Below are 576,716 nucleotides of genomic sequence, written 5' to 3' on the forward strand. Positions count from 1 at the left end.
ATAGGGTTAAGATAGATGAAAAATATTTGCATGTAGATAATGCACAAGGAGAACTTTCTTCTAATGTTTTCTATTGCTTATTGCGTGAGTATGTTAAGAAGATAGATGCGAGAGATTGTTATGTCTGCACGCAGATTCCTTCATCAGTGGAAGAAGGAGTTACTTGTCATAGTTTGCCCCTTACTTCTAGGAAAAGTTGTAGTCTGCTACTAACAAGATTCTATAATCAGGAGTATATCCAGTATTTCTATTCCAATTATGATGTTGTGTTTCCATTTGTCCCTATAATTACGTATCTGAGTAGAGTAGCCAAGTAAAATACCATAGAATTAGTGAGAGGATTCTTTGAACCTACATTAACATTTGGCACAGCTTACACGCATATAAATAACCTTACATGCTTACTCACACCCACAAAAAAGAGCTTCTTAGATCAGATGACAGAAAAAAGGCACTAAAGGAGAAATTAGAAAAGGGCTTTGAGAAGGGGACATTTAGAAATTATCATGCATTTAGTGAGATAAAGACACAAGGGAGGTGTAGCCAGGCGGCGGACGCCGCGGCTACATTTCATGCCGATCCGGGAATGGCATGGCAACCGACAGCGACCACAGAACACAATACACCTGAAAATGTGAATCCGGTGATCCGGATTCCCGTAGCCTTACCTATGGAGAAACGGACATCACACGGCCGGGAGGAAAAGGGAGTGGCCGACAAAGCCGGGAACCCGGAAATCCGGGTTCCCAAGAAAGTAAAAAGTGAAGGACTATGCGCGCGGGACAAGGGAGGAGAAGAACGCCGAGGAGAGAGACGCCAAGGAGAAAAAGACGGAGACTGCGAACCGAGAGGTCGTCGAAGGACCCGAAGGACCCAGAGATCCACACTTTGGGGAAACAGAAGCAGAGAACAACCAAGGGACCCCCACGGAGGGACACGACAGTCCCCAGAGACTCGAAATCCGCCACGTCCCTGGAGGGACGTGGCTAAAGCAGGTACGGTCCTGCTTAAGGACTAAATTACTGTCTTTGATGGAGACTGTTTACACAGAGGTGTAGGGACGGGGTCCTACATCCCTCACCCTTAAATCCTACTTCCGTTTCTTTTTGCTTTTCTTCTCTTGGGAGAAGATATTGCTACCACACTCTCTCTCTCTTTTTCTCTCTACACACCCTCCTTGCACATTACTAAATACAAACTCACTTACAGAGACACTACTTACCTGCCTTTCGTTCCTCTTTTACCGGTCCTCCTGATAATTCTGCCGCCACCCCCGAATAGAGACCGTTATCAAGATACTGTTGGAATACAATAAAAATCACGTATATTCACCTTGTCTCCTGAGTGTCATTTTACTCCCTATCGCTATACCCACGGCCACAGGAGGTTAGCTTTAGATGCACAACACGTAGGAAAGCTTTGTGTATATAGGCCTAAATCTAGAACTGATACATTGTTTGTGGGAATGAGTGAATGTAGAGATATGTTTTTGTTTCAGAGTAAATGGACTTTCATTTTGAACGGACAAGACCTAGCAATTCCAGGAGTTTATTACATCTGTGGACCAAATGCGTATTACCCATCTTCCAAGAGGATGGTATGGCACATGTTACTTGGGGATAGTTTTCCTAAAGATATTTCAACTTGAGGATTTGAGTAAGATACCTAAAATGACTGAATTACATCATGTTAGACAAAGGCGAGAATCATATTCTGGCATAGTTGGAGACATATTTGGAGCAGTAATTCCTTCAGTGGGAATTATTCTGAATTCTTTGAAAAATCGAAAGTTGCCTACTATTGTGGATAACATGCTGACAAATTTTTCAGGAGCCATGATCCTAATAGACACAGAAATGGCAGTGGTAAGATTTTGGACTTTTCATAACCGCCTTGCGTTGGACATCCTTCTGGAAAAGGAGGGCAGAGTTTGTAAAATGCTGAATCCGCAACATTGTTGCTCATATATACCTAACAATATTAATGAGATTAGGAGCCTTATTCACAATTTGACTAATGATAGTGCTGATTTGAAAGAGGTGAAAGAACCAGGAATTTGGGAATATGTTGTCAAAGGTTTTGCTTCCATGGGGAATTGGCTTGGCAACCTAGGGAAAGAGATAGTATTGAAAATAATATAAGTAATATTGATTATTGTAATTTGCATAATAGGAGCATGGGGAATATGCAAACTGTATCATGTGATTAAAATAAAGAAATTGAAAAATGTTGGAGGGAAGAAATTAAAATGGAGAAATTGTTCAAGGAAAATTCAAAAAGGGAAAGAAGAATTAAAAGTTATAAAGAGGACAAATTTTAGGGAAGCAAAAATTTGCATGGGAAGATGTAAAGTATGATGTCATTTATTCCTCAGAGGAGGGATTGTGAACGCTGAATTTGTATTAATAAATATTCATGTACTTTGAATTAAGAATCTGCATAGAATTTGACTAAATGTAGAAAATAATGTGCAACTTGGAAAATGTGCCCACTTGAGCCGCCACTATTCATGAAGTGTCTTCATTAAAGGCTTATTGATCTTTGTTGGAGTATCTACATTAAGAAAATGTAGCAGAGTGATATATTGATAATTTGTAGTATGTGTTTGCTCTATTAATTGTAAGCCTTAAATTAGCAAGGTTTTCGGCCTATTTTACACAGCTTCATATTAAGCTGCACTGTTCTAACAACTTTGTGGGAAATGTATGACTAGAGATATAAATTCATGTATTGTTTTCACTGAGATGACCAAACGTTAGCAGATGTCTTTAACTTTCTCATGAGCACTGCTTGCTAGAATGTCATGTACTAGTTATTGAAACGTATAGGTAATGCGTGAGACACAGATGTTCCCAGGAACTAACAATGGATCCACTGACTGGAGTATGGATGGATACAAAACTGTTACCGGACAAGCCTGACGGTAGGAACAGGAGAAGAGGAGCCAATCATGGACATGTGAAAGACAATTTAGCTATATCTTCCATTTGAACTTTTATTTCTATTGGACTAATTGCAAACGTAAGGTTCTTTGACCAATGGCAACGTGGGAAGTTCTTTAGACGATTTTAACTTAGTCCAACTGCACAGAGAGAAGAGAGCTCATTCTTACTTTGATTTCCTCCATAGAGGCGCTCATTCTATTCCATCTGAGGAGCAGAACGGTTCCTGATGACTTTATTTTCTATCTTTAACTTTATTGCTTAAACTTTGGATGCTGAATTCTGACAATTTGGATATTGCTCTCTAATGGTTCGGAGCTCTTAGAGTCCCCGAGTTCTGAAACATTGCCTTTCATTGCCCGTTGCAGATTCTGACCGAACACATGTCCAACTGACTAAAATAATCGCAGCTTGCTGATCCATATGAGAAGTATAACAAAATGCCATTGTTTTATTGCAATTGTGTCTTTCTCTGTACCAACCGCTATTCTGATTCAGCCATAGCTAGATGTTTTTCCAAATTCATATGGACTAAATTGTTTTGCATGAAGCCCAAACATGCTATTCTAATCGGATGTTTAGTAAGGGAAGTCCTGAAAAGTTAACAGGTTACAATTAACTAATAATTGATATTGCTCAGTTGCTGAACCTAGATGTATGCTATTTCTATTGTGCAGTTGTTATTGCTATTGATTTGTTCAGTTATCCTAGAATGTTTAGTAATCAATGCACTAATTAAATTGAGATTCTTTAGAAGGTTTGGTCAACCAGTGCTGTTCTTATATGTGTATCAGTTTGTGTAGAGATTCATTTACGTGATATTAGCATTGTTAATCTAGGGAAATAAACTCTTTAACTTTTACTAAAGATGTGGTTATTCATGGCCAAATGGGTCATGGTGCGTGAAGGTTACTGGTTTCCAAGGTTATTATATTGTTTATTGATATTACTGTTGATTTTGTGATTACGTTTGGGATTTAGGGTGGGATTTACTCCAAGCGCAGTCAAAAGGTCCATCGAACCTCTAACGCGTCCTCTTACAAAAGCAAAGAAAATAAGACAAATAAGGTCAGACGCGCTAACAATCCCTTAGGGTGGGTGAGATTACCACTCCACTTCTTGTTCTCTCTCCTAGTTGAGGTGGAATTCAACTCAAAAGTAATAATTGTAAGGCTGACAAGGGTAATGAGATTTACCTGTAACTAACAGGGCAATAGTTACAGGCTTTAGCTCCACCCATATTCCAGGCAATATGTCAAAAATAATTTTGGTAGCCAATCCAGTCTGTTGGCAGGGCGAGGTCTAGACAAAGATTAAATGTAACCGCATTAATACCGGATTAAATTATTCAATATCTGTACCACCGAAAATATCCCCAACAGTTTTTATCCGCACATCAAATTTTTTTACGGTCATCGGTTGAGGAAATTGACGATGTCCTTGCGTAGGATGCTCGTTTCTGATGCTCTACGCCGTGCAGGGCCGTGATATTTTCTCTTAGGCAGAGCTGCCCAGAGTATGTAAAATGCCACAGCAAAAAAAAAAGAGCTCCGTTTGATGCTATCCCTACCATGCCCAGCAGGTGGCGGGGGAAAGGAGACTACATCAGCGCCTTTAGCAGGACATCTCTTTGCTCTGATACAATTGGGATGATTCACCCACTACTGGTTCTTGGACTCTACCGCCTCTTCAAAATTAAACTTGATACGACCTGCCCGGGTCCTCTATAAATAACACGAACTAACTCTAAACTTTTCAGTTTGATGCCTCGGAAGGGTATACAGCGGAGGACAGGCGGAAATGCCTGGAGATGTCACACCTGTGGACTCGTTTATTTACCCAACAAAATCCCCGGCTCGGAATGTTGAATCCAGCTGTCCTCCCGTAATCGGATTGTGGCTATTTTGAAACGCGATATTTTTTCCTCGTGTCGGGTTCTACGAAAACTCCATTCTGCATTAGCTTCACTTAAAATATGTTCTTTATGTTTACTTAAAAGGGGCAGACGAGTTTTGATGCTGTTGTTCATTAATAAATTACACATCTCATCAAATCTACGCACGCGATCATATGAAGATTGTGTAACGACGCCTCATTCTTTACAAATTTTTCTGGCTGCACTTCATTGAGCTTATTTAGGCTATATCCATTCCGCAATGGCCGCCCTGTTAGCAAACCGCGGAGGGGGCGTGTCGTTCCGTTTCTGGTGTGCATGTCTCTGACTTGCAGAAGCCGCCGTTGCTGTATTTTTCATTCAAGGTAGGATAGTTTGTATACGAAGAGGGCTGGGTGATGGCCATGCTCCGCAGATTAGAGCAGACCCCACGGTACTTGTTGGTCTGCGACAGGTCCAGCTTCAAGGGAGAAAAATCCAAGCATGCAGAGCGTGTGCGGGAGCATCCATTCAACTACAGGGTGAGTGTGAGCATGGCAGACAACTTTGCAGCACGTGGGTTCTGAGCACTCGTTCTTGCTAGTATGCCTGTGTGGGAATGCGGAGGGCAAGACAAAAAACAAACAAACGTGCATTGTCATAGCCAATGGGTGTCGCTTTTGCGAGAGGCTTTTTTTTTGCCTTATAGTAAACAAAGAGACATTTTACTTGCAAAGCAATGCGTTTGGGAAGCGTGGGGACCGGGTAGGGGGCAAGACACAACCTGTTACTTTACCTGTCTTAAGTAGAGGGGCTATTGACCAAAACTTGGGCCCTCGCATGGGGTCGAACAGTAAAAGTAACCTGCAGGATAGTGACTGTTCTTAGATGGGGGTAGAGTGTACGGAATCTGAGAGCTGTAGTCAGACATGGTCATGGGAATTGTAGTTATGCTTCCTTGGTTGACTAGCTCTGTATAATGACAGCCTATCTTGAGGTAATGTACCATATTCCACTTTCCAACAAACATGAATTAATTATTTGGTTTAGGGGCTTTCTCCTCCTCCAAGGTTTGTATTATGAGGACCTTTGTCTACCAATAGCGTATGTTTGAGTTTTACCGCTCATCTTAAGGAGTTCAGGAAACTTTCTGTCAGTTTTGGTCTTGCGACTTGTTGCTGCTGCTCGCAGCGGCCCTAAGGAGTGTTGTATTCCTGACTCCTTCTGTCTGCCGAGCTGTGTCAGTGCTTAGCAGGTAGATGGGCTGATTTCCTGCTCAGATACCACAGGGACCCAAAACTATTCTGGTTTTGAGAACACAGGCTTTTCTCGTATATTTTATAACATATAATTGCTGGATATTTTGTACATGGTGGCGGCTCTCAGGGAAAAACAAAAGGGAGGAAGGGGTTAAGGGTGGATGCATGGTGTGAGGGTAACACAGCGAGGGAAACTGAGAGAACCCCCCCCTCCCCCCCAAAAAAAAATGCTGATTGTTTTAGTGAAATGATGTGGCTCAACATCAGGAGCTGGCAAGTTTGGAACCGGAGAACTCAGTTCAAGTGTCGGCGTTTGCTCTCTGTGTGTGAATAAAAATGCAGAGACATGCCGATTTAAAAATAAATAAATAAAACAATGTCAAAAGCCAACAAAATGCTATCTACATACCGAATGAAATGAAAATAACAAACGCCATTCCGTGAGTTTATTAGCACTCTGGCAATCGGGAAGAGTGAATGGCTACAGGAAGAAAAGCCAAAATTTAAAACAGAAGGGCAGAAACAAAATAAAAAATAAATAGTGCACTTCAGCAAAACTACATGCACAAAGGGGGAAGCCTGCAAGTAACAGGGACATGCTGCATGTAACGTCGACACACAAAAGGAACGGCCATATAACCAACATAAGCAAGTCTTTGCGAAGGACATGCAAAGCAAATAATTAAAAGTGATGAGTGGGCTGTAAGTCCACATAGTATATACAGCATGTATCAAAGAGACAGCCTGTGTGCTGCGTAGGCGAGACCTAAAAATGTCAGGGCGAGCCAATAGAAGTCCCAGGCTTGGCTCTAAGACCTAATTCACGATACAAGCCATGAAAATGCTTTGGCATGTAACCCGTGCAACAAAAATATGGAAAAATAAGATAAAATCTGTTAAGAATTCAAAAAAGTGTATTTCTTTTTAACATGCAGAAGCGATTCATCTCTGCATGTCAGGTTATATTGCTGCATTGGGTGGCATTTACAAGTGATAGATAAACTGAATTTGTGACCCCGACCACTCCCTCAGCCGCCTGACAACCTCATTACTACCAACAGGCAGGTCAGTTTTCCTGTGCACCATATTTGTGAGGATTTGGGTGTACTAAATGATGTGGCTGTGGGGCCCTATAATGCAGTACACTCACAAATATCATCTTGGGTCCAGTCAGGCCCATTTACTTAACCTCAAGCTCAACCCTGAGTAGCTGTGGCTAGAAGCAGTAAGGCTTAGAAAGTGAACTATGTGTAAAGTATTTAACAGCACCAAACAAAGGAATAGGAAAGTCACACAACAACAAAGAGACATGTTAGACCTGGCAGCTCTTGGCTTGGCTTCCCTGCACTTGTTTGCTTCTGACCTGTGTTTGGACCCTGTGCTGTAATTCGTTTTTGCTGGTTTTGATACTCTGGGCACTTGACCAGTGCTAAACTACAAGTGCTCTCAGTCTAAAAAACATTGGTAATTGATTTTCCATAATTGGCACATTTGATGTACTGGTACGTCCCTAGCAGAGTGCACTGTGGGTACCCAGGGCCTGTAACTCAAATGCTACTAGTGGGCCTGCAGAACTGATTGTTCTACCCACACGAGTAGCCCTATAAACAGGTCTCAGTCCTGCCACTGCCGTGTCTGTGTGTGTAGTACTGCACTGCCGATTTGACTTGGCAAGTGTACTAGCTTGATAGGCCAAACCTTCCTTTTTACTACATGTGAGTCACACCCAAGGTAGGCCTTACGTAGCCCCATAGGCAGGGTGCAGTATATTTAAAAGGTAGGACATGTACTGGTGTGTTTATATGTCCTGATAGTGAAATACTGCTACATGTGTTTTGCACTATTGCAAGGCCTATCCCTCCTAAAATTTAACATAGGGACTGCATTTAAATATCTTAAGTGCAATTTCCCCTTGGGAGCAGAAAGAGGCATGGAGTTTGGGGTCTCTGAACTCACAATTTAAAAATACATCTTTTGATAGTTGGTTTTTAGATTGTCTGTTTGAAAATATCACTTTTAGAAAGTGGGCATTTTCTTGCTTAACCATTCTGTGCCTCTGCTTGGCTGTGGAATCCACGTCTGGGTCAGACTGACAGTTGGGCTGTTTGTGAATTCCCTCTAGACAGTGAGACAAAGGGAGCTGGTGAGTGTCCTGCATATCCTGAAGACTCGCCTGGGCTTGAGTGGGGAGGGAGGAGCTGACACCTGAAAGGGCAGTGCCTGCCCTCACACAATACAGACTCCAACCCCCTGGAGTGTGTCTGGGGTCAGGCCTGGGCAAGGCAGAATCTTGTGAACAACAAGGCTTTCCTTTGAAGTTTGTCCATTTCAAAGGCAGAAAAGGGTATAAGTAGTGGACCCGAACCCCCAGACCTTTATAATAGTTCTGGATCAAGTGTTGCTTTGCTGTGCTGGCCTACTGCTTCTGCCTGAAGAGGGAAAGGACTAGGCTTTGCTTTCTGAAATCTTGCTTGTGAAGTTTCTCCAAGGGCTTAGACTGTGCTTGCCTCCTGTTAAGAAGTTTCAGGGACATCGAAGACTCCACCTTTCAGCACCTGGGTACTCCTGCTGAGGACCCTGACTTGCCAAGTAGTGCCAATCCAGTTCCTGGGCCCTTGGAAGTGAGTTCTGGTGAGAAAACAATAAGATCCAGTCACTCGGACTCTGGACGACTCCAAAACTGTTGCCGCCACACGACCCCCACGCCTCTGCCTGCAACCCAAAGCCATGGTCCGCACTGGAGTGCGACGACCCCGACCGACACTACAGACCTGACGTCACCACAGCCTCTCTGAAGTTCCGTGACTCCCGAAGTGCCATGTCACCAACGTCCGTGACAACCGACTGTGCCCTGGCGCCAGCAACCCGTGACGTGACTACGACCCCGTGAGGTTGCCCATCAAGTCTTGACCTGCCGGATTCATTGACCCTGCCAGATTGTCAGGAACCGACGCATCGCATCACCTCCCTTGCTCTGCAGTAAGAAACCACCCTTTTAAATGCAGGCCTGCCCTGCAGCCTGTCTTTAAAAGGTAAATTCATACCATTTGCATAGCAGCCCCTATAAGTCCCTAGTAAATAATATGGCAAGAGGGTGCTAACTACCTAGAAGACCCTAGTACATATTAAGGCATGAAAATAGAGGCTCAGCAGAATTGCTGCCCCTTTCATGATGTTTTCTTTCATTTATAAGTGCAGCCTGAGGTTTTCTTTCATTTATAAATGCAGCCTGACTCTGCAGACTGCATTTAAATGGAAATAGTGTCCCAATTGACTTTGATGCTATGGGCACTTTACATGTGATGACCTCCCTTATTTGTACATATTAGGTACCCCCAGATGTCCCATGGGTGGGCGGGGTCGTGGTTGGGAGGGTGGTCACGGAACTATAAGCAGGGGCCTTATAAAAGATGTTTTATAAATCCTGGTGAGGGAAAAACTGAACATTTCCTTTTTCCACCATTATAGATACTTGCCTTCATAGGCTATCATTGCGATATTGTGTTTCATTGTAATTATAGTAAGGAAAAGCGCAGAGAAGTCATTCCAGGACTTAAAAGATTTGTTTAGATAAATCTAGCAATTTGACATTGGTGAATTTATCACAACTTGTACAGAAAATGCGTTATAAGGCTGTTCTTTCTATATGCCAAAATCCAGCCTTCTGAAGGTCCCCTCTGATTGGTCAGTGCTAACAGGATAAGCAGAGTTGCTTGATTAATTGATAAGTGGCTGTCCAGGGGAAAGCCTATCTGGTACAGGGCAGCTCTCGGGCTTCACAGGAATGCCAGAGCATGGGGAGGGGTAATAAAACATACAGCCTCAAAGGAGAGTAGGACAGGAGGGAATGCCAGATCACCTAACCCCCACCTTCTGGACCCCTCGGCCAGATACCAGGCTTGAGGAAGGAATTTGCAGATGTTAGGAGGAGGAGAGCTATGGAAATGAGCCCCACTGGGGGATGGTTTAGTCAGCTCTTAACTGCTGTGCTGACATTTCAGACATCATGTATTTTGGAAGAATAGTGCTTTCTGGGACAGGAATATGCCGCACTTTGGAGGAAGTGGTCATGCATCTAGGCGTCTCTCTGCATTTTATTGGTCGGGATGCCCCCCCTTCCTGATGCCCAGGAGCTGGGAATAAATATGGGAGAGGTGCGTAGCCTCTCACATCTGCTGTTTCAAACTACAAGAGGAAGGAGGACTGCCCTCCTGGAATCTGGATCTGCACCCCTGGCCTGCACTTGTGAGTGAACTGCGCACGCTGCACAATCTGGTGCTACAGCCATGGGGATGGTGCCTTGCTTCATGAAGGACTCAGGAATAGACTCCCTGCAGCTACAGGTTAACAGAGCTTCACATGCATCATCCCCAGCCTGGAATGTATCCAGTGGACTTTTAAGGGTTTGGCCAGGTACATTGTGGGAATTGTGTTCCAACTTTTCAAGGACCAACCAGGAGATTCCAGACCCTTGGATTTGTGTTTTGGACCTGGTAGGAGAACTTCAGGAAACACCTCCTGAAGTATGGAGAATTTTGGTAAACTTGGCACTTTGTTTTTCTAAGCACTAGAAATTGTTTATTTTAAAAAAAAAATCCCTACATTGGATTTTTGTCGTTTTGGTGTCTATTTATCCATAAAGATGTAACCTATTTTTATAAATTGGTGTGAGCTTTTTATTGTGTGTTGTCTTACTTATTTATTGTATTGTTTTTTTTAAATGCTTTACACTCTTGTCACCTAAGTTAGGCCTGAGTTCTCGGTTGTACTTACCAAGGATTGAGCAAGGGGCTAATTTACTGAGACCTTTACTGAACCTTTATTTGTTTTGTAGCCATGTTGCCAGTGGTAGGTTCATACATACATCTAACAGTAACCCACTTTCCAACCCATTGCCTCTGAGATAAGCCTGACTGTTTGTGCCTAGCTACCAAGGGGGTGAGCAGGCATTATCTGAGCTGGGTATCTCCATTTCCTTGACTAGAATGAGGGTCCCTACTTGGACAGGGTATAAACTGATCCCCATTTCTAACAAAACACAACAACAATTTATAAAAATAGAACATATTTGTATGACTTTGTAGAGTCCATGATCATCAAAATACATTTGAGGGTTCCAGAGAAGTGAATTTTTAAAGCATTAAATAACTTTTCTGTCCACCCCAAACAAGTATTGGCCATCAAAAAGTTTGTAAACTTTTGAAAAATTTGAAAGAGTCCAGCAGCTCTGGCCTGAGTTGAGTGGCGTATTCTGGCAGGACAGAGATCTAGGAGGCCAGTAAGTATACTTTGAACTGAGCACCAAGTGTGTCTTTGAAGGAAAATCCAGTCTTTACAGGACAGCTACCATAGATGACAAAGGAGGGATCCTGATGCTGAGCGATGAAGGCAAAGGATGCGAACGGATGCTCCTGATGCTGTAAAGTCAATGGGGATATGTTCCGGGTGAGTCCTTGGCCCATAGTTGAGGTGGTGTGGCTTTGCCCATGAATCTTGAGGTCCCACATAGTCAATTTGCAGTGCTAGAAAGGCTGATGCAGCAAGTCTTCAGTTTTTGCGACACAGCAGTCCGGCTGCAAATCTTTGGTGAGGACTAGTGTACCTCTTGGGCGATGAATCCAAGAACAGACAACACCAACGTGTCCAACAGACATGGGTGCAACTATTGGCTATCTCAGATAAGAGTCTCGAAGTGCCCAGTATCCGGTAGCAGCAAAACTTCTGTGGTAGCTAACAACTTGGTGATTTGAACTCTTCAATTTTTACTCTTCCTGGTGCTGTTCCGGGGGCCAGCCAACTGACCTTAAGAGTCACTGCTTCGAACTGGGGCTGGGAATTGACTTTCCCCCAGCAAGAAGCCATAGACACGACTCAAACTTTACTAGCCCAAAGTGTAGCTGGTGCAGTGCTTCTGACCATGCAGTCTCTCTCTTTGTGCACTTTCAACACCAACAGGATGGTCCTCCTTCGGTCCTTTCTCCAAATCCACTGTGTACTTAAGTCTAGGGTGGAGGGATGCAATATTTATCCTTGGTTGTCATAATTAACCACCTACAACCCAGCTTCCTCTGCTATTACTCTTTGCCTTTATAATTGTCTTTTATCACATACAGTGTTCTGCTGCCTTTTGGCTAGGTTTGTGCTAATAAAATACCCTATAGAAACATATACACATTAAACAAACACATTAAATGTTTTTGTACAGTGCACATCCTGAACTTGTGTATTTCACGTAGTTCAAGGAGATTTCATATGTGGTGAGGAATTTAAAAAAGGAAGTCCAGGAAAATAAAAATTGCCTAGGATTGCATGATTTGTTCAGATGAAGGAGCCGGGGTTGATCCTAGATTTTCTAGTTTAACCTTGCCATTTCAGTCACTAGATGGGTATCCATTTCTCTTTCCTGTTTTACAGCAAATATTAATGCTTTGTGTTCCATTCCTGATGTATTAGGCTAGAGTGTGGTTGACAGGCAAAAGCCATATAAAGGCACGGCTCAGCTTTGAGCTTGAGGGTCCAAGAGGACCTTGAACTGAGCAAAAGCCATGAATCTGCCTTGAGCCTTCAGTGGTTCGCCGAGCTCTAGTATAACATTTCAATGAATACATTGAGATTGGTACTTTATCATAAGTGTTTCAAAATGGGGGTATGCCTGAACATTGACATTAGTTTTAGAAATTACTTTGTTTGTGAGGAGTAAAGTCTTATTGTGTATTCCCATCAGAGTTGTGCTTTTACAATGTTTTTCAATGCTGAACCTATGCACAAATGTGAAGCTGAAAAGGAGTGAGAGTTGAAGGCTCAAACATTAATTGCTAGGTTGTGGGTTGACAAAGTGTATCACTGCATTGTAACCTCTGTGAGAAGCTATTTAATATGCTGCTTGTTTGGTAGAGGATAATCTACCGCTCCAAACTGGCATGTTTGGCATTTTTATTTGCTTTTCCGGCTTTACTTTTGTTTTGACTCAATGCTGACCGAGCTGAAATACACACACACTGAAAAGAATCTCTGGAATGCACCTCTTAGTCTATTTAATACTTTTATTAAATCACTAGGCAAGGCTCATAGAGGAAATCCGCATCAGTTACTCCTCCCAAGACCTGAATACCTTTGAGGGCCAACCAAGATCAAGGAGCAATCAATCCGGAATTCTCTGGGAGAATCTGTATTCCAAAACCTGTCTCACACAGTGCCATGTCTTGTGGTTTCAGTCTCTAAGCTTGTAAAGCATGTAAATCAAGACCTCCAGATTCAGGTGTGGCTCTGTAAGGAGCCAAAGCTCCAGGTTTAATTTCCCACTACATGATGCTGTAGGTGGCCACAAGTGGTTGTATCTGCAAAGCTGGGGTTAGCATTCAAGTGCAACCGAAAGTGTAAGTTTAAAATGTGCGCAACAATCAAATGAAAACATGTACAAGGAATCTTCAATCTGTAAAGAGCAAATATATATGCAAAGACATATATATATAACATACACAATGCAAAGAAAATATAAATAAAAAGTTCATCACCATGGGGCACAGTTTCTTCATCTTTCTCCTGTCAGCACTAAGTCGTTGACCCCAGATCAACTGTGAAGAGAAAGAGAGACCTACCCTCACAGGAAGGGTGACAGGCACAGTGTCCTGACCCTGCCAGAGGCTTCTGTATCACCTCCCTGTCAATCTTTGGTCTCTAGTATACCTTAAACAAGCCACAGAGGAGATTTCTAGAAAACCCCTCCTGCTCCGCAGGTTGTCCAAAAGATGCTAGCTACTTCAGGTCAGTTTTGAAAGGAACACGTTGGAACTGGCCAGGTTCCCAAGGTGCTCTTCCCAAAACCAAACCGTTCCCTGCCATACCATAAACATCATCCTAGTACATTCTTATCAGCCTAACTACCCCATGTTATGCCTTGACTGTTGATGAGAAAGAACATGCAGATACGTAGAGTAAACACATGTTGCATAACATATTTGTGCACTGAAAAATACTTGCAGCTTTTACCCTGGCGGTGAAGCTAAGGCTAAGCTGAATACAAAACGGAGTCTGTAGCTGGTGACCACTAATGTGACGGTGGGCAGCTATGCTAATTACAACGTGGAGTCAGTGGTCAAAACACAAATATCATTACACTCCACCCTTTGACCAATGACTTGCATACCCTCTGTGCCTAAAATCCACTTTTTTTCGTTTCAAACATTGCAAGCAAATTAGGTATGCATTGTACACAGCAACGTAATGAAATAAGAGCGATCACCACAAAAAAGCCACCCAAAACCTTGCGCAGTTACCCAAAATCAGGTAACCACTGAAACAACCAGTCCCACCACCCTCAATCCACATCCTGTTTTACTCCTCTCACTAGTGTATGTAGTGTGGCAGTGTAGGCCTGGATGGATTTAGAGTGGTCTAAAAGGTTAAAATTACATATGCCTTCAAACTCTGCACACCCGTGATCATGTTTTAACAATAGTCTATGGCTGCCCTGTTTTGTAATGCAGTTTTTCTAGTACCAGGTACATCCAGTAAAAATTCATGTAAAGCAATAGAAGTATGATTTAATATTTTTAACCATTAAACATGCTAACTTGTTGATCATTCTGGTATTATATACAGCTAAACCAGGAACACCTACCGTAGAAAGATTCAAGCTTATATATTCGGATTTGGATAATAATTGAATATCTGAATCACGTTCTTCACTTAATTGCATCGTGTCTCTAGGATAACGAGCATGTATAGAGTTAGATGGAAACATCATGAGTCCTAATCATGTAAAAGTACACGGTCTGCCAATTATGTTAGCTGGAATGTAGGTAAAAGTGAGGTTCCCACACGAGAACAGCCAATTAACTGGCAACTTGATATGTTTAATGTGAGTGGCTGCAGTCACTAAATGATGACAAGCCATTTGATTGGACATGTTTTTGCAGTGTTGATCAGTTCGGTAAAAGCGCAAAACTTTGTGTTCCCACAACATGTTGCAAGAAGTTGATGTTTTCTTTTCTAAGCACAGTTGAATGCATTTTCCAATATCACAAGGATTGCAGGACATGTAGTAATACAGGTCACTGGTAGTAATGTTGTATGTAATTATCTGAGTGAGATCGTCCCACTTGACCGAAATGGGTTTCCACGTCCTGTTCTTGCACATCTTTATCCTGGTTAGTGGCATTGAAAATTTCTAACAAGATGCTTGTTGGTGTCAGTATGGCAATTAAACAGGTTGAGAAAACATCCACAGTACTGCACATGGCGCCCATGCAGAAATCTAATCTGTTGAGCACGGTCTGCACTAAATGGATCCATTTGTCATTCAGATACAGAAGGGGTGTTTGCGTGATGTGATTGATCAATCAGGTTGAAGTTGGGGGTGTTGGTTCCCTCCCGACCCCCCCCCCCACGCACATGCCCGAAAGGAGACCACCCAGCACACCCATGGCAGGCACAAGCTGTAGTATGATCTGTAAAAGAAAAAAAGTATGACCATTCTCGCAAATAACATTTGTCAGCTGGGGCGTGCTCCCATTTTTCCTTTCCTGGTTTCATGATCAGCAGAACATTATTGGGGCCGTTGGCTATAATTTCTGCAGTTTCTGGAGGGCCATCTGGGGATTCCACCCACACTTTAGCACCAGGGATTTAGTCAGTTGTACCAAAACCTCCCTCCCCACGTACGGTAAGAAGGGCTGGGGAAGTCCCCTTCCTCACCAATCCTCCATACACTGGAATTATAACAAGTTGGGCAATTCTGTCTCCGATCTGTACGAATAAATCAACTTCTCTGCTATTCAACAAAATAGCTTTGATTTCTCCTTGGTAATCCGCATCAGTTACTCCTCCCAAGACCTGAATACCTTTGAGGGCCAACCAAGATCAAGGAGCAATCAATCCGAAATTCTCTGGGAGAATCTGTATTCCAAAACCTGTCTCACACAGTGCCATGTCTTGTGGTTTCAGTCTCTAAGCTTGTAAAGCATGTAAATCAAGACCTCCAGATTCAGGTGTGGCTCTGTAAGGAGCCAAAGCTCCAGGTTTAATTTCCCACTACATGATGCTGTAGGTGGCCACAAGTGGTTGTATCTGCAAAGCTGGGGTTAGCATTCACTTCAGGGTTGCTTCAGCATTGGTTAAGGGTCTGTTATTCAGAATCTGGAGGGCTTCATTTAAATGCTCTCTCCAGTTTTTCAAAGTCCCATCAGATAATTTTTGCAATTGAGCTTTCAGTAAGCCATTCATTCTCTCTCAGTCCTGAGGCTTGTGGATAGTAAGGGATGTGATATATTCACTCGATATTGTGCTGAGAAGAGTAGTCCTGCATCAGATTCCCTTTAAAGTGTGACCTATTGTCACTCTTGACCTGGAGTGGCACTCCATAGTATAACAGTAACAAGTCCAAAATTCTAATGGTGTTGTGCTGAGTGGCACGTTTACAAGGGACAGCAATCCGGTAACCAGGGTAAGTGTCCACTACAGTGCAGGCGTATTGACACCCGCGACTAATCAGTAGTGTCCCAATGTAATCAATCTGCCATAACTGTCCTGGTAACTTTTCTCTCCCCAATTGACCTTTAACAGTTTGCGGGACAGATTTCTGTTGTGTGTGCTGACAAATAGGACATTGTAAAATCATCACAGTTTTTATCAAATCTAGGGAAATGTGCATCCCTCTAATCTCTGCCCACCTGTAAGTGGCTTTTTCTCCCAGGTGTCCAAATTTTTTGGTGTGCCCATTTAGCCACCCCCACCAAGTCAGAATCCTATGTTGCCACTTCTGCCTCTGAGATTTTGGCTTTGTCATCTGTAAGGGAATTGAACCAGCGTTCTAGTGAGTCAATGAGCATCTACATGATGCACAGTAACTGTACTTTGCTCTAGCCTTTCCCAAATTTGTTGCCACAGCTCTTTGCTCCACACCTCTTTTGAGTGAATGAACCAGTTATGTGCATGCCATGTGGGAAGCCAGGTGGCTAATCCAACGGCAGTGGACCAAGAATCAGAGTAAATATGACAAGTTCCAGGCAGCTCTTGCTTTAGAGCCTGATACACAGCATACAACTCTGCATATTGGCTACTTTTCCCTTCTCCTGTAGTGGTCAACAATGTTTTGGTGACTGGATTATATGACAACGCTTTCCAATGTGTTTTGGTGCCTATGTATTTGGATGAACCATCGGTAAACCATACATGCTTCCTATTCTCAGGGGACAAGGATTCAAATGGCATACCCCATCTCACTGGTGACTCTTTTACCTCCTGCACCCTCTCCTCAGCCTGTACAGTTGCTTGTGACACCTGTTCATGTAGGGCTGCTGTGCCTGTTGGTCCTACGCGAGCTCTGTCTTGTATGTACCATTTCCAGCGTATGATACTAGCTTCTTATGCATGTCCTATATGGTGAGATTTAGGTGAACTCAACACTCACTGCATTATTGGTAGCTTAGGTCTCAGAATTACACTATGACCTAGTGTTATTTGCTCAGTATCAACTAGAGCCCAATAGCAGGCCAAAAGCTGTTTTTCAAAGGGAGTATAGGGCTCCCCAGAGTCAGGTAGTGTCCTAGTCCGGAAGCCCAGGGGACACCTACGTCCTTCCTTGTTTTTGCTACATACTCCAATTTTCATATTGTCCCTGAACAGTTACATAAAACTCAATGTCTCCCTCCTGTACTGGCGGCCACAACTCTAAAGCCTGTCAAATTGCCTCTTTTGCCCCATCAAAAGCACACTGCTGCTTGTCACTCCATTTAAACTCATGTTTCTTCCTTGGCACTTTGTACAGAGGGGCCAAGATCTGACTCAAATGAAGGATATGCTGTCTCCAAAAACCAAACAATCCAATAAATTTCGGTCTTTCTTGCTTAGTGCGGGAGTGGCAAACTCAAGAATCTTTTGTTTTGTTTGTGGCAACACCTCTCTGTGTTCCTGATTCCACTGAATCCCTGGAAACTTCACATTCGGAGAAGGTCCTTGTGTCTTATCTGTGTTAATCATCCACCCTTTACTCTGCAAAAGTCCTACCACCCCCTCCAACTGAGTCTGCACCTGTTCTTCTGTATCCCTGAATCATCATGTCATCAATGTAATGGGTCAGTTGCATGCCTGGAATGACAGATACTTTATCCAGGTGCTTTGCCACCAGCTGGTACCCCATGTATGTACCCCATTGGCAAATATAGCATCTGGAGTTGTCTGTCAGCATGGGAGAAAGAGAATTGTTCTTGACATTTTGGCACCAAGGTTATAGAGAAGAACGCATTGGCGATATCAGTGGTGGCATACCATGTCCCTTTATATTTCTGTATTTGTTCAATCAAAGTGATGGTGTCTGGAACCGCGGCTGTCAAAGGGGGTGTATGTTTATTCAGCTCTCGGTAATAAATTGTCATTCTGTACCGCCGGTCAGGTTTACACACAGGACATAGGGGATTGTTACCAGCCTCAATCATATATTTTATGGTTTCCCTTATTTAATCATGCCCTCCAGGAATGCGGTACTGTTTCAAACGAATTACCTTGGTTGCCGTGGGCACCTTCACTTGTGGTATCTTCAAATGACCTACTCCCATGGCTGCTACTGAAATGTATTGCTTTGTTCCAAATTGGTAACAATCATCATCCAGATACAAAGCCATTCCTTTCAAAATGTCAATTCCTAGTATCCGCTCTAAAAAAGGCACAATCAAAACAGTATATTCTCTTTTTGGTGTTCACCGTATTTTCATTTGCACTGTAGTTTGCACAGTCTGCCTTCCGCCCAGCCCTATGATGGTGCAATGCAGTCCATTAAACTTCTTAGGGTTTTCATAAATGAAAGAGGCCTCCGCCCTGGTGTCTACTAAAGCTCGGAGTTTTTGCACATTTTTATGTTTCCATATATTTCTAATCAGCATGGGGTCTGTTATCTCTACGAGCCCAACTTTGTACCGGAGCTTGCCCAGATTCCTAATCGTATATAAACCTGTCAACTTTTGCCCATGTGAGGCCTGGATATATGCTTTCATATTTGAGAGCAGGTTCTCCTCTGTCCCTGCTCTCAAAAGTTAAGCAGTCATTGTCTGAATCTTCCTCTTTCTCACATGAGGAAATATTTTTCTTCCATTCTTTTCCTTCCTCTTGTAACGGTGACTGGCTCTGAACTCCAGGTTTATTATCTTGCTTGTTTACCTTGCTGCTACCCTTCTTACGATCCAAACCCCTTTTACCGCACATCTCCCACAAGCTTTTGGTATCTATCCCATCAATCTGCTCTTTGCGGACACCATCTTTTAGTAATGCCATCAACATATCTCCCCTGGACACTCTGTTATCTGTGCACCTTTCAGATCTTGAAGGTCTCTCTGGTTTTTCCCATTGTCCTAAATCACCTAACTCTCTGGCAGCCTCTAGCACACCTTTCAAAGCCTGCCCTGTCTGTATAATTAGGAGAGTTTAATTACTTTTTTATAGGCTGGTGGGACAAGGCGAATAATCTATTGCGCACTGAAACAGCGAGTGGTGCATCTAACGGATGGTGTGCATTTTTGAGGAAAATGGCAGTTTTCATACTTTCCTCTTTAAGTTTCTGCATTGCATCTCTTAAGGTGTACAAGGGATTATCATTATGTGGCCAGTCTGATTCTGTAGGGTACTTATGTTTACACCCCTCAGAAGCTAACTGCACCAGGGTGATTTAGTATGGACCCTGAACACTTCTAAACTGTTCTTGTATGAGGGGGTCTGAGCTAAGAGTGCAGAATTTAGAAGAGTCTGCTATATCAAGCATTACTAGAAGCTCTGCAATCGAACAGCCACACCATCCAGGTAAGTACTGAATCTCCCACCAGCTGCTTAAACCTGTCTGAGATCATTGACTTCTTGCTGTGTGTAATCTTCTAAGGAATTCATTTCAATCTCTGCTGGATTTTGTGGTGTGCACTGCAATTTTCATCTAAATTTTGGCTGTGCACGCACTACATTCTGCTTCTCTAGGTCACCTTGGCCCCCACCTCTTTCACTCTCCTCATCACTAGAGTTTGAAAAGTCTCTACCAGTCCAAATGTCAGTATCCCAGGACGAATCTGGGTTCCAGTCCAAGCCAGCGCTAGCAATGACTAAATGAACCTTTATCTGATTTATCCTTCCTCTACGTTTATGATATTTGTTTTGAGCCACTTTGATTGCGGCACGTTCTGCTATGGTTTGGTACGTGTCTGCCTTATCTTGCAATAATTTATTCTGACAAAGCAACATGGTTGCAGTACTTTAAGTACCTTTTCTAATTGCAGATTCTCCTTCTCTGTTTACATTTTTCATGCATTTTTCTGCAGGCAGACAAAAGTATCCACCCCCGTCTGCCTAAATCTGAAAGATCATTCCCTTCAACAGATACTTTTTTTTTAAACAAGACAAAACATCAGATGGTTCTGCTTCATTTAAACATTCATCCCAACTTTCCGATAAACTAGCCAAATGTGAAAATTCATTAGCTAATACATTATAAGGTTCCCTGACTATCCAGGAATTTGCTAAACAACCTTTTCACACACGTTATTAGAAACAGATGCTTTAGACTTTTTGCCAAACATATTTTTACTTTTAAACATATACTTTCAATGTATAATCCCTTCCTCCCTGCAGACTACATCAAAGTGTTTTGCCTTAGTGCTGACGGAGCTGAAATACACACACACTGAAAAGAATCTCTGGAATGCACCTCTTAGTCTAGAGAATACATCTATTAAATCACTCTGCAGGACTCGTAAAGGAAGGTCAGTACAACCGAAAGTGTACGTTTAAAATGTGTGCAACAATGAAATGAAAACATGTACAAGGAATCTTAAATCTATAAACAGCAAATACATATGCAAAGACAAATATATATATATATATATATATATATTGTAGGAAAGTACCATCTTGCCTGGCATGTTACCCCCATTTTTCACTGTATATATGTTGTTTTAGTTGTATGTGTCACTAGGACCCTGTTCACCAGGGCCCCAGTGCTCATAAGTGTGCCTGAATGTGTTACCTGTGTAGTGACTAACTGTCTCACTGAGGCTCTGCTAATCAGAACCTCAGTGGTTATGCTCTCTCATTTCTTTCAAATTGTCACTAACAGGCTAGTGACCAATTTTACCAATTTACATTGGCTTACTGGAACACCCTTATAATTCCCTAGTATATGGTACTGAAGTACCCAGGGTATTGGGGTTCCTGGAGATCCCTATGGGCTGCAGCATTTCTTTTGCCACCCATAGGGAGCTCTGACAATTCTTACACAGGCCTGCCACTGCAGCCTGAGTGAAATAACGTCCACGTTATTTCACAGCCATTTTACACTGCACTTAAGTAACTTATAAGTCACCTATATTACCTGGTAAAGGTTAGGTGCAAAGTTACTTAGTGTGAGGGCACCCTGGCACTAGCCAAGGTGCCCCCACATTGTTCAGGTCCAATTCCCCGGACTTTGTGAGTGCGGGGACACCATTACACGCGTGCACTACATATAGGTCACTACCTATATGTAGCTTCACAATGGTAACTCCGAATATGGCCATGTAACATGTCCATGATCATGGAATTGCCCGCCCTATGCCATCCTGGCATAGTTGGCACAATCCCATGATCCCAGTGGTCTGTAGCACAGACCCTGGTACTGCCAAACTGCCCTTCCTGGGGTTTCACTGCAGCTGCTGCTGCTGCTGCCAACCCCTCAGACAGGCATCTGCCCTCCTGGGGTCCAGCCAGGCCTGGCCCAGGATGGCAGAACAAAGGACTTCCTCTGAGAGAGGGTGTTACACCCTCTCCCTTTGGAAAATGGTGTGAAGGCAGGGGAGGAGTAGCCTCCCCCAGCCTCTGGAAATGCTTTCTTGGGCACAGATGTGCCCAATTCTGCATAAGCCAGTCTACACCGGTTCAGGGGACCCCTTAGCCCTGCTCTGGCGCGAAACTGGACAAAGGAAAGGGGAGTGACCACTCCCCTGACCTGTACCTCCCCTGGGAGGTGCCCAGAGCTCCTCCAGTGTGCTCCAGAACTCTGCCATCTTGGAAACAGAGGTGCTGCTGGCACACTGGACTGCTCTGAGTGGCCAGTGCCACCAGGTGACGTCAGAGACTCCTTCTGATAGGCTCCTTCAGGTGTTGCTAGCCTATCCTCTCTCCTAGGTAGCCAAACCCTCTTTTCTGGCTATTTAGGGTCTCTGTCTCTGGGGAAACTTTAGATAACGAATGCAAGAGCTCATCCGAGTTCCTCTGCATCTCTCTCTTCACCTTCTGCCAAGGAATTGACTGCTGTCCGCGCTGGAAGCCTGCAAAACTGCAACATAGTAGCAAAGACGACTACTGCAACTCTGTAATGCTGATCCTGACGCCTTCTCGACTGTTTTCCTGGTGGTGCATGCTGTGGGGGTAGTCTGCCTCCTCTCTGCACTAGAAGCTCCGAAGAAATCTCCCATGGGTCGACAGAATCTTCCCCCTGCAACCACAGGCACCAAAAAGCTGCATTACCGGTCCCTTGGGTCTCCTCTCAGCACGACGAGCGAGGTCCCTCGAATCCAGCAACTCTGTCCAAGTGACCCCCACAGCCCAGTGACTCTTCAGTCCAAGTTTGGTGGAGGTAAGTCCTTGCCTCACCTCGCTAGACTGCATTGCTGGGAACCGCGACTTTTGCAGCTACTCCGGCCCCTGTGCACTTCCGGCGGAAATCCTTTGTGCACAGCCAAGCCTGGGTCCACGGCACTCTAACCTGCATTGCACGACTTTCTAAGTTGGTCTCCGGCGACGTGGAACTCCTTTGTGTAACTTCGGGTGAGCACCGTTTCACGCATCCTCGTAGTGCCTGTTTCTGGCACTTCTCCAGGTGCTACCTGCTGCTAAGAGGGCTCCTTGTCTTGCTCGACGTCCCCTCTACCTCCTGGTCCAATTTGCGACCTCCTGGTCCCTCCTGGGCCACAGCAGCATCCAAAAACGCTAACCGCACGATTTGCAGCTAGCAAGGCTTGTTGGCGTTCTTTCGGCGGGAAAACACTTCTGCACGACTCTCCACGGCGAGAGGGTTCCGTCCACCGAAGGGGAAGTCTCTAGCCCTTTTCGTTCCTGCAGAAACCTCAGCTTCTTCTGTCCAGTAGAAGCTTCTTTGCACCCACAGCTGGCATTTCCTGGGCATGTGCCCATCTCCGACTTGCCTGTGACTTTTGGACTTGGTCCCCTTGTTCCACAGGTACCCTAGATTGGAAATCCATCGTTGTTGCATTGTTGGTTTGTGTCTTTCTTGCATTATTCCTCTAACACGACTTCTTTGTCCTTAGGGGAACTTTAGTGCACTTTGCACTCACTTTTCAGGGTCTTGGGGAGGGTTATTTTTCTAACTCTCACTATTTTCTAATAGTCCCAGCGACCCTCTACAAGGTCACATAGGTGTGGGGTCCATTCGTGGTTCGCATTCCACTTTTGGAGTATATGGTTTGTGTTGCCCCTATCCCTATGTGTCCCCATTGCATCCTATTGTAACTATACATTGTTTGCACTGTTTTCTAAGACTATACTGCATATTTTGGCTATTGTGTATATATATCTTGTGTATATTTCCTATCCTCTCACTGAGGGTATACTCTGAGATACTTTGGCATATTGTCATAAAAATAAAGTACCTTTATTTTTAGTATAACTGTGTATTGTGTTTTCTTATGATATTGTGCATATGACACTAAGTGGTACTGTAGTAGCTTCACACGTCTCCTAGTTCAGCCTAAGCTGCTCTGCTAAGCTACCATTATCTATCAGCCTAAGCTGCTAGACACCCTATACACTAATAAGGGATAACTGGGCCTGGTGCAAGGTGCAAGTGTACTTACTACAAGCCAGTCCAGCCTTATATATATATATATATTAGCTCCAACAGATCCAAAGAGGCGTGCTCTTCTCATGTCGGTGCCCGCATGGGAAGGACCTATTCCCATCAATAATCTTCACACCAGTTTGACAATTAAGTCAAAAATGCGGCACTCACAGGATTACAGCAGATTGCTTTTATTACATAACAGGACCCCAAACAAACTAACACCAACGCGTTTCGACCTTCCCGGTCTGGGTCACGGTAATTACCCAATCCATTACAAGCACTATTTATACTAATCCTCTAAGCCATGCCCTTAAGTGGCATTCTGGGATATGTAGTCAAAACAATATGTACTATTCCTAAAGCCAAATACAAAGCCTTTTACACCCTAATGTGTGTTCCACATACAGATAAAACTATAATATAATTGAAATAACCAACTTAGTGCATATATACAATATGGTTAAAACAATGTACAGCGACCATAACAGCTACTTTCTTCATCATTTCAATTGTTAATGTGTGCCGTTTTTCTCTTTGCTTGCATTCCCACGTCAACAATGTCCAACAGTTTTCTCATTCTAAACAATTCTTTTCTTTCCCCATTACTATATGGGGATCCAATTCCCAATTACCTTTTCACTTATTTCAATTGATGTACTCCATTAAATTTTTTACATTGACAGTGGGAATAGATCCATATTATACAATCAAGCTTATAGATGACAATACAGTTCCTCATCGTAGTTAATCCCAAATGACATCTTAGTCTTTAACCTAATAATGTATCTGGATTCCAACTGTCTTAATCTTTGAACCCTATCACCACCCCGTTCATGCTTTTGTATTGTTGCAACACCATAGTACTTCATGGACAGCCAATCGAGTTCCAAGTGAGTTTTTAAATGTTTAGTCATTGCATACGTAGTATCCTCATTACGCACCACCCTTATATGTTCTAAAATACGCGTTTTTAAAGGGCATACAGTGCTCCCTACATACCTCAGACCACATCGACATTCCAACACATATACCACAAAAGATGTTTCACAGGTAATTCTTTCTCTAATTTCAATTTCTCTGCCTCTATAATCTAGTACAGCTTTTTTATTACATCCAATTCTACATGCTTTACATTTTCTGCAGCAAAAGAAACCCTTACTGCCCTCTGATAGCCAGTTGGGAGATTTTGGTATCTCTAGATGACTTCTAACTAACATATCTTTCAAAGATGGCGCTTTCCGATATGTAATTGAGGGGCAAATGCCCACTCTTTGTCCCATGTCACTGTCTTTTTTAATCAAATGCCAGTATTTCTTCAATATTTTCACAATTTGTGGGTTTTCTTTACTATAATCAAGAATTAATCTAATCTCATTATTTTCCAACCTAGACTCATCTAATGCATTTCTATTCTTCATAAATACCTGTTCTCGGGTTTTATTTCTTGCCTTTATCTCTCCCTGTTTAATCCATTTCAATATGTATCCCCAATCCAGGAATCTTTGTCTGATCTCATCAAATTTCTCATTCATATCTTGTTCATTTGAACAATTTCTTTTAATACGAATAAACTCCCCATAAGGAATACTTTTTATCAGTGAACTGGGGTGAAAACTCGTTCCATGCAAGATACTGTTGGTTGCTGTGGATTTCCTATGTAATGTGGTCTGTAATTCTCCATCTACAATATGCACTAATACATCTAGGAATTCAATTGAGCTTTCACTTATCTTATATGTAAATTGTAATCCAACATAATTTTTACTCAAAATATCAAAGAATTCCTCAAATTCTTCCACAGTTCCCTGCCAAATCAGGAATAAGTCATCTATATATCGTAATCACATGACCACTCTATCCATATATTTATCATTCTCCTGACTCCAAGCTATGCATTTCTCCCACCACCCCATCGTGAGATTAGCATAGCTAGGAGAAAAGGACACTCCCATTGCTGTCCCACAGACTTGTTTATAGATCTGATGGTTAAACAAAAAAAATATTGTTATTGAGGCATAATTCTATCATTTCTAATAGCATCTCAGAGTGTTTTAGGAAATGAATACTTTTTTTGCCACAGAAAAAATTTCACTGCATTAATCCCCACTTCATGTGAGATTGAAGTATATAATGAAACCACATCTATCGTTACTAGTAGATAGTCGGACTGCCATACTATACCATTCAATGATCTTAGAAAATCTCCTGCATCTTGTATATATGAGTTCAAATCTCTTACCATTGGGGCCAGATAATAATCGACATAATTTGAAACACCTTCATATAGTGAGCCACAGCTTGATATTATCGGCCTGCCTAGGGGTTTATCAAGAGTTTTTTTATGAATTTTGGGCAGAAAGTATATCGTTTGCATAATTGGATTGTCATTCATCATAAATAATTTCTCATCACAACTGATGAAACCTTCTAGGTACCACTTCTCTAATCTTTCATTCAGGTCCCAAATCAAATCATTAATAGGATTCTTCGTCAATTTGCAGTAATTCACATTCATATTTAATTGTCTGTATGCTTCTAAATAATCATCCTTATTCCAAATTACAATATTCCCTCCTTTATCCGCAGGTTTGATCACTATTGATTTATTGTCCATGAGGCCCTTCAATGCTATTCGTTGATCTTTCGTCAAATTCTCTTTATGTTGTTTCCAAGAGGACTGTACTTTTTCTAGATCACTCACAACAATATCATTAAATGTATCAATTTTATTTCCTGGGGACAGGGATGGGCAGAATTTAGATTTTGGTTTAAATTTCGTTCTCGCCTTTTGATCTATTTCAATACCCAATGTGGTAACGCGTTGGTGTTAGCTTGTTTGGGGTCCTTTTATGTAATAAAACCAATCTGCTGTAATCCTGTGAGTGCCGCATTTTTGACTTAATTGTCAAACTGGTGTGAAGATATATATATGTATATATATACACACACAATGCAACGCAAATAATAGGCATTAAAAATTCATCACCAAGGGGCACAGTTTCTTCATCTTTCTACGGTCAGCACTATGTCGTATGACCCCAGATCGACTGTGAAGAGAAAGAGAGATCTACCCTCATGGGAAAATGACAGACATCGGTGTCCCACCCTGCCAGAGGTCTCTGAATCACCTCACCATCAATCTTTGGTCTCTTATATACCTTAAACAAGCCAGGGGGGAGTTTTTTAGACAACCCCTCCCGCTCCGCAAGTTGGGTAGAAACTTGGGGTAGAAACCTCTAGGCGCCAGGGCAAATGTTATTTAATTTTAATTTTATTTTTTTAGAGATGGGGAGCGACCCATTAGGCAAGGGTCGCTCCCCTGGGGGGCAAATTGTATTTAGACCATTTCTTCCCCCTTGGGGGGCAGATCGGCTGATTCTTAGGTCAATCTGCCCCCAAGGGGGCAGAAACCACTAGGCACCGGGGATTTCTTTTTTGCGCCAATGTCACGCAAGGGGAGCGACCCCGTAGGCAGGAGGGGTGGGGGGCAAATTTATTTTAGGCCATTTCTGCCCCCCTGGGGCCGGCTGAACTAGAGGCCAAAATCCACAGGTAGGCACTTTGCAAAAAACACCTCTGTTTTCTGTGAAAAAATGTGATGTGTCCACGTTGTGTTTTAGGCCATTTCCTTTCGTGGGCGCTAGGCCTACCCACACAAGTGAGGTACCATTTTTATCGGGAGACTTGGGGGAACGCTGGGTGAAAGGAAATTTGTGGCTCCTCTCAGATTCCACAACTTTCTGTCACCGAAATGAGTGGAAAACGTGTTTTTTTTAGCCAAATTTTGAGGTTTGCAAAGGATTCTGGGTAACAGAACCTGGTCAGAGCCCCACAAGTCACCCCATCTTGGATTCCCCTAGGTCTCTAATTTTAAAAAATGCACAGGTTTGGTAGGTTATCCTAGTGCCGGCTGAGCTAGAGGCCAAAATCTACAGGTAGGCACTTTGCAAAAAACAACTCTGTTTTCTGTCAAAAATTGTGATGTGTCCACGTTGCGTTTTGGGGCATTTCCTTTCGCGGGCGCTAGGCCTACTGACACAAGTGAGGTATAATTTTTATCGGGAGACTTGGGGGAACGCTGGGTGGAAGGACATTTGTGGCTCCTCTCAGATTCCAGAACTTTCTGTCACCGAAATGTGAGGAAAAAGTGTTTTTTTTGGTCAAATTCTGAGGTTTGCAAAGGATTCTGGGTAACAGAACCTGGTCAGAGCCCCACAAGTCACCCCATCTTGGATTCCCCTAGGTCTCTAGGTTTAAAAAATGCACAGGTTTGGTAGGTTTCCCTAGGTGCCGGCTGAGCTAGAGGCCAAAATCTACAGGTAGGCACTTTGCAAAAAACACCTCTGTTTTCTGTCAAAAATTGTGATGTGTCCACGTTGTGTTTAGGGGCATTTGCTGTTGCAGGCGCTAGGCCTACCCACACAATTGAGGTATCATTTTTATCTGGAGACTTGGGGGAACATAGAATAGCAAAACAAGTGTTATTGCCACTTGTCTTTCCCTACATTGTTCCCTTCCAAATATAAGAGAGTGTGTAAAAAAGACATCTATTTGAGAAATGCCCTGTAATTCACATGCTAGTATGGTCACCCCAGGATTCAGAGTTGTGCAAATAACCACTGCTCCTCAACACCTTATCTTGTGCCCATTTTGGAGATACCAAGGTTTTCTTGATAGCTATTTTTCACTCTTTATATTTCAGGAAATTAATTGCTGTAAACCCAATATGGAATGAAAACGCACTGCAGGGTGTAGCTCATTTATTGGCTCTGGGTACCTAGGGTTCTTGATGAACCTACAAGCCCTATATATCCCCGCAACCAGAAGAGTCCAGCAGACGTAGCGGTATATTGCTTTAAAAAATCTGACATTGCAGGAAAAAGTTAGAGTAAAACGTAGAGAAAAATTGCAGTTTTTTTCACCTCAATTTCAATAATTTTCTTTTTCAGTTGTTATTTTCTGTAGGAAACCCTTGTAGGATCTACACAAATGACCCCTTGCTGAATTCAGAATTTTGTATACTTTTCAGAAATGTTTAGGTGTCTGGGATCCAGCATTGGTTTCACGCCCATTTCTGTCACTGACTGGAAGGAGGCTTAAAGCACAAAAAATCGTACAAAATGGGGTATGTCCCTGTAAAATGCCAGATTTGAGTTGAAAAATTGGGTTTTCTGATTCAAGTCTGCCTGTTCCTGAAAGCTGGGAAGCTGATGATTTTAGCACCACAAACCCCTTGTTGATGCCATTTTCAGGGAAAAAACCACAAGCCTTCTTCTGCAGCCACGTTTTCCCCATTTAAAAAAATAAAATAAAAAATGTTCACTGTATTTTGGCTAATTTCTTGGCCTCCTTCAGGGGAACCCACAAAGTCTTGGTACCTCTAGAATCTCTAGGATGTTGGGGAAAAAAAGACGCAAATTTGGCTTGGCTAGGTTATGTGGACAAAAAGTTATGAGGGCCTAAGCGCGAACTGCCCCAAATAGCCAAAAAAAGGCCTGGCACAGGAGGGCGAAAAGGCCTGGCAGCGAAGGGGTTAATAAGGTAAATTGGGCAAAGTTGTGGGAGAGGCTAAACCAGTTAGGCATGGACCCTCATATTGTGGAGTTGCTTTGGAATCTGCACTTGGGGACTAATGCTAATGTGAGGGTGGGGACAAATGGGGACTGTTTGGATGTTTTTGAGCTAAATACGGGTGTGCGCCAGGGATGTGTTCTGGCTCCTACCTTTTTCCTTTTGTATACTAGATTGTTTGACTTTCTAGTGGAACACAGTCGGGATGCCCTTAAAATTAATGGTACCAGTGTCCCTGTATTGATCTATGCTGATGATGCAGTGCTTATGGCCCGCACTAAGAATGGTCTCCGAGAAGCAGTCAGAGCCTATGACTCTTTTATGACAGCCCTTGATTTAGAGATTAATTGCAATAAATCTCATTTTATGGTCTTTGGGAAGCCTCTTAGCTGGGTGGGGGAGCTGAAGATTAAAGAGCAAGTAATTGTTAAGGTTCAGGATTTTACCTATTTACGGGTTATTTTTGATGATAAAGGCACTTGGAAAACCTGTATCTCTAGAAGAGGGGTGCTTTTTAATGCTACTATTGGTGCCACATTTGACTTTGCTGCAAGGATGGGAAATAAACCTATTAAGTCCCTGCTTGAAGTTTATAGGCGTAAATGTCTCCCAGCAGTCTTGCTGTACGGTGCTGCACTCTGGGGGTTTACGGACAACAGGACCCCTGCAGCAGAGGAAAATCGTTTTTGCAGAAGGTTACTAGGAGTTGGCCAAAACACCTCTGGTTTTTGCCTTCATATGGAATTAGATCTTGAGTTTGCACAGGACACAATCCAGCTTGCTCCATTCTTGTTTTGGATCTCTATCTGGACTAATGAATGTGCCTCTCTCAACAAAGAGATCCTGCGGGACTGCTTGGCCTGTGATCATGTGAAGGATATTCCCTGGCTGGTGTATATAAGAAAGGTAGCCTATGAATTGGGGCGGCCGGACATGTTTGAGGCTCCAGAGGGTCTGACCAGCTGTGATAAATATTGGGCTAAGATACATTTTCTGAAAATCCTGGGGGCCGAAAGAGAGGAGGAGGATCTAAGGAAAAAATAGGTAAGTGATTTTATGATGCTAAAGATGGGAGTGGGCCCGGAGCCCTATCTTTTAGAGATGAAAAATGTGAGGGAAAGGACTCTCATTACGCAGTTTCGCCTAGGGGTTATTAGAAGTAACTTATGCTTTCCGCTAGGTCAGTATGATGAAAAATCCATCAGACCTTGCCCCCGCGAAGGTGTGTCTTTGCAGACTTTGACTCACTTTACCTTGTTCTGTGATTTTTATGGGCCCTTTATGCGTTGTTTCTTTCATCCCTTGTTGAGGCCTAAGGGCTTTGTGCAATATCGCCCAGCTTTTCTGTGGCTGCATATGGCTTCTGATACATTGGTGTGGCGGGGGTTGGGGTCTTTTTTGAAGGGAGCTATTACCTGGCGCAATAATCTAGCGCATTTAAAAAAATATATTTTACATTTATTAACTTGATCGATGTATCATCTTTTAATGAATTTTGAATTGATATTCTTTTATTTGTTTACATTTTTGGCTTAGTAGGATATGATGGGATGTATATATTGGCTTAATGTAAGCTGTCTTTATGTATTGTATTGCTTATTAATTTTTTTTATGGTTGATTATTTTCATACCCAATAAAGTATTTTGTTTGACTGGACAATCATTTATTGCTGCTGCGCGTATTTCGAGGTGTGAGTCTCTGTTACCCCCCTCTGTTTAACTTCCCCTCGAGAAACCTTCAGCTACTCGACCCATGCTACAGTTGCTCAGGATCCATAGTATGTCTAGGCCCTGGATCTCAGGAGTAAAAGGCCCCAATCCCCACATTTGGGCCTAGTAATTCCTGCTTGCCCTGTGGCTCTCTGAACGTGGTTCTGTTAGAAAGAAAGTGGATTATTATCTGCAGTGTAAAACTGCCCTCTTCAAAGAATAATAACACTTCTTATTTGAGTGAACTCTCAAAGTCACTAAATTAACCTGAGCTCAAACACCTGGTAGCTATGGCACAGAGTAGACAGGATTAACATAAGGCAATGTGTAAAGTATTTATACAGTACCAAAATAGAAATTGTTATATCTGACAGCCTTTGGTTGATCTCCCCCCTTCCCAACCACCCCAACTTTTTGCCTGCCTGCCTCCATCCATTTTCTGACCTCAAGTTTGCTGGCTTTAGGCCTCTGTGCACTTTACTACTGTTAACTAGTGCTAAAATGCTTGTGCTGTCTCCCCTAAATCTTGTTAAAACTGGCTTAACCCCAATTGGTATATTTAATTTACTTATAAGTTCCTAGTAAAGTGTAGTACAGGTGTCAAGGGCTTAATTCTACTTGTGGACATGCAGCATTAGTTGTGCCACCCACTTAAAAGCCCTCTAACCATGTCTCAGGCCTGCCATTGCAGAGCCTGTGTGTGCAGTTTTACACTGCTGTGTCGACCTGGCAAAATAACCCTTGTGCCAGGCCCAAACCCTCCCTTTGAATACACATGTCATCCCTAAGGTATGCCTTGGACTACCCAGAGGGCAGGGTGCAATGTATTTAAGGGTCAAGACATGAACCTTTAAGTTTTACATGTCCTGTTGGTGAAAATCCCCTAGTGCGTTTTTCACTACAGCAAGGCCTATCTGTGGCATAGGATTACCTTATTATATCTTAGGTATGTAATTCACTAGCTGGAAAAGATAAGTGTGCGAGGTTTGGTGTCTCTGGAAAGTTGGAGTTTTCTTACTTTAGCCATCTGGTGCTTACTGCCTGTCTCCTATACATGCCTGGGGTGAGATGACAGCTGGGATTGTGCATTCGCTTAAGACAGCCACACACAAAGGGAGCTTAGGTGTGACCGATGGGCCAGTCTCAGCATGAAGGGTCATCCTAGGCAGGATGGAAGGGAGGGGCTGATACACCTGAATGGGCAGTGTCCTGTCCCAAACAAAGGGCTGCATACCCCCCGTAGTGAATCTAGAGCCAGAGCAGGAAGGGAGGGCCTCTACGCACTTCAAAGAACTTTCTTTGAAGTCTCCCCTACGTCAAAGGCACAACTGGGTGTAAGTACCGGACCTCCGATACCACCAACCCAGTACACTTCTGGACTTGTGGACACACTGCAAGGAAGAAGGACTGCTGTGCTGCTGAAAGGACTGCCACTCTTCTAAAAGGACTGCCACTCTGCTGATCTCATAATACTCCAGGGAGAGGTTGATGATACACTACATTCTGTCAGGGGAGGAGCTTGCAGGCCGCCAAGTCGGGTTGCCATGCCACGCCGGACCATAGGACTGCTGAGCTGGGTTTACACCACTGACACTGGTGAGGCATGTGTTGCAGGAGAAACCCCGCCACCCCAGAGCACATCAGGATGATCCAGGTGAGGCCCCCGCGCACGTTAGGTCACTGCTGAGTACTCTAAGCTTCAAGCGCCAGGACGTCGGGACGTCAGAAGACATTAAGGGACTTCATCCTTGACAGGAAGCACATGCATGTCCACCTTGTTTGCCCTGTTTGCTTCGTTTTGCCCCACTCTATTTCATTCTGCCCCTCGCAGGATTGCACATCCGCCCATACGCCTTTATGCCTATATATTGTTGAATTGGAGGTAGATGGCAATTGGCGGTGCAGCAGTGAGGGGAGTTGGACGACAGGGATACGGGGCTTGAAGCAATCCGAAGTAGCTTGAGCACGTTCTCTGTGATCCAGTCCTATATTAAATGGTCCCCTGGGAAAGGTGATAACTGAGACAAGGGGGCAAAGAGCAGCCAGGAAGCGCCAAGTCTGTGCCACTATTTGGGAGGAGGCGGGGAAGAGGTGGTGGGGTCAGAGGTAGTGGCAACTGTGGCAGCCCTACACAATCGCTTCTACCCCTCGGACACTATCTTCAGTGCCCTCTGCCACCCCTTCCTGTCATGTTATCACCGCAAGGGGACCTTAAAGGGGTAGCTTGAGTGTGGGGTTCGTAGTCAGCCTCCACAGAGCGTGTGCCCAGACTCTCTGCCAGCTAGGATTGGGTGCAGCTTGTGGGGTCAGCTGTTGTGCCCTGCTCAGTGTCTACCTCCCTGTTGCTGTTGTGCTGCTGTACCCTCTGGAGAAGGCGCTTTGTGGGCATTCTGAAACTTAGGAAGGGCCTGGCCATCAAGGCCAAATAACAGCAGTTACTGGAACAGTGGCACTGAGTGGTCTAACTCGAGTAACCTAAGGAGCATCGCTCACGCAAGGTTGGGGCTGAGGCACAGGTACAGGTACATAAATGTCAGAGAAAGCATACTGCAAGAATTGTCTCTGACTTTTTACACCAGCTGCAAGGCTTCACGCAGGGTCTTTGTAGCTCGAACGCAGGCCGCCAAGCTATGAAGAACACAAACAATTCAAAGAACTCAATCGACCCTCAAGTTAGTGCAAGGATCAAGCTGAGTGAGTACACCAGCAACAAAAACAATGGTCAAGCCTAAGGTGAGGAAGAACAGCAACAAAGAATAGAGATAATGATGGGTGATGAGAAGCAGTATTAGCAATATGACTCACCGCAAAACATGGGTATGGGCACGTTCAAAGCGGTTTTAAAGGCTATGACATCTACTGTAGACACAGAAGGCAACCTGCTCGCAAAAAACTCTTTACACAAGTCCTTTACATGGAGGAAAGTGGAGGTTGGTAATGTAGCTGACGCAGAGATATTGCACCCTGAGGCGGTGGGAACAATATCTCATGAGGAGCGCCCAGAGTATCATGTTGACTTGGAAGCATCAACTTCGAAGAGTCCGTAATTGATGAGATGATGGAGCTGACAGACTTACTGATGACCCTACAGAACACAAATATGCACACTGTTAAGACATAGGGGCCTGGAATCCTTGAGATCTCTTCAACATTGGACAAGGGATACGTAAGCCCTAAAACTAAATGCAAATGTAATAGGCTCGCAAAGGAGTCCAAAACTACTGACCCAAGATGGTGAGATTAGCAGACAGGGCTTGGTCCATAGCCCAATCCTGGTAGCATTTAGGCTTGAATTAGGACATAAGATCATAATGAAGGCAATAGTACATCAACATGAGCATGTCCCTACAAAGGAGGGGAGGTGAGCGGATGAGCTTGACCCCACTGGACAGTTTGAAAAGAACAAAAGGGGCTCTGAGTTGCACACTGACTCAACCTCTAACCAACCCCGGGGAACAGGAATTAGGTATAGTGGCTGAACAGCGGAGGCTCCAGGCCTCGAAACCGATAGACAGCTATTCTCCAGACTCTAAAGCACTTATTGAGGGCACTACTGACCACATCATCACCACTATCAACTCTTCTTTACTGGCAGCCCTTAAGGTCCTCTCGTTGCAGTCACATAAGTTAGAAGTCCAAGTGGACTTAATACACATGCTGGTTCTGAGTGTCTAGTCTTTGGATAAGAAGATGGACAATCTGAGTACAGAGATTGACCATTGGCTTTCTCTCAGAGGCAATGACCTGACAGCTGATAGCGCCATCATTGTCAAACTAACGACATTGACTAGTAATATTGTCGTCATTAATAAATCCCTGTAAAACTACGCACTTGGATGTTATGTTAAGTTGCTTATGTAGCGCATGGCTACCCAAAGGCCTCCCAGCACTAAACACAACCCTCTGCAACAATGTCTGAGAAACAGGCTCTAAAACAGCCAGGTTTGAAGTGCTTTCCGGAAGTTAAGTTCATGGCCGTCTAGCTGAAGGCTAAGGGGAAGAGAATTTCACGGATATGCCATTGTAGTACCTCCCCAACTTGTTTTTTTTACTCTAGGTATAATGGCCAACGCCACTGATGAAGACCTGAGATTTCTGCAAGGTTTATAAAAAGATGCAAGGGTCCTTAAAAGAGGGGGACCTCTGTTATATAAGGACCTATGAATCCGGCACAATGTTTAAACTCTATTCGCTGTTCCACTGGGAGCCAATGAAGGGAGGAGCGGGCGGATTTAACAGAAGCATGCCTAGGAATCTCCAAAAGAAGGCGAGCTGCGGTGTTCTGAACCACCTGCAACTTCCTTTTCACGTACTTAGGGGAACCTAGATATAATCCATTGCCATAGTCCAGTCGAGAGATAAGAGCCTGGATAATAAGTCTTTTTGCCAAGAACGGAAGAATTTTTAATACCTTCCTTAAAAGCCTCATTAAAATCAAAGCAAGTCGAAGAAAGTTCCTTAGCTTGATGTTCCATAGTAGGTTGGGGATCGAAGCAAACTCCTAAATGTTTAATATAATCCTTAGGAGGAGGCAATCAGGGAACCAAGCAACGAGGGATTCATAGCCGGATGGGCGCATTGTCCCAGTATCATTACCTCGGTTTTGTCTCCATTTAGTTGGAGCATACTTTCAGCCATACATCTTGCCACCATCTGTAGACAGAGAGACAATGAAAGTCTATCGATACCAGTCAGTAGAAAACTAAACCACTAGCTGGGTGTCATCTGTATAAGACACTAGTGAAAGTCTGAATGGCTCCACTAACTTAACCAAGGAGGCCATATATATATATATATATATATATATTAAACAGAGTAGGACTAAGGGACGAGCCCTGTGGCACACCACAGCTACTTCTAATACAATTGGAGAGGTAAGATCAGTCAAGCACCTGAAATTTTCTACCCTCCAACCCCCCAAAAAAACAAGGAGAGCCGACTTAGTGCCCCTACCCTGACTCCAATCTCCCTCATCCTCTGAATTAGTAAATGTTGGTCAACTGCATCAAAGGCACACTAAGATCAAGGAGAACAATCGCCGTCAAACACCCCTGATCCATACGATTCCTGGCCTCTCCATGACAGCAGTCATAGCGGATTCAGTGCTATGGAGAGGTCTAAAGCCCTTCTGGGTAGGATGAAGGATGTTATTATCCTCAAGAAAGATCGAAAGCTGATTGTTAATGTGTTTTTCTATTATTTTGAAAAAAGATGGCAACGTGGTGGGTCTATAATTTTTTAGCACTGTTGCGTCAAGGTTAGGTTTTTTCGGAGGGGTTTAACTATGGCTTGTTTCCACTGATCAGGAATTATGCTCCCAGATAGTGAGGAATTCAACAGTTCAGTCAGGGGCGTGGCCTGCAGCCGATGAAGCTGCATGCTTAGCGCGACGCTCCGGGGCAGCTCCGGGGCCTGCCTGTGTAAAAACTGTAAACAGAGCCCAGCGATAACGGCGATCGACGACACCGACATCGGAAAACTGCAGGACTAAAAAGGAGCCGACGCCGATAAAATTCTGCCCAGAGATCCGGGAGAAATCAGCGTGCTTTCCCTGCAGCCGCCGAGAAGTAAAATGGCGGCCGCGTTCGAGTGCCCTCTCGGCTGAAGCGAAGCCCCGGGGAAGGCCGGTGAGTGATGGCGCGAACGAACGCTTAGTAACTTAGCGATACGGGCGGGAGAGGGCAGAAATACCCACCCGATTGCAGCCGGGGGTTCCCCGCCGCTTTCCCGGCCTGTGACACGGAGGTCCCTGGAGAGCTGCAAACAACTTAGGGGGTACCCCGCAGCAAGGCGGGTGCTGGGGGGGGCACAAGTGGACCACTTTTGAGCTCCTGGTCGGGGATCGCTGCGTCCAGCCGCGCTCCTCAGAGGAGAAGCACCCAGAAGATTGTTTGCCCCCACGATGAAGAAGGAGGAATGTACTCTCCACACGCCACTTGCCCAGCGCGGGACAATGAAATAAGAGCACTCTAGACCCTGACCCCTTCCCCGCCACTTTGGGCCACGGGGCTCCTGCCAACGGCCCCCCAAAAAAAAGAAAGGGGGGGGGAGAGGGAAATTTAAAAAAAAAAAAAAATAATAAAATAAAAACACAGTAGGTGGGAGGACACCTGGTTCCCCTTCAAAGCACCTAAACCCTGGTGATAAGTGGTGAACCCTGAGGACAACAAGAAGACTTTCCAGACGGAAATCTCAGGACTGAGAACCTCCCAACTCATCGGGCAAATTATTTCCCCATCCAAACAAACAACTGGTCTAATAATGGGTAAACCCAAAAAACAAGAGGAGCAGAATCAAGACGAGGCCACAATCACCAAATTGCCTAGTCAACCCACAAATTCAAACTCCCAGGATAGTTTGTTACAACAAGAGACAACGCTGGAGACAGTCCTCCAGGCTATCAGGGAATCCTGCATAGCACTCAAACAAAAAATTGACAACCTAACAACGGACCTCTCATTACTGCGGGACGACCACCTTAAACTAACGGAAAGAGTGGGAACGAACTAAAAGACTCTCGCCATAGTGACCTTAACGCAGAAATCTGCATCTACAGAACTTGTGGAAATCACAACCCGAATCAAAACCCTGGAAACCAGAACGGAGGATGTTGAAAACCGTGCCCGCAGGAGTAACCTCAGACTGGTTGGGGTACCAAAAGGGGCGGAATCCTAAGCAGACAATATGGAATCCTTCCTGGAAAACTGGCTCAGAGAAACAGTAGCTCCAGAGGGCCTTTTGGCTTTTTTCGCGATAGAGAGAGACCACAGGGTACCCAGCAGACTTCCTCCCCCTGGAACCAGACCACGACCAATAGTAGCAAAATTGTTGCACTATAAAGACAGAGATTATATACTATCGCGATCACGTCAACAAGGTGAAATTATGTGCAACAACCAGCGGGTCATGATTTTTCCATATTTCACCAAAGGAACACAAGCGCAAAGGGCCTCTTTCAACGAACCTAAGTGCATCCTACGCGAGAATGGTATAAAGTATGCAATGCTCTTCCATGCCAAGCTCAGAGTGGAATACAACGGCAAAAAGCACTTCTTTTTATCACCACAACTAGTGGGAGAATGGCTGGAATCCCTGAACATAACCAAATTACCCCCCACCCCCCAGAGCCCCCTGCAAACCTGGCAGGAAACGTAGCAGATCAACCAAACGAGTCATAGAAGCGGCTCCCCCAAGGCACCAATCTCTTCAGGAGATGCAAGATGCTGTGGACGCGGCAGCAGCACTGAGCGGAGGGGTTTGACCCCTGTCCCAGACCTCTGGCAATATCTCAGGTCCCGACTCAAGCTTCGGAGGCTCCTCGATATCTTCACGAGACACCGGGGAAAATTATCTGACCCCTCTCTGAGGGAGCCGATTAGACTGTGAGTACTAATACAAACAGAACTAACTCATAATGTTTATCAGATGAAGAACTCTCAGAAACAGCCGACACTGTCGCATCCTAAGTAGATCTTCATGGGACAAGGATACAATTTTGCTGGGCCCCGGGAGCGACTCGGAGCGTAGGCTCTCGGTCCCTGGAACGCCACCCACCTATAGGACTCTAAATTAGGAAAGTTAATGGTTTGGATGGGGGGTGTTCTGGTTACCGGTCCTGGGGAGTGGGAGTTGGGAGTTGTGTTAGTTAATATAGAAAAAGGGGTAACCTGGGCACTTGTCCTTAATGAAGTAGACAATTCTTGACCTAGATCCTCATCAGTTAAACACAATGTCAGACTCTGCAACTGGCATACTCATACTAGGAGTCAACAACTAAAAAACCCCAGATCATGTCCTCAAAATATAAAATAATAACCTGGAACATCAGAGGTCTAAATAATATGTCCAAGCGGTATAAAGTATATAACTATCTCAAACGCAGGGGGAGACACATAGCCCTGCTGCAGGAAACCCACCTACTAGAGCAGGAGGTTGCAGCTCTTAAGAAGAGATGGAGAGGCCAAATATTTGCCACTAACTATTCAGCGTTTTCAAGGGGAGTGCTACTGTGGATCCGTCCTGGAGTGCCCTTCCAGGCACTGCACTAGATTATAGACAGGAAGGGAGGTATATAGTAGTCACTGGGAGATTAGAAGGAAGGGAAGTTACCATTAGCGGCTTATATGCACCAAACCAAAACCAAGGGAAATTTTTCAACAAGTTATCCCGCGAGATAGGCCCAATCCTCACAGGCCCAAAAATAATTGGTGGTGACTTTAATTGTATAGCTAACGTCAACATGGATAGGTCACACCCACCCCTATTACAATCTCAAATCCTAAAAACCTCCAAATCATTCACAGAATGGCAACAACATTGGCAACTAAAAGACTGCTGGAGGCAACTTAACTCACACTGCAGGGACTACTCCTACTACTCGATAGTGCATGACTTGCACATCAGACTTGACACCTTTCTAATATCCCCTGAAATACAAAACGATGTAGTAACAGCCAAATACCTTAGCCGCACCATATCAGACCATAACCCTCTGCTAATTTTGCTGGCCTGGAGTAGGGAGAGACCATCGATTCCAACTTGGTGCCTTAGGGCGGAAGCACTTGAAGACGAAGCATTCAAACACCTCTTACATAAAAACATTGATGAATATTTTACACAAAATACAAGAACAGCATCCTCTAGATCCCTCAAATGGGAAACTTTCAAAATAGTAACCAGGGGCAATTGTATTAGTGAGAATATTGGAGTTCGAAAATCAATTAAAACCGAACTTAGAAGTCTTGAGGACTCCCTTAGAGACATCGAGCGTAGGCACCCTACACATCCTGAGTTGACCCCCCTGCTGAACAAAACCAGAGCCAAGATAACCGAGGCGAATACTAGATTGTCTTGCTTCTATATCAGCAGTACTTAAGCAAACAACATGCGGAAGGGGACAAGGCAGGCACCCTGTTGGCTTGGCTTGCTTGGCCCCCTAAACAACAGACTATTATAGTCGAAATTGAGAAAAACACCAGGTAATAGCATATATAGACAAGGGGAGATAAATGCCAGCTTTTTAAATACTATTCAACTTTATATGCACCCCCCCACCGAAACAATCAGTAACGCCCAGATCCAAGAGTTGGAGGTTCTCGCCCTCCCCAAATATTGGGAGCCGAGGAATGCATGGCCTTGGCTACACCTATATCAATCGCTGAAATCAAAATAGCAATCCAAAGCATGGCAATGGGTAAAGTCCCGGGTGCGGACGGACTCCCAATGGAGTTCTATCTCCTATACCAGGACCTACTAGCTCCAAAGCTCAGCACAATCTATGCAGAAGCATGGAACAATAATAGTTTACCTCGGTCAACCAACAAAGCCATAATGATACCCCTACTGAGGCCAGATAGACCATCCACTGATGTCTGCTCCATGCTTAAACTAGACTACAAAATATTAAGCTGGGTTTTGGCCAGCAGACTCTTACCCCATATGGCCTCACTGATTCACCAAGACCAGTCGGGCTTCATCCCACAGCACGGCGCAAAATATTAGACGCCTGGTGTCAGTGCTCCACTCCATACCCCTAGCAATGCCTCAAGCAGCGATTTATTTCAGTGGACATAGAGAAAGCCTTTGATAGCCTGAGGTGGGACTACCTAGAGCAGGTCATGCTAAAGTTAGGACTGGGAGAGGGATTCACACGTTGAACAAAACTACTATACACCAATCCCACAGCGAGAGTGCACACAGGGAGCACTATTTCCGACCCTTTCCCAGTAGGCAGAGGAACCAGACAGGGCTGCCATTTGTCACCCCTTCTTTTTACTGTAGCGGTGGAGCCTCTTGCTCAAATGGCCAGATCCGGGAGGTTCTTTGAGGGTATCCCAATCAATAGTTGGACACATTATATTGCCTATATTGCCCTTTATGCAGATGACATGCTACTCTTCCTCAAGAACCTGGAAGTAGACTTACCGGGGCAATGGACATGTTGGAGAATTACGGAATAGCCTCCGGACTCTGAATCAACAGGAGAATCCTCCATTTTTCCACTGATCAAAGGCATCTTGGAGCCTATAGACACTAGAAGCCTGCCCTGGACCCCGAACACATTTAAATATTTAGGGGTTAACATATACCACAAGGTGGAACACTTTCTGGAGGGGAACATACACAGAGCAATCAGGGGAATCAGGGCTAGTATGCACTTCTGGGACACCCTACCCTTAACGGTCTCTGGGAGAGTTGCCTTGCTCAAAATGATAGTGTTGCCTACACTACTGTATTACTTCTCCACTATCCCACTCGTAATCCTGAAAGCAGTGTTCAGAAACATAGAATCCATGACCGCGAGTTTTATATGGGGATCGAGCAGGCACAGAATCACACTTAACACACTCCAGAGGCCCACCACAGCGGGAGGCTTGGCTGCCCCAGATCTAGAGATCTACTATTGGGCAGGGCAACTTCAATGGCTGGCAAAATTCATTAACAAACCCCCAGTTGCAAAGGAATTGCAGATCCCCCTGAACTGCCCACTTGAAAAAATCTGGAGTATTTTGCTGAACCCCAAAAAGCCGAAACAACAACTACCTTTAGAGTGGGAAGCGACGAGATACTGTTGGGAACAATTCCTAAAATGCACCCGTACAAAGACCCCAAATGCACCCGAGGCCACCCTAACCCGCTTGAAACACATCTCAGGAGGCCACATGTCTTTGAGCACTAACAAATTAGTGACGTATAACATCACAAAACTGGGAGATTTATTTAGCAACAGGAAACTCCGCACCTATGTAGAATTACAAGATCAGTTTGCCCTCACCTATAACGCAATAACCAGAACCATTCAAAAACTATGGGGCACGGGAGCATTTGAGCCACCTACCCATGGGGGCTGTAGTCTTCTCTGCTCAATTGGAGACCAGAAGGGGGTGATCTCGGGAATATATAAATACCTACAGAACAGCACATGTTTACCACTGAATAAACTCAAAACCAAATGGCAGACAGATTTAGACACCACTATAGATGAATCACAGTGGGGTAGGATTACCTCCCATATTTACCCAGTATCTAGAAACGCAAGGTTCAAACTAATAAACTTATATATCTACCACAGAGCCTACTTAACCCCGCAAATGATACCTAAAATATATAGCACAAACAACTCTAGCTGCCCCCGATGCGCTGAACTAGCAGCAGGTCTTGCACATATGCTGTGAAGCTGCCCTCAACCCAGTTCGTACTGGACTGACATTTTCAGGAAAATATCCTCCAGCACTGAAAGGTCACTATCCCCATCCCCTAAAGTGGCAATCTTGGGAGACTTCCCCCGCACTTCTGCTCACAAAATAACCAACAGGTTCACTGACCCAGCGCTGATTCTAGCAAGGAGAGAAATAACCTTGCACTGGAAGGACTCGAGGAGCCCTCAAGTAAATAGATGGCAAAACTCAATGGAGAAATGGGCAGAAACCGAGGGAACGGTGCTACTGAAAGAGGCACTACAGGTACTAAGGCCTAGAGACAATGCCACACAGTGGGACTCGATGCTGGAGAACCTAAGGACCATGGACGCTCCCTCAGAGGATGACATTACTACCTCAGACTCCGAATCCGAGCAGACAACCACGCCTACCACACAGAATGCAATGGAGTTGTGAGTCACCGCTTAGCTACAGAGAATTGTCGAAGTAAGAACTTTCATTGACGAACTATGTGCACAATGGGGGGGGTTGAGAATTTCGTTGGGGACTACCATAGTAATGACTATTTGCAACATGTTGTCACCGTTCAATAAACGCAATAAAAGATATATAAAAAAAAAAAGTGGGGATCCCGACTTGAGAGGAAAGAGGCAACCTGATCCTGGGAGAGATGGGAAAATTGCTAAATAATAGCAGCACAGTTATAGCGGTGATCCACCGCAACCTGGGATTAGTGCATACTGTTCGAAAGGTTTGAATAGATATCGACATTTTTTTGCTGAAAAAATTGCCAAATTATTACTATGCTCTTGAGAGACTTTGACTAATTCACCATCAGGGTGTGATTGTAAAATTTCTTTGAGTAACAGGAAAATCTCTTTGGGAGAGTTGCAAAACTGTTCAATTCTATTTGTGTAGTAAGTACTTTGTGCTGTTTTGATTTCAGCCTTATAAAATCTAATAGCCTCCCTGTATTCTGCCTTTAGTGCAATATCATAGGATTTTCTCCATCTTCTTTCCAGACATCTACATTTCCTTTGAAGATTTTGTAGGTGAGAAGTAAATCACTGGGCGCCAGATTTCTGGCGACTCCCAGTTTTAGTACTGTAGGGGAGTTGGATGTCTAAGCACTCAATGATCCATTCATTGAATGATTCTAACCCGAAGCCCTTCCTATACAGGAAGAAGGGTTTACGACTTTTGAAGGTACTAATCCAATTGCTAGCATTGCGTTTATGCCGGCGCCTGAAAGGTTGGACTATTCACTGACACAATCTGCATGTGGTAGGGATGGCTAGAGTTAAAGAAATTAAAAAGGGGTCTTACCAGGCCAGACGGAGAGGAGGCATGGAGGCTAGACCTGCTAAATTACTAAAGATTAAGTCAATAGTGTGTCCTTTGTCATGGGTGGGGCCTCTGACCAATTGAACCAGTTCCAATGCAGCCATGTCAGTAAGAAGGATTTTAGCAGCCATGTTATCTACATGAACATTGAAATCACCTAAAATAGTTAAAAAAAATTACATATTAACCCAGTGAGCTAATCCGAAAAAGATTGAAGAAAGTTATCCGAAAGGCTAGGAGAGCGGTAAACTAAGGCTCCAGAGAATTTAAATTGGGGATTTAGTGACCTAGAAAAGAACATGCTTTCACAGTCGATTAACTGAAGGGGCCAAGAGGTAAGCTTCACTGATTGCTTTTAGATAATAGCAATTCTGCCCCCTTTTAAGGTAGCGCAGTCTACCCTCTTTATTAAGTATCCTTGGGGTAACGCCAAGAATATATCAGGCGATGACCCCTCATGCAGCCATGTCTCAGTGAGAAACAAGGCAGTTGGAGTAATATCACTTAAGAGAAGATTAATGTCAAGTTTATGAGCTGACAGAGAATGGCAATTTACCAGCAGAAAAACACTGTCGACCACCCTTGGACAATGGGCCCACAGTCAATCCAGGCTGGGGGGACCAGTGGCAGAAAGAGCAAGGCTACTTAGCATTAATAGGGTCTAAACCGGAATGACATTCTTCAGAGGAGGCCAGCGGGTAAAGAGCATCGGGAGAGTAAGAGAGCCCCTTTCGCCTGACGTGGCTAAGGGGTCCGGCGCTGACAGGCACAGACGGGCTTGCCCTCGGTGTGCCCGCAGCGCGTCTGCTGTGCGACCGTAGCATCGCGCTCCTTATGTGGAGCTGAATGTAGAAAGGGCGGCAACTAGACCGCTAACCTTTTAAGATGGCGGCTACCAAATGTGCACCCAGTAATGGTGGAAAAACGGCGACCGCAGATTACATAGAAAAACAGCAGACAAAAGCCACCATTGAGGTCAAGGAGCAGGCACAGAAAGAGGTGAGGAAAGGGGTGAAAAGCAAATCAGGAATAAAAACATACGAGAACTTGTTCTGCTGACCGAGGCCACTGAACACGGGCCTGAAAGTCAGAAAACGAGGCTCCCACAAAACGCCGTAGGCCAAATTGCATAAACCCTTCAAAAATAGTTTCAAACATTTAACTATTTCTAAAACCCATAAAAACACGTAAAAATAGTAGAGCCAGAGTTGGGAAGCACAACTGTAGAACTTCAATCACAAACCTAATTGCAGAGAAGTCCCTCTCTCTGGATGCCCTTAATAACGATAAACCGGCCACTTAAATTCTGCAGGGAAGGACCAGTGAATGGAAAAGGTCAAGACAACTTAGCGAGTAAATCTGTGGTCAAGGATAAAGCTGTTTTAGCAGACAGGTGGTGTGCTCATGTAACAATTATATACACTGATGCAGAGGCAAAGAAAACAGCCGCTAAGAGGTTTCTCACTGAAGTGCTGGACGATCTGGAAGGAAATCCAGCAAGCATCAAAGCAAAAAAGATATCAGGCATCCTCAAGAGCATTATAGTAGACGGTGCGCCGGGTCCTAATGGTCTGCCAGGGAGCATTTTTACGTGTGATCGGACCCTTTGGGCACCACACATGTATAGCTTGATCAATGAATGCATTTTGTCATCAACTATTCTAGAATCACAGAAAGGTTACATCTTGTTTCCTATTCATAAAAAGAGTGATTGCGCCTCGCCCAAAAATAATAGGTTAATTTCCCTGCTTTATGTCAATGGAAAGGCGTTTGCAAAGGTGCCATTGCATGTAACTGAGGCATGGATCAAAGAGAGTGATATTGTCTTGTATTATTAGACCAGATTCAGGCGAAACGCATCAACCATTGATAATGTGATCACCCTCAGTTACCTCGGAAAAAAGGTTGCCAAAATGAGTATGCCCCTCTCTATACTCGTTTAATTGATTTTAGTGCCACATTCAATTATATTGATTGGAATATCCTCTGGGCCAAATTTGCTAGGTGTGGCATTCCAAAGCAACCGCTGGCTGCAATTATAGCTCTGTACACGGATACATGGGTGCAAATTAGGATCTCACATAGCCATGCCACTGGAAAAATATGTACCTACAAGGGGCTTAAGCAGGGCTGTGTTATCAACCTATTTACAGCTGATCTGGGAGCGGAGATGCTAAAGGGCCATATATTTCCACCCAAACTAGGACATGGTAACCTCCCTATAATGCAATATGCTGATGATCTGGTATTGCTGGACCATTTTCAAATTGACTTGACGAGTGCTGGAATACCTCATGTATATAACATCAAGAATGTCTTACAGGCAAATGCTAAAAAAGTTCTGGTGTTTGGGCAAAGGTGTGAAAAAGGCAGTCAGAATGGCAGCTTGGCCCACTTAGGATAAGAACGATTGGTAAATACAACTACCTCAGGATCTGCCTGTTGGACTCTGGAAAGCCCATCTGGCATGCTGAAGCACAGACACGAGAAGCTGCGTAGACAACCTACCTACGCACTGTGCAAGTTGCATCATAGCTTACAAGGCCCCTCTTGGCATGCGTCACTTAAGAGTGACGCATACCAAGATTTTACCCCTTATAATTTACAGCCATTTTGCTTTCCCGGGCATGCTCATCGAGTTTCTGGAACGCTGTCATATGTTGACATCTTGAAGATTTTAGGCATCCCCAAAGGGACGTGGCGCACATTGATTCTCCTAAAGTTTGGGTTTGAAAACATGGACATCTTTTGCAAATAAGACATAATTAAGTATTGCTATCAGGGACTCGGGGCTTCTCCAGATTCTCTGAGAACCACTTTATGTATCTTTCAAGACAAAAAGTCCACCTGGGGGAAATACTTAGGGGGTCATTTCAACCCTGGTGGTACAGGACCGCCAGGGCTGAAATGACAGAAGCACCGCCAACAGGCTGGCGGTGCTTCCAGGGTCATTACGACCGCGGCGGAAGCGCTGCGGTCGCACAGCTGGGGCCGGCGGTTTCCCGCCACAATGGCCAGGGGATTAAGAGTCCCCCTACCGCCAGGAAAAGGCTGGTGGTACGGGGAGTCGCGGGGCCCCCCGACAGGGCCCCATGCGGCTTTTCACTGTCCGCCGGCTATATTTGGAGCCGGCTCCCATGTTGTGGCCCACATCCCCGCTGGCCCGGTGGGCGGAAACCCAGTGGGGATGTCATAATGGGCACCACGGGAGTGCGGCCGCACGGCGGTTACAACTTGGCGGGCGGCGGTTGCCGCCCGCCAATGTTGTAATGAGGGCCTTAGTAACTGCTGCAGCCACATTGAATATGAATCTTGAGGCTATAAACAGCACTTTTATGACAATGGAATCCCTAAAGAGGATGTTAAAAGCACAAAGCAAATGATTATCTAGGGAAGAGGACAATAGCAAAATCAAAGTTATCCTTGGATTAGAGGGTTTAGTTCAGTCATATGAAGATGCCCACTTGGAGCCATATTTGAAAGCTGCCTTGGGGAGACGAGCTTTAAGAAACAAAAGAGGATTTGTTTACAGTAGTAATGCTGAGCTCATATTTGAATGTGCACTCATATGTGAGAATGAAGAAAAAGGCGACTGTAAAATACAATATTTGCCCAGGATCACACAATTTGAGGCCTGTTTCTGGCTCAAGTACGTTACAGTTAGGTCGAGTAGATTATTCCAGCTACTCGACTTGCAGGTCTAGTAACATTTTTATGATGGCCTGGTTTTAAGTAACTATACAATAAGCAACAAAACTCTCTGCTGAGCTGCTACTCTGCTGGACTCCTGCTTTGTTAAGCTGACCTGCTGCTCTCTTACCTGGGAATGAGAAGGACTAGACCTCCATCTCTACATCTCAGAACCAAAGTAAATCCAAAGGCTTGCTGGCTTGCCTCCTGTTTCTGATATCTCAGGCACTCAAGACTTCCAACTCACCTGCTTACAGCTCCTAGACTCATGTTCAACCTGCTTCTGACAAGAAGAGGCACATCTCTAGTCCTGGGCCCTTGACAGTTGTTTTTGGCTCCTGAAATCAAGCTTTTGGGATCTTTGTGACCACAAAGAAACCCACTCGCACCAGAGCCACACTGCTTGCCCAAAGAATTAGCATGAGCCGCTGCTAGCTTATCTCTACGCATAGCAAGTGTCTCTTCTCACGACCGTGAGGCTCCAGCCTGCCTTTCCATAATGCCCGGCCGACTCTTGTGCCCGTAAACAGCCACAAGTGATGCTTTCCTTGCTCCCGGTGAACTTCTTCCCTGTGAACAAATTCTTAGCCCAGTTCTTGAAAAGGTAAAACTTGAGCTGGACTTCTCTGGGACTGTATCCGACCCATGCTTCATTGCGGGTGGCCTGAACTTTTGGATTTAACTTGGTCTAGCGCAACCAGATATCTTTGGTTATTGCTTTATGCTTTTAAGCACCATATTGCATTTTAATATTGAAAAAATTCATATCTCTACTTTTATTTATTGTTTTTTGTCGTTTTGGTCTTATTTTGTTTATTAAATTAAGCTCTATTTTTCTAACCTGGGGTAGATTATTTTTGTGTGGTGTTTTCACTGTTTTATTGTTTTAAGTGTTGCACAAATACTTGACACATTGCCTCTTAAGTTAAGCCTGACTGCTTTGTGCCAGGCTACCAAAGGATGAGCACAGGTTTATGTACTGTGTATATCTGACTTACCCTGCGGAGGATTTTGGTTCCTGCTTGGATAGGGTGCATACCTCTGCCAACCAGAAACCCAATTTCTTAACGTAATAACGTGAAAACACCAAACAATAAAAATACCACCATTCATTGGAAAAATAAAGTAAATGATACAAAACCAACAAACATCCAATAAGGGGAGCCAAAGAAGCAAGTTTTTAAAGTTTAAGGTGAAAATAGCGCCAAAAAGTGTAAAATGGTAATCACTGGTCCTGGTAGATTGGGACATAGACATGTTATAAGGTCCACTGGGGTGCAGTGCGTATCGGATACAGTAAGTGGATTGTTCAAGTGAAAGTCTAGAATTTCCAAAGTTCAAAGAAGTTTCTGTGCCCCACCTCAGAATGTGCCTTTTATCACTTTTTGGTAACAAATGTTCTCTCTGCGCGAGACGTCGCTAAAATTGTAGCTTCTGCTAAGAAACGGAATGCCGGTTTCCTGAATCAAAAGCTTTTTGATTTCTCGCTGAAAAGTTTCTAAGTCCCAAGAATGGGACTTACTTGCTTTTTCAGAGATGCAGAGATCTTCCCTCCAGACAGAGCTGAAATTCAGTCAGATGCTGTGTAACTGCAGGATGGATGCTTTTCCCGGCAGTTCCCCTGAAGCTCTAAAGGAATAGTTTTCATAAGTTTCTAAACTTTCTTCCAACCCCCAAATAACCACTGTAGTATACATCTAAGGCCGAAAGCACTTGGAGTCTCATAAGGTGCGAGGCAGAGGCTAACTGCAAAGCCTAGTACATCTCCAGTTGCTATTGGTCAGCTAGATATTTCAGGGAAAATACTTTGCAGCATCTTGTGTCCATATGGCCACACAGGAGGTTAGCCAACTGACCTTTGGAGTCCACTTCATTGTCCTAGGTGCAAGAAGGAGCAGTTTCAGTCCTTCAGGGTTCTTCTGAGTTAACAGCAGGTCCAGAAAACTAGTTAGTAGGTGATGATGATTTTTGAGCACTCCCTAACCATTGTTTGAGAAGTACCCAGGCACAAGCCTACCTACTTTTTCAGTAGTTCCTTTTTGCCTTACTACAAACCGGCCTAAAATGCAATGTGTCAGGCAATACTAGGATGGCCAAAGTCTTCAGTTGTACTCTGGTTTTCTGGATAGAACAGCGAGGCCTGCCACAGCAAGAATAGGTTTTGGGCCCATATCATTGTAAGGACACAATGACATTAATTTTCCGCATGTCCCAATTTTTAAATACCATGCACCCTACCTTGTAGGCTACATGGCCTACATAGGGTTGACCTATCAATATGTAAAAAGGAGACCATTGTATTTCAGAAATTACTTGGACAGGTGGCACTGCAGGCTTTACACTGCAGTAGTTGGGCTACACTGGTTGGCCTAACACCATGCTTCGTAGGCCCACTCTGCATGCCACAATAGGTGGTGCAGTCCACAGGTAGAGGTTAACTTTCAGGCCCTGGGTGTATTTTCTACACCATATCCTAGGAACTTCTAGGTACGATAAATGTGTCAATTAGTAATAAGCCAATTTAACAATGTTTGGAGGGGGAGCAGAGGCCCTTTCCTCCTGTTCAGGAGTGCACTAAGCACTCCAGAAAAAGATGAACAATCTGGGGTGACCTTGCAAAAAAGGGGAGTTTACTACAGGTAATTTCATATTTTTAATATGTTACTACAGGTATGTGTTTTCTGTATACATTTATGTTATATTTTTTTAAGTGTGACTGTTTTAAACTCTAACTAATTTAAGTGGGACAATGTAACATTTTCTAGCACACTTGAATAGGAATTTGTACTTCTGTTCAGGACAGTGAAGAAAGGAGTATGCATTCAGTTTCTTGCTTTATCAATTGGTACTATAACAAAGCTCGAAAAACATTACTGTGTGACTACAGTGTGAAAAATAATCAAGGCACACAACACATTTTGAAAGTGCTACAAATAGCAAGTGGCTTTACAGTCATTAGCCAATTAAAATTATATATCTGTATTAAAAACACTTGTGTCCTCTGGGACAGTCTGTCTTGATAAGAAGACTCCCTCTGTTCGTCCTGTGTGGCTTCCAATTTTCATTCATATTTTTGATCTGAAACTAAAAGAAAATAACTCACTAGCTCTTCCAAAAGGTTATGTAATGCAATAGCTGATAAGGAGGGAATAACACCAGGCAAGGTATGTTTATGTCATTACTGGTGCATCATGTTATACACCATACCTTTGCAAGAGTACAGAACAGTTCAGTAAAGGGGAGTATAATCCTCATCTTGGTATCCTTAATAGAACTGAAAATTCCTGTTCACAATAGCTAGAACATTTTACATTCTATGTCAGAGCCAGAGGCAATGTTTACACAAGTTTAAAGCATTTCTGCGACAATTGAAGAGCCATTACTTACTGGTTATAGTAGAGTTGTTTGAACATTGAGCCCACCAGTTTGCCACCCAAATAATGTATTCTGGTCTATCTCCCAATTCTAACAACTTGGGTGCCACAGCATCTCTGTCTCAAAGAGCCCTCAGACAATGAGGCCTCATTCCTTGCCTCTGAAATAATCCATTATCTCCACCATGCTAGGTTAGTAGAGGATATATAGTAAATGTTGACCATGGGGCAGAACTCTTAGTTCTTTGGTAACCACCTTGTAGGCATGAAGCCAGGTAATTATACAAAAAGCCTCCCAGGGAGTTGACCTGTTTTGAGGCAGTTTTAGGTGTGAAGAACCTAACTGTAGGATCCAGTGACATCTGAGATGCTGTAGCACAATGCCAATGATAGGAGCATGATTAGCTTGGGTGACAGTTGTTTTTGGGAAATTTTATTGTCTGGTCATGACTGTAAAGGCCTATGAACCAAGGAACCATCTCGGAGGGAAAATTCCTCTCTATTATGGAGGGTTGTCAAAATTAAGGTATTTGAGTAATCTGGTTACCAGATGATGCGGTTTGATTGGGTCATCTGTGACCAGCAAATGCCCAACCCAAGTGGCCGGGTCATAATATTTTACTATTAGCTGTACCATCTGCAACCAAATCACTAGAAAATTAACTAAATAAGTGATATCTGCCCCCACGGGATCAAGACTCCATTCCACACACCAGCAAGACTACATGTTCCAAACTGATCTGCAGCTATTAGATGTGGAATCTGACCGTGGTTGGTCCATTAAGAAGAGTGCTAGTTGCAAAAGTCCTGGGACCTGCACACTACTCTGGAAAGTCTCTACATCACCAGATGAAGTTACATTGAAAGTGCTTAGTCCACTCAGTCCAGGATAATCTTGGAACATCTTGGGAGTACTCTTGGTGTGTCACAAGACAACTTTAGGAGCTAAGGGAACCATGCTTGTATGTTCCAGTAAGGTGTTTCTAAGATCAACTCCTCTGACTGTTTGCTGAAAGGTGATCTTGGTAGCCAAGGAGTACAGGAGAAATGCTTAGTTCAATCCCATATATAGTTTTAGAAATGCATTCATCATCAGCTCAAATATATCCAGTTTCCAACTGAAATACAAAGGAGCTGATATCTTAAGGTGAGATATGAAAGGTTTTACTTTGCAAGGACCCCAAATCTTAATCTGTTCCTAAAACACCAAGGGCCCAGCTTCTATTTGCTGGAATCCTTGAGATTGTGTGAGTTTCAATCCACCATCTTGCTCTTTTTGTTCCATAGGTGGGCCGACATCACTGTAATGTTGTGAGTAAGGCCATAGTGCTAGAAGTTGTTGGCTATTTGAACTGACATTTGAGATCCTGTCCTTTTTAGGCGATGTATGTATTGAACCACTGAGATATTGCTCATCCTCAGGAGAATGCAAAAATGGCATAATTAAGGAGCCAGAGCGGGGATCACAAATGAATCATCTAGAAGCTTGAGGCAATTATGTTGAAGGTGAAGTTTCTCTTAAAACCAACTGCCTCCTGTGGCCACTTCCTGAATCTTGCTTCTCAACTGTACTGGCTGGCATCCCATTTGATAATCCTGCCTACAACTAGCCCTAAAACGGCTGTCATTCCATGCATTCATGTGTGCTGGCCACCATTGAATCTCTTGATGGACCTCCTGGTTTGTAGGTGTTGCCTCTACATAGGAAAAACCTTAGAATAGAGGAGATATTTTCAATTGTGGCAGGGCCTGCAGTGGAAATGACCTGAAAGCTTGCATTAATAGAGGCCCCTAAATCCTGATAAGAATGGCAATCCATTAAAGGCAGAACTGTGCAAATCTCTGTCTTGATGGTCTTTATCTTCAGATTTGGGAGGATTAGATGGTTGTTTTGGAGTCTATTAAGAAACCCATGAACTCTGTTTGTTTGGAGGAAATGATATTCAATTTCTCCTGGATGTTGACAAATCTGAGATTTTCCAGTGTTGTAACTGTCCATTTCATGTGATGCAGCATGATCGACTCATCGAGCGCCCTGAATAGCATGTCGTCTAAATAACGTGGTAGATGCACACTCCATGGAAACCCCATTATTTTTTGTCCACCTGGCATACATTGCTCAGTAAATTCCTGCAGCTTGGACATCAAATCTGAGTTGCTCTTTTCTGAGATTAAATCTCTTGATCTGTGAATGACATCTTGAGAATTTAATTTGTTTTGGTAGGTTAACCTGAATCAGCATAGCATAGAACTCCAGAGAGAATCCTTGGACCGTCTTCAGTAAGTAGCAAGTTAGGCAGGTCTAATTGTGACTGACTAATTTGATTCTGCTTCCCAGCAAGACATTGGATTCTCACCTGCTTAGAAGGGATTGGTGAAATCTCCACTGGATCCTTTGTGATGATGGTGGCCTCTGAATCCTCTGGAGTGTGAGGAAGAAAAGTATTGCCTCTGTTTGAGACAGACTATCCTCCTCTCTTTTGTGGTTGACCTCAGAATGAGGCTTGTAAATAAGATCACCCAGCAGATTGCCCATATCAAAGTGCCCTCATCCCCCAAACTCCCACCACCCCAATGAAAGGGCCTGCTTTGTTAGTGGATAGTCACTGCACAGAGATGGTGCAGTTTACATTTCCTAAGAGGCAAATTACTCTCTGGGTCTAACCTTTGCGAAATGTCTGTGACTAGAATCTTTGACAAAGGGCCTGAAAGATCTAGAAGCAGCTTCTTGTAAGCCTTCCTTTTGATGCCATTTCTGGGGACTTTGAATGCATGGAGTAATTCTCTGCATTTGGCGCCGTGCTCACGACCACACAGATGCCACCGGGGCAGAACTCAATACTTTACTGATATTGCTTGTGGAACAGAAGAATACTATGATGACTACTATTGATACACACATTTTGATACATCAAGCCTGATAAAGTGTGTTGCTGGATGAAACGCATTGGCTGGGCTGGTTGAGATCTTTAAAGAATACCAATAAAGTTGTATTTTGATACTTCAACGTGGCTCCTCATTGAATGATTGTATCCGTGTCTTTAATAAAATTAAGACTTTCCATCCTAAAATTACTTGGAAAATCTACATTTTATGACAAGACCGGAGGCTCTTATTATGCTTGTTTAAAGCATGTTAATTATTACAGAAGTTGCTGTATTAACGGGTTTACAATAAAATGTGCGAAAAATAAAATCATTTGACCAATCTGGCGATCTTAGAATATCTTCCAAACGTGATCCGGCCCAAAAGGCTTTTGACGCCATAGCCCCTCTAGCAGAATGGGCTCCAAATTTTTATGTATTGATGCCAGCTAGTGACACTACCCATTTAACCCAACGAGCCAAGGTAGGAGAAGATACCGGTTTATAAGGTTTCCTGAAGGAAATTAAAAGTTGGGAGGCAGAAGATGTTCTAAGATCGGCAGTCTTTTGTTCATAAATATTTAAACAGTTTCCCACACATAGTTTCGGATAATTAGGAAAGAACGGATAGAAAACAGAAGTAATATTGGTTTTAGTACGACGAGACACATTGAACAGTACACCTGTAGGAGTAAAGTGACGAGCCAAAATATCTAAGGTTTTGACATCGGACAGACGTTTGATAGATACTAAACAAAGTAACATTGTTAGTTTAGCGGAAAGCATCTTCAAAGATAATAAGTTATTATCCTGCCAGGTTAGAAACATTGGTAAAACGAGATTTACATCCAATAGAGCGGTATATTTGGGAAGGGGAGGGTTGGAGAATTTATCTCCTTTCAAAAGGCGACAGATGATAGGATGTTCCCCTACGGGTTTCCCATTTATAAAAGGATGATGGAGGGAAATGGCTGACCTATATATGTTAATAGTCCTGTAAGATTTGCCTGCACTAGCCTGAGAGGCAAGGAAATTTGCTATCAGACTGAGATCTGCTGAAAAGGGATCACACGCTTTCCCCAGACACCAGCTAGACCAGATGGACCAAGCTGATTTGTAAACCTTGGAAGTGCCTGGAGCCCAGGAATTGTTGATGTATGTTGAAGCCTCGAGTGAAATTCCTGGATAAGATGAGGAAGACCTGAAACTTTCCAGGCAGATAGAAGAAGGGATTTGTTGAGTATGAGATCGTGAGGGAGACCTTGTGGATTGAGAAGGAGAGAAGGAGAGAAGGGAAGGAGGGCAGAAGTACCGGGAAGTCGATTGATAATTCAAGAAGGGGGGGGGTTACCACACTTGAGACTGCCAAAACGGAACAACTAGAACAACTGTGGCTTTTTGACGTCAAAGATGAGCAAGTACTCTGTTTATCATGATGAAAGGAGGAAAGGCATAGTTTACTGAATGGGGCTACTGTTGAAGAAATGCACTGGTCGCTAAAGCTTGAGGATCTGGTCTCCAGCTGAAGAAACGAGGAAGTTGAGTATTTAGATGGGATGCGAAGAGGTCTATATGAAAAGGACCCCATTTGCAATGAAGGGAGATGAAGACCGAAGAGTGAAGTTTCCAGTTGCTGGAGTCGGAAAGATGATGCAAATACCAATCTGCAACTGAATTGAGCGAACCTGGCAAGTATTCTGCTCGAACTGAAATTTTTCGGTGGAGGCAGAATTCCCAGAAATGTTTGTCTAGTTCGGCTAGAGGTTTGGATTTGGTACCGGCAAATGATTGATGTATTTGACTGCCGTGAGGTTGTCCATAAGCAGCAGTACGGAACAGTGGACTCTGTTTTTGGTGAAGCTTCTGATTGCAAAGGAGCCTGCAAGCATCTCTAAACAGTTGATGTGCAATGAGAACTCCTGAAGAGACCATGTGTCTCCAGTCGATATTTGACCACACCTTGCGCCCCAACCTGTTAGGCTTGCATCGGATTCTTAGACCAGATCTGGGGCTGCGGCAAAGATGGTCCTGCCATTCCAGGCTTCTAGATGGTCTAGCCACCATTGAAGTTCTGTATGGGATTCGAGATCGAGGGGGGATGAAATCTGAATAAGCAAGACCTTTGCGCAGATGACGAATCTTTAATCTCTGAAGAGCCCGATAGTGGAGAGGACCTTAAAAGATTGCTTGAATCGAGGAAGAAAGAAGACCTACAATCCTTGCAAGAGACCTTAGGGAGAGAAAAGTCTGCTGTAAAGATAGGGTTATCTCTGCTTTGATAACTTTTATTTTTGAATCCGGGAGTTGTGGAAGGCCTTGAGAGGAGTTGACTAGAAAACCTAGGAACTCCATGGTCTGTGACGGAGCAAATATCGATTTCTCGTAGTTGATTATGAAGCCTAGATCTGAAAGAAAGGATATAGTGTAGGATAGTTGAGACCGAAGAATAGCAATGTCTTGATGCATGAGTAGGATATCGTCTAGATAGATTATCATTCTGAAACCCTGAGACCGGAGAAGAGCTACAATAGGTTTCATTAACTTGGTGAAACACCAAGGGGCTGATGAAAGCCCGAAGGGCAGGCAAGTGAATTGAAAGGTTTGATGTTGCCATTGAAACTGTAGAAACTTTCTGTGAGAGTAATGAATGGGTACTGTTAAGTAGGCATCCTGAAGGTCCAGACGGACCATTCCGTCGTTCAGAAGAAGCGAGTCCCTTATATGAAGAATTGTTTCCATCTTGAAATGTCGATAAACAACGAATTGATTGAATTGTCTGAGGTCGATTACTGGTCTGATTTATGTTTTTTTTGTTTTTCCTGATTACTTAAAACAGGGGGCTTATAAAGCTGGATGGAAGAGGACGAGTTGGTTGAATAGCTAGTTTTTGAAGGAGATCTTGGATCTCAGCAGAGATGAGATTTGACATTTCCTCTGCAAAGATGAGAGGGGGAAGGGGAGCTGTTTGGTAGGGAGTTTTGTAAAACTCTATTAAGTAGCCTGTGACGGTGTTGAGAACCCAAGGATCTGAGGTAATCTCTTTCCATTTGTGAAGAAAAAACTTTAGACGACCCCCTACAGAAAGATGGCCAGAAAATTGGCTTACCGGAGTTGTTATAGGACTTGCGTTGGTATCTGCCTCTGGAATGCTGCGGGTAGAATTGCGGCCGAAATTCTTATTGTTGGTAGTTGTGAGAGCCTCTGAAGCCTTGATTTCTGAAGGACCGGCCGGTAGAGCGGCCTCTTCCTCTACCGGCCCTGGCAAAAACCTGAGCGTTGAAAACCTTTTTAAGAGACTGCTGTGCTTTGTCCAGTGAGGCAAAGGTGGTAACATATTTACTCAACTCTTTGATAAGAGTCCCCAAAGAGCAAGCCGTCAGCTTTTGATCCTGTATCCAGAGCTGCCAGATTCGCTAGCTTAGGATCTAACTGAAGTAAAAGTCCTTTGCGACGTTCATGCGTCATAGCCGAGTTTGCGTTGCCAAGCAAACAGAAAGCTCTCTGAATCCAGAGGGACAATTCCTCAGGATCTATAGGATCGTCATTGATTCTTGCGGATTCTGCTAAATCAAAAATGCGGGCTAAGGGACCGACCATATCAAGAACCTTATCCTGGCAGAGGGCCCAGGCTCTGTCTACCCCTTTGCGGGGATCTTTCCCGAATTTAGAGAAAAAGATTATTAATGACGGATCTATAGAGGGAGTGGCAGTAATGAGTAGGGGAAGGGACGGCCTGGGGCACTCAGAACGAAGTTTGGCCCGTACTTGCTTATCTAGGGGAAGACGTAATTTGTCTAAAATATAATTAGAAACGTGCTCAGAAGGTAGCCATTCGGTAGAATTGGGGTGATGAATTAAACCAAGATCAAACATGGGATTGCCCTCGGAATCCAGCAGAGGGGGTGTGCTTGATCAGCTGATGTTGATTTTTGTCTTTTTGGGAGGAGGCCCAATCCAAAAATCAGAGGTGTTAGTATCCTCATTATCTGTATTAGAATCAATGTCATCCCCATCGTCATCGTCGTCTCTAATATCCTCAATCACAATCTTATGGGTCTAAAATATGTTTTTTTGTTTTAGCTTTACTTTACGTACCCATAGACTTATTCCCCTCCGTAAAAGGAGGCCTGTGAGGAGCTTCGCCCTCTATCCTGAGTGAGTTTGACTCACAGTCCATCAGCGCAGAAGAGGCATTTGCTTGATTAGATATAGAAGCCTCCGCGACTTTGTGCTTTCTGCTTTCCCCCGCAGAATGGGCCAAATGTGATTGGGAGAGACAGGAAGAAACTGTATTCTAAATTTGTTTGGAAATTTTAACCATAGAAGCAGAAACTGCTTTTTTAACTGAAGACTGAATAAAATTATTTAAATTGGTAGAAAAAACCTCTTCCGAGTCTCCATTTGTTGAGAAAAAATCTGAGAAATCCATTTTACTGTGAGGAAGAGAGCAAAACTGGTAAATAAGGGGTTAAAATCTGAGGGAAAGGGCTTGAGAAAAAAGAAACTGTGACTCACCAAGTAGCTGCCAACCGAGAGGCAGAAACGCTAAAGCCACGCCTCACAAGGAAGTGGCAGAGTCAGCAGATGAGGCAGAGTGAAAGACGGAGACCGAAAAGCGGCTTTCAAATACCGTCGGATGTGTAAGGAAGAAGGAATTTGAATCAGCTGAAGAGCGCTTGAATGTAGCTGCGCTCTGAAGCGGAGCGAGAGCAAGACTTCAGGAAATACCCAACTCGCTTCAGCCGTCGTTCACAATAGAACGTTAACGCGGCTACGCGAGCAAGGTAAAAGCTTGGGAGAACTCTTCGCGCCGCGCGAATAAGAAATGTTAAGAAGTCATTAAATTTAGAAAAGGAAAGCGCAAACGCTCCCTCTACGATACACACAGTAAAATATTAAAAGTTCTAGGTAAACACAGTAAATTATAAACCAATACAATGAATTAAACAGAGCACCAAAAGGTATACTTATCTTGACTGCGAGCAGCAAGAAAAGAGGGCTGCCTGCAGTCAGGATTGGTATGTCTTATCGTGTATAGTGTCGTGATTGGTTACTTTATTATTCTTGTTCTCCCATTGGTTGCCTGTTACGCAAACCTTTGGGATTGGTGTTTTTCTTGGCTGCTGTTAAAATAAAGCAGGAAAAGAAAGCATAATAGGAGCCTCCGGTCTTGTCATAAAATTAGGCTCAACTTGGAAGAAAACTTGGTGACGACCCCCTCAAGAACAGTGTAAGGTAAGCCTTCAAGGTTGTAGTTAGAAGGATGTGCTTATCCTTTACATATGGCACACCTCTAAATTACATCAGACATTGATTACACAGGAGACCTGACTATCACAATTAAAGGTGGTAGTGCAGTCAGGGGAAAAACACAGAAGAACTAATAGAGACCATAAATGACTCTTGGGACACGTCAGATCGGGCCACACATGCTATATACTGGCAGAAATTATAGGTGGAAGGAAAAAAAAACCAGAAAGATTGCTGACATAATTATTTAAAAAGGAGCACCCAGAAACAAAAATAATGGGGTTAAGGCGAAATAACAGGCATGACATATACACATACAGGTGGGGATTAATGAAGCCCTCAAAGTACATCTCCTATGAGTATATAAGCGGTCATAAGAGGATATTGAGGAGATCAAAACACATTTTGGTGGACTGACAATGACGAGGCTGTCATATAAGCAGCTTGCAGAATAGCATGCTCTGTTAACTGAGAAAGAACTCGTGGATGCCATAGCTGATCTCACTGATAAACACCAGAAAGTGATGGACTATCAGTTCACCTGTATAAGATGCCCCCAAAACATGATATCTGAAAAACTGTTAAAGTTAATGTTAGAAGCACTTGCGATGCATACACTAACACAGTACTGTGTGAGAGGCACTAATTACTGTAATTTCCAAACTCAAGTAATATCCACTCTACTGTGCTTTTTAGAGACTGATTTCTGTAATTAACACCAACACCAGGATACTGAGCAAGGCAGATGTTTGATTCCTATAGTGGGATCGCTTGTGCATCGGGACAAATCGGATTTGTCCCAGGACGAAGCACCGATCATAGCAAACCACGTGATGCATGCTGTGCGAGCCCCTGAGCATATTCTAAACAAGCAATTATTTATAAGACTTTCAATATCATAGGATGGGATTACATTTATCATGTAATAGGTTGGATAGTGTATAGTGTTCGGACCCATGTTTCTAGTTTGACTGCTGTTCAGGAGTTGAGGCAGTACACCTGATAACAGATAGCTGGGAAACCGAGTGGGGGACACAGCATGGCTCCTTACTCTTGCTGATATTTGGTTTTGGTGAGGAAAACCTCAGGATACAGTTACAGACCATACTAAGAAAATAGTGAATAAAAGTAGGGGACCCTAATATACTAACTGTGTATGCAGACAATGCTTTGATTTACCTGGGTTATCCATTATTATCTGTGCCCTTGCTGCTGGTAGATTTCAGTAGGTTTGGAAGAATATCTGGATTGCACATCGGTCTAAGAAATGTAAGCTTTTTCCTCTGGATGGATTGGTGGGGGTACCAAGTTGGGACTACTCAGAATTGGGTCTTCAAAAGGAAACAGCCCGATTTCTCTATCTGGTTATACCGGTCACAATTTCACATGTAGAATACTACACTGGGAAGGGTCATAGAAGGAATAAAAAAAACTCATCACGTTCTTTAAAACTGTATTACTGTAGGTTATCAGACAGGTGGCATTTACAAGATGGTGTTTCTCACAAGATGCCTGTACATGATGCTTTTGGGTTTGCTGGTCTGAGAAGAGAAAAGAAGTGAGCTGGTAACATTGGGTGGGGTTGGCTTGGGACTACCAGAAAAAGAGTCATACCACCATAACAGCACAATTGCAACATGCAGCTAGATGGCTTGAAGAGGAGGCTGACTGGGTAAAGAGCTGATGCAGGGCAGATATGATAAGGGGGAGATGCTCATGATTGGAAGGGACATTCCTGTGCCCTCACTTGATACAACAGTGTTGCAGTAAGTGGTGAGGAATCTCCTGAAAAGGCCACTGTTTTCCCCCAGACCTGGATCAATGGATCTTTCAACCACTTAAAAATATTAGTTGAGATGTCCATAGCTCTGTAGAAATTGTTGCTGTGAACTAGTAGGAGAAATCTTCACCCTCTGAACTTTTCTCAAGATGCAGGAAGCACATGAAACCTTTGGAGTAGGACAGAGTCAATTCCTACTATATTAATTTTTTTTAGCAAGAACAGCTAGGGAAATATGGCAGTTTTCCAGTTGCTTCTAAAACATTGGAAATTATGGTAGCATGTTAAACTTTGACAAGGGATGAAATTTAATTCCAGTCTGTACCGGGTGTTAAAGGCAAATGAGATAGCAGCACCACTAAAGGTTAGAATGCAATGGAAGAGGATAGCAATGCTTCCAATTGTAGATATCGTCCCAAAGCGAGCATGCCTGCATATAAAAAACAGACATCCAGCAATGAAAGATTTAAATTGGTGCACTTCAGTGCTTCATTAAATCTACTTGACCACTAAAAAAAAAAAACTGGAAAGGATAGCTGCAGGCCCAGTGGCAACATACCCTAGATGCGGGGAAGCAGAGGCCGGCTTTATACATTTGATGTGGCAGCGCAGAAAAAAAAATCAATAAATATAATTTGTCTGTTATGATTAAATGATGTATGATAGCAGGTGGATTTTAGTTCAGTTTGTTGAATCTTGAAATATTTCAGAGCTGCTTGGCCTGCAGGGCTTTCTGTAGCGCGCTTTGGTTCTAGTCAAGACTCAGTCTGACTCAGAAGAGGCAGTTGCATCGCCAGCACTGCCACTGCAGCAAGACTCTGCCCACCGTATTACGAGCCGTAATATGGCTTGGTGGAGTTTTGTTGGCGATTTAAGACTGCCAGGACCCATCCCCTCCCAGACGACCACCTCAGTGGAGAAGGTAAGTGATCGTCCAAGGGGAGTGCCGGGGGGGAGTGTTGGTGTATGTATGTGTGTGGTGTGTATGTATGCGAATGATGGTGTATGAATGTGTCCATATGTGCGAATGGGGCTGTATGAATGCGTGTATGTGAGCGAGTGAATGGGTGGTGTCTGCATGTATGCAAGTGAGTGGGGGTATCTGCGTGAATGTATGCGAGTGAATGGGGGGGTGCCTGCATGTATGCGAGTGAGCAGGGGTGTCTGTGTGAATATATGCCGAGGGGTGTGTATGTGTTTTTACGTGTGCATGAAGAGTTGGGGGGGTGTTTGTAAGTGTGTGGGGGGTATGTTCATGTGTGTTGATGTGTGGGGGTGTTTGTGCTGGCGACTGGAATGGGGATTCCTGTCACTCTGTGCGTTTCCGCCAGGGTTTTCGTGACGGGATGACTGCCACGGAAAACCTGGTGGTCTGCAGCTGTGTAATCCGGACGCTCACTGCTGGCCGCTCATAACTGGTTATATTCTTTTAAGCATGATATATTTTTACTTTCACTTCACAGTAATGAAAATCTGTTAAAAATACACTGTTTAATGTGCAGATTTTACATAGTATGCCCTAATTGAATACCTTTGTCCCACTGTCGACCAATGCAACAGCCAAACTAAGACCTCGAGATTTATGAATTGCTACTGCTTAGGAATGTCACAAAGGAAGTTGTGTTTTTCTTCAAAAGTAACATTCTTTAAGGGGTAAATATGTAACCAAAGAAGATGTTATTTTCTAGAGGTATCAAATTTAATTGGATAATAAACTGTCTCCTGTTTACTATTCTTTGTTAAAATCTGTGCTGCCGACAGAAGTCCCTACAAAGCAAACTGTTTTTTTGTTGTGTGCAATAAGTTTCCATCACAGTTCCTAGTAAATTAGAAATTAACCTACCAGGCGTAATCTTTCAATTCATTCATTATTTTCCATTTGTTTGTACTGTTGTATATTATCTGTTCGATGTAACGATACTGTTTGTAGATAGTATTTTCTAATACTTCCAATTGTATTTTAAGGCTTAATACAGGCTATTCGTTTACCACTGTAATTGGAGAACTTACTAAACACAAGATGTGCTTCTTTTAAGTGCAGTATTTAGTTCCGTCTGTAAAATATCTTGTATACTTTCATGTCTAAGTAGTAACATTAAATTTGAGCCTCTGCTGACTTTGTCAGTTATGGAAAAAAAATGTAATTGCTCAGAAACTTCTACCATCACGCTGACTTCTAATCCATTTAGTTTTTGATGCTGAAATGTATTATTGTGTTTCAGAGGTAGCGTTAAAAACAATGTCTGATTACTTCATTACTGTTATGTGCAGCCAATTCACTACACAGGAAAGTGTACTCTACAGTAAACGTGTGCATAGAAGCTGTGATTAATGAGAAAACCTTTGCCAGTTCCTTCTTTGACTACTGATGTATATTGAGGCTGCATTCCATCCTATTATGCTGTAGTTAGTTAGAAATGTTTTGACGTCTATTCAGTTGTGATTTGTGTCCTCTTCAGATTAAATTGATTTTAATGTACACATAGCTTTTTCAGCATTGTTGTATATAGTTGAGTCATCTAAAGGTGTTTGAGCTGTAGCTTCATCATTATTTTCTTGTGTCTCGATTTCATTTTTAGCTGCTAATGAGTGTGCTTGCTGAGGTTCGTGTGCAACATTTTCACAATGTTTTTTTTAGTTTGAAATTTATCAGTGATTAATGTTTTCACAGGTGGATGTTTTGTTTGATCTTTTTAGGTTGGCATGTGTATTAAATTAATCCATTTTGTTGCTTTTACTCGGAGGATAGCTTAACACAGTCTTCTTGAAGTTAGTATCCTAGAGGATTCCAGGGCCTACTGAGTAGGGGAGTATGCTGTTCAGAATAACTTGGCAACAAATTTAGGTTGTGCGGGAGTTAAGTCAGTTGTTTGAATTTCGTAAAAGAAGATAGGAGAGCAGTTCTCCTAATATTACAGAATGTTGATTCAGTAGCATGTTAATACAATACATTTACAAGTGGGAGTTAATGATATTGGGCATATTGCTGGTTCCCACTGCTAGCGCGCCAGGTCCTTAGTAAGTAAACTTACAAGGGGATGCGTATAGGTCGATGAACCATTTGAATCGCATGGATTATCCTAGTCATGCAGTGACTATTGGACTCAACAACTAACATCAATAATTAAGGAAAACACTCTATGAAACCACTATATTAAACCATAATAATCAAAAATAACCACTACTCAAGAAAAGGGTTAACAAGTTTTATTCCTTATTGCTTACAATTCTAAGTCGTATGTTAGTCCAAAACTTTATTCAGATCAACTTCTTTATTAATTTATTAGTTAAAGAACATTATTACTTAAATAAAACATATGGAACAATGCAACATCATAAGCTATGAATATCAGCATTAAAATGTAATTTAGCAATTAAGTTCGTCAGTCATTTGTCCCCATCAACGTCACCCCTAACAGCCTACCTAACCAAGGTTAGCATTAGCATGTGGTTCTTCATGCAAAAACAATTTAGAGAAAAACATTAATTTGGAAAAATCTACCTAAGAGAGAATTTCTATAAAACAGCGTAGTTGGTACCTAGAAGAAAAGGCACAAAATTAGTCAGTCACATTTTCATAGCTACCTATCCAGGATGGATCAGCAACAAGTCAGTCTTCGTCCCCAGATCATCAGTGGTCAGCTACGGATCAGGCTCACAGAGTATGAGCCCGATTATCAGCACTTTGGACAGTGTCTCCTGACGTCATCAACTTTCTCCTCGCAGATCTGATTCCGCTCCCCTTGTTGTGACTTTTTATTAGGGTCTCCCAGTCCGTCCTACTAATTGCTAATTGGTCAGTCTTGTCTGAAGTTATGACTCTAACCTACAGTTTTTATTTACCAAATCTCTATTTCTGCATGGGCTTCAAGCCCCCTAAATTTGATTGGTCCTTCTTGTGATGAGAACATCATCTGGCTCGTCAGGTAACAAAATTGTTGCATACATAGTCTTTAGTCAGTTCCTCTATTGTTCAAGTCCTGGGAAAGTACATTTAGCCTACTCTACACATAATTGTATCAAATTTAGTTCATCATCTCCTGTCCGCTGGTACTTTGCAGAATGTTCTAGCAGAGCCGTCTGAACTCTGCACAGTTCAAGGTCCTTTACTCCGGTTACCAGTCCTCCCAAGCCTTGTCTAGTCTTCACGTTGTAATCAGGCAAAGCCCAGTGAAACTAGGTCTTTAGTCCGGCTAAGCTAAGAATGCAAATTAACATAAAACATTGGATATACATCCAGTTCTAATATATTAATACATTTTTCTCATTTTTTAGCATCTGTCAATACACATGGTGACCACTCGACTCCCCGTGGGCACATTTTTGATTACACACATTATTTTCTAATATCGATTTCTCTATGCATTTTTCTCATTAATAGACACACATTAATCATTAAAAATTTCTTGAATTAGCATATCTGCTCCAACACTACCTTTATTCATTTATCATATTTCTATAGCGCATAATAACTCAAGGTATAGATGTGCTTTACATGTTAACAATGACAGCCACACAGGGTTATACGTAGACCAGGTAAAGTTGCCATAGATGTGAAGGATGTTATCACTGTGTAATTGTGTCAGGAGTAAGAGAAGGGAGAAATTTGAGTTAATTAGGGAGGGTAAAGCAGGGTAGGGTATGGGTGAGTTTAAGGAGCTTAGCAGAGGAAGGGAGTGGAGGATGAGACTGATGGAAGGTGCGGAAGGAGGGAGGATGATAGTGTTGGATTAACCAAAGTATTTATCACACAGTTCTCATGGGGGTGTTGTTAGTGTTATAAGAGCAGTGGTTCCTAATGAAAAAAAAAACCTTGCCACTTTAGTTATAGATGTATCGTAGTACACGCTTTACTTTGTTCTTTCATTCCCCTTTGTCATCTATGGCTCTCACTACTGACTTTATTCTAAGGATGGTGCTTTCCTAAGAAAACATCAATTGCGTCATTAATTTACATTTTGTAGGTACCAATCTGGCAGTATTTGTTATAGCGGTAGAAGATACTGCAATCCAGATCTTTTCATAATGCTGGTGTGGATCTTACTGATGTTGATACTGCTGCCTTTTTCCGTAATCAAAGTGCTAGGAGATATAGCATTATTCACCTCCATTAACATTGGTCCACCAAAGCACTTGAAAGAGTTACACTTTTCTGTGTCTTCTGTCTTTAATCTTAATTACGTTTTTCTTTTTTTCTAACGTTTGTGACCTTTCAAGAAATAATGAGTAATTCTATGTAAAACGGGTCTCTTCTACTTAAACCATTTAGTAATTAATGAGAGGACTTTAGAAAAAAGTGGTAAAAGAGTTCCAAGGTATGATAAAGAAAATATAAATATAGATAACAAAATAAGAGTGTAAAGCATTAAAGAAAGTGCAGCTTTATTATCGTTTATGGCCATTCAGGTTCATGAAAGACGAATCATCATTCAACACTGCTTTATCCATCATGGTGTATGTTTTTTCCACAGCAATTGCTGCTTGAAGAATAAGTGCGCTTATAACTTATGCACCTCTTTTGTTCTGGTATGCGCGTAAAGCTACTTGCTTCTGAGGATAGTGCTACTAATTGTGTGGGTGGAATAGATTTGCAAGAGCCCAAAAGTTGAAGACTGGCTCTTGGTTATTGCGCTGCACATGCTGATTCAGGGTATTGCTGTCTAAGACCCAAAGGTATCAGCAGACCTGGTTTGTCAAAAATATTCTTATAGTGGAAAGTTCACAGATTTGTCATCATTGTGCCGAAATTGTACCAATGATTACGTTAAATACGTTTTGAGACATCACCGTATATAGTAAACTGCTTATTTCGTCTGCATTCTTAGTATTTGTATCATCCAAAGGAATCAGGAAGTCCAGAATGATCAACTACCTTTTTTTTTGCTTGGCTACTTTTATGTGGATTAGATACCAAAGGAGCACATTCTGCACGGTTAACCTCATCTGCTTGGCTATCCTATGCACCTTCACCATCTTTAGCCCTTGTGCATTGTGGGACTCTAATAAAAGTGAACATAACCTCTGTACTTTAACATCCAGTGGTCTAGCTTTGAGAGAGGAGCTCACAGTATAACATATAAATGATTTTCTATATAGTGTCAATGTAAAAGTGGTTAGGTTTATAACATGTCTTGGTATTATGGTGCAGTCTGTCACCATTGACTGGAAGTTGGAGTGGAATCTGTTTTGTATACTGCGTGTTGGAAAAAGTGTTTTTATAAATCTTTAACCGAACTTGCTTCTACTTAATAAACAACACATTGCTCAAACTCAATATGCTGAAATGCATATTTTTAATTTCTGTCAAAAGTTTATGTAGATACATGTTTGTAGCACAATCTTGGATTTACGTCTTTTCATCATAAGCTTTGCTAAAGTGAAAACTGTTTTCATGCTTTCCCATCTTTCAGAAAAGGCAACTTTTTTTGGTTCAGTGTTCATTTTCTAGGCAACTTTCTGAAAGCTAACTTTTTATGAGTTTAAGTGTAATATAAATAGTATTTCTGAGTGTGGCGTTTTTGGTAAAGGATCGGCATACATCCATAATTAGGAGCTGTCACATTACTTACTGCAGTGAAAATTCAAAACTTTACTTGCAGAAATCATTGTTGGGTACTTATAGCAATTAACAGGTTTACCTTCATTGTGGAGGCATTGTATTGGGTTTAGTGTACCTAGGACAGTGACCTAGTTTCCAGGACAAGTGGCTACTAGAAACCAGAGTGCGGCTGAAGACAGATTTAATGCTTATGTGGCAGTGTAGTGAATCCTATCTTATTTTAATGGGTAGCAGGTGTTAGCTTAGCCTTCCAGCTTGCAGACTTGTGCCACTGTCACCTAGTGACTTTTAATCTACTTAGCTTGCTCTGTTTTAGCACATTTATTTAATTATATATTCCCAAAAATGGCCTACATGCTTCTAGTTAGGAAGATGTTTTGTTTTAAATTATCAATGCCACTTTGCAAAGGCGTCAACATGAGCGTCAAAAGATAAATAAGATGTAGGTATTCATATTTGGTACTTTCCCACTCTTGTACTTTCCAGGAAATTGTTTGTGATTGCCACCCCAAGCATGTCTTCTTACCTATTGTTTGGGAACAGACATACCTCAGGGGTCGATCAGATCTGTATAAATACATCTCACACAGACCGATAGAGGGATTCCTACTAGATGCCATCAACGCTATCTATGCTACATGTTGTCTTGATGCTGACCCAGTTTTCGTGTCCCTACGGAGTCTTATCTAGAGATTTCATTCCAAGGTAACGAGGGTTGTGGGGGCTCTTCTCATGGACATGGAACAGGCAGAGTATGTTTAACACACACAGCTCTCTTTAGGCTAGAGATTAGGTTTCATATCTCATGACATTTTATGTTATTGCAAGATTGTGAGGTTCTTTGTGTTCATGACTCCAATTTTTACCATTCAGTTTCAGGCATTATTCATTATCGTAATCAATGCAGCTTATGCAATTTATTGTAGATTGCAGTATTGTTAATAGAAACCTATTAAAACTTTACTGCCTCTCTTTCATTGCCTATGTATTTGACCAAGACATGTTGTTCATGTGAGAAAGGGGTAATCTCCGTTTAACCACGATCTCCCTGAGATGTCGCACTCTCGAGTCCATACGTAAAGGCTGCCCCAAATCACATTTTGCTATTTGGGTTTTTGTTGAGGTGCTGCTTGTGAGCCAAGATGGTTGGACTACAGTAATAATCTATCTATGAACCGGTGGGGCCTTGTGACATATAAGAGAGTGCCATCTGCGTATAATGATATCTGGGCTTCCCACCCGTTCCCCTCGGGTATGCCCCACACCAGGGGGTCTTGGCTTACCTATGCGGCCATCGGCTCCAGCGCAAGGGCAAACAGCCATGGCGATAGAGGGCACCCTGCCTGGTTCCTCTATGGCGCGCAGACGGGCGTGACAATACCCCATCCACCGTGACCTGATGCTGTGGGCCAGTGTACAGCAGGCGGACCCAGGCACAAAATCCAGTGCCAAACCCCATCCGTGTCAGGACCGCATGAATATTGGCCCACTCAATACTGTCAAAGGCCATTCTGGGGTCAAGTGAGAGCACCGCCACCTCTTCCACCCCCTGGGCGCCCATGGCATGTAGGATCCCATACAGGCGCCTTAGATTCAACCTAGGGCTTTTGTGTGGCTTGAAATCAGTTTGATCCTTCTGTATTAGGTTAGCCATGTGGGGGCATAGTCTATTTACCAGGATCCTTGCTAAAACCTTTACTTCCTGGTTCAGAAGGGAAATGGGACGATATGAGCCGCAGGTCGTGGTGATTGCCCTTCTTATGTATGATCACTATGGTGGTGAGTCTCTGGTTCTCTGGGAGAGCTCCCTCTGTCTTAGCTGCCTGAAACATTTCTAGCATGTGGGGAGCCACAATATTTCTCATGGCCTTAAAGAGTTCCACCGGGTGTCCACTAGGGCCCACTGTCTTCCCTCAGGCAGTCTCCCCGAAGCCTTGCTGTAATTCTTCCACTGTCAGTTCCTGATCTATCAGTTCCCTGACGGTCCATGTCAGTTTTTCTAACGGGAGGTCTTGCAGCAGCTCCTCTCAATCCTCACGGGTAGTGGCTATCTGGGAGGAGTATACCCATTTGTAATAGGTGGCAAAGGCCTCTGGTGTGTCTTCGCTTGTGGAGTACCTTACTCCGTCCTCATCCCAGACCTCCACAACCCAGTTCCTACTTCTATCTCTTTTTTTCGAGCCACGCCAATAGCTTATTTGCCTTGTCTCCGATTTCATACATCCGACTTTGCGCAGCTCGCTCATGGGCTTGTGCCTCATTGGTCCCTAGGTCCTGCATTTCTTTTTGTTTAAGTTGGAGCCTGTGACACTGGTGTGGATCAACTACCCCCCTCTAAGTGCCACTGCCTCCAAATCTGATACTTCCTTTTTCAATGTCATATATTCCTTATTTTGCTCTTTTTTTTTGTGGCCCCCAATCAACGCCTGGGCCTGGCCCCTAAGCACCTTCTTGAATGCCTCCCAGAATGTACTCGCTAGTCCACAGTTCCACAGTTTTCATAGAAGTATCTCTGCACATTCACATATTTGTTCAGAGTACCCTTTCTCTCGTAACCACCCCGGATCTAGTCTGGGCATCTGCGTTGTCTCTCTCATGGGTACCCTCAATGTTACCTCAACAGAAGAATGATCGGATATGCCTCTTGCTAGATGGGTTGTCCTGTGGAAGCTACCCACACACGAATGTTGGATGAATAGATAATCTTGGCGCTAGAAGCTTTTGTGGGATGCAGGTAAAAAGGTATATTGCCTAGTCCTAGTCCTGGGGTTATAGGCTCTCCACAAGTCCGCTAGGCCCATCGAGTCTAGAAAACGATTTCAATGTGGTCCCCCCCCCCGATCCCTCCCAACTAAGTTGATTGATCGTATTTTGTATCCATCATATCATTCATGTCCCCTTTAAGATTAAAGTTCCCGGGGACAGCTGTAACAGCCAGTGCTCTGAGGGCTGGAAAGGTATCTGAATGTAGTTAAGGGGTGATGTACACCGAGCACAAGTTGAGGGCCTGTGCCAAGTTCCGGATCGGGCCACAAACCTGCCCATGGGATCCATCCAGATGGGACCAGGAATGCATTTTACTGCCTTCCTCAGTAGGATGCCGACTCCTCTCTCGAAGTGGCTGTAAAGCCGGAGTGCGCCAACATGCAGTATCCCATTCTGTCTAAGGCTTTATGGTGATTACCCTTCAGATGAGTTTCTTGTATGAAAACTAAGTCTGGTTTTTGCCTTTTGATATATTGTAGGACTAAGATGCGCTTGATATTGTTGCCAAAGCCGTTCACGTTCCACGTCATGACCTTTAATGTCAGAGCTTTAGTGGTCATCATGGCGGATCCAATACCTTCGCGACTTGAGACTATGGGCCCCTGTAGACTGCTCTCTCTCCCAGATTACCCCACCAAGGCTTCCTCCTTCCTCCTGAGTACCCATACCCTGAGCTCTTTGTACATTAACATTAACTGTTGTGAAATGACAAATTCCCCCACCTTCCCAAATAGATTCCCCCCGCTACCCTGCATCGTAGGCTAGGAACTGCCCCCTCTCCAATTTGCAGTGTGCCTGTCACCCCAACATTAACATCAAATGCATTAAGGGTTGGCTGGCTCCGCTCAGACACACCGATCGACGGCTTGATAGCTCTCCTGTTGATTCAGACCGTCAGGTCCTTGTGCTATCTCCTGCCAACTAACATCCAGTATCTCAGTCTTATGCCCCTTTCCATTTCTCCCGTATCACCATTGTCTTGGGGCTGCCAGTCTGTTAAGTTCCCGTGCGCACCTCTTTTCATTTCTCACGGGCTTGCCTGCCTCCCTAGTACCAACCCTCAATCCAGTCCCACGCATCTGCTGGCGAGGTGAAGTACCAGGATTTGCCTTCCGCTAGCACTCAGAGCTTTGCTAGAAAGAGCATCATATATTTAAGTTCCTAAGTGCGCAGTGCTTTTTTAACTGCATCAAAGCTACAACGTTGTTTCTGAACTTGAAGTGTTTAGTCCGTAAAAAAACCAAATGATCGCATTTTCATAGTGTAGATCCCCATGTGTGTGTGCCGCTTGTAGGATGGCATCTCGAGTTCGATGGTTGAAGATTCTGGTAACAATTGTTCTTGAAGGGGCCCCTAGTCTTGGAGGCGGCACAGGCACACGGTCTTGGGGCACAGAATTTTCAGTATAAGATCTTCAAGAAAGTGGTTTACAGATGTCCCCTTCGCTCCTTCTGGGACCACTACTATCCTGATCTTTATTACATCTTGCGCTGCCCTCCTGTTCCTCCAGCCTGGCTGCCATTATTGCTTATTGCGCAGTGAGGGTTCGTACTTGTTCCTCCAAACTCTTGGCGACAGACCTCAGCGTCTGTAAGTCAGATTGTGCTGTGGACTTCTTGTCTGCCATCTTCTGTTGACCCGTGCATAGAGGGGACACATCCCCTGTCACAGTGTCTAGCTGGGGTTGCAAAGTAGACTTGAGATCCAAGATTGCCGCCATTATAGTCCCAGTGAAGGCTCTGATGGCCTCAGTCCGGTTGAGTCCTGCCCCAACGAATTTGGGGTCTGTTTGGCGATGGCATAATTGTCCATTTTATTCGATTGCTGGAGGCCTTGAGTTTTAGGTTTTACCATGGTGTGCGGTAGGCAGGCCTCTGCCTTGCCTCTCTGTACCACCTCTATTCGACTCCTGGGTCTCTCCAATACCTCCGGCTGCTCCACTCGCCCCTTCACTCGCTCCTTATTTCCCTGGGCCTCTCATTCCAGGGTGGAACTCTCACTTCTGGTAATGAAGGCTCTCTCCTACTGGCCCCCTGCCGCAGAAACAATTGTTTCTTCTTGTTTGGCCCTGTTTTAGGCCCCTCTGTTTTCCCCTCCTCTTGCTCGGGCCCATCTCCTGGTTTCTTTTAGCGGCCCGAGCGCACCCCCTCCTCACTCCTACTGGCCCCTCTGGTTCTGAGGCACCGACCAGGCCCTGGCCCACTCGTCGCCTCTGTAGGAAAGTACCATCTTTCTTGGCATGTTACCCCCAATTTCTACCTGTATGTCAGTATGTATTGCCTGTCTCACTGGGATCCTGCTGGTCAGGACCCTAATGCTCATAGTTTGTGGCCTAATGTGTGTGTTGTCAGTAGTGCTTAACTGAGTCACTGAAGTTCTGCTAACCAGAACGTCAGTGCTTATGCTCTCTCTGCTTCCAAATTAGTCACTATAGTTTATTGACTTCATTTACCAATTCGAATTAGCACACTGGACACCCCTTATAAATCCATAGTATATGGTACCTAGGTAGCCAGGGCATTGGGTTTTCAGGAGATCCTTATGGGCTGTAGCATTTCTTTTATCACCCATAAGGAGCTCAGACAAACCCTTTCACAGGACTGCCACTGCAGCCTGTGTGACTTAGTGCACACACTATTTCACAGCCATTTTCACTGCACTTATATGCCACCTATATGTCTAACCTTTATTTACTGAAGGCTAGGCGCAAAGCTATTAAGTGTGAGGGCACCCTTGCACTAGCAAAGGTGCTCCCATGCTGTCCAGGGCCAATTTCCCAGACTTCGTGAGTGCGCGGGACACCATTACACGCGTGCACTACATATAGGTCGATACCTATATGTAGCTTCACAATGGTAACTCCGAATATGGCCATGCAAGGTGTCTACGATCATGGAGTTGTCCCCCCCCCCCATTCCAACTGTGGTATTGGGGGTCCGATCACATGCATCCTGGGAGCTCTACCATGAACCCCCAGTACTGGCAAACCAGCTCTCTGAGGCTTGCAGTGCAGCTACAGCTGCTGCCACCTCACAGACCGGGTTCTGCCCTCCTGGGGTCTGAGCAGCTCAGTCCCAGGAAGGCAGAACAAAGCATTTCCTTTGGGAGCAGGGTGTTACACCCTCTCCCTTTGGAAACAGGTTTTGGAGGGGTAGCCTCCCAAAACCTCTGGAAATGCTTTGAAGGGCACAGATGGTGCCCTCCTTGCATAAGCCAGTCTACACCAGTTCAGGGACCCCCCGACCCTGCTCTGGCACGAAACTGGACAAAGGAAAGGGGAGTGACCACTCCCCTGTCCATCACCACCCCAGGGGTAGTGCCCAGAGCTCCCCCAGTGTGTCCCAGGCGTTAGCCATCGTGTTTTCCAAGGTGTGGGGACACTCTTGAGGCCTCTGAGTGGCCAGTACCAGCAGGTGACTTCAGAGACCCCTCCTGATAGGTGCATACCTGGTTAGGTAGCCAATCCCCCCTCTCAGGGCTATTTAGGGTCCCTCCTGTGAGTCCCTCTTCAGATTCAGCTTGCAAGTTTCCATCAGGAATCCTCTGCAACTCCTGCTTCCTCCTCTGACCTCGGATCAACTGCAGAGTGATCCAGGAACCGCTGTAACTGCAACAAAGTATCCTGAAAGGCTACTGCGACTCTGCAACTTCAGTTCCAACCAGCAACTGCAACAGTCTCCACAGTGTGCACGCTCTGGGGTCTCCCTGTCTTCACCTGCACCAGAAGGACCGAAGAAATCTCCCGTGGAGTGACTGAGTCACTTCCTGCTCCGGCAGCCACCTTCTAAGACGACAACCGGTTCTCTTGGACACCTCTCCTGATGACGAGCGTGCTCTTTGGAACACAGGTGGTGGACCCCTTCGACACAGACTGTCATAAGGTCCAGCTGTCCAAATTTGGAGGAGGTAAGAGCTTGCCTTCCCTATTTGCGACAGTACCCCTGTGCACTGCGTCATCTTCACCTCTTGAGGCCTCTGTGCACTATTTGCAAGAATCTTTTGTGCACAGCCTGGCCCAAATCCCCAGCACTCTATCCTGCGATGCTCAACTCGCTGAGTTGTTCTCCGCTGGTGTGGGACCTTCTTTTGTAGTGCTGCAGGAACCACAATTTGCACCTTCTTTGTCTCTGTGTCCTGGGACCTCTGTGGGTGCTGCCTGGTCATCTGTGGATTCCCTCCAGTGTTGGGAGCACCCTCTGCCTTCTCAGTCCGAGTTGAGGTCCCTCCTGGGTCCAGGCAGCGCCATTTTGACGCAATCCGCGACATTGCTTGAACCAAGGCTTGTTGGAGGGAATCCAGCGCTGGAACTCGCCTGCATCCAACATCTCCACGTGGGACATCCTTTGCGTCATACAGGAACCTGCAGCCATCTTCTTTGGTGCTCTTCTGCAGACTTCTTCCAACCGGAGAATCCTCTTTTGCACCATCTTCTAGGTTGGTAGGGGCTCCTGTACCTTTGTGGAATCTTCTGCGACTTCTGGACTTGGTCTCCTCTCTTTACAGGTCTTCAGGTCCAGGAATCCACCATTTGTTGCTTGCAGTCTTGCTTGGTTCTTGCAATAACTCTAATCATGACTTGTAGTGTGTCCTGAGGAAACTTTCAGTACTTTACTCCTACTTTCCTGGACTCTGGGGTGGGGTATTTCACTCACCTTTGTGGTTTTCTTACACTACCAGCAACCCTCTACACACTACACTTGCATAGGGGGGAATTTGTGAATCGCATTCCACTTTCTTAGTATATGGTTTGTGTTGCCCCTAAGCCTCTTTCTTCCTATTGCATTCTATGATATTCTCTATTGTTTGCCCCATCCTATGACTACTTACCTTATTTTGGTGTCTAGTGTATATATTGTGTATAATACTTACCTCCAGAAGGAGTATTGCCTCTAAGATATTTTTGTCCATGTGTCACTGTTATAAAGTACCTTTATCTTTGGTAACGCTGAGTATTGTCTTTTATTGTGTAGAAGTACTGTGTAACTATAGTGGTGTTGCAAGAGCTTTGCATGTCTCCTAGTTCAGCCTAAGCTGCTCTGCTACAGCTATCTCTATCAGCCTAAGCTGCTCTACTACAGCTATCTCTATCAGCCTAAGCTGCTCTGCTACAGCTATCTCTATCAGCCTAAGCTGCTAGAACACTACTACATTTCACTAATAAGGGATAACTGGACCTGGTATAAGGTGTACGTAACCAAGGTCCCCACTAAAAACCAGGCCAGCCTCCTACAGTCTTTCACGGGGGTTCCAGCCAAACCCCTTCAACTTTCACCCCATTTTGCAAATGTACATTTTTTTTAGACTGTCTGTTAAGCTTTCATTCTGGTATTCTCATTTCTATTGGTGTCTGCAATGTATAAACGTATATATGGCCCTATTTGGGTTAATAGTTTATACATTTTTAAGACTGAAGTAACCGTGAGTGGGCACGTATAATATGTGACTTAATTCAAGACCCCCCCCCCCCCCCAGATGTTGCACCTGGTGCGGCCGGCCCCCCCTGCACCCCCCACGCTACGCCACTGACGATTCCTCCCTGTATGTTTCCTTATTTTCTTCATTTGCTCTCCCACTTCGTAGTAGCTTTTTTCCATTTTTCTGCCACTTAAACATTTGCACCTAAAATGTCGAAATACGTATTCATAGTTCTATGCATTCTGGATCGAGAACTCTGCACATAGAAGAACCCGGTGGATATAGATCTATGCCCATAACGTTAGGAATTTCTGAACTGGACCTCCCACAAAATGTACTTGGTTGTTGTTTGTGTTCGTGTAATTTTATTCATGGTCGAATAAGGCATAGGCTTCACTGATTCCAAAACTGTGCGAATGTTGTTGGCAATTATACGTTTTGATTTAGAAACGTTCGCTGTTTATTTTGTGTTTGTGTGTTCTTGTTTCAACAAGTGTTCTTGAGCATGAGAAATAGTGAAAGCTTTTTGTAATTGGAAACGCCACATGATCCTTCGTGGAGTTGTCGGGGGATTTGTATTCCTATTCCTATTCCACAAGGGGTTGTGCAGGTGACCAAGCACTACTGGATAATCGTGTGTATTCATTGGGATGCTGTCATTCTCCCAGCCAAGCTAAACCGAAGTATATGAATAAACCCGATTGAAGGGGGTTTGAAAGTCTTTAAATGTTTATTGATTGCTTATAGTTTATATTGTTTAGTGCCAAGATTGTGATTTTGGGATCACCGCAGTGATCAATAAAAAGAGCAATGTATACTAATGTGCTGATATTAAATTTACATTACTTATCTTTTATGTTGCTGTGCGTGTATTGTTCAGCTTGCTTGGTTACATAAAGTTATACGAAAAACGAATAAAGAGCTACTTGGAAAACAAAATCCACCAGGGAAAGGCCTTTGACCACACCGACTTAGATATGTGTGTTATACTCCCTGTGTGCATTTTCATATTTGTTTCAAATAATAACAATGGCCGAATGTCAGGGGATGTGTTACTAGGTTCTACCAAGAATTGGACTTTGTCCATGCTGACCCCAAGAAAGAAAAAACGCAATTTAAATTTCATTTCATTGGTCTGTTCAATTTTAGTTGACAAACCTTTGTTTTTATGATTTATGCATATAATACTTTGACATGCATATTTGAACCTTACATTTAGTCCTATGTATCTGAAGCGGCTGAATGAATTTTCACCAAAGTAAGAAAATTCCACCAAACATTTAACATTTGGTGACAATCCATTTAACACTTTTAGAATTACACAAACAAAATAAATTCCAATGGGAAATCCTCTTCTGTTGTGTGAAATGTGATTTTAGGACCCACATCATAATTTTTGAACCTTTATTCTAATGTGCGTAGATCTTGACAGTATCTTAGATATCCTCCAAAACCCTATTTTCATCCCAAGTTGCGTGCATATTGTTCAAGGGATGCCGAAGTTTCTAAGGATTCAAAAATTGAATTTCCTGTCAAGCTTAACTAGTTATGGAAACAGCTCAGTAATTTTTCTGAAGTCCGTGATTATTTTATTTGGTAAAAGCTTGTGGGTTTACTTAGATCCCCTTAATAAAATCATAATTTCGTCTAGTTTTCAGGAATGTATAGCTTTGTAGGGGTTTCCAATGTATTGCAAGTCGGTAGAAACCTGAAAATAGAAAATATTGACCTATTCTTACATCAGAGAAGTGCAATAAAAATCCCTTTCTTTATTTTTTTAATTCACATTGTGCCTAATTTGTCAGGTTCCACAAGGCTAAATCACAAGCCATGGGGAATTTTATAATCCTCAGCACTCATCAGTTGATACATTTGACCTTTTATATTGTTTGTGAAATATGTTTTTAAGGCTTAAACGCAAGCTGCCCCAAGTGTTAAACCAAAAAACAAAATAATACAATAAAAAAATGGACTCTCATACTTTAGGAGTTATTTCCTTATAGACTCAGGACTGCAAGTGCATGACTTCAAGGAAAATACCTTGTGTACTGCTTTGCTCTTTCTTTTCTGTCCTTTTATTGCAGTACTGGATTAATAGTTTAGACCAAATAAAACTAAGCGTCAAAATACACAATTAAAAAAAATGGTTATGAGAGTTATAATCATGCCTGATACTGAGCACCATGAAAGCTCCTGTTGCCCAAAAAGTTACACTTTATTTTTTACTTTCATCAGCAACCCCCCCTTCCTTTTACTCACATAAGCTTCTGCAGTTCTTTGACACAAATTAACTATTTGTATTTTTATTTCTGTATGAGTAATGGGTGTCACTATTATTTAACTTAGTGTTACTCACTTTACCAACCTCAAAAAGATGTACTCCTCTGTTGGCCGTACCACAATTCACATGTGTGACATGCAGATGACTACAGATGTCAGTTGGTATCTCCAGTCGCAGCTCGCTTCGCTCATAAGGGGCGAGGCGGGTGCAGTGCCCGGGGCATTTGGGTGAGGGTTGGAGGGAAGTCTAAAATATCATTTAAAAAAAAAAAAAAAAAAACTTTGGTCAGCTGGCTGGAGAGAGCCTACTGCTCATGTGTGTTTGGCCGGCCCGAGACAGCCAGCCAGACATACATGTACACTGAGGGTGGTGCACAGTGCACTCCCCTCACTGCTCGTCACCCCCCTGGCCCTGCCCGTTTAACAAAGGAAATGCTAAAAAACAGGGTTTATCATTATTTAGTTTGTTAAAGGTTTTGCAGCTTCTGCTGCTGGTGGGGGGGACGACGCTCCCCTGCCCTAACGGAGGAGCCACCCCTGAGTAACTCACTGAACAGCATATTTATTTCCCGTGTGATCTTGACCTGCAGCACTAATTCATTGTGTTGCTGTCATTGCACTGTGAGAAGGGCAGCATCTTCAGTTCCACACAATGTCCAGTCAGCGTCTATAAGGGATGGTGGACCTTTTTATGTATTTTGTTAGATAAGTCTAATGTTCCATGTTAGAAAAGTTAATTGACGGATGAAATGACCTATAATTTAGGCATGAAAAAGATAGGCTTCAGGTGAATAGATCTTAAATTTTGAAAAGGGTTAGAGGAAAATGGTATGAAGGAAGACTCCCAACAATCTATACAAGAACAGTTGCAGCTTGCAGCCATTGTTCTCTGACTCTAATTTAACAACATCAGCAATTAGTCTCCCAAATGTAGGATTATTTACCACATAAATATACAGCCTAATTATATATATTGATTGTTTCCCAAATATCAGCTTTCCAGTTTCTGAAAATACTGTTTGCTATCTAATGCAAGTTTTTCATTTTCATGAAACAAATTCAGTTGCCCCCAAAGGCTTATAATTTGCATTAAAAGCACTTCTTTTGTATTTTTTTTATTTTTAAATACACTGTTGAAAGTAGTTTTGTAGGCTTTGTTGCAGTTGGTAATTACTGGGCGTGATATAGTCTGACTCCTTGGAGTTGAATTTCACCAAGTAAAGAATCTCAGAATTTAGCATTGTAAAAATGTCTGGTAATTACCAGTACATGCAGAATTTGTTGAACTAAGCACTAGAATGTACATATTATTTCCAATTACTATTACTGTTGAAAGTCTTGTGATATATGCCACTTATCACATCCAGTAAATTCCAGGCCCTCTGAGTTGGATTTTACAGGGCAGAAGAATTTCTTACCAAACACTGGACCACTCATAATGACGTCGTTGATGTCCAAACATCAGCATATCAGTTTCATTTTGTACAAATGTACTGCTGCTATGCATAGGCAGAATCTGTGTCACACACAAAACCACCACATCTCAGAGATGCCCATCCTATGCTCGGAATCACACTATTATTCCAGAGATTGATAACTGCTTGTGGTAGAAGGCCCAGAATAAGAAAACGCTGAGCACTTTTATACCACGACTAGCTGTGTGTGTGATGGGCTTTGATATGAAGAGAAATATACACATGTTAAGGATGGTCTTTTTCGTTTATTTTTTTATAGCGCTTTAATGCATCATCAATTTTACAGTATATTTCAGTGCAAACATATTAAACTAATAATTTGTTATCCAGATAAACACATTTCATCACTAAGACAATTTAAGAGTGACCATGGTAAAGGTGTAAATTATCTTTCAAACCATTTTAAACAAGGTAAATGTAGGAAACGGAAAATGATTTAGGCGATGAATCCCAAAGTTCATGGACCAAAAGAATAACTGACTGAACCAGAATACAGCTCAGGCTAGCTGTTGGTGTGGATCAGTGCAAGAGAAGCAGAAAGGGGATTGCTGGCTTGTTGGTGTTGAGTAATTAGATTTGCTAGAAATGTGGGGGCCAGAGAATTGAGACATTTAATAACAGTAGATGAGACTTTCAAATTAATAGCAGTCAGGAAACCAATGAAGATGGCATAAAGAAAAAGTAATGTGTACAGTTTAATGAAGGAATACAGTGTATGAATAGGAGAGTGTAGAGTAATGGGACATGTCACAGATGCAATTTGGTTATGAAAAGACAGAGAGAAATCAAGTATTGTATTCAAAATTACAGGCAATAAATTTGGTAAAGTGAAATGAAATTAGAAGTGTTGAACAAAGAAAGCAGCTTTGTTTTTGGATGAATATGCAGAGTAAATCAGAGTCCATCCATCCCTCAGTGGCAGATGAAGGAGTTCCATCAAGATGAGGTCTGACTTCCCTGTCAGCCTGCATTATCTTCAAAATCAACGGCATGACGAGCACCCCACCTACCTTGCAGACAAATTCACCATCTCTGGTGGTTGTCGGCACACCCACAGCCAGGACACCATCAGAATGCACATTAAGAAGTGTAAAAAAGAAAAACAAGACAACAGGCCTTTTAAATCTATTCATCCAGGATCTGGAACAGCATCCCTGTATCCATTTGGTAAACCCAAATGCTGCTTCAGTTTAGGAAAGGCTTGAACACTACACCACAATGTATCAACCGTCCACAAACCATCTTCCTCTCCTAATGTTTGTTGACTTTTTTATTGTCTTTGACCATATGCAGCCCACTGCTACCTTTTGGCCAGTTTTGTGCTACATGGGGACATGCAGATAAGTGGAAAGACTACATGTAGTGGTTGTAGGAGAAAGATGGAGACTAAAGTTTGGTGGCAGCTGTTATCCTATGCATGAAACTAAAAAGAAGAGATAGTTGGGGAGATGAGAATAGAATGTGTTGGAAATGATCCTCTGCAGGATAGCTCCCAAACATTTTGCCTTTTTTTCCTCCACTTTTTTCTGAATAAATGTTTGTTGGCCTTAGGACTCTGTACACTTTACTACTGCTATCCAGTGCTAAAGTGCTTGTGCTCTTTCCCTAAAACATGGCTTGATTGGTATATACCCAAGTGATATATTTAATTTACTTTTAAGTCTTAGTAAAGGGCGCTATATGTGCCTAGGGTCATTAAGTTAAATACTACTACTGAGCCTGCAGAACTAATTGTGACACCCACTTAAGTAGCCCTCTAAACATGCCCCAGGCCTGCCATTGCAGTCTGAATGAAGTATCATGTTGCCATGTCGACATGGCATTTAAAACCCCTTGCTAAGCCTTAAACTCCCCTTTTATGACATTAAAATCATCACTAGTGTGGCGCCTAGTTAACCCATTGGTCAGGTGGCTGTGTAATTAAAGGTTATGTGTCCTGGTAATGAGAAAGTCCCAAATTCGTTTTTTAATACTGTGGAGCTTAACCCTCCCATAGGATAACATTATCCCAGTTGTATTGTGAAAGTCATTGAATCCAGATGTGGTTCGACCGGGAGCACATTCAGTCTAAAGTTAATCTGTATCTAAAAGGCCACTAGGACTGAGACACAGTTGTTGCATATCATGCTGACTTGTACATTCAATTGAATGTTCCAGTTCATTGAGTCTTTTTGAGGAGTCAGCCTATTGGATACTCTCCTCTTCACATTTTTCCTGCTTATTAGCTCTGCGCTTCATCCTTTTTAGACACAACTCTCACCCTTTCCCTTTGAATCACTTTTGCTCTTTCCTTTCCTGCTCATGTGTTTTCTCAGTTTTTGTGTCATTCTCACTTTTTCTGTCTTTTACCTCTTCACTTCTCATTTTTATTCACTTTTTCTTTAGCTCTCATTGTGCCACTCTTTTTCTCTCACATTACTTTTGAGGTCTAACCTAGGACCACGCATGCATCTTCTGTTACAAGGCATGTTGGCCTATATGTGTGAAAGGGACTTGCATTTCTTAATGGACCAAATTGCTATTTCGGGCTGTTAAGAAATACAAAACTGCCTTTTCTAATGTACAAGAGCCTATGTGGCGCTGCACAATGCGATTTCTACCCAGTAGAGATTCCAATTTGCGATTCACAAAATACGAAATTGCAATTATGGATTTCCTATTTGCAATTTCCTAACTGCATGTACATAGCATTTCCTAATTGTGAAATGGGCATTTAGGAAATACTATTACCATTGAAAGAGAGTAGGTGGTAACCAGGTGCAAAAAAAAAGAAAAAAAAAAGCCCCAGAATGCATCTGGATCATTCCCAATGGTGGCTTTGGACATCCTAGCAAGGAGGATAAGGATTAGTACTTTGCAGTGTGACATATAAAACTTTGAGAACTGCCGCCCGCTGTGGTGTTTGTTCTGACTTGGTGGGAGAATTCAAAGCTCCTGCTAAGTCAGAGCAACAGCTAGGTCCCTGGGGTGGGCACCCCGGCACATAGCAGGAGCCGGCCCCCAGTGCCATTATTGGCTCCACGAGAGGGGGCAATGCGGACTCTCCAACATTTGAGTTAGCCCTGGGGAAGTGGTGAGGCCAGGGTTCTGTGACGGACCCCCTCTCTTATTTTATTTTATTTTATTTTATTTTATTTTGTTTTATTTTATTTTAGCCCTGTAGAGGTGGTGGCCCCTGGTGCCTGGGAGGGGGGGCAAAGTGGCCACCCCCTAATTTTGAAACAATTGCCTTGGGTAGGTGGCGGTCCACAGGGCTGCAGGGATGTCCACGTACCCCAGCATATAATACAATGTTACCTGGGTCAGCTTCCCTTATTTTTTAAACAGTTGCCCCAGGGAGCTCCCTGTGGCTGCCGAGGGGTGGGGGAGGGTGTTCTGTTGTGGCCCCCCCACATATAATGCAATGTTAGCCACAGGGAGTTGGTGGTCCACGGGGCCCCCAACTATATATTAACTATAAACCTATATTATATTTAAAAGGTTTTTCCCTGGTGAGGTGTTTGTCCCTGTGGCAGTCATGCGGCCCCTGCCTACTATTTGAATAATTTGGGGCGGGGTAGGTCCACGGGCATAAATAAGTCAAGAAGGGCCCCTTGCACCCGCCTGTTGCCCCTTTCTTATATGCCCCTGTGACTAGGCCCACCTGGGGCTTTACTAAATACAAGTATGGGACACTGTGCTTGTTTTTTTTTTATTTTAATATGTGCAGCGAATTTGTGGCAAGCATTTAAAAAAAGGTCTTTTTTTTTTTTTTTTTTCCCTGCGGGGTCCCTCAGGTTCCTCAACACCAGAGCTAAGGGGTCAAGGTGTCCCTACCTTGGCCCCTTTTTTTTTTTTTAAATCCTTTTTTCCGGTACTCGACCAAACCGAGTCCCAAGATGGCTGCCAACACTTTCCAGTTGAAGTGTTGGCAGCCAATCAGATCTCAGTACAAGATCAGGACTATTTGTGAATCCTTCACACCTCTAGATATCTATATTTCTTTTAATATTTCAAAAACTACTGAATGTATTAACACCAAACAACAAAAAAGCTTCTTTCTGGGCGGACCAAAAGCTAGCTTTCTGCTAAATTTGGTATAATTCCGTCCAGCAGTTCGGGCTGTAGTATTGTTAAAAATCCCTGTGGAAATTATAATCGGAAACACATTTTTTGACCCCCCCCCCCTTTTCCTTGTCCCCTGGTTGATGGATCACCCCGAAACTTGTACAATACAAGATTCTCGGGAACCCTTTTTTTTTTTTTTTTAACATTTTGTGAAGACTCGTCAAACAGTGCCAAAGATATAGGTGAGTCAAAAAATGCTTTTTCAATAGAAACATGGTCCTAGCTACTGCCGGTAGGTTTTATGTATATATATATATATATATTTTTTTTTTATATATATATTTATATATAGGCATTATACTAAAGGGCTCACATTTTCATTGTCAAGGCGTGCACGCATGGAAAAGGGATAGTTGTGGTAAAGACTTGCGTGGTAATGGCATGGGTGGTTCCATCAAACAACATTATCTATTTAAAGATACTCTATTTGGCTAGCAAAGTAGTACCCTGCATCCAGTCGAAAATTGCTGAAGAGTTCCTAGGTGTGTTTGCCACTTGTTTCAATGCGGTTTGTCAGGGCTTTATTTGTATTTTTTTGCATCTTTGAGTCGCTGCACTGGTGGTATTTGTTTAGGGCGGACTTGAAAGTGGCACGGTCTGTGGTGTCTCTGCTGGTGCACCATCTTCTCTCTAGTAGTTTGCAGCTGCGTTTCAGTGTCCTGAGTTCTGGCCTGTACCAGCTGGCTTGTTTTGAGGCCCTGAAGGTCCTGGCTTGATGGGGGCACTTGGTCAGCAGCATTGGTGATCCAGGTGGTTAAGTTCTAGACTGCTTTTTCTGGGTTAGTTGCTGTATCGGTCTAGGTGATGTTGAGGGCGTCCATCCATTTGGGTCTGTTTCTTTGTTCTAGTTGCAGAGAGGGGTGCTGAGGGGAGGTGGGGATAGTGGCTAAGCATGGTGATCCTGCGATGGTGAAGTGGGCGATGGAGTGGTCAGTCCAGGTGAGTTCTGTGGAACGGCTGTGTTTGACGCTTGCAGGCCGTGAAACTCTGGTCCCGTGTGTGTCATACTCTATGTGGGGTCAGTGACCAGCTGGGTCAGGCTGATGTTGCTCATGGGTTCCAGGAGGTTGGTACAGGTAGTATCTGTGGGGTAATCTAGGTGAAAGTTGAGGTCTCTGAGGAAGATGCAGTGCTTTGGCATCACAGAAACTGGTGCGTGGTACTGGGGGAGGTCCGTAAGCGAGGGTGCCTCTGATGTTTGGTCTTTCGCAAGTGTGGATTTGCACATTGAGATGTTCCATGGTCAGGTGATGTCATCCTCAGTAATGGTACATTGGATTGTTGCTTTGTGGATGATGGCATTGCCTCCACCATGTTTGTTGGTGTGGTTTCGGTGTGCCATCTTGTAGCCAACAGGTGTTGCGGTGGTGATGTTGGTGGCAGAAGAGGGGTTGAGCCAAGTGCCTGTGATGACAATCGTGTCAGGAGCGAGGGTAGTGATGGTGTCCCAGACTTCAGTGGTGTGTTTGCAGAGAGATCGGGTGTTGAGCAGGAGGCATCTAAGAGGTTCCCTTGAGGGGGGGCAGGAGGATGGAGGGTTGCTGTCAACAAAGTGGGAGTGGCCCAGGTATCTGTGATTGCAGGTGGTCCTGAGTTGCAGGTGAAGAAACAGCAGTGGCTGGTGAATGGCCCTTCCATTGAGAGAGGAGAAGCGAGGCAGCAGTTGTTGCGGCATTCGGGGTCTACTGCTCAGAGTTCAGTGGCAGAGTGTCTGTGGGTGGTTGGAAGGGCAGGGTTCCTGGCGCTGGACACGAAGGACTTCCACTACTCTCTGCTGGCCATGGACAAAGCTAGACATTTTTAAATTCCTTTTGCTTCTTGAAGACCAACTACTATAGATGTCCTTTTAGACTATTTGTCAGTCTTGAGAACCAGTTGACGGTCAGTATGAAAAAGACAGCAAAGTTGCAGATGATTTTATTCAACACATCCTCCAATTCTTTCTTGCTTGTGACTGATAATTCTGGAGGTCATGGGGCAATTTAGCTCAAAATGTGCCCTTGATGAAACACATAATCCTTGACTTGTATATGAACCCTTTCTTGCTGTAGGGCACAGTGACATCACAGATTACATATAATACATATGTATGCTGCTGTGGGGATTGTTGGATTTATAGTTAGATAATCAAGCTTACAGATTGGCATGGTTTAAAACAATGAGGATAAAGGTGGAGAATTTGCTTCAAAATGGATTTTATATTCTGTGACACATGCTAAAGGGGTGTAAGCGCATAGGTTTCCTATACCTAGAGTAAGTGCAGCGTAGGATTTAGGAAATATTTGAACATCTGCAAGCACGTTCAGGAAAGCCAGAAATAAAAATACATACAAAACTATTATCTTATGTGTAGTAAATTCATATTTCAACATAATTGTCTTTATGGTTTAGAAAATGTTATTTACAGTATATAAGGAAAAAGAAATTGTACATATGTTGTGCGCTTAGCTTGAATTACCGACATGAACAAGAATTTCAACAACTATCCTTTTCAATAATTTACTTCCGACCACTTTGGCCCATATTTGTAAAATGAGTTATTTCCTATTAGGAAATTGCAACATAGCGATTTCCTAAATAGCGATTTTCCAATAGCGATTGAGACTCCATAGGAAATCAAAATTTTGTACATTCCATTTTGCGATTCCCACAATTCCCAAATAGCGATTTCTTCTGATTCGCTATTTGGGAATCATAAATGGGAAACTTTATACATATGGCCCATTGTTATTTGACTGTGTGCTTAGAAACCCACCCATTGCTTACTGTTAGCTGCCATCATAGACACTCTCATTTGCTTGCTTCCTATTCAGTTAGCTGAAGATTTCCTTTTTTCTTGTGTTTGTACTTCCCACGAGCATTGGGTGCACTACTATTTCCTTCCACTGCTCGCTTTTTCACGTGCTACTTTTTTCTTTTTGTTTAAACTCTGAGTACATGTTTTTTCACACTGTTTCCCTTGTGTGCTTCTCCCCCACTCTGTTGTGCTCCATGTCAATAAATCTAAAACTGAAATACATCTCTGTAGTTGCCTTCCAAACAATCTAGTACCTGAATTTCGAGTATACTTTTATGTTTGACCACAACGTTATCTGGGGATCAAGTTCTCTGATAATGTAGAGGATCTTTATGATCTTATTTAAAAACCTCTTTCACAGCAAGTTAAAACATTATAATGTAAGCCTCTGCCTCTTTATTTCATAATAACGATTCTTCTTCTATTTAACTTTTATTTTCAGCCACACCTTGTATAGTGTAATCATTTTTTTTAAATTGAATCCATGATTGCACTTTTTCTGTAGCGAGGCTCTAGTCCTAGATGGTCAGTGAGCTATTTATATTGACTTACTATTGTATTAGTGCATCTTAGTTGGAACATTTATTACCATGAACATTTTGCACAATACTCATTTAGAGTTAAGGGGGTACTTTTCTCATGTTCATTTTGCTAATGGAATAATGAAAATAATACTGTATTATTCTTGGATTAATAAAATCTTCCCAAAATGTGTGGAATATGACATCAAAGTTTTTTTTTTTTTTTTAAAAGGTAAGCTCAGTTATATTAAACTTATTTCACGCCCTACATTAAAAGTACAACTTATCTCCAAGATATAGGACTTGGAAATCTAGGTATTATCAATCACATATTTATTGTCAAATGGAAGGTAAATTGTTTACAGAAGTCCTGGAATTTTTGATCAATGATAGATGAAAAACTTGGATAGATATTGGAAAAAAAAACAGTAAGCGTGGGTAAAAACTGGCTACAGTGGTCATCTAATGCTATATACCTCGCACTGAAAAATACTGATTCTAGTCTGATTTACTTGTATAAGGAATTGGTTAATAATTAAATCAAACACCAGGTAGCAAGAAAGCCAGGGGACACGGAAATATATCTTAAGCATAGTAATCAAATAGATATATTACTAAACATCTCTACCAAACGGGTGAAACAGAAAGATTATATTTTATTCCCTGAAGTGTGGAATAAAATCAGTTAGTTAAATTTTTCCTCTTAAGGGGTGCCAGTTTTCAAACAATTCAATTTTATTTGTAATGGTTAATCTATCGCACCCCTCAGTTTTTAAATAACGTAGAGTGCTCCTACAGTTGTTTTTGATGTGAATGTACAGATGTAGCAAACTGGTGTAATTATATGGCGATCTTCTAGATCAGGTACTTTTTGGTCTTCAATATTTCAGTATCTAGAATCTCAATTACTGATTCAAACTCTGCACTACATATATATAGCATTGCTCAGTTATTATCTAATGAGGGGGATAGTGATGAGATATCAAAAACTGGTTTTATCTCTGTGTTGGTTGCACGGTCACTATCACTGCAAAAATGAAGGACTAAATCCTCTCTTTTTCATACTGGCTTAGAAGAATGTATGGCGTCAAGACAGCAAACAAATGTATTTGCTATACGGTCTGGTATTGGGTCAAGATTTTTAAGCCCTGGGATTAATTTGTGTCTATGCTAGCTTATACATGCTTGATGTTATTCAATCTCCCTTTTAAGCTCTGTGTGTGTGTATATATATATATATATATATATAAAACAATTAAGTGTGTGCATTATATTTCATGTTTTATATAGATCTTGGTGCAGTATATAAAATATTCAGTATGGTTATGCGTTATCCTGATTTATGATATTGTCTAATGTGCCTCTGAAGGAAAAATAAATAATTAAAAAAAATTAAAGGTTGTGTTATTTTGGTAAAGGATTCCTGATCCATGAGACATTTTTGTGCAAGTAACGTTCACCTTTTACACACAAACAGTAAAATCCCATTTGCTTATCAACAGGTGTCCTTTTTGATTCCAGAATGTGGGTCTCTTCCTGAAGGTCTTAAAAACACCATTAATAACATGGGGAAGTTTTATCTCATTAAGAATGTATCACTCCATGAACTTGCCAGTACGGAATTCATCAACATGTTTATAAAGAAAGGTAAGTATGCTGGTAAATAAATGCATGAGGTGCTTAAGGCCACTACGCAAACATATAAACCATTGCCTCTCTAATTGCAGACTAGAATTGATGTTCTGTTTGTATTTCATTTATTATGTTTTAAGGAAAAACAAACACAGCCAAACCCACACCCCTTTCTGCATGTAAATGCATAATTGATCCTTAATGACATGTGTCTTTCACTGTTTGGTGGACACAGGGCAAGGAGGGGCTACTGAGCCTCAACTGTGAGGGCTGGGGTCATTTGCTTCTGATGTCCAGGGGTCCATCCTAATATGGCCTTCTAAACATGGCCAAATACAACCCCCTCAGCACCTGACTCTGTGGTAGCATGGCAGGGAAATCAAACGTTTCTCAGGAAAGTAGTGTTGAGGTGCTCCAGCTCAGGACTTATCAGTCATACAGCAGCAAATTAACTGATTGTCCACCCTAGTGCATTCTCTTCAAGAAGAAAAGTATTTTAACTTGGAACTGGGAGAACATGTGAGTCAGTGGGTCACACTTATATAGAGTCATAGCAGACAGGAGATGAAGAGACACTGTCTGCACTTTCAAAACGATTTACAATGATTGTCCTTTCAAGTGTCCCTGGCTGCTCTCCGGACAGGGCCTTTGTGTAGAATGATGCTCCTCACAGCTAGGTAGGCGTAATGCTGGATCACTCACAACAGAGGCACACAAGGGTGTGAGCTTTCTGCTTCTGGTTGTCATCAGCTTCACTGAAGAGTAATCAGGGGAAAGACAAAAGGTTGGTCTCACATAGGGGTACCAAATGGCTGTGCTAAAGGAAGAGTAAGTAGCAGCCCTTCTCAGCAAAAGGCCTAATTTAATTTCAATTCTATTCAATTTATTTATTTCATGATTTGGAACTCCATAGAGGTCCAACATACACAAGAGATTCATAAAGTACAATACATAAAATAGGGATAAAATCTACCTTAGTGTTCAAAAGATGAGTTAACTGTAAAATTCAATACCTCCAAATTGCTGCCCAACAACCATGTATCACAAAGTCATTACCATTCAGTGCTTTGAAATATAAACTGCATCAATCCTAAGAAAAAACTACTATAAAGTGCTTTCGAATCTCAAACCCTCTGGCTTGTTTCACAGTGCAGTTCCTATAAAGTGCATTGTGATGTGCAATAAGATAGTTCATTAGGAAAATACATTAATATAAAATCCTCCAATGAATGATAAAATCAATATAGCATTAAAAGTGACTTCGAAAATTTGAAAGTCCTAAATCAAAATATTTAATTTGGTGGATTATACATTGATTCCCAAACCTATCCTGCTGAATGAATGTTAAAATTCAGATAAAGCGGTTTTAGCCATTTTTTCCTGAGTGTAGCTAAAGAGGGACAAACAAATAGCACATGCTTAAAATCATGCACCCCCAACTGACATAATTCAGATTTTGGAAGATCCATCCCACTTTAGGTTAAATCTTTGAGGGGCAGCCTATCTTTTCTCAACAAAATATAGAAGCGCCTCACCCCATGTGGTAAGTTCCAAGTTAAGTATGGTTGAGAATGTTTAAAGATCACTGATTTAGTTAGGACCACAAGTCTCCTCTTTTGGCAACAGAACTCGATGTCCAGCGAGAGACCTTTACACATTATAGCCTCTTTTTAAATAAAAAGGGCGGTAAAGATAAAGTAAGGTCAGAGTTGAACTCAAGCATTTGCAAAGCAAAGTTATAATTTCTGAAGAACTATGTTTTTTTCTCTTAGAGCACCAATCATTTCTCTGTATGCTAGATATCTTGGAGTCAATTCCACACTGTGTACTAGACAAAAAGCCCACCGGACCACCGCCACTATGCCCTGCACATAGGCACTCTTAATACCAAATTCAAGCCTTAGGGCTGCCACAGATGCCAAGTTATTACAGGAAACCAAGCGTAGTAAAATCTGCCCTTCTAACTTATTTAAAAACTCCCATTTGGAAATCTCTATACATTCAGTGGCGTACAAGAGAATGGCTGTGATCTTTGCTTGATAAACTGTCAGTAAATGAGTAAAATGCCAGCAGCCAACTGCATTATAAAAGGCCATTAAACCTTGTGCCTGAGGGAGAGCCTTACTGACATTATTACGAATATGATCTTGGTCGCTGAGTGAACAGGATAAGGTTTTCCCCAAGAAGCAATATGTTTTTACCTGCTCCAGCTTATGTTGACCCAGGGCCCCAGAGAAGTTAAATTTTTTACGTCATTTTTTCCCTACACATCATAACACTTGAGACTTTAATCCATTAATTTAAGTGATGCTGCTCAGTGTAATCATTTAGAGTAGCCAAACGCCTATTTAGACCTTTCGGGGTGAGATAAATCACACTATATCGTCAGCATATAAAAGGCAGGAAATCAGGCACCCTCCGATTTTGGGTGGAAAGCCTTCAGTGTTCCCTAAAGCGATAGGCAGATCATGAATATATAGTGAAAAAAGCAGCGGCATCAACAGACAGCCCTGCTTCAATCCATTTTTAGTGGAGAATTCTGAAGACATACCCTGCTTTCCACCTAAAAGAACTTTACGGCTAGTGGAAGAGTGCATGGCTATGACCAAATGTAGCAAATTTGCCGGAACGCCCAAATTAAATAAGTTCTTCCATAGGATCCTTCAATCTACCCTGTCAAAAGCTGTTGAGAAGTCTATAAATGCAGCATATACCACACCACCCCTGATCTGCACATATTTTTCATTTAAAATTTGCATTACTAGGATGTTATCTAAAGTATTGTGTTCCTTCCTAAAACCTGCTTGTTCCAAGGGAAGCATCGAGTTTTCCTCAACCCAGGACGTTAAGTGTGCAAAAATCTTGCTGGCTGCATCCAGCAGAGCTATTTGACAATAATATATAGAGCTATCACCCTTTTTATATAGGGGAACTATGACACTCCCAGTCCAAGATGCCATGACTATACCTTTTAGGTAGCAGAAATAAAATACCGGGTAGAGGTTCCTTGCCCAAAGCAGGGGTTCTTGTATAATTATTGCCATAGGGACCTTATCGGGCCCATTGCTCCCAAAGCCTGCTTCGACCTTATGATCCCCTCAATCTCAATCATTGAGGGAGGGCCGAAACTATCAGATTCAGCACTACTACCTATAATAAGGTTAATTTCACATGGCTCAGTGTCCCGGTTTTCCACATACAGGGAGAGTATGTACTCCCTCCATTCTGTCTACTCCTTCCATTCTGCCTCAACTATCGGTGGGGCAAGAGAGGATTTACGAAACCCGCAACCTTCAGAGATGATTGTCAAAAATGTGCAGGCATATTTAGTCACAGCAGCTTCCTTCAGGGCCGCCCACCTCTGTTCAGCCTCCTCCTTCATTATACTCATCTTCATTTGCACTCTTCTCCTCTTTAATAAGGAAATTCTTTTGCTCCTATCCTTTGACTCCCGCACACACTGTAGCCTTACCAATTTATTGATTTCCCTATTCAATTTTAACACAGATAGCCTTAATTTCTTTTGTGGTGGCTTAATACACTTTGGCTGACTGCTTTTAATTATATTTCCCTTAAATTCAGTAAAGCAGTTAAGAGTATCCCCGCTCCAATTATCAATGTCTCCGTCATTTCAAGCAATTCTTTCACAGATAATATTTTTGAAGGTGACCAACGGATTCTACATGTTTTCCCGTTAAAGTTGATATCCTGGCACTTCAAATTCCATCTCTCTATTGAGGACAAATTAAGTCTTAGAGTGAGACTAAGTATCTTATGTTCACTGAACAAGGTATTGACAATTATCATGTCCTCCACCAAATGGGCTATAGCATAGGAGGCCAAACAATAGTCAATAATGGAACTGCTCTGTCGGAATTTTTGTGTAAAAGCTGCAGGGGAGTTCGTGTGAAATAGCCCGTTTAAGATTATGTAACTGAGTTCCCTCAGACCTTTTAATAGAACGTAACCCCTTTTGTCCGTCCTATTTCTTGAGGGAAATAAAATGGGAGGAATATTGAAAACAGATTTCCTCTCTACGTCACTAAGTATGGCTAGAGATAGATTATAAATGTTACCGTTTAAGTCCCCCATTATCAATAACTTGTATACGCTTTCATGTGGATTTGAAGAGATGGAGGAAATGCAATTAAACATGTGTAATAAAATGTTATTGTGGTGCTTATCAGGGGGAATGTAGGCATCTACTATTAACATAGGCATTCTCCTACCATCCTTCATAGTTGGGTAGTAGACTCTCACTGTCTGGTAGAGGTTTAGTGGGACTGGGAAGCTTTCATATTCCCATTTATGATAATTATTTAAAAGCATTGCAATTCCCCCTTTTGGATGCCCTTTCTTAGAGGGCTGTGCTTTTTGACATACTACCGTGTACCCAGGTTCAGGAAAACTCAGCTACACTTTAGGTCTCTTGGATGCAGATTAGATCAGCCTGCAGAGAACGAATATGATCTAATTTTCAAGTTTGGTTCTGTATTCCTGCAGCATTCCAAGAGACCACATGGAAGTTAGGGTTAATGGCCTGGTAGTAGTGCCTTACACTTTGCCCGAGCACTATTTAAAGCCCCCACCAGCCTACTCCAATTTTCCATTTTAAAACCTAACTGCAGAGAAGGGACATCTTCCACAACCTTCACCACTCTTTTTTCATGAAAGAGAGAAACCTTCACATTTTCCAGAGTAGAAGTTGGATCACGCACAAGATGAAGGCTACTTCCATTCAGATATTGTGTGGAGGGGGACTGCTGCCTATTAAAAGGGGGTTCTTTATCCCATATTGGGACCACATCTATGCCTCTACGCTGTAATTGCTTGCAGTTGACTAAAATCAATTTTGCAATGGTTTTGGAATGAAACCAGACTTTTATCTTTACTGTTCCTAATCCTTGTACTAGATACACACTGGAGCTATCACTGCTTTCAATTAATTTTAACTCATCTTTATCTATAAAACAGGAGAATAAAAGTGAGTGATTCAAAATTAAATTTGAATCAAATACCGAAAACTCTAAACATGCAGGAGTCTAAGGACACCGTAAGTAATCCTCCTCCTTTCAGTTAACATCCACACCACTTAAAGGATCAGATATAGAGTTTGGTAACACTGAATTCGATTTCACATTGCAGAATGAATCAGCACATGGATTTAAGGAAGAAAAAACCCTCTTTACAACGAGGGGATTATCCTGAAGGGGACCCCACAAAGGGACCTGATCATATTCTTCCCTAGAAGGGGAAGTTCCTGCAGTTTCCAAGTCTTTGAACCTGTCCTTCCTTGGGTCATGTTCGTGCTCTTCCCTGGGAGCGGAGGTTCCTGCAGATCCCAAGTCCTCTAACTTGACTTTTCTTGGGTTCTTTTGAGATAGCGTCGAAATATGGGAAAAAGGGCCACCATAGAGTTTGGCCTCTTTTCGTGATGACAGAATCCAGAGTACTAGGAATGAGGGGACTTGAAAAGAGATTTTCCAGAGAATAATCAACACTATCTTGGAGGAGGATTTCCTTGAAGTTTGGAGATTTAAGAAGCACATGGGGTTTGCCAGCCTGGGTTACTTGGTCTGCATGGTGAGGCTGTTTAAATGAGTTCGCAGTCGAGCATGTCTCCTGGGTAAACTAAGATAAGCTGGAGCCATGGCACCCCATTTTTTTTATGAACTTCCTTTGTGGCCATCAAGACTTTCTCGTCCAGAACTGACCCATCCTTCTTTTATCCCTCAAGACTTTTAATATATCCAGGAGTATGTCTTGGGTATGATCAAAGTTATTTATTGATTTTTCTAATAGCGCCAAAATAGACGATACAATTTTCTCAAGGCAAAATTACTATATATTGGTAGGGAGAGTCACTGGGGAAGTTCTCAGGGCGCACAAACCAGGGGTCAAGGATGACAGTAAGGGAGAGAATGCTTTATCAGAATGAGTAATACTAAAGAGCCTTAGGCTGGGACATTTATTTCTACTATCCAAAGGCGTGGTCTCGCAACAGGCCGAGAGACTCCTGGCACCTTGAGTGCCATTCACCTCAATATCTGGAAGGGTATAATCCCCTCCTTGAGGAATGTATACCACATTGGTTGAGGGAGAAATGTTGTTCACATTGCACCCCCAAAACAGAAAGACTTTCTAGCCAAAGAGTTTGAATCTGCATCCTTTCCACTAGTGACCGAGATTCTAGCAGTTGAACCAGCTTCCTTCTTGGAGACCGGTTCATCAGGTGACTCCTTTTGGAAAAAAGAAAGAATGAAGTTTGAGCTTTTTGTATTCAAATTAAGGATACCCTCATTTCTAAGGGGGTTAGACTTAGTCTATTTGCATGCCCCGTTGAGAAAAACTCTACCCATTCGGAAGTGTTTGGCCATCATGCTAAACAATGCGAGTCCTCCTCGACCGAGACTCTGATAGAGGGCGCGCCTTGAAGAATTAGCCAACAAATTAATATATAATTAACTGAATTTCTAAAAGAGCCTTTTGGCTCTAATTCCCATTTCAGTGTCTAGCTCTCTTCCATCCAACTTCAGGAATGTCAGCAGTTACACGGTTTTGGGAAAATCTCACCACAGTCTTGTGCACAAGCCTAGGCCAGGGCATTCCCAAAATGGATCCTGTTGTCTTCCATTACTCTAGTTCCCTCATTAACGCCATACAGATCATGTGCGCAAACGTGCACAAACATACTCATGGAATGTTAGTGCTTGCATACAGGTTGGCTCAGGGAAGCACAACTTTAAACGAGTGGACACAGATAAAAGGTCTGGTCACATCTATGGATTCACAGAACATGATACACTGCCACCACTGCTGTACCTCCTAAACCCGTGACAGAGACTGTAGGCAACTCTAGACAACTGTCAGTGAAATGAAAGCATGCTTGGTGTGCCCCTGAGGTCACAAGACCGATTATTTAGAGCCTCATTCATGAAAAGGGACAAGCCTAGGGCTTTACGCGCTGAAATGATTGGTGTGAAACTGGGGCCCAGGACACTAGATAAACTCAGGTCCTGATTTTGAGTAGGCTGGTGTTTTCTGACCCCTGCAAATACTCCTGTTTTTTTGCTAGGGTCAGAATTCTGAGTTGGATATAATTTAATGAACCCAGTAATCACTGGGTGTGTTAAATACCTCAACCTTCATTAAATTTCATCAGGTCAAGCCTGTTGAAATGTAACAGGGGAAGAGGGTGCTGTATTTAGCATACCATGTGGATTTCTGTACATTAAGCACCAAAATTTGCATGTTAGTCCCCAAAAACTCAGAATAGGTGCTATTTATCACTCCCAATAATGTACCCATGGGGTATTGTTAATTATGACATGTGATAAATGGCACCTTGGGTTTGACAGACTTTGAATCAGGACCTTAGTAGGGCACTCAGAACATAACACAACTGTCCCTATGCAGGGGACTCGCCTGTCCCAACTCTACCTCCCCTCTGAAGTTATCTCAATGAGAAAAGTGTGAGATGTTTGACTGAAAACATGGTCAAATACTCTGCTTGTTTACTATTTTAAAAAAGGGGATCTTTTTATTTCATCGAAGTAGGGCTGGGTATGCCACATAATGCAAATCGTCACAGGAGCATGCTGTGTTAAACCACGCTTCCAAAGGGATTGTGTGAACGACAGCAGACAGCAATAGAGACCCAGAAGTGTAAATAATATACAATCAAAGACAATATTGAGTCATTAAACCTCTCATGAGGGATTTGAACTGAGTAGCATCAATGTTAAGACAGGTGGAACCAACAACTGATATATGCAGGCCAGGTGAAAGTTCTTATGTGCATCTTAACAAATAAGCTTTGCAGAAACATTTATGGATTTATTCTTATTAATGATATATGAAAGGATCCCAGTTCTTTAAGTAGTCAAAAGAATCTTGTCATGTTTTGTAAGACAGAGTGGATGTATGACAAGGAAGGACAATGTAGATGGTTGATATTAGTCAGGGAATATGTTTTGTGAGATGCACAGAGGATAATCTATGATTACTGTTTTTTAACCAGACGACTTGACTAGAGAATTCCACTTGGTGCTCTGGTTGATTCACAGCCTTATGAAGGATGGGCTGAATATTGAAAGATATTGTAGAGCACTCCGTGGCTGTAGGCCATGTCTGTACCCATGACATAAAAGTAGCTCTTTGACCGTATTCTCAGAAATGTTGCCAGTTGTATGTAAATGACTGATGGGATTACAGGAGATAAATGTGTAGCTAAGAACTTTATACAGGCAGTAGTGAGTTCATGTCTTGAAACATAGCCACTTCTTCCAGTATATTTGCCATTTAAATTGAGCAGAAGAGTTGCATTTGAACTTAAGGGAAACAAAGTGCTTATAATGAGAAAGGGTACTACACACAAGAGGCACTGCACCATTGTAGTTTTGTAAGGAAAGTTAGTTGTAGAGAAGTGAAAGACATTGGATTATTAATTGGGGAGAGAGACTACCCACCTCAAGAAATAATCACAACCCTCATCAGGGTAAACCATTAAAGTCAGTAAATTAATCTTGAGTGCAACCGCCTGGTAGCTATGGCACACAGCAGACAGGCTTAGGCCAGTGTGTAAAATATTTATGCAATATCAAAACAGTAGTAAGTTCCATAATGCAAACCAATAAAAAACTTAAACCAAATTAGAAAAATAGAGTAAGATTCATTAAACCGCACGACACCAAAATGATAAATATCCATTATGGGGATCTGTGGACATTAATTTTTAAAGGTTTAAGTAGGAATAGGGCCAAGAAGCATGAAGTGCCAATGATTTTCAGTGGTTGCTTTAAACTGGGACCTAGGCACAATTTGATGTTGACTGAAATGGAGTAGGGGTGGTCTGAAACACTAACTAGGTTTGCCCTAGATTTTACCTTCTGGCTCCAGTCTTTTAAGTCCCAATCCACCACAGGAGTACACTTTTAAATGCCTCAAGACCTCAGGGATCTGGTACCCTGTGGACTAATGGTTAATGAACCAGTGACTGTTGTTTTCTTTTGGTAAAAGGTTATTCTAGAAATCTGAACGACTTGTGCTATAGTCATTTTTAGGTCAAGCGCTTTGACCTGTTGTAAGCATTGTGGGCTTTTACCAATGCCCACCTCACGCCCAACACTTTCAGTCGTTCGTGGGCTTGCCTTTCAAAAATCCATTGATGTCATTGGTAATTACATTATGTTCGTCCAGCCTTGAGGCGGTTTTGTTACCGCCTTGCGGACTAACCCTGTTACATGGATAATTGCACAATTGCCAATATACTTCAGCGTGGGTGAACTATGATTTTTCTTTTTTTGTCTTTTCTCTTAGTGCTCTATGGCAGCCATGGCCCTCACAGCACGAACAGAACAAACTCCATCGGCAGGATTGGAGCACTGGTCACATTGTTCACACTGTTACCTAATCAGAGTCATTTCTTTTGGCTCTCCCCTTCAGGCTCCATAGTTCCCCAAAACACTTATAATCGATAAATGCTTTACTAAAAAATGCAGACATCCGCAAAGGGCTCTCTCGGCACAGCAGGAGAGCCAATACTACAATATTCACTGCACTCTGGAAAACTTGACCCATAATGCTTTGCAAGCTTTCTTTTTCAAAACTTTCCCATAACTCGGCCTGTGATGGTCCTAGGACATTGGGGCCGCCACCAACAAAACGTTCAGCACATTTCACTTTTTCCTCTCTACATTATCTCTGGGTCCCCACACTAGGTTAGTGGGGACCCTAAAGTAATAACCCCTCCCACCATTCACTCCTTTTCTAAGCTCTCTTATGGTTAGAACTTTTGTTTTATAGCGCGGAGTAGTTTGTTTTCTAAGGGCCTTAATTTTGCAGTAGGCCTGCTAGCCCTGAAAATGTTTAAGGCACTATGTCCTCTAGGAACTAAGTATATGATCGCACTACATTACTTTCTGCCATCCTATTTTATTTTCATGTGGTTATGCCCTTTAAGGGCTAATTCTTTGGTTAAATGACCATGTTTCTTACAAATGATATTTTTATTGTGGTGTCCTCTAGGGGCTGTTCTGGGCAGTGCAGTCCAATGCCAAACGTTAGGGGCTGTTCTGGAAATGCAGTCTAATGCCAAATTGTATGTGTTTATTAATCTCTCCTTATTGCACTTATGAACATGTTTCAGGCCATGTTAACATCCTTATTACACTAGGACTGAACACTCTTAATATGTTTTGGTGACCCTTCTAGTTTCTCTCTCATTACGCCTTCATGGCTGTTTTGTTTTGGGAATTGTGTTTACCAGCCAGAAACTCTGATGGTAGGGTGGTGAAAGTGGTATTCTATTGAAATTAGCATGGCAGATTTTAAATTAGGATGCTAAATGGCAATATTTTCTTTTTTGCCTGCAGATAGAGGAATAAGCTAAATTGAAGTGCTTTAGTTATATGCAGGGCCACTGGAATTATGTGGGAGGAAAAGACCAAATTATGAGGTAGGGTTGACCAATTTATGTGGCAAGAAAAGTCCAGTTATGAATTTACAATGCCAGTAGCTGTAACTCAAGCAAATGGAGACCCATTGCATTGCAAATGCTTGTTTTAACTTGCATGTCTTAATACCCTCTAAATGGGGAGTGCTTTTGCGCATTTCGGGGCTCCCACTTGAAAAAAACGAAACCATCTTGTGAAAAGTCATGCAACTGAACTCTCGTTACCAAATGCTGATTAACTGGTGACAGATACTAAAGCATGTAGCTTGTAAAACGGATGCTTCTGTAATGGGTATTCTAAAGAAGCTGGAATGCAACGTAGTATTCCAAATGGAAAAGCCTGTATCAAAATAATTAGATGTGCTTCTTCATTTTAAGAGATAAGGACTTTTCTACATCTCACTTTGACCTAGAATACGAGACAAAGACAGGAAATGGTTAAAGAAAGATACAGAGAAAAATAGGAAAACGGTGAAAAGGGCTTATAAGTACCATTCTCATATTAAATATATCCTTGTTAGGTGTAGATCTATTGACATCAGTTAACATCTGAGAATGTTAAAGATAGCTGGCTGACCTCGAGACCCCGACAAGGGAGGATTCTAGAGCTTGTGAATCGTTATTATGTGCACAAGAGCTATAAGGATTCTGAAATTGGAGAGCCGCAAGAAGGAACTAATTAGCCAGAGTCTCACTAAAAAAGAAAAAAATGCTAGAATCTTGAAATATAAAGCATGTGATCCAATGCCGCATATTGAGGTACCCCCTTCACTTAGCAAGCGGATATTAGTTATAACATCTCTACATCCAGTGAAGATGCATACGTTTAAATGCTTGAGCCCACCATGTTTAATCCGTTCCACCCATGGTTTTTTTGAGTAGGGACGTAGAATATCATTTTGCCATTTATATTTAGCTTTATGGTAACACCTACTTGATGATATTCATCTACAATCAGGACCACTACCTTGCCATAAATGTCAGTTTCGTGTATTAATCAGTGCTTAATTTGTAACGTGCTGCTCAAAGCCCTCTCCTTAAACACTCGGCTGCTGAAATTAAATGTGCGAACACGGAATACTGAGGCTGCGTAGCCCTGAAGCCATCTCGGGCATCTTCACTCCATTTAAAGCCACGCCCTGTCCCTTCAGCTTACTCTTGCAGCTTTCTCCGAGTGTGACGCTTTTTCGTTTTTCTCTTCCTCCGTCTTTGCCATATGTGTCTTTTGGTCGCAGTAAATGCTTAAGGCAGAAAGATAAGTGCCGGCCCTCAAAAATAAGTGCGGTGCTCTGCACCGGAAACACCAAGCACAAATTAAGCACTGATGATGATGATTCAAAATACGCAGAATAAATCATGTATGGCACAAGATTGAGCTACTGTTAAATTATGCTGCTTAGCACGCAGCTGACCAATGTGACTTTCCAGGTTAGCGAAAAAAAAATCAGCAAAGCAACAATGATTCAACATAGTTATGTTTCAGTAGCTGTAGAATCGAGATAGCCTAGGGACTTAAACGGCGATCTTCACCATAAATACTAAAAATATTTCCGTCCTCAGTGATGTTACCTTAACATGCCCATCAATCATCATACAAAACACTCAGTAAATGTTGCGTATCATACATTTCCTGAATTGGGATAGGACAGATCTCTCTATCGGCAAGAATTGCTGTTACTCGCTTGGAAAAAATGTCAACATATAATCAAACATATTCAGATTGGCATTGAAACTGAGCAAATTGCAGTTACTAGATGGACATAAATATAATCTGGATCAGTGGTGTTAACCTTTTGACTTTGCAGACCCATTTGAATCACTACCAGAAGCAGAGGATGCACTTTCTACTATGTAAACATTTGAACCTCAAAATAATACATACAAATATACATCAAACAAATAACACAAATTATGATATTTAAATCACATGCAAAATGCAAAAAAAACAGATTCTTAACCCTTTCACTACTGTGTCCCAATATTCCCCCCCCCGTGCTAAGCCTTTTTTGGGCTATTTGGGGTAGTTCACTCTTAGGCCGCCATAATTGTTTGTCCACATATGCTGTCCATGCCAAATGTGTGTCCTTTTTTTTTTTTCCAACATCCTCAGGATTCTAATCGTGCCCAGGGTTTTTGGAGTCCCCTGGAGAGGGTCTGAGAAATTTGCCAAAATATAGCTACATTTTGTGATTCTTGGGGAAAAATGGAGAAAAAGTGCTACAGAAGAAAGTGTCTGTTTTGTTCCCTGCAAATGCCATCAATGAAAGGTTTGCAGTGTTAAAATCACTGGCTATTAGGAACAGGCAGACTTTTTTTTTTCTTAAACTCTGTTTATTGGTATTTCAAATATAATGTTTTGTGATCCAGTAGAGTACAGGAGGTAGCATTTACATGCATTAGCAAGCACGGATGTTGAGGATGGCACATTGTGGTAAGCACTACATAGACAAATTGCAGTTGTGCAGATCCAGGCTATCCTGTGTATCCAAATCATTGTGTCATCAAACCAGCTCTCTCCAACACAGAAGGAGAAACATGAGGCTTAATTGAGGTCCCAAGGCAGCCTCTGTTCACTGTAAACACACAAAATGCCATGGTAACCTGTTAGAAGGCCTTAAGTTTATTTTCTAAGGGCCCCAAAAGTCGTATGTCGTCTAGTAAGCTTCCTATCCTGCCTTATAGACCCCGGTCATTTGCAGTACGTTTTCAAATTTTCAATTGTACACTTGGCCACTTTATGTATATACACTTTATTAATGTGTTAACATTTTCTAAGCACTCATGGACCCCTGAGGAAGCTTTGCGGACCCCATGTGTCCCTGGACCACAGGTTGGGAATCACTGATTTACAGAGTACAGAGCAATTTGTGATACCCACTTGATGGCTCCAACTAGAGGCTCTAGTGGACCCTCCCCCCATACAGAGAGGAGCTTGCTACACTGCTGGTGAATTATTTTGAATACTATCACAATATGGCGACTTTCAAGGCCCTAGAGTGGGAGGCTCAAAGGTTAAGTTAGTGCGAGGTCATTGCATGGGGGTGATATGACGGGTTAGGAGAGCACTGATCATTGAATTGTCTCCATTGGAGACGGAGATGAGAGCTCTAGAAACGGAAATGGTGAGCCGATCGCATCCTGTTGTGTTTTGATTACGTCAACATGCGGGGTGGGCGCTGACATCATGAGATTCCCGGGGTAGGGGTCTGTGATGGCAGTGGAATTGCTTTTGCTGCCGTGTGGGCATATTACGGGAGGCCCATGGGGGAAGGACTAGTGCTTCTCCCGTGAGTGGGTGCTAGAACGGATTAGAGCCGTCTTTAGCACATGCCCATCATGGCTGAAGACGGCTCTAAGCCGTCCTTGGCACCAATGGGGGTTAATGAAAAGGTTGGAATTTTTTTCAAAATTTTGTTTTATTTCCAAAAAGACAATGCAGTTTGCTAGACTGTGGCATATCACATTTTTTTGCTTCTAATGCATGCACTTTCTCTATTTTCGGTGTACAGAAATGCTTTAATTGAGGCCCTCAATTGTCCATACTAGATTTTCCTTACTATACTTCCAATGCTCCCAGGAATCAAACTAGTGATACCAACTTTTTACGAGCCCGTTTCAAATTCATTCACGCATACAGAGAATATTAAAAGTTTCAATTTCACATGTTTTTTTTTAACGTATATTAACTTCTTTAATCTGAAAATAATAACCTACCCTCCTGAGTGGGCACCACATAGGGGTCCATGCACACCAGGTTAAGGATAGTTGATTGAGATGATATCTAAACTACTGTCGGGTCTTTCACATGCGTCTCGTGTCTCTGAGAGACGTGATGCACAACTGGTAAACCACCCAATTTTTTAATGTTTTGTTGATTTCTGCAGTGTCACTTCAGACTGCTTCTTGTCTTGTTGTAGTGTTTTTCAAGACTGTTCCTTGTTTTAGAATCAAGTTTAAATCTGAATACTTAATTTAAAAGATGTTTTTATTGAGGCGTTGGCAGGGAATTCTTGTTTACTGGTACCACTTTCTGCATCGAATGCGGATGGTGTATAATGGTTCAAAATAAGATTATTGTGTGCTATTGTGACATTTTTTTCCACATAAGTAAACAGTTTCTAGTGTGGATAATTGAATTGATCTCTGTCAAATTTCTGGGACTTGGATTGTTTCAGATCATCCCAAAAATATTTTGTTAAGTACCTACTTGAAGAAACCGCAGTTTCATATTATGAAGTTCATTTTTAATGTCAACTCTTTTTTTATATATAGGCAGCTGCGATGCAGCAGTAGTAAGCATTTTAGCCATGGTGATATTAGAATCATTTAACTTCCAAAGATCAGAAGTTCACTACCAGCGTCACCGGACAGAAACACACAAATTGTTAGAACATGTGGTGCTTGATCCATGTTAGACTCTATATGCTAAGTGTGAATATTTCGGACCTTTAAGAAATTTCTTTCTTAACCAGCTTCCCTAATTGCAATTACTTGTCTCATTGTGTGGCGAAATAGGCATTACCACTCCAAGTAGTTCAAGTATTGGAAAGTTCAAGCAGTGTCAACAGCCTTATTACCAAGCCACTTCAGCCATGATTAAAGATTACTATTAGATTATTTAACAAGGTCATTAATGAGTAGGCAACTATCCAGAAATACAAACTATGATTACCTACCACAACCTACAAAACAAATAACCTGGATGTTGATGATTCTGCAATCTGCTATACTAGAGATGTCTCCATATATTAATTTACAAATGTAGTGTGATTTAAGGTGTTGTGACAGTTGAATCCTAGGTTCAGAGGCTTAGAAGTCATTTTAACTGACCTATTTACACCATTGATTTTTTTTTTTTTAGGAGAGAACCTTAGCTGGAGAGCTATAGGTATTGTAGCAACATCAGTATGACAAATATCACTGCCCCGTGTTTTATTATTCACTTTAATTGTTCGCTTCTTAAACTGATCTCAGCCTTTCTTTAAAACTCACTTCAGCCTGCCAGATAAGATAAAAAGCACTAATGGAATTGTAATGTGAACAGAAGTACCCCATGGACCAAACATTTGTGAACCACTGGGTTATCATGTAACCTACTGGATGTCTGAAAAGGTTCTCTTTTAAATGATGGTAACCCTCAACCACCTGACTGGTGGCATGCTTGATCATAGAGGTCCTCTTCATGCCAGCTGGCGTGGGCAGTCCTTTAATGAATGCTTGTCTTTAGGGGGAATGGAGAGGGTAAATCTTCCTCTAAGTTGTATATACAGAAATTTAAAAAACTGCCAAATATACCTCATGGTAGACCTAAAACATCCCTTATGGTACATCTAAAATAATGGGAAATAATCAACCCCTTTATTTAAGCCAACATGTTTCATCCATTGACTTTGCCCCAGTAGGAGGTCCATGTGGGCTTTCTTCAGGACCATCAATTATTATTCACTGTATTAGAAATGCCCTAATATGGCAAATAGAAGAAATGCCACCAAAGAGGTCAGGTGCTTTTACAACCACAAAAATGATTTGTTGCAAACATTTTTTTCAGCTTGTTTTTGACAAATATTTGGGAGTTTTGATCATCTTAGTGGCGAAGGCAATAGTTACACTTTGAGAAGAACGCAGACCATACACTGGCCAGTGGCGGATTTGTGATGGAGAACGGCATAGAGGTTATGAAATAGATTCTAGTTTTGCTCTGTGGCCCACTATAAAGAAGACCTGCAAGCTTTCACCCATGGATGCTTCTGCTGCCATCTCTATAGGAGTTACAATTATAGGTAGGACTTTAATGCAGTTAGACACATTCATTCAATACTTCAAGTCTACTAAGAAAAACCGATGTGAAAGTCTTCAAACCTTCATTCGTCAACTGACTTTTGATATACTTTATTATAGTTCTGAAAAGAGTAGTACGATAAAGTATGCTGCATGGGCATGTGTCCTGGTAGGAATTTATGTAAGCATAATTGATAATTGAGGGATATTTTTTAAGTTCTTAGATATTTGAGGATCTTGGATGCCTGTTGGATCAAACAGCAGTGGACGTTTTTATGGTAGCAATTCCTTGTTTTGCTATTCCAGAATGAGTACTCCTTGTGGCCAATGAAAAAAGGCCATGTCATCTTTTATCTTTGTTGAACATGGTAGAGTTCAGTAGGAACGTAGTGGGGGGGGGTTGGCCAGGTGTTAATAAAAGGACATTGTATATTGCACTAACAGGGTAAAAAGAATGCAAAGAGAAGTTGGATGTTGAAGGTGCTGTTGGATAAATAAAAAAAACTGCACTTAAAAGACATTTAAAGGCAGCCCCCATGTTAACTCATGGGAGAGATAGGCCTTGCAATAGTGGAAAACGAATTTGGCAGTATTTCACTATCAGGGCATGTAAAATACACCAGTACATATCCTACCTTTTAAATACAGTGCGCCCTGCCCATGGGGCTACCTGCAGCCTACCTTAGGCGTGACTTACATGTAGTAAAAAGGAAGGCTTGGGCCTGGCAAGTGGGTACACTTGCCCAGTCGAATTGGCAGTGCGAGACTGCACACACAGACACTGCAATCGCAGGTCTGAGACATGTTTACAGGGCTACTCATGTGGGTGGCACAATCAGTGCGGCAGTCCCACTAGTAGCATTTGATGTGCAGGCCCTGGTAACCTCTAGTGCACTTTACTAGGGACTTACTAGTAAATCAGATATGCCAGTCATGGACAAACTAGCCTTCAGTACAATTTAGTCAGAGAGCATATGCACTTTCTGCACTTTACCACTGCTAACCAGTGCTAAAGTCTGGATTACAGTGGAGTGCTAATGAGTGGTGTAGAGTTAAGTGGAGGGAGAAGAGTGTCGTAGAGTGGAAGGGTGTAGAGTTGAGTAGAGTGTCAGAGTAGAGTGTTGTGGAGTGGTGCAGATAGAGAAGAGTGCAGTGGCATGTAGTGTTGTAGAGTGGCGTAGAGCAAAATAGATTGTCATGGAGTGACATGGATTGGATTAGTGTAGGAGAGTGGAATTGCATTGAGTGAAGCAGAGTGTTGTAGAGTGGGGTAGTATGTCAGAATAGAGTGCAGTAAAGTGACATAGAGTGAGTTATGTAAAGCATCACAGAGTAGATTTGAGTGGCCTAGAGTAGAGTGCCATAGAGTGGAGTGAAGTTTAATGGAGTAGAACATCACAGATTGGAGTATTATAGAGTGCAGTATCATAGATTCTAGTAGAGTGGCATATAGTGAAGTTGTGTAAAGTACAGTGGTGCAGAGTAAATTGGTTGTAGAGTTCATTGGGTTTGAGTAAAGTGGTGGAGTACATTGGTGTAGAGTGCATTGACCTAGAGTGGCATAGAGTTCAGTGGCATACAGCGGTGCAGAGTAGAGTGCAGTGGTGTAGAGTAGATAGTTTCAGGGTAGAGTGTTGTGGTTCAGGGTAGAGTGCCGTGCCGCAGTGTAGAGAGGTGCAGAGAGCAGTGGTGTAGAACACAGTGGTGCAGAGTAAATTGGTTGTAGAGTTCATTGGTTTTGAGTAAAGTGGTGGAGTGCATTGGTGTAGAGTGCATTGACCTAGAGTTCAGTGGCATACAGTGGTGCAGAGTAGAGTGCAGTGGTGTAGAGTAGATTGTTTCAGGGTAGAGTGCAGTGGCCTAGAGTGCAGTGCCACAGTGTAGAGAGTTACAGAGAGCAGTGGTGTAGAACACAGTGGTGCAGAGTAGAATAGAGTCACGTAGAGTTGCAGTGGTGTAGAGGGGCACAGAGGAGTGGCACAGAGTAGAGTGATGCGGAGTAAAAAGGTGCAGAGAGCCGTAGCATAGAGTACAGTTGTGTAGAGTAAAATAGGGGCGAAGAGTGTAGTTACATAGAGCACAATGGTGTAGAGTGGCATGCAGTGGCATAGAGTGCACTGGTGGAGAGTAGAATGGCAGTGAATAGTGCATTCTTGCAGTGGCATGGAGTTCAGTGTTTCAGAGTGCGGTGTTGTAGAATAGCGTGGAGTGGCATAGAGGACAGTGGTGCAGAGTACAGTTGAGTGGCCTAGACTGGAGTGGTGCACAGTGCAGTGGCGAACAGCAGTGGTGCATAGTAGATTGGGGTAGAGTGCACTGGCATAGAGGAGAGTGGCTCAGAGTAGAGTGGCTTGGAGTGCTCTGACGTTGAGCGCATTGGTACAGAGTGGTGTAGAGTGGTGCAGAGCAGACTGGTTTAGATTGGAGCGGTGTAGAGTGCAGTGGAATAGACAGTGGTGGTGCTTAGAGTGATGTAGATTTCACTGGCATAGAGTAGAGTTGTACAGAGTAGAGTGCAGTGGCATAGAGTGCAGTGTCGCAGAGTAGAGTGTTATACCGTCCAGTGGTGTAGAGTGGTGCAGAGTAAAGTGACGTAGAACAAAATTGTGAACAGTTGAGTGGTGCTTGAGTAGAGTGTTGCAGAATAGATTATAGTGGCATAGAGTGCAGTGGTGCAGAATAGATTGGCATAGTGTGCTGTGGTGTAGAGTGTATTGGTTTTTTTTTAGTACATAGGCATTGAATACAGTGGTGTAGAGTCCAGTGGTGTACAGTGCAGTGGCATAGAATAAAGTAGCATGGAGTGGCACATGGTAGATTTCAGTAGCATGGAGTGGGGTAGAGTGGAATGTCACAGAGTGGAATGGAGTGTCATAGAGTTGATTGTTTCAGAGCAGAGTGCAGTGGTGCAGAGTAGATTAGAGTGGTTTAAAGTGTATCTCATTGAGTGATGAATAGTGTAGTGGTGTATAATGGGATAGAGGAGAGTGGTGTGTAGAGTGCAGTGGCTAAGTGATGCAAAGTGTAGTGACGTAGAGTGTAGTGGCATAAAGTGCATTTGCATAGAGTGGCATAAAGAAGAGTGGTGCTGAGTAGAGTACAATGGCGTAGAGTCCAGTGGCAGAGTGCTGTGTTGCAAAGTAGACTGTCATAGAGTGCACTGGTGTAGATTACAGTTGAGTGCAATGGCGTAGAGTGGTGTACAGTACATTGGTCCAGTGATGCAGGTGGTGGGGTAGTGTTGTAAAGTGCAGAGTAGATTGGCATAGAGTGCATTGGTTTTGAGTGGAGTGGTGCATGGTTGAGTACAGGGGTGTAGGGTAGGCTGGGATGGAGTGCAGAGTAGATTAGACTGTCTTAGAGTGGATTGGCAAATAGTGAACTGGTGTAGAGTGGAGTGATACAGAGTTGAGCACGTTGGACAGAATGGACTGCGAACTACATCATTAGAGTTGGGGACCTGTACCCAGATGGCCATCTACTTAAATTTGACCAATTCACTGTGAAAAATAGTATACTGCCAGCGCAATTCCTCACCCATCGACAGATGTGTGCTACAATGCAGGTACTTTGGGGACTAATAGAGACTGAGCGATGGCACCACCCTGTCATGCAAACAATATATACCATGGGCCCGCACGCCACTTTATAACCTGGCTATATAGCAACATCCTTGACACTCTGAGCACCACCCACGTCCTGCTTAGACACCAATGGAAGGCAGACTTAGGCAGGGAGTTGAGTGACAGTGAATGGGAGATGGGGTTATCTCACCCCAGGAAAGTCTCCTGTAACTCCTGTTTCAAAAATATTCAATTTTACCTTCTACACAGGGCGTACCTAACACCAGCCCATCTAAACAAATTTTACCCCACAGCATGCCTCACATGCCTGTGCTGCTCACAAGCTAAGGCAGAGCTCCAACACATGCTCTGGGCCTGCCCAAAACTGTGCCCTTCCAGTCTACAATTCATGACACCCTGAAGGAAATGTTGGACCTGCCTGACCTCAATACATGGGAGGCCAGTGCCCTCTGCATTTTCAAGCATAAAAAAACACACAAAGTACGATACCGTTTTGCGACAATATCACTACTAGTAGCAATTTGCACAATCACAACGCATTGGCGATCTCCAGTCCCACCCCTGGTGGCAGCCTGGAGAGGAGTTGCATCTGAATGGTGGGTGCAGAAGATGAGGTCCTGTGGAGCGAGGAGGTACGGGGCCTCTGTCACCACCCCATCTCGCACCACTGGCCGACAATCCTCACCTGCTTCAACCAGCACCCTCGAGAATATACTAGACCCCCCATGAGGCACAATACCCACAAGGGTGGGGCTCCCCATCAAGCCCTATGACCCCCCCCCCCAACACCGTATCCCACTGCGCAAAACAAGAGTAGTCTTCCCCCGTCCCTCGGTGGTCCCACCTCCCCCAGGCAGCTGACAACAGAGCCCCCACTTATGTGCCCCAGGCTCATGTCCCCACAAAGGCACATTGAAAGTACACCACCAGCGTCGGAATGTAGGTCATTGCCTCCATATTTCAAAGTAACAAAGTCAATCTCCCCCCTTAGTTCTACCTAGTTTTGAACCCTAGAGGCACACAACTCACCCATAGCTCACTTTACACCCACGCTTGTGCTGACTTTCACATAACAACGATACTGCACCAATGTTGCCCGCCATTAAACGAGTGGGAGCAAGTCTTACTCTCCTGCATGATGTACACAGAGAACTCAATTTTAATATTGTATGCTTATGGTTGTACCTTGTTGGAATAAAAAAAAAGCAAAGGTCAGAAGGAAGGTGTCCTTTTTCAGGCACTCATCAACTGGTAGCTTCTTTTGGAGGTGCCACTTAATGGTATCTCTTAAGAATGCATCTTCCAAACATAATTGGAGCTTTGATTCTGAGGAGAGACATGAGGTTCTTATAAGTTGGATGCCGCACATTTTAGAATTTCAATAAATTACAAAACCATTTTGTTGCTTCAGTTTTCTCACATGGCTTTTAAGATCCTGGCTTAAGAGTAGAGCTAGAGCTGTTGTATGTGTTTGATTGTCCTTTTAGAAATCGAGCCTTCGCTTTTAAATCCACTTGGGCAAGGTCCTGGATTCAACACCATAAAGGTGACTGGGAATTATTTGGAAAGGTTGAGAGGAATGTTTTATTTTTTACGTCTTATTAAGAAGCCTCTGAAGTTGCAGAGTATATGGCAAAGATCTAGTCTGTGTTTACTAGATTGTTGTGGTTCATGTCCTTCTCTGGGAAAAAGTATTATTATAGAAGGGTGTCTGCTCTCAGAGAATCGGCGATGCTCATCAAACAGTGACATAAACTATCTTCTATTTTGCAACTGAATCAACTGCAGTATCAGCAAAGGGTTTCTTTTATGTGTGCACTCATATTTTCAAGCTCAGAATCCGCAACCTATTAAAATCCATAGCAGATTTGGGGTTATCGTAGAGTAATGTCAGTAATTTTGGCAACTTCTTTGGCAACATAGACCAACAGATTGACAAATTGGGTTGTTCATCATCCTCAAGGCCACAACAATTTTAGATTAACCAGATTTGTTCAGAGGTTTCTATAATCACTGAAGGTATCTGGGGAAGTCGAGGGGCTTCTACAGCAAAGAAACACTATGGCTAGAGGCCTGTTTTAAAAATATCTAAAACTTGGATTCCACATTGGGAATCGGGTAATAATATGGAATCAGTTGCCGATTACATGTAAGATATAATTTCCGTGTGTGGCCATCGCGAAACAATTTAAGAGAGTGCTCATTCAATTAATATAGACATATTGCAGTAACCATTAGCATATTCGGTGTCATGTTTGTCACCCATGTAATGTCTGGTTTGGAAGGTGCTGTCCCCTTCATCTGCCCCATGAGCACCCCCACAGAACAGACACCATGTCCAGCAGAATGGATGTGTCTGGGGTCACCTTCTGCTTTCAGCATCCACCTTGCCTCGTCATGAAGCACACCAGGCCCTAAATTTGAATCCTTTGAACATATATGTGATGGCTAAAGTGGTCCCACTACGTTGAAAATTTGAGCATAATGCTTAAACATTTGCGTTTAAGGTATTCTGAACCTCCTGAGCTCACTGCAGTCTGACAGAGGCAGCACTGTTTTTAAGGTCTGGTGTTAGCCAAGACCTTTTGATTTTAGTAATAATATATATATATTATACACACTTCTATCCGTATTCTAGAAGACAGACTGTCCAGGTGAGCATTGAAGGCACTGATTTTATTGCAGCCTCAGTGAAACAGAACGCGTTTTGGCACATAGTGCATTTGTCAACCTGTCAAACGCCATTTCTTCCCCCCTTTAAATTCCCATCATGTGACTCCAATCTGCTTCGTGTTGTCATGTAAGAAATTTTGTTTATAAACCATATATCAACACTTATAAACATTGGAGCTGTGTGACATTACATTTTCAATATTTGCAGAAAACTGAAAAAGCCACAGAATCTTTTACCTTCACTCGTGAAATGACCCAAAGTCTGTACAAAACAATGAGGCTAGGCTACAGCAGCAAGTTCCTCATCTTAAATACGTGTTAAGCCCAATCAAAAAAAAGATATCATAAACTGTTCTAAATACATGCTAACCCCGATCACAAATATATCAGGTGGGCTCATCACACAACAAATAAGCATAATTTATCGTAATACTGGAATACCGCCCAAGTGGGCCATTTCTCCCGACAATTAAATACATACAGATATGATAGCTCTTTCACTTCTTCTGATGCCCTATGCGGTTACAGCTCTGAAAAGGAAAATAATAAAACTCTTGAAGCAGGAAAACAAAAGGAACCAACAACTTATAAGACTGTTCTTTGGAAGACTGTGCTTATATATCTAAATATAAATACATATATGACGTGATAGGTTCTGAATATACTCGTACAAAACCATTTATTTATATATATATATATATATATATATATATATATATATATATATAATTTACTCGTACAAAACCATAGAAATTCAGCAGTCATAGTTGGAGTACTTTTAAGTAACTATAACTTGTGCCTCTGTCATGCACAGCTAATTACTCCATTTATTATATCATTGATGAGATCTTGTATGGCATCTTTGATATTATCACTGCAACATTTGCAATAAAATTATTGATGAGAAAATCTACGTTCGGCCGTGCTCGGCAGGGGTTGGTCACAAGGCTTGACCTGCAGCCAGGCCTTGCAGCATTGCTCTTATAACCACCCAACCCCACGCCATGCACGTCCTTTGGCTGTGGGCAGCACAGGTTGGGCACAGGGCCTGTCTCTGTCAGTGGATCTTGGAGTGGGTGTGTGAATGTTTGAGTGGGTCTGAAAGTGGGTGTGAGGGGGTGAATGAGTGTCTCAGTGGGCATGTGAGTGGACGCATGAGTCTCAGTGCTTGTACGAGTGAATTAATTAGTGTATGAATGAGTCTGATTTTTCTTTCAAATTTTCCATATCGCTCATGATGATGCAAAATTATTTGAAACCTATAACAGGGATGTGGAATTCCTATCGCCTGATGCCCGGGACATATTGTTTGCATGTTTATTTTGTCCCTGGGACAAGTAGGCCCAACCCCCTGCAGTACAAGCCCTTTTGCTGCCAGTTTACAAAGAAGGGAACTGTCTGCAGTGGAGGTAATATGTGGGTCCATATGTTAATGCTGTTTGAACTTGTATTTATGGTTCATTACTTAAAGCCTTCATTATTAGGATGAGTGCCGTAAATAAAAGTCTTAGGGTCACACTGCACTACTGACTATAGTTCCAGTAAAAAGTATTTTTAAAGTGTACAAACGTTTGAAAAGTTTAACAATATGAGGCTAAGTATAATGCTGCCAGAATGTTCTATGATTAGATGCAAATATTTGCAGAATCTTTTAAGCAAGAGTTTTGATTCTTTGCTTTCAAAATAAAATGTGCAGAAAAAAATGCAAGTAGGAACAAAGGCGCTTCGCTACAATGAACTTTTAGGTGCTATTTCTTTGAAGCGTCATTTATTAAAATGTGTTGATGCATGCTAGTATTTTTAAAAAATATTCTTAATAGAAAATCAGTGTAACCTTTTTCAACAAGATTAGGGGAAGCATGAAAATAAACAAGCATTGGCAAAGCCAACCGACTCGACATTTTTTGTGAGCCTTTAGGTTTCATCAGTGTGTGTGTTGTTTTGACCTGGCTTTTGAAACACTTTCAGGTTGTGGTAGCTGGCAGGCCCTCACCATTGTTACAAACACTGGCAAAAAGAAAAAAAGTTTTTGGTCTCAAAAACCACACATTGCAACCAGCTGTGTAACAAAGGCCCCACAGCCCCCCTCCAGGGGGCTCCGTCAGCACAGTATCTGCCTTGAGTGAGTTTGGAGGGCGGGGAGGCTCTGTGTTCTTTGCAGGGAGGCCCCTCCAGTTTCGTTATCCCACTGATTGCCACAGTATTTCCTGGCACTGCACAAAACTACTTTGTGTGCCAATATTCTCTTTGTGGAAGAGCGGAATGTGATCACTCGCAGTAAAGCCAGCCAATAGAGAGAGAAATAAAAGTTTAATAAAAACAAAATATCTTTAACGCCAGACCTAATTAGAGACACAATTCTTAAAGAAGTCACAAAAGTGCACCCATGGTATACATATTTGAATTAGTGGCTTTCATGAATTCACAAGAGCTTACAGAAGTAGACCAGGAAATCATACTCCTAGAAAATATTTGTGAATTGTATTTTAGCACAAACAAATATACATGTGTAGATTTGCTCACGTGAAAATCTGTTGAGTGTTTACAAGTTCGCTTTCCCTCCATCCACTTTTTTCCCCACCCTGGAAGAACTTCCACTTCTGCCATTGTCAGGAGTATATTTCCAACTTTTCTCATTATGGGAAAAGATTAGAGAAGAGCTGATGAAAATCCTTAATAACATGCAAGTTAGTAGGTTCGCAAACTCAAAGGCAATCCAGCCCTGGAACTATTGTTTACAGCTTCCTCCAGCCCCAGTATGTAGATCTGCGGAAAGGTGGCAAAATAAGGAAATTGCAAGTATTCAAGTCCTACTATAGTAGTAGCCCTGGCATAATCAGAGAGGCTATTATCAGATCTCTTACCTAAGGAGATTGCTGCCATAATTTGTCGCCAGAATACATGGCACGAAAGGGACAAGTAGATTTTTTTTACAGGACAAGTAGATTTAAAAAGCAACCTGTCCCATGGACAAGTAGATATTTTAGTAAATTCCACACCCCTGTATAATTTGCACCTAAGACACACCCATAGCACACCCCTGGGGTCAGTTTACCGTCACCCTGACCCCTTATGCCACTTTCAATTTGGATTTTCACCCCAGGGGACTGTCCCGTGAAATAAAATGGTGGCCATAACTTTGTAGTCTAGTTGCGGTCAGCCAATTGCAATGCTTCTTTTCGCACACATATTTGCAAAAAAATCATGAATTTCGTGAATTATTTGTGGCCAGAGATATACAAATTTATTTTCCCTCCAATATCTCAAAAACTACTCAACAGATTCACACCAAATAAGTGAAAGCGTGATCTGCCTACTGATAGCTAGCTTTCTGCCAAATGTGGTGTAATTCCGTCCAGTGGTTTGGCCTGTAGTCGTGTCTAAAGAATCCTATTGAAATTAGCATGGGAAATGCAGCCTTTTTTGAGCCCTCTTTTTCTCACCCCGAAAACGTTCCATGCGCAACAAACTTTAATGAAGATTTGTCAAACAGAGCCAAAGATATAGGCAAGTCAAAAAATGCTTTTCCTATGGAAACGTGGTCCTAACTATAACATACATACACTTTCTAAAGGGTGCTTGCAGACCCTCTCTCCATCCATCTGTCTGTTGTGTCTTTCACATGTTGTTTCCAAACACTACAGTATACAAAGTATCAGCCTACTCCAGCCACTGTCTAACTTCACTTTGACTGGCTACTTTTAGCCCTTTAACAAGGAGCACATCCACACACAAGGTGTAGTTCCTTGTAGTGCCATTTGTTAAAAAAAATTATACTATATAAATACTTCAGTGTTGCCTTTGTGTTTAGAACCTGATTTGCTAGCAGAATACTTTCTATCAGCTGTGAGCACTGGACAATGCTGTTGTAAATTATTTTTGAAGTCGGCTTTCTTTATCTGACTACTGTCTTTTCACACCATACCAGCAACATGAATTCTAAAAATAAGCTTATAAGTGTGCTCAATCTTTACACCTCTGTCTGTCTGTCATTCTTCCTTTCTGAACTTTTTTGTTTATTCCTTTCCTCTTTTTTCTTTCCTTTCTTCTTTCTTTCCTGTTTCATCCCTTTCATTGCTTCTGTCTTTCATTTTTCCCTTTCTTTTGTTCTTTCTTACCTTCTTTCCTTCTTTCTTTACTCCTTTCACGTTTCTTTCTTTCCTTGTTCTTTCCTTCGTCCCTTATTTCTTTCCTTCTTTGTCTTTCTTTCCTCTTTTCTTTCCTTATTACCTTTCTTTCTTTCCTGACTTTCTTTCTTTCCTTCTTTTTTCTTATTTCTTTGTTTCTCTTTCTTCCTTTTTTCTTGCCTTCCTCCCTTTTCTTGCCTTCCTCTTTGTGCTCGTCTCTTTGTTTTTTGCCTTCCTCTTTATTACATTTTTTTGCACCTTCATTACATTTTTCTTTTGGACCTTCCTCTTGCTTTCTTTCTTGCCTGCCATTTTTCCTTTCCTTCTTTCGCTAGCACCAGGCCGATTGGCTTTTTTAAGTCTGTTAGCCAAGACCTTCTTATTTTACTAAAATTATGTGTATAACAGTTACTTATAGGTGTTTTCTGTCAGACTTTATCAATTATTCTGTGATTGCTTCATTTACATTTTATTTCCACCCACTTCACATGCATCAAGACAAAATGTGGGAGGCCACTTCAACCACCTCCGGACTTCAGTACTATGGCTTGCTACTGTTCCACAAGGAGCACATCCACACACAAAGTAGTTCTTTTCAGTGCTAGGGAGTACTGTTTCACCGTTTGCTTTCTTAAGACCAGAACAACATTTTTGCCTTTAGCCAATGCTTTTATTTAGATTGATGAAAGCCTGGATATTCCCAAACAGTAAAGTTTTTAAAAAAACATGAGAAAACCAACCAAGAATTGCCAAAAGGCTGGCAGCCAACGCCTATTGGCCATACCATTGCTTGTTTTCTTTTAAGACTGTTTTCACTTCTTTGGCAATTGAGATTCTTAGAGCGGGGATGAATTAAGTCAGTCATTTGAGGAGTCTACACAGCAGAAAACAAGTGAGCTGCTGTTATTATGAAGAAGTTAATAGTAAACAACACCAAAAGAAGCGGCTTCTAAACTAAGTTAGGAGTGTACCCGTGCTCTCAGTTGAGAGGCTGTAAAAGCTGTTCTGTCACCCCTCATTGCTCCAGCAGGGCAAGGGGGAATTACAGAGGGGGCGAGGAGCAGCCTTTGACAGGGTTGTCGTGCTAATAAAGCACAATGGCGCTTAATGAAAGTTGTTTGTCGGTGGTTTTCAACCTGTGGTCCAGGGACCCCTAGGGGTCCGCGATGCCTCCTCAGGGGTCCGCGGCTGCTTAGAAAATTAAATAAAATTAACAGATTTAAATAGTGCATATAAATAAAGTGACTTCATGTACAACTGAAAAATGTAACACTTACTGTAAATGTCCGGGGATTTGAATTTGGAGGCTAAAAATGTAATTAGTATTCTCAGATTCATTCGTGGGACCAGTGCAGGTGCATCAAAAAGAATATAGTGTGTGGCTTCAATTGAATTTAAAATAGCTCCAACTTTCCTAATAAAATGTACTTTTTAACTTATATTTGTATGCAAATTAAATAAAATGTGTTTTTATTTGCGTATGTGTTTGATGAATCCTTATTTCTGTCATTTTCTGTGTATTGTTTTGCGTTTCAAATCATCAACAGTGTTTAGACTGGGTTCCCTGGCTTCCATTAATGACTGGGGGCTAGGGCTGGATTCCAATATTAATTCATTGGGGGTCCCCGGATTCCAGTAATGATAAAGTGGGGGTCCACAGAAGTCAAAAGGTTGGGGACCACTGGCTATGTTGGTGTGGCACCCTGTACGCATCTTAATTTGTGGAAATTCTGTTAGCAGAGCACATTACATGATTTTTATAACAACACTAATAGACGGTTTGTCTTATTATGGTATAATTATGTGGTTCTATCCTAGTACTGTTACATTTTTACCTTTTACTCAATTCTGTTTATTGTAGGTTCATTCTACGCCCTTTCCTACAACACTAAAATAGACCAAGATAATTGTGTAGCTGTGCTACCGACAGGTAAGAATCATTTGCCCTTAGATTTTTATGAGATTGTTAATGAAGTCTCTACAAATGTCAGATTGTTTGTCCTTTTTGATATTTTATTTTCCATTTTCTTTGTTCATATATATTGCAATGTCTGCTTTCGAACACCTTGTTATATATTAATTATTGAGAGTTTTATAAATGCTGGTGAATACTGCATATTATAGCGACATGAAATAACTGTCGCATGAGTCTAGTCCACACGCAGGAAGGTATTCATGATTTTGTTTTTATGGAGGATAAATGTAAATACAAAAAAAAAATGAATACAAAATATTCACCATTAGGATTAGAAGGGAATTTTGTTGCTGTTAGCATGGCCGAGGATACGAAGCTATTGGTTATGATTTCTAATGCTTCATTCTTCCCATGTGATGTCTCAGGGCAGAAAACAGCCCAAGATTTGGGGGAGGGGAGTCTCTGCACAAAATGTCTGTGAGAACTAATCTCTGCATGCAAATACAGTGCCCAAAAGGTACGGAAGGCTTGTTTCTGGGTTATTTATTTTTTCTTTTTTTTTAGTTTGATTCTATTTTATAGGCCTGCGTTAGGAAGGGGGGGTAGGCCCATCCAGTTGAGTCACCCAGCTGGTGAGAGGTGGCTCATAGTCCGCATGGTGTCTATAAGTATAATATTACAGTCAGACTTTTACAGGCTTAGAGCACTATACTCTTCTCGAAATTTTACGTTCTCATATGTGGGAGGGCAAAGGTCAGAGACTGAGAATCCACTACCCACCTAAACCCTTGTGGCTCCAGAATACAGCTATTCCAGACCTTCCAGTTTAGCCAGTCAATGGCATGTACATGATCTTCTGTCCTTAGTGATGCAGTTGCTTCCAGCGGCCAAAAATTGGCTGCTGCATCCAGACCTGGCCTTTGGCTCACAGTCTTGCAAAAAACCCTTCTGAAGCCGCCCAGTCTTGAATACCAGTCAGCCTTCATTGACTCAGTGATGGCAAGCCTGTCTTGACCCATGTGAAATGATCACCTGGCCTTCACCATCAGGGCCAAAGTGGAGAGGAGTGCATTGCCTGCCATGCTTCCTCTCTGTCACATGAAGTGCAGTTAATCTGCAGCAGCACTAATTCCTGCTGTAGTGCTCAGTGAGGCCTGGAGCGCTCAAAATACACCTCTCCTCAGAATGGCAGATGGTTTCGCCTAACCCCTAACTCCTGATATTACTCAGCCTTTCAGCTTCCTTTGACACTGTTGACCATCTCACCTTCATCCACACCCTGAAGGATTAAATGTGATTCACAGGGGGCGTGGCTATGCATGCCACAATGGCAGATGCCTAAAGCTGGCACTCCGCACCAACCCCACAAAATCCTTACAGCCGCACCTGCAGGAGGGGCCATCGGAATTGCAGCTCCGGAGTGGGACTGCGTGAACCAGACTCGCCCCAGCAGGTGCCATTGGCCTAAATCCGGGACTGGATGGAGGAGGGTCTCTGAGGTAATGAGACCTTCCCTGGCAAGATGACAGCAAGGCTCGCTGAGCTGAGTCGCCCCATGGCGTGGAGCCCATAGAGGGCATTGATCGACCTGGGAGGTGGCAGTGGGGACTTCAGTACCAACTCCTTCCCTTCTTTGGTTGCAGGGGGCATCCCCGGGACACGGATGCTGCAGGACGGCGACAGTGGAATTGCTGATTGGGCAGTGCGACCGCTTGGTGCTGCTCCTGGCAAGAGCAGGCACTGAGCAACAACTGTGAAGACACTGGAGGCCCCCTCCTGGGAGACAGGGGTGTCCTGAGCAGAGCAGCAACTTTTTGGAACCACTGGGTCACCTGGGAGTGGAGCAGGGCAGCACAAGGAAAGGCCTTCTCATCCGGCCTCGTGGCTGCCAACACCAGGAAAGACTGAGCGATCAGGCCAGGCACATATATGAACAGGAGGACTTAATCTGCGTCTCGGCTGCCCAAACATGAGCCATGGAGTGCTGTTTTGAGGGCTGATGGGGGGCAAACACTTGCTGGCAACATATGGTTGGCAGATGGTGCCTCGAAGCCCTGGGGGCACACCTCCACTCCTGCCCTCCCCACCCCACCCTTTGCCTGAAGGATTGGTAGCTGAGCATCGACTCGAGGAGGGGTCTCCCCTCACACTGGCTAATCAGTGCACAATTCAGCATCTTGATAATGCGCAAAGATCCTTCAGCCACAGTATGGTGAGGCCCACTTGAGAGGTGTGTTGTGGAGTTTGTGGGGTTGGGGAGGCCGCAAGAGTTGTGGGGCGGCCTAAAGGACATGACACTAGGCCCTCTTGGTCCTGTAGGGAGCTGGACCCTACTGGGGGGGGGGGTGCTGCACCTGCCCAAGCCTGACCCGAGCCAAGGGAGAGGTGGCAAGACTTGCCGGATGTATTTGCCTCCTCTTCCACCCACCGGCCCTGACTGCACCCCTTGCAGTATGTGTGAACATTTGTGGCCAGCTAGGGTCGAACAAAGGGGCACACGGCCACAAGAGGCAGGCAAATCTTGAACAACTGGTGTTGCTTTTGGCTGGACCTGACTTGGTCCTGTGGGGGACCTGGCAGCTCTGGGCCCATGATACATAATACAAGGGACCAGAGCGGGGGCGTAGAGGGGCAAAGATGGCCAAACCAAAAGTCAAAACTCAGGGTCCACCACAGGAGCTCAGTAAGACCCACACTGTTCCAGAGAATACAGAGGTGTCCATGTCGCCTCTGCCCAAGTACACGCATCCTACATTGGATGATATCTTTGCCACCATTGTAGACACCAAGACCACGCTCCAGAGGAAGATTGGCTCAGTCTCGGCTGAATTTAGTATGTTGACTGCAGATCATCATAAATTGTCTGATAAAGTAAAGGAGTCAGATGCTGCAATCTCCGAACTGCAGCAGACCCTGAAAGCCAGGAATGAACAGCTACAGGGTTTTTTGGAGTGGGTGAGGAGGCTTGAGTACATGGCTAAAGATGCCAAAGGCAGCAACCGGCGGGATAACGTACAAGTGGTGGGCCTCCCTGAAGGGGTGGAAGGCTCAGACATGGTGACCTACTTGGAAAATTGGCTGAAGAGTGTTGTGGCCCAGACACCTGGGTTCTGACAGGATCCCATATGGCGGGCCCCACCTGGCGTTTTACATGGCATATGTGGCAGTGTTGGCTCTTAAACTAGAAATATTGTATAAGGAATACAGGGAGTGCAGAATTATTAGGCAAGTTGTATTTTTGAGGATTAATTTTATTATTGAACAACAACCATGTTCTCAATGAACCCAAAAAACTCATTAATATCAAAACTGAATATTTTTGGAAGTAGTTTTTAGTTTGTTTTTAGTTTTAGCTATGTTAGGGGGATATCTGTGTCTGCAGGTGACTATCACTGTGCATAATTATTAGGCAATTTAACAAAAAAAAATATATACCCATTTCAATTATTTATCTTTACCAGTGAAACCAATATAACATCTCAACATTCACAAATATACATTTCTGACATTCAAAAACAAAACAAAAACAAATCAGTGACCAATATAGCCACCTTTCTTTGCAAGGACACTCAAAAGCCTGCCATCCATGGATTCTGTCAGTGTTTTGATCTGTTCACCATCAACATTGCGTGCAGCAGCAACCACAGCCTCCCAGACACTGTTCAGAGAGGTGTACTGTTTTCCCTCCTTGTAAATCTCACATTTGATGATGGACCACAGGTTCTCAATGGGGTTCAGATCAGGTGAACAAGGAGGCCATGTCATTAGATTTACTTCTTTTATACCCTTTCTTGCCAGCCACGCTGTGGAGTACTTGGACGCGTGTGATGGAGCATTGTCCTGCATGAAAATCATGTTTTTCTTGAAGGATGCGGACTTCTTCCTGTACCACTGCTTGAAGAAGGTGTCTTCCAGGAACTGGCAGTAGGACTGGGAGTTGAGCTTGACTCCATCCTCAACCCGGAAAGGCCCCACAAGCTCATCTTTGATGATACCAGCCCAAACCAGTTATCCACCTCCACCTTGCTGGCGTCTGAGTCGGACTGGAGCTCTCTGCCCTTTACCAATCCAGCCACGGGCCCATCCATCTGGCCCATCAAGACTCACTCTCATTTCATCAGTCCATAAAACCTTAGAAAAATCAGTCTTGAGATATTTCTTGGCCCAGTCTTGACGTTTCAGCTTGTGTGTCTTGTTCAGTGGTGGTCGTCTTTCAGCCTTTCTTACCTTGGCCATGTCTCTGAGTATTGCACACCTTGTGCTTTTGGGCACTCCAGTGATGTTGCAGCTCTGAAATATGGCCAAACTGGTGGCAAGTGGCATCGTGGCAGCTGCACGCTTGACTTTTCTCCGTTCATGGGCAGTTATTTTGCGCCTTGGTTTTTCCACACGCTTCTTGCGACCCTGTTGACTATTTTGAATGAAACGCTTGATTGTTCGATGATCACGCTTCAGAAGCTTTGCAATTTTAAGAGTGCTGCATCCCTCTGCAAGATATCTCACTATTTTTGACTTTTCTGAGCCTGTCAAGTCCTTCTTTTGACCCATTTTGCCAAAGGAAAGGAAGTTGCCTAATAATTATGCACACCTGATATAGGGTGTTGATGTCATTAGACCACACCCCTTCTCATTACAGAGATGCACATCACCTAATATGCTTAATTGGTAGTAGGCTTTCGAGCCTATACAGCTTGGAGTAAGACAACATGCATAAAGAGGATGATGTGGTCAAAATACTCATTTGCCTAATAATTCTGCACTCCCTGTAGTTTAAGCTGGAACTCCTCTCAGACTTGACCAAAGCAGCCCTGGTTGTGCCATTATCAAAGATTAAAACATCCAAGGCAGGTACCGCAGAATTTTAACCCCTCTCTATGCTCCACACTGAGATACTTTAAGATACTGAGCAAAGCACTCTCCTGACTGGGGCTGTGTATGCAGGGTATGATACACCCAGACCAGAATGGGTTTATCCCGGCTCGAAATACCTTCTATAATGTTTGCTGGCTGTACAACATTGTGCACATCCAAAATTAGACGGACTCTTCCCAGGCCATGATCATATCAGTGGACCTGTGGGAGGCATTTAGCACTGTGGGATGGGACTTCCTGGAGGCAGTCATAAGCCAGATAGGAGTAGGCGAGGCATAGACTAGGTGGATGCTCTTGTTGTACTCTAAATCTACGGCCAGAGTGAAAACCGGTCAGACCGTTTTGGATCCCTACGTCATTTACAGAGGTATAAGGCAGGGTTGCACTTTTTCCCTGCTGCTCTTTGCTCTGTCTGTTGAGTTGCTGGCTGAATACTTTCGGACAGAGTGTAGGAGCAAGGAGAGGGTGAGGAACATATTATCTCCCGTTATGCAGACGACCTGCTGATCTACCTGGGGAATAGGGAAGCAGAATCTGCCCGGAGCAGTTTAGACGCCTTTTTGGGTGGTGGCGTCAGTATCTCAAAACATTTATAGCGTTGAGTGAGGAAGTAAGTGGAGTGGACTTGAGAAGTTCATATTGTTTTTATCTTGACCTTGTTTTTATTGCCATAAATTAGGATCCCTATCTAACTGTGGGGATTGTGTTGGGATACCTCCTCAAAAGAAAAGACACACAAATCTCCAGGTTCCAACTGAGAACACAAGTGGATTAGAAGGCGTGAAGGTGCCTGCAGTACCTAAAAGGGACTGTTCTGGACTGGAGAGGTCTCCAGTTACAGTAGTGGGATCATGCAAGTCTCCTTCAAGCAGATAGATCCCTAGAAAATGGCACTATGCATTCTTCAGCTAAGGCCTTAGCTGTCTCAGTCAAGGACTTTGTAGAAAGCCCCCTCATAGGGCTCCTAAAGCAAAACATGTGCATCTGGATGTCCTACGCAAGGGGAAAAAAGCTAATAAATGGAAGCCCCTGAGTAGGTCTAACTTATTAAAAGTGTTTTCTTTGTGTAAGACATTGGAGGAGGTTCCCTCAACATATATAGATCAAGTGGCTTCTAGCGAATCCATAATGGGGCAGGAAGTAATTTTCAATTTGGTAACATAAGCTAGTGATGAACTAGGAATAGTCCCTGAAGGAGAGGTTGTGACCCCCAGCACAGGAGGTGAATATTAGCAAACCATGCCAGTCTAAATTTGCAACCCGTAAATTTGGTAATTGGAGCAGAAGACTTTTCGCCCCCCTCCTTGTTTGGTGTGATATAAGCATGGTAGCTTAGAGGTAACAGTAGCAGCCCACTTAAAAGACAGGGTGGTAGATTCTGTCCCACTTTGCAGTAGGTTTACATGTCTAAGCTTTGATCAGGGAAAGTGTCTGCTTTTTAGGGGAGGGTTGTGGGATGAGGGTCAGGTGGACTAGGTGGGTGGCCCTTCCTTGGGTGTTTTCTCATGGAACATTCATGGCTTGGAACAGCACAAATTTGGGAGGAGAATCTGATTATATGCTTTCAGGAGCCCCCCAAAAAGTGCTGAGTCCTTTTTTGGCTATTTGGGGTAGTTTGCTCTTAGGCCCAATAACTTTTTGTCCACATAAGGTATCCACACCAAATTTGGGTCCGGTTTTCCAAACATTGTGGGGATTGTAAAGGTACCCGGAGGGGGACTGAGAAGAAGCCAAAATAGAGCTAAATGTTGGGTATTTTGGGAACAATGGGAAAAAATGCCACAGAAGAAAGCATCTGTTTATCCCTGCAAAAGGCATCAACAAAGGGTTTGCAATGCTAATTCACCATCTTCCCACTTTTCAGGAATAAATAGACTTAAATCACAAAACACATATTTTTAACACAATTTTGGCATTTTTCTGGGAGATATCCCATTTTTCCTGTTTTTTTGTGCTTTCAACCTCTGCCCAGTTAGTGTTAGAAATTGGTATGAAACGAATAGTGGATCTTGGAAAGCTGTACATTTCAGAAAAGTAGACAAAATTCTGAATTCAGCTGTCTGTGTCTGTGTATAGACCCTTCTAGGTTTTCCTATAGAAAGTTGAAATAAAGAATATTGAAATTGAGTTGGAAAAAACAGTCATTTGTTTCTACGTTTTCATCTGTAACTTCTATCTATGGCAGATTTTTAAAATCAATATACTGTTAAGTCTGCTGGACCCTTCTGGTTGCGGTGATATATAGGGCTTTTAGGGTCACCAAGAACCTGAGGTACCAAGAGCCTATAACTGAGCTGCACCTTGCAATGGTTTTTCATAGTACCGGGTACACAGTAATTCACTTGGTAAAATATAAGGAGTGAAAAATAGGTATCAAGGAAACCTACGTATTTCCGCAAGGGGCACAAGAAATGGAGCTTAAAAGAAGCAGTTATTTGCACATTTCTGAATCTGGGGGTACCCATACTAGCATATGAATTAGAGGGCATTTCTCAAAATGACTTCTTTTTTACACAGTGGCTTACATGTGGAAGGCGCAAATGCAGAGAAAGACAATGGGTAATACCACTTGTTCTACTATTATGTGTTCCCTCAAGTCTCCTGTTTAAAAATGGCACCTCACTTGTGATATGTCCACGTTGCGTTTTGAGCCGTGTCCTGTTACGGGGACTAGGCCTACCCACACATTTTTCCACCTAAAACTGAACTTTTTTGCCTAGCTGTGGAGTATAGGCCTTGGCTCAGCTGGCACCTAGGGAAACCTAGCAAACCTGTATATTTGTGAAAACTAGACATTCAGGGGAATCCACTATGGGGTGACTTGTGTGGCTCTCACAAGGTTCTGTTACCCAGAATCCCTTGTAAACCAAAAAATGTGTCTGAAAAGACACATTCTCCTCACATTTCTGTGATGGAAAGTTCTGGAATCCTACCACTCAGTGTTCCCCCATATTTCCCGATACAAATGCTACCTCACTTGTGTGGGTGAGTCAAAGTGCCTGTGACAGATAAGGCCCAAAACATATTGTGGAGACATCAAAACTATCTATCACAAATTGACCTGTTTTTTGCAAGTGGGGCACCGGCGTTTTTGGCCAGGCTCATTGATCATCTAGGGAAACCCAGACATTTCTGAAAACTAGATACCCGAGGGAGTCCAGGGAGGTGTGGCTTGCATGGATCTCCCAATGTTTTCTTACTCAGAATTCCCCTGTAAACTTCAAATAGTCCCTTGTGTCCAGTGGACTTTCTGCCGCCCCCTGGGGTCAGATCTGGGGTGATAACCCCCATCTGCCTCCCAGGGATGGTGGCTGCAGAAAGACTGGCCATTTGTGTTTGGGAGGGGAGGGGGCACAGTAATGCCCATTTTGGGCAGCCCCCCACCCATACGTATTCAAAATAACAAATCCCTGGTGCCTAGTGGGCTTTCTGCTCCCCTCCACGGGGAGGCAGATCAGGACTACTGCACCTGTCTGCCCCTCCCCCTTCCAAGGTGCCAAAATACTTTGCTCCCCATTTATATGGGGTGGAGGCATGGCCATGGTGGCAGCCCCACAGCTATTGGGCTTTATGGGGGCGGATATACTGTGCCTTTTATTGAGGTGGGGGAGGAAGCATTGCTGTTCCCAATCTGGGCAGCCCCCTCCCTTTCCTAAATGAAAAAACATAATCCCTGGTGCCTATTGGGCTTTCTGACCCCCCCTCCCTCCTCGGGGTGGCAGAAAAACTGAATTATGACAAAAAAATATAAGGGGAGCAAAAACTCTTGCAGAAGGGTCCGCTCCCACTCTCAGGTGTCTAGAGGATTGGATCCCTGTTTGGGGATCACCATCCTTGGGCGATCCCCAAACAGGGATCCACTTTAGAGGAGGACTGTTGGAAAGGGGAGATTATACCCTTTCCAGCGATACCTCTCCCACCTGGATCAGTCCTCGGAGGGCTGATAGAGCCCCCCCCAGCACCAATGTAGAGAAAGTGAAATGAGCCGATCGACTCATTTCACTTTCGTTTTCAGAAAAATTACGTCAGACGCCACGCACGCTGATCGTCCTTTCCCTGAAAACCAAAAAACAGCGTTAGGAGGTGGGGAAGCTGTTCTTCACCTCCCAAGACTGTTTTTTCCAACAGGGAATTGCTCTGGTGCCCGCACAAGAGGGATTTCCTGGCTTGTGTGCAAGGACGGCTGGGAGCGGTCTGATGCACAGAGCATGGCACCTGGCTGACCTCCGCATGCAAGGCTTTGAGTGGATTTAGGCAGCTTGTAAAGCAGGGAGCGAAAGTGGGGATAGGTCATTGGTTTTGTCTTGAGGTTACTTTAGCTATTACGCAGGCAAGTTATTTTAGCTTAGGCCTATAGCTTGTGCCCTTTCACTCCAATACATGAATTTTTATTCTTATTATTATTTTAGCAAAAGCTTCATTTTAGTGGAGATGTTTTTATTATTTTATCAAATGTCCTTTCACGCCGAAATCTTGTTGTTTGCACAACATTTTCATTCTATGCTTCACTCAAGGCTGAATGTGATAAGTTTACAAGTTATTGCCGACACAAAGCATTTATCATGTCCCCAGCTCTCATACACAGAAGTATTTGTGTTGTCACATCAAGGCAGTTTTCTCAGAACACCAGATGTTTTATTATAAAATACCTCACTGCTGTTCAGATGGCTGTCATAAAAGAGCGTCCTCTGGCCCAGGGGAAACGTTATTGTTGTAACCCCCATACCAGCCCTCGAGGCTGCTACAAAAGCCAGCGTCCCAAATGATAAAGCATTACATCCAACGTCCCCGACTGCCACTGAAATAGATTTCATTTTATGTTTTAGACCCAAAACTTCAGACTCAAGAATTTCTTCAATACAAGCTTGAATACCCAGTACCAAAAAACATCTTGCCTCTCAATCAGTATCGAATGTTAATTTATACTGACCGCTCAGCACAACTGACAGTAGGCACAAAACAACACTACTACACCGCCTCTGTGGTTGTGAGTGGTGTCATGCAGGGTGTCAAATTCCTTCTTCAAAATATTTACACGCAGACCCTAGGGGACTGCACTGCACAATTGGCAGAGCTTACGGCTCTGGTATTGGCACTGGAACATACGGATCCAGAACAGCTAAAGCTAATAGTGTGCAATTTGTACTATTGTGCCCGGTCCTTTAATGAATATCTGCATTACTGAAGCCAAAATGGGTTCAGAGATTCAAAAGGAAACACCATCAAACACAGATTTTTGAGGGGGAAAGTAGCCGATCTGCAAGGAATGCTACCCAATGCTCATGTAGTTCATCGTGTGGGCCATCAGCGTGTATGAATACACTTTGGAGGCAATTCCTTGGATGATGAAGCAGCCAAGTCAGCAGTAGCCACAGCTTCTGTTGCTGTGATAACTCGTTCCAAGCAGAGAGCTGATGATGAAACACTGGCTGCTGTGAAAGCTTCATCAAACAGCAAGCCCTTGCCAAAGGCATATCTCGACAAATATTCCTACCACATAAGTACACCGAACATTACCTTTGTAACAATGCCAGGGGTTGGTGATCATGTGATCCCCAACCAGGCTCAGAGGCCACAGTTGATAAAAGCAGTGCGGGAGGGAGTTGCTTCTGCCCATGCAGGTGTGACAGCTACTATTTCCTTATTGCAAAAAGCATTACTGGTGGCCAGGTCTATATAAAAGGACTAAACAGTATTTCCTTTGCTTTGACGTCTGTCAACAAATAAAATAATCCACCTTCAAGCGCCCACTGCAGACATCCCTCCTAATGTCCAACAAACCACAACAAGGTGTGTATCTAGACCATTGTGGCCCTTTGACACCTGACCGTGCATACAAATACATCTTATTTGCTGTTGACTCCAGATTCCTATGGGTTTGGCTACAACGATCAGCTTACATTCACTGTTATTAAAGATTTGCATGTCTTTATCGGGACAAATGGAGTTACAGCATTTCATTCAGACAGAGGCACTGCTTTTGCCTCAAGGGGATTCAGGGACACCTTGGCGACATTAGGAGTCCGATTACATTATTCGTCTCTCTATCATCCTGAGAGTAACAGTATAGTGGAGTGACAGAATCAAAACTGAAAGCAATCCTAAACAGTGAGAGTATTTGGTACTGTTTGCAGTTGGCTTAACTACCCATATGGAGTCCAGAGAGCACTTACTAATCTGCCTAGAAGGTCCTTGGGAGGGCACATCCCATACAAGGTTCTGTTCGGCATACCTATCTATGTCCCGCATCTTGATGGTTCTAGCGCAGTGTCGGCAGATGCACCTTTTGACATAAATGAGCGTGTCACCGTCTTGCAGGAATTACAGCAGTTCTGTGATGAAAACTCATCTACATGTGCCACCACCTTGGAAATCAGGGATGCGCCAATACGTCTGACTGGCTGGATAACAAAAGTTGGGGATCTGGTGCGAAAAATGATTGCTGTGAAGAAAGAACTTGGCCCTTCATATCGAGCACTGGTTCCATTCCTGAGAATACATGGTACCCAAATGGTCATCTTACCACTGCTGCATGGTTCTAAAGGAAACCGCTTTGTTTCTATTGACAATGTCAAGTTAGACCATGTGGCTGATCCTACACAGCAGACCTGGAGGACTCCTGGATAGTTCCCGAACCCCTCTCACTACCAACCACGATGTACCTCTACAAGTTTTAGACAACAATGCTGACACTTCCCCGAGCTTGGGGAGGGTGTAAAATGATCTTTCATTAGTACCAGTAACTTCTTCTATGACAAGAAACTTCTATACTTCTGAACAGTGTTATTCAAATTCAACATAAACAAATGGAGTAGTTTTCTACGAACCAAGATACATCTGTCAGTACTTCTTTTCTGGCACCCACTCCAGTATTTGCACAAACTGCTTCTGGATATTTTGCTGACTCTTTCACTGATTCTTCTACGTCTTCTGCATGACCTGTATCAAGAGCACGTAAGCTGTTCAATTACCTTAAAACTAACTATCTGATTTGTGCATGGAACTATCTGTGCTTGCCTTTCTTCTCTGGATTGGTTTTGTCATCACCTTCTTTTTACTGATACATTGTCGTTATCTTCCTGAACGCTATGCTGTTGAACTGGTGCATGAGGTCTTAAAACCACATTTGTCTTCACATAAGGTCTGGAGAGACTTGTCCCTAGTAAAAATTTCAGCTGTACAGATTCCTGATGGGATTGTTTATGATAAAGTATCCTTTGTGTTGCAAGCCACTCACCTGAACTCCAGGTGGTTTAGATGGGGCTAGGATAATCCCCAAATCTCTAGGAGAACTGACAGGGCGGAAATGAAGAACACACTCCAACCCTAGGAGTTTCCAAGGGGAAGGGGTGTTGGGATGAGAGAGAAAGAGAGAAATAAGAGGACTTCTGCATATTCAGATTTCTGTACTCTGGGCACTGCTGGGCTCAAGGATATCTGGATACTGGTTCTGGATTCAGGATTCTGGAAATCAGGATTATTCAGATACAAGGATCGGGACTCGGATTTCCCTGTAATTAAACCACACTTTAAAACAGGAAAAACTAAACAGATCTTTGGCATTAACTAATGTCAAATCAGCATACCAATAATTCACACTAGAAACATCCCTGTGTGCTTCAAGAATTAGCCCGGAATTATCATGAACTGGAATTATCATGTACAAGGATTTCCACTGACAGAAAATAACTGGGTTAATCACAGCAAAAACTACTTAAAATTCTTCAGTAGTTCAAGAGTCTCAAGAGTTCACAGTTCATATGCAAATATGCAATGGCAATCATATTCTAGTTCTCAATTGTCCCAAAAGTCTTTAGAACAGCAACATAGGATTCTGATAGAGAAAACACAGATTGCAAATCAACTATGAGCACAAGATCCAGGAAGGCACAGCTATTACAAGAAATAAAACTTTTCTCTAATGTCTTTTCATTCACAAGATTGATCCGAATATTAATTCTGCGTTTAGATAAGTTTGAATAATCAACGCTGATCAAGATCCCAAATTAAACAGAAAACTTGAGTTACCTTATTTGGGGAGACTCTTGTCATTTTGCCAGCGCACGAAAGCGCGATGTAATAGATGAATTGGAAGCTTGCCCGCCTTTTACAGGTACTGTGGTAACTGTGGAGAAGATTGGAAATACAAGGTTGGAACTCAGGAGGTGCATCGCTGTTAGGAGTAGGCTGTAACTGTGAAGGTATGGATGGCGCTGCAAAGAGAGGACTGCCACTGAGAAGGAAAGACTGCCAAAGACTGGAGACAGGTAAGCGGTAAAAGTTAAACAAGGCTAAGCAGGATTTAGTCGGAAATCCAGCTTTTATAGCCAGTCCGAACAAGGTGCAAGGAAACACATGGGGAAAACAGAGGAACTCCTTAGTTATTATTGTAATTACACGTTTCTCAAGTGACTTTTTTCCATTAGGAGGATCAATTAAAGAACCCGCAGTTGTTCACAATTGACATGTGCTTCCTGGATTACCTGGTTGAGGCCCAGGTGGTTATAGACATTTGAGACGTGCTTCATGGATTACCTAGGTGAGGCCCAGGTCTTCAGAGGTTATCTTGACAACAAGCACTGGTCTAGATCTGCTTTAAACATTGCCATTATGTTAAGAATTGAGCAGCCAAGTTACACAAGGTTTCAAATGCATAACATGATTCAAACTGGTACTGTGATGAAAAGAAAAAAAGAACATCTCTGATATCACTCATACGGAGGGGAATAAGGCCATGGCTAAGGCATGACTAGTCCTGCTCACAGCTCAGACCATTACACTTTCATATTTTGGGTCCGACAGAAATCCGTCAAGTGCCATGTGTGTTGAATTATATAATAAAACCTGGAGTAGTTTCTGGTTGGGGTTTAAAAACAATTGATTCTATGCTTTGAGCTTGAATATTATACTGTATTTGAAAGTAAAGATGTTTATCAGACAACTGCAAATTATGGCGATATATTCTGTTATGATCATTACTCACATAATTTCATACATAAAGCTATCACTCAAAGAACTGTTTACAATTATACACAATGGGAAAATTGTCCAACCCGCCAGTGGGGAATTCTAAAACATATATGGAAATAAATGTGTATTTTACTGGACACGATGCCAAAAATGTTGAGTTGTATTATTTCAAGTTACCTCCTACGAAACTTCAAAATGTTTTGTTAACAGATACCAGATTGATTTGTTCTGATTTCTTTGTTTCCCAGTTGGCAATATAAGGCTATGAATATTGGTTGAAGTTGATAGACTTTAACAAAACTATACAGCTCACTAGTTGTCTAGAATTGGCAAACACTAAGAAAAGAATGCATCCAGTAGTCCCTCACCAGTTAAATTTAATTGACAAAAATAATAAGTGTCACTGAAGAAAAGCTCGATGGGTGAAAGGAACATGTAACACAGTACTTTCGGGTCCTGATTGGTGGTTATTGTGGCCAACGGACACGATTGGTTGTCATGCATGTTTTGTAAACTCCACAGTTGGCTGACCTGACATTCGTTAAAGATCATTACAACACTCTGATATCGTCATTACTTATAGCGTAGGAAAAGTATGCCAACAGTGGGTGAAATATTCCACACTAGCAGCCATAAAGGAACACCTCAGTCTCCTATCAGAAGATACAGACTTAAAAGATTTCCTGTTGGGCCCGAGAAAACCACAAAAAAGTGCTTCTTATATGCAATTTATAATTAAATTTGGAAACTTTCTTAAATAGAAAGCCACAGCCCGGATAAGGCAAGTAGATCAGAATGGAATGAACACCTTGTCCAACCGCATATACACCCTCAACAACATAATTTCTTCAGAGAGCGACATTATACAAAATGCCATGTCGTATTTTCAGCATGGACAAAGCCAACTAACATCCATTATGCAGTCAGTGTGGACGTTACAAGTCCTAAAAAGTGGTCACGTACCTTGGCAATATGTTAGCTCGAAAGGCCTGTTTGCTGCATTTAATTTAGCACAACAGCAACAAATAATGGATAAGAAGGATGCAAATTATGTCATGCTTAACATCGAAAAGTTGCCTTTTACTGTGCCGGAAATACCATCTGCTGTCATGTTAATTCATAGGGTTATTAATCTGCCTATTTCCACACTTCACTTCACTTTGTGATTTAAGCACATTCCTGTAGGCAGATATAAAAGGCTAGGAGATAGTTACATGCATGAGATGTGGGAGCTGCCCTTCTCGTACAAATGTTTCAAGGGCATGAAAGATTTCTATCTTAGCGAAAGCGAGTGTGAGACTTCTGTGAGCCATTAGATGATTTGTAAACAGCTTTCCTTGCATGGAGCATGTAAAGCTTCAGTAGCAAACTTAGCTTGTTAGCTGAAGGGAGTTCCTCCTCTCTTTGATTCATCCAGCGTTCCAGGTGCTCTCAAATGGGAGCTATGTGGTTCTGAACAAAGAGAACTGTTGTGGATTGTGAGCCTGAATTGCATACAATGTTTCATTCTTAAAGATTGTCACCTCTTTGCGGTAATGTGCTTTTCCCCCCCAACTCAACAGACAAAAGTAGCAGAGATATGGCCCCATATTGCTTCTTCAAATGTAAAGTTTGACAATCTGAGCAGACTGAGAGAAGGGGGTAAGATCTGTTCCACCATGATTTCCCTGCAAAATCTAGATGTAATGCGAAGGGTTACCACAAATCACCTTTTACTCTTGAGTACTGCTTAGGTGCTACTAGCTGGCCATTAGGGTTAGGCTGTCACAGGGCGAAGGATCAGGCTCAGTCCCCCACGCTCGGTCTTGCTCCGACCCAAATCCAGCAGGCTTATTGCTATAACAGGATTCTCTACGACAGCTTCGACGAAATGTATCAAAGTGGAGCGTATCATCCAGACAAGTTGTACCCGGCTTTTGGCTTGCCATCTTTACCTGCATGACGGATGCCACCCAACCAACAGTTTTATAATTGTTAATGTTTATGTAAATCAAGGTGAGACCCGGAGGGAAATTTGGCAATTGCTTCTTAGAGATCTGGCATCCCTGTTGGAGATCCCAGGGGCTCTACCCATTCTTTTAATGGGGAATTCAATCTCCGCTTGTCGCCAGTACAGAAAGAAGTTTGTTGTAATGACATGTTGAAAAGTTATGGAATACTCTATGCTGCATTTCTGCTCTAAGTATGATCTTCAACTACTGAAGTTCCTCTCTATGCTAGGCTTTATGTGCCTAAATTGCCATTTTATGGAGGACTAAGCCGGCAGCTCAAACATTTGTGTATGGTAACCAAGGTTAAACAATTGATTAAATGTACATACAGGCATGGTATTTTAAGGCCTGTAAAGGCTTCGATGTAGTAGGAATTATGGCAGCGAACACTTGGGGCTTTTTTTTTTTTTTTCTCTGTGCCAGGGCAAAGGGACATGGTGATCCCAATGGAAGTATCCTTCCCAAAATGCTTGACTACCAGAATTGATGATATATACATCACACGTTTAAAGCAATTTCAAGGGACCAATAACTTAGGGCTTGTGGGGGGAGACAGGTATTAGGGTGTTGGATTGGTATTCTGTGACTGTTGCAGCGGTAGTCAAATGTTTGACCCTAGTAGTCAGGAAGAGTAATCTCGAGGTAATCAAAGAAAGAAAACATTGAACTTGCACACAGTCCTGGTTTGATACAAAGTGCTTAGGTTTAAAGAAAAGTTTGAGGAAAGCAAGACTGTTGAGGGGTCTCCGGGAGGGTTCTAGGGAAAAAGAAATATTTAATACCTTAAAGAAGGAATCTGCAGCATTGATCAGAAGAAAGAAACAAGATTACCATCAGGCAAATTGGGGACATGATGATCAGCACCCTCCAGTCCAAAGATATGAGTACATTTTTGTAAGCTAGTCTAGAGAGGATGCAATAAGCCAAATCAACCCTTAAGGTGTACGATGCTGGAAAATGTATGGATTGCATTCCTAAGTAAAATCTGTAAGGCCAGAGTGCTACCCGAGAGAGGAAAGTGGCCCCATCCAGGGGAGTAGTTATTGGGACTTTTCGCTGAACAATCCATACTGAAACTGATATCGTCCCTAAAAGTAACTAAGGCTGTATATGTGAAATTCACCATTTATGTTCTAAAAAGTGAGACATATACAGCTTAATGAGTCAATAAATATCCTTTCTCAAATAGTCCATTTAGTAGCATGAAATATTGATTGTGATGGCTCCAATTTAGATATGCAGGAGTTACACCAGTGTAAAATTATTGAGCTGGCATTTTTTGATTCTTGTTCATTACGTATTTGCCATGCTCTGCCGCTCCGCATTATTTTTGCAAAGGGCCCGTTTTTGTTTTCTGATAACCTACCCACGATCGTTATAAAATCTAACCCTAAGTGGTGGGCTAGTTTCATCTCCAAAGTCTTTGTTTTTGTAACAATGATGGTTATTTTACTGCCCAGTAGTGAGGGTGCAATAATTAAGCCCATTCTCTAAAAAATGGAGATGGATGTACCAAGTAATTACCGTTTGATAAGCCTACTCAACGTTGGAGCTGAAATTGTATTCCAAGATAATTTTACTATCCTTGAAAGATTGGATTGAGACCAATAGTTTTGTCTCTATGGAACAAGGAGGCTTTAAGCAAGGACACTCTACGGTTGACCATTGCTTCAGTTTTATGGGCACTTGGGTAGAAGGCATTGGTAACAACAGAGGTTGTTATGTTGATTTTAGCTCAGACTTTCATCTTGTCGATTGTACTATTTTGTGAGATAAGCTCCCACATGTGGCTGTTCCCAGTAGTTTACTTGTAATCCCTCAGGAATTGCACTACCAGAATTGGGATAAGTGGAATGAAATTTAATGGGTCACTTTTCAAAAGAATCCAGCTGGGGTAATCGGCTACGGAAGCGTTGTGTTCTGGCCCCCACATTGTTTTCACTATTCCTTGCAGATCTGCCCTGAGCCCTTACTAATACAAAATCCTTTTTGCCAAAAATCGGAGGTAGCCACGTACAATGCCTCCTTTATGCGGATGACTTGGCCATATTAGATCTGACTTAGTGGGCCTCTAGAGGAAGCTGGAAAGATTTAATTCATATTGTGTGGCCAATGAATTAACGGTTAATTTGGAGAAACAAAAATAATTAAGTTGGGGGGGTGGGGTCGAAAGAATGTAAGTGGTTATTAGGCAACACGATGGTAGAGGTGTTACGAATGTTGTTTACTAATAAATTAAATTGAGCCTTGCGTAAAAAAAAGTTAGAGGCCTGAGCACTCTCCACTTTATGAGGTCAAGTAAAATTTAAAAACACTTTTGGAGTATTATCTTTGTCCCAGGTATTATCTGCTTGTAATGCTATGGTGCCTATATACTGGTTATATGGGGCAGAACTGCTGACCCTAAGTACAGAGACAAGCTGGAGAGGTGCGAGGGTAAAAGCCTGTAAAAACTGTTGGGGTTATCCAAAAGCACAATGTGCCTGGCGACACGAATGGAAGGGAACTTGCAGACGTGGAATTTCCTATCCTATAAAGCTAGCATGCGCTTCTGCCATTCAAAAGGTGTTAAGCCTCTGCGCTATTGAAATAACAAGAAGTGGGCTAGTGCAGGTCAGAAATAGATTAGTGAAAGTTATGTCAACGCTGACTCGAAAGTCATGGAGGCATCCTTCCTATCGAAGGGGGATCTGAAAGAGGCCTGTAGGAGAGAACTTAGGGTAGCAGATTTGTATTATGTTTCAAGGAAACCTTCAGCAAGCTATATCTTAAGAGTCCTGAAATAACCCAAGGATGTACCCCAATATATCTACTTTTACAGATCCCTGCTTATGAATGCTGCTAATACATTTTCGGGTTGTGTTGGATCTCTAGTTTTTTTAAGCTTGATGCACTTTACAATTCTTAGAATTCAATGTCAGATTTTAAAACCACTTTTTCAAATATTATATTTGTCATTGTAATGAGGCACTTGTACTTCTCATGTAGCTTGTGTGTTAGCAAAATTTCTAAGTTTGGACTAGAAATATTTAAGAGATTAATATTGGATAATATAGGCCAACCTCCCCAATAGTCTTGCAGGAGGAGTGTTGGAAATGGCAAATTTGATATGTGATAACATGCCTCAGTGTTTAATTAAGGGTTAGCCCTGACATGTCTCATCAACAATAAATATTACTTACAACTACTTTAAAAAAAAAGAAAGAGCAGACTGCCTGCTCCATGTAAGCACCTAAGAGCTGGAGAGACCTCCCTGTGCCCCTCAGGACTACCCTACTACTGAAACTTTAGCAAATATTTTGTTGTCTACAATTAAGGAAAGCTGCTGGTTTGAGAACCAGCTTGAGTTATTCTGGTTTGTGTTGAGAGTAAGATGATAATAGCCTCTCACGCTCAGATCTAAAACCCTATGTACAACAACTTCCTTGAGATTACATCAAAGAACAGACCTCCTAGGGGTTTCATTCTTGATGTTGTAATTGGCCCCTTTATTGTAGTATTCACATTCCTTGGTGGACCTGGTAGGTCAAATGTGCGTATCTGTATGGGGCTTAGCACCCCATGTGGGTTGGCAAAGACCTTTTTACTGACAACATCTGCTTGGCTTGCTGGATGTGATGATGGCATTTTCTTTGGATTGGCCGTAGATGTTGGTGCGTTGCGTGACTTAGTTACTTTCGTAATCAAATACTGTTTTGCTTAAGCAAATCTAGACTACTTTTTCTTTTAAATGGTATAAAGAAGACAGTTTTTTCTAGGTTTATCATGACTTATGTCTCGGCTACTGGAATACTTTGAGGAGGAATCAATAACACATTTACAACCTTGTTATCAGTGTCTCAGTGATCCCAATGGGTCGATAACATTAACTACCTGTAATAAAAGTTCCCTCAAACGGTATGCACAAATGTTACTTTTTACCTTTACTTTGCACTTGAGAATTCAGTAGTTGCCTCTCTTATTTGTCTAATTCATACTGACCACAGACACATAGGGGCTGATTATGAGTTCGGTGGATGTTTTTCACCATCTGCCGAACGTCCAACGGGGAGGTTGCCGCCATACTGGCTACCTCCCCATTGGCCCCATTAAGAGTTTCCCGCTAGGTCAGCAGGCAGAAACCTGTGTTTCCGCCAGCCGGCCTAGCAGGAAACAGCCTACAACATTGTCTCTGGCCGTAATGGAGCTGGTGGCAATGCTGTAGAGCACAGGGTGCACCAGCACCCTTGCAATGATAACTGTCTGCAAAGCAGACAGTGAACATTGCGATGGTGCTGGCCAGGGGTGCCCCTGCACTCCTTCTCCGCCAGCATTTTCATGTCGGTTGTACCGCCATGAAACTGCTGGCGGAGAAGGGGGTTGTAATCCACAGGGCAGCGCTGCACTGGCGGACTAGGGCTGCCACCACCTCCAGACCACTGGGTTCTCCGATCCTGGTGGAGCTGGCGGCCAAACTGCCAGGGTTGTAATGTGGCGGTCGGCTCACCCCATAGGTGCTGTCTGACTGCCATCTGCGAGTCTGCCGGTCTAGTAACTGCCAGTCTCGTAATGAGGCCAATAGTCTTGGTTAAAATGCATTCAAATACCTGCAGTTATACCAAACAAGAGAGAAATAGTTCAAATGCTAGATCATTTTATACGCTTCTGAAAGTCTATTCCATCGTTTTTGGAAAAACATGCTTGTGTTTTCTACTTCTAAGAATTCAGAGAAACAATTGAGTCCCTTGAGCACTCCTTGTTTATTGTATCAACCTTTAACCCCTTGGTCACCATGGACATAACGGTTACACCCATGGCTGCAGTGCTGAGGTGCCAAGGACATAACCGTTACATCCTGAGACTAGCGCTCCCCCCATGGTCCTCCCCCCATGGCCCCCGCCCCTCCCGGCAGGGATGGAAGGGGAATCGCTTTCCCTTCCACCCTTAACCCCCGTGATGTCTGATGATGTCAGCGTGCAATCGCGTGCTGACCTCCTTAGAGTCCACCCCATCACACTGGAAGCTCAGCTTCCAGCGTGATCACAAGAGAAATGCTTGCATTTTTCTTCCGATTGGGGCGTGGGGGCAGGCAGAAAGGCATCAAAGGATAGGAAAGGCCTTTCCTTTCCTTTGATGTCTCTTTGAGCATTTCTGCAGCCCGATCGTGAAACGATCGGGCTGCAGAAATGCCCACTAGACACCAGGGATCTTTATTTACAATATGTAAACTTGAAGAGAGTGACCCCTTAAGCAAGGGCGCTCCCCTGGGGCTCATTTTTTAAAGTCCTTTTCTGCCCCCCCCGAGGGCAGATCAGCCTACTGTAATTAGGCCGATCTGCCCCCAGGGGGGACAGAAACCTCTAGACACCATGGATAAATTTTTTTAATTGTTTTTTTATTGTTCCCATGTGGAGAGCGACCTGTTAGGCAAGGGCCGTTTCCCTGGGGGGAGGGAAAATTGTTTTTAGGTCATTTCTGTTAGGCCTATTTTTATTAGGCCAGTCTGCAGTTTCATGCAAGGAGAGCTACCCCTTAGGCAAGTGTCGCTCCCTTGGGGGGACAAATTTATTTTAGGCCATTTCTTCCCACCTTGGGGGCAGAAACCACTAGGCACCAGGGATTTTTAAATCTTTTTTTACAGATGGGGAGCGACCCCTTAGGCAAGGTTGCTTCCTTGGGGGGCAAATTTATTTTAGGCCTTTTCGGCAGATCGGCCTATTTCTGTTAGGCTGATCTGCCCCTGGGGAGTCCGAAACCACTTAGGCACCAGGGATTGGTCTGTGTGTGTGTTTTGTTTGGGGGGGCAGCCCCTTGGGCAAAGGTTGCTTCCCATGGGGGCACATTACTGTTGGCCATTTCTGCCCCCATTGCGGGCAGAGCGACCTATTTTTGTAAGGCCCATCTGCCCCCAGGGGTGGCAGAAAGCCCACCAGACACCAGGGAAGATTTTTGTTTTTTTTAAGAGAGGGTGGGGGTATGGCCATACCTCCATCCCAAATAAATGGGGACAAAGTTGTTCTGCCCAGGGGTGGGCAGATGGAGGCAGTTAGCCCCAATCCACTCCCTGGGGGGACAGAAAGCCTACCAGATGCCAGGGATTTTTTTATTTTTAAATAGTGGGGTGGTGGCTATGCCCCCCGCCCAACTGAAGGGGTTAACAGTCTTTCAGCTCTCCCCTGCGCACTAAAAGATCTTATCCCAACGGCAAGCAAGAGGACATTTGATTATTTGGGTTGTGATTTTACATTTGGGCCATGAGAGCGTGGCCAACTCTCAAAATCGTCCCACTTGGAATGGTGAGGGCTGCACTTGGGATGTTGCTATGTAGAAAAATCTACAAGACGTAGACACATCTAAAAACTAAACATCTGGGTGAGTCCAGGCTCTGTGCTTCACATGCACCCCGCACTATTTTCCTACCCACAATGTCCTGCAAACCTACAACTTTGCTTGAAATCACATATTTTCCCCACATTTTTGTGCTGAACCTTCCAGAATCTGCAGGAATCCACAACATTTCTACCTCCCAGCATTGTCGCTTCTATATGGATAAAAATTCTGCCCCACTTGTCAGCCTAAAAACATTTTTTTTTTTCAAACTGTCCTTTTGTACCCGCTTTGGTTTCCCCTCAATTTTGACATGTTTTTGGCTCTTCCCTGTCACAGGCACAAGTGAGATATAATTTTTATCGGGAGACTGAGGGGAACATTGGGTGGTAGGAAATTTGTGCCATGCGGTGATCCCACACAGAGATGTGGGGAAAATGTGATTTTTGTTTTTAGCTACATTTGAGGTTTGCTGAGGATTCTGGGTAAGAAAACACTGGGGTATCCACGCAAATCACACCTCCCTGGACTTCTTCGGGTGTCTAGTTTTCAGAAATGTCTGGGTTGATAGGTTTCCCTAGATGGCTACTGAGCCCAGGACCAAAAACACAGGTGCCCCGCAAAAAAAGGTAGTTTTGTATTTGATAATTTTGATGTCCACATAGTGTTTGGGGCATTTCCTTTATCGGGAATGCTGGGTGGAAGGACATTTGTGGCTCCTCTCAGATTCCAGAACTTTCTGTCACCGAAATGTGAGGAAATAGTGTTTTTTTGCCAAATTTTGAGGTTTGCAAAGGAGTCTGGTCTGGGTAACAGAACCTGGTAAGAGCCCCACAAGTCACCCATCCTGGATTCCCGTATGTGTCTAGCACAGGCTTTGGTAGGTTTCCCTTGGTGCCGACTGAGCTAGAGGTCAAAATCCACAGCTAGGCACTTTCCAAAAAAACACATCAGATTTCAATGTAAAAATATGATGTGTCCATGTTGAATTTCCTGCTGCGGGCATTAGGCCTACCCATGCAAGTGAGGTACCATTTTTATCTGGAGACTTGGGGGAACACAGAATAGAAGAACAAGTGTTATTGCCCCTTGACTTTCTCTACATTTTTTCCTTCCAATTGTAAGACAGTGTGTAAAAAAGATGACTATTTCAGAAATGCCCTGTAATTCACATGCTAGTATAGTGACCCCGAAATTCAGAGGTGTGCAAATAACCACTGCTTCTCAACACCTTATCTTGGGCCCATTTTGGAAATACAAAGGTTTCCTTGACACCTATTTTTCTCTCTTTATATTTCACCAAATAAATTGTTGTACACCCGGTATACAATGAAAACCCATTGCAAGGTGCAGCTCGTTTATTGGCTTTGGGTACCTAGAGTTCTTGACGAACCTACAAGCTCTATATCTCCCCGCAACCAGAAGAGTCCAGCAGAGGTAACAGTATATTGCTTTTAGAAATATGACATTGCAGGAAAAAGGTTACAGAGTAAAACGTGGAGAGAAATGGCTGTTTTTTTTTTTTCACCTCAATTTCAACATTTTTTTATTTCTGCTGTTATTTCCTGTAGAAAACACCACGCACAAGCCTCCACAACACAGGAATTCGCCACAAAGCCTTAGCTCACCTCCTTCCTCACCGACTGGACCCAAAGAGTCCGCCTTCCACCTTTCCACTCCACCGCTACCAAGATCTTCTGCGGAGTCCCCCAAGGGTCCTCCCTCAGCCCCACACTCTTCAACATTTACATGATTCCCCCTAGCCAACATCCTCCAACCACACGGAATCACTATCCTCTCCTACGCAGACGACATCCAACTCATCCTCTCCCTCACCCGCAACCCCACCACTGCCAAAACCAACCTTACACGCTGCTCTCCTCGACACCGCCAACTGGATGACAACTAACCACCTCAAGCTTAACTCCAACAAAACCAAGAGAATCATCTTCGGTCCCAACAAAACCATATGGGATGACTCCTGGTGGCCCACCCCCTTAGGCCCGCACCCACCCCCGCACGCAATATCGGCATCATCCTGGACCCCTCCCTCTCCATGACACAGCAAATCAATGCACTAACCTCCTCCTGCTTCCACACACTCCGCACTTTAAAAAAAAATCCTTCAAATGGATTCCCCCAGAGACCAGGAAGACATTCACCCATGCACTCATCAGCAGCAGACTAGACTATGGTAACACCCTCTACGCCGGCACCACACTCAAACTCAAACGCAAACTCCAGAGAATCCAGAACACAGCTGCACGCCTCGTCCTTGGCCTCCCCCGCCACGAACGAATCTCACCACACCTCAAATCCCTTCACTGGCTCCCCATAGACAAGAGAATCACTTTCAAGATCCTCATCCACGCACACAAGTACCTCCACAACACCGGCCTGACCTACCTCAACGAAAGAGTGAACTTCCACACTCCCACCCACAACTTCCGATCAGCCGACCTCGCACTAGCTACAGTCCCCTGCATCCAACCAACCACCACAGGAGGAAGGGCCTTCTCCTACCTCGCCCCCACAACCTGGAACTCCGTCCCTACCAACCTCCGCAAAACCAAAAACCTCCTACTCTTCAGAAAAAACCTCAAGACATGGTTGTTCAAACAGTAACCCCTCCTCACCCCCCACCCACAAGCGCCTTGAGACCCTCACGGGTGAGTAGCGCGCTCTATACATTTGTTTGATTGATTGATTGATAGAAAAACCTTGTAGGATCTACACAAATGACCCCTTACTGAAATCAGAATTTTGTGTACTTTTCAGAAATGTTTATCTGTCCAGGATCCAGCATTGGTTTCATGCCCATTTCTGTTACTAACCAGAAGGAGGCTAATAACACCCAAAAAAAGTAGAAATGGGGTATGTCCCAGTAAAATGCCAAAGTTATGTGGAAAAATGTGATTTTCTGATTCAAGTCTGTCTGTTCCTGAAAGATGGGAAGATGGTGATTTTAGGACCGCAAACCCCTTGTTGATGCAATTTTCAGGGAAAAACCACAAGTCTTCTTCTGCAGCCCTTTTTTACCAATTGTTTTGGAAAAAAAACAACTTTTTGCTGTATTTTGGCTAATTTCTTCGTCTCCTCCAGGAGAACCCACAAACTCCTGGTACCTCTAGAATCCCTAGGATGTTCGAAAAAAAGGACACAAATTTTGCGTGGGTAGCTTATGTGGAGAAAAGGTTATGGGGGCCTAAGCGCGAACTGCTCCAAATAGCCAAAAAAAAGGCCTGACACCTGAGGGGGAAGGGCCTGGCAGCGAAGGGGTTAATAAATTCATTGCCATTGTTTCCAGACATTTCCTCTGGGTAAAAGAGGGTGAGTCCCAATGATTACTGGGCTCCAGCAGTTTCATTCCAAGCGCTGTCCCCCTCTGTTTACACTACATCCAGACTGTCGAAAAGACTTACGCATTTTTTCCAGTTGATGATGATGCTTAAACTTTATTCAGTTATAAATACATAATCGTAAAAGAGCAAATATGCATAAAATAAATATTATAAAAATGTAAAATCCAAACAAAAAACTCAACTAACAAAAAGTCACTATCACAAACATCAAAGCTGCTATACAAATCAATACATGAAATGCCTTAAAAATTCATATAACAAACAGAGATGCAAGACAAAAATGGTGAGGTTTATGATCAAGTGAGAAACGCATCCCAAAAAGTCTAATTCCTACGATCTTTCAGCAACCCTAGATTGAAATAGGTTTACAGGTAACCTTGAGACAGGGGAAAAGTAAATATATTAGCACATGAATAAAGACTAAAATTCAACAGCTTTTGGCCCTTGAACAACATTTTTTAGAAATCCTTCCAAACAATAATGCACAAATGGGTCTAATAGCATACGAAGATAGTAAAAAGCTTGCTTGTATAGGTAAAAGCCTCAAGATTTAAGAACAGGTACCAAATATTTATGCCTAAAAGGCTGATAAAATGTATAAAAAAATAATGAAATGGACCAGTGTTTAGGAGAAGATTCATAAGAAGGGTAAAGCAGGATCTGCTTACGGTCATAATGGTCCAGAGGAAAGTTTGAATAGCTTCTGATGGTACCAAATGAAACTTTGTCAAAAGACCCCTTTCCCATACATTGTTTATCATACCTAGGTATGGTTTGATGCCCTTGCTGGTTTGGATGAAAACCAAATCCCTCGCAGTTGGCTTGATAAATTCCCTGCAAACTTCATTTAGAGCTCCTTCAGCCTAGTGCTCTCTCTTTTACTAATGAACTGTGGTGAGGTGAACAAACCAGGTCTGCCCAAGGCTTCTACTTTTTTCTTGACGTGGGTCATCCATGGAATCCTAAACCCAAGGTCACATGCAAGACAGTCGACTGCGACTTCATGGTTAAACGCAGTTTTTTCATTACTCCTTAAAGAAATCCAAAAGAGGAGCGGTGCAAGCTCCACCTGCTCTGCCACATGGGTCAAGTCAAGCTCTTCATGTAAAAATATTGTGGACTACTGGGCCCTATGTCCAGTAGGTGCCAGCAGAAATGATTTTCTTCCTACTATATTCCAGCCTCATAAGTCAAAACTGGTAAGCATTTTGGTTTATAAATTTCTAAGAGGAGTAATAAAGGATTGCCACCACCTTTTCGGGACACATCAAATAAGACCCCCAACAAATAATTAAAACGAAGGCAGCGATTGGCAGTGCAAGGCAGAAACTACTATGGGAGTCAAAGGTCACCCCAAGGTGGGGGAATTCAGGACATCTTGAGCTATTTTTACCTTTTATGGAAATGAGTCTGACTTTTATGTTTTTCCTCCCACACACCATGTAGTGGGTTTTAGTTATGTTGACTTCAGAGTCCAAATTATCCATAAGACACAAAGGGCCTGATTCTAACTTTGGAGGACGGTGTTAAACCGTCCCAAAAGTGGCGGATATACCACCTACCGTATTACGAGTTCCATAGGATATAATGGACTCGTAATACGGTAGGTGGTATATCCGCCACTTTTGGGACGGTTTAACACCGTCCTCCAAAGTTAGAATCAGGCCCAAAATTCTCGATAAGGCCCTGTAATCACTGTTTTTTTTCTAGTTAGTTCACTTGTATTTCTTTTATAAACAATTAAACAATGCTACATATGCAGTTGTATGTTCTTTATTCATCTTCTACTTGAAATATAAAAAATACTTTGAGATACTTCCACAAGAGACAGTGCTTGGAAATAGAAAAGAATTGTCCCATCTTCATTACAAGTCCCATGGGAACACCTTGGGGGTCTGGAGTGTTCCATCTGGACATTGTCTGGTGTAAGCTGTGAGATGTGTTTGAGAGATGCCGCTTTGTGAAATTAGTTGACTCTTGGTGGGAAGGGGCACACTAATTGCCTATATTCCATGGAAAAATACCCTTTCAGTTTGAGTTATTTTTGATGAGGTTAATCTTTGCTGTCAACTTTTCGGGTGAGGCCACATTTTGTGCAGGGAATCTTGCATTGTTGACACTCTTTCTAGGCCCCAGCAGGCAGCTATTGCTTATCCTGCCGTCAGGAGGACTGGTGCTATTGGTTGCCCTGTTTTGGAGTGGTTCTGTCACATCAGACATCCCAGAAGAGTTACTTTCTCATTGGCAATATGACATAATATACTTGATTGAGTACCATCAGCAACTAGTTCTAATACATTGCAACTTTTCGGCATTTCTAGAAAATATCTAATGATGTGTCTTCTTCCCAATAGCCCTGCCAACATCTAACCTGTGTGAAGAAAAAGCATAGGATTCGCATTCCCCCAACCCTGCTATTGAAGTCCTAGATGTCCTGCTTACTAAATCTCCCTCCACCTCCCGTGGATTAGCTTTAGTTGTGCTTCTAAAGCTCATACTTATTCCTAAGGCTTTTTTCTGGGGCGTAGCTGTGTTGATCAGGAGAGGGGTAAGGTCCTAGATTGGTCATTTGCTGACCTTTTTGGTTTGGGATCATTTCTCAAATTCAGTGTGCCCTTCTGGCAGACTGCCTGGTTTTTGACTGAGTCAATTACAGTAAAACCTTTCTATCTCTGGTGGGCCATATTCTCTTCATCTTCAAAATGACTTCATGGTGCTGTGCCTGAACAGATCTCCCACCTTCATATACTTCCTCAATTTCCATTCTTCAAATCCTTTTTCCGACAAGATCTGGTTAAGTCTGAATTGTTTAGCAACAGCATGAAGGTTGCTGGAAAGGCGGCGAGCTGTCTAGATACGTGAACTTTATCCTAGGTCAACATATGGTCTTTGGTCACTAGAGTTATACATCCCTTTAGAAATGTTCAGTTTTGGTAACCATAACACTGTCCAAAGAGCACAACCCTTGCGCCTAAGTGGTTTGTAAAACAGCATTACTTTTTTGTCTCCTCTTTGCACTGTTCTACCATAAAGCACAACTGTGCTACATGGAAGTATGGTACCTTGTCCTTGGCTCCCAGCCCTCACTGATTGGAGTGTAACATCAGTTTACTGCTTAAGGTCCGCTGGTGTTTGCCTTCTGGATTAAATAATCCGTCAACCTCTGTAAGTGTTAGTAGCAGACATAGAGCTTTGAAAACATACCACAGCCTTTGGGGTAGTTTAAATTTGACTACTGTGGTCTGGCCCAGCCTTGTCTTAATTAACTCTTAAATCAAAAAGAACTCCCACTTGTATATTAATGTTAATCTACAACATTATTATAGTTTTTATGCACAGAAGAATTTTGATCTTTCTAAATCTGGTCAGTGATGATTTCATTAACTTGTGTTGAGAGTTAGAAACCCGAAATGTCCTGTTTTTTTGTGCTACTGATCTTAATAAATAGCATTCAAGGGATGAGTGGATTTGTCACTGCAGATGATTGTAGAGGTTTCCTGTTTTATGTTTGTACTTATATTACTAATTCCAGTCAAATCAAAACGGGTGAATGACTTTTATATTTTCGTGGAGAATTAATATTTTCTGTGACACACCCACGTCAGTCTTGGGGTTAGCCAAAGCCTTACCTTTTCGTTTATACTGATCACTGAGGGTTTTTTTATATTTAACCAAATTAAACAAAAAAAAAATTGAGACACAAAGTTCGATATAAACATACAATAAACAATATTTTGGGACTTCTTACATTTCTGTCGAAATTGTATGGCCAGTGGTGTTAGTAATATGCTGCTGATGCACCGCTGGCATCCTGTATTTCCACAATTTAGCTATAACCTGAAACTGTTCTCTGTCACAACCTACGTCTGTCTGTATATTGTACCACATGATTTAAAGTCGAATGAAGAAAAGTCTGAACCATCTTTCAGGAACATTTCTCCTCATTGATGTCCCAGTGCACAGATAACTGTTAAAGCGATTAACAGACCTCACCTCTTTTAAAATGCCTGGCCAGATACAGGAGTGGGCAGAATCAAGTCAGTGGTTGGCCAATTTTCCGAACCCCCTTTTGAAGCTCTCTAATGTTTTACTGATTAGCTAAAGAACCTTGGTGTTGCCCTGGAAAGAGGCATGAGCTTCAAACCTCATGTTGACCTCATTGTCACCGATTGCCTGCTCATTATGTGTCGCTTCACATGACATTGTCTTTCATTCACCCAAACACCCAAAAGATAGTGGAGGGGATGCTTGTTATTTCAAAACTAGACATAATTACTGCTCCATTTTGTGTCCTTCATTAATTGTATGTATTTGGTATTGATAACGCGTCCCTTTATGATAACTTATTACACATTGGGACTCGTTTTAGGCCAATGAGTCTTTTGACCCTGTTGAGAGACACCTTAGGACGAGATAGCTAATCAACATGTCAATTAATACGTCAATAATGTAATCAATATTTATCATAACAATGCATTTCACCTTAGTCAAAGACATTAATCAAACTCAAGACACCACCATGACCTTGCAGTCATGAATAACCACACCAGTTTAGTATGAATTTAGTGATATTTATTCCCTATTGGTTACAATACTACTAGCAAGATTATTAGTCTCAAAACCAAGAAGCACAATAGCATAGTCACAATTTGGCAACTCTGATAAGATTTCATCAAAGCAAGAATCACAAACATTAGTCTATGTTCACGCCGTGCTATATTCTATCATTAGCAGAGTATATCAGTGCATTGTTCAACAAAGAATAGATTCAGTCATTTGTCTATTTGCGTCCGTTTAGTGAAACCCTCTCAACTAACCTCTAATTAGCATTGGCATGTTGGGCTTCATGCAAAACAATTTAGTAACACCAATTTGGAAAACATCTAGCTATGGCACCTGTCAAAAGAAAAGCAGTTGGTACCTAGAAAGGAAAAGCAAACAGACAATCACAATTTCATTGTCACATAGTTACCCTCCAAGTTTGGTCAGCACTCAGGTTCTGTCTTCATCTTCAGGACATCAGTGGATTCGCCATCAAAGGAGATTCAGCTGCAGCAAAAGGAAAAGTGGGGCACTTCCCTCATAAGGAGGTAAAGTGCAAATGGTCAATCTAAGGACAGAATGGTTTTAAGAACCAAACAGCAAAGTCTCTATGCAGAGTGACAAAGTATCTGGGTCATAGCAAATAGCATCAGCATCTCCCCCTCTCCTAGTCTCCTGCTCCCTAATTCTAATTCACTTCCTGGTGACAAGGGTTTTTATCCCCTTTTCGTGGTACATTCCCCTAAAATCTAATTGGACGAGGGGTTGCACCCCACTATCTTTAACCAATTAAAAACACATTAGCTCATCAGATTTGTTATCCCATAACAGTTCACACATATTTTATTGGTTCTTATGATTGATGTCTTTAATGGGTGGAATGTCCGGTATGATTTCATCGTCTTGTGGTCCTTTGCACATCTTCGTCAGTGGCTCCATTGTCCATACGGGTTTAGGCGACCTTGTACATAATGTTAATCTACACTTTTGCATTCAGCTAAAAATGTTACTACAGGCAGGGTGAATTTCATGAGAACGGATCTACTACAGTTACATTCAGCTTCTAACTTTTGGAAAAAAACAAGAGTTCATGTCCTTTAGCAAGTCAGCACACTGCATGTTAGAAAAACACATTTTATGTGACAGTCAGGCAGCTAGGCCTCGACTAATGCTAACTAAGGCCTACTGCTTTATTAGCAAGAATCTAATACATTTAGCCTTTCAACATTAATGTAAAATCACAATTTAATAAAACATTTCACCATTATTAGTCAGTTTCATTAGTCCCCGTATACATTGGCGGCCACTCCCCGTGGTCACATTTCAAGTGCACGTTTTAGCAAAACATGTTAATACAGTTTCTATGCAGCATCATTATACATTAGTTCATAAACATTTCATGTTATATACATTATATAAGCTATGCTTTCTCAGTATTATATGGTGCCGACCTAGCTAGAAGGCAGTCACAGGGTCCAAAACAGAGACACAGTCAACATATAATTGGAGGGGGTAGATGGTCTCTAAGCACAAAAGTAGACTTTACACCATCTTTGTGCAGTGTTATTTAATGAATTGCGTCTTCAGCTGTTTCCCAAATTGAAGAGGAGTTTGATTGGGCAGTCATGTTGGATACAGGTATGTCTTTCCAGATCCTAGGTACAGAGATTGATTTGACTGCATTTTGCTACACAATGCTGAAGACAGCCTGATCTTTTTAGTGCATAGGGGGTGCATATGCCCAATCCTAAATATATTCATACCTTAAAAGCTTTTGGTAGCTTTCAGAATTTTGGAAGTAATATTTTAGTGACTGCACGAAGGTTGACCATATTACTTTGCAAAGAAAACTTTCACTTACCAATTTCTCCTGCCTGTAAAAAGTGTTGATCTCAAGGTGACCGAAAACTTCAGTATTAGTCCTCAAGCTCTATAAGTAGTTCCCGCTACACACTAAAACAGAGGAGGAGTGTTAGTTATCTTTCTGCAGGGCTGCTAACGGCTGACTCTAATGCTGAATTTGATTCACTACTAGCTGTTGGCATTCTCAGTTTCTTAAGTGCCTAGATGCAGTTTATGGCAAGAGAAACTATTTATAAATAAACATTAATAATAATAGCCCGTTGCCTCGAGCTATACTGGTTGTTAAAGGCCCTGAACCGGGGTTATAGGCCCATGCCAGACACCAAAGCCAATAATGAGGGAGAGTGCCTTTAACAACCTGTATAGACCGAGGCGTAAGGCTATTTGAGCATTCCACTCACTGAGGCTATGATGCTCTTAATTAAAGAGAGAGAAACAAAAAACAAGAATTGAGCGTTTACAGCAGAAGGCCTATACCAGCCATTGAACCCCGACATTAAACTATTGAATTATCTTCACCGGAGCGCTGAACATTCCAATATTCTATTAAATAGTAACTGTTTGTTGCAGAATAGCATGCCTTATGTACTCATATATATTGATTATTCTATATTATGGAAGCTCTCGAAGCTTTTTATTAACGTGGTGTACTTAAGCTTGGGGTATCTGCTTTTACATTAAACGTATTGTGCTGAAAGAAAATAAAACATCGCAAACCACACAAATAGTAAGACAGAACTTAGGCAAATTGCAGTAGGAAATAGGCCAGTCTGTTCAAAATCAATTGTAAACAATTACTTTCTGTGGAAAAAAATGTGAGAGGAAAACGTGACATCTGTCGTCCAGGCAAACCTTTTCATATGCTGCAAAATATGTTGCAATTTAAAAGCATCAACTTCAAATATAAAAATTTCATTGCCATATCACTGGCCGAGTTATTGTGCACTACATGTATCTTTGGTGACTTTTGCTTCATTTTTCAGTTGTGTGATGGTGATAGATAATATGAACATAATGGTTGTATTGGTGTTATGAACAATGCACAATGTTTCCCCCATTGAGAAAGTAATTGCACAGTAGTTACAATTAGTAATCAACACACTGTTTTATTCACCAAAAAAAGAAAACTTAAAGTACTGGTGTAGATTTACACCTTTACCTGAGCGCATTTACAACTATTTCCAGCAGTACGCAAGGAAAGCTAGGCCTGAGGCAGGTTTCCAGGTATACTTTTGTGGGAATGTCGTTTGACGTTTTATTTTTAAGGACCCCTATTCCCTTTGTTCATAATTCTCCATGGCGGAGAACTCCACAAAATGGAATTAGTCTTCTGTGCAAATGCACGTTTATTTCTTCTGTTTTTTTCTCTCCACAGGAAAAGCAATTTTTGTACATGGAGAACACTCTTCCTCTAGGACCCCACCAAACCAGGGAGAAATTGTTCCTCATCCCATTCTGGGTGGCAGATTACACCAGTTTAGGGCCATTTCAAGAAGAGGGGTTACTCCAGCCAAGGATTGGAAGAGGTCAGAGAGGCGTTTTGGGAATGGCCATAAGTGTACATTTGTGGGTGTTTCCTAACTTCCAAAGCAAACGTCAACTCGTACCACTTGAATTGAACATATTACAACACATTTTTCCATATTTACTCCCACCTGGAGTCCTCTTAATTGAACATATGTTTAAGACCGAATTTAAATTTGTGAGTAGTCCCCAACATCTACAGCTATTTCTTTCTTAACAATCTCATATTGATGATATGCAAGTTACCTCAAATGTAGTTTACAAGTAAATATAGATATATTTTCTGTTAATATTTTTTATACAGTAATTAAGACAATTATTTGGTTCATACCTCTCCCTAACTGCCAGTTAGAAGTGTGCTGTTGTGCCTCAGAAACCACAAGCGTGCTGGTGGGACACCATACCCGAACCCACCATGAGAAGACAACTGGATCTTTGGACTTAGTGAGCAGTGTAGTAGTCAGATTCGTTTAACACTGACCAACAACATAAAAACCATTGGACAATTTAAACACTAAATCAAACTCCAAACTGAATAAAGTTTCAAAGCTTTATTATAATCCCAAAATCAATTTAATGTATATGGTGCATAAAGCTAAATTATAAACATACATGAAAACCATTGGTTGACCGAAACATCTGAAGTGATTAAGTCTACTAAAAATCACTACTGTTAGATACTCCAAAAGAATGACATTGATGAGCAAAATCACAATGTGCACATCAGTTTCAGATTTCAAAACAGATGATGGTGACATCAATAAATCATCAAATTACAGTCATAAGTCAATTGCTGGGGTGGGCCATTCTTATTTCGAGCATCAATTTGGACTTGCATGTGTGGGAACTGGTTTACACATCTGGGCAAAAGAAAACCACAAACATAATTAGGAAAATCATCTAACAAGGGCAGCTCACTATAAAAATATGTTGGTGTAATTATCTGACCTGAACATGAAACAAGAAACCACTTTTAGCTATACCTCTTCTCATGGGACAACACACAGGAAGGTTTTGTCAAACAGACCGTTCACCTTCTCACAACGTCAGTAGACAGCAACAGCAAGACAGTGCAGAACACAAGCTGCATATAAGACTAGTCAGCAGTTCAGAATTGATTGGGCATATTAGTACTGAACAGCATAAGAAAGTGGGACAATTAAAACTAAGAAAAACTCATAATATAAATATCAAAAACGGCAGAAGACTTGGGACAGGAGGTGGAGATGACAGCTGCAGACTTTGCCAGACATCAGCAGACTCTGACAGACAGTAGTAGACTAACTCAAAGTTCCTCACTAATTAGAAATATCCATGGGCCTTTTGATTGGTGCTTCAGGTGGGCTCATCTTGCGCACAAGATTCAGCATCCAATGGTTGCGGCTGACACCATCAAGTTTGCAAATGTTCCAGATTTTCTCAGAAAAAGTGTGTAGTCATTTCGATGACTTCATGCAGTTCCGATAAAATAATACATTTTCTAGTTGTTACTTGAGGATCTTTTCTCATAGTACATAGGATGGGCTAAACATTTCTCACATAAGAATTAGAAGTTGCCTGTTTTGTGCGACAGCCAGAAAAAGTAATGTTACATAGATAGTTAACATTGAAACCTGTTCTTTGTCTTCAACACAATAGGGCATTCACCATCACATCAGCAACCAATGGGAAAATTCAGGTCAGATGGAACAGAATTAAGCAAGTAATTTTCCTCTACTGCTGCAAAAATGAACCTTCAGGCCTAATCCAGCTGCAAAAGCCTTAATACACATTAATACAGTTCATACATTTACAAAACAATTTCACACCTTACAATTAAAATTAAATATACAAAGCAAATTATTTTACTGCAAAAATTGACGGCAATTTAGAAACAGTTTAAATGTGCATTTAGTTTTCTGCACACATGTAACCCATGTTAAATTCAAATGTGTACAGTTTACATTTCTACATTAGTTTCTCTATTAGGGCTCTCAGCAAAGGTTTGTAAGTCACCATATGCTAACCTCTATGCCACTAATATATAGGTAAAGTTTGATCTCTGTCAGCTGGTGCTGATATTAACAAACATCAATGTCCACCAAAGGTTTGACTCAACGTACAAACTCTAGAAACTCTGAGGTGACATACATTTAAGCTAACTTGTGTAGTCACCTAAGTGACTTTTTGAAATCACATAGGATTGATTATTTGGAAATCAAATATGCCAAGAAAGCAACACCTCTTTCTTGAAATTGGAGTTAACCTAGTCTTCATGGATTTCCAGCTACATGAAGCTGTTTTAGGTGGATGGGTTGCTGATGTGTAGTTGAGACAATATAGCTCTTATTTTGTTAACGTAGATATTAGCATTTTGTTAATAACATTTTATTTAATTTCAATGTCTTTTAATAATAATCTAATATTTTCATGATTGTTGTCAATTTGCAGACATGTTTATTGCTAAAAATGTATATTACTGTACTTTCTTAACATAAACTGCTCTTTAATTGAATTGTGTTGCTAAAAATCAGAATAGTATAGATAGTCTCTTATGTTTGCCTTTCTTTGGTCTGAAAAAGTAATAAAACATTTTGATCTTTGAGATACGTCCTGTCAGTAATGAGTATGCATGTCTATGTTGTTCCCTGTGAAGAAATTAAGAAATTTGAATCATTTTTGACAACCGTACTGTTAATTATACAGAAAATAAAAGTATTAGAATTTGAACTTCAGAATAGGAATAAATTATGCCAATTCCTGGGACTGGAATGTCCCGCTCCATAGTAAACAAATGTCTAACCCTGTCATGATTTTTCTTTTTTTTTTCTTTTTGCATTTTATATAGGGCAAACTTGGCCCTGTAGCACTTTACATGAGAATCTGATTATCAAAGTTTTTTAGGCATAAGGAGATTACATTATTTGCCCAATATCATAGGATAATGAGCTGACACCCGGAATTGCAATCTGTCCCAGTTTCAAAGTCGGCAACTCTGGCCGTTAGACACTTCTCTTCCCAACCGATATTCTGACGTTTTGTTGGCCTAGTTAACACACTAATCTAGCATGTATGCAGATGCCTAAGCCTGCCATGGTGATCCCAAGGTCCAAAACCTGTCATGTGACCTCGAGGATACGTAAGTCATGCTCTCTCTGTTGACATGGGCCAACTGCCTGTCTATTTGGGGTTGTTGACATGACAAAGTGATGGCAGCATACTGATTATTTATTATTTTATCTGTAGTTTAATATTTTTGTACAGAACGCCTTCTTGGTTCGAGAGGTGTGCAGCCTATTGACTCCACTCATGTAAAGTTCCCCTTAGATGCAACACAGAGAGCCTTGCACTGACCTCCCTTTGGTTTGTCGAGCCCATGTATGCAAGGTCTGAAAAGGTAATGGTGAGAGTCTGATTGCTGGGAAGAGTTGATCCATTTTAGATGGCCCCTGGTTTAACAAAATAGAAAATGGTTTGCAATCCAGCTTCCCCAGACTGTGAAAGTGTATTGCCTGCACTCCTGGAGCTGAAGGGTGGAGCCCCAAGCACTAAAGCACAGGAGGGTTGGGACAGCTACCCTGTGTTATGTGAGGAACATTTAGCAGGGAATTGTTGATTGATCCTTCCTGAGCACTGCCATTTGGTTGATAGTGTGGGTTTGGGGTGAGGCAGCAGATTTCTTTTTAAGAGTGAAGAAGTTTCTAGGCAGGCCCTGCCCTTTTCTTTTTCTCTGGTTGCTACTTCAGGAGGGATGACAGGAGCTAGCTGCAGAATCTTCGCACTTCACTGAGCCCTATTTTGGCTGCTTCCAGTTGGAGCCAGCATCATCACCAACAATTGTACCTTATTTATTTTACATTTTTAGTGAGAAATGGTATCAGTTTGTGTTTGTTTCTTCTAATAGCATCACTTGAAAACAAATCTATATTTGCTATTGAAATTTACTAAGTGAGGTCATTCTTTAAAAAGCAAAACTTCATATTTTTTCTTTTCAATACAAAAGCTTTAAAATGTTAACAGTCCCCAAAGCATGGAAAAATAATGTAATATATGTTAGGAACATATGAAGTGAAAGTCCTCGATCCTTCACTAGCTTATGAAAATCCTTACAGTGGGACTGCTAAGGATGACCATTGTATTTTTTTCTTTTTGCACTGAGCCACATCCCATCAAACAACTTAAAAAGGATCTGCACTATATCTTGAGCTTGTAAAGGTAAGCCTGCTTGTTCAGAGTACAACGATTGCCAGCTTGTAGGTTTTGTTCACAATCCGAATGAACTGACCTATGGGCTCACATTGTGGTGGTTGCTTGCATAGCCTGATCAAGAGCTAGCACTTGCGCCTGATTCTGCCTGTGACCTCTTAACTCTAATAACGCACTGTATGCATTGTGGGCACCATAGTATTTGTGTAGGGACACTGTAGATGGCAGGAGGAATGTCGTACTGGGCTTGAGCCCTGTAGATGTGATTGTAGAACCCTGTAGCTGAAAATCATTTGCGTGGGATTTCATTTTGCTAGAATACTAAAATACTTAACTTTTTAACAAAGAGAAGCACTGAACTGGACAATAAGTAACTTGTCTGAGTGTTTCAGTTCCAGGCCTCTGCCCCACTCTACCTCCCAGAAAAGTATTTGATTGCTCTCCCTCGCTATCCTGAGAATTAAGGGTGGGAAGGGTGTACGGTGTACTTGGCCCACTTTGCAGAACCATGGTAGGATAGACCCTAGGACACCACAGGCAAACTACCCAAACTCCACAGTTGTGGCCCAGTAGCCCTTGCCTACCCAGTGGCCCCTGGAAGGTGTCCAACACTGATATAATATTGGAATTTTGACAGTCATACCAAAATTAAACCAACCATGTTTGAACCCTTAAGTCAACAAATAGGTTGTAGAAATAATAGATGTGAAAAAAATGCAATCAATGCGCAGCATTTAATGAGAAGCCTTAACCAAACTAACCTGCAAAACCCACCCCTTTACTCTTTCGGAAATAGGCTGTTCTTGACTATACTTCAATATCCACAAAGTAGGATTTGCAAAGATGGGTGCAGAATTCTACAACTTGCTGAAAGAGGCGGGATGCTTTATCCTTCAGAACCATATATTTTTGTACCGCAAGACATTGGTTCTGTCAAATAATCTTTCTTTTATCACCAACAGGTTGATTATATTTCCGTATCAGCCAGTTCAGTTAGGTTTTCGAGCTCATATTGGAGTCAGGCTGAATAGTATACACAACCACTAATTGACAAGAAATCTGAATTTCTGCTTTTAACAAGCCAATTACACGCAATACATTCTTTGTTTTTTTTGTTGCTAATTACCGTGGCAAACAAAATTGTATTAGCATCAATTGTTTAACGGCCAGCTTCCTGCATCTTTTACTGCTATGAGATACAATGGAGACTCCGCACCAAGAGAGTCCATTTCTATTCAATTGGATCTGTGGGTTTGGCTTTCATTTTTCACAGGCAGGCAACATAAAGAAGATATTGATCAGGATTACTGACTTAATGACATTTCCAGAATAGATCCACTTTATTCCTTGTAACCTTTTTATTTGAAGGATTGATTGTATTGACATTTTTTTCAAGTTCGTTCTGCTTGGCCATTGATTTACAGTAGACGAAAATGTAAGCACGCTGCATGACTGAGTGGGTCAAATATGTGTGTTAGTAACTTCTGCCACCCTACTCCTTAATCCTCTCCTAATTACGAACATACATTTTATTTCCCCCAACTAATCTCGGGCCTGTTGATCTCGCAAAACATGTCACATTCTCTGGATACAGTACTCAGATATTCTCCAACCTCCCTCCAGCCTCTGTTTTAAAAACACATTAAATTCATCACTGATCCATGCGCAAGGTAGCAGTAATTCCTATTAGTTGATGCTGTGAGGAAATCTCTAGAGAACTCTGACACGTGGTCTGTGCCTAAGAGATACTAAGTGAGTATTTTTACTTCCTTATTTGACAATGAAATATCACACTATACCATGAAATACCACTCCATTCTCTTTCCATTTGAATGTTTTGAAGCCCCTTCTTCCATGTAAAAAATACTGATCTGACTTATGCTAAGTCTGCTTAATTGGCACTACTTACTTTGAAGATCCATTCTTGTGATTGTTTAAACTCAGATTAGCCTTAAACTGGGTAGAAGCCTGTACCCGCTCCCTCTTAGTTGTTTAAGTTACTGAGCGATTTTACATTCACTGGTAATCAGTGAGCTGCGTTTGAGAAATATTGTCAAAGTTTTTTTTACTGTTTATGCTTTCAGGGAAACTCATCCTGTCTGTGGACAAGGACACTTTTGAAGATCTTGGATTAGAGGGTGTTCGGTCTCATTATGCTGGTAAAACTCCCATGAAATATAGTAGGTATTATGTACTTCATTGTATCAATTTGTTCACTAACTGCTGTGCTAAAACGTTTCTGCTAAATTGCAGATTCTACTTGTTTGTTTTGTTAATTTCTCTTCTGCAAGGATCCTCTTAAATGTTGTAACCGTCTAACTAACTTTCTAGAATTGAAAAGGAACTGATTAGTTTTGCTCTTGTAGCTGAGTTTGATGCACGCTTTTCTTTCTTCTCTCTCCTAATAAGGTAGGCACCGTCTGTAAATGGGAATCTTGTCTGCCCCTTGTCTTCACTGAGGAAAATAAGGATGTACAATGTATCCTAGAGATGAGGATCCATGAGAGTAGATGCCTGAATTACCTTTTTCATAAAATTGACTGTTACATTTAGGTTTTTTAGTTGTATTTGAACAACACACATTCATCTAGTAGTCTGGCCTTGCACTACTAGCCAAGTCCTAGTTAACTTTCAGCCTTTGTAATGACAATTCGATCACACAGAGTCTGATTTGCGTTGAGAAGCTGTATTATCAGTGATGTAATTGTGGTTATTTACCTTTTTTTCCAGTGAGCATGGAATCATCATTGATATGTCAGTGAGTTCTAGATTTTGATGGGTGTGGCCAGAGATCCTATATAATTGTTTGTGTACCATCTTAGGGATGTGTAGTATGCAAGTGAGGGAACTGGTGGTAGTCAACCATGGTATTCACCCTCTATCCTATCCAGAATATGTGGAATCATACTAGGATTTTGGTATCTTCTTTTTTGCTATAGATTTGTGCCAGTTTATCGAGCCTTTGCTGTTGTAAGGATGCTTGCAACCAACCATATATTGAATATCTTTGCTATTTTCAATGTATGTCTGATGGTCAGTCTGTAGTGTTGTGTTGGATCTTGTATGTGTCACTTCTTAGGGCTGCATCACAAGTTAGGTGTATTTTTGATATCAGCTGGAAACAATCGAAATGTACATGAAATATGAGAAAGCGGCGTTCTCAACGTTTCCAGGCCCTCAAATTTCACCACCTAAAAGCTAGTGAAATTTTCAGGTGGGGAAAGGGTTGAACATGAATAATTACTGTGGGAAATGGCTGTAGAGTTGCAGATTCCCATGGAAACCCTCAATGTCTAGGGGGACGCAGGGCCAAGTGGGAATGTTGTGGAAGTCCAGACTCTGGAAATTATCACCATCTGCAGTATTGATAATTTCAGGAGCGAGAATGCCTGTGCAGTATTGTTCTTAGTGGTTAGTGTTGTGAGAATCCTGGATTCAGCTGTATGGAAAATCTTCACTGTGTTCTGCATGTTTGGTGTTCTGCCTATTTTTTTCTATTTCAATGGAATCTTTTTATGGCCAGTTATTAAAAAATATTACGTTAATTAGCATTGAATGGAAACTGTTAAGTTATTTTATGATGAATTCAATAATACAATTGATTAGGTTGCTTTTTTTTTTTCGGTACATTGCAAGTGAATATGCCATTATTTTGCAAAATCTTCTGTTAACTTGTTCCCTTAGGAAATACATTCTGAATTGGTAACTCATTGAATATGATGTGTGACTGTCAGAGCTTGTTGGGTTCATAAAAGGAGTTTCCTTTCAAAATAAACACAAGTATGTGTATTTGTTCCCCTTAGATAAAGGAATAAATAAATGCCTATGAGAACCATTTATTTTTGTTTGAATCTGTTTATTCCTTTTATGTTTAAACCATCACATGTAGGCGTACAGCAATATTGTCGTCAATACTCTGCGTAACATAATCATAATATATTAGTATCCAAACATTTGGCAAAAGATCAATCATAAAGTGACAGGAAAGATAAAATGGTTTGATAAGATTGTCACCTATATTCGAGGCGATAGGTTAACACAATGAACATTTTTTTTAAATAAAAAACGTTTTGCAAGCAATATCTTAACAAATTAGCACAACTCACCCTATTGGTTAGGAGTTCTAAAGATAAGGTAAACTTGATGGATATTGTGTTATTTAGTGCATGTCATGTCTCATTCTGATGTCCGTTATGTATGCAGTGATAGAGCCATGTTACTGTCATTTTTATTGAAATCATGCAGTCACTTTGCAAGCATGTTGTCCCAGTAGGCGGCTATGGGATTTTTACGTAGCCCCAAGGTATCTTCTTTGCTCAGCGCCACACTTCCTGCCTGTGCCCAGTTGAGTACTGGCGTGTCCAGGCAACACACCCTGGGGCTCCGATGATTTCCATCTTTGTGTGATGAGTTGTTTGGCCCAAGTAAACATGATTCCCAGTTATGTAGGTTTTCGCACACTGTGCATGCTGTTAAACTGGAAGTAATGGTGAGCCAGTAAGTGTTGAGTTTGGGACAAGCCTACAACATATGCAGTAAGTCAGCATCTACTAATTCGCATCTCGGACAAGCCGCCTTAGTTTTATGATAAAACTGGTTTATATTAGCAGGTATGAGATATGCCCTATGTACAATGTACAGCTGGATAAGTTTAAACCGGGAATTACGAGGTATGTGTTTTGGGCCCTCATGCAAAGGCGTGCTAAGTCTGCTTCCCAGCGTCGTATCAATTGTGGAAACTGGGAGGCAGTCTGGATACAAAGGCAGTAAGCAAACCAGCTCATGAGATTTCTCCCACACCCCAGGACATGTAAATAATGAACTGTAAGACGTGTTGGTAGTTCAGTTTAAAGGTCACCCCGGTGTCCCTTCAGTGTGGTAAGTAAGGAATTGTACAACATAAATTGACCTGCGGTAATTAATCCTCAATTGTTAGTACCTCAATTTAGGCCAGCGTAACATCCCTGTCTAAATGGCCCTGTATGTGTAACCCCGCAGCGTGCCATGTCGTAAATTCCGTTGCTAAAGTGGGACCCATGGGTGTGGGTGTTCCCAGCATGACCAAACCTGGCGCATAGGGAAGTGTGTGCTTAGTGATGCTAAGACATCGTCAATAGCATCAATATGCTATCCCTAGCAGTATTGCGTCAGGCGCTCGTGTCCGTGTGCAGGGGTGAAACAAATGTAGTAAGACTTATAAACTCCAACTAGGTGACAATATGGCCATGTCCTGTAACTATAAACCAGTAAACCATTTGGTTACCCATTGAATTCGGGCAGCTAAGTAATAGTGTTCAAAATGTGGATCAGCCAAGCCCCATCAATCTGTTGGTAGGCAAAGTTTTGCCTATGCCACCCTGCACTTCGAGTTATGCCAAATAAAGTCACAGATCAGTTGGTCAAATGACCTGAAGAGTGTAGCTGGGGTATAATTTGATCCATAGTATAGAAATAAAGCAGTCTAGGCAGAATCATCATTTTTAATAGGTCCACCCTCCCAGCCACCGACAGTGGCAATGCATGCCAGAATGCCATTTGAGCCTTTGTTGAAGTCATTGCATGTGGGATATTGCCATCAAAAAGGTCAAAGTGGGAATGGTACACATGACACCCAGGTGACGAAATGTATGCTGCTTCCAAGTCATTGGCATTCCCACAATAATGCAGTTAGTATCAGGAACAGTAGGTGAAAAGGGGAATAGGCATGACTTGGCCCAGTTTACCCAGAGTCCACAAATGTTTGTAGGATTGAGTCATGTATGCTGTGGGTATCCCTAACATATAGTAGCATGTCGTCCTCATATAGCGGAATCACGTGCATCCCATCCCCCAGTGGAATACTCCACACTAGTCCCTTGTTGTGCATATGTAATGCAAGCAGTTCCATTGCAAGAGAGAACAGTAAAGGCGACAGGGCAACCTTGTCTTGTTCTTCTGTATGTGGGAATTGCATCTGAAATGAGGGGCCCCATTTTCACTCTTAGGGGGTCAGTCTATAGTAACTTTACCAGTTGCAGAAAGCGAGGGCCAATACCACAATGTGACAATGTGGTGAAGAGAAATTCCCATTCCAGTGAGTCAAAGACCTTTTCAAGGTCCAGGACTGCACAACCTGCACAAGGACAATTTCGTCTGGCATACATCATTACTCTGAAAAAGCGATGTAGGTTCAGGGTAGTATTGCGGGCAGGGATGAACCCATTCTGGTCCGCATGGAACCAATGGTGCCAGGCATTCCACATGTATTTTTGCCAATATCTTATAATTGGTGTTGAGTAATGGTAGGGCCTATAGGAACGGGCAAGCAGGGGATGTTTATTCGGTTTGGGCACAGAGATAATAATTGCCTCCATTTGGGAATCAGAGAGTCTACTTATAACAAAAGCTTCCTCATACATCGTTAATATTCGTGAGGCTAATGTGGAAGCAAAATCTTTGTATAATTCGGCGGGCAGGCAGTCCGGTCCGGGGGATCTGCCAGCAGTCAATGCCTTCATCGCCTCAGTGACTTAAAGCAATGTAATGGGGCCATCTAGTTCCGTACGGTGTTCCATTGTGATAGAGGGCAATGGGAGGTCAGCAAAGATGGAGTCCTATGACTCCTGTTCAGTAGCCGGTTGAGACTGGCATACCCATGTATAATGTCTGGTCGATTCGTTGTGAATAGTGCATTGTGTATAGAAGATGAAACCTGCCTCTGAGCGTAATGCAGCTATAGGGAGACGTGGATGATCCTGCCTGATGAGCCATGTTAGTAGTTGAACATTCCTGTCAGCTGGCATATGCGTATGTTCTGAATGCGCTGCATAATTAAGACATTGTAACCTGTCTAGTAGTGCAGCATATTCGCATCACGCTTTCTTTAGGTCTTGCACTTTAGTAGGATCGTTCATAGAATGTGTCTCCAGCCCTTGGAGTGTGTTTCCAATTGAGAGAGGGGGGTCTCTGTTTAATGCCTGCCTCATATTGCCCTGCACTCCCAAACATCGACCCCACAGTGTTATCTTGTGTCCCACTCTATCAGTTTTGAGGATGCTGTATTAATATTAATCACAAAATGTTCAATAATCAGTGACCTCATGTAGGGATAGGGGGTGCCCTGTCCCATTGCAGTTGTAGCGCATGGAGATTATGGTCCGAATATGTGTGCGCCATGTAGTCCATGTTAATGATGGACGGAAGTAACACTGGTGTCCCAACAAGTGTATCTATCCGGACATGTAGGTTGTGTGGTACTGACTGAAAAGAGCAACTTTGTCATCGGATTGCAAGCTCTCCAGAAGTTTACCATTTGCCATTGACAAAGCCATTCAGTCAGAGCATGGGCGTTAGTGGCAGCCTGACGTGTGGGATAGTGGGGGGGGAAGGGAAGGATTGATTCAAGGCAGTGTCTAAAACACTAGTAAAATCTTCCCCAATTAGCCACAGCATGTCACTCCAGCAGGAGTGGACATTAGAGAGTGTGTGCAAAAAGGCTATCTGCTATGTCTTAGGGGCATAAATGGATATGACTAGAATTAAGTGGTAATTAAGTTGGCCTTTCACCAGTATATAGCGCCGCTCTAGGTCTGTCAAAGTGTCAACAACTGTGAACGGTGTTCTGGGCCTAACTCATGCCAACACTCTCCTGGCATAAGTGGAGTAGTTTGTAGCAAATACCTGACCCCTGCGTGTATAAGGTGTGTTTCCTTCAGTAGGGCAATGTGTGTGTCTCACCTCTTTAGGTAAGGGTATTCAGAGTATCGACGTGATGGCATATGCATATTTCTCATGTTACAGGTGAGTATATTAAGATGTGCCATATCTGAAGTTGAGTATCATCCAATCCAATGAGGGGCATGTTGTTAGCTACACTGGGGTAATGTCACCTAGTGTATTCATGAATGTTCTGGGGTGAGGGTGTTAACCTTGGTGTGCTAGTGGCCTCAGCTATTTTTAGACTAACTTGGAACTTAAAACCTGAAATACCAGTAGAGCAGAGATGCAGCATGCGTTCTGCTCAAATGTTTAGGTAACAAGAACTCAATACAGCTCAGTCAGATGATGCACTGAAGTGGGTGAGGTTATAGTTGGATGGCCAGCATGGCAATGTCCCGCATGTTGCGTGTGAAAGAAACGTTGCCTTAGTGGGAACCCATATGTTCATCTTAATGTTGGGGTATTTTGTATGCTTAGATGTGTATGGGTGGAGTGTGTGTCTTCTAGGGCGCAGACACCTGTGGGGAACCTGATTATTAATCTTGGTCCCCTACTTAAGAAGGGTACACAGTCGACTTGGTATTCGGTGCCCAGAATAGAACCGTACTAGATGTGATAGTAAAAGAGAAAACATACAGTTACTGCTGTGTTAATAGCATGGCAGGTAATGATTTCAGCAGCCTGTGGTGTAATGGCTGGGGTGGGGCCAGAGGAGTGTGCTCCAGATAGTCCCTTAGCAATGGAACCATCATCACTACCTGTCCGAATCATTGCCAGTCTCAGACTGATGACACAGCTCCCCCAGCTACGCTGCCCTCTGTAGTGCCTGACACCTTTTTTGTATTACTTGTTCTAGGTTTGGTACACTCTTTGGCTATGATGACTGCTTTGAACGGAAGCGCATGCTTCCACGGCCTAGAAACTTCTTGACATGGGGTAAATTGTTAGTGTGGTTGGGGCGATCCATAGTGGAGTATCCTTTTTATTCCAGCCAGTTCCACGAGTCTTTGTGGTTATTGAAGACGTGCATCTTACCCTCAGCCACCAGGTGCAGCCATGCCAGGAAGAGTAGAGCGTAGTGGATATATTTAATTTTTTTGCAAAGCCTCTGTTTAGCTGCAAAGTAGGAATTTCAGCACTGTTATACTGCTAGTGTGTAGTCCCGAAAGCACATGACTTTAGTGTTGCTACAACAACTTTGCCTATTTTTTTGCACCTCACACAGTATCGTGTCTCTATCCCTGTAGTGTAGTAGGTGGAACAGCAATGGTCAGGGATTAGATCCCGGCGGTAGCCTGCTCATCTGTACCCTATGAGCATGCTCCACTGTAAAAAAAAAAAAAAAAAAAAAGGAAAAAAAAAAACTGGAGAGGGTATCCTGGGGTAATAATTGTCTCAGCCGTCGTTCTACATACATGACGGCATCTGATCCCTCCATACCTTCTGGGAGGCCCACAATGTGTACATTATTGCGTCAGGACATGCCCTCTGCATCCTCCACGTGTTTCTCCAGTATATGCACCTGTTCTGCCATCTGTCTCAATGACAACTTAAGGTCTCGAGCTTTCATCTGTAGGTCCCCCAGTGTTAATTAAGTAGTTTGAACTTTATCCGCAAGTTTCCTATGGTCTGCATGAAGCAGTGTCAGATCTAGTGTTACTACATCAGTTTTACCCTCCAAGGAGGCTCTCATGGTTTCGATAGCGGTACCTGTCTTTCGCAGTGCCGCAAGTAAGGTGTCTATTATCGCTGATGGTGGGCTGGGGTGACGCCACACCTGAGACTCCTACGTCTTGGTCTAATCGATCCCACGCAGCAGAAGGTTTTAGAGGTGTCTCCTGTGCATATACTCGTAAGAGCGCCATCTCTGTATGTTGTAGCTGGTCAGAACCATGCAGTTTCTGCTTTCACCTGAATGGCCGCTTGTTAGTGCGCATCTGTAAGGTCGTTGGCTAGCCTCACTTGTAGTTCCTAATCTCCAAAGTACTCAAATCTCGATGTGCACTTCCTTCTAGCCAATATTGCTTAACATGCAGTGGTGTGTGCAGCCAGTGTTACCAGGTGCTGTCTGCCCGCCAGGGTAGAAAGTCTGAAGAGCTAGTGGTTGTGTGTTGTAGGGCCCTCTTGTCTGCACTTCTCAGGTGGTAGGCACAGCAGCACAAGCAGCGCTGTTTCCAAGGTGAGCAATACCACTCTGAGGTGGTCGTTGGCTCCTAGTTCAGGGGCCAGCACAGTCCTGTGTGTTCTTGGGCATTTGTGTGCCATCCGAAGCAAATGTGTAAAGGTTATGTGTACTGCACCTCGCTTCCATGGCACGTCGTGGCGGCAGTGGTTTCCCCATTTATCCCTAGGGCTTGGCAACGTTCAAGACCAGCGACCGTACGTCACAGAAGCCATGCCGGGGAAGAGGCTCAGTATTTTATCGCTATCGGGCCACTGAGAGTTTGCGATAGGCCCTTCGTCATGTCCTCTAAATGGCGTTTGTTCGATAACACGGTCCACTTATTGCCAGGTGGCTGCAGTCACAGGCCCAGCCCTCCACTGCGCAACGCGCAGCACTCCATGCCCTACCGTTATCTAGGCGAAAGCCACTTGCTGGTGAAAGGGGAGCACAGTAGCGACACGGCTCCGGTGGGTTTCGCTACATGGAAACCTGCAGCCCTCTGACGTCTCTGGTGCTCGTAAGATGCTCTCGGGCCGCTCCTCAGACAATATGCGGCATCAGCCTCGGGTCCGGCCTCGGCTTTAGTTATGACTCCACGGTGTCACTGTCATAGCGGCAATGGGTTAACTGGACTCCGCAACTTCTAGGAGTTGGAGGAGTTGGTGAAAGAAGATAGGTCAGGGTCCCAGGCGAATTACTGTCAGATAAGCGGAGCTGTTTCAGAAAACTTCCACCATACTTGCCGAGCAAGCCATGCCCACTGCCTATGAGAACCATTGATAGTCGTGTCAAGTCATGGTGATTATGCCCTGGTGGAATCATTAAGGATCTAGTTGAGGATTGGTCAGTATCCAAGAAGCATGAATGCAAACTAGGAGCATGAGGAGAGGGATTTAGGTTTTTTAAGTTAACCACACCCTAAGTTGAGAGATCAGTTCTTTTATGTAAGTTCTCCCTTATTTTACATCATAAGAAGGTTTCTGGGGAGGTGGGGGTTTGTAGGATCATTTAGCAGTGCGTTACAGGAAACGTAAAATTACAGTTTTGCCCACAGTGATTTACAAGGAGTGTAGAGGGATCCTTAGTTCTTGGAAGGAAATGTTTTCCTACACTTTGTGGATTTTACAGTGATTTGTGGTGCCAAGTACACAGGCTGTTATTCAGTTCCTAGTAAAGCATTTGTTTCTTTTTTTTTTCAAACTTCTTTTTGTTACTAATTTGTACAACAATAACTTGGGCATAGATCAGCATAGGCAGTATTGATGTCTTGTCTGTTGTTGACAAAGGTAAACATTTTACAAGTTTGTATCTCCTACCCCTTCTGTTCAAAACCATAGGTAGGTGTATATAGATGTTCTTTCCCACTGTCCCACTATTCATAACCCATTGTTTGTCATCTCCCATAGGCTTAATCTGATACAACAGTGTCCTCTCAAAAAGAGTGCCAGTTACTCCAAATCTTTTTCTATTTTTTTCAACACATACCCTCCCTTGATATACCACTTTTTCTGCACTTTGGCACCAATCCATATCTCTGCCATTCCGTGAGCGTAGGAGGCTGTGGTGCCCCTCTATGCTTTTGCAATATTTCTCTTTGCCACTACGACCCCCACCTCCAACCAGATTACAGTATATTTTAGCCATGTCCACTCACCCTTCACATTCAGGAGAAGCCGTTTGGCGTCCAAAGGAATCTCTACTGCTGCCACTCTTGCAGTTAGGCCTATTACCCACTCCCCAAAATAATGAAACATTGAACAATTACACAATATATATAAACATACCTTCATGAACACAGAAACATATACAGTCTCATGCAGGAGCCCTTCGTATCTTATACAGCAGCGTTGTTGCATAGTATGACCTATGAAAGGTACGTAGTTGGACCAGGCAGAACCCAGCTCGTATAGCTATGATTCTTAGACTTTGTAGGGCTTCTTCCCACTCATCATACTCCATGCTGCCCACGTCCACCAGGCTCTCAGGGGACCCAGAACATCTGGGGTGTTTTCATAATTTTTTTGTATGTTGGGAAGATGGCTTTCTCTCACATAGCGTCTAGTAAAAGACTGTCCTGGAGCAGAGTGGATTATTCTATTTGTAATCCGTGAGTGAGGAGCGTCCTAATGGCGTGTGTCACTAGCCAATAGTGTTCAGAGTCAGCCAGTTGAAACTCCTCCTGTAATGCCTCCAAGGTCCGAGGCACCACATCTTTCCATATATTTCCTAGTCATTCTGTGCCTGTGACTTTCCCTTTCGTGAAGCCCTTCAGTCTCCACACCTCTGACAATACGTCACTAGGGAGTTTGTTCCATCACTTTCCATGCCCATCTCAAAAATCGTGCGGCCGACCCTCATGTCTCCGCTACTGTCTGAGTATGCATTGGCAGGGCACGTATAGATTTGGTCTCCTCTAGTATTGAAGGATAGCCTTTAGGCCCCATCCCCTCTGTCAACCTGTAGCGGTGGCTCTTGACGATCATCATATAGCCATTCATTAATGACCATGACTTGAAAGGCCCAGCAATATTTAAGAATATCATATAACCCTCTGTGGAGTTTGTGTAGTGCTATTCTAGCTGGCCCTGCATCCCAAAGCAGAAGGTGGACTTCCTGGTCCTCTTTTTGAAAGAAGGAGCTTGGTATGGGGAACAGTTTATTTTGCAGTACGTGTAATAGGCGGTGTAGAGCCATCATTTTATACAAAGCAGCCCTGCCCATCAGAGATAGAGACAGCTTGCGCCAATAGTCCTACATCTTGTCTGAGTCTGTCAGATATCCAGTATAGGTTCTTCCTCAGGAACTCTGTTGCATCTCGTGTAATGTATGTGAACCCTTCTGATTCTTCTGGCAGTGTCGTACCTCACCTACCCACAAGAATAAACTGGAATGGTCTCTGAATATGCAGAAGGTTTTCAGAACTCTGTCAGTAGACATGGTAGGATTACTTAGGTAAAGCAAAACATCACGTAAAGGGAGATGCACTCCTCCCAGTCACCTATGCCTCCGATTCCCCGAATGAGTGGGTCAACTCATACCCAGGCTGCCAATGGTGCCAGCACAAATATCATGGGTGATAGTGGGCACCCTTGTCTGGTACCTTTACTCAAGCTGAACTGTCTGGACAGCACACAATTAACTGACCCTCGCCACCGTTTTTCTGTAGCAAAGATGGACCCAGGCACAAAAACCAGGGTCAAACAGGACGCACTGGAGAACAGCAGAAAGGTAATCACACTCAGTACTTTATTAAGCCAGTCACATGTCTAGTGACAGGACCACAGCCAGGACCTTCACGTCCTCTTGTGTCAAATGGAGCACTCCACATAAATGTCTCAAGTTGAGATGTGTTCCCCTATGGGGCATATACCCTGACTGGTCAGGGTCTACTATCATAGTGATAACCTTGTGCATTCGTACTGGCAGTACCTTGGTCAAAACCTTAGCCTTTACATTCAGGAGCGATATGGGTCGATAGGAGGAACACTCTATTGGTGGTTTGTTTTTCTTGGGGATCACCATAATAGTTGCCATTCTTTGGTCTAAAGGGTGCTCTCCCTCCTGAAGTGCTGCATGATTAATTGCCAGTAGGTGTGTGGACACCTTCAACGCAACTCCTTTTTATATTTTGATCAGTAGGCCATTGGGGCTCCCATGGCTTCATTTTCCATGATCTTTCTCTCAAGTGTTGGCATCCGGTAGGGTTTGGACCTTAATGTCTCTAAGAAACTAAGCACACCCTTCCAATGTGGCACCTGAAGATGTTGCATAAAGAGTCTCATAGTAATCAGCAAAGCCCTGTGCTATTTTTGTCAGCTGATCCACAGAGTTCCCCTTCTATCCCTGATACAAAGCACCACTCCCCTATCTTAGTCTCTCCACTCTAGCCACGCTATGAGTCTGCCTGCTTTATTCCCAACCTCGTGTAGTCTGCGTTATGTGCTTGCTCGGAACTCAGTCCGTTTATGCCGGAGTCTGACTCCACTGTGGTTGTGTCTGGTCTGGGTTCCCACCCTCCAACTCTTGGATGTCTTTTTCTATGACTTCCAATTCTTCCCATTGTTCTTTTTTGATTCTCACAATCATAGAGATCGGTTGGCCTTTATTACCATTTTGAACTCTTCCATAATATGCTGGGGGACTGTACTGTACCCACATTGTCCCAGAAGTATTGTGCTGCTTCCCGTTTGAGCTGTGTCATCTTATTTTTGTCTTTCAAGTACCAGGGATCTATGTGTTTTATTGCATCCTGCCGAGGTAGTGACCCTTGAAAGGTCACTTCTATTGGTGAGTGATGAGATAGGCCTCTGGCCGTATATCGGAAGCCCACAAATCTATGTGCGTTCGTATGGTGGGTCATTAGGTAATCCAAGCGGGAGCCGCTAGAATGGTATGCTGTCTGGAAGATTTATTGACCTTTGAGGGGATTATGAGCTCTCCAAAGATCCACCAAACTGAAGGCATCCACAAAGGCTGATAATGGAGAGGACTTTCCATCACCATCCCTCAGACCTGTTCTGTCTGTTACAAGATATATAACTGCATCCTAGTCTCTCCCCTCCTCCATAATTCAGACGCATGGGGACATTTCTGCTAGTGTTACTGTAATCTGGTAGTGTTTGTGTGTGAAGCCTGGGTCGAACGTATACCGGGCATATGTTTAAAAAACATCCCTGCCAACTGCTGGATTGTGCTACGTGCCATGTTGTTTGAGGAATATATGGGAGTGATTTTTTTAACCAAGGTTCCAACCCCTCTGGAGTCGGATGTGAAACCAGTGTGTGCCTTCACAGCATATCCCATCCTGTCAATGGCACGATATTTATTGCCTTCAAATGTGTCTATATATAAGTGCTATGTCTGGTGAGTGTCGATTCAGGTATTGCGGCACCATGGTTCTCGTTATTTTACTTACCACCCTGTTAACATTACAGGTCATTATCCTTAAAGTATTCCTGGGGAAGGAATTTCCCCTTTGGTTGTCGGGCATCATATCATCCTTGTGTGTCTTATTCCCCCTGCCCATGATAAACCCCCCACCTACATCCTTTGCCCACGGCTTTGCCTCCATCACAACCTTGCCCTGCATTGCCCTCCCTCTAAAACAACCACCAATAAATAACAAAAACATAACTTGCAGTGAACCTAAAACCAGATCCCTTGCAAGGCAGGCGTCGAACTGCGCACCACCACAACATGCAGAGTACCTGTCGCCCAATATAAGTCAGAATCTTATTTTTATGGTGAACAAAGAATCAATTGTCAATCAACCATCAGAATGAAGAATAGTTCTCGTTGCAGGGTGCATAGGGCCCCAACGCAGTCTTACCCCCATTTCACAGAAACAGACACAATATGGTTGGCAATTGGTCCCCTTTGTAGCCATTGCCTGACGGACACATTTCTCTGTCTGTGCCTCTGAGATCATTCCAGATCCTTGTGGTCTTCCCTTGAGGAGCGCTGGATGTCTAACAGTTTGGTGTCTTTCTTATTATTCTTGTGATTCTTCCTCACAACTCGCCAGCCCTCTAACCAGTCCCATGCCTCTTCAGGTGTTCCAAAGTAGGTCTTGCACTCTGCGATGATCCAGAGTCTAGCGGGAAACATCATATATTTCAGTTCCGCATCTCAAAGGGCTTTCTTGACCTCTAAGAAGCTGCGTCGCTGGCGTTGTACCTGGAGTGTAAAGTCTGCAAAGAACCGGATCGTTGTGTTTTCACATTGAATATTGCCCTTTACTCTAGCTGCTTGGAGTATGGCACTGGTCCCTGTAGTTGATTATCCATGCAGTAATGCTCCTGGGCCGCGCTCCTGGCTTAGGTGGAGGGTTCCGGTGCTCTGTGTGCCCTCTGGACTGTAAAAATAAAAAATATAAGAAAAACGCTTAACACTCAGACCCTCTGTCTACTCCAGGACACCCACCACCCGGATAATTATTACATCTGTCCCTCCCCTCTTGGTCTTCAAATTTTGTCGCCATCACCTCTGATATTTTCTGATACTCTGCCCAAAGGAGGGAAACGTTGATTGTAACCTCATCTAACTTTGTCTCTATTGACCCTTTAGGTCCTTTATTGCTGCAATTATTTTAGGGCTCATCCCCATTGCCTCTTCCACATTTGACTTGATCACTTCTGGTCCCTTCGTCCCTCCCTCCGCTGTTGAGGCTGGGAGCGCCACCGCATATGTATCTTGTTCAGTTGCTGTTGGCACCCACTGTGCCCCCCAACCATGCAAGTAGTTGGTGTAGTCCAGTCTTTTGATCTGAGCCCCTGTTACTTATAGTTTCTAATCTGGGCTTATTCTGTGCTTAGTTGGCATTGAACAATAGCTGGGCGACAAGGGAGATCACTATCCTAAGACCGGCCACTGGGTCGGGCATGGATGGAGGAGCTAAAGCTGTCAGTCATCCATTAGAACTACCTTCTCTTGTATTGCTATCTTTTGCAGGGGTGGGGGGGGTCTTGTATTTTAAATCTCCTGGGTGTCAGAAGTAGAGTGTGCCCACATGTGCAGTCCCTCAGTCCCAGCCAGCACTTATTCCAGTAGCATTCTTAAATATGGCGATGCCCGTAGTCACCCAGGGTAATTGAGGTCCCTTCCTTTTTGCGCCATATTTCAAGCCGGCAGCAGGCCGAGCGCCGGTACTGCTACTACACCCTCAGCCCGCTCGTCTTAGTTGCTCCCCATGGGACAAATGCCTTTGAGACCCACCACTCGCGGCCCAGGTATCAGATCTTCTGGGTATCCCCATGGTCGCTCGGCATTGCGGTAACTCGCTTGTCGGATGCGCCCACCCATCCGTCGGTTAGGATTTGTTTCTCATTGCCCATCTACAGCACCTCTGGGTCGATCCAGCCCCCCAGATGCCTGCCTCTCCTTCGCTTCGGTTGCGGGTGCCACATGTCTCAGGTTTCACAGGCCGTGGTCATTACCACACGATTGACAAGGGGTTCACAAAATCCAGTTACTCCAGGGCCTGTCCTGTGTTCAGAGGGCTGGGTGCCACTGCGATTGCAAATGGATTATAGTTAGTGCTGTCTGGTTAGCGAGCTAAAAAGAGTGTGTAAAAAGGTCTGCTCCTTAAAATAATTTGAAGGTGGTGGATAAATTGTAAATTAAGCTTATAACTAAAGTTTGTGTAGTTTAATCTTGGTTTCTACAGAGAACATAAGTTTTCCTAAATATAACTAAGTTTTAACCTTTGATTTTTTTCATTGATTTTCAATGTTTTTTAAATATTTTAAATAAAAATGTTTCAATTCCTAGAGTCCAGTGTCACAAGTGGAGAGTTATGTGGAGTGTCGTACAGTACAGTACAGTGGAGGAGAGTGTTGTAAAGTCTGTTGTCATAGACTGAAGTAGTGTAGATTGGATTTAAGTGGAGTAAAGTATAGTAGCGTATCATATAGCGTAGTAAAGTGTTATAGTGTAGTGGCATGATGTCATATATAGTGAAGTCAAGTATCATAGACTGGAGCCGCGAGTTGTACAGTAGAATGCTGTGTCAAACAGTAGAGTAGGGTGTATTAGACTGTCATAGAGTGGAGTAGAGTGTTCTAGAGTGAAGTAGGGTAAAGTAGAGTGTCACTGAGTGGAGTATCAAGTGGAGTATCATAGAGTACAGTGGTGGAGAGGATCATAGAGTAGAATGCCGTGCCATATAGTGGAGTGGCATATCGTAGAAAGAAGTTGAGTGGCGTGTCGTTGTGTCATACAGTTTGTACAGTAGCACCGAGTGGATAGGCTTAGAGTGTCATATTGTGGCATAGAGTGTAGTACAGTATTGCAGAGTGGAGTTGCATACCATGAAGTAGAATGTTAGACGGTGGAGTGGCATAGAGCAGGGTGTGGTACAATGGCGTTAAAGAGCAATGGGGTGTCGTTTTGGAAAGTAATGTAGACTGTAATAGATTAGAGTGGCATACACTCTAGTTGATTTTTGTAGAGTGAAGTGGTGTACAGTACAGTGTTGTAGAGTCTGGTACAGTGGAGTGGCATACAGTGTTATAGAGTACAATGGCACTGAATGGTATAGAGTGGAGAGGCGTAAAGCAGTGTAATTGAGTAGAGTGGAGTACTCTGTCAGAGTAGAGTGAGGTAGTGTTGTACAGTGGCGTATAGTGTTGTACAGTGGAGTGAAGGGGTTTAGACGGGTAAAGTGTCGGAGTGTGGCAACAGTGTAGTAGAGTGTTGTAGAGTGGAGTTGCATAGAGTATGTGAAATAGTGGAGCTGCTAAGAGTGGATTTATGTATAGTAGATTAGAGTGAGGTAAAGTCTTGTACAGTGGAGTAGATTTGAGTGAACGTGTAATAGTGTGGAGTAAAGTACAAAAAAAGTGTATTGGTGTGTTGTAGGGGAGCGTGAAGTGTCCTGGTGTAGCGTAGGTAGTAAACTGTTATACATTGGAGGGTGGTCTCATACAGTTGAATGGAGGGCTGTGAAGAATAGGAAAGTGTTGTATAGTGGAATAAAGTGTTGTATATTGGAGTGTACAGGCTTAGAGTGGAATATAGAGTTGGACACTGGAGTGTACGGGGATAGAGTATAGTAGAATGTAGTAGAGTGCCATGAACTGTAATAGACTTTTATAGAGTGGAGTTACATAGAGTGAAGGAGGGTGTCATACAATTGAGCGGCATAGAGTGGAGTGGCGTAGAGTGGATTACTGTAAAGTGCAGTAGCATATAGTGGAATATTGTACAGTGGAATGTAGAAGAATAGAGTAGCATAGAGTGCAGTGGTGTACAGTGTAGTGGAGTAGGGTAAAGTGGATTAGCATAGAGTGGGGTGGCATATATTGAAGTGGCAACCTAGAGTCGAGGAAACTTTTAAATTGGAGTGGCGTCTCATACAGTAGAGTGGAGTGCTGTGTTGTACAGTGTTGAAAACAGTCCTAGAGTGGAGTAGAGTGTTGTACAATAGAGTGTACTGGCATAGAGTTGAGTGCAAATTTAGACAGTGGAGTATGCGGGGATAGAGTAGAGTCTAGTACTGTTTTGTAGATTGGATTTGTTTCGAGTGGAGGAGAGCATACTGGAGTAACATAGAGTGGAGTGGAGTGGCGTATAGTGAAATTGGGTAGAGTGGAATTTCATACGGTAGAGGGGCAAAGATTTCAGCTGTGTAAAATGTAATAGCTTAGAATGGAGTGGCGTAGAGTGGAATAGCTTAGAGTGGAATAGTGTACAGTGGAGTGGCATACAGCGAAGTGGTGTAGACTGGAGTAGTGGACAGTGGAGTAGGGTAGAGTGGAATAGCATATAGTGAAATGGCGTCCAGTGGGCTAGCATAGAATGGAGTGGTGTACACTGGAGTTGCATAGGGTGGAGTAGCGCGTAGTGACATACACTGGAATAGCATAGAGTGGAGTGGTGTGCAGTAGCATGGTGTAGACTTAAATAGCATATAGTGGAATAGCGCACAATTAAGTGGTGTAGACTGTAGGGGCATACATTGGAATGGGGTAGAGTGTGATAGCATACAGTGAAGTGGTGTGTACAGTGGAGAGGTGTCCAGTGGGTAGAGTAGAGTGAAGTGGCATGTACTAGAGTGGCATAGCATGGAGTAGCATGCAGTGAAGTAGCACATAGTGGTTTTCATAAATTGTAGCAGCTTACAATGGAGTGGCGTACAGTGGAATAGCATATACTGGAGTAGCGTATAGCAGAGTGGCATACCATGAAGTGGCGGAGAGTGGAGTTGTATACGGTGTATTCTCGTGGAGTGAACAGGCATAGAGTGGAGTTGTGTACAGTGTAAAAGCATAGAGTGGCACAGAGGTGATTGTTGTACAGTGCAGTGGTGTATAATGTACTAGTGTATAGTGGACTAGCATACAGTGTAGTGGCATATAATGGAGTGGTGCACACTGGAGTGGCGTACAGTGGCGTGGGATAGAGTATTACAGCATACACTGGAGTAGCGTATATTGGAGTGGGGTCCAATCGAATAGCATAGAATGAAGTGGTGCAGAGTGCGATACACTCAAGTGGCATAGAGTGGAGTAGCGTTCCAGTAATTGGCATACATTGGAATAGCGTGCGGTGGAGGACCTTAGATATAGGTAAGTAGTAGGTCCCTACCTATTACCACTTTATTAAAGTGGTAATAGGCAGGGAAATTTAAGTTTTTTTTAATACACATTTTTTAATAAGTTTATCAACATGTACCACAGTAGTTTCACAAAATGTAGTGAAATTCTGCAGAAGGACCACAGTGACCGATGTTACTAAGTTTAAGTGCTTTATAACTTAAAAAATTACTTACCTTACATACCTGCAGTATCCAAAAAGCATGATCTCTGCACCATAATGTTTAACCCTGCCATATTTCATGAAACTCTACGTCTTGCACTACATCAAACACAATAGTGTATGGAAAATGCGTTGGTGGAAAAACACGTTTTGGGACACCCTTTTATCTCTGCACCCCCTTAATGATTCACCACAAAAATTTACATCATCTCAAAATGTAGAAAATGCGATAGGTCTGGACAGGTTTTTGGTGATTTATCAAATGTGAGGAAAGTCATTAGGGAGGTAATATCCGAGAAATTCCTATTTTTGGGAGTAGTAACCATAGCTACACATTGGCAATTATATTTAATGTGACCTCTTTCTTTTTATCTATTGTTTTTGTTATGCATTTGGTTATTGGTTTACATAATCATGTGAACATAAATGTGTCTTTTAGGTGTTCACGTAATAATTCTGAAACTTTACATATACAGTCTAGTTTCTTTTTTGGGCTTCCTTGCTATATTTAGTAGGATTGTGCTGTGTATGAAACCCAAAGTGAATGAAAGCCAGTAGTTATTATAAAAATTAAGATTTTTTTTAATTTTTTTTTACTAGTAATCAAATATCCTGTCCTCCATATAGTAATTTGTGAAGCTCACTGCTAGGTTACTTTTCCATTTTGTTGCACAGGAGTACATTAGGAAGATGTTTTTTTTAGCTTGTAGAGCATATTTTTATTTTATAAGCTAGAGCGCATGCAAAGACAACGTATGTAAACTAAGATGTATTATGTTCGTTGTGTATTTGTTTATAAGTTTCTATTAGCATGTGACCTAAAATGGTCTTTCAGTTGTGCATGTAGTAACTTTACAAATGCTGTCTGGTTTATTCCTTGGACTTCCTTGCTAGGTGTAGTAGAATTGTGTACATATGAAGGCCAAGGTTAATGAAACATTGTCATTGTTATTGTTCTAAAAATTGAGATGATAATTTTTTTTCTACTGGCCAATCATCATGTCCTCCGGCTAGTTTGTGTGGCTCACTGCTAGTACTGTTTTTCATTTTGTTGCACAGGGGTGCATCAGAAAGATGTTTTTTTTGGTTTCTTGGGCCACTTTTAATTTGTGAGCCAGAGAACATGCAAAGATAACTTATGTAGAGTAGGATGTATTCTGTTCTAATATTTATTTGTTTAAAGGATTGTGCTACATACATATATATATATATATATATATATATATATATATATATATATGTGTATATATATATATACACACACACACACTATTATAAAAATTTAGATCATTATTTTTTTGCCTAGTGGCCAAATATGATGCCTTCCAAATAGTAGTGTAGTTTAGATGTTTTGCTGCTAGGTCAATTTTTCATTTTGTTGCACAGGGGTACATAAGAAAGATGTTTTTTGTTTGGCTTGTTGGGCCAGTTGTATTTTGTGAGCCAGAGAGCATGCAAAGAAAACTTAAGTAGATTACGATGTATTCTGTGTTATGTATTTACTTATAGGTTTCCATTAGCATCTGACCATGAATGGGTCTTTCAGTTATTCACGTAGTAAATCTGAAACTTTACATATGCAGTATAGTTTATTTGTTGGGCTTCCTTCCTACTTTTGGCAATACTGTGCTGCAAGATATCACTAAGTTGAAAAACCTTATAACTTAACATTTATTTACCCTACCTGCAGTACCCGGCAGAATCATTTGTGCCCCTTAATATGTAGTACTGCCAAATTTCATAAAATCCATCTCATGGTTTTTGCGCTATGGAAATATAAAGGTCTTTGGAAAATGCATTGGATTTGAAGTCTGTCTTGGGACCTCTTTTTTTTTTTTCATTGCACCCCCTAGATCAAACGCCTCGAAAATTTCAGTCCACCATAAATGACACTGGGGTAGCTGGTCTGCAAAGTTTCACGCACATTTGTCAAATGTTTGTCAAAAGTTTTATAGAGAGACAAAAATCAAAAAAATCTGGTCACCATAACTATAAATAGAGAGTTCAAGTGTAGCTATGGTTAGAAATTAAAGAATTAAAATTGAAAACCCACTGATATATATATATATATATATATATATATATATATATTTTGTTATTAATATAACCAGTATTATTTTTTTTAATAGTAGAACAAGAGAGCGAGCACATATCAGTTCAATCAGTAAAAACAGATAAATACATTTGATGACAGCCCTACCCACCCCCACAGTAACCAAATCATTCCACTCAGGAGGGCAATCCATGGTAAGTCCATCATTTCCTCAGATCTTCTCATATTTCCGAGGGCAGTCCTGTGCTTCATATAGCGACTTTTCTAATTGAGAGCACCAATCAACCCCAGCTTGCCATTTAGACCACAATGGTGCCACAGGGTTTCTCCATAATTGTACAATGTCTTTGTCTATAGAAGTGCAACCCCCACAACGGTTCAGTCTGCTCTTGATCCATCCAACTCCTCCAGAAGCCCCAGCAGTGCCACCTTAACAGTCAACTCAATCGGATGACCCAGAACCCCGGAAATCTCCAGTTTCACCACCTCCCAGAAAGGGCGCACCCCCGGACATTCTCAGGCTACATGCTGAAGGTGTCCTTCTAGATGACCACATTTCAGACAGCCAGGAGGCGTTGCCGGAGATGTGCGTTGTAGGCGCAATGGGGACAAATATGTCATATGGAAGTAATTGATCTGTACCATCCTCCGGCATGTGGATATAGCCAGTTCTCTAGGTGCAAGGTACACGTCCCTCCAGTCGTCTTCATCCAGCTCTCCCACCCAAGCTGTCCATCTGTCTCGCAGTCTGGCAAGGCCGTCAGAGGTATTAGTAAGCAACGAACAATAAATCTGAGTAATGGCTCCCTTCCCCAGGTTGCCCATAAGGAATTTAACCTCAAGAGGTCTATGGATCCGGAAGGGACAAATCAGACGGTAGGTGGCCTTGTAGGGTGTGGTGCAGCTGGAGGAAGTGAAAGAACTGGGTATTGGCCAGGGCATATTGGTCCTTCAGCTGCTGGATGTAGGAAGCTGACCTGGCGTGTGGTGGATACCTAAGATAATTACACCTTATACCAGGTCCAGGTATCCCTTATTAGTGTAGTGTAGACAGTGTCTAGAAGCCAGGCTCTTTAGAGGTAGCTGTGGATGAGCAGCCAAGGCTCATCTAAGAGACATGCAAAGCTCATGCAGTACCACTGTAGTCACACAGCACATACACAGTGTTACAAAAATAAAGGTACTTTATTTTAGTACACAATTACCAAAAGGTACTAAATAGGCAACACTTCAAAAAGGAGGTAAGTAACACACTAAATATGTACGCTAGTAATCCGAAATAGGCATAAACAGCAATAAAAAACAGTGCAATAGCAATAGACAGTAGTGACCCTGGCAGGAGCCCAATCATATACTAAAAAATGAAATGTGAATGCAGGACCCCACCTAGGTAAGTAGAATCTGTAGAGGGGAGCTGGGAGAACTAGGAAACTCCAACGGTAAGTAACACAATTCCCCCCCAGCAACCAGGAAGAAAGGAGTAGGTTACTGGATTTTCCCCAAACCATCAAAAGGACTAGAAAGAAGATTAATGCAACACCCAGACAAGACTGCAAGAAACCAGTGTTGGATTCCTGAAAAAGAAGACCAGAAAAAGGAGAGGACCAAGTCCAGAGTTGCAGGAGCCAATACCCACCTGTCTGTGGTTGCAGGAGTTGGTCGACGGTAAGACAAAGACCGGCAGCAATGCAGCCCTGAAGTCAGTGAAGAGTTCCTGGGGGATGCAGTCGACGTCCCATGCCGGATGTAAGGTTGCAGTCTGTCTGTGTCGTGGAAAAGCCGCCAACAAGCCTTGGCAAGGGCAAAAGTCAGTGTAGAGGAAAAGTGGCGCTGCCGGGGACCAGCAAGGTCCAGGAGGACTCAATCCACAGGGGTGGGAGGGCCTCAGGGGACCCTCATCAAGGCAGAGAGTCCACAGGAGAAAAGGCAGCCCCCACAGAAGACCCACTGGACGAGGACCCAAGAGTCGCAAAGGAGCCCACGCAGCACAACTGAAGAAGGGTCCCACGCCGTTGGAGAAGCACACAGATGGCTGTGCATCGCAGGGAAAAGTGCTGGGGGCTAGGGCTACACGGAGCCTGAAGATCCCTTTGAGGAAATGCCAACAAGCTTTGGTAGTTGCACGAGACACTGTGCACAGGGGTACTGCACGATAACCTTCCCTCCACTAAAGTTGGACAGCTTGGACCAGAGAGGACCAAGGTGACCACTCCAGACACCACCCATGATGCAGGATCCACAAAGCTCAGGATGAGAGGAGATCCACGCAGCCGGTCGTCATTGCTGTCGGTGCCTGCGGATGCAGGGGAGTGCCTCCTTAACCCCAAGGGAAATTCCTTCTTCCTTATCATTCAGACTGAAGATTTGCCACCCTCAGAGGATGCACAGCCAGGGCAAATGTTGCAGAAGGTGGAAGGAGCCGTTGAAATAATGTTGCAAGGAGCGTCTTCATCATGGATGCAGATTGTTGGTTCCTGAAGGGTCCAGCCGCTGTTCCAGTGGTCAGAAGTTGAAGTAGAGGTTGCAGAGGAGTCCTGCTGGAATCTTGCAAGCTGAATCTGAGGACCCACCCAAGAGGGAGACCCCAAATAGCTCTGGAAGGGGGATTTGGTCACCTAGCCAGGTGACCACCTATCAGGAGGGGGCTCTGACGTCACCTCCCTTACCTGGCCACTCAGATGCTCCCAGAGGCCTCTGCCCACCTTGGATTCAAGATGGCAGAATCAAGGGACCCTCTGGAGGAGCTCTGGGCACCGCCCCTGGGGTGTTGATGTACAGGGGAGTGGTCACTCCCCTTTCTTTTGTCCGGTTTCACACCAGAGTAGGGGCTGGAAAGGTTTATGCACGGAGGGCACCAAATGTGCCCTTAAAAGCATACCAGTGGCTTGGGGAGACTACCCCTCCCAAGCCGCGTAACACCTATTTCCAAAGGGAGTGGGTGTTACCCCCTCTCCCAGAGGAAATCTTTTGCTCTGCCTTCCTGAGCTTGAGTTGATCAAGCAGCAGGAGGGCATAAACCTGTCTGAAATGTGACAGCAGCTTGGGCTACCTGGAAAACCCCAGAAAGCTGGTAGGAGCAATGCTGGGGGTCCTCTCAGGAGCCCAAAGAGTGCATGGAATGATACTTCCAATACGAGCAGTGGTATTGGGGTATTATTCCAACATGTTTAATACCAAACAAGCCTGGGTTCGGAGTTATCATTATATAGCTGGACATAGATAGTGACCTATGTCCAGTACATGTGTAATATTGCATCCCTGCACTCAAGAAGTCCATGATAATGAAGCTAGGGTACTGGGGGCACCTCTGCTCATGCAGGGGTGCTCTCACACACAGGTACTTGCACCCTGCCCTCTGGGCTAAGAGGGCCTATGATAGGGGTGACTTACTGCAACCTGTTGTAGTGACTTGTAGTGAAAAGGGTGCATGAACCCTTTTACGCCGGCTGCAATGGCAGGCCTGCAGAAATACTTTGCATGGGCTCTCCATGGGTGGCATAGTACATGCTGCAAGCAATAAGGGGGACCCCCTGGTACCCGAATGCCCTAGGTACGTATACTAGAGACTTACAAGGGGGCACCAGTATGCCAAATGTGTGGTGTGTGTGGTCCAAGCAACCAAGTTTAAAGGGAGAGAGCATAGTCACTGGGGTCCTGGTTAGCAGGATCCCATTGCACAGTCAAAACACACTGACAACAGGCAAAAAGTGGGGGTAACCATTCCAGAAAGAGGGTACTTTCCTCCACTGGAAAGATGTCAAGTGATCACCATCTTACATGTCTCTAAGGTAGGTAATTCCAAATATTGTCCCACTGCCTAAAGCCCTCCATTCGAGGCACCTGTCGCAACCATGTGCCCAGCTATAAGGGTCTCAGTTTAAGGCGTCGATCCCAGCCCATCAGTCTCAGGGCTGCCCTCCAACACCGCACTGCCACCCGGGTGCAGTCAGGGGCGGTCTGCGGGATTGATCCACCGTATAGCAGACCCAATAGGCCATTGAATCCCAGGTGTTAGAGTTCTAGGTAATAAGCCGGGTCATTCCACCCACCAGTGAACTAGTTGTTGACCTGTACTAACTGGGCAGCCATATATATATAAAAGCATTTCGCCTCACTGGGACATCCGGACACCAGATATTGTCCCTCCACATCTCCTCCCACCTCCACTAGTAGCGACTTCTTGGGATTCAGCCACAGACGTGAGGCCTCGCCGTATAGGGTCAGGAGTTCAAGACACCGGGGTCCGGAGCTCTGGGGATCCCCATGGAATACCAGAATGTCGTCAGCATACATAGAGACACAATCCTCCTGGCCGATTCCCCCCCATCTCCAGCCACTGATCAACAAGTCACAGCGTAAAAGGCATGCCATCAGTATAATGGCCAGGGCGAACAGCAGAGGGGAGAGGGGGCATCCCTGATGTGTCCCACATTAAATGAGTAAGGGGTCTGACATAATGCCATTGACCTGCACCTGGGCTGTCGGGTTGTGGTGAAGAAGATGGACCATTTTCTGAAATGTTGGTCCAAAGCACATGCGCACCAGGACATCCTCTGGGAAGTTCCAGGCTGGGGTATTGAAAGTCTTATGAACGTCTACCCACAGGAGTGCCAATCTGCCCTCCAGTCTCTCCTACTGCGAAAGTGCCACCTGGACCCGTCGTATGCAGTGACGCGTGCTCCTGCCTAGTATAAACCTGCAATGATCAGGGTGGATCAATTAGGGCAATGAGCAGACAAATAGGGTCGCAAGAATCTTTGCATATATTTTTAAATCTGCGTTGATCAGTGAAATGGGACAATAAGATGAACATTGGTCCAGGGGCAGGTCACCCTTGGGTATGACCATGATCCTGGCTTAGTCAAGGCCTGGTGCGAATGAACCGCATTGGAGTGCCTCTTTATAAGTGTTCAACATATAGGGCACCAAGTGTGAACGGAACTTCTTAAAATCAATGGGATACCCATCTGTGCCAAAGGTTTCCCCCGACTGAAGGTCTGAGACAGTGTCTTCCACCACCTCCTCTGTCAGAGGAAGATTTAGTTCTTTGGCCAAAGAGGATGGAATGGAGGGCAGTGGAATATCCCCCAGGACGGGGGTTCTCTTGTTCCTCTGGAGGTTGGGGGACGTGTGCATAAAGATCTAAGAGGCAGAAGTGTGGCCAACCGCCTGCAGCTTCTCCTGCACAGAACCAAGCCGGTCCCTGATAAGCGGTACCACCTGGGCTGATACGTTGCAAGTCACCAACCAATATGGCCGCTTCCCGGTCTTATCACCTAGCTCGTACACTTTCTGAATCGAGGCCTGCCAGTACTGTCTGGCCTCCGCGAGGGACACCAGCTGAAATTCCATGCATAAGAGCACCAGCTGTCTCCCCAACTCTTCCCCCGTCTGACCGCAGAACCTGACTCTCCAGGTCTGCTATTCTGTTCCCTAACCCAGTTATACATTGAATATGCTGAGCTTCTCACCGTCTGACATATCCTTATGATTCCCCTTAGGGAGGGTTTGCTGGCCGCCCAGTAGACCATTGCCGACGATACTGACCCAGAGTTCTCCCTGAAATAATTTTGTAGTTCTTGGTCTATAAAGTCAGCACACTCAGGGTCTTTCAAGTACCATGCGCTAAAGTGCCACAGTGGGCGCTGAGTTTGTGAGGGGGGCGCTCCAGCTCATCATGATGGGAGCATGCTCAGATATACCGCAGGCGAGAATCTGGACCACAGTCAAGGCCAAGAGGTCTACTGCCAGGAGCCATAACCGGTCTTTCCACACTTCTGTGTGGTGAGCCGCAGATTGGTGGGCTAATGCTCTCAGTTGTGGATGCCAAGAACGCCACACATAGCAGAGTCCCAGGGAGTCTGCCCATGCTGACAAGCGTGTCGATCCAGACCATCGGCCAGGGCGAGGGTCAATGGAAGTGTCCCAGATAGGGTCCAAGCGTGTCGATCCAGACCATCGGCCAGGGCGAGGTTCAATGGAAGTGTCCCAGCTAGGATCTGGGACCGCATTGGAGTTGCCCCTTATAATCGTAGTACCCTGTAGGAGGGTCAACAGTAGGGTCTGTAGCCTTGCCAGTGTGGGACATAGCATCTGCGGAGGAACATTACAAGAAATCAGGTTTATCTGTTTACCAGCCATGTGGCCTTCTATGCCGTTGTACCGCCCCTGGGAGTCAGCATGGTCTTGCCCACCAGCATGGGCAAAGATTTATGGAGCATAAAGTCTAGCCCCCTCGAGCCTCTGGAAAAATCCACAATGGTAAAACCAATCATAGCCAAAGAGACTAAAAAAGCGCACTGGGTACCCACCAGCTAGGTCCTCTGCAGGAGGACAACACCTGGGTGTTACCTTTTTATGTATTTCTTAGTACTGTCCAGCAGACCGTTGATATTCCAGGAGAGTACCGTGGGCATGGTGTTGGGTTGTACATGAGTGTTGGGCTCGGCCGCACTCCTGGGTGAGACCGAGGCTGCTGAGCACGTGGACTACCACGGGCATACAGCGTCAACGTGTCATCGAACATAGTACTCACTGTGAACACAGCTAACCTGGAAAACAAACAGTTAAAGCAAACATAGCAACATAACGCAACTTCCCATGAACCCCTCCAAAACCCCCCACCCTATACTTCTACCCCTGAAGTATCTGTTGCCGATACCCAGTGCATCTTGGAATTAACCATCAAGCTAAAACTACTCCGTTTCGGGGGTCATCACCGCCAATCATGCCTTCGATATGGATGTGTCTCCTGACAGCTTCAGATTGAGCAACAGAAAAAGAAAAAAAAATGCAGTCACTTGGGTCGTGGAAGCCACCCCAGGCCTAGCAGTTCCAGCGGCTACCGTAAATTCCGGCTCAGGCCCCAGTTTATGGGTCATCCTGTATCGGTCCAGCATTGCCCATGGTCAGTTCACGAGAGCCGGCATCTCCTCTGTTGAGTCAAAGAGGGCAGGTGTGGCCACCAAGGCAGAATCAAGGCCTGTCTCCAATCACACCTAACATGACAGCAAGGCCATCCACATTACTCACCATGATCAGCTTGCAACTTCCGCGAGTGGGAGTGCTTCTTCCATGATCGGGCCGGCAGTGAGGTTCCCCCCGGGGTCTCCAAAGCCTCCCTCCAGCCCCTCCTTCGGCTCTGGGGTTTTCAAGGTGCATTTTTCAGCTGCCCATTTCCACGTCTGCTCTGGAGTCTCAATAAAATGTGTTAGATTGAAAAACTACTTTCAGGCGGAATTGGGAAGAGCAGCATGTATCGGACACTCAGCGCCAGCAATTTCTATCTATCTGCCTTGAAGGATTTGCAGTTGTGCTGCGCTGCCCTAGAGTAGGCTGGAAAGATCAGGATTCTAGAGTTCTGGTAGCAGAGATCCCGCTGGGCCCTAGCCTCGCGCAGTATTGCCTCACGGTCCCTAATGTTCAGGATCTTCAGGATTAACGGGTGAGGCGAAGCGCCTACAGGCGGCCAAGGTGCCAGGGAGCGATGCACCCGTTCTATAATGAATGTGGAGGATAGTTTCTCTGCAGGCACCCAACGAGCGAAACCACCTCTCGAGGGCCATGGCCAGATCAGGATCATCCAAATTCTCGGGCAGGCCAAACAGGCGCAAATTGTTACGCTTTGCCCAGTTCTCCATATCTTCCGCTCGTTCGTGCAATAGAGCCACAGAGGATGTAAGTTTAGAGACCCGATTTTATTAGGGTGGCCAGTTCATCCTCCGTTGTAGAAATGCATTTCTGCGAGGTCATAGAATTTGGATATTTACATTTACCACAAGAATGTATGGATATCCTAAAACAAGCATGCAAACCTACCACTAGACAGTGCTATGCAGCAAAGTGGAAACGTTTTGTTTGTTACTCTCAAACCAAAAATATTGACCCTCTTCAACCAACAGTACAGGACATTGTGCAATATTTATTACATTTACAAAAGGCAAATTTGGCCTGCACATCTGTTTGTTTACATTTAGCTGCTATAGCTGCATATCTACAAAATAGACAACATATTTCATTTAGAATTCCAGTTATCAAAGCATTTATGGAAGGACTAAAAATAATAATTCCACCAAAGATTCCTCCAGCTCCATCTTGGAACTTAAACAATGTACTCACAAGACTCATGTCTCCACCATTTGAGCTACTACATCCATGCCCATTACTATACCCTTCATGGAAAGTAGCATTCTTAATTGCTATCACATCTCTCAGGCGTGTTAGTGAACTTCAGGCACTATCCTTAGAAGAAGCCTTCTTTCATGTTCACAAAGAAAAAATTGTATTAAGAACAAATCGAAAATTTCTTCCGAAAGTCATTTCACAATTTCATAATAATCAAACAATGGAACTGCCAGTTTTCTTCCCAAAACCAGATTCAGTAGCAGAAAGAGTTCTATATACTCTAGATGTCTATGTGCTACATAGACAGAACAAAACATTTTAGGAAAACAACTATTTGTAACTTTCTCACTACCATATAAAGGAGACCCAGTATCTAAAACAACTATAGCAAGATGGATAGTCAAATGTATTCAAACTTGCTATACAAAACCTAAACGACAATTACCTGTATCACCTAGAGCCATTCCACTAGGAAAAAAGGTGCATCCATGGCTTTTCTAGGCAACATACAAATGGCAGATATTTGTAAAGCAGAAACATGGTCTACACCACACACCTTTAATAAACATTATTGTGTAGATGTCTTTGCCAGACAACGGGCAAATATTGGACAGGCTGTACTTAAAAAAAAAAAAACTTTTCAAACAATTGCAACCCCTACACACTAGCCACCACTTATGGGGGGGGGGGGGGGGACTGTTTTACAGTCTATGCACAGCATGTGTATATACAGCTACACATGTCATCAAACGAAAATGTTACTTACAAGTAGACATCTGTTCGTGGCATGTAGTGCTGTAGATTCACATGCACCCTCCCTCCTCCCCGGAAGTGTGTACAGATTGCAATTTAATATATATATACACACACACACACACACATATATGTAAATACAAATACATTGCATGGACATCTCTGATATCCTACTATACTCTTTTCACTTCTACACTCTCCCGCCTGCGGACAAACAATTTAACAAAGGACTCAATGCCCATGCGCAGTATCACCCGAGAGGAGGAGTCACTTGATCCCATGACTCGAAAACTTTCTTGTACTACTCCAAGCTCAACACTAGATGGCGAGCTTATGCACAGCATTGAATCTACAGCACTACATGCCACGAACAGATATCTAATGGTAAGTAACATTTTCCTTTCTTCCCATTGCGAACAATTTCATTCTCCTCAGTATGAACTTAAAAGTATTTTTTATGTAATTTTAAAGTATAATTTAATGCCTTCCCTAATTATAAGAAGAATAGTTTCTTTGTTGCTGTGAACCCATTTCTTTGGGAGAAGTTTAGGGATTGTTTGCTTACCCTTGCGTTGTTTGTGCTTATGCGGTTCTCTCCTGCAACTGCTGTGCTGCTTTGTGACTTAGGCTATGTCCAGTTACAAAATCTGGACTGGCTCTTCGTATGCTTCTGTATGTGGCTCAGATCACTGCATAGTTCAATCTGTTTTGTTCTTCACCAAACACCTAGTGTGCCCTCTGTCCCTGTAAAAGCACATACACCTGTGCGGTCCCAGGCAGTTCAAACTGCTTCAGAACTGATCCAGCTGAGGACTTCATATCTAGCAGCACCTCATATCTTAGTTCTGCTTTCATTGCCATCGCATCATGAGTGTGCAGTCTGTTTCTCTTGTTAAATCACTAAACTGTGTCAACATTTCATGTGGTGGTTCTGTATTCCTTACTTGCTTCTATTTCATTGGATGTGTTGACTTTATAGCTGTTGCGATTGCTTCTTTCATGTATTTGCATTTGATCTTAGAACTGCATTATTTGTTTTCTTTCATTTTAATCTGACATCAGAAAGGAAAAGCAGTTTTAACAGCTGTGTTAATAATGATGCATATGAGATCTAAGTCGTTTTTAACCCCTTACCTGGTATTGCTCCTTTGCACTTAAACCTTCATATTTTGTTTTCCTAAAAAGATAGTGAAAAGATAAGTAAAATTGTATGAAAACAGAGAAATAGGTTACAAAGTATTTTCTGTAATCGTTTTGAATGATGGCCGATTTATATAAGTAATTTAATATACTGTTATATCCGCCAAACCCTTCTGGTTGTTGGCATGTATGGTGCTCATTGGTTGTCCAAAACACACGTTAACCAGAGCCAACAAATGAGCTGCAGCTAATAATGATTTTTATTGTGTACCGAATTTGCATCAGTTTATATTGGAAAACCCAGTGAATGAAAAATGGATGTAAAGGAAAACTGTGCATTTCACAAAGGTGCCTAAGTGTCCAAGGTACTGAGTTTAGGAATAGTGGTTATTTGTACAACTCTGAATTTGGTGCTACTCATTCTGTTATATGATTCATAAAGCCTTTGCATAAAGTAACCAATATTCTAATATTCTGTTTTCCCACACGTCGTCTTATAAAAACATTAAGCTGTTTCTATGGCTGGACCTATCAGCTGCACTAGAAACTACTAAAAACTTGGAACATGAGAAGTCATTGTGGTGCCAATTAGTTTTTCATATGTTTATAGTTTTGGTTCGTTCCAGTGACATTCATTAGGTACACCCACACGTGGGAGACAGTATTTCAGTGCAGAGGGATAAGACTGTGCCATTGACATGAAGCCACCCAGTCCTCTGTTGCATAAATAAGGGAAAAATAGCCTTGTTTTGACCCATCCCGTAACAATGGCAGGGCATTATGGGCAAGAACATTTGCCGAGATCTATGCAAAACACACCAACATGGATATCAGAAATGCTTTAGGTTGAGAGGGTTCCCTGGTTGCCAGCAGACCCAAAGACTGACCAGTGCAGATATTCACAGTGGCAAGTGAGGGGAAACTGGGATTTCTTTTGGTTTAGTTTGGACATGTGGGCTGGCAGAGAGAGGGGGTAAACCACTATTCTGCTTCCCCCTTGGGGCAGAAATACGGACTGGTCCCAGGGAACTGATGCTAAGATGGCTCAGCGCTCCTCCCCATACCTTTTGTCACCTTTTTACTGGTGTAATGCTATCTGGTTTTAACCACCGATTCCATCTTGACCACTGACTCCATTTTGTGCTTAGCTTCAAATGCTGTCACATCGGTGGCACAGGTATTTTTCCATGCACAGCTTGTTTTCTACATTGAACGTGTTTTCACTCTTCTCACCAGAGAAAGGAACATATTATGGGGGATGTGAAGGTGATAAGAGTGTACTAGGATGAGAATGTTTATAGCAGAGAAAGGTACGGCTCAGTCTTGGGAATGCACATTGGGATCTGGCCAGTTCTTCTGGGTGTTTTAGTACAGCCAGTGCTTGAATTTCACAACTTACTCAAAGGGAGCAGAAAGGTTACCAGAACCTTCCTCTTGAGTTTGTTTAAGGTATATAAGGTGGGGGAGGTTGGCACTGAGGCGAAAGGAACTCATTGGGAGGGTGGATGCACTGCTCATGAGTCCCATTGGGGACTATTTCTCCTGTCTCAGCTGTCCAGGGTTCCACAGCTTGACGTTGGCAAGGACAAGGATGATGTCGGATTCGATCCCCATGGTGGTGCATTTTTAGTTCTTAATTATCTATCTTTGTGTGTGTGTGTGTGTGTGTGCGTGTGCGTGTGTGTGTGTGTGCGTGCCTGTGTGTGTATGTATATTCACTGAATACATATTCATTATTTATGTAATGCACATTTTCTGCCTATTCTTATTCAACTGCTGTGATTATTTTAGTATCTGCACGTGTTTTACTGCATTCAAGTTACATGCTCACGTTAATATTTTTGTATGCCCCCGTTTGAGACCTGGGAAGTGCCTTAATAAATGAATTACATAGGCTAAGAGAGCTGCATTCTTTGCATTCGTTAGCCTCACTCCCTCTTAGTTTGAAGCTGAGCAGAACAACTGGAAGTTTGTTGGGCTTTCAGCCTGTGAGGTAGGCAGATTGGGTTTTTACCATATATCTGCCCATCACTGGAGTAGGCAGACCATCAGGGGAAAAAGTGAGAAATACAGTGGACTGCGGGGTTTGCCGATCCTGGCACTGAGCTGAATATTCCATGGCTGGGCAGTAGCCAGTCTTTCTGTTATGCAGGGAAAGCAGAATTAGGAGGATTACTCTTTCTGTTGGGCCATATGTGAAAACATTTCTTCTTGTTTGTCATGGGGATTGGGATGTTTTAAGCCCCATGGGGTGTTGTGGATTGTATATATATGTATATATATATGTGTGTATGCACATATATATTTCATAATGTCTACTGGGCTTTCTCAAGGCGTGCAGATTGGGAGTAATCTACACCCTCCAGCTGGCAGAAAGACTGCTGGAGCTTTTGGAGGGGGGGTGGGTAGCCTGATTCTGTCCCCAAAGGGAGGGCAGATTGGGGGTAAAACCCCAAATCAACCCCACCCTCTGGCATGGACAGGATCTCTTTCCAGGGCAGGAGGTCCCCATCCTTCTTTTTAAAATTGTATTTTTATATATATATATATATATATATATATATATATATATATATATATATATATATATATATATATATATATATATATATATATATATATATTTAATTTAGACTTTCTGTTCTTCCCTCTGCATTACAAATGTAATGCAGAGGATGTGAACATCTCAGTTTCTTCATTAAAGTGGTAAATGGACCAGGTATTAATTTTCTTTTTGTTAACTTGTTAAATCGCAGAACCATGCTTGGTTATTAGACCATTACCCTCATGTCAAGGTTACAAGATACTCAATCTAGAGTGACTGAACATGCAGATAGTAACTCTGTTCCAGTGCTTGTTAGGTCATGTATTTGCTGTCAGCTGTGGAGTTTCATATTTTATATTATCTATAAACCATTGGAAGTGAAGATCTGTACAGTTGTTGATACATTTGTTTTCATCCCATTGCACGTGGTTTTCATCCCATTGCATGTGAGTGTTTTTCCTTTTATTTGATCACTGACCAGAAGTGGCTACCCCGGCACCTCACCTAGATCTTATTTATTGAATGGGCAGGCTTAACAACTCTGTGGTTTTTTTCTTATATTCTCTGTCAACTAAAGGGTTCCATGAAGCCTTTCTTTATATCTGTGACACATAAAAGCTAAACAGCTTGTTGATGATTTTCAATTCATTTGTGTGGAAAGGCAGATTGTTTTGAAAACCTGGCGGTTCCATAACCATACTGCTGTTGTCATAGTCAACAAGAAATGAGGGGGCACCTTGTTGTCATATCTATTGTTAACCCCTTAGCTGCTGAGCCCTTTTTGGGCTATTTGGGATAGTTTGCGCTTAGGTTTTCAGTACTTTTTGTCCACATAAGCTATCCACACCAAATGTGTGTACTTTTTTCCCCAACATCCTAGGGGTTCTAAAGGTACCCAGGATTTGTGGGTTCCCCTGGAAGAGACCAAGAAATTAGCCAAAATACAGCTAAAATTATGTTTTTTTGCAGAAAAATGGGGGAAAAGGGCTGCAGAAGAAAACATGTGTTTCTTTTCCCCTGAAAATGGCATCAACAAAGGGTTTGCGGTGCTAAAATCACCATCTTCCCAACTTTCTGGAATAGGCAGACTTGAATCAGAAAAACACATTTTTTCCACACAATTTTGGCATTTTACTGGGACATACCCCATTTTTACTATTTTTTGTGCTTTTAGCTTCCTTACAGTTAGTGACAAAAATGGGTGTGAAACCAATACTGGATCCCGGACAGCTAAACATTCCTGAAAAGTAGACAAAATTCTGATTTCAGCAAGGGATCATTTGTGTAGATCCTACAAGGTCTTCCTACAGAAAATAACAGCTGAAATAAAAATATATTGAAATTGAGGTGAAAAAAACAGCAATTTTTCTCCGTGTTTTACTCTGTAACTTTTTCTTGCGATGTCATATTTTCAAAAGTAATATACTGTTAAGTCTGCTGGAATCTTCTGGTTGCAGGGTTATATAGGGCTTGTTGGTTCATCAAAAACCCTAGGTACCCAGAGCCAATAAAGGAGCAGCACTTAGCAATGGGTTTTCATTGTATACCGAGTGTACAGCAATTCATGTGGTGAAATATAAAGAGTGAAAAATAGATATCAAGGAAACCTTTGTATTTCCAAAATGGCCTCATGATAAGGTGTTGATAAGCAGTGGTTATTTGCACATCTCTGAATTCCTGGGTGTCCATACTAGCATGTGAATTACAGGGCATTCCTCAAATAGACGTCTTTTTTATACACTGTCTTACATTTGGAAGGAAGAAATGTAGAGAAAGACAAGGGGCAATAACACTTGTTCTGTTATTCTGTGTTCCCCCAAGTCTCCTGATAAAAATAGTACCCCACAACTTGATCCTGACTTACTCTGCACAAAACTGTACAGGGGCAACATCTCACAAGTGGACAGGCACCTCAGGGGGAAGGGGGTGGGGGCACCTCAGCTGAAGACTCTCACTTGCCCACTGGTTCTGGAGGGGGCACCATGCCCTTTTCCTAATGGTGGGGAGTGCAAGGTCACAGTCTCTGAGCCCACTGTTTCTGAAGGGGACTTTTAATACAACTGTCCCTGGAGGGTGGATGACATGCCCTCTGCTGGAGGTGAGGGCTGCTGTGTCTCTGCTGGGGGAGGTGTCTCCTGGGCAGCCTCTATTGGAGGAGGTGTTTCCTGGGCAGCCTCTGCTGGAGGAGAGGGCTTCTTGCCTTTCATTGGTGGTTGAGTGGGAACCATTACTGTCATTGGTGGTTGAGTGGAAACCTCTTCTGTCACTGGTGATTGAGTGGGCACCTCTTCTGTCATTGGTGGTTGAGTGGGAACCTTCTCTGTCATTGGTGGTTGAGTGGGAACAGCTGCTGTCATTGGTGGTTGAGTGGGAACCTTCTCTGTCATTGGTGGTTGAGTGCGAACCTTACCTCTTGTGGCTGGTGGGGTGGGACCCTTCACTACCAGCCCCCACGGCTAGGTGGTGCCTCCACTGTCCCCGTGGACTGTTTGGCTGAGGTGCTGGGATGGGTCGTTGGGACCCTGCTCTTACGGGCAGGACGGGGGGAGGAGGAGGGAAGAGGTCAAGTTGGGCAAGGAAAAGCTTCTTAGGGACAGTGGGGTAGGATTGGGGAGGAGGGATGGGAGTGGAGGTTGAGTGTGTGGTTGTTGGAGGAGTACGTCTGCTGGACTTGGGTGCGGGTGCAAGGGCTGTGTGCTGAGGTCGATGGCTGTTGGGTGTCTGAGTGCCTGCGTTTGTTTCCTTTGGGGGGAACAGACAGGGTGGGAGAGGACACAGGGGACACGTGGATGGATGTTGTGGAGGTGTCTGCTAATGAGGTGTGTATGCTGCTTGGTGTGGTGATGCTGGTGGTGGCTGTTGAAGCAGTGCAGGCAGGTGTGAGCGTGGAAGTGACTGAGGGAGGAGAGGGAGACAGTGGAGGCAGTGGATCTGTGTACAACTGTCTGTGTGAGTGCTTGTGGACTGACATGTGGTGTCTGTGTTTGACTGTGCCACTCTTGTGTGCTATCTTGTGTGCATGCTCTTTTGTATGTGTGCATGGGATGGGTTGGGGTTGAGGAGACGGATGGGAAGTGGTAGTTAGAAGGGGGGGGGTGGTAGGAACAGGGATAATGGCTGTCATAGGAGAGGAGGCCAATCAGAGTCTGAATCGATCTCTGTTGGCCCGCCAATCCACCATGGATGCCCTCCAGGAATGCATTGCATTGCTGCATCTGGGATGCCAGCCCTGGATGCCATTTACAATGGTAGACTGCCCTACAGAGATGGATCTCAGGAGGTCAATAACCTCCTCACTCAGGGCAGCAGGGCTCATTGGAGCAGGGCCTGATGTGCCTGGGGCGAAGGAGATGCCCACCCTTCTGGTTAAGTGGGCACGGGCAACTCGCTGAGGGGCTAATGGGAGGGCGGTGCTGGTACGGGGGTGTTTTCTGTACCTGCAGTTGGGGTGGTCACAGAGGTGTCCGCCACCACCAGGGAGCTTCTATCGGAGGAGGAATCGGAGTCTGTGTTGTCACCTCCTGTCTCTGCCGTGGTGCTCCCCTCGACCTCCGTTCCACTGGTTCCCTCGACGTCAGTTGACTCTGCCTCCTGGGTCCTGTGGGATGCAGCTCCCTCTGTCGCCGGTGTCCCTGCTCCTCTGCCAGATGATGCTAATGCACACATGGACAGGATGACTGAAAGAGAAAGGGGGGAGGGAGAGAAAGGGACCCCTGTGTCACTCATAGCACCAACTCCATAGTTGGCATACACAGCACCGTCACACACAGGGATCAGGATTGAGCACTGTGCATTGCACTGGCATTGAATTTGTTAGATGCCACGGCAAGATGAGGGCCAAACACTGCCAACTGCACCCCTCCTGGGACCCACAAAGCCCTGACTGACATGGAATGCAAACAAGCCAGGATACCTGCATTTGCCATACACCCATTACCCTTGAGCTGGATCACGCTACAATGTCTGTCCTAGAATTAAGGGGCACCCACTAACTCATACCCACCGCCCGGATCCCATGCCACCTACCAATTATTGTAGTAATGCCCGCTGTACTCCCCCATCTTGTGGCTGCTGTGATGCCCTCAAGTGCCCATACAGCTCTGGGTAGGCCACCGCCAGTATGCGGGCCATCAGGGGGGTCAGGTTCCGACATGCACCCCTTCCTCGTTGGGAGGCCATCCCCAGCAGGGCCTCCACGGTCTTCCGTGCCCAGCTTCTTATGTCCTCCCACTATTTCCTGCAGTGGGTACTCTGCCTGCTGTAGACCCCCCAGGTTCCACACACCACAATCCCTTCTTTTGACGGGCACTGACCTGCAGAAGTAATACAGACAGGAGGACACCATTACACATACAAACCAGCCTGTCACACATATGCCCCACAAATCTCATTTCCAAATCCATTGGCACACACATCGTCCGGCGCACACCATGTACACTGCCACCAGACTCCCCCCCCAAACAAACGACACAATGCCTGCACACACATCTCCATGCAACCCTCCCACATGCATTGTGGCCAAGGTGTACTCACCTGTTGGCTTGGAGGCCTATATAGCTGTCCTTATTGGGGCAGGACCACATCCACCGAGTGATCCAACTCCATCGAAGTGAAGGCAGGGGCACTTTCCCCGTCACACGGGCCATACTAGGTTCAAGACACAGGTCACAGCAGCACAAGCGGTGTAGGTGTTGTCCTGTGAAAGTGAGGAATTAAGTGAGGTAATAGACAGAAAATGGCCGTCACGTCCACGCAGTGTACACTGTTACTGCCACCGCTGATCTCCATTGGCCACTGTACTCCATAGAGCCCCATATTAGCCAATGAGGAATTGCGCGGCGGTGCAAGACCGCCTTCCGCCACAATGCCCAACGTCGGCAGAGTTACCTCACTTCCACCTGTCCCGAGATACAGGACAGGCGGTCGCCATTTTATGGTGGTGGACTACATTCAGATCTTTCATAACTGCGTCATTGCCGAAAATTGCACATACATTGCCATTCCTACGGTCCCATCACATTACCTCTCCATGCACACTGAGGTGGTGGTTCTATTGTTCAAATTGTGACACAATACTCACTCTTGTGTCCCTTAGATACCTACTACTGGGGATGAATAGGAGGAGGAGACAAACCCCAATGTACAGACCCCTTGTGGACTTGGCTACACTGGAGGACAGGCACATAATACTCACCTATAGACTGGACAGGGCCACAATCACAGAGCTGTGTGCCCAATTGGAGCCTGACCTGATATCAGCGATTCATCATCCCACTGGGATCCCCCCTCTTGTGCAGGTTCTGTCAGTGCTCCATTTACTGGCAAGTGGTTCTTTCTAAGTGACAGTGGGCTTGGCAGCAGAAATGTCACAGCCAATGTTCTCAATCGTGCTGGCAAGGGTATTATCTGCCTTTGTGACACACATGTGCAGCTACATTTCTTTCCCTCAGGTGGAAGATTTGGCCACTGTGAAAGCGGGTTTCTATGCAATGGGACATATGCCCAATATTATTGGGGTGGTTGCGTTTGTCAACCCCCCCCCCACCACCAGAATGAACAGGTGTTCAGGAATCGGAAGAGTTTCCACTCACTCAATGTGCAAATGGTGTGCTTGGCGGGCCAGTACATCTCCCACGTCACTGCAAAGTATCCTGGGTCGGTGCATGATGCCTTCGTTCTGAGGAATAGCAGCATCCCAAATGTGATGGTCCAACTACAGAGGCACAGAGCTTGGCTAATTGGTAAGCACCCACCCAATGTATGTCTTTGTATGCCTTCAAATGTTATCCCCATAGGATTGTGTAAGGCTAATTTTTGTCCCTTCATACTTGCAGGTGACTCTGGCTACCCAAACCTATCGTGGCTCCTGACCCCTGTGAGGAATGCCAGAACAGGGGCTGAGAACAATGATGCACATGGGCGAACCAGGAGAATAATTGAAAGGACCTTCAGCCTCCTGAAGGCAGGTTCAGATGCCTGCATCTGACAGGTGGATACCTATGCTACTCACCCAAGAAGGTCTGCCAGATAGTAGTGGCATGCTGCATGTTGCACAACCTGTCCCTCAGACGACATGTACCTTTTCTGCAGGAGGAAACTGGAGATGACCCTGTGGCATCAGTGGACCCTGAGGACAGAGAGGATGAGGATGTGGACGACAACAGAACATCAGTTATACATCAATACTTCAAATGACACATAGGTGAGACAGTGGAACTGACCATTACTCTGACTATTGATTTATCTGTGTGGCTGTAGCATGAAGGCATTCACTTCCTTTGCATCTCAACTTACTGTCACCTATGGCTTGTCATTTTACAGATGTTGGTGATATGACAACAGTGTCCTGATGTGTTTACTACAGACAGATACAGGTCCATATTTGTATGCTCTCACAGTGTTCAGATAATTTGCACTAGATGTGACTGTTCCCATAATTGCATATTTTCAACACATAAACAGTGTCACTCAATTTGTGTTCAAGGGTGTTTATTGTAGTGTAAATATTTGACTGAAAAGTGCAATGGAATGTGGTGAAGGTGGAGGGAAGTCCAGGCTATTGTTCCAGTCTGTTTGTAGCACAGGTCCAGTGTCCAAGAGCCGTAGGAAGGGGAGCAAAGGCAGTTCAAAGTGGACAAGATGGCTGGATAGGACACAAGGGGGACAATCAGGAGAGTCTCATTTCCTGGTGGTGGTCTCGGTCTTGGCAAGTGTCTCTGGCTTCTGTCTGGGTCGCAAGGAACGTTTGCTGGGTGGTTCACCTTCTGCAGGGGAGGGGTGCTGGTGGCCTGTGGGTCCTGTGGCGGGGCCTCCTGCCCACTAGCTGCAGCAGAAGTGCTGGGCTGGTGAATGGACTGGCTAGTGTTAGTGCTGTCGCTGTTGTGCTGTTGATTCCCTCATGATGTTGGCCATGTCTACCAGCACCCCTGCTATGGAGATCATGGTGGTGTTGAGAGCCAGCAAGTCCTCCCTGCTCTCCTGATGGTGTTCCTCCTGCAGCTGCTTGTTCTCCTGCATGTTGGTAAGGATCTGGCCCATCGTGTCCTGGGATTGTTGGTATGCCCCCAGGATCTTGGTGAGTGCCTCCTGGAGAGTCGGTTCCCTGGGCCTGTCCTCCCCCTAGTGCACAGCAGTCCTCCTAGTGTCCCTGTTGCCCTGTGCCTGTGTCCCCTGAACGGTGTGCCCACTGCCACTGACCCCAGGTTCCTGATTGTCTTGAGGGCGAGGTGTGGCCTGGGGTCCCTGTACTGGTGGGCACACTGCTGATTGACGTGTCTAGGGGCCTGAGGTGTGGGGACCCTGGGTGGGTGATATGGTGTTGGATACTGATGGGGGAAGCTCTGTGGTTGACTGGGAGTGGGCTGGGGTGACCAACTGACCAGTGGTCCCTGATGGGCCTTGTAGTTCATCCAGAAGTCCAGAGTTACTGTCATCACTGGGGGCATCTTCTGTTGGGGGACTGGTTTGTCGTGGCACCTCCTCTCAGCTGACATTGGCTGGGGCACTTGTGGGGATGTAAGTGATGTATTATGGTTCATGTCTGTAACACATTGTACATCCCTAGCTTCCCCTCTATCGTTGCTGTTGTCTTGCCACCTTTGTTTGTTAATGGTGATGTATTGTGGGATTGTTAGCTCCCCTATGCTGTGCACGCTTTTGTGATGGGTGTCCATGCAGGGCTGGGAGGGCTCTCCATGTATTGGTATAGCATGCAGGTCTTAGCATTGGGGTTAGTCATGTGTAGGTGCAGTGTGTGGGATGGCGTGGAGTGATGGGGGTGAGCTGGCATGCAGATAATGGGGTGTGATAAGTATTAAATGTTGACTCATCAGTGTCCAGTCCTCCGGCAACTCCAGTGAGTCCCTCAGGATGCAGTATTGCCAATACTTGCTCCTCCAATGCTGTGAGCTGTGGGGGAGGTGGTGGGAGTCCACCGGCAGCCCTCTGGATGGTGAGCTGGTGCCTTGCTGCCACGGAACGTACCTTCCCCCGCAGGTCGTTCCACCTCTTCCTGATGTCGGCCCTTGTTCTTGGATGCTGTCCCATGGCTTTCACCCTGTCCACGAATCTCCGCCATAGCTCCATCTTCCTGGCAATGGATATTTGCTGTACCTGTGCTCCAAACAGCTGTGGCTCTACCCTGACTATTTCCTCCACTACTCATCTGTGGGTGTTGTGTGTATGTGTGTGGGTGTTGGGTACTGTGGTTGGGTGTGTGAAGTGTGGTATGTGAGGGGTGGATGTGGTGTGTGTCAAGTTGTCGCAGTGGGCTTGGTGTCAGTCTGGTGGCAATAATTTGTATTCGTAAAGGGTTGTGGGTAACGTGGGTGTGTGTTTTATAGTGTTGTGGGTGTGGTGTATGTATTAGTGTCAGGTGTGTGTTTTTGGTATTGGCCAATGTTGTGTAGTCTAGTATTTGGGTGTCTATTTTGAGCGCACCCGTGTGTACTGCCAATTGTTTACCGCCATTGAATGTCTGCCATAGAAATTCGTGGGTCATGATGTGGTGGGTGTTGTTTTGTTGGCGTAACGGTATGGGTCTTGGTACCGCCACTTTAGCACTGACATTTGGGCTGGCGGATTTGTGTATGTGGCAGTATTCTGTCAGATTGGTGTGTGTGTGTCTTAATTTGGCGAATGGATGTTTGCCTCCGCGGCGGTATGTTGGCGGCCATCACTGCGGCGGTAAGCAGGATTTACAGCCAATGTCATGATAAGGGCCATAGTTTTGGATTATACAGAAATGACAAATAGAATATGGTGACTGTAAATGTGACTCCTTCCAGAGTGAATATCCATGGAGAAATATCTAGTACCCTGACAACTGAAATCCTTTTTCTAATGGATACTTCCATCAACAGATACCTCACCTTTAGAGTATCCCCCAGGCATCAGACTGATTCAGACTTTTTTTTTACAGTAGTGCTCTTATGTGCATCTGTCTGTTGTTGTGTGACTCTGCGTCGTCATTGTTCTATCCCAGAAGTGACTGAGCAGAGGCACATATAGGAGCCAACCCCAGGCTCTGATATAGTTTCCTTTCCTTCATTGTCTTTGTATACAGATCCGGCTCACCGCTACCTTTCGTCAGTTGACAAATTCCTTACCTAATTTTTCCCAGTCTATAAGGAAGAATGATGCCTTTCAATGAAAACTCAAGGATTCAAGCCATTCCATCACTGCTGGAAACAGATATCGAACAAACTTGAGGCATGTCTCTGGTGTTTTGGCTTGGGACACATCTCTAAGTCATATGTAAAGTGTATCCTCAGGCACCCAAAGGTGATCCAGGACTGTGAAGCAAAGGTGTACATCACTGGCCACCGAAAGAAATTGTGGTTTTTGCATAAGTCCTACTCCAAGTGAAGAGTGTGGACTCTTTCTTCTGCTCTCAAGGCTGCTCCCACGACAGGTTCTCTGGTCGAGGTCGTCTGGTAAGCCCAAATCAAAATACAAGAAAAAGCGTAAGAAGTGAAACCGGGACTCAGCCCTATCAGGCCTGTCTCCCTCCAAAGACAGAGGAGGGCATCAGGGTGCCAAGCTATCTCACTTTTGATCCCTAAACACAGATCCAGTTCCTTAACTGGTCCTGTTGCACAAAGAATTTCCCTTGCCTTTGGCAACTGTGTAGCAGGTCGAGGCCCATAGAGAGACCATGCTGTAGATTTTCTGAACTCTTCTAGCTGCCTCTGGCACAGCTTTGGACTCCAAAGATCCACAAGTATCTCCATTAATGGTTCCATCCTCAGTGTCTGTGCCTCTCAAACCCGCCTCGAGTTTCACACCATTTCCAGTGCCAAGATGTGTGCAGTTTACTTCTCCGACTCCAATCCAAATGCTGCTGATGCTTTGCCAACTCCGGTTTCCGACCTCGATCCGAATCCGCTTTGACCCCGACCAAGGTCGCCCCTGACTCCCCTCCAGCACACTTGGTTCTTGTCTGCTCTGATTCAGACTAAACACTACCACTTCTTCAGATCCTTCTTGAGAGGCTTCAACGTATTTTTGGCTCACACACATGCACCCCATAATGACAATGGTGAAAATGGGGACGATTTACTCCAACGCTGTGGTGATGATTAACTGTATATGGACTCACTGTGGTGATGATGAACTGTATATGGACTTGTAGGACGCCGGAGGGCTAGGTGCCTCTCATGATACAGGTTTGATTTCTCCCATTGGACCCCCACAGAGGAGAGTGAATCATTTGTTGTCCTGTTTAGACTTGATGTTCTGTGCCTACGGCTACCTTCAGTTGGAGTCAATACTAATGTCCCTACTGAGGTGTTGCATCCTGGGCCAGCCTCATGGAGCTCTTGCTTCCTTTAAATTAAGCACCAATTATACCATTATGGGTACTTGGATGAAGCTTTGTTCTTGCCCATCGTGAATAGGCAAGTGGCCAGGTGCCCCATATTAGTGTCTCGCAACCCAAACTTTCTTACACAGCAGCTGACTCCTGAGAGATTGGTGGTCTAAGTTCCACCATGAAAGTCAACCCTATAGCATTCCCCATCACTCCTCCAGATCGGAATTTGAAAAGGATGTTCTCTTCCACCTGCTTAGCATTGAGGAAAAATCCTCTGCATGGTAAGAGACGTGTACCCCTGCTGCACTATTGTCTGGAATCCCTAATGATGAACTTTATTTTTTGTCATAGGTGAACACAGATCATTTAGGTGCGCCATGACATAGGCCTGTTTCACAGATTTGGTCTTGCTGGATGGGGAGGGGTGCCCAAAGCACTACCTTCACAGTGGTGGAAGGCTACCACCTCACCAGGAGCTGAGCAGCAGTGATGGCAGCACACTGTGTCATCAGTAGTAGTGAACATGACCTTTGTCGCTGGAATGAGGCCTATAGGCTCACTCACCTTTTTAAAAGTTCAGCTGCTGTGGGCTTAACTCACCCTTAGCCTACATCAGGTAGATGTGGAGTGCTGTGGTGACTCTGTTAGTTGTGTGTGTGCCTGGGAAGGATACAGTACAAGAGTGGAGCAGTACTGTGCAGTACATGTGTAGTTAGTACATGTGCTGGGAGTATGTATGCCTGAGAGGAATACAGTACATGAGAGATGTAGTGCTGTGCAGTGGATGTGCCAGGACAACATGTGCTGAGTGTAGGTGTCCTTGCATGGAGTGCAAAATGGAGATTGAAGAGTTGTGCAGGGTGCACTTAGTGATTGTGTCTGCTGGCAGTGCGTGTGTTTCAAAACTAACACACCCTGGTAAAGGATAGGAAAGCTCCAGTGCTAAATAGAGCATGCAGACCGAGTGTGTGTACATGATGCATGGGTGCATGTAAGGCTACAATGCATAGAGGTATAAGGGTTGAACAGTAAGTGTGCTATGAATGGACACGGAGTGTGTCTGCAATGGTACATTGTTTGGAGGATCATGGGTTCCATTTTGGGAAGCCCTGGGCTGCCTGGTGAAGACATAAGGAGGAGAGGAATCTCCCAAGACAGATTTGTGTATTGCAGCATTCCTGTGAGCTGTGTGGAGACACACTGGAGGGAAGGGAGACGATTCCCTTGATATCTCAAAGAACTGCTGTTTGATTAAATGATCAATGACAAGGAGGTGGCCTGAACACATCTACGGAACGTAGATGGGGCTGATAAGAGAATTATAAAGAGTAGGACCGGGGGTCTGGGATTACCCCCTTGATGCACGTATCACTGTGGCTGACATTCAGGTGTAAACTCTGGTCACTCAATGAATTATGTTGTAGGCAATCGGCTTTGGAGTTCGGTCCACTGTGACAGAACTTTTTCATTAGGGAGGATGAAAAGGAGAAGTGTCTACCTCTAAAGAAGCAGAACCCCAAAATAAAACTTCCAAGACCCAGCCCCTAAATTACACTTGGTCTGGAAAATGACTATAAGAATGGAAGATTGAGCCCCCAAAATGTTGTCATCTGCCAAATAGCCTGTTGGGCTATGTGAGAAGGGGGGAGCTCTGCATGATGCCTGCTTTGACCAGGATTTGGGACTAAGGCTGGTAGTCTCCCTGCTGGGTAAGGGATCGTCACCTAGGGAAACAAGACCACCTTGCCTGGAGCACCAGGGCCTGTCTGCTTGCCAAGACAAGTGTACCATGTGAGGAAGAGGAGAGCATTGGTGAAAATGAAGTCCAGTAGGGAGCCCTATTGTGAGGACTCCCTGTGCGAGGTTTGAGGATTCAGCTGTACACCGACCAGGCAAAAGCCTGTGTGAAAAACTGTTTTTGTTGACTCCCGTATGTGTGTATAAAGTATTGTGTGGAGGGTGCTGAGGCCACACAGCGCATGTGTGTTAGAGGGGGCCATAGGTGACTTAATTGTGCTGGAGCATGAGATGATTGACTGCGGGGTGTAGGATGCTTGCACCAAAGACTCTGCGCCCGACAGTGAGCAAAGCGTTAACCCAGTATGCCAGAAGTGTTTACCAGTATCGCTGTGGTCGGCTGTTGAGTCGTGGCCCAGACAAAAAGATTGCTGCCATGGCCAGCTGGTCTAGCCTGCCAACTACATTTTCACTGGAGCTTCAGTCAGGAACCAGAGAACTCCCACCCCTTTTTGCTAGGGGAACTGCAACTTATCTTCTGTGCCCGCCGAGTGGGAGCACCATCGATCACTAGAACCCAAGCATCAGAGCTGCTGGGTAGGAAGAGCCTGTGCAACTGGGTGCTGTTGCATCTATTGTGAGCTGCCTGACTTTGCCGTACATGATCAGGACTTAAAGTGCTCAAAGAGAGGGCATTTGCTGCACCAGTGAAGACTGTTGCACCATGCGAACGGTTAAGACTGACACTGGGCCATTTGGGCCCCGGGTGATTTACTGCTGATGGTGCTGCAGCGCCATAGACACTTTTGCCTGAAGAGTCAAAAAGGAACTCTTGAGTTTAGCCTAAGAGGTTGCATTCCCTAGTGCGGTCACGATCGGATTGAGGAGACCGTCTTTCGGGAGACAGAAGAACGTTGTTGGAGAGGTCGAACTGCTTTAGGCAATGTTGATGGAAGACTGGTTTTGATTGCATTAAGGAGTGCCAAAGTTAGGGTTTTTCAACAATAGTTATGAACTCCCGGTTATGAGCATTAGGTGGGAGGATAAATAAAATGAGAGTATCTGAGCTTCCAAAAGAGAAGAGTCGATCAGAGGTGATTTGCAACGTCACATTCCTGGATAATTCAGTCCAAAGCTTTAAAGTGAATATCAGCAGCTACCACTTCAATAATGTATGACCGCCTTTGCTGCTAATCGCTCGGTATCTTCGGCGTTTCGGCATAAAGCATAGATCAGAAGCTGACCCGGGAGCGGTGGCGCGAGGACAGCGCGCGTGGATCTCGCATCCTTCATGCCCTCTGGAGAAGGGCGCTTCACCCGCACTTTGAGTTCGGGGCCTCTTGCTCGCTTCCTTACCTCATTCTCCTCTCCCCTGGTTCGCGCCCATCAAGCCAACTCTATGCTATCCTAAACCATTTTTCAACAATCAAAAAATAAATAAAAAAATTAAAAAAAGGAAACCTGCGTCAAGTATCCTTCAAACTGCACTGCTGGCCAGGAGAGCGCCGGGTGAGCGTGGCCGTGTTAGTTAGCGGCCGCGGAGTGAGTGCACCAGAGCAGCACGGAAGCGGCCCAGCTAGGTCTGGGTGCAGCCTGTGGGTGCCCTGTGTGCCCCGCTCACCAATAGCACCTAATATCGTCAACCCCTTGACAACCCCTCGTTCCTGAGGAGTGCAACTCTTCAGGTGTCGCTAGCAGCTGCATCACCTTAACTACCAACATTCGGCGGGAGGCTTTGGGCCAGGATCCATCCATCTCCCTCCAGCCAGGGTGAGCGCAGCGTTCTTAGTAAACTGCAGCAGAGAGAGCGCACTGGGGCCACACGGAAGCGGCCCTGCCAGGTCCGGGTGTGCCTTGTGAGTGTCCCGGGTGCCCCGCTCACCGAGCATCTCAGGTCATCAACGCTAGTTCATCAGTCTAAAGCAAATTGAGTTCCTCCTGCAGAAATCTGGGCTAAGAGAACGCAGCCATGAGATCAGGACGCCTCAGGCTGTCAACAAAGGGTAAAGTCAAAACTTCAAGACCCCTAAGGGGGCGCAAAGGAAGGTAAATTGCTCCGCACAGAGCCCGCAAAGTAGTAGGTTGGATCAACAGGCCCCGCCCCTAACTCACTTGCAGGTCTACCTCAAGAAAACAGGTGTTTCCAACAAGTCTACCTTTCTAAAAGATCCAGCCGCAGCCTTCTTTTAAATCTTGACACCGACGTGGGCCTGCCAACCCCTTTGGTTCCACAACCAATGGCCACTGGGCAGTTGAGGCTCGAGGTACCAACAAACCCCTCTCAACAATTAGGGGCCGATTTACCCGTTCAAGAAGCTTCAAAGCGTCTGGCCCCCGAAGTACATAATGACCGCACAGCTCATGAACGACCAAACATCTCCAGAGTCACTAGCAGCCCAACAGTGTGTAACAATCTGCAGGCGGGCAGTATTGTGACCATGGCTCAGGTTCATGTTCCAGAGAGGGAATCTTCTCAAAGTGACCAACAGCAGGGAGCATCTATTAATCCTAGTAACACAGAGCTTCTACTCTCCACAAGTATCTCGATAGAGGTACACAACGACATCATGCATGAGGGAATGCGCCAACAATCGACTCCCATCTTGCGGTTAAATCTTAATACCCAGGGGAGCAATGAGAGATTGGATATGGGCTTTGAAGTAGCTACAGGAATAATGGAAGACTCTTGGTTGCAGTCACTCTCAATAACAAACAACAAAGATCTAGGTGAAGCATTGGACCTAAAAACCCTTGACCTAATGAATCCTAAAGATCAGTATTTAAACAAACCGTTACTGGTGGGTAGCACTGAACACAGTTCCGCTATACCGCAACAAGAAAGGCCGCCTAACTCAATTATGGAAATTATGAGTGGTATAAGCAAACCACAACATGACGTCGTAGCAATGGCAAGAAGCATCCTGACTATTTCTCCCCTGGAGACTATCAATAGAGAAGGTAAAACAATGTTTTCCAAAAGCTCCTCTCATGCAGGTAACCAGAGCAGCGAAATGGAAGATCTCACTCGATTACATGCCTCACTGTTAAATGCTCCACACACTTCAACAATGGCTCTTAACATGCAATCGGATAAGCTTGACTTACAAATGGACCTAATGAAGGTTATGGCAATACACATCGCCGACATCAATCGTAAGCTGTATCTGCTGGCCATTCGGCCATTGGAGTAAATATCTAGTCAACAGCAAGTCTTTTGCAAATGTGGCCCAGTAATAGATAAACTAAGCACGTTACCAACTATTTTAACAGAGATACTGCAGAAAGTTAAAACAAGCAATATCGATGAAGCAACTTTCAATAATACAAACCACGATTCAGGTGATATAGTTATACTTCAAAAGACACCAGGTTTGGCGGCAAGTAGTCCTACTCAATTAGTACGGATGAATCGTCACAGCTGAAAGAAATAGTGCCCACTAATTCGGAGTGTACAAACGAGCGCCCAGCTCGCAAACCGAAACCCCTAACTAAGAGACAAAAAAAGCAAGCCAGGAAGGCAAGGAAACAAATATGTGCCAAAGCAGTTAATGATAATCTTTACCCAATATTTTCGGCGTTCCAGAAACCACAAACCCAAGGCCCTGGGTCTTCAGGGAATCAGAAGGCCCCAAATTATGGGAAAGCCACAAGGGATGGGGCAGTCAATGGTTTAGGTCCGTCACCAACTGCCGCTTCACCAAAGTCAGCTGTACATAAAATGTCTCAGTCGACAGTACAATTTCAGTCTAACCCGCACGCCTTGGAGTTGAGGGTGACGGAAGTTCTGGACCAGGCACCCCGACGGAGGTGTCCAATGGAAAAAACGCACATGAGTAGCGAAAAATCTCCAAACCAACCAGACGCTCTAATACCGAGAAAGGACCAACCATGGTCAATAACAGCTGGAATACTAAGACCAAAGGACGTCCCACACGCAGCGGCATCAGCCGCCACTCTATTCGGTAGGAACAAAAAGCAACTTGTGCCCCAAGTATCACCTTGCCAAGCCACCATTTCGCACGCAGCTGCCACACAATTCGGAGCAACCTCCCCGGGTACCACAGCAAGCATCATGTTGAGCCTTAAATTACACCCATGGAAAGGATCTTGCACCCAAGCTGGTGCTATGCAAGTCATAGAAATTTCCCCAGATACAATGTCTGGCAATTGACCAAACTACAAACCACTTTCAAGAAAAAACACTGATGAGGCAAAAGCACAGTCCATAAGTCAGACTCATAAACTCTCACTCTCAGCATACCGCTCACGATCCGGCATTAGTAACATCAGCAGCGAAGAGCTCCAGACAACAAGCCCAAGTCACAGCCACCCCTCTAGGGTGGTTACAATCGCAAACAATCAAGGGCTAATAAAAACTAAAGTTACGTTTCATAATAGCCAAACTTCGGCAACCAATTTCTTAAACGAAGTTTCCTCAATCAAACAAACACCCATGTTAGATAGGGTACCATATAGTAGTCAGTCGGAGGGGGGCCAGTTGAGAAGGCCATCGACACATAGAAATACCGATCACCCCCACCAATTACAATCCACTCAGGCCACCGAGAATGAACGGGAATTAAGGCAGATCCTTTTTACCCTGCAATATAAATCACGAGGCCATCAAGACAGCTTAAATAGGGGTAACATTCTGAGGCTTCTCGCCGAGTTCCCATCAACTAAGAAAATCGTATCCGCAGACTTGACATCAGTGAAATTCCTCTCTGCCAGTGCTCAAAATGGGCTGGAGCAAACTTTAACAATGTGGAGAACAAGTGATATTGCTACATTAATTATGGCAGTCAAACAGCAATTCGAAATTTGGGGTATACGGTTATCAGAACCATCCAGTCAACGCTATACCTTTCCCCTATTGTTAAATTCTAGAGAAAAATTACCAACGGACATTGAATTCATAGGGGGCCCGGAATCCGGGGAACTGGAACAAAGGCAGTTTAAATGGAAGGTACCCAATTTAAAAACCAACAGTGGCCCCCCCAACTGTACTGAAGGGAGCGCGAGATGAATGGAGATGGATGGCTCACACTTTAAATTTGAGGAAAAACAATTGACCTAGCGCATTAAATGCAGTAAACACAGATCAAAGTTTGTCTGTCACCATAATGTCCTGGAACATCGCCGGTGCAAAAACTATCATAGCAGACGGGTTCACAGCAATGACTAGTTGTAATTATTCCATAATCCTACTACAAGAAACGTGGCTGGAGGACCCAATTGAATTAGGAGGCTACTCGCTACACCAAATTAGTGCCAAGAAATCAAAGCAATCAGGTAGGCCAAGCGGTGGTCTAGCCACATACATTTCAACGGCACTTCTTGTTTCAACAGAGCAGTTGGCTTTCTCAAAGACCAACTTGCAGGCCATTAAAATCACCTTTAGTAATAATCAGCACGCCCGCTAGTCATTTTTAATGTCTATGCCCATCCGTGGAAAAATCGGAAAGTACTGCTCTTTGATGAATTACTGAATAGGGTGGAAGAGATAAAATGCGCTAATCCAGGATGGGACATATTAGTGACAGGCGACTTCAATGCTAACAATGCAGACTCCAGAACCAGATGAGCAACTGGCAGCTGAAAATGCCATATGGTCAGTGCCGCTGCAAACATTCCCAACGCAGAAAAGACTGGACACAAGGGGTAAACGACTGGTAGAGGCACTAGAGCACATGAGTATTAGGGTACTAAATGGCAGGATCAACGATGACGTCCCGCCAAGCTTTACTCATCATAGCCCAAAGTCCGCGACAATAATAGACTATACAGCCGTGTCACTTCCTTTGCTAGCTCATGTTAGCAAAATTTAAATTAAACCTACTCTCCGTGACCACTCATCTCAGCACATAGAACTCGTCTGGAATGCTCTGTGCTTTCTTCCAGCTATAAAGGAACTGGGAACAATAACATCTATCAACCTAAACCGCCTGATCTGGTCGGAGTCTTCATTACCAAGGCTGTGTAAAAACATAAAATCTTTGCTTCATTTGGCAATATGCCAGGACCTACCAACAGTGGAAGCGTGGGCCACTTTTCTTCAGTCAGTACCCTCTCTTGGCCTCGCCAGGTGTCAATTGCCACATAATAATCAGGCAAGGTATTCAAACCTACCAGTAAAAATTTTAGAACTAAGGAAGGAACTGAGGCGCAACCTTAGACTAATAAAAGTAGCTCTCCCACAGTAACCCGATGCGCCCAAATAAAAACCCTATGGAAAAATTACAAGAATCAGGTATGGCAAATGCGAACCAAAAAGGAGGACGACTTCTGGCTCAGATTACTTCATAATTCAAGGAAGGCTAATTAAAGGGCCTTTTGGACAACAGTGAATGGAATCGGCCGGCAGGTAAGAATAATAAACAGAGCAGGACAGGGTTTACCGCCAAGAACGTCGCCCTAGCCATCAGGAAGGGCCGCAGGGACGGGGCCCCTGGTCCTAATGGTCTTCCGCAAGCTGTCTTTAAGGCTGACCCTGAATATTGGTCAACAACACTGTCAATCCTATATACTGAAGTTGAGTGTAACACCATAATTCCAGAAAGTTGGAGAGGATCCATCATTAACCCAATATACAAAGGGGGTTGTAGAGCAAACCCAGCCAGTTACAGATTGATAGCATTAATTGATAGCGAGGCCAAATACTTCGCCACCTTAGTCCTGGCCGACCTGCTCAATTGGTCAAACTCAAATAACCTGGTTCCTTTGAATCAAACTGGTTTTAGGAAGGGATATGGTACAGTGATTAACATTCTTACACTAGGAGATATTGCCAACCGAGCAAAATGCTTAAAGAAAAAACTATATTTATGTTTCGTGGACTTCAAAAGTGCTTTTGACCGAGTCGATAGAGCACTTCTCTGGAGCAAATTGCGAAGGTGGGGCCTGCAAGAGCGAACTCTCAGATGCATAGAAATGCTATACGATAAAACTTGGTTGCAGGTCAAGGTAGCAGATGGCTCAAAAATTTCTAGGAGGATACCGACAAATATAGGACTAAAACAGGGCTGTGTTTTGGCCCCCCACCTCTTCAACCTTTTCACAGCAGATCTCTCCTTGAAGCTGGATGCAACCAACTCCCACTCTCCAAGGATGGGAAGTTTGACCCTATCACACCTTTCATATGCTGACGATATTGTTCTGCTAAGCCACACGAAGATAGGACTGCAACGGTTGCTCACTACTTTAGGTGAATACGCAAAGACAAACAAATTAGAAGTTAACACCTCAAAGACCAAAACCATGTCCATGGGATGTCCTCTGAATCTAGCTAACAATATAAAGTTGAATGGCATTACCCTTGAAACAACTCGCTGCCATAAATACCTTGGCATCATTATCGATAACAAGGCCAATCTCGCGCCGCAGAAGCGCTACATTGCACAGAAGTGCAAAGCATTGTTTGCTTTCTGTACCCTAGCAAAAAGATTAAAAGGCCCATCGTACAAGCTGTTACTGTCTGTTATGTCGGCCAAATTCCTCCCAGCCACTACCTATGGAAGCAAAGCTTTATATGGGAAAGACGCCCTGCTACTGGACCAGCAACAAATAAAAATCTATAATCAGGTCTTTAAACTTCCTGGCTCCGCTTCTCCCGCACAGGTCAGGCTAGAATTTGGCCTAATACAACAGCAGTTGGGCAGAAAAGCGCATACAATAAAGTCCTGGTACAAAATAAGTAAAAATATGACCAGCCCCCTAGTCATGGCTTTATGGTATTCAGTGAGCAACAATCCAAAATCAGTATATAAAAGGTATCTGTATAATTCTCTGCAAGAGATAGAACTGATGCACCTGTGGGACTCCAACATCTCATATCCACTGTTGTGTCGAGCGTTAAAAAAGGAAATGGGATTGCAGTCCTTTCTAGCTGATAAATCTAAATTTGCACAACGCTCGCACGCCTGGCTTCTTATGCACACTTATACCACCTTGGCGCCATCACAATATTTGATTTCAACGTTCGCACTACATATCAAGCGTTGTTTGCTGGCTCTTCGTCTAGGCACTCTACCAACCAGAGCAGACCAACCGTCTTGGAAGAATGGAGGAGAATCTTCGTGTAGGTTATGTAAAGGTCCCAAGGAAGACATGGTCCATCTGATTTGTATTTGCCCGGCCTTAAAGGAAGCACAACGACAACTGTTAAAACCAGTTTTTGAGAGGAATGGGACTCGTTCCTGTCGGCCAGCAATGATGTCAATGTTTGACCCTCACGATCCACAGTCAATCTGCAGATTCATCGCATTTTTGACTGTCCACACCGCAAGTGTAAACTAACTATTTAGGACACACCTTAGCTGACAGTTGGCTCACTTTTAAGTGTTTATTTTATCAGTCGCGCATTTAAGTTTTGACAGTGTTCTAGAATGTGGAAGGACACATTTTAAGATGTCTCCGTTAAAAAGGTAAAAGAGAAGCCCGTAGGTGCTACAGCAGGTTCTCAGGCTGTACACATTGAGTTAGCACGTAACATCAACCGCACCATGGGCATCAAGCGTCTGCAAAGTTAGTTCAATGGTCACTCCACCCCTCGACTGCTTTAGAATTGCAAGCTACCAAAAATCAAAAAAAAAAAACATCTTGGCACATTGCACTTTAGTTGTGTATTTATTTCAAAGATTTTATAGAATTTTCTCCTTTTGTTTGTCCTTCTTTTATAGAATTTTATATATTGTATACAATGCATTGATTGTTATGGTTTTCATTACTAAACAATAAAGATTACTACTACTACTAGTGCGGCCGCCAGTGAATGAGGAGAAGTCGTGAGCATGTTGCACAAAGGAGCGTGGGACAGGGATTTTCCAAACAACTACTAGAGCCCCGACTTCAAAAGTGATTTTGTTGTTGCGTCTGAATGTTGTACTCCTTTGCTTGTGTAGTGTCAGAAATAAAATACTGCTTTTCTTTTAAGCAAGTATGTGGCTGGACCTTGATTTATTTTTTGTACTGTCTACACCTTGAGTTATGAGTCATGTTCACTGATCTGTATCTACCTCCACTCAAGGGAGCCTTGACTGCTAGACCGCAGCTACCACTGAGAGTCAAGCGCAGAAGGGGTACTTGGCCTAGTTGAGCAGGTTCCATAGCAGGTCGAGCACCTGGTCATCAGGAGTTAAAGGCGTTAACCACCACAGTTGGGCCTAGAAGTCCGTGTGGCTCCTTGGCCCTCTGAAAGGTGTTCTGACATGGCCAGTCAATGTTGAGTAGTCTGCTTCTTAGGCCATTATAAACACACATTTTGGGACATGGCCAATGAGATGGTCCCGGAGGAGTTTCGGGCTCCTGGCTAAAACCAAATGACCACGTTGCAGCAAACTATTTTATTAGGGCTGGCTTAGATACTGTGGTCTTCTTGGAGTTTGTGGTAGCCACTAGTGTGATGCTCCGCCAACTTGCGAGGATGCAGTCCCTACTGGCTTTTATGGGGACATGAAGTCTATAATGCATATGGCCGTTGATGGGTCCCGCCTCTTTGGGGAAAGGCTGATAGCAGACCCACAGTGAGTTCCTTGGGCCTTCAGATCCCTGTGCAACAGTTTCCTAGACCAAGACCAGGAAGTCACCCCTGACTGCTTCACAGAGGCTTCCCTTTATTGGAACTGTTCTAGGTACAGTGCAGTTCAAGGCCCTTAAACCGTCACAGTGAGCCCAGGACTTTTGGGCTATGATGCTAATATTTTGGTTTTGGTCCAGACTATTTGTGAGAGCAGCTTTGAGGCTTTTTGGCCTGCTGACCTTATGCATCCTGCTAGTCCACTTCGTCATGTGGCATATAGGGCTCTGCCGTGGGATCTGAAGTCTCATTAGGCCCAATGCCAAGGACACCTGTCCAATATCAGCCAGGTTTTAGAGCCAGCTGCACAAAATCTTGCAGTGGTTGCTGCTAGACCTCAATCTGTCCAGCAGCAGATCCTTCTCCCTTCCTCACCTGGAGCTGACAGTGGTAGTAGATGTGCCCCTAATGGGCTGTGGGGGTTATCTGGTAGAGATGGACATCAGAGGACTCTGGTGGAATCCTGGTTTTGCATTAATCTGTTGAAGCTGCTGGCCATTTGCCTAGTGTTGAAGACCTTCTTGTCATGCAATAAGTGAAGGCCGGTGCAGGTTCCTGCACACAACATAACTGCTAGGTGGTAGTGCAAAAAACAAGATGATTGGGATCCTGGACCCTATACGTAGAGGCACTGTGCCTTTGGAGTTGGCTGAAGTGCCAGGAAATCACCCTGATAGTGAAACACGTGGTGGAATCTTTCAGTCCCAGGGCGGATGAGCTCTGCTGACTATGTGGCAGATCACCGAGAAGAACGCTTGAATTAACGTCAGCCACTGGTAATTACTTGGGGCTGCACCCCAATCCATCGTTATTTGGGCACCATTAAAAGCAACTGATGGCCTTTTTACATTTGCAGAACCAACAGCCCTTATTTAAATTAACTTTTGTGATGCTGTTCATTAAAAGGTTGAAACATGTTTTCTCCCAAACCGTTTTGATGACAGTAGAATCTTAATTTGGTCCTCACCTTTCTGTTATGTACCCCCTTTCAGTCAATGCCCAGCTGCGCTTTGGATCTTCTGACCCATCATTTCAGCTCATCATGTGAGTGAGCTCCAGCCTCTCTTGGTGTACCTGCCCTCCTCCAACTTTTTCCCAAACAAACTGGTGTTGAAAACCAGGGCAGACCTATTACCTAAAGTGACATATTTTCACCTTGCAAAAAGAACAGTTGATGGATGGAATGTAGACCAAATCAAATATTCACCCCAGTACAGATCTGGTGCTCACTGGATTCAAGCTAGCATAGCTGATGAAGGGTGATACCCTGAAACCAGTCCTAGGATGCTTGTTTCTGGTCCAGGGAGGACCTGGCTTGGCAGTTCATGCTGGACTGTTCCCATGAGGAACAGGGTCAAGACTGATTTGCATATGGCTGGGTCCAAACTGGGTGGCTTGGCGAGCAAAAAAACAATGGATTAAACCCAGATCTTTGACTGGGGGTGAATGTTTGTGTTTTTCAGCATTTCGTCCATCATCTGTTCTTTCTGCATATTTTCACTTCGGGCAATCGATCATTCTTCCAACTTTCTTTGCCCTGCCTCGCCCCTCAAATTATGGAGAGACTCAATTGCAGCAAAGACCATCTGATGGATGATAAGCTTGTTGTGGGATCCTCGTGGGGCAAAGATACGTAAAGTGGAGCAGAAAAGTATTAATATTGAAAAAGTTGATTTCGATGTACACAATGGTACACACGTATGTAAGAATGAAATCACATCATTATTAGCAAATTCACCTATCATGAACCCTCCATCAACCCCGGCTCAAAAATATGTGGTCAGGCGGTTTCTGAAACCTATACCTGAGGTTATTGACTGACAGGTCACAGGTGGGTTGGGAACAAGAAACTCAGGTTGATCCAACAGAACGGCGCAGCGAGACCACAGTGGTCCCAGGAGATTGGCCCCAATAAAACACACATGGCCATTCCCAAAACATCATAAAGTTAGATGCCACATGAAGTTAGGAACACACAGCCAGTCAGGACACAGCACATACAGTAACACACATCAATCATGCACCCCTCAGGCCGGACATCTGGACACGCACCCGCTGGCCCACATTCTGTCCACGCAAGGTTAAGGCCCACTTGCATTTGTTATCAGGACCTTATTTATGACTTCAAGACAATGGCTCACATTCTTTACCCAAAAAGGAATTGTGTAATTGGTTATGGTACCCAGAGAAATGTCTAAAACACCACACAGATCAATTGTACTTTGAGACAGTCCTCAGACCCAGTTTCTGTAACTGTTCTCCCAGCCATAATGTTTAATTAAACAAACCGTTCCTGTTTTGCCAAATACCTCTTGTCTTTTCAGGATAAATTCACATTTGAGCAACAAAAGACTATATCAAGGTAGATATGCCTCTTCATTAAGATACGCTTTGAACTAGCCAAAAAGCAGCCTCTAGAAGGACAAAGGGCTTATTCTCCTAGGGCTATGGCTGCAACCACTGTGTTGGCTCTTTCCATCTGCCAGTTCATGACATGGGTGCCTGGACCCCTCACCCACCCAATTTCCCACCTTGAGGAGCTACTACTTTGGTATCTATTCTAAAAGTTAGGAATCTACTATTAGAAGTATCCATCATAATAACAAGTTACTTACCTTCAGTTGTATTCTTTCTGGTGGATACACTGTCTAACCACAGATTTCTCACTGCCCTCCCACTTATCCCTTCTGTGCAGAGGTCTCTGTGTATCATCCAAAAAGGCCCCAAATTAGAGACCTGAACACTGGTGCCAACAGTTGTTTTGTATTCCATGTCTGAGTAAGCAAAAAGAGCCAATATGTGGCTTCTCTCCATCACTTCCGGGATGGAACGAGGTCAATGCGGAGCTGTATAACTAAGCATGGTGGTGCTCATCCTGCATGCCTACAGCTGAGGGTGGCTGGGCTTTCTCAGTTAGATAGTTTGAGTCCTCATGTGCAATTAAAGTTCCATAATAATATGGTGGAGCTGCATGATGCCACTTAGTGGCACATGGAATCCATGCTGTAAAACCTTCTGGATCCTATTTGGCATATGGGGAATATTCTATGAGTATTAAAGGTAAGTAACTTGCTCTACAGGCTATGCCATTACACATAGCCAGCTTACCTGAAATCTGTCTCCTTGACAGATATTGGTTATCCTTCCATGATCTTTAAGATTAAAAACAGAGTTCACATCCCTCAATTGCGCATACCTTGGTTGCAGGGGAAAAGATAATCAAATGCCTCAGCAATCTGAAATGTTTCCCCACTGGAATATCATTGAGAAGTTCACTGATATTGATAATTTGCAAGTGTTGATAACCCTATAAATAAGATCATTGTTTGACAATTCTGAGAAGAAATTCAGAAAATTTACTGTATCTGTCCTTATGGAATCCTGATTTTGTTCAAACCACCAACTGCACTATCTTTGCAATTTTGAACTGTGTTGTTTGACTGTTGTTTTCGATCAGACCTTCTTGATGAAACTCAAAGCTTGCTCCAAAAGTCCTGGGATTTTCCAGTGTCTCTGGTAACCTTCCATGCCATCAAGCAGAGAGATCCCTCCTGTACCTTGACAATCTTTTAGGATGGACAGATTCTTGGACGAAGGATTGGAGGGTTCCAATAAAGTTCCAGAAGAACTGGAAACCAAACGTAAGATTTTCTTATCACCAGAGTCACTAGAATAAGGTTTTCCTTCTCTGTTCCCACCAGCAAAGTTCATCTCGCATTCATTAAAAATGGATTCCAGTACTGAGTGACGGTAGTCGTGGCTTTATCCAGTGGATTTGGTCGTCAATAGAAGTACTTTAGGAATCATTGATCTAGGTGGGATGCGAAAAGATCTAACTCATGTGGTTCCCATATACTCATTACTCTCTGAAAGAGTCTGGGAATCCTGTCTGCAATTAAATTAATAGGTATTTGGCTGTGACTGAAATACTTCTGTTCTGGAAATAGTGTCAAAAATCTTTTGCCAGCTTTGCTTGCTCTCATGACTTTGTGCACTCTAGTCTGTTTATGTATGGGCCTTCCAATACACTATCCATTTTCCAAAATATCAAGCAAGATATATTGTCTTTTGTCAAACACTTCACTATGAGGTATCCTGCTAGGAGCTCTAGACAGTTGACTTCCTTTCCCAGTTCTTGATCTGACCACCGTCTTCCTGTGATATTATGACTGCAGTGAGCTGTCCCATCTTGTGCGATTCGTGTCTGAATATGCATCTAGGTTCAGAGTGGTCCCAAAAATGGCACCGGCATTCCAGGCTTTCATGTGATACAGCCTCCACTGGATCTCTCTTCTGTTGACTTCTGGGGAGAGGGAGATTTCCTAGGCATAAGTTGAGTGAATCCCTTCGTGAAGTAAGAGGCCTTCAATCTCTAATGTGCATGTGAATGAAGAGGTCCCAAGAATATTACCTGAATTGACAGTCAGGAGTCACACCAGTCTGGCCAGTTGTAACAAAATCATCCTCTTCGACTGTGTCGTTCTCAGCTCCTATATGATGGTCACAGTTTTCTTGTGTGGGAGTGTTAATGTCTATTGCACCAAGTCTATTATGAACATGAGTAATGTAATTCTCTTGGTCAGAATGATCTTGGACTTTTCCATGCTGATGAATCCCAAGCTTGATATTATCATCTTCAATTTGTCTCTTATTTGCGAGGGGGACATCAGTAAAATATCTAGTCAAACTGCCATGTGAATGCCACTGGATCTTAATAGTTCTCTGACCAGTGTCAGTAGCCTGTAAAGCACCTAATGATGATGGGCCGAATGGTAATGCAAGAACTTTTAAGTCTGTTTCCTTCACCTGAATTATAGAAATCTTCAGTGAGGCGTGTAAATCGGGATTGTGAGGTATGTATCAGTTTGATCCAATCTTGATAGCCAATCATTTGGTAAAACTTTGTCCCTGAGAATAATTTTTTCTATTTTGGTGTTATACCGGCCACCTATTGAATGCTTGAAGATTTATTACTGGACAATTACCTTTTTCCATTTTCTTGTCTAAGAATTTACTCCTTAGAAAACCCGTGTGCATATAGAGGGAGCAACCATAGCCCCCTTAAGCAACAATAATCCCACTTCTTGATCTACAAGTGTTGTCTCTATTTCTGAATAAAGGAAAGTGAATTGGGTATTTTCATTTGAACCTGAGATCCATAGACTTCTATCTCAAATACTTTAAACTGCATTTTCACAGGCATCTCTCATAATCTCTCTCTAGCTATGTTGAAGCAAACTGACTCTTCACTACCACTCATGGTTGGGGAAAGGGGGTACTCCATAACTGAGGCTCTCCCTTTTGCGCTGGCAGCACCCTGGAATGCGCCTCTGTTTCTATGACCTCAGACAGTTTTCCTAGTGGGAAAATATGGTCCAAATCTCATTTGATACTACAATTTCCATTGCTTTCCTAAGGTTGTGAGTTCTTTGGAAGGCAGGGAGGTATGGTGAACTTGTAGAGCACCCCATGCCTCTACCAGCTCTGCCAAAAATCATCTGGCAGAAAACTTGTTGGGCCTTGTCCAGAGATGAAAAGATGGTGATGAACTCGCAAAGCTCCTTTGCTAAGGTGTCTGCAAAGAGACCACCTTCTGCAATTTGGCCTGTTTCTGAAGTTGCAAGTTTGCAATATTTGGGTAGATTTCGATTAGGAGAAAGGTGTCTCTCGGTAGAATGGTACAGCATTCCAAGGGAAACATGTTGTCTATTGGGCCCATCCAGGACTGAATTTCAATTGAAATCATATCAGTCTCCTTTACCCTCCTCTTCCCTATATAAGATTTTTTTATGTGAAATAAATTATCTTGGCACGCCTTACGATATTGATCAATTCCTTTTTTAAGATATTTACCGAACTTTGTGATGACGATTGACATTTTGCCATCAAATTTGGGTTCACTGTGATTTTTCCTCCTAGGGATGGTCTTTGGCACTATGCCCTAAGGTGCCCTCTTTTCAGAGGTTTCCTAAGTCTATTGTTCATATACTGAGCCACATTTTTTGTATGAATTGCTATGTGTGATTCAAGAACTGTTATTTTTCTCTTGTCTGACTAATAAGATATGTACTCCTTGAATGTACGTCAATTGGTTGTAGTTATTTTGCACTGCTGAGCGGAAAATATAGAATAAAGTAATGCCTAAGTCAAGTCTCTGCACCTGACATATAAATGTATCTTAATCATCAGAAATGCCTGTAGGTTAAGTTGTCTTTTAAACTCCTTGGGTGAAAACTCCTATAATGTAGGTGTGTGTTTAGTGTAAAGTGATGTGTATAGCATTTTTCCACATGGTTCGAGTAATCATTGAATTAATGGAGAGTCTGTCATGGTATACGGACCAGTAGGGCGACAAAAGTTCTCATGTTTAGTCATTGATGGAAGTTGAGCAGTTCATCTTTTGAGCAATGCTAAATCATTTATCAACACTAAAACTTCCAGAAGCTGTTATGTACTTTGCATGTATTGTTGTTGGAACACCCCATTGCAGTCTCTTTATCTTGACTGTAGTATTAATTGTTAAACTTGGAGAAAAAAAATGTGAGGCTTTTTTTGCCAATTTAAAGATTTACTTAGTGTGTAGATTGTGTGGCTTGCCTATTTTGTTTAAATACAGTTCTGTCGTATCCAACGTCGGCTGCTGTGGTGTGTTGCTATGTAGCACTTCTACATCCAGTGTCGCTATACTCTTGTGTTTTTTTAATTAAGGGTCTTTTCTTCCATCTTAACAATCCGATCTATGCTGTCTTTTATATATGGTCCTACCTGAGATATTCATGGCATGAGTAAAAGGGCCATGTACCTCAAAGAAGGAGATGGAATTGATCATGTACAATTAAGATGAAATACTATTTAGATCGAAGCTCCCACTCACCCGTAGATGGCATGCTTCATCTTCAGCCCCTCCTCACACCATGAAAATCAATTTAGTGCAGTGGGCTACATCTTCCTAACCTACACCGAATGGAGGCAAAGGAAGGAGTTCTTTGGAGCGTTTTGATGACTCTGGTAGTGTCCCTTTGAGAGCTAGGTGTGAATGAGGTATGTGCGCAGAGTGAAAAGTGCCTGTGACACAGGAATATTAAAATAAAACTACCTTATAGTGAACTAATAGCTTAATTAGATGTCCCCAGTTGGCAGATTAAAACTCAGAGGGGAGTAAAACCTTCAGCCCAATGAAAACAACCGGGCCTACATGTTTCTGCTGATTCTAAGAACCTATCAGAGGTCTGTGCATTCATCGTTACACATACATTGGTTGCCAGTCTGCCAGATAAAGAAGAAAAAACTAAGGAAAAAATTGTTTTATACTTCTAATATCCCTCAATATGTCCACAATTAAAGTATATAGGTCCACTGTTTCTAGCATCTAAAAATAGTTACAAAATAAGGGAGACAATTATTTAATGAATCAATACTGATTAGTGACTCACAATCCACAAATAATAGTTGTGTATCGTTTAGGTCATACATGTTGGGGAATCACCCCAAATTTGTGCTATAAAGTGTGACTGCATACCTACTACCAAGTACTAGGTTTCAGCTCAAGCCTTAATTGACAAACATGAACAGGGCTATGGAGTAGAAAAGACTGAGGCACAAGTTCGGAACGAAAGCACAAAAATAAAAATATTTGTGCAGTGTCAATAATAAGTCACAAATCAAGTGAGCTATAAATTGTGACCACTCTTAGATCAGATGGTGCTCAGGGTGGAAATAGGAGATATCCATCAGTGTTGGGCCTGCCTTGAAACAATCTCCTGTAAGTTATAAAATCAGACCGGGAGGGCAATCAAAATTAATTGTATATCACCTGAAGAATAAATGTTACCCTCTCCGAAGTAGGACAGGGGTCTATTTAACAATGTGAGCTACTGGTCAGAGTTCTTGCTCAACTCTATGCAGTCCACTGTCCTCTCAGTTTGTCCAGGTGAGGTGTCAGCTTGAACGCTGGCTCTTGATGTTTTAAAAGCAACCTCACCATGACTGGCACTAGCCCATCGGTGTGAAGTGATAGGCAATGGTCATGGCAGATGTAGTCAAATGCTGGTGGTGACTCATCAGAAAAAACAAAGAATACAATGGCCAAAAGGGCAGACCTAAGTCACAGACTTCTATTAAAAATAGCATAAGGTGCTGTACAAATCAGTTTTGATTATTTTCTGATAATATGAAAAAGTCTGTTGAGAAAAAGTATTTCATAAGAGAAGTTTATGCTTAAACAGGAAGAAGGATAATTACTGATCTGTAGGCTAATATTGTGACAAGAGACAAGTTACATATGTGTAAATTGGAACTGAATTTGTCAGTGAACACAACTGAGAGTCTGTAGGTTACAGCCTAATAATGCCAGTGAATGCACCTGAACATTTCACTCAGGACAGACCTATCCAGTGGAGGTCGTCATTATGACCAGTTATGTGGTTATGCAGTTTGTGGCCCACCTCTGTTCTTTTGGAATGAAAATTGTTCACAGTACTCCAGTTGATTTCGGACATACGGTTTATCAATGATCAACCAGAAGAGGTTATCCTCAGTATGACACTGTGCTCGATAGTGTCTAGTTAGTTTATTATTGGTGCGTCAGCAGCGAATTGTGCTGCAATGTTCAATTATTCTCTGCCTGACCTTCTGAGTGGGTATTCCAGACCACAGGGCCATTTTAGCAAATATATTACCCCACTACTATTGCAGTTACTGTGCCATCTCAATTCCCAAGATTTGTTCAGTCCGAGATCTAATGATGTTGCGCTTTCCGTGAACTGACATACAGAGCAAGAGCCACAAGGAAAACGTCCTTTCACACTGGGCGTGGCTCATAGGGTTGTCTGATTATCCTGTGTTGTGTTCTTTGGTCTAGTATCTACTAGAGCAGTGGTTCTTAACTTAGCCTATTCAGAGGGTCCAAAAATAAAATCTTATTAACAGATTAATAAAGTGTATATAAATGCACTTTATAATCTAAATGGATTTGAAATTGGAGGCTAAAAACTAAGTTAGTATCCTCAGATTGATTTGTGGGAGCAGTCGAAGAGAATCAAACAGAACATAATATGGACAATGATTAACCTCAATTTAATTTATAAAAGTTCCTAAGACAATTACATTTTTGAATTTGTGTATATTTGTTTCTTAATATATCATTCGTTTATTTGTTTGGTGAATGCTTCTTTCTGCATTCCAAGTGTATTTTTTGCAGTTCAAATCGTCAAAAATGCTTAGACTGGGATTCTCAACTTCCAATAATGACCGTTGGGGGTCCCAAGATTCCAATAAGGGTTCACTGAGAGTCCCCAGGTTTTAGTGTTGAAGAAGTGGGGGTCCACAGAAGTCCAAAGGTTAAGAACCACTGAGAATCTTGCTGTGTTTGAAAGCAATCCTGGGTTTATCTATCTCCATTTCTCCAGTGTTCAAAATATGCTAATTCTTAATGATACTCCTCTTGACAATGATAGTAAAACTGCTAAAGATGATCACACATATCAGCCAGTCTTTTTTAGCATGTTGATGACTATGCAGGATATCTTCTTTATCATTGTATGATCTCTTCAAGGTCAATTTTACCAAATGATTAGGGTAATTCCTAGTTATAAGCTGTTGCTTCTAAGTTAGAGTTTTGGGTAAATTTATCAATTTCAGAACAGTTCTTTCTGACTTGCAAAAATTGCCCTACTGGCAGATTGTCCCTAATGATTTAGGGTGAAAACTGTCATACAGTAAAAGTGAGTTTTGTGTCATAGGTTTTCTATATAATTCGAAGTGTGCTCTCCCATCTTTGGAATACAGTAGTAGATCAAGGAATGGCAACTTCTCTTTACTGTATTCACAGGTAAATCTAGTATGATCTTTTCTGGTATTTAACCAGAAATGGAAGGCAAGGATTAATTCTGAAGTGCCTTCCTAAACTACGAGTACATCATCAATGTAATGTTTCCAACGTCTCAGATTCTGCATAGTGGGATTGAGATCAGAATAAATATGTTAACATTCAAAACGATGTAGAAAGAGATTTACCATACTGGGAGCGCATGTGCTTCCCATGAAAGTGCTGGTTATTTGTAAATACATTTGACCTTGAAAGAAAAAGAAGTTCCTTTCCATTACTAGGGTAGCACAGCCAATTATAAAGGACATAGATGTTCTCTCATCGTTTAGATTGCCTTGTAAAAGGGTCTCAATCATACTGAGTGCCTCATCTTGAGGAATAAAAGCGTAAAGAGGTTCAAGATCAAAACTGACTAAACAAAATTGTATATAAAAATGAAGATATCTAAGGATAATTAGGACATGTTTGGTATCTCGAAGGTTGGAGGACGTCTTGCTAAAAAGGGGTCTCAAAAGTAGTCTGTAAACTGTGATAATGGTTCCAAGAGGAAGCCAATCTCAAACTATTTGTCTTCCTGGAGGTACACGTTGCGGCTTGTGGGTCTTTTGGGAGTACACAGAAATATGGAATTCTGGGGAATTCTGTCACCTGAAAACTACCTATATTTGATGTGATCCATCCTTCTTCCTTTGTCATTGAAACCAATAGTCTAATGGTTTTCTGTCATCTTAGTGTGAGGTTTCTCTGTGATGGTTGATAATATCTTGTATCACTTAGTTGTTTCAAGCATTCATTGTTGTAAACGTCCGTATCCAAGAGTACTATAGCCCCACACTTGTCTGCCGATTTGATGGTGATACTGGTGTCAGAACTTAACCGGCAAGCATCATCCAAATCTGTTCTGGATAAATTGAAGAATGTTTTGTGACTTGATTCTTCAGTCTATAAATATCTTTTATGATTCCCTTCCCAAAAGTTGACACTCCTGCTGGTACTATGTGGGGTGGGGGATTAAAAGTAGACTTCTTGAAACATTTGTCTCAGTGGTGGGTATCTCCTAGTGTGGTGTTGCATCGAACAATAAATTGAGGCTAATGTTTGGAAAAAAGCAGAGCCAGTTCTGTCTGGATGTTGAATTCATCACCCACATTTATGGGTACATAACTAAAACCTTTATTTAGTCATCTCATTTCCTTTTGGGTTAATACATGACTGCTCAAATGTACAAATAATTGTTTTTATGGCTCACTAATGGAGTTGCATCTCCTGTCATACTCCCTGTCTGACGCTGTCGGGGGTATCCAGCATACTTGCTGTGATCCTCTACTTTTTCCTCTGGACCTGCCATGACCTTGCCCTGATAAATGCTAGCTCACCTCATATATACCATCTGATTTTTTTTTCTTCTGAATCCTATATTGCATAGGCCCATGCTTATCTGCAAAGATAACAGCTACACACTGAATTATTTATGTGAACTCTGTATGATTCCTGCAAACAAATGTTAAAAAAGCCTTAATGCACTTTATTTCTTAAGAGGTAATCGTTCATGGAGAGTTGGGGGGGATTTGAATTTATGCTGTAGTCGAGTGAAGAAAAGGCATTTATCCTATTATTAAGAAGGAAACTTCGCCATGGCCAGTCCCAGGCCCAGCTGCAAAAAGAGGAGGGTTATGCATGGGGCTAGCTACCGCACCATGTAAACATTTTTTTTTATAAATCCTAGCTACAGAAACATCAACCAAAACACACCATAAGACATCCTGGTCTTGGGGAGATTGGAATCTCCTTCATGGAGAGCTATGGCGCCTTGTGGTAAAAGCCGGAGATCCTTGGAAGCCAGAATGCTGATCCACCTACTTTCAACCAAGACCATCACCATCGGGACATGGCACATGAGGGCAATATATGAAACGGGCAAGACAGCCAAAGTGCCATTGAAGATGAAAAAATACAGCCTTTCCTGGCTTGGCATCAACAAGACTAGATGGACACAGTCCAGGCAGGTAAGACTAGCTCCAGGAAGAATGCTGCTGTATTCTGGACACGAGAAAGAGAAAGCCCCACATACTCAGGGAGTAAAACTGATGCTAACAACAGCATCCAACAGAGCTCTGATTGAATTGGAAGCCCAGGGTCCCAGCATTATTATAGCTACCTTCCTCGCAAAGGCAGAGGATCAACATGAATGAAATCCAGCGCTATGCACCTCTGAATAACAGCAAAGAAGAGGAAAAAGAACAGCTTTACAAAAGACTCCAGACGTCCTGCAGAAGTGCCTTGAGAGCAATATCACTATACTGATTGGGGACCTCAATGCCAACACTGGAAGCGACAACACTGGTATAAAGATCAAGGAAACGATGATAACAACCTGCCAGAAGGTACTGGGTCCCACAAAAACTGTTGCAAATGATCCCCCCAAAATTGTGGATGTTTCGACCCACAGTTCTACATAGAGAGGGTCTTCACCCTGTCTGACCCAGCACCTAAAATGGAATATATAAGAATGTCTATTGTCCTCATGGGACGGTTTCTTCACGTGCACTACCTAATAGTCTAAGTGAGAAAAAACTCATAACTCTCAATTGTATGTGATTTGCTTATATAGTGGCCTCATACATAGATATCAAAAATATTTATTTGAAATAAAATCAGCACGTGTGTCACCTTATGTAATTTACAAGTGTGTCAGCTAATAAAAATATTTTGACACACTACTAGTGTAGCCCCCGAAAAAAAAACGTATGTGCATCAGAAGGCAAAACAAGAAGTGAACTGAATGCCTCTGCCACTAGGGTGTGAAAAGTCACATCCATCTTTTATCACCCAATATGTATAATATACCATATAATCAAGTTTAATCAGTCACCGCATCATGAGTACACATAGTGGCTGAAAGAGTGTTCGTGCCACTAGTCATTGTGCAGCAGTCACTGTGTGCGTGTGTGTGTGTTGTCATCCCAAACATCACGTTAGATCACCTATGTGTTTTGCTCACAAATGGGGCAAATCATGCATAATCAGAATGCTCAGTTTAAAACCTCACCACCCTAATGCACTTACCGACGTAGCCGTCCACCTCTAAGTCTATCTGATAACTCCCACCGAATCTGCTTGTGGTATAGTCAAAACCAACAGCGTCTCCCCGTTCTCAAAAATTGGGTTGGAGTAGACATGCTGTGATTGGGCCATAAATAGGAAACGGCTAGCCTGTCACCTATGGTAGCCAACTTGGAATGGGTCAAAACGTGCTCACTCTGGACGCACTTCCATGTATTACCAAAAAACTGGCACCTCCCACCTGAACCATACAGTGGCAGCTATCATGTCACTATTTACTTGATAGCTCATCCTACAAAAGGGGGGGGGGGGATTGTGTCTGGCCCCCACTGCCAACTACTTCTCATGACATGCAGTGGCGGCTAGTGACATTTGAAAGTGGTGGAGCTTAAATATTAAGGTAATGGCTTCCCTCACCTTATTGTTTTTGTGTGGGTTTCTAATCAGTGCCACTTCATTGTGTAGACTTTGCTCTGGTGCATCTCACTAGTGTGTGCTTTGTGATGTACTGCATATATCTCTACTCTGTTTCTGGGAATTTTCCATTTTTTTGGTCTGTATACTGGTGCCTACCTCTAATGAGTGGTATGCATGTTTTTGAGGAGCACACAAAATTATGCATATATTATGCATTGTTTTGTGTTGGTACTCTTTACTCTGGAGATTAATTATGTGATGCATACACATCTCTGCTTTACAGTTGTTAGCGCGTCAGACCTTAATATGTAAACTTAGAAAGGGGACGCGAATAGGTCGATGAACCTTTTGACTTGAAATAAGGAAGTTCTTACCATTGCTCCAGGACATAAATCAATCGATGCACAATAATCAACAATCAGTAATCAATAAAATCAATAATCAAAGGAGTCAGTAATTGTCACGCACCATGACCTTTCAGTCATGAATAACCACACCTTTAGTAAGACTTTAGAATGTTTATTTCCCTATATTAACATTACTAAATCATGTAGATTAATATCAGTATCAAATGAAACACATACAGAAACAACACTGGTTGTCCAAAGAGGCGGAAGAAACGCAATTTAACCAAAGCTTGAACTACAACACATTCTAAAGTTACGGTTCAAATCAATAGCAGAGTCAGCTGCATCAACGAGATGAAATACATGTAGTTAAGCAGAGAAATCCATCCAATGAGAATCCTCAACTAACATCAGATTAGCATCAACATGTTGGGCTTCATGCAAAACAATTTAGTAACACAAATTTGGGAAAAACATCTAACTATGATAGTCATAGACAAAACAGCACAGTTGGTACCTAGAAAGGAAAAGCAAATATGCATGATAATCACATTTCAATTTATACCTATCCTCGGTATGGGTCAGCAAAGCAGAATCAGTCTTCGTCCTCAGGACATCAGTCGATCAGCAAGGCATCAGGCCCTCAGACAGGGGGATATGAGCCCAATGTCAGAATGAATGTCTGGAACCTAAAGTCTCCTAAAATATCTTCCTCTCCTAAAGTCTGAAGTCTTTTCCGTCTGTGCCGTTGTTATAGCAAAGTCACCAAAACTATCCCCTAGTTCCCCATTGGTCAGTTAATCGTATGTTCTCACACTGTCCAATAAAACTATTATACCAAATCTATGAATTCTAATATTTCTCCGTTCTCATATGGTTGATTGGTTCATCTTACAATGTTCTCATCATCCGGCTTGTCCGGTATCAATATTGTTGCAGCTTCCACTCTAGTCAGTATCTTCATTGTTCTTGTCCTGGGAAAGTCAGTCTCACACACATTACACATAAAATGTTGCAGTAGCAAGAACATCATCTCCTAGCAGTCGGTTCACACGAAAAGCTTCCGTTAAGCACATTTAAACAATACAATAGACATTTCACAGTTTAATTCTCTTGGTCAGCATTTTTACAAAACGCTAAGAAAGTCAGTTTTTACGTGAGGCCTGGCAAAATAGGCCAAGGCACTCGCTAAGTTAAAGCCTACAATTAATAAAGCTAAAGCATACTTCATAATCCTCAATATGACATATTACTGCATTAGTCTAACATATATTCAATATTTCATAAGTATTAATCATTGATTATTATATTTCGTTAACATTAGTGGCCATTCCTCGTGATCACATTTTCAAATGCGTGCATTATTTTTCTACTTTATTACATTTTCTACATAAACTCATTATTCAAAATACATAAGCACTCATTAATAATTTCTCATTAGGACACCTGCGCTAGCATAGTCTATACAACCATTCTTTGGTATTGTCTCTGTGCCTACATATATTTCTTTAGTAAATTAGCATGAAAAATGAGCCTGTGAAGATGTCTGTCACAGGCCTTTTATTTTACCCTGGCTCTTGCCCTTCATGTCCTGACCTCAGGCCCCTTCTGCAAGACCTGCATTAGGTATTCCTGAAAATTAGCGCACCTGACCCCTCCATGACTACAGGGGCATAGGAGACAATAAATTTCTGGGGGGGACAGGGACAACCTTGGAGACTTTCAATCAACCCTATACAAATCGCTTGTTGTTTACGAACTGCAGGCTCTGATAAATATACACAATCATATATATTGGAAGTGAAATAGGGAGAAAGCAAGGCATGTTTTCACAGTCTGAAAGTATCTTTTATTGTTATTTACATTCACAAAGTAATTAGCTCAAATGTGAAAATAACGTGTTGATTAACCTTGCATCTTCATGCACCAAGCAAAGAAAGGTAGGAGGGTAAAAAGGAAGAACATACCCTTTGCGCCCCAAACCCATCATGCCCTTCGCCTCATTCCAATTGGAACCGCACTGGAGATATCAAAAGCGATTAGGTACAGCAGTTGTAAACTGTGCTCGGAAACCATAGTTCTAATAACACTTCTACTCCTGTGTGTGATCTTGGGAAGCTCAGCTCCACCTCAGTCATAACTAGGAGCATTTCAACTGAAGAAGCTCTTGGAGTTACAGGCTATATGAACATGGATTCTCTAATCTCTGTATAAACTGCATTCACTAATTTCTTCAGAAATGGCTGTCTGTGATGCACCAAGTCACTGCGTATAAAGAAAAGACATTCACTGATTATAAAGAAAAGACATCAGAAAATGACTATGATAGGGTTATTACAGTCGAGTTCTGACATTACAATGCCTTCTGCCAGAGCTAGCAGCCAAGGTAAAAGGCAGATCAGGTCACAGAGCATAATTAATGCAGCTCTTTAAAGCAAAACATGGAATGTTGCTTTTCATTCTTCTGCTCTACTTTAATAGCTTGGAATGACAGAAGGTATGCACTAAGGTTTTAAGTGGTTTGTGGGAAAGTTGGTGGTGTGATCATATATTATATGGGGTAAAATACCCCCTGCGTACATAAGGATATTGCAAGTCACCTTGAAGTTCATACCTTATAAACAAGCATTGGCAAAGCCAATAGGTCTTGCCTATGCAAGTTCTATTGCCTTTGCCAATGTGTTTTAGCCATGCTGTACACTAATGAGACTACTATTCAGCATGGCTCAAAGTTAATGGCATAAAGCAGAATGATGTGTCATTGACTGGTGTGGCGTAGTGTCATGGAGTAAGTAGAGTGTCCTAGAATGGAGCAGTAAACTAACTTTAAAGAAACAAGGGTCCCTTGAATAAAATGCAACACCACTCCCATAAACAATTATATTAAAGTAGTAAGCAAATGGAATGTTTCATACATTTATTCAATCAAAATATAAAATATCAAATGTAGTGGGAAAACATCAACAGGGGAAATCGAGAAAGACTGGTATTTGGGCATTACACAAGTTATCTGGATGACCCAACGTCACCAATTAAAAGAAAAATGTAAAAAGGAACCTATATAGTACAGTGGTTTGAAGGAGGCAGGCCTGGTTTGTACTGGGTACCTATGGTACTTACACCTTATACCAGGTCCAGTTACCCCTTATTTGTGAAATGTAGGCAGTGTCTAGAAGCCAGGCTCTCTAGGGGTAGCTGTAGCCAAGGCTTATCTAGGAGACATGCAAAGCTCATGCAATACCACTGTAGTCATACAGTACTCACACACATGAAAGAAAATACTCAGTGTTACAAAAATAAAGGTACTTTATTTTAGTGACACAAATGCCAAAAATACCATAGAGACTATACTCCCTCAGGAGGTAAGAAATACACCAAATATATACACTAGTATGCAGCAATAGCAATAAAAACAGTTAGAAAACAGTGCAATTAGTGAAAATCACAATGGTTAGAAATGGACCTAGGGGAAACACAAACCATATACTAAGAAAGTGGAATGCGAATGTCAGTTTCCCACCTAGGCAAGTGTGGTATGTAGAGGGGTGCTGGGAGTATTAGAAAACACCAAAGGTAAGTAATAGAACCCACCTCAGAGCCCAGGAAAGAAGGAGTAAATCACAGTAACTTTCCTAGAACACACAAGAACACGAGAAAGAAGATAAGGCAAGAACCAGAAGATATTTCAAGACACAAAGGGTGGATTCCTGGACCTAAAGACCTGTGGAAGAATGGTACTAAGTCCAAGAAGCACAGAAGAGTCCAGGGAGGACAGGAGCCCCTGCTAACCTGAATCAAGGTGCAAAAGAAGAACCACTGGTGAAGAACAACAGTCAGTACTGCACCCAAGAAGATGGATGCGGGTTCCTGGTTGGTGCAGATGATATCCCACACCGGATGGATGATTGCAGTCTGGTTTGCGTCGCTGGATTCCGCCAACAAGCCTTGGCACACGCAAAGCTCACGGTTAGCGGAAAATGGCACTGCCTGGGCCCAGGAGGGACCTGGTGGACTCTACCCAGGAGGAGGAGTCAGAGGGGGCTCTCAGCAACTCAGAAAGCCCACAGAAGACCAGACAGTGCACACAGGAGTCCCCCAGCACGGGGACAAAGGAGTTGCAAAAGGAGGCCCACGCAGCTCAAAAACAAAGGATCCCACGCCACCAGAGAACCACTCAGGAAGCTGTGCATCACAGGAAGGAGTGCTGGGGGCCGGAGCTACATTGTGCACAAAGAATTTCATAGAAGGATGCCAACAAGCCTTGGCAACTGAAAAACACATGGTGCACAGGGGTACTGTCTTGCTTTAGAAGGCAAGCTCTTACCTCCACCAAAGTTGGACAGTAGGACGTCAGGTCCATCAGGACCACTTCAGTCCACCACCCGTGATGCAGGATCCATGCAACTCGTCAGGAGAGGGGACCCACGCAGATGGTCATCGTTGCAGAGAGGTGCCTGCTGAAGCAGGGTAGTGACTCCTTCACTCCAAGGGAGATTCGTTCATTCTTCTGGTGCAGGCTGAAGACAGGCTGTCCTCTGAGGATGCACGACCGGGAAACAGTTGCATTTGCTGGCAAGAGCTGAAGATACAATGTTGCAGAAGTCATCTTTGCTTTGTTGTTGCAGTTTGTGGTGTTCCTGGAGGGTCCAGATGCAGTTTCTTCGGTGAGAAGGTGAAGTAAAGGATACAGAGGATTCCTGCTGGAGTCTTGCAATCTGAATCTGAAGAACTTCCCAAAGGAGAGACCCTAAATAGCCCTGAAAGGGGGATTGGTCAGCCAAACAGGTAAGTGCTTATCAGGGGACGGCTCTGACACCACCTGCTGGCACTGGCCACTCAGATGCTCCTAGAGTTCGCTGCCAACTTGGAATCCAAGATGGCAAAACCCAGGGACCCTCTGTAGGAGTTCTGAGCACCACACCTGGGGTGGTGATGGACAAGGGAGTGGTCACTCCTCTTTCCTTTGTCCAGTTTCGTGCCAGAGCAGGGACTGGGGTAGCTGATCCGGTGTAGACTGGATTATGCAAGGAGGGCACCAAATGTGCCCTTCAAAGCATTTCCAGTGGCCTGGGGAAGGAAGCTACCCTTCCCAAGCCTGTAGCACCTATTTCCAAAGGCAGAGGGTGTAACACCCCTCTCCCAAAGGAAATCCTTTGTTCTGCCTTCCTGGGCTTGAGCTTTTCAAGCAACAGGAGGGCAGAAACCTGTCTGAGAGGTGGCAGCAGCTGGGGCTGCCTGGAAAACCTCAGAAGGCTGGAATGGCAATACTGGGGGTCCTCTAAGGAGCCCCCAGAGTGCATGAAATCATACATCCAATGCTTGCAAAAGCCTTGGGGTATGATTCCAACATGTTTGATACCAAAAATACCTGTGTTCAGAGTTACCATTATGTAGCTTGGGAATAGGTAGTGACCTATTTCCAGTACACATGTAAAATGGCATCCCCGCACTCATGAAGTCTGGGAAAATGGTCCTGGAGGTCGTGGGGGCACCTCTGCTAGTGCAGGGGTGCCCTCACACACAGGTACTCTGCACCCTACCCTCAGGGCTGGAGGGCCTGCTATAGGGGTGACTTATAAGTGACCTGGTGCAGTGCAACTGGCAATGAAAGGGTGCATGCACCTTTTCACGCAGGCTGCAATGGCAGTCCTTCAGAAGCCTTTGCATGGGCTCCCTATGGGTGGCAAAAGAAATGCTGCAGCCCATAGGGATCTCCTGGAACCCCAATGCCCCAGGTACCTAAGTACCATATACTAGGGACTTATAAGGGGGCACCAATATGCCAATTTGGGGTGAAATACTGGGTTACCAGTATGCAACAAGCATAATTTAAGGAAGAGAGCATAACTACTGGGGTCCTGATTAGCAGGATCCCAGTAGACACACTCAAACGCACATTGCAAACAGGCTAAATGTGGGGGTAACCAAGCTAGAAAGAGGCTACTTTCCTACAAGGTTAGCATCCACAATAATGATTTACAAGCTTTTATACACTGACTATTACATGAATGACTCAAATAGTGAATCACTAAGTCATTAGCTCATAGTACCTATGCTTATGCCAACTTATGTACAATATCACAAATTCAAGTCATGGTACTTTGGCCGACGATATTTAGATCCCCCTAGACCAGTATCAGGATCATCCTAAGCCTTCATTAAGCTTGAGTTAAAAGGGTTTCAGAGTGCTTGTAACCAAAATGGCAAAGATAAATCTGACTCACATCTCATATGAATGAGAAGGCAATCAATGGAGTTCTAAATCTCTAATCAAGCGCCAATGCCAGAAAGTAGTAGTAGAGTGGAGTAGTGTCACAGTGTAATAGAGTGGAGTGGCAGAGTGTCGTAGAGTGGAAAGGCATAAAAAAGAGTGAACTGGAGTAGAGTGAAGTAAAGTAACGTGAACTGGCATAGAGAAAGTTGGGTAGAGTGTTGTTGAGCATAGTATATTGTTGTATAGTGGAGTGGCATAGAGGGTTGTCCAGTGGCGTTGAGTAGAGTATTGTAGATTGAAGTGGCATAGAGTGGTGTGGAGTGGCATAGAGTGGAATGGAGTGGCGTATAGAGAGTTGTATGTGGAGTTACAGAGTGGAGAAAGTGTTAGAGTTTAATGGAATAGAGTGTCAGAGTCTAGTATCATGGAGTGTAATGTCAGAGTGAAGTGTTATAGAGTGGAGTTGGGTGGTCTATAGTGAAGTGGCATAGAGTACAGTGATGCAAAGTAGATTGGTGTAGAGTGTAGTGGTATAGAGTGCATTGGTTTTGAGTAAAGAGGTGTAGAGTGCATTGGCGAAGACTGCACTGGTTTAGCGTACAGTGCAGTAGCATAGAGTGGTGAAGAGTCAAGGGGCGCAGAGTGGAGTGGCACAGCATAGATTGCAGTGGTTCAGAGTGCTGTGTCATAGAGTGATGTGGTGCATGGTAGAGTGGAGTGGTGCAAGGTAGAGTAGACTGGTGTAGAGTGCAGTGGTGAAGTGCAGTGATGCAGAGTAGAGTGGCACAGAGTGTAGTGGCATATGGTACATTGGTGTAGAGTGGCATATAGTTGAGCGGTGCAGAGTAGAGAGGAGTATAGTCCAGTGGCAGAGTGCAGTGTTGCAGAGTAGAATGTCATAAAGGGCAGTGGTGTAGAGTAGGGTGGCATAGAATACACTGGTGTAGAGTGCAGTGATGTAGAGTGATGCAGAGTAGAGAAGAGTGGCTTAGACTACAGTGGTGCAGAGTAGATTAGAGTTGCATAGAGTGCCGGGGCATAGAGTAGATTGCTGCAGAGTACAGTATAGTGGTGAAGAGTAGATTGATGCAGAGTCGAGTATAGTGGTGTAGAGTGCAATAGCATAGAGCGGTGCAGAGCAGATTGGAGTGGCGCAGGGTACATTGGAGTGGTGCAGGGTAGATTAGACTGGCATAGCATAGAGTGGAGTTGCGTAGATTGCAGTGGCATAGAGGAGATGATTTCAAAGTAGAGTGAAGTGCCCTACAGTGGAGTGGTGTGGAGTAGATTAGAGTGCAGTGGTGCAGAAAGAGTGCAATGGAACAGAGTACAGTGGCATTGAGTGCAGTGGTGCAGAGTAGAGGGGCGTGGAGTTCAGTGGCAGAGAGTGCAATGTTGCAGATTAGAGGGTCGCAGAGTACAGTGGTTTATTGTAGAGTGGCATAGAGTGCTGTGGAGCAGAGTACAGTGGCATTGAAAGCAGTGGAATAGAGTGCTGTGGTGCAGAGTAGTTTGGCATAGAGTGCAGTGGCATAGGGTGCATTGGTTTGGAGTAGAGTGGTGAAGAGTGCACTGGCAGATTGCAGGGGCGTTGTGTACAATGGTTAGAGTAGAATAGCATAGATTGCAGTGACGTAGTGTAGAGTGCTGCAGAGTAGAGTGGAGTGGTACAGCATAGATTGCTGTGGCGTAGAGTAGCACAGAGTGGAGAAAAGTGGTGTAGGGTGCAGTGGCATAGGGTAGATTGTTTCAGAGTAGAGTGAAGAAAAGATAGAGAAAAGATAATATACTTCAATATGCTGAAGTATGTAACGATAACAACAACATAAATAATAACGCTAGGCATAAGGGCCCAAAATGAAATATGGCTTCTCCCTGTTAGCCACGCTGTAATCAAGCCCTTCATTACCCAGATAACAAAACATTAAACATAAATGTTAGAAAAGTATACCCTTCTAATAGCTAAATTGTTGTCTGAAAAAGTCAAATCTGGGCTCAATCTCGACTTCACTGTTTCACCAACTGGTGTGATCTTAGGCAAATACAAATATTGTGTTTCACAGAGTCTCCTTTCTAGCCTGCAGGCATCCGGGTGAGTGGGACTCTGTTTCCTCTTTCGATCTTCCTCATTGTCTTGCAGTTTCTCTTGAAGGCATCCTGCAGTGCTCCTCTTCAAGGCAGCAGGTGATGCCACAGTAATCATCCAAAACTCTTTACTCCTCCTCGTGCCCTTTGTTCTTATGAGCACCCTTAATGCCCACAGCTGTGAACAGGACAAACAAAAGGGCAGAGGGTGCAGGGGGCCTCCTGACTCACCTTCATTCTGTTCCCATCAGATTGGAGGATGGTCGGTACAGGGCTATTATAAGTAGCGTTTTTGTGTGCTAATGGCCCTCTGAATAATATATATGAGAAGGGAAATTATTTCGTTCCCTTGTCCCCCCCCACCTTCGTCCCCCGTGTCCCCCACCCTCCAAAATCTGGGGGGATACATCCCCCACGTCCCCACACTTCCTACGCCCATGCATGACTCCAACACCAGGACTTGTAGACAAGGCTGCACCTGTTCTCATCCTCTGCACTCACAAGATGTGGTGGCAGAAAGAGAGACCTCGGCAGCAGCGTCCTCGCAGGACCTCCTATCTTTTTTTATTCACCAGTACAACAATTCGGCTTCAAATGAGCATCTCTTTGAAGTCTGACATAAGGTTGCCATATTTTTATCAGATAAATCGGTGACACTCTCCATGTCCGTGTCCCCGAGTGCCTGAGCTTGTGTTGCATTGTGGGCCGGCCTTTTTCAAATAAAATGTTCTAAATTCACCTACTTCTAAAACAGGGCCAGGATGCCCATCACGGCCCGTTGCGCAGTGCTTTGGTAGGAGTGATGGCAATACCCAGGAGTATGGCTATAAAAACTAGTCAGTTGAGCCCACTGAAATGACACACAGAGAGGCAATGGCAAATGAGTAACTTTTTATAAGGTCTACTGCCACCTGATTTTTACTGATACACCATGGTGGATAGTGTTAAGCAAGCTTGTAAGGATGACAGGCGCTATGCCCCCCAGTATGCAGCGCATTTTTTTTTTTTTTAGAAAGTCAAGGTGTCAAGTATGTGGCAATTGCGAAAGCTTCCCAAGCAAATAAGGTACTTTAAGTGCATAAATTAGCCGCAACAGAAACAGCGGCAGAATTGGTTAATTGAATTTATCAGAAAGCTATTGTCATTCCCTGCACAGGAAAATCAGTGCGGGTCTGCCCTTTTAGACGAAGAATTCTTGTTCCATTTCTTAATGGCAAAGAAAATATAAATTGATAGAGCTAAATTCGCGAGGGACCAATCAGTTATAGACGGGAAAAGTATTGCTCGCAAGTGAAATTACCCCTTTTCATTGCGATAATGTATTAGGGACGCTGCCAATTTGATGATGTTTGTTGAGGAAGGCAGAGACGAGGCAGTGTAATTGAATTCTAATCAACTGAAAACAGATTGTGCTGGCCCTTGTACTTCCTTTCTGTCAAAGTGAAAAGCCACTTCGTTTTAAAGCAGCAGCAGGAGCACAAATGGGTTGTAGATGAGATAATAGAATTTTCCAGACTGGAGCTCTCACCCTGATGCTTGTGTACCAAATCTGTGCCCTTCTTTCTCACCTGCATCATAGAAGTCTCCACCGTCTCCGAAGTCCATCTTCCCTAAGTAGACTCTGTTAAGGTGGGCCCACTCAGCCTTATAGGTTCGCAGCAGACACCGTAGGCCCCCAGACTCCATGCTGCCCGCAGTGCCAGTGTTACCTAGTCATACCCCACCAGCAGAACAACCAGTTGAACGGCCTGACCAGTCCTGGAGCTGCTCTCATGCTGTTTTCCACATGAGAAGCACCAAGAATGGGTAGAGCAGACTAACCCAGCGCTCCTTTGCAGACTAGATTCCTGTGTCTGCAATCCATCGGGCTGTTTAAAATCGTTTGGATTGGTGCTGTCTAATAGGCGCATGTCGGGCTGGCAGTTGCAAGACAGCCAACAATTCTGACATGCGCACTCTGCAATTTACTCTTTAGTCATCCCTGCCCTGCTGCCAAACATCATTAAGCATCCCAGCCGCTGCCCTGGCTCACATTCTAGCTACAGCAGCCCACCACATGGCAGTGACAGCATTTTAAAAGAAAATGGTAATAAACACTTTAATAATTTACATTTGCTGCTGTGCTAGCAGCAGACGGGGCAACACTCCACCACGAGTGACATGATAAAGCCAAGCGAACAACTGCATTGTCAACCATGGTGGCCAGCTTGATAAGGGTAAATATACTCCCTCTGTGCCAATAACTTCTCAAAGCAATCCATTATAACTGATGTATACCACTAAGGACATTTGCTACAACTTTACTAGATGACTCATTTGAAGGGGAATATTTGTAAATGCTGGTAGAACTCTACCACTTCCCACCAAATGGTTCCCTCAGTCTAGCTGACATCTACCTTATATACGGTGTACATGTATGATCTCATCAGAAACCTATGCTGCCACAGCTCTCAGCTCGCAAACATCATTCAGTCCATGGGTGGTACTTTTAAGGCAGTATATCCGTCTGCATTCATGGAGGTTGAGCAGTTCACTCAAATTTCATCCTCTGACCACTTCCCTCACATACCAATACTCATAATACCCTCTGTGTGGTTGAGCTCTGTGAAATGTTTGACCAGTGGTGCTCTCTCAGTGGACACCTTATTCTGCTTCAGTGCTGGCAGTTTATTTGCGTTGTTTGGCAACTCCGCTATTTCATAAAGGCAGCTGCCAAGGACTTGCAAATGTACCTGCAGCAGACCAACCAAGCAAGAAATACGACAAGTCATCAAACATCTGAGAAGTTGGAAGGCAGCAGGACCTGACAACATTCTTGCAGGGGCACTGAAGGCAGATATTGAAACACCAGTAGACATGCTGTACCCCACATGTGGAAGGATCTGTGAAGATGAAAACATGCCATCAAACTGGAAGCAGGGATGTTTCATCAGGATCCCTAAGGAAGGTGGCCTGAGTGACTGTGCAAAATACAGAGGGACAACTCTTCTATAAACCCAAGGCAAAGTATTTAACAGTGTCATCCTCAACAGAATGAAGAAATAAGTTGACGTTCAGTTGTGAGACAAGCAAACGTGGTGCCTGCAAAGATAGATCCTGCACAGACCAGATTGCAACATCACTGAGCAGTCAAAGGAATGGAACTCCCCCTCTATGTCAACATCACCAACTATGACAAGTCATTCAGCAGCATGGACAGAGATACCCTTTGGAAACTCTTTCACCACTATGGTATGAAAAAATAAACTTGGATGAATCTTCAGGACCTCTTACGAGGGAATGGCCTGCAAGATAGTCCATGGAGGACAACTCATGGAAGCCTGCCAAGTGAGGGCCGGAGTCCATCAGAGTTGTTTGCCTTTGCCTTTTCTCTTCCTGCTGGCCATACATTGGATCCACAGCAAGGAGAAGAAATGGGATCCAGTGGACACCTGGGACGCAACTCAGTGACCTGGACTTTGCAGACAACCTGGCCCTAATCTCCCATACCCATCTGCCGATGCAAGAGACGACCAACAATGTGGCAGCCACATCAGCATAACTTGTCCCCAACATCCTGAGAGGAAAAAACTAGATCTGAAGGCAAACACAGCCTGCACAACTACAGTCACTCTTGCAAGCGATGTACTGGAAGAGGTTGAGGCCTTCATGTACCTGGGCAGTTTCATAAACGAGCAGGGTGACACCAACGCTGACGTCATGCAAGAATTGGCAAAGCAAGGGCTGCCTTCATTCAACTAAAGAAGGTCTGGAGCTCCAAGAAAGTAACGCTGCAAATAAAGATCTGACTTTTTTTTTTTTTTTTTTTTTAACACCAGCGTAAAATCGGTCCTTCTGTATGGAGCAGAAACTTGAAGGACAGTGATCACCAACAAAGTCCAGACCTTCATAAACACCTGTCAGAGGAAAACTCTTAAAATGTCCTGGCTAAACACCATCAGCAACAATGACCTATAGCAGCAGACTTTCCAACTCCCTGCTTATTAGGAAATCATAAGAAGATGCTGGGCTGCACATGTCTCACACTCCACAAGCCCACATCAAACACCACTGCGCAAGCTCTGACCTGGAACCCTCAAGCGAAAAGGAAAAGAGAGAGGCAAAGAAACACCAGGCGCTAAGGCTGACTGCAAAGATATGAGTTGCACTTGGAGGTAGATTTTTAAAAAAGCCCAGGACAGAGATGGCTGGAGAGTCCTGGTTGATGGCCTATACCCCAGGAGGGGTAGTAGGTATAAGTAAGGGTGGGATACTCCTCTTTTCTGTGTCCTTCATGGAATTAAAGTTTTCCTTCATGTTAACTAGGAAATGTTATATTTTGTGTCAGCACTCTAGGCGAGCATTATGCATGTTCACATTTACTTATCACCAGAGCAGCTACTCCTGGCACCTGTTTCAAGTAGAACTTCTTAGAGGTAAATTTGGAAACCCAATCAGGGCTCTCATAATATCCTCTGATCGTGCGCCCAGAGCTAAAACCTGGAACGATATGGCCAAATGTGAAAGAAATATGAAGGTGTCTACTCCCTCTTCTTGCATCATCCAACAAACCCATGTCACTGTGACAGTTGAGGACATAGATCTAAAAGGCTTCTTGATAGCAATCAACTGTTGACCTTTCCAGAGGATAAGACTGTCTTGTCACTTCTTCATATGCATGTGTTCATTTCACTGTGCACAGCTGAGGTGCACCTGGAAAAGCCAGATATGACATGGATCTAGTATTGGATTTTGTTCTCCTGGCTATCGCTAATATCAGTCAGTCTGGTGTTAACATCCTGTCTCGAGCTCACATATGCAAGATCCTGTAGCAAGATACTAGGCACAAAGAATGGGCAATTTGACTGAAAATCTTTCTTTGATAAATAATTATTCTGCTGCCATGAAAAAGATCCAATACCACTTTGACATCTCAGAGTTAGTAGTGAGGGAAAAGAAAGCGTAATCCTCTAGATCAGCTTACATGTCGTCAGGTGTTCACCCACCTGTAGGTTAATTGGTGTGTGACCCGCAAAATGGCAGACGGTAAAGTATTTACTAACCTGTACGCCATTCAGTTCACAGCAAACTCAGAAAGTAAGTTCACAATGTGGACAACTTCTGACCCCACAGGATTGAAACCCCTTGGCACCCAGCAGCGATACCACTTGCAGGCATTGCTTAAGTGTGCTCTCTGACTTAGCTCATTGGTTCAACAGGGCAGTCTGGATTGAAAGGCCTGGGATACCTCAGGCTTAGGGGTGTTAAGGACCCATTGGTAAGAGAGCCCTTAAGCGTGCGTTTAGATTGTCCAAAATATGGGGATATGGGAAAATCCCAGTAAAGTTCTAGAGGAACTGGAAACTATGCTCAACACCTCTAAATTGGCATTAACAAAACAGGCTTTGTTGCCTGCTTCTGCAGTTGCATGGTCACCCTGGCTAAAAAGGAAAAGCTTTGTTCCTCACTCCCATCTATCCTGAAGATAGGTGTCCACCACCCCCGCTCGGATTAACTGATAGGAGAGTCTAGAAGCAAATAGAGCCTTTTCGCTGGGTCACCACCTCAGCATCAGCAGTTGAAATATCCTCTGATTCCGCTTCCAATCAATGGCATTTGCAGTAGTAGTCAGAATATGTCTACTTAAGTTTGGTAAGGGTTTCCCCTTTCAATGATATTTGTCAGTCCAAGAAGAAGTTCCGAAAGTGTTTATTCAGTTCTGTCAACATCTTGTATATTGTGCCTCCTCAGGCATTGATGCAGCATGTAACAGAGGTGTTAATTTGTAAGGGAACATAGCAAGCCACTGTGTCCATAGTCCAACACTTCATGGAAGGTGTTGTTTAGGAGCTCCAGACAGTTAATGTGGAATTTAAGTTTGTCATCCAACCACCTTCCTACAGTGGGCGGTACTCATTAAAGTCACCTAGCCTCATCAACCAGCATCTGACTCAATAAACCAGATCCAGAATGGAGCTAAAAATGACTTTCCAGTCCAGGCCTCCATGTGCTGTAGCCCACATTGATCCTCCAGTTTAGCTTCCTTGGAGAGCATCACCAGTTCAAAATAAGTTAATCCCCTCGGGGGGGGGGGGGTGGCTCTTTTCAGCCATTAAAAGCTCCCTCATAAAAGGGTCACAGGAAATTAAACATTTATCGAAAATTCAACGTGACTAGGACCGCCGGGCCAGTTGTCTCAGTTGACTCGGCTGCCGAGTCCCAAGCTGGCTGCCAACACTTGCTGGTTGAAGTGTTGACATCAAATCAGATTTCAGCACGAGATCGGGCGGGGTTGCGAATCCTTCGCGTCCCTATATACACCAATTCATTTTCCCCTTAATTTCTCAAGAACTACTGAATGGATTTACATCAAAACAAAAAGGTTGCTTTCTGGACCTGGACCTACCTTTCTGGCAAATTTGGTGCAGTTCCGTTCAGTAGTTTCAGCTCTATTGCTGTTCAAAATCCCTGTTGAAAAATAAATGTGAAAAAAGTGTTTTGGGACCCCCCTTATTCTCTGCCTCCCCGGATGGATCACCCCGAAACTTTTCAGACAGCAGCTGACGTCACTGGCAAATTTTGGGGGACATTTTTGTGAAGATTTGTCAAACGGCACCAACGATATAGGCAAGAAAAAAAAATGCTTTTTATATAGAAACTTCTATCTATAACTACCTACCTATATTTTATATCTATCTATATATACATATATATATATATATATATATATATATATATATATATATATATATATACACACACCGTTTTTTAACCAATAACCTGTGAACCCCCCAAAAAATCCTTTCCCACCCCAAAATTCCCTTGCCACAAAAAAAGACATAACCACCCTGTAGGAAGCTGGCTCTGTGTATATACTATCTCAAAGTGAGAGATAGTGTGCACAGAGTCCAGGGGTTCCCCTAAGAGGCTTGACAGAGGCAATAATAGGTAATACTAATGCTCTATTTGTGGTAGTGTGGTTGAGCAGTTAGGCTTATCAGAGGGTAGTGTTAAGTATTTGTTGTACACACACATGCAATAAATGAGAACACACACTCAGTGACTTAACTCCAGGCCAATAGGTTTTTATATAGAAAAATATTATTTTTTAAATTTATTTTAGAACCACAACATTTAAATTGCAGGTAAGTACATTAAATGTAAGATACTTTGCATAGGTGTAGTAGTAATGCACACAGTTTGGCACAGTGGACACAGTGCAAAATTCAACAGATCCTAAGGGAGGTAAGTACAGTTAGTTTAATGCAGTAAGTAAAGCACTTACAAGTTCAGTCTCTGGGGCATAGGTAGCCCACCGTTGGGGGTTCAAGTCGACCCCAAACACCCGGCACCAGCAACACAGAACCTGTCAGGTGCAGAGGTCAAAGAGGAGCCCAAATAACATAGGCGCCTATGGAGTCAGGGGTGCTCCAGTTTTAGTCTGCTGGCAGGTAAGTACCTGCTTCCTCGGGGAGAAGACCAGGGGTGTTTAGTAGAGCATTGTGGGGGTCCCAAGTAGGCACACAAAGTGCACCCTCAGCGGCACAGGGTCGGCCGAGTGAAGTGGGCAAACAGGGCATTGTGTTTGTCATTGAAATCAATGGAGGGACCCGGGGATCACTCAGATGTTGCAGGCAGGGCACAGGGGACTTCTTGGGCCAGCCACCGACTGGGCAAGTGTGAGGGCCGCCTGCTGGTCATAGCTGCACTGGTGGTTGGTTCTTCACGGGCCTGGGTGCAGTGCTTCTTCCAGGCGTCGGTTTTTTTTGTCGCGGGCAGTCGCAGTCAGAATTCCATCTGCAGGTGTCGTCATGGGGTTGCTGAGATCCTCTATGGGTCGTTGGTTTCTCTGGACACGGGCCAGGGGCGTTGGGTGCAGTGTGGTGGGGACTCACGCTTCTGGAGTGAGGTGGGAGTCCCTTTAAAGATGGTTTCTTCTTGCTTTAGGTAGACAGTTCCGCTGTCCTCTAGAGTTCTTGGTCCTTTGTAGTTGCAGGGCAGTCCTCTTAGTCGGCAGAGGTCGCTGGGCCCGCAGGATGCATAGCTGGTGCAGGTTCTTTAAATCAGGAGACAGGCCGGTAGGGCTGGGGCAAAAGCAGTTGTCGTCTTCCTTCTTCTCTGCAAGATTTTTCAGCTAGGCAGTCCTTTTTAGGTCATCAGGAATCTGATTTCCTGGGTTCAGGGTCACCCCTAAATACTAACTTTAGGGGTGGGTTAGGGCTAGAGGGCAATAGCCAATGGCTACTGTCCCTGAGGGTGGCTACACCCTCCTTGTGCTTCCTCCCTTTGGGGAGGGGGGCACATCCCTATTCCTATTGGGTTAAATCCTCCAAAGCAAGATGAAGGATTTTCTAAGGAGGGGGTCACATCAATTCTGGTCACCTTAGGGGTGGACCTGGCTGAGGGGGTGGTGACTCCTTGTTTTTCTCATTATCTCCCCGGTCTGGCCTCCAAAAGTGGAGGCTGTGTCCAGGGGGAGCGGGCATCTCCACTAGCTGGAGTGCCCTGGGGCGTTGTAAAACCAGGCTTGAGCCTTTGAGGCTCACCACCAAGTGTTGCAGTTCCTGCAGGTGCAGGTGTGAAGCACCTCCACCCAGGACAGGCTTTGTTCCTGATCACAGAGTGCACAAAGGCACTCTCCCCCTGTGGCCAGAAACGTGCCTGGAAGTGGCAGGCTGGCAAAAACCGGTCAGCCTAGCACTAGCAGTTGGGCTCCTATGCAGGGGGCAACTCTAAGATGCCCTTTGTGTGCATTTCTTAATAAATCCCACACTGGCATCAGTTTGGATGTATTGTGCTTAGAAGTTTGATACCAAACTTCCCAGTATTCAATGTAGCCATTATGGAACTTGCGAGTTCGTTTGACAAGCTCCCAGACCATATACTCTGTATGGGTACCCTGCACTTACAATGCCTAAGAATTGACTTAGGCACTGTAGAGGCATAGTGCTCATGCAGCTATGCCCTCACCTGTGGTATGGTGCACACTGCCTTAGGGCTGTAAGCCCTGCTAGGGGGGCGACCTACCTACCTACCTATGCCACAGGCAGTGTTTTGTGGGCATTGCATTCTGAGGGGAATGCCATGTCGATTTCGTATTTTTCTCCCCCTCCAGTAGATGAGTCTCCTGCAGCATGAGTATGTCAGGTTGGTGGTGGTGAACGTATGAGTACAGCTGTGCACTTGATCTTGTCTAGAAGACAATTAACGTTCCATGAGAATAATATGTACCGGGTGCATTCTGTCTGTGGGTGTATGGCAACTGAAGTTCTACCCATGGGTCCTCCCGGGTATCCTTTGGTTCCCCCACCAGTAGAGTAAGCATAGTGCCTCATTGTGTGTCGTACTCTTTGATATAAAGCAGCATATGCTGACCTCCCTGTGCATTTGTTAGTAATAGCAAACAAACAATGAACCAAGACAACAATAACGAATGTCTTGTTACATGGCCTGAACTCCCATACCCCCCAACTCCCATCCCACCCCATACCTCCCTCAAGAAGCATCTGTCACCCTTATAAAACATCTTCCTCTCTAACACAGCAAGTTATAAGCCCCAATCTAACGGGCAGTGGTGGACCCCTCAATAGTATCGGATTAAAGAGCGCTGGATATTAGGCAGTTATAGTGTAACGTGTGCTTAGTTTGGGTTGTACTCCCCCTCTTGCCCCTCCCATCTCATTATTGAATTTAACACACAAGACTTCGGGGCAGGTTGGAGTCACTAGCTGCTTCCAAGCGCTAAGGCGTCGGCCCGTTTGCCGGCAGCTTCCCCTCTGCTCCACCAGGGCCATTGCTTGCTGGATGTTCCAGTAGGGTCTTTGGTGTAGTACCCTCCGACAGGGGCCCCTTGGGGGAGCTGGAGCGCGAGCCCTGCCCTGCCCCTCCTGGAGTGAGTGCGCTGCCGCGGGCGCTGCAGCCACCTCCGCTGACTGTCCATTGGTAGCCTCCCCCCCCCATGTCTGTCGTGGGCCACCACCGGGGGGACCCAGAGGGACATCTTCAGTTATCCATGTCCATGCCGCCATAGGGTTCTCAAAAAATGGGTCTTATTGTCATTCACCACTCAGAGACTTGCAGGAAAAAGAAGACAGTAGGGTATCTCCATCACTGTAAGTTTCTGCTTTACTTACGTATAGGATCGGTGTTGCAATTGAACATCTCTCGTATAATTCGAAAATTTAAGGATCTTTGCTCCGTCGCAGCACAGATCACCTTTGGAGCGTGCCTCCTGTAGCACCGCATCCCTGTCTTTAAAGTTGAAGAACCAAAGTATCACCGGTCTTGGTGGGGAGCCTGGCTGCAGGCTTAGCCTGCAGAGCCCTGTGGGCTCACTCTATGGCGAACCATGGCGTGAGGCGATCTCCAGGCATCCAGGATCTGAACCAATCCTTCAAGAAAGAGGCTAGAGAGGAGGCCGCTGTGTTCTCTGGACTACCTACGATACAAAGGTTATTGCACCTGGATCTGTTTTCAGCGTCTTCTGCCCTGCAATGTAGTTCTGATGTATGGGCTGATAGCGTGGACACTTGTGATTTCAAGGCACTCAATTCATCTTCCACAGCAGATATTCTCGATTCCGTTTCTATGATGCGAGCAGTGGCATTGCGGAGATCTTGGCTCACTAGTGCCATGTTGACCTGACCTCCCCAATTTTGGCTTCCACCGCTATCTGGGACGTCTGAATGGCCTGAAGAATGGTTGCCAGGTCTCTGGCGGGTAGTGATTTCCCACCAGAGCTGCTCAATGCCAGGTCTGTGATCTGAGTTGTGCTGGGGCCCGTAGTCAATTGTGGCAAGGCGGTCTGCGCCGGCTTGTCGTGCCAATTATAGCTCTCTTAAGACACAGTTACCTCAGCAGCGGATACTACCGGGCCACAGGCAGGACAGCGCTCCCTTCAGCGAGGTTGGCTGGGTTTTCTGCTATGGGGCCCCAGTGTACAAGCAAGGTCTCTCTTTACAGCCCTCCTTCAACATAAGCTCACTTCCATACACTGTTTCACCACGCGGCAGCAGCGCCTGGGTTAGGAGAAAGGTGCATATAGTCACTGCTGCTTCTTCTGGTCGCACTGCTCTCTGACCTGCTGCATTCCTGTCTCCAATGGCCGGGGGATCGCATTTCCCCAGAGCACGGTCACATTGCCTCAAGTGATCTGCCCACTCGGATCAGAGTCTAGGATTGTGGCCTTCTCCTGAGCAGCCGCTCCAACCACCTCCAGCCGTCTTGCTGCGGCACAACCACTCTGTCTCGTCAGCCGCTCCACCTCGGGGTCCACCCTTCGGTGCAGCCTGGCCCAAAGGCACTCCAAAAGGGGCCAGGGCCCAGATTCAGGACCAGCTGCGGCCCTATTCTGGGGCCCGCGCACGCACCCGGCCTGGCTGTATCACACCGGGATGCCTCAGTCCCGGGCCGGCCCACCACCACTGTCCAGCTGCACCGCCTCCTCACCTTCTGCTCGCCGCCGCCCGGGCCTCCTTTTTTGCTGGGCAGCCTCCGCACTGTCCTGGTGGCTGTTCGCTTTTATCCCTCCACCGGGGCTTCCCGGGGCCCAAGCACTGCCATCAGCTGAGTGCCTCAGGAGCACTTCAGAAGGGGCCGGGGAGATCAAGTCCCAGGCTCAGCCACAATCTTCTTCCCAGGCCTCACGCACGCGCCTGGGCTGGCTGCCGCACTCCAGGATCTTGAGGTGCAGCCCAGATGCTCCAGTCCCGGGCCGGCCCGTCACTGCCTCTGGCCTGCTCCACCTCTTTTCCCTCCGCTTGGCGCTTACCTCCACCCGGTCTGACTTTCCTGCCGGGCGGACTCTGCACTTTCCTCACGGCAGGTGGAGAGGCTGCTCAATTCACTTCTCCGTCTGGGCCTTGAAGGCCCCAGCACTGCTGTTGACCGAGATCCTCTGTCAATGGCGCCATGTGCCATTTTGAGCGCAGCCTGCCCTTCGCCACCCCTCTTCATGGCTGCCTCCAGGACACTGCTTTTTGAGCTAACCGCTCCCCCAGCGTCAGGTGGTCCCCTGGCACCAGTCCCCTCGGGAGTCGGGCGAGATGGGCGCTGCCTAGTTCGAATGACTGAGGGTCTTGGAGCACTACGAAAGTACGACTGCCATCTTGATGCCTTGGCCACGCCCCCTGCTTCCCAGTTTTAGAGGGCAAAAATGGCTACTCTTTAACTGCTACCACAACAGTGGCCGAATCCTCTTGATTGCAAAAAGCTGCCAAATCTCTTTTGGTTTCACCAGTTGCTGCCTTTTCTACCCAGCTAAACTTGCTGAGCACCAACCAGGGTAGTGGCGAGCCTTGTTCTCGAGGGTAAAGTTCAGACGCCTCAGCTAAGGACTACCCGCTAGCTCGTAAGGCACCTCACAAGTTATTCTCTGGGGAACTTAATCACCCTACCATCTGTCAATTATTGGCTGTACTCAGAAATCATGTGAATTGGTCTGGAGTATTCTAAAAATCTGGTCAACAAGTACAAGATGTGCACCTGTAACTAAAAGGCATGCCACACTGGGAGGCACTGTGTCGGGGGTCAGGCAGGCCAGAGATGTGCGACGTCACTGCCTTCCACCTGGGCCATCAATAATGGTGAAGATGGGCTTGACTGCAAATCATCGCAGTGTCTTCTACCTGCTGAGCATGGGAACTTCAATGGAGAGCTTTGAGTGGGTCCAAAGAGTGGGCCACCTTCCGCACTGAAAGACCTTGACCGATAGGAGGAGCTATTGAAATGGGGTGGCAATCCTAAGAACCTGGTTACATTAGTGGGAAAGCAATCAAAAAATAGAAGTTCACTTTTTGTTTGCCCCTCAGACCTCAATAAATCTCAACTCACCCATAGCAGCCATGGCACAGAGCAGACAGGCTTAACTTAGGAAAAGTGTATAAAGCAGTGTTTGCCAAACTGTGGGTTGGTTGCAAACTAATTTGTGGCAGGTGATTAAAGTCCAAACAAAAATGTCTTTAAATGCTGTTTTGATGTTGTCACATTTGCAGCACTTCAAAGAAAGAGGTCAAAAGTCAGACTATGCCTTCTTACAAATTGCGTCTTTTTGTTTTTTTAACATGGGGATTTGTGCTTCCAAACTCTTCTCACTTTGCAGTCAAAAAAAGAAAAGCAAAGTAAATTATGTGACAATCTTGCAGGGGTACGGAGTGTGTGAAAGGAAAGGCTGTAGGTTGTCATTTTTTGAAACCCACAACAAAATGTAAATACCTGTAAATGAACTGTATGCATTGAGCATTTAGGAAAACATAATGAAGCGCATTTTGTTTGTAATTCTGAAGTGTAATGAAACAAAGATTTTAGCTGGATCAATACAAATCAGAGCACTTTACTTGGTGATGCTCAAATGATAAACAGGCAACAGTCAAGATTTCTAGTCTACGGACTTCGCCTCTTTTTTAAAGTTCAAAGTCCACCAGTTGGGCAAGCCTGAAAGTTGCATCCGATGAAGGCCTCTTGAAATCGGATGCTATTAAATGTGCTCCATCTGAAGCTCTAAAAGCTTGGAAGTCTAAAAATGGTATAAGTCCCAGTTTTTTTGACTTTCTGGAGCAGTTTCTCTTATTTCCATCTAAGGCTTCAAGGACCTCAGGGACAGCACAGAGTAGACAGCAGAGGCCTTCCACAGAGTCCAGTTCAGTTCCATTTCCTATTGGTCAGCTGGTCACTTTAGGTATAAGGCATCTTGCAGCTTTTGTCCCTGTAGCCACACAGGAGGTAAGCCATCTTTACCCATGGAGTCCACTCTACAGTATATTGGCCCCAAGTGGGAAGCAGATCAGCCTTTCAGGTCTCTACACAGCTCAGGGACCAGAGGTCCAGTCGTCTTCTGTTTTTCAACAGGTCCAGAAGGTGTTATGATGAGCTGTGGAGAGATGACACTTTTGTAGTATTTACTAACCAGTTGGTGAGGATAGCTCAAGAACACTCCCTAACCAATTAAAAACAAGTTCTCAGAGGCAACCTTTCCCACTTTTGCAGTATGTTGTTTGCCTTTAAGCAAACTAGCCGATAGTGCATCACCCTGAGCAAACGTTAATACAGTAGGACGTTCTGCTCTTTTAGATGATTGGTGTCTCAGCCAGGGCTGTGTCTAGGGAGGTGAGCAATACCTTCTTCCTCCAAAACACTAAAATGGTTCTGGCTCCAGCTCCCCTTCCACTGGTTTGGTACCCATCTTGCGACAGATCAACAAAGGCTTCTGTTCCCCAGGTCTCCATTTACACTTAACTATGAATAGGCAGGCTTTACACTGGTCCCTTTCAAGTTTAATGGAGTTTTTGAACCCTTCCCAACTACTGTTTCTGTGCTGAGTGGAGTCGCATACCTCGCACTCAAGTCTTCAGCCAATGTTTCAGTTCTGGGAGCAGTTTTCACACTCATTAAACAAAAGCACTGACAGGCACCAGATGCTAGGTGTCTAATGCTAACTAATCTACTGGAGCACCAGGTACAAAATCTAACTTTTTAAAAGTTATGTTTCCTAAATATTTATCAAAAGTCCAACTTAACCCTTAATTTGGATTTTTAATGAATATTTCAATCAGTGACTATCATTTCTGCAGCTCAACCCAAACGGTTGATATTTCATTCCACTTTTGTTTTCCACATAGGATCAGATAGAGCCCTGTTCAGTAAAAAGAGGTTTTAGTATCCAGTCAATGTAGGCAAAAGCCAGGACTAAATCCTTCCATATCCCACTCTCAAATGCCTACCTGGTGGGCTACATAGCCTACGTAGGGGTGCGTTGTTTATTATTTAATAGTAGGGTTCATTCCTCATAAAAAGGGTTATTTGAGCAGGTTGCTTACAGGTTTAAAAGCTGAAGGAACATGCTTGTAGATGTAGATGCTACAGTCCACAAGTGACCTTTACAATTCTGTGCAATTACTGTAGCTTCCTGCACCATATGCTGTGTCTTTCCTGGAAAGTTAAATATGCCAGTTGGGGATTAGTCAACCTTAAATGTGTCCTGATACTTTGAGACTGGTGGCATCTAATGAAAACACCATCATTGGCAGTCTCACCCTTGTAGCTAGAAAACAAAAAGTGCAAGAATTAGTTTAAAGAATAACTGGAACTGTAATGGAATCAGACCTAGAGTATTGCTTAGAGACATAAAACATGTATCTTTTGTGCAACGTTTATATTGAGTGAGCTGTTTCCCAAAACAGTATAATGTTTCTAGTGTATTTTAACCACTTTCACAAAAGCTTATTTTGTCAACTTTCACAAAAGCTTATTTTGTCCACTTTACAAAGCACTGCAACAATTAGAGCTGAGCCTTTTTAGGTCAAGCCTAGGCAGCGCACATGCGCTGTCTTTGACATGTAATGTACGTCTGTGGGCTTTCACCATGCCCATCACTTTCATTCGTTCCTTGGCCTGCTTTTCAAAATTCCCTTGATTTCCTAGGCAAATGCTTTACGTTTGTCCCACCTTGAGGCTACTTTGTTACCGCCTTGGAGACTGACCCTGTTATATGGATTATTGCACGATCGGCCATATACTTAGTGTGTTGCTCTACTGTTTTCTTTTACCTCTCTGCTTCGCACTCGGTAGTGAAGTTTCATAAAGCGCAAACTCGATCAGAGGAGCGATTTACATGAGTACCACTTATGTACAAGTTTAGCAGTTTAAAAATATATGAACCGGTCAGGACAGCCGTTACTACAATATTCACTGCACTTGGGAAACCTGCCCCATAATGCTTTGTGGGCCATTTCATTTACAAAGCATTTTGGCCCATAACTGAGCCTCTGGTGGTCCTAGGACAATGGGACCACCACCAAACCATTCACCAAGGCATGCTCTTTCTATCTAGGTCATCTCTGGGTCCCCACACTAGGTTGGGGCCCCCAAAATAGTAATCACTACGACCATTCAGTGGCTTTTTATGCTCTTATGGCTGCAAGTTTTGTTCTACAAAGGGGAGTACTTTGTGTTTTTTAAAGCCCTTGTTTGTAATATTATTGCAGTACGCTTGCTAGATCTAAAAATGTGTAAGGCACTACGCCCCCTAGGGGCTAAATATATGGTTAGACTGCATTATTTTCTGCCATTGTCTTTCATATGGTAATACGCTCTAGGGGCTGACTATAATGGTTACATGACCATGTTCCTTCCAAATGCTATCTTCATTCTGGTGTCCTCTAGGGATGGTTCTGAGCATTACAGTCAAGATACTACAAAATTTGCTGCGCTCAGAAACTCGCCCCGTAATGCTTTGCGGGCATTCCTTTTACAAATCATATTTGCCCATAACTTGCCGTGTGGTGGTCTTAGGACAATGGGACCACCATCAAAACGGTCAGCACAATGCACCCTTTCTATCTAGGTCATCTCTGGGTCCCCCACAGTAGGTTAGGGTCTCCAAAATAATAACATATTCCACCATTCAGTGTCTTTATAAGCTGTCTCATGGCTGAAACGTTTGTTTTACAGCTGGAAGTAGTTTTTGTTTTAAGGGCCTTTTTTTTAATATTATTTTACTAGGCCTGAAAATGTGTAATGTACTACACCATCTAGGGGCTAAATATATGTTTACATTGCATTACATTCCGCCATTCTCTTTTCAGGTGGTAATGCTCTGTAGGGGCTGACTATATGGTTACATGGCCGTGTTTCTTACAAATGCTATTTTTATTATGGTGCCTTCTAGGGGCTGTTCTGTGCATTGCAGTCAAGCTAATACAATATTTGCTGCACTTGGAAACATGCCCCATAATGCTTTGTGGGGCGTTCCTTTTACAAAACATTTTTTCCCCATAGCCCACTGTGTGCTGATCCTAGGGAAATGGAACACCATTAAAATGTTCAGTGGAACGCACTCTTTCTGTCTAGGTTATCTCTGGGTCCCCACACTAGGTTGGCGGGCCTAAAATAATAACCCCTCCCACCATTCAGTGTCTTTTTAAGTTTTCTCATGGCTGGAACTTTTTTTACAGCTGGGAGTACTTTGTGTTTTAAGGGTCTTATTTGTAATAATATTGTAGTAGGCTTGCTAGGCCTGAAAATGTGTAATGCACTACACCCTCCAGGGACTAAATACATAGTTACACTGCTTTAGGGGCTAAATATTTGGTTACACTGCACTGGGTTCTGCCCTTCTGTCTTCATGTGGTTGACTATATAATTACGACAGTTTCTTACAAATGCTAATTTTATTGTGGTGACCTCTTTGGGGTGTTCTGAGCATTACAGTCAAGATACTACAATATTTGCTGCAGTCTGAAAGACGCCCCATAATGCTTTGCGGGCATTCCTTTTACAAACATTTTTGCTCATAACTCACTGTGTGCTGGTCCTAGGGCAATGGGACCACCATCAAAACGGTCAGCTTGACATGCTCTTTCTGTCTAGGTCATCGCTGGGTCTTCGCACTAGATTGGGGGGACCCCAAACTTATATAAATATAATGAATAATGGCAGCATTTTCATTTTGGCTGCAGATAGAAGAAGGTATATAGAAGGGCCACTGGAATTATGTGGCAGAGAGGACCAAATTATGCAGCAGGGTTTACCAATGTATGTGGCAATAAAAGTCCAGTTATGCATTTAGAACAGTGATTCACAACCTTTTGACTTCTGTGGGACCCCCACTTTATCAATGCTGGAACCCGGGGACCCCACTTAATCATTATTGGAATATGGGGACCCCCCACTGAGTCATTACTGAAAGCCGGGGACCTACTCTGTTATTTAATTTAATTTTCTGAGGGAGGCTTCGCGGACGCACAGGGGTCCCTAGACACAGGTTGGGAACCACTGATTTAGAATGCCAATAGCTCTAACTCAAGCAAATGTGAGACCTATTGCATTTCAAATTCTTGTTTTCCTTTGTGACTGATTATTTTATGTCCTCAAAATCCTTCCGCTAAATCCCTGATTATGAGTTTTGTAAAGTGCTTAATTTGTAAATAAAAACGTGCTGGTTCCCAAAGCCCTCCTCTTAAACACGAGGCTGCTGCAATTAAATGTGGGAACATGGAATACTGAGGCGGCGTAATCCTGAAGCCATCTCTGGCCTCGTCAATCCATTTAAAGCCACTCTCTGCCCCTTCAGCTCACTCTAGCAGCTTTCTACTTTCTCCCATTGTGACATTTATTTCGTTTTTCCCTTAATCCGTCTTACCCATATGTCTCTTTTGCTTGCAGCAGAAGGATGAGTGCCAGCCCTCAAATGTAAGTGCCGGTGCTCAGCGCCGGAAACAACAAGCACAAATTAAGCACTGCTTTCAGGACACATTATCTGGGCTGAAATCTTCCGACATGATAATTGCGAGTGTAGACACCAACAGCAGTACGACTGACATCCAACTCGTAATGAGACCCTATTTGATTAAGTTATTATTAGCAGATTCTTCAGGGTATTTTTTTTTTTTAACTTCTATTATACTTGCAATACCCAGGCATGAACTGATGTGTTTTGAGGCCTAATTGTTTGGAATAACAATGACATGGAGGTGTGCTTACCAACAACCAAAATAGTTAACTGACAGTAGCATCTTTATCTTTATTCCCAAATGTTTGAAAAATGGAAGAACAAAAACGTGGTCTGGTGAATAGAGACAAATAGGATACGATCACGTGTGATGGTTCGCTTACAGAGACACATAGCATAACATTAAAACGAAGGGCCTCATTGTCAAGTCTCTTAGAAATCAGATGGGGACAGTTACCAGTGTGAACACCGTGCGTCTATTTTGTTTCAATGGGAGCCATCTCAGCAGCTGAAAACAGCGAAACTCGGGAGTGATATGAGGCGTCGTGTGGGGAGGGGGAGAAACGGGCCCGGAATTACCGATTCCAGTGGCAACGCCTCATTCCTCACATCTAATGGAACGATCAGCATTCTGAAGATTTGCAATGTACCAACGCTTCATTCCACTGGCCTGGTTCTTGTTTTAATATGTTGTAAGGTATTTTCCATCTCCTTCCCTTCATCCACTGAAAATTACATATGCATTTTGTATTGCGTTTGATGTAATTACCTGTGTTCTTTTCGTTGCAGCAGTACTGTCATAGTGCGATATGTTAAATTACAAATTGGTCAGCAGAATGTTTCAAAGTGTATTTCTTTTAAATTGATTTCAGTTATTAAAATCGACCTGACAGAAGCTGCTTTTGCTCCAGATGGGAAGAAATATAAAAGAGTAACTTGGGCCTTGACAGAAAAGAAATCTATGAACTTTGACTTCCTTATGGCTTGGCATTGCACAGGTGTCGAAGGTTTGTTACACACTGCATTTTACCAACTAAAAATCTATTTTTGTATGCTGCGAGGAGGTCTAGGGAGGTAACAAAGTCAGAGTGCGTGCAGACTAGTGTTAAAACGTATTTATTTCCTACGCCTCTTGCTTACATCAATTATAAAAGAATACCGCGCTCGGCTTCATTCAAAGATCTGTGAGTTTTTGCATCATGATGAACAGTTAATAAAAAATAAAAAAACTCCTCCCAAACAGCCTGACACTCTTGGTTGCAACATCCACGCTCTTAAGGAAGAGAAATGGGCATTTAATCTGCCAAGCACACATGATTGATTACCAGTCCCTACTCTTCTCTTTTGTACACCGCCAGGGCCCGCTTTAGGGCGGTACGAGTGGGGCACTGACCTGGAAAGGGACGCTGTCTTTACCAATAATATACTATTTAAAAGCGCTGCAGAGTTCCTTTTGTTCTCTGTTTTGAGGCAGCAATGAAAATGATAACTCTTGTTATTAATGTTCCTGCTAGAGAGAGAGTTAAGAGTTTTGTTTAAGAGCAGATTTGAATGGCCATAAAGTAGCGCAGAGGGTTAATATCCCTGCTGCAAGGAGCAGATCTGTATTTTATGTGAATAGCTGAGTGGATTAGTAAAGCTAGCCTTTGCCAGCACTTTAAAGCAAATGAAATGTATTTGAGAGAGGGGCTGTAGAGAGATGAGGGGCACTTTTGCCAGGTGGTAGTGAGGGAATCCGAGGAGGCCATTCATATGCGAGGATGGGTGTCAAAAAAGATTCATACCGTGCGCCATCAGCGCCACAGTTGGCCCTTTTACATTGGGCAGGTTGAAGGGGAGGGCACAGGGCATGAAAGAAATCTTGTGGCATAGTACCACCGAGAATAGGGCAGCTACATGACTGCAGTGTGAGTTTTGATGCAACAAAAGTTAAAAGCAGTTACCTTAGATCCTTGAAGAAGTCTATCATTCCTTGCTTTGTCTTTCCCAACTTGGAAAAACTTCTGCCATAGTGTTGTATGTAGCCAAAATTGTTTTTAAGATGCTAGATTAATATGCATGAGCAAAGACAGTACCTCATACGCACAAACCTCTGATGTGATCAGCCTTGTGCAGATTTTTTTTTGGCATGCAGCAGTCCTGTTTTTTTCCAGCTACCAGTCATGGAAATAGTACCTGCTTAATGCTAACTGCCTTTTGAATTTCTGTTTGTACTTTTTTTTCACTTTTCTATACTAACGTTCTTGTGTTTCTTTGTCTTGTTGGCGTTGCACTGTAAGTCTAAGTTCTGGGAGTCAATACTAGCACATGAGTTTGTTTGTTTTCTTACTTTAGTATAGTGGCAACAAACTGACTTTGTGGTCTTTATAATTCTTCTTTATTCTCTGTCAAGGATTCGACATTAGGCTAACATCTCTCAGCAACTGCCTCCTGGTCAGGTGTAAACACTGTCAAGCAACCTGAACATGTCTGGCTCAGCTACAGATATAACACTTTGCCATCCTGTTTGCAGCGAATGCCTCTACCTCTTAACCTTATGCTACACATTATTATTCTCCATTCACTTGGAGCAGCATCCAGGGTAAGTGCCACTAGTAGTCAGACACTCAAGAGTAAACTCTGAATCTATATTAGTCAACAGTGTTCCTGCGCTGCAGCACTATCTAGCTAGCAAGTTCCCCAGGGCCAAATGGGCCGAAATAAGTTTTTCATGCACCTGCTGGATCGGAACGACCGGAGATCCTGAGCGCCCCTTCTGTGGGTGCTGGAGCAGGAGCAGCTGATTCAGGTGAGGTCTGTGCACATGGGCCAGACGGGCTGCACTCAGCAGTTGTAAAGCTACTCACATGCTATTTGTGCCACCGCAGTGACCAGAGGTTCTTTGCGGCTCCTGTTTGTAGGGTAAGTCTCCAGTCCATCCCACAATGGAGCACGGTGGGAGGAGTGTGATGATCCTGGAGAGAATCCTTTGATCCAGTGCTGTTACACAGGTGTCACCACAGGAGCCTCACTACTCCTGTGACAAGTCCAACAGCGCCACACTTCTTGCTGATTTTGGTGACCGCCTCTGCCATACAGGATCACAGTAGCCTCACTGTACACTAGCTGTGGCCTGATCAGCACATCATAGTTCTCAGTGGCAGCTCATCCTGGCATATGGGTTCTTGGCTCACCACCGCACAATGGCTACAGCCCTTATAGCACAGCAATCTGCACACAGCTGCCCCTCCTGGCATATGGGGTTGCTGGCTCCTCTCTATGCACAAGCTCTGGCCCGATCGGGGTACCAGTGCACACAAGTCACTTCACAGTGACCCTCCTCTGGCATATGAGGGTTCCTAGCTTCATCCTTCATAAAGGCAGTGACGTGACTGGTTTAGCAGCCATCTCTTCACACCTCGCAAAGGAAGTCCACTTGACAGCGCTCCCTACTGAACGTAACAAAGCTTTCCTCTTCCTCACAGGGCACACTGGTCTTGGAAAGCAGGCAGGTGATGGTGCTCCAGGGCAGGTGGTCTTGGTTTCCTTGGGTGATATCCCCTCACCCAGTAGGGAGACTAGCAGGCCTTGGACCCCAGTCCTGGTCACAGGCATAGGTCCTGCAGAGCTTCCCCTCCTCACACAACCCATTTGGCTGCTTGACAGTTGACAACATTTGTGGTAACAAGCGCCCCTCTTATAGTCCATTTCCAGACACCAAATGTGATTTAGAGTCAGAGTCTTTGAAGTTTATGTTGGGGGGCTGTTTCTTTTAAAGTGCCCACTCCTCTGCCCTCTCTTACTCTTGAAAGCAGTCTGTCACAGCAGGAGCAACTCCAGAGCTCATACCTCCACCCCTAATACAGGGCATGGGAATGACTAGAGTTAAGACCTGGGTGTCAGCCACAGTGATGTCTTAAAAGGTTAGCACAGGCCTCAGCCGAATTCCTTATGATTCCCTTATCAGCCCCATCTCCTTCCTAAGATCTGCCCATGTCACTTCTTTGTGACCTCTCAATGAATCAAAAAGCACCTTTTGAAGTGTAGAGGGGAAGCCTGAGTCTCACTTCTCCAGTGTGTCCCACCCAGCATACAGGAATACAGGACCTAGCAGGTGACTATGGGTTTCAAGCATCAATGGTGGCACCTGCACTTCATGGTTTTTCCTATATGTCCCTATTGTCATCCCTGGTTTATGGTGTATTCATAGGTTTGGTGAGGTACATAATCTAGGGACATAGATTGCATGACCCTCAAATCAATGTTATTCCAAAGGAGAGCTTCAGCCACATTCGGATCAGTGAGCTCTCTGTTTACCATAGCTGTCTGTTCACTTGGAGGTCTCCACCTTCTACTGTTGGCTGCCCACCTTGAACTTGGGGAGTGTCAGCATGCAAATCGATCTTTCTCTTTGATGGAAAAAGTTGATCCTATTGAAGAATGAAGATGCTCAGGTGCTGAGATGAGTCTTTAGGTTCAAATATCTTGTGCAGTCTGAAGGGTTACTCGGATTATCATCACCTTATTCAGATTTCCTTCCATAATGATCAAAGGTTTTGCTGACTTGGTGTGTGTAAGAGTTCTGATTTTAAGGCTGCCCAGCAAATTATGTCACAATGTCTCAAAACCCCAGCCAACCTCATCAAAGAAAAGGATGTTCTACTGTGCTTATTTTTAGAACTGCAGGACTAGTTAAAGAGAACAGCTTTTTGTTTGCTGAATTGCCCGTTTAAGACCTCACTAACTTGTTGACATTTCATCTACCCAGGAGGATTTGCATTCCATAGCTTTATTTGACATGCTCTGTTTTCTGCCGTAGGGTGCCATTTGAGTTCCCTTTAATCTTTGCCTGTTCAACAACTATGTATTCATTTTGCCCTTTGGTTCCTGATGTTCTGATTGTGATTGTTCTCAATTTTCATATTTAACACCAGTATTTAATTTTTGGTAGTTATTTGGATACACTCTCCACCATTGGTAATGGAAGAGATAGTTTAAAAGAAAAAAGAAGCATGAAACTAAATGAAAACAAAATAGGTTCTGTCTTTTATCCAATTGCTGATTTAAGATATACCATAAACTACTATTTTTGAGTTTTCCATATTCCATAATACTTTCAAATATATGGAATATGAGAAATCTGTTGAAAGAGCATATGTTGAATTATGTTTACTGTCAGAATGAGGAAGATGGTTTCAGTTTTCAAACCAACAAACTTTGCAGTTAGATGCCTCTTCGAGACACAAGTGTGGGTTGAATGTACAGTGTTTTAATTTTGTACTTTTTTGTGTACTTTAAGGTGCAGTTGAGTCAATGATAAAGTCATATTTTTCCAAATATGAAACGAAGGAGCATTGTCCAAAAATAGATATGAGGATTTTAAGAGATTTGCCATGTCCTGTGGTGCAGAATTTAGACTATAAAGGAAAACCAGAAGAATCATGCAGTGCAGAGGAGCTCTTTGACTGGATAGGAGCTGTTTCAAACAATGTTGACTGGTATGTATCATTCCTATCATTACTTATGTTCTATGGAATATGTGCACAAACGCCAATTTGATGTTGTAAGCCTCTTACAGTGCACAAATGATTAATGTTTTTGAAGTTCATTTGAATGTTATGGATATAGATACATAGACAAAATTATTTGTAAACTGTGTTGATTATTACTGAGTGATTTGTCTTTTGTGCTCCCTTTGCTTTAAGGGTAATGGCGTTTTGTAAAACACCTTTTAGATGTAAACCTTTCTTATATATTTAAAACAGGAATAATACAGTATGGATGAAGAGAAACACAAAAGCAATGTGAGACGTGTACACTCAAGGAAAATTTATTAAATTGTAAAAAAAAAATAATTGACGTCCTTGTTAAGTTGGAGATACCTGTGCAAGAAACAAGATACAAATAAATTGCTTTAATCAAGATAAGTCTCCTGAACACAATTCGTGCCAGCTGCACCGGTCCAAAGATTCTTCAGCTGACAGTCTCTGAACCCTACAACTATTACAGCAAGCATAATGCTACAGTAAATGGTACAAACCAGTCAGTACAGGGAAGGAGAAATGCATGACATGAGCCCCCCCCCTTATATAATGAGGAACAAAACAACTATATTGCTACAGGAAAGGACAAACATAGAAGACACATTCAGTAATGTATCATAGGAATTAACAACACCGTAAAACAGCACAGTCAAACTAGATACAAGAAACAAAAACTATAAACTGATAACATTCAAGATAATCCTTCAGATATGATGATTGTCAGGAAACTCTACTGGATCCCCTAGGGACCAACATAAAAATCTCCAGTACCCCACTCAGGGCTTAATCATACACTGTTCTGGATGCATTTTTCAACCTTCGGAGGAATCAAATGTGCAACAAGGTCGAAGGACCCAGAAAGATGTGTGGTGAACCATCAATAATATTCCAACACCACCCCAACAATTTAGATACCATGAACAATGTGGCCACGGAAGGAAAACTCCAATCAGAAATAAAGTTAAAAGATTTATTACAGACACAAGTGGGGTCATGTGAACAATACGCGAAACCAAATTATAAATATACATAATCACCAAGGGTTGCTGAGTGTGACAAAATAAATTCAGGCGCACTAACATTAATAAAACTAGGCATTCAAGAATAATAACACATAACTTCAATAAGAATATCTGTGACGCAGATGTCACATGAGGCTCAGCATTCACAATAATTAGTCAATTCAAAATTAGCCGACTCAGTAATCCTTGGCTGGGCACAGGTCAACCCTACAGCTAACCAAATTATGGTAATACATGTGTGGGGAGGAACACGTGTGGACAAAATACAAAAAGGACAACATTAATTTGAAAAAGATAATCTTTGACTGCAGGTAACTAAGTTAGGCAAAAGATAAGTCAAAAGTGAAAACATCAGCATGTCAGAAGCTCAGACACAAGTCTTCGTAACCCCTTCGCTGCCAGGCCTTTTGCCCCTCAGGTCCCAAGCCTTTTTGTTTAATATATGAGGCAGTTTGCGCATAGGCCGTTATAACCTTTTGCCCACACAAGCTACCCACGCCAAATTTGCGTCCTTTTTTTTCCAACATCCTAGGAATTCTAGAGGCACCCAGACTTTGTGGGCTTCCCTAAAGGAGACCAAGAAATTTGCCAAAATCCAGCAAAAAATTGGTTTTGTTTAAAAATTAAATTAAAAAAGAATGGGGAAAAAAGGGCTGCAGAAGATGGCTTGTGGTTTTTTCCTTGAAAATGGCATCAACAAGGGGTGTGCGGTGCTAAATTCACCAGCTTCCCAGCTTTAAGGAACAGGCAGACTTGAATCAGAAAACCCAATTTTTCTACACAGTTTTGGCATTTTACTGGGACATACCCCATTTTTACTATTTCAGCCTCCTTCCAGTTAGTGACAGAAATAGGTGTGAAACCAATGCTGGATCCCAGAAAGCTAAGTATTTCTGAAAAGTAGACACAATTCTGAATTCAGTAAGAGGTAATTTGTGTAGATCCTACAAGGTTTTCCTACAGAAAATAACAGCTGAAATAAAAAAAATATTGATATTGAGGTTAAAAAACAGCAATTTTTCTCAGTGTTTTACTCTCTAACTTTTTCATGTGTTGTCAGATTGTTGAAAGTAATATACTGTTAAGTCTGCTGGACTCTTCTGGTTGCGGGGATATAAAGGGCTTGTAGGTTCATCAAGAACCCTAGGTACCCAGAGCCAATAAATGAGCTGCACCTTGCAATAGGTTTTCATTCTATACCAGTTATACAGCAATTAATTTGCTGAAATATAAAGAGTCAAAAATAGGTATCAAGGAAACCTTTGTATTTCCAAAATGGGCACAAGATAAGGTGTTGAGAATCAGTGGTTATTTGCACGTCTGAATTCCGGGATGCCCATACTAGCATGTGAATTACAGGGCTTTTCTCAAATAGACGTCTTTTTTACACACTGTCTTACATTTGGAAGGACAAAATGTAGAGAAAGACAAGGGACACTAACACTTGTTTAGCTATTCTTTGTTCCCCCAAGTCTCCAGATAAAAATGGTACCTCACTTGCATCGGTAGGCCAAACGCCCATGACAGAAAATGCCTCAAAAAAACAACGTGGACACATCACATTTTCCCAAAGAAATCAGGGCCTTTTTTTGCAAAGTGCCGAGCTATGTATTTTGGCCTCTAGCTCAGCCGGCACCTATGGAAACGTACCTAACCTGCGCATTTTTGAAAACTAGACACCTAGGTGAATCCAAGATGGGGTGACTTGTGGGGCTCTCGCCAGGTTCTGCTACCCAGAATCCTTTGCAAACCTCAAAAGTTGGCCAAAAAACACTTTTCCCTCATATTTCAGTGACCGAAAGTTCTGGAATCTGAGAGGAGCCACAAATTTCATCGCACCCAGCGTTCCCTCAAGTCTCCCGATTAAAAATGGTACCTCACTTGTGTGGGTAGGCCTGGTGCCCACGAAAGGAAATGCCCTAAAACACTATGTGGACACATCAAAATGATCAAATACTAAACTACCTGTTTTTGCCAAGGTTTTGGTCCTGGGCTCAGCAGCCACATAGGGAAACCTACCAAACCCAAACATTTCTGAAAACTAGGCACCAAGTGAATCCAGGGAGGTGTGACTTGCGTGGATCCCCCAGTATTTTCTTACCCAGAATCCTCAGCTCACCTCAAATTTAGCTAAAGAAAATCAAATTTTTCCCACATTTCTGTGTGGGATCGCTGCACCGGGACAAATTTCCTACCACCTATCGTTCCCAGTCAGTCTCCTGGTAAAAATGATACCTCACTTGTGTAGGTGGGCCAGGTGCCTGTGACATGGAAGAGCCAAAAACATGTTGAAATTGAGGGGGAACCAAAGCGGGTCCAGAAGGGCAGTTTGGAAAAAAAAAAACATTTTTAGGCTGACCAGTGGGGCAGAATTTTTATTGTTATAGATGAGACAATGCTGGGTGGTAGGAATTTCATGGATTCCTGCAGATTCCGGAAGGTTCTATCACAAAAATGTGTGATTTCCAGCAAAGTTGGAGGTTTGCAGGGCATTGTGGGTAAGAAAATGGTGCAGGTGCATGTGAAGCACACCACCCTGGACTCACCCAGATTTTTAGTTTTCAGATATGTCTAGGTCTTGTGGATTTTTCTACATGGCAGCGTCCCAAAGTCCAAAAAGTGCAGCCCTCACCCTTCCAAGTGAGACGATTTTGAGAGGTAGCCAAGCTCTCATGGCCCAAATGTAAAACCAAAACCCAAAACAATCAAATGTCCTCTTGCTTGCCGTGGGATAAGATGTTTTAGTGTGCAGGGGAGAGCTGAAAGACTGTTACCCATGCATTTGGGGTGGGGGCATAACCATGTCCATACTGGTTGGTAGCCACCACCACACTATTTATTTATTTTTTATTTTTATTTTTATTCCCTGGCACCTTGTAGACTTTCTGCTCCCCCCGGGTGTGGATTGGGGGTAACTGCCCCATCTGCCCACTGGTGGGTAGAACAACTTTGGCCCCATTGTATTTTGGAAAAAACAAATCTTCCCAGGTCTCTGGTGGGCTTTCTGCCCCCCTTGAGGGCAGATGACCCTCCCAAAAATAGGCCGATCTGCACAAGGGGCTGCCCCCCCCCAAACAAAACACCCACATACACACACCAATCCCTGGTGCCTAAGTGGTTTCTGCCCCCGGGGGCAGATAGGCCTAATAGAAATAGGCCTATCTGCCTCCAAGGGGGGGCAGAAATGGCCTAAAAACATTTTGCCCCCCCACACACCCTACCTGGAGAGTGACCCTTGCCTAAGGGGTCGCTCCCCTTAGCAATATAAATAAAAAGACATCCCTGGTGCCTAATGGCTTCTGGCTCCCACGCCCCTGGGGGCACATTGGCCTAATTAATATAGGTCGATCTGCCCCCAGGAGGGACAGAAAAAGGCTAATAAAAAAATTGCCCCCGCGGAGCGACCCTTGCATAAGTGGTCACCCCCCTTTATCAATATAAATTACAAAAAAATAAAAATCCCTGGTGTCTAGTGGCTTCTGCCCCTCCCTGGGGGCAGAAATGGCCTTAGATGAAATGCCCCCCTTGGGGAACGACCCTTGCCCAAGCGGTCTCTACCCTTCTTTGTTTACACAAAGTAAAGAAAATCCCTGGTGTCTAGTGGGCATTCCTGCAGCACGATCGCTATGCGATCATGCTGCTGGAATGCACAGAGACATGAAAAGGGAAAGAAAAGCCTTTCCTTCCCGTTTCATGCCTCTCTGCCTCTCCTGCCCCTGTACCGAAGAGAAATGAATTAGTTTCTTCTCTGTCCCGCTGGAAGCATTGCTTCCAGTGCGACGAGAGTTGACCTCTGCTCAAGTCCGCACGCGTTGGTGCGCTGACGTCATCGGACGTCACGGGAGGGGTTGGGGGAGGAAGGGGGAAGCGATTCCCCTTTTCAGCGCTGCCCAGAGGGGTGGGGGAGGCCCTCGGGAAGAGTGCCATCGCTTTCCCCGAGGTCCTATACCAGGACGTAGTGGTTACGTCCGTGGCACTTCAGCGCCGCGCCACAGGACGTAACCACTACGTCTGTGGCGGGAAGGGGTTAAAGGGCAAAATAAATGGATTACTAAATCTAAAAAGAGCATTTCAGGGGTAAGGGCAAATGGCAGAGAGTAAGACACCTCCTGAAGGGATACAGCATTCAGGGAATCTTCATCAGGAAATGATCAAGATCAGCAAGCATAAGGACAACTTCTGCAAGCTGCAAAGGTCTGTTCAGGACTGCTCAGGAAAATGCTGCAGACTGACTAAAACCAGGACTGAGACTGACCAAAGTTTGAATGTCCATTGGTAAATCAATTTACAAGAAGTATTCTAATTTGTCAAAGATGTCAGTTCATATTACATTGAATAGGCTTCATCCAATTATGATTCAGGTTGCAACAGTTCAACAGTTTCCCAAGTCTGTCATGGAAACATCTCCTTTCTGTGCAACTCCAAGCAGGTTTGAAAACATGTATACACTATCAGTCCATGTTCCTGCACTGTAATATTTCTAAGGACAAATGGATGCATTTCTCCACGCTTTGACAATAGACTTACTACAAAAAGGACTTTGCTTCTCATGGGAACGAAATCTGTAGGAAGACTTCACGATACGGAAAATAATTCCACACAAAATGCAAGCTGTGTAGGCCCCAGTTATGCTAATACAAGGTCAATATAAAATGCATTCAATTAATACATTTTAGTGAACCACAAATAATATACAAACCTATAAAATCAACATTAATAATATTTCATAAATATAAGTAAAACCTTTCATATAAATAGAAAAACCTGTTACTGCATTTCATTAATTATAACAGAGAATTGCACTTTTCTCACTGTGCACGTATATTTACATGCATGAATCTTTCATAAATCACAAGAAATTCAATATTGTTTCTATATGTACTGTTAGTCTCGAAACTAAATTACATTTTAACATCAACTTTAACCTTCTAGCATGTGATTAAACTCAAAAGGCACCTGAGTCGAACTTTGAAACCCAACAAAATGCACATTTAAAATGCATGTCAGTGCAGCTTTCTATGTTAGTTTTTCTGTCTTTTATTTTCATGAACTAAAACTGGCCAGTCTGACTTTTGTGACACGAGGGACAGCACTGTCATTATCTGTCCCCACTAATGGTGTCAATCCAATGTTGACCCTCCACATGCAGACCTCCCATCATATCATCTTCCCCCCCAACATCATCCAGTGGAACACCTCCACCACCCATCGGAGCACCAGAAGATACAATGATACCATGTGAGAAACACTATCTTACCAGCACTCGACCAATTGAATTATTACTGCTAATCAAGGCAAATCTATTTTTACACTACCAGTTGCCATCCTCCACTCTTATAGATCCCTCGCTAACAGCTCCTACGTGGGTGGAATCAAAAAACTTAGACTGACCTGTGCAAACAAGACCAAGACGTCTGATGCGGATTGACATCAGAGGGCAATATTTGGATTTCAGGCTGCTATTTGTGATATAGTTGGTCCCAATGATCGTTATCTGAGTGCCCAAATCCACTTTTATCTTCAGTTGGACAACCCCAATTGCAATCTCACAAACCGGATCATCCTTCTTACAATTGGCCACCACATGATCTTCAGTGACAGATAAGACAGATTTACATTTTCTTTACAAGGAGGAAGCATTGGATCCTGAACTGTATTCACACTTACAGATTTTTCAATTCCCAAGGAAACTTTGGCAGATTGTCCAAATTTACCACATTTATTGAACTTTTTGTTCACCACAGGACAATTACCTGACTTGACCAGGTGGTACTGACAGTCACACCTGAGTCACTCCTCTGACCTAACACTTTTTTCACTATTCTTTGTGAAAGACTTAGGCAATTATGAACTATAATCTATGGTCACAGCAATGACAAGATTAGACCACATCAAATCGCATTTGTTCCGTTCCCTTGAGACAGCCAGTGATCAGTCAGTCCCTTTGGCTATGTGTATATTCTTGTCAAGCTGAGATTCCTTATACACAAAAGTAATTTTGAAAACAATGCACCTAAATCTTATTCCTCAAATAATATTTTAAAGCCCCATCACAGTTAAAAGAGAATCAATTTAGAAACATAATTATCAATGGATTAATTTGGCATTTATTTCCTTACATAGAAACAATGCCTTTCAACTACTAGACTGGAAGGATCTGTGAAGTGGCGAGACAATCTTTCCAGTTTCCACATATTCATTCCAGTAACCAAATCTCACTCTGTCAGGAAAGATTTCAGGTAGATGGCCAAATATCCTTTGACCTTTAGTTCCTAAACAGATGTACAATATATCAATCTTCTTTTCCCACTGAACTTCTTACCATCTATGACAAGCACTTATCAAAGCTCTGGCACCACTGTGACCACTTAACTGGTGGCTTTCCGGTTGTTTGATAGAAACTGGTAGGTACATCTTCTTCCATTATCAATATGTATTGCTTTGCAGTATGAAATGAATTAAACTGGCAATCAGTAAAAATGTTCATACTAAAATGCTTACACTGACAAAGTCTGTGGCTGTCATCTTGATATTGATGTGTAGAATTGAAAAGCACTAACATCAGCAAGCTTGCAGCAAACCTAATCAAGCAAATTCAGAAGCAACAATTGTTCACCTCCTTTGCCCGATGTTATTTCAAAGGTAAGTAAGCAAATATCAGTCCCTTCATGTAAACAGTTACTTTAGAGGTGTAGGAAAAAGTACCTTTCAAGCACCCTAGATTTGATAGGGACCTGTACCACAGTCCTTCTGTCTCATGCTGACTCCAATAAACTGAGATAATGCCTACAGTAACTGTGACAAGGTGCAGTGCATTTGCATGAAGGCTCCAACAGTTAGTGCCCGGCAATGGCACAGCATGCACATCTTGTCAGGATGCCTGCATAGGAAGGACATTTCAGAGCCCGGGGAGGTGAGCATTAGGTACAGAGTGGAAGTGTGACTACAAGCACAAACCCCTCCCGGAAGAGCTACGATATGAGAATCCAAATACCAGTGAGTATAAATGACGGACACCATAAACAATAGTTATCATCTTATGACACCACATTAGTAAGGTGAATTGCACCATATCACAGAGCATGTATTAGTTATGCTTTCATTAGAGGTAGTCAAACAAGGAGTGGCACCAGGGAGTCCACCTTGGTCCTGAAAAGGAGCCTAGGAGTAAGGCTCCGAAACATGTAGACTAGGAAGTCAGGTACATTACATCCCCCACTTCCACAGCCCCTTTTTAATCATACAGCCTCCAAGACATCTAGTAAGTCATTGGAATTACTGGGAAACAGGTATTTTTAATTCACCCAAGAACCCACTACTTCTATCCCTCTTGTGATTCACATTGACAAGACTACATCAGTGCTCCCACAAATCACGTAGGTCGTAGCATGGCTGCTCCGTAGTGGAATGGGAAGAAACCCTATGATGAAGCATGCCTCCAAGGGGTAACCCTGGTGGGTGAGGGTTTTTCTAACAGGGAAATACTTTTTTCTTATCCATACTGTGATAGTTCTTTTAGCTGGGCCTCTTTTGTAATGTTATATAGGCTATAACGAGGACAGACCCAGCCCCACAACTTCCTTCTCCCTCTTTGTTTTTGTATGCATAGGAAGGACCACACGATGATGCCACACACAAATTAATCCTATTTGGGTGGCAAAACTAACCCTGCATCTATCACCTGACTCAATTTGTCAAACCTCAACAAAAGAAACAGAAACCTCTTTCAAGTTTCATAGTTAAAGGTTCATACATGATGTCATGGGGGAATGGAGGTGCTCTTTGCTCTTTTATACATGAAATCCACAAAAGGCATGAAAATGCACATCCAATCATGATACAGAAATAATGATTACTTCAGCAGTATAGCCAAATACATGCCAGCTCCCCAGCCAGGAATATAGGCATGCTGATATGTCTCCCCCCTGTATGTCATTTGCCTGCTGTTTTACTTCTTATATACTTCCTATTGCATCCTCAAAGTTATTGCTATTGTCTGGGATCTGGTGTACGACCTTCCTTGGCCAGGATGATGTCTAGGGCATAGCGGTTTTTTATAACCATTGTCCTTCATACAGTTAATTCTTCAATGATATTTCCTACTGCAGGAGCACTTGACTTGAATCAGCCATTTTTTTTTTTACGTCCTGGCTCATTCATCTATATAATGGCTGTTTTGGGCAACCCCTATCTGGGGCACCATTTCACCCACTCCTGTGATCATGTTGTCCACCCATTTTGCTAGCCTCTTCCTGCGGATGTGTCTCTGCCCTGCTGATCTTGGTACTTTTGATAGGTGGGTAATGTGAGGCATACACAGTAGCACAAAACATAGGTAGCAACTTCCATACCACTCAGCAGGTAGGTAAAAATAGGCTGATTTTCCACATACAAAAAGAACAAGCTACTTTATCCAGCTAGTTGGGGGGAGGGGGGGTAAGTGTATGGCTCCACCCTTTTGTTTTATGAGCTTAAAATAGTGTGTGCAGTTGCTGTTGCCCACATGATATATGGCTTCCTCTGAACATCATCAGTGGCACTTCTAATACAGAAGGGGCACTATTTGTTGTGCTATTCTTAACCTACTTTCCCTACGTCCTTATCCCCTGGGGCATGCCATGTTTCAGAACCATGCTATCCCTCTACTTCCTTCTGTGGAGTTTTTTCAAAATGTACTAATAGTGACCTTTCCCTTGCAGTGGGCGGTAGAGGCATGCAAGCTTTTGTGCTGTGAGGATCAGATATAGGTCTTCTAGAAGATGTTTTCCTTCAAGGGAAGAGGCATCCTACTCGTTTATGTTAGTTGGACAACATTTCCTTCGCAAAAATATAGCCTACATACTTTGGTAATTGTACAGCATCATATGTCATTTTGTCTTCAGCATCTGTAGGCAGGCGTCTGCAGACATAACACCCTGAAACACTCATTATTGTTACATACATTTTCATAATTTCAATATATTTCAATATATTTGTTTCCCTTATATTCCTTCCACACCGCCTTTCCTTCATCACTTTCATTGCCACTTTCTGTTGCATTTGCTATTCTTGTTGCATTGCCTTTCGGACAAGGAATGCAAAGTCTCAGTTGCGTTAATGGCGGATATCTGTCACTTCATAAATGGTATGGCAATACTGTCCGCAAATACTATTACCCAGTGTAGCTATTATCATTGTGGGGACAGGCGTACAAAGCACAATGAACACCAATAGCCATATTTTGTCCGTCACTTGAGAGATGCCAGGCATTTTAACATGGAGACATTTCAAGCTGAATCCTTGTGTAGTATCAAACTCCTGTACCTTTTAGGTGATGTCAGAGGTTGCCAGCATGTGACACCCCAGGTACTGCTATGGAGTGGCTGTTGTAACATGTTCCTTTGCAGGGGCTATTGCTAATGCAGTCAATGCCCTGGTCCTTGTCGTTCCAGCACTGGGTGCCCCTTCGTGATGTGGGAGCAGTGTGGCTAGGAAGTCAGCCCCTCATACTTGACAGCCGTGGCCTTAGTTAGCAGCACCTGAATGGCCCCTTTCACCAAGGCTTGAGGCAGTGACATCTGGTGTGGGCCTTGACCCAAACCCAATCTCCCAGTTGGCGATTGTGTCCAACAGGTGTTCTAGAGTCAGGAAGGGTCTGCAGTACCTGACATTGAAGACAACAAACTGTCTCAGTTGGTCTCTTGCAATACTGTATAAGTAAATCATTGAATACTGACATCAGAGCAATTGACATATGGCCGGTAATGTGCAAGGCCGACTGAACAGTATTTCGTGTGGGCTTGGATTGGTCACTCTGTCAGAGGTGCTTCTCACAGCAAACAGGGCAAGTGGTAGTGCATCAACCCAAGGCAGTTCAAAGAATGGACACATTTTCCCTGTTTTGTTCTTTAGCTCACCGTTATTGTGTTTCACTGTGCCCACTGCTGGAAGATGGTTGGCACAGTGCAGTTTTTGTGTGACCCCCAAACCCTTTACAAAGCCCCCTAATCACTTGGGAGACAAGCGCTGATCCATTGTCAGAGCTCAAAAGCAATGGAATATCAAATTGTGGGATCAGTTCTTTTAGGAGACACTTGGCAACAGCCTGTGAATCACAGTTCTCAGTCGGATATGCCTCCACTGACTTAAAAAACATACAGACAAAAACCAATGCTGGCCTGTACTTGAACACAAATGGCATGTCAACAAAGTCGAGTTGGGGACTTTCACATTGTCCATGTGAAGGGGACCCTTTCCAGCAATGTATTGTGCGCATAAAGTATACTGATTGCATAAACAATCTGCTACTTTACGTAACCTATTGTAGCAACACTGAGAAATCAGTCTGATCATGCCATCTCGGCCAATGTGGGAGGGACCATGGAATAAATACGTCATAGGTGAAAGCATAGACATAGTCAAACTTATTTTACCATTCAGTCTAATATATAATCCCTCCTATGTGTGCACACACTCTCCTTCCTGCCACACTTTTATTTCCAAATCATCAGCCTTTTTTTTTATTTACCATTGGGTCAAAACACATTTGATCATCTATTTTTCTGTATTGTGTGGTGGGTTCCATTTGAACCAGAACCAACTTACAATTTGTAAGAGCAATCCTCTTTGCTTCTCCGTCTACGAATGCATTTCTTCTGGAAACATAGTCATTAGAAGAGGTGTGCGCTGCACACTTTACGATGGCTACCTTAGAAGGTAATAGCAAGACCTGAGAAAGGTGGCCTATCAGTTGTCCATGCTGAACCAGGTACCTTGCTGAAGTGAGTAACCATTGCATTGCCAAGTGCTGGCCAGCCACAATCATGGGTAACCCAAAAAGCATACTGGCTGTCGGTGTATATGTTCACTTTCTTCCCTTCAGACAAACAGCAAGCACGGGTCAACACTATTAGCTAGGTCGCCTGCGCGCCTTTTTACCGCAGGCAATCGGGCTCCTTCCATCAAATTGCGGGCTGTACCAACGGCACAGGTTGCTTGTAGAACTCCATTACCATATCTCTGACATCAACCATCCACAAAATCTCCCCATCCTCCATCGCTATCGAAAAGAGGAGTGTCTTGCAAGTCCGGACACACCTTGGTGTGCCTGTCAACAGCAAGCACACAATCATGGAAAGCATCATCAGCAATTAGTGCATGCACATAGTAATCAGTTGGCAAGAGGCAAGCAGTATTTAAAGTTGTATACCTCTTAATTGCAAATTGTAGTGCCAACAAGGTCAATTCGTACCTCGTGAGGCGTGCATTGGTAAGGTGCTGCATATTTGTGGTGGTCAACAGTGTGTGGTACGTGTAAAACCAAGGTTTGTGCAAGAAATATGTTTTTGGATTGTTCCACTGCGAGAGCAGCATCAGCCACTGCCCACAAACAAAGTGGCAAGGCTGTGGCTGCGGGGTCTAGTGTGGCAGAGTAGTAAGCTACAAGGCAATAGAATACTCCATGTTTTTGTGTGAGCATTGTCAGGGAACAGCCCCTTTTTCATGACAGAATTGATGGAAGTCTTTGGTGCAATCTGAAAGGCCCAGTGCCGGGGCAATGGATAGGTCATGATTCAAAGTGAGAAAGGCAATTTGGCATTCATGGGACAATGGCACTGAGTCAGATATGCCTTTGTGCGTTAGAGCATGAAAGCGGTGAGCAATCAGAGGAATGCAGTTTCCAGTTATGGCAGTACTCCACCATACCCAAAAAGGCCTTCATCTCCTTCTGTGTGAGAGGTCAAGGAAAGTGTGTGATAGAATCTCCACTATCAGGCAGCAAGTTCCATGTCCTCTCTGATAGTTTGTGACCCAGGTACTTGACGGTGGTCAAACAAAAATGCAATTTCTTGGATGCTACCTTCTAACCCTTCAAGGCCAGATGACATAGGAGGGCAATAGTATCGGTGGTGCATGCTACCTGTGATGGTGGAGCTATCAGTAGGTCATCAATGTACTGGATGAGCGTGGAACCTCCCAGGAGTGTAAGGCAATCCAGGTCCTTCCTTAGCACCTGGGTGGAGATGGAAGGTGATTCTGTATACCATAAAGCAAGTCGACGAGGAATACCATTAGCCAAATTGTAAAGGAAAACAGGTACTGGCTGTCGTGATGCAGAGGTCTGGTGAAGAATACAGAGTTGAGGTCTAACACTGTGAAGTATTTATCATTTGGAGGGATATTAGATACTGTTGTTGCCGGGTGAGCACCACCCAAACCCTGAAGGGTTCCAGACCCTGAAGCATTGAGCAATGGGCAGTTGGACCACCAATGCCCGGCTGGTTACAGTGGAAGCAATTGGTTCCTAGCAGTGTCTGCAATGCTACCCTGTTTCCTCCTCATCCATCTCTACTTCTGCTGCTTTCCCTGTTCCTGCCCCTTCCTCTTCCTTGTTGATCATTGTTTTGGTAATAATGTTCCTGAGCAACTGTTACCCCCACCTTATCTTTCTTTGCCTTCGCCTCTTCCATCGCCTGCACACGTGTTTGTTAATATGTTTAATATTGTGCTGCATCCAGCACCTTCTCCACAGGCTCTTGTTGTCAACAAAGGATGTTTGTAGGTGCATCCGTCTTGTCAGGTGCAGGCCATGCATGAAGGATGTCATGAAAGCAGGAATGCCCTCCCCTAAAGGGTTGCTCATTCCACTGTTCTGTTGGGAAGCTTGGAAGAGGTGGTCATAAAATGCGTTTATTGTCTCGTCTTTCTGTTTGGTGGTGTTCACTATCTTAGATCAGTCTAATCTGCCCTGTCATCTGGAATCTTTGCCTTTAGGTGTTGTATTACCTCCTCAAGCTTAACCGTTACCAAATCATTAGGTTCCCCATGATCCTTTCGCTCAGGTTCAGCCACCGGCCAAGTCAAGTTGCTTTCTTCCTACAGGTCTTTAGGCAAAATGATATTTAAAAAAATGTATAAGTCCTTCCACAGAAGGTCCCCCATATCTACGAGGCAGTTTGGTTCTGTGTACTGTTTGTGATGCACCTCGCATATTATGGGGAAATCCTTGGTGAATGATATAAGGTCATATCTGGATCATGGAGCTTGTATGTGGGTCGGTGGTCCAGGCTTGCCATTTATTGTGAGTACCGAGAGCACCTCCCTCAATGGCATCTGAGCTTTGAGTGGGTCACAGATGAGGAGATGGCAACCAGCTGTTTCACAACACCGATAGTTGTTAGGGAGGATGACAAGCTTGTGAGCTGCATACTACATTGTGTCTATTATTTGGAGGAGGACAAATTAGCACTCTGAAGACTAAATTTGGCCACGTACCAGTCATACTGTGAGGGAAGGGACAGGGAAGAAGGGTCACTGGCCTGTAAGTGATGCGCATAAGTGGAGCAAATCTTTGGGACGATCTCAAGCAAGGCTGCCTTTGATAACCTCAGCACCGTTTCATGGTATGGTCGGTCTCAGTCCTCCTGTAGTTAGGAAACTTGCAACCTCCTACCCATCATATCAGCCAGTAGTGCAGGGCACCTCACACTAGCTTTTTTCAGGAAAAATGCCCTTCTTGAAGCACTTTGCAATGGCGTGGTTACTGAATAAATGCCTGATAAGCTACTACAGCGGTGCATCACTGGAGTATTAGGTGCTGATACCCCACTGCCTCCCGGTAACTGCACCCGAACCAACTATTCCCACACTCTGTTTAGTAGCCTGATACCATGCAGGGTGTGTTTTATATAAGTGCAAATATTCTATATTAGGGCCTGTATGTCAGTCGCAGTCATGGCATGATCGAGGGATTCATCCTTGAACTTCTACTGCCAAGCGCCATCAATCATTTTTGGCAGCAGTAGTGCTGTATTTCTACATTTGTTAGCCAGCTGGTCATGTTTCTACCCCCCAGCCCCCACACTTGCCACAAGCACAGCTTCCTGCCTTATGATAAAGAGATGTGAAAATTCTGAAATGTTATCAAGATCTACTTTGCTAAATTCCTCTTTTAGCAGGCAATGCAGCTGCAAGGGACCAATTTCTTCCACTGTAACCAGCCAGGCATTGGTGGTCCAACTGCCCCCTACTGAATGCTTCATGGTCTGGTGGTGGAGGGCCAGTTTCCCAAAAGACTAGGAAAATACCTTAAAATACCTACAGAGCAGGTCCACTGCAGCCCACAAAATGCACCTGTCCCGCCGTTTCATCCCCACCTTCTGCAATAACGCGCAGTGGACATCAGACATGGGTATGCCGGATGAGTCCCACTCAGTCAGACGCATCTTATTTCCTTTCACCAATAACAATTGTCTCAAGACCTTTGAATGTCAAATGTGACCTCCAACGGAAACTAAATCCTTATTCCTATCGTTCAACTTGTGCCACTTTTCCAAAAACAGACATGCACTAAGACCATGGCATATAGCCACTTGATAAGCAGGGGATGTTTTACGTGTGGCAGGCTTGCTATTATCCAACTCCCCTTTACTCATTGGCTGGCCCATTGTCTCAGAAGATATTATCTGTCTAACGCAAGACATGTACTTACACTCACACTAGACAAAGATACAGTAGGGTGTCTCTAGGACTAGTTCCCCAAGCATATACCTGTGGAGGACAAGGGGAAATCACATCTACACATATATCGGATCCTTCTGCACTTAGCCCTTGCATGGCGCTATTAGTAAGAAGCAGAGGATCGTGCTACCAACCAGCCCTCTGGGGGCGAGGTGACACAATACTGGTTCACCATGAAGCGTGCCTACTCAACACAAAGTTGGAAGTGCCTTGAGCGGCACAGAGTGCTATAGGTGCCGGTTCCCCAGCATCCTTTCCATTGAAGTAAAAGGGACAGGAAATTCAGAATAGGTTTTTAGTGCATGAACTCCTTTCCTTTCTGTTAGACTCTCAAATGGAAGCTAATAGGTGCAGCTAAGTCCATGCAGAAAACCTCCAGAATCCACAGTTGGATAAGCATATGAGATACTTGCAGACCAAGGTGAATCCTCTTTCATTCACATGCATTCATACACAAGAAAGCGGGGAGTGACCAAACAGCCTAGGTGTGTCCTACCCACACACCGAAGCATCCCTAAGGGCTATCCCGGGAGCAATGGGGGGAGGGAAAACAGTCACTGTCTACCAACAAGAAATACACAAGCATCAGGAAATAAACACTATGGCCCTCATTAGGACATTAGCAGTAAACCCCACTTACTGCCCCGGTGACGTCTGCCAACATACCGTTGCGGTGGCGGATATCCGTTCCACATATTATGACACACACACCAATCCGACAGAATACAGCCACATACACAAATCCGCCTGCCAAAGGTCGGTGATAAAGTGGCGGTACCAAGACCCATACCGGTATGCCAACAAAACAACGCCAACCACATCATGACCCACGAATCACCACGGCAGACATTTAATGGTGGTAAACCATTGGCGGTACACACCGCCGCTCTCGTAATGGACACCCACAAACAAAACACTACATTGTCCAGTACTAAAAACCCACACCTGACACTCCTATACACACCACACCCACCCACAGCACCATAAAACACTCACCCACAACATTTCACGAACAACAATTAATGCCAGGAGATTGACTCGAACAGCACAGAGACAACTAGACACACACACCAAATACACCCATGCTACCCTCACACACCCCACATCACACACTCCACCACATTACTCAACACACTCTCACCAACACACAACACCAACACACAACACCCACATCCCCACTAAGGCGCACCCCCGTTTCACTGATGAGGAGTTAAGGGTCATGGTGGAGGAAATTGTCAGGGTAGAGCCACAGCTGTTTGGAGCACAGGTACAACAAATATCTATTGCCAGGAAGATGGAGCTATGGCGGAGAATCGTGGACAGAGTGAACGCTGTGGGACAGCGTCCAAGAACAAAGGACAACATCAGGAAGAGGTAGAACAACCTACGGGGGAAGGTATGTGATGGGACAGTGGGAATGGCGAGGTATGTGCTAATCTAGGATGTGACGCTGTTAAGGTTGATATGATTGTTTTCCGCCACCATGAAATGACGACAGCCTGTCCTGTATGTAGGGACAGGTGGAAGTGAGGTAACTCCCCCAAAGTTGGGCGTTGTGGTGGAAGGCAGTCTTGTACAGCCGTGCAATTCCTCATTGGATAATACGGGGCTCTATGGAGTACAGTAGCCAGTGGGGATCAGCGTCGGCGGTGACGGTGTACACCGCCGTAGACATGACCACCATTTTCTGTCTGATTCTTCACTTGTTTCCTGACCTTCAACAGGAGAACACCTACACTGCGTGTGCTGCTGTGACCTGTGTCTGGAACCTACCATGACCCCTGCCTTCACTGCAAAGGAGTTGGAGCGATAGGTGGATGGGGTCCCGCCCCAGTATGGACTGCTGTATGGGCCCCCAGACCAACAGGTGAGTACACCTTTGACACAATGCATATGGAGAGGATACTTGGAGATGTGTGTGCAAGCATCGTGTCATCGGGGGGGGGATGTATTGTGGTGGTGTACATGGTGTGCACCGGGTGATGTGTGTGCCAATGGATTTGGAAACGGACTGGTGGGCCATATGTGTGACAGGCTGGATTATATGTGTAATGTGGCCTCCTGTCTGATGGGCACTGACCTGCAGAGGTAATACAAAAGAAGGGATTATGGCATGCCATCGCCAAGGATGTGCGGACCCTGGGGGTCTGTGGCAGGTGGAGCACCCACTGTCGGAAATGTTGGGAGGACCTGAGATGCTGGACACGGAAGACTGCGGAGGCCCAGCTGGGGATGGGGTGCCTGTCGGAACCTGACCCCCCTGATGGCTCAGATACTGGTAGTGGCCTACACAGAGCTGGATGGGTCCTTGAGGGCATCACAGCAGCCACAAGGGGGTGAGTACAGTGGGCATTACTACAATAATTGGTAGGTGGCATGGGATCCGGGTGGTGGGTGTCAGTTAGTGGGTGCCCCTTAATGCCAGGTCAGACATTGCACCGTGATCCAGCTCAAGGGTAATGGGTATATGGCAAATGCAGGTAACCTAGCTTGTTAGCATTCCATGTCAATCAGGACTTTGTGGGTCCCAGGAGGGGTGCAGTTAGCAGTGTGTGGCCCTCATCTTGCTGTGGCATCTAGCCAAATCACTAGCAGTTCAATGCATAGTGCTCAATCCTGATCCCTGTGTTTGACGGTGCTGCAGTGGATGTTGGTGCGGTGCATGCACTGCATCAACATCCACCACACTAAGCACCAACTTTGGTGTTGGTGCAGTATTTGACCCAGTGTTTCCTTTCTCTCTCTCCCCCCTTTTTTCTTCTGTCATTCTGTCCATGTGTGCATTAGCATCATCTGGCGGAGGAGCAGGGGCACTGGCGATAGAGGGAGCTGCATCCTACAGGACCCTGGAGTCAGAGTCCACCGACGCTGAGGGAACCAGTGGGACGGAGGGCGAGGGGAGCACCACGGCGGAGACAGGAGGTGACAACACACTCAGATACCTCCTCCGATGGAAGCTCCCTGGTGGTGGTGGTGGACACCTCTGTGACCACCCCAGCTGCAAGTACAGCCGCCTCTCCCTGTACCAGCACCGCCTTCCCAGTAGCCCCTCAGCGAGTTGCACATGCCCGCTCACCCAGGAGGGTGGGCATCACCTTCGCCCCAGGCACCTCGAGCCCTGCCACAGTAAGCCATGCTGCCCTGAGTGAGGAGGCTATTGACCTCCTAAGATCCATCTCAGTAGGGCAATCAACCATTGTGAATGCGATCCAGGGGCTGGCATCCCAGATGCTTCAATGCAATGCTTTCCTTGAGGGCATCCACGGTGGATTGGCAGGCCAACAGAGATCGATTCCCGCTCCCCTGTCATGCCTGTAAGAGCAGGGTCCCAACGAGCCAGCCCAGCACCTCAGCCAAACATTCCACGCAGACAGTGGTGGCACCACCTAGTTGTGGTGGCAAGTCAGTGAAGGATCCCACTCCACCAGCCAGGAAGGTTAAGGATCCCACACCTCCTGCCATGAAGGGGAAGAAGCCCTCGACTCCTGCCAGGAAGGCTAAGGAGCCCCCTTCAGAACCAGTGGTGATGTCACCCACTTCAGAGACTGTGGCCTTGCACTCCACAGGAGAGAGAAATGGGCATGGAGCTCCCTCCAGAACCAGTGGAAATGTCACCCACTTCAGAGACTGTGGCCTTGCACTCCCCAGCAGAGAGAAATGGGCATGGAGCTCACTCCAGAACCAGTGGAAATGTCACCCACTTCAGAGACTGTGGCCTTGCACTCCCCAGCAGAGAGAAATGGGCATGGAGCCCCCTTCAGAACCAGTGGGAATGTTCCCCACCTGAGAGACTGTGACCTTGCACTCCCCAGGAGAGAGAAATGGGCATGGAGCTCCCTCCAGAACCAGTGGAAATGTCACCCACTTCAGAGACTGTGGCCTTGCACTCCCCAGCAGAGAGAAATGGGCATGGAGCCCCCTTCAGAACCAGTGGAAATGCCACCCACTTCAGAGACTGTGGCCTCGCACTCCCCAGCAGAGAGAAATGGGCATGGAGTCCTCTCCAGAACCAGTGGGTGTGTTCCCGTAGTCAGCTGAGGTGCCCCCCACCCCACTGAGGTGCCTGCACACTTGCAAAATGATGCCCCTGCAGAGTTCTATCCGAATGAAGTCAGGATTCGAGTAGGGCCTTGAACTGTGCCCTGTGGCCATGTGGATCCTTAGTACTTTGGACTGGGTATTGGCCCTTTCTGTACATTTGTACTTGTTTTTCGTACAGTTGGTTCATTTGGTAGCTGTTAACAATCATTGCATTCTCATTACTGCCTTCCTGTTGTCCTTGCATTATTCTGCCGTGTGACGTGTGCCATTGGTTTACATTTGCAGCTGGTTGTATGTATGGTGTGTGTTTGTCGGGTATGTGTTGTGCATGTGTGTATGTGTGTCACTCTCGTTTTCCTCCCTGTCCCTCCCTTGTGTGCTAGGCATCTGTTCTCACCGTCGTCGTCGGCGTTGGTGTTCCAGGTGGAGCATGGCATAGATGAGCATCGGGAAGACTAGCAGTTCCGGGTCTATGGCGGAGTTATTCTTCCCTGTGTCTCCGATGGTGAGTCTTTGGTCTTCTGAGTTGTGTTTCGTCCAGGCTTTTGATGGCGTTGGTACTGCCCCGGAAATTGTGGCAGTTTCTGGGTCATTATATGGTGGGCGGTACTTTGTCTTCCGCCTAACTGTTGAAGGCTACCGCCGTGGTGAGTGTTGTTTACGCCCTGGCAGTTGGTGTGGTGCATTGGCTGTCTATGGGAGTTATCACTGCCATGGTCATAATTTGGCGGTAATTACCGCCAGCCTGTTGGCGGTATTACCAGCACTTTATCACTCACTGCCAATGTCATAATGGGGGCCTATGTATCATGTGGTGATACTGAAAATGCAAGACGTACATGATATGTGAAATGTGGGGAAGACTTAACCAATGACAAAATATAAATCACTCTTGCCAACAAATGCAATGAATGACAGAAATAACGCAATACAACAATAACGGCCTCATCACAACAGCAGGTGCTGACAAGCAATATAAAGCACTACAAGATATGTGATAATGCAAGCTAGATCATCACTGAAGATAGTGAGCAGTACCAAAAAGAATTGTAAACACATGATATAACATACCCTCGTTATGGAGTGAAACACCCATCTGACAGGCCAACCCTTCAGTACGTGGTAAGATAATCAACTCTGTCGTTATACCCTCAGACACAGGGACCTCAGCAGGTCATGTGAAGCCAACCATATGCATGCAATGAGCTTTGGATAACCATCACCTGACACAAACCCCCGAGTTACCCTCCTGCTGTACCTAGGCAAACCCCTGGGTGCAACCTGAGACCCCTTAGGAATCTGGAACCTGCGAACCCTCAACTGTCAGGCCCACCCTCTGTACGTAGTAAGTCAGAAGGTAGATGGAGAGGTTCTGGCAGTACACAGCTCTATAGGGGCACTCACAGGCCCTTGATATAAGGCAGTACATGTCAGCAAAAACAGCAGTGACGGATAAAGAGAGACATGATATCCTCAGAAACCATTGTGTATGAAACTAGAAGAGGCAGCAAGAACAGTAAAGGTTTAGCTGGGAGAATGGGATGGAGACTGGGGCAGAGGGGATACTCACAAGAATTTGCAGTGTACCAGTGGAGAGATGAGGCCTCTGACTGCAAGGCGCAGTACAAGAGAAGAAAGGAGGCATCCTTAGTCCAAGAATCCAGAGCAAAGGTAATAGCAGAGATTAGCCGTAGGTTCGCCATCCACAGGGAAGAGCTGCATTCTCTCACGAAATGTAGAGCCTCAGGAAAAGAAACGGAGAGCTGTCAAGTTTCATAGGCAAAGGTTTATACATTAATTCATTGGGACAATGAGCTGGCAGCTGCATGTCCAATTTGTGGAACTTCCATTTGCTCTTTTATTCAAGAAAACCACAAAAGGTGTGAAAATGCAAATCCAGTCATGATAAAGAAATAATGATTAATTCAGCAGTATAACCAAATACGTTACATGATGTAGATCTTAAAGTACAGAAACAATCATTAAAATATCCAGCCAATCAAAATGAAGTGACAACTCATGATAGAAGTGCAATACAGAACTAGCTTTGCATTCCCCATGGTTGGGACATATTACATGTGTACATTAGAAGATGTTGCACAATTCCTACCCAATCAGATACAAGTCCTACATCTTTGACTCATATATATATATATATATATATATATATATATATATATATATATATATATATATATATATATATATATATATATATTCGAGGGCATGTGTAGCTGCAGATACACATGCTGTGCACTGTTCCTGCCGTCTAGTGTTGGGCTTGGAGTGTTACAAGTTGTTTTTCTTTGAAGAAGTCTTTTTGAGTCACGGGACCTAGTGACTCCTCCCTTTCGGCTCCATTGCGCATGGGCATCGACTCCATCTTATGTTGTTTTCTCTGCGCCATCGGGTTCGGACGTGTTCCTCTTCGCTCCGTGATTCGAATTGGGAAAGTACTAAAATCCTCAAAAAAAGCATCGGTATTGTTTGCGTTCGGGAAAGATCTTCTATCGACACATCGATACCGACGAGACAACCGTTTCGGTGGCCCTTCGGGGCTTCCGCGCCCAGCTGAGGCCTGGTCGGCCCGAACACACACGTTGTCGAAGACTCATGGACCGACCCCCTTCTGTTTCTGTCCGGCGTGCCATGCGAAGTATCCATATACAGACCAGCATCAGGTCTTTAATCTGTGTCTGTCACCGGAACACAGAGAGTATACTTGCGAGGCCTGCAAGGACTTTTGGTCGAAAAAGACCTTAAGAAATCGGAGCGCGAGGCGCATGCAGATGGCGTCTAAATCATCGCAACACCTTGATGTCAAAGAGGAGGAGATAGCTATCTCCATCCAGGGATCGGACTCGGATGACTCAGACGGAGACCGACCGCCTACAGCAGGCCAAAAAGTGAGTACGCCGGCCCGACCCAACCCCAAAGTCAACCGAAAAAACATAAGGCCTTGGGGACGCCACTGCCTGAAGGCCATGGCTCAACCCATAAAAAAAGCGGTGACCAAGCAACACCTTCGGCACCGAAAAAGGCGCAAATCGTGCCAAAGTCTTGTGACTCAAGCCGAGAACCCGGGGTCGAAAAAAGTCGACATCGCCTTGTCGAATCGACTAAGCCTCGAAAGAGCCTTTCGGAGCCGAGGCCAACCATCACCATGGGCATTTTGGTGCAGAGAAAACCGGCTTCGGAGCCGAAAAAGTCCTCTTACACAGAGGAACATGGGCTCTCCAAACAACTGAAGGAGAGGCACAGATTTGAAGAGGAGCTGGACACTGAAAAGTTTGACCAAACGCAGGCATGGATACAGATCCATAAGGATACTGGAAAGATCCAAACTGCCCCTCCTCTCAAACTCGAGAGAAAGCTGGCTTTTCAACCACAGACAGAGACGGAGACTGATCAGCCAAGAGCTAAAGTGGCTAGAGAGAAATCATCAACTCGCCATTTTTCGCCTGAACTTTCTCCCCCACATTCGCCACAAAGGACAGGGTCACCAATTGGCACGCCCACTGCACAGTCACCCACACATACTGTGCAAACGCAGGATGATGTAGACCCCTGGGACCGCTACGATTCCCCTGTCTTGGACAATAGCCCTGAGTGCTACCCCTCAAAACCATCTCCACCGAGGATAGCACCTCGTACACCCAAGTCTTGGCCAGGGCTGCTGCATTCCATAATGTCAGTATGCATTCTGAGCCATTGGAGGATGATTTCCTCTTCAATACCCTGGCCTCCACGCATGCATCATACCAGAGCCTGCCTATGCTACCAGGCATGCTTAAGCATGCACAGCAAGTGTTTCAAGAGCCAGTAAAGGGAAGAGCCGTCACACTGCGGGTGGAAAAAAAAGTACAAACCACCCCGTCGAACCAGTGTTCATTACGCAGCAGCTCCCACCGGACTCTGTAGTGGTTGGTGCCGCAAGGAAACAAGCAAACTCACAATCATCTGGAAATGCACCACCTCCGGATAAAGAAAGTCACAAATTTTACGCTGCGGGAAAAAGAGTAGCGTTGCAAGCTGCCAACCAATGGCGTATCGCAAATTCACAGGCCCTCCTCACCTGTTACGACCGAGCCCACTGGGATGAAATGAGTGACATCATCCAGCATCTACCTAAAGAGTATCAAAAATGGGCTCAACAAGTGGTAGAGGAAGGACAAGCAATTTCGAACAATCAAATTTGTTCGCCACTGGATTCTGCTGACACTGCCGCAAGGACTGTGAACACGCCAGTCACAATTAGGAGACATGCTTGGTTAAGATCCTCAGGATTCAAACCTGAAATACAGCAGGCAGTATTGTACATGCCATTTAACCAGCAACAACTGTTTGGGCCACAAGTGGACACAGCCATCGAAAAGATGAAGAAAGACACTGACACGGCCAAAGCCATGGGCACGTCCTACTCGTCCCAGTATAGCGCGACATTTAGGAAACCGCAATTTAGGGGAGGTTTCAGACAGCAACCCTCAGAGGCATCCACCTCTCAAGCATAACCCACCTACCAATCCCAATATTAAAGAGGGGGTTTTGCGGATCCTTCAGGGGACAATTCCCAAGATCAAGGGTACAGTTTCAGCCCACCAAGCAGGCCCCCAACAACAAACAGTGACTTCACTGTCACCCTTCCCCAACACACATTACCAGTAGGGGGAAGACTAACACTTTACCACAAACATTGGTCAGACATAACCACGGACACATGGGTCCTATCAATTATCCAACATGGTTACTGCATAGAACTCACACATTTCCCTCCAGATATTTCCCCAAGAGCGCACAAACTGTCGGCACAACATCTAGACATGTTACAAATAGAGGTACAAGCACTATTAACAAAACAAGCCATAGAACTAGTACCTTAACAGCAAAAAGGAACAGGGGTTTATTCCATATATTTCCTTATTCCCACGAAAGACAAAATACTAAGACCAATTTTAGATCTCAGGACATTAAACCTCTTCATCAAGTCAGAACACTTCCTCATGGTCACACTACAAGATGTAGTCCCCTTAACAAAACACGGAGAATACATGGCAACACTGGATCTAAAAGATGCGTATTTCCATACCCATCTATCCATCTCATAGAAAATACCTCAGATTTGTCATACAGGGCAAACATTACCAATTAAAGGTACTGCCCTACGGGATAACAGCAGCACCCAGAGTATTTACAAAATGCCTCATCGTAGTAGCAGCTCATATAAGAAGACATCATATGCACGTATTCCCATATCTCGACGATTGGCTAATAAAAGCCAACACTCAACACCGGTGTCAAAACCACACCCAGTATGTAATAGATACCCTACACAGACTAGGCTTCTCTATAAATTACCAAAAATCTCACTTACAACCATCTCAACTACAACAATACTTGGGAGCAACACTCAAAACACAAAAAGCAATTGCCACTCCAAGCCCGCAAAGAGTTCAATCATTTCAAACTATGGTGTCAAACATACAACCAAATCACCATTACACAGTCAGATTTGTCATGAAACTCCTAGGCATGATGGCATCATGCATCGGTATTGTCCCAAATGCTCGGCTACACATGCGGCCCTTACAGTAGTGCCTAGCAAAACAATGGACGCAGGCACAGGGTCAACTTCAGGATCTAGTGTTGATAGACCAGGCCAAACACACTATTCGCTTCAATGGTGGAACCCTGTAAATTTAAACAAAGGGCGGCCATTTCAAGGCCCTGTGCCTCACGCCATTCTCACAACAGATGCTTCGATGATTGGGTGGGGAGCACACCTCAACAATCACATTATACAAGGACAATGGGACAATCAACAAAGACAACTACACATAAATCACTTAGAACTGCTAGCGGTCTCCCTAGCACTAAAAGCCTTTCAACCCCTTCTAGTTCACAAACACATTTTTGTCAAAACAGACAATATGACAACAATGTACTACCTAAACAAACAGGGGGGGACACAGTTGTCACAACTATGCCTCCTAGCACAAAAAAATTGGCATTGGGCAATTCACAACAACATTCGCATGATAGTGCAATATATACCAGGCATTCACAATCAGTTAGCCGACAATCTCAGTCGAGATCACCAGCAAACTCACGAGTGGGAAATACATCCCCAGATTCTATAACAATACGTTTACCACTGGGGAACACCAGACATAGATCTGTTCGCAACAAAACGCAAAATGCCAAACCTTCGCATCCAGGTACCCACACCCTCAGTCCAAGAGCAATGCTCTATGGATCAATTGGTCAGGGATATTTGCTTACGCTTTACCCCCTCTCCCACTCATTCCTTTCCTAGTCAACAAACTGAGTCAAAACAAACTCAAACTAATACTAATAGCACCAACGTGGGCTCGCCAACCGTGGTACACTACTCTGTTGGACCTCTCAGTAGTACCTCACATCAAACTCCCAAACAGACCAGATCTGGTAACACAACACAAACAGATCAGACACCCCAATCCAGCATCGCTCAACCTAGCAATCTGGCTCCTGAAGTCTTAGAATTTGGCTATCTAAACCTTTCAAATGATTTTATGGAAATCATTAAACAGGCAAGGAAACCAACAACGAGGCATTGTTATGCTGATAAATGAAAAAGGTTTATTTTCTATTGCCAAGCAAACCAAATCACACCATTAGATGCCTCCATACAAAACATTGTGAGTTATTTACTACACCTACAAAAAGCAAATCTTGCTTTTTCTTCCATCAAAATTCATCTCACTGCAATCTCTACTTACCTGCAGATTAAACATACAAAGTCACTTTTTAGAATATCAGTTATTAAAGCCTTTATGGAAGGACTAAAAAGGATCATACCTCCAAGAACCCCACCAGTGCCCTCGTGGAATCTTAATATTGTACTTAGACGACTCACGGGCCCACCTTTTGATCCCATGTATTCTTGCCAAATCCAATTCTTAACTTGGAAGGTAGCATTTCTAATAGCCATCACTTCACTACGAAGAGTTAGTGAAATACAGGCGTTCACTATCGAAGAACCATTTATACAAGTACACAAACATAAAGTGGTTCTCCGCACAAATCCAAAATTTCTGCCAAAAGTCATTTCACCGTTTCATTTAAACCAAACTGTGGAACTCCCAGTCTTCTTCCCACAGCCAGACTCAGTAGCAGAAAGAGCACTACATACATTCGACATAAAAAGAGCACTAATGTATTATATAGACAGAACAAAACCATTTAGTAAAATGCTTGCCAAAAAACCCATAATGGTAACCCTATATCCAAACAGGGCATAGCCAGATGGATAGTTAAATGCACACAAACCTGTTACCTCAAAGCTAAAAGAGAGTTACTCTTTACACCAAAGCCACACTCCACTAGAAAGAAAGGAGCAACAATGGCCTTTCTAGGTAACATACCAATGACAGAGATTTGTAAGGCAGCCACTTGGTCCACACCTCATACGTTTACCAAACACTACTGTGTAGATGTGTTAGCAACACCACAAGCCGCAGTAGGACAGGCTGTACTAAGAACATTATTTCAAACAACTTCAACTCCTATAGGCTGACCACCGCTTTGGGGAGGATTACTGCTTTGTAGTGTATGCACAGCATGTGTATCTGCAGCTACACATGCCATTGAACGGAAAATGTCACTTACCCAGTGTACATCTGTTCGTGGCATGTTCTGCTGCAGATTCAAATGCGCCCTCCCACCTCCTTGGGAGCCTGTAGCCATTTAAGTTGCAATTATAAATTGTATATATGTAAATAAACATTCCTTTAGCACAAACTATGTGCATACATATCTATTCCATTGCATGGACATCTTTAGTATTCTCATTCTACCATTCCTACCTCACCCTATGCTGGAAAACAATCTAAGATGGAGTCGATGCCCATGCGCAATGGAGCCGAAAGGGAGGAGTCACTCGGTCCCGTGACTCGAAAAGACTTCTTTGAAGAAAAACAACTTGTAACACTCCGAGCCCAACACTGGATGGCAGGAACAGTGCACAGCCTGTGAATCTGCAGCGGAACATGCCACGAACAGATGTACACTGGGTAAGTGACATTTTCCATAAATATGTTCATAGATACGTTTAACTATTGCTGTTTCTGGGCAGGCGAGGCAGTGCATACCATATGAGATGTCTTTTGTGCAAGCCTTGCGTTACAAGCTGCTCAGCAGAGTACATTAGTTTACCTGAGGTCATTTTACCTTGGGTACGTCTTGTCATCATTGACTGTCGCAGGATGGAGCAAGAGTTCAAGTAAACATAAAAATGGCTTCCACAAATTGGCCTGCAGCAAAGGGTTAGAAGCTCAAGATGACCTGGCATGCAGGTTAATAGCAGCTCCGTGCACTGCAGTTGATCCTGCCTGTACCACATCACTTGCCTGATGTGCAGGCATGGGTTGGACTCTGCCGTAGTGGATACCTGCTTTCCCAATTCCCAAACAGAAACATCTCGCCAGGAGTGCTGATTATCCCTGGGGGAGATAAAAACATTGGCTTCCCTTAAATAAATAAAAAATAGAGTTTGTAGACTTTCAGAGAAAGAAGTGGTCACACCAGTGTTGTTCTTCGTAGTTTTAGTTCCCTGGTGCCAGTTGTTAAGTTGGAGATCTAGTGGGAGCAAAACTCTGTACCCCAAAATCAAGACAACGCAACATTTTCCTCAAACAGTGTTCCCACATTTTACTGGATCAGAGATGGTGCTAAACCTTAATTTCATGAGGCAGGGTGTCTCTGCGTTGAAGCACGTCCCCAAAGCTCAGAATCAGGGAAAATACAATTCATTAAATAATTCCAATTTAAGATTTATTGTACCCATTCAATAACTGAGTTCTAGATCAATTAAAAGTTAAAGGGTTTTGTTACAAAATTCAAATGTAATGTGGTACAGAGTTCATGCCATGAAGGCTCATGTCCAAAATGGGCAGCAAAATCAATGGAAAAATGGACAGTATCCCTAGCAACATTCTGGTAAGCTCCTTACTCAACCCCAGAATTGAAGTGTTTTATACATTATTCTTGCATAGTAAGTCAACATTTCTACAGATTCATTGTGGTGTGAGCAAATGTATAATTTCTTCAGCAAATCAGAATACTTGAAAAATAACCATCATGTTCCCTTAACACCTAAGCACTAACCCACTACCTAAATAATTATTCCGTACCCTCAATGTTAATATCATCTGGATATGCCCGACCAAGATATTTTAACAATAATGTGTTATTTGAATGAGTTGGTCTCGGACATGGCTCCATAGCACCCCAACTGAGGCTTGAAGTCGACTCATGGCGCAGGGGCGGTTGGGTTGGAGCTGCTGAGCAGGCTGTACTGACTGCTGGCTGGGAGCAGAGGACATGAGTGGGCGGTGCCGGCTGCGACTGCCCGGCCTAACAATATGGGTTTCCTGCCTGGAAGTGTGGAGGCTCCGCTCTAGACTGTGCTGATGCTGGCTGTAGCAGACTGGTTCATCCAGCTGGTGAGAGGGAGCTTCTGCCCACCTGGGCTGAGGGCCAAGAAGAATTTGGCGGTGGATTGAGGTAGGCTCCGGGCCTTGCATCAGAGGCCATTCTGCGTGGCAGTCTCTGCTGTGCCGGTGATACATGTAGCATGAAAAGAGAGCTGACATCCTTACATATTCTGCTAGTCGGAGCTCGGCGGGGTTCTGCATTGTCTTGTTGCATGGAGGCACTTACCTTTGGCGTCACGCAGGCTGTCCCAGCCTTGTGTACAATCCTGGCTTTGTGGGCTGAAATGATAAATGCTGACTGAAAGGAGCAACCCCCATTTTGAAATCAGACTTGAAGGTACATTGAGCAATACAGTCACAGCAAGTGGCATTAAGCCCCCATAAAACAGACTATATCCCACGGCCTCCTCAGGCAGATAGTTGTTGTGGCTAAGACATTGTTATACCTCGGGTGCGCAGGACACTGCCAGTGTTAGGGATTGCCTGGCACTTTTATACTGTAGTGAACTGTTGAGCTCGCCCCCTCTGTGGACATCAGGGGGCTGTGGGGCTACGCGGGATAGGATATTCAGTGTGTGCCGCAGCGGATAGAAGTCAATCCCACCTCCCACTCCTCCCCTACTGGTTGGGCTCTACAACATTTGTCGAGGGGCTCAGAGCGCTGCCTCTACCAGTACAAATGTTCATGTGAGACCACCTACGTCACACCCTAAGCTATAGCAATAAGGCACACCAAGGCCGTTCGACCGACGTCCCAGCATGAAGATATAACCACCCGTCAGGGTCTTCCCGAGGACTTTATCATACCTGCAACTGAGGAGTGTACTTCTCCCACAAATCTAATTCCCCCGCTGATAAATGATATTTGATCCTGAAAGAAATACACAGTTCGTATACCGCCATTGAACACTGCATAGACTCAATGGCCGCGGATCTTGGTAGTTTGAAAGATTAGCACAGTAAACTAGCCGACAATATGCACACAGCTGAAAATACCCTTATGGAGCTGGCTCCTCAGCACGGCCTGAACATGGCCACCATTTCAGATCTTCAGTGGCGGCTTCAGATACTGCATGAACGAGTGGAGGATTCAGAAGGACGAGCACAGCACAATAACGTGAGACTAGTGGGCAGGCCAGAGGGCTTGGAAGGAACTAATCCTACATGTTCATCTAAGACCGGCTGAGGAGAGTAGTGGCCCCCCTAGGACCTGTCTGCCCTGTTCGTGGTGGTGGAGAGGGCCCACAGAGTGCCAACACATTGACCGCCTCTCGTAGCACCACCTCGTCTGCTGATGGCCAAAATTCTGAATTTCCGGGACTGGGATCATCTACTGCAAATGGCCAGGAAGGCGGCACCCATCACTGTGAACAATGTCACGGCCTCTCTTTTTGTGGGCTATATGCCTGAAGTGCAGAGATGCCATGCTTCGTATCAGTCGGTGAAGAAATAGCTGTGCAGCGACAGTCTCAGTTACGCCTTCCTGTTCCCGGCTTGGCTGAAGATTATACATGATGAATGCTCTTTAGTTTTTTTTTGTTTTTACACTCTCTAGAGACTGCTTGCAACTGGCTGGATCACCAATACCCCACTGCTTGCTGTCAACTTCCTGCGGAGTGATCCCAGAGATAAATGCGGCATCATAAACGGCAGCAGAGGAGAGTATCAACTGCAGTGCCTTCACCCCAGGAGGGAAGGGAGGCGGCCTTGATGACAGTGGCATCCATAGACATAAGGCCTTCTAGACCCCTTACGTTTTCCTCCTTGATGACCCACTCTGACTCGGACTCGAATACCAGCATTGCACTCTTCCTCACCATGACGCCTGCAGACTGCGGACTGTATCATTTAAACAGTGCAAAAGCAATCCATACAAGTGATTGTTTGTATGCCAGCGGGTTTTGCATTATTGCATTACCTTTCAGTACTATCTTTACATGCCCGATGTTTCTCCTGTTTTCTCACCAGGGAAGGACATTTCCCTTGTAGCTCTGTATACAACTATTGCATTTATGGCAATGATATGTAAGCGGGTCTCCTCAAACTTAGGGTGTGGCTCTTATCCAACCACAGCCCCTTTAGAATTACCACTACACTCCTTGGTTGACAGCCTGACATATTGGATTCTCGGGTGGTGAGTGGGCGGAGACTGTGGTGGTCATTATGACCCTGATGGTCTCGTGACCACCAGGGCAAAGGTGGCGGTTTCACCGCCAACAGGCTGGCGGTGAAGACCGCCAAATTATGAGTGTGACGGGATGGCCTCTGCCAACCCGCCACATCTCCACTCATACCGCCATGGCCGTCGGACCCGCTGGGCCGGAGATGAGCATCTCCAACCCGGCGGTTCACAGAAGACCACTGGTGGTATTAGGAGCCCCTTTCCAACAGGGTTTCCGTGGCTGTAGCACCATCACGAAAACCCTGGCGGAAAGGCATACATGCATTCACTCACATGCATCCATACTCGCATTCTCCTCAGGGATCATACACCCATCCAAACATGCATGCACACACCCATACAAACATGCATACACACACCCATACAAACATGCATACACACACCAATCCCAACACGCACCCACCCATCCAAACATGCATACACAAACCCATACATGCACGCATACACACACCCATCCAAACATGCATACACACAATCAGACAAACACACGCACACACAACACCCACCACCCTCCTGCATTCTTCCCCTGTCAGACGATCAGCTTACTTGGTCCGGGGAGGAGGTCGTCCGTCAGGGAACGGGAAGGGGCGCTTCCACCTCCAGCAGCACCCTGCCATCAGGACACCACCACGCCGTATTATTGCACATAATACAGTGGGCAGTCTCCTTCTTGCGGGGATGGTGATGGAACAGCACTGGCGGTCTTCTGGCACTCATGGGTTCGGCAGGAAGACCGCCAAAGTCATAATGACCACCTGTACATTTGGTCTAATATACACTTTGTGGAAGCCCCTGTACTGCTGTCCTGCTATGCTTCGCCTCCCCCTTTAGCAATTGCACGTATTATAACAGGTTAATTATGGTTGTGTTAAAAGGTTCTGTTTGGTCGAACAGATGTTTTATGTTGGACCTTGTGGTTGGGAGTTGGTTCCTGTTGCACCAGTTGTGTCCTAAAGCTCTAGCGATGACTGAAGAAGTGAATAGATACATCACAGCTAGAATTTTTCTAACTGTAATGTTATGGCAACTATATTGAATCAGAACAAGATACTGACGTGGAATGTTAAGAGTTCTAGGTTCCCCCCACAAAAGCCATAGGGTACTGGTGCAACTCCACTGTCGGAAAGCTTCCATAATTTACTTGCAAGAAACACGTCTCTCTGTATCTGAGCCGCTTAAACTACATTCAAAGTGGAGAGGTCAGTTGGTCGCTACAACATACTCGGGGTTTGCTAGAGGGGAGGCCATGAGGATCCACACTAGGGTCCCTTTTCAGATCCAGGACCCCAAACTTGATTCCCTGGTCCTTTATTCCTTTGCACAATGTCTTAGTCTGGGCTCATGTGGTATTGAGAAGTGTCTACTGCTCAAATACCGAACCAGATGTATTTCTACAATGTTTGTCAGTCGTATTTGCAGATTGGGCACATATCCCTTGGTTCATAGGAGGGGATTTTATTGCAGTTTTAGATGTTACACTGGAATGCTCTCATCCTCCACTGCCCCACACTAACTTGGTTAGACAAGCACAGGCTCTTACAAATTTGATATCCCACTTGGCCCTGTCAGAAGTGGGGGAGGGGGTGCACAATGCAGGTATGCAGGAATATTCCTTCTTTTCCCTGCCTCATGGTCTTGTTGCCCAGCTAGACCGAATTATTTGTCCCACCCATATGACAGGGCTCTTTACAGACATGACCTATTTAGGAAAGACATTCTCTGATCACAATACACTGGAGGTGGCCCTGTGGTGGGGTTGGGTGCCTACACCATTACCAACATGGTGTATGCAGCCATCCCTTGTAGAAGACGCCATACTTAAGGACACAGGCTATGCCGTTGATGGCTATTTCACTACTAATGAAAGTACTGCTTCATCGCCGCTGGTGGAATGGGAGGCATTTAATGTTGTCGTTATAGGTGTGTCTATAGCGGCAGTGGTGGGGATCAGGTGCCAAATACTAACAAATCTAGTCCGAATCGAGGATTGCATAAGTATCCTGGAGCAGGATGTAATTAATGACCCAGCACATCTGCCAGACCTACAGGAATCTAGAATACAGCATGCTGAAACACTAGAGCAGGAGTGATTCTATGGCCACACCACCTACACACATAGAATGCATGCTGAGGGGGACAGGGCTGGTACACTTCTGGCACATATGATCCCAACCCCCCCAGATCCCATACCCCAAACCTAAGTGTACTCACACCCTCTGAGAAGCAATGCTCCACACAATTGTCAGTCAGTCAGGCGTTCCAATAATATTACACTACCCTGTACAATCCTGGCCCAGTACCTACTACTGACCTTCAAGAAGGTTTCTTTAGGGACCTCCAACTCCGGCTTGAAGGTGATGCATATATATTGCTAGCAGCGCCTATAACTGAGAAGGGAATGCGGGCGTCCATGAGGGAAATGGCACGTAATAAAACCCTGGAGTGGGCGGGATACCCATTGAATTCTATTCAACGTTTCCAACACCATTGCCTGTAAAAATTGTATAAGGCTGCCCTCAATGTTGGGGAACTGCCACAGACATCCAGTCAGGCCCTAGTTACCTCACTATTAAAACCAGGCCACTCGCTGAAGCTATATTTCATATAGACCTCTGTCTCTCCTAACTACGGACTATAAGATCCTAGCACATCGACTGCTCCCGCTTCTCCCAGGGTTGGAAAAATAATGGAGATGGCTCGAGATCCTTTTCCTAGACCAGGTTGCTTCTCTTTGGACTTGCAGCAGGCATTTGATTCGCTAGACGCTCTGATAAACTGCATTGAGAAAAGCACTAACTGCTCCAAGGAGCTTTTTACCATTGTGAGAGAGTTCTTCTGCTTTGCTGCCACTGAGAACACAATGAAATCCTCCCAGGCCCTCTGCAAATCTCTGGCAGACTACTTCCATGACAAAACAGCAGCCATCTATGGCAACTTGACCACCAGCTTTGACCACTGCCTAACTCAGACCTACAAAACCCAGTCACCTGATCACCAACTGGAAAGCACTAACAACTCAAGCACCATCAGCCATCATGATCGCGACATACTCCGGATCATCCTACGACCCAAGCCTACACTACATCTTCAACCTGGAGTAGAACGTGATCAGCAGCACCCTCACCCCCATTCTCAATGCCTCCATTTTGAAGGCCACCATCCCCGACACCTGGAAGCACGCAAAAGTGAAATCGCTCTTGAAAAAAACGACTGCCGACCCCAACAAACCTAAAAAACACTGCCCAATCTCGCTGCTACCCTTTCCCACCAAAGGCCTAGAAAGAGCCATCACAGAAAGCTCTCCAAACACCTAGAAGAACATAATCACCTGGACGCCTCTCAAGCAGGTTTTCGCACCAATCACAGCACCGAGACCACCTTAATTGCTTCAACAGACGACATCAGATCCCTCCTCGACCACAGAGAAAAAGTAGCCCTAATCCTCTTCGACCTCTCAGCAGCTTTCAACACCGTATTCCACCACACCCTCCTAACCAGGCCCCACTACCTCAGAATTCAGAACAATGCACTCAAATTGATCCACTCTTTCCTCACAGGATGCACCCAAAGAGTCTGTCTACCTTCTTTCACCTAAGAACACAAGAACATAATCTGTGGCGTTCCCCAGGGATCCTCACTCAGCCCCACCCTTTTCAACACCTACATGACGCCTCTGGCAGACATCATCTGCAGCCACCGACTCAACATCATCTCATACACCGAGGACACTCATCCTATCACTCTCTGAAGACCACGCCACCCAGAGAGCCAATTTCAGAAATTCTATGAGCAACGTGGCCGAGTCGATGACAACCAACTGCCTGACACTGAACGTGGACAAGACAAAAGGGATCATTTTTGGAAACAACGTATCCCCCGGGACGAAACTTGGTGGCCCGCAACTCTAGGCCAACCACCTACCCTGAAGGACCACGCCAGCAACCTAGGCATCATCATCAACAGCAAACTCACCTTCAAGTGACAGATAAAAACAGGTGCCTCTTCCTGTTTCTTCCTTCTCTGCATGCTACAATAGACAAAGAATGGTAACCCAAGCCCTAATCACTAGCTGACTTGACTATGGGAATTCACTCTATGTTGGAACCACCACCCTGCTGCTCAGCTGCCTCTAAACTATACAGAACTCCACAGCAGGATTAATCCTAGATCTTCCTAAATGCACTAGCATCACCCCGCACCTCAGAAGCCTACACTGGCCGCCATTAAATAAGAGATGTCAATTCAAGGCCTTGACACTACTTCAAAGCCCTCCACAACAACTAACCTAAACACATTAACTACTTCCACTAACCTGCAATAGAACTCTGATCTACCTCTTTCCCCCTCGCATGCATCTACTGGAGTCGCTATGGAGGCCTCTCCTTCTCGTACCTCGCTGCCAAACCTTGGAACGACCTCCACTTTCAAACCACACACTCCCTCTCCGACTTCAGGAAGAAGCTCAAGACCTGGCTCTTCGTCAACAGGCTGCCAGTATGCAGCGTCACACCCAAACGCCTAGATACCCCTCTGGGAATAAGCTGCGCTCAAAAAATACCAATTGATTATGTTGATTAGAACGGGAGTATCTATTCTCAGAACTCCAAAAGTTTTATCTTCCGGCTGCCTTCATTAAATGCGTTAAGGTGCTGTACACACATCCAACGGCCAGAGTAAAAACAAGGGAATAATTTTCGACACCCTACCCAGTGTCTCAGGGCATGCACCATGGTTTCCCATTGTCACCATTATCATTTGTCCTGGAAATGGAGCCACTAGCACAAAGATTGCGCCAGGATGGAATTGTATGAGGTATAACATGTGGGTGCCAACTACATGCAGTCTCCCATTATGCGAACAACATGCTCATAGATTTTCAGGTTATGGAAAAGGACCTTGCACAAATAGTGGACACACCATCTGTTTGGGGATGTGTCTGGCTTGCAGGTAATCCTTACAAAATTGCAGGCATTCTTCAGAGACGCCTTATCTCACACTGATACGGTCCCTTTGGGGACACTTGAAATCCCTGTGGCCCAGCATACTTTCAGATATTTAGGCATCCACATTTATCTGTCCCACGCTGATTTGCTGGTTGGGAACCTATAGAATGTGATAACATCACTGAGAGCCCAGGTGAAATTCTGGGACCCCCTCCCTCTACTGGTGGCTGGCCACTTGGCCTTGGCTAAGATGGTGATGCTGCTGAGATTGCTGCATTATTTTGTAAATCTCCCAATCATTATTCCACAGGTAGTCTTCAGACCACTGAACTCGTTGCTAATATTTCTAATCTGGGCCACAGGACGCCACCGTATCAGTCTCCAAAAACTGCATTTACCCACAGATAAAGGGGGTCTGGGAGCCCAGGACTTTCAAGCGTATTGTCTTGTGGCACAATTGCAATGCCTTTCATACTGGCTAGCTAGTATACAGCTTTGGGAAACAAACTACACGCAGGCCCGTTTAAGTGGAGCAAACTTAAATGGCTGCCCTCAATGTTGCTGCCCTCGACGACCAGCCGCCCACATAAGCTCCCATTATTATTAGACCACACGTTGATGTATTGGCGTGCTGCGCTCCGCCTGACTCGAACCACGTCTGTACAATGTCCCCTTGTATATGCCTGCACGCCCCATTGGGTGTACTGTTCCTAACCAGGCTACTGCAGTGGGAGTAGCAGGGAGCATCTACAGTAGGAGATCTATTCGAGGAGATCACACTGATTCCCCACTGGGAATTTATAACCTCGCACCCTTTGCTTGGGACCCTTTTCCTAACACATGCTAATATATTACACAACACACAACAATATTGGAAGCCATCTGGAGAAGAACCTAAGACACATGCTCTGGTGCAAGCACTCTACGAAACGGGGTTGGGTAGACATCTAGTGAGGTGGACTTGGCCTGCCCATTCCATCACAAGGAATGGAGTTTCGTGATGGAATATGCAACCTGTATACCCCCTAACTACGGTTTCAAATTTTCAGTATTTCATAGGGCATATCTAACCCCCTTGAAAGTGCACACTCTCCTTCCCTTTGCGGCATCCTCGTGCCCCCTGTGCCATACTGAGGACGTGGACGTTCTTCACATGCTGTGGGTATGTCACTCCCTGAGGTCTTATTGGGGGAGGATCTGCGATTCATTATGGTTGTGTCGCGTAGGCTCTCATTATCCTAATGAGATTTCTGGGTGGCAAGATCGTTCACAGTGTGAGGGACTAAGTCTGACCCACGGTGAAGGACCCTTGTCACCAGAAAATCCAGGTTATGCACCGGCTAACTAGCAGTGCCTTCTCTCTCCCGAAGGGAAGGGACAGTTGGGCAGCCGAGCGCATGACATCTTATTACTTCCCAGTGAAGTCGTGGTCACTCAGGTCACAACCGGTGCTCTCATACACAGTACGGTCTCATATAAAAATGACAAAGGCAGTTTAAGTTTTAAAGATTGGTTTAATAAAACGACTGCATTTTATATAGTAAGGCATGAGCTGCGATAACCAGAATGAAACAACACGCTAGGATTAAAATAGTAACGATGAGAGTGAAGCACAAGAATAAGGCTATCATAGTGCAACTATATTAAGTTCTCTCTAAGTTATATTATGAGCACAGCATGGGAAGCTCTAAGCCTGCCTTTCAGGTTCCCTGGGAGGACATCAACCCTCATACCTGAGCAAAGGCCTATAAGCTGCATCAGCATCTGCAACGGGGCAGTCAGCATCTAGTTGTAGGTTCCTGGTCGGAATCTCCCTCTGGCCTGTACTAGGACTAGAAAGTGATTTTACAACTAACACGCAGACGTTCTAAAAAGAGGTCCCAACGTAAGGATGTGTATTGTCTATGAACACCAGAGACTAAGGGCCAGATGTAGAAAGCTTTTTGCATGGTGCAAACTGCGAAAATTGCACTTTGCGCCATGCAAAAAGCCTTTTGCGATGCACATTCACAATTTGCGAGTCGGTACCGACTCGCAAATTGTGAATGCGACTCGCAAATAGGAAGGGGTGTTCCCTTCCTATTTGCAACTCGCATCGCTATGCTAAATTGCTTTGTGACCACGAATGCGGTTGCAAAGCAATTCGCGGTTACCACCAGTGTCACACTGGTGGTAACCCATTCGCAAAAGGGAAGGGGTCCCCAGGGGACCCCTTCCCCTTTGTGAATGTTGCCAATAAGGGTTTTTCAGAGCAGGCAGTGGTCCAATGGACACTGCCTACTCTGAAAAACCGAAACCAAAAGGTTTCATTTTTTTTTTTATTTTGCAACTCGTTTTCCTTTAAGGAAAACAGGCTGCAAAATAAAAAAAAACTGCTTTATTTAAAAAGCAGTCACAGACATGGAGGTCTGCTGACTTCAGCAGGCCATCATCCCTGTGAGTGCAGGGACTCGCTAAGGGGTCGCAAAATGCAACCCACCTCATTAATATTAATGAGGTGGGTCTTAGCGACCCCATAGCGACTCGCAGTCGGTGTCTGAGACACCATACTGCATCCGATTTTGCGAATCGGAAATTGCGAGTCGCACCGACTCGCAATTTCCGATTCGCAAAATCGTACTTTGCTACATCTGGCCCTAAACTTCTACCACATGTACCGGCAATGTACCAGACTGTAGCCTTGACTGAAGCACAGGGTGAGAGAGAATGCAGTGTTAGCGAACACAGAGCTGAACTAGGCTAAACAGTGTGATAGAAAGAATAAAGCAAGACCTTAAAACTGGTTATTGTAAAATGACAGTGCGAGGCGAAATAAAACGTGTCTAGGGTAAAGTGCACAGAGGCCTAATATGTAAACCTAACGGGCATAACGCTGCACTAAAAATGGCACTAAAAATGGCTACACTACAGTCGGTGACTGAGCTAGCATATTGGGATGCACTGGTGCATTACAAACTCCAGCCCCTCTGGTGGTGCCGGCATTGCAAACGGAGGTCTGTTAGTGGGGTAAGGCAGAGAGCTCGGTCTTGGACAGAGATGAGTATAGGGGGTTACGTAAGCCTTCCATTTCTATAGTGTGGGACATGATGCTGGAACAGTTTTGACTGTGCAGGGGACAGAGGATAAATAAACTACTACCATACTGTTGGCTGGTGGAGTTTAATGGGAGACCCAACTTGCCCACAACACTATTGTTGCTTTATATATATTGCACCTAGTTCCGTGAACTCACCTCCAGCTGTCCTTTTACCTAGTCGATATGTGTGTTGAACAAGTACGGCTGGACTAAGACATGGTGCGAGTTGAATGGGTGGGTGTAGGGGTGTTCAGTTATCCAGAATGCCTGTACCATTCAACATAATTGCCGGTTTACTGATCATTATTGCTCTCTGGCTACTGTTTCTTGTTTGTAAAAACCTAATAAAATGTTTTTTTTTTTTAATTCAATAAATTGGTCTCAGTAAACAAGGCGAAGAAAATTAAACATGATGAGTGTTACAGATGAACTTGGAAAAGTTCATCCGCAGTAGAACATCAATATAAGTAGAAAATAGCTCCATTCATTATAGCTTGACTGTGTACTGCAGAGTTTGTGGAGAGAGGATGTCTGTGGGAGGGAAGCATAGAATGATTGACAGAGATGTCTTCCATCTAGACACGATGGAGTTTTACATAGCAGTGTGGCCTAGTTATACATTAGACAAACACATTTCTACAAATCCTTTTCCAGGGCAGTCACATATCAGTCTGTCCATGCAAATTTGTATGTTTAAATGCATACTTCACATTGTTAATGATGCACGAAAATACAAACGCATAAAATTCTTTAACAACTAACCTAGAGACAAGATAGATGCTTTAATTAAGATAACAGTCTGGAACACAACACCAGCTGCACTGGTCACAGAGTTTAAGTTGAAAATCTCAGAACCCTGCAACAGTCACTGCAAGAATAATGCAACTATGAAAATGGCACAAGCCAATAAATACGCTAAGGCGAAGGGAAGGAGAAAACCCTGACATAGTCTTAGTTTATAGTTCAAGGGTGAAAAGATTAGGTATGGACTAGAAAATGCCTTTTGTTTATTGGGTTGCATATCTCACTAAATTAAATGGAGGATATTAGTAGAAGGGATAACCTGAGATTACAATGCCTAGGAACATAGTGAGGAGAAGTACGGTTCACTGGGTAGGTCTGATGAGTAAATTATTGGAATGCAATTTCTCTACTGTTGCTGTGTAGACTACTTGTTCACTCTCTTGTGTACCTCAGCTGATTTATGTTGCTTCTTATAAAGAGTATTAGGACACCAAATTTGTATGTTTAACACCACTGCCACAAAAGAATACGTACTGTTGTTGTTCCTATAAAATTGGCGGAAACTTCACATCCAGTCAAACAAAAGCAATTGCCACAGAAGGCATGACATCTGTATCAAAATCTATTGGAACATCACATTTCCCTGATTTCTTCCGACAGTCTGCTGGCAAGACCATCGTGCCATCCATTGTTTGTGAATCAGTGCTCTCTATAAGGGTTCAGCCATAGAATACTTTATGCATTTACTGAAACAAACAATGGTGACTAGGACTCCAGTGTTATTAGGCTGGGAAGACAGACTAGAAACAAACCTTAAATGTGCCTTGCCTCCAATGTAAACCACAGTGTAGATCACAGCAGTCTGTATTATGCTTAATGCAGTGCTTCATTTGAGGCAGTGGTTGTCTGTGCTAGGCACCGGCACTGAATTGTCGACACCAGTACGTATGACCGTCTGCCACATGGTAGCACTGTCTCTCTATTTTAGAGATTATTGCAATAGTGCATTGGAAATGATTAAACCCTGCTACCCAAGCCATTCATATAGCTTTAGGGGTGAGGAATAGTTTTAATTGTCACATTTATAGGGGTGCGATGGTTAGTAGTTCTGTTGGTACTGTCAATGGGCCTGCTGGCTGGGACAGAGGGTGGAGCAAGTTGCAGTGGATTCCTGACACTTATTGTTTGGCAAATTAAGCACTGGTCTAATGCCTATGCAATCTGTGGTGAATTTATGTATGACTGGGGGGGATGAAAAATGCTTCAAACTGAGAGCAGTTAAAAAAGGGATCTATGGTTAAATGTTGCATGAACAAATGCACTGATGAAATGTGAGAGGTATATAGATTTGTTAAAACAGGGCAGTGTTTGACCGCGCAAGCTCTTTAAGAAGCTATACACATTTTCAAAGTCAAAATGGTGTCAGTTTGTTTTATGTCTTAGAGTATATGCACAGTGGGCTGTGACAGCTGTGAGTGTGTGGAGTACCTTGAAAAACAGCCTACTCGTGCTAGAATAAGATAAAGGTTCTGCTGATTACCTCTCTGGATTAGCCCTGTTAAAAGGAGAGGACTCTACTTTCTAAGTGTTGCCCTGTTGATAGGAATATTCTACTGAACTGGTCTTGTCACTGAAAACATGTTAGCTCCCTGTATGTAATTTCTTGGATTTACAGTTTCTGAGAAACCTAAAGGGCTCGGCTGGAGAAATTAAGAGCTACAGAGGGCCTGATTTAGAGTTCAACAAACAGGTTACTCTGTGATGGATATCCTGTTCACCGTATTACAGTTGCATTATATTCAATGGCACTTGTAATTTGGTGGATGGAATATCATTCACCTTTGTGATGGAATAACTCATCTGCCGAGTTCTAAATCCGGCCCAGAGTTAGTTAAGGCCAGTGCAGAAACTTAATTGACAGGGGATGACTGTCACCTGCATACAGCAACATCACAAAACAAAATAAAATGATGGACGGAGTGTTGAAACCTTTCAAACACTCGCCCCCAGTCACAGATCTGGGTTTAATCCATTGTTATTTTGCTCGCCACGTCACCCCAGTTTGGATCCAGCCATGTGCAAATCAGTCTTGACCCTGTTCCCCCATGGGAACAGTCCAGCCTGAACTGCTGGGCCAGGTCATCCCTGGACAGGAAACAAGCATCCTGGGACCGGTTTCAGGGTATCCTTCATCAGCCAGCCTAGCTTGAATCCGGTAGTGCAGCAAGCAAGGGACCCACATCTGGGCATAACCCTGCCACTTAGGGCGCACAAAGCAACATCACAAAACAAAATAAAATGATGGACGGAGTGTTGAAACTTTTCAAACACTCACCCCCAGTCACAGATCTGTCATACTACATTGGCAAAGAATGGGCTCAAGGCATGTAGCTGAAAACATTGATATGTGTTATATTTTTGGTGTTGTGAACAAGGCAGTAGTTGTGTTCTTCAGCACTGGATCTTTCATAGATTTGGTTTTCCACACTTCTCTAGAGTACCAGTAAACAGTGAACATGTGTCTATAGGTAAAACAATTGTTTATTTGGAAGAGCATTCATCTCCTTACAATGCTTACAATGTACCCTAACTCTCACCAACAAGGTATATATACTCAGTGCTCTACTTTTTCTTGATTCCATCATAATTCAGATTTCTCCTGTAGGTTGAATGAAAGGGAGTCCCCAAATGAAGCTGTGCTGTATCTGATTGTTGAAGTTGATTTACCTTAGAAAATTAATTTTTCCTCTCTTCTGTAGCTGGGACTGGGCTCTGCCTCAGCTTTACCTTGAAGTGAATCCTTTCTGGGTTATTTTTCTGGTCTGGGGGCAGTTTTGCCCCACTATGATAACCCTCTCAAATAAAAAAGATCTTTCTTTAAAGCATTCTACACACTGGCCAAAAGAAAAGTGATGTGGATGATCTTTAATTACAACATAACCTTCAGGAGATGTCAGAATTAGACTTTTCTAAAGAGGCACCAGCCAGCTTGGCTTTTCTATAGAACAAATTGCTGTATGTCAGCTTACATCAGAAAGCCACTATAAACATTTGGAACACTGTGACCAAAATAGTGTGGAAACATCTTTATTTTCAGACATTGCAACAGGAGGTCCTCAGTTTATTCTTGTGGGATGCAATAACAAAACGAACCCAGGAGCTGGCACAATCAAACTTTCTATTCCCGGTTGTTTCTAGTAAAGCAAAACAGACCGACAACAGGAGGCATTTCCTGGTTCTAGGGACTTTAAACAAGTTCCTGAAAAAAACAGTGTTGTGGGATGGTCACTGCACACAAGATTGTCACTGCTGCAAGCTGAAGACTTTCTGACTTCCGTTGATTTTTAAGATATGTATTTCCATATTCCCATTTTTCCAAAGCACAAAGGGTACCCAAGAATCTCAATGGACGGTGCTATTATTGATTCAAAGCACATCTCTTCACTGTGAAAACAGACCTAAACATTTTCACCATTAATGGCCCATCTGAAAAAGCAAGGGCACCAGGTGTGTTTTTTAATATGTTTAAGTTTTTACAAAAAGACAACAGAACACCCCACCAACACTGGAAGGCATGCGAATAAGCATATATCCACCAGGATTCAGTTCCCCACAATAGTTCCAGCAGGCTGGCCGCCGTTCATGGCCGTTATTAGAAGTTGTTTACTCACCCTGTAAGCCCTCTAGCCCCTTTCAGGGCCTTGCCTGCTCTCATACCTTAGAACCTTCATCCTCATACTGGAACATTTACCCTGTCATGTCTTGTGCTTCCATCCAGGAACTCCATATTGTTTTTCAACTTTATGCAGACACCCCCTCGCACAGTACACAAACCTTTCTGCTCCTGTACACCAGTACATGCCTTCATCCCACTCCTGCATAATCAGCATTGACCACACCACCCAGTAGTTAAGGAAATCTGTACATGCCGGCCACCCGGTGTTTCCATATGTTACCACCTGACCACAGCAGGTGGTAACATTAGCACAGGAGACTGTCACGTCCACTTAAGTACGCCTACCACTCTCTCAACATTAAACCTTCACCCACCCACAAGGCTTCTTTTCCTAAGGGCCATCCTGGACACCACTTGGGGCTAGATGTTTAATTCCAGGACTGGTTACAGGCTTGATTCTGATGGCCAAAGACTTCCGCAAGTGTAGCATGGCTCTGACCAGAGCCAACAGGTGGCTCATACTTGTAGTGTCCTGCATGATTTCGAACAGAGACTTTCTGGCTCCCTGAAGACTCTGTATCAGTGTGACATAATTACTAGAATAGAATATATGAAAGCTTGGTTTAGAATGGTGGAGTTCTCAGTTACACACAGAGGAATAAAGATGTGTGATTTACAGCTCTGCGTTGGTCTAGTTAACCTGAAGGTACCAGGCTGGGGAAGATGCTACAACTGGCAACGAGATAGGGGATAAGTAACCCGAAGAAGAATGTGCTCTCTTGGACTTTGTTGTCCTAGCAAGCTGCTTGTGTGTTCCACATGTGCCTTCGTCAAAGTGCTGAGTCGACAATTGGCGTATGTGGAGTCCGTGTCACTCCAGCCGGTGTGAAGCATATGAATGGAATGACAGCTTCATGAGAAAGTCTACACATCGTTAGTCTAGAAACTACAACCAAGATCCTACAAAAAGGTACCGCGCTGCCACACAAAATAGTTATACAATATGCAGAGCGTTAATGCTGAAGGCGGATTCAACCGGGTGTACCAGGCGAAGTTAAATACAATTATCAGATACCACGTAGTGCTCGCTGACAAAATAGGTAACAAAGAAGCATACTATTGTTACTCTTACATGAGTCTTGTTAAGAGGAGCACTCCGATCTCAGCACCGGGCAGGAGACCCAAGAAGATGCACCGGAGTTTTACTTACTGAGCTGTCCGATACCTGAGGAGGCATATGAACAAATCTGCTGGGTGGTAGCTCAGAACAACTCCAAAGGGTCTCCATGTGTAACGGGGCTCCGATGGAGACCAAGAAGAAGGTCAAAACTTCAAAGACTGGCTTGGATGACCCGGAGGCTGAAACGTCATCAGTCCTTAGTGATGATGCAGATTCTCAGGAACAGTTGACAGCATTTGACAGAGCTCCACGCTCAACATCAGCCACTCCTATAAACAGTTACAATGCAGCTGCTTTCCTCAAATCACTGTTTGACACTGCCACAAAGCAAAATATTGGCAATAGTTGGACTGCATGGATAAAGACATTTGAAGATTTCATAGATGCACCTGAAGAGACTGAGAACTGGAATATTATCAAATATCACAAACATCTTGCTAGTGATTGTGTGAAAGAAGTCATAAAGAAAATGCTAAAACCTGACAAAGAGGTCACCTACCGTCAAATTAAGAATATGTTAAATCTCAAGTTGAATCCGGTAACAGACATCGACTACGAACAATATTTTTTCAAGTCAGGAACATCAAAAAGTTGGAAAAACAATTCATGAATTAATGGAAAGCCTCAACAAACTGATCAAACACTGCAAGTTCAGTTAAATTTAATGATGAAGAAGCCATGAGGCTTGGAGACATAAATGGATGCTTGTCTGATTCATTCAGATGACGGATGCTGAAAGAAGCTGTAAGTCTAGAGCGAGTGTTGATGGCTGCCACAGCTGAGGAACGTGCTAGGAGAGAGGCTGCCGTCATTCATGAGTATGAAAAGTAATTTGAAACAGAAGACTGAAGGACACAAAGTCTACACTGTAAAAGAAGTTGTGTTTTAGATGTGCATTTGCGTTTCCACACAAATGAGTGTCCCGCCATTGGTCAGATATGCAATGGCTGTGATAAAGAGAACCATTTGTGACGATGTGCAGAGGAAAGGAAAAAGTAAGTGTATCACAACACAGACAAAATGGTCTCCAGAACATTCTAGAAGCAATGTTCGACGCATGCCCACCAGTTCAAGCGGCATCATCATTTTAGGCAAATAGATACTAAGCGAAGTCAGTCATCATCTAACTCATCATCAAACAGTTCTTCAGCTTCAATAATAGGTGAAGAAAGTGAAAGTGAAAATATACACAAGTCGCACTAGTCCCCTGTGAGTAGAAAAGCCAGTCAAAGAAAAGTCGTCATGTCAAAGTAACAAAATTGTACGAAACTTTCCAAAGATAACATTGAAATTAAATGGATGTTCAATAACTTTCATTATCGATAGTGGTGCTTTGTTAAATATAATGCCTGAAGAAAAGTACAATAAACTGTCTCCTTTACCAGGCTTACCCTGTCATTAACCAAAGCATCCAGTGGGGCTGCATCAACAGCCATGAAAGGTAAAGTCTGTTTACTGCAACAGTGAAACATAAAAAAACAAGGAGACTTACACCGATCCATGTGCTTCAAGGTACAGCAGCGAGTGCCTGCTTGTTCAGTTGCGACACAGAGGCTGACAAAAGACTGATTTTAGTGAATTACTACCTGAATGCTCCTCACAAAATATTCAGTTCCCTTCATTGTTTCATGATTTAAGAAAGTTAAAGACTGTGAAAGTAAAACTGCATATTAATGAGGATGTGCGTTCTCTTGCTCAGAGACATAGATGAGTTGCTTTTCATTTACAAGAAGCTGTTTAAAAAGAACTTGAATCATTACTTAAGCGTGCTAATGAATATTCCATTGGTTCACCACCATGGGATTCATCTATAGTAGTAGTGCCTAAAAAGGACCATGAAGGAGCTGTGCACATATGCCTTGTTATGCACCTGGCAAATGAGATCGACATCCAGGGCTGTCCATTGCTGACATAATCACACAATTGAATGGTGCCAAAATCTTCTCTTGTTTTGATTTGAATAAAGGTTATTGTCAGTTAGAACTAGAAAAAACCTGTAGATATATTACAACCTTTGATATACATGTTTGTTTGTTTAGATACAAGAGACTTAGGGGGTGATTCTCACCCTGGCGGGCAGCGGAGGCCGCCCGCCAGAGTTCCCCCCTCCAAAATACCGCTCCGCGGTCGCAAGACCGCTGAGGGTATTTTGGGTTTTGCACTGGGCTGGCGGGCGACCGCCAAAAGGCCGCCCGCCAGCCCAGTGCAAAACGGCCTTCCCACTAGGACGCCGGCTCAGAATTGAGCCGGCGGAGTGGGAAGGTGCGACGGGTGCAGTGGCACCCGTTGCGTATTTCAGTGTCTGCATAGCAGACACTGAAATACAAAGTGGGGCCCTCTTACGGGGGCCCCTGCAGTGCCCATGCCATTGGCATGGGCACTGCAGGGGCCCCCAGGGGCCCCGCGGCACCCCCTACCGCCATCCTGTTCCTGGCGGGAGACCCGCCAGGAACAGGATGGCGGTAGGATTCACAAGGGCAGCAGAAAACTGGCGGGAGACCGCCGGTTTTCCGCATCTGACCGCGGCCGAACCGCCGCGGTCAGAATGCCCTGCGGGGCACCGCCGGCCTGTCGGCGGTGCTCCCGCCGACCCTGGCCCCGGCGGTCAGAATGACCCCCTTAGTTTGGGTGTATCATCTGCTGCAGAACCTTTCTAAGATGCCATACAATGCATCATACAACCTGTACTATAGTGCTGACACATTGGTTTTTGGAGCTCCATAGAAGAAGCACAAAAGAGCCCTCACACAAGTATTACTCAATGATGCAGGTTTTTTGTTTTTTTACTTTAAACGCAGACAAGTGTGAGTTCAATAAATCAAATCTGAAACTCTTTAGCTATGTCTTTTCTGATGGGGGCATGACACCTGATTCTGCAAAAGTCCAAGCCACGACAAATGGAAATGAGTGTGAACATTTGTAAAGAGTATTTTTATTCTAAATTGATTTAGTAAAAGAAAAGAATGATTTACATCCTGATGTCTAAGAATTGACATTCTTACTTACCTATCTTTTCTTAAAATTCACGTATATAATTAAATTATGTTTATGGTTTTACTAAATACCAGCTTAACAGTGTGATCCATATTAATTGGTGCTTAGTGTGCTCCACTTGTACTTTGTTGTGATATTACCTGGTTAGTTTTTTCTGGATTCCAGCTTATACATCTTGGCAACAGATGTGTTAGAGCACCTTAAATGTTCATAAAATGATCTGATAAATTTGGAGAGATGTGCAGCTTAGCAGAATCATTGTTGCCTTTAGTTTTTGACTGTTCACAATATATAAGAAATTTACCACTGTCAGTACTCCGTTACAAGAGTTAACAACGAAAAGTGTTTCTTTTAAATGGTCAAGAGAATGTGAAAAGAGTTTCAAGAGCATCAAACACGGAATCGTGAGTGCCACAAAAATGATGTACTTTGATCCAAAGCTGCACACCGAGTTTAGGCGCTATATTTGCACAGCATAGTGGGTGCCCAAATGCAAGACTGCATATTGTGGCCTGTGCTAGTAGACTTTTGTCTCAAATGGAACATTCTTACTCACAGCCTGAAGAGGGAAAATTGGGTGTAATATGAGCCAGTAAATATGTCCATGTATTCCTGTATGGAAAGCCTTTTACACTGGTTACTGATCATCAAGCTTTGCTAAACATCTTCAGCAATCCAAAAGCTAAGATGGCTTCCTGAATTGAAAGATAGGAACTACGATTACAAGAGTGCGATTATACAATTGTGCAACAACCAGAAAAGGATCAAAATCCTCCTGACTGCTTTTCGAGAGTGCTGTTCAAGTTCATGCTACTCCATCCAAAACAGCTGAGGCCTTCGTCAATTTTATTGTCAAGTTAACTACACCAGTTGCTGTATAGGTAGTCCAGATTGTCACTGCTACGAGTCATGTTAGGGACCTGCTAAAGTTAAGACATAATTACACATCAGTCATGGAACGAACACATTCGACCTCTCAGTAATGATGGTGACTATCAAAAGTGCAAAAACGTTAAAGACGAAATGTCCATAGCTCAGGAAGGAGTTATACTGCGAGGATTGAGGATCCTGATTACAGTGAGTCTACAACAAAAGGTGATAAAAGTGGCTCATGAAGTACATTGTGGTATTGTTGCTACAAAGAGAGCTCCCTGAGACAGAGTTTGGTTTCCATATCTAGATAGAAGAGTTGAAAAGGAACTCAAAGCCCGTCACATTTCCAACTGTCTGACAACCAAAGTCACTCAACATTCTCTGAACATGTCAGAACTCCCTAAACATTCCTGAATTAGAATAGCACTGACTTCTTTGGTCCAGTTGACAATGAACATCATTTAATGGTGATCGTAGATGAATATTCACGTTTGGTCGGAGATCTCTCATCCACAACACATAAGCGAGTAATCGAAAAACTTGATGGCATATTTGCAACATGGGGCTTACCAGCCATTCTGAAGTCTGACAAATGTCCACCCTTCAACAGCAAAGAATTTAAAGAATTTCTGGAGCATCTGAACATAAAGCATCAAAAGATCACACCCTTATGGTCACAGGCCAGTGGACTTGTTAACCGTTTTAGGAGTACTCTAAAGAAAGCAGTGCAGTTAAAAACAGTACTGAACTCTACAAGCTTATCATTCAACACCCCACTTGACCACAGGTGGAAGTCTTGTGACTTAGTGTTGTGGGAGACCAATGGCAACCAAGATACCCCAGTGGACCACAGAAAGAAATAGTGATGAAAACCTGATTTGTACGATGGACTTGGTTCAAAAACAGAAAATAAAAGTGTATGCAGACAAGAGGCGACATGCAAAAGAACTCATTTCAAAAAGGAGATTTGGAGATCTGATGCTCCTTACGATGCTGAACCTTTTCAAGTGGTGTCTACCAAAGGACACATGGTGACTGCCCAATGACTGGGAAGTCCCTTACCAGAGTCTCTTCTCAGTTCAGGCCTGTGTTTCATCGGTCTTCAACTCCAGATGATGAAAAAAAGACTGATTCTGAAAACTGTGACTTGCTGATTTCTTACCATCATTTTCAATCTCCGACTTTGAAGACAACAGTTTCCAGCTTCCAGTAACCAGGATGGGTCAACAGATCAAAGCACCAAGAAGATTGAGATATATTTGTGTACCTTTCTCTATATATATGTAGATATTTGTCTGTCTTATGAGTTTCTAAAAATGTTAAATTTTACATTTAACAGAGAGGGAGATGTCATGTTTTGTTTGATTTAGAACAGAACTTTTCTGGCTCCCTCAGGGCTCTGTATCAGTGTGACATAATCGCTAGAATGGAATGTATGAAAGCTTAGTTTAGAAAGTTGGAGTTCACAGGTACACACAGAGGAATAAAGACATATGTTGTACAGACCTAGTTATTTAGTGGTTACCAGGCTGGGGAAGACGCTACAATATTGTCCTGTATTCCTCTGATTTACTTCTGCCAGCTTAAAATGTGTCCTGTTCAACAGGATCTGCAGCACCAGTGGTAACAGGTCTCAAGAATGTGGGAAAATGGAGTTCAGACTACGCAGAAAAACGACTTTTGTGGTGGAGAATTCTCAACAGTATGTCAGTCAGTCAATCTTTCGTTCCACTACCAGTGTCCTAGCTATATTACAATATAGCTATATTTTGATATTTCAAAAAAGGAAGCTTGGATGCAGGGTTCTTTCCACCGAATGTCCTGGGTTGGAGGATGGCACATCAGTGTCCTAGGTCTGCGGGCCGTTTGGCTCAGCCAAAAAGTATTTTTGCCAGGAGTGTCTCAGTTTTTTTTTTTTTTTTTTTTAGATCTGTTTATTTAAGTTTTCCAAATACAAAAAAAACACACAAGGGAAGGTAAATTACATCCGCATGCAGAGAATATCAAACCAGAAAACTCATCACAGAACAAACAATTTTGTTCAAACCAGAAAACTCATCACAGAACAATCAATTTGGGTGTGACATGACAATGCCCTCCAGGACTAGGGGAGGCGGGACATGAGAGGGAGAAATAAGAAACATGGAGGGGAAGGGGGTGCCACTCAGCTTAGTGCTCTTAAATGTGGGATAGCAATGCATCAATGCCCATCAGGCCTCCGGGAGCTGTGCCATCGGAGGGGGGGGTTCTCAGCAGCAGCACACTCATCCCCGCTCTCCATAGCTCATGCATTCAAATAGAGCTCCAATGGGGCCCAAATATCCTTAGGATGGTATTTCACAGACATCATGTCCCAATAGACAGACAGCTGTTCCTGGCAGTAGGCAGCATTTCTAAGCCACTCAGCCTCACACAGCGTCGGCCTCCCCCCCAATGCATAGCAACCTAGCGCTTCGCTAGCAACAGAAACATTGCTGTCAATTTACTCACTTCAGGTAGGACATCCTTGGCATAACTCTGTAATGCTATGCGCGGCGAGCACTCTAGCGTACACCCAGTAATTTCCTCAATAGTATCAAAGACCACTAGCCAGAATTGCTGCACTCCAGGACAGACCCACGCAATGTGGAGGAAGTCTGCATTAGATACCGAGCAGCGCAAGTTTCGTGCATCTTCGAGCAGGCCCATTCTATGCTCTCTCCGGGTTGCGATATAAGCAGTGCAGGAATTTGAAGTGTAACAAACATAATCTATAGATAGAGGAGAGGGCCCTAGACTAGGCGCAGCAGCACTTCCACTGCTCTGCTATAAAGGTGACACCCATAATCCTCCTCCCAGTCCCGTCCAACGTGGGGAATGTGCACCAGATAGGTTTCCTGCATCTCTGCATATAGTCTTGTGACTAATCTGCATGAAGCGGTGGCTGTGAGAGTCATCTCTAGGACTTGAAATGTGAGTGGGGTGATAGGAAAGGCATCTTGGAAGGCTCGGAGCACTGCTCACAATTGATAATACATAAATATATCCATCAGAGTCCCCTCACGAAGGGTCTGTTGTGGAGGGACGAAGTGACCCCCTGAGGTACACCTGTCCCATAGATGTCAGCTGAAGTACACGCACCCTGGATCTAGTGCCAGCATCCAACGTAATAAGTAAAAAAGGGTGGCCCATGAGTGCTACAGATACGGCAAAGAGGAAATCCAATCAGACCTGTCAGCAGAGGTCATGCCAGGCACATACAGTGTAAGCCATGGAGACTATATGCACCCACTGGCGAATGGGCATCATATAGAGTGCTGTGTGGAGTGGGCAAGGGGCAACATGGTCGTGCTCTGGTGCAGTGTGTGCCATGAACTGTGTGGGGAAAAGCTAGTAATCTACAAACTGCATCTGAGCGCGGTAATACAGGTCCATATCAAGTACCCCCAGTCCTCCTCCCTCAAGCAGTAGTGTCAGCACCTCTCAAGCATTTCAGGGTTGTCCACCCACCCACAAAAAGGTCACCAAGCAAGATCAGAGTCTCCAGCTAAAGAATAGTGGCAGTGGAAGCTGAAAATTGATGAACAGGTTAAAGAACTTAGGGAGCACCACCATCTTAGTGATGGCTAGCCTTCTAGTTAAAGACAGTGAAAGTTTAAGTCAGCAATCTACATGCTCCTTCAACAAGGTCACCAGGCCCCCATAATTGCCCCTCCACAGATCTTCTGTATTCCTACTAAGGCAAATCCCCAAGTATTTCACCAATTCCCTAGCTCATTCGAGAGGAAACTCCGAGGTAAATTGCTCTGTCACGTTCGTCAGGGGGAACAAGATAGACTTAGACCAATTTATAGTGACACCTGACAGACCTCCAAATCTGGTAAATTCCCGTATCAGCGGATTCAGGTTGTCCTGATGGCTTCTCACATACAAAGTCACGTCATCGGCGTACATGGACACAAGGATCCCACTCAGTGTGAACCCCAGTCCCCTATGGGAGTGATGCTGTTGCAGTTGCTCCACTAAGGGCTCCATAGCAAAATCAAAAATGATTGGTGACAGAGACACCCCTAGTGAGTGTCTCTCTGCACCGGTTAGGGGGCAATGACAACACCATTAATATGCAGTTGGGCTACAGGCTGGGCATATAGGAAAGCAATTAAGTGGATGAACCTTGAGCTCAGGCCTACTTGGGTCTGCAGCTTAAATAGCTAGGGCCATTCGAGGGAATAAAATCCCTTAGTTGTGTCTAAAACACCACAACCGCACAAAGGGCAGGATCAGTGGTGTGTATAAGGGTGAATAAAGTGTGCAGGTTGTGTAATGTTGATTTCCCGGGGACAAATCCTGCCAGGTGAGGACACTTGATACGCGTCAGTAGGAGAAACAATCAGGAAGCTATAAGCTTGGCAAGTATCTTATTATCCTCGTTAATCATGGATAAATGAAAATAAAGACTCGCAGTGCTGGGGGTTCTAGGCAGGCTTAAGAATAGTTATAATTAAGGACTCACAAGGAGGTGCAGGACCAGGAGCTATGCTTATTCTTAATATAGGGCCACGGTCAGGCAATCCAAATCGAGACCCATGCCACCTGGCAGCGTCTTGATAATCTGGATGGTCTCCTCCTGCGTTAACAGCTCGTCCAAGTATTGCCTGTGGCCATCCTCAAGCCACTGCTAATGTATTGAGTCATGATAAGGAGTGAGATCTTGAGGGGTCTCAGCTTGTGTGGATGAAAAAAGAGGAGAAGAAGGCTGTCATCTACCTCTGACCAGCCGCTGTGCAAACATGTTCATGGTCATCCTGCAATTCGATCATGTAATATCTAGCCCAGGGCTTGTGCAGCATATTATCTAGGGTATTGCCAGTTCTGTCCTCCTCCATGTACCTCTATGTGCATGCCTCTTTTCCCTGCAAGTGGGCTTCCCTCTACATCCTCCTCATACCCCACCAGCTTACCCCTGATGGCTGCCAGAGCGGATGGCGAGCAATGTCCGAAGTACTGGAGCACCAGTACATGGATCTCCCCCTCAAGACACGCCAGCTGCCCTCGAAGTGCCAACAGCGCCCCCGCCTGCTTGACTATGCAGACCACTTGCACTCCAGCCTTGAAGGCCTCCCACAGCGAAGCACAAGAAGACACAGAGTGTTTGTTGTGCTCAAAGTAGTCTACAATGGTACAGCTGACCTCTTCCCGAAACACCTGATCTCCCAGTGCTGCAGGAGAGAGTCACCACTTGAAAGTGTATGGCGTGCAATCTGGCAGGCTTACCTCCAGTGGGACCACAGCATGATTGAACAGTGTCATGGTAAGTATTCATTGCTGCTAGTGGTCTAGGTATCTACATCACACGCTGCCAGCCAATAGTCTATGCGAGACCAAGTGGTGTGTGTTAATGAAATGCAAGCTATGTGAGCGTCTAGAGGACCAGAGTTCAGCGAGGTGATTGTCCGGCATGAGGTGAAGGTGTGCAGCTGCATTTGACTGTGGATGGAGGGACTCTGGCGCGATCCACTCCGGGGTCGAGGACCTCGCTAAAGCCGCCTCCCACAATTCTGCACCCGGACCAAGTATGCCCACCAGCCTTCAGACCTTGGCAAAGGAGTAGGGGTCATGGTCCACATTGTAGCCATACACTGCCATCAGCCGCAGGGGGAGACTATAGAGTGTGCCTGATATCAGTATATATCGGCCCTGAGGGTCGCAGAGGACTCTACAGTTGTGCCAAGGCAGTCCCTTACGGAGTAATATAGCCATGCCCCAGGCATAGCTCGAGTAGTAGACTACGTGGCGCTCGCCCACGCACAGGCATGATAGAGTGGTTCCAGTAAGATGTAGTTCCTGCAGCAGACGTATGTCAATCTGCTGATGCTGCAGGTAGACCCGTATATGTTGCACTTGCGTATGTCACTTAGGCCGCGCATGTTCCAGGTCAAGCATTTAACGAAGGCATGGGAGTAAGAGGAATTAAAATAGAACAACCTGTGGTCCATGGAGAGCGCATCTGATCCGGGTACATACAAGGGGATGCAGAGTCGCCATTTTGAGAGCAGGGGCCAACCTTTAGCAGCCAGGAGACTGCAACCATCAACAGTGCCCCGATAATCCACTTACTTTGGCTCCCCAAGTGAGCCTGATTCACCCCATTCAGCCTCCCAGAATCCATGCTCAGAGAAAAAACAGCCCACCCACTTCGACCTCCCAATCAGGCCAATTTGTGCAATTCCACCCATCATGCAGCCCCAGAACAGGAAGCAGTAACCACAAGGCAATCATCACGTGGGGGCGGGCCAGAGGACAAACTCTACCTCAGCCAGAGTACAGCTGGGTAGCTGGGGTGAGCAACAGTTTAGAGTTCAGGGACCACCTGGGAGGATGCCGACCGGCCCGCTAACCATCTACGCTGCCATGTTCACAGCTGGTGTGTAGCATTATGGCGTTCATCATTAGGTTAAATCGCACAGGGGCCAACACTTTGCATATTTGGGCTGCATGCCCTATAACCCCTCTAGGGGTTCTCAGTTGTCCTTAATCGTTATCACTAAGTAGACCCAATTCGGAGCTTAGTGCTGCGATGGACAGTCTAGCATGGGACAGTGGGATGGTTTTAACAAATTTGGCAGCAGCCTTCGGGTCCGTGAAGAAATGGGTCTTTCCCCAAGTGTAGTATTCACAGCTTGTCTGGGTAAATCAGGGAATATTTTGCTTCAGTTTTCTGGAGTGAGCATTTAATAGGCAGGAATCCATGAAGTCTGGGACGATGGATATTTTGTTTTGCTGTCAATGCAAGGTCTTGTGCTCCCTTGCCAATTAGAGGGTTGTGTCCTGATCTCTGTAATTTAGCAGTCTGGCTAGGATCGGATAGGCAGAAGCACCCAGGGGAGGACGCTGACCAAGGGACCTATGCGCCTGTTCAACGATGAACCTGGTAGAGATGGCATGACCGAACAACATGTGCAGCATGGTGTCGATGTAGTCTTCCATTCGGGCCATTGTGGCAAGGCTGCGCAGATTGTTCTACGCGAACCTGCTTCCAGGTCCTCATTCTTGAGGAGGATAATCTCGACAACTTTTTCCATTTGCAGCAGTTTCTCACCAGCTGAGTGTTGGCCATCCTCCAGGTCTGACGTGCGCGCTCTAGGTAATCAATGCGCACATCCTGGTTGTCAACTTTCTCCTTTAAGTGGTAAAATCGGTCAGCCAGCAAATCCATTTTGGTATCTACTGCAGTCATACTCTTTAAGATCTAGAAACATTGTACGAATGTCAGGCCCTTGTGAGGGGCCATCTCCATCTACCTGACTCACCTTCAGTTCTTCAGGTGGTAAGTCCACTGTTCATGTCTGTCTGCAGTGTTCAAATGTAAGTTTGGATTGCCTTGTATCGGATTTTCCCATTTGCTCTGTAACAAGGCTAAATGGAGGGAGCAAAGGAGGGCAGTCAAAGTGGGGGTCTCCGCATCAGTACGTTGTTTCCTACGGGGTACCGCCTTACCCCCACTGTGAGACAGGTGGGCGGGGCATGAGCTGACCCCATTTATCCAGTCATAGCCTCAGTGCAGGGCAGCCTAGTAGATAGTCAGCAGTTCATTTGACCTTCACAGTGTGCACAGAACTCTGAGCCAGCGAGCAAATACCAAGGGTCCTCGAGAGTCCAGCTGCAAGGCCAAGATCCGCGCAGGGGGCGGTGGTTAGGGGGGAAGAGGGGTTCACCGACAGGCCAGATCGCAGTCTGTCTCCCAACATACAGCAGCTGGGGGACCAGTGGGTGACTGATGCACTGCAATTTATGATAGGCAGATACAGGAGGCAGGGGTACGATCTCAGCTGAGTATGTGTGATGTAAAGTTAGGGCCCTGTCTTCCCCACCGGGGTACCCTCACACCACCAGGGGCTTGCCCATATCGCGGGGGGGCACGAAACAATGGGCAGGTAAGGCTTAAACTGCTCTAAGAGACCCCCTGCAAAGAGGGCGTCCACTCTGACTCGGGCCACCTCACTGAGTTCCCCACAGCGCGGCCGATATCTTCCCCTCACAGCCTACCGATCGGCCAGCAGCGCACCAGACATGCAGCCAGGCTTGGCCTCCCCCTCTCGAAATCTCGCCCGCAGGAAGAGCCCTGCCCAGTACCTGCAGGCGATCCCCTACAGTGTCGTCATCGCCCCTAGGCTGCCAATAAAGGTCCTTCCATGGTTTTTACCACTTCAGGCCTCCTTTCTGCACTATCTGCTACAACTCCGTTGTGGCGCCTGCATCTCCCTTAGTAAAAGCATCAGAGAGCTGCCCCACAGGGAATTGATCATTGCCGCAGGTTAACACTGGCACAGGACCGCTCCTACCCCACGCCGCACTCACATGGCCCTCCGGTCTGCTGCGCTCTGCATCTCGCCTCTCACCAACAGGGCCCGGCTGACCTCGATCAGTCCACAGGTAGGTCAGCGGCTACGGTTCCAAGGCACATCTTCACTCAGGCCACCATTGGCCAGCTACTGCATGCCACTAGGGCACCCCCTTCAGCTTGTAGCCAGCCAGCCCAGCACTGCGCGCCAACTCCCTCAGTTCAGCCGTAGGCCGCAACCGTGAAGTAGGCCCGGCACAGGCTTCAACTTGCTCCTCTGCCTCTAATAGCTCAGCATTTGCATTTTAACATCTAATTCTCCGTTTCTCCGGTGCAGCAGGGCAAAGGGCAAATGCCCACCTCGCACGTCCTGATGCCTTCATTTCAGGAAGATTAATGACGGATTTAGCACTCTGGCCGGCAGAGCCTCACTACGTGGCACCCATCTTGCAGATGGACTCTTTGGCACCCCCAGAGTGTCTCAGTGTTATTAAGGACAGAAAAAACTATCTGTATATTTTATGTTGTCTTCATGGTCTGTTGAAGCTGTCTTACAGCCTAACGTTTATCCTCAAGATCCATTCCATACTGCTTTTGCAGCAATAGTTCCAGCTTCTGTGTCACAGCTTTAAATGGGTTAGCCTTACTTCCTACTCCCTGAACAGAGAGTTTAGTCATCTCGACATTTCTCTAGAATACAGGCCAATCCTGGTGAGGGCGTACATGCCTTCTACTTACAAGGCTTACATCACCAAATTGCGACATGTTTGTGTCTATTGCACATAGTCACAGTCCCACCAGATCCTGCAATACCTGCCTAATCAGAGAGGGCCTTAAATATGCATTAGTTAGGGTGCACCCCACAGCCATTTTGCCAAATAGAAGAGTTTGTTACTTGCTTTCTTGTTATTGCAAAGGGTCAGGCAGTAACAGTAAAGACAAAAACAGTACTGTGATTTTCACAAGAGCTTACCACTGACTGACGTTCATTTTTGTTGGCTTCAAACCAGGTTCCATACAATTTCAAACCTTATTGAAAAGTCAATCTTGTTCTCTGTGCTGGCTGACCTGCTCAAGCATCTGATAGTGGTAGCCTCACTATCAATGTTGTATCCAATGCTTCCTTGTTGTTTTACACTTTAGCCATAAAATAATGCATCTCTCATGGCTACAGACATTGGCTATGCGAGAATCTGTGCTGAGATGACTTGAGTGATGTGGGTCTGTGTTTTTTTTGTTATAAAGATTAGACACTCTTGATCAGGATGCCTCTTTATCTCAGCATAGTTTTCGTCATGGTTCAGCTTTATCACTATATTAGTTTCACATCTACATGGAACCTGTATTCCATACAGTATTTGTTTTTGTATATTAATACTCATTTTATACATCTGAGTCTGAGGATGGAGGTGATTAAAATCTATTGCAGCAAGATTCTACTCCTGCATAAGAGATATGGGATTGGATAGGTACAAGTTGGTTAAAAAAATTAACTCTTCAAAATTGAAAGTATTTTGGGCTCATAATTGCCGACCTTCAGAAATAGGAAGCTGTCCTACTCCCCCATAGACAGTGAAAAAATGAGGCTTTAATTGTTATTCTGACCACTCTGTGATCCTCCCAGATGAAGGTTGTTTATTCATGTTTTCAACTGTGCGTTCTGAATAGATTGTGGTTTGACTGATGCCCGAATTGAGACATTTGTCAGTAACTACCTTCATCGCTCTCATTGGCCTATTGTCTGGGATAACAATTTTTTTTTTATCTAAGATCCCTTCATCAGTTGTCATTTGCCCAGTGTTCAGGGTTAGATTAGAAACCATTGCTAAGAGAAAGGTTGTTCAAAATGCGTATGAAAACTACTTTTAAAAGTCCCTACATTTAGTGTGTGGCATCTCTATTAAGACAACTTAGCAGGCACAACAGCTGGACTGCTTAAGATGTTGTGTGCTTCACACATCGGGCAGTTAATCGTCCTCCCTCCTGCATTTCAAAGAATAAACTTAGATATCATTCCTTTCGGCTGTCCTTCTGTTACTCCAGATCCTTATAATCTGTTGAATCAAATGGTAAAGGCATTTCTTTTTATATTTAGGCCTCATAATGTTGAATCACCACCTGAACAATTTAAGATTCATCTCCACTTAATTTTATTTTGTTAACAATTAAAGACCGCCCTCTAAGTGAAATAATTTTGATCTGTGTCCATCTTGAATTCTTTTTCTGCTGTCTCTTATGTCTTAGCACCAAAAAAATGTACATGTGTACGAGTTAGCTTTATTAAACCATTTAACATAATAGAGCTATGAGCTTCAAGCTGTCAGTTGGTCTCAGTTTTTATGTGCCTTTTGCCCGGAGCACAATGATTTTGGGAGAGTGTTTTGTGTATTTTTTGTGATACATATGTTCAGACAATAGACTCTGATGTTTAAGAGTAAATCAGTAGGTTGTTCTCTAGGATAATGTAGAAGTTAGGAGGGTTGGTATCTGTAGATAAGAGAAACATTTATCATTGTCCCTGAGAGCCTCCTAACCCAGGAAGATATCTGGTTTCTTCCTAGATGGGCACTGCTTCTTTTGGCCCTAGCATTGTTGATCCTCTTAGATTGCTTCTGCCCCTTGCAGTCATCCTCCATAGAGCCTTGCTTTGAGGGTTACTATTAGAAATGGGGTCCCTGGTTGTCAGCCGCTTAGCACTCTGTCCAAGCAAGGACCCTCACTCTAGTCAGGGCAAGGGAGATACTCACTTAAGAAAACCCCTCCTCACCCCCTTGGTAGCTTGGCACAAGCAGTCAGGCTTATCTCAAAGGCAATGTGTAAAGTATTTGTACCAACACACACAGTAATACGGTGAAAACACTACAACATGGACACCACACCAGTTTAGAAAAATAGCCAATATGTATCTAAATCAAACAAGACCAAAACAACAAAATTCCAATACACACAAGTAAAGCTATGATTTAAAAAAAAAAATATAGATTCTTATTCCATAGAAAACAGCGGAAACGTTTTTGTTGCACAAAGTACCTGGTTTGCATCAAAAATAAAGCCAGGCGAGCGTGCACCGGAAAAGTCAGTGATGCGTTATTTCCTTAATCGCAAATGAGGCCGTGCATCTTTTCTTCTCAGGTCGGGTAGGCGATGCGTCAGATTTTCTCTCCCGCAAGAGAACAATGCGTCTATTTCCAGAGGGGACACCTATGATCCTTGCAGGTTCACATTGATTTTGATGCCTAGCAATGATAGGTGCGTAATCCGGCTGCACTAGGATGAGAATCCGCTCTGCGTGGGGTTTGCGTCAACTTTAGTAGCCGCAAGTGGGTGTTGCTTTATTTCTCCAGCTGGGATGCATGTGATGCGTCGAATTCCCAGCACACGATGCAGGTGGTGTGTCGATTTCAGCCGCGAGGTGGGTGGTACGTCGTTTTATACCGCTGCGTTGCAGGTTGTGCATCAGAATCTTCCTCAAATGGCTCTTGTGCATGGATTTCCACCTTGGTTCTACCAGTGTCACCTTCCAAGGGCCCAGGGAGTGGATAGAGCACCTCTTGGCAGGAGTCTCAGCAGAGAGCCCCAGGTGCTGGCAGAGGAAGTCTTTGATGGCCCTGAGACTTCAAAACAGGAGGCAAGCTCAGTCCAAGCCATTGGAGACACTTTACAAGCAGGAATATACCACAAAGTCCAGTCTTTGTCCTCTGTCAGGAAGAAGCAGCAACTTCAGGCCAACCCAGCAAAGCACAGGCAAAGGGGAGGTACGCATCCTCCAGCTCCTTTCCTTGCCAGTGGTTCCAGAAATAAGCTGCAAATCTAGGGTTTTGGGTCCACTACTTATTCCCCTTTCTGCCTTTGAAGTAGGCAAACTTCAAAGGAAAGTCTCTGTTGTTCACAAGACCCTGCCTTGCCCAGGCCTGGCTCCAGACACACACCAGGGGGTTGGAGACTGCATTGTGTGAGGGCAGGCACAGCCCATTCAGGTGTAACTTTCAGCTCCCCCCTCCACTCTAGCCCAGGTGACCTATAAGGATATGTTGGCTACACCACAGCCCTCTTTGTGTCACTGTCTAGTGGAGATTCAAAAACATCCCAACTGTCAAGTCTGATCCAGAAGGGGAACACACAAGGAGGCAGAGACACAAGATGGTTTAAGCAAGAAAATGCCCACTTCCTCAAAGTGGCATTTTCAAACTGACAATCTAAAAACCAACTTTACAAAACAATGTATTTTTTAATTTTGAGTTCAAAGACCCCAAACTCTAATACTCTATCTGCTCCCAATGGGAAACTGCCCTTAAAAGATATTTAAAGGCAGTCCCCATGTCAACCTATGAGAGGGATAGGCCTTGCAACATTGAAAACCAAATTTGGCAGTATTTCACTTTTAGGACATGTAAAACACTTCAGTTGACGTGCCACCTTTAACCTATACTGCACCCTGCCCATGGGGCTACATAGGGCCTAACATAGGGTTGCCTTACATGTATAAATAGGGAAGGTTTGGGCCTGGCAAGTGGGTACACTTGCCAGGTCGAATTGGCATTGCAAGACTGCACACACAGACACTGCAGTGGCAGCTCTGAGGCATGTTTACAGGGCTACTCATGTGGGTGGCACAATCAGTGCTGCAGCTCCACTAGTAGCATTTGACTTACAGTCCCTGGAGACCTCTAGTGCACTCTACTAGTGACTACTAGGAAATCAAATATGCCAATCATGGAAAAGCCAATTACATATGCAATTTATACAGGGAGCATTGCACTTTAGCACTGGTCAGCAGTGGTATAGTGCCTAGAGTACCACAAACAGAGTCTAGCACACAGTCAAAACATAGGAAGCAGATGCAAAAAGGACAGGGGAGACTATGCCAAGGATGCCAGGTAAGATACTGTATTAACGAATCACACAAGGTTTACAGTTCTTGTGTTATTTCCCAGAGAGCTTACCTTCTGCAGTATCCCGTCAACCATTTTGGCGGTTACCAAAATAATGCAATATTTTCAGTTCAAATGTGATTTTGGAAAGTCTCTTCAGCTGTTTCAAAACACAGATAGATTAAAGCCCTCTGATGGGACTGAATACTCGGGGAGACAGTAAAAAGGCAGCTCCCTTGTGGCCTGTGCAGACTGGGGAAATCAAAGATCCTTTGTCTAAACATAAAAAGAATGTGTAAAAAACGGAGCAACTTAGACCAAGTTGGAAAACCCCACTATTTGACAATAGTATATATCACTTTGTCAGAACGTTTTTATTGTCTTCACTGATCTCATTGAGAGCTTATAAAACTGCTGCTTCTGCTGATTACAGGGAGTGTACTACTACCCTCACGAAAATGGCAGTTTTGATTTAATGTGACCCTCCACCCTTAAAACACCCAGGACTTAAGCTTCTTCCTGTAAGTCAAGTAATTAGTGTTGCTTCGAAGGGATACCAGAACCTTATTCCATAGGCTTGGCACAAGACAGGGAAACAAGCTACCTCCCTGCCTAATTAGCTTAACACGAGGTATAATTGCCAGGCAAAGCTCAGAGAAAGATGGCCCAGCAGACTAAATTCAGCATTTGGTATAATTTGCGGTCTTTTCCTAACCTTCTTGGTAGTGCCAGGGTGCTGGATGCTTCAGTAATCTAAGCTTGAAATGATTTGAGCCTCCACACTATTTTTCTGAATAGAAGGAGATTCAAAAGACAAGACGGCGTACTGTCAACTGAAATACCCAAGCTGTTCAGAGCTAGTTTAGGAGCTGGGGGTTGTCTCAGAACCAGGTTGTGCTCAGGACACCATTGTGGGCCCCATACCATAGATAGTTTGTCTACAATTGGATCCTCAGTTTTATTGGCTTCAGTTTAAGGTAGTTCATTGTGCCACTAAAGTCTTACAGTTTCTATATTGGGAAAGACCACCCGCCTCGCCTCAGTCGAGGACAGAGACCCAATTAAATGTGTGTCCTCAGCATAGTAAACCAAAGATAGCCAAAATATTTCTACATTGTCTTCCAAAGGCAGACATAGCTGTTAAATAGAGTAGGACTTTATGCAGTTCCATGAGCAACACCACACTCAAGCTAGTGTTTTGAGGAGAAAAACTGTGGAGATGTTATGTCCATCCAGAAAACACATGAACGATGCTAAAGACTTGCCACAGATCTCATAACTACTCAGTCAGTTCTGTTGTTTTTTGGAAGTTTGTCTCACAGCACAAATTAGTTTTTTTCCTGGCTGACTCTTGGCTTGGTCCCACTTTCCTTTCTCCAGGACCAAGTCTGCTGACCTGCGCTCAGCCCCGTCGAAGGGAGAGGGTTGCGGCTAGCTTGCAGCAATAGCTGTGGCCTCTCTTCGGCTCACCCGACAATGAAAGGAGGGGCAGAGCGTGACCCACAGCAACACCACTGAACAGCATGGCACAACGCCCGCTGTGGTGAGAGGCCCAGAGTTGAGAGGTAAGACGAAGGCGGGAGGCAGCAACTGCACTGGCCTGTGGGTCTGCACGTTGCATGGCAGTGGTCAGGTCAGGAGGCGGTTAGCCATCTTTCAGTGATGAAGGCAACGTCCAGGTTGTAGGTGGTGATGGTGTCCCAAATTTCCGTGTTGTGTTTGCATAAGGAGTGCGCATTTAGCAGGATGCACTGGAGTGGTGTTTCGTTCAAAGCTTCATGGTGTTTGGTTGTTCTTAGTATTCTGGGCGCAGTGTGGGTGTTAATGTGCGCAGGTGGACCCGTGTTGCAGGGGAAACGGCAGTGTAGGTAGGTGAAGGCTCCTATGGTTGAGAGTGGGGAGGCCATAAAGAAGCAGTTGATGGGTGTCCGACATTCACGTCCTGGAGCTCCTTGGTTGTGTGGCAGTGGAGGTGGAAGGATCAGGTGTACTGGCGTTGGGCACGATCCAGGCACAGACAGGTGTAGACTGGCTTGCCTTTGGCCCACCTTCGGCGCACCCACTGCGGATGTCCACTACGTGCCCACACTGCTGCTTCCAATATATGTCCTGGCAGGTGGAAGGGGCCGGGTGGAAGCAGGAGGGCAGGAGCAGCTGTGGTGCAGGAGGTGTTGGCAGGGGCATGAGCAGATGCAATCAGGCTCAGGAATGTGGGCGGAGCTGTCTCAATCAGGCTCAGGAATGCGGGCGGAGTTTTCACAGTCAGGCTTAGGAATGCAGGTGGAGCTGTCAGCCGCAGGCAGGAGGGCCGTAGAGTGGCTTATTAGCTGTAACTGGCCCAATGTCAGGTTGTTGTGTTCCAGCTTTGGTATATCCTCATGATAGTAAGCATTAGGACGAGAAAAGGGGTTGAAGAGGTAATGATTCAATTACTTACTGTTAATCTTTATTACTTCGAATAGGTGTTTTCTTGTACCAATACTTACACCACGCCCTTCCCGTTTCCTTCCCAGATCACAACCTGACTCCCTGTTTTTTCGCTAGGGGACGTTCAGGGTGTTTTCTGGGCTCCATGCCGCTTTATCACTAGCTTGGTGGGAGGTGTTTAGAGGTTAGTGGGGGGTGTTTTGCCTTGAGCATTATGATTGGCTCTGGCTCGATCACGTGGGCCTGGGTAGAGTTGGAACACCTCATTATAGTAAATATTGGTACCAGAAAAAGGGCATTCGGAATACTGAAGATTACTGGTAAGTAATTGAATCATAGGGGACTAATCTTAAAAAGTGGCATCATACATAACAGAACTTGCAAATATTACACAATTAACCATTTGTATATGCAAGCAATCTGACTCAATCATACAAATTTTGAAGAAAAAGCATCTAAAAAAATTGAAAAATCTTGTCAGTGCATTTCATTAGAAGGAAATGTTAGACACTTTCTAGCCTCCAATACTGATCAAATATTGTACTAAAAAAAACAATGTCACTTTCTAAGGCATGCATTGGGCAACACAGGACAGGCAAACAAAGCACTGGCTCACTCACACCTGCTCTTACTTACCTGTGAACAAGGCATGCTGTTGCCGAAACGCGTTAGGATTTTTTGTCTTGCTGCTCAGAAAAGCTATTAAATGCTTGGATTTTAAGATGGACTGGTGCCTGGGCTTTTCATGTTTGGGATATATATATATATATATATATATATATATATATATATATAACTGTCTTGCTTCGCCGTATCCCAGCCACTTTAAATGCGGTGAGCTCGTGGCGGGGTGGCGAACCCCAAATATTCCAACAAACTTGGTGCCTGGTCACTCAGCATATCCTGAATCGCAGACCACGAAAAAAGGCTCTTATTTTTCAGCGTGCATTTATTGAATCGTAATGACAGGAAAAACCTCTACGCGTTTCGGAGGAACTGCTCTTTGGTCACGAGTATAATTAATGAAAATATGTGTGTGTGTATATATATGTGTGTGTGTGTGTGTGTATATGTGTGTATGTATATATGTATATATATATATATGTATGTATATATGTGTGTATGTATATATATGTGTGTGTGTATATATATATATATATATATATATGGGAGCCAACAGGCAGCCCTATTTTAACCGATTTAGGGTTGTAACCTTTTGGTTAGACCATGAGTTCCTCCTGTAATAATCTGGCACCAGGTATCAGAATGAAGTACAATAATGAGCCTTAAGAAGTGGTGAGAAACAGTAAAAAGAGCTTTCTCCACAATGTCCGTCCATCTACTCTATCAAAAGCTGTGGAGAAATCAATGAAAGCTGTATGCACTAGCATACGCCCGGGAAAGAGGATCTTTCTCTATAATCACTTAGAGGACAATAATATTATTGATGGTTCTATGATTCCTCCCACAAAGCAGCTTGTTCAGGGGGAATGATGTTCTTTTCTTGAATCCATTAGTGTAACTGGGGAAGTAAATTCCTTGCAAAGAGTTTACCTGTTGCCTCCAATAATGCTCTCCGTCTAAAACTAGATTGGGAAGATCTGGGGACCATTTTATAAAGGGGTACAATAGTACTACCCCTCCAAGGCATAGGGATTATTACCGTTTGATAGCAATTTTCAAACAGTGTGCAAAAAACATTCCCCATACTACAGCCTCCTTTTTAAGAGCTTAAATATGGATCTGATCTGGCCCCATTGCTGCAGAATTTCTTGCGTTTTTTCTGTTTTATAAAACCAACCATGTCGGCTTGAGATGGAGCACCGTACCCTAAAAACATTTCTTCGTTTGTACTGAACATCACAGGATTAGCTTCCACAAATTGCAAAAACACTGGTTAGAAATATGCCCCGCCCAAACATTTTCAGGGATGGAAATTGCATGCGCTGTCACCCTAGAATCACAATATTCTGCCATCAAACACCAGTATTTCCTTGAGGCCCCAAACATCAAGGCCTTCCTTAAATTAATCCACTTAGCATCACTTTCACTCCTACGTTCTTGCACTTTTAATCTTGCTCTGATACGTTTAATGCAGTATATTTTGTACTGTCTTAGAGAGGAAAACAGCAAATGCTGTCTCCTTATCAGGAGATTTATTTCCTTTTACAGTTTTTCAGCTGTCTTGGGCTTTCACCCGTAGAACTTAAATTATGAAAACCAACCATGTGAAATTTAAAGAAGGATATAGGGTTGCCCCATAAAGACTCCTTAGATCTAACACATACACTTTGAATTTTAGAGCTTAATGACTCAATATTCCTAGTTGTCCAACCGTATGCCCATTTGATCTATTAAAGCCAACCTTGCCATTTAATAGATCCCAGGTGCTAATTCCTGAAGGTTGTAAACAACTATCATACCCACTATGCTGTGATCGCTCAAGTCAGTTGGAAACACAGTAAAATTCGAACAAGCCACAAACACCTCATAGGAAACTATCAATTAGTCAAGTACGGTCTTCCTGGAGGTAGAATGGAAAGTATGAGGGCGGGCTCGCCAGCTGGAGACCATCTGTTCAGGATGACTGTTGATCCTGGCCCTTTCTACAGGATCATTCCCCAAACATTTTGCCTTCTCCTAATTTTTTAGACCCTTTTTGGCTGACGTTATGACTCTGGGCACTTTACCACTGCTAATAAGTGCTAAAGTGCATGTGCTCTCCCTTATAAACTGGTATGATTTGCTTATACCTGATTGGCACATTTAATTTACCTGTAAGTCCCTTGTACAGTGGTATCTCTATACCCAGGACCTGTAAATTAAATGCTACTAGTGGACCTGCAGCGCTGTTTGAGCCACCCACTAAAGTAGCCTTTTAAACCGGTCTCAGGCCTGCTAGCGTGGGACATGCGTGCGCAGTTTGCTGCCACAGGGACCTAGCAGCTAAATCTACTTGCCAGGCCCAGAACTCCCCTTTTACTATATGTAAGTCACACCTAAGGTAGGCCCTAGCTAACCCTAACCGCAGGGTGGTATGTATGTAGAAGGCAGGACATGTGCCTTGTAGCGTGGCCTGTCCTGGTAGTGACAAACAGCCTATTTGGTTTCTCACTGCTGTGAGTGCTGCCTTCTCATAGGTTTACATTGGAAATGCCCTGCCTTATGTCTAGAGGGTATTGTTTGATTTATGAGGGGTAGCATAGGCATGTTTAGTATGGTTGTAATGGTAGTGAGAAATGCTGCTTACTGGCGTAGGTGAATTTTGTAATATGCCACTTCTAGAAAGTGAGCATTTCTCTGTGCTTATGACTCTGGTGTTTTGCAGCCTGACTCCAATCCACGTCTGGGCAGAGTGACAGTTGGGCCTTGTGAATACTTCTCAGACAGCCTGTACACAGGGAGGTTGGAGGTGTCACAGAGATGAGTCACAGAGATGAATCCACATTTTGAATGGTCTTCCTGGGCTGACAGAAGAGGGAGGTGGGGCACCCATGCATCTGTAAAGGCTGTGCACTGGCCTCACACAAAAGCGTCATTTACCCCCAACTGATGTTTGGAGCCTGTGATGGAAGAGAGAGGGGACACCCTATGCTAACCTGTTTTCGGTAGAACGTGACATATGTGTGCTGATGTTTCTTTGATGGTCCATTTATTTTAACCTGTTCCTTTATTGCTCATGACTTGCCGTATGGTTTAGTAACGAGATTCCTGACTACTACTTATGTTGCAGAATACTAAGTAACCTGTGTGTTATGCTTGACTACTGCTGATCTCTGCAAAGAACTATGTAATGTTCTGACAACTGCTTGGGTAGCAGGGTATTACTGACATGTTGTGTTTGGTCTAATTATGTTTTGTGCAATACAGTTTATTTTTACATAACTTGGTGTTGTGTTCCTTTGTGGTGTATTTATTGCATCACATGTGTTGTGCAAACGCTTTACACATTGCCTCCGGGTTCGGCCTGACTGCTTGTGCCAAGCTACAAGGGGGCGAGCCTGGGTTATCTTGGACGTGTAACTCCCTTGCCGAGACTAGAGTGGGTGGGTTCTGCCGGGCTTAGGTGCATACCCTAGCCAACCAGAAACCCCATTTATAACAATGACCAAATCATACTTCCTTAGAGTTTCAAATAAGGATAGCCAGGCTTATCTGTTCCAGTTTTTTTTCTCCAGCAGAATTGGAAACCTTTGCATATAAATCACCAGTTATGATTACCAGAGGATACCCTTCAGCCATACTAATATCATAGACAAAAGTAAATAATAGACATCAGATGGTCAAAGGGTTTACCTGGGGGGATCAGTGTTCTTAAGTAGAGTTGCGCCCTCCCCACCATCCAGGTAGCATGACCGCTTTCAGAATGACTTGCATTGCAAGAGATTACAGAATAATCGGCGCATGTCAAATCAGTGCATGTACAGGTTTCTTGTAAGCATAAAATTAATGGTTTAAAAAATGTTTCATCATGACCAACTCAGCCATATTCCAAGACAAGAAAAGCCCACAAAAGCTACATTAGTGGCTCATTTTTTAAAATGGGACAGGTGCTATTCAGTACTCCCACCACCCTACTTGACTAGATCATCCTTCGACTCAGCAGCTTGTGGGTTAACAGCGGGACCCTCCAGAATTTTTATCACTCACCTACCTGCCTTAGTGAGACAGTTATATCATTAGGATTCCCCTGATGAATATCATTATCGGGACCCACTGCAGGAACCCTCATTGACTTATTTAATTTTACTAGATTCATTTGTTGCACAACGGGCTCTAGGCACTCCACAACAGGCACACCAATCGCACTTTAAAAAAAAAAAAAAGAAGAAATAACACAATTTTGCAAAACCAAGTGGGAGAGCCAAAAGTGATTCTAGAACATTTTTTATGTCACTACTTTTTACTAACCTTAGTGCTTCTGTCTCCAGGACAAAATTTAGAATAGAGCTTCTATTCTCATGGAAGGATTCATTATCAAATAATAAAATCTATAGTAGTTGACTATAAGCTCTGCCCTAGTGTTCCCCCTTGATGTTAACATTCAGGACTCCCCATTATGGGCTCCATAGTCTTTGGAACAAAAACTATTGCTCCCTGGTTAAGCAAAGAATGGGATTTATTATCAGAAGCTGCTATGGAACCTTGTTTCTGATCGTTTCGGATAAACAAGGGTTGATTAGCATGGCTACCCATATTAGCCTTAGCTGATGGAAAACTACCCCTTTATAAACTGCAACAGAATTTGTATGAGCACCAGTGTTCTTCAACCCCTTGACATCAAGAGCGCATGGAGGTGCCCTACTTTCAATTAACCCCCACCCCTGCCTGAGCACATAAACAACTCAATACATTATTAGAGACATATTGGAGTCGTGGAGAAACAGCAGGAGGGATGTGAGATTCACCTTTATTCCCCCCAACTCTCTCTTCCAGCTTGAGATTGCTGTGGTCAAAATGTGTGTTAATAGGAGAAAGACAAGAGGCACTGCCCCTGGGTGTCGTTAGCATCTCCTTCATAAAAGCCTTCATGTCAAGACAAGTAGAGAATCTCAGTTTATTGAGTTTACCCTTTGGGATTCCTCTGATCCTTTGATTTGTGTTCCTTTATAGCATCCATCTGAACCAACGACAAAGGGTCTTCTTTGAGCTCCTTCTTTGAAGAGGTAATGGCAGGGTCTAGTCTTTCATTATCTAAAACATTTGTAGGGAATTGGAACACACGCCCACCACAGTGACTGAACATACCTGGACCTACCATGTCATCATCCACTTTACCATCTCCATTTCCCGGCACACTACTTCAAAGCACCTCAGCACCCCCCACCGAAGCTGTGACAAGTTATTTGAGACCCTGTGGGCACAGGCCCTTGGCAACACACAACCTGAGCCCACAGCAGACCTCGACCTCAACCAGGCAGGCCATCCAAAACTTCACCACCTGGATCACCTAATCCGCCAACAGAGTGGCCCTGCTGAAACCAGATAAAACCAACAACACCTCCAAGCCAGTGAGATGGTACTCTCAGGAGCTGAGAAACTCTAAACGCAACTGCCACCGACTCAAGAAACTATGGCAAGTGACCAAAGATCCCTCTGGCAGAGCTGCCTACAAGATAGCCCTCAACAACTACTACCACCACATCAAGGCAGCAAAAACAGCAGCAATAACTGCCCGCATCAACACCACAGCCAACCACAGGAAAGAACTCTAAGGAACCATCAAGGAATTCTCTAACCCGATAGCCATGAGACCTCCATCCAACCATACCAGAATCTCTGCAACACCCTCTGATTACTTCCACAGAGAGATCACCACTATAGACCTCATTTCGACCCCCAGCCCCCCGCCTCCAGTCTAGACAACATCTCTCAAGCAGAGAACACCAGCCACAAAATAACGTCCTGGTCCCTGATTACCACACAGACCACTGCAGCAATCATGTCATCCATCCACTCCGGGGCACCTACCGACATCTGCCCCCACTGTATTTTTAACTTCTGAGCCAACACTATTAACATGGAACTCGCCAGCATCTTCAACATCTCCATCAACCTTTCTGGATGAATGGAAGCACCCAGAGGTAAGACCCCTCCTAAAGAAACCCTCTGCCAACCCCTGGACCTCAAATACTACAGACCAATCTCCTTGCTCCCCTACCTTGCCAAAGTGCTCGAGAAAGCCATCAACCAACAGCTCACCGACTTCTTCAAACAAAACCACCTTCTCAACACCTCACAGTCAGAATTCTGAGCCAACCCCACCAACGAGACTGCACTGATCACTGCAACTGACAACATCAGGACTCTCTTTGACTGAGGAGAGTCAGCAGCTGTGATCCTTTTGGATCTCTCTGCAGCGTTTAATACAGTCTCCCACCATACTCTCCTGAACAGACTCCACAACCTAAGCAGTCAACAAAACAGCCTTAAATGGGTCCCCTCTTACCTCTCAGGCTGCACACAGAGCATCCGCCTTCCTCCCTTCACTTATGCACCAAAGAACATCACCTGCGGCATACCCCACGTATCATCCCTCAGCCCAACTCTGTTCAGCATCTACGTGACCCCCCCTCACAGATATCGTCGGATCCTACGAACTTAAGTCTCCTACGCCGTTGACCCTCAACTAATCCTCTCACTCACCAGAGACCCCACCAATGCCAAAGTCATCTTCCGCAATTCTGTGACCAACGTAGCAACATGGATGAAAAACAGCTGCCGCAAACTAAACACAGCCAAAATGGAAACCCCGATCTTTGGGAAGAACACCTCCTTATGGAACCACAGCTTGTGGCCAGCAGAACTGGGACCAACGCCCTTGCCGTTAGACCACGCACGAACCTGCAGCATCATCCTCGACTGCCAACTATCCTTGAATTGACAAGTAAACTTAGTCACCTCCCCCGCTTCTAGATCCACCGTATGCTCTGCTGAATCTTCAAATGGATCCCTACTGACACCAGAAAGTCAGTCATGCACACCCTGGTCACCAGCCGCCTCAAATATGGAAACACTCTCTAAGCTGGAGTGTCCTCCCAGCTACTTAAAAGACTGCAGACTCTACAGAACACCGCAGCCAGACTCATTCTCAATCTCCCCAAGAGCTCAAGCATCACCCCACACCTCCGGAACCTCCACTGGCTCCCCATCAAGAAGAGATGCCAATTCAAAATACCCACACTTGCATACAAGGCCCTCCATAACCATCAACCACCGACTGCGCTTCTACATTCCAGGAAGACAACTATTCTCCACCTCGGTGAACCTAACACACACACACATCCTGTATTCATTGCAGCCGCTGCGGAGGCCGCTCCTTCTCATACACAGCAGCCAAGGCCTGGAACAGCCTGCCCCTCCACCTCTAAACAGCTCCCTTCCTGACTGACTTCTGAAGGATTCTCAAGATGTGGTTTTTCGACTGAAACACAGCACTCTCAGCACCGAGATCCCTTTAGTGGGTGATAGTGCTGCACCTTACAAATGCTGTGATTGATTAATTGAATCTCCAGGAACAGAAATAATGCATCAAACCCTTGGTCACTGCTCCAAACAAACTTATTGCAAACCAAGAAGTCTTCAGGAGAGGAGACTAGATTGTTAACTGAGGCACAGCAGCCAGTACACCTGAACCAAAGGCCAAGGAATCACCCACATACAACCTGTAAATGGAAACAAAGGTAAAGGGAGAAGCCCAAGTGACAGCTTTACACATTTTCAAAATTGATACCCCCTAAGCCTCTGCCCAAGAAGCCGCAATGCCCCTAGTGGTCCTCTGCTGGACACCACCCGACAGGCGTACATTCTGTGAGTCATAATCAATAGGAATTAGCTATTTGATCCAATGACTCAAAGTAGGCGAAGAAGCTTTCTGACCCTGATGAAAAATGCCTAAGTCTACAAACAAATATTTGCACTTATGAAAATTCATGGTTCTAGACAAATACTTCTTCACTGCCCTCAACACATACAATGTGTGCAAAGCCTCTTCCGCAGGAGTAGTAGGCACTGGAAAAAAGAAGGCAAAGTTATCTCTTGTTGCTGATGAAAGGAGGAGACAACCTTAGGGAGGAACCCGGGCCACAACCAAAGAATAAGCCTGTCCTCGAAAAGCGACAAATAGGAATACCCAACAGATAAGGACCACAACTTCACCCCGCTTCCTCCCCAGCCTACACGCCGATATAATGGGCACTAGAAAAAAACACCTTCAAGGAAAAACTTCAGACTTACACTGTCTAGGTGCTCAAATGGAGGAGATTGAAAGGCCCTAAGCACCAGTGACTGGTCCTAAGCAGACACAATAGACTGCGCTGCCGGCTTAAACAAAGAAAAACCCTTTAAAGAAGCGAGAAACGAAGGAATTACGTTTTGGCACACCATAAGGAGTGGTAAAATCTAATGGTGGCCCATTGGACTTTTAAGGTAGAAACCGCCAAGCCTTTCTGAAACCTGTCTTGCAAAAATTGAAGGACCCAGGAAGATGGACTAGTAGTAAGATTTAGAGACCTGTCCCTGCGCCATTTAAAAAAGGAGGACCAATGATGACCATAAGGCCTCCTAGTGGACAACCTCCTAGAGTGCTGGATCGAGACTGCCACAGTCTCTTTACTACAAACAGTAAAAAAAACAGATGTCAGAGCACTCATGATATCATAATTAGAAGTTACTAATGTATCCAATCTTCTTCGTAAATTGACAACAAACTCGTGTTTGTCTCAGAGTCCAGTTTTATTCATAATGTTCTAATATCCTCCATAAGTACAGCCAACACGTGTTTCATCCTATGAGAAGTTGCTCTTTTAAGGACTTCATCAGGGCTTTATGCCATATATTCAATCCAAAACAACCATTACATCGAGGTAGTCTCTGTTCGTATCTCTCAGATGAAATCTATCAAAGTAAACGTGGGGAACCAACCCCGCGGTCCAATTCACCCCGCAGCGCCCCAGTATCACCGAGCAGCATACAGAACTGCAGATCCTGAGTGGGGTCAAGATGAGTTTTCTCCCAGTTTATAGAAGGCCAAAGTCCTGCAGAGTCCGACACACCAGAAATCTGGGACTGAAGAACAGGCTCTGCCTGATGATGGATGGAGATGCCAATTGTCTAGATACGGGTGAATTGTCACCCCCAGACTGTGTAGATGAGCCTCCATGGGAGCCATGACCTTGGTGAACTCTTTGGAGTAGTTAGCGAGTCCGAAGGTAAGGACCCTGAACTTCCAGTGAAGACCCCCAACACAGAAGCAGAGGAACTGCTAATGAGGCTGAGAAATGGGAGTGTGCAGGTAGGCATCTCGTAAGTGCAGGGATGCCAGCCATGAATCTGGGCAGATGAATGAAATGATCCGCTGAATAGTCTCCATCTTGAACTGAGGTCTTTGCAGAGAGACAAGCAACTTTTTTCAGATTGAAGATGAGTCTGAAGTTCCCTGAAGTCTTTGGAACCAGGAACCCAAGAAAGCAGAAACATTTTCCTTGTTGATTGTTTGGGATCAGGACAAGAGCACCATTGAGGATGAGGTCTGCAATCTCCCATACAACAACTGAAATGTTGGACGGGGCTACAGGGCTCAAATGGGGAACGCTGCTGGTAAAATCCAGAGAAGACCCTTCTGCGATGATACTCCATACCCAGGTGTCAGAAAAATGTCTTTGCCAGATTGGAAGCAAAAAGGAAAGGTATCCTCCCACTGGGAGGGTGGCATAGTGAGGAACACTTTCCGGCATTAGGTGCAGGCGGAGGTGGAGCTTTTGAAAACTGCCGAGCAGAAAAGGAGGGAGTCTCCTTACTCTACTTTCCTGATCTTTTCTTCTCGCTCTCTCTTCATTATTTTCACCTCCTTTCCTTTCTCTCTGCTCTCTTTTCCCCTCCCCATCACTCTCTCTTGCCCTCCCCCTTACCCCCTTGTTTCCCTCTCGGTTGTCACCCCCTCCCTTCCCCTTTCCTTCTTCTCCCTCTCCTTGTATCCCCTTTTTTTCTCCCCCCCTTCCCCCCTCCCCTCTCGGTTGTTACCCCCTCCCTCCCCCTTTCCTTCTCCTTTCCCTCTTCTCCCCCCCTTTGTATCTCTAAACCCCCCCCCCCCCCCAAACCCACCCTCCTTCCCCCCCCCCCTTCCGTTCCTGGCTCCTTCTTCTTTCTTCTTTCTATTCTTTATTTTACTTTCCACTGGGCCACGGGACCGCTGGGAACTACGTTTCCCAGCGGCACCGGGAGCGCGAGGCTTCCGGTTGTGGCGCTCGGGCCGGAACCTTCCGGCCTGGGCCCCACCCGAGCACTCACTCGCATTCATGCCGGCGCCCCGGCTCAGCTGGGGCGCCCGCCATAACGGCGACCATATCGAGGCCAGAAACACAATAAAAAGGCCCGCGGCTGTGATTTACTTGAATTGAACTCTAATTACAGCGCTAACAGGGCGCACCTGGAACATCTTACAGCCATAAATAGACCGTTCTCCCTCAGCCACTTGTCGCAAGCGGTCCAAGGAGAGGACGATATAGGCGCACGGCGAGCGCCCCCTTTGATGTAGTGAGTGGCTGCACGGGTCACAGGCAGCACAGATAAGCCTTCCCTCCATTAATTTTAATTTTACTTTCTACCTGTTTTTATGACTATTATCTATAGCCACTCCGTGTTACTACTTTTTCTATTAAGCAGTATCTCTTTATTTTAGCAATGATAGTGGGTTCCTAGTGGGAACCACCCCCCTAGTGCTCCCCTGTATCTATCCTGGTTACTCCTGTTCCCTCCCCTTCCTCACTTTGTCTTTGTGTCCGTCTCTTTCTATGTCTCCCCTTAGTGTTTGACTATAAGGGGTCACTCCCCCTCCTGGATACCAGAGGCTAGCAGCCTCTATGAAAGGGTAAGAATTGTAATTCCCTGCTGTGGTAGGACTGTCCACTTGTATAGATAGATATACCCACTTGGTCACTCCACGCATGTATTTTGCCTATTATGAACATATGTGTTACGTGCATGAATGCATCCCTTTGACACGTGTGCAGTTGGTTGGTTTTGCAGTGCCGTGTGCCACTAGTGTTCTTATTGTTTGTTTATCCCCCATAGGCCGCCTCAAGGTAATTCCTTGGGTAAGGTAGACCTTTTATTTCACACTCTTTGACTTTCACATAGAGTAATTTCCTCCAACGTGAGACGTAGGGATCCTAGGCCCTGACGAATGCCCCAAGACCTTCATTGGCTCACTTCTGAGGGCAGAAACATGTTGGCTATTAGTTAGGTGACCCTGTGAGTCCTTGTCCTTACAGAGGTGTCCCAACCCCCGTTTTAACTACACCAGTCAGACACCACTATTAAATTTGTTACTCCTCATAGGTGTCTGCTTAGGTGTTTTAAATTTTTTCAGTAGATTAGCTGGATCCCGATCTTTCCAGAAACAAGTTTATTTACGCACTCCCTCCTGTTCCTTTAACAGTGAGGTTGAGTCCGCCCAGGTGGCACTGTCCTACCTGGGTGGGTCTAGGTGGTCAAATGATGAAGCATGACACTATATAGTGTGTGAGACCACCTAGTCCGTAAAAGGAATTTTCTCCCCCCGCTGTTCCTCCCCGCGCATGCACTCTGCAGTTACCTACTGACATTTCACTGACATTACCCTTCCAAATAGGAACACATACAACCCAGGGCTACGCTGATATCCGCGACGCCCTCGTTAAGAGAACCCCGTACTTTCTTGTGTATTTTGGGAGTCTGCTTGGGCCTGCTCTGAAACCTCACAGAAGGACTGTGGTAGTGCTTCTTACAATGAGCCTTACAAGAGAACTCAGGCTTCGGTTGAAACCTAAAGAGCTGTGCATGCTTTTGATTCTTGGAACCCTTATGTAACAAAGCCCCCATGTTATCACCAAAAGGCATGCTGCCAGTGAAGGGCATATGAAGTAACACAGATTTCTGAGCATACCTTCCAGTCACCCAAATAAATGTGGCGCTGAGCTGATCCAGAAGAAGTCATGGAGGAAGCTAAAGCCTTCAAAATATCCCAGGAGACAGCTGCCAAAAATATAGCCTGCATTCCAATATTGTCATACAACGCCAAACACTCAGCCCCTTCCTGGATTGCATTAGTCAGGGACTAGAGGTCCTAACGAAGAGAGTGAGAGACACACACTGCATAAATCTCAGCACGAAGAGCCAAATTCAAGCCCAAAAAATTATTCTTCAGGGAGGACTCCATCTTTCCACCTTACGGTCAGTCAACAAAGTCTAAAATAGTGACCTCATCAGACAAAATAGGACGGCCAGCCAAATTAGAAAGCACAGAATAAATTTTGAGAAAAGAAGGAAAAACTCTACATCGCCTGTGGCCAAAGGATAGAGGCAGGTTGAAAACTTGGGAAGATCTGCCTTCTCAGGACCCTTCCAGTGCAGAAGCATATCCAAAAATTCCTTGTAAACAGCCAAGCTAGTAGGAGGGTGAGAATTAAGTTGTTGAAAGAGACCAGAACTAGTACTGGGTAAGTTGTCCTCCATAGGGATATTCAGATTGTCTTTCAAGCACCTGAAGAGGACCAAAAGATCCTGCTTCTGATTGAACCTAGACCTTAGTGCAGCATCAGAAACTGGAGGTTTATCCTCCTCATCATACTGTGAAGGCAGCTAGGAAGAGGAGGGAGAAGAAACTGCCAGGGACGAAACCGAGGAAGTGGGAGAATACGGGGAATAGTGAGTCTCCAGTATCCCTAGACTTCTGAAAAGCCTTTGACTGAGAAAACATTAGTAGCTGGAACTGTTCCTCGGACAGGCCCGGAACCCTGAGCATATGGCACTGACACGTCCTCCCCATGCCTGCGTCTCCTTCTCCTCTTGATAACCACTGGATCAGTGTTGTTGCTTTGGCTGCATGCTTCCTGTGTTCCATGGTGAACTGACCAAGGAAGGGGAAGCACTGCCACATTTAACCACCAGAAGGACCCCAAGGAGGCCATTCCAGTGCCTGTAAGAAAAAAAATGCACAAACTCTGCACTTGATTTTCAGTAACACTTCAATAAGTACAACTACAGCAGACCACCATATGTAGGATTATATTGAATATACTGTTGAAGTGTATATTCATTTTGGTTTTTTCACTGACACCACACAGAAAACAGCTTGCCAACAGAGCAGCTGAAATCCACTAGAAGCTGTGATGAGCTCTAACAAAAGACCTCCCACCACAGGAGGGAGCCATGGAGGAAACTCACATGGAACTGACTCAGCACAGCAGGCAGGTAGTGCATCCAGTCGGAGAAGCAATCCCGAGATGAACGAGCCACAGAGAATCCCCAAGTGCCGTGCACATGAAGGAGAAAGTGTGCGGTGCAAACATTTCCAGGAACCCTTGAACATGACAGCTGGGCTGCAAAGTGATGGACCTGCTGCCAGCTGATGAAGGCCAAAACAGAATGCGGCATCCCTGAAGGTGCCCTGCTCCTGTACGAAGTGAGAAGACGTGTCTGTCCCAGGGCGTTGAGCACACTCGGGAAACTGGCTTGAGTCTACCCCAGCCTGGGGTGAAGGGGCACACATTGGCAAAAAGAGGTAAACCTCAGCACCCTGGGGTCGGTAGAAAGGGTCCTCTGACACCATGCACCTTAAACTGTATCTGACAGCCCCTGGGTTTGCCAAAAAAAGCTACATGAATGACCTGCCTTCAAATTTAACCCAGGGAGACATCCAGGGAGCAACAGCTAACTTCAGACACTTTGCAATGCACAGTACCCAACATACCAGAAGAACAGGGGGAGTCAAGAAACCAACCCTGAGAGGCCCGCCTCCCAGGATTTACCTGAGAGAAGAAGGCTCTAAGGACATATGCATATGTGGACTTGAGCAGACAAAGAAAACCGAATATTTTCTGGGATGCATACCTCTTTCTCATCAGCTTGGTGGGAAGTGCTTGGAGGTCAGAGAGGGGGGGAGTTTTGCGTTGAGTATTATGGTTGTGTCTGCCTAGGTCAGGTGGGTCTGGGTAGAGGTGGAACACCTCATGATAGTAAGTATTCGGGCGAGAAAAGGGGTTGAGGAGGTAATGCTATGATTACACTTAACTGGTTTTGGAGGCTCGTAAGTATTGTTTTTATTTACAGTAATGGATTGTGAGAAGACTTTTATTTTTGTGATGTTTTATGCTCTACTAATGAGTAATATATAATTATGATTGTATATAATATGTTCTATGTATTTTTGTATTTTCATCTTTGATATAGCATTATGTGGCCCTCCATTGGAGCTCCTTATCGTAATAAATTGAAATTTAATGCTCAATCTTTTTGCCAAACGTTTATGGGGTACAGTGTCAAGACCAGCATTTAGGTTCAGCAGGATCAGGGCTTATCCACAATCTGACAGAGCTTCTCTGCGACCCTGAGCCACACAGGCTCCTACTATGGGCCAACTAAAAACCAAATTGGGACGGATGGAGTAAATTATATTACGCTATACAATTCATTAGTTGACTGTTTATATATTTCTCAAGTACTTTAGCCAAAAAAAGTAAAAGTAAGTTAAGCCAATAGATTTCTGTCTAAAGGTGTGTTTTGTAGGGGTATAACCATAGCAGGTATGTGAAACCACCGCAGAGGGAAATGGAGGAGTTCTAAAGTTTAAGAATAAGAGGTAAAAAAATAACGTAACTTTTTTTCTTTTTGTACTATGCCAGGCCTCGCGGGATCATAGAGTGAGCCAGATTTTATTCTGGAAAAGTTTCCAAACATTCGTCGAAAGGCTTCTGCTTTATTTGTATATGCCGATCATAAATGGAGCTAGAACTCTCTCCAGCAAAACTGGTTTATATGTCAATTATTTTGTTTTCTTTACAAAATAGGCAGCATATTTCATGCATTTGACGTTCCAGATATGTACGTCTATTTTTTGCTCAACTAGACTCCTATCAAACCATGGAACAGATGGGTTCTTTTTTGGCCGTCGTTATAATTTCAGGGATAAGTATGTGTAGTGCGGCGGTGAGCCAAGAGTTGCTTTTCATCACCATTTATTCCAACAAAGGTATGTCACGCATTAGCAGATCACAAAAGTAGTCTTCATCTAGTTTATTCCAGCGTCTAATGTTGCCTGGCCTTAAATTCCACGAAGATAGAGAACTTCAACAGCATTGTAGGGACCACATAATGGCCAGTTGAAATGTGAACATTCAAAGTAGCTAAGTTGGAAAAGGCAGTGTCCAATTTATGTCCCGTTCTTCAAGATCTTCAAAGAAGCAAGGTTCGTCTTAGACGTTTTTTTTTTTTTTTTTTGTTTTTTTTTTAAATTGTTGCCAGATGATAAAAGTCTGATTGAAGCATGGCTGATCTCGGCTGACTCTGAGGACAGAGATTGAAAATGAGCTGTGTGTCATTTCCAAGGGTTTCAACGTGAGTCTGGCACAATCCAAAGGTACACCGGTTAGCCAAAACAGCCCACGTGTGTTCCCAGTATTATGTGAATCTTTGCTTCTCGAAAACCGGACGTAAAAGGCCAGAGTTGGTATTTTGTAGATTAGTGACTTGCGGCTTCAGAGTAGGTGCCAGCACACGCTTGACAATTGCCTGACTCGTACTGAAAAAAGAAACCGCGTCATCCCACCAGAATTTTGATTAGCTGCTTTACCTACTGTTAGGGATTCCTTTACCATGTAGTTGCATTTATGACTTAACTGAGAAAGAAAATTAAGACCTATGGCTCCATTTCAAGGAAAGCTTCAAAAGTAGGTTGTCAGCATTTTAAAAGATGTGCCTTTGGTTTAGTTGGGCTCAGGTAAGGAGTAGAGTACCATGCTTGCCTGATTGCCAGCTGATTATTACTGTTAAGGTTGGGAGTCCACTGTCATTATCCCTGGTTTACGGCATCAGGTTGGTGATGCAATCATTTTTATACTTGTGAGTGACATACCACCACGTCAGAGTCCTAGAGGGGCTAACTAGAAGACTGGATTTAGCATAAAAAAGTGTTTATTTCAGTCCTTTTAGTGCCCTGATGCTTTTCATTCTTTAATTTTGTGATTCTTTAATTTTGTGATAGGAATTTTTCGAATGCGTTTCACCCACGGAATGTTAATGACATTTTTTTTTTCTGGAACTTAAGAGGGAATTTACAACTTGTGACGACTGAGATACAGCAGCTGCATAACAAGCAACTGTATGAAAAGTTGGATCAGTGGGTGTTCTATGCGTGTTCCATACTATTCTTGTAACTGATCATCACCACATCTGCACTATACGAATTATAATTTTCTAGCTATTACTCATTAGCCACTTTGAATATCTCCGAAGAATGGAGGCGCTATCTATTAAGTGCAGGATACTTTGTCACTTCCCCCACAGCTTATTGTTCCTAAAACCCGCTAGAGCTTTATGATACGCAGTTCAGTTGGTCACAGTGCTTTCAAGAGTACTGCTTTCAGATTACCTATGAGCCAAGAGGCGGATGCTCTCTCTGCACTGGCTTTTTACGAAAGACTCCCTGACTCACTCGGCCTCACATTGTTTCTAGAAAATGATTCATAGGCCATGTGATACATGCTAAACTTTTTTTCTGATCTACAAGTGACTCCTGCATCAGGAGACTATCCACAACTTCAACACAACCCCTCCAATTCTTTCAGTGAAATAATTTTTTACCGAAGGTTCCACACCCATTCCAGTTTTCACAAATTGTGTGACAACACTGACACACTTCATACCAGTAAGAAAACGTTTACAAAAATGTCGCTCATGATTTCTTACAACATGTATTAACAGTGGCATAACAGTGCTAATTTCCAATTTAGGAGTACAGTTTGTATTTCACTTCTGGAAAGCTTTTTGTAAGATCTTGAGCATAGGTGCATGCTTGTTTTCCGGTTTACTTCCACAAACAGATGGAACCAAGTTCTTGAACAGTTCCCCAAATGCTAATTACCCACACAGCATGTGCGGGGCTCATTATTTATCCATGTTCATCATGTACTGGTTTCAGATCCCACTAGCCAGAATGTGCATCCATTGCAAGCAGTTGCCTTCTGTTACACAATCTGCCCAGCATCCAGCTTCAGCACCAACTGGGCACAGACTACAACAGTGCATTGCAGGTATCTCTGCACCATTACCAAATGTACATGTTTTTGGGTGGTGGTCAAGTCGCACCTTACCAGACAACGTAGCTGCTTGGTTTGCTAAAGAAGATCTTGGGGACATTCAGAAGGTTGACCTAGGAATGCAACCTGCCTGTGACTTTGTGGTTTGTAACTCAATTTTTCTTGCTTTCCATTTGCTGGGTTTATTAGTTTTAGGCTGTCCAGCTTAAGTTCGTACCTTCCCTTGCCCAAACCTTATTAACAGTATCCTTCTGAGTGCTCCCTTTCTGTAAACAGGCCTGTAAATCTTGGTCTTATCTCTCGTCTCTGTGCATTCAAAGACTGAGGTCAAATATCAGTGGCTTTCTTTGGAGGGTACTTGTTTACTTTTCTTTCTCTGACTTCAAAGTGAGATGATTTATGTGACAATCCTGCTGCATACTGGAGATAGGAAAGAGTGTTTTTTCTGGCACACAAGATTTAAATGAACTGTATAAGTATATCAGAATTAGAAAAACAAATGAAGCACAGTTTTTGTTGTTTATGGAGTGTGTTGGAAACAAACACTTTATTATGATCAAAACAAACACATTTTTGTCTGTGCACTGTAGAGTTTCATTAGTAAAAAGTTGTCTGTGCAAATGTAATTGTCATTTCATTTGAAAATGTGTTGTCTGTAATGGCAGTGTGCTCCCACACCATGAATACTCCATCCTAGGCCACACCAATCCACTCTGCACAGCTCCACTCTGTGACACTGTACTCCGTGCCACTCAGCAATGCTGCATGATATGCCACTGCACTCTATGCCAGTGCACTTTACTCTGTAGAACGTAACTCTGTGCCCATGCACTATATGCCAATCCACTGTACAAGACTCAAATCTAATCTGCACCACTTCACTCTACACAGCTTTACTCTACACCATTACACTCTATGCCACTCTATGCAACTGCACCCTACCCTGCACCAGTCCATTCTGGGCCACTTCACTCTACTCTGAAACAATCTACTCTATGCCACTAGTCTGCTCCGCTCTTGCACCATTCCACTCTATGCCACTGATTTCTGTGCCACCCTGCTCTTACACAACTGTACTCTGTCACTGGAATCTATGCCACTGCACACTACATCACTGTACTCCACACCATCTCTTTCTACTCCACTGTATACCACTGCACTCTGACACTCCTCTCTGCAACACTGCACTCTCCATCATTGAACTCTACCCCATTCTATTCTGCACTACCCCAAACCACTCTGCATCACTCTACACCACTGAACTTAATGCCACTCGACTCTGCTCTGCTCCACTGCCCTACACCCCTACGCTCTGCACCAGTCTACGCCCCTCTGCTCTGTGCTGCTGCACTCAATGCCACTACACTCTACTCTGTGCCACTCTGCCCCACTCCACTCTGCATCACTCCACTCTACTATGCACCACTGTAATCTACGACACTGCATTTCTACGCTGATGAATTTGATGCCACTGCACTCAGCGCACTCTACTTTGAAACACTCTACACCAATACACTCTACACCAGTCCACTCTACTCTGTGACACTCCAGTGTATGCCACTCTACGCAAATCCACTGCACCCCACTCCAATTCAGGACACTCTATGCCACTCCACAACACTTTACTCAACTCTTAGTGGTTCCACTCCACATTGCTGTCCTCTACGCCACTAACTTTTAGCCATGGTGAACAGCAGCCATGCTTGTGTACAACATGGCTAAAACACATTGGCAAAGGCAATAGCTCTTGCATAGGCGAGACCTATTGGCTTTGCCAATGATTGTTTTTATATTGTCAGTCCAAATTTCAAATGAAAATGCAACTCCTTTTATCACCTAGTATGCCCTCCTCTTTGACAATTCTACTTTCAGCTTTACACAGTCAACATTAGGTGACATAATTTGTTTCTGAAGTACTTGCACGTGTCAAGACATAGTTAGAGTTAGGAATGTAAGGGAGAGGAACACTATGTAATCCCTCCCCAAGTGTTTAGACTTTCAGGCTTTACTGTGGCTAAATGCACGTAATTTTCATTAGTTTGCATGACTCTGTGGTCCACCTCATGCCTTCCAAGAATGGGAGGGAACCTGCATGGCCCGAGGAATTTTATTCCAACAATGTTTAGCGATTTTGTTCAGGTCTGTGAACCTTACAAAGTGAGGGACAGAGCAAAATAATCAGCCATAGTCAGCCAATAAGATTCAACGTCGATTTTGAAGCCTGCATACCTCTGCATTATTTCTTTCCAGCTACCAATGTATTTGTACTTAAAAATGCAAATAAAACACTGGATGGAATAGAAACAGATTTGAAAAAGCGTACAAAAGAAAGTGGAATCAGTTTTTATGGTACATTTGATGAAAGTCACCCAGTTGTGTTTTTCTGTATCCGGTCCCCTGTCTTCATGCGGAAGTTAAAATGGAGAAGTTAAGATTTGGGTTACCGCATGTCCTTATTAACTTTCTGACTTTGCACCCATCCTTCCCTTTCCTCCAGTCTTCTTGAAACTTAATGGGTCGAACAAATGTGAATACTTTTTGTGTTTCTCCCTCTTTTCTTTCCTTTTTTGGATATTGTTTTCTTTATAAAATGTGTTCAAGGTTCCAGATGAAGCATTTATTCTGTGCTTTTATGGAGTTTATAAAGATCGATATGGTGAAGGACTACAGTTACAAGTAGTAAGTATTTCCTGCTAACTAGCCCTTTGCTGGAAATAAGTAGAACTATATATTTACGTGCTTACAATTTAGAGAAATTAATATTACAATTTAAAATGAACAGTTTGAAATCAAATTTATTTTTTATCACTTTTTTAAAGAGAAAAATTGAGTGTACCACACAATATTCAGTGTGAGCTATGCAGAACCAGAAAGGTCGGGGACCACAGAGCCTTCAGACTGAGACTGGGCACAGAAGAACTGATGAACATGGTAGAAAAGGGGGAAGTAGGAGGAACTAGGGGTGCAGGAAGAAGTGAAGGAGGCAGAGGAGATTTTGTAGCGACTGGGAGGAGGGATGGACATGTGGAGCAGGGAATTTGTTGAGAACCAACAGAAGTCTAATGGAAGGAGGAGCTTGTTGTAGAGATTTTCCCATTGAAAAAGACAATGAAAAGATAAATACAAATAAGGTTTACAAAAGTCTTATAGGAAAGAAAAAAAAGGATAGAAACATTAGATTACCTGTTTATTTGACAAAAAGAGAACTGAAGAGAGACCTAGCCGTAGCAGGAGTTCCCTGTTGTCACTCTGGGCCACTGCCCCTAGACATTCGTGCTCTTGTGTTCCCTCACTACCAGAAGCCCCAAGCAAAGCATCAGATTTCCAACTGTGATGAATCGCCCTGCGGAGCTGCAGCGCAGTGCTGTCACCAGCAGGCGCTCAGGATAGCTCGAAATGACAGCAGGCGAAATACCACTGGTCGCTGGAATCCAGAATTGTACCCGTATTCGGCAATGATGTAGTTTTACGACTTTACCCTTCTTGTGGGTAAAGTTATTACTTTAAACACCAGTAGTTAAATTCAACATTAATATTATGATCTATTTGACTGTATACATCTGAGTTCTGTGTTTGGCACAAACGATATAGCAGCCTTATTTGATAAGAAAAAAACGGCACTTTACCATTAAAGCATACTAGCCCTGCTTGAAAGCTATTAAGGTGTCCTAACGAGATGCAGTGCATTCCAGGGAAAAGATAGTCTCTCTTAGCTAAATTATCATATTTGGAAATAAGAGTGCTCAGGTGTATCCCCACTAGAACAAAATGGATGACCTTGGTCAAAGCAGTGCCTTGGGGTTATTTTTAATATTGTCCTGTTTAGCATAGAAAACCTGCATTAGAAGTAGAGCCTGGCACCATCAGAGTTCCCTATTTCAAATGTTTAGACAGTCTGAATGTAACAAGCCTGCCTGTGTCAATTAGGCGAGAGTGAGATAAAAACATAATTCTGCATTAAGTTAATGACTTTCCAAAGCATTTGCTTTAAATAGCGAATCCTATTGGCTTTATCAGTGCCTTTTTCAATTGTTAGTAATTTGGTGCACACGTTCTTTTGCAGAGTAGCCTATGTTTTTTTTTTAATATTCAGCGAGGGCTCCTGGAAAATATTGCTCGCTTAATGTTACTTGTGCAACTTCGAGGTGTCTGTGTTATTAGTTTAATAGTGGGAGCATCCTTGGAACAACTAAGAAGCAAACCTACTAAAATAATTGTGCATGAATTATCTGTTGGCTTTTTCCCTTTTCCGTCTCTTAGAACGAATGTATAAACAATACTTTCTTTGTTTCCATTTTTTTTTTTTTTTAGCAATAATCACGCTGATAGTTTTATATCAACATATGGCTGTCCCGATCCTAGCACAGTACTGGATCAAGCTTATCTGTGCACTGTCAGTGGCTTCATTATTCCTGATAAAGTTTATGAACTGTTGGAGCACTTACGGTAAGAGATAAATGTGTGTGGTTTAAAAATAGAATTCCCATGCAGCTCTCATAGGGAAACGTTCCATGGGTTCACAAGTACCAGCTTCTTAACTGAAAATGAGCTCGTCTGCTGGGCAGTCTGTTTCCTGGTCCTTGTATGACAATAGAATTTAAAATCTATACTCCTGTGAGCCCAATCTTAAATTGCACTCTCGACCACAGCAAAGCTAAAGAATAATATGGCAGTTGTGTGTCCTTGTCCCCGGGGTACACATCTGGGTGCAGTTTTATATTTTGGCAATTTATGTCTCCCTTGCCCTTACCATGTTGTGCGCGCCCCCTCCCCCCAGTGGTTTTCGCAGAAGCATGTAAGGTCTGGGTGGAAGCTTGTGCACTCTGCGTCATGAAGCGTACTGGAGCTGTTCCATTGTAGGCACCATCCTTAGGTGCCACCTTTGCCTCCGGCATGACAGTAAAACTTCAGGAAACAACTTTGTTAATTACACCCGCTTGTCACCTCTGTTTGCATTGCTTGGTGTCCCACTTTTTGTTTTCTCCACAGTGAGTATTTTCAGCCCTTAATAAGTGGCAGAGGAGCCGCCTGTGTTTCTGAAACGTCATGTGTGTATCTGGTGGTCTCCGGCAATGCACACTGAAGCAGATATTTTAATTTGACAGTAAGGGACCTCGCCATTATTGTACCCTCCCTTTGACCGGCGTGCTCATTTGCTATCCTTTACTGTGCGCAGTTCAGCATTACCAGCACTGCCAGTGTAACGAAGACCCATCTTGAGATTGGCCTTAACATGTTGGCATTTGCAATCCAATTTCACATGACGCCGAATTGTGGCAGACAGCTGAAATTGATTTTTATTGCTTTGGCTAACACTGGCTTGTGACATAATAGTCACTTTTTTGCACTGTGAAAACTGAACTGTTGACAGCAGTTAAAAATTATGAAGATTCATGTCCCTTGTTAGCACTCAGCAGAATATCAGTAATTACGTTCATAGTTCGTTTTCAGCTCCATTTTTTCACCAGGAACTGGACCCCTGTTGAGGCTGTTTTTGGGTCTTTGTCCACTCTTAGAAGAAGGGTGGTTCTAATGAGACTGGGATGGGTATGAAAAGCTTTCTTGAAAAGCCTTATCTTCATGTTCATTTTGAAGGAAGATAGATTTAGATTAAGGATCCACAGGTAGAGAATTCCAAAGGTGTATGCCCATTAGATGGACTTTATGATTAAAGCTGGTTTGTGTAGTGTCCCTTGATCTCATGTTACTACTTGGCATCTGTTGTGCAGCCAGTGACTGCAAGAATTTTAGGCTGTGGCCAAATCTAGTACCAATAGAAAGCAGATTACTCTGATCTCCACACTCTTAAACACCGGAAGCAAGTTAAGATTTTCAATCACTATGGTAATGTGAGTTGCTTATGTTTTATTTTTACAAACCAGCATCATTATCTTGTGTTCTGTGGAACTTCTGGACCTCTTTCTTGTGTACGATAATGAATATTATGTTGCAATATTTCAGATGAAGTGGTACCAGGAGCCTCCTAATTCCAGTGCTCCGTCTTAACTGACATAGGTACACAATGGTAGAATGTTGCTTTTCATATGCCAACCTCATTGCCTTCTCCTTCCTATGATTTCTTCAATCCACTACGGTTCATCCAGTTACTACATATTGTATAGTGCTTGAGGAGCCTGCCCTAGCCATATCTATCAGGACTTTAAGGGGCCCATAGTGATCCATCCCTGGTGGGTTAACACAGCACCAGCTCCTGGCTATATCTCCTTTAGCTATGACAAGGGCTAGACAGAGAAGGGCAAGTGTGTATTTATTGATTTCTAACTCAGTACACCAAGCAGAACTCTCTATTGTGTTTAATTAGTATTCACTCCCAGGACCTTCTCTAAAGTATGGATTATTTCATGCCCAATGGATTATACCTGAGGGTATGACCATGCGTAGTATCAGAAATCCCTAGAGGATTCTCCACATCTGAGGTATTCAGGGGAGTGCACCCAACCAAAGTACCAGATATTCTGTCTGGTGAGGTAGAGTCTGTGAAGATATTTGAAGTGAATCATTCTAAAGTATGTAGTTAAAGCTGCTTCTGGAGGGGCCTTGAGTGCCTCCTGCCATTTCTCATCTGTGTTTCCACAATTTCCTCACATGCCCGCCTAATTGTGTAGCAAAAGTGTCATCGTTAGTCTCTAATGAGAAGTAGAGCATTGATAGTGTGCATTTTCCCATGTCCTCTATTAGTAGTTTAACTCTGAGTGGGTTAGTCTGGGAGGTCTGTACGATCTTCAGAGGGAGAAGGAGTGTCACAGTTTTCAAGTATTTGAAGAATTATGCTTATGCATGTCAAATTTGGCCTGAAGTTTCACAAATGAACGGAAGGCGCTGTAGGATATCTGCCTTCTCAGTGTAAGCTCACCAACCGTAAGATTCCCCTCCATGGATTCTCCTTCTTGCTAGAGTCATAATGGAGAAATTCCATGTTGCAGGAACTTATTAACTTATGTAACTTCTCTGTGTATCTGTAACTGCTGTTGATGCTGTGGTATCATCTTTGTACGAAATTGGATTATTAATTGGGATGGGTGACTGGCTACCTCAAGGAATAACCTCAAAATTTGTCAGGGTGAACGCTTTAAGTCGCCAAATTCACCTGATGTCAACCCCTGGATAGCTATGGCACAGAGCAAACAGGCTTAACATAAAGCAATGTGTAAAGCATTTATGCAGGACCGAAGCAGTAATAACAGATTTTATCTTCTGTCTTTAGTACTTTAAGTCCCAATCTAACATAGGGGTACGGCCCCCCAAAACCTCAAGGGATGCACTTAAAGACTCACCGAGTGTAAGGCAGAGGTCAAATAGCAGTATCTAGTCCGGGGCCAGGAGCCACTGGTCATCTGGACAGTTGTAGGAAAAGGCCTCTTTTTGCATGTTGTGTCCGTATAACTTTAACAGTAGGTCAGCGATATGGCCCTGAAAGTCCACTTCTTTGTCCTGTGTACAAGAGGGAGACTAGGTCCAGTTCTTTAGGGCTCGTTTCAGGTCTCAGACAGCAGGTTCAGTTCTCTTCAGATCTTCCACAGGCCTAGTAGTGTTCTGAGATGGGTGCCTGGAGCTGCGGCATGGCTTGCTGCCATAAGTTAATGAGTGGGAGTGACTTCGGGGCATGCTCTGACCAATGGGGTAGAAGTTCACGGGGTGAATCCTACCCCCTTTGGACATTATCAAGATGGAAGAAATCTTCACTCACACTAAATGCGGACTCTGAGGGCCGACGATGTGTGTAGGGGCTGTACTATCGCAATCCTAGTGCCCTTCCACATCCCACTAACTGTATCCCCATTAAACCCAGAGACAGATGTTTGGTAGAACAAAAGTAGGGTTTTCCAGTAACTAGACAGATTGGTTTAGTTGAGCTAACCCTCTAAGGAAAAACTCAGCAAGGGGAACTTTAAATGGCTACCGGACCTTGTGGACAGTACTAAACGTAGAAAAAATATCTGTCACCTACAAATCATATTTAACAGTCCGACATCCACTTCTCCCAAGCAATTTTATAGCAAAGGAAGGTCATGCAACATATTTACGCATATTATCTTGGAGCATTGGTGGCTTGGCATCAGGTAGAGCTCATCAACTGGACAGACATCTGTTGTTTCCAGTAGACATGGCCTCTTGCTGAGGTGCCTCTGGATGGGTATGCTGAAGATTAATTGACCTGAAGATAAGCCCCAGAACAGAAAGCAAACCTTTTCCCCTACTTGTGAATATACTAGTTGAGGCCTGAACGTGAGGCCTGCATACATTAACAATCTATCCCTCCTGACAGCCCTGGAATAATGTACACATTTAAGGATGGTGAATTTGTCCAGATAAAAATATGAGATGATATCTTCTGCCACCTTGAGCATAATAGCATCCAATCTAAACCAGATAGCAAGCTACAAGCTGGGCATGGAACCGCTAACCCTAGTATTCTTTAGTACAATGACTGAGAAAATTGCATTGTTTTAGATAAAAACCTGTTCCTTTCTAATGAGAACCTTATAAGGAACAACCCCCCACTGGTTGGTTTTATGCAGAATATTACTGTAAGAAAGACATTTCGCTGGCTCTAACAAGTAAAACCTTACTTGCTTCTGAAGTATGCTTCGTATGCTTCAAAAGAAAATACTAAAAACTGCTCATTCAAAAAAAGCCTCGAATGTAAGAGCAAACAACACCAAGTAGTTCTAGAAGATGGTCTTGTTGATGTGTAATGAGCGAAGCCAGAAGGTTGAACACTACAGTGGGGCTAATGTATGCGTGACTCAGCCTATAAGGATATATAGACAAGACTCCAATCCAGCCCGATGTGTGCAGAAAACTCTTGATGTTGGCAGCATCACCAGTTTGCACCTTCTCCATTCTGAGCTAATGAAAGCTATAAGGTGGCAAAAATCTAATAAAGCTCCCTGTCCTAATGTGGGTCATGTGGACCTTTTCTTAGCAGACCCATATTTCAGGGCTTGTATTTTGGTGAAGATCTACAGTGCTGCGCTTCAGTCAGTTTGCATTCCTCAGTCCTGTTGATTCTCTATATTGGACCCTCTGCACAGGAAAGGCAGTCACACTGACCCACGAGTTATAGACCTATCTTACTTTTTGATGCTGTGGGGATAATAGTTGGCCCAGTACTCTTGAATCAGCTGCTGGGTTAGGCTGATGTTCAAAAGGTGTTAACCAACTGCCAGAAAGCTTTTAGCAAGGAGATTGGCAACCTAGATCAGTATTTCAACTTTATTCAGTATGTACTAAATATGTGACAATTACAGAGTTCCCACCTTACCTCACATTCATCGATCTGAGGTCTGCCTTTGATGTGGTATTTAGACAAAAGCTCTAAGCACTCTCCATCTACTGGGTGTCGAAACCATCTCTGTTGGCAGCTATCAAATTTGTTCACTTCTGCAGTTTAACATAAATCTGATTCAGTTCAGATGGGGAAGGCAGCCACATCTTCGCCATCCACTCTGGGGTTGGTCAGGGTTGCGCCATGGCCCTCTCTACTATTTAGCTGATTTATAAATTTATGTCACTGTCTGTCTGGAGGAGACGGATATAGATTCCCCTAAGCTGCTCTAAGCTCAGGTTCCTATAAAGTTCTATGCGGTTGCTGCTAACTTTGGCAGGAAACTATGCATGAGTGACAAATGTCTGGGGTTCTGCAGAGCAAAATATCAATGAATGTTAAGAAAACCATGGTGTTGAAAACAGGCTTGCAGGTAAAGAGACCTTTCAAGAGAGGGTGAGGAATTGCTAGAAAAGGTTGATCAGTTTGAGATTCTTGACTTACGTTTTAATCACTCACTGTATTTGGCAGCCTCACTTAAAGGAATCTATATAAAGTTTAGACCATGCTGCAACTCTGTCCTTAGATTTGCAAAAGGATAGGTAGCCACCCTCTTCCTTCCTTTTTGAAAGTCTGTAGCCAGAAATAAGTTACAGTAACTCTCTGTGATGCAGAGATTTGGGGTTATAACAAAGTCAGGGACCTGCAAATAATCAAAAATAATTTCCTTCATGTCTTTTTATAATTGAGTTATGGGACCCCTCTGCTCCCCCCTATATGCAGAGCTAGGAATGTGTCCTGTATCAGATATAGCTGCCTTAAGACCTGTTTTACATTGGATTCGCCTTAACATAAACCACCTGGCAAGGTTGTATTTACAATCTGCCATGAAAGTATTTGCTTTAGAATGCATAAAGGCTGTAGCGGGGGGAGGGGGCGGAGTGTGTGAGTAAAGTACTTAATGACAAAGGCTTGGATCATCCAATCAGTGAGAGCACTTCAGCTGTTCAGGAGGCATACTGGCATATGAAATTCATCATCACTAGTGGAAGCGTAAACCCTTTAACTGCCAGCTGTTTAGAGCATTATTCTTATAGCCAAGTCCCAAAGGTAGACTTGCTACAACTGGAACTGAAATGTACATAATGCATAAAGTTCAAGCTAGAATATTTTCCAACTAGAGCTTATCGTTCTAAATGGGTTGCACATCTGTCGCAAAATTGCATATGCACAGAAGGTGGCAAGGACACTTAATCACATTTCCTGCTTTTTTACACAAAACAAATGACCCAAGGTGGAATTGACTTAGCCCTCTGCTCAGGAAGTTAGGAAGAAGATCCTATGGTGGTGCCTCATAACTGTGCTGCAGGACCACTGAAAGTGATATAGGGTCTGATTTAGATGTTGATGGTATTACCGTGTCCCGCCGGTCCCAAACACCGGCAAGTCAACTGTCCTCTGCCCACGGTATTTACATGTATTGCAGCTGGATCACTGACTGCCTCAACGGAGTGCTCTTCTTAGCTGTCGGGCTCCCGCTGACCAAATTTAAATGTTAAAGTCCTGCAGGCAGTGTGCTAGCGACTGATTGCTAACGGCGGGAGACCATTGCTGGAGGCATTGTATAATGACAGTGGCTATTTATTCAAGGTAAGTGACTCACACAAACTGTACCATAGCCACATGTGTCCACCTGGACAATACACAATGCAACACACTACATACACACTATCATCCATTGCCATTCCACCACAACACAACATGTACATGTTGGAAACACACATTGCCAAACATCCATGACACAACATACACACACCATTGATACTACACAGACATGCAACACAACCACAACAACCAACACACCCATCTAGGTACTCACACAAAAGTAAAACTACACACATCACGACAACAACCACAATCAACACTCACATGAATGCTGCATGAAGCAACACAACCAAACATACACAACCGCATCAGACCTATATGCAAGTGGCACACCTACAGACACAACCACATCACCCATTCCAGCTCCCTCTTCCTTAACCAGCCAATCCAAATCACATACACGTACTGACTCACATACACAACTGGACTCACAATATCACAGGTACATGTTCCATTGCAATGTGCACATATGGACATGGTGACAAGTGTGATGCCATCATTATTGTGATTGCAATGAATACTGACACCACAGTAACAATTGTGTATGTGTTCGGCATGTGTTTTGTACTAGGGTGTTCCCAACATATGCATGTCACAGGTATTTAAAAAAAATAAAAAACTGACATGTATATGACTGCAGTAGTTCCGAGCTCATGTGCAGTGACAACTCAACGTGCACAGGTAATGCGGGATCCCTACCGTCAAGTAGTAACAGCAGGGTTCGTGGGTCCTCTGTTGTCCAGTCACAGCAGCGACAGCAGGTTATGTTCAGTCAAAAACAGAAGTTGAAACGGGAAAAAATATGTTTTTTCCTCATTTCCCTTCCAATCCGCCAACTCAGGTATGGAGGTAACACAGCCACAGTTGGCTTGGCGGGAAGGCACATTGTAATCTGCTCAGCGGAAAAGGTGGGTGGATTTCCGCCGGCAGCCACTATTTTCAATGGCACCGTAGATGCAGGTAGGATTCTTGGTAGAGTCCGCAGTTCATTGGTGGTCTTTTGTCTGTGGACCACCAACATCTAAATCGGGCAGGCGGACCGCCAAGGCAGCGGATCGGTTTTTCAATGGAAAACTGACGTCAGGACCTTTACCGCCAAGATCTAAATCGGGCCCGTAGTTTGCACTTTCGCCTCCTGCATATGTCTCTTTGGTTTATTTTGAGAAATGAACAAACAAAAGGCTGAATCGAATGCCTGCTTTGTAAGTCAAGTAAATTTGTGCCATTGACTGACAAAGCGTTTCTGTATTATAAAGTTTGCACTAAAATTCATTTTACTGTGGTTTTACTGTCCTTATTGTGATTTTAACATGGTTGTATAACAGCTTATTTAGCCATTATTTCTGAATTTTACTCTTACCTTTTTGAAAGTTGTATTTAGTTTTAGTTTTTGTAAAGTGTTGGATGTTGTGGCTTTAAGCTGAAACATTTATAATAACCACACTATAAAGAAATTGTTTTGGCATCCTGTTCACGCCCCCTGAAGTGTACCCCATGCATTATGTATAAAGCAGACCTGTGAAGCAGGGTGTGATACCGTAATGTAAAAAAAAGGCCCACTGTGATTGGAATCCTGCCTGATTAAGGGTGTGGGGGTTAGAAGGGGCCTGTTTGTGTGGTGTTGTGTGGTGCTCCCACAAATCAAGCTAAGGATGCTAACTTAATTTTTATCCACTAATTCCAAACGTATTTGCTTCTGGAGTCCGTTTTAAAGTTAAAAATTTTTATTTTGATATGTATACACTTAATCTGCCAATATTTTGTATTTTGTTTGTTTCCAGACAATTATGGGCCCTCTGATATGATTCTGTAGAACCCAGGTGTCCGCAGACCACGCTTCAGAGCGTTGGAAACTTTTGAAAAGTGGCATTATATTGGCATGGAGTTTTTTTTTGTTTTTTTTTTTTCCTCCGGGCAGTAGAGAATTTGTTGATAGGAAAAACGATTGATTTATGACAGTCACGCTACCTACATGTACCATGCTAAAAAACACAATGAGTTAAATCACATATTATACACTATAGCTTAGAAACAGGATTAAATAAATATTGTCAATGCCCCAATAGTTTCTCCTGGCAAGACTTTAGGCAATAGAGAAACCGACATAAAATGAAAAGTACTTGAAACAATCACCAAAACCAGCTTTTAGAGGAGGCATATTCCGATGCTTTATAAATGTGAACACAAATGGATGTCCCAAGGTGATTCTATTACCCATGGCTTCAATACCATAGATGAATGTATTCATGATATAACAAAACATAATTCTCCAGATTGAGCCTCACAAGACCAGCTTTTTAGGATTCCTGAGACCATATACTGACCCTCAGCCTCTGGATTGTGAGCGACCTTGCTGCAAGGACTATTTTGTGATTACAGTACTATTTTATTTTGTCTCTTTATGACTTAATTACATCAAATATGTAGTTATGCATTTCGTGGCTTTCAAGCTGTTTATTTTTGTAAAACAATTTGACTATTTTCTCCATTCTCAAAATATCTATTTTGTCCAGATTTGGGCTTCCCTCTGTACACATACTATATCCTCCTTTTTTAAATCATCTTTCTGTGTAGGGCCCGCTTCATTCCTATGGATATCACCAAGGAGGACACAGACTGTTAGTGTGCCCAAGATAGTTTCCACGTCACATTAGCATGGTTTGCTCGCTTGTGCTTTAGTTACTGTGCAAACCAGGGAATGCAGCAATGTAATTCAATTTTCACTATACTTTGGCCAGAAGTCAGTTTGCAGTAATTTGACTTTACCTCTCTTCCAGTCTGTAAGTAATGGAATTAATCCTACCCTTAAGAATACCCCAGTTATCCTGCGTTTTGGTCCTAGCTTAATTTCTGCCTCATCACCACCAACAGGAGCCATTCTCTTCATCTATAATTACCACTGCAGAACTGTATAATTTAGCTACATGTAAGGCCACTTTGAGTATTTTTTGGTGTCCTCACCAATATGTCTCATAGAGTGGCTAGAAGATTTTTTTTTAACCAAGGCCCTTTCTTTTTTAGATGCAAACAGAAACAACTGTTTTTGTAAGTACTTTTACCACACGTGTCACATTTTTTTTTTTGCAGTACTCTAATTCCCTACATGTTCACAATCGGCTGACCGAAACACCCAGCCTCAATAATTGCCATTTTTATGGGCTAGTCCTTCAATTTGTAAATCCCCTCTTACCTATTTCTGTTTTAAGTTCTTATAAAGTAGTGGAGAGTTTAAAACACCATCAACAGTTCCTGTTACCAAGACTAGAAACTATTCAGCATAGGCTGTGGATGCTTTTTCCCAAAACACTTTGTTCTCCGTCAAGAATGGCACCGTTTTTTTTTAATTTCCCCTGATGCAGATGGATAAACCCGTTTACTGATTGTCTGGTTTTTTACGCCGTATGATCACATACCACGCTGAGCACTTATCTTTCTCTTTACTGTTTTTTGATCTCGTATTACAATTGACTTTACTATATAAAAGATTACATGTATTACATTTTAGTATATAAAGTAGTACTACTTACTACAAAATGCAATTCTCAAACCTACAAGTTTGAATCTCCATCTCTTCATGCTTTTGTGTGGGAATATCCACTCTCTTCATGCTTTTGTGTGGGAATATCCACACACATGTAAGTTTATACATGTATAAATGTGGGCGGGACCAGGGAATGGGTACTTACTACCAAGTCAGAGGGGGTTATGAAGGAGGACTGATGGGCTTAGAGAGAGGCATGTGCACCCACCCACAAAAGAGTGAATCCATTGCTGTTCATAAACTGCACTACAGGCAAACGGACCCAAAGCAGTAGTAAATGTAAGTCTTGCATCACACATGGCCAAGCACTGGCAATGCAACACCGTCCTCTAGAAAAAAAGGAGGGAGGGGCTTAAAATAAAACCCTATAGAAAATAGTATCAAATGTAATTATTTCTACTAGTTAAAATATAAATACATTTGATTTAATTTTAAAGTATCTAAAGATAAAACATTTTATTTTATTTTAAAATATTTTAATAACTTTTTGGGAAATTAACAACTATACTAACATTGTTTATTCAAATATGATTAAATGACTTAGTTAATTCTATGCATCACTTATCAATGTTTAATTCATAAAAATGTTTTTTAGCTTTAGGTGGACATTTGTTCTTAATATAATGTTCACAAAAATGTTAATGTGAAATATGTAAATCAAATATTTAATTCCAAATTAAGTGCTGTAGCTTTTTTGGGTTATACATTTAAAATAAATATATAACAATAATTTGCATTAATATTATATTGTAAATAATTTTTATCAAGTCTACTAAATGTTTTTACTTTCCCCAGTACTTCCCCATATGGAGACCCCTGCAGAGTGCTCTCTATGTTAAAGTATAGAAAAATTGTTACATTAATTTGTAAATTCTAAAATGGTTTATTAAGATATGTTAGGCACTTTTACCACACCGAACTTAGAGCAGTATCTAAGTGCAACATTGGCAGTATCCCAGACAGTTCCTTTCTACTCAGATACGTATTCTGTAGCCAGGAAAGGAAAATATTCATAGTTATGTTCACATCCTACAATGTGGAGTAGTGTGGGTATAGAGAGGTGAATGCCCCTATGGAGTTTCTGTGCCAGCGGGTGGTCGCCCACTTGTGCATCATCTACCTGGAGGTGACCTGCTGATATGGCAGAGTGGAAATTGTTCACTGACCTGTAAGCACTGCCCTGAGAAGTAATTTCTGACAATTTTAGCATGTGTACCACAGCTGGCCCAAGGGGATGCAGGTGTTTTCACAGAAACCAGCTAAGCCATCTTTTCCTGGCTTGAGGTAATGCTTGCCTGTGTTTTCCACCCATGCCTTTTAGATGAGTTCCTCAGCTTCTCTGGATAAGTCAGGAAGTTTCCAGTGTCCCCTGTAATTATCCAGACCATGAGTTGTAGATTGTCTTTTTTTTTTTATAAAGAATTTTTATTGATTTTTGCAAAAGAAAAAATAACCATGATACAAAGGTCATAACACGATGCCAACGGGCATCCAACATTGGTCGAACCTGTGATCCCAGATAGCACTAATATTAAAGATAACAGATCACATAGTATTCAGGAGCCTAGTGCGGCCTCCCATTTCCCCCATATCCTATTATATTTATTCGGACATCCTCTAGCCTCATATACAAGTTTTTCACTCTGCGCACACCAATCCACTCCCTGTCTCCATTTAGCCAACGATGGGGCATTCTTGGCCTTCCAGTTTGCCACTATGTCTCTCTTAGCCACTAAGCACGCCACCCCAAGGAAAATTCGATCTGGTCTCCTTAGCTTGATGTCACCCATGATCCCGAGGAGGAGGGGTAGAGGCTCTCTCTCTATATTCTCCTGCAACACCTCAGAAATCTCCCCCAGGACCGCTCCCCAATAGGCTACCATGGCCGGGCAGGTCCACACCATGTGGAAGAAGTCAGCTGTAAGGTTTCTGCAGCGAGGGCACTCCGCGTTGGGGCTCTGTGTAGTTTGTCGGGTGTGAGGTATGCTGTGTGCAAAAAGTAAGTTTGTATCAATCTGAAACGGGTGGCGATTGCCAGGGCCCGCGGGGCCATTAGCGCCTCACCCCATTCCATCTCTTCCATGGAGCCCACCCACCCCGCCCATCTCTGGCGAAGTACCCCCAGGGAGCCCGAGGTGCCGGAGACCAGGGTGCGATATATCTGGGAAACACCTCCCCTACCTAGGCTCCCCATCAATGCCTTGGCCTCCATGAGGCTGCATTCAGGTATGTTTTCCCCCTCTCGGATGTGTACTGATAAGGCATGTCGGAGCTGGAGGTATCTGTGGAACTGTGTCTTGTTTAATGAAAAGTTTTTCTGGAGATCTTCAAAGGACCGTATGTGTGACCCGTTCCAGACATCGCCTAGTGTGGAGATGCCTATGTTGTCCCAGTTCCGAAACCCCTCCAAGCCCGCCACCTCCACCAATTGCCTCCCATGCCACAGTGGGGTCTGCTGGGTAAGTCGTCCCCACCACCCCGTTGACTTTTGAGCCGTCCGCCATCCCTGTAGAACCACCCTGGTCACATCTGGGACGTCTCGAGAGATCGGACCTCCATAGAGGGTGTCCAAAATCCGTGGGTAACCCATCGTTTGGAGCTCCAGTCGGTACGCCGGGTCTGTCCACCCACCCCCCATCCAGTCATTAATCACAAGTACTTGTGTCGCGAGGTGGTAGGAGTGGATATTGGACATGCCCAAACCTCCATCATATACATCCCTCTGGCAGGTTTTGAGCGCTAATCGTGGGCGGGCTCCGCTCCATATAAATTGACGCACCAATGAGTCCATTTCCCCAAACCATTTCCTAGGGATGGGATGGGGAAAATTTTGCAGGAGGTAGAGGAGCCTAGGAAGGATCATCATCTTATAGAGCGCGATTCTACCGAGCAGGTTAAGGGGGAGTGTCCTCCAGTGTAGGAGATCACTTCTGATTTTTCTGGTTAACGGTGTAAAGTTAAGTTCCCATGTCAACTCAGGGAGAAGTGAAATATACATTCCCAGATATTTGAAGCTATTTCTTCGTACTGGAATGTTTCGCTGCCAGTCCACACAATCCCCGGAGCGGTGTAGGGGGACCAGTAGGGACTTGGCGGGGTTCAGGATCAGCCCCGAGGCTTCCGCGAAGAGGCCCAGGATCTCTAGCACGCGGGGGCCACTTTTAGCCGGGTTGGATAGGTATAGGAGGACATCGTCTGCGTATAGCGCCACACGGTCTTCTGCACAGGCAGGCCAGGACCAGCCCTCGATCAGGGGATCTCCTCGCAGCAGTATCGCAAGAGGCTCTATCATTAATGCGAAGAGCAACGGGGATAGCGGGCAACCCTGCCGGGTTCTGCGGCCAATAGGGAATGGGTCAGAGACCACTCCATTCACCCGGACTCGAGCTGTCGGTTTGGAGTACAGGAGTCTCACCAGGCCTCGGAATCTGGGACCGAGTCCATTTTTCTGCAAGACCAGTTCAAGGTAAGACCAATCCACTGTGTCAAAGGCTTTTTCAAAGTCCAGCAAGAGTAATGCCAAGTGTGCGTGCGACAGAGTATTGCGATGTGCCAGAGCCAGATGCAACCGCCTAATGCAGTGCCTGGTGCTACGAGTGGGCATAAAGCCACACTGGTCAGGGTGCACTAGTGTAGGTATTATCTCTTTCAGTCTAGAGGCCAGGGTCGAGGAAAGCACTTTGATCTCAATGTTTAGAAGTGAGATGGGTCGGTATGCCGAACAATGTCTCGATGGGGGCTGAGTTTTGGGAATCACTACTATTGTCGCCTGGTCAATCTCGGTGGGAAATCGGCCTAGTTTCTCGGCTTCCCCATACATGTTGAGTAAGTGGGGACCCAGTATATCACTGCATTTGCTATATAGCTCTGCCGGGAATCCGTCAGGGCCGGGGGTCTTGCCCGATGCCAGGCTGGAGATTGCACTGGTGATCTCTGCAAGGCTAATAGTTTCATCTAGCCTGTCTCTTGCCTCCAGGGAGATCCTGGGGAGAGTGATCTCATTCAGGAGGGGAGTCTCTTTCTCAATAGCGGGGCGGGGGTGCATTGCATAGAGGTGGGCATAGTAGGACACGAAACTTTGTGCGATTTCAGCTGGTGTCCTAGAGAGGGCGCCCGAGGGCTCCAAAATCTCAGGTATGACCCTGCTGGCCAGAGGACGCGCGGCCAGCCAATGTAGGAGCTTCCCATTTTTGTCCCCCCAGCCATATATACGGGCCACCGAAGCTCTCCAAATGCACATTGCTGAATCTAGCATTATGTGTTTAATTTCTTCTCTAACCATAGTCAGCTGTCTCAGGGCAGCGGCAGACGAAGAAGTCATTTGTTGGCGTTCCAGTCTCAGAGCCCTGGCCTCCAGGTCAGAGATCTGGGAGTTCCTGTCCCGCTCGCGGGTACGGAGAAGGTACTTGGCATGCCCTCTGAGGGTAGCCTTACAGGCGGCCCATAATGATCCTGGGGAGCGGACCGACCCCAGATTCAGATCGAAGTATTGAGTTAGTTGATTTCTGATCTCTTGGGTGTAGTCTTTGTCTTGTAAATACCATGCGTTTAGGCGCCATACTGGGCGTTTGGAGGGATCCGCTCCACCCAGTCGGACCCGCACTGGTGCGTGGTCCGAGACTCCCCGGGGGAGTATCTCTGCCCCTGTGACACTCGAGAGGTCCAGAGCAGACATGAATACCAGATCAATTCTGGATTGCGTCCGGTGGGCGGCCGACGTGTGGGTGTACCGGCGATCCCTAGGGTGCCAAGTTCTCCATACCTCGCAGAGGCCAAGGCTCTCGGTCCAACCAGTAAGAGCCGAAGCCCTGGCTAATCTACTGGCCGTAATCTCGCCGGATACATCCAAATCCGGATCGAGAACCGCGTTGAAGTCCCCCCCCAGCAGGGTGGTCCCCTGGGGCAATCCCACAACCACTCGGCGAAGCGAGTGCAAGAAGGCATCAAGTCTCGTCGGGGGGGCATACGCAGATATAAAATTTATCGGAGTTCCATGAAGAGTCCCCATAGCCACTACAAATCTGCCCTGTGGGTCGGCCTGTGTTGCTGAGATCACCACAGGCAGAGAGCGGTGAAGTAAAATGGCTACCCCTCTAGAGCCCCTGGAGAAGCCTGCGTGGTATACTCTGTCATACCCTCCCCGTATGAGCATGGGGCACCTAGTCCCAAGGAGGTGGGTTTCCTGCAGAAGGACCACTAAGGGGGAGTATCTGCGGAGAGTGTTAAATACTGCTGACCTCTTAATCTTATCCAACAGACCATTTACGTTCCAAGAAAGAACCTGAGTTAATGAGTGCCAGGCGTGAATTGTATAGGTGGTGCATAGGGCTGAGTGTCAGGCTGTGGACCCAGGGACGACCATTTCAAACAAAACAGTAAAATAATAAGGAAGCTAAGCAACTTCTTCCTATCTAGGCTAACTTCAAAAACCCCTCCCCCCAACCACCCTCCTCCCCATACTCCCACCCCAGAAGCATCTGTCGCCCAAATACCCAACCAAAACCAGACAGCCAGCAGGACTGTCCTTGGGGTGGAGTGGTGGACCCCTCCATATAGTCGGATCAATTACAATTAGTGGTGACCTGCCAAGTCTCAGGTATCTTATAGTAGAAAGGCATGACGCCTTCTGTAGTGACCCTTGTAAGGTCTGCATAGGTGAAACGGACATCTCAAGTCATTTTGGACTCCCATCAGCAGGTGTCAAGTGTGTCATATTAACCAAGGACCGGGGACTGACTCAGGCTGTTATCATCTGCTGTTTGGCCTGGGATCTGAGGCCCAGAAGGGTCCGTGGGTTTCTTCTCTGTTTGTGAGCCAGAATCTCGGATTTCCTCATTGTTGTCCAAATTGTTTGTGTCTTTCGGTCTCCCTCTCCGGGATCTGGTGCGCCTCCGGCTCCTCCGGGGGCCTCCCGGGGTGAGGGGTCCCCTCCGTGTGCTCCAGGGGCCCCCTCCGGGCACCGATGCCCTCCTCCGTCAGCCAGTCCCAAGCCTCTTCAGGTGTTTCAAAAAAAATGTGCTCGCCCGGCCAAGAGGACCTTGAGCCGCGCGGGGAAGAGGAGCATGTATGAAAGTTGCATCGCTCTAAGTTTCTGCTTAACGTGTTCATACGACCGGCGGCGGATCTGGACCTCACGGGTATAGTCTGGGAAAATTAAGATTTTATGGTTCTCCCATTGAAGATCTTCCGACCTCCTAGCCTCTTTAAGGATATTGTCTCTATCCTTAAAGTTAAAGAAGCGCGCAATCATTGGTCGTTTTGGGCAGCCCGGTGGGGGGCGCGGGGCCAATGCCCTGTGGGCTCTTTCAATCGCAAACCAGGGCGAAAGGGACTGGTCCGGCATCCATGCTTTAATCCACCTTTCTAGGAACTCTGATGCCCCACCATCCTCCACGCCCTCTGGAAATCCGATGAAACGCAGGTTGTTGCGTCTTGATCGGTTCTCTGCATCTTCCGCACGACGGTGCAGCTCGCCAGTTCGAGTCTGCAGCTGGGCCACTTTACTTCTAAGGTCAGCTAGGTCGTTTTCAGTCTGGGAGATTCTAGTTTCAACCTCGGTGATCCGGGTCACTGCGTTTCTGAGGTCTTGCCGAACCAGACCCACGTCTTCTCGTACTTCCCCGATCTTAGTCTCCACAGCAGACTGTGATGCTTGAATGGCTTGAAGGATGGCACTCACTCCGTCCGGTGCGGGGCCTCCGCTAGCTGTGTCTCCCTCTCCTCGCTGGCCAGCCGGTGTCGTGAACTGGTCAATCTTTTGCTGGGAAGATGGAGGTTGCTTGTTCGCCTTGTCTCTCCCCATCACGGCATCGGAGACAGGAGTCGGGTAGTTTTCCAATCAAGTCTAGATCCCTTGCACGTTTGCTGTTACTGCGATTATGAGTGCGTGGGGAGAGGCATTCAGGCCCAAGCTGTGATCTTCTTCACCTTTGAGATCTGATGAGTCCAGTTTCATCTTGGCCCAGTTGCCAATTGCCATTAGGTATTAAGTGCAAGGGGGGGGAGGGGGTAGGGCATCTTTCTTCCCTGACTCCTTTCCCCTCCCGCACCCCGTTTTCACTTCGAGTCGGTACCTTCAGTAAAGCCTCGACCGGCCCCGGTGTTAATTACGCTGCTCCAGTGACGCCATGAGGTCACTCAGGGCCATTGCCCTTCCGTTAGTTCGGATCGCGGTGCTGATTTTTCGGCCGTATCGGTAACTTTAGCACAGCCTCATCCTGCCTCAGTTGTAGATTGTCTTATGTTACAGGATGGTGAGGGAACCTCTCTATATTCATCAGAATGTGACAATCAGGGGGTAGATGGAGAACCCCAAGAGTCTAGAAGAACCAGATACCAGACTTGAGATATCCAAATTGGAGTAATCATCACCACTTCAGCTTTCTGTCTTCTGATGTGATGATCTTAGCCAATGGTGGAAATGTGTACCTTTTGTTCTCCGTCCAGTCCTGGAGAAACGCATCATTGCCTGTGCAACCAATGTGGTCTCTAACTGTAGAACTGTTCTACTTGATGATTCATCCTGAATGCAAAGAGATTGACCAAATATGGACCTCATGCCTGATTCAGCATGCTGAAAACCTTCAGCTCTAGCTTCTGTATGCCTGAGTCCTGTCTGTTTCTGAAATGCCAGTCCACCACAGTGTTCATTGTCACTTGTAGATATTCCACCAATATTGTGATCTGAGGCAGAAGTTACAAAATCCTTAGCAGTGCCCACCAGGATCTTTGATCTAGTATCCCCTAGATAATTTATATCGCGAGCTGCCAACACATGGCCCATCTTCAGCAGGATGCAGTACTGTGCTTTCTCCTTGGTCCAACATTTGACCACAAAGGAGCATGCTAGAACTTTGAAGCAGTTAATATGGTGTTTGAGATCTTGTTTGGACCATCCTCCTCCTTTAGACACCTCCCACAACTTGCACCCCTGCAGATCCTTCTGACATCTGATTCTATTACCAGGTCAGGATCAGAACTGAAGATGCCTTCCCCATTCCACGCTTTAATGTGGGCTAGCCACTGTCAAATTTCCTCCTGGCCTCCTCGGAGAGGGGCATCTCCTGCGTGTTTGGGAAAGAGGCCTGGTCTTCAGTATCTGGAGAGCCAGTAGTGGAGAGGACCCAGAAAAAGTGCCTGATAAAAGTGCAGGCCACCACTCTCTGTCTGCCGCAGGGAAGTGCTAGGTTTGGATACAGTTTTTCTCAGCTCCTGGTGATACTGTACAGTCTTCTTTGATAAAAAAAATGCTGAGTGTGTACTTGAGAGAATCAGTGACAAACCCAAGAAGGGTTACCTGTTGTGAGGACATCATCAGTGACTTCCCCCTCATTGTTGGTGAATCTCAAGCTTTCCAAACGTGAGATTATCTTGGGCAGTGGTTCGTTTCATCAGTAGGATATTGTTCAGGTACTTTGAGATGAATGCCATGGGTGAAAGTGGACACAAACATTACAAACTCCTATATGAAAGGGTCTCTGAAGTGGTTCCCCCCCACCCCCAGAGCTTCCATCTCTGTCTCGAAAGCGGCCTAGTCAACAAGTTTATTGTCATATTTTATTAAGAGAGGTCTATGCCGTTCAGTGACTATGGTACAGGTTGCGCTCCCCAACAAAATAATGGCTCGTAGGATCCAACCTGACAGAATGTCTGGGGATGTTTAGGACCTTGTCTGCCTGGCCTCCTCTGCCATAGCCAAGGTTTTAGTAAGTGGGCTTGCCAAATCCTGTCAGGACAGCCAGAGCCGATCATTACCTTTTGAAGGCCCTTTGCATACTTTGCTAGGAAGGTAGGCATTTTTGGATGTATTTCCAGAGGTAAGGACATTTCGTTCTCCAGAGTGGGTATTGGGAATTGAGCTCTAAAGCCTCTTGGTGGCTCATTTTACTAGGTTTGCCAAAGTGGCATGACGCATCAAATGCCACTTTGTCTGATTTTATCCATTCTATGGACCTAGGATGATAAATGTCCTCGAGGACCAACATATCGGAAAGAGTGGGGCCAGTAGATGTTCATCTTTCGCCAAAGGGTTTGCAGGGCTAGTTAAACCATAGGGTGCCAAGGCCTGGATGCCTTCTGATCGTCGACCAAATCCCCTAGGGAATTAACAACTCCAACACGCTCTGAAGCATCATCCACTAGGCATGGGGAGGAGCATAAATTAGCTGGGCCTTCCTGGTTCCTGAGGTCCTCCTATAAACTTATAGTTTTTCACTCAAGAGGAAGAGCCAACCTTTCCAAAAAGGTTCTATAAAGCCTTTAGAAAGAATCAGACGCCGGTTTTGTCCACCTCTGGCAGTTACATGCAGCTTTCCTGAGAATTGCATCTGGCAGCCTCAGAAGTTTTGTGGACCCTGAAGGTCCAGTCTGGTCTTCCTCCAGTTGAGAGCCTTTCAGTGGTCAGTTTCATTATTCTCCTCTCCAGATATGCCTGTGTGACAGAGACCGCTTTCTTAAATAGGCGTCTACAACCTCCGCCAGACACTCCTCCCATGGGATGTACACCATCTCCTCCTTCCTTTAATAGTAAGAGGGTTCTCCACCATGCATGCTGAAAGATTGCCCAGGTAGATGTTGCAAGTGTGTGCAGTGTGTAAATATGATGAAAGTATTTCCCCTTTGCAAGGGTTATAGGACACAAAGTACTGGTAGGACACTGTCCTAATAGGGAGGTTGTAGACTTACACCCTCTTGTGTGACTGGCTGAGCATGGGCTTTGTCTTAATGAAAGATACCACCTAGGTGCTGCCTCTTTTACAGACCCCACGCCTCAGCGGGCTTTACACTTTATGCTCCGCACATTGAAGGAGAACAATTGAAGAATTTACTGCAGGAGGATGGTTGATACGCAGCAGGTCTGACATGGACTAGATTCCTGCCAGAGGCTCAGGATCCCTGTTGGTATGCAACAAGAGAGTACCCTCATCACTGCACCTTCATAACTACTACAACCTTCCTTGGTCAGAGGTCCGAGAAGCAGAAAGGTAAGTGGTTGAAATCTGCTTTTAGGGTGCCCTCTGGTGGAGGGAAGGTCATACAATGTGTATGCGCAACACTGCTGTAAAGGTATAAATGGATCAGGAACTGGAGAAGCCAGTCCTGTGCTCTTTAGAACCACTCGCTGCATGGAAAATATTAGTTGTATAATAATTACAAAGTCACGAGCAATAATCTCCGTCATACGATGAGAGAGAAAAACTAGTTGCCCTTATCTGCTGAAGCAGCAAATAAGGAGAATACAGGGAGTTGGAAGCCCTCTTTATGGAGAGCTGCAAGTGGATTGGCTTCACATGTGGTCTTGTTTTTCCTAGTGTTCTTAGTTTCTCCAATATGCACCATTTGGAGCCTTTTACCTCAATATTTTGTAGCACAAGGATCCATCCAGAGGCAGTGGAATGGATTAGGCTCACTCACTGCGAAGTTGAGCATGATTAGACACCTCATCTTTTTCAAAGTTCAACACTTGTCTCTGTTTCCCAGGTGCAGGCACATAGATAACATAGTTGTCATATCCTATGCATTTTTATCAAAAACCCATGAATCTCAAATCCTATTAGCACATCTTATTTCAAAATTATATTTAAATGAATATTTATGAAAACTTTATTTTAGTTTGTCACCTTAGTCTAATTCAGATTTCCTTGGTTAGGGAAGAGCTGAATAAACCCAGCAAAATGTTAATCAACCTCCTGTGAACATCCTTTCTAGAAGTGGAGACCTCAGCGTTCCTTATTAAGGAATGATTAATCCTAGTGGCATAGGTATTGTTCTCTAAAATACAAACTCAAACAACTGTCCCTAAAGCCAGTGGTTATATCTCCCTCTACTTTGACTAACGGGTAGCGCGTCTTTTGATGTTACAGAGAAAGGGCTTAAACCTTTAACTTGAAGTGCAACCATTCAACCGTTTTGAAAATGAAAGGGAGTATCGTATAGAACTTTGGCAGCCAACATCCTCTCAGGATTTAAACATATAACAGTAGTGAAAGTGGGTATAGAAAGTTATGGAAAGGCTACATTTCATCCCTTATGTACTAGAAACCTACAGCATTGGTGCTTTCTCTCTGGACATACTTGGATGAAACCACAATCTTTATTGTAGCAATTTGGATCAATAAGTTTTTTCCTTCCTGAACCAGAAGCAGAAAATATGTTTTCACTCACATCAGCTGTCTCCCTAATCTGAATCAGGTGACAAAAACTGGAAAGCCAGTGTGCTTCTATACTTCCTTGGATCATGGGGTACACTGCCTACTTTTGGAGCCTCAAGTTCCCAAGAAGCCTGATGGTCTGGTAGCTCTAGAGTCAAAGTGGACAGAAAGTCAGGGATCTGCATAGAAATGCTCCTTGAAGAATTGTAGACTAATTATGTACCTGGGCTTGGTCATGATACATTAGCCAGAAGAATCAGATTTCTGCATATTAATGTCTGAAAACCACTGAACATGCCCAACACTTTGAGATGTGAACCTTTACTAAACCCTCTCTACCCTAAATTCCTGCACAGCCCTTCAGAGCATGCATAGGTCTCCAGCATAATTCTGAGGTAACATGGGCCCCATCCAACAGCACAAACTCATGAATCTACCTGACTCTGGCTCTTTGATCTTCATTGAAAATACTTATTTTCACAAGTTTCCCCTTACTGATTTTATTCAAACATTTTGAGGTAGGTAGCTGATAAATGTTTCTATTTATATGATCTTATATGATATATGATGTATTTATATGATCTTCTGAGCAACCACACTGACCTAGTCAGTGAACTGCTCTGCCACATCGTAGCTCTACCAGCAGGTAAGACCTTCTGTTCCTCTGAACTCTGACCTCTGTCAAGAGTATGAGGCCCTCCTCCACCCGCAGGTGTCTGCCTGCGCCCCATCCCTGGTGTCTAGTGGGAGAGCTCTGCTCTTCTACTGGGCTGCCCTCTGCCTCTTTTCTCATTTTTTTCTTCTTTTGCCTCTGTTCACTCTGTGTGCTTTTCCTTCCGTGTTCTGTCCCTTTTGTGCTCCTTTTGTGTCTTTCACTTTCTGCGTTTGACTCTCTCCTCCTCGTTTTTCTCCCCTCACTCTGCTCTTTCTCTCTCTCACTCTCTCTCCCCCTCACTCCCCTGCGGCCCACCCCCCTCCTCTCTCACGCGCTCTATCCCTGCTGCTGCCCGCCCCCTTTTTTCGCACCTTTTTCCACTCCAGTTCCCGCCTCCCAGCTGTCCTCTCCTCCCCCTCCCTACTTAATGGCGGCCGCTGTGCAGCCGCGCCAAAGGCGCACCTAAGGCAAGCCCGTCTATACCCGTCCACGACCTGAACGTGACCAGCGGCAGGAGCCCTGGACCTGCAACCCGTCGCCCCTACACAGCAGATGAACTCATCGCACTCAACCCAGGACGCAACAACTGCAAGCAAACGGCTCCAGGCAACACACATGGTCCCTTCAGCTGCCTCTGCTGCTGTCAAACCTGCACCACCACCAAGACCCGGGACCCAGCACAACCCACCCACAACAACTCACCAAACCCAAAACCCCTGCAGTGCATCCTCCTCAACGTCCGCTCCCTCCATAAACACACCACTGAAATCTGGGACCTCCTCAACACCATCACCTCGTATTCCTCACCAAGACCTGGACCAAAAACACCTCAGGCCCAGACATCGCCATCCCCCAGAGGTACAGGATTGCCTGGAAAAATTGCTCCAGCCGCCCGGTCGTTCACACAGGTCCAACCTCCGCCTGAACACACACTCCGAAGACTCCAAAGAAGCCACTAACCTGATTGAAAACCTCCACTTCAAGCTACACACCAGCCCGACATCCACCATCAGGGGAACCATCATCTACCGCCCTCCCGGCCCCCGCACACCTTTCGCCGAATCCATCAAGGACTTCATCTCCGCAGAAGCCATCGCAGCCAACAACTACACCCTGCTGGGAGACCTCAACTTCCACCTCGAGAAACCACAAGACCCCAACACCGCATCCCTCCTAGACAACCTCCACAACATAGGACTTCGACAGATCGTGACACAGCCAACACACTCAGCAGGACACATCCTCGATCCCATGTTTACTGCAGGAACCTCCGCTACTTTCAGACACACTACGGAACTCCCATGGACAGATCACTGATGCATCCACTTCACCTTCAACTTACCCACCATCACCTGACCGCAACTCCAGCCATCGCATAGAAATTGGACAAGAATAACTGCCGATCAGCTCACCGCCGCCCTCGCCATCAACGCACCCACAATTGCACGCAACGATGAGCCAAACACCGCAGCACGCACCTTCCACAAGTGGATCACTGACTGCGCCAACACCATAGCCCCCCTCAAAAAGATCAGCCCCCAGGCAAAGAGAGCCAGCTGGTTCACCCCCGAACTCCGGGAATCAAGACGCACCTGTTGCCACCTTGAGAAAATCTGGAGAAACACTAAATCCCCAGAATCCCACAGCAACTTCAAAGCCACCACCACCGCACACCACCAACTCATCAGAAACACCAGAAATGAGGCTATCCAAGACAGGATCTCCTCGCAAGCACACAACAGCAAGGAACTCTTCAACATCATCAAGGACCCAACAGCAAGACAACGGACAACCCACCCTCACAGGACCTATGCGACTGACTCAACACCTACTTCCACCACAAAATCAAGACCATCTACGACAGTTTCAACAAGGACAACCCACGCACAGACACCCCCATCCCCCCCGTCCAATCACTGACACCAACAAACCCACAATCTCCACCTGGACACCCCTATCTACCGAAGATGTACTGAAAACCATCCCCTCGGACCCAGGCCCCATCACATCTTCAACAGAGCTGCAGACACCATCGCCCCCAAACTCCGCCTCACCATCAACTGCTCACTAGCTGATGCCACCTTCCTCGACGACTGCAAACACGCTGAGGTCAACCCCCTCCTCAAGAAACCCTTGGTTGACCCCCCGACCTAGAAAAACTTCAGGCCCATCTCCCTACTTCTGTTTCCTGCAAAAGTCATAGAAAAAGCAGTCAACAGCCAACTCACCACGTCTTTAGAAAGCCACAACATCCTTGACATCTCCCATCCCAGGTTCAGGTCAAACCACAGCACCGAAACAGCCCTCCTGTCATCAATAGGCGACATCCGCTTCCTTCTGGACAAGGGTGAGACGGTAGCACTCATCCTACTTGACCTCTCGGCAGCGTTCGACACAGTCTCCCATCACACCCTGATAAGAAGACTCCACGAAGCCGGCATTTTAGACAAGGCCCTCAACTGGATCCATCCTTCCTCTCTGGCAGAACGAGTGAGACTTGCCCCCTTCCTCGCATGACGCACACCCACCACCTGCGGAGTGCCCCAAGGATCCTCCCTCAGCCCCACACTGTTCAACGTCTAGATAGCCCCACTAGCCAACATCGTCAGAAGCTATGGAATAAACATCATCTCCTACGCTGACAACACCTAACTGATCCTCCCCAGCGAACCAGACAAGGCCAGACACAATGCCCACAAGGGCATGAAGGCAGTCGCTAACTGGATGAGATATAGCTGCCTTCAACTCAACTCAAACAAGACGAGGTACTCATCCTGTGCCCTCAATCCAACGCATGGAGCGACTCCTGGTGGTTACCCACCCTCGGAAACCCACCTTTCCCCGCCAGCCAAGCCCGTAACCTCTGAATTATCCTGGACCCTGACCTCAGCAGGCAGTCGGCCTACTCTTAAAAAGACGAAACTTAAATGTTTATTTTTTTTTCTTTTAAAACACATCCTGTTTTCCTTTAAGGAAAATGGGCTGCATTTAAAAAAAAAAAAAAAAAAAAAAAAAATTAACAATTGCTTTATTTAAAAGCATTCACAGATATGGTGGTCCGCTGACCCCAGCAGTCCACCATCCCTGTGATGGCAGCAATTCCCAATAGGTCACAAATGGTAACCTACCTCATTAATATGCATGAGGTATGTTTCTGTACGACCCATTAGGAATTTCACATGAAACTCAAGAGTTTCATATATTAGGAATTCTGACTTCCTAATTGTGATTTGGGGTTAATCGCAATTAGGAAATCCTAATGTTAGTACATCCAGCCCTTAGTTCTTAGGTTTCGCCTGCACAACGCTTGCGAAATACCTTGTGATAAAAAAAAATCTTAAAAGAGGCTTGCAACCCAGCCAATACTTATCTTTATTTTCCATTTGTTGGTTCCAACATTGCTTCAGTTTACTTGCTTATGATTGTTCAGCACGCCTTCTATCTCTGCTTTGCCTCTCCATGCCGTGGTGTGGAGCTTGGCCCAAGTACAGCTTCTGGACATTGGCTAGTGGCCAGCGTCCTTCCAGTGGCTATGCTCTTTGAAGGTACTTCTTAAAATTTACTTTGAAGCAGTCCATACAAGTGTATCTGCAGGTGTCTTCTCTCCTCCCTGGCGTGTAACCCACCACCTCCCGCTGTTGGTTTTAACAACATCCCCCTCGCTGCGTTTAACTCCCTGCCTCCTCCATTCTGCTCTCTCCACGAAGCACGTATACATAAAGAGAAATATACTAGTTTAAGATGGTCGTCAATTCGTCAAAGGGAACAAGGGAAGGGAAAGAAACACCAGTCCTCATCCACTCCCTTAATTATTCAATTTTCATGCAGAGAAGTGCTTTATAATTGGAATCCAACTGTGGGGTAAGATGACATTTCTCACTTGAACAAGGGCTCGCCACTTAATTGAAGCAAAATGGGGCACGAGAAAGGCTCTGCTGTGTTATTGAAAGACTGAGGAGACTACCACCTTCACATGAGGATGCAGAGCAGCTGTATTTCTGCACTTCACGCCATGGAACTTTGGTCTCAGCCGCTTTGTGGCTGCTCCTAGCATTGCAGGCAGACTGAGAAAGAAGAGCTTCAGGACACTTCCTTACAGGCAGGTACTTTAGAAAGGCAAGTAGGGCTTGGGCTGAGTCAGTCATGTGTCTTCCAATGCCATTGCTTCAGGGGTAATTGCAGGGTTTGAGAAAATGTCTCTCATTGTGTGAAGTAAGGATAGAAAGGGCTGCAGCGAAGGAGTAGGGGGAGACATAATTATCTTATTTTCCTGTAGGCTGGTGGAGCTGGGAAAATGTACTCACACATGCTAACCTTCCTGCAATGGTTGATGCACCGGGAACAATGTTGGGTGTCCAGCTTCAGTGACTCATCCAGCAAATTACAGAGAGGTGCTGAGTTTTGTTTCTCTCTGAGCTTCATCCCCCCAGTGTGTTTCAGCCACTTATTTTCTCATGTTAAAATGTGGGGCAGCGTATCCCTACTAGGTACCACTCATCTAATTACACCACTCTACTAATGAGCCCATTACTGGTCATTGGACTTTTGTGGTAGCTGTTAGGTATAATAATAAGCTGCACCGTACATTTTTGTTAATCACAAGTTAACTTCTATACAAGACAATGTTGAGAGTTTAGGATAGTTTGCATAGGTATTCAGAAATAGAGTAATAGGTTTTATTAGTCAACAGAATGTACAGAACAATTGCATGTAGCGTGTCCTGAATCAGTCCATCTTCTTTTCGTCTCAGTCTATTTGACAAAAACTCCCTGTTCTCATAATGAATACAGTAGCAGTTTGGTCTAGTCCCATTGAGGAAGCCTTGGAAAATACAGTCAAGAATTTCAAATAGTAATTCTTTATTCTAGCTCTAAAACAGCTCTCACACTATCAGCTCCATAAGCTTCAGCTATCACATTACTCTGCAACAGTCTATACAGCTCTAACTAGCAATAGTCAGAAAGCTGCTCTACAGAAAAGCTATATAGCTAAAATGACTAAAATGGAATGCCCAAACATCAGGAACCCAATCAGCTCTCTCTCGTATCAGCCTCGCTCTGCATTGGTAACCCCTTACTCTTTCCCTCGAACACCTCTTACAACAATTCATTAGTTCCAGTCATTAGCAATTTATTATAAATGTAATTCATTCTTTGCATGTTGAGGCTTCTAGAACACACTTGTTGTTCACGTTCAGAGAGGAATTGGAAACATCATCGCAGTGTCCCATGTGTACCTTGCTTCTGAAATAATAAAGTACATGCATGAATGCAGTTGACACTTCCTTTCTCATAGCTTCCACACTGGCGGGCCATTCATAAAATAAGCAATTTAGTATATATTTTGCACCAGTCAGCGCATTCTGATGCACATAGGTAGGCCAAAGTATACATAATACTGGTTCCATTGTTTAAGGCAGAAGAGGTTTTGTAACAAGCATAGGCCATGCAAAGGTTAAAAGCAAAACATTTGTTTTGCAAAGAATGTGTTAACATTAACAGTTATCAACAAGTCAGGCAGCATAGGTCATACAGAGCTTAAAAGAAGTTTGTGACTAGGAAAAGCAACTGCAGTTAGGCCTATCTTCATCCTCTCGTTTAGTAATTCCATATTAATATTTTTATTGAAAGCTTTAGCAAATGTCTTTCAGACATGTTACACAGCAGTGCTAGCTGCTATGCATCACGATTTAAAGTTAAATAAAAGCACAGTGACACAGTCAGAGTAGTCCATGACAAAACAAATAGATTTCGCAGTGGCAAAATCTCTTGGCTTTACCAGGGCTTATTTATATTATGTTCTGAAGTCTTATATCTGTGTTTTTGTTTTAGTTGTTTCATATTGCTAACTCCCTTCTCCCACCTGTTGCTCAGTACAAGTCTGGAGCTCAAGCCATGATAAGCAAGTGTTAATTGCACCCCCTTCATAGCACAGAAATTGTAACCCAGGGCTATTACAGACACCACTCACCATCTGTAATGTGGGGGAGAGGTGGCCACACTGTTCCGGCTATGCTCTTCAAATTGGTACATGGCTCCAGGTGTTTTCACATTTGTAGCCTGTAGTCTGATAAAATTATTCTTTCTTCTGTGTTTATTTCTTCCTGAGATTTTTAGGGTGAATAGTAGATAATGTGACTGGGCATCGTAAATGTCAAGTGTAAACTTGATTCTGCACTTAAGCGGGACTGAATGCAGTTTTCTCAGTACTGGAGTAATGGAATCAATTCTTCTGGTGACTGACACCAGTCCAGCCAGCAGTTACAGTACAGTGTGTGGACTTGGTAACTCCATTGAGGGACTTTTCCTGCCTTTACTGACAGGTTCAGGTTCACTTTTTCTTAAATTTTTTAGACCTTGGCCTTTGCTTGCTAATTCAGATTCAGTATCTGTGGTCTTGGCTGTCACCCCTTCAGCTCTGCGATGTACAACTCTATGTGGCCCCCATACATTTCAACATCTACATTTTACACGTATAAGCTTTTATCAGTATGTTTAAGATACTTGTAAAGCAATATGTGGACAGCAGTCCATTTTCCTTCAACATTCATATATTGCTGTCTGATATTTGCCCAACTGAGTCCCTGAACTGACGTAACTCCATAACCATAGTCATGCAGGCATATATGCCCACTGCTTTGGATGTCTCCCATACAGTGCCCACATTTTCCAAGGATCCCTGGTTGTCTTTAAAGAAAGTAACCAACTCCATTACCAGTCTTCCATTTAAACTTGGTGTCTGGTAGTGCCCCACATCTTAATCTCCACAATTTGATACCCAAACCTACATTCTCAGCATGCATTGACACACTTTCAACTGTTTCTTCCTTGTGTTTGGCCTGGGATACTATGAGCCTGGCCTCATTCTTTGGTGCCCACTGCTTTCACAAATACTTTCACCAGGGTTTTTCCACTCATGGGTGGGGCGGATGATGAATTTTACATCCTTATGCATCCCATTTGTAAGAGAAGCATTGGAGTTATGTGGAATAAGGTCTTATGCAATAAGGATGCTTTATGCATTGATGGCAGCTGGTTCCAGTGGGATCCAAACAAGCAACACCATTCTGTAGTCCTATGGGTCTCCGCTTTTCAAGTATGTCCTGGATTGGTCGGGTTGCAGAATGCTGGCAGACTCTGGGCTCACATACTGCAGCCAGGCACCATTGCAGTAGTCCAACTTTCCCAGCATTTCTGACTCCCTTGTCTTGGTTGCAGCTTTGGGAAATACATGGGATGGTAGGACTTCTGCTATTAACTATCCATTTTTGCAGCAGTGTCCACAAAACTCACTTTGGCAGAAACATCCTCACTTCACATGGCATTATGTATAAACTAGATTTCTGAATGGTAAGAATAACCCCTCTCTATAAACTCAAGAGTCTTGGGTACATTTATAACATGCATAGCTTCACGTTATACCCAGCTTCAATTCATTTTCATTGTCAATTGATGCATGGTCAGTACACAATAAACAATCATTGCCAGATACGGCTCACCATTGGCTTAGGGTAGTTGCAGGTTTTTGGATAAACTGAAAAAGCTATATATGTGTGAAAGAAATTGATTCTCACATCAAATGAGAAGTATGAAAATGTTTTTTTTTAAAGAAAAGAAAAAGAAACTTTGAATCACAAATTCAGCCGACAAGGGACTTCCCAGGCTCTCTAAGAGCATAAATGCCAAAGCACATGCATAGAATGCAAATTTATGTTTTCATACACAGTGCTCCAATGGAGATTTTGTGACATAACCGAAACAAAGACCTATGTAGGTGCAGAAGTTGAAATTGTGCAATACAACATATTTGACAGTCAAACTGGTACAAAAATGTAAACTTTTCAGTACTGAAAAATTTCAAACATTCTAATCTACGGTGCCAGGCATAAGAGTGAGGCTTTATGTTTCAGAGACGGGCAAAACTTAGTATCCTCGAGCAAGAAATTAATTTGGCTGCTTCAATTACAGTTATACTTAGGCAAAAGTTGTGTAATTCCCAAATGCTTCCCTTTTGTACTATTTACATTGTCATTTTCAAAGTGTATGAATTAAATCAATTATCATATGTCTGTTTATTTTGTGAGACATATTAAAATATTCAGGTGAAACATACATTTTTTGTTAACATTCTCATAAATTTTTGATAGTGTAAGTGGGAAAGAAGGCTGAAATTAGTTTCTGGGAAGGCAGTTAGAAGACTGTTTCTGGTAAGGAGGTTGATAGAATATATGAAAACTCTTACGAATTCATAGAGGAAGTTAAGTACAATAAAAAGTATCAGAACTATTTATGTTATCTTTCTTCCCAGTCCCCCACAGGGGCCTTTCATACTACATCCATCAAGACTAAAAACATCATTATTGTTGTTTAATTCATTGACACAATCACAGAGGTGACCAATCTGGTCATATTTACTCAATAAAACATTTGGAATGAATAATCAACATTCATATCCTACAACGTCACAAACTCCACTCTTGACAGTCAGGACAAATTAAATGGCCATTACGTTTTGCTAAAGAACAGTTTTGAGCTCCTAATTGGTTGGAAATTAACTTTAACGCTATATAGTTGGAATTTTCAACGTCTTTTAAAACCTTAGCCACAGTTTGAACTTCACGTACTTCAGGGATTTTTTAGCCCTATCCTGTATGTTGTGAACCGGACAGCCAAGAAACTGGCATGCTCGGTTAATTTTCTGGGCAATGTTTTCCAGTGCGGGGGCTTAGCAGGGATATGCTATATGGCAGGGTGAGTCATATAATAAGATCCAGACCAGTCCTTTGGTTAGCCATCTATAAGCCCAAACATTGGTGGTCATTACAACCTCAGCGCTCTTTTTGAAAGACCGCTGAGGGACCGCCGTGCTGAAGACTGCCAATGCAGGCGGTTTTCCACTCGGCGAATTATGACTGCTGGCAGCCCTCCGTCCTTTTTCAGCATGGTGGTGTTCTGGTGACGGGGTGCTGGCGGCGGAGCAGCCCCCATGGATCCCGTCCCCTCCTGGAGGATCAACGGACCAGGTAAGTTGATCGTCCGTTGGGGGGAGGGGTGGGTGATGTTGTGTGCGTGCTTGGAGGTGTGCATGTGAGTATGTAGAGGGGGGTGTGAGTGCGTGTATGCATGCGGGGGTGTAGTGTGTTCAGTAATGTGTGCATGTCTGTATGTATGGATGTGTGCGTGTATGTCTGTATGTGGGTGTGCGTGTATGACTGTGTGTGTGTGTGTGTCTGTTGGCATGTTTGTTGGTATGTGTGCGGGTATGTGTGTTGGTGGTGTATGCATGCGTGTACGGTGTGTGTCTGTGTAGCAATGTTGGGGGTAGGGGTGGGGAGGGGGGTCCTGCCACCTTTGGGGGGTAGCAGGGAGGTAGGGCATGTGGGGGGAGGACTCAGGGGTGCAGGAGACCCCTATCAGTGCCAGGGAAGGAATTCCCTAGCACTGATAGTGCCAACCCCATGAAATCCATGGCGGTCAGCTGGGTCGTGATACAGCCGGCGGTCTTGTGATGGCCGCCGAGCTGGAGACCCAAGTCTCCAGCCCAGCGGTCGTAATGGAGAAGTGCCGGATGACCATGGCGGTAACCGCCATGGTCATTCAATTTTTTTTTCCGCCAGCCTGTTGGCGGAAATACCGCCACTTCTCCGCCGACCGCCAGGGTCATAATGAGGGCCATTGTTTCTACGTCACTGGGGTGGATTAAGGACTCTTAAAGAAAGTTTGAAATGATAAACATCAAGCTGGACAACAGATCAAACTTCAAGAAATCCATCACAATCACTGTGGCATACGTAGATGCTGCCATTTTGAATTTCAGAAGTCATTTCAGGGGCATCAAATGCAAAACCACAAGGTGATGAATGGAATGCTTGAAATAATCTCAGCCAGTGGCAATTGCTTGTGGCCGAATCCCAGCACATACTTTTTTTGCCCATCATGCCACATTAGTTTGGACCCAGCAATATGCAAATCAGTCTTGAGAACTGCGAGGCCAAGTCCCGAGTGATTTCCAGAGGCTGAGATTAAGTCAAGCATTCCATCCATCACCTTGTTGCATTTGCAGCCCTAAGTGGGATGAATATTCCCAGACGTGGGTCTCGTGCTTGCCATGCCACCTGATTCAGGCTAGCCTGGCTTATGAGGGGTGATTCCCCAAAACCGGTCCATGATGCTAGTTCCTGGTGCAGAGAAGCCTTGGTCTGGCATTTCAGGCTGGACTGTTCCCATGGGGAGGAGGGTAAAGACTGATTTGCATGTGGCTTGGCCCAAACTGGAATGACATGGTTAGCAAGTATACAATGGATTTAGACCCAGGTGTCTGACTGGGGTGGAAGGTTTGACATTGTTCAGCATTCCATCCATCATCTGTTCTTTTTGCATGTCAGCAAGATGAATAGCAGGGGAATGCAGTGTCCTGATTACAGTAGTCATCCACCCTGAAGGGTACAGGGATAGTAGCACAACCCCTCAGACAAACGTGGTCACAAATCCAGAAGGTCTCATTTGGCATTGCCCTAAGAAATGAAAAAAGGTGTTCACATTGTACAAGGATCTCTGATCTTGAGGGTGGATATCAGGCAGGTTGTTGTTGCACTCCAGGAGCCCACTACCATATTCCTTTGAGCAATGCTACATAAAGAGTGAAAGTACACAGCTTGGACCTGAGAACAGAAGCTGCAGAGAAAGCAGATAAGTTGTATGCAGTGCTGGAGGGTAAGGGCTTCACCTAAGTATAAATCAAGAGAAACTGGGGACACAGGGATTTGATAGAAGCTGCAGGGGTCAGCTTACCGCAGTCCCATATGCTCCTAGATTATGTCTCGGCATTGCTGCAGTTGACCAGAGTGCCAAGGTAGGGGTGTCAGGCCCCCTCAGACATTTCTTGCACAAATCTTAGCTATTTTATTTCTCAAAGTGGGGACACACTACTTTCCCTGAACATATGGAGTGGTAAGCACAGTGACATTGTTCTTTGATCCATAAAGCTGTGCACAACTGTTGCACTACAGTAGACACAAAATGAGCGCCCTTCTCATGCCTTCCCCAAGAGGGTCGCCAATCTAGGAATTACATCCGTACTCAGCCGTTTTGCAGCTGTAATTGCTTGAGTGTGGTGCAAAGATAGGCTTTAATCCATAGGGAAAACATACAGACTAACAAGACATATGAACAGAAACAACATTTAGGCATTTGAATGAAGTTTATCTGGATGTGGGCGAATGGGCCCAGTCTATTTGGATAGGCATCAGGGGTAATTTTGGTTCCCTTCCTAGTATTGTGGACTTGATAGGTGGCACAGGAGTGGCAATACTGTTGGTCAACAGAAGTTAAAATTGGAGCAAGCCAGTGGGTACTTGAAGCACAGATCATGCCACATCTGATGATGTAGGTAATGCAGTGGAATAGTTGAGTGAGGCATATTGGGAGGCACTAAATATGGCAGCAGTCTTTCTAGCTGGAAGAATGCAGATATGGGTAAGAGCAACCAATCTGGCAACTTGAACAGAGTGTAGTGTGAGGTAAACATTGTCTTTCCATAACTTCATACAGAGTACATATGGTCGAAAGGCCCCCTAATGATCCACAGTCTATTGAGAACTAAGTCAATATCTACACCTCCCAAAATTAATATTATATCATGGAATGTTGCAGGAATTAAGTCAAAGTTGGACGACCCGGATTGGGTAAGCCTTGTTAATAAACAAGATATCTGTCTTCTTCAGGAAACTTGGTCTGCAGAACAGCTATCCATACAAGGCTTTACAACCTATTTTTTGACTGCCCAACCTGCCTCTGGTGGCTTTGGAAGACAGATAGGAGGGTTAATGATTCTATTGAATAATAGGCTAGAATGTGACCACTCCATGATAAAGATTAATTCCTATGATCTGCTGGGTGTCCAACTCATATTCCGACCTGGATTCAGGATGATAGTTCTGAATACTTATGCAAGATCCGTTCTCCGTGGGTCAGAATCAATTGTTCTCACCCAGCTGACGGACTATATAGAGCTTTTGGACCCTTCAGATCTTCTGATTATAGCAGGTGATTTTAATTGTTCTTTTGTGTTGGACAACACCATCAGCAATCTGACTACTGAGGAGGACGAATATTGGGGTATTCCCCAATCTAAGGAAACTGCGTTTTTGCCCGCTTCCCGTGTTGCATCTCAGTTGTCTTCCCTTTGTCTGAAATATGGCCTGAGAGAATGTAATGGCCGCACTAAATCTGACTCAGAGCGAGCCATCACTTTCAAGCGAGGGCTTTCCTTTAGTACTATTGATTATGTTCTGGTGGATATTAGGCTATGGTCAAGTTCACTGGACATGGAAATCTTACCTCGCTTGGATAGCGATCATAATCCTCTGTGCCTTGTACTGACCAACCATGCATTTTTAAGAGTCCAGCACACTACGACCACTAACGTCCCACTCCCTTATTTGAATCATAGACGTTCTCGGGTCTGCTGGCCAAAGGTGGAATCCAACCCGTACTTGATTGGGGAAATATATTCATCATTTTTAAAACTCTTTGCAGATTATGAGGAACAAGAAGCCTCTGATATTCCCATTATGGCTATCCACAATAAATTGGTGGATTCCCTACAGGGTATCTTCTATAGGGAAATCCCTTCCAAATCGAGACCTGTTGACACCCCTCGTAGGAATTGGTATAATCAGGATTGTGTGCGAGCAAGATCTAATTTAAATGAGGCTGTAAAAAACTCTACCCAAGTGGCCATTAAAGAGGCCCGACGTAGGTATGTTAATGCCCTGAAACAAGCAAAAAAAGACTGGGATAATGAGATATGGCAGAAGCTGCTTGCAGCAGTCAAATACAAAGATGATAGTTCCTTCTGGCGGCTGTTGACCTCTAGTTTGAAAAGGGGCAATGATGACATTGGTATGTATATACAGCCCGAAAGATGGGTGTCCTATTTTTCTGGAATTTATGCTCTGCCTGCACCACAATCTCTGGAGGACCCTGGATATGATGAGTGTTGGGCTGTTAACAAGACCTCAACTGAGAGCATTGTTTTTACTTTAGCCGAAACAACAGCTGCAATTAATTCTTTGAGGCCAGCCAAAGCCCCTGGTCCAGATAAGATCCCAGGGGACCTGTTCAAATCAGAACCAAAGATATGGGCATGGTACATCAATGTATTGTCTAATGCCATAGCAGCTGGTAGCCCTATTCCAGATTCCTGGCGTGGCGCAGAAATAATACCGATTCACAAAAAGGTGATGTAGGTTCACCTGTAAACTATCGACCAATCAGCCTAATTGATATCCTTCAGAAGATGTTTGCTAAGCAGGTCCTAGATAGGCTTACCGATTGGATCCAAGACAACCAAATTTTATCCCCCTTACAGGCCGGTTTTCGGCCTAAAACTAACACCATGGACCAAGTCTTCAGGCTGTCATTACTATTTTGGAAGTATGTCACCCTATCTAAGCAAAAACTTTATGATGCTTTCGTAGATCTAAGATCTGCATTCGATTTAGTCCCAAGAGAGAAACTATGGGGAGTATTAAATAAAATCAGTATCCCAGGAAATCTAGTGCATTTGATTCAAAGATTACATGAAAAAACATTTGCACAAGTCAGATGGGGTAAGCAGGGGGAACTCACCGACAAAATAGATATTAAGAGAGGAGTACGCCAGGGCTGTGTTCTTGCCCCAACGCTATTTACATTGTTTATCAACGAGGTGGTGCAAGTCGTTACCAACTGCCAAAATGATGCTCCATCCTTGAACAACCATAAAATTCCAATTTTGCTATTTGCTGATGATTCCCTCCTGATCTCCAGAACTCCTATGGGTCTCCAGGTACTTGTGGATAAGTTTAGTTCGTTTTGTGGCGACTATGGACTTGAACTCAACCATAGTAAAACTAAATTTATGACCCTGGGTTGTGGCCCCACTAAGAGATATTCAATTTTTCATAATGGTACTCCCCTAGGTATGGTAAGCTCCATAGATTATTTGGGGGTGAGAATTAGCAACAATCTGCATTGGGGGGCCCAAATCGAAAAAAGTTTAGCTATTCTGGCGCAGAGATCTGGGGCCATTTTACGCTTTCACAAGTCTACCTCTGAGAGAGTGATTACTCCAACTATTAAAATTTACCAAGCAAAGGCACAGAGCGCTGCGGTCTACGGGTCTGAAATTTGGGGGTCCTCGAACACTGGCAAGCTTGCAGTGGGGGAAAACAACTTTGTAAGGTCAACTTTGGCCTGTCCTCGCAATACCCCACTGCTGCCTATGTTCTGGGACCTTGGCCTTTCACGCATCTCTGATGTAATTGCCCTACGACCATTGCTTTTCTGGGTCCGTGTATGGACCACCCCAGAGCTATCCACATACAAGGAGTCTATTCAAGACATTCTAGACAGACCAAATGTACTTACCATTCCCTGGTTTAGCCACATCTCAAAATGGTTCCACAGATTGGGTCTTAGTGAGTTTTGGAGTCATCCAGAAAGTATAAGGAAGGATCAGAAGAATCATTTGAAAATTGTTTACTGGATATATGTCAGGGAAAACTACCTGCTGTGTTCAACACACGGCAGATTGACTTCACAATTTTTTGATTTTAAATGGTACCCGTATCTGGAACCATTTATGGATACAATTCTTGACCCATTAAGTAAGAGTCTATATATTCAGTTCAGATATGGTTGTCTGCCTCTTAAATCCTATGGCAGCACACGGAGTGCGACCCCAAGTCCTGATACTTGTCCGAGTTGTAATCAAATTTCTGAATCTATTGTACATTTTATGTTTATATGCCCTGCTTATTTGATTGCGCGACGGAAGTGGTTACGACCTGTGTGCAGTAATATGGGGGTAAGACATTGTATTGTTGCCTTAAGGATCATGATGAGGGAAACTTCTCTCCCTCTATCTTGTGCGGTTAGTAAGTATATTGTAGCTGCTTGGCATATACGTACTAAATTTCTGGGGAAATAATGATGATGAGGACCAAATTAAAAAAAAAAAAAAAGTGTTTTAGTTGCTAAAATTTTAACTATACACATAGACTGAAATAAAACCCTATGTTTATTTAAATGTTAGGTATTAGGGGGTTAGGTGCTTTTTCTAAGGAAAATAATTTTATGTGTTTTAAGGTTGAAATACATGTTTTTATCTTATTCTTATCCTTTTTAACTTAATTTATATTTCCTTTTTCATTCAATTGTTGGTTGTTTTGCTTTTAGGGTTGAAAGTAACCGAATAAAGCTATTTGTTGATGATGATGATGATCCACAGTCATTTCTGAGACATGATCAACTTCTAGACAGTAGCTTTGAAGTGCAAGGAATTCCTTGCCTTTCCTGCCATGGCTTCAAACTGGTAAAAGTGACAATACAGGGCTGTTGGCTCTCTAGGAGGACTACACAAGCCCAACTACTGACTACATCCAGTCATGTGGCCAGAGACAGAGTGCAGGCACGAAATTGCTTAGTCATAAAAAGGGCAACTTTCTAAACGTGGCATTTTCAAAATTGCAATTTAAAGTCTGACTTCACCATAAGTAAAGATTTAAAATTATGATAAGAGACACCAGACTTGAAGGAGTTATCTCTTCTCAGTTGAACATTGGTTTTATAAAATGAAATAAGGTAACTGCAGTATTGTATTATCTTGTGGAAGATATTGGCTTTGCCATAGTGAAAAAACGAATCTAAGAGGCTTTTTTTTCTACCACGACATGTAAACCTCAAAAGTACATGTTCTACTTTTAAATACATTGCACCCTGCTCTCTGGGCAATCCGGGGCCTACGCTATGGGTGACATATGTATTTAAAAGGAAGGTTTGGTTTGGCAAAATGTTTATTTTACTAGGCCAAACTGGCAGCCTAAACTGCACACACATCATCTGCAGTGGCAAGTCTGAAACATGCTTGAAGGGCTACTTGAGTGGGTGGCACCAGTGCTTAATTTGTTAATAAAAATTTGCAATTAAATGTGCGAGCACAGTATAATCCTCAGGACTCTTAAATACATTTACAGCCACTCCCAGCCCCTTCAGCTCACTCTGGCAGCTTTCTACTCTCTACCTTTGTGATGCTTTTTCATTTTTCTCTTCCTCCGTCTTTCCCATATGTGTCTTTTGCTTGCAGTAAATGCTTGAGGCAGAACAATAAGCGCTGGCCCTCAAAAATAAGTGCCGTTGCTCATCTCCTGAAACAATAAGCACAAATTAAGCACTGGGTGGCACACTCAGTGCTGCAGGACCACTAGTAGCATTTAATGTACAGGCCCTGGGCATATATAGTGCACTTTGCTGGGGACTTATAAGTAAATTAAATATGCCAGTTGAGTATAAGTCAGTATTACCATGTTTTCAGGTGAGAGCACATGCCCCTAAGAAGTGGTTAGCAGTGGTAAAGTGCTCAGAGTTCTAAAGTCAACCAAATCAAATTCAGCAAAAATGTGGAGGAGAACGATAAAAAGTTTGGGGATGACCCTACAAAAAGGGCCAGGCCCAACAGTGGGTTTTCTTTGGTTTCTACTATAAACGTGTCTCTTTCCCATATCTCAATGAAATCATTGCCGCTGGCATAAAGAACCTTTATCTCAACAGGCAACAAAAACATGTATTTCAATTGTGTGTCTGATTTTCGATTTAACCTCCTCATAAGAGTCCTTATCTTTGGAACATTTTCATGTAATCCAGAAAACTGTATAGTTCATTGCCCTCATATTGTATCAGGCACGTCATCTTCCTCAATATTTTTAGGATGGCATCTATAACTCTATAGGTCAGAACCCTTGCAATCAGCGCTGTCTGAATCCCTGCAAGTGGTTTACTACTTGAAGCTCTATCTTCTTTCATTTTTTATACATTTCTTTATTCTGATTTTCATAATACAGCAAAAAATTATAATAAAGTACGAAGTACCCTACAAAGTACCTCACTATAACAAAAGAACTAGACTAAATATGATCCCAATAAGTAATAATCAGATCATAGGAAAGGCTAGAGAGGAATAGAAAAGAAGAATAAACTGCAATAAGAAACAGGTGAACCCTCATCCTTAGCCAGCAGAGTTTAAGCAATACCCAAGGTAACACCCCCATGTAAAACATACTCCCACCAGAGAAACATATAAAGCCCCAAATGAGTCATACCAGACTGTAATCCTAAAATGAAAGCACTCCAAACTCTATCTCAATTAAATGGATAAAAGAAGTAGTCCCATGCCAAAGGAAAATAGTCAATTATCACAAAGATTCAAAAAAGGATCCCAAACCTCATCAGAAACTTGGATTTCAACCTGAACCTTTTAAATTCATCATTTATACATAGCCAGCATATGAAGCTCAGCTCACCGTTCTTGATGTGTGGGCACCTGTGCCGTACGCCAGTGTCTCAAAATACAGATCTTGGCCAACATAAGGACCATCCATATCTTTCTACATTAATGGGAAGTCGTATTATCCAAATCAACAGTCATGTAATAGAACCATTTTGTTTGACTCCTCAAAAGGGATAAAAATAGTTGCACTTAGTGTATCTAATGCAGGACATGACTAAAGTAAGTCATACAGATGACATGCTATGCTAGAACACCTCCACAAATCTGCATTGGGAAGTAGATGAGCTTTATACAATTTGTAAGGACACCAGTACCAATTATGTAGAATTTTTAAGATAAGCAAACTTTGAGCGCACTTCTCTGAGAGAGCAACCTTGGTACTCTAAGATTTCCTTCCAGTTGCCTTCTGAGTATACCACTCCTGTCAGTAGGATTTAGCCGCAAAACAAGTATTACGTGAGTATAAATTGTCAATAATAATTTGTTACATATTAGACACACCTACCCTGAAAGAGCCCCACAAGCTAAGGTAGTCCACAATTGGCGAAGGTGAGAGATGAATGGGATCTCACCCTAGATTACCTCTCAAATAATGCCGCACTTGCCATTACTTTCAGATGTGTGATTAGTTCCCCGTTCTTCCCACAGAGCCCATCTGACTGGCTGTCGATCTACAGTAATTCCCTCATTGTTCCAAAGTGGCGCTTCCTTATGAACTGTGCTATCCACTCTCAAGGGATGGGGCGATCTCTCCAAGCGGCCCACATAGCCCTTATGCTCAGAGGACAAAGCAGGGCTGCTAAGACATGAGTATTGTACAAGATACCTAAACCCACAGGAGTCTTAGCAATATTCCACTCCCATTCCACCCAATGTGGCTGATCAGCAATAGGAGCCAACAGATAAGCCAGCTGCAATAAATGTTGAGCCAAACAGTAAAGCCCCATGTCAGGAAGCCAAAGGCCGCCTCATCTGGAATCCGCATGCAACCTTGACGATTTAAGTTGTGGTTTCCTGCCTGTGTCCTTTCAACTGTGAACAGAAGCAATAAGTTGTCAGAGTTGGAGACTTGTTTCTGCTAGCTTTCAATGCATTCTTCCGTATTTGTCTCTCTGGGTCCAAGTAATGTGTTGACTGTATCATCCAGAGCATCTGTCTGACTTCAATTGTTGTCCTTTTTTTCTGAAACAATCACATCTATTTCAGTAACCCATCTGTAAGTCTTGGCCATCAAACCTAGCTTTAATCCCATGCTCCATCCCTATGTGAATTGATGGTCCGAAATCATTATTGCTTTCTGGCAGGCTAGGTGCCCAGGTAGATACCAGGGCACTTAGCCTGCCACTTGCCTGTGGCTTCTAGTTCCTGCTTGTTCCAGCCTGATCCATTTACCTCCATTTGACCAAGTGACACCACCACTGCCCTGGTTTTCCCGCTCACAGTTCTTCCCATCAACAGAAACCCTGCCCACTCCAGGACGTACTAATGCAGGCCGCAGTGCGACTGCACTAGTAGGCACCTGGGTACCTAGTCTGCCACTTGCTTGTAGCCTCCAGTTCTTGCTTGTTCCAGCCTGATGCAGTTGCCGATGACTGACCAAGTGACACCACCACTGCCTGTGTTTTCCCACTCTGGTTTTCCTGCTCACCGTTGTTGTCACCAACAGAAGTCCTGCCCACCCACAGGACCTACATAATGCAGGCCTTAGCATGTTTGCGCCAAAGGAATGCCAAAGGCAAGCCCGTCTGTACCTTGACCACACCCAGCACCGCAACCCCTGGCCCTCCCTTCACCTGCAGATACAACACTGCTGAGCACCATACCCTAAACACTGCAACAGAAACTGCCACCACAACTACCCACATTCCACGTTTGGACCTTTCACCTGCACCCACTGCCACTTCACCTGCCACAGCATACACACCAGCCCACTGACCTGCTGCACCCCGAACACACCACAGACACCACCTGAATAAAAATACCAACTCTCATGTGCCCTTCTCAACACACATTTACTATGCAAACACACCATCTACATTTGAGACCTTATCTCCACCCTCACCCCGATGGACTTTTCCTCACTGAGACCTGGCTAAACCCCGCTTCTGCACCCGACATCATCACCACTATACCCGAAGGATGCAAGATCACCCACTGCAACTGCATGAACAAACTTGGCACAGGAATCATCATTGTACACAAGGAATCAACCAATGCACATCCACAAATGACTACATCACCCCAGCCCTGGAACACCTGAAATGTTGACTCCAAACAGCCAGCAAAAACCTCCATCATCCACTTCAGCATCACCAGCTCAAAGACCTCCACCCCCAGTCTGTCCAGCGCTCAAAGGACACATGGATTAATGCCCTCAGCTTCACTAACCCATGTCATCCAACAACCTAGGCCAGAACGTCAAACTTCAACAGTTGGATCACCAGCTACGCCAACAGTGTCATTCCTATCGGCAATAACACCCACAAAAGGTCTACCAAGCAGGCTAGCTGGTACTCTGAAGAGTTCACAACCACTCAACAACACTGTAAACGACTGGTAAGGAGATGGTACCCCAGCACGTACATGACTGACAAGACCGCCTTGAAGACAGCCATCAACCTCTACCACAGACATTTGAGAGAATGGAGTCAAAAAGGGACTTATCCTCATGCATCGAATCAAGCTCCATTAACAGCAAAGAACTCTTCAACATTGTCAAAGAATTCTCAAACCCCTCAGCTTCAACAAACAATATTGCCCCCTCAGAGAGACTCTGTAGTAAGCTTCTTCTAAAACAAGATTGCCAACATCTACAGAAACCTCAAACCCCAGCCCAAGGCCACCGACTTATTCAAGCAACACAACAACCCCGCTACCACCACAGACACCCGATTAACCAAATAGAGCCAGCTGGCCCCACAGAACACCGCCTCCATCATGAACTTGGTCCACGTGAGGGTCCCAACGACCGTTGCATTCACCACATCTTCAACCTCGGCAAAGCCAGAATCAGCCACGTACTCACCACTTTGTTGAACATCTCAATAGCCACGGCCCCCTTCCCAGAGGATTGGAAACATGCAGGTCAACTCCCTAGAAAAGAAACCACCGGCAGACCCCAGCAAGCTCAACTACTACTATCTACTGACTGATCTCCCCGGTCCCCTTCTCAGCCAAAATATTTGAGAGAATCGAGTTAAAAAGGTTTTAGCTTCATGCACTAAAGAAACCACCAGCAGACCCCAGAAAACTTAACTACTGACTGATTTCCCTGGTCCCGTTCCCAGCCAAAGTCTAAGAAAAAGCCATCAACCAACAACTTTCCTCACGCCTGGAATGGAACCTCCTACTCGACTCCTTCCAATCCGGATTCCGCAGCAACCACACCACGGAGACAGCCCTCATCGTAGTTACTGACGACATCAGAGCCCTACTAGTCTGAGAAGAGACTGCCACTCTGATCTTTCTGGACCTCTCGGCAGCCTTCAATATGGTCTCCAACCATACACTCAACACAAGACTGATAGGCATTCAAGGAGCAGCTCTCAGATGTATCACTTCTTTCCTCACTGGAAGAACACAAAATGTCCACCTTCACCTCCAAACCCACAGAAGTCATCTGTGGAATACCTTAAGGATCCTTGCTCAGTCCCACCTTCTTCATCACTTATTGACACATAATCAAAACCAACAGACTCAACATCGTAGCCTACGCCAATGACACAACCCATCCTTTTCCTCTCCGAAGAAACCACCAAGACGAACCTCCACAACTGCATGACAGACGTTGCCACCTGGATAAAGGACAACTGCCTGGAGCTCAGCACAGACAGTACAGAGGTACTGATCTTTGGGAACAAAAGCTCCCTATAGGTTGCATAATGGTGGCCCTCAGAAGTCTGACCTACTTCTCCCCTCCAATGACCACGCTAGGAAGCTAGGCATCACTCTGGGCAACAAGCTAACCATGACGACTCTGGTCAACTCCATCTCCTCCTTCTGTTTCTTCATCCTTCTCATGCTTCATAATATATTCATATGGCTACTGCAAAGCTCAAAACACACCATCACCCAGTCCCTCATCTCCAGCTGACTGAGCTACAGCAACGCTCTCTATGCAGGGATCGCAGCTCACTTCTCCCACTACAGAACCCTTCAGCCAGATTTGTCCTGGATCTCCCTAGATGAACCCACATAACCCCCTACCTCCGTGAACTCAACTGGCTCATGCACAGAAAAGATGCCAGTTCAAGCTCCTGACCCACGCATACAAGGCCCTACACAACTGTGGACCTGCTTACTTGAACCTCAACCTGAACTTCCATGAGCCCACCAGACACCGCAGCTTCCCTTTCTCTAACTCTCACCCCCGCATCCAGTGTAGCAGATGCAGAGGTCACTCTTTCTGCTACCTAGCAACGAAGACATGGAATGAGCTACCCTTTCATCTGCGGACCACCCCATCTCTTCCAGAGTTCCAAAAGTCCCTGAAGACCTGGCTATTCAGCTAATCAACTGGACCATGCCAGCACCTGGATACCCTCACAGGTGACAAGAAGCGCTCTACAAACCTACTGATTGATTGATTGATTGATTGTTGGCCGTGGATGCTTTTGGGCTTTCAGGTTCTGGACTTGTAATTAATCACATCCATCACCCATGTTTGCATTCTTTTTACGTTGAGAAAAACTATCCAACTTTGATTTCTGTCCAGGGTGTTTTTTAAAACTCCATGTAGGTTGTTAATGATACTTTTTTTTTTTGAGGCTTCAAGAGTATGAGGATGTTTGCACTGTGGTTAGCTAAAAACAAGATTATAACTAGGATGCGTTTCCATGACCAGTAATCATGACAGATGTTGATAATTTCGACTATAGCTTTATTGTAAAGGCCCATTGTTATTGCTTGTTTCTATGCCATGTTAAGGGTGCACAAGGTTATTTGTTGCAGTTTGCAAATTACCTGGTGCTAGTTTGGCGAATCCTTGGCTCTTTCTCCCATTTAGCATCTGTCTATAGTACTTAAACCAGTAGATGTTGAAAATCCTGTATCTAGGGTTGTATTAGGCAACTGCACAGTTACACCAGGGGTGAAGTAGATGTCCCCTGGTTGACAACTCCCAAGGTGCGCAATCTTTTTCACCCTAGGGGCACCCTGCATCTGTTCCCATCAAGTCTGTAGCACAACAGCGACATGTACCACCTACAAACAGGCTCAGTCTACCCCACCCCTTCCCTGATGTTAATAGAGAGCATTCCATGTTGAAGCTTAAGTTTATGGCCCAAGCTCGGAGGGTGTGGGCACCGTCGCTTATGCAGCAGTGAGCACTGAGATTCTCTTGGTGTTCATCACCACTTTTCGGGTAGGTTTCAGTGTGTTTCTGGCAGTCCATGCTCGCTCAGAGTTAAATCCTCACAGACTGGGAGTCTCCAAGGGGTTTGCTGGGAGTTTTCCTGACTTTTGAGCCTAGAATAGTTTAATCCTTATGATTAAACTTTTTTCATGATATAAAGCATCTTGTAAAATGTAAGTTGGATTGTTGTGTTTAGTTACGTCTTCAGCACTAATCAGCAACACATGGTCACATTAAGTAGAAGTTGCTACCTGTAGCTACTCTTGTGCTGGTAGTCCTTCCTTCCTCATCGCAATTCGCCTATCAGTTAAGCTCTCTGTACACATAATGAGTTGAATAGAGAGATGGGACTGAGTAAATATCCTGGCGTCACATTGAACGGGACAGCGGGCGAGCCAAGTCTATATCTGGGCCCAAAATTACGAAAGTTTATGTTGTGAAGAAATGTCTTTAGATCATCTGACTTTGTCAATCCCTGATCCCCTTAAACAGCTGTACTCAATCACGTGGTCTGATTAAGCTACAGATTTTGAGAAATTACTTTGTTTCTAACCCTTAAAAATGAACATTCTCTGTGTTTTCTTTGTCCAGAAAGCCTCCATTGCTTTATTAGTAATTGTGTTTTTCCTTATATTACAGCCTCTATTTTGAAGAACCAAAGTTGTCTCAGTGGCTGACCTTGACTGTGCATGGCTTTGCTGATAGTCCGGTATCCTGGAGAGAAAATGAACACGGTTTTTTTAAGGGAGGAGAGAATTTGTACACTTTTGTCATTTTTAATAATCAGGACTATTGGCTTCTGATGGCCGTGGGCACGAATGATGACTGCCCTCCTTGACATGTCTGTGACCGGAAGCTTGTTTGCAATCCACCTCCTAAAAGCGTTACGCCTTGGGATAATTTTACCTTTCCTTCTATGTTTTTTTACAGTCAACGGTGGCATCTTATCTGCCAGACTGGCCCTCTGAGGCAAGCATTTGTGTAACCATATCATATAAAAGTAGATGTGTGTCATATGTCTTAGCATCTTTGCTCCACAAGCAACGTATTCGCGCTGTAGTTTCAGGAGATCCACAATGAATGCCTTTACATACGGTAAATATGAATAGAAATTGTTTACATAGTTATTCTGAACATCTGGCATGACTGTGGCCTTCATGAATCATTGCTGTACACCATTGCTCCACAGGATAAAGACACCTTTCTAACTTGGTTACTAATATTCTTCAGACCGATATGCTCCAGGGATAATCCCTATGTGATTTCTTTCAGTGCGATGTAAGTAAGATACTACAGATACCATTCTGGCCTTGCTCCTATGAAACTTCGTCTTACCCTTTGAAATACATCAAGCCAACTCCGAAAAAGCATAGTAAGGCATGCTCTATCAGGTTCCACAAGCTTTTTCAGATACATTGGTGTCTGTTGCTAAATTAAAAAAAATTAGGTCGAATGACCAGTCTTGTAAATATTGCTTCGGTATCTATGTTTGCTTACAATAAAGAAGTGTGCTGTTTGCCTAATCGTTACTTCACGTTTCTTTTTCTGCAGACTCTACATGCCTCTGACATGTTTCCTTGTAATTTGGAAACATGCTGAAGCGTATCATACTTATTTGTTGAAATTTATACACACATAGGAGCAAAATGAACGTTTAAATTCACTTCAGTCACAAAATGCACTAAAATCAGATTGTGGTGGCTTATATTCGTGAACAGATTTGATTAACACCGTAGATATATATATATATATATATATATATTTTATATATATATTTATATATATGTTCGGTGGCATGTGTAGCTGCAGATACACATGCTATGCACAGTTCCTGCCATCTAGTGTTGGGCTCGGAGTGTTACAAGTTGTTTTTCTTCGAAAAAGTATTTTCGAGTCACGGGACTGAGTGGCTCCTCCTTTTCGGCTCCATTGCGCATGGGCATCAACTCCATCTTAGATTGTTTGTTTTCTTTTCGCCATCGGGTTCGGACGTGTTCCTCTTCACTCCGGCTGTTCGATTTGGAAAACTTCTAAAATCACCAAAATCTTCGGTACCGGCGGACACACACCTTCGGTTGCCCAACCTGGGCCTGGTTGGCCCGACCGTAAGAAGCATCGAAGCCTCATGGACCAGACCCCGTTCCGATTCTGCCCTCGGTGCCACGCAAAGTATCCCTACACAGATCAACATCAGGTCTGTAATCTGTGTTTGTCACCAGATCACCGAGAGGATACTTTTTTTTTTTTTTTTTAAATATATTTTATTACTTTTTAACTTGTCAGTGACATTGTTATATTGAGTACCCCAACAAATTCTACAGCTCCCCCCTTTCATGCATTTGTATTAACGCCATCTTATTTTAGGCTGTTAGTTCTCGCTTAAGCTAAACAAAAGAAAAAATTATGTCTCTTGTACACAAAGATTTATGTTCCGAATGCTGAGGCCAGATCGGATTCAGAGTCTGAGGTAGTTGTATCAACTTCAGGGGCAGGGATATCGGAAGTCTTAAGGCTTTCCAGTGTTTCGTCCCAATGCAAGGCATTGTCTCTGGGTCTCCGTCCCTGTAGTGCCTCCTATAGTAGTATATCACTTTCTATTTCCGCCGACTTTTCAAAGGCGTTTTGCCATCTGGTTACCTGAGGGCCCGTGGGGGACTTCGAGTGTGCGGTGATTTCTCTTCTGGCGAGGACCAAGGCTAGGTCAATAAATCTGTTGGAGGTTTTGAGAGCAGAGGGTCGTGGAAAGTCCCCCAGCAGAGCCACCACTGGGGAGAAGTTCAAAACTCTGTTGGTACAGGAGTAGAGTTTTCGGGATATTTCTGCCCAGTAGGAACTAATTTGAGGACAGCTCCATAGCATGTGTCATAGCCCTGCTGCCGGTTCGGCACACCTGGGGCAGCCTATGTCATTGGTGTTGTAGATTTTTTAAATAATTTTCGGGGTTAGATAGGCCCTATGATAGATATATAGATTTATTAGCTTGAATCTTGCGTTCCTGGACACTGAGTAAATATGGGACGTGATCTGTGCCCATTGAGTTTCTTCAAGAACGATATCTAGTTCTGTTTGCCATTTGATTTGAGTTGTAGTTGCCCAGCCCAATAATATAACTCTAGATCTGGGGCGGCTAACCCCCCCTTCCGCAGTGGGTCTTTGGAGGGAGTGCAGGGCACCGAGAGGATACTTGTGAGGCCTGCAGGTCCTTCCGTTCCAAGAAGACCTTGAGTGATCGAAGGGCGAGAAGGCTACAAATGGCCTCCAATAGCACAGAACACCTCAACACGGAAGATGATCCACACTGCCATCTCCGTTCAAGGATCTGATTCGGACGAATCCGACGTCGACCGACCACCGACAGCAGGCCAGCACGTGAGTATGCCTGCCCCGACACAGACCAAGACCAAACATAAGGCCACGGGGACGCCACTGCCGGGAGGCCATGGCTCCACCCAGAAAAAATCAAGCGGTGACCAAGCAACACCTTTGGCACCGAAAAAGGCCACACCGCATCAAAGTATTCGGACTCAAGTCGAGACATAGTCTCTGAAAAAATTCGACACCGATCGGTCGAGTCAAGATCTTGAAAGTGTCTTTCCGAACCAAGACCTACTATCACCCTGGGCATTTCGGTACTGAGAAAAAAAACGGCTTTGGAGCCGAAAAAACATTCATATACTGAGGAACATGGACTTTCTAAACAGCTTAAAGAAAGCCATAGATTTGATGAAGAACTTCAACAAATGGAGGAATTTGAAGATACAGACAGGCGGGATACAGATCCACAAAGATACTGGCAAGATCCTCACGGTACCTCCCCTCAAACGTAAAAGAAAGCTGGCTTTCCAAGGACGTTTGGACACTGATCATCCAAAGGCTAAAGTGACAAGAGAGCAATCTCCGCCACGCCAGTTTTCCCCAGCACATATTCCTCCTCATTCTCCTCAAAGAACTGTTTCTCCACCTGCTACACCTACTGCACGGTCACCCACACACACTGTGCAGTCACATCAGGACTCAGACCCGTGGGATCTTTATGATGACCCTGTGTCAGACAACAGCCCAGAGTGCTATCCGTCTAAACCCTCTCCACCTGAAGATAGCACCTCCTACACACAGGTTTTGGCTTGGACTGCAGCTTTCCACAATGTAAGCATGCACACCGAACCACTAGAGGACGACTTTCTTTTTAATACATTGTCCTCAACACACACAACATACCAAAGTCTACCCATGCTCCCAGGTATGCTCAAACATGCCCAACAGATTTTTCAGGAGCCAGTTAAGGGAAGGGCCATAACCCCAAGGGTAGAAAAGAAGTATAAACCACCACCTTCTGACCCTGTACTTATCACGCAACAGCGGCCCCCAGATTCGGAAGTGGTCAGCGCGGGGAGGAAAAGGGCCAACTCGCAGTCCTCTGGAGATGCACCCCCTCCAGATATAGAAAGTAAAAAGTTTGATGCGGCAGGAAAGAGGGTAGCGTCACAAGCAGCCAATCAGTGGCGCATAGCGAACTCACAGGCCCTCCTCGCAAGAAATGATAGGGCTCATTGGGATGAGATGAAGGACATTATTCAACATCTTCCCAAAGAATGCCAAAAAAGAGCTGAGCAGGTAGTAGAGGAGGAACAAGCAATAACGAATAACCAGATACGGTCTGCGTTAGATTCAGCTGATACAGCCGCAAGAACAATAAATACAGCAGTTACCATTAGACGCCATGCATGGCTCAGATCATCAGGTTGTAAACCTGGGATTCAACAGGCGGTCGTCAACATGCCATTCAACCAACAACAGTTATTCGGCACACAGGTGGACACAGCTATAGAAAAAATTAAAAAGGATACTGACACAGCCAAAGCGATGGGCGCACTTTACTCATCCCAATACAGAGGGACATTTAGGAAGCCGCAGTATAGAGGGGGTTTCATGCCACAGCCATCAGAAACATCCACCTCACAAACAAAGCCCTCATACCAATCATAGTATCAAAGACGGGGGTTTTGAGGGTCCTTCAGTGGGCAATTTCCCAAATCCAGGGGAAAGTTCCAATCAACAAAGCAAGCCACTAACAACAAGCAGTGACTTTGTCATCACCTTCCTCCAACACACATCCCCTGTGGGAGGAAGACTGAAAATGTTCCACAATCAATGGTTACACATCACAACAGACACATGGGTGCTATCAATTATCCAACATAGTTACTGCATAGAATTCACACATTTTCCTCCAGATATTCCCCCAAAAGCACACACACTATCGTCGCAACATCTAGCAATGTTACAAACAGAGGTGCAGGCACCATTAACAAAACAAGCCATAGAACTAGTACCTCCTCAACAAAAAAGAACAGGGGTCTATTCCCTGTACTTCCTCATTCCCAAAAAGGGACAAAACGCTAAGGCCAATATTAGATCTCAGGACTCTCAACCTATACATTCAATCAGAACAGTTTCACATGGTGACACTACAAGATGTAGTCCCATTACTGAAACAGGGAGAATACATGTCAACACTGGATTTAAAAGATGCGTATTTTCACATACCCATCCATCCAGCTCACAGAAAATACCTCAGGTTTGTTATACACGGAAAACATTACCAATTCAAGGTATTACCCTTCGGGATAAGAGCCCCCGAGTATTTACAAAATGCCTTGCTGTAGTAGTAGCATACATAAGGAGATAACACATGCATGTATTCCCATATCTCAACATTTCTATGATCCCCTGGGTCTCTAGCACAGTACCCGGGTACTGCCTTTCCAGGGTCTCCACTGCTGCTGCTGCCAACCCCTCAGACAGGTTTCTGCCGTCCTGGGGTCCAGGCAGCCCTGGCCCAGGAAGGCAGAACAAAGGATTTCCTCTGAGAGAGGGTGTTACACCCTCTCCCTTTGGAAATAGGTGTTAAGGGCTGGGGAGGAGTAGCCTCACCCAGCCTCTGGAAATGCTTTGATGGGCACAGATGGTGCCCATCTCTGCATAAGCCAGTCTACACCGGTTCAGGGAACCCCCAGCCCTGCTCTGGCGCAAAACTGGACAAAGGAAAGGGGAGTGACCACTCCCCTGACCACTACCTCCCAGGGGAGGTGCCCAGAGCTCCTCCAGTGTGTCCCGGACCTCTGACATCATGGAAACAGAGGTGATGGGGGCACACTGGACTGCTCTGAGTGGCCAGTGCCTGCAGGTGACGTCAGAGGCTCCTTCTGATAGGCTCTTACCTCTCTTGGTAGCCAATCCTCCTAACCTGGTAGCCAAACCTCCTTTTCTGGCTATTTAGGGTCTCTGCTTTGGGGAATTCTTCAGATAAATGCAAGAGCTCACCAGGGTTCCTCTGCATCTCCCTCTTCACCTTCTACTGAAGGATCGACCGCTGACTGCTCAGGACGCCTGCAAATCCACAACAAAGTAGCAAAACAACTACCAGCAACATTGTAGCGCCTAATCCTGCCGGCTTTCTCGACTGTTTCCTGGTGGTGCATACTCTGGGGGTAGCCTGCCTTCACCCTGCACCAGAAACTCCGAAGAAATCTCCTGTGGGTCGACGGAATCTTCCCCCTTCTAACCAGGCACCAAAAGACTACAACACTGGTCCCCTGGGTCCCCTCTCATCCTGACGAGCATGGTCCCTGGAACACAGCAACTGTGTCCAAGTGACTCCCACGGTCCAGTGACTCTTCAGTCCAAGTTTGGTGGAGGTAAGTCCTTGCCTCCCCACGCTAGACTGCATTGCTGTGTACCGCGTGGTTTGCAGCTGGTCCGGCTCCTGTGCACTCTTCCAGGATTTCCTTCGTGCACAGCCAAGCCTGGGTCCCCGGCACTCCTTCCTGCAGTGCACAACTGTCGGGGTCTGTGCACGTTCCCAACACGTCCACCACTGAACAGCTCCAAGACTCTGATAAATAAATCACAGAGACTGAGAGAGTTCAAGAGGGGAAGAGGGGATTAGGAAGGGAACAGCTGGGAAGGAGACCTGTAGTAAGAAAAAGGTTAAAACACACGATATGAAAATTATATCTCCTCAAATCAATACTAGACTATGATTCTAAGCCTAGTCACTCTGAAAACATGAACAATCTAAGAGTTAAGTTAAAAATGACTAAGTTTCAAGATGGCCGGATAGCTGTAAGGGAATCAAGATGAATTAAATGAAAACTTTCTTATTCAAGTGCTTTCCTTTACATGAGAATCATAAAAAACATTCTGACTAAATTTTAAACCAGTCATAAAAATCCTGTTTTGAGAATGTATACTAGGACCGTGCGTCTTGCCGATTTGAGTGTCACCATGTAAAATACCAAGAAATGGTAGCACGCAATGAATATCAAAGTCAAATCATCATTAATCGAATCGCGCGTCTTGCCGATTCGTAAAACACAATGTAAATGTCAAGAAATAAAAGCTCACAATAAATAACAAGATCAAAGTACAATGAAACGAATTGCGCTTCTTTTGCTGATTCTTAAGCCACCATGTAAATGTCAAGAAATGGTAGCTCGCAATAAACAACAAAGTTAAATCCTCATGAAACGAGTTGCGCGTCTTGCCAATTTGTAAAACATCATGTAAATGTCAAGAAATAGTAGCGCGCAATGGACAACAATGTTTAAACACCATAAAACGAATCGCGTGTTGTGGGAAAACAGGGCTGATTGCAGAGGCCCCCTAACTTTTTGCCCCCATTTTCCACTTTATGCTGGTGTTTTCCTGACTCTGATGGTGCCCTGGGTACTGCTAACCAGTCCCAGGGCCTGTGCTCTGTGTAAAATGGATATGCAAATTAGGCTAATTATAATTGGCTAAGTCAACCTACCTATAAGTCCCTAGTATATGGTAGGGCATGTAGGTTTAGGGACCACAGCATAGGTGGTGCACACCTAGGTGCACTGCTGAGGTGCCCAGTGTCATTTTAAAGGCAGGCCTGCCTTGCTGGCTGCTTTTAAATTAAAGTTATATGCAAATTCGACTTTGGAATTAAAGGTACTTCCAAAGTCTTAAACTACCTTATTTTTACATATAAGTCACCCCTAAGGTGTGCCCTATGTGCTCCTAGGGCTGGGTGCCATGTAACTATAAGCAGGGACTTTATAAAAATAGATTTATAAGCCCTGGTGAGGTAATAACAGCCAAATTCGTTTTTCCCTCATTGAAGTAAATGGCCTTCATAGGCTAGAATGGGCAGACTTTATTTTAAATTTTAAAGTCTCCTTAAATGTTACATACCAAGAATTTGGTATCAAATTGATTGTTGTAATAAATCCCACAACTTCCAGTTGTTGGATTTAATATAACTTGTCCAGGTAAAAAGTTTAGACTTTACCTAAAAAGTTGCCAATTTCAGCTCTGCATTGTTTTTGCTGCTGTGCTCTGATTGGCCAGCCTGCAGCAGCTTCTGCCAGGCTGCCTTGATGAGGTGTGAAGTGGCCAGGCTTCACGCAAAGGAATGTGCTTGGGGGAGAGAATCTCCCCTCAGCAGATGGTGAGGCAGGAAGGGGGAGGGCTGCCAAACTGGTCTTCAAAGGCAGAGAAGGACATTTGCAGCACCCAACAACACCCCCACATCCTGCAACCCCAGACAATTAGGTGCCCCCTTGATTAGATTAGGAGAGGGCAGGAGAGGGGTGTGTTTATGATTTTTAGCCACACCAGTGGGTGGGCTCAGCCAGATGTAACCTCCAAAAATCAGATTCATCCATGTTGGATTTTTAGAGACTGTTGCCTTCTGGGATGGATTTTTGCCACACTTCCCAGGAAGTGGTCATCACAGGGGGACGACCCTGTCCCTGATTGGAGAACCAGGGCCGCCCTGCTTTTCACCCAGGAGCAAGGATAAAACTGGCAGACCTGCACCCACACCTCAGATCCCCTCCAGAATTCAACAAGAAAGGAACTAAAGAAGAAGGACTGCCCTGCTGGACCCCTGGCCTGCACCTGGACCCTGCACTCAGAAGGACTGCACCAGCTGCACACTTGGGCTTCACCACAAGAAGGACTTTGCCTGGCTTCAACTGGTTCAAGGAGGGACTCCCTGTTTGCTACAGGTGAAAAATTGCAAAACCAGAGTCCCCTGCACCAACTCCTGAAGAAAGCGACTAGCTGACCACTGTCCAGTGGCCAAAAAGGAGTTTGCGCCAGGTGCATTCTGGGAGTTGAAGTCCGCACCCCCCAAGGACCATCACAGAACTTCTGGACCCTTGGGGTGAGCTGTGGACCCCAAAAGAACCTTAAAAGAACATCTGGATGAAGCCCCAGAAGGTTGGAAAAGATTTGAGAATTTTTTTAAAAAAGCTCCAAAGAGGGACCGACCCGCCGCGGAAATTGTAGCCGGCTTGCCTCAACCGCGACCCGGCCTGACTTCGTGGTTCGTCCCGGTAAAGAAAAACATCCAAAAAAGAGACTAAGTCCGAACGTAAAAAGTTGACCGGGACCTCCCAGCCATCGTATCCGAGAAGGGCTCCATGGACGTCTGATCAAGATCCAGGTTTACCCCGGTCGAAGGATTTTCATCTCGAAAAAACGACTAAGTCCGAAGGTAAAAGTCTCCACCGAGGAAACCCACATCGCGTATCCGGACAAGGGCTCCAGGAGGTCGGATTCAACTGGCAGGTTCGTCCCGGTGAAGAAAAACTTCAAAATAAAGACTAAGTCAGAAGGTAACTTTTTAACCGAGGCCTCCCGCGACCTGTAGCCGAGCAGGGCTCCATCGCGGTCGGCCTGAAAGTTTGACTTTGCCCCGGTCGAGGTGCAACCAGATGACCCGATTGGCGCTTTTTGTTTCTAAGCGCTAGAAAAGTAATAATTCTTTAAAAATTCATATCTCCGGTTCCCCTGAACCGATTTTAATTGTTTTTGTGTCATTTTAAAGATAAAAATATAAACTATTTTTATAAATTGGTTTTGGATTTTTAAACTGTTTCCTGTGTTTTATTTAATTACTGTTTTGTGATATTTGAATGCTTTACACTTTGTCTCCTAAGTTAAGCCTTGACGCTCGTTGCCAAGCTACCAAGGGTTGAGCTGGGATTAATTTACTGAGACCTAACTGTACCTATGTGGAGGTTAGTGGCTTGTTGCTAGGTGTAGGTACCTACCTGCCCTACCAATAACCCATTTTCCAACATAATTGGTGGCAGCGGTGGGATCCTGTACTTGTGTTCAATATCACGTTACAGTTTTAGATAAAACAAATTAAAAATCCTTTAAATTGTCCTAGTGCAAAAATTGTTTTTAATTTTTAATTTTAATTTTTTTTAATTTGGATTAATTTCAATTATTGAATTTTTGTAATTTTTCTAAATTCTTGTTACCAATTTTTGCAAAAAGTTTTTGTTGACACAAAACAAGGGAACCATGGAGCTTGATCTGGCTAGCCTACCCACACTGACAGTAGTCCAGCTTAGGGGGTTGTGTATTGAGAGAGGGTTGCCTGCAACCACTGATCTCAGGAAGCAAATCCTGATTAAATCCCTGACAGCATGGGCTGAGGCCCAAGAGGTAGAGTCAGAGGAAGCTCCAGAGGAGGAAGAAAAAGGGGAAGATGCTAACTCTAACCACTCAGGGGAGGGAAGGCGTCCGAGCCTAAGTGAGGAAGAGGAGGAACGGTCCTCAGTGGATACAGTCACTAGGGGCAGACCCAAAGCTAGTGGTAGGAAGGGGGTCCTTTCAGGAGGAGAGAACCCATCCATCAGAGAAAGAGAGCTGGAAGCCCAGCTAGCCTACATAGCTTTGGAAGCAGATAAGCTTGCCCTAGAAAAGAAAAAGTGGGCAAGCAAAGAAAAAAAAGATGGAGGCAGCGAGAAAGAAACTGAGGTGTCCCTGGGTGGGGGTTTTGCCCCCAGATTACCCAAAGGGGTGGTTCCTGCCTATGTAGAGGGGGATGACATAGATAAGTGGCTGGGGGCCTTTGAGAGGGCCCTCCAGATGAGGAAAGTCAAGCCTCAGTACTGGGGTTCACTCCTTTGGGAGTTAGTTCCCAACTCTGGGAGGGATAGGCTCCTAACCATGAGTGGGGAGGATGCAGACTCATACCCCAGTATGAAGAGTTGCTTGACTAAAAAGTTTGGTCTAACCCCAGAGCAGTATAGGCTTAAGTTTAGGGACACCCAAAAGACAAGCACCCAGTCTTGGGTTGACTTTGTGGACATTTCACTAAAGGCACTAGAGGGCTGGATTATTGGTAACAAAGTAGATACTTATGAGGGGTTATACAATCTGATCATGAGAGAGCACATCTTGACCAATTGTACCCAAGAAAGGTTACGCCAGCATCTAGTGGACTCTAAGCAGACCAACCCTAGAGAGCTAGGGGAGGCAGCTGATGAGTGGTTGAGAACCAGGGTGGTTGTCAAGTCCCAGGGGGGAGACTCCAAGAAGGGGGGGACAGGTCCCCAAAAACCTAAGGAGGGAGGTGGTAAGCCCACCACAGAGACTCCCTCTGTACCCCAGAACCCTAAGAAGGAGGAGAGTAAATCCCACTCTGACCAGCAGAGACAGTTAGACCCAGGGTTAAAAAAGCTCTTGGACAGTAGGGCTTGCTTTGACTGTCAGCAGACAGGTCACTTCAGAGGAGATGCAGCCTGTCCAAAGAAGGTGGTTAGCACTGGTCTGTCCAGTGTAGCCATGGAGGAGGACTCCTCAGATGATGAAGTCCTCCTAGCATTGAGCTGGGAGACAGGACCAGATGGTAAACTGGTGATCCCTGAGGGTGGAAGTAGGCACTTCAACCCCATTCAGGTGAATGGGATCCCTACCACTGGCCTGAGAGACACCTGTGCCAGTCACACTATAGTGAGTGACCGGTTAGTGACCCCAGACATGTATGTCCCAGGAGAGACAAGGAAAGTCAGGATAGCCACAGGGGAGGTCACCACCAAACCTGTAGCCATAGTGCCCCTAGAGAGGGAGGGTATCCTTGACTGGTTTAGGGTGGTAGTCAGTGCTGACCTCCCCCTAGATTATATCCTGGGCAATGACCTCCCAGAGGTGAGTCTGGTCCCACATGGGGTGGTCGCCCAGGGCGCCCCCCCAACCCAAAGTCCTGGGGAGTCAGTCCCTACAGTTAGGAGACAGGGGTCCCCAAGAAAAGGAAAGAAGAAAAGGAAGGGTAGGCCACTCTTAAAGAGAGTTCCAGGGAGCCAAAGGCCTTCTGCCCCAGTAGGGGGGGAGCCCAGAGTTGGCACGGGTGAGGCCTCCCCTGACCCCAAGGAAGTCCTGAGTAGTCAGGCAGCTGTCCAGATGCAGGGTGTTGCCCCTGCACTGACAGAGGTGAGAGTGGAAGGAGGGTGTCTGCCACAGGAGGTGGTAGCCCCCCACTCTAGACAGCAAGAGGGGTGCCAGGACCCCAAAGATGCCCCTAAAGCAGCTCAGCCACCTGTCAGTGGAGAGCTTAGGGTGTGGTTCTGGGTACTGACAGCTGTCAGTAGCCTCTGCTGGGTGCTAGCCTTCCTGGCAGCACTGTACTTGGCCTGGGAGGCAGATCCCAGGGCCAATAGCAAAGTAGGCCCCCTGACCCTATTGGTCATGGTGGGGTTGCTCAAGTGTTGGGTGACCTCTTTGGGTAAGCTAGGTGTTGCCCTAGCAAAGTTTGGAGTAGGGGAGGTGGGCACCTCACTACCCAAGTTGGCAGAGAGAAAGGAGGAAGACCCCCCTAGAGGAAAGTTTCAGTTTGTGTTGGGTCCTTTTACTGTTGGGATGGCTTCACTACCCAGAGGGAGTGACCCTGACAGGAGGATGTAAGGCAGAGTAGGCCCTGCAAAGGGACAGCCAGTTTTCTTCACTGTCTTCCTCGCCTAACAAGCCAGGAAGACTCTCCCCTGGTTGGGCTGAGTCTCCTGGGCGTGTGGGCTGGGGGGGGGTTGTGTGGGAAAACAGGGCTGATTGCAGAGGCCCCCTAACTTTTTGCCCCCATTTTCCACTTTTTGCTGGTGTTTTCCTGACTCTGATGGTGCCCTGGGTACTGCTAACCAGTCCCAGGGCCTGTGCTCTGTGTAAAATGGATATGCAAATTAGGCTAATTATAATTGGCTAAGTCAACCTACCTATAAGTCCCTAGTATATGGTAGGGCATGTAGGTTTAGGGACCACAGCATAGGTGGTGCACACCTAGGTGCACTGCTGAGGTGCCCAGTGTCATTTTAAAGGCAGGCCTGCCTTGCTGGCTGCTTTTAAATTAAAGTTATATGCAAATTCGACTTTGGAATTAAAGGTACTTCCAAAGTCTTAAACTACCTTATTTTTACATATAAGTCACCACTAAGGTGTGCCCTATGTGCCCCTAGGGCTGGGTGCCATGTAACTATAAGCAGGGACTTTATAAAAATAGATTTATCAAACCTTTATGAAACAAATCACGCGTCTTGCCTATTTGTAAACTACCATATAAATGTCAGGAAATGGTAGCGCGCAAGTAATCTGTTACTCATTTAAGAATTAAACCAAGAATATGAAAATTCTCAATAACGGTGTCGGGATAGTCCAACCACCGTCTTACCGCCTTGAACAATGATCACCCATGAAGGATGAAGGGCAGAAGACTGGAAGATCCAAATAGGCCACCGGGACAGGAGCTCAGGAAGAAGCTGCTGCTCTGCACCGGGACCTCTGAATAGTGAGCACTGGGAGTTGGGCTGTCTCTCTTTTATAGAGTCTTGGCTCAGACCAGAACCACGCCCAGGCATGTTGCAGGGAAAGTCTCTGGAAGGCCCTGGAAAGGGACCACACCCTAACACACTCTGAAAACCTGCAGCAATACATTGCAAAGGAACAGTATTTGTAAGCATATTAAAAATACGTTTTCAGGATTGAACTCTGCAATGCAGCAATACATTGCAAAGGAACAGTATTTGTAAGCATATTAAAAATAGGTTTTCAGGATTGAACTCTGCAATGCAAAAGGTTAATCCACAACATATCAGCACAATGCATAAATTACGTTGTTTTGAGAGTGCTGGGTTTTTGCATTTGTGTCACCAATAGAGCGCGTACTGCTCTGGTGTTGACAGTACTCCCCTCTCCCAGACGCGCTCTAGAGCCTGGTTTGCTTGGATTAAGATGATGAAAGCATCTCACAAGTACTGGAGCATGAACATCGGATGCGGAAACCCATGAGCTACTTTCAGGACCATAACCTTTCCATGAGATTAAGTACCATAGATTACGCCCTCTCAGTTTAGAATCCAACACTTTCTTGACTTTGTATTCTTCTTCCCCTTGTACTAGAACAGGAGCTGGATGAGGTTGGACCTTTTGGACTGCCTTTTTCAAGAGGGAAGTGTGGAACACTGGATGAATCCGTAAGGATCTGGGCAATTGTAGTTTATAGGTCAACGGATTGATTTGCTGAAGGACAGTATAAGGACCTATGAATTTGGGGTGAAACATGTGCTTCTTCTTGAAGTCTATATGTTTTGTGGAAAGCCACACTTTGTCACCTGGTTGATATTGTGGTCCCTCACAATGTTTCTTGTCATAATGCCTTTTATATTTTTGTTTGGCTTTTTCTAAATGCTCTTGAATCAGTTTCTGGGTTTGATGTAAATGCTGCATGGTTTCTGACACAGCTGGAGTAAGGGAACTTTCTTGAGGAATTGTCATGGGCAAGGTGTCAGGATGATAGCAAAATAAACCAAAAAAGGGTGTAACGCCAATAGAAGTGTGGAATGAGTTATTGTAAGCTAACTCAGCTAACCAGAGCATACATGTCCAAGAATGACAGCCTTTTCAGCGTAGGCACGTAGGTATTGTTTCAAAGTCTGATTTAGCCTCTCCGTTTGACCATCTGTTTGAGGATGGTGACTAGTAGATAGCGTAGCTGTCACTTGGAGTGTTTTACACCATGTCTTCCAGAAATTGGAGGAAAATTGTGACCCCCGATCGGAGAGGATAACCTTTGGCAGTCCATGATAACGAACCACTCTGTTCAGTAAAATAGTTGCCAATTCACAAGAAGTGGGCAATTTTTTACAGGCGATGAAATGTCCATATTTCGTGAGACTATCTACTACCACCAGAATTACTGAATGCTGTTGAACCACAGGCAGACCGGTAATAAAGTCTAAAGAAATGTGCTCCCATGGACGACTTGGGGTTGGAAGTGGATGTAACAACCCTTTTAGTTTTGAATGACTTGTTTTAATGCGAGCACAAACATCACAGTTGTTTACCATTGCTTTTACATCTTTTGTTAGGGTAGGCCAACAAAAATAGCGTTGGATCAGTTCAAGAGTTTTAGGAGTACCTGGGTGACCTGCCGTAGGTATAACATGCAACCAATGAAACACTATCTTGCGAAGTTTGGTAGTGGGTACGAACAAACGAGCGTCATGAAAGGGTAAACCTTGCTTGATTGACGCTTTGCGATCTGCTTGGGCCCATGTTTGCCATTTTTCAACAGTGAAAGAGTTGCGAATTTCTTCAAAGAAATCTTCAGTTTTTTATGATACATAAATCCTAGTCAGGAGCAATGATAGCTCTGGAGGCTTGAAATGCAGGCAACGTGGTAGACTCTTGACGGGACAAGGCGTCAGCCTTGCGATTATCTTTACCAGGCCGGAAGGTTACTACAAAATCAAATTTGGCAAAAAAAAGCATCCAGCGTAATTGCCGAGGGGTCAAAAGTCTAGCGGAACTCATGAATTGAAGATTACGATGATCAGTATATACTGTGACAGTGTATTTGGCACCCAAAAAATTATGTCTCCATTCTTTAAAGGCGTCACAAATCGCCAGAAGCTCTTTTTCAGCAATGACATAGTTCTGTTCGGCTTAGTTCAACTTCCGAGAGATATAAGCTACAGGATGAAGTTGACCAGTGTCTTTATTTCGTTGTGATAAGACGGCTCCTATTGCTACATCTGAAGCATCAGCTTCCACTATGAAAGGTTGATTCGCATCAGGATGAGTCCAGACTGGGGCAGTGGAGAAAGCTTCCTTCATAGTCGAGAAGGCTTGATCAGCTTCTGGGGACCATACAAACTTTTCTTTCTTTCTTAGTAGCTTAGTGATTGGAGCCACTGTCTGGGAGAAATGATTTATGAACCTCCGGTAAAAATTTGCACACCCCAGGAAACATTGTACATCACGAACAGTCTTTGGGGTGGGCCAATCAGATACGGCTTTTACTTTATTTTCTGCCATCACCATACCTTGAGGGGTAAGAATAACCCCTAAAAACTCAACTGTGGTAACATGAAACCCACACTTGGTTAGTTTGCAATATAAAGGGTGTTTTCGAAGGGCTGCAAGAATTTTCTTGACATGTTGGACATGTTTCATTGTCTGAGTAGATCAAAATGTCATTTTCTTGACATGTTGGACATGTTTCATTGTCTGAGTAGATCAAAATGTCATCGATGTAGACTGGCAAATATGTCAACGTACTCTCTAAGAACGCCATTCAAGAAAAATTGAAATGCTGCTGGAGCATTACACAGACCAAAAGGTATGACGGTGTATTCAAAAAGGCCATATCTCGTCTTGAACGCTGTTTTCCATTCGTCACCCTCTCTCATTCTGACCAAATGATAAGCACCTCGAAGGCCAAGCTTTGTGTAGATTTTTGCTCTCTTTACTTGTTCCAATAAGACCGGAATTACGGGTAAAGGATATTTATTCTTGATGGTGACTTTGTTCAAACCCCTATAGTCGATGCAAGTTCGAAGTTCTCCATTACCTTTGGAGCAAAAAACAAAGGCGAAGCTGCAGGAGACTTAGAGGGGCGAATGAAGCCATTCTCCAAAAATGTATCTAGGTATTTTCGTAAATGTTGATTTTCATGTTCTGACAGGGCATATACACGACAGTTGGAAAGTATCGCACCTGGGGCTAGATCAATTTGACAGTCATAAGATCTATGAGGAGGTAGAGTCTCTGCTCCTTTCTCATCAAATACATCTTTGTAAGATGAATACTGTTTGGGCAGCTGAATTTCTTTCTCCGCGGCAGTAGCTATGTAAGAGTTGCAAACTTTTGGTACTTTAATCTTTTTGAGACATTGTTCGTTACATAGCGCAGATGAGAACACAATTTTTCGTTCTTCCCAATTGATCTCTGGATTGTGATGAGTTAACCATGGCAAGCCGAGGATAATCCCATATTGGGGAGCATGGATCACGTCAAGGATGATTTTCTCTTTATGTTTCTTTCTTTGATTCTTATCTTCACAAATCATCAAGGGGATAGTCTGAAGAGTTTCCGGACCGCCAGTCAAGAGTTTTCCATCGACTGCCTGGATGATTTCTGGGGTCTTCTTTTCAATACATGGGATCCCCCATGCACGAACCAATTGGACATCAACAAAGTTCCTAGTAGCCCCAGAATCGACTAGAGCTTTTTTTAAACAGATCTTTTTCTTGACCTGAACTCTTATTTCCAGTATGTCTAGATTGTGAAGGGTCCACGGTGACACCCAAGAGCAACCCTTCTCTGCATCTTGGGTGTTTTAGTTTTCCAACTCTACTGGTGCATTGGTTGCGACATTCTGAACTGGACCTTGCTTGTTCTTTGATTGATTGGACAATCTTTGGCAAAATTACCTTTTCGCCCACAGTAAAGACATGCTGAGAACATACACAAGCCAGGAGGATAATAATTTGTGGGCTCACTATTCTGTCAGAGTCACCAGATCCTCGGGGTCTGTGCACGTTCCCAACACGTCCACCACTGAAGAGCTCCAAAACTCTGATAGATAAATCACAGAGACTGTGAGAGTTGAAGAGGGGATTAGGAAGGGAACAGCTGGGAAGGAGACCTGTAGAAAGAAAAAGGTTAGAACACACAATATGGAAATTATATCTCCTGAAATCAATACTAGACTATGATTCTAAGCCTAGTCACTCTGAAAACATGAACAATCTAAGAGTTCAGTTTAAAATGACTAAGGGAATCAAGATGAATTAAATGAAAACTTTCTTATTCAAGTACTTTCCTTTACATGAGAATCAGAAAAAACATTCTGACAACATTTTAAACCAGTCATATAAATCCTGTTTTGAGAATGTATACTAGGACCATACAATATTGCATCTAGAAACTCTGGCCTTCTGTGTACTCTTAAAATGTTTCAACACAAATTGCGCATATTGCAGATATATATAATACACACCATAAAAGGATTGTGCACCATGATTAACACAATATGGATTCAGGAAACAAATCACATAACTTGTCAACTCGAATATTACATAATAAATATCTTAGAATAGTGGCATTCAATAAACAACATGAATTAAATTCGAGGAGAGAATCGTGCATCTTGCCGATTCGAGTGTCACCATGTAAAATACCAAGAAATGGTAGCACGCAATGAATATCAAAGTCAAATCATCATTAATCGAATCGCGCGTCTTGCCAATTCGTAAAACACGATGTAAATGTCAAGAAATAAGAGCTCACAATAAATAACAAGATCAAAGTACAATGAAACGAATCGCGCTTCTTTTGCCGATTCGTAAGCCACCATGTAAATGTTAAGAAATGATAGCGCGCAATAAACAACAAAGTTAAATCCTCATGAAACGAGTTGCGCGTCTTGCCAATTCGTAAAACATCATGTAAATGTCAAGAAATAGTAGCGCGCAATGGACAACAATGTTTAAACACCATAAAACGAATCGCGCGTCTTGCCGATTCTTAAGCCACCATGCCAATGTCAAGAAATGGTAGCACGCAATGAATAACAAAGTCAAACCTTTATGAAACAAATCGCGCGTCTTGCCTATTTGTAAACTACCATATAAATGTCAAGAAATGGTAGCGCGCAAGTAATCTGTTACTCATTTAAGAATTAAACCAAGAATATGAAATTTCTCAATAACGGTGTCGGGATAGTCCAACCACCGTCTTACCGCCTGGAACAATGATCACCAATGAAGGATGAAGGGCAGAAGACTGGAAGATCCAAATAGGCCGCCGGGACAGGAGATCAGGAAGAAGCTGCTGCTCTGCACCGGGACCTCTGAATAGTGAGCACTGGGAGTTGGGCTGGCTCTCTTTTATAGAGTCTTGGCTCGGCCCAGAACCACGCCCAGGCATGTTGCAGAGAAAGTCTCTGGAAGGCCCTGGAAAGGGACCACACTCTAACACACTCTGAAAACCTGCAGCAATACATTGCAAAGGAACAGTATTTGTAAGCATATTAAAAATAAGTTTTCAGAATTGAACTCTGCAATGCAAAAGTTTAAACCACAACATTTCAGCACAATACATAAATTATGTTGTTTTGAGAGTGCTGGGTTTTTACATTTTTGTCGCCAATAGAGCGCGTACTGCTCTGGTGTTGACGACAACCTTCTGAGTTGTCCTCCGGCGTCGTGGGACTCCCTTTTGTGACTTCACGTGGACTCCGGTTCACTTTTCTTCCAAGTGCCTGTTAGGGTACTTTTGCGGGTGCTGCCTGCTTCTGTGAGGGCTCCCTGAGTTGCTGGGTGCCCCCTCTGTCTCCTCCTCCAAGTGGCGACATCCTGGTCCCTCCTGGGCCACAGCAGCACCCAAAAACCTCTACCGCGACCCTTGCAGCTAGCAAGGCTTGTTTGCGGTCTTTCTGCGTGGGAACACCTCTGCAAGCTTCATCGCGACGTGGGACATCAGTCTTCCAAAGGAGAAGTCCCTATTCCTCTTCTTTCTTGCAGAACTCCAAGCTTCTTCCAACAGGTGACAGCTTCCTTGCATCTTCAGCTGGCATTTCCTGGGCTCCTCCCCACTCTCGACACTGTCGCGACTATTAGACTTGGTCCCCTTGTCTTACAGGTACTCAGGTCCGGAAATCCACTGTTATTGCATTGCTGGTGTTTGTTCTTCCTGCAGAATCCCCCTATCACGACTTCTGTGCACTCTGGGGGTAGTAGGTGCACTTTACACCTACTTTTCAGGGTCTTGGGGTGGGCTATTTTTCTAACCCTCACTGTTTTCTTACAGTCCCAGGGACCCTCTACAAGCTCACATAGGTTTGGGGTCCATTCGTGGTTCGCATTCCACTTTTGGAGTATATGGTTTGTGTTGCCCCTTTACCTATGTGCTCCTATTGCAATCTATTGTAATTCTACACTGTTTGCATTACTTTTCTTGCTATTACTTACCTAATTTTGGTTTGTGTAAATATATCTTGTGTATATAACTTATCCTCAATCTGAGGGTACTCACTGAGATACTTTTGGCATATTGTCATAAAAATAAAGTACCTTTATTTTTTGTAACTCTGTGTATGGTGTTTTATTATGATATTGTGCATATGATATAAGTGGTATAGTAGGAGCTTTACATGTCTCCTAGTTCAGCCTAAGCTGCTTTGCCATAGCTACCTTCTATCAGCCTAAGCTGCTAGAAACACCTCTTCTATACTAATAAGGGATAACTGGACCTGGCACAAGGTGTAAGTACCTCTAGTACCCACTACAAGCCAGGCCAGCCTACTACAAAACTCAAACTAATACTTATAGCATCAACATGGGCACGCCAACCATGGTACACCACACTGTTGGACCTCTCAGTAGTACCTCACATCAAGCTTCCAAACAGACCAGATCTGTTAACGCAACACAAACAGCAGATCAGACACCCCAATCCAGCAATGCTCAATCTAGCAATCTGGCTTCTGAAATCTTAGAGTTTGGCTATCTGAATCTTCCAAACGAGTGTATGCAAGTCATTAAACAGGCAAGAAAACCTACCACCAGGCAGTGTTATGCTAACAAGGGGCAAAGATTTGTTTTCTACTGCCAAGCAAAACACATCACACCTTTGGCTGCGTCCATACAAGACATTGTACGTTATTTACCGACCGAACCCAGAGAGTCCGCCTTCCACCCTTCCACTCCACCACTACCAAGATCATCTGCGGAGTCCCCCAAGGGTCCTCCCTCAGCCCCACACTCTTCAACATCTACATGATCCCACTAGCCCAACATCCTCCGAGCACACGGAATCACTATCCTCTCCTACGCAGATGACACCCAATTCATCCTCTCCCTCACCTGCCACCCCACCACCGCCAAAACCAAACTACACGCTGCTCTCCTCGACACCGCCAACTGGATGACCACTAACCACCACAAGCTCAACTCCAACAAAACCGAGATCATCATCTTCCGCCCCAACAAAACCACATGGGACGACTCTAGGCCCCGCGCCCACCCCCGCAAACCACGCACGCAACCTCGGCATCATCCTGGACCCCTCCCTCTCCATGACATAGCAAATCAATGCTCTAACCTCCTCCTGCTTCCACACACTCCGCACTCTAAAAAAAATCCTTCAAATGGATTCCCCCAGAGACCAGGAAGACAGTCACCCATGCACTCATCAGCAGCAGACTAGACTACGGTAACGCCCTCTACGCCGGCACCACACTCAAACGCAAATTCCAGAGAATCCAGAACACAGCCGCACGCCTCGTCCTTGGCCTTCCCACAAACGAATCTCACCACACTTCAAATGCCTTCACTGGTTCCCCATAGACAAGTGAATCACATTCAAGATCCTCATCCACACACACATATCCCTCCACATCACCGGCCCAACCTATCTCAGCGAAAGAGTGAACTTCCACACGCAACCTCCGATCAGCCGACCTCGCCCTAGCCACAGTCCCCCGCATCCAACGCACCACCACAAGAGGCAGGTCCTTCTCCTACCTCGCCCCCAAAACCTGGAACTCCCTCCCCACCAACCTTCGCAAAACCAAAGACCTCCCGCTCTTCAGAAAGAACCTCAAGACATGGTTGTTCGAACTTGCCCCCCCTTTGATCCTCCCCTCCCAGCGCCTTGAGACCCTCACGGGTGAGTAGCGTGCTCTATAAAAAAATTTTGATTGATTGATTTGATTTACTACACCTACAAAAAGCAAATCTAGCTTTTTCATCCATCAAAATACACCTCACTGCAATTTCAGCTTATTTGCAAAATAAACAGACAAAATCCCTATTTAGGATACCAGTCATTAAAGCCTTCATGGAAGGCCTAAAACAAATCATACCTCCAAGAACTCCACCAGTACCCTCGTGGAATCTTAATATTGTACTTACACGACTCATGGGTCCACCATTTGAACCCATGCACTCTTGTCAGATCTAATTCTTAACTTGGAAAGGGGCATTTCTAGTAGCAATCACTTCATTACGAAGGGTTAGTGAAATACAGGCTTTCACTATTGAAGAACCCTTTATACAAGTACACAAACATAAAGTTGTTCTTCGCACAAACCCAAAATTTCTACCAAAAGTCATTTCACCGTTTCACTTAAGCCAAACAGTGGAACTCCCCAAGTCTTCTTTCCACAGCCAGACTCAGTGGCAGAAAGAGCACTGCATACATTAGATATAAAAAGAGCTCTAATGTATTACATCGACGGAACAAAAGCATTTCGTAAAACTAAACAGTTGTTCGTCGCATTCCAGAAACCCCATACTGGTAACCCTATATCCAAACAAGGCATAGCCAGGTGGATAATGAAATGTATACAAACCTGTTACCTGAAAGCTAAAATACAACTAAAGGCACAGTCCACTAGGAAGAAAGGAGCAACAATGGCCTTTCTAGGAAACATACCAATGACAGAGATTTGTAAGGCAGCCACTTGGTCCACACCTCATACTTTTACCAAGCATTACTGTGTAGATGTGTTAGCAACACAACAAGCCACAGTAGGACAGGCTGTACTAAGAACATTATTTCAAACAACTTCAACTCCTACAGGCTGACCACTGCTTTGGGGAGGATTACTGCTTTGTAGTCTATGCATTGCATGTGTATCTGCAGCTACACATGCCACCGAACAGAAAATGTCACTTACCCAGTGTACATCTGTTTGTGGCATGTTCCGCTGCAGATTCACATGCACCCTCCCTCCTCCACGGGAGCCTGTAGCCGTTTAAGTTATAATTAGAAATTGTACATATGTATATAAATATTCCTTGACTTAAACTTTGTACATACATCTCTATCCCATTGTATGGACATCTTTCTATTCTCACTCTATCACTCCTACCTTACCCTCTGCGGGAAAACAATCTAAGATGGAGTCGATGCCCATGCGCAATGGAGCCGAAAAGGAGGAGCCACTCGGTCCTGTGACTCGAAAAGACTTCTTAGAAGAAAAACAACTTGTAACACTCAGAGCCCATCATTAGATGGCAGGAACTGTGCATAGCATGTGAATCTGCAGCGGAACATGCCACAAACAGATGTACACTAAGTAAGTGACATTTTCCATATATATATATATATATATATATATATACATATATATATATATATACTTGGCATCTATTTTTGCATATGTTTTACAACTCTGACTTTTGCGATAGCCCATTAAAATGTTCTCTGTTTTTATTTTATGGTGTTCCAGTGTGAACAGAAGATGTTTACTAAACTAATCATCCTAGTCACTTTGTTCATAGTGTATCCCAGGATCAAATGCTTTAAACCATTTGGATATTTTCATCTGGAAAACCGTGTTTTTTTAGTTCTGGTGAATGAAAAGCCTAGTGTCTATTCCTACGAGTGAATCATACACACTTGTTTAAACAAATAAAGATTTCGATTTTTGAAAAAAATTATAATTTCAATAAAACATCTTTGATGTTATTATGTTTTCTGCATTTGGAAATAAACAGATGGAACGTACAGACAATTTTTTTTCGTCCCAATATTTACGCACCATAAGCATTCGAAGTGTTAATTATAGGCAAGGGATTCTTGAAGAGGATATCTGAACTTTCTTCCTGAAGTGGAGGAGTGAAGTTCTGCACTTAAAATGATAATCATAGTGTTGTAGTATGCCAGAAACGGACTATTGACATCTGTTAACTTATAAGATTCAGTCATTTAAAAGCTAAACCATAGATAGTAAAAGCAGCGTAACATTTTTTTTTTTTTTCTCAGCTACAACAAAGTTGCAGAACAGAGGTCAATTAAACTTGGTTTAAATGTATAACTTTACTTGAAATAGCCCTTTTTAGGTCCGAGCCTACCAGACAGCACAATCTTCAGAGAGTTGACCAACAGATGTATTGCTCCAGTTGATTAACATTGGCTTTGTGGTGTGTAACTCATTGCTGGCTTTTTTTTTTTGCTTTCGGCTCTCCAGGTTCAGTTTGTCCCTCCTGTTGCCTAAACAGTTTTTTCTGTATTCTTCCACAAACTCCCTTTCTATAACCAGGCCTTTAAATCATGTTTATATCTTGTCACATTTGCTCTGCATTCAAAGACTGAGGTCAAATGTCCGGCGCTTGTTTACTTTTCTTTCTCAGACTTCAAAGTGTGACGATTTATGTCACAATCTTGCTGGATACTGCGGTTAGGAAAGTTTTTTTCTCTAGCACACAGCAACATGTAAATGAACTGGGTAAGTCTTTCAGAAAATATCAGAATTGGGAACAAAAATGAAGCACATTTTTGTTGTTCCTGAAGTGTGTTGGAAACAAATACTTTATTATGATAAAAACAATCATTACACTTGGTGTTGCAATTTCCACCCATTTTCATTTGTGCACTGTTAGAAATGGGGTCTCTAGTTGGCAGAGGTATACACCCTTGTCCAGGTAGGGACCACAGTCCTTGTCAGGGTAAGTCACACACAATTCAAATTATCCTGTGCCCACCCTCTGGTAGCTTGGCACTGAGCAGTCAGGCTTAACATAGAAGGCAATGTGCAAAGTATTTGTGCAATAAATCATGCAGTAACACAGTGAAAACACCACAAAAATACACCACTCTGGTTTAGAAAAACAGATAATATTTATCTGAGTAAAATAAGGTAAAAACAACAAAGATCCAATAAACAAAAATTGAAATATCAAAATGTGTTAAGAGTCTTGATCCTTAGAAATACACAGTTGTCTCTTAGCCACACACACTACCTGGTATGCGTCAAAAATAACAATGCACAGAGACCGCAGAGGAAGAAATGTGTAGAAAAATAAGGTGTGCGTTGGACTTTCCAATGCTGTACAGGCAATGTGTGGTTTCTTTCCATGCTGCAAGGGTTTTGCATTGTTTTTCGGCACATAGTCTTGGTTCCTCACTGCGGTATATTGATGCCCAAGGATGATGCAGAGAAAATCCTTGACGCGCTGGATGAATGCACGGGCGCTGCTTCAATCCGGTAGAGGATACGTCGAATTTTCTATCACAAGGTAGGCACTGTGTCGAAGTTCCACTCCAGAAGTCAGGCTGCGTCATTCCGGTGGGGCGATTTCTCAGTTGCAATGCAGACTTTGCGTTGATTTTGCAGGTAGTGCGCTGATTTCATCACACAAGGAATTTCCTGAAGAGATTAAGTATTTTTGGCCCTGAGACTTCAGAAAACAGGAGGCAAGCTCAATCCAAGACATTGGGGAGCTCTTTTGGGGAAGGCAGAGTCCTCCTCAGCAAAGTCAGAGGCCAGCAGGGCAGTAGGGCAACAGCAGGACAACAGTCCTTCTCAGCAAAGCAGTCCAGATGAGTCGTTTGGGCGGCCAGGCAGTTCCTCTTGACAGAGTGCAGGTATAGGTCCAGAAGTGTCTGAGTTGGTGGGGTCAGAGACCCAGTTTATATACCCAAAAATGCCTTTGAATTGTGGTAGACTTAAGAGTGTTTTTGAAATGCACAAGTTCCCCTTTCAGCCTAGTCTGTCTGCCGGGGTCCCAGTGGAGAGTTGATCAATCAGTTGTGTGAGAGCAGGCCACTGGCCTTTGAAATGTAAGTGTCAGGCCCTCCACCGTTCCATCCCAGGAAGACGCATTCAGTATGTAGACGAATGCAGATGAGACTGAGTGTCCTATGTTTGTGGTTGTCTGGGTGAAATGAACAAGGGAGCTGTCAACCAGCCCAGACCAGACATTATTGGAGACAGGCTGTAAGGCAAAGATGTTTTTAAGTGCAGAGAAATGCTCGCTTTCTAAAAGTGGCATTTCTAAATTAGTAATATAAAATCCAACATCACCAATAAGCAGGGTTTCCTATTACCATCCTGGCCATACTAAATATGACCTGGTTACCCCTTTCAGATTAGAATCTATCACTCAAAAGGTATATGAGGGCAGTCCCAATGCTATTCTTTGAAAAGTAGCGGAAAACGAAATTAGGGGTTTTCCGACTACCAGGACATATAAAACACCTGCCTTTTACCTACATAGCACCCTGCCTGATGAGTTATCTAGGGCCTACCTTAGGGGTGACATATATGTAGAAAAAGGGGAGTTGAAGGCTTTGCAAGTACTTTTAAATGGCAAGTCAAAGTGGCAGGCCTGAGACATGGTTAAGGGGCTACTTATGTGGGTGGCACAATCAGTGCTGCAGGCCCACTAGAATCATTTACTTTACAGGCCCTGGCCACATCTAGTGCACTTCACTAAGGACTTACAAGTAAATTAAACAGGCCAGTTGGGTATGAGCCATTGTTACCATGTTTTTAGGGAGCGAGCACATGTACTTTAGCACTGGTTAGCAGTGGTAAAGTGTATGATGCCCTAAAGTCAGCAAAAATGATGTCCGAAAAAGAAGAGGAGGAAGGCTATAAGTTTGGGGTGACCCTTCAGAAAGGCCATTTTCCAACATGCACTGTATAGGTTTATTAGTAAAACTGTGTCTGTGCAAATGTCATGGTCCTTTCAATTGAAAATGTGCTGTCTGTAATGACAGCGTGCTACCATACCATGCATACTCTGCTCTACGACACTTCACTCTACTCTGCACTACTCCACACCACTGCACTCTACTCTGCACCACTCGACGCCACTGCACTCTGCCTCACTCTACGCCACTTAATGCTACCCTTCTCTACTCTAGCCTGTACACCTCTTCCCCATTCTAATGTACTCATCGCCACTCTACTCTACACCACTGCACTCTTTGCCACTGCACTCTACACCACTCCAGTCTAGGCCACACCAATCTACTCTGCACAACTCCACTCTATTCCACTATACTCTAAGCCACTCTGCAATACTGCATTCTACGTCATTGCACTATGTGGTAATACACTCTATGGCAATGCACTTTACTGTGCAACACTCAACTCTATGCCCCAGCACTCTATGCCAGTCTACTGTACGCCACTCTACTCTACTCTTCACCACTGCATTCTATGCCCTTGCATTCTATACCACTTTAATCTGCTCTGTTACACTCTTTGCCACTCAAAGCAACTGCACTCTACCCTGCACTACTCCACTCTATGCCACTTCACTCTACTCTGAAACAGTCTTCTACGAATAAGTAGCACTCTCCCAATACGGTAACAGCATCCCCACTCTGCACTCCAAGGTTCCTTTGTGAGAGGACTTAATCCATATTTCACAATTTTGGTCTTACTTTACCATGGATCCGTATATCAAGCTTCATAACTTTAGCAGAAAATCAACTTTATATTTTTCCAAAAGGTAAGTTAATTCATTTCTTTTTCTTTTTAATTCAATTTTCATTGTTTAGCTGCTGGGCAACAGTTAAATGCGTCTGAGAGTAGAGCAAGTGAGTAGAGAACATGATATCTGGGGAGGCACTGTGGACACTCATAAGATTCATGTGTTTTTGGGCCCCTAAGGCACACCTCTCAGATGTTTTGCATTTTGCACTTTGGTTGGGTCAGCAAGGGTTGAGCAGTGGGCACCTCAACAAGATATCCTGCAGCCTTATCATTTGTTTACATAACCAACCATTGCTGTTCAAGTCCCAAGTTGTTTGGAGATTTTTGAAGGGGCTATCGTACATGTTCCCTCCTTCAACTTTCATTATGCCCTAGTGGGTCCTTAATCTGGTCGTAACAGTTTTGAGGGGGGAACTTTTGAACTTTTGCAATGCTGCCATGTGCAGTTTCTGACTTTGAAGAGAGTTGAAGGCAGAGTGTCTGTCTGCCTTTTACCTGTTTTTACCAGACAAACTAGTTCTCGGGACTAAAGAAGCTTTCCTGCTATAAGTTATTAGCCAGTTTCTTATGGGGCAGTCCATTACTCTTACCATATTCTTCCCTCCTGCTCCATCTCTCCAAGGAGAAAAGGCTATACATGCTGGACCGTTAATGGGCAGTCAGCTTCCCTATTGACAAGCTCAAGGATTTTTAGATCAAACAACCCACTTTTGTATCTGAAATGTAGGCACCAAAAAGAGCAAAGAGGACCAGAGAAGAACTCTGGGCTTGATTTAGTGTTTTCAGATGGGTACTCTGTCACAAACATGATACATATACCGTCCTGCTTATTACAAGGATATAAGGTGGATGGGCTATCCGTCATGTTTGTGATGGATTAACCCATCCGCCAAAATCTAAATGAGCCCCTATGCCTCATTTGATCATCCTCTTTATTAAGATCTTTTGTGTCCTTATAAAAAGGAACCACCAGAAGGAATATAAGCTCATGCCACCAGAACAAAGGCATCCAACTTTAAACTGGCCAGTGGAGTGCTCATAGCAGAAATATGTTGTGCCGCGACTTGGGCTTCTGTTGACAGATTCACAAAGCATTATTGTTTAGATTTGAAAGTAAAAAGGAATGACTATTTTGCTCATATTACAGGGTTTTATGGTATAACCATTTTTACAGACCCACCACCTGGGAAGGGATGCTGCTCTGGTATCCATTCAGAAGGTGAGGAATCTGCAGGTAGAAGTATTCATTAGAAGAACAAGTTTACTTACCTTCAGATCTTTCTGGCAGTTAATTGATGTACCTCCAGATTCACCAATACCATCCACTTTCCCATTTTGAAGCAGTCATAGGCATCTAATTAACAGTAAGGTTCCAATTAAGTGATGTTATGCTGTTTTTAAAATGTAGAATTAAGCTGGCTTCATTTCACCATGGAAATACTAGGAAATAATCGATAAGGAACAGGTATCAGGGTGCTTCCTCCAGGGATGTCACATCCACGCTGTAACCGACATAAAGCTGAGACAACCCAGCAGCGCAGGAGAGCTTTTGCAAAAAATATCTAGGTCCAGTTTGGCACCTCGGGATATAATCAAAAGGTGAGGCGTCAGCAGGTGTATATGGGTATCCACCAAAAGATTGTTACTGAAGGTAAGTAACTTTTTCTTTGGGGTACTTTTTCAAAAACCTAATGTTATGTGCATCGCATTTTCTTGAGACCTATTTTAGTTAGGCCTTGATGAGTTATTTGATATGCATTTTCTCTTACATGTAGTTGCTCTCTACTTTCCCTGCATTCCTTTAATTGCATCTTGTGCTTGTGGAAGAATCAGTTGACGGTCCAACTCCTTTTGGAGGTATGTGGCATCACTCACCTCCCCTTGCTCTCCTCAAGCATTTGGCCAGAGAAGGTAGGTTTTGGACATTTACAGTCACTGAGCCACAACCCACATTATTTCCAGCTGAGGCTGTTATCTGAAGCCCTCATCGTGGATTTGCACACTTTTTCATCCCCAGTCACCCACATTGACTTTTTTTTTGTCATCTCAACACTCAACGTCGCCCAGTCCTCAGTCCCCTCCTGTTTATGCCACTTAGATAGCAACAACTGCAGGTGGGTTGACAGTTAGGGCTAGGTGTACGAAGCGTTTTTGCATTCACAAATTTTCCGGATTACTATTTGTGAATGCAACAAGCCCCTTTCAGGATGTATGAAAGGCAATTTGGTTGCTCCAAATTACAATTCCTACCTTTTGGAAATCGTTCTTTTTGTGGGTCCAAAAGAGGAATCGCACATAGGGATTTCCCAACCGCAGTTTGTAAGTATGACACATTTCCTAATTTGCGGCTAGTCTCAAAATGCAGTTTTAGGAAATGCAAATACCCCAATTTCTGTCAGGTGCTAATCTGGTGCAACCTATATCAACTTCCAAAAATACACCGGATTTTTAGGGTTTGGGCAACCCTGTTATTTCACAGCGAGGAAATCTTTGGTAAATACAGGCTCAGTAGTCAGGTAATTTTATAAAAATTGATTGCTGACTCACATCCCCACCAATGGAGTCCCACAGATGGAAGCAATGGTGTTCCACCACATGTGCAGATACTATGTTGCCTCACCTTTTAGTGCCTGGAAGTTACCAGGAAGTGTAGCAGTAGGGGAGGTGTCCCAAAGCCTCCTGTCACTTTTTTCTATAGGTGTTGTCCAAAATTAATGAGTACATTTATTTTCCCACATCCCAACAGGACTTACAGCGTGCAAAAATATAATTTTATAGTCTGGCACATTTTCTCAATGTCATAGGGTGTGTTGATGGTACACACATTGCTATCTGTCCTCATTTTGCTAATTAATCTGTTATTTACAAACCACAAAAATAGTCACTCCCTCAATACTCAGGTTGTATGTGATGCATCCTGTATAATAACAGACCTTGTAGCACGATTTCCAGACAGCACTCATGATTCATATATGTTATGTCACAGTGGGACATACAATAGGCTATCTCATGGTGATTTTGGCGTGCGTTTTCTACTTGATAAACCCATATGAAATTTCCTACAGACAGTTTAGCATGCAAACTAAAAAGCCATATTTCTGTTTTGTAATGATTCGGGAGACACGGCCTTGGATCTTGACACCTTATTTAATTTCAAGTACAAAGAGTGAGCAAAGATACAACCGTGCTCACAAAACTTCACACATTGTCATGGAGAGGATATTTGGAATATTAAAAGGACGTTTACACTTCAGGTGTGTGCAGAAGAGTGGTGGAGCACTCCAGTACCTTCCCCAAACATGTTACAAAGTCATAGCTAGATGTGCAGTGTTGCACAATCTTGCTATTAGGAGGGGTTTACACAATTTTGAGATATAGTCTGATTCTGATCCAGAGGATGGAATACTACAAATACAACACCAACAGGTTGTGTCTCATGCTGCGGAGGGTAGAGCATATCGTGCTGATATCACTAATTATTATTTTTAAGGTAAGTAAAAAGGGAATATTGGAAATGAAAACATTACCACATTTCTGATGATGGAAAATGTGTATCATGAGCAACTTTTTCACAATTATACAGTGCTTTCTCGTTAAACATAAGTGAAATGTATATGAACAGACAACAAACAGATTAGTGTCTTCTTCCTCTGCTTGCACTACCTTTCTCAACAGTGCCTGCCTATGTAGTATCACCAACATCTGTACTAGATGTATGTTAGAGTGTGTGCCTAATGTTTGTCATTAAGCACAGTGAAGCTACTTAAGCTTGATGCCCCTTCACTATTTCCTAACCCTACTTCTACAGGCTATGTATTACACTGGTTTGAATGTTTTCTAAGGCAGATGAAACCTGCACTAAGCCATGGGCTAGATCACTAAAGCAGTGACCCATCTGAGTCTGAATGTTGACAGTGTGCCTTGATAAACTGCTAGTAGGCTGTGGTTGATTAATCGGCTTAATGTATAAAACCTCACAGTGTGCTAGTGATGCCTGAGCCTTTATGCTGAGTGGTCCTTTTGCAATGTTGTAAAAAGTCTATCAGTTGAATCAGTGAGTCTTGCAAAGTTTTTATTCATCATGATCTGACCATCCTCAACAGTTTTCCTAAAACTCTCTTGCCTGTTGAGCAAGTATGACATTCTGCAGTTGATAAAAGTTGTCTCTGCACAGAGAACGCAGAGGCCTCCAAGCAATTGAGATGTCTCAGAATCATTTTCCACAGCAAGGAGACCAGCATTAGTAGAACTAGTGGCATGGCGATGCCTCTGCAAAGTCCTGCCACACATTTGTCTGTCTCTCAAAGGCAGTGTTTTTCCTAGCTGGGGTTGGTTTATCTCTTATAACTGGGAAATCAAGGAGTGGTGAAACTAGCTCTTCTTCTGGTTGTTCCTTGCCATGTATGTCTGTGAGTTGCTAAGTTTCTCAAGGACTTTAATCAGTGCCATCTTGCTCTGTGTCTGTCTCTCTCTGCTGTGATACATGTGAAAAAATATATAGTTGTACTTTAGTATACTTTTTTACATGAATATTTAAGAATTTGTGTAGCTCTTTAAGTTCATTTCTCTCATTGTCTACCTCTAGTGACAATGTTTTTGGGCTCAAACTATTTTACATGTGTTTCTCTACATGTGATAAATCGATGATTGTGTTTACTACAACTCCCATAACACTTTTGTAAGTTGAAACAACCATTAAAATGGAGTGTCTTTTCTGACATACATTGTTGAAATGTCTGTTCTAATACTATCGTGATATGCTGAAAATCTAATTTAATCTTGCTTTCCAATGTAGATGGTGGATTGAAGGCATCTGTGTTAGACACCCCAACAACACTCTCTGGCTAAATTGTTGCCCCAGTCAGGGTTTCCATGGGTGTTGGTTGTGACTGCGGAGATGGTCCTCCTTGTACCCCATGTACCTTTGCCAAGCAACGTGCTACCTACTCCTTTGTACGTGATCTTAAGTTTCACCGTCTTTCTCTGGGATGGTACATTGCATCTCTCAAAGGGAATTTATGTTTTCCAGGATGTCATTCCAGATTTTATATTTTTGTGCTTCTGGTATAGTGAATGAGCTCTTCCTAAGTAGCTCCTTATTATGGCCAACGCACTCCTCGGTGAGGACCTCCAGCTCCTTCTCTGAGAATTTAAGATCGCGCTTTCTAACTGCAAGGCCGTTGTCTGCCTCTTTACTGGACATTTTGGGAATTGTTTGCAGCCAAATATTCCCACACAGACGTACTCCTGCAACAGCGCTCACTTACTCTGTGTTACAGAACACTAGGAGGGGCATGCATTTGAATACTTCCTCATGGTGATGTCATTATTCTGTTCTTAAAAAGTGACTTTTCCTATTTGTGGTTCCCTTCTACCGATTCGCAGATTTTGGGATTGCCTATTAGGAAATCACAAAATAGCGAATGCCTCTCTTACCGCATCGCTATTTGAGGAAGATGTTCTTTGCTATATTTTCAATAGCGATTTCCTAATAGCAATTCCGATGGAATCGCTATTTGGAAATCACTAAAACATGTACATCTGGGCCTTAGTCTACCTATTTAGAATTACTGAAGACTGTTCTATTTGTCTGAGATAGATTTGTTTATTATATACTGTAGTGCTGACAGTTATCTAAGATTTTGTCCAAAAGCTCGGAATCACTTAGTAAGATGAAACTTACCTGAAATAAATATAAAAAAGAGCTGCTCTGATACTAGGAAGATGTCCTTAATTCCCAGCTGACTGAAGCATTTGCGTCTAGTATGCTTCCATTTCCCAAAACATCTCAGGAGCTATGAGATCTCCATAAACAAGCTTGCTAGAGGATGAAAAGAACAAAGATGAACATCTGAGTCATGGAGGTGGAGAATCACTTGCATCCACCGAGTTGGTGAACTTGCTCTGTCCACGACCCACCCTGTATCGGCAGGGTGCTAATTGCCCCATGCCAGAAAGACTGGGTCATCAGCCTTAAAGTAGGAGGCTGGCCTGGCTTGTAGTGGGTACCAAGGGGTACTTACACCTTGCACCAGGTCCAGGTATCCCTTATTAGTGTAGAGGGGTGTCTAGCAGCTTAGGCTGATAGAAAAGGTAGCTTAGCAGAGCAGCTTAGGCTGTACTAGGAGACGAGTGAAGCTCCTACAGTAGCACTAGTGTCATATGCACAATATCATAAGCAAACACAATACACAGAAATACTAAAAATAAAGGTATTTTATTTTTATGACAATATGCCAAAGTATCTCAGTGAGTACCCTCAGTATGAGGATAGCAAATATACACAAGATATATGTACACAATACCAAAATATGCAGTAATAGCAATAGAAAACCGTGCAAACAATGTATAGTCACAATAGAATGCAATGGGGGCACATAGGGAGAGGGGCAACACAAACCATATACTCTAGAAGTGGAATGCGAACCACGAATGGACCCCAAACCTATGTGACCTTGTAGAGGGTCGCTGGGACTGTAAGGAAACAGTGAGGGCTAGAAAAATAGCCCACCCCAAGACCCTGAAAAGTGGGTGCAAAGTGCACCTAAGTTCCCCAAAGAGCACAGAAGTCGTGATAGGGGAATTCTGCAAGGAAGACCAACACTAGCAATGCAACAACAATGGATTTCCGGACGAGAGTACCTGTGGAACAAGGGGACCAGGTCCAAAAGTCACGATCAAGTCGGGAGTGGGCAGATGCACAGGAAATGCCAGCTGTGGGTGCAAAGAAGCTGCCACCAGATGGTAGAAGCTGTGGATTCTGCAAGAACGACAAGGGCTAGTAACTTCCCCTATGGAGGATGGATGTCCCACATCTTGAAGAAGCTTGCAGAATTTTTCCGTGCAGAAAGACCGCAAACAAGCCTTGCTAGCTGCAAGGGTCGCGGTTAGGGTTTTTGGATGCTGCTGTGGCCCAGGAGGGACCAGGATGTCGCCAATTGCGTGAGGAGAAAGAGGGGGCGTCCAGCAAGACAAAGAGCCCACTCAGAAGCAAGCAGCTCCCGCAGAAGTGCCGGAACAGGCACTACAAAGTGGAGTGAACTGGAGCTCACCCGAAGTCACAAAGGAGGGTCCCACGACGCCGGAGGACAACTCAGGAGGTCGTGCACTGCAGGTTAGAGTGCCGAGGACCCAGGCTTGGCTGTGCACAAAGGAAATCCTGGAAGAGTGCACAGGAGCCGGAGCAGCTGCAAATCACGCGGTTCCCAACAATGCAGTCTAGCGTGGGGAGGCAAGGACTTACCTCCACCAAACTTGGACTGAAGAGTCACTGGACTGTGGGAGTCACTTGGACAGAGTTGCTGAGTTCCAGGAACCTCGCTCGTCGTGCTGAGAGGAGACCCAGAGGACCGGTGATGCAGTTCTTTGGTGCCTGCGGTTGCAGGGGGAAGATTCCGTCGACCCACGGGAGATTTCTTCGGAGCTTCTAGTGCAGAGAGGAGGCAGACACAGCATGCACCACCAGGAAAACAGTCAAGAAGGCGGCCGGATCATCGTTACAAGGTCGCAGTAGTCGTCTTTGCTACTTTGTTGCAGTTTTGCAGGCTTCCAGAGCAGTCAGCGGTTGATTCCTTGGCAGAAGGTGAAGAGAGAGATGCAGAGGAACTCTGATGAGCTCTTGCATTCGTTATCTCAAGAATTCCCCAAAGCAGAGACCCTAAATAGCCAGAAAGGGAGGTTTGGCTACTTAGGAGAGAGGATAGGCTAGCAACACCTGGAGGAGCCTATCAGAAGGAGTCTCTGACATCACCCGCTGGCACTGGCCACTCGGAGCTGTCCAGTGTGCCAGCAGCACCTCTGTTTCCAAGATGGCAGATTTCTGGAGCACACTGGATGAGCTCTGGGCACCTCCCAGGGGAGGTGCAGGTCAGGGGAGTGGTCACTCCCCTTTCCGTTGTCCAGTTTCGCGCCAGAGCAGGGCTGGGGGATCCCTGAACCGGTATAGACTGGCTTATGCAGAAATGGGCACCATCTGTGCCCATGAAAGCATTTCCAGAGGCTGGGGAAGGCTACTCCTCCCCAGCCCTAACACCTTTTTCCACAGGGAGAGGGTGTAACACCCTCTCTCTGAGGAAGTCCTTTGTTCTGCCTTCCTGAGCCAAGCCTGGCTGGACCCCAGGAGGGCAGAAACCTGTCTGAGGGGTTGGCAGCGGCAGCAGCTGCAGTGAAACCCCGGGAAAGGTAGTTTGGCAGTACCCGGGTCTGAGCTAGAGACTCGGGGGATCATGGAATTGTCTCCCCAATGCCAGAATGGCATTGGGGTGACAATTCCATGATCTTAGACATGTTACATGGCCATGTTCGGAGTTACCATTGTGACGCTACACATATGTCGGGACATATGTATAGTGCACGCGTGTAATGGTGTCCCCGCACTCACAAAGTCCGGGGAATTTGCCCTGAACAATGTGGGGGCACCTTGGCTAGTGCCAGGGTGCCCACACACTAAGTAACTTAGCACCCAACCTTTACCAGGTAAAGGTTAGACATATAGGTGACTTATAAGTTACTTAAGTGCAGTGGTAAATGGCTGTGAAATAACGTGGACGTTATTTCACTCAGGCTGCAGTGGCAGGCCTGTGTAAGAATTGTCAGAGCTCCCTATGGGTGGCAAAAGAAATGCTGCAGCCCATAGGGATCTCCTGGAACCCCAATACCCTGGGTACCTCAGTACCATATACTAGGGAATTATAAGGGTGTTCCAGTATGCCAATATGAATTGGTGAAATTGGTCACTAGCCTGTTAGTGACAATTTGTAAAGAGAGAGCATAACCACTGAGGTTCTGGTTAGCAGAGCCTCAGTGAGACAGTTATGCATCACACAAGGAACACATACATATAGGTCACAAACTTATGAGCACTGGGGTCCTGACTAGCAGGGTCCCAGTGACACATAACAAACATACTGAAAACATATGGTTTTCACTATGAGCACTGGGCCCTGGCTAGCAGGATCCCAGTGAGACAGTGAAAACACCCTGACATACACTCACAAACAGGCCAAAAGTGGGGGTAACAAGGCTAGAAAGAGGCTACTTTCTCACACTAAACCACTAGCTTAGAGTTCTTTTGACTGAGAAAAGGCTGAGTACATTTCAGAACTGTTTAAACATCTTTACAGGACTTGCAGTTCTGGAAATGTTTTCATTTATAATTGCTGTTCAGAGTTCAGTTTCCTGTAACAAGTAAACCAGTGGGTGCCCCTGCAACTGGATAATTTCAGCCAGCCAGCAGATTTCAACTTTCTGGCCCCTAAAAATAAGGTATCCATAGGGAATGCCCTCTCACTACATTATCGGTCACCAGTGAAAGAATAATACAGTTGAGACCTTAACTTATTTCAGGACTCCCTTAGACTGCATTGTGACCTGACATCTGTGACTAAGGGGGTCATTATGACCCCGGCGGTAGTACCACCAACAGGCTGCTGGTACATTCTGCCAAATTCGACATTGGCGGGTTGGCTACAGCCAACACGCCAATTTACCATTCCTACTGCCATGGCGGTAGCCGCCACTGGGCCGGAGAAAACAATCTCCAGCCCAGCAGCCGCTATTGTATCGTCGGCGGCATTTTGAGCCAGCCTACCGCCATGGTTTTCATGGCTTTCGCAACGCCACGAAAACCATGGCTGTAGGCCATACCAGTGACATGGAATTCCCTGCCAGTGACAGGGAATTCCCTGCCAGTGACAGGGAATTCCCTGTCACTGGTAGGAGGCTCACCCACCCCCCAATCACTCCCCAGACGCTCCCCCAGCCCGCTCTCCATCCACGCTCCCCTTTCTGATCCCCCACCCCCCATTCACACAGACACGCACCACGCATACACACACTCACTCACTGGCATACACGCATTCATTCATTCATGCATGCATCCATTCATTCTCGCACACATCTGCACACACATTCACACTGACATGCAGACATGCATTCACATTTACATTTGTACACGCATTCTCACACATGCATACACCCACGCAAACAACACTACACAAACAGTTGCATTCATGCACACAATCACACATTCATACACACAACACCCCCTACTCTCGTCCCCTGCCGGAAGCCCAACTTACCTGCATCCACTGGGTCTTCCAGCAGGGAACGTGATGGGGCACTGCTACCACCAGCAGAACACCTCCAGGCTGTATCATGTGTCATGATATGGCTGGCGGCGATCTACTTGCGTGGCGGTGCTGGTGGTAGCAGCGCCACCTTACCAACAGCCGCCAGTGTGGCCACAGACGGATTTCCGTCCATCCTTGTGGCAGAAGTCCGGCTGTGGTCATGATCTGGCGGACGGATGGTAGACACGACAACGGTCTTTTGGCAGCCTATACCGCCATTTTCATAGTGTGGGCCTAAATCTCCACTCATCATTGACTTTGAACACTGTGTCTTGGAGGACCCTAAATTGCACCTCTTACTTTATCGGGTAGGACCCTTGTTGTTTAAGTGGTATCTGTGTCTAGAGATATTGTCATATTTCTATTTTTGCTCCTGGAAATTCAGCTGGTGAGACTTCAGCCCACTGTGTTGTTCAGCCTGGTACCCAGAGCTGGACTAACGCAAGTACTTGAAAAGGCTGCATCAATATTACAGTCTTGTTCAAGAAAGGTCTTACAGATAGGACAAACCTGAGATTCAGAAGTTCCCCAAGAAACTAAAATAACATTGGCCTTTTGGCCAATGCAGTACAAACCCCAGCACCTGTAAAATGTGTTGAACCTCACCCCCAGAAAGTATTGGCAACTTCTGATTTTCTGCATATGTACTGATAGCTATTTGAATACAGCTCCTGTACAAGTTAATGACCACTAACATTGACTAGACCAGACGTCCACAAAAATGACTTTCCTTCAATATATGGTTTTTCCAAATGTAGCACCAAGTATTATGGAACATATATTTCTAAAGTGTGAACTTTCTTTCAAATGCATTTGCTGTGTTTCAGTTACCCACAATGCTTTTTCACTCAATTGGGTGTCTGTATGAGTGACTGCGATGTCAGTCGAAAGCCCACAGTGCCCCCTAAAGCAACATCCAATTTCGAATTTTCCCACTGGTTTATTCTGAGCTGCATCGTAAGAGCTTCTGAGAGATTCTTGAAAACAAGAGAATAAGTCAAGGGATCATCTAAAGTTGTCAAGAGAGTAACCATCATTCACCCTGGATTAAAGGCAGGGTACAGTGTAGTCGGAGAGTGATAAATAATGTCCCTGAGATCACTCATACACAATTTTTTAGTATGAATTCAATTCGAGTCAGTTGTACTTGTATAGTGCATGGCTACCCAACAGGGCTTCCCAGCGCTAGATGCAAGACAACCATGATAAATAATTTCTCATGCTGCTTTTCAGAAAATGTGTGTTTTTGTCATGACCACACAAACTTGCCAAGTCAAATCAAAGAAGTGCATGAGAAAAGCAAAGAGATATCCTCAGTGGAGACAGCAAAGCCCAAACTGGAAGAAGGTTTGCAGAGTAATCTTGCGCTTATTTCAAAGGAAGAATCAAGAAGAGAAGATCCAAGATGGCCGCCGTGAGTCCTGAAGGTTAGTTACAGTTATAGTCTTGCAATCGGTTGGTTGCTAGGTTACGAGCTCTCCAGCTGGAAGCCTTGCACTTCAACTGTGGTCTGACAGGAATCAGCTGTGTGGAGAGAGAGCGTGCTTCAGAACAGAAACTCCTGTGAGGTAAAAATACATTTGAAGATTATATTACAGAAAACGGATAAATATTGTCAAGGTTTATTTGAAGAGTTTGATAGTAGACCGTTCCCGTGGAAGTCGGCAAGGCTACAGAGTTAATGTGTGAATTAACCTTATGTTTACATGGTTCTTGTTTAAGATATTAAAGTCAAAGAAAAAACGAACTTTAAAAGAGCAAGTATCTACAAATGTCAAGGTTTTAAACAAAGGCCAAGTTTAAAGGAGAAACGAACTGTTAACAAATAAGCATTTACAAATTCAATGGTAATAAACCAAAATAGAGTTTAAAAGAGAAACGAACTTAAATAAACAAGCATTTACAACTACAAGTTATCGACAGATGTCAAAGTAAGGCAGGAGAAACTAACTAAATAACAAGCATTTACAAATACAAGTTATCAACAAATGTCGAAGTAAGAAAGGAGAAACGAACTTTAATAAACAAGCATTTACAAATACAAGTATTGACAGAAGTCACAATAAGACAGGAGAAATTAAATAACATCAGCTGATTTGAAGAACGCATTATCACCAACTATATATATATATAGCAACATAAAACCAATCTCTAACAAAGGTTGAGAAGTTCTTCCAGAATCAGTAATAAGCATTTTTTTAAGAAGAGCTATCATTTATAAAGAGAAGCAAGGCTACAGAGAACTCAGGGTGAGTGAAGAAATAATAGAATTAAAGAGAATTAAGTGTTGAGAGTAGAAAGTGAAAAACTGATGTTGTATGTCCCTAGTAATTGCGACTGTGACTCTTGCAGGTGCTGTATCCAATCTTAGATGTGAAGAGGCCGACTGAGTACTGGCGTTCATCATCTCTGTGGCAGTCTCTCTACCATCCCATTCCACTTTCCCCCTCCGGGGTACTCAGCACGAAGGATTAATATTTGTTGTGAGTAGCTCGGGTCGGGACTGAGGAGTTATCTTCTGCTTCTGAGGAAATCGAATTGAAGTATCCTGACAGTTTTTAACGTTTTCCTAAAACAGGCTTCCAACCGTTTCCTTCTGTGGGAAACTGGAAGAGCATTCCAGACCCTGGAGTTGAGAAAAGAAAAAGAGCGAACTCCACTCCTTGCTCTTGTGATCTTTGGCACCACCAGAATTCTCTGACTATTCGAGCGTTGGGCCCTTTTCCAGAGCATAGGGAAGTGAACAAGTATTGGATGATCAGAGAGCCTTTCACGTAAACGGCCCGATGCCCTATGCAGAGAGCCTTAAAGTGAGTTCTTTTTTTAAGACTGGAAGCCAGTGAACACAATCAAAATTTGTCCCAAATGTCTGCTGCCATTCTGGCTGAATGACAAGCATGTTCTGCCCCCAAGGGACTTTCAATTTTAAGATTGCTTTGCCTGTTTGCTTTTTAAACCAAAAACCCTTCTGCATAGCGACAAGCTGTTAGTTGCTCACTGGGATGCAGCAGACAAGTCAGGGTAGTCTGTATTGGAGAGGTAGAATAGAAACACTCCAGCTATGGAAGAAATGGGTTTATCAACAGAGGAAAACATAGAAATACCTGAGGAAGCTGAGATGAAACATTATTCGAAAAAGTTGCACAGGAGATTGCAACCCACAAGAGGTCGGACCCTAAACCTGTGGTGCTGAAGGTTATGAAGCTTTCACAATAGTTGCAGGACAAGTTATCCACTCTTCTGATAAAAAAACATGGAAGTCGAAAACAAGAAGTTCACACTCTCGATTGTCAGTAAAGGATGTTGTTGATTTTCCCATTCAAATAGGTCCAAAGAAAAGAGCTCTGTGATGAGATGCCCTAAAGGCTTTGTTTGGTAATCGGAGAATATGTGCTCGAAAAGTAAAAGAAGGCGATACATGTTTGAAAGATGAGGCCTATGGAGACGATAATACTGCAGACACCATTGAGTTTGAGAAGAAAGTGGGCCTTTGAGGTAGAAATAGATTAATTGAGAAAAAATTTAAAATATTTAGAAGAATCCATGGCTATCCATAAAATGTCAAAGCTCGATAGGAGATGTAGCATCCCAAATAAAAAGATAGTCACAAGCAGCAGAAGTAAGAGATTGAGCAGTTACATAAGTATACAGGTATGGAAGGAAGTCTTTTCATGTAGCAGGAGGCAGATCGAGAGGAAATGAGTTTTAAGATTCAGGAAGAGAAATAACTTTTATGGGAGGATTTTGAAGCAGATTGACCCACATTAGTTATGAATCCTTGTAAGGCATTTCCACCTCAAATCTCGTAAGTACCATGTAGTAAAGAAGAGAGCAGCAGATATTTTGGAGTAGAGATGGAAGTAGAGCAGGAATCTTAGTGTTGCCTATTAGAAGCCTTATGCCTGGTCCACAGTAAATAGTTTTTTCCAATGCCTCCTAGCATATTAAACCAGGGTAAAGATGTGTCCAGTAGACAGCAAACTCAAAGGTAGTACCACCATGTGTTAATAAAAACAAACAAGCCACAAACCCCAAGATCTAAAATATATCCGAACACAGGTAGACCCTAATTCACTCCTACAAAACAGACAAAACAGTAAAGTAAAAGATTGGAGTCTGTAATAACAAAGATGGAGAGAGCAGCAGACACAAAGTGGCAGACAGCAAGTTCAAAAGACACTCTTACATAGATATACCCATCAGCAGTAGGATAATAATTTATCAAACTCTGTAGTGAATTCTAGTTTGTTTTAATGGGATAACGGGAGTTTGCTTAGCTTTTGGCTTGCAGACTCGTGCCCCGTCACCTAGTGACTTTTAACCTACTTAGCTTGCTCTGTCTTAGACCATTTATTTAATAATTAAATCTAAGATGGCTGCCGTGTTTATAGTTAGGCCTTTTTGTTTAGAGTTATGTTATCAGTGTCGCCTCACTAAGGCGTCAACTCATGCAACAAAGACAAACAAAGTATAGGGGCTCACATTAGAAATTACTGTTCCAAGCATGCAGCGTTATCTATTGTTTTGGAACAACCTACGTCAGGGGTCCAAGTAGATCTGTAAAAAGACATCACACTTTAGACAGATAATCAGAGGGATTCCGAGCAGATACCATCGCTGCTATCGATGCTGCACGTCGCCTTGACGTTGACCTGGACTTCGTGTTCTGCCGAAGTCTGAGCTTGAGACCTCATTCAAGGTAACCAGGGATGGGGGCTCCTTCCAGGGACATGGCATTGGCAGATTAGGTTTGACATACCCAGCTCTCCTGTAGGTAGAAGGTTAGGCCTATCATGATAGGGTACACAGACATATGATACGCTTTATGTCTTCTTATGCTAATACAAGATGGTGGGGGTCTTCATAATTATGACCCTCATCTTTACAATTCTATCTCTTGTACTGTTCATTATCCTAATCATTGCAGCCAATACGATTTATCACATTATGTTGAATAAAAACTATTAAAACATTACTGCATCTTTGTCATTGCCTGTGGTTGGTTGAGATATAATATATCTGTAAGAAAGGGGTAATCTCAGTTTAACCACAACATTCCCTGAGATGTCATACTTCTGAGTCCATGCATAAAGGCTGCCACAAATTACCTTTGACTGTTTGGGTTGTTGGTGAGGTACTGCTAGTGAGCCGGAAGGGTTTGGACTACAGTTGTGACTTGTAGGACAGGCATAGTCACCTGCAAACATAAGTACTGTTATCCTTAAACCAACAGTCATGCCCAGGGCAAGAGTCCAAACTACGGCATGGCGCCACCAGCGATGGTGTTTAGGCACTAATTTATGGATACCCGACTATCACTGTCTCACAGATGACAGGTACCCTAAGTACTATTATACAGAGACGTCCGTGGTCTTTGGGAAATCCTCCTCAGCTGAACAGGGAACACCTAGTTAGGCTGTAGGTGGTTCGAACTCAAACTCATAAAAAAGGAATAGACTCCCCACTTGGTGTTCCAACACTAGAATAATTTTTTTTTCTCTTCTCTCTTTTAAAAAACAGACATAGACATTCCTGAGAATGCCAGACAAGCATTAACATTACATTTAGTAGCGCATGGCTTAAGAGACTAGGGCGGCGACGTCACTTTCATAGTAGAAGCTAATGAAGCTTAACAAACAGAAACGTTCTATGCCTGGGTCACCTTTACTGAGGAAGACGCCAGGTCAGCTACCTTTCACACATATAAAATTGCTAATGTACCTCAAAAGTACCAAGCATACCAGTATCACGAAATACCGCTCACTTATCAAGAGCATCAGAACTGGTTTGAAGGTGCCCTACCACATGTTACACAGCGAGTGAGATTAGGTCCTTTGACTAATGAAGGACCAACATGGCCTATGTTTGCCACATACACATCGCACCTAGAAATACAGAACATGCCAGTAGCAGATCTACAAAACTTATATAATGAAATTGTAACATTATATAGAAGGCTTGTTCAGTTCGTAATGCGGACTTTGAACACAACACCAGTGCGCCCAGCACCTGCTGGATATCAGTTGGCTTCTGGGATTAACCCACAAACAGTACATACTATTATGGGTAAGATACCCACAGATAGGGAGAAAATATGTTATTGGATAGCCCAGAAAACAAATCAGCTGGAAGCTGTGTTTCCCCATAAGGGACCACAGGAGAAACATAGAATTCTAACAATGTACTTGCCCTTTGGCATGTTTCTCTCGGTGGATGACTGTGCCGAATGGGGTACAGTCTTCGCTGCACATGGTACCCCGACACTTGCCAATTTACTGGAAGTGTTAAAACAAATTCAGAATGAGCATGGGGCAGCCCCTGCCCTAGATTTGGGGATGAAATTGATGCATAATTTTGATGCAGTATCCTCGATTATACTTATTAATATTAAAGGGGAAGCGGTAGCACTAGCTATACGCCAGCATCTCCAAGAAACTCCACATTTGGTACAAGAGAGACAGCTACCAAACTTATTTCTGATACCTGTACTAGTATAGGAAGGGATGGTTTGGGAGCCAAGTCAAAGAAATTAGAAGTACACAGTACCACCCCTAAGGAAGGTACAAGAAAGTTCAAAAAAGCGCTGGGAGAAGCCAAAACAATTTAAAGAAAGACAGAATAAGAGCTGATTCTCCACATCCAGAGAACTCCGAAAGGAGATATACTCTCAGAAATAGGGAGAATATTAGAACTCCTGATAGATATACTGATTCACGTCCCTCTCGTTCCTTTCAGGATGCTCCGGATAGGCATAGCGAGAGAGGGGGCTGTCCTGACCGACTTCTGGACTACTTGAAACAAAAGGAAGACTCACCACAGTCTACAGTAAAAAAAGAAGAACAGACTTTGCAACAAAAGCCACAGTTTAAAAAGAAAAAGGTGGCAGCGTTATTGCATAAAAATGCCAATACACTTGGGAACTTTGCTGAAGAACAATACGTGGGCAGTGACACTGCTAGGCAGCGCAGCAGAGGTCACGATATGTCGCCAGAGTCTGAGAGAACATCTGGATGCGACAGCAACTAGCAATTATATTGCAGTTGAAACAGCGGGCGGGCGTGTACTCCCACCAGACAGAATTTATGACCTAAAGATCCAAATTGAGGGAGACGTGGAATGCACCATTGGTGTGATCTTTTGGGACAAACTTAATTGTGACATCCTATTGGCAGAAAGAGATTGGCCGCCCGAACAAGTCCGTAAGCTCCCACATGGGGAAAATGTCATTTTGCCCTGTTTCTCAAATCTTGTTCCAGCGGCTAAAAAGGAAGCCTACGCTCTCAGTTGGGCTCTAGCACAGGCACCTACATTATACCGCAATCATGTCGGCTTGGACAGGGAGTCTCCGTGTCGTATGATACCTATCAGGTCTACACCCCAGCCTCAGCCACAATATCCAGTTAAACACGAGGCAAAAGCTCCAGTGAGGGAGATCCTCACTCCGCTGGAATATCAGGGGGTAGTTGAACCCTGTGCCTCTTCAATGAATAACCTGTTATTCACGGTTACAAAGATAGATCATTCCTATAAGAATAGTCTTAGATTATAGACATTTAAACAGCTATAGCCGTACATATCCATACAAAATTCACATAGCACAGCACTGATAGATAACATAGTGCGGAAAAAATATAAAACGCCATTGGATATATCCAACGGGTTCTTCTGCCAGAATTTAGCGGAAGGACCTGAGTGCATTCTCATTTGGTTCACAAAAACGCTTTTGCCGTTTACCCCTGGGCTGTTCTCAGCCAGAGTAACGTCAATATTACATCACATTGATCCTGAGGCATTATCCTAAGTGGATGACATTTACCTCACAGAAGACGACCTGAACATTCATCTTGTGAGGGTCGATCACATAATTTTGGGGTTTGCAGAAGTCTGTTAGAAATTCAATTTAAAAGTAGGATCACCTTTCTCAGGGTACTGTTCCTGGGATATGAGCTATCGAAAGAAGGAAAGAGCCTGGCCCCACACTTCCTAGAAAAATGTGCACAACTGCACCCACCAAATACTCTGAGGAGGCTACAGTCTCTGCTTGGTTTCTTTAACTTAGGCAGAACTTACATTCCTGACTATGCACAACACATTAAGCCACTAAATGACTTAATATGCCCAGACTTTTCTAGCAGACACTGGACAATTGAACATACACGCATCCTTAGGGATGAAGCTAAAAGCTAAACACTTACACACCCGAGACAATAAGAAAAATGTGGTCATCAGAATAATTGCTGGTGCCCTTGGGTTCACGTATGTCACCTTTAATGAGGATGACACGGTGCCCATAGCATATAAATCTCATCTATACTCAAATGCAGAGCAACGCTTTGCGCCTATAGAAAATATTCTAACTGCAGTTCAGATAGCTGTCATACGAGAGACCCCTTGCCAAGGGGAAACTCATCATTGTCGTTACCCTGGTGCCGGCACTAGAGGCCGCCACCAAAGCGAGCGTTCCTAACACTACATCCACACTGGATTCAGTGGGCGACTTCTCTGACAGCTACTATGTGGATTACATTTTTGATCCAAAACTTCAGACACAAGAATTTCTCCAATATGAGCAAGAGTGCCCGCTCCTCTACATCTTTTATCTTTAGACAACTATGATAGTGTCATTTATAATGATGGTTCAGCCCAACCAGCTGTAGGTACCAAACATCAATACTCAGCCGCTTGCGCAGCCGTGAGTAGAGTTATGAAAGATGGAATTTTCCACCCTCACAATACCTATACGCAGACCATAGGAGACAGAACAGCTCAGTTGGCTGAGCTTAAAGCACTTATTTTAGCGCTAGAAAAAACTGAGAAAGGAAGACTAACTTTGATAGTCTGTGATTCATATTACTGCGTTCAGCCTTACAATGATTATCTTAATCATTGGAAACTGAACGGGTTTAGAGATTCTAAAGGGAACACCATAAAACACAAAACATTGTGGGGGAGGGTGGCTGATCTTAAGGAGAAGCTACTGTGTGTCCATGTAGTACATACATTGGGCCACCAACGTGTAGGAGTACACATTATCGGTAATACTTTGGCTGATGAAGCAGCCAAATTGCAGTGGCTACGGCTTCTGTGGCTGCAGTGACTCATTCCCATATGAGGTTGGATAATGACATTTTGACTGTCGTGAAAGCTTTGGCTGAGGGCAAGTCTCTCCTGAAGGGGTTCCCTACAAACTATTCCTACCATATCAGTGCACAGAATGTTGCCTAAGCAACAATCCCTGGGGTTGGAGATTGGATGATCCCCCAACGAATACCAGAGATTAGATCTAGTGAAAGCAGCGCATGAGGGTGTCACTTCTGCTCATAGTGGTATTTCGGCCACAATAACACTCTTAAAGAAACGCTTCTGGTAGCCTGGTCTATGCAGATGGACAAAACAATACGTCCTCTGTTGTGACATTTGCCAGCTAATAAAGGGCTCCAATATCAAACGCCCACCACAGACATCCCGTTTAGTGTCCAATAGGCCACTACAATGTGTGTACTTGGAGCATTGTGGTCCACTTCAACCTGATGGTGCATACAAATATGTCTTAGTCTCTGTAGATTCTTGTTCTAGATTCCTGTTGGTGTGGCCGCAGCGGTCGGCTGACGCTCGGACTGTTATAAAAGACTTGCTGATCTTTATCGGAACATATGCGGTTGCAGCATTCCATTCGGACCAGGGCCCTGCATTTGCCTCTAAGGCATTCAGGGACACCATGGGGATGATTGGTGTTGAACTCCATTACTCCTCACCATACCATCCCGAGAGAAATTCAGTCGTGGAGAGGCGGAACCATGATCCAAAGCAGTCCTTAACAGCAAGGGTATTAGGTTCTGGCCGCAGCTGGCTTCATCACCTATATGGTGTCTAGAGAACACTGAATAATCTGCCAAGACGGTCCTTGGGGGGACGAACTCCCTATGAGGTTCTCTTTGGGATACCTATGTATGTCCCAGATCTTGATGGTTCTGGTATGGTGGCAGCAGAAACACCTTTTGACATAAATGAACGTCTCACTGTCTTACAGGAGCTTCAACAATTTGGAGATGAAAAATCATCCACCAGTGCTGCCACCTTAGGAATAAGGGATAGTCCAACAACTTCAACTGGCTGGATTCCTAACGCTGGGGATCTGGTTCATGAAAAGATTGCTGTAAAGAAGGAATTCGGTTCATCCTACAGTGTACGAGTCACAGTCTTGGGAAGACAAGGTAGTAGAACTGTAATCTTGCCACCGTTGCCAGGTTCCCGAGGAAACAGATTTGTTTCAATTGACAATGTCAAATTACACCATGTGGCCAATCCTGCACAGTAGACCCAGAGGTCCCTTGGGTGGTTCCTGATCCCCTCTCACTACCCAACAGGACATTCCTCTTTAGAATAGAGTGACCAATACTACTATAGACTATGGTACGATGGCCAACAATGCTATGAGTACCTCCTCGACCATGGGGAAGGCGGAGAATGAACTCCTGCTGGTTCCAGTCAACACTTCCACGACAACTTCTTGTCAAGAGTTGGCAGTTTTATACACCAATACAACACAGACTGATGGCACAATTTACTATGAGCCCCCACGAGAAGTCAACACATCTTTGAGTACTGAATTTGCTCCTGTTTTTGCAGAAACTGTCTCTGGCTACTTTGTCGACATTGATGACTTTTCTTCTGACTTATCGACTCATACGATTTAAAATGATTCACAGACAAGCAAGCTCTATCAATGGCTTAAAAAGAACTACTTGATATATCCATGGAACTATTTTTGGTTCTGCTTGGCATACGTTACTTTATTTTTTTGGATTGGATTCGTGACTGGTTTTTTCTTGCTTATAAATGGTCATTATATCCCTAAACGCGCAATAATAACACCAATAGATTACGTTTTGACTCCACATCATTCCTTACACAAGATCCGGAGAGACTTGTCCCCAGTGAACATTTCAGCAGTACCCATTTTTGATGGTATTGTGTGAGACAAAGTTCCTTTTGAAATATACGGGCCTACTGAAGTCATGCAAATTCCATATATATTCAAAATATCCATGACAGATGTTATCACACCCGGTGTTGTCTCTGATGATTGGGATGTCCAGACAGTTGATAACATATTAACTGAAATGAAGGACTATTCGATATTTGAAAGTGATGATGTAAATGTAAATACAATGAATTATGGGGAAATGTTCTGCTACAAGAATTGGGGACATTCCTACCTGCACCGTGCAACTAGACATAGACCTGTACTTAATTGCACACAATGGGAACATTGTTCAACGCCACCAGTGGGGAGCCCTAAAATTTATTTAGAAAAATTCCCTTAATTTACTGGACATGATACAAGAAACTCCGAGTCATATTTTTTTTAACTGCCTCATTCAAAAATTAGGAAAATGTTGCTAACTGATACAAAACTGATATATTCAGATGCCTTTGTTTCCCTTCTTACCCATTGAAGGTTACGATCACTGGAAGAACAATATTGATTTGAAGAGCGTATGGGGGACAAAAGGTTGGCAAATACAGGGTAGGGAGGCCTTGTTTAGAGCATGCCTGATTCCTGAACAAATGATTTTTTGGAATGACACTGTTCAACAGACATCCTGCCTCAGGTTAGCAAAAATAAAATAAATGAACACGCCCAGTATCCCCACACCGGCTAAATTTAATGGTTGGCAATTCTTTTTGAATAACACCGAAGAAAAGCTAGATGCAAAAGTTCAGGCTGGTACCTATAATTCTTCACTTTCCAGTCCCGGCGGGTGGTTAGTTTGGCCAATAGACACCAATGGATGTCAGGCTTGTTTTTTAAATTCCTCAGGGGATTTTAAGATTAGACAGCCAGATCCTCGCTTCATCTCAGGTCAACAGACGGGATAGTGACTATGTACAGTGTGGGTAAACTGTGTCAACAATGGGTACAGTCTAACACGATAGCTGCAGTTAAAGAACACCAGAACACACTTTCGGAAAATATAGACTGGCAGGACTTCCTGTTAGGATCTAGGAAACAGCGCTCTAACATATTTATATATGCGATGTATAATGAGATATGGAAACTCTCTCAGATAGAAGCCGCTGCACACTTAAGGCAGACAGATAAGGAAAACATAGAAAGAACTTTGGGGGTTGTCGATAACGGCATGAACACCCTGTCCAACAGAATTTATTCGCTCACAAATATAGTGTCATCTACGATTGATATTATTCAGTCAGACATATCCCGTTTACACCATGGACAAAGTCAGCTGCGTTCTATCATGCAGCTTGGTTGGACGTTACAAACATTGAAAAGTGTCAGTGTTCCATGGAGATACATTAACGGCAGTGAACTGTTTGCTGCTTTTAATCTCTCTGAGAAACAGCAGACAATGGCTAAAAGGGAAGCACATTTCACCATGCTTCATATAGAAAAGTTGGAAAAGTTGCCTTTTACGATTGCAGAAAGTCCTTCGACTGTCTGGCTTATACATGGCATTATTAATCTGCCCCAAATCCATCTTTCGTTTTTCGCAGTGCTTGAAACATCTTGCTGTGGGCTGGTATGAGCATTTGGGTGATAGCTATATTAAGGAAGAGTTGGAGATGCCTTTTGATTATAAATGTCCCAACGGCGAAACAGAAGTCTTTCTAAGCGGAAGCGACTGTGAGACTACTGTTAGTCATTCTATGATCTGCAAGCAGGTGTTCCTTCACGGCCACTGCAATGCGGGGGTCGTGAACTTGGCCTGTTTTCTTAAGGGTACTCCCGTGTCAGGATACTTCAATTCGATTTCCTCAGAAGCAGAAGATAACTCCTCAGTCCCGACCCGAGCTACTCACAACGAATATTAATCCTTCGTGCTGAGTACCCTGAAGGGGGAAAGGGGAATGGGATGGTAGAGAGACTGCCACAGAGATGATGAACGCCAGTACTCAGTCTGCCTCTTCACATCTAAGATTGGATACAGCACCTGCAAGAGTCACAGTCGCAATTACTAGGGACATACAACATCAGTTTTTCACTTTCTACTCTCAACACTTAATTCTCTTTAATTCTATTATTTCTTCACTCACCCTGAGTTCTCTGTAGCCTTGCTTCTGTCTATAAATGATAGCTCTTCTTAAAAAAATGCTTATTACTGATTCTGGAAGAACTTCTCAACCTTTGTTAGAGATTGGTTTTATGTTGCTATATATATATATATATATATATATATATATATATATATATAGTTGGTGATAATGCGTTTTTCAAATCAGCTGATGTTATTTAATTTCTCCTGTCGTATTGTGACTTCTGTCAATACTTGTATTTGTAAATGCTTGTTTATTAAAGTTCGTTTCTCCTTTCTTACTTCGACATTTGTTGATAACTTGTATTTGTAAATGCTTGTTTATTACAGTTAGTTTCTCCTTCCTTACTTCGACATCTGTCGATAACTTGTAGTTGTAAATGCTTGTTTATTTAAGTTTGTTTCTCTGTTAAACTCTATTTTGGTTTATTACCATTGAATTTGTAAATGCTTATTTGTTAACAGTTCGTTTCTCCTTTAAACTTGGCCTTTGTTTATAACCTTGACATTTGTAGATACTTGCTCTTTTAAAGTAAGTTTTTTCTTTGACTTTAATATCTTAAACAAGAACCTTGTAAACATAAGGTTAATTCATACATTAACTCTGTAGCCTTGCCGACTTCCACGGGAACGGTCTACTATCAAACTCTTCGAATAAACCTTGACAATATTTATCCGTTTTCTGTAATATAATCTTCAAATGTAATTTTACCTCACAGGAGTTTCTGTTCTGAAGCGCGCTCTCTCTCCACACAGCTGATTCCTGTCAGACCTCAGTTGAAGTGCAAGGCTTCCAGCTGGAGATCTCGTAACCTAGCAACCAACCGATTGCAAGACTAGAACTGTAACTAACCTTCAGGACTCACAGCGGCCATCTTGGATCTTCTCTTCTTGATTCTTCCTTTGAAATAAGCGCAAGATTACTCTGCAAACCTTCTTCCAGTTTGGGCTTTACTGTCTCCACTGAGGATATCTCTTTGCTTTTCTCATGCACTTCTTTGATTTGACTTGGCAAGTTTGTGTGGTCATGACATCCCGTCTCTTTGATTCGACCAGCATTTCATGTACTTACCAATGGCAGTTACGCGGTGCTGAGCGATCAAAGCTGTTGCAGTATGCGACCAGGCATTGCCTACACAATTTCGGTCTCGAAGGTCGTTACGTGTTGTGGACATGTTTTATTTCCCCCCACACAAGAGATAAAAGTATCAGAAATGTGGCCTCACATTGATACTATTAATGTGAATTATGACAAGCTGAGTAGACTAAAGGTGCTACTGTTTCAGAAACAGGTCGTGTAGAGAGACGTATGCTCTCCAGATTGTGAGATCATCAGCCAAGATACAATACAAACTTCACCAAGCACTTTGGTGAGCTGGTATCCAGAATATTCAATGCCGCAAGCACTACTGGGATTATCCACTTCTTTAAGGCTGTCGGGTCTGGATTTGTGTCCATCTTCCAGGCTATCTTCAGAGTCATCCCATCAGCCATCCATCCACTCTTTTTAAGTGTGTTTGGTGGCTTTCCTATAGTTTTTGCATTATTTGGCGGAATACTGCTGCTGTTTTTTCTGATTTGCAGTGGGTGTCTCTTTACAGCTACACGGAGCGATGGAGCCACTGCCACCAGCACAACTGTGCCGTGAACACATGGTTCAGATCTTCGATGCTTCATTGCTGAAGGAACTAGAGTGGAATTGGTCATTGTCATTTCCACCTCTCCTCTGGTACGTGCAGACGGTCTTTTGCTGCGTACGGTGTTTCTTTGAACATTTACCAACTGTGTCTTGCCATCCTGCCAGTATCTCCTTTGGACCCAGAACTGCTGAGGTCCCCAATGAGGGTTCATACATGGTCGTGCCCCTTGAGACTAAGGCTGATCTGCAAGGCCACTTATGAACAATCCGAGTTGGTTCTACCACCAATGGAAAATGGCACTGACGCAGGTGGACCCGCACATGAGACAATTGCGCACTTTTGCTCCGTGAATCCATCTGCGCAAGTGATCGATCTTACATCAGACGATTTGGCCTCATTTTTTAATTACTTTTTGCAAGGTGAATTCGGAGCTAGTCTTCAAGATCATGACTATAGTTCCATGCCACCTTGATTTCCTTTGGCCTGCTGTGCTTGTCATGGTTGACTTTAAGTCTCTTTAGTATGTTTTAAACGTTCAATTTTAACTATGTTTTGAACTTTGGTTTTTATGCTTTGCTTTTAGTTCAGAGCAGCTTTTTTAGCTTTTGGATTACCTCATCTTTGGTGGCAGCCAGTTCTGGCGTCATACTTGTTACGGCAATGGGGAGGGTGTAGTGAATCGTAGTTTGTTTTAATGGGATAACAGGGGTTAGCTTAGCTTTTGGCTTGCAGACTTGTGCCCCCGACACCTAGTGACTTTTAACCTACTTAGCTTGCTCTGTCTTAGACCATTTATTTAATTAAATCTTCTAAAATGGCTGCCGTGTTTATAGTTAGGCCTTTTTGTTTAGAGTTATGCTATCAGTGTCACCTTGCTAAGGCATCAACTCATGCAACAAAGACAAACAAACTATAGGGGCTCACATTAGAAATTACCGTCCCAAGCATGCAGCGTTATCTATTGTTTTGGAACAACCTACGTCAGGGGTCCAAGTAGATCTGAATAAATACATCACACTTTAGACAGATAATCAGAGGGATTCCGACCAGATATCATTGCTGCTATCGATGCTGCACGTCACCTTGATGCTGACCTAGACTTCGTGTTCTGCCAAAGTTTGAGCTCGAGACCTCATTCAAGGTAGCAAGCGGTGGGGCTCCTTCCAGGGACATGGCATTGGCAGATTAGGTTTAACATACCCAGCTCTCCTGTAGGTAGAAGGTTAGGCCTATCATAATAGGGTACACGGACATATGATACGCTTTATGTCTACTTATGCTAATACAAGATGGTGGGGGTCTTCATAATCATGACCCTCGTCTTTACAATTCTATCTCTTGTACTGTTCATTATCCTAATCATTGCAGCCAATACGATTTACCGCATTATGTTGAATAAAATCTATGGAAACCTTACTGCACCTTTGTCATTGCCTGTGCTTGGTTGAGATATAATATATCTGTAAGAAAGGGGTAATCTCCGTTTAACCACAACATTCCCTGAGATGTCATACTTCTGAGTCCATGCATAAAGGCTGCCACAAATCACCTTTGACTGTTTGGGTTGTTGGTGAGGTACTTCTAGTGAGCCGGAAGTGTTGAGACTATAGTTGCAACTTGTTGTAGGACAGGCATAGTCACCTACAAACATAAGTACTGTCATCCTTAAACCAGCAGTCTTGCCCAGGGCAAGAGTCCAAACTACGTCAACTCCTTTTGGAGAACTGTCAAAAAAGAACCAAATAGGTGATTCTCTCTGGAGAACTGTCACAAAAGAACCAAATAGGTGATGGAAGAGGGAGAAAACATAGGGTCCCAATGTACAAATGTGTTTTGCGGTTGCAACCCCTGTAATTTGTAACAGGGGTTCTTAATGTACAAAAGCCCTTTTATGTTAAAAAGGCCTTTACAATCCTTTCTGGAACTCAGAACTAGCCAGGGTCATGAAAGAGGCACCCTTCCTCCTTTTTTCGATTTGGAAAAGAATGTGTCAATGCTTTGTGACTGCAATCTAGATTTTCCTTGTGTTATGAAGGAAAGTCTTAATTTTATTAAAGGCACGGAGGTGAGTATTATGCCTTCTTAGTGCGCTTTATTTTAAACAGCAGCAGTCAAGAATGAAAAAGGTCTACAAGTCCCAAAAGGCTAAGAAACAGCCAATGGGGACAGAACTGTAGTTTGAGTCAACCACCAGTCAGGATATAACATGACCTATAACATTTATTCTGACTGCGAACAGTCCTCTTTTCTTATTTGAGAAGTCATGCAGAGGAATTATATAACATTAAAATTAGAACAATTAGTAAAACCAGCCAACAACAGGGTAAACATCCCTTGGGTAAAGTCCAATAGTTTGGGTCCAGGAGGGAGAGTCTCTGAACAGACAAGGAGATGCCAGGAAAGATAAGGGTCGGATTCAACTGGAATCCTGGAAACAGAAGGTGCAGTAGGTGAATCATGTAGCTGTAGATGTTGACACACCGGTAACTGTAGGGTGGGGAAAAAAACAGTTAATAAAATGTTGCGGTGGGATAGTACTCATATTTGTGTCTTTAATAAAATTAAGACTTTCCTTCACAACACTAGGAAAATCAAGATTATATGGCACGTCACTGAGGTTCCTTTTGTGCTTGTTTAAAGCATATGTTACCACTAAAGAAGCAGTGTGCAATAAAAGGTATGAAAAGTATTAATGTTCGACCAATCAGCAGATCTCAGAACGTCCTCCAGACGAAAACCTGCCCAAAAGGCCTTGGATGCCATAGCCCCCATGGAAGAATGGGCTCCAAAAATTGAGGTATCAATCCTGATCAAGGGCATAACCTACTTAACCCGATAAGCCAGGACAGGAGAAGTGACTGGTTTAATTGGCTTTTTGAAAGAGATCCAGAGGATCGGAGAACGTTCTGAGATCACTGGTTCATTGTTCATACACTTTCAAACAATTGCCTACACATAGTTGAGGATGGTCTGGTAATAAAGGATAAAACACAGAAGTTTAAAAATGCACAAAGACTAGTTTAATATTGAAAAGGACTACCGTAGGAGGAAAGTGGCAAGAAGAAATGTCTAAAGCCTTGCCATCAGAAATACGTTTAATGCAAGCAACTGCAAAACTAAATTAACATCCCATATATGACTGTATTTTGGGAAAGGAGGATTACAAAATTGTACTCCCTTTACCAGACGACACACCTTTGGATGTTTTCCCACTGGCTTTTAATCGATACAAGGATGGTTTGCGCAGTTTGTGGATCTGTACAAATAGACCGTAGGGTACGTTCCCTCTCCATCTCCCCTCCCCCCCCCAAGCCAGGGAAGCTAAAAAAAATGACTACTTAAGTGACATCCACTGAAAAGTGATCTGCTGATTTTTCCATACACCAGCTGGTCTGTGGAGTCCAGGCAGAGATATACACCTTTGTGGTGCCTGGAACCTAGAATTTACTGATGTATTCCTCAGCTTCTGCCAAAATGTTTGGATGAGGTCAGGATGTCCAACTAGCTTCCAAGCAGTTAGTATGAGAGAGTTGTTAAAGATTAGTGTCTGGATCTGATGAGATCCTACAGGAGATCCAAGAAGACTGGTAGAAATATGGGGGTCTACTGTTAACTCTACAAGGGTTGGGAACCAGACCTGAGATTGCCAAAAGGAGACCACCAAAATTAGAATACCTGCCTGATGATGGACTTGAGCCAGCACTCTGCTGATCATTACGAAAGGAGGAAAGACATAGTTGATGTTTTGGGACCAATCCTGGAGAAAGACATCCATTGCCAGCTCTAACGGATTTGGGTTTCCAGCTGAAGAATTGAGGAAGATGTGAATTGAGTCTAGAAGCAAGTAGGTCTGTTTGAAAGGAAACCCATTTGAAGTAAAGGGACTGGAAAGTGGAAGGATGCAAACGCCAGCCACTGGAATTGTGACGAAAACCGGAATGCCAGTTGGCAGTGTTGTTGAGATTGCTTGGAAAACACTGTGCTTGAACAGAGATGTTGGGTTGGAGACAAAACTTCCAAAAACATTTTGCTAGTTCTGCCAAGGGTTTGGACCGAGTGCTGACAAGATGTTTTATATGCCACACTGCAGAAAGATTTTCCGTGCAGAGAAGGATGGGACACTTTACTTTGTCCTTTGAAACTCTGGATTGCAAAGGAGCATCCCAGCAGGTCTAAGCAATTTAAGTGCGGTTTTAACCCCATCAAAGACCATGTGCCTGCAGTCAGTCCACACCGGGCGCCCCACACTATCTGGCTTGCATCAGATTATAATAGAAGATCTGAGATCGAGGAAAAAAAATCATGCCATTTCATGCATGTAAATGATCTATTCACCATTGAAGCTCTAAATGAGCCTCTGTATCCAAAAGAAGTAGGTCAAAATAGCCAAGACAAAAGATGACAAATTTTGAGTCTTTGGAGAGCCCAGTAATGAAAAGGTCCAGAGAAAATTGTCTGGATCAACGAAGATAGTAGACCTACAATCCTGGTAAGCGTTATGAGAGAAATGGAAGAAGAGAGAAGCATGTGTGTGTGTAATTTTGGCTTTTATTGCTTTGACCCTGGACATGGGCAAATGAAGGGTAGCCAACTTTGAATTTTCTAGAAATCCCAATAATTCCAATAGACTGGAGGTAGTGAGAATCAATTTCTCCGTACTGATAAAAAACAAAAACAGATCTCACAACAGAGCACAAGTGATTTGAAGTTGGGATTGGAGGCTCTGACTCATGAGGAGAATATCATTCAGATAAATAAACTGACTCCCCGAGACATGCTTCAACAGGTTTCATGATTGTGGTAAAGTACCAAGGTGCTGAAGAGAGACCGAAAAAGAGGGAGGTAAACTGATAGGTCTTTCCCTGCCCCTGGAATTGAAGGTATTTTTGGGAAAAGGATTAATCGGAATGGATAAGTACTCGTCCTGTGAGTCTAGACAGACCATCCAATCGTTTGTAACAAAAATTCTCTTAGATGGATGATGGTCTCCATCTTGAAATGGCAATAGACTACAAACTGATTGAACTGCTTCTGGTTGATAACGGGTCTCATCTTTTGTTCTTCTTTTTGACTAAAAATCCCTCTGGATAGAGACAGGACTCCTGACTAGCCCTCTTCTGAAGGAGAGAAGCTACCTCTTGAGTTAAAAACATTCTCATGTCTCAAAGTGCAGAGGTTCCGGGATCTATGACTAAAAAGGCATGGAAAAAGGTTATCTTGAATAGCCTTGAACTGCATCCAGCACCCAGGCATCTGCAGTGATGGATTGCCATTTTAGCAAAAATAATCTTAGAATACCCCCCTCATTGGAAGAGGAATGGAAGGAGTACCTACCTGAAGTATTTGCTGCGCGGATGCTTCTTTGTCCTGTGTTTCAGAAACCCCCATTCCTCCAGGTATAGAACTGGAGTCTGAAGTCTTGGACATTGTATGTATTTAAGTCTCTGGAGTATTGACCTCTGGAGCCACAGCCAGCAAAGCCACTCCTTCCTCTGCTGACCCTAGGAAAAACCTTTTTTAAAGATTGTTGAGCCTTATCAATGGAGGCAAAGGTGGTCACATATTTACATAATTCTTTTATGAAATAATCACCAAACAGAAATCTGTCAGTTTTGACGCTAAGATCCAATGCAGCCAGATTACCCAACTTGAGGGTTCAATTTAAAAAGAAGACCCTTCCTTCTCTCATGTGTGATGGAGGAATTAGCGTTACCTAGTAGACAGAACGCTCTTTTGATCCACATGGGCAGCTCCTCAGCATCGATGCGGAATTTTCTAGCTTAACTGATTCAGCTAAATCAAAAATATGGGATAAGGAACCGACGACATCTAGCAACTTATCTTGGCATGTAGACCAAGCCTTATTGACTTCATTCCTGGGGTCCTTTCAGAATAAAGAAAAAACTGTAACATTTGAGGATCGATAACTCGGGTAGCAGTAATGTTTAATGGTAAAGATGGTCTAGGGCATTCTGATCTAAGTTGCTTCTCTGGTTTGTTTGTCCAAAGGGAGGTGTAATCTGCTGGAAATATATTCCCTCCCTTGCTGTGCTGGGAACCACGTGGTGGAGTTTGGATGAAGTATGAACTTGGGATTGAACATGGGAGTTCCTTGAGAATCTAGTATTGAGGTGGAAGCAAGAGGATCAGATTTTGAGGTAAAATCTTCCCTTTCTTTGACTTAGATCCCAGCCAAACTCTAAGAAATCACCATTTTCATCATCTTTATTGAGATAACATGAATCATCATCCGTATCGTGAATATTGGAAGTAACAATTTTTGTTGTGGTATTGACTGGGATGGAATCATGTGTCCTCTTCGGAGATGGAGGCCTTGGAAGAACATCGCCCTCGACTATATGTGTGGAAGCCTCACCAACCATAGGTGCACTACAGAGTTTAGTGCTGGACCTTGTTTTCCTTTTGGTAAGGGGAAGTTTGGGGACAATAGACATTGTTGTAGCCATAAATGTATGTTTTCTGCTTCTCCCCGCAGAAAGGGCCGAACCAATTTTTTTAACATTAAATTAATAACTGTGCATTCAATATTTTAAGTTATTCTTGAGACTGATGAATCCATTGTTTTCTGTACTGATGACCGAATGAAGTCATCCACCATGTTGTGCATAAAAAACTGATTCCTCTTGCTCCATTTAAGAGATAAAATTGTTGTGGAAAATGTATAAGCAAAGACTTAGTAAAACAGGAGGAAGGAAAATAATTGGCAGCCAAAGGGGTGATATTGCTGGAAAACTAAACTATCTAAATTCCTCTCAACTGGGGAGGGGCCTGTTGTGCGGGGAACTGAGGAAAGGAGCAGCTGGAAAGGAGGTCGCGCCCCAGAGGCGTCTCCCGAGGAAGCTGAGGAGCGAGTGAGAAGGGCCTAGACGTGCATGCTGAAGCAGGTGTCTTAATTAGAAATTATTCATGAATGTTTATGTATTTGAATAATTGAATTATGTAGAAAATAAAATAACGTCTAAAAATAATGCACACGTTTGAAATTGTGACCTGGAAGAATGGCCACCAGTGTTCACGAAATGTACTAATTGATGGTTAACACGTATGATAATATTGAAAATGTACTAGATTAATGTAATAATATGTCATATTGAGGGTTATGGAGTACATTCTAGCTTATTAATCGTAGGCCTTAACTTAGCAAGTGTCTTGGCCTAGTTGCCAGGCCCCATGCAGAAGCTGCATTTAATAAAAATGCTGACAGAGTGAACTAACTGTGAACTGCTCATTGTCTTGTCAAAAGTGCTTAGCAAAAGCTTTCCATGAGAACCAACTAACAAGAGACAGTGTCCTTAAAATGTAACCTGCTGTGTAATATGTGTGAATAGTTCTTTCCCAGAACGCGAACAATGAAGACACTGACTGGAGACAAAGATGCAACAAATTCGATACCTGACGACCCGGATGATGAGGACCTCGTAAAGTGGACCAATCAATGTCGTGTGAAGAGGGAAATATTAGAATTCATAGATTTGGTTTAATAAAACTATTGGGTAGAGTAATAACGTACAATTAATTGCCCAATAGGGATTTAGGGGATAGTTTAGGTGACTTTGACATAACAACGCGACAGAGGAGAATTATTCAAGATTTTAGGCGGACTATTATTGAGGGCAGACCTTATTCAGATCTTACCCCTTTATGAGATGCAATATTGACTTAAGAAAAGACTTGAGATCCTGTCATTGGGCTCATACTCTCTGACTGAGAGCCTGATGCTTTGCTGATTGACTGATGACCTGAGGACGAAGACTGATTCTGCTTGCTGACCTATACTGTGGATAGGTAGATATGGCAATGTGACGGAATTGCATTTTATGCCGTTTCTTTCTAGGTACCAACTGCGCTGTCTTAATAGTATTTCTAGCTAGACCTTTTCCAAAAAATGTGTTCTAAATTGTTTTGCATGAAGCCCCACATTCTGATGCTCATCTGGGTTAGTTGAGGCTATTCACATGACGACTGACAAATGCAGGGACAAATGTTTGACAAGCTATCTTGCTGAATTCTATGTACATGATTACTTCATTGCAACTGACTTTGTTATTGATCTGCACCATCGCCTTGGAATGTGTTGTGATCCAAGCCTTGATTAGATTGCGTTTCTTCTGTTGCTTTGGTCAACCAGTATTGTTTTATGTGTTTTATTTGATTCTGAGATTAATCTACATGACTTTAGCATTGTTAATATAAGGGAAATAAAACTTACTAAACTTTACTAAGGTGTGGTTATTCATGGCTGAAAAGTCATGGCGCGTGACAATTAATTCATTGATTATTGATTTGACTATTGAATATTGATTATTGCGTATTGATTATTGTTTCTGTTCTGGAGCTATGGTAAGAACATCGTAAATGAGTCAAAAGGTTCTTTGACCTATACATGTCCTCTTGTAAGTTTACTTATTAAGGACTGAAGCGCCAACAGTTGTGGTAGCAGACTGATGGTCAGTCTCTTTGGGAGCTTGGCATAGGTGTCCAGAACAAAGTGACAGGTATTAACAATTGAGATAAGAGACTGGACAAGTGCCCCTAGTTATGGTAATAGTTGAAGATTGATCTGTTAAGAGTTCACTATCATTGAGAATTACATTTTTAGAGAAAATTATGTTCCCTTAAGCCCAGAAATGACTTTCCCAGATCCAGGATCCTGCTAGTAGTGTTGGGTATGTTCCTGGCGTTCTAGTGATAGAGTGAGAGAGAATAGGTTGTGCTTGCACTGCTTATGCAAATCGCAGGTGAATTGTGACGTATGTGAGGATTTAGGGAGTTTGCGTACTCCAACTGAAGTTTTAGTAGGAGTGGGCATATTCCACAGTGTGAGAGTAGGGAAGTCATCGAACTTCACATGTCTGTGGTGCTTTGTGCTCAGAAATTGTCCATGTGGTTGTTTATGTACGGACCCTGCGTGGTCTAAGACTCTGGAGTATATTGAAAAGTGTATGAGACACTTGGTTATATGTTGTAATCTGTCTGGTTTAGTAGGTTGATCGGGCGTGGTCAACAAGTCAGCGCGTGAGTTAAGTGGGCGAGAGAAAATCTAGACTGAGATTTGGTGAGTCCTATGTGCACCAGGACAGACCAGTTGATCAGTTGAGAGTAAAATTTGCGGGTTGAATTTTGCTTGCGAATCTGGGAAACCGAGAAAAAGGAATAGCTGCATGAGCGAAAGGGCCATCAGTGAAAATCCATAAGGTTTCTGAAGTGATTGTGTTACCTTTCCTGTTGTAAACCAGCAGATTTGTTTTGATTATTGGTTTTTGATTAGTGCTCGCTATATTTCGCATTAGTTTCGAGTGGATTGGTGTTTGGGAGGACGAGCCACAAGACTTTGTCAGCCTCAGTACGTGTGAGTGTGATGTCATTAGAGCCGCTCTGGGATAGATTGGTTAGTGAGAAGGGTAGCGCACGGATTGGCAGCCGTCCGGGAGAGGCAATTGGTTGAGAACGTGGGTGAAAGGAATCCTAAGGGGAGATACATGCATTAGAGCAGTTGTAGGAGAGCCTACCACGCCATAAAATACACCTGCTTATATTGTAATGGAGGAGAGAGGTGTCACACCATGTCTTTGGTTAAAACAATGGTGCAAGTTGACAGAGAGAAATGGGAGCTTAGCGTTTCCTGATAATGGGATGTTTAATTTGAGAATTTTGGAACAATTGCAGGTGGCGGTACATGAATTGAAGCCCCTTCTGAGACCAGCACAGTTTGAGGCATTAGCAGTTTGGGAGCTGGTAGCTAGACAGCAATAGCAGATGAAATTCAAGAAAAGAATAAGAAGAGTAGAGAAGACTTTAGCAGAAGTGAGATGGGATTGGGAACAGAAGAAATGGAGATCAGTGACATTGCAGGATGTTAAATTGTTCCCAGCAATTACACAAGGAGATGAGACGGAAGAAAAGAAAGCAACTAGAAAGAATAATAAAAGTACATCCAAGAGTAAGGACGCAAGAAAGTCTTCCAGAGTTTAGGAGGAATCAGATGCTGAGGATCTAGTTACACAGATATTGAGAAACCGACCACCACTGTATGCGGTGCATGAGAGTGGTCCGAATACTAGTGCTGATCCAGCAGCCCTGGCACAGGCGATGGGGACAGTGAGTACAGTACAGGTCAATGCTAACCTGACACAGGGTGCGGTGCAAAGTAGTCTTAATGTGTTGACTACTCCTGTAGTTCAGGCACAGATGCAGCCGCCACAAATACAGAGAATTTATCCTGATGTGCCTTTTCTAGAAATGACTTCGAATTTAGTGGTGCCTATGGAGCAGGTGGTTCCGAGACCAATGTCGGTCCAGACTAAGCCGACTCCGATTTTATTACCCCAAGTGCTGCCACAGGTATTGCCGAGATTTACGTCAATGACAGGGACACAGTCAAACTTGACTCTGGTAATGAATCAAAGTGCGAGAGTCATTCTCCCACAGAGTACAGGTGCCAGAGCAGCCCCAGAAGTGATATCGCTGCAAATTACTGTTGGTCCAGCGGTACTGTTATTTGCACAAAAGAACCCGATTGTGAACAAACAAGGAGCAATGTCTCAAGAGTTTAAGGAGGAGGGGACACAGTGAACAAGTGCAGGTAGTCTCTTCCGTGGGTCAGACTTTTGATGGATCAATATCATTGTTAGGCCTCTGTCCACTTGTTGCCCTACCAGATACTATGAATGGACCAAATGCAGGTCAAAGCCTGAAACTATTGACACTGCAGACTCCGAGTGCAGTGGTACAGCAGGTGCCACGGTACAAGGGAGTAACATTTAGTTACAGGAACTGACAGCTCAGCGGTTAACTGAATGGTTAGACAAGCTGAATACCCCACAGAATGCTTCTAAGGGTGAGAAGGAAATCAATTGTCAGATTGCACATGGAAGCAGGTGAATTAGTCAGGGGGGCAATGGGAGTGAATCGATTAGAGTCCTTACACAGAAGCAGAGTTGTGGTACTTATGCCCAAGGATTACAAGAGAGGTGGGCAAGGTACACCAGAGATTGGCAGATTTAGCAGAAAAACATAGCATAGAAATTGAGAAAACAAAGCATTTGAAGAGAAGGTACAGATTCGATTTTGAGGCAAAAGATTTTTAACACATGAGGTCAGCCGGAATAAAGGCACACCTTATGGAATTGTTGCAGAGTGCTCAGGTTTGGGAACCTTTAGAGAAGTGGGAAGGCAGATGGGTAAAGAAAAGAGGAAAAGAGATTCTCTAGAAGTGACAGGACAAGGATCCGGTGAAGATTTTGCCAATGAGAGAAATTCCATGGAGGAATTTTGTTCAAGTTCCTTGGGGTAGGAGTGATATTCTGTAATTTACAAATGGTTACCCAAAATTGAGAGAGAAGCCAGTTGAGTGGTATCAGCAGACAGACAGGTTTGTGAAGCTTGCGAAGTGTTTGTGGGAGGACTTGAACACATTACTGGAGATGGTGGTTCCAGCCGACTTATGGGTTGAGTGTAACAGAGCTGTAGATTGGCCAACAAGTGAACCGGAGAAAGATAAGAGTACAGATGCACCATCTCCTGAGGTAATGAAATATTACTATAAAGTGATTGAATTCCTGAAGACAAGGATTTCGCCCACAAATATTGATTGGCAGAGGATTGATAGGACAGTGCAGGAAGTAAAGGAGTCAATACATGTGTACTATGAGAGATTGTTGAAGGCATTCAGATAGTACAGTGGCAAAGAAGCAATTGAGCCAAAAGTCATGCTGCATTTTGGGTTCAGATTTGTGGAAGGAGTGAGACCTGAGATAGGTCAGATGATCAAGAGTCATTTGATTTGCTGGCAAGTGAAGCTGATTGATGAACTGTTGCAGTATGCAAAATACTGTAGTGATGAGATTGAGTTGAAGCAGAAGAAGTTGAAAGAGAAGGCAATGGTGATGCAGATTAAGGCAGCTCAAACAGGAGCGCAGGGAAACTTTATCCAGCAGATGCCGCAGCAGCACGGAAATGTCATGTTTCAGCCTCAGATGAGAGGTAAGGGTCGTGGAGGCAATATGAATAGTGGTCCACATTTGAATACTGTAGTGGTTCAGAATGATGTGCAGGGAATGAAGAAGCTATTGCTGTGTCACTTTTGTGGTGCCGTGGGACACTGGAAGCAGGAGTGTCCGATGATGGTGCAGGAGGGTGTTGTTCAGCAAGGTTATGACATCAATGCATTTCAGAATTCAAGAGGACCAAGAATGAGAGGTCCAAATCCAAATTTTCAGAATAATGAGAATCAAGTGCACAATTTTCAGCCCATGCAGCAATGTCAATTGCCACGTGCACAAGTGTCACAGTTGTAGACGATGCAGCAGTAGGTTCCCATGGTACCTAGATAGCAAATGCAGATACCTCAAGCCCCGATGGAGCAGCAACAGGTGTTGCTTTCTCAGCAGGTCACAGGTCAGAGGCAAGACAGAAATAGTAATACAGTGCACCAATTCCTGTTACACAGTGAGAATGAAATAAATGGTGAATGGATGGGTGACAGTTCAGACGAGGAGCCATGTGTGCTTGCAACTTCTTTAGAAGTAGATCAGAGAGGACCCTATGTGAGGGGAAAGGTAATGGGTCACAGAGTCTCATTTCGGGTGGACACGGGAGCTACACGCTTTACAGCTGGAAGTGCATAGGTCCTAAATCTGCCCCTTTTAGGATAAACAGTTCGGGTTGTGGGGGTAGCGAATTTGACAAACCCTGATCACAGACCCAGTGCAAGTTGAGATGGGCACTTTCCAGGGACTACATAAGTGTGTGGTCTGTGATTTGAGTCCGGTATCCCTACTGGGAGGGGGCTTGTTGTGCAAAACAAAGTGTTTGATTACTTGCTCAAGTAATGGAATTGAGATCCAGGCAAATAGTGATGATGAGGAAACAGTGTGAATCTACAAATGAGGAGTATCCCTTAATTGAGTTTTTCCCGATGTTCACAGTGAAAGAGCTTCATCCTGATTTGCAGGGAACAGTACGAGAGAATGGGTGGAATTTGACAGGGAAAGAAGTGGTTTTGATTAAAGGAGTGGAGCCGATTATGGTTACTCTGAAGTCGAATGCAGTGTTTCCGAAACTTCCACAGAACAACATGGCACAAGATGTCCTGATGAAAGTGTCTCAGATAATCACAGATTTTGTGAAGCAGGGAGTTTTAAAGGAGATGTTGAGCAGTCCATGTAATTCACCAATAATGGGTTTGAAGAAGCCATGTGGGAAGGTTTGAATTGTTCAGGATTTGAGAAAAATAAATGAGATTGTGGTGAAGTGTTGTCCCGTAGTGCCCAATCCAGCTGTGATAATGTTCCAGATTCCATGTGATGCAGAATGGTTCACAGTTGTTGATTTGTCACAAGCGTTCTTTTCTGTGCCTCTTCATGAGGATTGTCAATTTCACTTTTGTCTCAAATTTCTGGATAGAGTCTACTGCTGGTGTAGAGTTCCGCAAGGGTACACGGAATCACCTTCTTTGTCCAACCAGTTCTTGAAAAAGAATTTGGAGTCATTAGAGCTACCTTTTCAGTCGACCCTTGTACAGTACATTGATGACTTATTGAATGCGTCCAAGACAACGGACAAGTGTAAGTATGACTCGATTGCCCTGTTGAATCATTTGGGAAAATATGGTCATAAAGTGTCACAGCTGAAATTGGAGTACTGTCAGAAGGTAGTGAAGCACTTGGGCCACCAAATTGAGAAAGGGTTGAGGAAAATATCCAGAGAAAGGATTTCAATGATACTGTAGATAAGTCCCCTGACTACATAGATAGATGTCAGGATGTTCCTGGGAATGGTGGGCTATTGCCACCAATGGATCCCCATTTTTCCAAAATTTCAAGCCCACTGCAGAAGTTGACTCGTAAGGATGTCATAGATCCCATAGTGCTAGACCAGGATGAAATGAGATCGTTTACTGAGTTGAGAGAGAGTTTGTGCAGAGCTCCAGCGTTGGGAATGCCTGACTACACGCAACCTTTTTGTTTTGTCATGAGCGTGATGCATGTTCATTGTCTGTCTTGACTCACGTCCATGGAGGTGCTCATCATTCTGTAGTATGCAGTGCCCGCAGTTGGTCACAGTCTTTCATAGTGTGGAGGAGTGGTGATGAGATAGTCCCTGACTGTAATGGTCCCTCACTTAATTGAAATTTTACTGACAAGGACGTAAACACAATACTTGACTGGTACTAGGTTGACTAGGTATGAGATGAGTATTTTGGGTGCACCAAACGTGATACTGAAAAGATGTTCAGTGCTGAACCTGGTAACTTTACTTCCAAGTGATACTCCTGAAATTGAAAAATAGGAAGATGTTGAACATGATTGTCTTGAAGTAACTAAGTTGTGCACAAAACCGAGACCTGACATTAGAGATACACGATTAGAAGAGAAGGATGGTTCCTGTCTAAGAGACAACACAGAGACATTTAGAGCAGGATATGCTGTGTGCACAATTAAAGGTACCTTGGAAGCTTCCTGGCTTTGAGGAGTGTATTCTGCTTAGGTAGCGGAATTGGTTGCTCTTACTAGGGCGTGCCATGTTTCTGCTCAATTAAGAGTCACTATTTGCAGAGATAGTCAATACGGATTAAGAATAGTTCATGATTTTGGTCAATTGTGGTCGCAGATAGGTTTTCTGACCTCTACAGGATCACCAGTGAGAAATGGTGAGAGAATAAAGGAGTTGTTATATGCAATTCAACTGCCTGAAGAAATTGCCTTGGTGAAATGCAGTGCACATCTAAAGTCACAGGACTATGGGGGTCATTCTGACTTTGGCGGGCGGCGGAGGCCGCCCGCCAAAGTACCGCCGTCAGAATACCGCTGCGCGGTCAAAAGACCGCCGCAGTAATTCTGATTTTCCCGCTGGGCTGGCGGGCGACCGCCAGAAGGCCGCCCGCCAGCCCAGCGGGAAACCCCCTTCCATGAGGATGCCGGCTCCGAATGGAGCCGGCGGAGTGGAAGGGGTGCGACGGGTGCCGTTTCACTGAAAATCTTGGTGGGGCCCTGTTAGGGGGCCCCGCGACACCCGTTACTGCCATCCAGGTTCTGGTGGTACGGGGTCGGAATCCCCATGGCGGCGCTGCCTGCAGCGCCGCCATGGAGGATTCCCCAGGGCAGCGGGAAACCGGCGGGACACCGCCGGTTTTCCGTTTCTGACCGCGGCGGTCCCGCCGCAGTCAGAATGCCCATGGATGCACCGCCAGCCTGTTGGCGGTGCATCCGCGGTCGTTGGCCTGGCGGTAGTCTACCGCCAGGGTCAGAATGACCCCCTATGTGTCCTTGGGAAATGGATATACGGATCAAGTCGCAAGGTTTTGCAAATTGAACTGTATATAATTTAAAGACAAGTGGGAATTGTTACCTGAAGAAGACACATATATGAGTTTTGCATTGAAAGCAATTGACACTTTTAGGAAGTTGGCTCTGTATATGCTATTTCAAAGTAAGAAATAGTGTGCACAGAGTACAAGGGTTCCCCTTAGAGGTAAGACAGTAGCAAAAGTAGATAATTCCAATGCTCTATTTTGTGGTAGTGTGGTTGAGCAGTAGGCTTATCAGAGGGTAGTGTTAAGCATTTGTTGTACACACACAGGCAATACATGAGGAACACACACTCACTTACTTTAGGCCAATAGGTTTTTATATTGAAAAATATCTTCTCTTAGTTTATTTAAGAACCACAGGTTCAAGATTTACATTAAACACTTTAAATGTTAGGTACTTCACTTAGATACTTTAGGAACTTTTAATGAAAACAATATCATGTACAGTCTTTGTAAAAATGGCAATAAGCTATTTTCAAAGTAGACAGTGCAAAAAACAACAGTTCCTGGGGGAGGTAAGTAAAGGTTAGATTAGGAGGTAAAGGAAAACACTTACAAGTCTCAGTCCTGGGGCATAGGCAGCCCACCGTTGGGGGTTCAAGGCAACCCCAAAGTTACCACACCAGCAGCTCAGGGCCGGTCAGCTGCAGAGGTCAAAGAGGTGCCCAAAACACATAGGCGCCTACAGAGAACAGGGGTGCTCCGGTTCCAGTCTGCCAGCAGGTAAGTACCTGCGTTCTCGGGGGGGCAGACCAGTGGGGTTTTGTAGCGCACTGGGGAGGACACAAGTAGGCACACAAAACACACCTTCATCGGCACAGGGGTGGCCGGGTGCAGTGTGCAAAACAGGCGTCGGGTTTCAGGTAGGAAACAATGGAGGGACCCGGGGGTCACTCTAGCGGTGCAGGCAGGCACAGGGGGGCTTCTCGGGACAGCCACCACCTATGCAAGGCAGAGGGTCGTCTGGGGGTCACTCCTGCGCTGAGGTTCGGTTCCTTCAGGTCCTGGGGGATGCGGGTGCAGTGCTGGTTCCAGGCGTCGGGTCCCTTGTTACAGGCAGTCACGGTCAGGGGGAGCCTCTGGATTCTCTCTGCAGGCGTCGCTGTGGGGGATCAAGGGGGTCATCTCTGGTTACTCATTGGCTCGCAGTCGCCGGGGAATCCTCCTTGAAGTGTTGGTTTTCTGCAGGTCGAGCCGGGGGCATCGGATGCCGAGTGTAGAGTCTCACGCAGTCTTTGAAAGTTGCTTCTTTGTTGCAAAGAATTAGCTGGTTTTGAACAGGGCCGCTGTTCACTGTAATTTCTTGGTCCTTTAGTCCAGGGCAGTCCTCTGAGGCTTCAGAGGTCGCTGGTCCCTGTCGGATGCGTCGCTGGAGCAGGTTTTAGAATTTGGAGACAGGCCGGTAGGGCTGGGGCCAAATCAGTTGTCGTCTTCCTCCTTCTCTGCAGGCTTGTAAGTCAGCAGTCCTTCTTTCTTCAGTTTGCAGGAATCTGATTTCCTGGGTTCAGGGTTGCCCCTAAATAATCAATTTAGGGGTGTGTTTAGGTCTGTGGGGCAGTAGCCAATGGCTACTGTCCTTGAGGGTGGCTATACCCTCCTTGTGCCTCCTCCCTGAGGGGAGGGGAGCACTTCCCTATTCCTATTGGGGGAATCCTCCAAAATCAAGATGGAGGATTTCTAAAGGCAGGGATCACCTCAGCTCAGGGCACCTTAGGGGCTGTTCTGACAGGTGGGTGACTCCTTCTTGTTTTTCTCATTATCTCCCCTGGACTTGCCACCAAAAGTGGGGGATGTGTCCAGGGGCGGGCATCTCCACTAGCTGGAGTGCCCTGAGGCATTGTAACACGAAGCCTGAGCCTTTGAGGCTCACTGCTAGGTGTTACAGTTCCTGCAGGGGGGCGGTGTTAAGCACCTCCACCCAGAGCAGGCTTTGTTTCTGGCCTCAGAGGGCACAAAGGCCCTCACCCCAGGGGGTCAGAAACTCGTCTCTCAGCAGCAGGATGGCACAGACCAGTCAGTCCGGCACTGAAGGATTGGGTAAAATACAGGGGACATCTCTAAGATGCCTTATGTGTGCATTTTTTAATAAATCCAACACTGGCATCAGTGTGGGTTTATTATTCTGAGGAGTTTGATACCAAACTTCCCAGTATTCAGTGTAGCCATTATGGAGCTGTGGAGTTCATTTTTGACAAACTCACAGACCATATACTTAATATGGCCACACTGTACTTACAATGGCTAAGAATAGACTTAGACACTGTAGGGGCATATTGCTCATGCAGCTACGCTCTCACCTGTGGTATAGTGCACCCTGCCTTAGGGCTGTAAGGCCTGCTAGAGGGGTGACTTACCTATGCCACAGGCAGTATTTTGTCGGCATGGCATCCTGAGGGGGATGCCATGTCGACTTTGCCTTTTTCTCCCCACCAACACACACAATCTACAATGGCAGTGTGCATGTCTTAGGTGAGGGGTCCCTTAGGGTGGCACAACATATGCTGCAGCCCTTAGGGACCTTCCCTGGCCACAGGGCCCTTGGTACCACTGGTACCTTTTACAAGGGACTTATCTGTGTGCCAGGGGTGTGCCAATTGTGGAAGCGATGGTACATTTTAGGTGAAAGAACACTGGTGCTGGGGCCTGGTTAGCAGGGTCCCAGCACACTTCTCAGTCAAGTCAGCATCAGTATCAGGCAAAAAGTGGGGGGGTAACTGCAACAGGGAGCCATTTCCTTACAACACTTTAAAAGAGTTAAAATCTTTACAGAGTAATGTTGACAAAGAGGAGAAATGTTCATGGGGCAAGGTGAAATGTGTTCAAAGAGAGGATGAATTGTGGGTTTCAGAAGAGAGTCATTTGGTTTTGCCAAACAGCCTGTTGTCCCAGATGGCAAGGTATTATCATGGTCATGCCCACATTGGGACTGATCCCGTGGTCCGTCTGTTTAAAATTGATTGGTTCAACCCCAAGTTTAGACAAACAGCTGAAGCAGTGTGCCATCGCTGTGTCATTTGTCAGCAATTAAATGTGGGGAATGGTACAGGGGTTAATGTGAGCCACATTGGAAGAGCAGGAGGTCCATTCAGCAGAATGCAATTGGACTTCATTGAGATGCCTGTGTGTGGAGGTCTGAGATATGTGTTGGTGATTGTTTGCATCATTAGTCACTGGATTGAAGCGTACCCTAAACGGAGAAATTATAGTCTCACAGTAGCGAAACTGTTGCTTAGGGAGCTGATAACGCGCTTTGGATTTCTGATCTCTTTAGAATCAGATAGGGGAACTCACTTCAATAATGAGGTGATTAAACTATTGTGTGCAGCATTTACCATCGAGCAAAAGTTGCATTGTAGTTACCACCCTGAAGCATCAGGACTAGTAGAACAGATGAATGGTACTTTGAAGTCAAGAATTTCCAAAATCAGTGCAGCTACTTATCTGAAATGGCCTGATGCATTGCCTTTGGTGTTGCTGTAGATGAGAAAGACACCTGATAGGAAGACAGGATTGTCGCCCAACAACATCCTCATGGGCAGAGCAATGAGGTTGCCAGCAGTACCATCAAATGCACTTGTCAACATTACAGATGATATGGTGTTGGATTACTGCAAGGGACTGGCTGATGTAGTCCGCTCTTTCTCTCAGCAGGTGGAGGCCACCACACTGCCACCGATCCATAACCCAGGGCACAACCTGAAAGTCGGCAACTGTCCGAAAGCATGTGCGCAAGACGTGTTTGGAGCTTCTTTGGAAGGGACCGTACCAGGTGGTCATAATGACTACGACAGCTGTAAAGTGTGCTGGGATCCCAAACTGGATTCAGGCAAGTCATACGAAGAAAGTGGCATGTCCACTGGATCATGAAGAAGTTTTGTTGAGAGTACCAACAACAGTGGGACAAATTACAGCACAAGGGAAGGAGCAAGGAGGAACTGAGGCTGAACCTGAGTTTGTTGAAGACAGTTCTATCACTCCTATGGGAGACGATGGTGGAGACCTCCAGGAGGTTGCTGGGGAACCCATGTCAACTGAAACAGCAGGAGAACCTAATGTAGAGGGAGCTCTCCCGGAAGCAGATGATTCCAAGAGACAAACAGAGCAATTGCCAGACCCAGGAGGGGAAGGAGTTGAGGGGGATCAAAGGTAAAGTGATCTGACTCCTCCTGAACCACTTGCAGGTCTGTCAAGAGAAAACACCACAGAAAAAGAAAAGGATTCTAGTTTGATCTTGAAGAGAATACTGATAGAAGGTTCGTTGAAGGGAGACAAGTGGCCGAAATCGCAAGTGGAGAAAAGGAAAGAGGTGGTTGTTGAACCAACAATAGAGGAAGAAGTAGACACTATGAGAAAGGAAGAACTAAGTGAATGATAGCTGAATGGTGATCGAAAGTTGAAAAGAAAGAGAATAGCAAGTCAGAGATATGCAGGTCCTGAATGGGCGTATGCAACTGCAAATGAATGGCAACAAAAGTTTGTCTTTTTGTTTTGATAGGGAAGTTCCAAGTCAATATTTTGAGGTGACTTGAGGAAGATTGATGAACCAAACTGTTGAAACAATCTGAGAGATAATTTTGAGAAAGAGACTTTTGAAAGTAATCAGGAAAGACATTTAAAACCTGATTTGACTTTTGAAACCTGATTTTGACAAGCTGCTAACTGATTTTGACAAAGAAGAAGGGTTCCTGGAAGTGAAACTGAACTGCTGAAAGAATAGTTGTCTGTTTTTGATTTTTGCTGCAAGTTTTTTCTAAGTTACTTCAGCTTTCTGATTCTCTACAGATCATGGCTGATGTAGAGAAGCAGGTTAGGGATGCTAGGTGCGGTAAATATATGAGCATTGGTTTGGCAGTTATTTGTGGAATATTGTTTATTGTATTGATTGTGGGTATGTCTGTTCTTGACGCAAAAAGAGCCAACCATACTTCTGCTTTTGAGACTAGTACACTAACGGCTGTAGAGGGGTTTGAGTTAGATGAGAAGTATTTGCATGATTCTACTAATACGAAGGGAGAACTTTCTTCTAACATCTTCTATCGCTTATTGAGTGAGTATGTTGAGACGATGGATGCATACGATTGTCTAGTGTGTACGCAGATTCCTTCATCAGTCGAGGAAGGAGTCACCTATCATAGTCTTCCACTAACCTATGGAATAAGTTGTAGTCTGTTACTAACAAGATTCTATAACCAGGAGTATATTCAGTATTTCTATCCTGATCATGAACTTGTGTTTTCGTTTGTTCCTATTATTAGGTATTTGAGTAGAGTAGCTAAGGATAATGACATAGTATTAGTAAGTGGATTCTCTGAACCTACTTTGACATTTAGTACAGCTTATGCGCACAAGAATAATTTGACATGCTTGCTTACGCCTTTAGAGAAGAGCTTCTTAGATCATATTGATGACAGAAGAAAGGAGCTGAAGGAGAAATTAGAAAAGGGCTTAGAGAAAAGGACTTACAAGAATAATTATGCTTACGCTGCAATTAAAACGCAAGGGAAATTAGCTTTAGATGCATTACATGTAGGAAAGCTTTGTGTATATATAGGCCAAAGTCGCGCACTGACACTTTATTTGTGGGTACGAGTGAAGGTAGGCATGTGTTTTTGTTTCAGAGTAAATGGACATTTATGTTGAATGGGCAGGCCCCTGCAATTCCAGGGATATATTATATTTGTGGACTTGATTCTTACCGTCTTCCAAGAGGATGGCATGGGACATGTTATTTGGGGATAGTTTTCCCAAAGATTTACCAGATAGAGGATTTGAAAAAGTTTTCAAAAGTGACTGAATTACATCATAAGGGACAGAGGAGGTAGTCCTCTTCTGCGATAATGGGAGATATATTTGGTGCGGTGATTCCTTCAGTGGGAGTCATCCTGAATTTGATCAAGATTTGAAAGTTGTCTACTAACTTTTTCAGGGGCTATACTCCTGATGGATACTGAATTGGCTGCGGATAGAGCTAGGACTCTTCACAATCATCTTTCTTTAGACCTACTTTTAGCAAAGGATGGCGGAGTCATTAAAAAGATTAACTCTAGGCATTGCTGCTCATACATTCCTAACAATAGTAAAGAGATAAGAGACTTACTTACTAATCTGACTAATGCAAGTAGTGATTTGAAGGAATTAAAAGAACCAGGTGTTTTGGAAAAGGATGGTAAGGGTTTTGCTTCAGTGGGAAATTGGCTTAGCAGCATTTGGAATGGGGTGCTATGAAAATATTACAGGGAATACTAAATGTTGTGGTTTGTCTTTTAGGGATATAGGGATTATGCAAATTATGCAGAAGAATTAAATTGAAAAGGTCTAAGAATAATCAGAGGAGGAAAGAAAAGAAAAGGGAAAGAATTTATATGGAAAATTCAAGGAGAAGACAAAAATTTGAAGACATAGAATTAGAAATGTGTGGGTGGTAATTGGTGTGATGACACATTCAGTCATCAGAGGAGGGATTGCTGAAGCCGGTGTCTTAATTAGAAATTCATGAATGTTTATGTATTTGAATAATTGAATTATGTAGAAAATAAAATAACGTAGAAAAGTAATGCACACATTTAAAATTGTGACCTCGAAGTATGGCCACCAGTGTTCACGAAATGTACTAATTGATAGTTCACACGTATCAAAATAATGAAAATGTACTAGATTAATGTAGTAATGTGTCATATTGAGGGTTGTGGAGTACGTTGTAGCCTATTAATCGTAGGCCTTAACTTAGCGAGTGTCTTGGCCTAGTTGCCAGGCCTCATGTAGAAGCTGTATTTCTTAGTGTTTAATAACAATGCTGACAGAGTGAACTAACTGTGAAATGTTCATTGTCTTGTCAAAAGTGCTTAGCAGAAGCTTTCCATGAGAACCAACTAACACGAGACAGTGTCCTTAAAATGTAACAAGCTGTGTGTAATATGTGTGAAAAGTTCTTTCCCAGGACGCAAACAATGAAGACACTGACTGGAGAGGAAGATGCAACAAATTTGATACCTGACGAGCCGGATGATGAGGACATCGTAAGGTGGACCAATCAATGTTGTTTAAAGAGAGAAATATTAGAATTCATAGATTTGGTATAGAAAAATTATTGGGTATAGTAATAATGTATGATTAATTGACCAATAGGGAATTAGGGGATAGTTTAGGTGACTTTGATATAACAATGTGACAGAGGAGAATTATTCAAGATTTTAGGCAGACTATTATTGAGGGTAGTCCTTATTCATATCTTAGCCCTTTAAGAAATGCAATATTGATTTAAGAAAAGACTCAAGATCCTGTCATTGGGCTCATACTCTCTGACTGAGAGCCTGATGCTTTGCTGATCGACTGATGACCTGAGGACAAAGACTGATTCTGCTTGCTGACCCATACCGTGGATAGATAGATATGACAATGTGACTGAATTGCATTTTATGCCGTTTCTTTCTAGCTACCACCTGGCGTCTTAATAGTTTTTCTAGCTAGACGTTTTCCTAAAAATGTGTTCTACATTGTTTTGCATGAAGCCCCACATGCTGATGCTCATCTGGGTTAGCTGAGGCTATTCACATGAGGACTGATAAATGCAGGAACAAATGTTTGACAAGCTATCTTGCTGAATTCTATGTACGTGATTACTTCATTGCAACTGACTTTGTTATTGATCTTCACCATTGCTTTGGAATGTGGTGTGATTCAAGCCTTGATTAGATTGCATTTCTTTCATCACTTTGGTCAACCAGTATTGTTTTATATGTGTTTCATTTGATTCTGAGATTAATCTACATGACTTTAGCATTGTTAATATAAGGGAAATAACACTTAATAAACTTTACTAAGGTGAGGTTATTCATGGCTTGAAAGTCCTGGTGCGTGACAATTAATGACTCTATTGATTTGACTAATGATTATTGAATATTGCGTATTGATTGTTTCTGTTCTGGAGCTATGGTAAGAATATCTTAAACGGGTCAAAAGGTTCATCAACGTATACGCGTCCCCTTGTAAGTTTACTTATTAAGGACTGACGCGCTAAAATGCTCCAAGTTGGGCAAAAGTGGGATCAAGCATAGAGGGCCTGGGGGTGAAAAATAATGGCAAAATTCTCCGCAGGACGCACGTGGTTGGGAAAGCATGAGAAGGAACCTCGCCGTTGAACAGGACAGTCGAACTGAACCAACCCTTGTGTACAGGTAAGTGACTATGTGACGTGCTGTAACAGAATAAAGTAATACTAGAATATGCACTGTAGTGAATCTTACTCTCGAACAGCAATATCATAACACTATAAAGCGCATAACGAGATAATGACAAAACAATATGTAAGTACCTATGTTGACTGTGAGCAGCAAGAAAAGAGGACTGCTTGCAGTCAGGATAAGTGTTAAGGGTCATGTTTTATCCAGATTGGTGGTTGACTCTCTATTGTCTTGACTGCTGCTAAAATGAAGCAAGTAAGAAGGCATAAAAGGAGCCTCCATGACTTGCCATAAAATTGCAGTCGCAAACCATTGATGAGGAACCAACCCTGCCCCCAAATTTGGGGGTAGTAACTGATTTGCAAAGGATAATAGAGAAAGAATGTATTGGAACACTCATCAGTCATTCATATCACAATTAATATGTAATGCAAATCTAATGTTAACGCGGAAAAGCCTTAATACGGATGGTTATAGTCTTGAACGAAATTGGTCTACTCCCAGCATGTCTTTGTGACGCCAAACTACATGGCTAATATGTAAGTCACTATCCTAAACTACATGTTGATATCTTCAGCCATGACCAGAGCTGCATATATTTGTATGTTGTATGATTTGGAAAGAAGAAGGTTGCCCCTTTGGGATACCTTCCCTTTTAGGAATCATATTAACGTCCACCTCTTGTTGCGAGGAGCAGGAAACGTTTTTTAAACCAACACCCACGCCTTTAATGGGCACATGCTGCTTGTTTTCCTGTTTGGTAAAGCAAATACAGAGATGAAGGTCTGTTTTTCCTTGCAGGACCCCAACCCTGGATTTCCAGCCATTCTCACGGAATTGTGACTTGCCTAATTAATGATCATTAGGCTGCTTGTTTTGCCCTCTCCCCCCATAAATAGACATATTGCAACATATTGTACATAAGTCACATACAAATTACATTCCAATTTACAAACCAGTCGGTGTACAAATTGTACACCCCTGGTTTGCAAATGGGAATGATACAACAGGACCATGCTTAATCTGCACTAGATTTAGCAGATACAGATAAGATAAATAACTTTCCACACGGAGACCTTGCTGCTTAAACATGCCTGGTTATGCATTTCAGGCTTTTAACCTGAAGCCCAAGCTAACATTATAGGTGTATGTTTCATAGGTAATCGCTTATGCGGTCCTGAAGCAGATCAGTCATTGGAAAGCATGAAAAAACTAATGACAGCAAAGGCTATGGGAGCATTGAATAGCGAGGTAGGAGGAATGTACAATGGAGGGGGAATTAAAGGAGAAGAGTTAATGAAATACCAATCTACACACCACTCTTCCAGAGACCACACGCACATACGTCGTTGGACTGGGGCTTTAGGGAAGTCTGGCAATGCCTAAAGGACCATGTGTGGGCTGGCTTTGTGGCTGGATCTGGGCTGGTGTTTTGAACAACATTTTATCATGACTAGGATGCAGCAGCAGGCCGCACTGTGCAGTTGACAGTAGGTTTGCACTGGATGTAAAGAGCACTGCATGCATGGTGTCACACATGATGTGAACAGTGGTGTATCATTTCATATCAGGTGTACTGCAGCAGGAAGGTGGGCAAACGCGAGCAGAGGAAAATACTGCCGACCTGCTCATGTTTTCAGACTGTTTAAATGGCCAAAAGCTGAGACGTGATTCTGGTTGTATGTAAAACCATTCGTTTTATTGTTTAGTATGGCATCTCCTCCTCTGTTTCCTTTAATAACTATTTATGCATACTGAAGACAGATCGAGAACGCCTCAAGTATTTTCTTTAATAATTTACATTTCAGATTTATTAAAAATGCTTTTTTTGCTGACATTTTATACTTTTTTACTGGCATAAAAATACTGGCAATTATAGTTAAAATACTGGAAAGGTTGCAACCCCATTAGCAGGTGGTGCAGCTCTAGTTTGAAAATAAACCCGCTGCTATCTGACCCACCATGAATGATTCTGTTGCACCTTCCCCGAGTTCTTCTTTACTGCCTCCAGTCCCATAAGTGCAGAATGCACCAATGAATGCCCATTTCCCAAGCCTACCTGAAGCTTCAGGAGCGGTTAAATGGCACAGTGGGGATAGGTGCAGCCAGTGGGCAAAAGGACTGCATTTAAGTGCCTGTGCCTGGTGAACTTAGTAGAGGTTTGGGGATGATGTGAGGACCCTGGCATAGAATAAGCCAAGCAAGATGTTTAATACATGTTTATTCTTTTCATAGCCAAAGTGTTTCAATGTTTTTAAATAAAGTAGCCCAGATGAAGTGAAACATTCCCCAGGTTGTTCACTGTTTCCTTACGTTTACTATTGCAATACCCTCTGCAGTAACAAATCAATATCCGAAACAATCTTGCTCATTTCCTCTATAGACTGTAACAGCGCCACATTATGCTTGCTCTGAGTGTCCTCAACTAGCTTCCTGTAAATGGAAAAGACATTTTAAAATTATTCTGCCTTGGCTGCAAAGTTTTACATGGCCAATTACTGAATTGCTTATTTTGTCCCTTATTTTACTATCAAATGGCTAATATCTTCCATTCTTAACTTACTGTTCGTCCTGACACCTTTATGTGCAAAGTTCACCCCTGTAAAGATCTCTACCGCCACCTCTGTATGGGGAATGACTCTCTCAAATTTAAGAGATTGCTGTAAATTAATTCCTTCAAACAGACTTCTAGCTAGATCTTCTTGTGTCTGCCTCTATTCTCCTGATCCTAATATCCTCAGGACTGTCCTCCGGATGTCTATAGCCAATTGCCATCCTTTCATCCTGGATAATATTCACAAAGGCTTTAACACTTTTCTATTGGTAGACATGGTTGATGAATTCCTTCAGTCAAAGAAATGTTCATTTACAATTCCAGGCTTTCTTCTATGTATCTGATTTAAGGCACTCTTAAGTCTACCGCAAGGCTTTTTGAAGGGTTTTACCAAAAAGCATAAATTGGAAAGAGGTAAATTAAAATAGAACTATAACTTTGATGCCAACCAAATGAGAAAGTGTAAAGACTGGAAAAATAGTCGAGGTTCAAGATAGCAAGTTTATTGCTATTACCTCAGAGTAGAATAAAGAAATACCTTAGGTCTCGAGGACAAATTGGCAGTTGTCCTGTCCCGGAACTGACATCACTTATGTTACTGGGACTTCCCGGGCCCTCCACGGAAATGGCTTCACTTCTGTGGAGATCATGTGATCGTGCTGGGTCATGGGTGCTCTGACATCCCCCTAGTCACGTGTTATTCACGTGCTCATGGCCCTAACCACATGGCTAGGGCTGTGCGGCAACAGTCACAGGCCTTGGCCGTGTGTCTAGGGTGTTAGGTAAAATTGCAGCACTTGCTGTGTGCACAGTCTGGAAGACCTAACAAAACACAAGCAGAGACCTGATCAGGCAGCTGCAGGCATGAGGCAGCTTGTGTGTGAACAGGCTCGTGCATGGTTTTTGTTAGAGACTCTCCATTTATTATGCAGCTTTTTGTGGGGGCTGAGGGTTTGTCAAAAAAGGACAAAATTGTTTTGTATTATGTAGCGTAACTGGTGGTGCCAAGGTTTGGGAGAAACAGAGCAGGGAGTGCTGGGGGAAAGAGGTGTCTAGACAGCATAAGAATGAGGTGTTAGAGAGAGAGAGATTAACATTAAACACATGTTTGTCTAGCATATAGCATGGTATGAAGAGAAGATGGCACTACAGCCAGCGAGGCCTCGCTTTTATAAGCGAGATCCCCTCTTCGAATACCCTACCCAGGGATTCATGGCACATAGCTTAGGAGCGCAATAATCCTTGGTGAGACAGGGGGAACCCCACCGCTCCTCATTCTCCCAGAAGGTGCTATCGGCTCATCATGAAGTCAGATTGTTTTCTGACTTAATTATGCCTTTTGTGCATGATCTCTATGCATATTCAAAAAACTAATCCAAGCTGATATGAATTGGAACACAAATGCAGGGGGGCATAGACCTCACCCCAAAGTAGAACCAACCTCATCAACAAATCACAAAAAATGTGATTTTATTAACCCAATTGTCGATAACTTCTAGACATGTTCACAGGCTTTGGAGCTGTGGAAAACAGTGCATAATTAGCAATCTACTAAGTATAAAACGCCATTTGTGGGAAACTCTAGCCAGAATAATACCCCCACATCGCTTATTTAAAGTCTGCCTACAGCTAGTCTTCCTGAGCAACATGGAGAAAAGCATTGAGATGTACGTCGGTAAGCAAGCCGTAGCCACAGGGCCAGATTTTCTACAGGTAAAACAATGCTGTCTTCTATCTTGTACAATAGTGCCGGCTCAAGCACTTGATGGTAAAAGTATCCAAATGTTTTAGACATGGCCCCTAAAGCCGTTTGCCTTATTGTGCAGAATAAAAATTGTCTATGTATAGACTGATGCGTTATTTGAAGAGAGTTAGTTAAGGGTTTGTGGCTGGAAACAACAAGTGGGATTAAAGAATTAGTTATTTTTAATATGCTGAACTGGTCTTAAGTAATGTACAAAGTGCAAATGTTGGGAATTTAGGCACCAGTATTACCCTGTAATTAATACAGGGTTGTGTGAAAACAGTTGTCATTCTTGCCAAATATCGTTCTGAATGCGTGGAGTGCTTCACAAAGATCCCCATTGCCAATGATGGCCATTGATGGCTCGTGGTGATTGTTTTATTGTGGCAGCGTTGCGCTGTCCCCTTTTGAAAGGGTCTGTGGGGAAGGTTTCTTTATTGATGAGCCGTGCATACAAGGTCCAAATCTTTGTTACAAAATTAGTAAAACTGTTGCTTTGTCTTTTTTTGTAAGGGTCCCATGCTCATCAGGACGTGGTAAGTGTCTCATAGCGATGCGATGTAAGAACGTGCCGGAGGGTGTTGTGAGGGATAGAGATTGTTGTTCAGAAGGCCACGCAGGATGTGGGAGGTGGGCTGCAGGCTCTATAATCAGGTATAAGATAGTGCTGTGGGTTGAAACAATGCAGTTGAGAAACCGGGGGCTTGTAAGTACCGTGCCTGCAGCGTCAACAGCCATGACTTAAAAAAATGAAAATGGTGAAAATATCCAGGCCCATATTTATACTTTTTGACGCTAAACTGCGCTAACGCAGTTTAGCGTCAAAAAATTTAGCGCCGTCTAACGCCATTCTGAAGCGCCATGCGGGCGCCGTATTTATGGAATGGCGTTAGCCGGCGCTAGCAGACCGGCGCTGCCTGGTGTGCGTGGAAAAAAACCACGTAGACCAGGCAGCGCCGGCGTAGGGGGAAAATGGCGTTAGGGCGTCTTAAAATGGGGCAAGTCAGGTTGAGGCAAAAAAATCGCCTCAACCCGATTTGCGCCATTATTTTCGACGCCCAGACGCCATTTAAATGACTCCTGTCTTAGTAAAGACAGGAGTCATGCCCCCTTGCCCAATGGCCATGCCCAGGGGACTTATGTCCCCTGGGCATGGTCATTGGGCATAGTGGCATGTAGGGGGGCACAAATAAGGCCCCCCTATGCCACCCAAAAAAAAATAAAAAATATAAAAAATTATACTTACCTGAACTTACCTGAATGTCCCTGGGGTGGGTCCCTCCATCCTTGGGTGTCCTCCTGGGGTGGGCAGGGGTGGCAGGGGGGGTCCCTGGGGGCAGGGGAGGGCACCTGTGGGCTCATTTTGAGCCCACAGGCCCCTTAACGCCTACCCTGACCCAGGCGTTAATTAGTGGCGCAAATGCGGGGATTTTTGACCCGCCACCTCCCGGGCGTGACTTTTGCCCGGGAGTATAAATACGACGCATTTGCGTCGCCGTCATTTTTTTAGACGGGAACGCCTTCCTTGCATCTCATTAACGCAAGGAAGGCGTTCACGCAAAAAAATGACGCTATTTGCCCATACTTTGGCGCTAGACGCGTCTAACGCCAAAGTATAAATATGGCGTTAGTTTTGCGCCGAATTTGCGTCGAAAAAAACGACGCTAATTCGGCGCAAACGGAGTATAAATACGGGCCCCAGTGTTACACACTGCCTCAAAAGCTGTATGCATTATTGTGCAGAATAAAAACTAGGTATAGATTTGTGTTAGAAAAATGTATAATTTGTTGCTTAAAGCCTTTGGGTGTGATATATTATTTTTTGCAGGGTTTTTGTAAGGGTTAAGGATCATTAGCAAGCCATGAAAAGTATCACATAGTGCCCAACTGTAAGACCATGCATGAGGGTCTTTGGAGTGGGAGCAGGCTCAGTAGTCAGAGCTAAGGTAGTGCTGTGGGTTGAAGCAATGCGATGGAGAATCAGGACCATGCATGTACCGCTTCCAATAGGGACAACAGCCTTCATTTCAAAATGAAATTTGGGTGCAGCTTTATTTTTTAGCAAAAGACTAAAGCATTTTTTCTTGTAATTGCTTAATTTTTCTGTGAAATAAAAATTGATCATGGCTCTGCGTGAGATTAAAAAAAAAAGTACAAATCTCTTGCTTAAACCAGCTGTTTTGATTGTAATATTCTTTGCATGGTTAAGGACCTAATGCATTCCTATGTTTAGGCATCTGAATTCTTAAGGGAATGTTCAAAGTCTCGGTGTTAATTAGCCCCTCATGCTACGCCGGTTGATAAGAATGATAGCTCCAACACCTTTTAAAAGATTTGAATATATTGTGAACATCTGTCTAGAAACTTTTTTTTAAAATTAATGTAAGAAACTACGGCGAGAGAGCCTTTTTTTTTTTTTCTTTAAGCAAATCTTGTTCGTTCCTCTTGCAGGGTCTCCCACCATTATCATGGAGCTATGAGAAAACGGGTAACTTTCAACAAAGTACAGATATTTAGAGTGCTATAGTTCTGAGTTCTCTGAACATAACAGCTTTTTAAAAAGGTATTCATGTGTTTGTGTTTTTACAGGTTACGAGTCGGAAGTGCACCTGACTGTTGAAGAGCTAAACCAAATTTTAGAGTCTAAAGCCGAAGACTCAACAGTTGGTTGATACAGGAGCTACTCGTAGCGCCTTGTCTAAACAATTGATTCCAAGGGCTCCCCTGTCTGGCTTAACCATTACATCGATAGGTTTCGATGGAACACCTTCCCCTAGCCCATTGTCACAACCACTTGCATTCCATGTTGATAAATTTACTGCTCCATGTCCATTTTTGCTTTCTCCAAATACACCAGACAATATTGTGGGTCTTGATATGCTCAAGTATTTCAGGGCTACAATACGATGCTCTCCTGAAGGGGTGCGTGTTATTTTAAATGATAATAATCCTGTGATGGAAAGAGTTTGTCTTGTTAAAGAGGATATTGCATTAGCTTCACTCCCTAGTACTTTGTGGGCTACTTCAGATACTGATGTGGGACAAATGATTATTCCACCGGTACATATTTAGTGTCAAGGAGGGAGCTGTATTGCCACGTTTGCCTCAATCCAAAATTTCACAGGAGGGCGAAGAAGCACTCACACAAATTGTGCATGATCTTATTGCAGTTGGAGTTGTTGAGGAAGTTCTGTATAATGTTTGTAACAGTCCGATTCTTCCTATTCTGAAAAAGGATACTGATACTAGGATTTACCGATTCATTATTGATTTACGAGAAGTCAATAAGATTGTGATACCACAATATCCTGTGGTATCTGACATCACGACACTCCTCACTTTGCTTCCCCCGACAGCAACTACGTTCTCTGTGATGGACTTGAAGAATGCTTTCTTTTCGATCCCTATTCATCCTGACAGCCGATATTTGTTTGGTTTTACTTTGAATAAACAATCATATAGATTTTGCAGAGTTCATCAAGGCTGTACGGAGAGTCCAAGTATTTATAGTCAAGCGTTAAAATGACAACTTGATTCTTTTGTTTTGTCTGAAGGTGTGGCTCTCATACAATATGTCGATGATATTTTGTTGGCGGCTGATACCCCTGAGCAATGTGAAAAGTGCACTTTGTCCTTACTTTCTTTTCTTGCTTCACACCATCATAAAGTGTCACGAAAGAAATTGCAATATTGTAGACCAAAGGTAACCTATTTAGGTCACCTTTTGTCTAAGGAGGGCTGTGCACTTACATCAGATCGTATTCAAGCAATTTTAGACACAGCAGTACCCTCTACTCCGAAAGATGTTCGGGCATTCCTTGGTCTTACTTCTTTTTGTAGGCAATGGATATTAGGGTTTTCACACATTGTCAAACCTTTGCTAGCACTTTTGACTAAAGATACTCCAATGCCCCTCCCATGGACAGATGAATGTGAGACTGCTTTCAGGCAGCTGCGACAAGCCCTTTGTTCCGCACCAGTGTTAGGTACTCCAGATTACATGAAGCCTTTTGCACTTTACGTACATGAGAAAGATGGATGTGCATTGTCAGTTTTAGTACAGACACATGGCGATAAGCAGCGTCCCTGTGCATATTTTTCAGCAGTACTTGATCCTGTCGCTCGAGCGTTGCCTGGGTGTTTTCGTTCAGTTGCGGCAACAGCTGTGTCAATACGTCAGAGTGAAGGGATCGTTTTGTCACATAAGCTGTTGGTGTTAGTACCCCATGCGGTTGATGCTCTTTTAAATCAAACAGAGACACAACATTTAACTAGTGCCCGTATAACGGGATATGAGTTGACATTGTTGGCTCTTCACATTACACTGAAGAGATGTGCAACACTAAATCCAGCCACTTTGTTGCCATATCCGGTGACTCAGCCTCAGTCACAAGAAGCACATGATTGTATATTCCTTACCGAAGAACAGACAAAGGGTCGTATTGATTTACAAGATACGCCCCTTTTAGATGTAGACGGGGATTGTGGGTTGATGGGTCTTGTTTGAAGTTGCTAGATGGTACGACCTCAGCTGCATATGCAATCACCACAATACACACGGTAGTGGAGACAGCTCGTATACCACAGAAGTCAGCTCAAGCAGCTGAACTAATAGCTTTGACACGAGCATGTGAGCTTAGTACTGACTTAAGTGTGAACATTTATACAGACAGCCTCTATGCTTTTGGAGTGGCTCATGATTTTGGTTTGCTTTGGAAGGAGAGAGGCTTTCTCACATCCCACGGGATGCAGATAATGCACGGAGAATTAGTGCATAACCTCTTGACTGCATTGACATATCCAAAGAAACTAGCTATTGTGAAATGTAGTGCACATAAGAAAGTGACCGATAAGATAGGGCAAGGTAATGCTCTTGCAGACCGCGTAGCACGTGAGACTGCGATGCAGCGAAGTACTACTTCTATGTATGTAGTGAAGTCACAAGCTGAACGTTGGCATAATGCTAGACAAGACGTATTAGATATACAGAAATCTGCTTCTGTGAAAGAATGTGAGCAATGGTCTGAAGATGGAGAATTGGATGATGAGGGCTGTTGGCGGAATAAGCAGATGGATAAATGGAAATTGCCTATAGCTTTTGTACAACCTATGGTTCAGATGGCACATGGGCTGGCACATGTTGGAGCTTCAACAATAACGAAGTTGCTTACGCAAGTTTGGGAGCATCCAGAAATTTCCAGTACAGCTAAGAGAGTAGTACAGTCTTGTTTGATCTGTTTACAATACAATCCTGGAAAAGGGGCATGTACTCCTGCGGGAGGGTTTGCAACACCAACTGCACCTTTTGAAGTTCTACAAATGGATTATATTCAGCTTGAACGCTGCAACAATTTAAAGTATGTCTTGGTGGTGGTTTGTGCCTTCAGTAAATGGATAGAGGCGTACCCCACAAAGGATAATACTGCCATTACCACAGCGAAGGTGCTTTTGGAAATAATTTTTCCCTAGGTTTGGTGTTTGCAGACTTTTATGGAGTGATAACGGACCTCATTTTGTTGGGAAAGTTATTAAGTATGTCCTGAAAGGATTAGGGATCAAACAGAAGTTCCATGCGGTTTTCCACCCACAATCAGCAGGGTTGGTGGAAAGGTATAATGCTACTTTGAAGCTGAAGTTAGCGAAGATACAGGCTTCCACATCCTTAACTTGGCCGGATGCATTACCGTTGGCATTATTGTCTATTAGGTCAGTGCCACACTCTCGAACAGGCCTGACCCCCTATGAAATTGTATTCGGGAGGCCAATGAATATTTGGGGAGTTCCTAAGCCAAAATCTGTATATGATGTACCTTGTGTCCTGATGAACGATTATTTGGCACAGTTAACCGACAATTTGGTTTCTATTCATCAACAGGTTCGAGAAGCACTTCCTGACAGATCTACAGGTGAAGGCCATGAACTCCGACCTGGTGACCAGGTGATGATTAAGTCTTTTGAAAGATCAAGCAGCTTGGAACCAAGGTGGCGAGGCCCAGAACAGGTGCTCCTTGCGACAAGGACAGCAGTTCGAGTGACAAACTGAAAGAATTGGGTCCATAGTACTCACTGCAAGAGAGTGCTACCTACCTTGGTGGAACCTGCTGTGCTGACCGATCATCGAGAGATTTTGACTACGGAGAAAGGCCGTGCTATGTCACCTGACGAATCTGCAGAGGTCTTCCCGGACCATACGACTTCTGGAGTGTCGCGATATAATTTGAGACCGAGGAAAGAATCTGATTTTTTTTTTAAACAAACTGGTTGAGCTACCGCCCTGGGTTAGTGAAACGGAGAGCCAATGTGGCAAGGGGGGGGGATCAGCCATGCATTAGAGTAGTGACACCCGTCTTGGCCCGTGGTGAAGAAATCAGCGGCTGCCCAGGGATAAGAGCTCCAACGATTGTTTTTAATCCATTTCTGAAAGGGTCGATTATCACTGTTGCTAAAATGAATAACAAACTGATCATTAGTACTATGGGGTTTGTTGTTGTTTTGGTGGTTACAGCAACAATCACCTGGTTTGTTGAAAAGAAGGCTCCTGCTCGTGAGTTTTTTGTTGCCACTACTCCAGTACCAGAGGATCACTATTACTTTACGCTTCCCTATCAGGAGCAGAAGCACCGTCAATCGTACTTCAATAATAATTTCATTCAGATGTTGCATCATACTCATAATGCTACAAATACTACTAACTGTTGGGTATGTGGAATGATACCTGCGCATCAAAAGAAAGGAGGAACACCTTTCATTCCTCTTCCTTTTTCACACAATGGTTCTTGTCAAGCTTGGTACACGCTTTTGTTTGCATCTGGAAAACGTACAGAGGGCGGACTTCTTTTTCGCCTTAATAAAGTATGCTACCAAGACAAAGATGGGTATCCCGAAGCCAAAGGAACTAAATGGGAATGGGAAGAGTATCAACCGGACAATGTTTCAATACCATATGTCTTCACAAATATAAGAGACTCTGACAAGAAAGAACAATTTGTGATTTCTGTTACAAAAACTAAAGCAGATTTATGTATATGTAGCATTGGGCGAATTCCAGTAGGGATAAGCGATTGTACCTTGATTTTAACTATTGAGGGTGTAAATAATAGTAGTTTTACAGCTTCACATAATACATATTTTGTTTGTGGTAACTATGGATATTACCAACTACCCGTTGGGTGGTCAGGTGTGTGTTATGTATCTTTTCTATTACCCCCTGTGTTTTTGGCCCCTGCATCATATCACCGAGATTTAAAACTGTTCAATGACATCATTAACAATAGATATAAAAGGGCAATAAGTACAAATGAGGTAGACCAAACGGATACTAGCCTGCAACAATATGTTGATTTTAATTTAGGATTGTTCCCCTTTGTGGGTGCTGCGTTAAACAGTAGGAAAGTGAGACGATTGACTAGGCTTGTGGAAGCTGTTACCAATCAGGCAGTTCTGGCACTTGAGAATATTACTGAGGAGCTCCAAATTGCGAGGATTGTAGCGCTCCAAAATCGTATGGTACTAGATGTGATATTAGCTGACCGAGGTGGTGCATGTCGCATCATTGGTAGTAGTTGTTGTGTTTTCATTCCCGATCACTCACCTTCAGTATATGATGCAATATCTAAATTGCATAAAATTGCTGCAGAAATCCACACAGAGACTGGTACTTGGACTTTTTCTGGATGGTTTTGGGCTCTTGTTTCCACCTGGGGCTGGAAACTACTGACTATCCTGTGTGTAATGATTGCAATATTTTCACATGCTGTATCTGTATTCAGTGTGGTCCAATGTTCTGCTCCACGTGTATTACTACTTGTATGCCTACCAAAAAAAATATTACAGAAATGAAAGCACAACATATGTTAGATAAGGAAATAGCTGAAATAATGAGCATAAATATACAAGATGAATATTTAGATTATCCCAGAAAGACGAATGTCTTCAGCTAATGCTGAAAGGGTTGTCTGTTGTAGTTTAGCAGCGATTAGATTAAGCATTAGCGGAAGACATCTGTGTTTGTAACTATTGTGAACATTTTGCGGAATCCATTTTGTATTCATGGCAGCCATTTTCTCTGCCACATGCTGCCATGTGCTCACCATGTGCTCTGTCCTACCTTTCTGTTAACTACTCTTGAAATCTGCCTAGTGACAAGATATATTTAATAGCTCCCACTTTCGCGCATGCTCAGTAAGGTCTGCAGCTGTTAGTCCTTGAAAACTGTTAGCTCCTCCTACCTGTCGACTGTGCATTTTCCACATGACCTTACATGTATACAAGTCTTGCTTCTATAATTGTACCACCTCCTTTTAGCCCCTGCGTGGGTATAAAAGGACCATGCTCTTTCAGTTCAGTGTGCCACTTCAAGCATTACCTAAGGGTGCTGTTTGAACTGTAGTACCACCTCATGAGGTTAATAAACTTTGTCTTTTATTTCAGTTCCTGTGCCAACTTCTTCCTACATGGTCTGAGGACTTTGTGCAGAGAATGGTGAACCCCTTGCACTAGTAGGCCTTGCTGAGGCTTACTTCAACACACTGACTATCACTGCCTCACACACAACAGGTACCCTAAGTACCATCATAAGGAGATGTCCATGGTCTTTGGGAAGATCCTCCTCAGCTGAACAGGTAGCACCTAACTAGGCTGTAGATTGTTCCAGCTCGAACTATTAAAAGGATTTTTCTCTCCACTTGGTGTTCCACCTCTTTACCCATTTCACAATATGGCTAACGCCATAGACATTCCTGAGAATGTTAGACATACATTAACATTATACCTTATAGCGCATGGCTCATAAGATGAGGGCGGCGATGTCACATTCATAGTAGAAGCTAGTGAAGCTTACCAAACAGAAACATTTTACTCTTGGGTCACCTTTCCTGAGGAAGACCAAAAATCATTCATGATCCACACATACAGAATTGCAAACATACCTCAACAGTATGAAGCATACCAGTATCTTGAAATTCTGATTACTTATCAAGAACATCAAAAATGGTTTAATTGCGCCCCACCACACGTAATACAACCCATGAGATTAGGTCCCTTAGGTAATGAAGGACCGACATGGCCTATGTTTGCCACATAAATATCACATCCTGGTGAACAAAACAAGCAGGCAGCAGATCTGCACAATCTATTCCTTGAGCTAGTAACACTATATAGATGACTCGTTTAGTTCGAAATGCAAACTCTGAACACTACACTAGTGCCACAAGCACCTGATGGATACCAATTGGCTACTACTGGGATTTATCCACACACAGTACATTCTAATATGGGTGAAGTACCCACAGAACGAGAGAAAATCTATTTCTGGATAGCCCAGAAAACAAACCAGCTAGAATCTGTTTCTCCCCATACGGGACCACAGGAAAAACAGAACTCTCACAATGTGCTTGCCCTTCGGTTCCTTCTGTGGATGACTGAGCCACATATGGTACAGTCTTCGCTGCAATTTATGCATGGTACCCGACACTTGTTAATTTACTGGAAGTGTTAAAACAAATTCAGAATGAGCACGGGGCTGCACCACCACTAGATTTGGGGATGAAATAATGCGTAACTTTGATGCAGTCTCCTCAATAACAGTAACTTTAAAGGGGAAGTGGTAGCACTGGCTATACGCCAGTGACTCAGAGAGATTCCACATTTGGACCAGTAGAAACCGCTACCCAAAATTATTTCCAATACCGATACTAACATAGGATGGGATAGTTTGGGAGCCAAGCCGAAAAAGCCTGAAATACAAAGCACCACCCCTAGGAAGGTATTGAACAAGCATAGGAGAATTATTAAAAATGCTAGGAGAGACAAAAACAATTTAAAGACAGATGAAGTCAGAGAGCAGATTCTCAACACCCGGGGAACTCCGACAGGAGATATACTCTCAGTAATAGAGAACATATAAAAGCTCCTGACAGATATAGTGATTCACGTCCCTTTTGTTCCTTTCAGGTTGTATCGGATACAGGTAGCCAGAGAGTGGGCCGTTCAGAGCGACGTACTGACTACGTGAAACAGAAGAAAGACTCATCACTAAAAAGAAGATAAGTCCCCACAACAAAAGCCACAGTTTAAAAAGAAAAAGGTGGCAGCACTGTCAATTCAAAATGCCAGTATACTTGAGAACATTGCTGAAGAACAGGACGTGGGCAGTGACACTTCTAGACAATGTGGCAGAAGTCACAATATGTCACAAGAGTCTGAAAGATCATCTGGATGCGACAGCAGCTAGTGATTTTATACCAGTTGAGTCTGGGACGGGTGCGTTCTCCCACCCAATAGGGTTTATGATTTAAATATCCAAATTGAGGGAGACATAGAGCCCACCATTAGTGTAATATTCTGGGATGAACTTAGTTGTGATATCCTGCTGGCCGAGAGGGACTGGCCACTCAAGCACATCCATCAGCTCCTACATGGGGAAGATGTCATTTTGCCTTCTTTCTCGGATCTTGTTCCAAAGGCGATAAAACAAGCCTACGCTGTCAATTGGCCTTTAGTACAGATACCTGCGTTATACCGCAATCATGTAGGTTGGGATAAGGATTCACCTTGTCATGTAATACCTATAAGGACTATGCCCCAAGCTCAGCCACAATATCCTATTGAACATGAAGCAAAAGCTCCAGTAAGGGAGATCCTCACTCAGCTTGAGTACCAAGGAGAAATTGAGCCCGGTGTCTCTGCAATGAATAACCCGTTATTCCCCATTGCAAAACCCGACCAGTCTTACAGAATTGTCTTGTATTATAGACACTGAAACAGTTATACTCGCACATATGCACTACAAAATTCACACCTTATAACACTTATTTACAACATTGTGCATAAAAAAAAACAAATAGAACAACATCTCCAATGTTTTTTTCTGCCAAAACTTAGCACACGAAAGTCGAGACCTGAGTGCATTTTCATTTGGCTCTCAGAAACGCTTTTGCTATTTGCCCCAAGGCTACAAGAACAGCCCATGGCTGTTCTCGGCCTGTGTCACATCAATATTGCATAATATTGATCCCAAGGCGTTGTACTATGTGGATGAAATCGATCTCACAGATGACAACCTCAACATTCATCTTGCCAGGGTCGATCGGATCGTTTCAGGATTCGTAGCCCTTGGTTACAAATTTAATTTTAAGAAAACTAAAGCAGCCTTTCTCAGCGTATTGTTCCTGGGATAAGAGCTATCAAATGAGGGAAAGAGCCTGGCCTTGCACTTGCTAGAAAAATGTGCTCAACTCCAGCCACCAAATACAATCAAGTTTACCAACAACTTTGGCCTGCTGTGCTTGTTATGGTCGACTTTATGTCTCTTTGTATGTTTTTACTAGTTTTAATCAGATTGTAGTTGTATTTTAATTTTAGCTTATTTTTAGTCCAGAGAATCCTTAGCTTGGATTCATTCCCTTTCTCTTGTGTCATTCTGTGGCATCATACTTGTTCCCGTAATGGGGAGGGTGTAGTGAATCCTATCTTATACTAATGGGTTGATTTTTTTCTTTTACGTTATCAGTGCCACTCTGCAAAGGCGTCAACATCAGCGTCAAAAGATAAATAAGATGTAGGTATTCACATTAGGTACTTTCCCACTCATGCAAGAAAAACAACATGAAGGACCCCTGAACAAATCTGGAGAGAAGAACCAGGGAAAATGAATTTAGAGTCACTAAATGAAAATATATATATCTTACCTGAATTCATATAAAGTCATAAAGAATACTCTGGGAACTATACGAAGCTCATAGAAAATAGTAAAGTTGGAATATATAGTTTATTATACTATACAGTTCATTATACAAAAGATTGAGACAATCTTTTTATTAATATAATCTTAACACATTATCCCCTAGCCACACAAAACAACCAATCGCTCCATCATTCGAAAAAGTCAATATACAAATACTACACTATTAAACATAAACAAACTTTCATGGATGAAAACAAAATGCATAAGTCAAGAATAACTATATATAAAATCACAATAACTGAAGACAAAACAACCAAAGTATGCTAAAGAACTAAATGTAGGCTAAGCACATCTCATTGGTTTATAGTTTTTTCAAGAATATAGTCTTCTGGATCTTAATGTCCGCTGAATATCATTTTTATCTATATTATCAGATGGATAGTTGCATGCCTATAGGCAATCCTCCCCTTATGCTTCGATACCAAGATGGCACTCCTTTGTAGCTAATAAATCCTGCAATCCTGAACCACGTGAGATGTGCATAATAAGATAAAATATATATATTTTCATTTAGTAAAGTTGGAGAGACGCACTAGTTACTCTAGATTGACTTTCCCACTTGTGTACTTTCCAGGGAATTGTTTATGTGATTGCTGCCCCAAGCATGTCTTATCTATTGTTTGGGAACAGGCCTACGTCAGTGGTCCAATCAGATCTGTATAAATACATTGCACACAGGCAGTCACCAGATGCCATCAACGCTATCTATGCTACACGTCGCCTTGATGCTGACCCAGTCTTCATGTCCCTACGGAGTCTGATCTATAGACCTCATTCCAAGGTAACGAGGGTTGGGAGCTCTTCTTATGGACATGATACTGGCAGATTATGTTTAAAACACCTAGCCCTCTTTAGGTTAGAGATTATGTTAATCATGCTAGGGTATTAGGGCCTAATTCACATCTATTCCATACTATATGTTATTGCACAACGGTGGGGGTCTTTGTGTTCATGACTCTCGCTTTTGCCATTCTGTTTCTTGCATAATTCATTATCCTAATCATTGCAGCCCATGGAACTTATCATAGATTGCAGTCTTGTTAATAAAACCTATTGAAAACTTTACTGCATCTCCTCCATTGCCTGTGTGTTTGACTGAGACATGTTGTTCATGTGAGAAAGGGGTAATCTCCGTTTAATCATGACTTCCGTGAGATGTCCCACCCTTGAATCCATGCATAAAGGCTGCCACAAATCACGTTTTGCTTTTTTGGTGTGGTGCTGCTTGTGAGCTGGGAGGGTTCGGATGACAGCTGCGACATGTAGGATCGGCATAGTCACCTACAAACATAAGTACTGTCCTCCTTAAACCAGCAGTCTTGCCTAGAGCAAGAGTCAAACTATGACAAATATACCAGTGAGGCTGTCTCAGGATCAGCTGGTGAATACCCTATGGGGTGTTTGGATTGGGAACTGTCTTTTTTAAGTCCCGCAATTCTAGACCTTCAGAATGACGTTTGTGGGTGTAGCCAGAGAGTAGTATTATAGTAGTAATATAATACCCCTTCCATTTACAGGTTACACCTCAGAATATGTTTTTTTAGCCCTAAAAGGTGGTCTCATATATGAAAGAGATGCAAAAGGGTGTCAGAAATCTAAAAGCCATTCTGAACAAAAAAGCTATAAACCTGTGAGCTATAGAATAGAAGTATAGGTCCTTGAGGGATGTATAAAGGGTGATAATCCAGAGGGTGCAAAGCTGTACAAAGTACTAAAATCTTGTGAATCACCCATTGCAGACGTGGAGGCTATTTCATTTTGACAGTATCTGTGGCGCTCCTAAAATGCAGGGGTTCCAGGTACATTATTAAACCAGTCCAAAACCCCAAATATGAAAAGAAGGTACATGACATAATTACTAGAGGGCAACAGTTCTTACAAGACCTCATTGCCAAAAAGTTAGAACCCAGCATATCAGTTCTAAAAGGTCCATACCATAACAGCATACCCTAAAAAGGCAAGGGTTGGACCCGCAAACACAAAGTTAGGAGCTGGCTGCAAGTGCTCCAGGTGTTTCAAGCATTCACTGGGCAAATCTGAGAGACAAGAATACTTCGAGCACATATTCAGTCTAGAAGTAAATGCACCAGCCCGGGGATCAGGGAGGCCATATCTAGCATATACTCCAGAGACAGTTCAAAGCAATTCTGGGGAGCTGTCTTAAAACTGGTGGGCTGGTAAGAAACACAAATGGACTAATAGTGCCAAGCAGCAGAGGCTTTTAATCAATAATTTAAAGAAAGCCAGAATGTTTGCTACAAGGATGCTTAAAAATGCAGCGCCTCAGAATTGGAGTTAGCCCACCCAAAAAGATTTGCTGGAGAGCTCGGCATCCACCACAGACCCTCAATCTGAGGATTCAGAGAAGGTGTTTTGAGATACCGGTGAAATCTAAAGAGATTTACAGCTACAGAGTATTACAAAGAATTCAAATTTGCTAACTTAGAATGCATAAACTCAGCTGATCAGGGTCTTTTAGCTAGTCACCAGGCCATACAAACTCTCATAGAGTGCTCGTTACACGACGTGGGCCTGAATAATATCTTTCAGCTCAGTTTCCGAAGTCAGGGAATTGAGACCCCTTGGTCGACGTGCGATGTGTTTGATGCTGTGGGGTTTTTAGAAAAAATTTCTAAAGTTTTACAATAGTAAAGCAGAAATCACTGCCTTTGCAACCTTCATAAAAGTCACCCTCTTTGTTCAAGGTTGCAAGGGGGGGGTGTTCAGACCTTTAAAGAGTCTTTTACAGTGAATTCATTGAAAAAAAAACAACAGTGGTTGCTCAACTTTACCAATGGCGAACATTGCAGGATTACTAGCAGATTGTAGCACTAGCAACGCAGTCACAATGTCTAGAGCGGCTCAAGCCCATGCTGCACTTGAAATACCTCCAAACAGACTGGTAGGTTTCGGCCTGTTTGAAAACTATTTTGAAGTTATGGTAAAAATCCTTTACTACAGCGGATCATGGAAGTACTTAACAACTGGACAGCCTGTGAAATGCAGAATGGTTTACATACTACATCATGAAAACCACTTTTACAGTATCTTGACGCTGGAGGGATTTCTAGAAGCCAAGTACTTGTGCACCCATTGCGATCACATCTTCAAGACACAGACAGCTCATCAGTGTGAAATGAACTGTAAAATGTGTCAGAGGGTCAGATGCATCATAGTTGAAGATGAGAAGGTGAGATGTCCTAGATGTAATCTATTCTGTGGCTCGCAAAGCTTCTTGAGCATACACTGTCAAGTGGCTTGCAATGGGATTATTCAGTTCATTCCTAAAGCAGACTGCTCCGGATGCGGGGGCTACACAACCGACGATCACTACTGGCAAGGTATGAAATGCCCCAGGTGTGAGACTGCTTTTCCACCAGGAACAAAACTTGTGTTACATGACTAAACGCTGCCCCAGACCAAAACAGAAGACTGTATAGTGGTCGATAGAGTGCACACAAGAGACTGCCGTACACCAGCCTAACTATATTTTCACACACCACCTAACTTCCAAAGAAAACTGGGAGTTTGAAGGCCCATCTTGCATGAATGATTTCCTTAGCACCTCCATGCAGACAAAATGCAAAGGGTATACCCTGATGGCCCATAATTTGAAAGCATATGACCTGTTCTTTATTTCTCAAAATATGATTTGTGAAAGGGTCCCCGTAGTACTCATCACACAGAGCTCCAAACTGATGCTGCTAACGGCTGTTCCTTTACATATAAGGTTCATGAATACTTTGAATTTTCTGCCCATACAATTGACCAAATGCAAAAGGCCTTTGGCTTTCAATGCTGTAAAGGTTATTTCCTGCATTTAGTTTTTTAACACCTGAGCTAATCAGAATTACGAGGTCCCCATGCCTCCGCCCGACAGCTATAGGGTTGAGTATATGATGCTCGATGAGAAAGAAACTTTTTACAGTGATATGGTGAAAACTGTGAAAAGACATTTCATTTTTAAACCAAGTTGAAAGCTTACTGTCAGGCAGATGTATTCATCTGAAGAAAGGCCTCCAATCTCTTCAGAGACGCAGTTGTGGAGATGAAAAAAGAAGAAAAGGTTCTAAGCCCCAATACCGCTAAGATGACAAAATCCATAGAGTACATCAACCCTTTTTGTTGGCTTCCTTGTGTATGTCTATTTACAAGCACATTTTTTTACTACCTGAAAGCATAGCTCTAGTGCTGCCCGACCTCTATAATGGAAACCAGAAGCGTTATTCTACACCCTTCTATTTAATGGCTCATGTACGTCTCTGAAAAGGAAAACCTCTTCATCCAGCATGCTTTGCAGGATGATGAATACCATGTAGGCCTGCATTTCCTAGACTGGTTACGCTGTAATTAACAATGTGCTAAGGGCCCTTTAATACAATGGTTGCTTTTACCACGGTTCTCCCAGCTACTACAAAACCCATGAGTTTAATAAGCTGTTGGGTACCAAATTTGAACACTTGCATAGACGTACTCTGTTAAAAGCACAATATCTTGAAAAGTGGGGTTTTGTTCTGACAACCCTCTGGGAGCACGATTGGCTCAATATGTTAACATCAGATGCGGAACTGTGCTCCGTCTTTAAGAGCAAAGAGTTACCCTAACCTTTGGAGCCCGATGATGCCTAATTTGGGGGGCAAACAAACGCTATACAAATGTACAGGTCAAAGGTGAAAAAATATATGACCATGATTTCATGGGCCTGTATCCATTTGTGAACAAGATTAAGTTATTCTCCTTAGGACACCCGCATCATATATAGGGACTTTAAATCCCTTGATAAATACTTTGGATTAGTTAAATGTCAGGTCTTCCTACTTCAGAGGCTTTACTTCCCTGTACTACCATACAGAGTCGATGGTAAGCTAATGTTCCCCCTATGTCGAGCATGCGCTGAAAGTAAAGAGACTGCCAAGTTCAGACACTCTGAAGAGCAAAGGATGATTACTGGGACATAGTGTACTATTGAGGTGCAGAGAATACAAAAACAAAGTGGTTAATGCCAAAAATGTTTGCACATCCAAATTCAAATCATCAGAACAGTTGTAGGAAAATACACTTGTAAAGAGGCGGATGAAGAGGGGTGCCAGCCTGGTGTGACACCCAACCACTAAGGGTGTCGGAGTGCTGATCCGGTGTGGTCCAAAAGTGTAATTTAGGTGGAAAAATAAATTCAAAGTCCAAAAACCACTGGTATTTGATTGGTCGAGGTTTATTCCTTTTAGCAGGTAGTGCATCCAGCAAACAGCTGACACGTGTTTTGTCACATTGACTTTATCAAGGCTGTAAATCAAAGTAAACAAAAATAGACAGTGATAATAGGAATATTAAAAAAAGGATAACAGGTGAATATTGTATAATAGAATGAAATAAAACAGGACATGGGAAAAAGCAAGAAGTTATGATGATAATCACGTCCTCTAGAGGAAAGAAATGGTACCAGTGTGAAAGATAGTAGTATTGTGAAGCTACCGTGTGAGGTACACATTAGTGTAATGAAAAAAGCTCATAGAAGATGCAGATGTGGAAATAATATAGTTACTAGACGTGAACATATTGGGTGAAAATGTTATTGTAGTAATAGTCCCACCAAACACAAAGTGAAGAGGTAAAAGCATTCAGAGGAATGTAGAAACATACCTAAGGACATGTTCTTTGACAGAAACAGTTCAGGAAATGGAATAGTCAAATGGGTTCCCATTTGCAGTCAAAGAAAAAAATATTTTTAATTTAAGAGTCCGTAGCAAATACTTCTTATGGTTTCAGAAGTAGATATGAGGTTGCCTTTTATAGAGTAAGTCTATAAGTTGTGACCGTGATAAGCCTGAAGAGAAAAATTAGAGAGGGAGAGGAGACGTTTGAGAATTACCAGAAAAACACATACATAGTAGTGTATGTGTGTAGTATTAACGTTATTAATGAGGTGTGTATATAAAAACACTGTAGGGTCTAATAGGTTAGAAGTCAGCCTGAAAGGAAATTCCCGATTGTAAACATCACACACAGTACAAAAAAGGGACTTGTGATTCCCAGGGAAATAGAGAAGTAAAAATCTAAATGACTAAAAGTATTTGGACCAGTATCTCCGGATGTAACCGGGAGCATTCTCTGAATATGTATAACAATATTTGAAAGGCTGTATTGTGAAAGTGAGCGTCGACGGTGGTATTCAAAACAAAAAGAGTCCGACAGGTCGGAGCCCAACAAACATTAGCTAGAGTTGGAAAAGACCAAGTACTTGTGAAAGAGAGGGTTGTAATCCTCCTCTTAGTTGAAAGTGTAATGACCAATGTCTCCGGATGTAACCAGGAACATTGGCTGGTATGTCTATCGCTCTCGAAGGGCTAATGATGTGAAAGAGCAACAGCGGCGGTGGTCAAAGCCAAAAAAGTCCAGAAAGAGCAGAAACCGGCAGACATTGACTATGCATGGAAAGAATTAAGTACTTGTGAAAAAGAGGATTGTAATCCTTGTATTAGTGTGTAGGGCTGTAACTCGAACAAGAGCCATTAATACGCTATCGCAGAGAAGCGGCATGGCGCCTAGGAGATGAAAATTAGGCAGGCGTATGCATGTAGAGCAAAGAGCGAGGTTGTCCTCATTGGTAAGGTAATAGCGGACACGCACTCACCTTGTTACTGGTGTGTCAGTATAACCTGTGTTGATTGTATTTCTTACACAAAAGCGTAAGCATACCATTTAAATAAAATTTTAGAAATAAAGGAGTGACTCCTCAAAAATGGATTAGGAGGAGAGAGAAGTGGGCGCCATATTTGTGCTGGTTGGTCAGTAGAACAGAGTGGGAATGAAGTTTCTTAACCAAAAACGGACGAAGTAAGAGAGAAAGCATAAAGTGAATACTGCAAAAGCAGTGATAACATAATTGTTATTAATGATACCTGAAGATAAAAAGGTATAAAAAAGCCTGTTAACACAGAAGAACCAAAAGCAAAATTACATTAAATAATCAATAGGCAACAGTCATGGCAACAGTCATGTAAATGAATAGAAAATATGTAACAGAAATCTGATCTATGTCATACAGAGAAAAAATAGGCATAGACTTTATACATATACATATATTTTGAATATTATGAAATACACAGTTGAGCTCTATATTGGGTATATGAAAATAAATGGAAGACCTACTATGTGTACTCCCTTGCATGGAGAGTTGCATGTAGGATGCATATAGTGTGTATATATAGGAGAGAGGGTATGGATGCTGGTGTCAGCATATGAAGTTGTTGATTAAAGAAAAACATGTAGATCTTTTTCAGTATTGAGACCCTCCTTCACAGCCCTAAGTTTGATGATCCAGTTACTTTCTAGCCTTCTCTGAGTTAGGATTTTGTTGCCCTTGTGGTAAGGTGTTCACAGCATCTATGCCATGTGCAGTGATGCCTAAGATTTCACGCTGTCCATGAGCGGTGTTATAGTGTGTGGCAAAAAGATAGTTGGTATTGTTTGTGCGAATGGCCCTGACATGTTCTTGGATTCTCTCTTTTAGTGATCTACTGGTACTGCTGACATAGATGCGACTACATATACATACGAGGCAGTAGACAACAAATTTGGTGTTGCAGTTGATAAACTTCTGAATTTTGTGCGGGGACTTAGTATTGTATTGGAAACTAACCATCTTGTCTTTTATGTAGCAGCAAATGTTGCAATGGCCACATTTAAAGAAGCCATTTGGTGGTTTAGGTAACCACGTGTCAGTGATGTCAGATGGTGTGAAGCTGTGACACAAAGAGTCCCGTAGTGTGCGACCTCTGCTGTAGGTGATACTTGGTCTGTTGGTAAGGCCCTTTCTAAGTGTATTATCTGCTAGTAGAAAAGGCCAGTGTTTATGTACAATCTGTATTTAGATTTGTGAGCTTAGTGCGCTGTGTGTAATAATTAAGGATAGTTTATTGTATGTCTTATCTTTATTAGGGGTAGTCAATAAATCTGAGCATTGTGTATTCTTAATTCTGGTACTCGCCTTATGTAAAATGTTTTGGTGGTAACCCCTCTGTACAAAACGTGGTTTCATTTGATCAAGTTCTTCCAGGAAAACATTATCCTCACTGCAGTTTGCGTCTGATCCTAGTGCTTTCGCCAAAGAGGATGGCTCTAATTTGTGCAATGGGATGAGAGCTGGTAGCATGCAATAAGCCATTACAGGCTGTTGGTTTTCTATATAGCTTAGAGCAGATTTTGCTTTGCTTGATGTAAAGAGTAAGGTCTAAAAAGTTCACCGATGTAGTGCTGTATTCATGTGAGAAATGTATGTTGTATGTGCTTGTATTCAATGACCAAAAGGAGAGAATATCGTCAATATACCTCCCCCAGTATCAAATGTGTTGTGGCAAATCCAGAGGGCATTCTTTCCATAGATGTGTTATTTCGAAGTAACCCATATAAAGGTTTGCAAAGCATGGTGAGTATTTTGCCCCCGTAGCTACTCCTTGCATCTGGCGATACCAAGTACTGTTATGTAAAAAAATGTTGTTGTCTAGGACAGTTTCAATAAAGTCTGTCAGCATGTTAGAGTGTTCATAAAATATGGCGTCCCGTGTGTCTAAGAAGTGTTGTATGGCAACCATGCCCTTTGTTCTAGGAATGCTGGTGTATAATGATGTAACATCTAAGGTCACTAAAAAGTGACTCACTGTCCATTCACAATCACTGATTTTGCACAAAAGATCTTTGGTGTCTCTGATGTAGGAGGGTAGATTGATGACAAATGGTTGCAAAAAGATATCAGTATACTCTGATAATTTTTCTGTTGGTATCCTATCCCTGAGATAATGGGTCTGCCTGGTGGGAAGGTACCTGTTTTGTGTATTTTCGGAAGTATATATATATATACATGGTGATGTAGGTGCAGGCTTGTATTTATAACGGTATTCCATGTCTGTGATAAGACTTCTGTCAAGCCAGAATTTCAATTTCTGATGTCTGCAGTTGTTAGCTTCTTTCAGAGGGTTGTAAAAGAGTTTCTGATATGCAGAAACATCAGAGAGTTGTCGATCTATTTTGTTTAGATAGTTAAGTTTGTTCATGAGGACAATGTTGCCCCCTTTGTCAGCTTCTTTGATGCTAATTTCATGTGTGTTGGACAGGGAGTATACTGTAGTGCCTCCCTTTCTTCTTTGGTGATGGTATGTGTTATTGTTTTGCGACCCATATGGTATAGATCTTCAAGTTGATAAAGATCTGAGGTGACTCGTTTGTAAAAGAAAATGCCTATGACATTATCAGTCGGTAGGGAGTGTGTGAATTTGGAAGAGGTTTTAAGGCCACTGTCTGCCCCTATATTGGATTCTATCTCAAGGTCAACCCTGATGTCAGAGAGTGACGGGGGAAACCCAGCGGTATGTTCTAACGAAAGTAAGGTTTGATTATCTTTAATATCTTTTATAGCCATGGTATTAGATGTAGTGCATGTAGATGTAGGTGGCTCTGTTGTTGTGTCTTTATCTTGAAAATACTTAAACAACTTGCGTTTTCTTACAAATTTTTAGAGACTAATATGCAATTGGGTGAAGTTAGGCAATGATGAAGGAACAAAGCCCAGTCCTTTGCTAAGAATTTTTATTTGTTGTATATTTAGTTCAAGTTTGGACAAATTGACAATGGATATTTCGTTTTGTGTATCGAGATTTTAGGCAGTCATTATGAACACGGCGGTAAACAGCACTGACCGCCGTGGCTATGGTGAACAGAAGACCGCCATTGGCGGTGAACAGAAACCCGCCATATAATGAACCAAAAATCTTATTGCGACAAAAATCACCAGCCCTCCAGTCTCCGCCAGGACCTTGTCGGCGGGAATGCTGGACCTCCCACTCCACCACCGCCGAGCACACCCACACCCCTCCCTCCAAATAATGATGCACAAATCACCTTGGCGGTCAGTGGAAGCCAAACGACCATGGGTGGTGCAGACCGCCACGGGCGGCAGGTGTACCCAACAGTAAGAAGTGCACACATTGGATAAGTTAGAAACCCACACACCTGACACACATCCACAACACCATAAAACACTCACAGACACACCCCACAATCCTTTGCAACGAAAGTAGGCCAACGAAGACAGAAATCACCAGAAGCAGACACCGAATGCCACAATCCACGTTACTTACACCCAACCACAGAAGAGCACCCTCACCGAGAACCACACCAGGCACCATTCACAACACTCACCATGGCACCCCCGAAAGTGGAAGTGGCACATGTTGCAGGGGAAAGGGCCCTGGCCTTTACCCAAGAGGAATTGGAGAGGCTTGTGGACAGGGTCCTGCCCCTGTACGGCAAGCTCTACGGATGGCCAGAGGTACAGGTGAGTAGGAGGATTGGGGGCCATGGATGTGTGTAATGGTTGGTGTTGGCAGCATACATGTGTGCACCTCTGACCCTGGATGGGCCAGGGTTCCTGACATGCTGCGTGTGTGTGTGCTGTTAGTCGGTTTGAACTGTCCATCCCATAGTGGACGTATAGCCAGATGTATATGTTTGGCCAGTGCCTGACCTCTGTGTTACATTTCTGTGTGTCCCTTTTAGGTAAGCGCCCACCAGAAGAGGGCACTTTGGCATGCCATTGCCAAAGAGGTGCGGACCCTGGGGGTTTACAACTGGCAGAACACCCACTGCAGGAAGGGGTGGGAGAATCTGCGGCGCTGGGCGCGAAAGATCTGCGAGGCCCAGCTGGGGAAGTCCTCCCAACGGGGAAGGGGTGACCGTCGGGCACTGACCCCCCTTATGCTATGCATCCCGGTGGTGGCATACCCAGACCTGGATGGGTGCTTGAAGGCTGCACAGCAGTCACAAGGGGGTGAGTACACATACCATATTTTTGGCCCTTGATGCATGTGTGCGTGTGCATTCGGGTTTATGCTGCTTAGTTGCAGGGACTCTGAATGACATCCATCTACATTATGGCCCCTGTGGGGAGTAGGGGTGTTTTGGTCAGGTCTACTACACGTCAAGTCCTTAAGTTGTTTGGGGAATGGCTGTAGAGCAGGGTTCTGGGCACTAGCCTGGGGCATGGCCATAGGTATAGCAGTCGGTGCTGCCTGTTGGAGGGTCTTCTGGGTGGGTGCATGTATGAACCACTATGGTAACTCCATTCAGCTATTTACAAGTGTCTCTGCTTTTTTGTCTCCCCATCCCTGTTCTCTTGTGTTGTCTGTGTACATCAGCATCATCTGGCGAGGGAGTTGAGGCACCGGTGAGTTTGGATGCAGCGGCCCACGGATCGTGGGAGGCAGAGTCGTCCGACGCCAAGGGGACCAGTGGGTTGGAGGCCGAAGGGAGTTACCACGGGGGAGGCAACTACTACTGGAGGTAGTGACTCCGATACCTCCTCCGATGGGGGCTCCCTGGCAGTGGTGGGTCCACACCTACGGTGTCATCTTCCACCACCCCCATACCATCACCGCCCTCCCATTTGCTCCACACCTAGTTGCCCGTGCCTGCTCACGCAGAAGGGTGGGCGTCTCCTTTGCCCCAGGCACCTCTTCCCCTGCCCCAGTCAACCCTGCTGCCCTCACAGAAGAGGCTATTGACCTCCTGAGAACCATCTCTGTAGGGCAGACAACCATCATCAATGCCAACCTGGGGCTAGCATCAGAGATGCAGCAGACCAATGACTATCTGGATGGCATTCACGGTGCCGTGTCTGGCCTACAGAGATCTTTTCAGACTCTTTGACGGCAGCCAGTGTCCCTGGTCATTCAGTCCCCCCTCCAACCTCCTCTACCCCTTCCGGCACCCCACTCCCTTCAACCGTCCAAAGCACACAATCTGACACGCAGGCACACACAAGAAGCACACTTCAAAACACAAGCACCACACCTCCCACCACAAGCATTCGCACAGCCAACATGCACAAACAGCCCACCTCTTCCACCTCCCTGTCTATCCCCTCTTCATACACACACCCCGGCACTGCACCTTCATTCACTGTTGCTGACACTATTTCTGCAGTCACCACAATAGCACACATCCATACATGCACCCCAGACAACATACCTGCACTCACCACAACTACTTTAGTTGACACATGCAGCACACTCACCAGACTTGCAGCACCCAAACAACAGACATTAACACTGGCAGCCTGTCTTGTCCCACTGTGTCCACCCTCCTCCAAAATCACTCAAACGCACCAAAACACCCACCCATCACATATCCACCACACCTCAGCATACTGTCCAGTCACCTGCACCCACAACACGCACACCTACACCACTTACGACCACACCCTCTACCTCCACTCCCACGCCTTTCTCCAGGCCCATCCCAATTACACCAAATAAACTTTTACTCTCCGGTGCTGACCTAGTCCAACCCACTGGCCCACCCCATCTCATCCCTAAACGTGCAGACCTCCTTGTCCTTTCCACTCCTTCCACGTCACAGCCCGCAACTGTCTGCCCTTCATATTTCTGTGCCCTTTCCCCAGAGAGGAAGAAGCCCGTGGTGAGCCTATTCCATCTGGCTCCACCCGGTCCAAGCACACTCCCCCACCTTCCAAGGCCAAACCCAATCCACCTCCACCTTCCGAACGTAAATCCAAGCCCCACCCCTGTCGTAAATCCCCACCACCACCGCTCCCTGCCCTGATTCCCTGAGGTGCCTGGATGCCCCATTGTTGCCCCTATGAGGTGGAGTACCGTACCACTTGTGGGAGTCAGGTTGGGGCCATTGTGGCCCGTGGGACTTCTAGCACTATAGACTGGCCATTGGCCTTATTTACAATTCGTTTGGTCAGTGAGCTGAATTAAACGTTATTGTGTGGCCTGTGGTTTGGTGGCACACTCTGGATCCCTGGTCTCTCGTTTCATTGTTTGTGGGTGTGGAGCACATGTATGTACTTGGGACAGTTTGGATTTGCCTTATGTCGGGTAAGTCCCTCTTGCTGTGGGGTGTATGGGTTGTGCTTCTGTGAAGGGTTGTGGGTGCGTTGCGGGGTGGGTTGAGTGGGTGGGTATGTAACTGTGGTCGCTCTTCCCTTGTTTAGTAGGTTGCGGTACTTACTGTCATTGTCTTCGTGGGCGGTCTCGGTCGTGGAGGTATATGGCAAGGAGATGGGCTGGCATGATCTGCAGCTCTCTATTGATGTCTGCTTCGGCGTGTTGTGTTAGCCTCCAGTGAGTATTTGCTTATATTTGGTTTGTTCCTGCCTGGCTTTGCGCAAAGGTGGTTCCCGCCCAGAACTGACGGCGGTCTAGTGGTTCATTATTTGATGGGTGGGTTGGACCTTTCTGTCGGCCTGTGGGTGGGCTCTGCCGTTGTTGTCGGCACGCCTCTGCTGGCAGTGAATAGTTTTCAGGATGCCTGTGTTTCAGTTGGTTCATTATTTGGCGGGCTGGGCCGCTCCTCTGTTGGCGGTTTTTACCCCCGCCGCTGGCAGGGCGGTATTTACAGCCGTGTTCATAATGAGGGCCTTAATGTCATTTTGCTTTTGGTTCTTCTGTGCTACCAGGCTTTTTTAGACCTTTTTCTTCGTGTATTATCACTAACAATTATGTTTTCACTGCTTTTTGCAGTATTCACTCTATGCTTTCTCCCTTAGTTCGTCCGTTTTTGGTTAAGAAACATCATTCCCACTCTGTTCTACTGACCAACCCGCACAAAGATGGCGCCCACTTCTCTCTCCTCCTAATCCATTTTTGATAAGTCCCTCCTTTATTTCATTGTTTTTCATTTAACTGGCATGCTTACGCTTTTGCGTAAGAAATACGATCAACACCGGTTATACTGACGCACCAGTAACAAGGTGAGTGCGCATCCGCTATTACCTTACCAATGAGGACAACCTCGCTCTTTGCTCTACATATATACGGCTGCCTAATTTTCATCTCCTAGGCGCCATGCCGTTTCTCTGCGATAGCTTATTAATGGCTCTCGTTCGAGTTGCAGCCCCACACACTAAGACAAGGATTACAATCCTCTTTTTCACAAGTACTTAATTCTTTCCATGCATAGTCAATGTCTGCCGGTTTCTACTCTTTCCGGTCTTTTTTGGCTTTGACCAAGGCTGCAGTCATTTTTTCACATCATTAGCCCTTCAAGAGCGATAGACATACCAGGCAATGCTCCCGGTTACACCCGGAGACATTGGTCATTACACTTTCAACGAAGAGGAGGATTACAACCCTCTCTTTCACAAGTTCTTGGTCTTTTCCAACTCTAGCTAATGTTTGTTAGGCTCCGACCTGTCGGACTCTTTTTGTCTTTGTTTTGTCTACCGCCGCCGACGCTCACTTTCACAATACAGCCTTTTGAATAGTGTTATACATATTCAGAGAATACTCCTGGTTACATCCGGAGATACTGGTCCAAATACTTTTAGCCATTTTGATTTTTACTCCTCTATTTCCCTGGGAATCACAAGTCCCTTTTTTGTACTGTGTGTGATGTTTACAATCGGAAATTTCCTTTCAGGCTGACTTCTAACCTATGAGACCCACTAGTGTTTTTATATACACACCTCATTAATAACATTAATACTACACACATACACTACTATGTATGTGTTTTTCTGGTAATTCTCAAACTTCTCCTCGCCCTCTCTAATTTTTCTCTTCAGGCTTGTCATGGTCACAACTTATAGACTTACTCTATAAAAGACAACCTCGTATCGTCTTCTGAAACCATAAGAAGTATTTGCTATGGACTCTTAAATAAAAAATATTTTTTTCTTTGACTGCAAACGGGAACCCATTTGACTATTCATTTCCTGAACTGTTTCTGTCAAACAACATGTCTTTAGTTATGTTTTCTACATTCCTCTAAATGCTTTTACCTCTTCGCTTTGTGTTTGGTGGCACTGTTACTACAAAAAACTTTTTAACCAATATGTTCACATCTAATAACTATACCACTTCCACATCGGCATCTTCTATGAGCTTTTTTCATTACACTAGTGTGTACCTCACATGGTAGTTTCACAATACTACTATCTTTCACACTGGTATCTTTTCTTTCCTCTAGAGGATGTGATTATCATCATAATTTCTTGCTTTTTCCTGTGTACTGTTTCATTTCATTCTATTGTACAATATTCACCTGTTATCCTTTTCTTAATATTCCTATTATCACTGTCTATTTTTGCTTACTTTGATTTACAGCCTTGGAAAAATGCACAAAGTTTAGCACTTTGAACGGACTACTACCCAGCTCTTTTCTGAGAATATTAACTTATTTCTCAGAGGTAGGCAGGAGGCTCCAGGGTTGCCAGAAGGGTGTATTAAAGAGACCTCAAAGTTGAAATATGTAGGTGGTCATTACGACCTTGGCGGTATAAGGCGCTTACCGCCGTGCAGAAGACCGCCAATACACCGCCGCGGCCGCGGTAGACCGCCACAGCTATTATGACACACATCTCGGAATCCGCCGAAATTCAGACACCCACACAACTCCGCCACACCAAAGGTCAGCGAGAAACATGCGGAAACAAATCCTCCACCTCCACGCCAACAGAAACACGCCCATGCTATTACGACCCACGAATCCACGTGGCGGTCTTTCAACCGCGGTATTCTATTGGCGGTACACACCGCCACACTCAAAATACACACACACTTACAAAACACCGCCACATTGGACATTTCGAAATACACACACCTGATACACATACACACACCACTCCCACACACCCAATACAATATAAAGCACACACCCACATCACACACAAACCCCTACGACCAGAATTCTGAGAGAAGGCCAGAGAGAGACAGCACAGAATAGAGAACCCCATCACACAGAGGCACACTACACCATCACCCACACAACACCCACGCACAAAACACCACATACCACTACACTCACCACACTCATCAACACATACACCACCCCACACCTCATCCACACCACCCCATGGCACGCCAAAGACACCCCTGCTTCTCCGAGGAGGAGCTCAGGGTCATGGTCGAGGAAATCGTCCGGGTAGAGCCACAGCTATTTGGCTCACAGGTACAGCACACATCAATAGCCAGGAAGATGGAGCTATGGCAAAGAATAGTCAACAGGGTCAACGCTGTGGGACAGCACCCAAGAAATAGGGAGGACATCAGGAAGAGGTGGAATGACCTACGGGGGAAGGTGCGTTCAACGGTATCCAGGCACAACATCGCGGTACAGTGGACTGGCGGCGGACCCCCAACTACTCCCCCACAACTAACAACATGGGAGGAGCAAGTCTTGTCCATCTTGCATCCTGAGGGCCTCGCAGGAGTCGTTGGAGGAACGGACACTGGTAAGTCAAATTTCAACTATCATATCCCCCACCCTACCTGCATGCTATCACACACCCCCACCCTCACACCCTCCCCTATCACTCCAAATCCTCACCTATCTACCCATGACACCAACCACCCATCCCAACCCCAAAACCTGCATGACCTAACTAAGCATGGATACCCATCACTAAAGCATGTCCACTGCACAGACCCACAACACCCCCCAACTATCACCACACAAGCCCCCACACAGGAATGCCTGCACTGGGGTACACGCACACCCAAACATTGCACATCATGAAACACACACATGCAATAATCATGTACTCATACCCCCGCAGGAACCCGAAGGAACGTCACCACACCAGAGGATCCAGACAACACCACTCCAGCCCCAGAAGAGGCCCACAGTGACGACAGCAGCTCTGCCCCACTGGATCTTGATGACCAGCCCGGACCACTGTGGGCCTCAGGACAGTCGGTTCCCCTTGCCCAGCCACAGCCCAACACGGAACTGCCACCCTCTGGGAACACCAGCACAGCACCCACCCAGCGGGCCCAAACCTCCCTACCCAGGACAGGTCAATCAGCGGTGTGTCCACCACTACAGGGCACCCAGGTGAACCCACCACCCCAACAACAACAGGAACCTGGGGGCAGTGGTAGTGGGCACACGGTCCAGGGGACGGAGGCACAGGAACACAGGGGAACTGGGAGGGCTGCTGTGCGACAGAGGGAGGACAGGCCAAGGGAACCTACTCTCCACAAGGCCCTCTCCTCCATCATGGGAGCATACCACCACTCCCAGGAGACGATGGCAACGGTACTGGCCAAGTTGCAGGAGACCCTGCGTCTGCAGGAGGAACAGTATTTGGGGTTCAGGGAGGAGCTCAGGACCATCGGCTCCGCCCTGGGCACCATTGTAGGGGTGCTGACGGACATACAAAAGACCTTGAGGGACACCGTGGCACTCCAAGGGGCCCCTGACACTAGCCACGACGATGAAATGCCCACCACCTCCGCCGGCGCTAGTGGACAGGAGGCACCGCCACAGGACCAACACACCAGCACCCCATCCCCTGCAGACGGACCACCACCATGCAAGCGGGCCCTGAGATCCAGGAACAGGACAGAGCAAGATGGCAAGACCCCCGCCAGGAAATAAGACCACCCTGATCGTCCTCCCACTGTCCCACTTTGTTACCCTGTCCAAATCGGAACTGCCCCAGCTCCACTTCCAATGGCCAGATGTGCAATGTACCTGTGAGACTAATAGACTGGACTCTGCCATGGACATTCCGCCACCATCACCCATCCCCATTTCACAACCCCCTTTCATTGTTATGCACTTAAATAAACACCCTTGAAACACTAATAAAACTGGAGTCAGTCAATGATTGTGAACTTTGTATTGTCAATTACAGTGTTAAAAAAGGTTACCCATTGGAAGGCCAACATACCAATGTCACACATCACAAGCCTTTCAAGGGTGCAAGCTGTTGACACGTAGGTTACCACAATAGTGAAACTCAAATGGAAGGGGACAACTCAGTTAACAAATAGGGAGTGAAATGTAGGTACAGGATAGAGGTAGACGTGTGAAAGTTAATAATATGTGAAACATGAAAATGTACTCACCTGTGTCTCACTGAAAATATTGCTGTATTACTGACTCCCTGTTGTCGTTTTCATCTTCATCAGCTTCCTCCTCATCACTGTCCACAGGCTCCCCAGGCTTCCCCGCTGCAACAACACCGTCATCTGGATCATCCTCCTGCAGAAAGGCACCTGGCGTCGCAATGCCAAGTTATGGAGCATGGAGCAGGCGATGATGATGTCGCACACCTTCTTCGGTGAGTAGAATAGGGATCCACCAGTCACATGGAGGCACCTGAACCTGGCCTTCAGGAGGCCGAAGGTCCGCTCGATCACCCTCCTAGTCCGGCCATGGGCCTCATTGTACCGTTCCTCTGCCCTGGTCCTGGGATTCCTCACTGGGGTCAATAGCCAGGACAGGTTGGGGTAACCAGAGTCCCCCAATAGCCATACACGGTGCCTCTGGAGTTGACCCATCATATCAGGGATGCTGCTATTCCGCAGGATGTAGGCGTCATGCACTGAGCCAGGGAACATAGCATTTACCTGGGAGATGTACTGGTTTGCCAAACAGACCATCTGGACATTCATGGAATGATAACTCTTCCTGTTCCTGTACACCTGTTCATTCCTGCGGGGGGGACCAGAGCTACATGGGTCCCATCAATGGCACCTATGATGTTGGGGATATGTCCAAGGGCATAGAAATCACCTTTCACTGTAGGCAAATCCTCCACCTCAGGGAAAATGATGTATCTCCTTACGTGTTTCAGCAGGGCAGACAACACTCTGGACAAGATGTTGGAAAACATAGGCTGGGACATCCCTGATGCCATGGCCACTGTTGTCTGAAAAGACCCACTTGCAAGGAAATGCAGCACTGACAGCACCTGCACGTCAGGGGGGATTCGAGTCGGATTGCGGATTGGTGACATCAGGTCGGGCTCCAACTGGGTACATAGTTCCTGGATTGTGGCACGGTCAAACCGGTAGGTCACGATGACATGTCGCTCTTCCATTGTCAACAGGTCCACCAGCGGTCGGTACACCGGCGGATTCCGCCATCTTCCAATATGTCCCAACTGACGGTGCCTAAGAAGGACAACAGCGAAGAAACTGTCAGCATTCCTCCAGGTATGTACCCACAGTCACACACAAGACTACAACAGACAATTAACCCATCCGGGAAAGGTTTTGAGTGTAGGCCTCGGTATGTGTGACGCAGTAGTAATTGAAGCCATGTGGGCCCCTGAAATGGCGGCTGCCTGACCTCTAAACTGGGACAATGGGATTGTGGGGTAAGTGCGCTGGCGTTGGACACCGTCGCGGTAGGCGGTCGTAGAGCGCGGCGCAATGCTGCATTGGTTAACATTGGACCCTATGGGTCACAGGAGCCAATGAACAGGTGCGCCGCCGGTGATGATGCGCACCTCCGCGGACGTCACCGCCGCGGACGTCACCACCATTTTCTATCTCTTCAATCACTAGATACCTGACCTTCGACAGGAGAGGACCTACACTGCTAGTGCTGCTGTGACCTCGGTCTGGAAGCGACGATGGCTGCTGCGTCTGGGGAAAGGGCCCCTGCCTTCACTGCACAGGAGTTGGAGAAACTTGTGGATGGGGTCCTCCCCCAGTACACGCTACTCTACGGTCCTCCAAACCAACAGGTTAGTACACAGGGAGCACGTTGGATGGGCTAGGCTTGGGTGGAGAGGGCTGGGTGGATAAGGGAAGGGGGCAGAGTACATAGAACAGTTATGCATGGGGATGAATGGGCCACAGGGATAGAGTTGGGAGGGGGCCAATCACAACGACGGTGCAGTAGGTAATGACTGTCCTCTTTCCTTGTGCATGTCATGTAGGTCAGCGCCCACCAGAAGAGGGACATTTGGTGTGCCATCGCCAAGGAAGTCCGGACCCTGGGGGCCCACCAGAGACGGGGCACCCACTGCCGTAAGAGATGGGAGGACATTTGCCGCTGCAGCAAGAAGACGGCGGAGGCTCAGCTGGGGATGGCCTCCCAACGTGGGAGGGGTGCCCGTCGCACCATGACCCTCCTGATGTTCCGGATCCTGGCGGTGGCCTACCCGGAGTTGGATGGGTGCTTAAGGACATCACAGCAGACACAAGGGGGTGAGTACTACCTCATCATATGGACTTTGCGCGCAGTGGAGGTGTCTGGGTGGGGGTGGTGGGTTGTGGGTGTCCCTAGGCCAGGGCGAGTTAGGTAGGCAAGGCCCCTCCGTTATGTAGGCCATGTGGCACTCTACCCCAGCTCAAAACAGAGGGAAGTTGATGCATAGTTGCCCCTTTGCCATCCATGTGGGCAAATTACTACCATTGCCATGTAGGCCTTTTCCCAGAAATAGCATGTGCAGAGGTCAGGAGCACGGCGTAATGCATGGGGCTGCTGCATCTGTCTAGCGCCAACGGTAGCGGTATGCCATGCACTAAAACTCTCTTTCTTCTGTCTCCCCCCTTTTCCTGCTCTCCCTGTCCTTTTGTACATCAGCATCAACAGGCGGAGGTACAGTGGCACCGGAGCATGAGGGAGCTGCATCCCACATGGCCATGGAGGGCCACACCACAGACTCTGAATTCACCAGTGGGATGGAGGGCGAGGGGAGCTTCACGTCGGCCACCAGATCACCATCCAGCGACACGGACTCGTCCGCCGATGGGAGCTCCCCTGTAGTGGCGGCACCATCTGTGCGCCCCACTTCTACAGGTACAGCCGCCACCTCCCCTACCAGCACCGCCCTCCCAGCAGCCCCTCAGCGTGTGTCCCGTGCCCGCTCACCCAGGAGGGTGGGCATCACCTTCGCCCCAGGCACCTCAGGCCCTGCCCCTGTTGCCCTCAGTGAGGAGGCCATTGACCTCCTCAGGTCACTCACTGTTGGGCAGTCTACCATTGTGAATGCCATCCAGGGTGTAGAACGAGAGTTGAAACACGGTAATGCATTCCTGGAAGGCATTCATTCTGGTCAGGCTGTCCTTCAGCGAACCCTGCAATCTCTGGCTTCAGCACTGATGGCAGCCATTGTCCCTGTGTCCAACCTCCCCCCTCCAACCTCCTCCACCCAGACCCAATCCCCTGTACCCCAGCCCATCCCAAGCACACCTACAGACCAGCAGGCACACAAGTCAACACACACAAGTAGCTCAAGCAAACATAGGCACCACACACACCACAGGCACTCACACAAGCATCACACCCATACAGACACAGCAACATCCACTGTCTCCACTGTGTCCCCCTCCTCCTCTTCTCCCTCCTCCCTCCCAGTGTCGTCTACACACACACCTGCATGCACCACATCTACAGGCACTAAGACTCGCACCAGAACACCCAGCACCACAAGCCGCTCACCTGCACTCACCACCTCCACTGCCATTTACACGTCCCCTGTGTCCTCTCCCAGTGTGTCTGTGACGCCCCCTCCCAAAGTACACAAACGCCGGCAAGCACTCACCCAACATCCATCCACCTCACAACAGCCTCCAGTACCTGCACCTGCACCCAAAACACCTAAAGTGACACCTCCTACAACCACTTCCTCTACCTCCACTCCCAGACCCCCTCCAACTACCCATCCCAGTGTCCGTCAGAAACTGTCCCTCTGTCAAATTGACCTGTTTGCCCCCACCCCCCCCTCCAGTTCATCAGTCCCGTCGTAGCGCCTCAGCCAAAAAGCCTCCAGTACCAGTGGTGCGTGTTCCAGGTTTTTGGAGTGCACCGTCCACCAGGGCAGGCAGTAGGACCCGGAGCCAAGGCACTGTCAGCCCACCCCTTGTAAAGGCACCGAAATTGGAGAGTGGACGACGGGACCGTGTCAAGACTCCTGGTGGGACAACAAGTGAAATGGGATCGAAGGCGATTGGTGAGTCAGCTGTAACTCCAAAGAAGGTGGGGAAGGTTCCGAGGAAGTCTGCCCAGCCTGTTGTGAGTGTCACGGCGGAGAAGTGCACCATCATTTCCGGCGGTCCAGACACAACCGCCAGCACCGTCGTTACTGGTCAGGAGACCACCGCCAGAGTCAGTGCCCAGGAGGGCCCGAGTATCGTTACTGGTCAGGAGACCACCGCCGGAGTCAGTGCCCAGGAGGGCCCGAGTATCGTTACTGGTCAGGAGACCACCGCCGGAGTCAGTGCCCAGGAGGGCCCAAGTATCGTTACTGGTCAGGAGACCACCGCCAGAGTCAGTGCCCAGGAGGGCCCAAGTATCGTTACTGGTCAGGAGACCACCGCCAGAGTCAGTGCCCAGGAGGGCCCAAGTATCGTTACTGGTCAGGAGACCACCGCCGGAGTCAGTGCCCAGGAGGGACCAGGATCCCACAGCCCCGCTGGGCGATGATGGAACGTCATTCCACACCCCAATGTCCAGTGTGGAGTTCGTCATGCCACACCCCAATGTCCAGTGTGGAGTTCGTCATGCCGCACCCCAATGTCCAGTGTGGAGTTCGTCATGCCACACACCAATGTCAGTATCTGAACCGCCATCTCAGGCTACCGCTGAACAGTCCATAGCCAGCCATGGCAAAGCACCGCTGAACAAGGCCAAGACCGCCATGGTGAAGACCGCTGAACAGTCCATAGCCAGCCATGGCAAAGCACCGCTGAACAAGGCCAAGACCGCCATGGTGAAGACCGCTGATCAGGGCAAACACCGTGTGGGTATGAATAGGCCGCCACATCAGGCATCCTTCTCCCATGTGCAGCTGGGACAGTGACAGGACAGGAACTTTCACGGGGAGACTCATCCAGTCTGGCCACCAGTCCCACCCAGTACCAGTTGAGAACTGCATCTACTTGCGTCAATGTGGCTTTGCACTCCCCAGGATGGTCCAGTGGGCAACCCACCCACTGTAAATACTTGAGAGACTGTGGCTTTGCACTCCCCAGGATGGCACAGTGGGCAAACCACCCACTGTAGAGACTTGAGAGACTGTGGCTTTGCACTCCCCAGGATGGCACAGTGGGCAAGCCACCCACTGTAGAGACTTGAGAGACTGTGGCTTTGCACTCCCCAGGATGGTCCAGTGGGCAACCCACCCACTGTAGAGACTTGAGAGACTGTGGCTTTGCACTCCCCAGGATACATCAATGGGCATGGAGCCCCGTCGTGGATCTGGCTTTGCATTCATCTGGCTGAGGTGCCGCCCTTCCCTTCCCCCTGAGGTGCCTGTAGTGTTTCAATCTGATGCCCCGGCAGTGTTCTCTCGGATTTTGGTCAGGTATCTATTGTGGGCCTCGCCCATGCATTTTTGGACTGTTGGTGCACGGACATTGTTGTGTGCATATCTGCACTACTTCTTGTATTGTATATATAAATATGACAGATTTCGAGATATGATTCAGTATATTTTTATATGACATGTATATTGGCACATTACAATATTTGAACGGATCTTGCTTTGTCTTTGCATTCTTCCGGGTGTGGGTTGTTAATGTGATATTTTTGACTGCATTGGTGTGTATGTTGTAATATGCGAGGGTGGGGGTGTTTGGTGGGTGTCCCCCTAACTTTTGCCTCCCCGTGTCGTAGATGCAGTACTCACCGGTATGTTCTGCGCCTACGTCGCTGTTGTTCGTACAGGAGCAGAAAGACAAGGGCAGGTAGTATTTGGAGTTCCGGGTCCATGGAGTCGTCGTTCCTCGTGGAGTGTGTTGAGGTGAGCGTTTTCCCATAGCAAAGGCTGTTTCCGCTGTGTTTTTATCCACGGTGAATCCGCCCCGGAAAAGGTGGCGGATTGGTGTGTTGTAATAGTGTGGGCAGTACTTTGTCTCCCGCCTGTCTGTTGGCGGTGACCGCCAAGCTGTTTGTCTGTACCGCCGTGGCGGGCGAAATGTTAAAGTGGCTGTCTTTGTTGGCGGTTACCGCCAGGGTCGTGATTCCCTTTTTTTTTTCGCCGGCCTGTTTGCGGTATTACCCCACCTTTTACACCGTCCGCCAGGGTTGTAATGACCCCCATAGATGTTTGCTGTGCTCATGAACATATACTCTTGAGACCTGAGAACATAGAAGTCAACCCCGCCAGATGACTAAACTCAGCCTCAATTCCTTATGGGGGAAATTCGCCCAGCGAACACACTTGTTAAACATCACCATCACCACCATCATCACAGATCCTGACTGTTAGACCTGACAGCCTTAGGGTGGTCACCCCTGACTTTTTGCCTGCCTCCCTCCACTTTTGATATACTGGTTTTGCTGGTTTTTATACTCTGCACACTTTACCACTGCTAGCCAGTGCTAAAGTGCATATGCTCTCTCCCTTTAAACATAGTAACATTGGATCACACCCAATTGGGCTATTTAGTTTACTTATAAGTCCCTAGTAGAGTGCACTATATGTGCCCAGGGCCTGTAGATTAAAAGCTACTAGTGGGCCTGCAGCACTGATTGTGCCACCCACTTCAGTAGCCCCTTAATCTTGTCTCAGGCCTGCCATTGCAAGGCCTGTGTGTGCAGTTTCATTGCCAATTCAACTTGGCATTTTAAAGTACTTGCCAAGCCTAAAACTCCCCTTTTTCTACATATAAGCCACCCCTAAGGTGTGCCCTAGGTAACCCCTAGGGCAGGGTGCTGTGTAGGTAAAAGGCAGGACATGTACCTGTGTAGTTTACATGTCCTGGTAGTGTAAAACTCCGAAATTAGTTTTTACACTACTGTGAGGCCTGCTCCCTTCATAGGCTAACATTGGGGCTGCCCTCATACATTGTTTGAATGGTAGCTGCTGATCTGAAAGGAGTAGGACGGTCATATTTAGTATGGCCAGAATGGTAATACAAAATCCTGCTGACTGGTGAAGTTGGATTTAATATTACTATTTTAGAAATGCCACTTTTAGAAAGTGAGCATTTCTCTGCACTTAAATCTTTCTGTGCTTTACAATCCACGTCTGGCTGGGTTTAGTTGACAGCTCCTTGTTCCTTCACTCAGACACACCCCAAACACAGGATACTCAGCCTCACTTGCATACATCTGCATTTTGAATCGGTCTTCCTGGGCTGGGAGGGTGGAAGGCCTGCTCTCACACAAAGGACTACCACACCCCCTACTGGAACCCTGGCAGACAGGATTGAACTGAAAGGGTATGTGGTGCACTTCTAAGCCACTCTTTGAAGTCTCTCCCACTTCAAAGGCACTGTAGGAGGTGGGGTGTAGAGTTCTTGAAGAAAGGATGTAAAAAACTCTATAGTAGAGGGAATCTGGTGTTAGAAACGTGACAATTTTGATTTATTTTCCTTATTCCAAAACTTTCAACTACTATGAGTTCTATACTCTCAGTGCTCGTTTTGTCCACCATACTTCTCTGTCAGCTTTTCAGTATTCCCCTTATTGTTTTCTCTCTTCGTTTTAAGTCACTTGTTTTCTCTTTCTTTTATGACCGTCTTTTTCCTTTTTATTAAATTTAATTATTTGGTTTGGTTTTCCTCTGGGCACCTTCTCTTTGTAGAGACACTTACCTGTCGTCCAGATAGGGTTGGGAATGCCGCTGGGGAAAGTCCGATTCGAAGGAGGAGGAAAAAAAAAAAAAAAAAAAAGGTAAGTGGGGTAGTCTAGCACTTCGGAGTTTATGGTTAGAGGGATAAATGCAGGGTGGTGGTCATGCAGTTCCTAACAGGTGTCATAGTCTCACTCGTTGTGGTGTTTCACCACTTGCTGTCCAAATTATCCTTCGAGTGTGAGCATACAGCTGTTAATGTCAAAACCGCTGCTGGTGTTTGTCAGTGAGACCCTTACTAAAGCCCAAAACAAAAAAGATATAAAAGAAATCAATTGAAGATCGTTCGTCCTTCTAGCGGTGCTGAGCTGTTCTCATTACTGGTTTCCCAGCACCCGACCCCCACCACCCGCTCTCTCCTCCCTCCCAAATATCGCACTAAAAGGATTTTGAAGGCAGGTGTGTGGCGGGATAATACTCCTGTTTGCTGCTTTGCTGACAGCGTCCTGGTGTCTTGATCTCCTGGGGCTCTTCATTCGTCCTCCAGTCTTGGTCGCGCGTCTTCTCTCTCTGCTCCTCCTCCTCCTTCTGCGTACTTCTTGGATGCCACGCACGTCGGAAGTCCCTTCTTTATTTCCTTAGCAACCTGGATATCCGGGTTTAGGCAGAACTCTTCTGGGTCGTCTCGCTCCTCGGGCCCCCGGTGTACCGCGTGGTCGGTTCAGGGTTGACATTAGTAACCAGGGATTCTGTGACCCGGTTACATATCCCTCCCCTAGAAAAGGACTGTTCGAGTTCCTGGCCACTGGGGTATCTTGATAAATAATCAGCAGTACACATTTGCATACCCGGGAGATGTTGCACCTGAAAGGTAAAGGGTTGCAACCAATGTAGGATGCGTGAATTAGTATTTTTGTGTCTGGATAACCAAGTGAGAGGAGCATGGTCAGTATACAGTGAAAAGGGATGACCCAATAAATAATACTGAAAACTTTCGATGGCCCATTTGATGGTTAAACACTCTCTTTCGATTATGGGATTGCGTTGTTCGCGGGGTAGGAGTTTGCGACTTATAAATACAACAGGGTGGTTGTTTTCAGCGTCATCCTTTTGAAACAAAACAGCCCCTATTCCCAGTCAGACGTATCTGTTTGCAGGTGAAATTGTTTACGGAAATCAGGGCAGCGTAATATAGGTTCCGAGGTAAGACTGTTCTGCAAGACGGTATAACTGTGTTGTTGGGTGGGAGTTAGACTTCCTATCTTCATGGGTTGTCCCTTTCTCAAGAGGTCGGTTAAAGGGGCGGCCTGGGTGGAATCATGAGGGATAAACCTTCTATAGTAATCCACTAGATCCAGGAAGGAACGTAACTCTTTTTTCGTGGAGGGGGTAGGTACGTTGAGGATGGCTTCTACTTTGCTCATTTGGGGTTTGATCTAGCCCTTTCCTATATAATAGCCAAGATACGCAATCTTGTTACATGCTAGGCGACACTTAGCAGGGTTGGCTATGAGTCCTGCATTTCGTAGCAGGGCGAATATTTTATCTAGGTGAGCCACATGTTCTGCCCAGGATTCGCTATAGATCACTATGTCATCGAGGTAGGCGGCAGCATAGTTGTTATGATGCCACAATAAAGTGTCCATAAGTCTCTGGAAGGTTGCTGGGGCGCCATGCAAACCGAAAGGGAGTACAGTAAAGGGATGTAGGCCTGATGGAGTGGAGAAAGCCATTTTTTCTTTGTCCTCTGGGAACAAGGGGATTTGCCAATATCCTTTGTTAAGGTCCAGGGTGGACATGTCTTGAGCTCTTCCCAGTCGTTCTAAAAGTTCATTGACTCGGGGAATGGGGTAGGTGTCAAATTGCGATCTACTGTTTAACTGTTGAAAGTCTATGCAAAAGCGGATGGACCCATCCGGTTTAGGTACAAGGACGACTGGGGTGCACCATGGACTCACAGAGGGTTCAATGATACCCATCTGTAGCATCTTCCTCATTTCCTGTTCCACTAGTTGTTTTCGGGCTTCTGGGACTCGGTAAGGTCAGAGCCGAATGACCTTTCCCGGTTGGGTTTTATTATGATGTTGAGTCAAAGTGGTCTTCCCGGGGTTTGAAGAAAAGAGTGGTTTGTGCTTGGAAAGGAGAGAATTCAGTTGTTCTTGTTGGTCAGGTAGAAGGGATGTGTTTATATGGGGTGTCTCGGGGACTGGTTCCTGTTCTGTCGGACATAACCCTATTTCTAGTTCTTTTACCATCTTTACGAGGAATCTTGTGGTCAGAGCAGGGTTGTTATTTTCAGGTTCCTTCACTTCTTTGATAGATTTATGTGTTATATTTGTGTTTTTTTCTGACTTTCTGACAACTCAATTGTGTAGGTTATAGGGGTTACCGCACCCAGCACTCTATATGGACCTTGCCATTTCGCTAAGAGTTTGTTGTCTGAACTAGACAGTAATATAAGGACCTTATCCCCTTGCTGTAACTGCCTGATCTTGGTGTTCTTGTCCTAGAATTGCTTTTGTTTACTTTGGGCTCTCTCGAGGTGAACCCGTACATCTTCCCACACTGTCTGGATTTGGGACTTTAGTTGTTGTGTGTAGTCTAGTAGATCTTTCTCCCCTCCCTCTTCTTCCTCCCATTGCTCCACAGCCATATCTAAGAGGGTTCGGGGTTGCAGACCGAAAACTAACTCAAAGGGACTGTGGCCTGTAGAGGACTATACATGAGTCCTTATTGCATAAAGCACCAGAGGTAGCTTTTTGTCCCAATCCCTTCCTGATTCCGAAATAGTTTTCTTTAAAAGGGATTTTAGTGTGCAGTTATACCTCTCTACGAGGCTGTCCGTTTGGGGATGGTATACGGAGGTCCTTAGTTGTTTCACGCCTATTATTTGACAGATCTGAGTCATTAAGTGGGACATTAATGGTGTTCCCTGGTCCATTAGAATTTCCTTAGGAAATCCTATATGCGAAAAGAACCTGACCATGGTGTGCGCTACACTTTTGCTGGTCATACTGGAGAGGGGTATAGCCTCTGGGTATCGAGTCGCGTAGTGGACTAGGACGAGGATTCAGGTATATCCTTTGGAGGAAGGAAGTAGTGGACCCACCAGAGCCATATCTATTCTTGAGAAGGGAATATCAATAATGGGTAGGGGACATAGTGGTGCTTTCTTGTTGGGTCCTGGGTCTGTTAATTGGGATCTAGGGCACTGCTGACAGAATTTTCTGATGTGTGCAAATGTCCCCGGTAAAATCGGCACAATAGGTACTCTTCCGTCTTTTCCCTTCCGAAATGTCCTCCCCACCCATACGACTATGTGCGAGATGTAACACTTGAATGCGGTATGGTTCTGGCACCACCAGCTGTTTCTTTTCCTGATTATTATGGTTGGCGATCTGATATAGAAGGCCTTTTTGTACGAGAAAGTAGGGACCCACCTCTCCTGTTATATCGTGTGCCGCTCATTTCCAGGAATTTTGGAGGGTCGGATCCTCTCTTTGACTACTGCAAAAGGGGGGAATAGAATTAACTGCTATCTTTCTTATATCCTTCTCTTCTCCTTTAGGGTGATGCAATTTTTTTTTCTTCTTTTTTCTGTCTTTTACTGGGTTTGTACCGGTCTTTCCCTGGGCTTATATGTATTCTAGGGAAGGGGACTTCTTCCCACCATAAGTCTACCTGACTTTTTCTGGTTATACTACTCAACAGCTCGGCAAAGCCTGTATAATCGGTGCCCACAATAACTTCTTCCACCAAATGGTCGATGACTCCCATCTCTATTACATCCCGTCAACCCCCCCCCCCACTCAAGAGTGACTGAGACCAAGGGATACTCCATCAGGTCCCCCGGGATGCAACATATAGAGACAGTGTTACTGGGTATGCGATTCTTGAGGTTCACCAGGTTGGCCCTAATAAGAGGTTGACTGCAACCCGAGTCAACCAGTGCAGTGGTGTGGTGTCCATTAACAACCATATCCTTCAGGTACTTCAAATTCTCTTTTCCCGTATAAAAGACTCTTCCACTGGTAACACCGATTTTCATGGGCTCCAGTTTCTCCTCCTTGTGGGGGCACATGCGGGCAATTTGACCCCATTCTCCACAACTGTAGCACTGGGGTTGTTGACTAAGAGGTTTCTCAGTAAATCTGGGAATAAGAACCTCCTCAGAGTTTTTCTTAGGTAGAGGCCGGTAGGAGGGGACTATCGGCCAAGCCATAGAGGTGGTGCCTTTTGATAGTCCAGGTCTAAAATCAGCGGAGCGATGGTATGCACACGCCAGGTCTATAGCCATATTGGTATCTACATTGTGGTGCTGCTTGATCCAATTGCGGGTGGTTGTCGGCAATGCCTCCCGGTATTGCTAGAGAAGGATTGTTTAAATTATATATTCTCTGTCATTACCAATGGGTCCCAACCATTTCAGTCCCAAATCCTTGACTCGGAAGTACAGAGCTCAGGGGTTCTCCGTCAGACACCACCTGGTTTTTCTAAATTTGAGTCTATAATATTAAGTGTCAAAGCTAACCCGCTCCAATATACTTTTCTTTATGTCTGTGTAAGGGGTAGTTCCCCCAGGGTTAACTGCTTGATATGCAGCTTGTAGATTGCTGGTCAGTAAGGAAGCCACATACTGTCCCCATCTGTCTTCTGGCCAAGTAGCGGAGGTAGCTACCCTCTCGATGTTGGTAAAGAACGCTTCAGGGTATTCACCATCTTGATACTTCTGGAGGACAGAGCTGGGCATGTTTGGATATACTCTTGTTGCCGCTATAGTGTCTGTTAGTTTTTGCAAAGCGGTCTCATGCACCAGCTGGTTATTTGCTATAATGGTGGCCTGGCTCTTCAGTGCACTCTGAAGGGTTTCGCGGTCTGTCTTAGCTTCCCTTTGATGCTTCTCCCATAACACCTGTAGATGGCGTTGCCCTTCTGACAGCTGCTGAATCATGTCCTTGATTGTTGGTTTAACCTCCATTGTGGAGGGGAGTTTATAGCCCCTTTCTTCCTCTATTATTGCTATCCCACTTCTGACACCACTGTAGGAGGTGGGGTGTAGCGTTCTTGAAGAAAGGATGTAAAAAAACTCTATAATAGACGGCCTCTGGTGTTAGAAACGTGATGATTTTTATTTCTTTTCCTTATTCCAAAACTTTCAACTGTTATGAGTTCTGTGCTCTCAGTGCTCGTTTTGTCCACCGTACTTCTCTGTCAGCTTTTCGGTCTTTCCCTTATTGTTTTCTCTCTTTGTTTTAAGTCCCTTGTTTTCTCTTTCTTTTATGACCATCCTCTTCTCTTTTATTAAATTTAATTCTTTGGTTTGGTTTTCCTCTGGGCACCTTCTCTTTGTAGAGACGCTTCCCCATCGTCCGGATAGGGTTGGGAATGCCGCTGGGGAAAGTCCGATTCAAAGGAGGAGGAAAAAAAAAAGAAAAAAAAAAGGTAAGTGGGATAGTCTAGCACTTCGGAGTTTATGGTTAGAGGGATAAGTGCAGGGTGGTGGGGGGTGGTCATGCAATTCTTAACAGGTGTCCCAGTCTCACTCGTTGTGGTGTTTCACCGCTTGCGATCCAAATTATCCTTTGAGTGTGAGCATACGGCTGTTAATGTCACAACCGCTGCTGGTGTTTGTTAGTGAGACCCTTACTAATGCCCAAAACAAGAAAGATATAAAAGGAATCAATTGAAGATCGTTCGTCCTTCTAGCGGTGCTGAGTTGTTCTCATTACTTCTTTCCCAGCACCCGACCACCACACCCGCTCTCTCCTCCCTCCTGAATATCGCACTATAAGGATTTTGAAGGCAGGTGCGTACCTGCGTTAGCCACGTCCCTCCAGGGACATGGCGGGATAATACTCCTGTCTGCTGCTTTGCCGACAGCGTCCTGGTGTCTTGATCTCCTGGGGCTCCTCGTTCATCCTCCAGTCTTGGTCGCGCATATTCTTTCTCTGCTCCTCCTTTTTCTTCTGCGTACTTCTCGGACACCGCCCGCGTCGGAAGTCCCTTCTTTATTTTCTTAGCAACTCTTCTGGGTCGTCTCGCTCCTCGGTGCCCCTGGGGTACCGCGTGGTCGGTTCCGTGTTGACATTATTAACCAGTGACTCCGTGGCCCCCATCCTCAGACACCTTTGTTGAAGAACTTTTGAAAAATATACGTCAGATGCACAATGGACCCGGGCAAATGTTGCTAAGTAAAATGTCAGCTTCTAAAAATCTGGCCTTGTGGAATGAGAAAGGAAGATTCCTCTACAAATGTGAGCCGGTTGTAGGCTCTCACATGTATGACCTGGTCAAAGGTCTTACATGCCCCGAAGCTAGAGGGCTCCAGAAAGCACCTAGTGGTTGGGAACAGTTATTAATGAGCAGCTGCAGAACTCAACCTTCCTTGTACGATTGTCTGTAATGGTGAACACCGGCGTTGGCTTGAAAGTTTGAAAGACCCGACTTATAGCCCTCCAAGTACTTCAACACCATTTGTTTTTACCCCATGACCTATGGTGCCAAAATCACCTTTCTTTCCCCAGGCGTCCCCCTCAGGAGCACCTCTGTTCAAACTCTGGAACCTAAAAAGACACTGTTCAAAATGAACACGTGGTTAGCTCTCTAATGTTTCTTAAGACTTTGAAGCCGTGTATATGTGTTTGTACATATTTGTGTGTATAGTTATGCCATAGTTAACATTTTTTCCTTTTATTTCTTTAGTACATTTTATCCTTCTTGCTTGTACTACAAGAACTGCTGTGTAAATAAACCTTTTAATTTTTCAACATGTTTCTGTCATCTTTTAAAAAACAGTTTAAATGGGTGCAGGTGTCAGATTATTGTTAGCTAAATTGTTCGGATATAGATTTTAAAAATTTCTAAACATCATACTCTGACATTTTACTAATAAAATATGTACAAAGCTCCCCGCATTTGATAGCGAGAGAATCCTTTACCTGTTTTTTGTTGTACTCCACCCTCACCATAGCTTTTTTTTGCATACTTGAATATATGTCTGTGCTCAGGGAACACAGCTGCGCTGCTGTAACCTTGTCTTTATCTAAAAACAGGGCCACCCACTGAGTTCCTTCCTTGTAGTGCAGATCTGTGTTAAAGACAATGGTGCATGGTCTTTTGGACCCTATTTCCTCAGGCAGAGCGTTGCTTGTACAAACCATTAAAAAGTACTTATTGGCACATTTGTGGCGGCTTAAGAAATCCTGAATCTGAAAATTGTCTCTTTTACAATGTTTGATCTGAATGACGTTGTCGAATAAAGGGAATACAACCAAGTTCAGAATCGCAGCTAGGGGTTGTCTAAAATGTATTTCATCTTTTATATTTCTGTTTTTGCTCAAGTTATAGTTGTTGCCCTCTTCCATATCAGGAGTCAGATCGAAAGCAAACTGCATGTAGCCCGACCCATATCCTTCTCTTGACATGACTCCCGAGCCACGCAGGTGCTTCCCGGTTTTCGAAACCAGAGCTGGGTGTGCACTGTTTTGTGGGAATCACCTTGCCACATTGTGGAACAGCGCCACACAGTTGATGTCGTAGTGTTTAAAGTTGAACGGGTTTGAGGTATAAAGGCCGCTAAAAGCTGTCTTATCTACAGTTTTCAGTAGTTTTCCCAAATAAAATGTTGCTGTTGGGTTAATCTGGTACTGGCTGGGATGCTGAATATCTTCAGAGCTAGTCTTTCAACTGTGTACTTGTTGTTCAATAGCTGTAAAGCCACAGAGTGAGCCAGTCTGACGTTTGCGGACACGTTCACTTTTTTCACAAACAAACTAGCGGACAGTATGACCAGTTTATTCTGTTCTGCATCCCAGCAGATGAGACAGAAAGTGTCCTTGTTGCGGTTGAGTTTGATTTTAAGATCGATACTGTTGATGAGCTGTTTATCTTGGGAGAAAAGGTCTGAATGTACATGCCCGAGGAGGTCAAACTGCCTACTGCCGGTGGCAAGCATCGCTCTTTTTACAAAACCTTTATTGATTGCCATCCAGCTCCTTGTCTTCAAAATGCACAAAAGTATTGTTGCAGAAGAGTCCAGCTGAAATGTAAGGACTCGCACCGACACATGCACGCTTCTTGCTGCACCCTCACAAAATAAATCAGCATGTGTGAAGAACAGTGAAACATGTCATGAATGTGTTTACAGCATAGCACTTCCCTGTAACTTGTGAGGAAAACTACATTGCTTATTTGTTTATATTGATAAAAGCAAGTGTTGTCCCATTTGTGAACTGTGTGCCAAGTGGTTTATGGAGACATCGAGTTCCTTCATATGAATCATCAGAAGTGATTGACTCATCACCAGTCTATAAATAGAACTGCCAAGGTGTTTCCCATGCTTGGCTTTGAGTCTTTTTTTGCTCGCAAGTGTTCCCGGTTCAGATGGAGTTTCTGTGATTCTTTCTGGAATTGTCATTTCAGTGCGAGGCTTCATCAGAGCTTCCCTCTCTAGAGCGGATTACTCTCGCAGCGGATGGAGAATTTACAAACAGTATTCCATCTCCCTCAAATAATCGAAAACACTCCAGGAGAAGTCGGTTCGTGAGTAACCCCACTCTTGTTCCCCTGTTTTCAACCTTCTTGAGGTTAGTGATCTTTTGGTGCATTATGAAAAACATTTGTCGATGCTGAGAAACCTGTGATACAAAACTATTTTCCAAAGACCGTTTGAGAAGTATTTTTAAAGGCAGCATTGAAGTCAAGGCCCATAATTATAATTTTTGATGCAAAACTGCGCTGACGCAGTTTTGCGTCAAAAATTTTACTGCCGGCTAATGCCATTTCTTTGCACCATTCGGGCGTCAAATTTATACTTGGACGCATGGCGGCGCAAACCACAGGTGTGAGTCATTTTTTTGACTCAAACCAATGCGTCACGTCGTTAAGAAAAATAACATTAACGCAGCAAAAATGACTGTGAGCCGGTTTACAACGTCGCAAACCGGAAACGTGCCGTTTTTTTACGCAATAGCATCAAAAAGCGGCGCAAACGCAGCAAAATGTGCTAAGGAGAGCCAAAATGGATAGCAGATGCTTGCACAGACCCCAGGAAGATGACAACAGACCAGGAACCAGCCAGGAGGACCACACAAGACCCAGGACATGGAGAAGAAGAAAAGAAAGTGTCGCTTCAGTGCAGAGGTGCAGGAAACTCTGGTGAAAGGTGACGGAACACCAGCACCAACTGTTTGTCACCTCAAAGTTGCCAATTAGTTGGAGAGAGGCAATATGGTAACAAATTGTTGACAAGATCAACAGTGTGGCAGAAGTACAGAGAACAGTCATCGAGTGCAAGAAACGCTGGCATGACTGAAAGCGCAGGACCAAGGAAAAGATAGCCAGGAACAGGAAGGCAGCACTGCAGACTGGAGGTGGAAGTCCAGCACCGCAGGAGGCCCTGGAGCACATGGAGGAGATGGTGGCAGCCGTCATCCCTGAGAAGATTGTCACAGGGATTCAAGGACAGGACAGCGCAGACTACCAGGAGACAACACAGATGCAGGGTAAGTCGCATGGGGAACTAAAATGCCTAATTATTAACTGCAACCGGGGGGGACATACCTACTACCCAATGCATGTAAGTCATGATATTCAGGGAGTGACATGGGTAAGGGGGCACGGTATGGGGGTATGGCCAGTTCAGAGGAAACCTGGGGCACAATGCTACACTACACCAACAACCTTTGCATCGGGCTATGCTGCCATGCCACGGATGTTGGAAAGGTAAAGCCAGGCGAGGAGGGTAGGGTACAACATAAAACTGTCATGCTGTCACATGTCAGCCAGTATTCTACCTACATGAACTAGGGCCCAATTAACAATCTCACACCATATCTGCAAGTGGAATTTAACATTGACAACAGTTGCCGCTACCACCTCTGCTGTGTGTGCAGGTCAAGTAGCTAATGACAGTAACGTCCCCATGGATCAAACACACCCAAATTAGAGGGTTCAGGATGACAACGTTATTAATCCCCTGAAATCAATACAAATGTTCCAATCCTGTCAAATGTGATTGTCCATAGTTGCTACAATCATCAGCCATTATCATAAACATTATGAGGTACACAGCACTAATGTCATACCCATGCTGCATATGTCACAGTCCACCCTATGCCTGGGTCACAATAGCTCTAATGACACCATGCAACATCCCAAATGTCATACTGCTCAGACAACAGCATTGAGGGGAGGAAATATGTAACTGGCTACAGAAATACACCCGCACAGTCAGAGGAGGAAATGGAACACTGCTAGGACCATCAGTGCAATCCAGTGTAGCACACATTTCCCAATATCAGCAGTACACACTACCAGTGCTGACACCCGTATCGTGCCATGCCAATGCAATACACAGTATATGCTAGGTCTCAGCAACATATAGGTGGATGTGAAATATCAGAGACTGGGTCAGTTCAAGAATGTTAAGTGTGGTGCAAGTGCCATCAGAACACCCACAGCCAGTGAAAAGCCTCACCAGGAGAATGGAAGTAGATGGAGGGTTGAGTAGGACAAGAAGTTGGAACTTCACAAATAGGCCAGAACCAACACCTAGAGAATGTGATGCTGACAAGTCCCCAAACTGACCACAATACATGTGACATGTAGGTGGGGCATAGGCCTGGGAGAATGCTAATATGAAACACAGGAACAATGAACAGGAACCAAGATCACAATGTGAAACTATTAGGAAGGCAGGCACGTCACATTACAAATCCCACAGCACAGACACACTAGTTGTACTATATCTCATTGCAGAGGACGATGGCTCTCCTGCGGATATGCCTGTCCAGGACTACCCTGATGACATGGATGATGAGCTGACAAACATCAGCCAGCAGACCCTCCAAGATGTCCTTGGAACCCTCCAGACCCCACTTTCAGTCACAAGGAGGAGCACAGAACTAGCAGCCATCACAGAGGACCCACCCACCACCCCAATTGTATGACCTGCCAGCTCCAACCCATCTGAGGACTCTGACGACACTGGCACCAGCTTTGAGAGAACTGTAGTTGGAGTACAGCGGGAGCTGGCCAAGGAGGTGCGGGTGGGGATGCAAACTATGGCAGCCAGCCTAGAGGAGGTGCATGGTGTCAACTGCAGAACAGGCAGCAGCCATGCAAGGGCGAACATCAATCTTTCAGGAACTTGAAAAAAAGGTTGAAGGAAATCAGCACAGCTGTTAGAGAGTTGACACAACACCTACAATAACAATCCTGTCAACGTGTGCACAAATGCAATATTGAACCCATCAGGGCCGACCAGGCTGCCGACCACAGTGATGTGGCTGCTATACTTAAGAACCAGCAGCTCCTCCTTGCTGCAGTACTGCCCTTCATAGCCCCACAGTTGGCAGCTACCAGGATGTCTGACTCCACGTCTTCAAACACTGAGTTGTGGGTTGCCCCTTCACAATCATCACCACCAAGGGCAGAGGAGACAACACACAATCAGAAGATGAAGACGTGGAACAGATCACCTCCACCCGTAAGAGTACCCAGTAGCACTAGTCCCTGCCACATGGCCACCTATTGGTCTTGTGCTTTGTAACATGCCAGTCTTGCAACAACTGTACTCAAGCACTGTTCTTCAGCCCACTGTTTATCTTGCCACCCTGTCCTGTGATTGTCTCTCACTAACTCATTGGCAAATCCTGTCCCTCTGCACTGTCTGCACTTGTGTAGGATCACAATGGAAGGTGTCACACTAATGGACTTACAATCATGGACAATGTACATATAGCACTACAGCACTTTCAAATAAATAGCACTTACACAACAACTTTGTCTTTGTGTAATGTGACACATCAACAGTGAGGGAGATCAGTGATGTTTACCTCAGGTCAATGATTATAGATTGGCAATACACCAGACCTGAAAGAATATTGGCTGATAACTATGCACAGTGGTCTGGATTATACCATCATCTGCCCTTCCTGAGGGCTAATTCTGAGGGAAATAGAAACTATACACCATAATGCTGTGTTGGACAGAATAACGCTTCCTCAAGGGATGTCTAAGCCACAAATTATTGCCTTCAACTTTTTCTTCAAGCCAAAACTTACATATGTGACATTTGACCCAAATTGTACCTAACACACACACCATACTGCATGAATGGATGTGTATGAGTTTACATACAAATATGTAACCAGGCTGAACATTGTTACAAATGACAGGTGTGAGTTATGTATACCATACTACATGAGAGCATACTACCATTCACCTTATAAGGATTTGCTTGGACATCAGGCTGCAGGCAGACTTAACACAGTGTCCTCAATACCAATTCTGGTAGCAAAGTATGTGACATTGAAAACATATATCAAAATTTAACCACACTTCGGGATCCAATAACCTTGAGTGGTGGGTGCAATGGATGGCAGAATCTTAAAAAAGTAGACTTGGTGTAGCTGCCAATGTAACAGCTTAGTTGGGATTTGGTTGCAGGATGGGACACAAAAGCTAACACTAAAGAGACACTGTCCACTCATGCCAAGGCCCTGATCCCCAAGCAAGTGACACATACTGTAAAAGGTTACCTAAATATTTATTAAACAGTGAAAACAGAAGCTAAAAGCAGGTGAAACACCTTACCTAACCTAACCTCTCCTAACTACACATTACCCACAACTGGCCCTAAGCTAAACTTACTTGTCACATTTAACGAAACAATCTAAACATCAACCCACCACCCCCCCTTATAAGATGGGCCACATGGAGGACAACATATACTAACATAAACACATACTATCTTATACTAAACAAATATATATTTTTTTGTATTTTTATATTTTATAATATTTTGTTTTTTTTGTTTTTGTTTTTTGAAACACCAAAACCCCAACATCATCAACACACACATAATAAAAACAGATATTAAAAATATCATACCCCCACCACCCCACCGACCCACTACTACTAACTAAACTAACAGCCTATTCTAACCTAACACTAAGCCCCCTAAACCCACTAATGAAAAGAACCAGGAAAGAGGAGGGAGGGGAGGGAATCATGGCTGAGGGTACATTGTTTACAAGTTCGCCTTCCGCAGGGTCTTTTGTTATGGCACGCAACCTCTTATTCACTTGTGCCACCTCCTGCTGCAACCTGGTCATTTTCCTCAAACATACGGTCCAAGTTCTGCTGCATCTGCTGAAAATCTGCTGGGTCAATGACTGCAGCAGGGGTGGTCTGGGTGCCAGTTGAAGACGTATGTCCCCTTGTCGGTGCCATGCCTGTAGGAGGGTTGCAGGTGGTTCTGAGACAGGTCCTGGATCAGAGGAGGTTGACGGTCCTGCAAAGGTGCCTGCTAAGGTTGGTACTACCTGGGTGGTAGTGATGGTGCTGGTGGTGGTGGCTGTGGTGGACACAGAAGTGCCCCCTTGGGCAAATGCCCTCCACACTCCGGAGTCTCTTTCATGGCGATAACTCCTTGCCATGTTGCGGAACCCAGACTCCACATCTAGAATGTGGCGATAACGCATCGCCCTGCGCTGAAGCTCCCGAATCTGGATGGGATTCGTATTGGCAGCTGTTAAAAGAAATACAAAACCAAACATTAGGTACTTCATTGTGTGATATGGCTCCAGAAGTAAATCAGACAGTACATCTAATGTACCAGAAACAGCCCATATCATCATACAGATCACAGATTGTCCCTTGAGTAAGCACATGCCAATGCAGTCTACACATGTCCCATCAAACAGCACAGCAATACTCTAAAAGATGGGTAACAACTTGAATGACCTATGCATCATTGTTCAGCCATTTGTCATGTTAAAAAAAAATGCTGCAAGTCCTCCAACAGTGACAGGCCAACTATAGTCTATCTTCTGGATGACAATCAAGGGCCACAAGATCTGCGAGTTGTAAATGGACTTCCCAGGAAAGAATGCACTTGCTAATCATGAGTGGGTATCCTAGGTTTGGACACGTGACTTACATATTTACATGTCTGTGTATTAAACTTGGATCATCAGTCCTAGGTACACTTTTCACAACCCTACGCCTGCGCCTGAGGGGGGGGGGGTGGACAAGCAACAAATACTTTCAAACATCAAGGACACCCAGGAAGCTTTGGACAACTGTACATGAGTTTGGGCAGGCTACCACCACAGGTAAGGAGGATGTGCAACTAGGATACACACAATCCTTGAACAATCCCATCCACACTTATGTTTGGAAATGCAGACAATTGTCAACATCATGTCCTACCAGTAACACATGACTTACAACAAGCAGATAGACGCAAGCACACATTTGGCCATGAGCTGCATGCACACCTAGGCCATTGTACTCAAGTACATCATACACATAGTACAACATGTGGAGCTACATGCTGCTAGGAAGTCAAACATGTTCATTAGTGAATAAGGAACTGAAGTCTGTGGGTAAGACTTTGGCATCCCTATTCTGTGAGATTCAGGATCTGACTTGCTGACTAAATCACAAATATGGTCCTCTGCTACATTTTCTGAATTTAAGTTTTATCCACAAAAGTCACCCAATATACATTGCTGTGCCTACAGGACTGCCCTACTATACATGTATGTGTGAAATAGCTGTGCTCCTCTGATATTGCCCTTCAAATGTGAAATGGACAGGATATATGCCATTTACAGTGTGTGTGAAGTTGGGTGTACATTCATACCCATCAAATATGATGTGGATTTTTCGGTATCCTAATCTGTATTTCTGCAATGCTCCATGAGGCTACACTCTGATTCTTATTGTTAGGGATAATGTTATGCAAAAATGATTACCCAGACCATGATATAGTGAATAGTATAGGTGTTTATCGACATATGGTAAGACAGTGAAGATGAATGAGTAGAGTTAAAAGAAAGTTTGGACAATATGTTGTCTCTGACGCAATTCTGCAGCTGTGTTTGGATGGTCCCCTCATGTTGATGGACAGCATCCTCCTTTTCAGGCATTTGTGGGTAGGGTTCATATATGGGAATGCTCCTTCTTACACATATGTTGTGCAGGATGGCACAGGTCAAAATGATTTTGCACACCATTTCAGGTGTGTATAGGAGGCTGCCTCTGGTGATATCGAAGTACCTGAATCTTGACTTCAGGATGCCAAAGGTCCTCTCAACTATGGTGCGTGTCCTCCGATGTGCCTCTTTATAGGCACGCTCTGATGCTGTGCTTGGATTTGCAAATGGGGTCATGATCCATATCTGGATCCCATCCCCCTGATCAGCTGAAAGAGAAAATGAGTGAGAACATGTTGATGTTGCTTGCACCATGATCATCACTTTGCATGGCAGTTGTTCTCTTGTGTTGTCTGTGACTCATCTGTGTTTGTGTTATTGTGTGGAATCCTAGGCTTCTAGGATGTACCACCAGCATTGGGTTGTTTCCTTATCTGAACGGGTGTTTGGCTGATTGACCGGATGTCATCAGTATTTTTGTAGACTTGCAGTATATTGTGTACTCCCTTGCATTATGTCATGTGAAAGAAGTGTCCATGTGTCTTAACTGGGGGTGACATGATACTTCCATAAACAGAATCAATTCGACAGTGGTGGTAACGCGGTTCCATCTCTATACCCTGGACATCCCATCCAATTTCACAAATGCAATAGAATTAGTTAAACATCAGTGAGACCCTTAGATTTGGCTAGGTGACAATGTACAACACATCTCCATATGTTGTCAGCACTGACGTGTTGACAATTGACTATGCACAAATTTCACATGTATGACAAATTCTTTGCAGACCTATTTCTCTGCCCTTGCCAAGTCGACTCCGGTTCTAACGTGTACCTATACTACTGAACACGTTCTAGTTCAGCGTGCTAACTTGGTTGTGAGGTTGCCATTTGGAGTGTCAGAAGGTCCGTATGCCTGTACATCTGTTGTGTGTGTGTGTGAAATTGTCTCAATCCATATGTGTAGGAATGTGCACTTTTTATATTGTCACATCAATATGTGTTCTTCGCACAGTCCACTTGCTTATTGATAGTGGGGAATGTGAAAGTAGGAGTGATGTGAGATACTGGTACAGCCTCAATGATTCCATGTCACCTTCATTGTAGTCATCATCATGCTATGTGTGTCATGGTGTTTGATTAGCAGCAAAACACATTACACACCCCTTACACAGTACGTATTGGTTGGAAAGGTGTTTGATTGAGTGTTATTGATGTGATATTGAAAGATTAATCTTCCAAGTTGTACTGCCAGTTGAGGCCATGTCATTGTGTTGTTTTAAATTGTTCCCTTGTGTCTGTGGAGTGTCATCTGTTGTTGTTTGGTTCTGTCATTTGTCCATAGGTGTGTATCCAAATGGGTCAGGATATCACACATGCCTAGCAGTGTCATAACCTCATTGTCTTCCTGGCCACTTGTCAATGTAGTGGTGTATGTGTTGTGTGTCCTACAGGGTTGCTGTGCTGTGTGTATATAAGTAGGTTTCTGTACTTACAAACAAGTAGGCCATTTCCATATCATCCATCCTGGAAGTGTTGATTGATGGTGCAGTGGCGGAAGATGAATGAATCATGTACAATCCAAGGATACTTTGCCACGATGTTGGTGATCAATCCCCGGTGATCCACAATGGCCTGCACATTGATGGAGTGTGTGTGCTTCCTGTTGAGGTATAGATGTTCGGTTGCAGCAGGTGGCACAAGGCGTACATGTGTGCAGTCAATGGCACAAAGCACGTGTGGGAAGCCGTTGATTTGATAGAAGTCCTATTTGGTCTCCTGCTGCTTCTGCGGTGTGCTGGGGAAGCTGACGTGGCGGGTGTGAGGAAGATGATGGCATCTAGTACCTTAGGTAGATAGGCAGAGAATGAGGGCTGTGAGAGCCCAGCAACCAGGGCACCAGTGGTTTGAAAGGAGCCACTTGCCAACATGTGGAGTACAGCTAGCAGCTTGGTTTCTGGTGGAATGGTGTGGGGTGTCTGCAAGCTGGGTGCCAACTGTGGCTCAATGTTGCACAGCAGCTGCTGAATGGCTTGTCAGTTGAGCCTGTACCTCTGGATGATGTCTTGTTGGTGGAGTCCCAGAAGGGTTGTCCTGGTGCAGAATATCCTCTCCTGCCTTCTGCGTTGCCTCTGGGGTCCCTGCTGGTGTTGTAGAAGCTGCTGTTGTTGGTCCTGTGCTCTGCGTCTGCGTGCATGCTGGATGAAAAGCACCTCCATGTCTTCCTTTTGGTGCTCTGCTGTTGCTTCTGTGTGTTTTCCTTAAGTACTGGTGTGTTTGCACCATTTTAACTCCTGCCCTGACCCAGGCTTTATTTTTTGATGCAAATCAGGCTGTGCGTCATTGTCCAACTCCGCCTCCCAGGCGTGCAGGATTTTTGCACAGTTGGATAAATATGGCGCATGGGTGTTTAAGTCATTTTTTTGGATGGGAACGCCTACTTTCATGTCATTAACGCAAGGCAGATTCCCGCATCTGGAAAATGATGCACACAGTGGAATTTTGGCATTCGCAGGCTTGGGCGTCAAAGTTTAAATATGGGGCAAGGTTTGTGCCAAATGTGCGTTAACTTTTTGATGCACATTCGACGCAAACAGAGTATAAATATGCCCCTAAGTATTAAACTCCTGAAAGCACCGATTGATATCCATGCAAAATTAGATGTTCATTCTGATTATTTTTGGAGCGAGTCTATTGTGTGAAAACGAATAACAAAAAACAAATTCATAAGTTTGATTTCATAACAATTTTGTTGTGAGTTACAAAAGTGTGTTTAATTATTGAGCGTTCAAGTGCTAATAATTATTGTGATTTTGCTGAAAGGCTTGGTGATTGCTCAATCGAATTATAATTATTGTTATTTTACTGAAAGACCCTGTGACACTTGGTGTTCTTTTGTTTTTGATTTGTATTTGCTCTTAGAAATTCCTGCACCAAACCCTGAGGCAACTTCCTTAGAACAACAGTGACGCTCCTTTGTGAACCAGTGTTTTTGTTTCTCTTCCCTTCCCAAATCTCTGTTCCCTATCCCTTTCCCCTACGAGAGAATAGTGTTTAGGGGTGAGGGTTTTATTCTCTTCGCTCCTGCGGAACCTGGAATTGTGGTGAGTGGACATGGTCTTGTCAGAAAGCCAAGACCACAAAAATTAAGTCCTCCTGAGCGAAGATGTCTCAAAGGTCAACTTAGAGGATCTTGCATGGGCTCTGATGCAGATTCAGGGTGAGATAGCGCCATTGAGAGAGGAAAATTATTCCCTTCCAGAACAACTTGAGAGATATAGGATTAGAGAGGAGCCATGGTGAGGTGCAATTCCTAGAAAAGATAAACCCTTTCTCAAACCACCAACATTTGTTCCTAATAAACCTACCAAACTTGAAGAAGCAACACCTATGAAACTCACTGTAGTGACCCCTACACCAGTGCCATTGGCACTGCCAGAAAGATTCACTGGTGATACTAGTACATTTGATATATTCATGAACCAATGTCTCTTGCAGTTTTTGTGCAGGCCCGCAGCTTTTCCAGATGATGCCGCAAAAGTTGCTTTTGTCCTTTTGTACCTTGCAGGGAATGCTGCTAATTGGTCTAGCCCCTTAGTCCGAAACTATGACCCTCTTTTGTATAATTTCCCAGCGTTTCAAGACCAAATTAAGAAACTTGTTTCTAGACACATCTTTATGCAATCCAGTGATACTGAGTTACTGAATTTGAAACAAGGGAATAAAGACCTCTTAACATACGTAACCACTTTCAATAGATTAGTATCAGAAACCAATTGGCCAGGGAGTAAAATAACCTCTTTTTATTGGGGACTCTGAGATGAGTTGAAAGACGTTTTGTCTCAGATAGTCGAACCGCCCGAAGATTGTGGAGAATTTATCAATTTAGTCATTAAAATTGATCATCGAAAGAAAAGGCGAAAAAGGTACAGGAGATAATACACATTTTATTGTTGTACGTGCTGAGAAAAAAGAAGAGACTAAGAATCAGGAAAGTAGTGAACCAATGCAAATAGGGGATATCCGTTCTCCGTTATCCATAGAAGAAGAAGATAGGAGACGTTCTTTGAAATTATGTCTCTATTCTGGCACAGCAGGTCATTTTGCACGAGAATGTGCTGTGAGACCCAAGATCAAGGAACCAATACCCAAAAGAATAGTAGCTTCAGTAAACCTTTCCAGTGAAAATTCGTAAAAACTAGATAGCCCAAGGAAAAGTGAGGTCTATCCTTTGGGTGAAATACAAAAGACCTCAAAGGGTTCCAGATATATTCTCCTTAGACCTCCATGTCATTTCCTCATAACGGTGACCATGATCTTCCAAACCCAATTAAGAAAAGTCCAATCTATTCTTCTTGATTTTGGGGCAACAGGTAATTTTTTTGATATTTCTTTAGCCAAAAGATTAGGGATCACTTTTCTGCCTAAACAAGAACCTGAGGCCGTTCAGGCCTTCGATGGTTCTGAATTATCTTCAAGATTAATAATTTATGATTCCGAACTTATTACCATAGTCTGTGACAATGGTCACTCGGAATCTATTAGCTTTGATTTAATTGACACTCCCTTTTGAAGTTATCTTAGGAGTACCTTGGCTTCAACGACAGAACCCAAGGATAGATTGGGATATCAGGACTGTGACACTAAATTCTCCATTTTGTCTTCAGAATTGCTACCAAGAGGCAACAAGCTGGGATTCTCCCCTGTTATGTACAGTCTCATCATCCACTAGTGACAGTTTGCTTCCATAACAATATCAGGAGTTTACAGATGTGTTTGATAAGGTTCAAGCAACCAGTTTACCACCTCATCGTAGTTTCAGTTGTTGAATTGATTTGGTTCCAGGTGCCACATTACCTTGTAGTAGGATATATGCTCTATTAGAGTCGGAAACAAAGTATTTAAAAGACTATCTAGACGAGCTTTTGGCAATTGGCTTCATTTGCCATTTTACTTCCCTCGTTTCATCTCCTTTGATTTTTGTCCCAAAGAAGAATGGTGATCTTACGGTCTGTATTGATTATGGAGCCCGTAATAAGGTGACCTTAAAAAAGAAGCATCGCTTCCTTTGATTCTGGTCCATCTTAACCAACTTCACAAAGACACAGGGGGTCATTCTGACCTCGGCGGTAAAAGGCGCTTACCGCCGGTCAGAAGGCCGCCACAACACCGCCGCGGTAAACCGCCACGGTCATTCTGACCCTCAAGAGGCAAACCGCCAAAAACCCGACATCCACAAAAGTCCACCACACCAACGGCCAGCGTTAAACTGGCGAAGACAAAACCTCCACCGTCACGCCAACAGAAATACACCCATGCCATTACGACCCACGAATCCACGCGGCGGTCTTTCAACCGCGGTATTCCATTGGCGGTACACACCGCCGCGCTCAAAATACACATATCAGCTCCAAAACACAGCCACATTGGACAATTTGAAATACACACACCTGAGACACATACACACAACACTCCCACACACCCAATTAACTATAAAACACACACCCACATCACCCACAAACCCCAACAACCACAAATCAGAGACGAAGCCCAGAGAGAGACAGCACAGAATAGAGAACACCATCACACAGAGGCACACTACACCATCACCCACACAACAACCACACACAAAACACCACACACCACTACACTCACCACACTCATCACAGCAAACACCACCCCACACCTCATCCACACCACCCCATGGCACCCCCAAGACACCCCAGGTTCTCAGACGCAGAACTCAGGGTCATGGTGGAGGAAATAGTTCGGGTAGAGCCCCAGTTCTTCGGGACACAGGTGCAGCACACCACCATTGCCAGGAAGATGGAGCTATGGCAAAGAATAGTGGACAGGGTCAATGCTGTGGGACAGCATCCACGAAATTGGGACGACATCAGGAAGCGGTGGAACGACCTACGGGGGAAGGTGCGTTCCATGGTATCCAGGCACAACATCACGGTGCAGAAGACTGGCGGCGGACCCCCACCTCAACCCCCAGAATTTACAACATGGGAGGAACAGGTCTTGAACATCCTGCATCCTGACGGCCTCGCAGGAGTATCTGGAGGAATGGACTCTGGTAAGTCTAATCTCAACTACTTCATCCCCCCACCCACCAGCATGCCAACTCATACCCCCACCCTTCCCCCCACCCCCATCACACATCCTCCCTGCTAATGTCTCACCATAACAACCCACCCATCCCAACACCAAACCCTGCATGCCACCACAAACCATCAACACCCATCACCTAAGCATGCCCACTGCACATACCCATCTCCCCCACAAACCGCCGTCACAACAGCCCCCACAAAGGAATGCCAACACTGGGGTACACGGGCACCCACCCATTGCACGCTATGGCACGCACAGAAGCAATAACCATACTCTTATACCCCTGCAGGACCCGAACGCCACCACACCGCCCAGGAGGGTCCAGAAATGTCCATCCCACCCCCAGAAGAGGCCCCCAGTGATGACAGCAGCTCTGTCTCCCTGGACCCAGATGACCAGCCCGGCCCATCGGGGACCTCGGGACAGTCGGTTCCCCTCAGACAGCCACAGGCCACAGCAGACCTACCCCCCTCTGGGAACACCCGCACAGCACCCACCCAGCGGGCCAATGCCTCTGTCTCCAGGACACATCAATCAGCGGTGTGTCCACCACTACAGGGCACCCAGGTTAACCCACCACCTCAACAACAACAGGGACCTGGGGGCAGTGGTAGTGGGCACACGGTCCAGGGGACAGAGGCCCAGGGAAACAGGGGAACTGGGAGGGCTGCTGTGCGACAGGGGGGGGACAAGCCCAGAGAACCCACTCTCCACGAGGCCCTCACCTCCATCATGGGAGCATACCACCACTCCCAGGAGACGATGGCGACGGTCCTGGCCAGGTTCCAGGAGATCCAGGTACTGCAGGAGGAACAGTTTATGGGGTTCAGGGAAGAACTGAGAAACATTAGTTCCGCAATGGGCACCATCGTTGTGGCTCTCAACCAGATTGTCACCACATTGCGGGACCATGTGGCACCACAAAGTCACTAGCATGGACCAGGAACAGGCTACCACCTCCGCCGGCGCTAGTGGACAGGAGGCCCTGACACAAGAACAACCGGCCACCAGAACCCCACCTCCTGCAGAAGAAGAACCACCCCGCAAGCGCGGCCTGAGATCTAGGAAGAAGACAGAGTAGGATGCCAAGACCCCCGCCAGGAAAGGATACCTCCTGATGTCATCCCACTGTCCCACATTGTCACCCTGTCCAACCTTAAACTGCCCCTGCTCCACCTTCCACAGGCATATGGACAATGCACCTGTAAGACTGAGAATCTGGACTCTGCCATGGACATTCCTCCACCATCACCCATCACCGATTTTCAACCATGTCCCAAAATTGAGCACTTTAATAAACACACTTATTGCACACAAATAATCTGGAGTCTGCCTGTATTTTTGAAAATATGTATTAGACATAAACGTGCCAAAATGACCAGTTACATTGTGATGACAACATACCACTGTCACACAGCTGTAGTCCATGGGCAAACAAAGCAGAGGTCACGCAGTGGGGCCCACATCTCCGAAATTGGAAGGGAAAGTCACAACGCTGTTAGCATACACTGGGTGAAAAGGACAGACAGTAGAGAGGCAGGAGACTGTAAGTAAATGTAAAATGCCGGTGTTGATTCTTACCTGTATGTTATTGAAAATACTGCTGTATCACTGTGTCCCTGTTGTTTGTGTCGTCCTCTTCGTCTTCCTCCTCTTCACTCTCCGCAGGCTCCACAGCTGCTACAACACCACCATCTGGACCATCCTCCTGCAGAAAAGGCACCTGGCGTCGCAAAGCCAGGTTGTGAAGCATACAGCAGGCCACGATGATCTGGCACACCTTCTTTGGTGAGTACTTTAGGGATCCACCTGTCATATGCAGGCACCTAAACCTGGCCTTCAGGAGGCCGAAGGTCCGCTCGATCACCCTCTTAGTACGCCCATGTGCCTCATTGTACCGTTCCTCTGCCCTTGTCCTGGGATTCCTCACTGGGGTCAGTAACCACGACAGGTTGGGGTAACCTGAGTCACCAATTAGCCACACACGGTGTCTCTGTAGTTGTTCCTTCACATAAGGGATGCTGCTATTTCGCATGATGTACACGTCATGCACTGACCCAGGGAACTTGGCATTTACATGGGAGATGTACTGGTCAGCCAAACAGACCACCTGGACATTCATGGAATGATAACTTTTTCTGTTCCTGTACACCTGTTCACTTTCTCTGGGGGGTACCAAAGCCACATGTGTCCCATCAATGGCACCAATGATGTTGGGAATATGTCCAAGGGCATAGAAATCACCCTTCACTGTAGGCAAATCCCCCACCTCAGGGAAAACGATGTATCTCCGCATGTGTTTGAGCAGGTCAGACAACACTCTGGACAACACCTTTGAAAACATAGGCTGAGACATCCCTGATGAAATGGCCACTGTTGTTTGAAATGACCCACTTGCCAAAAAATAGTACTGACAGCACCTGCACTAGAGGGGGGATCCCTGTGGGTTGGCGGATGGGTGACATCAGGTCTGGCTCCAGCTGGGCACACAGTTCCTGTATAGTGGCTCGGTCAAGCCTGTATGCCAGAATGACATGTCGTTCCTCCATTGTCGACTGGTCCACCAGCGGTCTGTACACTGGAACATTCCTCCATCTCCTCGCAAGTCCCAGCGGACGGTGCCTAGGAAGGACAACAGCGAGCACAGAGTCAATCAACCCACAGGTACGTTCCCACAGCTTGCACAGTACACGATTCTCTATGCATTGAATGGCTTGTTTGAGTGTCGATGCAAGGCCTAGGCATGTGTGACGCAGTAGAAATTAAGCCATGTGGGCCCTTGAAATGGCGGCTGCCTGACCTGTGAAGTGCGACAATGGGATGTGAGGTCAATGCGCTGGCGTGGCACACCGTGGCGGTAGGTGGTCGAAGACCGCGGCGCAAAGCCGTATTGGTTAACATTGAACCCTATGGGTTTCAGGAGCCAATGACGAAGTGCGCCGGCGGTCGCGGTAGTCACCGCCGCGGTACGCACCGCCGCGGACGTGACCGCCATTTTCTATCTGCTTAATCACTCGAGACCTGATCATCCACAGGAGAGGACCTATACTGCAAGTGCTGCTGTGACCTCGGTCTGGAAGATACAATGGCTGCTGCGACTGGGGAAAGGGCCCCTGCCTTCACTTCTGAAGAATTGGAGAAACTCGTGGATGGGGTCCTCCCCCAGTTTGCGCTAATCTACGGTCCTCCAGACCAACAGGTAAGTACACTGGGAGCATGCTTTGGGGGCAATGCCTGTGTTGAGTCGGGTGGATGAAAGATGGTGGGGAGGGGAGCGATTGAGGCATGCATCAAACGATGGATGAGAGCATGTGCCACAATGCAAGGGTGGGGATGGGGGGCCACTCACATCGAGCATGCAGAAAATTATGACAATGTTATTTCTCCCCCTGTACATGTGACATAGGTCAGCGCCCATCACAAAATCGACATTTGGCGTGCCATCGCCAAGGACGTCCGGACCCTGGGGGTCCACAACAGACGGGGCACCCACTGCCGCAAGAGGTGGGAGGACATCTGCCGCGGGAGCAGGAAGAGCCGCAGAGGCTCTGCTGGGGATGGCCTCCCAACGTAGGAGGGGTGCCACTCGTCAATTGACCCCCTGATGTCTCGGATCCTGGCAGTGGCCTACCCAGATTTGGATGGGCGCGTGAGGACATCACAGCAGACACAAGGGGGTGAGTACCAGCACATTCTGCTATCTTAGCGCGCAGTGGAGGTGTCTGGGTGGGGGAGGAGGGCTGTGGGTATCCCTAGGCCAGGGCGATTTCTGTAGGCTAGGCCCCTCCGTAAGGCATGGCCCTGTGCCCCCGCCCCCCACCTCTGTAGGGTGCCAAGTACAGCTATCCATGGCCCTGTGTCACCGATGTGTGCAGTTGTCATCCATAGGCTTGTAGGCCAAGTCCCAATGATCGAGCAGTGTACCCCAAGTGCGCGGCGTAGTGCAGGGGGCTTCTGTGTCTGTCCTCTCCGCCAACTGTGTTGCCAATGCATGCACTCAACATGTCTTTATTTCCCCCCCCTTTTTTGCTGCTCTTCCTGTTCATGTGTGCATTAGCATCATCAGGCGGAGGAGAAGTGGCATCGGAGCACAAGGGAGCTGCATCTCACATGGCCCTGGAGGGCCATGCAACCGACTCGGAGTTCACCAGTGAGACGGAGGGCGAGGGGAGCTCCACAACGGGGACACGTGGAGACATCAGCGACACAGACACGTCCTCGGAAGGGAGCTCCCTTGTGGTGGCGGCAACATCCGTGCCCACCGCAACAACAGGTACAGCCGCCACCCAGCGCACCAGCTCCGCCCTCCAAGCAGCCCCTCAGCGTTCGCCCCGTGCCCGCTCGCACACGAAGGAGGGCATCTCCTTCGCCCCAGGCACCTCAGGCCCTGCCCCAGTTACCCCTGCTGCCCTCAGTGAGGAGGTTCATTGTTGGGCAGTCTACCCTTTTGAATGCCATCCCGGGGGTAGAAAGGGAGGTGCACCGGAGCAATGCATACCTGGAGGGCATTCATTCGGTTCAGGCTGCCCATCAGCGATCGTTCAACGCTCTGGCCTCAGCACTGACGACAGCCATTGTTCCTGTCTCCTGCCTCCCTCCTCCAACTTCCTCCACCCAGTCCCACTCCCCTGTTCCTCTGCCTATCCCAGACACACCTACAGACCAGCCTGCACACACCTCAACACCCAAGGGCAGCTCATCCAGACATAAGCACCACACATCACACAAGCATTCACACAAGCAACAGCCACATGCAGACATACCAACAGCCACTGCCTCCTCTGTGTCCCCCTCCTCCTCGTCTCCCTTCTCCCTCCCTGTGACGTCTCCACTCACACTTGCATGCACAACATCATCAGCCACTACGTCCATCACCAGCACACCCACCAGAACACTCCGCACACGTGCAGTCACCACCCCCACTGCCATTTACACGTCCCCTGTGTCCTCTCCCAGTGTGTCTGTCACCCCCTCTTCCAAACCAAACAAACGCAGGCAGCCACCCACCCAACAGCCATCCACCTCACGACAGCCTCCGTCACAAGCACCTGCACCCAAAGACACCACACTTGACTCTCCTACAACCACATCCTCTTCCTCCACTCCCATACCCACTGCACCTACCCTTCCCACTGCTCCTAAAAAGTTTTTCCTGTCCAAAATTAACCTCTTTCCATCACCTGACCCACCCCCTCCATCTCGTAAGAGTCCAATCAGCACCTCAGCCACCACAACCCCGGACCTACAAGGACCATAGTTGAAGGATATTGGAGTCCACCACCTTCAAGGGCAGCTACATCGGCCAGCAGTAAAGGGACAGCCAGCCCACCCCCTGGGAAAAAAAACAAGAAAGGCAAGGCCCGGCGCGAGAGGCCAGAGACGGCAGCCTCCAAAGACACTACCCTGGCACCGTCAGGAAGTGGGGTGCCACCTGGCACATCTACAAAGGGAGGCAAGGGCCACAGAGAATCACAGAAGGATGGCAAGGGCAGCACGGCTGACAAGTCCGGCAGCAGGCGAGCTGCCCAGGAGGGCCCCACCAGCCCCATTCCGGGTGTGAAGGAGGACACCCACGGGCCCGGGACTCAAGCACAGGAGGGCCCCGCAAGCGAGAAGTCGGATGGCGAGTGAAATCCATATATTGGCTGGATATGGTGCCCTGGAGACACATGTCAAGAACCGCTGAACAGGGCCCTTCAAGACAATCACCGCTGAACAGGGCCATTCAAGACAAGCACCGCTGAACAGGGCCCTTCAAGACAAGCACCGCTGAACAGGGCACCGCCGTCTCAAGAACCGCTGAACAGGGCCCTTCAAGACAATCACCGCTCCGCTGGGCCCTTCAAGACAAGCACCGCTGAACACGGCCCTTCAAGACAAGCACCGCTGAACAGGGCCCTTCAAGACAAGCACTGCTGAACAGGGCACCGCCGTCTCAAGAACCGCTGAACAGGGACCTTCAAGACAAGCACCGCTCCGCTGGGCCCTTCATCTCAAGCACCGCTCCGCTGGGCACCGCCGTCTCAAGCACCGCTCCGCTGGGCCCTTCATCTCAAGCACCGCTTCGCTGGGCCCTTCAAGTCAAGCACCGCTGGCCCATTGGCAGAAGGGGCAGGCCCGGATCTGTGTCGGGCAGGGCTGCATGATGCACTCTGGGCACCATGCCTCCTCCAGTACCAGTGGAGTCTGTAATCCACTTTAGAGACTGTGACTTTGCACTCCCCAGGATGTAACAGTGGGCAAGCCACCCACTGTAAAGACTTGTGAGACTGTGGCTTTGCACTCTCCAGGATGTAACAGTGGGCAAGCCACCCACTGTAGAGACTTGTGAGACTGTGGCTTTGCACTCCCCAGGATGGCACAGTGGGCAAGCCACCCACTGTAGAGACTTGTGAGACTGTGGCTTTGCACTCCCCAGGATGTAACAGTGGCCAAGCCACCCACTGTAGAGACTTGTGAGACTGTGGCTTTGCACTCCCCAGGATGGCACAGTGGGCAAGCCACCCACTGTAGAGACTTGTGAGACTGTGGCTTTGCACTCCCCAGGATAGGACAGTGGCCATGGAGGCCCCTCGTGGATCTGGCGTTGTGGACTCATGTGGCTGAGGTGCCTCCCCTTCCCTTCCCCCTGAGGTGCCTGTAGTTTTTCTATCTGATGCCCCTGCAGTGTTCTCTCCAATGGATTCGGGTCTCCTGTGTGGGCTTTGCCCATGTGTTGAGGCCCATTGGCCCACGTACAATGACTGAAACCCAATTTGGACAGGACAATTTACATATGTGTATATAGTTATAGATGTTGGAAATAATTTTTTACTTAGCCTTACAATATATTTGAATTTCATGACCATTTTATTTTGTCTTGGCATTCTTCCGGGGGGTTTGGGGGGTGTCACTCTGAGTTGTTGCCCTGCATTGATGTGTAGGTAGTTGTGGGTGAGGGTGGGTGTGTCGCGTTTGTGTGTGCCCGTAATCTTTTCTCCTCCCCCCTCCCCTGTGTCGTAGGTGCAGTACTCACCGTTGTCTTCTGCGCCAGCGTTCGTGCTCCTGGTAGAGGAGCAGGTAGACAATAGCTGGTAGGATGTGTAGTTCTGGTTCCATGCTGTCCAGATTCCTCGTGGAGTGTGTAGAGGTGGGTGTTTTCCCATTCGTAGTCTGTTTCCGCGGTGTTTTTATCGGCGGGGCTCCCGCCCCGGAAAAGGTGGCGGATTGGTGAGTTGTGATAGGGTGGGCGGTACATTGTCTCCCGCCTGTCTGTTGGCGGTCACTGCCGCGCTGTTTGTTTGTCCCGCCGTGGCGGTCGGAGTGTGAAAGTGGCGGTCTGTGTTGGCGGTTTCCGCCAGGGTCAGAATTCCATTTTTTTGACCGCCTGCCTGTTGGCGGGTTGGCCGCCGCTTTAACACCGCCCGCCAGGGTTGGAATGACCCCCACAATCTTTACCAAACTTGACCTTCGCGGAGCTTACCCCCTCATCAGAATCTGCGAGGGCGACAAATGAAAAATGTTTTTTTGCACAAAATAAAGTCTTTTTGAGTATTGTGTGACGCTGTTTAGTGTGTGTAACACATCCGCGACATTTCAATTCCTTATAAACGACGTTCTTAGTGAATTCTTGGATCGCTTCGCCATCATCTATATAGACAATATTTTAATCTACTCACACAATGAAAAAGAACACGAGAATCATGTTTTCTGTCTTCTGTTCTTCTGTTTTCTTCGTCCTCCGTCTTCTGTTCTTCCCACGCCTGCCCTCCTGCTCCTGTCTCACCTCTCTCCCTCACTCGCCTCCCTCTCTCTATCACCCCTATCTACCTCGTTCGCTATCTGCCTCCCTCACTCCTCCTATCTACCAATCTACCTATCTCTGAACCTCACTATCTATCTCCCTCACTCACCACCTCCTCCTATCTACCTATTTCTCTATCTCTCCACCTATTTCTCTACCTCTCCCCCCTCCCGCCACCCCCTCTGTTACCTATCTTCCTATCCTCTCACTCTACCTCTCACCCACCTCTACAACCCCCCCTCCCCTATCTTCCCAACCCTACTCCTATCTCTCTCCCTATTCTCCTATACTTCCTAACACTCACCCCCCTCCACCCTTAAATCCCCCTCCCCAGCTCTTCTCACTCTACCTGTCCCCCCCTCCCTCCCGCTTTCCCGCCGCGACCTCCTGCACGCCCCCGCCCCCCAGCTCCCATTCGCCCCCAGCTGACCCCTCCCCCCCTCTCCCTCTTATGGCGGCCGCTGCGCGACAGTGGTAGCGACCCTTGACCCAAGGGTGGGTCGCTCCCCCTGCCGCTGCAGCTCCTCCAGCTCCTCCAGGTTCCTGAGACCGCCCAGCTACCTCGCAGTAAGTACCCCCACCTCCCAGCCCCTCGCCCTGCCCCGCGCTACTCACCCTCTCTCCTGCTTCTTTTCTTCCTTTCTGTTTCTTCCTCCTCGCTCCTCTTCTGTAATCTTCTTCTGTACTCTTCTTTTCCCCGTCTTCTCACTTCATCTGTGTGCTTCTCAGCCTCTCCTGTCGCCTCTCTTCTTCTTCATCTTCTTCTGTGGTCTTCTGCCTTTTCTTGTTCGTCTTCTGTATCTTCTTCTGTGATCTTCTGTCTTCTGCTTCCTCGTCCTCCTGTCTTCTGTTCTTCATCTTCTGTCTTCTGTTTCTTCTGTTTCTTCTGTTCTTCTGTCTTCTGTTCTTCTGTCTTCTGTTCTTCTGTTTTCTTCGTCCTCCGTCTTCTGTTCTTCCCGCGCCTGCCCTTCTGCTCCTGTCTCACCTCTCTCCCTCACTCGCCTCCCCCTCTCTATCACCCCTATCTACCCCGTTCGCTATCTGCCTCCCTCACTCCTCCTATCTACCTATCTCTCAATCTCACTATCTATCTCCCTCACTCACCACCTCCTCCTATCTACCTATTTCTCTATCTCTCCACCTATTTCTCTACCTCTCCCCCCCTCCCGCCACCCCCTCTGTTACCTATCTTCCTATCCTCTCACTCTACCTCTCACCCTCACCCACCTCTACAACCCCCCCCTATCTTCCCAACCCTACTCCTATCTCTCTCCCTATTCTCCTATACTTCCTAACACTCACCCCCCTCCACCCTTAAAACCCCCTCCCCCAGCTCTTCTCACTCTACCTGTCCCCTCCTCCCTCCCACTTTCCCGCCGCGACCTCCTGCACGCCCCCGCCCCCCAGCTCCCATTCGCCCCTAGCTGACCCCTCCCCCCCTCCTCCCTCTTAGTTGCGCAGCGGGCGTGCCGCTGGCGTGCCAGAGGCAAGCCCGTCTGCGCCCGTCCACGCCTGGCCCGCGCCCAGCGCCATGACCCCTGGTCCCCAGCCCTCCCAAACCCCGCTGCTCCGCTACGACCCCACCACCCTCCACGCCCTCAACCCAGGGCGATCCAATGCCTGCTTCTAAGCTCACCCCAAACGCACCCATGGACCCTTCGCCTGCATCTCCTGCAAACGCATCTTCCACCACGCAACTACCACGACCACCAGCCCACGCGCCATCAACCACCTCAAGTGCATCCTGGTCAACGCTCGATCTATCCACAAGCACGCCGTTGAACTCTGGGACCTCCTGGACTCCACAGCACCGGACGTCGCCTTCATCACGGAGACCTGGATGAACGCCTCTTCGGCCCCAGACATCACCACCGCCATCCCCGAAGGCTACAAGATTTCCAGAAAAGACCGCACCAACCAAGTAGGAGGAGGTATCGCCATCGTCTTCAAAGACTCCATCAGCGTCACCACCTCCACCGAAGACACCCCTCTCGCCGCTGAACATCTGCATTTTCAGATTCGCACCGACCCCAGGACCACCCTCAGAGGATCCCTCGTCTACCGTCCCCCCGGACCGCTCGCCCCTTTCAGCGACTCCATCGCCGACTTCGTCTCCCCGCACGCCCTCGCCTCGCCGGACTACATCCTCCTAGGCGAACTCAACTTCCATCTGGAACAAAACAACGACCCCAACACCACCGCCCTGCTCGACAACCTCGCCAACCTCGGCCTCAAGCAACTGGTGAACACCGCCACCCACATCGCCGGACACACGCTTGACCCTATCTTCTCCGCCAGCAAACACGTCTCCTTCAGCCACACCTCTGCTCTACACTGGACCGACCACAGCTGTGTCCATTTCACATTCCGACGCGAGACCCGCCACCTCCGCACTCAACCCATCCCTCGTCGACAGTGGAACAAAACCCCCGAAGAGCAACTCTTCTTCGCACTTGCCGTCAACCAACCTACCCTCACCACCGACCCCAACGACGCAGCCCTCAGCCTCTCGAACTGGATCTCCAACTGCGCAGACAACCTTGCTCCCCTCAGACGCACGCATCAACAGGCCATCACCAAAAAACCTCTCTGGTTCTCTGACACCCTCAAAGAATCGAAGAAAACATGTCGTGCCCTCGAGAAGGCCTGGCGCAAGGACCACACCGCCGACAACATGATCGCCCTCAAAAACGCAACCCGCGAACACCACCACCTGATCCGCGCAGCCAAAAGGAACTTTTTCACCGACAGACTGGACAAAAACAGCCACAACAGCAGAGAACTTTTCAGCATCGTCAAAAATTTCTCCAACCCCAACGCCAACGCCGTCACACCCTCACAAGACTTGTGCAACTCCCTCGCCACCTTCTTCCATCGCAAGATCAGCGACCTCCACGACAGCTTCGGACACCAGACCCTACCAAGCATCACCGAACCCACACCCCCAGCCATCACCCTCAACGCCTGGACCCACATCAACACTGAAGAAACCAAAACCACCATGAACTCTATCCACTCCGGCGCCCCATCGTACCCCTGTCCTCACTTCATCTTCAATAAAGCCGACGACATCATCGCCCGCACCTCCAGGCCGTCATCAACTCTTCATTTTCTTCTGCTACCTTCCCCGAAAGCTGGAAACACGCCGAAGTCAACGCCCTACTAAAGAAACCTACGGCTGACCCTAGCGACCTGAAAAACTTCCGCCCCATCTCGCTCCTCCCCTTCCCTGCCAAGGTAATAGAGAAGAGCGTCAACAAACAGCTTACCACCTTCCTGGAAGACAACAACCTGCTCGACCCTTCACAAACCGGATTCCGAACCAACCACAGCACTGAAACCGCCCTCATCTCAGTCACAGACGACATCAGAACCCTGATGGACAATGGCGAAACAGTCGCCCTCATCCTCCTCGACCTATCGGCTGCCTTCAACACCGTCTGTCACCGCACCCTAATAACCCGCCTCCGCTCCACCGGGATCCAAGGCCAGGCCCTGGACTGGATCGCCTCCTTCCTATCTAACCGCTCTCAAAGAGTTTACCTCCCACCGTTTCGCTCAGACCCCACTGAGATCATCTGCGGCGTACCTCAAGGCTCATCGCTCAGCCCGACACTCTTCAATGTCTACATGAGCTCCCTCGCCGACATCGTACGCAAGCACGACATCATCATCACCTCCTACGCCATCGACACCCAACTTATACTCTCCCTCACTAAGGACCCCGCCAGCGCCAAGACCAACCTACAAGAGGGCATGAAGGACGTCGCAGATTGGATGAGGCTCAGCCGCCTAAAGCAGAACTCTGACAAAACGGAAGTCCTCATCCTCGGCAACAGCCCGTCCGCTTGGGACGACTCCTGGTGGCCCACGGCCCTTGGCACCGCACCGACCCCCTCAGACCACGCCCGCAACCTCGGCTTCATCCTGGACCCTCTTCTCACCATGACCAAGCAAGTCAACGCCGTGTCCTCCGCCTGCTTCCTCACCCTACGCATGCTCCGCAAGATCTTCCGCTGGATCCCCGCCGACACTAGAAAAACCGTGACCCACGCCCTCGTCACGAGCCGCCTGGACTACGGCAACACCCTCTATGCTGGGACCACCGCTAAACTCCAAAAACGCCTGCAACGCATTCAAAACGCCTCGGCCCGCCTCATCCTCGATGTACCCCGCAACAGCCACATCTCCGCACACCTGAGACACCTGCATTGGCTCCCAGTCAGCGAAAGGATCACCTTCCGACTTCTCACCCACGCACACAAAGCCCTCCACAACAAGGGACCGGAATACCTCAACCGTCGCCTCAGCTTCTACGCCCCCACCCGTCTCCTCCGTTCCTCTGGCCTCACGCTCGCTGCCGTCCCTCGCATCCGCCGCTCCACGGCGGGTGGGAGGTCCTTCTCCTTCCTGGCAGCCAAGAACTGGAACACCCTCCCCACCAGCCTCAGGACCACCCAGGACCACTCCGCATTCCGGAGACTCCTCAAAACCTGGCTTTTCGAGCAGCAGTAACCCCCCCTTCCCCCTAGCGCCTTGAGACCCGCACGGGTGAGTAGCACGCTTTATAAATGTTAATGATTTGATTTGATTTGATTTGATTTGTTTCTGTTGTTATTCAAATTACGTGAACATAATTTGTATGTCAAGTTAGAAAAATGGTAGTTTCATGTTCCTCATGCAGAATTTCAAGGGTTTGCTTTGTCAAAACAAGGGGTCCAAATGGATTAAAAAAAGATTGATGCTATTTTACAATGGCCACAATCCACAAATGTAAAAGAAATCCAGATTATACTTGGCTTTTCTAACTTCTGTCGAAGGTTTACCTCCCACTTTTCTGACACTGTGGCCCCACTTACTCGGTTGTTACGAACAGGAGTATCATTTAAGTGGATTCATGAAGCACAACAAGCTTTTATCTCATTGAAAGGGAGTTTTTACTACTGCACCCATATTAAGGTATCCTGACCCCTCTCTACCTTACTATGTAGAAGCAGATGGTTCACAAGTGGCAGTAGGTGGAATCCTTTTTCAGCGAGATTCTGAAACTGGGAATATGCATTCCATAGCCTTCTTCTCAAAAAACGTTTACTGGCAGAACAAAACTATACAGTAGGTGAAAGGTAACTTCTAGCAATAAAATTGGCCTTTCAAGAATGTATACTTCATTTGTGGGAGCACGTTTTCCCATGTCTATTTATTCAGATCATAAGAACTTATTGTTTTTTAGATCTTCAAATGCCCTTACCGCTCGACAAATGAGATGGGTTTCTTTCTTTAATGAATTTGACTTCATAATTTCTTATAGACCCAGTACACAACAACTTAAGGCTGACGCCCTGCCACGTCTCCAAAACACCACAACACAATCAGATACTAGACAAATAACACCGATTTCAATGATTCCCCCCGAAAAAAATGATAGGTAGTTGTTCAGACGAGCTCCCATTTCTGGCAAATTAAAACACAATTTGCAGAAGGAAACTATGGAACAATGGTTAGCACATCCAATCCAGTCAATTTCTGACAATCTATTTTATCATGCTCAGGCTTTGTCTATCCCTCAGAATCTGAGAGGGCTGGTTATTCAATGGTATCATTCGTCCTCCTTGAGTGGACATCGGGGAGAGCGTAAGACTAAGGACTTGTGTACCCAACGGTTCTGGTGGGATTCCCTAGATGCAGACGTAAAGGAGTTTATATGAACATGTCCCATATGTGCTTGTAACATCCTCACACACCATCCCCATAGGAAAACTTGTTCCTCTACCTGTACCACCAGCTCCATAGCATACTATTAGTATGGATTTTGTAACCGATTTACCAAAGGATAAGGGGAATACATGTATACTAGTGGTAGTGGATTTTTTCTCAAAAATGTCCAATTGCATTCCTCTCACTAAAATCCCAACTGCTAAAGAACTAGTTGAACCTTTTATAATGCATATTGTCCGGCTTCATGGCCTGCCAACTGTAATTATCTCTGATCGAGGAACACAATTAGTGTCTAAATTTTGGCAGGAACTATGTTCTTCTCTTAGTATTAACCATCGGTTATCCTCTGCATATCATCCACAAACTGATGGTCAAACAGAGAGAACTAACTAAACAATGGAACAGTTCCTACGTTGTTTAATTTCCACCTTAACTAGCAGTTGGTTGCAAGCACTTCTCTTAGCTGAATTTGCATTTAACAGCAGCATTCATTCGACTCATAACATGTCACCTTTTTATTGTAAGCTAGGCTATTATCCTAGGTGCATACCATTCCTACCATCCCAGAAGGTACCTGAAATACATGCACACTTATCTGAATTACAAAAGACCCAAAAAACCCTAATGAACACCAAGGAATAGGTGAAAGAACAAGCAGACAAACACTGCACATCTGCACCAACATATGCAGAAGGTGATCAAGTATGGCTAAGCAACCATTATTTATCCATACCAGGGGTTCGTAACCTACAGCCTCGGTTCATAGGTCCCTTCACCATCTCCAAAGTTATCAACCCTGCAGCTATGAAACTGAACCTTCCCAGTGAACATAAAATCCATCCAGTATTTCATGTCTTGTTGCTCAAACCATTTCTCCCCACCACTCAACCTTTTCCCCCACCACCTTCCATACTTAGGGGTAATCATGAAGAATTTGAAGTCCATTGCATTGTTGATTGTTGTAGACGACAAGGATGTCTCTTTTATCTAATGGACTGGAAAGGTTACCCACCCGAAGAGCTGTTGTGGGAACCAGCCGCTCATGTCCATGCCCCACAGTTGGTACGTTCCTTTCATGAACAATACCCCTCCAAACCATGGCCAGTAAAAGGCATTTGGGGGGAGGTACTGTTAGGACTCGCACCCACACATTCACTCTTCTTGCTGCAACCTCACAAAATAAATCAGCATGTATGAAGAACGGTGAAACATGTCATGAATGTGTTTATAGCATAGAACTTCCCTATATACTTGTGAGAAAAACTACATTGCATATGTGTTTATATTGAGAAAAGCAAGTGTTGTCCCATTTGTGAACTGTGTGCCAAGTGGCTTATGGAAACATCGAATTCCTTCATACGAATCCTCAGACGTGTTTGATGACTCATCACCAGCATGTGTCTGATGACTCAGCACCAGAATTTATTCATATGAATCATCAGAAGTGAGTGATGACTCATCACCAGCATGTGCCTGATGACTCATCACCAGTCTAAAAATCGAACTGCCAACGTGTTTCCTGAGCTTGGCCCTGAATCTTCCTTCGCTCTCAGGTGTTCCCGGTTCAGATGGAGTTTCCATGATTCTTTTTGGAGTCGTCATTTCAGTGCGAGGCTTCATCAGAGCTTCCCTCTCTGGAGCGGATTACTTTTGCAGCGGCTGGAGAATTTCCAAACAGTATTCCATCTCCCTCAAATAATCAAAAACATTCCAGGAGAAGTCGGTTTGTGAGTAAATCCCCTGCCGTTCCTCTGTTATCAACCTTCTCAGGATTAGTGATCTTTTGGTGCATTATGAAAAACATTTGTTGATGCTGAGAAACCTGTGATACACGACTATTTTCCAAAGACAGCTTGAGAAGTATTTTTAAAGGCAGCATTGAAGTTAAGTGTTGAACTCCTGAAAGCATCGCTCGATATTTGTACAAAATTAGACTTTTATTCTGATTATTTTTGGAATGAGTCTATTGCGTGAAAATGAATGACAAAAGACAAATTCATAAGTTTGATTTTATATTGATTTTGTTGTGAGTTACGCGTGTTTAATAGTTGAGCGTTCAAGTGCTAATAATGATTGTGATTTTGCTGAAAGGCTCGGTGATTGCTCTTTCGAATTATAATAATTGTTGTTATTTTGCAGAAAGACTATCTGATATTTGTAGTTATTTTGTTTTTAATTTGTTTTTGATTTGTTTTTACTATTTGAAATTCCCACACCAAACCCTGAGGCAACTTTCTTAGAACAACAGTGATGCTCCTTTGTGAACCAGTGATTTTGTTTCTCTTCCCTTCCCAAGTCCCTGTTCCCTATCCCTTTCCCTCAGAGACTATTCACTTGTTCCCTGTTCAGTTCAGATAAGAGAGAATAGTGTTTAGGGGTTAGGGTTTTATTCTCTTCGTCCCTGTGGAACCTGGTACTGTCGCCACTTTAGCAGCAGCCAGTATGTTGGTACCATCCACTTTTGTGTTTTCCAGACGAAATGGCGTAGCATCATCTTGTTGAGATCCAGATACATATCTGTGGACCCTGACACAAAAAACTATCAGCGCCGATGGTGTCAAAGCGGCTAGAGGCAATGCTTCCATGAAAAAACTGCTTTCCAAGCTGATCTGAGTGGGGTTAAGAGAAAACAAGTGTAACTCAGATTTGCAACCCTCTCCTAATTCACAGTGCATGAAGGCCATGGTTTCAGGTTATTGTGTTTTAAAAATATTTACATTAGTGAGTGTTCTCTTGTTCTTTGAGGCTCTGTTCCGTCTTACAAATCTTTTTTTGTGAGCGCCTTAGGAAGACCGCCTCCTTTTTTTTTTACAGGGCACCAGGAGCCCTTCACTTCCTTTTAATAACTGTGCTTGGTCTGTACACAAGTCCCATCCCTTGTTGGGGTTATTGTTCATGCCTTCAGTGACAGCAGACATCACAGATCCCACCTGTTAGATATGGGGTTTTTGGTTGTCAGTCAGGTTACCCTCTGTCCAAGCAAGAACCCTCACTCTAGTCAGGGTAAGTAACACACAATCCAAAATTATCCTGTGCCCACCCTCTGGTAGCTTGGCACGAGCAGTCAGGCTTAACTTAGAAGGCAATGTGTAAAGTATTTGTGCAATAAATCATACAATAACACCATCTAGCACCACAGAAATACACCACACAGTGTTTAGAAAAATATGTAATATTTATCTGGATAATTGCAGGTCAAAAACGAATAAAGATGTACTGTGAAATTGTAGAGGTATCACTGAGAAGTGATATAAAGTGTCTTAAGTCTTTAAAAAGCAAACAAAGTCTCTTTCAAGCACAAAGTACCTGGTTTAAAGTGGCAAATCTCCGCAAAGGGCCGCAGAAGAGGAAATACGTAAAAAAATGGTGTGTGCGTCGATTTCTCCCTTGCACACACGGACTTGCGTCGTTATTTTTCACGCGGGGAAGTCGTGCATCGGTTTCCGGCGCGCGGACAGTCTCTTTCTGTGGGTCGTGGGATTACCAGATGTCCCTGGGTCTGTGCGTGGATTCTTCGGCTTGTTTTCCGGCTGCGCGTCGTTCCGGGAGGCTGTGCGTGGAATTCTCATTCTCACGGCAGGCGTTGCGGCGATTTCCCCTCTGGGAGTCGGGCGGCGTTGTCTTTGCGAGGCTGTGTGGTGAAGTTCCGGTCGCCCCGAAGGTGTCGCGTTGATCAGCGTCGGTGTGAGGCAATTTTCTCGCAGCGGAGCAAGCTGTGCGTCGAAATTTCCGGTGCACGAAGACTCCAAATGAAAAAGAGAAGTCTTTTTGGTCCTGAGACTTCAGGGAACAGGAGGCAAGCTCTATCCAAGCCCTTGGAGAGCACTTTTACAGCCAGACCAGAGTTCAGCAAGGCAGCAGGGCAACAGCAAGGCAGCAGTCCTTTGTAGAAAGCAGTCAGATGAGTCCTTTAGGCAGCCAGGCAGTTCTTCTTGGCAGGAACCAGGTTCTGGTTCAGGTTTCTTCTCCAGCAAGTGTCTGATGAGGTAGGGCAGAGGCCCTGTTTTATACCCAAATGTGCCTTTGAAGTTGGGGAGACTTCAAAGAGTGGCTAAGAAGTGCACCAGGTCCCCTTTCAGTTCAATCCTGTCTGCCAGGGTCCCAGTAGGGGGTGTGGCAGTCCTTTGTGTGAGAGCAGGCCCTCCACCATCCCAGCCCAGGAAGACCCATTCAAAATGCAGATGTATGCAAGTGAGGCTGAGTACCCTGTGTTTGGGGTGTGTCTGAGTGAATGCACAAGGAGCTGTCAACCAAGCCCAGCCAGACGTGGATTGTAAGGCACAGAAAGATTTAAGTGCAAAGAAATGCTCACTTTCTAAAAGTGGCATTTCTAGAATAGTAATATTACATGCAACTTCACCAGTCAGCAGGATTTGGTATTACCATTCTGGCCATTCTAAATATGACCTCCCTACTCCTTTCAGATCAGCAGTTACCACTTCAATACTGTATGACGGCAGCCCCAATGTTAGCCTATGAAGGGAGCAGGCCTCACAGTAGTGCAAAAACGAATTTAGGAGTTTTACACTACCAGGACATGTAAACTACACAGGTACATGTCCTGCCTTTCACCCACACAGCACCCTGCTCTAGGGGTTACATAGGGCACACATTAGATGTGACTTATATGTGGAGAAAGGGGAGGTTTAGGCTTGGCAAGTACTTTTAAATGCCAAGTTGAGGTGACAGTGAAACTGCACACCCAGGCCTTGCAATGGCAGGCCTGAGACAAGGTAAAGGGGCTACTTGAGTGGATGGCACAACCAGTGCTGCAGGCCCACTAATAGCATTTAATCTACAGGCCCTAGGCACATATAGTGCACATTACTAGGGACTTATAAGTAAATTAAATTGTCCAATCAGGTATGATCCACGGTTACCATGTTTAAAGGGAGAGAGCATATGCACTTTAGCACTGGTTAGCAGTGATAAAGTGCGCAGAGTCTAAAAGCCAGCAAAAACAGTGTCCAAAAAGTGGAGGGAGGCAGGCAAAAAGTTAAGGGTGACCACCCTAAGGCTGTCAGGTCTAACACCACCACAACCTGGGTAATGTTTGCGGCAGCTGCTTTAATGTTGGGTTTTGCAATTTCATAGCCTCTTCTCAAGAAAGGCATAGCTCTTCTAAATAAGCTACAGAAAAAACCTCCTCGCCATATTCATAACCGAGGACTCTTGAAAGACTGGTGGCCCTCCATACCAGGTATGGTGTCTGTAATAGTCCCTGTAGAGAGCGGGGTCACCGTGTGTTTTCATGATCACCATGATGACGTTTAATACTAGCTGTCGCTGCACTAAATAAAGCTCAACAATCACTTTCCGGTATTTAAATGACACCGGCAAAGACTGGTCGTCAAAGATCATGATCGACATACAGTAGTGTCAAAATGTTTTTTAGAAAATGCTACATAGTCTGGTTTGATGTATTGAATATTAACCACAGTGTGAATTTTCCCCTTCACTTGCACCCATCTTAACAATCGTGAATAACTATCCCCAACCCTCTGTGGTTCTACAATATCGCTATACACATAGAATGTATAGAACCCCCCCATTATTATTGGGGCACAAGGGATCCAGTTCTACAGTGCCTTTTATATGTTCTACTGTGCCTAAAACCCTTCTTAATTTACCCATACAGGTGACTCTGTATCGACATTTCGATGCTGGCTATGAATTTGTTGATTGCCTCAACCACTGCTGCGACGCTGGAGTACTTGCTATGAGGAAAGCTTGTGCGGATGATCAATGGGTTCTGATCGTGCTTTATAGTAAATTTGGCCTTGAGCTTAGTAAATGTATTCCAGGTTCTCGAGTATTGGATTTCAGTTAGGGCTATCTCCCAGTCTTATTTTAGGTCCACAGATTTAGCAAGTTTCACGGTTTAGTTAGAAATCTCATTGTCACAAAACGTCCTTTGAAGTATTGGATGGCAAGGTGATATAAAATGGCGCTGTCTCCATAACTGTCGCCCCCACCTTTCCGTTTCAGAATCTTTTCAACCCTGTACACCCTGTTTGGATTGTGCAGGACCTTTTGTAACTCTTCACTGTAAAAGACACCTGATACAGTTCCACTGTAATAGTCCTTTAACTGGTAAGTATATACACGTTCTTAAAGCACTACACTCTCCACTATAAATATTTCATTGCTAAAAGTCTGCTGATAGCCCTTCGTAAAGACCCCTTTTAACTTTGATACCCTAACATGATCATCCTCTTTTTTAAAGAGGCTTTTTCACGTTTCAATAAAACAGAAGTTGTACACCGTTCTCCTCACCTCTAAAGAATTATCAGGCGTTACCTCTACAGGAGACATTTTAATGGTTCTGTGATAACTGGCATTATAAACATCTATACGTGCCTGTAGAATGTCCACATAGTGGTATGTATTGTAGGCCATTCTGTTAAAATGATCTATCATCGCCACTTTTACCTCCATGTGCTTGACAACATGCTCAACAGCATGCTGTTTTAATAATTTCTGAAACAACTTGCATAAAAATTCATATCTGACATCTGTTTGCAGTTTTTGAGGGGTTTGCCCTTTCCTGAAGATTGCTTTAACGGGCATGATGTGCTAGTACCAGTTTTATCTTTTAGCTCTTCCACAAAGGCGTACTTGGACAATACATCTATTACAATTAATATATATCGAGCTCCGTTATTATACTTGGCTAGTTCTTGAAAACTGATTATGTCCACCTGCCATTGGTAATCTACCTGGGTATTGACAATGGTCGGTCTCCTCTTAAAATGCTTCCTGACTGGCTTATGGAGTGCATACGCCTCTTCCCCAGATAACCACGTCTTCACCTGTGCTCTGTTTACAGGCTCATTTTCATCTGGAGCTCTTTCAAACAGTTCTTCAGCGCTTCAAAGCTACTGACCCTATTTGTGTTGTAATAAATCTTCCTTAAACCACCAACAGACATGTTTGTCAGCCCCAGCACATCATGAAATGAAAGACAACGGTTTTGTGTAAGGTCATTTATTAAAAATAAAGAATGTTAGCAACACATAAACAGGGCAACTTTACAGTTTCATGGTACAAAGCTTGTCTGTGTCGGTGAAATTACGGACTTTCACTACATATACATAGTATGACAAACTCTACAGATATTACTAGGGGGTCTGCAGATCATTTGTCGCAGCATCATAAGTTTTGAAATTTTTACAGCTATAAAGTCAATGGCTCTAGATAAGACTTCACAAACACCACTCCTATAACTTTGTATACTTAGGATACTGACGGCATTTAAAAGATCATACAATTCTCTGCCATACAATGCCAAACCTTTATTTCTGGAATAATCTTCAGTCAGATGTTCCAAGGTGATATGTAAGCTGGTCATCAGTGATGGTGTTAACTCCCACACGATGTTTGTATGCACTTCAGTATTCATCCATTGTAGGCAGCCATGCATTAACACACCAGTTGGCTATGCATGGAGGACTGTCACACTGTAGTGCCTCTGGTGGGTCACCAAGCTTCAGATAGCAGAGTTGCAGGTTGTATTTCAGCTATTCTTTCTTTAAGCAGCACATATCTCAATCTGGCAATACATATGTATCCTAGACGTAACTCAGAATCAGCTTGTGCACCGACATTCTAATGATGCTTGTCCTAAAAGTGAGTATGTAACATTAAAATATACATTAATGACATACTACCGCTGGGCCTCATCATTTTTAAAACAGTTTTCATGAGCTAAAGAGCCAACTCATTAACTATTTTTAAAATAAATAACACAAGTACACCTTTCTGTAGCCCAATCTGCCATCCTTCTAGCAACATGCGTACACAATGCTTGCATATGGCTGTGTTTTGAGCTCAGCTAGCACGTGCAATTGATCTCTTTGAGCATGACTGACCAGATCTTAATCATATCGGGGTGGACATTTTTCTTTACCTCTGACAAACCATTCAACAACCTTAACAGTTTATACACTTTGTGCGGGTCTAGCAAGCTACATATATGACAAATTATTCTTGACATGAATGAGGCGTATAGACAATTGTGAGCCTCCTGCTGTGGATCATTAATTTTATGGTCATAACCGAGAATAAAAAATTCATGTTTGAAACAAGCATTCACAATAATTGCAGCAAAACCTTCAACAGGCCATATGTCATCATATTCCTTTTCAAAATCTGTAATATTATATGTAAAAACACATTTCTTCCGAGGCTCTTTGTTTTGGATTGTGGAACTTTCAGTCTGTTTTGAACAGCATAAACAGTACAAATTTACAACATTAACCACCGTGGTGTCCCCTCTACCACAACACTTTTTACTGATGCTTTGTACAGTTCAAACAAGAAAGAAAGACAAACTATTAGTTAAAAATTAAAATATATTTGTATATACATTTTAAATAAGTGTCTAAAATGATCTTTACTCAGCTCGTCATTTTAGTTGGATTCAGCGGCAGCTCTGAAATCTTGAATCGGTGAGGTCCATCATGGCATAACCGGTGTCAGAGTTTGCACGCCGTTGCTGCACGACAACTGCCTCTGGAGCCAGTTCCTCCAGAAAACCCATATTTTCATAGACAGGTGAGTTGGGAGTTGTTATAGATTCTTCATATTTTGATGAAATTGCTTTCAGCCGTTGTTTCGGTACTCGAGGCTTCGCTGCCTCTTCTGGAGCCCTTAATAGGGGATATCAGTTGCGGCAAGTCCTTGAGGCTGAAGGTTCAAACCAGCGGTAGAGCTCCTCGTCAAAACCGGTGACTTTGTGACCAACCTCTTTAAGAAAGTTCTGCTGTGCTGGCTGCTCCATAGTTGCTGTTGTTAGGCTACAATAATATCTATCGATAGTGTTCAAAACAGCATTGGAGGACACATTTTTGTTGAGGCGGCTGTACCTTTTCAAAATGACCAAACAATCTCTTTCTGGAGTGGGGTTCGGCATAGGCTGCTTAGGAGACTCTTTATATGTATTCTATGCATCAAAAAGGGGGATGTCCTCTTCTACATCACCACATAGTCATGTGATCTCCAGGGGCTCTGGTTCGCTGAGGTTTTCCGCATAGCCCTAACCATCTGGTTAGGGCCATGAGCACGTGACTAGTGTGATATCACGACACACATGCCCCAGCACGGTCATGTGATCCCCATGGAAGTGACGCCATTTCCGGGGAGGGCCCTTGAGGGCATGGAAGTGCCAGTAATGGAAGTGACGTCAGTACCAGGGCGGGATAACAGTCACTTTTTCCTAGAGACCTAAGGTATCCCTTTATCCTACAACTCAGAAACCATCTATTTAAATGTCAAGCCTAGATTTTACCTTCCCAGCAATCACCCGCATTATATTCCATAAAAGAACCCATGCACAGAATGTGCCAAATACTATACCTCTTCTCTCCCTCCAACTGCAAAACAAATGATGTAATAAACAGACAATGTAATTATGTAGGAAAGATCTCAAGGCATCTAAAACAGAAAAAAAGTAAATTGACAAGATGGAAAAGGTAAAGAAGAGAAGTAAAACTAGAGGAAAGACTATCCGCAAGAAGTATAAGATGAAAGGCCTGGGCCCTGCTTTAGAGTTCCATGGATACAGATATATCATCCACAGTTTACAAGTGCTATTGAGTATAATGCACTTGTAATGTGACAGATTAGATATCCATGAGGTATTCAGATCTCTAAAAATCTTTTGATGTTCCGGCTACCATTCTGGGATAAGGATGCCTTCAAACTTTTTTTGTGACCCTCAGACTACCCCAGGTAATCTTGAGACTGCTCAACTTCCAAACCCTGACATTTTGCATTTTTTTTTTGCATTATTGAACAATATTACCACACATAATGGTTTTGAAGATTTCGACAATCTTTCAACTCCTACTCCTGTTTTATTCTGCACTAAATCACCCACTCTCACCACAACCTTCTTGGTGGCTTTCTTAAAATCATAAAGTCCTTTTCTTTCTCGCTCATGCTCATCACCCTCTGTCTCCAATTATCCCTCACTGATATTTCAATCATGCCTTTGAACCACCCCATCTAACCCGGTATGAGCTTAATGTTTAGGACTCTACTCTGAAACAATTCAGACAGATCTCCCAGTAGTCTGATGTGGTGTTATTCTCTAGGCTGCAAGCGTTTTTTTGTGTAACTCCACATTCTAGTTTAGTCTACTTGTCCTATCAACAGTATACCATCCCTCACGGTCTAATTAAATTCCTCAATCATCCAGTTGCAACTCCATGTAATATTACAAACCCCTCTTGTGCTGAATGCCACAATTGCTTGGATATTCTTCTATGTCTTATGAGCAAAACTGAACTCCATTATCTGTCAGTATAGAGTAGGATAAATCTGAAGGGCCCTCTGAAAAAGCCTAATGCATCCACCCTGCCTCAAGCTACTCTAATATCCCTTATCAACTGGACTGCTCCCTGTTCAGTCAAATAAAAAAAAAAACCTTATTTCACAGACCACTGGAAAGGCACACTGAGTGATTCCTGGTTTTACATGTTTCGCCAAACTTGCTACGCTCCTAACACAATGTTAATAACCTTTCCACCTCATCACCAACCCCAGGCCACCAAAAATTAAGTCTGATCCTCTCTTTTGTGTTTACGACTCCCACATGTCCTTCCTGAGTCAGAACACTCAATCTATATCTAAGAGATTCTGATAAAAAAAGTCTAATCTTCTAACCAACAGACCATCACACTCTTACAAAAAAACATCCTTTACTTTCTAAAATGGTTTAATGTTCACCACCTGGTTTTTACTGTCCCATTTGACCTTCGATTGTTCAAACACCACCTTCAAGGTGACATTATAGAGCTTTTCTAATTTACTCTTGCCCTCTGGCATAGTCTCATTAGTGATCACACACACACACACACACACACACACACACACACACACTTTCTTGTAGCCACCCTTCTTCTTCACACTTTAGCTCGAGAGGCAATCCTGAGCCTAACATATATAAACAATCTGCTGAATTGCTGCATAAAAGTGAATTCTTACAGGCTTACCACCCGCTTCTTTAATCTGACCAACACCAAATCTAATCCCATCCTCTCAAAAATGTTTGGAGAGGTTTATAGTCGGATTTACCAATGAACGTCTCATCCCATAAGACTCTCCTCAACTTAATAAAAGCCTATTGGCAGCCAAATCTTCTTTCTCAACAACAGAATAATTTATTTATTCTCCTCCTAAGGATTAAGAGGCAAAAGCGATGGTATGTTTTTGGTCTCCCCCTTGCTGCATCAACACCACCCCTGGCTCTTTCCAGCTGGCACCTGTTACTACCACACAGTTATTCCCAGGAACAAATATTTGAAGATTGGGAAACTTATCATGATCTTCTTTGTCAACTGAAACTCCTCCTCACAATGTTTGCTCCACTTGAACCCTGCTTTCTTTTTCCACCACTCTCTTAAACAACTAGAGATTTCGAACAGTCTTTAAATAAACCTGCCATAATGTTCCAAACCCCCCCAAGAATGATACTCACTTCTTTTTTGTTTTGAGGTGGTTACAAGCTCTTTTCAGTAATAACAGAATCCTTCTTTGGTTTTACTCCTTGAGCTGAGAAAGTATGATACAGATAGGCAATCTAGCCAAAACATTATTCCTCTCTAAGTATCAAACCAACCTCTTTAAACTGTGCCAAAAACCTAGCCACTCCTTCCTTATGCTCCTTTTAGGACATTCCATAAATTAACACATCATCTTGATAATACCTTACATCCAGAAAATCTTCTTGCATCAATACCATGGTCATCCGGTAAATACATGCTATCATAATCTGACCAAAGAGAATCCTCAAGAACTTGCAAGCGCCCATAGGCTGTCAAAATGCTGTTCAGGATGAATTTTGATCTGGTTATATGCAGAGGCCAAATCAAGGCCCTTATTACGAGTCTGGGGTCGGTCCCACCGCCAACAGACTGGTGGTGGTACCACCATATTATGACCGTGGCAGCGCTGCCACGGTCAGACCACCAACACCGCTAGGCTGCCGGCAGCCTGGCAGTCCCAGTGATTGTAATCCGCCAGGGCAGCACTGCTTCCGGCGCCACCCTGGGGATTACAAGTCCCCATACTTCCATCCTTTCCATGGAAGTTTACACCACCATAGAAAGGCTGGTGGAATGGGGGCATGGCGGGGGGGTCTGTACTGCCCATGTACTTAGCATGGGCAGTGCAGGTGCCCCCATGCACAGCCCCATTGCACATTACAGTGTCTGAGATCTGAGAGTGCCGGACTGGCTGGGGGGAGCGATTGGCTGAAGCAGCTGATTGCGGACAGGCGGTAGTTGCCTGCAGAAGTGGGTGGGCCTGACTGGGTAGCGCGACCCATCGGCTTGCGCCTGGAGAACAGAATATCGGGCGGGACCTGTTGAGCTGTGAGTGAGGTTGCTCTGGGAGGAAAATGGAGCAACCCATATTGACCTGTTGAGGCTGGACAAATTCTCATAGGAGGTCTACGCTTCATGACGGCACCTTATACAAGATTGTTCCTCAGCAGTAGACCTGGTGGGACCACCTAAATGTTCCCCTATCAGGTACCTATCTAGATCCAGTAAACATGGCATAGCCCACAGAATAATGCATTGAAGCTGCACCCCCTTGATTTGGGTAGCTCGCTGGCCCATGTGGTGGGGTACAATGTTGTAATTACACAACCCAGGTCTAGATGATAGCATGTGTGAAGTAACAGAATGATTGGCTGCGTCTCTCTCCTATTGGTACACTCCTACACTCATTATTGTGCACTCGACGAGCCCAACCATAAACAGGCCGGGGGAGAACAAAAGCGAAGTTCAAAGCTGACACACCTGGGTCCTTCGGAGGGCTCCTCATCCCATGTCGTGATGTCCTGTGTTCCTCCCACTGACAATGCACCACCCCAGGACCAATTGGATCTTATCCTGCAGGAAATCTGTGATTCCTGACTCGCCATCGAACAGCGAATGGGAGCACTCATCACAAAGTATCATTCGTCAAAGATGAACACCATAAATTAGCAGACAGGGTCAAGACAAGTGAAACTATGCTTTCTGTTTTGGAGCCCACCAAGGAAGTTCATGCCACGAAAATCAGCAATCTAACTTAGCAGGTGGAGCTGCTTCAGGATTAGGCGGAAGATGCTGAAGGCTGTGCTCGCAGAAACAATATTCATATTGTGGATCTACTGCAGGGAACAGAGGGCCAATCGATGACACAATACATAGAAAACTGGCTCTGAACAGTGGTAGCACCAGTAGGCCTCTCAGATATATTTGTGGTTGAGAGAGCCTATCGGGTTTGGACCAAAAAATCAAACCCTGGAGCACCTCCCAGACCCACAGAAGCAAAAATCTTGAATTATAAAGCCTGCAATGCACTGCCTAGGGCTGGCTGGGAGAAGTCCCCAATTCTAATAAATACTGTAAAGGTCTCACTTTTCCCAGACTACACACTGTTGGTTCAGCAGCGGTACCCTTCCTTCCAAGCTGTTAAGTGAGGCCTGAGAAAGGCTGGTCTCACCTATGCTTTGATGTTCCTGGCAAGGCTCTGAATTGAACAGAAGAGGGCTATATTTTTTGACTGTCCAGAAACAACACACGATTGATTGGGCCAAACCTTCCTGAATCTTGACAGGCAAGGAGACAGGAGCTGGAAACCCCCACAGCCCCAGAAAAGGCACTGCCACACTCGTTCTCGCACGGCTGCCAACCCGGGTGGGGCTGGACCAGGAATTGGGTTGTTATATGTTTAATGCAGGAAGCAGATTCTGTTGAGAAATTGTATGGGCATAGGGCTACACAAGGGTTTTCTTCCAGTAACTGGACACTGTGGCGGTCATTCTGACCGCGGCGGGCGGCGGTAGCTGCCGCCACACGGTTACCGCCATATGGCCGCTCCGCGGTCAAAAGACCGCGGCGGCCATTCTGCCTTTCCCGCTGGGCCGGCGGGCGACCGCCAAAAGAGCGCCCGCCGGCCCAGCGGGAAAGGCCCTGCAATAGGGAAGCCGGCTCCGAATGGAGCCGGCGGAGTTGCAGGGGTGCGACGGGTGCAGTTGCACCCGTCGCGATTTTCACTATCTGCTAAGCAGACAGTGAAAATCTTTATGGGGCCCTGTTAGGGGGCCCCACAACACCCGTTCCCGCCATCCTGTTCCTGGCGGTAAAAACCGCCAGAAACAGGGTGGCGGGAAGGGGGTCGGAATCCAGCACCGCCATGGAGATTCAGCCCATGCAGGGGAAATCCGGCGGGAAACCGCCGGATCCCCTTTTCTGACCGCGGCTTTACCGCCGCGGTCAGAATGGGCTGGGAAGCACCGCCAGCCTGTTGGCGGTGCTTCCGTGGTCCCCGGCAAGACCGCCAGGGTCGGAATGACCCCCTGTATGTCATACTATGCCATCTAATATGACCTCCTATAAGATCCTGACTTGGAATGTAAGGGGATTGGGCACATTGCACAAGAGACATAGAATACTAGCAGGTGCAGAGCCTTTTTGCAGGAGACCCATCTACTGACACCTGAAGTGCAAAAGCTACAGAAGAGGTGGATGGGTTAAACTCTTTCACACATCTTACTCAGTCTATGCCCGAGGAGCTGCAGTATGGCTCAGGACAGGAGTTCCTTCATGACACAAAAGGTGCACATAGATACATAAGGGCTGGTAAGTTCTTGTCAAGGGCACTCTGGATGGGGAATCTTTAGTACTGAGCTGTATATATGCACATAATATGGAACAGGAGGCCTAAGGAGGACACACCTAACGAAGATTCTTACTGACTGGCAGCAGTGCCCATGGCTTATGGGGGAAGATTAGAGTGCGATATTAGATATGTCACTTGATCGCTCCCATCCTCCTTGACCTGGCCCGACAGGAATATGTCATGCGGCGTCCCTCCAGCAATGGGTGTCAGGTTGGTCACTAGTGAATGCCAGGCAGGCCTGAAATGTAGGACTCCTGGAATACTCCTTTTACTCATACACACACAGGCTACATATACGCATTGATAGATTATTGTGCTCCTCGTGTCTCATGCCTGAAGTAGTGCATTCAACCGAACTCACAAAGACACTGTCAGATCATAACCCCTAGAGTTGATATTGCAGTGGGGTAAAATACTGGCACCTAAACCCTCATAGAGGCTGCAACCCACCTATTTAGAAGATACTCCCTTTAAGGAATCGTTGGCACAAACTATACATAATTACTTTGTTGAAAACACGGGGACTAGTACATCACTACAACATGAGTGGGAGACTTTCAAGGTAGTGATTGGTGGTACCTCTATTGGTACACTCGTGGCTGCTTGAAATGAAGTTTTGACAGATCTTAAAGTTGAAAATAAAATGTCCCACATGGAACAGGCAGCTGTCAGAGGGGAGGTGTACCCAATGGTACTGCAGGAAGCAAGAATGGAGCATGCAGAAGGACTGGAACATTTGAGATTAATAGTCTATAACACCCATGTCCAATTGACGCACACTGAAACTGACAGACCCAGAGCATTTCTATCTCGCCTTATATGCTGTGGGTATGGCTGCTATATTCCCTACCTACGGCGAGGGCAAAAACAGGGGCGTGCATCTCAGCACCATTTAACACTTCTCGGGGACACATCCGGGCTGTCCTTAATCTCCATTATTATTTGTCTTAACAATTGAACCACTGGTGCAGATACTGTGGCAAGATGTGCTGGAATGGGGTATTCCAATTAAAGGGGTGACCCAAGCTACTTCACTATACGCAGACAATATGATTTTGTACTTCAAAGATTTGCATTGGAATCTGACCGTTGTGGCTGACAGACTGACCGAGTTCGGATGGCTGTCTTGCCTGCAGGTCAATGCTACCAAATCCTGCACCTTCACGTTCCTGACTGACCTGGGGCAGGAGATGGTGGCGTTTGGAGGTGCTCAAATCACAGTAGCGACAAATACCTTCCGTTACTTAGTAATCCGCAAATACGGGGACTCCCAAGATATATTAGAGGGGAATCTCTTATGTGCAGTCAATTCCCTCAAACCACAAATAGCCTTTTGGACTACATGGCCCCTCTCTGTAGCTGGCAGACTAGCACTGGCAAAGATGCTCCTCCTCCCAGACTTCTCTATTATTTTGTTAATTTACAAGTGGTAGTCCCGGCCTCGGTGTTCTGCCTATTGAACACCTTATTGACGAAAGTGACATGGGGGGCAGGACGCTGCAGGGTTAGCCTGCCAAAATTGTGATTACCAGTGCAGGGTAGAGGTATGAGAGCCCCAGATCTTAAGGCATATTATATAGCCGCCCAATTGCAATGGATGGTGCACTAGCTAGCACGAGAACTTGCACGAAGTAGGCTTTACACCAGCCCAGGTGCAAAATATGCACATATACCTATTCTTTATGCCCCGAATATACCACTAAGGGGTATCCCCCTGCCTATGGGAACTCTGTCAGCGCAGCTGTTGGCACCCTGGGAACAATCAGAAACCATGACATTATCAAAGATGTTTGCTGACGGGATACTAATGTCACATTTAGACTTTATTAATTCGCATGGATTACCTGAAACCCTCTTTCTCATACATGCAGAACTGACTCATTACATTCAACAATATTGGGCTCCAGAGGGTATAGAATCAGCTACATCTGAATTCTTGAGTGTATTATATAAAGTGGCCCACAGTAGACAATTCATTTGTTGGCTGTACAGAGGCCTAAGGGTTCACTTGGGGATATCTTTACACACTCTCCGCATACAATGGGAGACAGATCTAGATCACACACTAACTGATACTGAATGGAACGTCTTGCTTAAAGCCCTTAAATTGTATTGAGAAATTCCAGATTTAAGTTTTCAATATTTCATAGGGCATACCTCACTCCGCAAAAAATAAAGAAAATGTTCCCTGGTGCTGATGCAGCCTCCCCTCGCTGCCACCAGGAAGATGCTGATCTATTACATATGTTGTGGAGGTGCCCTAAGTTGACACTATACTGGGCAAAGATAACAGGATCCTTAGAGGACTTAATAGGCCATTCCCACTGGCAGACACCAGACGCATGCATATTGGGACTTTATCCATGAACCTGGAAGGCGGGGCTGTCCACACGCTTTACAGATTTGGCCTTCCTGATGGCTAAACACCCCATTATGGGTTGCTGGAAGTCACCAGTTCCCCCTCTGGCACTGCAGTGGTGTGGGGAGCTGTTGGAGTGGGGCTTGGCTGAACGCTGTGCATTGCAGCAAAAGGATGTAGAGGGCTGCGTAGGACTCCTAATTCCTTGGACTGGGATCTGTTTTTAGAAGCATTTGGAGATCAATCGCAGGAGAATGCAGATATAGGATCTTAAATATATTACCAATGAGTGGTGGTCCAGGAGGAAGCACCAACACCTTGCACACTGCTCTCTCTCCCGCCCTCTCCCCAATGTACCACGCTATATAAGCTCAGTCTATACGAGACAACACAAGAAGCCTCTATATACACTTAATGTATAATTCCGCAGAACCACACTTGCTATCTGAACCTTGATACCCTGTAGCCCTCATGCACTGGGTTCCATGTATGGACTCGAAGATCACATAATAAGTGATGGTGGACTGCTCTTGCTAGTTGTTTGTCTGGAGGTAGGGGGAAGGGTGTAGCAGGAGTTTTTACCGCAGTAGCAGGAATTGGATATGCAAGGGACAACACGCCCATTTTTGGCCATTTCCTATAGTATTGTATACTGAGTCACTGTAAATGTCATTGCTTCATGTGTTAATGTATACCTGCTACTGTTAGATAAAAGCAATAAAGTTTGTGTAAAAAAAAAAAAAAAGATACCCCAATGTCTAATCCCAATAGTAACATTTCATCTCTGAGTACATTTTTGTGGTGGAAAGTCTAGGTATTAAGCCTAACTTTAACCCCTCCTATCACCCCAACAAAGAAAAAATCCTATGTGAGTGTAATCTTTCTCCAAAGATCACAAACTGAGTGGACACCAAATGAGTGAGTTAGGGGAAATTATAAAAGATGTAGGCTATCAGGAGTCAGGTGTATGAATCCTTAGGTGGGGTCAGATTTGAAATAAGTGAAGTGCCATTGTGCGTGTGGGGCAAGCCGTGGGTGGAATACCCTCTGATAAGAACTTTACCAGAGGACCCCATCTGTATTCAAAGTTCTTGTGGCTGTCCCTAAGACTCTGGCCATTCTTTCCATTGTTTGACCTTGCCAAAGTCTTGCGTGCTATTGTGAATGGGATGGAGCTGTGTTTTTTTTTTCCAATTTGCCGCCAGGGTGGTCTTAGGCTCTTTTTGGCATAACACATCAAAAAAGGGTACACAGTTCCTAAACAAAGGAAAAAAGTGGCACAGGTTCAGCACCGGCACTTCTCGTAGTCAGAAGTACGGGCCCTCACACATCCATTGGATGTCATGTTAGATCATAGGGCCCGCTCCACGCCATACCAGCGCTGCAATGTCTGATGGGCCTCCTTGAGGGGGTACTTTGCCGGAGAACTTCAACAGAAGTGTGTGCCAAAAAACGGGGTCTGGAATATATTCAAACCTACCCTCAAAGAATTAAAAGCAGCAGAGAGAAAAAATAAGAGTTAAAATTGGCTCAAGGACCTCCTAACAGATAGTTTTAATGAAATGGAAGGCCTTGGTCAGTATTAAAAACAGATCAAGTGTGGGCAAGGAATAAGATTCCCCCACTCTCTAAAAATGAGAAAGAAAAAACTGTTAGGGAAACTGTTCCCTACAGCTTGTACATACGTTCAACATGTTTCGCGCCCTTGGTGTCCATAAGGATCAGGCGGCGCTTCATCAGGACCAGCAATCACAACAAATCTGCTATGCTAAATACCCCTAATGGGTTACTATTGTACAAGATTTACTTACATAAACACTACACTTTGAAAGGCCTAAATAAGCGAACCTGTGTGGAAAAATGTTATACAGAGCTAGATCAAAGTAAACATTCTAATAAAAAACACCCAATAGTGTAGTGGCAATCAATGTGATAAGTGTCACCCGAAATGACCATGCTTAACTAGGGACACTGTTTATACTTCTTACCCTCCCCTCCTAGAGAACGAGTTCCTTGGGATCAGGCGGACCTTAGGACTCCCAATATCCTAAATAGACAGGAAAAAAGGATAAGCAAATATTAAATTTATTCTAAGCGAAAAGGTCTCTGACACAAGTTCAGTTCACAAAAGTAATTCATCATGGAAAAAATACTCTATCAGTTAGCACGACTCCAATATTGTCATACGCAAAGTCTAGAGAATCTGTGTCATTAGTAAAACCCGGTTTGGACTAGTCAGGGACAACTCGTGAATAGAATCTCTTAATAATATGGTATCTTACATCTGGCAGAATTAGTGAAAGTCAACTTATTCTTGGAATAACCACAGGATGGAACGAATGTTGGAGGTTTGGCATTTAAGGGCCTCGTAGGCCCAATACATTAAAGTCCAATGTAGCTGGAATTGGTTAGTCTAACATGTTTTTGATCTGTGCCAACATTTTGCACCAGAAGGGTCGAATGAGGGGACAGTCCAACCAAATATGTTTAAATTCCCTGAGTAGTCCACAACCCCTCCATCATAGGTCTGACATATTGGGGTATATTATTTTAAATTTAGTGGGATAGAGGTACCAGTCATACAGTAGTTTGTAGTGTTCTTACCTCATTCCCAGTGAGTGGTTGAATAGCTATGTCCCCCCCCAAGGTCTCTGTCACTGTTTATAGGATATGGGGTTCTCTAAAATAGTGGTCCAAGATGTGACATGATGCAATGGAGTGTTGAGAGAAGTATTCAAAAAATGAACATAGAGAAAGGAAATTATACCCTTAGTCCCAGTTGCCTGTCAGATGAATTTTTCAATTGGTGGTAATTCCCTAGTGGCGGCTAATCGCATGTACGGATGGAGGACCCAGTGTTTTAATTGTTTGTAGTGGTACCTCTCAGTGTCTAGTAGTCCAAAGTCTCATTGTCAGTTTTCAAAAGTAAGGATGCCACGTCTGTGGAAAAGATTGGAAATAGTAAGGCAGTTCCCTCTCTTCCCTCCATCCATCAAAAGGCCCTGGCTTAAGCACCGGAAGGAAAGCAGTTATGAAGTGGGCAGGAGGGTATGGTGAGGGAAACGTCACCCACCCAGTGGTGTGATTCACAATATCCCAGACCTTGAGAGGTCAGTCTGCTTTTGACTTCCACAATACATCCCATATATCATATCCTGTCGCCACTCTGTCCATATGAAGCCAGTGCTTATCTGATTCTCCTACGGACCATTCTGCTATCACCATAAGTTGCGTCGCTCCATGGTATAAGAGAAAATCAGGTAGTGATAGTCCGCCTGCTTGTTTCAGAGCCACAGAAGCTTGTAGGGTAGTCAGACTCTGCGTCCTTGCCACACAAACCTTATGACAAGGGAGCGGAGGAGCTCTATCGGAAGCCCTTGGAATCAATATAATAGTCGGGGCAGGACTTTCATTTTGATTGCATTAATCCGGCCTAGCTCGGATAAATGTGTTGGTGCCCACCTTTTAAGGTCCTCTTTCACTTGGCATAAGACTTGGGAGAAATTAGGGTGGTACAAGGCAGAGACTTTAGGGGTGATTTTGGTTCCCAAGTAAGTGATATCTTTCTTCACTCAAGTAAAGGGAGCAGAGTCGGACAGTTTTCCCATTTCGGACGAGGACAAAGTCAAGTTTAGGAGAAATGATTTGTGGAGGTTCACACAATAGCCTGATATTCGTTCATAGCAGGCTAGTTCTTGCTGTAGGGCTTCCAAGGAGGAACTGGGTGAAGTGAGGGAAAGTAGTACTTCTGCGAAAAGTGAAATCTTGTGGGCTTCCTTGCCAAAAGGGATGACCTGTAACCCAAGCTCTGCCCTTACTCTAGCCGCAAAGAGTTCTATACTGAGGGCAAATAACAGCAGGGAAAGAGGGCAACGCTGTCAAGTAAAACGTTCATGCCTGAAGAAGTCGGAGCCTATGCCATTGACCACTACCCTTGAGAGGAGAGTCACATAATTGACTCGGACCATGGATATGCACTATTCGCTGATGGCAGGTTTGCGGAGAGTGTGGAAAACAAAAGACCAGGGCAACCGATCAAAGGCTTTTTCAGCATTTAGCACTAGAAGTATTGCCTGAATTTTCTTTTTAGTTGCCTTTTTGGCCAAGTGGATCACTCTACACAGCTTATCATTTGTTTGCCTTCCTTTTATAAAACGAGACTGATCTGGGTGGATAAGGTCAGGTAGAATGGGTCTGTGTGAGGCACAGTGAATGAGGTCTTTCCCCGGTTTTGGAATAACTGTAATCATGGCTTAATTCAAAGAAAAAGTGACCATGTGATTGGATGCCATACAGTTAAAGAGACTTTTTGAGGTGTGGGACGAGTTCAGAACTAAAGGTTTTATAGAATTGGCTGTATCCACCCTTCCTCCCTGAGCCCCCCGGAGTCACAGTGATTTATGCAATTTTAATGATTACATTGTCAATAGAACCTCCTTTTCCCTGATAGGGCTACTGAGGTCTTCTTTCTGATGTTTCGTCACTTGAGGCATTTGGACTCCTTCTAAATATTCTGTTTGCAGTATACCACTAGGTGTCTTTGATGTGTATACACTTTTATAAAGGTAATTACAAGTTTTTGCCTTGCCTCTTTCTGTCGTGACCATATGTCCTGAGTTATGGAGTAAGTAGCAAATTTAATTCATTTTTAACCACATCATGGACAATAATTGGTAACATCCTTTCAGCAGCTTTATTTTATGAATGTAGAATTTTAAACAACCTACTTTGCCATAAAAAAACTTTGAATCTCTTTTCAAAATTCTAACACATTTCCTCTTCTAGAGGTTTCTGTACTTGGGCCTGGGCATTAAGAGGCGAAATGTCTCTTAACTTTTTCTGACTGGGCTCACCAATAATGTGGTCCATTTTTAGTGAAATACACCTCTTTCTCACCATATAGTGCCCCTTCATTTTTATCTCTCAGCCACCTGGACTGCTAGGTCATTTTCCAGCTTTCTCAACTCTTTAAATTGGTCATTATACTTATCTTGGGATATAATTGCTAACCTTGAACACAAATTAGATATGAACTCAATTGTCTTGCCCTCCATCTTAATCCCTTTCCAAGGGATTGCCTCCACACCTGCTACCAAGCGGCAATACAATATATTTGCAGGCCTCTTTAAAATCTTTGGCTTTCTTCCCTTTTAAATATTGCCCATGTTCCCCACGTCTGTTAAACACTCCTTTGCGTTCTGGGCAGTCTTTGATGTTAGCCATGTGTCCCACTTGATCACACCTAAAACGCTGTCCTCTAATCCATAACTCACTCTTAGTTTTACCTTTGAACTGATGCACTGTTGCATCATTCACTGGCCCTTTCCTGGAGTCACTTACTTAACTCCTCCACACACTTCATCACATATTCTGCACCCTCTATTACAACATTCACCTCAGAAAGCAGTTGGCACATCCTTTAGCCATAACTCTTCCCTTACATTTTGACATTTGAGGTTCAGAAGAAACTGTTGGAGGAGGCTGCCCTGGCTTTTAGTGGGTACCTATGGTACTTACACCTTACACCAGTTCCAGTTATCCCTTATTAGTGAAATGAGGGCAGTGTCTAGAAGCCAGGATCTCTTGAGGTAGCTATGGATGCGCAGCCACGGTGTATCTAGGAGACATGCAATAACACTATTGTCACACAGTACTCACACACATGAAAGAAAATACTCAGTGTTACAAAAATAAAGATACTTTATTTTGGTGACACAAATACCAAAAATCACAGTAACTTTCCCAGAGCACACACAGAATAGAGAAGAAGAATTATGCAAGAACCAGAAAAGACTGCAAGACACCAATAGTGGATTCCTGGACCTGAGGACCTGTGGAAGAAGGGAGCCAAGTCCAAGAAGCACAGAAGAATCTAGGGAGAACAGGAGCCCCAGCTAACCCAGATGAAGGTGCAAAAGAAGAACCACCAGTGAAGAACAGTCAGTACTGCACCCAAGAAGATGGAGTCGGGTTCCTAGTTGGTGCAAGTAATGTCCCACGCTGGATGGAGGATTGTAGTCTGGTTTGCGTCACTGGCGTCCACCAACAAACCTTAGCACATGCAAAGTTCGCGGTTAGCGGTAAATGGCGCTGCCCGTGACCAGGAAGGACCAGGTGGACTCTACACAGGAGAGAGAGCCAGTGGGCACAGGAGTCCCACAGCATGGGGACAAATAAGTTTCAGTAGATTCCCAAGCAGCACTACAACAAAGGCTTCCACGCCACTGGAGAACCACTCCAGAAGCTGTGCATCGCAGGATAGAGTGCTGGGTGCCGGAGCTACAAAATGCATGAAGAACTTGGAGGAAGGATACCAGCAAGCCTTGGTAGCTGCAAAACACGCAGTGCATGGGGGTACTGTTTTGCATGGGGAAACAAGTTCTTGCCTCCAGCAAAGTTGGACAGTGGGATGTGAGGACCATCGAGAACACTTCAGTCCACCACCCATGATGCAGGATCAACACAGCTCTTCAGGAGAGAGGATCAACGCAGCCGGTCGTCGTTGCAGATGGTGCCTGCTGAAGCAGGGGAGGGACTCCTTCACCCCAAGGGAGATTCCTTTGCTCTCCTTGTAGGAGGCTGGCCTGGTTTGTAGTGGGTACCAAGGGATACTTACACTCTGCACCAGGTCCAGGTATCCCTTATTAGTGTAGAAGAGGTGTCTAGCAGCTTTGGCTGATAGAAAAGGGTAGCTTAGCAGAGCAGCTTAGGCTGAACTAGGAGACATGCAAAGCTCCCACTATACCACTGGTGTCACATGCACAATATCATAAGAAAACACAATACACAGATATACTAAAACTAAAGGTACTTTATTTTTATGACAATATGCCAAAAGTATCTCAGTGAGTACCCTCAGTATGAGGATAGCAAATATACACAAGATATATGTACACAATACCAAAAATATCCAGTAATAGCAATAGAAAGCAATGCAAGCATTGTACAGTCACAATATATTACAATGAGAGCACATAGGTATAGGGGCAACATAAACCATATACTCCAAAAGTGGAATGCGAATCACGAATGGACCCCAAACCTATGTGACCTTGTAGAGGGTCGCTGGGACTGTAAGAAAACAGTGAGGGTTAGAAAAATAGCCCACCCCAAGACCCTGAAAAGTGGGTGCAAAGTGCACCTAAGTTCCCCAGAGAGCACAGAAGTCGTGATAGGGGAATTCTGCAAGGAAGACCAACACCAGCAATGCAACAACGATGGATTTCCAGACGAGAGTACCTGTGGAACAAGGGGACCAAGTCCAAGAGTCACACTCAAGTCGTGAGTGGGCAGATGCCCAAGAAATGCCAGCTAAGGGTGCAAAGAAGCTGCCACCGGATGGTAGAAGCTGTGGATTCTGCAAGAACAAAGAGGACTAGGAACTTCCCCGTGAAGAAGCTTGCAGAGGTGTTTCCGTGCAGAAAGACCACAAACAAGCCTTGCTAGCTGCAAGGGTTGCAGTTAAAGTTTTTGAATGCGGTTGTGGCCCAGGAGGGACCAGGATGTCGCCCATTGCATGAGGAGACAGAGGGGGCACCCAGCAAGACAAGGAGCCCACTCAGAAGCAAGCAGCACCCACAGAAGTGCCGGAACAGGCATTACGAAGAAGAGTGAACCGGAGCTCACCCGAAGTCACAAAAGAAGGTCCCACGACGCCGGAGGACAATTCAGGAGGTTGTGCACTGCAGGTTAGAGTGTCAGGGACCCAGGCTTGGCTGTGCACAAAGGAAATCCTGGAAGAGTGCACAGGAGCCGGAGCAGCTGCAAATCACACGGCACCCAGCAATGCAGTCTAGCATGGGGAGGCAAGGACTTACCTCGACCAAACTTGGACTGAAGAGTCACTGGACTGTGGGAGTCACTTGGACAGAGTTGCTGAGTTCCAGGGACCACGCTCGTCGTGCTGAGAGGGGACCCAGAGGACCGGTGTTGCAGTCTTTTGGTGCCTGCGGTTGCAGGGGGAAGATTCTGTTGACCCACATGAGATTTCTTCGGAGCTTCTAGTGCAGAGAGGAGGCAGACTACCCCCACAGCATGCACCACCAGGAAAACAGTTGAGAAGGCCGCAGGATCAGCGATACAAGGTTGCAGTCGTCGTCTTTGCTACTTTGTTGCGGTTTTGTAGGCATCCAGAGCATTCAGTGGTCGATTCCTTGGCAGAAGGTGAAGAGAGAGATGCAGAGGAACTCTGATGAGCTCTTGCATTCGTTATCTAAAGAATTCCCCAAAGCAGAGACCCTAAATAGCCAGAAAAGGAGGTTTGGCTACTTAGGAAGGAGGATAGGCTAGCAACACAGGTAAGAGCCTATCAGAAGGAGTCTCTGACGTCACCTGCTGGCACTGGCCACTCAGAGCAGTCCAGTGTGCCAGCAGCACCTCTGTTTCCAAGATGGCAGAGGTCTGAAGCACACTGGAGGAGCCCTCGGCACCTCCCAGGGGAGGTGCATTTCAGGGGAGTGGTCACTCCCCTTTCCTTTGTCCAGTTTCATGCCAGAGCAGGGCTGGGGGATCCCTGAACCGGTGTAGACTGGCTTATGCAGAGATGGGCACCATCTGTGCCCATCAAAGCATTTCCAGAGGCTGGGGGAGGCTACTCCTCCCCAGCCCTGACACCTTTTTCCAAAGGGAGAGGGTGTAACACCCTCTCTCTGAGGAAGTCCTTTATTCTGCCTTCCTGGGCCAAGCCTAGCTGGACCCCAGGAGGGCAGAAACCTGTCTGAGGGGTTGGCAGCAGCAGCAGCTGCAGTGAAACCCCGGGAAAGGTAGTTTGGCAGTACCCGGGTCTGTGCTAGAGACTCGGGGGATCATGGAATTGTCTCCCCAATGCCAGAATGGCATTGGGGTGACAATTCCATGATCTTAGACATGTTACATGGCCATGTTCGGAGTTACCATTGTGACGCTATACATATGTAGTGACATATGTATAGTGCACGCGTGTAATGGTGTCCCCGCACTCACAAAGTCCGGGGAATTTGCCCTGAACAATGTGGGGGCACCTAGGCTAGTGCCAGGGTGCCCACACACTAAGTAATTTAGCACCCAACCTTTACCAGGTAAAGGATGGACATATAGGTGACTTATAAGTTACTTAAGTGCAGTGGTAAATGGCTGTGAAATAACGTGGACGTTATTTCACTCAGGCTGCAATGGCAGGCCTGTGTAAGAATTGTCAGAGCTCCCTATGGGTGGCAAAAGAAATGCTGCCACCCATAGGGATCTCCTGGAACCCCAATACCCTCGGTACCTCAGTACCATATACTAGGGAATTATAAGGGTGTTCCAGTATGCCAATGTAAATTGGTGAAATTGGTCACTAGCCTGTGACAATTTGGAAAGAAATGAGAGAGCATAACCACTGAGGTTCTGGTTAGCAGTGCCTCAGTGAGACAGTTAGTCATCACGCAGGGAACACATACAGGGCACACTTATGAGCACTGGGGCCCTGGCTGGCAGGGTCCCAGTGACACATACAACTAAAACAACATATATACAGTGAATTATGGGGGTAACATGGCAGTCAAGATGGTACTTTCCTACACAACCCCCCACCCCCACCAAACGAAGGACAATAAGACTAGCCATGACCTGATGAGTCTTCATTGTCTAAGTGGAAATATCTGGAGAGTCCATCTGCATTGGAGTGGGTACTCCCAGGTCTATGTTCCACTGTATAGTCCATTCCCTGTAGAGATATGGACCACCTCAACAATTTAGGGTTTTCACCTTTCATTTGTTTTAGCCAAAGTAGATGTTTGTGGTCTGTCTGAACAATGAAGTGAGTGCCAAACAGGTATGGCCTCAACTTCTTCAGTGCCCAGACCACAGCAAAGGCCTCCCGCTCTATGGCAGACCAACGCTTTTCTCTAGGGGTCAACCTCCTGCTGATAAAAGCAACAGGTTGATCCTGGCCCTCAGAATTGAGTTGTGATAAGACTGCCCCTACCCCTAATTCAGATGCATCAGTTTGAACAATGAATTTCTTGGAGTAACAAGGGCTTTTTAGGACAGGTGCAGAGCACATGGCCTGTTTGAGCTCCTCAAAAGCTTTCTGACAGCTAGCTGTCCACAATACCTTTTTAGGCATTTTTTTAGATGTGAGGTCATTAAGAGGGGCTGCAATGGAGCCATAGTTCTTTATGAACCTCCTGTAATACCCAGTGAGGCCTAAGAAGGCTCTCACCTGGGTCTGAGTTGTAGGGGGAACCCAATCTATAATAGTTTGGATTTTCCCCTGTAGTGGTGCAATCTGTTCTCCACCTCCCAGGTGTCCCAGATAAACCACTTTCCCCTGCCCTATCTGGCACTTTGAAGCCTTGATAGTGAGGCCTGCCTTTTGCAGGGCCTCCAAAACTTTCCATAGGTGGACCAGGTGATCATCCCAGGTGGAGCTAAAGACAGCTATATCATCTAGATATGCTGCACTAAAAGCCTCCAACCCTTGCAGGACTGTATTCACCAACCTCTGAAAAGTGGCAGGTGCATTTTTCAAACCAAAGGGCATTACTGTGAATTGGTAGTGCCCTCCAATAGTCGAAAATGCAGTTTTTGCTTTAGCATCCTCTGATAACTTGATCTGCCAATACCCTGCAGTCAAATCAAACGTGCTTAGATACTTGGCAGATGCCAGTGTATCTATTAGCTCATCTGCCCTGGGTATAGGGTGAGCATCAGTTTTAGTTACCTGGTTGAGACCTCTGTAATCAACACAAAATCTAATTTCCTTCTTTCCATCTTTGGAATGAGGTTTTGGTACAAGTACCACAGGAGAGGCCCATGGACTTTCAGAGTGGTCAACCACTCCCAGTTCAAGCATTTTCTGAACCTTTTGTTTTATGCAGTCCCTGACATGGTCAGGCTGCCTATAGATCTTACTTTTGACAGGCAAGCTGTCTCCAGTATCTATAGTGTGCTCACACCAAGAAGTGGTGCCTGGCACAGTAGAGAAGAGTTCAGAAAACTGACCCAGGAGATTTATGCAGTGGTCTTTCCACTCAGCAGTAAGACAATCTGCCAAAACTATTCCTTCCACTAGAGCATCTTGTTCTGTGGAAGAGAAGAGATCAGGGAGAGGGTCACTCTCTTCTTCCTGTCCTTCATCTGTTGCCATGAGCAGGGTGAGATCAGCCCTGTCATAGTAGGGTTTCAGGCGATTGACATGGAGCACCCTAAGGGGACTCCTGGCAGTGCCTAAGTCAACCAAGCAGGTGACTTCTCCCTTTTTCTCAATAATAATGTGGGGTCCACTCCATTTGTCTTGGAGTGCTCTTGGGGCCACAGGCTCCAAGACCCACACTTTCTGCCCTAGTTGGTACTGAATCAGAACAGCCTTCTGGTCATGCTATTGCTTTTGGAGCTCTTGGCTGGCCTGAAGGTTTTTACTGGCCTTTTTCATGTACTCAGCCATTCTGGATCTAGGCCAAGTACATAGTCCACTATGTCTTGCTTAGGAGCTTTTAAAGGTTGTTCCCAACCCTCCTTCACAAGTGTTAGAGGACCTCTTACAGGGTGTCCAAATAGGAGTTCAAAGGGGCAGAAGCCCACTCCTTTTTGGGGTACCTCCCTGTAAGCAAAAAGGAGGCAAGGTAACAGGACATCCCATCTCCTCCTGAGTTTTTCAGGGATTCCCATTATCATTCCTTTGAGAGTTTTGTTAAATCTCTCAACCAGTCCATTTGTTTGTGGATGATAGGGTGTGGTGAATTTGTATGTTACACCACATTCCTTCCACATGGCCTTTAAGTAAGCAGACATAAAGTTGCTGCCCCTGTCTGATACCACCTCGTTTGGGAAGCCCACCCTGGAAAAGATTCCTAGGAGGGCCTTTGCCACTGCAGGAGCTGTAGTGGTCCTTAGAGGAATATCTGGTGGTATGGTCCACTACCAACAAGATAAACCTTTTGCCTGAAGTAGTAGGAGGGTCAAGGGGGCCAACTAAGTCAACCCCTACCCTTTCAAAGGGGACCCCAACCACAGGTAGTGGAATAAGGGGAGCCTTTGGGGTGCCACCTGTTTTGCCACTGGCTTGACAGGTTTCACAGGACTTACAAAATTCCTTTGTGTCCTCTGACATTCTAGGCCAATGAAACAGGGGGACAAGTCTGTCCCATGTTTTCATTTGCCCCAAAATGTCCAGCCAAGGGAATGTCGTGGGCTAGAGTTAGGAGGAACTCTCTGTATTGCAGGGGAATCACCAATCTCCTGGCTGCTCCAGGTTTTGGATCCCTTGCTTCAGTTTACAAGCGGTTGTCCTCCCAGTAAACTCTGTGAGAGTCACTGACATCCCCATTTTGCTGTTTGACAGCTTGCTGTTTTAGACCCTCTAGTGTGGGACAGGTCTGCTGTGCCACACTCAGCTCCTCCCTAGCAGGCCCCCCCTCCACCCAAAAGCTCAGCAGTGTCTGCTTCCAGCTCCTCTGGTGAAGGTTCTGCACAGGGTGGAAATTCTTCTTCCTCAGAAGTTGAATCCACTGTAGAGGGAGGGATAGTAGGTAGAGTTTTACCTTTACTAACCCTAGCTTTAGGGAGCACTTGGTCCATTGTTCCAAGATCCAAGTCACCCTGTCCTTTTTGCTTTTTGGCCTGAGCCCTGGTCAAAGCAAAAATATGCCCAGGAATGCCCAGCATTTCTACATGAGCCTCCAACTCCACTTCTGCCCAAGCTGATGTCTCTAAATCGTTCCCTAGTAGACAATCTACAGGTAAATCTGAGGCAACCACAACTTTCTTTGGACCAGTAACCCCCCCAAGTTGAGATTCACAACAGCCATGGGGTGGCTAAGAGTGTTGTTATGAGCATCAGTCACTTGGTACTGGTGACCAAGTAGGTGTTGTTCAGGGTGGACCAATTTCTCTATTACCATAGTAACACTGGCACTTGTGTCCCTGTAGGCCTGAACCTCAACACCATTTATTAGGGGAAGTTGCTTGTACTTATCCATATTAAGGGGACAAGCAACCAAGGTGGCCAAATCAATGGCACCTTCAGAGACTAACACAGCCTCTGTGGTCTCCCTAACAAGACCAACCCCAACTAAATTACCAAAAGTGAGCCCAGCTACTCCCTTGGATTGGCTATTAGTAGGTTTGCTCCCACCACCACTGCTATTACTAGGGGCACTAGGTGTAGCAGCAGGGGTTGTAGTGGTGGGAAGCTTGGTGCTTTTCTTTGGACAACTGGCATCAGTTGTCCAATGGCCTTTTACTTTACATAAATAGCACCATGGTTTCTTTACTTGATTTGAAGAGGATTTGGGCCCACCACCCCCACCAGAGTGTTTTTGTGGGCCTGATGAAGACTCATTTTTAGATTTGTCCCCACCCTTGTCAGAAGACTTACCATCCTTCTTCTTGCCATCCTTGTCACCCCCTGTATGAACTTTTCTGTTCACTCTTGTTCTGACCCATTTGTCTGCCTTCTTTCCCAATTCTTGGGGAGAGGTCAGATCTGAGTTCACTAGATACTGGTGCAACAAATCAGACACACAATTATTAAGAATATGCTCTCTCAGGATTAAGTTATACAGGCTTTCATAGTCAGAAACTTTACTGCCATGTAACCACCCCTCCAAGGCCTTCACTGAATGGTGAACAAAGTCTACCCAGTCTTGTGAAGACTCCTTTTTGATTTCTCTGAACTTGATCCTGTACTGTTCAGTGGTTAAGCCATAACCATCTAGGAGTGCATTCTTAGGAACTGTAAAATTATTGGCATCACTTTCCTTTACAGTAAGGAGCCTATCCCTACCCTTTCCACTGAAAGATAGCCATAGGATAGCAGCCCACTGCCTTTGAGGGACACCCTGTACAACACAGGCCCTCTCAAGTGCAGCAAACCACTTGTTAATGTCAACCCCCTCCTTGTAAGGGGGAACTATCTTGTGCAGATTCCTAGAATCATGCTCTTTTACAGGATTACTATCTGTAATACTGCTGCTGCCACCATGGGGTCCAAACCCCAACCTCTACCTTTCTTTTTCTAAGTCAAATGCTTCCCTGTCTAGATCCAGCTGTTGCTTTTTCAGCTTCAACCTGGACTCTTCCACTCTCAATCTATTGAGCTCCCTTTCTAACACTCTGTCATAAGGGTGGGTGGGTTGGGCATTCCTAGACACAGAAGAATGGTGTGAATGGACAGAGGGAGACCTGTCCCTAACAAATGGCACTCTAACAACCTGGCCTAAAGGAGTGACATCCCTACTGTGATGAGAGCTCACATCAGTACCAGCCCTGCTAGGTGGCCTGCTAAGGGACAGGTTGGGAAGGTTCCCATCTAACACTTTTGCTGGGGCTACCCCAGAGTCAGAGTGTGAACCATCAGCTAATCTGTCACCTGATGTGCCAGCTATGGCCTTATCATGTTCAATGAGCATATTAACCAACAATTCTCTAGAGGGATTCTTCCCTACCCCTACACCTCTATCAATGCAGAGACTCCTTGCACCTTTCCAGCTAAGGTAGTCATAAGCAGTGCTGGTCAGATCCAGAGTTTGACCTGTACCAGACATGATAGAAAAAGGTTTAAGGGACAGAAAAAGAAAGAAAAAGTTTCAGAACTTTTTAGGGAAACAAAAACATTTTTTTTTCAACTTTTAAGAAACTTTTTGAAAGTTTTAGAGGTACTTTTCAGCACTTAGCAATAGAGTAAGAAAAGAAAAGCAAAACATTTTGGTTAGGTCTACATACACTGAACTTGTTTTGTATATTTTTCTCTTATGAAAATTACAAAATGACAAAGTGGTAAGTAGTTGCAAGTACTTATCCCACCGCTGCACAACCAATGTAGGAGGCTGGCCTGGTTTGTAGTGGGTACCAAGGGGTACTTACACTCTGCACCAGGTCCAGGTATCCCTTATTAATGTAGAAGAGGTGTCTAGCAACTTTGGCTGATAGAAAAGGGTAGCTTAGCAGAGCAGCTTAGGCTGAACTAGGAGACATGCAAAGCTCCCACGATACCACTGGTGTCATATGCACAATATCATAAGAAAACACAATACACAGATATACTAAAAATAAAGGTACTTTATTTTTATGACAATATGCCAAAAGTATCTCAGTGAGTACCCTCAGTATGAGGATAGCAAATATACACAAGATATATGTACACAATACCAAAAATATGCAGTAATAGCAATAGAAAGCAATGCAAGCAATGTACAGTCACAATAGATTGCAATGAGAGCACATAGGTAGAGGGGCAACACAAACCATATACTCCAAAAGTGGAATGCGAATCACGAATGGACCCCAAACCTATGTGACCTTGTAGAGGGTCGCTGGGACTGTAAGAAAACAGTGAGGGTTAGAAAAATAGCCCACCCCAAGACCCTGAAAAGTGGGTGCAAAGTGCACCTAAGTTCCCCAGAGAGCACAGAAGTCGTGATAGGGGAATTCTGCAAGGAAGACCAACACCAGCAATGCAACAACTATGGATTTCCAGACGAGAGTACCTGTGGAACAAGGGGACCAAGTCCAAGAGTCACACTCAAGTCGTGAGTGGGCAGATGCCCAAGAAATGCCAGCTGAGGGTGCAAAGAAGCTGCCACTGGATGGTAGAAGCTGTGGATTCTGCAAGAACGAAGAGGACTAGGAACTTCCACTTTGGAGGATGGATGTCCCACCTCGTGAAGAAGCTTGCAGAGGTGTTTCTGTGCAGAAAGACCACAAACAAGCCTTGCTAGCTGCAAGGGTTGCGGTTAGAGTTTTTGGATGCTGCTGTGGACCAGGAGGGACCAGGATGTCGCCAATTGCGTGAGGAGACAGACGGGGAGCCCACTCAGAAGCAAGCAGCACCTGCAGAAGTGCCAGAACAGGCACTACGAAGAAGAGTGAACCGGAGCTCACCCGAAGTCACAAAAGAAGGTCCCACGACGCCGGAGGACAACTCAGGAGGTCGTGCACTGCAGGTTAGAGTGTCAGGGACCCAGGCTTGGCTATGCACAAAGGAAATCCTGGAACAGTGCACAGGAGCCGGAGCAGCTGCAAATCACGCGGTACCCAGCAATGCAGTCTAGCGTGGGGAGGCAAGGACTTATCTCCACCAAATTTAGACTGAAGAGTCACTGGACTGTGGGAGTCACTTGGACAGAGTTGCTGAGTTCCAGGGACCTCGCTCGTCGTGCTGAGAGGGGACCCAGAGGACCGGTGTTGCAGTCTTTTGGTGCCTGCGGTTGCAGGGGGAAGATTCCGTCGACCCACAGGACATTTCTTCGGAGCTTCTAGTGCAGAGAGGAGGCAGACTACCCCCACAGCATGCACCACCAGGAAAACAGTCGAGAAGGCCGTAGGATCAGCGATACAAGGTTGCAGTAGTCGTCTTTGCTACTTTGTTGCGGTTTTGTAGGCGTCCAGAGCAGTCAGCGGTCGATTCCTTGGCTGAAGGTGAAGAGAGACATGCAGAGGAACCTGCTGGCACTGGCCACTCAGAGCAGTCCAGTGTGCCAGCAGCACCTCTGTTTCCAAGATGGCAGAGGTCTGGAGCACACTGGAGGAGCTCTGGGCACCTCCCAGGGGAGGTGCAGGTCAGGGGAGTGGTCACTCCCCTTTCCTTTGTCCAGTTTCACGCCAGAGCAGGGCTGGGGGATCCCTGAACCGGTGTAGACTGGCGTATGCAGAGATGGGCACCATCTGTGCCCACCAAAGCATTTCCAGAGGCTGGGGGAGGCTACTCCTCCCCAGCCCTGACACCTTTTTCCAAAGGGAGAGGGTGTAACACCCTCTCTCTGAGGAAGTCCTTTGTTCTGCCTTCCTGGGCCAAGCCTAGCTGGACCCCAGGAGGGCAGAAACCTGTCTGAGGGGTTGGCAGCAGCAGCAGCTGCAGTGAAACCCCGGGAAAGGTAGTTTGGCAGTACCCGGGTCTGTGCTAGAGACTCGGGGGATCATGGAATTGTCTCCCCAATGCCAGAATGGGGTGACAATTCCATGATCTTAGACATGTTACATGGCCATGTTCGGAGTTACCATTGTGACGCTATACATATGTAGTGACATATGTATAGTGCACGCGTGTAATAGTGTCCCCGCACTCACAAAGTCCGGGGAATTTGCCCTGAACAATGTGGGGGCACCTTGGCTAGTGCCAGGGTGCCCACACACTAAGTAACTTAGCACCCAAACTTTACCAGGTAAAGGTTAGACATATAGGTGACTTATAAGTTACTTAAGTGCAGTGGTAAATGGCTGTGAAATAATGTGGGCGTTATTTCACTCAGGCTGCAATGGCAGGCCTGTGTAAGAATTGTCAGAGCTCCCTATGGGTGGCAAAAGAAATGCTGCAGCCCATAGGGATCTCCTGGAACCCCAATACCCTGGGTACCTCAGTACCATATACTAGGGAATTATAAGGGTGTTCCAGTATGCCAAAGAAAATTGGTGAAATTGGTCACTAGCCTGTTAGTGACAATTTGGAAAGAAATGAGAGAGCATAACCACTGAGGTTCTGGTTAGCAGAGCCTCAGTGAGACAGTTAGTCATCACACAGGGAACACATACAGGGCACACTTATGAGCACTGGGGCCCTGGCTGGCAGGGTCCCAGTGACACATACAACTAAAACAACATATATATAGTGAAATATGGGGGTAACATGCCAGGCAAGATGGTACTTTCCTACACTACTTGTGCAGGCTGAAGACGGGCTATCCTCACAGGATGCACGACCAGGAAACAGTATGCCAATTATGAGTGAACTACTGTATTAACAGTAACCAACAACCAATATTTAAGGGAGAGAGCATAACTACTGGGGTCCTGATTAGCAGGATCCAGTAGACACAGTCAAACACACTGAGAAACAGTCCAAAAGTGGGGATAACCAAGCTAGAAAGAGGCTACTTTCCTATACCCCCCCAAATGAATGACAATAAGGCTAACCTTGACCAGTTGAGACTTTATTGTCTAATTGTGATAAGTGGAGAGTAGCCCTGCAATAGAGTGGCTTCCCTTTATCATCTACTATCTGATCCCTTCCCTGTGGGGCGATAACCCACCCTGTTTGGTTACTTTTACCTAAAGTACAGTGCAACTGTAGACCCTGTGATTCCCTAGTTCTAAGATGTGGGAACAGTTTTAAAGTGGGGCAGGATTACTGTCCCTGGGATCCTATGTTAGGACAGGGTTGCTGCCCTAAGGGTTGTAATGCTAGACAGGGGTGTTGTCGCAGGAAGGCTACAGCAGGACAAGAAGTTTGTCCTGAAGTCTCTAAAGGAGGACAGGGCTGCTGTCCTTCTTGGGGTAGAGTAGGACAGGGTTGCTGTCATAAGGGCTCTACATAAGGACAGGTTTGCTGTCCTTTGGTGTTAGAGGTAGTGCAGGGATGCTGCACTAAAGTTTCTCTGGGAGGGCTGGAGGGTTTCTCCAAGTTTTCTAAAACAGGGCAGGTTTTGTGATCATGCTCAGTGACATCTAGTATTATAATGTCACTTAGTTTGAGCACTGATGGAGGTTCAGGGAGTTGGCGGTTGGCACTGTAAAAAGGGAGAAGCAAGACGGAGGGACTGTGCTTATTGTCAGGGACTTTTAATTACAAGAATAAACTTACCGTGAACTTACCTCTGCTGTTGAGCATTCGTTACAAAGTTGACGATGAGTTGCTCGACCCTGACAACGAACAGCATGCCAATATTACTTGCTTCAAGGCTCGCTGGCTGATGTTACCGCCCATCGGGCCTGTACTCAGCGGTATCCTTGTATGACCGTGGACTGCGCAGCAGGATTATCTACATGTATTCTGCTACCTCTCTGTCGGATTCGTGCGTACATTGACATATATTGATTTCTGCTCACGCGAGCTGTCTGAGCCAAGTGAGCTAAACTCGCGCAATGGAACACTGATGCGTTACGTAATAAAATGCGGCATGGTTGTCTGTTACTAGGCAACAAGTCCTCTTACAATGCTTTCATGCGCAAAGCATCTGAGCCAGGATTGTTTACATAATTCAGATGCGTGGACTAGCTGCAACGCGTCGGATCTACACTGGAGCTCGGCAGTTCCTAGGCAATGAACTCCAGGATTATTTACATATGTGAGATGCGTGGACAATTTGCAACGCGTTTTCTGAACTTCTTTGCTTGCAATGTGGTTTTGAAGAATCTGACACATGTTTATCTTATTTTTATTTTGGTGCAGTTTTTCAAGGTTATTCTTATCCTTATTAACAATTGCACCATGGCTTCAGGAAATGTGTGGAATCTTACTCCCCCAGAACCATACTTGCCCCAAACTGGTGAACCACTTTTAAAGTGGGAAGAGTGGAAAGAATATTTTGCAAATTATATTTCAACTTTTGAAGATTGTGAAGATCTTACACCAGAGAAGAAAAAAAAGATTTTACATTGTTTAGGAGCTAAAGGATTAAACGTTTACAACAGTATTAATAAAAAAAACACGCCACCAAATCAGGGTGATGTGTATACTCACGCTCTTGAAGATCTAACTCAAAAATTTACACCAACAGTGTGTGTTGCTGTGGATCGCTACAAATTTTTCTCATAGGAAGCAACAACAAGAGGAGTCTGTAAAGGGTAATGTAGCGGCACTTAAGAATTTAGCCCTCACTAGTAAATTTGGGAATCTTCACGATGATCTCATTAGAACCCAAATTGTGATGCATACAGTGAATCCCCATATTCAATATACGCTTTGGGCAAGGGGTGAAGCATCTTTGCAAGAAGTCATTGACATGGTTAAGAGTGCTGAACTTACAGGAAGGTGCGCAAAGGCTGTGGTGCGTAGTGACGATAACATGGGTGCCAATACAGAGAACAATTCTATAGTAGCCAAAGTGAAGAAGGTCAACAACATTTCGAACAAATTCAGTGGTTAAACACATAAAGATGATGTTATTTAGAAAGAAAGAAAATCTTGTTTCAGATGTGGGAGCAAATGTCACTTAGCTAACAATAGAAATTGCCCGACTCGGAATCAGAAGTGCTCAAACTGTGGTGTTTTTGGTCATTTTTCTAAAGCGTGTTGTAAGAAAAAAAATGTGAAAAGAGAAGTTTGTGTGAAATGTATAGAGGAAGATGTGCATTCGCATATTAGTTCTTCAGATGATTCAGACTCTAATTTATGTATTTTTAATATTTATGATCACTAATTGAACATAAGGGGGCAACAACAGACCCTTGTACGAAATATCTATTTGGGGTGTAGACATTTCTGTGGTCGCAGACTCTGGTTCACCATACACTATAGTGAATCAGGATGTTTGACAACAGTTTTTTGCACCTGTTTTGGGAAACAGTCTTGAACAACCCTATTTTTCAAGAAAGACTTTTACAGGGGAGCCTATAAATATGATTGGTTACAAGAAATTGTTAGTCAAGTTCAAACATGAGCAGGCTCACTGCAAGATCTATGTATCTGAAACAGGTCCATCTAGTCTTGGGTGGAAAGATCAGGGCAAACTAGGTATCAAATTAGATCCCAGTAGTTCTGTACCAGTGTCGGTAGTACAACAGGCTGTACCGTTTATTTCTGACATTGCAAAAAGTTTTCCTAAGGTATTCTTGGGGCAAATTGGAAAACTTAAGGGGTGCCAACACAAATACAACTTAAACCTAATTCATCTCCAGTTGTACATAAGGTCAGACGCATTACCTTTTGGTTGAAGGATCAAGTGGAGAAGGAACTTCAAAAGTTGCAGTCAGAAGGTATTATTGAACCTGTCAAGTCTGCAGAGTGGGCACCTTTAGTTGTCGCAAAAAAAAAAAATGGGAAGCTTAGATTGTGTGTTGACTTTCGGGATCTCAACAAAAGCATTCTTGTAGATATATTTCCCTTACCCAATATCAGTGAGATGCTAGCGCTTACAAGAGGGATTAAGTGGTTTTCCAGGATTGATCTCAAAGCAGCCTATCACCAGGTACCTTTGCATGCTGAGAGCA

General features: G+C 44.5%; 1 protein-coding gene across 2 annotated transcripts; it reads left to right on the forward strand.

Moving 5' to 3' along the window:
• The first annotated feature begins 4,522 nt into the window (after positions 1-4,522).
• On the forward strand, positions 4,523-388,756 carry RPP40 (ribonuclease P/MRP subunit p40). 2 transcript variants are annotated; one of them, XM_069217495.1, is made up of 8 exons: positions 4,523-5,357; positions 88,048-88,192; positions 116,654-116,722; positions 156,407-156,502; positions 251,709-251,843; positions 256,115-256,313; positions 342,564-342,698; positions 387,873-388,756. In XM_069217495.1, the coding sequence occupies exons 1-8, from the start codon at positions 5,235-5,237 to the stop codon at positions 388,069-388,071; spliced, it is 1,101 nt and encodes a 366-aa protein (XP_069073596.1). In that variant the 5' UTR covers positions 4,523-5,234; the 3' UTR covers positions 388,072-388,756. The 2 variants fall into 2 exon arrangements, with proteins under 2 accessions (XP_069073596.1, XP_069073603.1); XM_069217502.1 differs by having other exon boundaries at positions 5,094-5,201.
• The last annotated feature ends 187,960 nt before the right edge of the window (positions 388,757-576,716 follow it).

Source organism: Pleurodeles waltl, chromosome 2_1, assembly GCF_031143425.1.
Source record: "Pleurodeles waltl isolate 20211129_DDA chromosome 2_1, aPleWal1.hap1.20221129, whole genome shotgun sequence".
Classification (NCBI taxonomy): Eukaryota; Metazoa; Chordata; class Amphibia; order Caudata; family Salamandridae; genus Pleurodeles; species Pleurodeles waltl.

Excerpts from the sequence above, each read along its gene's own strand:
- RPP40 (XM_069217495.1), top strand. The coding sequence starts at position 5,235 with ATGGCCATGCTCCGCAGATTAGAGCAGACCCCACGGTACTTGTTGGTC. Across the intron at positions 5,358-88,047 it reads AGCATCCATTCAACTACAGG|GTGTCCTTTTTGATTCCAGA; the intron begins GTGAGTGTGAGC and ends GCTTATCAACAG. Across the intron at positions 256,314-342,563 it reads GTTTCAAACAATGTTGACTG|CAATAATCACGCTGATAGTT; the intron begins GTATGTATCATT and ends TTTTTTTTTTAG.